Source organism: Triturus cristatus, chromosome 6, assembly GCF_964204655.1.
Source record: "Triturus cristatus chromosome 6, aTriCri1.1, whole genome shotgun sequence".
NCBI lineage: Eukaryota > Metazoa > Chordata > Amphibia > Caudata > Salamandridae > Triturus > Triturus cristatus.
This window is the reverse complement of record NC_140589.1, coordinates 681497496-682074211: the sequence shown is the minus strand read 5'-3', so window position 1 is coordinate 682074211 and position 576716 is coordinate 681497496. Positions and strand designations below refer to the sequence as shown.

The window sequence follows — 576716 nt, the reverse complement described above, 5'->3', positions numbered from 1 at the left end:
TTAATCCATCATTCTTTTGCTCACTACACTACCCCAGCTTGGACCCAGCCATGTGCAAATCAGTCTAGACTCTGTTCCTTGTGGGAACAGTCCAGCCCGCACTGCCAAGCCAGGCCCTCCCTGGAACAGAAACAAGCATCCTGGGACCGGTTTCAGGGCATCACCCTTCATCAGCCAGGCTAGCTTGAATCCAGTGGTGTAGTGAGCACGGGACCCACGTCTGGGCATACCCTTCCCACTTAGGGTGACATATGCAAAAGAAACAATTGATGGATGAAATCTGGACAATGCAAACATTCACCCCCAGTCACAAGGATCTGTGTTTAATCCATCATTCTTTTGCTCACCACACCACCCCAGATATGACCTAGCCATATGCAAATCAGTCTTGACCTTGTTCCTTGTGGGAACAGTCCAGCCCGCACTGCCAAGCCAGGCCCTCCCTGGAACGGAAACAAGCATCCTGGCACCGGTTTCAAGGCATCACCCTTCATTAGTCAGGCTAGCTTGAATCCAGCGGTGTAATGAGCAAGGGACCCTGGCTGATGAGGGGTGAAACCCCGAAACCGGTCCTAGGATGCTTGTTTCCAGTCCAGGGAGGATCTGGCCTGGCAGTTCGGCTGGACTGTTCCCATTGGGCTCAGGGTCAAGACGGATTTGCATATGGCTAAGTTCAACCTGGAATGGCATGGTGAGCAAAAAAATGATGGATTTAGGCACAGATCTCTGCACTGGGGTGAATGTATGACATTGTTCTGCATTCTGTCCATCAATTTTTGTTATTGCATTTGTCACCCAAGTGGGATGGGTATACCCAGACGTGGGTCTCGTGCTCTCCATGCCACTGGGGTCAAGCTATCCTGGCTGCTGAGGGGTGAAACCCTATAAACGGTCATAGGATGCTTGTTTCCAGTCCACGGAGGACCTGGCCTGGCAGTTAGGGCTGGACTGTTCACATTGGGCACAGGGCCAAGACTGATTGGCATATAGCTGGATTCAAACGGGAATGGCATGGTGAGCAAAAAACATAATGGATTTAGGCCCAGATCTCTGTATTGGGGTGAATGTATGACATTGTTCTGCATTCTGTCCATCAATTTTAGTTTTTGCATTTGTCACCCGAGTGGGATGGGTATGCCCAGGCGTGGTTCCTGTGCATTCCATGTCACTGGAGTCAAGCTATCCTAGCTGATGAGGGGTGAAACTGCGAAACCGGTCCTAGGATGCTTGTTTCCAGTCCACGGAGGACCTGGCCTGGCAGTTCAGGCTGGACTGTTCCCATTGGGCACAGGGTCAAGCTGATTTGAATATGGCTAGGTTCATACTGGAATGGCATGGTGAGCAAAAAAACTATGGATGTAGACCCAGATCTCTGTACTGGGGTGAATGTATGACATTGTTCTACATTCTGTCCATCAATTTTTGTTTTTGCATTTTAGAAAGTAAGCATTTCTCTGCACTTACTGCTCCATGTACCTGATAGCCTGTCTCTAATACATATCTGGGGTGGGATACAGCTACAGTTTGTGCATACCCTCTAGAAAGTCACAAACACAAGAAGCTGAGGCTCATCTGCATTCTGAGCACTCATCTGCATTCTGATGAGGCTTCCTTGATCGGGAGGAATGGGAGGGGCTGACACGCTTCCATAGGTAGTGTCCTGTCCACACACAAAGCACTGATGTACCCCCCACAGATAGCCTGACAGACACGACTGGGTTGAAAGGCATCCTTGCGCACTTCAGAGAGCTGCTTTGAAGTCACCCCTACATCAAAGCCCCTTTTGAGTATAAGTACTGGGTCTCTGACCCCCCTCAAATCAAGCACTTCTTGGTCTTGAACTGAACCTCTGCCAAGAAGGGCTGCTGTGCTGCTTAAAGGACTCAACTAGACTCCTTCTCCCAAAGGACTGCTTTTCTGAGTGTTGCCCAGCTGCCTGCTGCTCCCTGGCTCTGCTGAAGGAGTGTTGCATTCTGCCTTCCCTCCAAGTGATCTCCAAGGGCTTGCTGGCTTGCTTCCTGTTTAAGAGGTCTCAGGATCATAAAAGACTTCAATCTTCCCTCTACACCGCTGCTGGACTCTGCAATCCGTGAGTCTCACAGCCCAGTTACACTGAGGATAGCGCGTCAACTCCTGACTGGCAGAAGGGGCTTTACAGAGGTCTAGCCCTCCACAATTCCAAGGATCAGTGCTCCACACCGGTTGGAATTGCTGCCTATGTCTACTGAAAAGTTGCCACAAGTGCCGAGGGAAGCCCTTCCAGTGCAGCTCACTCAGATTTGCCCTGGTAAGCAGAGCTCCCTCAGTGATGACGTGTCAGCTTGACATGAACACATCAGCAGATCCAAAGCTACGTGCCAACATTGACAGCACCATGGTGAGGGACCTCATTGAGGGGGATCTGTGCTTTTCTTTTGCATCAGACTGACAAATCTGTCACAAGGACAGCCCTGCATGGCCCATCGCAGCCTGCCTTCCAGCCTGGGGGCTCCAGTAACGTGGGCCAAGAGCCATGAGGAGGCCACCCCCGCTGCTTCAGAGAAAGGTACTTTGTGTAAGAACGGGACCCATGAGGTTCCGGTAGACGACCTGCAACCTCAGGGGCTGCTGAAATTACCCAATTGCACCGGTCCCGAGGGACCCGTGGAACCCTTTTTTTCTAAGTGCCTCTTTGAGCACTGTTTTTGCCACGATATTGCAAGGAAGTAATACAAACATTCCCTATTTGAATCTGGGTTGTTTTTCCCAAATTAACGTGACCGCCAGTAAGTGGATGATCATGAGTGCTGCTGAAGCACTCTGTTTACCTGTACAACTTTAAAGTGCAGAACGCGAGTATCTATAATTGGATTTTGGTTGTTTTGGTCTAGTTTAAAACAGTAAAGAGTCTACTATTTTTCTATACCAGTGTGGAGTCTTCAGGTGGTGTTTTCACTGGAATACTTACAGTAACTAAGTGTGCACAAATACTTTACACATTGCTTCTCATGTTAAGCCTGACTGCTCTGTGGCAAGCTACCAGAGGGTTAGCATAGGTTAATTTAAGGGTGTGGTTTACTGACCCTGACTAGGATTACGGTTCCTGCTTGGCCAGGGTGAATATCTCTGCCAACCAGAAATCCAATTTCTAACACTGGCTAATAAAACTATCTGCACCTGTGTTGAGTTATCAGGTCAAGATGGCACTCATATTTCCTGTTTCATGTTTTCTTTTCCAATTTGCCACCCCTTTGCTAGATATTTTTGTCTCTATTCAACATGCAGCCTTGAGTCTAGAGCATTGCTTATTTGAGATCGTCAACATCTCTTCTTCTGCTCTGTCATTCTCAGCTCAGTTTTGTGCTGCTTAGGGCCTGGGTTGAAGCTTTAGCTAAGGCTTATGTTTCTTCTATCTTGCCTAGAGCATTTTTACTCCTTATTGCTTTTTACTCCCTTGTGATAATATGAAGGACACACATGTTTCTTCACTGTGGTCTTTTCATTACAAAACAATCTGGCCACAAAAGCACGCCTTCTTTACTCTGGACAGTATGCAAAATCAAGGAACACAGGGGCTTATTTACAAGCCCAGTGCACCGCCGGCGGCACACAGTACAGCCTCATATCGACCAGGCCACTGTGGCTTTTCATGGCCTCTTAGATATGGTGTATGGCAAGGCAGCGCAAGTCACTGCCTTGTCTCACACTGCCTTGGGGAGGCATGCCATGGGTGTTGAAGTGGGTGTTTTCACTCAATGGCCATGGTTTTTGACACAGTTCCAGATTTACAACATAGCGTAAATCTATGAATGCATCAAAACCCTGCATCTCCCCAAGGGTAGCATAACAGTTGTTTTTTGAAGGAAGGTGCCCCTTCCTGCACAAAAACAACCAGATTTCAACACAGGCACCCTTGCGCCATGGTGCAAGGTTGCCTGATTTGGCGCTAGGCAGTCATTTCTGTGCCAGCACAGTGTAAGAGGACAGGAATGTGCCTCATCTCATAGATACAGCGAATTCCTGCCCTTTTCTTTTGATGCAGGGCAGCGCAGCAAAGTGACTTGCAGAGCTGCCCTGCATCAAATTGTTGTAAATGAAGCCCATAGTGTTCAATGCATCAAGATCTTCACGCTGCCAAGGGGCTTGCAACACAAGTTTCATGGGTAAACATACCTGGTCCGTTAGCCATCCTGAAATGTGCAACAAAGAAGCTGGGGTTATCGGAGGGGGTACTTTGATTATGCAGCAGTGCTGTACATAATTATACATTATTACATAAAGTGATTAAAAGTTGCATGGGGAAAAGTATAATTAAGTGGAGCAGAGAAGGTCTAACATTCACATTGCTTAAAAACCAGCAGCACTGCATGAATAATAAGAAATTCACAAAGCTAGATTTATAAAAAGATATGTGCTAATGATGTCAACGCCTGCACGTGTGCTAAAAAAAAGAGATTTCGGTGTGATGCTATATATTGTGCAAAAATGAGAAAGCAGTGCCTTGTGTGAGATTTGTTCTTGAGGTGAACCCTCAAGTACAAATGGAACTGCAAAGACAAGTGCTTAAGGGTATGCTGCATAAGAGGTGTAGTTCAAGCTCAATTACACATTCTTCCATCCACCGCCACGGTATATTACATGATATTCCACTTGACTCTTATTTGCGTCTGGTTTCCTTTGAAGTTTAGATTTCACGCAACCAAGTAACTCTATTTCAGAAGATCTGGCTCTGCAACTAGACCTTTGGTTGTTCGTGTTGTTTCCACCATTTTGCAGCCCTTTTCCATACATATAAGGAGGTTAGTCCACAATACACATAGGGCCTGATTACGAGTTTGGCGTTGCAGGAGTGGACCTCCATGCCAGCGCATGCTCCCACACCTCCAAACCCATGGTCAGGCCGCCCGCCAGATTATGAGTTTCTTCATGTCTGTCGAGCTGTTTTTGGCATTCCCATGGCAGTGACTCTGAAGATGGGCAGTGCAATGGGAACACCAAAAACAATTTCTGCATGGCATGGACTGTAAGGTCCATGCCATGCAGGAACTGGGGTGCATGCACAGAGGGGGGCACGTGTTGTGCCTCCCTGCATGCATCCTTATGCCTTTGTTTCAGGACTGCCAGCCTCTTCATGGAAGAAAGACCTCCATGACACCGCTGGTGGTCCTGAAACTCTTAATATGCTTGGCGGTGCTGCAGCTGCATTACCAGCATATTACTCAGGCCCTGACCACCGCACCACCACCAGGGAATGGCAGTTCTCTGGTGGCTGCGGTTTTGCAATGGCAGTCCAACCGTCAAACTTATAATGGGGTGGTGGGACCACCGTGATTCTAGCAGTTCATGGACTGCCAGACTCCGGCCCAAAGTGATTCTGCAGTGTTTAAGACAACCTTTGCCACAAAGAAAGCCTGGCATGGGCATTTGTACCGCTTTGAGCCATAAAGTGCCACTATGGGCCAGATGTACGACCCGTATTTGCATGCGCAAACGTGTTTGCGACCCGTTGGCGTATACGAAAACCTACAGAGCCATGTACAAACCCTATTGAGCTAGTCGCAATTTATTTGCGACTCTCTAAATTGGATTTGCTACTCGCAATTAGGAAGGGGCATTCCAAGGGCATCCCTTCCTAATTGCGACTAGCTACCCTTTGTAAGAATTTTTTACAACGCAATTGAAAGGAAAACGGGCTGCATTTTTTTTTAAAAACTGCTTTATTTAAAAGCAGTCCCAGACATGGAGGTCTGCTGAGCCCAGCAGACCACCATACCTGGGAGGGCCAGCCATTCTCAATGAGGTCACAAAATGCGAGTGCCTCATGAATATTGATGAGGCACACAATTTGCAACCCCATTGAGAATTATAAACAGTGTCTTAGACACTGTTGTACATGGCAAATTGCGACATGCAAATTGCGACTCGCAATCAAGCGCAAATTGCAAGTCGCAAATTGTCATGGTCGTACATCTGGCCCCATGTGTCTTACAAGTTCCTACAAAAACACATAGTGCATCTTGTTGTGGGTATTGATCATTACGACTTGAAAGTAAAACAAGAGGAAAAACATTTTGTTAAAATTAGACATATTCATGGATGCATCCACTCTTTACATTTATTGTTTTTTGTCTTTTCAGTGAATATTACAACAACAACAACAACAACACAACGTGCAAGATACTCATTATATATAGCTGGACAATGGTGATACACATTATCAATTGTGAATGTGGCAGCAGTCTAGGAGATATTGCGATCCATCCTCAAAAAGGAAATTAACTGTACAGCTAGGTTTATCGCAGATGGCGAGCAATGAAAGATGTCAGGCAAAAGATTATTGGCCGAGAGAGGATACCGGGAAGTAGATAACCTCTAACTTTGATGAGATGAACATGAAAGGTTGGAGAGCAATCTAGCATTAGATAGAGGATGACAAGCAATTGTTTTTCTGGTTTGAAATTGGGATGAGGGAAAGAAAAATAATATTTGTGATTTGTTTACGTGGAGGTGATGTAAAAAGCTGCTGGAGGAGAAGCTGCAGTGCAAGGGTTGTATACCAAAAAAACATTAATAATATCAACCTGCCTCATTATGATGTCGGGCCGAAAGTCATACGACAGCTCGTTGGAAGCTTACCCCGGACATCAGAGGTTCCTGTCCGACTGACGTATTAAGATACTGGCAGTCGGAGGGAAACCCGTGGGGGAATACCGCTCCACTTCCGATGGGGCCCGTCGGGGCTTCGGTCAGAAATGTGATCCACCACGGGAGTGGCCCCAGACGTCTAGAGAATACTACTCCTTTAATGATGTTCCTTCTATATTGGCAAATTAAGTTTTTTCTCATCCTGTCATGTGTCTGCCAAACTCATGTAAGAATTTCTCCAATGTGCATGCTTTGGAAAATGTTATTATGCTGTCTACTGAGCGTGTTCAATAAAAAAAGAGTTTAAAGAAAAAGAAACGTGATCCACAAATGTCAGCGGGATTACAATTTTGACATACACTGAAAGGAACATTACATATGAATTTGAATTGCATTAAAATGAATATTATCTGCATTGCAATGAATATGAGATTCAGAGAAATGAATAGGAGATGATTTAAAATGAATATGGCTTGTGTTGAAATTAATATAATTTAATATAATAATAATACATTTAGGGGAGAGAATGTGGCCTAATGGTTAGGGCGGTCGACCACGCAGCTGGGGAACCGGATACGAGTCTCGACAGAGACGCTCAACATTCTGTGATTCTGGGCAAATCACTTAGGTGCCGATCACGATCCGGTAAAAAATGTCCCCGTACGACTCGTATCGGGTCTTTTTACCGTACGAATCGTACAAGTGCCGTACGAACTGGCAATCACGATTCGCATGGTAAAAAGTCCATACGAACCGCACTGGGAATCATTCCCCACACGTCCTCGGGTCGGAAAATGTGTCCGACACGTCCTCGGACGATTTACCTTACAAACGTAAAAATCCAAGTCCGACCGAGGAATCACGATCCATCCCGTGCGTCCGAGCCTACAACCGTATGGAAAAAACACCGTCCGCACCGAACACCTATAGCAACCATGGAGACATGTGCCCGCATACGCGCCCAACACTCCCCCCAGCCCCCGTACGTCCGACACGTACCCCCTGTATATGTATACCCCCACCCGTCTAGGTACACCCCAGTACGTTCCAGTCGTACCCCCACCCCAGTATGTGTCGTACCACCGTCAATGTACACCCCAGTACGTTCCAGTCGTACCCCCACCCCAGTACGTGTCATACCCCCGTGTACCTACACCCCAGTACGTTCCAGTCGTACCCCCACCCCAGTACGTGTCGTACCACCGTCAATGTACACCCCAGTACGTTCCAGTCGTACCCCCACCCCAGTACGTGTCATACCCCCGTGTACCTACACCCCAGTACGTTCCAGTCGTACCCCCACCCCAGTACATGTCGTACCACCGTCTATGTACACCCCAGTACGTTCCAGTCGTACCCCCACCCCAGTACGTGTCATACCCCCGTGTACCTACACCCCAGTACGTTCCAGTCGTACCCCCACCCCAGTACGTGTCGTACCACCGTCAATGTACACCCCCCCCTGTACGTGTCGTACCACCGTCAATGTACACCCCCCCACCCCTGTACGTGTCGTACCACCGTCAATGTACACCCCCCCACCCCTGTACGTGTCGTACCACCGTCTATGTACACCCCAGTACGTTCGAGCCCCACCCCCACCCCAGTACGTGTCATACCCCCCGTGTACCTACACCCCAGTACGTTCCAGTCATACCCCCACCCCAGTACGTGTCGTACCAACGTCAATGTACACCCCCCCACCCCTGTACGTGTCGTACCACCGTCAATGTACACCCCCCCACCCCTGTACGTGTCGTACCACCGTCTATGTACACCCCAGTACGTTAGAGCCCCACCCCCACCCCAGTACGTGTCATACCCCCCGTGTACCTACACCCCAGTACGTTCCAGTCGTACCCCCACCCCAGTACGTGTCGTACCAACGTCAATGTACACCCCCCCACCCCTGTACGTGTCGTACCACCGTCAATGTACACCCCCCCACCCCTGTACGTGTCGTACCACCGTCTATGTACACCCCAGTACGTTCGAGCCCCACCCCCACCCCAGTACGTGTCATACCCCCGTGTACCTACACCCCAGTACGTTCCAGTCGTACCCCCACCCCAGTACGTGTCGTACCACCGTCAATGTACACCCCCCCCTGTACGTGTCGTACCACCGTCAATGTACACCCCCCCACCCCTGTACGTGTCGTACCACCGTCAATGTACACCCCCCCACCCCTGTACGTGTCGTACCACCGTCAATGTACACCCCCCCACCCATGTACGTGTCGTACCACCGTCTATGTACACCCCAGTACGTTCGAGCCCCACCCCCACCCCAGTACGTGTCATACCCCCCGTGTACCTACACCCCAGTACGTTCCAGTCGTACCCCCACCCCAGTACGTGTCGTACCAACGTCAATGTACACCCCCCACCCCTGTACGTGTCGTACCACCGTCAATGTACACCCCCCCACCCCTGTACGTGTCGTACCACCGTCTATGTACACCCCAGTACGTTCGAGCCCCACCCCCACCCCAGTACGTGTCATACCCCCCGTGTACCTACACCCCAGTACGTTCCAGTCGTACCCCCACCCCAGTACGTGTCGTACCAACGTCAATGTACACCCCCCCACCCCTGTACGTGTCGTACCACCGTCAATGTACACCCCCCCACCCCTGTACGTGTCGTACCACCGTCAATGTACACCCCCCCACCTCTGTACGTGTCGTACCACCGTCTATGTACACCCCAGTACGTTTGAGCCCCACCCCCACCCCAGTACGTGTCATACCCCCCGTGTACCTACACCCCAGTACGTTCCAGTCGTACCCCCACCCCAGTACGTGTCGTACCAACGTCAATGTACACCCCCCCACCCCTGTACGTGTCGTACCACCGTCTATGTACACCCCAGTACGTTCGAGCCCCACCCCAGTACGTGTCATACCCCCCGTGTACCTACACCCCAGTACGTTCCAGTCATACCCCCACCCCAGTACGTGTCGTACCAACGTCAATGTACACCCCCCCACCCCTGTACGTGTCGTACCACCGTCAATGTACACCCCCCCACCCCTGTACGTGTCGTACCACCGTCAATGTACACCCCCCCACCCCTGTACGTGTCGTACCACCGTCTATGTACACCCCAGTACGTTCGAGCCCCACCCCCACCCCAGTACGTGTCATACCCTGTGTACCTACACCCCAGTACGTTCCAGTCGTACCCCCACCCCAGTACGTGTCGTACCACCGTGAACCTACACCCCAGTAGTTCCTGGCGCACCCCCAACACAACCTCCTAAGTACGGAGCGCACCCCATGCCCCAACATCACAACCGCATGTACGAGTCGTACAAAGCCAGACACAAGGACATAATCGTACAACCAAATGGCCCATGTACACACCGTACACACGCTCAAAACGCACGTACACAACCAGGACGAAATAAAACAACACAAGAATACACCATTCGAAAGGCACACAGCCACTAAACATGGCCAACAACCACTAAAATAACACCATCACTGACCTGCAACTGCCAAAAACAAACAGAGGCCCAATACACCACCACTCCTTATAACACACCCACCCAAAATTCAAAAACTGCCACACCCACCCATGGACCAATAAAAAGGGCCCACACACACTAACCATGAGCCTTTGCAACAGACTCACTGCTGCCAGACACCACAGAACCAGACTACAAGCTACACCACACCTTACACTTGCACACCTTCACACGACCACCCTCACAAACACCCTCTCATCACATTCACACACACACACAACCATCCACACCCCCCCCCCCCAACATCCACACACCCCCCACACCCACACCATCCCCACCCACACCCCTCACCATGCCCACTACCAAGAATCCAAAGTTCAGTCACCGAGAGTTGGAGGTCCTTGTTGATCAAATCCTCAGAGTCGAGCCACAGATCTTTGGAACATTGGTCAGAAGCACCAGCCAGGCAGCCAAAACAGCCATGTGGCAGACCATCGTCGATGCTGTGAATGCTGTTGCGGACACCAGGAGGACCAAGCAGGATTGCCAGAACAGGTGGTACGATCTGCGGAGGAGGGTCAGAGCCAAGAGGCAGGAGGAACACGACCAGGCCAACGCCACCGGAGGAGGGCCCTCCCGCAGAGCCGTACAGTACCATCCCTGGGAGGAGAGGGTGATGGCCATACTGCCGGTGGAGGCAGTTGAAGGAGTAGAAGGACTCCGAGACCCGGGTGAGTACACAAACAACGCACCTCACATGGGGGGAACTGCAACCACAACCAAAATTACAAACAGGCACGCAACCACCACAAGCCATCGCATGACTCAACCACACTCCATGAGCAGGCACATGCCACTGCTGCCACCATGCCCCATGCACCCAGCTGGACAATGTCAAGTCACAGGCCACAGAAGACAACAACACATGACACGGTAACCCGGATGGCGGGAGGCTGGGCACCAAAAATCACATAGTGCGACTCCAAAGCAGACAACAATGCCCTCTGCCCATATGGCCTAGGTCACAGCCAGACAAACACTGTGTCCCAACACAGGAATGACTTGCCAGCAAATGGCGGACGCCTTGCATCAACACATGGGGGTGAAGGCACTGTTTTGCACATGACAGCAGCTAATGAACAGCCAACATTGTGAAAGAGTGGCAGCACACACCACCACAGCAGCAGCGCACAGACACACAGCAGACAAAATGGGTGCCTGGAGATCAGAAACAAACTCACATCAACAGGCCAAGGGCCACTCAAAGATCTGCTAACAGTGTGTGCCCAGGAAGCTGGGCCAAGGTGACAGAGGGTGACACACGGAGGGAGGGAGAGGGGGACACAGAGGGAGGGAGAGGGGGACTGAGAGGGAGGGAGACGGACAGAGGGAGGAGGCTGACACACGGAGGGAGGGAGGAGGCTGACACACAGAGGGTGGGAGGAGGCTGACACACAGAGGGAGGGAGAGGGGGACAGAGAGGGAGGGAGAGGGGGACAGAGAGGGAGGGAGACACAGGAAGACGGACAGAGGGAGGAGGCTGACACACAGAGGGAGGGAGAGGGGGACAGAGAGGGAGGGAGAGGGGGACAGAGAGGGAGGGAGAGGGGGACAGAGAGGGAGGGAGAGGGGGACAGAGAAGGAGGGAGACACAGGGATAGCAAATCAGTCCTTTGGTGTGTGGGAATGTCTGCTCGTCAGCAGGTCGACTGCGTGCATGTAGACAAGGGTGGCCAGTGCCAGAACCCCCCCTCTTCATCATGGCAAAACGCAGGGCCATGTCACAACCTGTACACGAGCACAAGGACAGCCACCTGCATCATATAAGGGTGTGGATCCACTCCATGTGCACATGTACAGTGCTACAAGGAAGGCGCAAATGCATGGCTCGCCACACCTGCACACTCCACTGCTGACTGCAGTCACACTTGACACAGCAAGTAAGACTGTGCCACACATAGTTAAAGGGGCCAAATTGGTGCCCAAGGGACACACCCATGCACAAGTGCACTGTGAGTGGAATGCAAGACAGATCCTAATTCCAAGAGGAAATGTGCCAACTTTGAAACGGATGAAACATGGATGTTGCATGGACCAAAATTAACATTTTCTCTCTCACACACAGGTCAACGTCGTGCTGCACCCCCCAACACTGGGGGGGAACACTCACAGGACCCGGATCTGCAGGAGACCGATCCCACCGGCAGCGACCACTCTCACCACTCTGCGGACGACCCCGACCGACCTGGCCCCTCTGGTGTCCAACCACCTGCAGCACCTGCGTCAGGTACAACCGTGCCAACCACCACCCCCACTCCTGCCACATCCCAGGAGACACCCAGGATCCCTGCCCCAACACCACAATGCAGCCAGGCTCGCCAGGAGGGACACGGTGTCCCGGGCACCCAGGAGGAGGCAGGCGACAACGCCAATGCCACCCCTCAGGGGTCCCGGAGACCCGATGTGCCCACAAGTGCAGGCCAGACGCAAGTGGGCAGGGGTGGTGGGAGTGGAGGACGGCGGAGGCGCGAGCCTGACCAGTTGGCTGGGGATCCGGTATTTTCCCATGTCCGTAACATCCTGGACTCATACCGGCAGGACACCTCGGGCATGGCCCAGGTTGTGTCCGTCCTCGAGGGGATCAAGGTCCAGCAGGCCCAGCAACATGCGGAGCTAATAGCCTGTCTACAGGTACACCAACGGAGGATGGAGGACAGACAGGCTGAGCAAGTGACGGCGTTCCAGGGGATTCACGCTACACTCCGTCGGATGGCCGACACCATGGCCGACCCTCCCTGTGCCAGAAGGCGGAGAACATCACCACCCACAGGGAGGGATCAGGAGGAGGAGGAGGAAACATCCGATGGAGCATCCCAGACGTCGTCACGGCCTGCTGCTGAGGTTCCCCGCAGGAAGCCGGGTCACCCACGGAAAGGACCGTGAGGGTGGCTGCTACATCACCATCTCCCAGGACACCTGGCCTGGCACCTGGCCCACTGGAGCAACAGCATCACAGCATCAAGAGACATTCTCTGCCACATGGCCCTGCTGGTAACTGGCTGACCAATGTTGACAAAGACTGTGGCATGGACTCTGAGGATTTCCAATGGCAAGGACACCAACTCCCCTACTGAACTTTGGATTCCCTAATCCCGGAAAGCCCCTCACTTTGTCCCCCCCCCCCCCAATAATAAATCACACTATTAAGAGTAGATGCCTGCTGGTAGCATTATTACCTAACATGTGTCTTGTACAGTCTAAACATGCCTGAGTCATCTGTTCACTTCAACCATCCACACCCTGGGGCCTGAGTCTGGCACAGGACACATGGATCACAGTTTATTAGGCAAGACAGACATGGAGCACCATACACACCCGTGATGGGCACAACCAGCTGAGGGGGTGGCCGAACAACCGTGCTGACAGACACATTGAGTACAGCAACAATCATGCGCAGAGGTCAGGGATCCTGGCCAGTGTCCTGGGGGGCACCCAGGTATGTGTAGACAGGTGGCAGAACCATGTCCTGCAAGCTTGAGTCCGGTGGATGCAGAGAATGGGGTCATGGACAACGTTGGATGCATGGGGATGGCACATGTCACAATACCCACACAGTCATGGACATCATGCCCAATACACAGTCTCAGCACACACACACAGCTTGCATCTTGCCACTCGACACATTGACACATAGCCACAATCAGGGAATACCATGCCAGACATGCAGGATGCACCGTGCCAACACACCAGCATTGACTGAGAAGAGGCACCTTGGAGGCATAGGGACACCTTTATTAGTCATGTTTTTGGGATTGCAGAGGCAACTTGAAGTACACATGAACACATCATGTGGAGTAACATGTGGGTCCAACACTGGCACCCCCCTTCTGCAGCACAAATGCGTGATAGCCATGGAACTGGCACACAAGTGTCGGCTAACAGCTAAAACCCACAGCTGCACACGGAGAGCCTGACATACACCATAGATCCGCTGATGTGGAAGTCCCACGCCATGTCAAGACAATGTCAACCGTATGTGTCCGAGGGCAGTGTCACACACATTGATGCCATCATCACAATCCACTATCCCATCACTGATGACTGACAACCAGGCAGCCCATCTATTCAGGTGTACCCAGCTGCATGTCGTGTCCCATGGGGATGCCACATGACTGCAGAGGAACCAAACCCCGACCGGGGCAATGTGCACACATCGTGAACAACTGCCACACCCAATACACCCCAGATGCATCCCTTACCCCATGGAGACTTCCAAACGTGTCCGTGCCTGTAACGCTGAGTCAGCCCACGATGTCATGTCCATGAGGAATAGCAGTGCCACAACAATGCAACCAGCAAACGGCATGCGCAGGTACCTGGGGAAGAGAGACACACAAGAAGTCAGCCACAAAAAGCACAGCCACTTGCATGTGCATTTACTCGACACATGTATGGATGACAACATGCTAGGTCACAATTATGACTGGGGAAATACTACCATCACTGCCACCATCACTCCAGTGACACACCCACACACACCTCTGACCCACGTGCCATACATGCAGGTGGAGACACACATCACAACGCATGCCACACGGGGACCAATGCGTGCACACTCAGACCCTGGTACTCACCACTAAGCAAAGAAGTCGCGTATGAGCCAAGTCCGGATGTCCTCTTGCGGCTCCACATCCTCCACATCACTAGCCCCATTGCCAAGCCCTTCGTCCTCCATGGGTGGATGGTCCTCGTCATGTTGATTCAGGATGAGTGGCACAGCTCTTTCAACTGCCATGTTGTGCAGCATGCAGCAGACCATGAAGATCTTGCAGACCTTCGCCGGGGCATAAGGGAGTGCACCGCCGGTCTTGTGGAGGCACCGGAATCGGCTCTTCAGCATGCCAAACGTCCTCTCTATCACTCGCCTTGTCCGGCCATGGGCGGTGTTATAGCGGAGCTGGGCCGGCGTGATGGGGTTGCGGAGAGGTGTCAGCAGCCAAGGCATGTTGGGATAGCCAGCGTCCCCTACATGGGAAGCACATGGACATCGTTAGAACTGGTGAAGCGGTCGTGCTGGTCGGCTATACAGAATACAGGACAGACAGACTGTACCCACCAACAACACATGCCCGTTCGTTGCGCAGCTGCATCATCATATCAGGCATCCCGCTACGCCTCATGATGTAGGCATCGTGTGCTGACCCTGGGAAACGAGCACAGACATGTGAAATCACCATATTGGACAGACACACCACAAGGGCATTGATGGAGTGGTAGTGCTTCCGATTGCGGTACGCCACCTCCCGTGCGTGTGGTGGTACCAAACCTACATGTGTCCCATCTATGGACTCAATGACATGGGGCATCCCTCCCAGGGCATAGAATCCACGCTTGACCTCAGTCATCTGTTCAGGGGTTGGGAACTTGATGAAGTCATCCAGGTGAATCAACATGGCCTCCAAGAAATCATGCAGCACACCGCTGAACATGCTCTGGGACATGCCACCAACATGAGCTATGGTATTTTGGAAGGTACCCGTGGCAAGAAAATGTAGGGCAGCCATTACCTTCAGCTGGGGTGTCAGTGCCGTAGGATACCTGTGCTGCGGTTGCAGGTGTGGTGCCAGTCTCGCCGTCAGCTCCAGAATCAACGGTTGGGTGAAGCGGTAGAGCCGGATCCTGTCATTCTCCTGCATGGTAGCCAAGTCTGGAATTCTTCGGGCAAGAGGCGGCGCTCTGCAGTAATTTGGAAGTGACAACGAAGAGTGAGTGCACTACGAGAACAACTCATGTCTACTGAGCACATGTAAATCTGGCAATACACACATGCTACATAGGGAGTCAGGTATGTGCTACATGCCCAGTACACGTATGGATGCAAGGTGACACTCCTTCCAAGACCCAGCTACACACGGTGATTGAGAACCTCCCCATGCCACGCCATGGAAATAGCTGTGTCCCAGTGCAAGTGCACAGCCCGACGCAAGACAGGAGTGACATACACCCACACATCAGCAGAAGTGGGATGCCGATTGCAGAGACTGGTAGCTGAACACTGGAGCCACAGGTCACATGACATTACACTAGTCCAGCCCACACACCTTGCCATGAAGGTGCACATGTCATGACTCACCACACATTCCTTGTGAGGATGCTGACATGGCCTTGTCACGCTACTCCGTGTCCCATGCATACATGTGCACCTCACATCCGATAACACATGTGGCATGGTGTGCGGAACAGTGTGCAATGACAATCTACACACAGCCACATGTTGGTTGCTGCAACGGCTGCAGCTTTTGAGGGTGCTACAACATCAACCTGATGTAAATCCCGGACACATATATGACATAGTCACATTGTGCACTGTGGGTAGTGACAAGTCATGTGTCATGACCCCTGTACCGGGCATCATGGGACACTTCCGTGTGTTGGTGTCCGTGCCATGCCAGTGACGCTCACCCCAAGTGCGCAGTCCCACATGCACACATGTCAAAGGAGTCAAGGGCATGCCTGGCACACATTGCACCCTCACACAGTACACCTGTACACATCTCATCATACATCTGGTGCCTTCTCCACTCAGGAGGCATGTTCCACATCACAGCCTGTGACACCTGTGCCCCACACATGTAGTAATGCACAGACGATGCCTTGATGTCCATTCCTGGACAAGTATGTCCATCCATGGACAAGTATATCCATCCATGGACAAGTATGTCCGCCCTATTCCTACCTGTGTGTCGCCTATCACCACAGTGATGTGTAAAAACCGCCGTACTGCTGCTGAGAGGGCCTGTGCATGTTCCAAAATCACTGTGGGAGTGCTGCCGTATGTGTACCCATCGTGATGGCGAGCGTACAGGCATTTGTACGGTCCGTAGCACTACGAGTACGCATACGCGTGCAGACCCATAGTGATAGGGCCGTACACACGCATGTACGCTCACTATCACTATGGGTCTGCACGCGTATGCGTACCCGTAGTGGTACGGACCGTACACACGCATGTACGCTCACTATCACTATGGGTCTGCACGCGTATGCGTACCCGTAGTGGTACGGACCGTACACACGCATGTACGCTCACTATCACTATGGGTCTGCACGCGTATGCGTACCCGTAGTGGTACGGACCGTACACACGCATCTACGCTCACTATCACTATGGGTCGGCACGCGTATGCGTACTCGTAGTGATAGTGAGCGTAGATGCGAGTGTACGGTACGTACCACTACGGGTACGCATACGCGTGCAGACCCATAGTGATAGTGAGCGTAGATGCGAGTGTACGGTCCGTACCACTACGGGTACGCATACGCATGCAGACCCATAGTGATAGTGAGCGTAGATGCGAGTGTACGGTCCGTACCACTACGGGTACGCATACGCGTGCAGACCCATAGTGATAGTGAGCGTAGATGCGTGTGTACGGTCCGTACCACTACGGGTACGCATACGCGTGCAGACCCATAGTGATAGTGAGCGTACATGCGTGTGTACGGTCCGTACCACTACGGGTACGCATACGCGTGCAGACCCATAGTGATAGTGAGCGTACATGCGTGTGTACGGTCCGTACCACTACGAGTACGCATACGCGTGCAGACCCATAGTGATAGTGAACGTAGGCATGCATGTACGGGCCGTTGCCATGCATTTGGGGTGCCCTAGGGCCCCGAAACGCACCGTACCTGTGTGTGATGCTCCAAATTACATAGGGGACAAGTATTAAGGCCTACATGCATGCTGGTTGTCATGGAGACCAAGTTCAAATTTCGAAATTGTTCTGGAAGGTGCACAGCAGAAGTCAGTTGGAATTCTTCTACTTTGTTGCAATGTGTTTGTGGGGCTGACATCATGCAGGAGAATGAAACCGATAGAGAACCCACAGACTGCTAGGTTTGAAGGGATTGGTGGAAACATAGGATGCAAATGTGAGTGACCAATCACTCTGTACTCCTGTGCATGAGACTGGGCAGAAGGGCACATATAAGGCAGCCAGGTCCCATGAGGGAGCACTTGCCTGCACATCTTTGCATTCGTCGACCCAGCTGCTGCTACTGATTCCCTGGAACCATGTCAAGGGCTGTGGAGAGGACACAGCCATTCACCCTGGAGGAGAACATAGCTCTGCTGGATGTGATCCTCCCACAGTACTCCATGCTGTATGGGCGACCAGGGTATCAGGTGAGTGCATAGGCCACTGCCACAGACTGTCCCTATGTTGTGACTGTGACTTCTGCCATTGCGTCCAGGTGTAACACACATGCCATGTACTGTCGGGGGGTCCCAGGGGGGGGTGCCTGATGTCTCCCAGCAGTGCCCTGAGACAGGAGGGGTGGGGGCCTATCACTCACAGCAGTGCCCTGAGACAGGAGGGGTGGGTGTGATGCACAGTGTGAGCCTTGATCATTGATTGTGACATTGCCATCATTCCACCTGTGTACCCACTGTGGCACGTACTGCTTTTGCCCTCACCAAGGGATGATGTCCCTATGACAAAGGTGCAATGCGTTGGCTGCATGACATGCCTTGTTGTAACCAGCTAATTTGTACCCATATGTCTCTCTGTGACATGTGGCTGGTGTATTGATGTGGTGTCACTTGTTCCTCCTCACAGGTAGGCGCCACTGCCAAGGAGCAGATCTGGCTGACCGCCGTCAGTGCCGTGAGGGGTGTGGATGGTCGGAGGCGGAGCCTGCCCCAGGTGAGGAAACGCTGGCAGGATATCCGGTGCTGGACGCGGAGGATTGCACGGCTCCTGCTGGGGGACTCACCTGAGAGCCACAAGAACCGCGGCCGCCGCCGTCTGAGCCACCTCCACAGGCGTGTGCTGCCGGTGGTCTTTCCAGACCTGGAGAGGCGCTTACAGGCGATGCAGCAGCCGGAAGGGGGTAGGTACATGTGTGTTTGTTGTGTGTCACCGGCATTTGTAAGGGCACAGTAGCATGAATTCACTGGCAGGGTTTAAAGGTGCTGTGCAGATCCTGTTTGCCCCAGTATAGCGCTGTGCCCCTGCCACCCTTCCCCTCCTTGCAATGTGTTCCCTGGTCTGTGTGTAGTCACTCCTTCACAAGGTAATGTAGGCTGGCGCTTTGTCCACGAGAACAATGACTGTAGCATCATGTGTGGGGGTGGTGTGTAACAGGTTGTGGGACCTTGCCTGTGCACTGTCAAGTTCACTGCATGTGGGTTCCATGTCAGTTGCCACTGATGCTGACTCCAGACATGGGAGTTGGTCTCTCATGTGTCATGCCTTACAGCGCGCATGTCCTATGTAGTGGCCTGTGACATGATGTGCATGAGTGTGCGATACACATAGTGCAGGGATGGTGACGTGTGTTGCAGTCATTACCATTCAGTAGCATGTAGTTGCGTGCCCACTACTGTCCCCTGGGGCACCTTTTCCTCAGTGGTGTATGTGTCATCATAAACGTGGCCAATCTCAGTGTCTACAGCGTAGGTTGTGCTCTGTGCCATTGTCCCCTGTCACCATGTATATAGACGTGCTATTTTGTACAGGTGTCCACTGTGCAGCCTGACCTGATTGTCCTTCTTCATACTCACAGTTGCCAGTGCCTGTGTGTCTTTTTATACTCATCTGAGGATGGGCACTGGTACCTCATTATTTGTACAGGCGCACCTTGGCTGTTTGGCGTCCAATCTTGCTTTTTGCCTGCCCCTGTGTGTATCACCCAGACTATGAGATGTTGGTGCCACCTGTGTCTCAACAATTTGCCTCGTGTAGGGTCTTGTTGGGGCGGGCAATGCCTATGTGTTAACTCCTGATTTCCACTTGCTGGGTCTGGGCAGTGTGTGATGTGTCTGGACACACACGCAAGGTGCAGTGACCGAGTCATGTTGTGCATGTTTTCAGCATTACCTATGCAGCATGTGTCTCAAGTTCATGGATATGCTCCCTGGTCATCGGTATTTTCGCCAACGCTGTGTGGTGCAGATGCAGTGCTGGATTGTCCCCAGGGCCTGGGTGCTATGTCAGACTCCGTTTCCTGTGTTTAGCTATTGTCTCATGCTCTCCATGGTATTTCAGTGGCATGGTGGCTCAACCAACTGTGTGTTTCATGCCCTACATCGGTACCCTGTTCAGTAGATGTTAGGGATCTTCCTTTTCAGGCCATGCAATGTTACCTATGTAGATTGGACTCATGTGACAGATGTGTACAGGTGTCTGATTAATTTCTGTCTCTCCACCCTGCCCACAGCATCGTCGGGGGACACAGAGGGAGACATGGACACAGACCAGGCGGAGGGACCGAGCACCAGTGCCAGCCGTGACATCGGGTCTGGCACATCGAGTGGGACAGAGGCGGAGGAGAGTGTGGCCGAGGACCTGTCGACTGGCACATCAGACTACGAAGCTGACAGGTCCGAGGAGGATGTCTCCGAGTGGGCGGAGGCTGCACCAGCAGCTGACAGCGGAACAACACCTCGCACCGCCCCCTCAGTTTCCACCAGCCGCCTCCCACTTGCTCGTGTCCCTTCCCAGCGTGCCCGGTCACAGCATGTCTCCTTCCTGCCAGGCACCGCACCCCCTGCCTCCACTGCTGCCGCCAATGCAGAGTCTGTGGACATCCAGCGGCAACTGCAGGTTAGTCAGGCTGCGATCCTTAATGTCCTCCATGCCCACGGCAAAACCCTCACCAACATCGAGGCTTTCTTGGAGGGCATTCATTCATCGCAGGCTGACCAACGCAACTTGCTGAGGTCCATAGACTCCACACTGACTGCAGCAGTGGGTCTCCTGCAGCGCGACCTCCCCCCACCTACCCCTGCCCCATCCACACTTCCCACTCCCAAGCCTGTCCCACGTACACCCAGACGTCGGCATGCACCCACATCAACGGACACGGGCACCACACCAGCAGGGAAGGTCCACCGCACTCCTCCTGACACGCACACACAGGGTGAGGTAGGCACACCCACTGGGTCGGGGGGCAAACGTGTGACACGCAGCCATAGTGGGAGTCCGCATTCCACCCAGTCCACTCCCTCCAAATCCCCTCCCCTCAGCTCTCCTGGCCACATCTCCCCCAAGGACTCCTTCATGGCCGCTCTGTCCCTGAGCCCCACAGTTACACCACCACGCAAGCGGTCACGGAGGTCCCCGGTCAGGGTGGTTGAGTCTCCCCCCCTGTCTCCACCCTCCCCCGGTGGCGCTGCGACCCATCCCTCTGACCCCCCCCCCCTCCTTGGGGCCTGAGGTCCCTTCGGGTGCAGGGGACTCCCTGGAGGACCTTGCAAAGGTGTGTAGTGCCATCCTGGCCTCCGCCTTTGGCACTGACCCACCCCCTGTGGTGGAGTCCTCCATCCCTGCACCCACAACGCCGCCCTTTTGCCCTGATGTCCCTGCGGTGCCTGTTGCTTCCCCCCCCCGATGCCCTCACCAGTGTGGAAGACGATGCCATTTGACTGTGCAGGCAAGGTAGGGGACACGCATCCCACTGTGTCCCCCATCCAGCTGAGAATCATTGACTGCCCTATGGGCTTTGTGAAGATTGAACTGCCTGCGATCCATGGACATTGTGCTCATGCTGAATAAAGCTTAATTTTGTTTTCATTATCACACTACTGCTATGCTGGTATTGGTGTTGGTGGGGCTGCTACATGGTTTTGGGTGGTGTGTAAGGGTTTGGGTGTGTGGGATATGTAGTAGTGTACTGCTCATTGGTGGGACCCTGTGATCTGTGTGCCATCACAAGGTGTTGGCTAACTTTCTTTGTTCATGTAAGCAGTTACTGCATGGTGCACTTGTCCCAGGGTGTATTCCTTCCTCTGTGTACCCAGCTTTCTTCCCTGCAGGGTGTTCCCAATGTTTAGCGCAGAGCTGTGTCTACATGAGCTGTGTGTGTGACGGAGCCCTTCTACTTTGGCCATGCATGCAGGGCCATGTCTCCACCTGCAACAATCGTGGCATCCTTGGTGATCACTGTACTTGTGTGTGGAGTCTGTTGACATGAGTTCATGGGGACATGTTCCCTTGTAGCCAGTATGCATGTGGATAATTCTGGCCTCACACACATGTGTTACACCCCTCCTGTCTCAGGGCACTGCTGGGAGGACTCCACACCCACCCCTCCTGTCTCAGGGCACTGCTGTGAGTGATAGGCCCCCACCCCTCCTGTCTCAGGGCACTGCTGGGAGGACTCTGCACCCACCCCTCCTGTCTCAGGGCACTGCTGGGAGGACTCTGCACACACCCCTCCTGTCTCAGGGCACTGCTGGGAGTGATAGGCACCCACCCCTCCTGTCTCAGGGCACTGCTGGGAGGACTCCACACCCACCCCTCCTGTCTCAGGGCACTGCTGGGAGGACTCCACACCCACCCCTCCTGTCTCAGGGCACTGCTGTGAGTGATAGGCCCCCACCCCTCCTGTCTCAGGGCACTGCTGGGAGGACTCTGCACCCACCCCTCCTGTCTCAGGGCACTGCTGGGAGGACTCTGCACACACCCCTCCTGTCTCAGGGCACTGCTGGGAGTGATAGGCACCCACCCCTCCTGTCTCAGGGCACTGCTGGGAGGACTCTGCACCCACCCCTCCTATCTCAGGGCATTGCTGGGAGGACTCCACACCCACCCCTCCTGTCTCAGGGCACTGCTGGGAGTGATAGGCACCCACCCCTCCTGTCTCAGGGCACTGCTGGGAGGACTCTGCACCCACCCCTCCTGTCTCAGGGCACTGCTGGGAGGACTCTGCACCCACCCCTCCTGTCTCAGGGCACTGCTGGGAGGACTCTGCACACACCCCTCCTGTCTCAGGGCACTGCTGGGAGTGATAGGCACCCACCCCTCCTGTCTCAGGGCACTGCTGGGAGGACTCCACACCCACCCCTCCTGTCTCAGGGCACTGCTGGGAGGACTCCACACCCACCCCTCCTGTCTCAGGGCACTGCTGTGAGTGATAGGCCCCCACCCCTCCTGTCTCAGGGCACTGCTGGGAGGACTCTGCACCCACCCCTCCTGTCTCAGGGCACTGCTGGGAGGACTCTGCACACACCCCTCCTGTCTCAGGGCAATGCTGGGAGTGATAGGCACCCACCCCTCCTGTCTCAGGGCACTGCTGGGTGGACTCTGCACACACACCTCCGATTTCAGGATATGTACGCTTGGAACATACACGGTGGGGGTACGCTCAATGCATTCGAGGTGAGGGTACGAGTCTACTTACACTGGTGTGGTGGGGGTACGCTCCATGCATACGCGGGTGAGGGTACGGGTCGAACTTACACTGTTGGGCCGGGGGGTACGCTCCTTGCATACGCGGGTGGGGGTACGGGTCGTACTTACACTGTTGGGCTGGGGGGTACGCTCCTTGCATACGCGGGTGGGGGTACGGGTCGTACTTACACTGTTGGGCTGGGGGGTACGCTCCATGCATACGCGGGTGGGGGTACGGGTCGTACTTACACTGTTGGGCTGGGGGGTACGCTCCTTGCATACGCGGGTAGGGGTACGGGTCGTACTTACACTGTTGGGGTGGGGGGTACGCTCCATGCATACGCGGGTGGGGGTACGGGTTGTACTTACACTGTTGGCATGGGGGGTACGCTCCATGCATACGCGGGTGGGGGTACGGGTCGTACTTACACTGTTGGGGTGGGGGGTACGCTCCATGCATACGCGGGTGGGGGTACGGGTCGTACTTACACTGTTGGGCTGGGGGGTACGCTCCTTGCATACGCGGGTGAGGGTTCGAGTCGTACTTACACTGTTGGGGTGGGGGGTACGCTCCATGCATACGCGGGTGGGGGTACGGGTCGTACTTACACTGTTGGCATGGGGGGTGCGCTCCATGCATACGCGGGTGGGGGTACGGGTCGTACTTTCACTGTTGGGGTGGGGGGTACGCTCCTTGCATACGCGGGTGAGGGTTCGAGTCGTACTTACACTGTTGGCATGGGGGGTGCGCTCCATGCATACGCGGGTGGGGGTACGGGTCGTACTTTCACTGTTGGGGTGGGGGGTACGCTCCTTGCATACGGGGTGGGGGTAGGGTCCGTACATATCCGTCCCCACGCTATGTGATGTTTGTGCGGCCCGTACCCAGGCCTTTGCCACGTGGGTGCGATCCGTCCCGCCATTGTTGGGGTGACGTGTGTGGGCGTGGTCCGACTCGTACCCACGCTCTTCAGGCGTGGGTACGGGACGTACCTGTCTGGTTGTGTTGCCGGTTCGCGTGGTGACGGACTTCCGTTGTGGCGGTCGCTGGCTTATCAGGACACGCCCCCACCCCCTCGTGGTGACCAGGGCATGGGAGTCAGGTATGTCCAGGCCATGTGTGGTGTGTGACTTATGTGGTTGTTTTGTGGCCTGCCCTGGTCCTGCCACCCCCACCCCACCCCACTTTCCCCCCTCCCTTAGTTATTCTGACCTTCTGCGGCGTCTGCGTCGTAACCTGTAGAGGAGGTGGACTGCTATGAGGGCAGGGATGACTCGTAGGTTCGGGTCCATGTCTGTCCGTCGCGTACTGGTACTCCTTGCTCGCGTCGTCCTGTCGCGTACGGGTCCTCCTTGATCGCGTCGTCCTGTCGCGTACGGGTCCTCCTTGGTGGCGTCGTCCTGTGTGTCCATCACGTACTGGTCCTCCTTGTTCGCGTCGTCGTCTGTCCGTCGCGTACTGGTGGTCCTTGTTCGCGTCGTCCTGATTTCCCGGCAGTTTTTGGCTGCCGCAAAATATTCACCGTGCGGGGTGACGTCGGTGCGAATCGTGATTCCTGGGTCGTGAATGGCTGGCTGCGAGCGTCCCGACGTCAGGTCGGCGCTTTCCCGGATCGCATTGGTAGGTGTTTTTTTGTTCGGTCGGGCTTTTTTACGATTCGTACGGTAATGGTGTACCCGTGCGAATCGTGATTCCTTGTTTGTAAAAATTGACGACCGGGTACGCGTCGGACGGAGATTATGCTCCGTCCGACGGTTCGTACCCGGTTTTTACCGGATCGTGATCGGCACCTTAATCTCCCCTTGCCTAACAAAAATGAATGTGTCTATCTGTAACGTAACTGGTGATCATCTAAAGTGCTCTGATACCTTGGGATCTAGTTCGCGCTATATAAAACTCCACCAAAAAAATATATAAGCCCCATTGAATTGATTTTGACATGACATAAAATAACGAAGACTATGACGAAAGCTGAAATTTTCATGACATTTGTCAAAATGAATATGGCATGCACTGAGATTAATATGATAAATATTCAAATTAATATGATATATGTTAAAATTGATAAGTTACATCTTAAAATTAATATGACAAGTGTTAATATGAATATGACATGCATTGAAATAAATATAACATTGCTGAAAAGGAATATGACACATAAAAAATGAAAATGGCATGTGTTAAAATGAATATAAGCTTCATTTAAATTTGACATGTTTTAAAATTAATATGAGTAATGTTGAAATTAACGTGGCACTTATCAAAATGAATACTGCTTGCATTGAAAGTCATATGATACACTTGACATGATTATGATATGTGTTGAAATGGATATGATTCATGTTAAAATTAATATAGGATGTGTTAATATGAATGAGGCGTCCATTGAAAGGACTATGACACATGCTAAGATGAATATGAAATGCATTGAAATTAATATGTGCCCTCTTTAAAGTAATTCAACATGCCATAAAATGAATATGACCAAGGCTGAAATTAAAATGAAATGCTTTGAAATTAATGTGATACACATCAAAATGAATAGTGAATGTATTGACATGAATATGACCTATGTTGAAATGGACGCATGTTAACATTATTATGGCAGGTGTTAAGGTGAATATGATATCCATTGAAATGAATATGACACATGTTAAGATGAATATGAACCACTTTGAATCTATGTGAGATAAATATGTCATGATTTGAAATTAATAAAGCACATATCGAAAGGAACACAAGCCACGTTTAAATGAATAGGACCCGTGTTTAAATTAATATGGCTTGCATTGAACATATGTTGATTTGCTTTGAAATGAATATTACATATTCTGAAAGGATATGATATGGACTAAAATGAATAGAACTAGTGTTAATATAACACACATTTAACAGAAAATAAAACAAGGAGCCAGACTTTACCGGTACACATTCATTACAATGTAGGCATTACATCGTAATGCCATTACAATGTATCCTTTACTACGAATTTGCCATTACAACTCATACTATTACAACGCATGCCACAGCAATTTTTAAAGGTGGCACCAAAAAGCACAAAGCACCAACTGCAGTCAACTGGTTGCAGTAAACTAGTGCCTTGGTAGGGTTTGATACTTACCGCGATGGAGCACGGGTAAAATACAGAAACCAGCTCCAATCAGGTCAGAAAGTTTAACTTCAGTCTTAGGAGCCGATTACGATGTTGTCAGGAAAGCATTCCCACTGAATCAGGTTAGTAATGCTTTCCAACGATTCATATTCTGGGAGTCCTACCGACCAATTACGATGTGTCTGGATGGTTACGGACTCGGTTCGGTCGGACTCCTATTGACTTCAATGGGAGCCTGTGTTTCGAACAAGAACACAGGCTCCCTTTGAAAAAAGGGATGGGTGGGGAAAACCTTGCACTGCCACACTGTGCATGGTTAGGAAGGAGGGTCCTTGGGTATCCCCACCGGCCCCATCTGGAGGCCTACAGGTGAAGGGGGCCTGCTACAGGCCCCTAAACTCAGATTCACATAGCTGTTTCAGCCAAACCAATTCGAAATGGCTGTCCGAATTGGTCATCATACTGGCTCGTTTGGAAACCGTCTCCATTGGGCTGTACGATTCAGCTCCGAACCACAGGCTGCCTGACTCCCATTCAGCACCGATTCGGACAGCCTGGATGGCTTCCTTGCATCTTAATCGGTCGTCTGGAAAGGTGACGGATTCGGTCTGGAACATAGGTCCCGAATAGGATTATCAGAATCCGGATTCCGTTCGAAGCCTTTCCTGACGACAACGTAATCGGCTCCAAAGTCTTGAAAATGGAAGTCTAAAATCTAGGGGTGGACAGAATGTTTCATTCACTTGCAGAATTGGTGGAATTTTGGCCCCTTCGTGTTACTCTTGAAAGTGAAGTTCCGGCCAAATTTAACCAATCACCATGTATCGGAATTTTTCATCCATGAGGCTCCAGAAAATGCGAGCAGGTGAGCGAGATTCAGGGGTACTCAGACAATATACCGAAACAAGAATATTGTGCTATCAAAATATCGTGTCCAAAATATCATGATATGGAAATATCGTTTGCAAGAATATCGTTGTCAAGAATATTGATTTAAGGTAAATAATATCGATTTTAAAAATATCAAAGTCATTAGTATCGTTTACAAAAATATAGTTGTTAATAATATTGGTTTTTAGTTATTGTTATGCATATTAGTATATAATTTAATTGTCTATGTTGTACATTTGTTTGTATAATTATTGCTTATGTCTTTAATAAAGTTGCTACATTTTTACCATTATTCTATTAAATGTAATACATTTTTGTGATTTTTATTAAGGTAGTGGGTTGTGGTTTTAAAGGAGTACAGGACGGGTGGCAATTTAATTATAATGAATAATTAGTTCCTAATTAATATAAATTATTTAATTGATAATGCATTATGTTAATTGTGTAATTACCATTTTTAAAGGTAAATTTTAAGTGTGGATTGTGAGTTTATAGAGGTATAGGGTGGGAAGTCATTAAATTATAATTAATTAATGATTAGTTTTTGATTAATAATAATTATGTAATTGATCATTAGTTATGTTAATGGTGCAATCAATTTCTATTAGGTTACATTTTATGTGTGGTTTGTGGAGTTTATACGGTTACAGGGTGGGAAGTAAATTAATTATTATTAACTAAAATGTGTTTTTAATTAATATTAATTCTTAAATTCATAATTATGTTAATTATGCAATTACATTTTTCAAAGTTACATTTTAGGTGTGGGTTGTGTGTTTTGTAAGTGGGAAATAAATTCATTTTAATTAAGTAATAATTAATTTTAAATGCTATTAATTGTTTAATTGACGATTAATTATTACTTGTGTAAATAATGTTTTGTTTTGTTACAATTTAGGAGCAAGTTGTGGGTTTTGTAAGGGTATAGGGTGGGATGTAACTAAATTAGAATCATTTAATAATTCATTTTTTGTTAATAATTATTTTTTAAACAATATTAATTCTTTATATTAAAAATTAATTAATTAATGGGTAAATTGAGTAATATATTAAATGTGTTTTGGGGTGTGTGTTTTTGTTTTTGTAAGTGTAAAGGATGTGTAGGAAATTATTTATATTAAATAATAAATAATGTTTAGTTATAAAAATTATAGAAATGATAAATAATTATGTAAAATTACTATTTTTCATATTATATATTAGGTGTCAGTTACTGAAGTTGTAAATGGACGGGAAGTGAATTAAATATTAATAAATAATTATTACCTAATTATTGATAATACATTTTCTAATTGAGATTAAATTATGGAAATAATATACTTCAAATGTATATATTTGATGTATGTCGATTTATTTGTATAAATAAAGAGCAGGGTGGTAATTTTTCTTTTTTTCCATTTTTTATTGAGATGTACATATCAAATTTACATATTTGCACATATTGTTTCATACAATAATATAATCGTTGAGAGTGATATTACATACACATAAGTAATATGCTTCCATGTCAGCAATATGAACAGGAACTAAGAAAGAAACAACTTCCACCTGACATTGACGTTGATCGTACTTATACATAGTTATTTGCACACTTTAACAGGTTAATATGTCTGTAATGTTACTGGGGCCACATGGATTTCGCCCACAACAACACACACCTCAGCACTGTTTTACAGTTTGACCCCCGTGACCCATGGACAACTCCATACACCCACCCAAATGTGTATCTCTACAGCACTGTAGTCTTGTTGTTCTTTACTTATCCTGTGCTTCACTCCCTCTTGTGCCAAACCAGGCTGTAAATGGTCCCCATATATCCTTTGGGCGGGACCTGCTGGGCATTAGTTTCCAATAATTTGATAATTGGTCTTTGCAGTAGGTAGCCTTTTTCACCCATTCTACAACGGTTGGGGGCGCCTGTTTTTTCCAATGTATCGCCACCTGCCTCTTGGCTAGGAGCAGCAGGGTTGCTATGAGTTTTCTCTTTCCCTTAGGTGTATCGAGAACATAAACCAGCAGTGCAATCAACGGAGAGCACACCATGGGATAGTTCGTCATTTGTCCAATATGATTAAAGACTGCTGACCAAAATTGCGCTATCGGTCTGCACTCCCATGCTAAGTGGATAAAGGTGGCTCTCTGAGAGCCACATCTCCAGCAGCGCGTGTCCTGGTGTAGCCCCATGCGATGTAACTGCATTGGTGTACGATATAAGCGATGTAAATAGGTAAAATGAATCAGCCGAAGTCTGTATTTCGGCGATAAATGTTTTAGTTGGGTACAACAGAAGCCCATTGTTTATCTGTTATGGTAATGTCTGCGTCCTTCTCCCAGTCTGTTTTTGAGTGGGCTGCCGTGATAGGAGATTCTCGTTTTGTAATGCTGTAGAGGCGTGTAATTAGTTTACGGGCTGATGGCACTGAGATAGTATTTTCCAGTGCCGGGAGCGCGGGGGGTATTTGCGGAAAGTCATCATATATTGCCTTGCAAGCTGCTCTGATCTGATAGTATAACAGCATGTCTCGTGCTGTGGGAGGTGTCTCCACGCACATCTGTTGTATTGTAATAAATGTGCCATCTGGAAATAGATCTTTGCCTTTCAAGAGCGCGTGAGATGCCGCCCTCTGCTTGGTAAAGGTAAACAATTGGTTCTGTCGGGTATAGATTATCTCTTTAAACCATCAGGGCAATCATCAGTTTACTTATATGGAAAACAGTTTAATCAAAAACAACACACATGGAGACCATAAAGGGTATTACAGAAGTTTTATAAATTGCGTCATTTATAAATACCCACATTCATTTGTATGGCTGTCAAAGAAATTATAAAAAGGCTCTGTGATTCGTGACAAGGTGAATCTGGTGCTCAGTGCTGTGGTGAAGGTGTGCAATATATACAAAGTGAGATTTCATAAAATAGTCTTTTTACAAGAGGCCAGTAAGGAACAGATGTTTGAATAGCTCTGTAGAATAAATGAATTGGACTTGACACAGAGTCTTTCAACTGGTCCAGCGAATGTGTCGACGTTTCAACCCAGGGAGCATTACTATATTAGTCAATGCGGGTCTTCATCAGGACAGGGGCAATGAGGACAGCCTAAGAAAGCCCATACAACTCAAGGGGGCGTGTGTATCTCTTTAAGGATTCAGACAGTAACCAGAGTGTACTGTGCAGCAAGGATTCTTCCAAACGGGGGGACCCCCGTGAAGGAAATTAATTCTGATCATCCACGGTTTCCTCTGCTTGGTAGCAGTGTCTAATAGAGGTGTAATTAGTGGATTTCCCCCTATCGGCATGGATGGCGCAAATATAACTTTTTGGTGTGCCCTGTTTGCTAACCCTTGCCACGCCCATCTGAGTGTTTCAACGGTGTCTATCTCTAGATGCGGGCGTTTATATTGTTGATAGAGTGCTGTACTCAGTGGGAGGGGGGCTACTTTGTCAGGTTCAATCGCTACATGCGGCTGGTATGGTGTGGGTTGCTGTCAGTAGTGGAGGAACTGCGCTTGTGCGCAGTATGCATACAGTTCGAAGTCTGGGGCTCCTAAGCCTCCTTGTGTAAAAGGCAAAGTTAGGATATTCCAGGATATACGGGGTTGTTTACCGGCCCATATCAATTCCAATATGCTAGATCGTAATCTTTTAAAAAGTGTGTATTTAGAGGCATTGGTATATTTACGATGAGGTACAACAGCTTTGGGAGTATTACCATCTTTGTGATTGCTATTCGGCTCGGTAGGGACAACGGTAAACTCCTCCATCTTTGCACCTTGCCCTCCATCCAGTCAATTGCTCTCCCATAATTGGCTGTCCACAACTCCTGTAGATCTCTACTGCTCCATATCCCCTAATATCTAATCGGGCCATTTGCCCAAGGTATTGGGAATTCTGTATCAAAGGGAGTAGTGCCATCTGTCAGGGGATTTGATCCAGTTTATCTGGATACCTGTTAGGCCTCCATAGCGCACCAGTTCCCTCATCACTGGCGCAAAATGTGTTTCTATGTTTGTTAGATATACCGTCATGTCATTGGCATACATTGATTTAAGCAAGCCCCTAGAGTTGAACCCGATACTACACTGTGTGTGATGCTGCCAAAGGCGGGCTGCCAGCGGCTCCATAGCAACCGCAAAAACAAGCTGCGAGAGCGGGCAGCCTTGTCTCGTTCCTCTCGTTCTGTTAATTGGGTCTGAGATTTGACCGTTCTCCCTAACTCACGCCGTAGGAGTGGTATACAATAATTTGATTTGCTTCAGGAAAATGAGACTTAGTCCCATATGCGCCAGTAGCGTGAAAATGCATTTCCATTCAAGGGAATCGAACGCCTTTGTGGCGTCTAGTAGGGCTGCTATGGCTTGCACATGTGGAGCCAGATACTGCAAAAGAGCAAATATGGTTCGCAGATTTTGCGTCGTCGAGCGGCCTGGTATGAATCCCGACTGGTCAGGGAGTGCTATAATCAGAAGAAGGGGCTGTAGCCTGGTCGCCAATAGTTTTGCATAAATCTTGGCATCCAGGTTTATCAAGGATAATGGGCGGTATAAGTCTGGCTGGATGGGATCTTTATCGGGTTTAAGCAAGGTAATTATTGTGGCCTCTCGCATGGTCTGTGGTAGCAGTCCTGTATCTTTTGCTTCCTGGTAAACCTGCAAAAGTCTTGGGGCAAGAATATCTACATACTCCTTATAAAAGGCTGCAGTCAGGCCGTCTGCACCTGGAGCCTTGTCAGTCGGCATGCTGTTAATTACTTGTCTTATGTCTTCTACTGTAATTGGCAATTCCATATATTCGCGGTGCCAGCGATTGAACCATACTAGTGCTATTGTGTCCAAGTATTCTGTAATGTCGGATTCCGATGGGTCTGTCTGAGGAGTGTATAAAGTCTTGTAAAATTGTGTCATAGTTTGCAGTATTTCTGGTGGCGTACGTGAGGGCGGTGCGTCATGGTTTTGGAGTTCAGTAATATAGGCCGATCCACTTGGCGTACGTAGGAGGCCTGCTAATGTTTTCCCTGGTCGGTCTGCCTCCCCAAATCTACGTGCTTGTGTGTATTTATGCAAATATTTAGTTTCCCTTTCCGCCTCTTCCTGAAACGCTGTTAGTTTGCTTCTGATGTGAGCTAACGTGGTAGGAGAAGGTGAGGTGTAATATTTACTATCTAGTTCTCTGATCTCACCCTCCGATCGTGCAATAGTGTTTCGTATGTCTCGAAGCATTCCTGTTTTCAATGCTATGCATTCACCTCGGGTTACCACCTTAAAGGCCTTCCAAAGGGTCCCTGCAGAATGTACCGTGCCTTTGTTTATTTCAAAATAGTCTGTGATTTTATGTCGGAGTTCTTCTCTAAATACCTGACGGGAATCTTCAACTGAATGGCTGTATATATGATTTAGGCATGTTCAGTGCGAGTTGTACCGGTGCATGATCCGAAAATGTACGTGGATGGTGTACTGCGCTGGCGACCCAAGCATGCAGATCTTTTGTGGTGAGACAATAATCTAGTCTGGACCATGCGTTTCGGTGGTGGGTTATGCATGTCCCCTCCCTGCCATTCGGGTGTAATGCCCTCCAGGAATCTATTAGCTGCAATTCGTCTATGATATCTTTTAGCATTGAGGCTGCCTGCAGATGGTGCGTTCTGGAAGCTCCTATTCTGTCTGCTTCTATGGAGAGGACCACGTTGAAGGCTCCCCCACACAGTATTGCTGCATCCCCCAACGTTTGGATCTCTCTCCATATTTGCTGAAAAAATGCAGGGCAGTCCAGATTGGGACCATATGTATTAACTATTACTATCGGGTTGTTGTATAGTTCTCCCTTTACCAGGATGTATCTCCCTTCCTTATCTGTTATTGTTTGATGTGTCTGCCAATGAAGACCTCTTCGAATCAATACAGCTACCCCACGAGAGTAACTTGAGTATCCGGAGCTGATTATCTCTCCCCACCTATTGTTTTTCAGTGTAGCCGCTGATGTGCATGTCAGGTGCGTTTCTTGTAATAGACAAATATCCACTGCGTGTCTGGTCAGGTAGGAGTGTACTAATCTAGTTTTTCTACGGTCGTTCAACCCCGTATATTCCAGGTAATGCATTTAAGTGTCGTCACAACGTTTCTACACATTGTGGAGGACTTTGGATGATGGCGCCAGCCATGCGCCTGTTCAGTAAGGTGCGTATCTGTGGTGTATCGTATAACCTGTACTTCTGGACGTACATTACTGTCGCTGTTTGTATGCATGTGCGTGAGTGCGATTTCCATCCCCTTGTGCATACATCAAATGCAATTGTTGGCGGTAACAAATAACAGTTAACTCCCTCCCCCCCTCCTCCCACACCAACCCCCCAATCAGGTTGTGTTTTCCCCTTTGACCTCTCAAACAACTTCAATAGTTCTCCTGAACAGTGGGAGAATTTGAGATTCATCCCTCGGGGATGCGTGGGGCAGCCGGCGAACACCCCTGCCAGGTTTTGCAGGGTGGCCGAGCACTCAGTGTATGACTTGGGGTCATTGAGCACAGTGAGCATCATATGTCATTAATAATATAACCTCATAACTGACTTCCCCAGCTTACCGGTCCACAGCCCAATTATAGTCTCTACATTGGCTGATTCAGAAGCAGTTATCTGTTGCAAGATATAAAAGCATGTAACGACGCATTTATCTGCGTGATCATGAGCCCGTGCTGATTGTCCTGAAATCAGTCATTGTCGCTGAGGTTGTTCTCTGTACGACCGCCTGCTTCCGAGGTTCGTTGCTTCTGGTCTTTCGCCATCTGTTTAGCATAGTTCAAAGCTGCTTTTGCGTCCGTAAAGAAGGTGGGTCGTCCATGGCCATGGATTTTGAGCTTAGCGGGGTAGATCAGAGCGTATTTGGTACCAAGCTGTTGGAGTATTTTTTGGGCCGGAAGGAATTCCCAGCGTGCGGCCTGCACTTGTAATGTAAAGTCAGGGTATAGCGACACTCCGTTGCCTTGATATTGAAGGAAGCCTCTTTCTCTGGCTAATCGTAAAACTGTGTCACGATCGCGATAATTTAGTACACGTGCAGAAGATGGGTCGTGCTGGTGTGCCTGGTGGAGGCCTAGGGCCCAGAGTGCGATGTGCTCTTTCGATTAAAAACATTTGGGATAGCTCAGATCCAAACAGCTCTTTCAGCATAGTTTCTATGTATTTCTCCATATTCGGTATATCTGTTGATTCGGGAATTCCTGTAATGCGTACTTTGTTCCTTCGCGATCTGGCTTCCAAATCTTCGTTCTTGTGTTTTATGACGTTTAATACCGCGTCCATTTGCAGCAATTTGTCGCGTGTCTCAGTTTGGCAGTCCTCTGCTTCCGAGATGCTCCTCTCAAGGGTGTCTAGATGGTTTTCATGCTTGTCTACGCGTTGTGTTATTCTGTCCATGCGCTCAGCTAGAGTGTCTATTTTAGATTCAATCTCTTGTATGCTTGTTTTGAGGTCTTTAAACATGGCGCACATGTCTTCATCTGGTTCTGGGCCAGCAGATGCATCTTAAGCATTGTCTGGTGCGATGTTCTCCCCTTCGGTTTGTTTGCTAAGCTTTTTGTCAAAATTAAGCCGAGGTTATCGAGCGTCTGGTTTCCCCATTGTCTCTCTGGTGAGGAGTGGTCTTTCTTGGAGATCTTCCACCAGTCTCCCCACCCGCCATCAGCTCTTTGCGCCGGTGGTATCCACTGTATTTGCTGGTACTGGCCTGGCACATTCACTTCCTGCACTCGTGTCAACCAGTCCAGTGGTCCTTGATCTATCTCCTGCCCTTAATTTGTGATGTGTCCATGACCCCGCCAGATGTATCTTACGTTACCTGTGTCTGTTTGGTGTATTCCTAGCTGTTTGCTCGCTTCTTGCACATTTACACACGCTCCTCACCTCAGCGGCTCTTGCGTTTCCTTTCTTTTGCTGTTCGTACTCGCGACATGGCTCGCCTCAGTGAGCCCTTGGATGTGTTGTGCTCCACTTTGTAGCTTTGGTCTCTTAGCAGCTGCTCCCGTTTATGTCAGCTCCTCAGTGCCAGTTGAGCTGCCCAGCCCGGTGTAGCGTGGCGTTGCTACCTGCGGAGCCCGGTGCACGGTTTCGCAGGTATGCTCTGAGTTATTTGTCCGTTATGCAACCGCCTCCAAGGGCTCCCTTCTGCCCTCTGGCGCTGCTTTCCAGAAAAATGGTGGTGTTTCTGCCACCGAGCTTCTCTCAGCCATTCACCGCTCCCCAGGTTTCGCAGGCGGCCTTGCTGCGATCAGTCCAGGCCCCTTCAGCGCCTTGTAGCCACACCTCTCTACTGAGCTGATTATTCCCGCCAGGGCCGTATGCGGAGGTTCTGTACCCCTCAGCGTCCCACCCCTGCAGCGCAGCCCAGCTCTCTGTTGTGCCTTATAGATACTGCCGCTGTCGGCTGCAGCAGTGCCCTGGATCTGGGGGTCTGATACGTGTTGTAGCCTCCTAACAGTTAGTAGGCTTTTGAGATGCAGGGCAACCCCTTCCTGGATCTCCGCTCTTCCCGCCCTATCAGTCGGTAGATTCATGCGGCCGCCCCCACGTCTTAAGTTAGAGCACTCACCACTGGTGTCCGTGATGATGACTGGCAGTCCGTTGTATATTATGGCAGGTCACAGTGATCGTTTCGTGATGCAGCGCGCCTCTTCTGTGGTCTTTGTTTTTGGCTCCCGGCGCCTCTCGCTGCCTCCACGGGCTAGGCGTCTACGTGAGCCCCCGGCTTATATTTCACAGCCTCGTGGCTAGGCCGCTTCCGGGCCTGGGTTGTGATTCAGCTTGCAGTTCCGCAGTGAAGTCGCACCGGGCCAATTTACCCTTGCGCTCGTATCCCTCTTGGTTCTGCTCCAGTTCGTCAGTGGTTGTGGCCAGTTTCCCCCGTGCTTTGTGCAGAAAAATTACGCATTTTGGACTCGGCCGGCGGAGCCACCTCACAGAGCGGCCATCACGCTGCACAGCGTAGCCACCCCCTCGAGCAGGGTGGTAATTAACTACAATCATTTTAGGAATGAATAATTATTATTAATATTTTAACTAATATTTAATTATTTAACATGTGTACAAAATATTATTTTAATAGACTTTTAGGTATGTGTTGTGCACTTTGTTGAAGTATAGAGTAGAAAATACTTTAGTAATAACTGATTTAAAAATAGGTCATAATCGTTTTTAAATTATGTTATTTATTATTGTATGTGTTAATTGTGTTGTGTTTTTAAATGTATATAATATAGCATTTATTAGTTGTTATTATTTTGATAATATAGTTTTGTATTTTAATTATAATATTTGAAGTAATTTATGATATGTATTTAATGATGTAATACTTAATTAATTTATGTATTTAAAAAAATATTTATTTTTATATTTAATTGCTTACTATGTTTTTGAAAATATTTTATTATGTTGAAGTGATTTAGTTTGCTTCTAATGTTGCACTGACTAGATTGGGAATAGAAAACTTGACCCCTCCACAATCCAGCACTTTCCCTACTGTTGCACTGACCGGAGTGAGAATAAAAACTTTCACCCCCTCGCCACTCAACACTATGCCTACTGTTGCACTGACTGGAATAGTAACTTTTACCCCTCCATAATCCAATACTTTCCTATTATTGCAGTGACTTGAGTAAGAATAGTAAATTATACCCCTCCACAATCCAACACTTCTCTAGTCTTGCATTGGCTGGAGTGGGAACAGTACATTTTAATACCCCGCAACCCAACACTTTCCCTATTGGTGCAGTGACTGGAGTGGGAATAGCATATTTTACTCCTCCACAATCCAACACTTTCCCTACTGTTACACTGACTGCAGTGGTAATAGTTAATTTTATCCCTCCACAATCCAACACTTTCTCTACTGTTGAAGTGACTGGAGTGGGAATAGTAAATGTTACCCCTCTGCTATCCAACACTTTCCCTACTGTTGCACTGACTGAAGTGGGAATAGTATATTTTACCCAGCCACAAGCCAACACTTTCCCTAATGTTACACTAACTGAAGTGGAAATAGTAAAATGTACCCCTCTGCAATTTAAGAATTTCCCTACTGTTACAATGAATGGAGTTGAAATAGTATATTTTACCACTGTGTAATGTAACAGTTTTCCTACAGTTGCATTGTGTGAAGTGGGAGTGGTAAATGTGACCTTGCTCACCTCAACAGAGCCTTCGATTGCTCCCCGGAGCAACGGCTGACCTTCCACTGCTGACCAAGCTCTATGACACTGCTCACCTCATCTGAGCTTCTCCCGATTGTTCTCCGGAATCTCGGCGGGGCGGTGATTGAGCTGCTCGGACTTCACGCTGCTCGCACGGAAGCCTGACAAGCAAGGGGTAGACTGCGCGGTTCTGGAAACCGGAGCAACGACTCCGTGGAGGCTCAAGGGAGGCAACCTGCCCGGGGTTTCAGCTGGTGGCGGGAGCTGGTCCGCCCGACCAGCACGCAGCTTACCGGGGAGCCTGACGAGCTCGGAGCAGAATGCGCAGCCTTGTGGATCGGAGCGGCGGCTCCTAGGAGTCTTGGGTGAGACAATATGGCCGGGGGAGCTCCGGCAGATGGAACGCTCCGCTTGAGTGATTTCCGGTCGGAATCGCTTGGTGTGGCTCTGGACTGGACAGCCTCTGGTGATATTTAGAGACGCCACTCTCATCGATGGCTTCTATGAGAGGGCTGTCCTTGCTAGCCAAGTAGAAAGCTCGGAACCAAGCTGCAGTGGCCTAATCCAACATGTGAAGGCACATAAAAGACACTCCTGCAACCAGGCGATCCAGAGTTGGACCAACCCCCCGCTAGGAGGTCACCGACATCGGCGGCTGCTGAGGCGCTTTGTTCAGCATAACCACAGCAGATCAACGCGTAAGGCCCAGCCCCAGGTTGGTTAAACAGAAGTTGGCAATTCTCTTTCTCAATGTTAGGTGATGACGGACATTTTGACACTGGGGAATAGGTTTTTGGATGTCCACACGAGTTCCTGGCAGATGCCTACTCTTGGTCTGCTGAATAGTCGGGGATGAATGAAGCATGCACGGGATCTCTCTGAATTTGGGAACACCGTTCCTGTCGCTCGATTACAATACTCCTCAACCACCAAAGGCCACCATTTTATCTCTGCCCTCAGCCTCTCTTCCTCCATGCACCATTTTAATCTCGACCTTCACCCCCTCCTTGTATCCAAAACCAACAAAGGACAAAGCAAGCCCTGATAACTCTTCTATCTCTCCTTCCTCTCCTAAAAACTGTTATGAACAAATGACCTCTTTACTACTAGTACTCCTCTAATACAGCAGCCATCTTTGAATGGCACAGCCCTCATACTTACAATGGACCAATGAACCACTGATGCTCATGTACTTTACCCCAATTTACTTAAAAACTATTACCTAACTTCCAAAGTATTTTCCCCTTCCAACCCACTTCTAAGCAACCTAAGCCCCACTGGGCATACTTCTTTTTTGTTTGCGTCTATCCTGGATTAGCTGGTCCCCCAAACACTCATGAGAAGATTGCCACCCCCTGTTGAGGATTCAGGGAACCAAAGTATGTGGTAAACCGCATATCTCCCCTTGGGAACGTTACAGTTATAATTTAACCTCTCATCCAATCGCCAACTATGTTCCCACGCAATCCCTCCATCAATGTGGCGCTTGTGCGCTATGCACCCAACTCGTGGACCATAACTTACCCTGAAAATATGTCCAATAATGCAAAACAAAACTTTAAGGACAGAATTTTGAAACAGCACTCGGAAACAACTACCACAGTGCAACAAACGTCAATAAGAAAACTGACTTTGTCTACTACACTAAATGCCCCACAAAATGGAAAAACATCTGCCTTCTCCATCTCCAGCTCACTGAATCAACCAAAATCCCTTATGGTTAAAAAATATTCACATCTGCCTCCACCACCTTTAGAGGGGAACTCACCATCTCCACCTTTATACAGGCCACCGACCCTCACCTCACTTCTTTTGACCATCACTTCCCTACACTACTAACCACATTAGCTCAACAGAGGCACCTAACCCACTCTCCTATACCCGCTTCCCTCCGGACTTCAAAGCCAGAACCAGCCCTTTCCCCCTCAGCCGACTCACTCGCCAATACAGAAACATCCACCTTCACCCATGACAATCACAATTACCCCATTACCTCAGTCACCGGAAAATCTCCCACCATACTGACTGTAATAAACCCCACCCCAACCAACAAATACTCTGTTAATAAACCCCCCAACGTTATTCCAGTGATAGGCAAATCTGACATCCACCACAGTCGGTCCAATAGTGAACCCCCCTTAGGCACTCCCCTCCAGACCACATCAGACCCGACTGTGTGCTCAAATCATCTCTAGCACCATGACCTTTCCCTTTCCACACGCCCTAACCCTCCCTACTACCAAAGACACTGCTAACTCAAAGGACACTGACCTCCCTCTGAGCACCGCACACGACTCTGACCCAAGATCCCCATCACCCCTCTTAATCCTAAACCTGGAAGCACCAATGACCTGACCTCACCAGGGCACCCAATCCCCATTCTTAGTCCCAATAACACCATCCTCCCACATAACCTAATACCCAAAGTACTCTCTCCTGCCACTGAACCTAGACATACAATACCCCTACCTAAGGATAGTAGCTTAATTTACTCACTTATACAACACCTGATTCGAATGGAGGACAAAATTGACTCTCTAGGTGACATCCTCCTTCTTAGACAAGACCTTCCTTGCCCGATTAAACCACCCAGGTCACACACTCAAGGTAGCTACACACGGCCCCCCTACACTGACTCCCCCGTGGCCCACAAGACTCCACACATCTCCCTCTGTCCTTCGAAGACCAAGTTCAATGTCCCCCCTACGCGCTCCATCCTTTCTCTATGCCGAAAGCCGATGATAGCAACAATTTCTACCTCCCAATGAGCCAGATCACAGCTCCCTCCTCAATCCCGGTAATACTCGGCACAAACAGAACCTCCAGAACTGTCAATTCTCCCAGACCACCGGCTCAATACATTACTATCCTTACTGTAAATTCCAGCAATGAGTCTCCCTGTACTATATCATGCATGCTTTTCAACCACAGATCAGCAGTACTACACACCACAGATATTGCTGAAGTTATACTCAGTGAAAAAATTTATATAGCTTTCCTCATCGAATCCTGGCTCAACGACCACTCTTCCCCCATACTAGATATACTCACCCCGCCAGGCTACAATATCATCAGATAGGACAGACCAATTAGAGCAGGTGGCAGACTAGCTTTCATTCACAAAGAAGGTATACAACTTGCCACATTAAAATATACAGAATACCTGATGCTTGAATACCTTGGTGTTGAACTTACAACCAAAGGCTCTGCGCCCATCAAATTCCACATCATCTTCCACCCTCCAAGTGAGCGTACCCACTTTGCCGAAAAACGAACCAACCTTATAACACATTTCTCACTAACTGATACAAAAGACACATTCCTGGGGGACCTCAATAGTCACTGGAATAACCCAGAAGACACCACAGCCCAGAACCTCTCCAACTTGCTGGAAATCAATGACCTTAAACAACTTTGCAATGAACCAACCCACATCAAAGGAGCCACTATAGATGCGATCAGCACCAAAAATTAGCTGGTATCTCTAAGATCGATTTCTCCCATTGATTGGTCCGGTCACCACCTCATATTATTTAATATCGATTCACACGCTAGAATCAAGACAACACGGTCTGCCAAACCTAAACACTGGACCAGGAACATCAAAAAAGTCTCCACCACGGAACTAGAATCCAAGATTCATGCCCAACTACAACTCCACACCCCCACCCACACAGCCGCGGACCTCACTGCGCATTTTAACACAACAATGGATAAAGTGTTAGATCAAGTTGCTCCACTAAAACTCAAACATCCGAGATCCATCAAATCTATCTCTTGGTTCAATGAGGATCTCAATAATGAAAGACGACAACTCAGGCAGGCAGAAAGGTCTTGGAGACAAAACCCCTCGACTATACACCTCAATCTACTTAGAGCCGCTCAGGTGTCATATAAAAACACATCTTCAAAGAAAAGGCATCCTTTTTTTGCAGCCAGCATGACCAGGCTAAGAATAGACCTAGAGAACTCTTCAACATTGTTAAAAGACAAACTAACAGCGCACCTTTGAAGGACTTAATAGCCACCAATGAACGCTGTGAAGAAATCGCCAGCTTCTTCACAGAGAAGATGACAAAAATTGATCAATCCTTCCTCCAAAGCCCCAACCTACCTCCCCTCGATTCTGCCCCTCCATGCTTGACTCTGATCAAACTGAACCAATTCATGCCAAGGCTAACCCGACCCCAACCATATGAAAAATGGTGCCAACTGGTCGGAATTCAAAACCATGTCCGAAATATAAGTCTTCAACATAATTGCGAGCCTGAAGCCCACTTTCCATACCACTGACCCCCTCCTTTCCACAATAGTACAAAATCTCTACCACATCATTGGCCCCTTCTGGACGAAAATCATCAGCTCCTCTCTCACTTCAGGTAGTGTACCTGACTCACTCCAACTTGGACAAATCACACCTATTCTAAAAAAAAAACGGGCTGACCCTAACGATCTAAACTTTTTATGTTGTTTATTTTTTTATTTGTAATTGAAATGACTTGTTTTTTTATGTTATTGGGTATATGTATATATATTTACCTATATTTATTTGTTATATTATTACAGTATTTAAAAAAGTATTAAATTATAATATAAATTAAAATTATTAGTTTAGTAATACTTTAACTAGATATATGTAAATATAGACATAGATAAATACAGCTGTGTGTTTAATGTTTAATGTTTATTTAATTTATAGATTTTAAATGTCATTATTTAATATATTTACAATTTAAATGTATAAATATTTAAAAAACGATGTTTTATACATCAATATTAGTGACAACTATATTTTTTACTGATGTTTTTGGACTTACCACCATTATAAGTATAGGCGGACGATATTTTTTACTTCGATTTTTATTTCCCAGTTTTTTTGTAGCACGATATTTTAGGAGGTGATATTATTTCAGTAAACCAGATTCTGCATCCCATAGTGTGATTTTCGAATGCCGGTGGTTGCGGGCAATCACTAACGGTTGTGGTCAGAGGGCTGTCGCTTGAGTAGATTTACTGCTGCTCAAGTAGATTTTTTACTCGAGCGGCAGCAAATCAACTTGAAATGCTGCACGCTCTTGTACCACTCATGGGTACTGATTATGACTTTGGCGGGGCGGTGCCGGGTCTGCCCTGCCACCGCACAACCAAAGCCATGGTTGGGCCGCTCGCCGGATTAGGAGTTTCCTCCTGTCCGGCGGGCTTTTTTTTACGTTCCCACGGCGGTCCCCTGAAAATAGGCACCGCAAAGGGAACGTCAAAAACAGTTCCTGCACGGCATGGACTTTAAGTCCATGCAGTGCAGGATCTAGGGTTCATGCATACAGGGGCACATGTTGTGCCCCCCTGCAGGCAACCCCATGCAGAGGAGGCACAGGGGGCCCTGCAGGGCTTCCTTTGTTTCCTCTCTGACATGCTGTTCATGAAGTAGGGACCTCCATGACACCACCGGCAGAGAGGAAACTCGTAATATGCTTGGCGGGACCGCGGTGGTCCCACCAAGCATATTGTGGTCTCCTAACTGCCGCAACACTCCCAGGGAATGGCGGTTGACTGGCAGCTGCGGCGGGGCAATGGCGGTCAGACTGCCCACAATAGGGTGGTCGGGAGACCACCACTTCTGCACTCCATTGAGTCTGGCAGTTCACTGACTGTCAGACTCTTTATCGGCCCCTTGGTGTTGTTTGAGCTAGTGCTGCTAGAGCTACCAGTGCTAAATTGCAGACGGAGCTGCATATTTTCAACCTGTTGGTGGAACTGTGTGGAATTCTGTGGAGTATAACTCCATATGTTCCACCAACCCCTACAAAAATCTTGGGGTGGGCAGTGAATTCTGCTCCACCGACAGAGTTTGCTGAGTTTTGCCAGCTCCACGCTCTGCTTGAAGCGCAGAGCTCGGCAAAAATGACTCCACCAACCACCATGGAGTACCAGAACCCGCCGCCCACCCCTAATTAACAGCCACCATATTGTAGTAGCATGCCATCCCTGCCTGTGGTGGCAGCGTGGCTCACACTACTGTCAGTGTGAGTTTGGTTTAATGCTTTTTTAGTGAAGAACATTTACACAGTTCACCACTATTCAAGAGGCACAGCCTACTATTTCACATCTGATGCCTCTGTAGGCATTCCAGTCAGTAGTCCTGTGACAGTCTTCCACTAGGATTTACATTCTGCCTGCGTAGGTTTTTGGGCATGCAGTGAGTTCTAGCGCGAACATCGTGCTCTGTAAGAGCTACTCCTTTTGGAGTAGCTGATATAAACTCTTTCATTCATTCATTCAGCGAACACCCTCAGGTGCTTTCTATGTTAGTTCAAGACAGGCAGACGTGAAAAGTGCGGATGGGATTTGCAGTCTGAAAAGCTATGTTAGTGCCCCTCACAGTTGCACTGGACGTGTGCGTGGGTAGTTTGGTCCAATGGCACATGCAAGTGCGATCCAAGTGTAATCAATCTAGTCTCCAAAGCAGATCCAGCTTTGCCTCTCTCAGTGCCATTTCTAGCAGCTTAGTACTGTTTGTAATGTTATTGTGCATGTGATGAATGAGTGATGGGGCAGAGGCACATCACCCAAATTGGTATTACCACTAAACGCCACATGTGAGGAGACAGAAAATGTGTACAGTTGTAGGGTCACTGTAGACTTTTCGTCACACCAGTGGAACACCACACTCTAAGCTAACCTGCTTCAAATCACTGCTGCGGAGCCCTGGCCTTAGGGCACATGCCTGGCACCTTCCTGCAGGGCCCAAGTAGCAGCATTTAAAATCCACATGTAACTCTACCCAAATCCTGTATTTCCTGTACACTGCTGCACCCTGAGAGTCCCTACCAGGGTCCAGGCATGAGGCAGTACAGAGCCTCGGTACATCCAACTTTTATTTCACGCCTTAAAACTATTTTCTCATGGAGAAACAATTTCCTCTACACGGGAGAGGGCGAAAACTGAAAACACGCCCTCACTCCTACCTTTGTTGGAGTGCTTTTACATGTGTTTACAGGGCAGGGCAGGGCAGGGCAATAGGAGTGTTTAAAGCACCGGCACTCAGAATACAAGCAGTTAACTGCTGTAAGCTAAGCCTGCTGACTGGCTTCACATAAAGGACCCTATTTTGATGTCAGTCGGAAAGCCTCCGACCTGCGGACGGGGACTTTCTGACTGACATCTTCAGTTTCACTTTTGCCTGCCACATTACAATGCTGGTGGTTGAAAGTAAAACTGGCCGGTCATTCCAGCTGGATTCCAACAGCCAGTGGGAGGCCCCACCGTAATCCCTATGGACGGCGTTTCCACCGTCCGGATTATGATGTCGGTTTCCGACAGACTTTCCATGTCAGATTCTCCGACATGGAAAGCCTGTCAGAAAGCGACTTTGGGAGCCACTTCTCTCTGCGGCCTCTGTTGGGGGCCGAGAGGGCACCTTGTTAAACCCTGCACCGCGTGGCAGGCACCTTGATGTGCCTGCCACGCGATGCATGGATGAACAGATTCTCCCATTTCTCTGTGGGAGCTTGTGCTTCGGTGGTTTACGGCTGCAGCACAAGCTCCCATAGAGAAATGGGAGTATGCAACAGCAACCATATGCGGTTGCATTGTAATACTGTGGTCGGGAGGTAGGTCAGTCCCGAATCTGCAACGGTCACATCCACCCGACATCATAATGAGCCTCTAAGGTCACTGCACTATGGTCTGGTTCAACTTCTCACCATTTTCTTGAACCTGGGAGGAGGGAACGTGTGTTGGTGAGCAGCAATAGCTGGGCAAGCCCTGTATCACTGGAACATGGTGTTCGGCTGAGGGTGGGCTGTGAGCACTTGTGGTTTCTAGCTGCGGTTCAACTGGAGATGGAATAGAGACTGCTGCAGTTGGAGAAGCTGCAGGAATTTATTCAGAGTAGGGAGGCCTCAGGTTTGCGCAGAAGTGGGAACAGGAGGCTGTTCTCAGAGAGCTGCTGGTGGCTCAATATAATTCCATAACTTTAATTTATTTTTCCTGTCGAAAAAATATTTCTTGATATTTCACATCTGGTAAAGAACCATATTGCATTTTATATGCCATCAAACATCCCGCGTTTACTAGTTGTCGAACATAAATAAATCCATCAAACATCCCGCGTTTACTAGTTGTCGAACATAAATAAATGCCTTGAGTTTTCCCATTACGGGGAGCTTTTTTTAATAATAAGTACATTTGAGCAGCACGGGCTACGCTTCATTACTGATGACTCTTGTTACTGTTACCCTTACTTAATTGTACTGATTTATCAGCCAGGGATGGATTAAGGTCTAGGCTGGCCCGTACAGATGGCCGTGACAGCGTAGGGTAACAACCCCTCGCTCCAGATCATTAAAGCTTCAACAGGCCATGTTGATTGCAAAGTTCATTTACATTCATCCCAGCGTTAAAGGGGGCGAAGAACAGTAAATATCTGCAGAAGCACACTCTCTATACATTATACTATTATTGGCAGTCTTAGCTGACGCTTAAGTGTGCAATAAAAAAAAGTAGATAAGGGTGGATTTTACCACTTTCCTGCGAGAGGGAAATAAAAAAATTGCCACCTTGTGGCTTATAATGGATATTTTTACCCATTACTAAGAATACATGAAAGAAAACCATAGCCCGACTTCCATAGCAGATCCGTGTAGCCGCCCTGTGACTGCCCCATGATATTGATATTGCCAGAGGTCGTGCAGGCTGAACCCGATTGGCAGAGCTCCGAGCAGCCATGGGGAAGCGGTGGCAGAGAGGGAGGGAAGAGACTTCAGCAGGGCTGGGCAGACTCCTTTGGGGCGTCCTCCTGCAGCAGCCGGTGGATGGCAGAGGCTGGGAGGGGTTGACCAGCACAGAGCCCCCTCCTCCCGTCCAGCAGCAGGCACAGATTCACAACATGCACAGATAGGGACAGGTAAACTGAATAGCGTCCAGACGGTGCAGGGACTCTAGAAAACCGCAATGTTGGTTGTATTGAAATGAAAACAGGAGAATTAAGTTAGAAAAGCATCTCTAATTCCCTTTTAAACAGCTCACTGTTGCCAAGCTGTGGTTTTAATGGAGGTCTCAAATTACTGCGCATCATCCATCATAGCTCGTGGGCATGAACACTTTTGTATTGTTTCAGGAAGACACGGTTCATCCAAATAGTGTGCCTCAACCCTGCTATCCAGAATATGAAAACACTGTTTGTGCTTTGGTTTGCTCAATATACTATCTCGCATAGTGACCGATGTTACTGCTCTTGGAACTCCGTGGAATCTCGTAGAGTTTTCCGGTATCTTCGCAGAATTCCATGGAATGAAACTCCGCAAGCTACTTCCAGGCCCACTAAAATCCTCTACAGGGCTTGGCAGCAGGCTATGGTTGAGAGGGGCTTCACAACATCAGCTAGCTATCAGACAAGGTCCCCCGTTAATCTGTGACTTTTGGCTGAAAAGGTAAGAGCAGGAAACATTCAAATTTCACACCCCAAGGAAGGTCCTTCACTGGCCAGAAACTTTTTCCACCTTCGTCCAGTGAAGATTTCTATGTTCACATTTTAATCACTTTTTTGGAGCTTGGGTTTCTCCAGCTGGGCAAGACTGCAGGGTTTGGATGAAGAGGGCTCCAGAATGCCATATAACTCGAGGTCCTGTTGCAGCGTGGAACATCAAATTCCCCTTCGTCACTGACCAAATACCTCAGACTCAAATTCACTCATATACTTTCATTGGTGGGGCCCATAACACCAATACTTACACTCCGTTGATCTGCTTTACTAGGTAAAATAAGCTTCCAAACGCTGACATGAAAGGAATACCTTTACCTTACCCTAAATACATTGACTTCTAACCTAAGATATCCCTCTCATAAGGAGATGGATCATTTAGTTGTTATCTATGAATTTAGTGACTGAACTCATTTATCTACACATTACTTCTTTATCTTAATTCTCTTCTTCAAATAATCCACACAACACATTTGTCAATTAATCAAGTATTCTTTATCTAAGAAATATTGCAAGAAGCGTTAGAAAATCATCATCAGCATTTCAGAACATCATATTTACCTATTCTGGCTAAAGTCGTCCTCTAAGTCAGTCAGTCAAGGAAGAATTTTATTCAGCAAAGTTAGGCCGCAATTCAGTCTCTCAAAGATTCAGGATAACAGCTGTCCAGCAGTGTCACCGTCCTCTCCGTCAGCATAACGTCAGGAAATCAAGTTTGTCAAAGAAGAGCGTGTTCGTCAGCATCAGCCTTTGCATTAGCATTTCCCTACCTACTTTTATAATGAAAATAATGTCAAAAAGTAACAAGATCGGGTTTTAGAAAGTCCTGATTGGTCGGCTTGGGGTTAGGAGGTAAAGTTCTCAGGGTGTCCAAACGATGAACTCATCATACTTGCTGGTTCCGGTTTTTAAATCAAGCATTGTCTTTGGTATTGGCCAGGTTCCTGGAGCGTCCTTGAAGAGTACATGTTCTCCTGGGGTTAGGTCCAGGCCACTGCTGCTAGCGGTGACGCATGCGCACTTCACCCAGAACCTCGTGTTGTCAGGGCAGTCACGTTCAACATCTCGTTCAGCCATCTTGTTTAGGCCGAAATGGTCAACTTAAGCAAAAGAAACACAAAATCGTAATTAAAACATAAAAATGCCTAATAAAATGTTATCCCCTTGCTAATACCCATATGTGTGTGTATTTATCTAGCAGAAGCAATCACTCAGAGCGGTTTATACTCACAAAATAAAGCACAAATCACAAATACATCACCAAAGCAACATATAACATGCAATATTCTAATTTTCTACTATTAATATGCGTACTCAAGTTATTTTACAATTAATATAGCCATGCAAAGTGCTATTCCCACGTGTAATTCTTTTGTTAGAGTAAATGGTGAGTTATCACTTCAAACGGATTAATAATAATACAATTAATAGATTATTCGGATTAATATAAGCATGCAGAATGGGGGGGGGGGTGTACAAAATTTTGGACTACCCGCTCCAGCAATCCCCCCTTTGGTGATTATATCACCACACTAATCAAACATTTTGTATCCCTTCTACGGAAATTTAAATTGATTTCTTGTTTCATTCATATTTCAGTTTCCCTTGTTTCTTCTCTTTTTGCTGTTTTATACATGCTATCCTTTAACTCTTCTAGTTCTATTTCTTCAAATTCTCTTTCTTGTTTCTTATCCCTTCTCCTTAAGTTTTCTCTTATTATTCTTTTCTGGTTTTTATTCTTTCTACAACAAATACAACCTAGTCTAATTATTAATACTAAGGTAATCACACATGTTAATGGAAATAATATCTTACCTATGAATGTACTACCTAATTCTACTACAAAGTCTTTAATAGCTGATATTTTCTTACCAATCTTCTCCTAGACACCTTCAACCTCCAGTGGTACAATTTCGTCATGCAATTCTGTAATATTCTTTTTTTTTTTTTAACAAACCTTTATTGACATCATGCAGATCTGACACAGCCAGGTGCCTACATCCCAACGGGCCGGCACAGCAGTGCATGACATTCTGTGCAAAGGACATTGGGGAAGCAAACACAGCAAGCCGCCTACAACCCCTATGGGCCAGCTGCGTCAAGTGGGCAAGCATAACGAGTGACAATCAACACTGGTCCTCAAACAAGTACCCCCCAAACATCAAGTTCAATAAGTCACAGTAGCAACGTCATCCTTCGCCTGTTATGCCAAAGCATTGTCCAATCAGTCTCCAACCATCGTGTATCCCCTAAGTTCCTTTACCCCGCCTTTCCTTCCCTAATCACTACGACCCAAGAACGTGGTCAGCGTATCCCCATTTCCGGGAGATCCTCTGCTTCATCGCGTCTCTCTCCCTCGTGTCCTTCACTCCCCCCTCGGCCAGGGTCAGGGACCCCAGTGTCAGTGTGTGCCAAAAGATATGTTTGAAGGGGGGCCCAAATATCTCTAGGGCGTGAGGAGGATGGCATAAGTTCAGCATATATGTGTAACTGGTCCTGACAATACATAGGATCATTTATCCAGTCCTTGAATTTGGGAGCTCGGCCGCGCCCCCATCGACAGGCTATTCGTCGCTTCGCCAGCAGAAGGGCCAAGGAGACATATCTCCACATCTTGACAGGGACTTGTTCCGTGTACCCCAAAAGAGCAGTGAGGGGATCGTCGGGCACATGTGTCCCAGACATTTTGAGTTTGAGTTTGAGTTTAAAAGCATTTATAAAGCGCACGTATACCGGCGGTTTCTTGGCGCTGTAGCTAGTGGGGACTGAGGGTTAAGAGCAGGGAGAGAGGGATGGGCATTTATTCAAGGGATTTTGTGAATAGGTAGGTTTTAAGACTTTTACGGAATTGGGGATAGAGGGTGATGGCACGGAGATGAAGGGGAAGGGAATTCCAAAGGATTGGTGCTAGAATGGCAAATTTGGAGCCGCCCCACTTCTTTCTCCGGAAGCGAGGGATGGTGAGGAGGAACTGAGAAGAAGAACGTAGGTCCCTAGAGGGGACATAGGGGACAATCTCAGAGGAGATGAAGGCAGGTGCCAGGTCCAATCGGGCCAGGAAAGTGATGGATGCGAGTTTGAATTGAATTCAAGCCCGCACTGGGAGCCAGTGGAGAGATTTCAGGAGTGGGGTGGAGTGGTGGAATTTGGGAAGGTTGAAGGCTAGGCGGGCCGCCTGGTTTTGGATCTGTTGTAGGCGGCGCAAACTGTATGCAGGAATACCGGCATACAGAGCGTTCCCGTAGTCCAGGCGGGACACCACCATGGCCAGAATAATAAGTTTGAGAGCGGAAAAAGTAAAGAAGCGGGACACCTTGCGGATAGTACGCAGTGAAAGGAAAGAGGAAGATACCACAGAGCTAACCTGGGAGTGGAGGGTGAGTTGGGAATTGAGCTTGATGCCTAGTGTTTTAACAGAGGAGGAGGGGACAGGAGGAGAACCAAGAGAGGGAGGCCAGCAAAGGGGGGACCAGGGGCTGGATGAGCCGCCCGTCAAAACCAACTCGGTTTTGTCCGGGTTAAGTTTGAGGTGATTGTGGCCCATCCAGTCCCTGATGTGAAGCATGACAGTTTGAAAGTTGAGGACAGCAGAAGGAGAGGAGAGATCAAAGACCAGCTGGAGGTCATCCGCATAGTTAAATACGGCGACCTCCATCTGTTGGAGAGAGAAGATAAGAGGGGCGATATATAGATTAAACAAAAGAGGGGAGAGAGATGAACCTTGAGGAACCCCGCACTGGACTTTCCGGAAGTCCGCTGTAAAGTCACCCAGGCGAACAGCCTGGGTGCGGTCGCTCAGGAAGGAGGACAACCAGACCAAGGCAGTCCCCTCGATCCCCACCGCCCTGACACGGGAAAGTAGGATGTTGTGGTCCACCGTATCAAAGGCGGCTGAGAGGTCGAGGAGCACAAGGGCCTGGTGATGATTGGTGTCCATACCCTCCCTGAGGGTGTCGAGGACCGACATGACCACGGACTCCGTGGAGTGTGCGGGGCGGAAACCAGCTTGGCGGGGGGCAAGGGCTCCATGTTTCTCCACAAAGGAGCTCAGAGCGTAGGTGACGTGGCGCTCGAGCACCTTAGCTAGAAATGGCAGGAGGGAGATGGGGCGGAAATTGGCAGGGACAGAAGGATCTGCCCCAGGTTTTTTCAAGATGGGCACAATTACCGCAGACTTCAATGGGCTAGGAACTATGCCTTGCGCGAGGGAGCAATTGAGGAGGTGAAGGGGGGGATCTGGACAGGAGACAAAGATGTGGCGGAGGATATGGGCAGGACAGGGATCAAGAGGGGAGCCAGATTTGATCAGAGGCACCAATGTAGTCAGGTTTTCCCGGGTGATAGGGGGAAAGGTGGTTAGTTTGCCTTTGGGAGGGGGACATTGGGGATCCAAAAAAGAAGGGGGAGGTGGGGGGATGTTGGCCTTAATGGTGATAATTTTCTGGATGAAATAATTATTAAGAGAAAGACAGAGATCATTTGACGGGGCAGGTTTAAGCGTAGTTCTGTCCGAGAATGCCAGGTTGTGAACGATGGAGAAGATCTCCTTAGGCTGGTTTTGTCCAGCGCATGCAGTACTTCCCTCCAGTATTCCCAAACCGGCGGACAGTCCCAGGCCAAGTGCCCAAAGTCAGCTCCCCCCGCTCTGCATCTATCACAGTCATCAGTGTCGCGCAAGTGCAAACGGTGTAGCCGAGCCGGCGTGTAGTATAGTCGATGAATATATTTATAATGTATGAGGTGTAATCTACTATTGGCAGATATGGCTCCCGTTTGGTGGCAGCAATAGGACCATTGTTCCGTTGTGATGGAGGTTCCCAATTCCGCCTCCCATTTACCCTTGGCTGCGGCCGGATCCCCCTCCCATTCCCCTTGAGTTGAGCGATATAATCGCGACACCACATGCTCTGGGGGAGTGTGATGTAAGAGAGTGTGTAGAGGAAGCATAATGGGGGGTTCCAACGGAAAGCACTGAGTCAATGAACGCATGTCTTGCCTAAGCCGCACATAATAGAACCTCTCCAAAGGAGTGGGGGTCATGGTACCCAAGAAGTCCTCGCTATTTCTAAACTTTCCATTTGCGTACAATTGGCCCCAAGTAAGGCAGGACAGCTTCCGCAGCATGCGGCGGCATCCACCCTCCGTTGTGACTGGTAGATCATGTCTCCCCTGTAATGGCACCAATGGCGAGTAGAGTATAGGGCTCTTGAGTTTGTGCGCCAGATCGCGCCAAGCGCTGGTAGTGCATTGTACGGTTGTAGATGCTAGGTGTCTAGGGACTGCGGTAGCGCTTAAGTATGCTGTACAAGGTGTAGGGGCCATATATCCATCTTCAATTGCAAGGTGAGGCATGTATGGGGGGGGATGCATCCAGTATGCCGCAAAGTGCGCCTGAGCGCAGATCAAATATAATTCCATATCTGGGACTTCGAATCCTCCAGACTCAAACGGCCGAGTAAGAACATCCCACGCCAGTCTGGGTTGTCTTCCACCCCACACTAATCGGATCAACTGGGCTTTGATGCTTTTAAAGAAATGACGGCTAGGAAAATGAGGAATGTTGGTAAAAAGGTAGAGAAGTTTGGGCAATATTACCATCTTGATCAAAGAGACTCTGGCTGCCATGGAGAGGGGCATCGCGATCCACCTGGAGATCTTATCCGTGATGAGATCAAGTGCGCATCCGTAGTTGGAACGCATCAGTTCTTCCTGGCATCGAGAGATCCGGATGCCAAGATAAGTGATCGTATCTGCACACCAAGTCAACGGAAAGTCAGGAGTAAATTCCAATGTGGCATCTGTTAGTGGGAATATTTGGGATTTCCCCCAGTTCACGTTTATCCCTGATAGTTGACCAAAAAGGATGAGCAATCGGAGAATGGGATTGAGGCCGACCACAGGATCCCTCAGGTATAACGTGAGATCATCGGCATACAGGGAAATTAGAATCTGCCTCTCTGGGTATATCAATGCATATTCCCGAAAATGTTGTCGGATTTTGGCCGCCAGAGGCTCGATGGCTATGGCGAAAAGAAGGGGTGATAGGGGACATCCCTGCCGGGTGCCCCGTGTAATCACGAAGGGGGCTGACTGAACTCCATTAACCATTACTCTAGCTCGTACCCCTGAATATAATAAATTGATCCATTCCAGGAAGGGGGAGGGGTACCCCATACGTTGTAAAACAAAAGCAAGGTAGTCCCACTCCAGGGAATCGAACGCCTTGGTGGCGTCAAGAAAAACAGCCGCCACGTGATGATCAGGGTCTATGTCGCGTAGGAGCGCGAATAGTGTGCGCAAGTTATGGGACGTGCCTCTGGTGGGCACAAAGCCTGACTGAACAGGGAGCACCAATACTGTCATAAGGGGACTAATCCGATTAGCAATCAATTTGGCTAAAATCTTTGCGTCCACAGTTATTAAGGATAGGGGCTTGTACGAATCACAATAGGTCGAGAGTTTCCCCGGTTTAGGTAAGGATATGATACGTGCCTCTCGCATTGAAGGGGGAAGTATACCAGTCTCACGAGCTTCCTCGTAGATGTGTCGCAGTGCCGGGATGAGCAGGTGATGGAAAGTTTTATAAAACTCAGCCGGGAGGCCATCCGGGCCTGGCGCTTTTCCTGATTGCAATTGCATTATAGCCAATATCATTTCCTCATCCTCGTGATGTCTCAAAAGAAATTCCCTCTGCCCATCCCCCAACCAGGCGATCGCCGTACCCTCAAAAAAGGGGGTGAAGTCTATCGGCTGAGCTCTATGGGTCCTGTAAAGACCGCTCTAGAACCTACGAAACGTCTCCACTATCTCAGTCGTGTCGCTATGACATTGGCCGGCCTCGTCTTCCACCTCAAGAACAATGTTTGAAAATTGCGGAGGTCGTATTAAGGACGCCAGCGTTTTTCTAGGTCTGTCCCCCTCTCCATATTGTCGAGCCCTAAAATATTTCCCCTTGTATTTACATTCACTTTCCGCTGTCTCTTGGTATTCGCTAAGCTCGCTGCGCAACTTGGCTTGTAATTCAGGAGTGGGATTAGTTTGCAGTTCCGCCTCAATGTTTTGGAGTTCCGTCTCCAATCTATGCAGGGTAGACCAGATGGCTCTCAAGATCCCCCCGCTTTTTGCAATACACAGGCCATGTATGGTCACTTTGAAAGCTTCCCACACCGTGGAGTATTGTGTCACAGAGTTCTCGTTGCGAGGGAAAAAGTCTGTGATCTCCTGCTTGAGTTCTTGCTTGAATACTGGGTCCAATAAGGAGAGTGGGTTGAAACGCCAAAGTAGAAACAGCGAATCCACGTGCGGGGGGGTTATAGCGACCAGCACTGGAGAGTGGTCCGAATATGTCCGGGGCAGATGGGAGGTATGTGTCACCCAATGGGCTAGGCCCTTGGTAATGAGCCATGCATCAATTCTGGACCAGGAAGACCGGGCCGTGGTGTAACAAGTACCCTCCCGTCCCGATGAATGTTTATGTCGCCATGCATCAATCAGCTCGTAGACAGCCATTATCATTTTTAGGGTGGCTTGTGATTGAGAATAGTGATGTGGTTGCGGGTGTGAACGGTCTTGTGTGGGATTAACTGTGACATTGAAATCTCCCCCCCACAGTAGGAATGTAGAACCAATCTCTAGGATTTTCCCCCAGAGCACGCGGAAGAATTCCGGGTTGTCCGTGTTCAGCCCATAACATGAAACGAAGGTAAAGGAGTGGGTGGCGAGTCTACCCCAGAGAATAGAAAATCGGCCCTGTTTGTCTGTGACGGATCCTATTGGAGTATATGGAAGGGACTTCCTAACTAGGATGCATGTGCCCCGAGCATATGAAGAATAGGAGGAGAAACATGTATATCTGGCCCATCGAGCGGCAAATGTGGATGGGGTGGCGGGATTGAAGTGTGTTTCCTGCAGCATCGCACACTTTACGTCATGGCGGTCTAAGTAAGATAATATGTGTCTACGCTTGCGGGGCTCCCCCAGTCCTCGTACATTCCACGTAAGGAAGCGATATGTGGGGGGTCTAGCATGTTCAGTCATGGCAATGATTGGGGTTACACATGTTTAAGCTGTGGGTTGCATCAAATTGGCATATAGATCCAGGCATTAAGCTAGTAGTCAAGGTTATGGCATGTGGCGTGTCACAAAGTCGTTCACTACTCGTATGTTCAAACAAATCAGTCCATCCCCCCTCCCACATCAGCAGCCCAATCCTGCCGTGGTGCACGTTCCTCCCCCCTCCCACCATTCCCTCAATGCCCCGTTCCCAACAGGGGAGATTGGTTCAGTCTGTAACATAACTGTCAATAAACCAACAACAACTATAATGGCAAGGGTTCACCTGAGAGGTGGAGTCCAGAGGGCGACCAGGGGTCTTCCTCGCCAGAGCGAGGGTGTTCAGGCCGTCATATGTAGGGTCATCTCGCTTCGGTTACTGGTGCATCTTGCAAGTTCAAAGGCGATCGCCAGCAAGGCAGTTCAGGGATAGGGTGCAGTTGTCTTTGACACTTCAGTCAGCCAGGGGGGCGAGGGGCTAGACCACCCACCGTCAAAGCATACCAGGTTCCCCAGGATTGCCGTGGGGGAAGTCATCTTCACGTGTAATGAGGTCGGCGGCAGATTCATCTTCATGTGTACTGAGGTCGGCGGCAGTGGCTCCCGGGGGGATATTGTTGTTTCTCTCTCTGGCCCCCCCCGCCCCGCCGCAGCGTCCAGACGCCCCTAATCGGGCAATCCTCTATTACATGTCCGTGTGGCAGAGTTTCAATGTGGAAAAACTGATTTAGAGAGCATCTGTTCATTCGACATCTTAAGTTTTGCTCCTTCCGCCTTGGCAATGGGGCGGGGAGGCACGTCCCTCCGCCGGCCCAGGCAAGGATTTAAGGAAGTCCTACGCCAGTTGTGGGGTGTTGAAGAAGTGCTGCTTACTTTGATAGGTTACTTTGAGTCGAGCGGGAAAGAGCATCGCATAGGGAATGTTGAGCTGCTGTAGTTTCTTCTTCACCGGGAGAAATTTCCGTCTCTGCTCTTGCACGGTCAATGTGAAGTCGGGGTACAGTGAAATATCCATCCCCTCATGGCGAAGCTGTCCCCACTCCCTAGACAAGCGGAGGGCTGTATCCCGATCTCGGTAATTAAGTAGCCAAGCGATTATCGGGCGAGGCGCGGCCCCGGGCACCGGGCGAGCCGCCAACGAGCGGTGAGCCCGCTCAACCACCAATACCGTCGAAAAGACCTCCCGCCCAAATAGCGCAATGAGGAGGTGCTCTACGTATTCCTCCATCCTGCCAGTAGCTGTTGATTCCAGTACGCCTAAGATGCGGAGGTTGTTTCTTCGAGAGCGGGATTCTAAGTCCTCGTTCTTGGCCGCCACCACTCTCCGAACCCTCTCCATTTCCAGCGTTTGGGACGTTGTCGCAGTGGAGGTGTCCTCTAGATACGATATTCTCCGTTCCGTCTCCATCAGTCTCTCCTCATGTTTGTCTACCCTATGCGTGACACCATCCAGCCGCGCAGACATGGAGTCCATCTTGGATTCAATGGAGGTCAAGCTAGACTGCACCGCTAGGAGCAGATCCTTCAAGTCAGCATTGGAGGGTGCCGGAGCTTCCGCCTGGTCTTCTGCTGGATCCATTTGGGAGCGGGTACCTTTGCGTGCCTCAAAATTAAGTTTAGGCTGGCGCCCGTCCGGTTAACACATCCTGCCTAAAATCACGGTGAGTCCCAGGCAAGGGTCAGCCCTCCGCGGCGTGTCGCGTATGGAGGGGAGTAGGAGGACAAACACTGGCATTACAGACCCCCCTCCGCGCTCCAAATGCCAGAAGCGGGCACCCGATCGCGGCCCCCCCTCCCCGGTGTCACTCCTCCAGGCTCTCTGGACAGGGGGCAGGCCAGTAATCTCAGTGTGTTGTCCTTGTCAGGAGGGGCCCTTCAGGTCGTCCAGGCAAGGGTCAGCCCTCCGCCATGTGGCGCGTTTGGAGGGGAGTAGGAGGTCGAACACCGGTAGCGCAGACCACCGTCTGCGCACCGATTCCAGAAGCGGGCCCCCGATCGCGGCCCCCCTCTCCGGCGCAAATCCTCCAATCTTTCTAGACTAGGGCCGGGCCAATAATCTGTGTGTTGTCCTGGTCAGGAGGGGCACGTCAGGTCTCCCAGGGGCCCCGCAGCGCGGAGATAAGTGCCCACGTCCACAGCTTGGTATCCACTACTGTCATAGACGGGCTGCCCCACAGGCCCGCTCCAGCAGACGCCACGCCACCTAAACCCCCAGGCCGCGCTTCTTCCTAGACCCCTTCCCCATTAAATACTGGCCATCCTGTTCGCAATGCTATTTTCAAATTGGGGGGGGCGGCAGTTGACCGCTCAGTGGCACTACGCAGTCCGTAACAGGATCGGGCCCCCGCTCATGCCCTCTCGCTCCCTATGTCCACCTTGGTGCAATTCAGGGGGGGGAGGGAGGGGAGCTCCTCTTGTTGGGAACGCCTCTACCCACCTGGAGAATAGGCATACCATCACCAAAACATACCTCAACCTGTTACAAGGAGGCATCTCAATGAAATCCACTTGCATTCTAGTAAAAGGTCCTCCCTCTCGACCTATTGTTCCTAGACTCACCACTGTCTTTCTTCCTGGATTGTATTGCTGACAAATTAGACATCTTTGACAAATACTTTCCGCCACAAGCCTGAACTTGGCATTATACCAAGTTTGTTTAAAGGACCTAATCATGGCGTCTCTCCCTATATGTCCCCGTCCATGATACATCCGTGCCATGGCAGACATCATACTATCAGGCATAACTGGTCTTCCATCTCGATAGACCCACACATGATCTTTCTCTCTTGGTGCACATCCTACTTTTACCCACTGTTTTATTTCTTCCTCTCCTGCTTCTTCCTGCAATTGTCTTACCTCTTTCCATGTTCCCACGGTGTTAGTAAACATTGGGAAACAAGAAATCAACTCCTTTTTCTTTGCCCGACTGACTGAATTCTGATTTCGTGCACAATATTGTGCCATATCATTGGCAAATTTGTTTCCAGTGGCAATGTAATCACCACTGCGACTATGAGCAGCACATTTTACCACAGCCAATTGCCTAGGCAGCTATATTGCCTCAAGCAACTTTCCAACCACTTCAGCATTCTTAATGGGAGTTCCACTTGAGGTTAGGAAACCTCTTTGCAGCAAAATTTGGCCAAAATCATGGACCACCCCGTAGCCATACTGGCTATCAGTTATCACAGTCACTCTCACACTTTTTCCAATCTTACATGCTCTGATCAGGGCAACAAGTTCAGCTACTTGGGCCGACCTTACTCCTTTCAAATAGGATGCTTCCATCACTGCTGCAACTGTACATACAGCATATGCTGCACTCAGCACTCCATCATCAGTTCTCAAACAAGATCCATCAACAAACATGACATAATCACTTTCTGGCAAGGGTTCATCTTTTATGTCAGTTCTTGGTTTTGTACAGAAATCAAGTACATCCAAACAATCATGATCTGCTTCATCTCTTACCTCCACATGCTCCACATCAGGCAACAATGTTGAAGGATTCACATTCACACATCTCACAAGACTCACATTTGTTGCACCCAAAATGACCTTTTCATACTTAGTCAGTCGGCTGTGCGTCAGTACAGCCGACTGACGCACAGAGTACGACTCCTTGTTAAAAGAATCGCCACATCATGAGGTACAAACACTTTCACAGGGTATCCCATCACAATTCCTTCACTCTGTTCCAAACTTCGACATGTAGCAGCTACTGTTTTCAGACACCCAGGAAGGGCTACAGCCACTGGGTCCAACATGGATGAAAAATATGCAATTGGTTTCCTCAGTTTTCCATGCTTCTGTACTAGAACAGAAAGTGCACATCCATTTCTCTCAATGCAATACAACTCAAACTCCTTATCATAGTCAGGCATACCTAATGCAGGCGCTTCACACAATCCTTCTCTCAATTTCTTGAATGCTGCCAACTCCTCTTTGTTCAAATCAATTGGATCTCTCACATCACTTCTTGTCAATCGTACAAAAGGTATTGCAATCAATGAAAAATTGCCTATCCACTGACGACAATATCCAACCATTCCCAGAAACATTCTCACTTCTCTTTGGGTCATTGGTGGACTCATTCTTTTTATGATCCTGATTCTGTCTATGGTTATTTTCCTGTGTCCTTTCTCAATGCTGTGTCCCAAATATTGGACTTCTTTCCTACAAAATTGCAATTTCTATGGTGACACTTTTAATCCTCCATCTGCCAAATGATTCAGCAAAGCTACCGTGTCTACCTCACAAGCTTCACGAGTTTTCGATGCCACAAGTAGGTCATCGATATACTGGACTAATACTGAATTTTCAGGCATTTCTAAACTCTCCAAAGACTTTTTCAATAGCTGATTAAATATTGAGGGGCTTTCTGTATACCCCTGTGGAATTCGGCACCACGCCAAAATACGCTCGCTGAAACGAAATGCAAAAATTTGCTGACTGTCATGGTGCAATGGGATGGAAAAGAAATCATGGCACAAATCAATCACTGTGTACCATTCTGCGTCATGAGGGATCTGAAATAAAATCACAGATGGATTCGGTACAATGGGACAACATGATACAACAATTTTGTTTACCTTTCTCAGATCTTGCACTATCCTGAACTTCCCACTAGGCTTTTTCTGTCCCATTATTGGTGAATTACATGGGCTACTCATTATTTCTCTCAAAATTCCTTGTTTTATCATTTTCTCAATCACAGGAGTAACTCCTTCGATTATTTCAAGTGTCAATTTATATTGTGGGGCATTTGGGTAACATACTCCTTCTTTTACAGTTATTTTTACTGGATCTACATTCCTCATCAATCCTACGTCTTCTCCTGTAAAGTCCCAAACCTCTGCTTTTACTGATTGTTTTAATTCTTTTGGTAATTTGTCAGGGTTAAATACAGCATAGGTTCCTGTAACCTCTTTCTCTCTGTTTGCCATTGTCATTTTATACAACACATCATCATCTGGTGTTTCAAAGGCTATTCTATCTGGAGTACAAAATAGAGTGCAATTCATCTTGCACAATAAATCTCTACCTAACAAGTTCACAGGACTGGTGTCACACACTACAAATCTGTGCATTTCAGAAAATTTCCCTATACTAACTTTCACCGGTTCTGTAAGGTAAGTTTTAATCTGTCTGTTGGACACACCAACTACTTGGATCGTTTCATCCGATAGAGGAAGATTCTTGACATCAGCTGATCTAACAGTTGATCGTGTATCACCAGTATCAACTAGGAAAGTAATATTTTCATTATTAACCTTTCCATCTACAAATGGGCCTGTCTGGTCTACTTCTAGAGTTGCGCCAAGTACGCACTCTTCTCCTCCCTTCGGCACCGTCAATAACCCTCTTCTATATCGCTTTCATCGCGTTGCAGCCAATACTGCGAAGCAGCGCTAGCGCGTTGCAGCTTATTTACCTGTTCTTCGTTGTGGAATCTATTCTCCTTACTATACTTCTGGCAATTTTTGTTCTGTGGAAAAGGTGGTTTTGGCACCTGATTCTGTTGTGTTACACCCTGCTGTTGTCTTTGCTGTTGACCACTCACCTCATTCTGCACCTGTGGATTCAAGGATGAATTTTCATCATTAGTACTTGGTGGATTCTTACACTCGGATTTCCAATGCCCTATCCTACCGCAATTATGACACGGAAATTTCTTCTTAGCTTCCTCAATATTCCCTTTATTTTTCCCAGGATTAAATCTTTGTTTTGACCCAGCTTGTTCTACTAATTGTGCTTCCTGTCTCTCTGCTACTTTTACTTGTGCCCACATAGCCTTCTCTTTTAGTTTTCGCTGTTTTGCTTCAATTTCATCACTGAAATATTTAGCATGCCTCAATACTTCGTCTATTTTCTTATTTTGTCAATCTACCGTATGCTGTTTTATCATTTCACTTATTTCTGGACGAAGACCATATACAAATCTGTATATGAAATGACTCAAATCCTTGTCACTCAAATTTTCATCTCCACTGAATTGTTTAAAGGCTAAAATTAACCTCTCATAATAGGCGTGTACTGATTCTTTGCTTTCCTGATGTGTCCTGTCAATTTTCACCCAATCTGTCTCTTTAGGGGGTACCTTGTTCTTCAAAAATGCCATAACCTGTTCATATTTCTTCATTACCTTAGGGTCTGGAGATTCTGTCTTTGGATCCCTTGGGTATTCCTGTGTCGGCCAATCTATTACTATTTTGCATTCTGTCCATAGATTTGCTGGTACTATTATGTCAAACAAGCTATTCAGATCAATCCACAATACTTTGGAGAGTTTCACAAATCTGTCCACCTGTCTATACCACTCGACGGGTTTTTCACGCAGTCGAGGGAAGTCATTCGTAAATGACAAAATATCCTGTCTGGTCCATGGGACATGTACATATCCTCCTCCCGGAATCTCTCTCATAGGGCATTCTGTCACAACCTTCTCTTTCTCTCTCACAGGATAAGCTGAAAATGTTTTGTCTTAAACTTCATCTCGTTTGCGATACCATCTGCTTTTCCATTTGTCCACATCTCCCCATTTGCTCAACAAAATAATTATCTCTTTAATCTGTCCTATTCGTCCTGTGGTATTCATGTTTTCAATGTCTTTTTCGATAGTAGTTCTACTCGATAGGGTTTCTGTAGGGATTTTACCTTTTCAATATCAATACCCATTTCATTTGCCACTTCTTCTAATCTTTCATGAAGACTTTTTGCTCTCCATCTTACGCTTTTGCACAGAAATAACAACTCCTCATCTTGGTACGTTTTTAATTTCTCTGTCGGAATAATTCCTACTATTAATTCTTCCAGTACCATTCGTAATTTATCTACATCTATTGACTGAGATTCCTTGCCTTTCTTTTGCAAGCTTCTCAACCATTCACTCAACTCTTTTGTGGATGGTCCTACTGGCTTTTCTACATTTCCTTGTCCAAAATCTTTTTGAGTTTCTGACATTGTCTCTATCATTGTCATACGTTTTTCTGCACAGTTTTGACCTAAAAATTGGTTATTTGAAAAATTCGGTTCAATCATACTCATAGTCTGTCTCCATGGATTCTCACTCTGACTCATTCTTGGTTGTTCAACCGGTTTATTACTTTTATAAGGGACTGTCAAACAATGTTCGCTGTCTTTCTGCTTGTCAAAAATAGGCATTACTGGACCTATCGTTACTGGAACAGTTACCGCTTCCAAATTCTTAGTCAATTCTCTTATTTTGTCGGTTAATTCTAGGGTCGTTTTTGCTAATTCTGCTGAATTTTCTCCATCCAATTTTCCTCCAGACTTCTTCTCTACCTCTCTAATGGAATTGTTTCTTCCCAAATCTTGGAACTCTGGTTCCGATTTTATGATTCGTACTGTTTCTTTCATGGGGCACTTGGAGTTAATATTTCTGGTTCTGGTCGGTATGGTGGTGGATTCTTATAGAACATACCATCAAGAATATCATCCTCTGACTCAATCATTCCACACCCTCTCGATTCCACATTATGCCTCTTTTCTACACCCTTTCGTCCTTCATTCTCTCCTGCAGTTCTTACGGGAAACAAACCCTCAGTCATACTCGCATTCCGCCACCTTCTCATTCGATCGTCATGCGTCTCATGTCCGTATGATCTGCCAAACAGGTACCTATAACCTCTACCATTTCTCTGTCTTTCTCGGTCATGCATCTCGTCTCCATACTCCGTCAAAGCCTCGAATTGAGTCGGTCTAGGTCTCGGTTCTAAATTCATCATTTTCTCTCTCAAATTTCTCAAAACAGCCAAATTAAATGAACCATGCTCTGGAAAAGCCAACACTCCGTCTTTCTCGGTATATTTTACCCAGTTATCTAACCAAATACAGGTGTGATATCCATATTTCGCAACCATGAAGGATGCAGGGGTTTTTGGTGGAGGAAGTAACTGTCCTTCCCTAGTTATGATCGGTTTGTCCTTCTTAAACCACTTCTTAATTTTACCAAACCAAGACTTTTTCTCCTTTTCTGGTGGATCATAATACATTTTCCCTTCTTTCGTATCTCACTAGTCTCCTTTACAACCTTACCGCTTCTCTGTCCAATCGTAGCGCGACGCTCACCAATGCACCAATCGGGAGCGTTTATGTCACTTTTACAATTCTCCAATCCCAGCACGACTCCCACTAACGCACCAATCGTGAGCGTTTACATCACCCTGTGTTTTCTCCACTCCTAGCGCGGTGCACACTGACGCACAAATCCGGAGCGTTTTACGTTTCTGACCGACTGTCCAATCCCAGCCCGGTCGTTCTGATGTCAGCAGCCGCTGCGGCAACTCCTGCTCCTGTCTACCCCTCCTTTACAAATCTGCTCAGTAAGTTTTTGTTTCAATTTCTACAATTCTGTTAGTAACAACATAAAAACGCCACCATTGTCCGCTTCGCTAACCAAGGAATAGCAATAGACCTTTCTCACGAGAATTCAATCTTTCCCGAGAACAGCGCTTACCTCTGCCCTACTACGGAATCGTTACTTCCGTTGATAAAGTAGCACATCCCTCTACTTCACCCTTCTAACAAGCATTAGTCAACCGTTTCCCCAGAATTAAGACACATAGTTGGAGACCCAATGCTCCTGAGAAATAAAACTAGAGTTTCACAATTAACCCGAATGCCTTTACATTTACTCACGTTCACACAAGAAAATGTAGTACGTTCACACAGAATCCTGTCTTTCCCGAGAACAGCGAACAGTTTGTCCTACTACAGAATTATGACATACGTTAACAAAGCAGCTCTTACCTCTCCTTTGTCCTTCTAACAAGCTCAGAGAGTACCTATTACCTGTCCAGTGATAAGCGTTGTCGGAATGCCAGTTGGATCCCTGGTACCTAAGACCAGAATTTCACAGGTAACCTTCGCTATCATACACACTTCTCTCACACAGAAAATGTCTCTAATGGCAACACACAGTGATGTCACCGAATCGAACCCAGACAATGCGTCGTGCAACTCCAATTGTCACACGTTTCTCCTGTGTACCTACAGGATAACAACAATTCCGTCTTTCCCGAGAACAGCGCTTACCTCTGTTCTACTACGGAACCGGTAAAAACTTCCGACTTCCTACATCCCAGAAGCCGTGCACACAACATAAAACTCAACATAGAGTGTTAGTACATAAACCAATATCAATAACCAATAAGCTATTTACAAGCAATAATCACCAAACCAAAACAATAAAAACCATCATCTTGCTACCATAAAAACTGTTGCAGCGTGGAACATCAAATTCCCCTTCGTCACAGACCAAATACCTCAGACTCAAATTCACTCATATACATTCATTGGTGGGGCCCATAACACCAATACTTACACTCCGTTGATCTGCTTTCCTAGGAAAAATAAGCTTCCAAACGCTGACATGAAAGGAATACCTTTACTTTACCCTAAATACATTGACTTCTAACCTAAGATATCCCTCTCATAAGGAGATGGATCATTTAGTTGTTATCTATGATTTTAGTGACTGAACTCATCTATCTACACATTACTTCTTTATCTTAATTCTCTTCTTAAAATAATCGACAAAACACATTTGTCAATTAATCAAGTATTCTTTATCTAAGAAATATTGCAAGAAGCGTTAGAAAATCATCAGCAGCATTTCAGAACATCATATTTACCTATTCTGGCTAAAGTCGTCCTGTAAGTCAGTCAGTCAAGGAAGAATTTTATTCAGCAAAGTTAGGCCGCAATTCAGTCTCTCAAAGATTCAGGATAACAGCTGTCCAGCAGTGTCACCGTCCTCTCCGTCAGCATAACGTCAGGAAATCAAGTTTGTCAAAGAAGAGCGTGTTCGTCAGCATCAGCCTTTGCATTAGCATTTCCCTACCTACTTTTATAATGAAAATAATGTCAAAAAGTAACAAGATCTGGGTTTATAAAGTCCTGATTGGTCGACTTGGGGTTAGGAGGTAAAGTTCTCAGGTTGTTCCAAACGATGAACTCATCATACTTGCTGGTTCCGGTTTTTAAATCAAGCATTGTCTTTGGTATTGGCCAGGTTCCCGGAGCGTCCTTGAAGGGTACATGTTCTCCTGGGGTTAGGTCCAGGCCACTGCTGCTAGCGGTGACGCATGCGCACTTCACCCAGAACCTCGTGTTGTCAGGGCAGTCACGTTCAACGTCTCGTTCAGCCATCTTGTTTAGGCCGAAATGGTCAACTTAAGCAAAAGAAACACAAAATCGTAATTAAAACATAGAAATGGCTAATAAAATGTCATCCCATTGCTAATACCCATATGTGTGTGTATTTATCTAGCAGAAGCAATCACTCAGAGCGGTTTATACTCATGAAATAAAGCACAAATCACAAATACATCACCAAAGCAACATATAACATGCAATATTCTAATTTTCTACTATTAATATGCGTACTCAAGTTATTTTACAATTAATATAGCCATGCAAAGTGCAATTCCCACGTGTAATTCTTTTGTTAGTATAATTGGTGAGTTATCGCTTCAAACGGATTAATAATATTACAATTAATAGATTATTCAGATTAATATAAACATGCAGAATGGGGGGGGGGTATACAAAATTTTGTACTAACCGCTCCAGCAGCCCCACTTTCTATTGCGAAAAAGCTCAGAGTGGGGGAAACCTGAATGTTCAGCCCATCAACAACACACCGTCATCAGATTGGCTTGGTAGGTTTGTCCTAGTCCTCCAGTGGTCATTGCAGCCATAAAAGGTAAAAGTCCCAGATTTCTCAGGATGTGAGGAGGAGTACACTTTGGCACAGGCAAGGGTTCCAGGACTTCAGGTCAGACACACTCCAGCATAAGCAACTAGATTTTTCCAGGACAGGTCTAGTTGGGACTGGTCAGCTGGGCAGCTGCAGGAAAGGCCTGTTGGTGTTTGTTGTGTCCCTGTAGATTGAAAAGGAGGTCTGCCTGATCACCCTTGGTGTCTACTTCTTTGTCATGGGGCAAGAGGGACAGCAAGTCCTTGAAGGCTCTTCTCAGGTCTCAGACAAGAGGTTCAGTGCTCTTCTGATCTTCCTCAGGTCCAGAAAGTGGCCTGTGAAGGGTACTGAAGATGCCACATATATGCCTGGCACCAGCCTATGGGTGGGATGACTCCTCCCTAACCAATGGGGTAAAAGTCCCCATGACTTATCCTATCCACTTTTGCAGCATTTGCTATGTGCCCTACCTCAACCACTCCCACATTGACCCTCTCTGCCTAAATCCTAGATGGTGAAACCCTTCTCCCAATGTGCAGAGCCAGGGTGCCCACCCCAGAGATGTGCGGGGGAAATGAGCAACCCCTCATCTGTGGCCACTTTAAACTATTTCTGGTAGAAGCTTCATGCCCACTGTGATTAGAGTCTGGCTGACTAGGAGAGGAAAGAAGGGGCCTTTGAGGCTGTCATCTGACATCCGCTTGTAACATGGAGGCCCCTCTGACAATAATCAAGTTTCTGGGCACTGGCAAATGGCCATCCTGCCAGCTGAACAAAAACACCTCCCCACATCCAAACCTTTGCCTCCTGGTTCAATAGCAGTTTTCACACCTCGTTTGGGGTTAAACACTTAAGGGGCTACAGCTGGAGGCTAATGTGAGTTAGCCTACAGAGGCTTTAGGCAGAGAAAAGGTAACTTTCTAAAGTACGTTTTCCTTAATCTTTAATAAAACATCAGACTTCCCCAGTGAATTAGGCTTTTAATAAATATTACAAAGAGACCAATGATGAAAATTTGAGTTGTTTCTTACCCAGAGATAGTATTATTAAGTGTAATATTACACCCCAATCTTTCCTAATGGAAAGGCCAGCTTTGCAACAGTAAAAGTACCTTACAGGGCTTTTTCGCTGTAAGGACATGTGTAGCATAACATTTCTACATCTCCTACCTTTACATACCAGGCACCCAGCCTTATGGGCAGGAAGTCCTACATACTAATATTTAAAAGTAAGGTTTAGATTTGTCAAAATGGTTTATTTTGACAGGTTGAATCTCAGTTTAAAAACTGGTTAAGTCAGGCTACAATGGTAGGCTTGAAGCCATGTTTGCATTGCCATTGTAGTGGATGGCACAATAGGTGCTACAGTCTACTAGTGGCATTTAACGTACAGACCCTGGGTTCACTCTGTACCAAATACTTGGGGCTTGTACCAGCCGGATCTGGTGGCTCAGTGGACTAATGCGTCCACTTCAGGAGCATGTGTTTGACCTCATGGTCACAGGTTCAAATCCCGGCGGGTCAGACTTTTATCCATCTGAGGTCGATAAAATGAGTACCATTGAGTTGGGTAACAATAAACATCTGTTATTCAGCACCAAGATACCTCTGGGTGAACGTGTGCTTTACAAATACACATGTTATGTTATATGTAAGATAAATATGTCAATTAGGGTTATGCCAATTTGACCAGTTGGCACATTATTATTGATCAGCAGTGGTAAAGAACACAGAGTTCTATAGCCAGCAAAAAGAATAGGTCCTAAAATCTGCAAAAGATGGTAATTTCCGACAATGATGAAGAACATAATTGTTCCGAATTAATAGGACTGTGCAAAAAAAAAAAAAACAAGGCCTGACGTACAAGATGTGCCATTGAATTTGGAATATTTGGTCCTTATGTGTAGATGGCTCTTGTTGCAGAGACATTGAAGGAAATTTGCGTGCAGCATATGCCGGTTACACATTAACATACATTTTTGAAACCTCAAATTTGTGCAATGTGTTTTCTGCACAGGTTGCTGAGGCGAGTGATCTTACTGGAACCTGTTTTATTGCCCGCACACAAAATGTTACAATTTACACTGATAGTCAATATTCTTTTGGAGTTATGCATGCTTTTGGTTGGTTTCATGACTTCTGCTGGGTTACCAATTTGAAATTGACCACAAATTCTTCATTTTTTTTATTTTTTAAGATTGCAGTTGTGAAATGTTCAGCACATGGGTGTAGGAGTGATAAGGACACCAAAGGAAATAATTATGCAGATGTAGTTGCATGTTACTACGCAGCACTGGGCACTGTATTGCCAAGGTGGGTTTGTGACCGCCATCAAAGTCCAACAAAGTGAGACCTGCACTTTGCGCTACAGCATCAACAGCTCGCTCAGACTGCCAATGGGAAACTCCACGACGGCCATTCAAGATGCCCAACAGGATCTTTGTGCTAAAGGGATGACCATCCACAATGCCTGGCATGCTTTTCGCCCTACATTGACGACCATCCCCGATTCTCTCCCTGCTCCTTGCTGCCCCTTGAATGGAACTCTTCAAGCTGGAATTCAAGAGTAACTCTTTCAGTGGGGCTCACCTAGTCCCTGTATCTGGCCGTGCTCCATGGCGGTCGGCCTGAACTTGAAACTTTCACCCAGACTCGCACAACCAGATTACTGTGAGTGGCGCTTTGTGCTTTTTGGCGTTATACTTACTAGGAGTGGTCTAAGGATTCTGCTCTGCCGGCAGAGATTGTGGAGTTTTCCCCATTATGTATGGAATACCGAAAAACGTTTTTCTCTCGTGCAGCTCGCCAACATTTAAGTTGACAAACAGGAAGGGGTGGGAGCACACTGCTGACCTCCCAGCACAGTTCAACCCTTAGCATTATGGTAAATGCAGTTTGTAGTGCACGCTTACTTGGTATTTTGCTGGAGTGTTCCACCAAAGTTGGTGCAGGTTAGTGCTGTACATCTCTTGACACATGTGTTTCTGGATTTTATCCGTCATCAGTAGAGATCAAAAAACAATTTTCATCTGGGGTGGCTGAGCAGGCTGCCACAATTCTTACAGGTCTCAGTACCTCTAACAGGCGCACAGGTGCATCTCCACAAGCTCGTCAGCTCAATGGCTCAAGGGAGCCTTTTCAAACAGGAAGGAGTGGGAGCACACTGCTGACCTCCCAGCACAGTTCGCCCCTTAGCATTATGGTAATTGCAGTTTGTAGTGCACAATTACTTGGTATTTTGCTGGAGTGTTCCACCAAAGTTGGTGCAGGTTAGTGCTGTACATCTCTAGACACATGTGTTTCTGGATCAAAAAACGATTTTCATCTGGGGTGGCTGAGCAAGCTGCCACAATTCTTACAGGTCTCAGTACCTCTCACAGGCACACAGGTGCATCTCCACAAGCTCAGCCACCCCAGATGAAAATCGTTTTTTGATCTCTACTGATGACAGATAAAATCCAGAAACACATGTGTCTAGAGATATACAGAACTAACCTGCACCAACTTTGGTGGTGGAAAATACCAAGTAAGCGTGAACTACAAACTGCATTTACCATAATGCTAAGTGGCGAACTGTGCTGGGAGGTCAAGTAGTGTGCTCCCACCCCTTCCTGTTTGAAAAGGCTCCCATGAGCCATTAAACTGAGGAGCTTGTGGAGATGCACCTGTGCGCCTGTGAGAGGTACTGAGACCTGAAAAGATGGCGGCAGCCTGCTCAGCAACCCCAAATAAAATTCGGTTTTATCTGTACTGATGACGGATAATATTCAGAAACACGTGTCTACAGATTTACAGCACTAACCTGCACCAACCTTGGTGGATTACTCCAGTGAAATTTGAAGTAAGCATGTACCATGAACTGCATTGACCAGAATGCTAAGGGGCGAACTGTGCAGAGAGGTGAAGCAGTGTGCTCCCACCCCTTCCTCTTTGAAAAGGCTCCCTTGAGCCATTGAGATGTCAAGCTTGTGGAGATGCACCTGTGAGAGGTACTGAGACCTGAAAAGATGGTGGCCGCCTGCTCAACAATCCCAAATATTTTTTTTTTTTATCTGTACTGATAACTGATGATATCAAGAAACACGTGTCTACAGATGTACAGCACTAACCTGCACCAACTTTGGTGGAATACTCCAGTGAAATTTGAAGTAAGCATGTACCATGAACTGTATTGACCAGAATGCTAAGGGGCGAACTGTTCGCGAACTGTTCTGGGAGATGAAGCAGTGTGGTCCCACCCCTTCCTTTTTGACAAGCCTCTCTTGAGCCATTGAGCTGAAGAGCTTGTAGAGATGCACCTTTGAGAAGCACTGAGACCTGAAAAGATGGTGGCAGCCTGCTCAGCAACCCCAAATAAAATTTGTTTTTATCTGTACTGATGACGGATGATATCCAGAAACAAGTGTCTACAGATTTACAGCACTAACCTGCACCAACTTTGGTGGAATACTCCAGTGAAATTTGAAGTAAGCATGTACCATGAACTGCATTGACCAGAATGCTAAGGGGCGAACTGGGCTGGGAGGTGAAGCAGTGTGCTCCCACCCCTTCCTATTTAAGTTGGCAAGCGCTTGTGATAAAAAAAAAGTGTGCTAAGCCTCCTTGAGGTGAGATTTCTCAACATGGGTGGTCGCGGCAGGTCGCGACTGATCGCGTTGAGAAATCTGCTGCTCGCAGTGAGGAAGCTGGCGCTCGAGTAGAATGTCTACTTGAGCGGCTGAAAGAAGCATCAACGTGAATTGTCATTCCCACTGATTTTACAGCATGGGACAAACTCCCACCACTTGAAATCAGTGCGAGTCCGTTGGCAGAACTCAGTTGAGCACAGCGAAGTTCTTGTGGCACTTTGCGGAGTTAACATGGCAGAACTCTGCGACCTCTGCTCAGGCTTAACACTTACCTGAAATGTTTAAAATTGCAAACCTCCAGTAATACTGATTGCGTTTTTGTGCCAAATAATTTAATACGTTTTATTCTCTTTTTTTTAAATTGGTGTGGGATTTTTCTTGTGCTGTGTTTTCTCTTTATTACCGTTTGTGTGCTGCATAAATACTTTACACATTGCCTCTAAGTTAAACCTGACTGCTTTTTTGCCAAGCTTCTACAGTCTTAAGCACAAGTTAATTTAGTGACTTTTGTGGTTCACCATGACAGGGATTGTGGCTTTTTCTTGAAAAGGTTTCACTCACCCATTAAACCAACAACCCAATTTCTCACAGTAATATTAAAGAACTATAGAGAGATTATGTATGCTGCTGATAGTTATATTTATCCACATCTTCCTACTTCTGTTTCTGATGGAGTGACTTACATACAATTTACTTTGTCATATGGTCTGTTCTCTTCAGTATCTTACTTAATGATAATGAATAAGTATCTTTTAGATGATGCTTAAACAGATCGTTCTGTTCCAATAGATACATTGTTTACTATTACAAATCTTGAAGGAATTAAGTTTAGGTTGGCTCCTAAAAAGCTTCACAGTGGCAATATAGAAAGTAATAACGTGATGAATATTTCTGTTCCATAGATAGGTGTGTTCAAACTAATTAAAGTGGAACAACATTTCATTAGAGAATATAATGATCAAAACAATAAGTGTTAGGATTTCATTCTAAAATAGAAGCTCTGATTAAAAAGTTACAAATACATTAAAATACACTCTATTCTTAGGATATAGAAAGATGATGGATGACATATGTAATGAGTGATGGTAAAGTCAAAGTAGAAAACAGTAAATGTACATATATTAATGATGTAAATAAGCATTATTCTTTAGGTGGTGGTTCTATGTTTAGAGTATACAAGACGGAAGTCCTCATCCTGGGCTCCTCACCCTCCGCCTGGGACGACTCCTGGTGGCCCCCTGCCCTGGGCAACGCACCCAAACCGACAGACCACGCACGCAACCTGGGCTTCATCCTGGACTCCTCCCTCTCCATGACCAGACAAGTCAACGCCGTCTCCTCGTCCTGTTTCAACATCCTGCGCATGCTACGTAAGATCTTCCGGTGGATCCCCACCGAGACCAGGAAAACAGTCACCCAGGCCCTCGTCACCAGTCGACTGGACTACGGCAACGCCCTCTACGCCGGTACCACCGCCAAGCTCCAGAAGAGACTCCAGCGGATCCAGAACGCCTCGGCGAGACTCATCCTCGACGTCCCCAGACGAACTCACATCTCCAGACACCTGAGAGACCTGCACTGGCTCCCGATCAACAAGAGAATCACCTTCCGGCTCCTCACCCACGCACACAAAGCCCTACACAACCAAGGCCCGACCTACCTCAACAGCCGCCTCAACTTCTACGCTCCCAAACGCCACCTCCGCTCGACCAGTCTCGCCCTCGCAGCCGTCCCCCGCATCCACAGAGCGACAACAGGAGGTAGATCCTTCTCCCACCTGGCCGCCAAGACTTGGAACGCCCTCCCCACCGAACTACGCCTGACCCAAGACCACCTCTCCTTCAGGAAGAAGCTCAAGACCTGGTTGTTCGAGCAGTAGCGGACCCCCCCCCCCCCAGCGCCTTGAGACCCTCCGGGTGAGTAGTGCGCTTTATAAATGCCTTTGATTGATTGATTGATTGATTGCTTATTTTACACCTCCTATGGGCTGGACAGGTATTTGTAATTTAGCATTAGTGTTTCCTGAAATGTATCATGTGAATAGTTAAGAAAGATGTGCGATATAGTAGCATTAAGCATGATAGTTTAGAGCAAGAGGTTCTTGATTTGTTTCTCTATCTTGATTCCTCCTACATAGATTGCGTTAAATGATCTTAAGATAAGAAAGCGGTCTAATATTTTAGCGCTTTTAGTGAAAAACACAGCAGGTGCTTTAGCTAGTATTAGTGAAAGATGCTTGCAATACGAAGTATGAAAATTCAAAATGCAATGGCTTTAGGTATGCCTTTGGGAAAACAGTGAGGATTAGTAAGGTAATTAAAACTCAATGCGGAACGTGTGTACCAGATAGTTATCAGATAATTTGTATCTATACTAAGAATTTGACAAATATTTAAATAAGAGTTCATCCATTAGCCAAACCTGGAATCAGACTGCTTCATGGTTTGTGAAGGAAGTGACCAGATTAGGGCCACCCGGGTCACTCGTGACCACCTCTCAGCCTTCCATAGAAATGAAGAGACGGTAAGACAGTAGAGAATACAAACCAAGTATATTTATTCAGGTACACTCGAGCGGAGCCCCGTCTGCCCAGTCTCTAGGATTGCTGCAGAGGGACAGACTTCAGCAAACATGGGGATACATTATGGACAATTCAGAACCAATGAAGGTACGCCCAGACTGGAAATTTCCAGTTGGAGGCAGCTACACAAAAGAAAGTACAGAAGGATGAGTTTAGATCCTGAGACCGGGCACACACTATCTGTACACCTAGGTCGTTCTGCTTGTGCCAGCCACTGGACTGGTGGCAGCAGGCCTCTATCTAGTGGGAAAGGTATGCAACAATAAAAACAATGTATTCATTAGTACAGCAAGGCCGAACATTGGAGAGACGAAAACTATCACAGCTGCTTTCAACGGAGACAGAAGAAATTAGTTTTGATCATAGCTCAAAATTTCGGCCAAACATAAAATGGTGCTGCGAATGCTAACTTAAGACGTACAATACATAAGCAGCAAAGCTAACACATTTTTATTCTAACATTTGGTGGAATGGACAAAACTGGTTTTAGAAGTAGTCACTATATCACTTGGCATAGCATGAATAGGTATGTTAGAGGCTTATATAATCTTTACATTTGGTGGAGTTATGTTTAGCATGTGTTTGAAAGTGAAGTGGAGAAGTAAAAAGAAAAAAAATAGAAAAATAAGCAAAGAGAAAACTTTACTGGAAGGAAGAAAAGCTGAAGAGTGCTATAGAGTTAAAGGTTTAGTGACAAAAGAATCTAAAAAGTCAAATGCGATGAAAATAATATTATACGGTTGTGGTGATGATGTGATGATTTTCAAATAGAGGAAGAAATTGAGATAGCTAATTAACAAATTGAAAATATAGTAGACATCATTTTCGTACTGCTAACTGTGGGCCTCGACAAATAAATGTGCATGTGTTTCATTCCCTATAAAATAGAGAAATATTGTGAAATAGTTTTCATCTGCCTGGTCTTATGGTGTCTCTCTCTTTCCTTAGCTAATAAGATGTAATATTTCAAGGGCGAAGGCTGTTGCCGGTTGAGGGAAGCAAATGTTTTCATTAACTATTTTGTCTAGCATCCTTCAACATGATACGTGCAGGAAGAATGATGTATAAAAAACATGGATTTATGCAATGTATTTTAAAGTTGGTATTTTACTTCTTGTGCAAAGAGTGCATGAATAATGAATGCTTGTAGAATATTATAGTATTTGTATTATTTGTATTTTAATGACACAAGTGTCCGAATGGAAACAAAAACATGCTGACAGAAAATTATGTATTTAAAAATGTCACAATTTGTGTTGTGTAACGTGTATTGTGCAAAACAGTATATATGAACTTAAGGTATTGTCACTCTATCCCTCTTGCATAGGCTCTCTCCTACTCTTACTCTTGCACACTCACTCTGCTCTCTTTACTTTTTTGGAGCCCTTTTCTCTACGCAACAGCATCTGGACTCTTTTCAGATCATTTTGCACATTGGCTTTTTTTTTGCCAAAGCTTATTTAAAATCACACTATTGCTTCAGAACTCTCTAGTTGGCTGGCTTACTTCAACCTATTTAGCACAGTTGCACTGTTTGCTTATTTTTAATTATTATCTGGCTTGCTCGACATATGCACAAAAATAAAAGGCTATATTTTTCTCATGCAGAGCATTTTCTGCCTTATTCTTTAGGACTCCGATTTTCATTATGTATTTCTAATCTGGTTTGTCTATTGTTTCTTTAGACAATTCATGTGTGGCGTGCATACAATTAATTTTCTGCTCTATACTTTTTTTGATTGCTTTATTACTGTTGTAATTGTAATTCTTTTCACTGAATATAATAATAAAAGACAAAGTAAGGGCCTATTGGTAAATTATTTTTGGCACAGTTTGGAATTCATTTGGCTCCCTCTAATCCTGCAGGTCGACCTTTGATAGAAGGAAAGCCTTCTCCCTCATGCTTTCGCAGTTAAAGGAGGACCTAGGCAGCTGATAGGGCCGAGTTTAATATTTATAATTGTGACTTGACACTATGACAGCTGTTATCTGCTCTGTGACTAAAGGATGAATGATTTACTCTTCACACGTGGACAAGACCAGGAGAGGGAGTCAAGGGAAGAACACTTCTTACCCTACTCTTAAGAGGCAGGGAGCGGGTTTGCTAAGGGTTCAGGGCTAAAAAAAAGGCCACCAGACAATTGCGCACGGGAGAAAAGTGAAAAGGACTCAAACAAGCATTGGCATAGCCAATAGGTCTCGCCTTTGGGACCTTATAAGTGTTTAGTTATCCAGCACAATATCCTTGGTGCAACATCAACTGTTGCATGGCTAAACACTTATAAGGTTCCAAAGGCGAGACCTATTGGCTATGCTAATGTTTGTTTTTCTTTAGGCACGGGGAGACTAAGTGATTTGCCCAGAATCACAGGATGTTTGAGTTCCCGTTTGACTCGAACACCTGGGTCCCCAGCTTCCAGGTCGGCCGCTCTCGCGGTTAAGCCACATCCTCTGCCTTCAGCATCGATCAACTAGACGAGCACTTCCTCTCTCTCATGAGGACAGGCTGTGTTGTCATCTTTAGAATGCACGTTGCCAATTACAATACTGGCACAGTTCGCAAATTCAACTGAATAAAGACTTGTAACTTTTTATTATATTTGAATGAGCAATGGGTGCCACGGTATTAGTCAAAAGTTGAGAAAGGAAAACACAATGATGTCGGACTATGCCTACGAGGGAGCACAGACAGATATGGAATACTATTTGCACCGCTCCTGGAAAAGGCCGAGCGCTAATTAGCGTGCGCCGCCATTATGGCGGTCGGACCGGTCCCCGGGGGAAAGGAGGAGGTGGAAGCACTCCCACCTCCCCATTATGCATCCAATAGGGGTGTCTCAGAGGGCCGTGAACCGGAAGCACTTTAGTGCTTCCGGTTCACGCGGGCATCCAGCATGGGGGTCCGGCGGGTTTAGACCGGCCTGGCCCGTGCACCCCCCCTCAAAAGGGGGTGTGGGGAGCAGAACAGTCTCTTGTTCTGCTCTCCCCACGGACTCAGCACCCGGGCCACCAGCGGCCCGTAATGTATTTTCCTCTTTGTTTCCCTACAGGTTTGCGGTATCGTGTGATCAGCGCAGGAGAGGCAAAGGAGCTTTTGGTCCCGGGGAGGAGCAGACAGCGGCACACCGAGGAGGATTCGCGCCGGAGACATCGCGGCATAGCAGGCAGCATAGGGGAGGGGATTGTAGTGTCCACACATGGACACGTTCTAGTGTTTTAATCTGATGTACTACACTGTACACCCACCCACCACCTACGTCACTGGGTCAGGTGACGAGGTCAATAAAAAGGCCGAGCGCACGTGCTCGAGGCCGTTAACCCACTACCCTAACTATGTGTGCTGTGTCCATCATTCTACATAGCATGAGGGCCTAGGGCCCAACATCACACTGGCGACGAGGGGGCTGTGCCCTAGCTTGCAGCAGCCCAGCGATCTGAAAGGGGGAAAGGAGATACCTGCGGAGAGGCCCTCTTAAGAGGCAGGGAGCGGGTTTGCTAAGGGTTCAGGGCTAAAAAAAAGGCCACCAGACAATTGCGCACGGGAGAAAAGTGAAAAGGACTCAAACAAGCATTGGCATAGCCAATAGGTCTCGCCTTTGGGACCTTATAAGTGTTTAGTTATCCAGCACAATATCCTTGGTGCAACATCAACTGTTGCATGGCTAAACACTTATAAGGTTCCAAAGGCGAGACCTATTGGCTATGCCAATGTTTGTTTTTCTTTAGGCACGGGGAGACTAAGTGATTTGCCCAGAATCACAGGATGTTTGAGTTCCCGTTTGACTCGAACACCTGGGTCCCCAGCTTCCAGGTCGGCCGCTCTCGCGGTTAAGCCACATCCTCTGCCTTCAGCATCGATCAACTAGGCGAGCACTTCCTCTCTCTCATGAGGACAGGCTGTGTTGTCATCTTTAGAATGCACGTTGCCAATTACAATACTGGCACAGTTCGCAAATTCAACTGAATAAAGACTTGTAACTTTTTATTATATTTGAATGAGCAATGGGTGCCACGGTATTAGTCAAAAGTTGAGAAAGGAAAACACAATGATGTCGGACTATGCCTACGAGGGAGCACAGACAGATATGGAATACTATTTGCACCGCTCCTGGAAAAGGCCGAGCGCTAATTAGCGTGTGCCGCCATTATGGCGGTCGGACCGGTCCCCGGGGGAAAGGAGGAGGTGGAAGCACTCCCACCTCCCCATTATGCATCCAATAGGGGTGTCTCAGAGGGCCGTGAACCGGAAGCACTTTAGTGCTTCCGGTTCACGCGGGCATCCAGCATGGGGGTCCGGCGGGTTTAGACCGGCCTGGCCCGTGCACCCCCCCTCAAAAGGGGGTGTGGGGAGCAGAACAGTCTCTTGTTCTGCTCTCCCCACGGGCTCAGCACCCGGGCCACCAGCGGCCCGTAATGTATTTTCCTCTTTGTTTCCCTACAGGTTTGCGGTATCAGGTGACGAGGTCAATAAAAAGGCCGAGCGCACGTGCTCGAGGCCGTTAACCCACTACCCTAACTATGTGTGCTGTGTCCATCATTCTACATAGCATGAGGGCCTAGGGCCCAACATCACAGGGATGTTGTCCGTCGGCTGAACTGCCGCCTTCGGTGCTGGAAGACAGGGTTCGAGCCTCGGTGGGACCAGTATGCATCGCTCTGCCCTGCCAATGGGTAGTTGGTAAGTTCCCCGTGCGGGGTGACAGAGTCACTCTGGCATAAGGGTTGAGGTCGGAGACTCTTACTCGCACGGATACGGGTTAAATTCCTATTGATTATTTTCATTAGATCTCTTTGCGCGCTAGTTATGGTAGTTCTCCTCGCAGTCAGTCGCCCGCCTTGATAAAATAACTAAGCGCTAAAGCGTGGTGAGGTGACGGGGCGCGTGCGGCAGCAGCTTGACAGACCTTTTGAGCACACGCGGCTGGCTGAGCCTTCGATAGGTGGTAGAGCGGAGGACTGCGGTGAAGCGACTGATACCCGCTGGTTCTTATCTGGCTCCAGGGGAGTTTTGTAAACTCTTAAAATATGCAATCCAACTCTCTCAAGGCGCGCTCCGGTTCAAAGGCGGCGAGGCCCAGGCGGAAACACGGGCTCGGCCGGCACCGCCCTTTCAGGTCTGGGTTAGCAGAGTGAGGCCTCGGGGGCGGTGGGTCCCGTCTACATAGTTCAATAGTTAATTTTGCTTTAACAGTTCATTTTGAACGATAAAAATAAACAGTTACACATGAGCAAAAGAAGTAAAAACCGCTTCGTTTATGCTTATTTGTTTTCGCCTGAACATACACGTTAAGTTAAATGATGGCGCTGGACAAAGTTCAGACCATAATCAACAGTCGGTCATGTTCAACAGAAATGCGCAGTTGTCCAGGTCTGTCTAACAAGTAATAATGTTTAGTATACTTTTTAGTTTTTAATCTTTCTTCTTGTGATTATGTGCTCTTTTCTTCATTAAACTTCTGCTATGAACTATTTTGCACATAGAGACAAGTCGTGGTGTGTTGCAAGTTATTTGCACATCAATTAGCCCTAAAACTAATTTATTGGAATTTTTTAAGACATAAAGGAGGATATTTAGTAGGGCTTTGGCCAGGCGTTCGTGTGGCACTAAGTGACACAAAGCACTGTGTCGATTTTCTTACTATCATAAAAGCCTGGGGGCGCACTGCAAATTTGTGCAGCATCACACAAGTGCCAGAAGAGCCCTAGGCCTAATTAAACAAAGCATATTGGTTGGAGGGAACTTTATCTAGAAGCCAAGTTTTTTAAAAGGCAAGAATTAGAAGCACCATTTAGTTAGTCTGGCACATTTTTCCACCACAAATTTGGAGACATTTACTTAGAGCTTAATGAAGAAGAAAAGGTGTGTTTGGGTGTTGGAAAACTGCATCATCACGTTAGTTTCCATTTTGACCTCGGAATTGTGCAATGGTTTTACAGCTGAGAGAAGGCGCACTGTGGACTGTCTGATGTCCTCTGATGTTACATTACTACACAGTAATTACTTGCTAGTCTGAAGTAGGCTCTTAAAGACTTTGTTATGTAAAGCTGGAATTGCAATGCATGATGTAGTGAAAACCACCAAAGTGTCTTTAAATGTACACATCAGACCCATGGGAGTGGTTAAATGCCTGTATTTGGAGATGTAGTGAAAACCACCAAAGTGTCTGGAAAAGGCCGGGCGCCGCGTGACTGTTTCCTCTGAGGTGTTAATAAGGGGTTGTTAGTGTGTGAGTTTTACCATGTGTTATCAAAGTGGCTGTTACCACATGGGTGTTACAGCGTGTTACCTCTGAATTGTCAAGCGTCTTTATATCACCCAGTACACCTACGCGTGTCGGCAATGTTGGTCGCTTACAAGGGACCCCACAGATTCAACCGGGTTTGAGAATCCAGGGGTGGAGCCTGTATAATTGTAAACCTTCTCACGTGGGTAGAGTGAGCGCAGCGGGGCGATATGAGCACCTGTTATGTATAGTGCTTTGTAAACTCCAAGAAGGTTTGGCACGCAATGTTGAGAAGTTCTTTATTGTTTATAAGGTTTCACAATAGATTGGAAAGATGTTTTAAATCTGTGAATGGGTGTGAAGTTACTCTTCACATCGGACAGTAAGTGTAGCACGATGTAAGCCTGATGGAACCTTGATGCGCACACCGGTAACACTTGGCATTTGTGGGAGGTGCCATGCACAGTATATCAAGCGGTGTTATAGGGGTGGGATGTTCGAGAAGGGCAGCGCGCTTTCACACACATACAAGTAGGGATGACTGTCGTGGCAGCAGTGTTCTACGCACGCACCTGAGGCTGCCTATTTGTAGCGCATAACATGAGTATGCAACTATTCCCTTTAGGAAGAGCATAGTGGAGTCATCCCATTTACCATCACGTTAGCACGCTACCTTGTGGCGAGGCAGACTATACAGCGGTTTATGAAAACACGCATGGCTGATTGTTTGGACACCCATGTCACGCCCAATGATACAGGCCAGAGTGGGTGGTCAGTGAATTTTTTGTGTAACACTCGGTGGGGGGGGGGGGGGGGGGGGGTTTGAAATGAGAAATTTATCAACAAGCACTAAGGTCAGCCTATTAACAGCCTAACCAGTGGTTGGGCAGGGGACATTCAGTGATATTGTTGGCCACCACATACACCACCTCTTTGTTAGATATTGTTGAATCTAGGCAGAACACATATGAGTCAGACTAATGTTGGGCCTGGGGGCTTAAGGGGCTAATTGTCCATTCTAGGGGCCTGGGTTGGACCTCCTGGTCCCAGTTTCAAATCTCGGGGGGTTCATTTAGCCTTTATCCTTCTGAGTTGATAAACTGAATACCATTGAGTTGGGTAACAATAAACATCTGTGATTCAGCGCCAAGTTGCCCTCTGGTGAACGTGGGCTCTGCAAAAAACTGTACGGGAAGTAACTGAATTTAACAGCTACTACGCTGCGTAGAAGGTACTTCTCTACACCACAGTGCTCAATAACTGTATTTTCAATGTAAAACAACATCATGGGCAGAAGCAAGAGGCCTTTAGATTCAGGGGCACTACTGAGCAGTGCCGGTAGGGCATATGCTCTCTATCTGATGACAGGGATTGGTTTACCATGGGTGGCATATGGGATCTAATAAAAAAAATAAAAAAGCAGAGTGTGTGCCAGACACTCAGGGGAAGTCATGTGCAATGTTCCCTATGTAGGCTATGCTAAGCGGTCATAACTGAAAGTCTGATTTCAAAGGTTCCTCAGGTAAATGCAACTGGGGCTAGACTAGGCACTCTTAATTGGTAATATGTTTTTCAATTTTCCTCATTTTATGCAGTTGGCGGTATGCTAGGCGCTCTCATTGAAAATCACATGCACTGTTCCTTATGTAAGCTATGCTAAGCGGTCAGAATTGAAAGTCCGAGTTCAATATTCCTCAAGTAAAGGCACTGGTGCTATAATAGGCGCGCTTAGTTGTAATATGATTTTCAAAGTGCCTCACGTAATGCAAATGGCACCATGCTAAGCGGTCAGAATTGAAAGTCTGATTGCAATGTTCCTCAAGTACATGCAACTGGTGCCATGCTAGGTGCTCTTGATTGTAATATGAGTGTCAATCTTCATTCCCTCAATGCAAATGGCGCGATGCTAGGCGCTCCCATTGAAAGTCACATGCAATGTTCCTTATGTAATGGAACTGAGGTTATGCAAGGCTGTCAGAATTGAAAGTCCGATGCCAATGTAAAGTGTAAAAGCCCTGCTTCAGGTCAGCCAGCAAGGTGTATATATACGGTATATTATCCGTTATTCTTGTAGTTCCAAGTAAAGCCTTGCGAACATAGCCCTGCGTATTAAAACATGAAGACGGCTTGGTTAGCTCGCCCGGATAGCGAAATGATAGAAGCATGACTGCTTACTATGGGCATTGCATAAAGGCGTTTCAAACCGGGGTGACGTCACGTCAATACTCTACAAGTCTTTTGATGTCAGTCTCGAGAGGCGCCTGCCTCTGTGTGGTCATTTACATGCATTATTAGTACTTAGGATGTCACTACATCCCAGACCTCACGGTTGCACCTTCGAGAGTCTCATAAGCAAGCGGGTGCTGTTAGAAATATGAATATGAATTAGAAGTTGGTTCTCAAATAACATCTATGCACCCATCTCAGGTACACGTATGCTTTGGAAGCTAGTATGTCACCCTATAGCTCTGCACCTGTGTGCTGGTACACGTACGCAAGACAGGCCTGCGATTTGTCACACATTACCTATGCACCCTTTGTACGCATATACTTAGGATGAGTAATGTATGGCATCAAGAAAAATCTCGGCACCCTGGTGCCTGAGCGCGGAGGCATTGGGATGGCTATGTCACACGGTACCTATGCACCCTTTGTGCTGGTGCAATCAAGATTTACATGCCTGGGTTTCGTCACCCCCTTTTTTGGGCTCGTACACTTATACTATTAATGTATTGGGTCACGTCGTAACTCAGCGCCCTAGTGCCCAAACACTTATGCAACGGATGTCCATGCTTGTATCACGGATCCTATGCAAAGGCGAGGAGTACTAAGCATCAGTGTTTTTAGGTATGGTGGATCCATGAGGGTGACATCTGTGAGGTGCCCCACACCACGATAACGGCGAGCTGTCAGGGCCACTTCTGCTACGTGGCGATGGGTCACGCCTCACCATCTTCCAGTTCAAGAGTCATGAGTTTCGCCATCCGCGCCGCCGGGTTGGTTTCGGCTGATTTGCTGTAGCCCATCGGTTCTGTTCATATGATTTGCAATTTTTATCCTGTGACGCAGGGAGAAGTTTGCATCAGTGCATTGGTACGTAGTGTCATGCAAAGTAGTGTAAGTTTTCGCCTGGCAATAGAGCAATACACGGACAGATGTTCTATTTTCATGTTTGCATACAGTTTCACGAGGTCATGTGGCGTAAGTGGGGAACAGGAATAGAGTTAGCCCATTGGTTCTGTCTCACGTGAATGGCAAGCTTCTTTACCCTGTGACTCAGGGAGAAGTTTGCTTCAGTGCATTGGTACATAGTATCAGGCACAGTAGTGTACGATTATAGCCTGTCAGTTCATGTTTGCATACAGTTTTACGAGGTCATGTGGCGTAAGTTGGGAACAGGAATAGAGTTAGCCCATTGGTTCTGTCTCACGTGAATGGCAAGCTTCTTTACCCTATGACTCAGGGAGAAGTTTGCTTCAGTGCATTGGTACATAGTATCATGCACAGTAGTGTACGATTATAGCCTGTCAGTAGGGCAGTACACTGACGGATGCGCTGATTTTATGCTTGCTTGCAGTTTCCCGAGGCCATGGTGCGTAATGTGAGAACGAGAGTATAGTTACATGGGCATGCACCTAGGGGGTAACGACCCGGCTCGCCTGGGGGTGAAGGGTTGTAGTTGAGTCTCGGGGGCAGGCGAGTTACAGGGCATGACCTTCCTAGTGGGCTGAGGAGGAGGACAGATAGTCGGGCAACTATGCTGTCCTGTGGCGGTAAGGTCATGATTGGTAAGCATAGTCTTCAGTCCTTAGCGGTCAGAACCATGTAACTCCAGTGGCAGTGACAGCCGGTAGGTAGGCTGTCGGGGTGCGGGGGAGTCATTCTTTCCAGTGGGCCTGTGGCCATCCCCGCACACGCATGCGCATCAGGGTGCAAGTATGCAGAATTTCTGCAGCCCCCGTTATGGAGTTTATGGCACAGGGCGCAGTGGGGGGCCCGGGGGAAAGTATCCGTCCGATAAGCCATACCCCCTGCGCAAGCCAACTCCGGCGAAGTAATTTCGCGTAGTTTGCTAGTTTGCTGGGATCTGGAGGCTGCCAGTCAGTGACCGTGCCGTAGGCTCTAGAGGGGACACGCAGAAAGTGAATATATGCATTGTTAGATTTACGATAGGAGTGTCGTGTGTATTAGAAGTTAAGGACCCGTGCTCACTACGCCACTGGAGTCAAGCTATCCTGGCTGATGACGGCTGATAGCCAGAAACCGGTCCTAGGATGCTTGATTCCGGTCCAGGGAAGACATGGCTTGGCAGTTCGGGCTGGACTGTTCCCATGAGGCACAGGGTCAAGACTGATTTGCATATGGCCATGTCTAAACTGGGGTGGTGTAGTGGGCAAAAGAACGATGGATTTAACCCAGATCTCTTGACTGGGGGAGAATGTATGCATTGTCAGCATTCCGTCCATCATTTGTTTGTTGTAACGCTTTTCGCCCTAAGTGGGATGGGTATTCCCAGACGTGGGACCTGTGCTCACTACGCCACTGGAGTCAAGCTATCCTGGCTGATGACAGCTGATAGCCAGAAACCGGTCCTAGGATGCTTGATTCCGGTCCAGGGAAGACATGGCTTGGCAGTTCGGGCTGGATTGTTCCCATGAGGCACAGGGTCAAGACTGATTTGCATATGGCCATGTCTAAACTGGGGTGGTGTAGTGGGCAAAAGAACGATGGATTAAACCAAGATCTCTTGACTGGGGGAGAATGTATGCATTGTCAGCATTCCGTCCATCATTTGTTTGTTGTAACGCTTTTCGCCCTAAGTGGGATGGGTATTCCCAGACGTGGGACCCGTGCTCACTACGCCACTGGAGTCAAGCTATCCTGGCTGATGACGGCTGATAGCCAGAAACCGGTCCTAGGATGCTTGATTCCGGTCCAGGGAAGACATGGCTTGGCAGTTCGGGCTGGACTGTTCCCATGAGGCAAAGGGTCAAGACTGATTTGCATATGGCCATGTCTAAACTGGGGTGGTGTAGTGGGCAAAAGAACGATGGATTTAACCCAGATCTCTTGACTGGGGGAGAATGTATGCATTGTCAGCATTCCGTCCATCATTTGTTTGTTGTAACCCTACTCACACAGCAACCACAATTTCTTTCAGGGGGAAACACAAGCACACCCTCAATTAAGCTATGCTCAACCCTCTGGTAGCTTGCTAAAAAAGCAGTCAGGATTAACATAGAGGCAATGTGAAAAGTATTTATGCATCACTTCAATCAGCAATAAAGTGAAAACACAACACAAGTAAAACCTCACACCAACTTCCAAAACTAGAGGGAAATTTAATTAATTATTTGACGATAAAAGGACCAAATCCAAAAGGTAGAAAAGGAGATATGCAATTGTAAAGATTTAAGTAGGAATAGTGCAAATTGTGGTTGTCTGGTCATGCCAGATAGAGACAAAGTCACAAGTTTAGGCCGACCACAATGGAGTGCATGCCGGATACATGGACAAAATTAGGCCCGCTGAACAAAATACCTTACGTACTTGGTGTGGACTGCGTGGTGTTGCAAAGCTTCGTGTCATCCGGCGTTGGTTCCGAGGGGCTGCGAGGGGTGTGATGCCAGGTCCTGCGTTGGGTTGCCTTGTGCTGTTTTGGCTCCAATTTAGCTGTGCAGCGTGGCTTTCCGTCGAGTCGCATTGGTTCCTGTTGGACTTGGCCCTTTTTGCAGGGTCATTCCTGAACTTTTTGCCTTCTTCCTGTATTTTGTCTGACCTGTTTTTGTTGGTTCTATGACTCTGGGCACTTTACCATTGCTGATCAGTGCTAAAGTGCATATGCTCTCCCTATGGTAAATTGATGTATGGATTAGTGATTCCATGATTGGCTGATTTGGTTTACCTGTCAGACCCTAGTACAGTGCACCAGGAGTGCCCAGGGCTGGTAATCCAAATGCTGCTGGTGGGCTTGCAGCACTGGTTGCGCCACCCACAGAAGCAGCCTGTTCGTGTGTGTCTAAGGCTTGCCATTGCAGAGTCTGCGTGCAGTCTGGTACTGTCATGCTGACTGGGCAAGTGCACCCACTTGCCAGTCCCTAAACCTTCCCTTTTCTTCATATCAGACACCCCTATGGTAGGCCCAAGAGCAGGGTGCATTGTAAGTATAAGGTAGGATATGCCTTGATGTGTGTGGCATGTCCTAATAGTGAATTACAGCCATTTTCGTTATTCAGTACCTGTTCCCCATAGGCCAGAATGGGCAGTTTGATTATTACATCTTATAATCCTAACTGACTCAGGGAACATGGTAGAAATTCGAGTTTAGTATGCCTGAACTCAGAATGATAAAATACATCTTTTAGTGAAGTTGGTTTTAACCTTCTGTGTTTGAAAATACCACTTTTAGAAAGTAGGTATTTTCTTGTCTAACCATCCAGACCTGCCTCTGCTAGGCTGTGTATTCCTTGTCTGGAGTTTGAGTGACAGAGGCTGTGGAATTCCAGGGGACTGGGGAATTCCCAGAGACAGGGTGAGTCAGCACAGGGCTGAATAGAGATCTCCATGTAGATGGGCGGGAGGAGTTGCACCTGGGACCTGAATAGGGCTGTGCTTTCCCTCCACAATGCTGGCTCCACCTCCTATGGTGCGTCTGATGTCTCTGCCCTGCACTGTGAAAGGAAAGAAGGAGTCTTGTCAGCAAAGTGCTCCAGGACTGACCAGAACTGGTTTGGACTAGACAAAAGCCTCTCTGCCTTCAGAGAACAAAGAGAAACTGGGTATAAATATTGGGACCCAAACCCAAGAACTTTAGATCACTTTGGGAAACAAGAAGAAACCTTTGCTGAGGAGTGGAACCAGAAGAAACTGAGGAGAGACTATCCCTAAGCTGAAGTGCTGCTTGGGGGATTGGCCTGCAGTGGTTGCCTGACTGCCAAAGAAAGGACTTTGTGTGCATTTTCATTCAACTTGTTTAAGGATCTCCAAGGGCTTGGAAAAGAGCTTGCCTCCTGCTGAAGTCTCAGGGACAACAGACTTCAACCACCAGCTCCCCAGAGTTCTTTCGAAGTGCCTGCTGATGTTTTGGGCCTTCTGAGGGACTGCGTGTCGCAAGGAGCTGGAAGCGCGACTCACGGAGAAGCGTGTCGCCATTGCAGCCGCTGCCGTCGCATCACTGAACAAGGGTGTCGCCGCTGTAGCTGTCACATTGCACCGCATCACGAGAAGCGTCCCACAACCCCGAAGAAGCGTGTTGCTGTCGCAGCCGCATCTCTGAACAAGGGTGTCGCCGCTGGAGCGGTCGCATTGCACCGCATCACAAGAAGAGTCTCGCAACGAAGAAGTGTGTCGCCGTCGCTGCAGTCGCATCTCTGAGCAAGTGTGTCGCCGCTGGAGCGGTCGCATTGCACCACATCACAAGAAGCACCTCGCATCCACGGAGAAGCGTGCTGCCGTCAGAGCTGCTGTCGTCGCATCACTGAAGAAGGGTGTCGCCGCTGCAACTGTCTAATCGAGCGGAAGCGTCTCGCATCGTTGGAGAAGAGTGGCGCCACCAAAGCCGCTGTCGTCGCATCACTGGACAAGGGTGTCGCCGCTGTAGCTGACGCATCAAGCTGAGACATCTCCCAACCTCGGAGAAGCGTGCCCCATCAAGAAGACAACAACGTCTTTATTTCTTTGCACCAGACTTTCATTGCATCACCATCGTTGCAACACTTTCTTTGCCCTGCGTGTCGCATCCTAAGGTACACTGACTCAAAGTGTCGCATTTAAGATGTAAAGAGAACTAAGCCAATTCTACCATTTTTAAGTAACAGTATTGTGGATTTTTGTTGTTTATGGTCTTGTGTTAAATCTATATTAAGAATACTTATTTTTTTATATAAAACCTGTGTGGTGTCCATCTGTAGTGTTGTCACTTGATTACTGTATGTGTTCACAAATGCTTTACACACTGCCTCTGAGATAAGCCGGTCTGCTCGTGCCAAGCTACCAAGGGGGTGAGCAGGGGTTATTTTAGGAGTGTACCCCCTTACCCTGACTAGAGGCAAGGGTCCCTATTTGTCACAAGTACCTACCTGTGCCAACTAGAGACCCCCAAATCTAGCAGTTCCTATAAAGCTGGGTGACGAGTGCAGGAAGGTGGAATCTGCCTACATGGTTGCCCCCACTTTTTTCCTGGTGTTTTGATTGTTTTTGACTTAGTTTTGCTGGGAAACTGATATTCAGGTCCCCAGCCTATCTGCTTTCTCTTATAAAATGATTCCAAGTACTTTAGGTACACTCCAGATTGGATTCTGGGGTACCCTTACAAGTCCCTAGTATATGGTATACTATGTACCCAGGGCATAGGTACCCCAGAGGCCTACCAGGGGCTGCAGCATGTATTATGCCACCCCTGGGAAGCCTTCCAAAATGACACCACAGGACTGCTACTGCAGCCTGAGTGACGTGGTGCATGCACTCCTTACTGAGATATAGGTTCACTATATCTCACCCTATCACTGCACATATAAACCTATCAGTCACCTCTTTGGCAGGCCTTATCAATCCTGAAGGCAGGGTGCCTGGTTTTATGTGAGAGGGTGCCCATGCATGAGCATAGCCCCTCTGCAGCTTTCAGAATCTATTCTCTGGGATGCAGCCTGACCATATACTCTTAAGTGCATTATAACCTCGCGGTAAATGCTAACTTTGGGATGGCTGCACGGAAACATGTCGTTTTTGGTGTCAAACACCTTGGAATCATACCCCCACACAGTATGATCCCACCCTTCTAGAGGGAGAGACATGACAGCACCGGTATACCCGGTACCAGCTAACAGAGCTCTGGCATCACAAAATGGATGCTGCCAGCCAGAGACACAAGTCTGGCCTCCTGCTGCTGACCGAAACTCAGGCAGGGGAGGCCTGGACAATAGGATTTCTGTCACAGGGAGGTGTTATCACCTCCCAGACAGGCTTTAGTGGATTAGAGCTGGGTGGGTGCACTCAAAGAGTGCTTTGAAGTCTGCACTGGGGGCACATTTGGTGTCCCTGTGCATAGTCTAGCTCAAATCGGTTGCAGGGGCTTCCAGACCCTGCTCTGGCGTGAAACTGGACAAAGGAAATGGGTGTAGCCACCCCTCTTTCCTGACCCTCCCATAGGTGGGTCCCCAGAGTATGTCTAACCCCTTCCTTGGGTATAAGAAAGGAACCCCTGGCTACAGGTCTGTAGATTACACCTGGACGAAACTCTGATACAGAAATCCCGGAACTTCGATGATCTACACGACTAGATGACTGAAGAATCTCCCTTGGAGTAAAGGAGTTACTCCCCTGCAAGGCAGGCCCCAAAGACGCATCTGACCGGTTTGCATCTCCAAAGCTCCCGCCGAACTCCGAAGTATTTGCAACACAGGAGGTGGGTTTCAAGACTTCCCAGAGGCTGACCCGAGTCCCCAGCAAAGCTGAGACCCTTAGCCCTCATGGGTACCGTGGTACCGGAACCCCTGGACACCGTGCACATTTGCAAGTGCATTAGCTTCTCGACGTCCCTTGAGGCTGTGCATTGGGTTACTTGTAGCCCAGACCCCGAGCACCTTTTCCACCGAAGATTGCTGGCTTACACTCCACGAGTGTTCCGTGAGCCGGCCCTTTGTGTTTCTGCACGAGGTACCTTCGCGATCCCTGGTTCATCGACTGGTGGGTCCCTGTAAAGGAAACTTTAACTTTAATTGGGCTTCCCTGGTTGCTCCAGTGCCCTGACTCTCCATCACTTGGGGAGTCCCCAGGACCTTGCTGGTCCACACCGAAGCATCTTTCCTCTTCCTGGGTTGCTGTTGCCAAGGCTTGTTGTGTCCAACTGGGGGCATTGACGCTGCAGCATATTCTTCGTGGGACAGCTCGAATCCAGCTCCTGGTCATCGATGACGCCTCCTGGTCCTCGTGGCTGAAGAGTCAGCTTCCCCTCTTCGCAACTGAAGCACCTGACATCGGTGGGCATTCGTCTATCGTGCCCCTGGTCACTGGCTAGTGATCCAGACTCTGTCTCCTCTGCTTTCAGGTTCTTCACATCTTCGATCCAGGCTTGGATCTCTTCGGACACTTCTCCTCTTCCCAGCAGCAACACTTTCCTGCATCTTGCCATTGAAATCGACAAAGACGCCCGACACCATTTGACACCTATGCACCAGCTTCCCTTGGTCAGGTAACACAAGTACTCTGGTGCTCCCGTGGGTGTTGGCCCTAGAACCATCTAAGTCCAAAAGTGTTTGTTCCTAGTCCACCTTTAAGTGTCCTTAACCTTTAAATTCCAACCGCGACTTTCCCCCATAGAAGCGAACGGAGCTCGCAGCTGTGTTCTCACACTGTACACTTCCCTCATGGGTCCCCTGTGTCTCTACCTTGGGTGGTTCCTTGGGGTCCCAGCGATTCTACAGGCTCTAGGCCTTGTGTCTAGTCAAGTCATGGTTCTTATACCACATATGGTTTGGTTCGCCCCTAGGGCCTATCGTATATATTGCCAATTTACTGTGATATATTAATTGACCTCTAGCCTCATAAAGAGACTAGCAGGGTGTGTTTAGTAATAAATACATATATTTTATATATATATATATACATATAACTGGTGTGTTTCTCTTTTCATTTGGTCATTCAAGAGATTATAGACTCGTAAAACAAGCTGCTTTACATTCCTCCAAGACTTAGCCTGAAGGCTGCTCTCAATAGCTACCACTAGGATAGCTTTCAAATGAGGTTGTCTTTAAGCTATCATCTCTAAGGGGTTGTTTGGACTGGTGCAAGGTGCCCACTATAATTAGTGGACAGCATATACCAGGCCAACTTCTCACAAGAGACTTGGTGAAGCTTTGCATTGCGTCTATTCCATTGAGGCGGTCTATGCAGTGATGCTCTGCAGGGTCCGTGTCCCTCAGCATTGGTTCCAATGAAGCCTGTAGCTGTGCAGTGAGGCTTTGTGGGGCTTCACATTACTTTGCCATGGAATTGGTGAAGACCACAGCTGGCCTGGCAAGGCCCCTCTATTACCACTGCCATGGGTTCAGGACTCAACAGGAATTTCTTTCTCCGCAGATTCAGCCAAGCCTTTTTCCTTGGCTGTGGTATCACTAGACAGTAAGTATAGATTATGAGAAAGTTAGTCATCCATTGATGTATGTCACTAATTAGATGAAAAGGCATTTGGCAAACTTAGAGTCGTAGTTACTCATGCTGTTTTCCCCAAATTCACTCAATTTCTTCACTTTGATATGCAAAATGTTAAACCCAAGGGAGAACTCATGGAAAGGTGACCACTACGGCTGCGGTTAACCACAGTAATGCCCAGCTAGAGGTCCAGAGTCGCTGCCACCGAACCAGAGAGTAGTGCCTTATCCAGCCATTATAGACGACCAGTCCAGCTTCACAACCCAGCACAATGGACCCTACCTTTAAAGTCAACCCCTACACCATAGTTACAGTTCTAACTTGCAAACTTTCCTTTCCTACATTGTATCAACAAACCCAAGGATGCTCCTCTTGGAGACCTGTTGCAGGTTATCATTCAATCTCATCCGCTTGCATTTTGGGTATGTATGATCAGTCAGGTATAGTTTATAAATTGGCTTTGAGTTCAAATTTCCCTTTCAGGACGTGTTGTTGTAGAAACATAAGGGTGACTGTATTAAAGAGGAGATTTTTCTCTATCTTTGTAGAACCTCATGCAAATTGAATGAGAGCCACACAACAGTGGATTTATACCAGCTTATGAGCTTTGTCGCAATTTATCTCACATTAGGTAAGATCTAGTGAGATACCTTTTTCATTCTTGGTTATAAGTGTCAGTAGTTTTCTAACTCAGGTGCATTAGATCTCAGAGAAATCAGAATATAGAGTAAAGTTCATTCACAACTATATTTCTTTCACTTTCCTTTCAAGATAATTTTTTTTTTATTATTCGTTGGCCCCATGATCAAGTATTTCCTCGCTACCTGAATGAAAAATTCATCACGTTATAGGTATGAGTTATGTTATATTTTTCTTATATAATCATAGTAATTTGTTTTCGACTTTTCTCAGTAATCTCTTTATTTTACATAATTTTTTTTTCCTTCACAATAGACATAAATGTCAGTTTTATGTATTATCTGTTAAGAGATTCACCCATACTTTTTAGTTTCATGACACCATTGGGGTATAGGGTTAAGGACTTTTCAGTGCTTGTTACTGTTTTTATCATTAACAATCCTCCAGTCAGGATTGAGACAATTGACTCGTTCATTGATTGTTAATAGAGCCCAGTAACTTCAGAGTGAAATTATGTACATCAATTGGTTTTAAATTAAATTGTTTTTCTGTCTTTTTTGTCTCATAAAAAAAATATTGTTATTTACTTTTTATAGTAACCACTGACAAGAACATTCTGAAGAAGGCTTTGTCGAAACGCGTCAAACTTCACATTTTCGTAAACTTGTTCAGTGTCTTATAACTTTACATATTCATGTGTTGGTTTCATGCTTTCATGTAATTGAACAGAACTAAAGTATGTATAATTATGTTTTTCAAAGCAAAATTTACTCTTTGACTGAATATTATTGAATATTATTAATCAGGTCTATAAAAATATTTATCATGCATATGAAGTAAATAACGAATACAAAAAAGAATATTAAATAAAAATAAAAATAGTGATTTGTAATAATTTTAGCTATATTTGTATTGATTTTTGTCTTGTCTCTGAAGTTACCGCGCTCTGTGTTACTTTATCCTTGCACTGAGCCTGGTGCTTTTTCTTTTTCCAATATATTGTATTTCCCTGCCAAGGCTTATCCTTTTTGTAGGGGACCCCTTTGTTTTCCAAATTGAGTATCTCGCAACCTGTTTGCGAGGGGTTTGTTGTTGTTATTGTATACATTGTATGGTATTTATCTGTTCTATCATATAGTACTTGCACTGTTACATGTCCGAGTCTTAACCCTTGGGTCAGTCGTGTTACCTTCACTAATTATTCTATTTATTAGTTTTTCTTTCAACTTTTCTCTCATTATCATATTTCCCTTTTTCATTCTCGCAGGATTTATCATTGATTCAGTTACTGAGGAATTTCTCAACATGTCTAATTTACCTACTTTTGGTTTTTCAGACGAATAATTTGCGAACATGGTAGGTAGTACAGTAAATTTTGGTAATCAACCAGTACACACCTCTGATAAAAACGAAGAGGCTATCATGTTGTTAGCTTTAAAAAAGAAGATGAAGCGTATAGAGTTGCATGGTCATTACATGCTGGAATACCTGAAAGCAAGCGTGATCCCTCAAGGCTTAAGAGTAAGGAATATTCCGGGACTCTTTGTCCAAATCAAAGAGTTCTTAGAGAGATGGGCAATGATACCTAATCGTTGTTCCAGAGATTACATGATGCTAATTGTGGAGACAGCTAAAGAGGTCCTACAACAACTAGCGACTGAAATATTAGATCTAGAAAATAAAATTAAAGCATCGGGTATCTTGGAAGAATCCAAAAAAAAGTTAGAGGAAATAGAAAAAGATCTACACTCCTATACTGAATATCTTAATAAACGTAAACTAGATAAACTAAAGAAAGACATCAGGTTTTTCAGTAAGGAGTCTACCTACCCTTATTTAACAGAAGAATACTACAGACAATCTGAGGGTGGGCAGTATGATCAATTCTCCAACCGACAATATAACAATGGCAAAAAAGTCATCACTTTTTCTGACTCCGACTCTGACAATGAGGGACGACAAGGAGCTCAGGGCTTCCAAAATACAAATTTAACTCAGGTAGACAGCGATTCACTTTTCCTTTTTTAGGGAGACGCTACAACAGACGGGGGAATTGGAGAACACAATATCAACCAAGGTTTCAATCCAACCCACAGATGAACTCCAATCAGTTCCAAGCACATCAACAGATGGATTACGATCAATTCTTGGTGACACGGAACTCAAGATATTGGAGAGAATAGAACAAACTCCTGTCTTTAATCTCAGTAGCTCGTCTTTATCTGTGTCTGCCGTATCTCTATTATCTAAAGGCCTTACTTTTGTACCACACTCTGGTCTAAATAAATTTGAGTTATTTAGAGATCTGCAAGCCTTTCTTAGAAAGATTCGGTTTAAAGTATTCTTTGCGAATCATGATCATCAGGATGATGACACTAACTTATCGGGTCTAAAATTAAAATCTACTTTTACCCCGACTATTGATCAGTTGCCACCACAAGTAGGAGTCTTTGAGAAGGTACTATACAAATAATTTGTCAACATAACCAAACACGTTCCGAGAACCCCCTTTAACCTTGACATAGAAGAATACAAGTCACTACAAAATCTTAAAAATAGCACAGATAAAATCATCACAGCTTGTGATAAAGGGGCTGGCATTGTTGTTTTTGACACTACCACATATGTTGCCAAAATGGAACACATGTTGGGAGACACTCGGTTTTACACCCCAATCACCAGGGAACCAACTAAAAAGGTAGCAGCCAGGATACGTAAAATCACTGATCGAGCTTTGAGAGATGGAGAGATTTGTGAGAAAGAGTGGAATTTTTTTAAATGTTGACAACCCCAGGTTGGCCAGCATTTATGGTATCCCTAAAATTCATAAAAGTGAGAAAGATCCTCCACTCAGACCTATTGTTACAACTATAGGTTCAGTCACAGACCATTGGCTAAATATGTGGACGCGTTGCTTTGCCCACGTTTCCCGGACACCTGCCTTTGTACAGGATACCAGACATATCATCAACTTAGTTGAAGGTACTTCGTTTTGCCCCAGGACTCAATTTCTAGTAACTATGGATATTGAGTCCTTATACAGTAACATCCCCATTGATGGAGCAATTGAAGCTGTGCAGTGGTTTCTCAATACATACAATATCGCAGGCCCAACTATTTTCATTCTGGAATGTCTGAAAATAGTGCTATCTGATAACATCTTTGAGTTCAAGGGTCAACTTTACAAGCAATGTCAAGGTGTAAGTATGGACGCATCTTGCGCCCCTACGGTGGCAAATATCTATATGTCTTTATTTGAAAACAAGTTTATTTTCAATGAGATTGCTCCGTTCTACGAATCTGTGACCAAATGGTCACGGTTCATAGATGACGGTTTTTTTGTTTGGATCGATGTTGAAGAAAATCTCCGACACTTTCTAGAATGGATCAATTTATGGGACTCTAATATTCGTTTCACTCACACCATCAGTACTAAACAGGTGGAATATCTAGATGTTCTCATCAAACATGAATCAGGGACCCTGTCATTGGATTTATTCATCAAACCGACAGCTAGGAACACCCTCTTACATTATGACAGCTTTCACCCTGTGATACAAAAAAATAGTATCCCTTTTGGTGAATTTTTGCGTCTCAGACGCAATTGCACCAGCATAACAGACTTTGACACCAAGGCAGTAGCCATGAAAGACAAATTTCAAAATAGAGGCTACCCTAAAAAAAAAAATCATTAGAGACTCATACAAGCGAGCTCGGCTTTTTGACCGACAGCATTTGTTGACTAAAAGACAGGACACGAAAGATCCCTCTCTAGTGTTTATTGCCCGTCACTCTATGTTGAATGACAGGATTAGACATGCGGTTTATTCCAGCTGGCAAATACTCAATGTGGACACATTGACTAAAGACATCATGCCCAAACCCATGTTTGCCTTTAGGCGTAACAAAAATCTAAAAGACTACATAGTCAACTCTCGCATGAACAATAATGTGCCATCATATCAAACCAGTTTATCAGGGTTGCAACCAGTGGTTGGTACATACAAATGTACCAGTTGTAAATCATGCGCTTCAGCAATAGAGGGTCCCACATTTCAGTTTAACAATCAGATTCTAACTTCTACTAGTTTGAGTAACTGCAAGACATCTAATGTTATTTATCTGATAGTATGTCCATGCAGTCTTGGATATGTGGGCGAAACAAGCAGAACCCTTAATGTGAGATTAACTGAGAATAGGTCTGCTATACGGACAAAAAAGGTCACAGCCCCTATGGTTATACACTATTTGGAGCAGAATCATCAACCTGAAGACATGCAATGGCATGTCATCGAAAGAATTACACATAAAGTAGGATCAAATATGGATGTCACCAGGAAAATCAGGGAAGTGTACTGGATTTTTACCTTAGACACAGCTACTAGGGGACTGAACATGGACATACCATGGGATCAAGCAATCAAGTAAAGTTGTGTGGCATAAATAATCCCGCAGCGCTCATATACCTCGTTTCTCTATCGGATCCTTCACTAGACTGTGATCAATACATGCCTTTTTACTCATTGCTGTATCGCTATTAGTATCGAGATGGGGTTGTTTTATGTCATTATGTGTCCTGTCACTTGGGAAGGATAACGCTGTGAATAGGGCCATTACGTTAGATAACAACCTGTAACTACATGCCATTTCTTTTTTAGCCACTAGATGGTCATATTGTAACCAAGGGAATTCTGGCATTTTCTGCAGATAGATCGTCTCCAGTTAATCACAAACGAATGAGAACCTCTTCTCAGTAAATACAGTCGACACTACCAGGGTTTTGTCAATCTTTCTCCTGGTATTTCAAGTTATTTGAACTCTTGGATTGACACGCAATTATGATAGTCAATTTTTTATTTATTTTACTTAAGGTGATTGAGGGTTTATTATTAGTCACTTATTTTCAAGAAAAAGTTTTCCTTTCACCCATAATTTCTAACAATTTTGTTTACTTCTATGTGGATATCTAACATTCTTCCACATTTCAAGATGGCCGCGTTATTTGCTCTTAAAATCTCTGTTAGACAATACGCGCTCTCTAAACACGTCATTACAAGGATGTTTCAGATTATCTGAAGCGTATATAGGACCGCGCATGGCGTTTGTTCTTTTCGGCACTACGACACTATGGAAGCAGATCTGTGGACTCGTGCTTGCACTTCGGTATGTAACAGCGTAATAGCGGGTGTGTAATACTTTCATTCAGCTAGTCAGTTATCATAGGAGTTTGCATTTCTACCCGAAGCCCAGAATATCGGCGGAGGTCTAAAAAAAGTATATCTACTGATCTCGCCATTGAGACAAGATTCCACAAGCATCATTAACTTTTGGGATGTGAAATTTATTGTTCCAATCTTTCGGGAGACTGTGGGGGATTTCACCACATATAACACAAGATTGATTTGTCATTCAATCTCATCCGCTTGCATTTTGGGTATGTATGATCAGTCAGGTATAGTTTCTAAATTGGCTTTGAGTTCAAATTTCCCTTTCAGGACGTGTTGTTGTAGGAACATAAGGGTGACTGTATTAAAGAGGAGATTTTTCTCTATCTTTGTAGAACCTCATGCAAATTGAATGAGAGCCACACAACAGTGGATTTATACCAGCTTATGAGCTTTGTCGCAATTTATCTCACATTAGGTAAGATCTAGTGAGATACCTTTTTCATTCTTGGTTATAAGTGTCAGTATTTTTCTAACTCAGGTGCATTAGATCTCAGAGAAATCAGAATATAGAGTAAAGTTCATTCACAACTATATTTCTTTCACTTTCCTTTCAAGATAAACATTTTTTTATTATCCGTTGGCCCCATGATCAAGTATTTCCTCGCTACCTGAATGAAAAATTCATCACGTTATAGGTATGAGTTATGTTATATTTTTCTTATATAATCATAGTAATTTGTTTTCGACTTTTCTCAGTAATCTCTTTATTTTACATAAATTCTTTTTCCTTCACAATAGACATAAATGTCAGTTTTATGTATTATCTGTTAAGAGATTCACCCATACTTTTTAGTTTCATGGCACCATTGGGGTATAGGGTTACGGACTTTTCAGTGCTTGTTACTGTTTTTATCATTAACACTCCTCCAGTCAGGATTGAGACAATTGACTCGTTCATTGATTGTTAATAGAGCCGAGTAACTTCAGAGTGAAATTATGTACATCAATTGGTTTTAAATTAAATTGTTTTTCTGTCTTTTTTGTCTCATAAAAAAAATATTGTTATTTACTCCTGGACACCGATCAGCACCAAAGACACCGTCCGCACGATGAACTCCATCCACTCCGGATCTCCAACCGACCCCTGCCCTCACCACGTCTTCAACAAGGCCGACGCTATCATCGCACCCCACCTGCGGGACATCATCAACACCTCCTTCGACACCGCTACCTTCCCGGAGAGCTGGAAACACGCCGAACTCAGCGCTCTACTCAAGAAGCCATCGGCTGACCCCGCCGACCTCAAGAACTACCGCCCCATCTCGCTGCTCCCGTTTCCTGCAAAAGTCATCGAGAAGACCGTCAACAAGCAGCTGGGCGCCTTCCTCGAGACGAACGGCTCCCTCGACCCCTCGCAGTCTGGCTTCCGGGCCAACCACAGCACCGAGACCGCCCTGATCGCAGTCACCGATGACATCCGAGCGCTGCTCGACAACGGAGAAACAGCGGCCCTCATCCTCCTCGACCTCTCCGCGGCCTTCGACACTGTCTGCCACCGCACCCTAGTACAACGCCTCAGCAACGTCGGAGTCCGAGAGAAGGCACTGGAGTGGATCATCTCCTTCCTCGCTGGAAGGACACAGAGAGTCCGCCTCCCCCCGTTCAGATCCGAAACCACCGAAGTCATCTGCGGCGTCCCTCAAGGCTCCTCACTCAGTCCAACCCTCTTCAACATCTACATGAGCCCTCTCGCAGACATCGCACGCCAGCACAACCTCAACATCATCTCCTACGCCGACGACACCCAGCTGATCCTCTCCCTTACCAACGACCCCGCCACCGCCAGAGCCAACCTTCACGAAGGGATGAAAGAGGTAGCCAAATGGATGAAGAACAGCCGCCTGAAACTGAACTCGGACAAGACGGAAGTCCTCATCCTGGGATCCTCACCCTCCGCCTGGGACGACTCCTTGTGGCCCCCCGCCCTAGGCAGCGCACCCAAACCAACAGACCACGCACGCAACCTGGGCTTCATCCTGGACTCCTCCCTCTCCATGACCAGACAAGTCAACGCCGTCTCCTCGTCGTGCTTCAATATCCTGCGCATGCTACGTAAGATCTTCCGGTGGATCCCCACCGAAACCAGGAAGACGGTCACCCAGGCCCTCGTCACCAGCCGTCTGGACTACGGCAACACTCTCTACGCCGGAACCACCGCCAAACTCCAGAAGAGACTCCAGCGGATCCAGAACGCCTCAGCACGACTCATCCTGGACATCCCCCGTCGCAGCCACATCTCCGGACACCTGAGAGATCTGCATTGGCTCCCGGTCAACAAGAGAATCACCTTCCGTCTCCTCACCCACGCACACAAAGCCCTACACAGCCAAGGCCCAGGATACCTCGACGGCCGCCTCAACTTCTACGCTCCCAAACGCCAGCTCCGTTCGACCAGCCACGCCCTCGCCGCCGTCCCTCGCATCCGCAGAGCCACCACAGGGGGGCGGTCCTTCTCCTACCTCGCCGCCAAGACATGGAACTCCCTCCCCACCCACCTCCGCCTGACCCAGGACCACCTCGCCTTCAGGAGGCAACTCAAGACCTGGCTGTTCGAGCAGTAGCGGATCCCCCCCCCCCCCCCCCCCAGCGCCTTGAGACCCTCTGGGTAAGTAGTGCGCTATATAAATACGATGATTGATTGATTTTTATGCGGAGGAGAGAAGGAGACAAACAACTGTTTAGTCTTTCTGAAAGGTTGTGTTCTTTGTATGTAGTAAAGTAAAGCCCTTTTAACATCAAGTGTATGTAGAGCCCTTTCCGCAACAGATTGAGGTGGCGAGAAAAAAAACGGTAATTCCACCGATTGATTGAGATGGAAGGGGGAAATGACTTTAGGCAGAAAGTTTGGATTTGTGCGAAGTATCACCTTGCTGTGATGTATCTGTAGAAAGGGTTCTTGTATAGTGAACGCTTGTATTTCACTAACCCTTCTAAGGGAAGTGACAGCTATGAGGAAAGCTGTTTTCCAAGTAAGGAACTGTAGCTCACATTTATGCATTGGTTCGAAAGGTGGACCGATCAGCCTTGTAAGAACTACGTTTAGATTCCACACAGGTGAGGGTGGTGCCCTGGGCGGAATTACTCTTTTAAGGCCTTCCATGAAGGCTTTAATAGCAGGCACTCTGAAAAGTGATAAATGCTGTCTGTTTTGCAGGTAACCAGCAATTGCTGCTAGGTGTAGACGGATGGATGAGTATGCCAGGTTACACCTTTGAAGATGGAGCAGGTAGCATATGATGTGCTGTATGGATACATCTAAAGGGTTGATTGTATTGTTACGGCAGTAAACAACAAATCTCTTCCAATTTGCGGCATAGCATGCTCGAGTGGTAGGACGTCTGGCTTCCCTGATAATGTTCATGCAATCAGGGGGAAGGTTAAGGTATCCAGATTCTAAGATTTCAGGAGCCAGATCGCAAGGTTGAGCTGAGCTGGTTCCCCGTGCCTGATTTCTCCATGGTTCTGGGTTAGGAGGCATGGGGACAGGTGCAGTTTTTGGTGTGGTACCACTGAGAGCTGTAGTAGTGTGGTGTACCACGGCTGCCTGGCCCATGATGGAGCTACCAGAATGAGTGTGAGGGAGTGCTGTTGTAGCTTCCTTACCACTAATGGAATTAGCGGGAGAGGTGGAAAGGCGTATGCAAATTTGCCTGACCAGTTCATCCATATCGCATTGCCTTTGGACAATGGGTGTGGGTATCTGGCGGCGAAGCTTGGGCATTTTCTGTTTTCGTGGGTGGCGAAGAGGTCTATCTGAGGATGCCCCCACTTGTGAAAGAATGGGTGAAGAACTTGTGGATGCAGTTCCCATTCGTGCATTTGCTGCGTTTGTCTGCTGAGCAGATCTGCCATGGTGTTTTGTATACCTGGGACGTGTTGTGCCAGGAGAAAGATTTTTTGTGGGATTGCCCATCTCCATATGCTCTGTGCTAACCGAGAGAGCTGGGGAGAGTGTGTCCCCCCTGTTTTTGAATATAATACGTTGCAGTCATATTGTCTGTGTGAATGAGGACTGCTTTGGCTGAGATTTGTTTCTGAAACGATTTCAGGGCTAGAAAGATCGCCAATAACTCCAGATGGTTGATGTGGCGTAACCTTTGTTGTGGCATCCATACACCTTGCACTGCGAGGTGTAATAGGAGCGCTCCCCAGCCGGAGAGCGATGCGTCCGTCGTTAGAATCACCTGAGGAACCGGGTCCAGGAACGGTCGCCCTTTGGAAAGGTTTGTGGTGTTCCACCACTGCAGAGAGCGATGGGTGCGACCGTCCACCAACACCAGATCCGTCAGCTGTCCCTGGGCCTGGTTCCACTGGCGTGCTAGGCACTCTTGGAGTGGACGCATGTGGAGTCTTGCAAGAGACACTATGAAGATGCAAGATGCCATCATCCCTATTAGCTTCATAAACACTCTTGCTGGGAGAGAGTGCTGAAGAATGAATCTTTGGCGCAAGGCTTGTATGCTTGCGATTCTGGCTGAATTGGGATAGGCTATAGCTTTTGAGGTATCTATAGTGGCACCTAGGTATTGCTTTGTGTGAGTCGGTATCAGCTGGGACTTTTGGTGGTTCACCGTGAAGCCTAGCTGGTGGAGTAGCTGGATGGTAGTGTTTGTATGTTGCACACACTGGTTGTAGGACGCGGCTTTTATTAGCCAGTCGTCCAAGTAAGGGAAGACGTGAATGTGTTCTCTTCTGAGGTGTGCCGCCACTACTGCTAGGCATTTGGTAAACACTCTTGGTGCAGATGTGACCCCGAAGGGGAGAACCTTGAACTGATAATGTTGGCCGTCCACCACAAATCTGAGGTACTTTCTGTGAGAAGGGTGTATTGGAATATAAAAGTATGCGTCTTTCAAGTCCAGTGTAGTGAGAAAGTCGTCCTGGCAGAGGAGTGGGAGAACTTGTTGGAGAGTTACCATGTGAAAATGGTCTGAATGGATGTATGCATTTAGAGGCCGGAAGTCTAGAATGGGCCGTAGGGTCTCATCTCTCTTTGGTATCAGAAAGTACAGAGTAGACCCCTAAATTTTGCTGATTGATGGGGACCGGCTCTATAGCCTGTTTTTGCAGGAGGGAGATTACCTTTTGTTTCAGCAGTGTGGTATGTTCTTGTGACATTGCACGGTGCCTGGGTGGAATATTTGGGGGGTTAGATGTTAGTCCGAGACAGCACCCTGACCGAATAATTTGGGTCACCCATTTGTCTGATGTTATGGTCTCCCAGGTTTGAAAAAAGTCTTGTAGTCTGCCCCCGACCGGAGTGGAATGGTCTGGGGGGAGCGGGGGAAAGTCATTGTGTGGGCAGTGTGGCAGAACGGGCGGTGTTGGTTTTGCTCCTGCCTTTAATATTGTTCCCTCTATATCCACCTCTTTGATAGCCCTTTGTGAAGGTAGTCTGAGGAGGGGACTTGTAGGACGTGGAGGCGTTATCGGTAGAGTAACCCCTGCCAGTGCCTCGAAAGGAGGAACGGCGAAAGGAGCGTCTAGGAGTGTGGGATTGTAATGCTCCCATAGACTTCCCGTATCCGTATCCTTCTTCGTTTTTTCCAGGGCTTCGTCTACTTTTGGGCCAAATAAGTGTTGTTGGTCAAAAGGGTGGTTCAATATAGATGCTTGGACCTCCGGCTTAAAGCCTGAGATTCTGAGCCAGGCGTGGCGGCGAAGCAGAACACTGGTGTTTATAGCCCTGGAAGCTGTGTCTGCTGCGTCAAGTACACATTTAATAGAGGTGTTGGTAATAATCTTTCCCTCTTGTATCAGTTCATGAGCCTTATTTTTATATTTCTCTGGGAGATGTTGCATGAGAGCCACCAGCTCATCATAGTGCGCTCTGTCGTACCGCGCCAGCAGCGCTTGCGTGCTGGCGATGCGCCACATATTGGCAGCTTGCGAGGCAGTGCGTTTGCCTGACGCATCTAAGAGCTTGGACTCCTTATCGGGTGGTGGAGCCTCACCCGATGACTGAGAATTGGATCGCTTCCTAGCTGTGGATACCACTAATGAGTCTAAGGGCGCAGGTCCTTTAATATAGGCAGGATCTGTGGGGGCTGCCTTATATTTCTTCTCTATTCTGGGGTTTAAGACCCTAGCCCTGACAGGGTCTTTGAAAACCTCTGCCGCATGTTTGGTCACCCCTTTAAGCATGGGTAATATGGCAGTAGATTTATCTGCTATGTCAAAAGTGTCAAGTAGGAAGTCTTCCTCAACTGGATCACTGTGTAACTCCACCCCATGATAATGTGCCGCCCGTTGTAACAAGTGGTGGAACCCCAGGGAGTCCTCTGGTGGAGATGGCCTGGATGGATAAAGATCATCCTGAGGCACATCTGGGACGTCTGGATTATGATAATCCTCCCATGGGTCTGGTGTGCCCGGAGGAGTGGGGTCCTGTGGGGCATCTGTTGGATCATAGTAGGGATCCCCTTGGTCATCAGGGTCTGGAGACGGGGTTGGAGAGCGATGAGGCAAGGGTGGAGAAGGTGGAGGCGGAGATGGGGGAGGTGGAGGAGGTGGAGGCAGTGGGGAGGGTACTCTGAAAGGAGATGTGGCAGAGTCCTTCCGTTTTGGCGGTGGAGGAGGAGCTGGCTTGTCTAAATGTCTTTTCTTTGAAGACAAAGTCAAATGTCCAGTCTTTGGATCCTTTGTTAAAGTCTTTTGTAGAGGATCTGGAGTGAAGAGCTCCTCCGGCACCGATTCATCTGTCGGAGCCGATGTTTTCGGGGCCGACGGCTTCTTCGGTTTATCTGTGCCATGCTTTTTCGGGGCCTCCGATTTTTTGTTCGGTGCCGAGGCAGGCTTCGGCACGGAAGCCTCGGTGCCGAGGGATTTATGTTTGGACGGCACCGAGAGGCCAGGTTTCGACACCGATGGCTTCGGAACGGAGCTTGGTGTGGTTTTCTTCGGTGCCGAAGGGAGTTTTTTGGCGCCGCTAGCAGGCTGGCTCGAGCCCGAGCCGCCGGGAGACTTGTGATGCCTCTTCACTGGGCCCGAAGGTGGGGTGATGGAAGCGGTATGTTTGGTTTTGCCTAGGCCCGGAGGCGAAGGTGTAACCGGAGTCTCTTTCGGTATGGGCGCGGGAGTGGGAGGGGGTAGAGTACTCACGACCCTCTGCACCGGTGTGATGTCCTCCACGTCGGAGTCGTCGGCCTCGGAAGCGCTGACGAGGTCGTCTTCCTGTTCGGTGTGCTGCTGTCCCGAAGCTCCGATGTCTTCTCCGAAGATGTCAGGTGGAGCCGAGGTCGATGAGTGCGCCATGGAGCGTCAAGCTCGTCGATCCCGAATAGTCTTTTTAGATCGAAAAGATTTGCAGGCGGGGCAGTCTCGGGCCTCGTGTTCGGGAGAGAGGCAGAGGTTGCACACCTGATGTAGATCGGTGTGGGGAAATTTAGACCCACATTTTGGGCACTTCTTAAAGGGAGTCCTTTCCATCGGCCGAGACCGGAGTCGAGATAGGCCCGAAGGCCGCTGCCGATGCCTGGAATCGAGGAAGTGCCGAAGAGAGAGATAAGAAGATGATTTTGTCTGAAGAATCTCGATGGACGAGGATTTTTCGTCGAAGGTCGAACTGGAAAGGTTCGAAGCCGGAGCACGAAGTATTACATCCGAGCCCGATGGCGGAAAAAAACAATCTGAGGATGGAGCCGAAGCCCATGCGCAGTACGGACCGAAGGAGGAGTCACCGAACTCGTGACTTCCAAAGATTGTCCAAGAAGAAAAACAAACTGCAAACATCCGGGTCCAACACCAGATGGCGATCTATGCACAGTGTATAATCTGCAGCTCATATGCCTCGAACAGGAGCTTTTTCTAAACCTTATTTCAGGTCAAGGGTTAGAAGATTTTCCAGCAAGATGAGTGGGATCCGGAGAGAAGAACTAGAATTGCCTTTATTCAAGTAGCTCCAGCAAGATTAAAAAAGGGTATGGCATGTATGGGATAGCTAATTAATCCCTCCATCAACTGGTCAACATGTTCCAGCCACCACGAAGATCCATCACTACTATGTGGCCCTCTGTTTTGGCAGTTCTGCTACGAGGTGTCCTTTTCAGGGTGGCCCATAGTCACAGGTTTTATGTAGAGTTAAGGTCCTCACTGCAGTGTTGTCTCCATCTTGGAACAACAACCACTGAAGCACAAAGTGTGTGGTTTCTGAACCTGGCTGCCATCAACCCAACTAAACGAGAATTCAGGGAAAAACAAGAAGGTGGGCTTATCCTAAATGTTTCCTCACCTTTCAGAGTAAAGTCTGCAGCTCCACCCCCTCACCCCTGTTAGACCGGACAATCTTTAGTGTGGTCTTCCCTCAAACGTTTTGCCTCCTCCCCTCCCGTTTGCTGAAATTTGTTTTTGTTGGCTTTAGGACTCTATGCACTTTATAAATGCCAACCAGTGCTAATGTGCTTGTGCTTACTCCTTTAAACTTGGCAAAATTGGCTTACACTTAATTAGCACATTTAATTTACTTTTAAATCCCCAGTAAATTGGTACTGCATGTACACAGGGTCCGTAAATGAAATGTAACTCGTGTGCCTGCAGCACTTATGGTGCCATCCACTTAAGTTGCTTTTTAAAACATGTCTCAGGTCTGCCATTGCAGCCTGTGTGCAGTTTTAAACTGCCAATTTAAATTGGCAAAATAAACCTTTTGCCAGGCCTAAACCTCCTTTTTAATACATATACGCCACACCAATGATACACCATAAACAGGCCACAGGGAAGGGCGATTGTCTTTAAAAGGTAGGACATGTGTTTTTAGGTTTTACATGTCCTGGTAGTGAAACAGTCTAAATTCTGTTTTTCACTACTGCGAGGCCTACCTCTTCCTTAGGAAAACAATGGGTTATCTTATTACATTTTATTGGGAACAGGTACAAATGGCATGTTTGGTCTCAAACGAATTGTAATTTGAAATTCTATTTAATGGTGAATTCTGATTTTAAGTCACAATACTGAAAATGCCACTTTTGAAAAGTTGGCATTTTCTTGTCCTAACCACTTGGCGCCTGCAGCCTGTGTCCTGCGTCACACGGCTGTGAATAGGAGGCAGTTGGCCTTTTTGTATTCCTCTGAGACAGTAAGACAAGGGGGAAGTAAGTTTTGGCTGGATGGGCCATCATGCCAGGGTGGGTGGGGCAGAGCTGTTTCCTGCCCCAGTCACATTTCAAAGGGCTGCCTCCAGCACAGTCAAAAAGGAATTTCACACTAGCCGATTGTCAACCTAGACCACTTGGAGCCTGGACAGGGGAAGGAAGGACATTTCCAGAACCAAATGGGTGGAGAGCTTAAACGCTCCTCCTGCTTCAACGGCCGGCACCAGGTATACATATTGCACCCTCAGACCAACTCTTCATTTCACTCCAGTCCTCTGAAATGCAAGACAGTCCATCTGGGGTGTGGAGGACTGTCTTTCACTTCAGAGGTCGGCCCTGCTGCTTGAAGCCTGGCTTGTACCATCAGAGGACTGCCTCGGTGCTTGAGGCCCTCTTTGCTGCATTAACCCAGGACTACCAGAGAAACTCGAAGGGTTAGTTGGACGGCCTTCTGTGTGAGCTACAGGAACAAAACAAGCTCCAGGGACCTTGAACCCCCTGCTGGCCTCAACCTGGAGTGAGTTGTGACCCCCCAATTGGTGCCCAACCAGTCTTGGACCCTTGGAAGTGGAGCTAAAGGTGCTTCTCCAGCCAAAATCTTAACCTTTGGGCTTAAACATCTTCTACCAAAAAGTGGCCTAAGAACCGACAGGAGACCGAGACTTGCCTGCTTGCCCATCCGCCTGAGGTGCATCGCCGGTCGGTATTACTTAGTAGTAGCTCCTGCTATGTTCTTCTCTGCAGCAGCAAATCCTTTTCAGTGGCTCGTCTCAGAAGGGTTGTCTAGCTTTATGGAGCCCTCATCAACTGCAACCTGCAGATTCGTCTCAATGGAGATTTTCAACTTGCAAAAAACGGACAAAGTCTAAATGTAGAAATCTTCACTGCGACTTCGTCTATCGGCTCCCAAAATAATGACATCTCCTGATAGGACATTTTTGGCTGCCTTGCCCTCTGAACTTTACTTCTGAAGAACTAATTTCTTACAAGTACGAAGGTAAGCCGATACCAAGCTTAATCCACCTTGTGTAGCTGATCTGTGATACATTGCAGTCAACCTTAACTTTTGACTTTGCCCAGGTCTCACGTGCCAGATACCCGCAGTTAGCGCTTTGATCTTTTAGGAGCTATTTTTCACTGAATTATTAAATACTCATAGCTCTGGATCCATTCACTGTAAATAATTTATTTTTGTGTCATTGTATTTATAAAATGTTACTCTATTTTTGTAAATTGGAGTGGGATTTTTCTTTTGTTGTGTTTTCAATTTATTACTGTTTGGATGCTGCATAATAATTAACAGTGACTCTAAGTCAAGCCTGACAGCTTTAGTGCAAAGCTACCAGAGGGATACGCAGATTTATTTAGAAACTTTTGCACTATACCATGACAAGCATTGTGGTTGTTGCTTGAGAAGGGCCCTCACCCCCCTCAATCATAATACAATTTCTTACACCTGCCATCTACCAAATGGCAATGCTCAGGAAGGTTCTTGCTAATCAAAAGGCCTCATTGAATATATATTGAAAAGCTCCACTCCAATCACTTCGGTGTTTAGGTCTCATCCCTCAAACACAAAAAAGTTGATAAGAATGCTTGCAAATAGTCTAAACCATTGGCAATTAGCAGGGGGCTACAGGTGCTCAGAGGCTATTAAATGTGCAACAGGATTTTGTCATGAAAGATGTTTTATAATGAAGTTGCTCTGTTGACTGTTAATGCAGTCTGTTGGTTCGCTTTATTGATCATATTTTTTTCTTTTGGAGAAGGTAATATGAACCATTGGATGAGTTTCTCACATGGATTAACTTACCTAATGAAAGAATTTGTACTCCACAACAAAGAACAAAAAAGATGATGTAGAATTCCCAGAATTCTGGAGTCTTAATAGAGGTGGTCATATTTAAGTTGATTTGTACACTAAATCCACTTTGAGAAACACGCTGTTGCATTTTTCTGGTTTCCATCCAAAGTCAGAGAATCTACCCTTTGGTCAGTTTCTGTGTCTTCGGAGGAGCTGTATCCATGAGAAAGATTTTCTGAAACATGCAAGGGTACTGAAAGAAAAATTGATAGGAATAGAATACCAAAGAGTTCTATGATACTCTATGCTGACAAGAAAGAGAATCTTGAATATAAATCAGGAGGAGGAAGAGCTGGACAAACCTTTTTGTTCTTCCACGGAATTCTAATTTGAGAGAAAACTTAGTACATATCGTCCTTAAAGATAAGCACACTTATGCTTTGAGGGCTCACTTTGCCTTCCCGCCTGCAGTAGAGAACTAGAAATGTGTCCCCTGCAAAGCCTGTGAAGCAACTGTGGTGAGAGATAGATTTTAAATACAGAAGGAGGTATGGCGTCAGACAAAGCTGCACAGTACCACCTATTGGTCACACAGAAGCAAAACTACAAAATATCTCCCAATCCATTAACCTCTTCAGTGCCCATGACGAGATAGTCTCGTCATGGAGCACGGTTGCGCTGTGCCCATGACGAGACTATCTCGTCATGAACCCCACCCACTAGTGCAATGCCCGGCACAGGAGGGGGAAAGGGCGTGGCACTGAAGGGGTTAAGGCACCTGGAGGATAATTTAAGTTGAGGAATCTGCAGTTTGAAGCATCCATCAGAAGCTAGTGCATGACAATGAACTGAACTGGTTTTGAGGCTACCAGATTACTGGGTGCAATGGGAAGGGGTGTGGGGGAAAATACACTGGATTTGGTTCAAAGAGCTTTTTTCTTTGAGTAGTTCTGTTTTATTCTTTGAAATGAATTACTCCTAAATAGCAAAGTCTCATCCACCAAACCCTGTGTGCAACTGTATCTTACTGCATGCTTACATGTGAGTAACTCATGAATTTCCAATGTAAAAACATGCTTACTCAGTGTACCTTTTCCTAGGAAGAACCAAGCACCAGGATAAGAGGTTATGATGTTTATTACTTTATTTCAAGAACAAACAAAGGAAACACACAGACCTACCCTTCCCTTCCTTATGGTCAGGTAATGATCGATGGCTATTATCCTCACAACCAATGACTTTTCGTCAATGTAAAGTTGTTAGAAACAGGGGTCTTCAGTTGCCAACGGTTTTCACCTTTGTCCAAGTAGGGACCCTTCCTTCTAGTCAGGGTGAGGGAGTTACACCCTTAGACAACCCCTGCACACCTCCTTGGTAGCTTGGCACAAGCAGACAGGCTTATCTCAGAGGCAGTGTATTTGTGCACACATACAGTAACACAGTAAAAACACTACTAATAGACACCACACCAGTTTAGCAAAATAGGGAATCTTTATCTACACCAAACAAGACCAAAATGACAAACATCCACCATACATATATCAATATATCACCAAAAATAGGTGATTCACAAAAATAACGTTTGTAGTAACAAATAGCTCCACCTGGGGCTATTACGACATCATGACAGCTAAAATCCCCAAAGTACAGCGCCGACCATGAGGGGCGTGGCATCGGGCCCAGAGTCACACGGACCCCAAAGAACAGTACCTTGGTAAATGATGGAAACAAAGACTGTGCACTGCGTCAGGATAGGTGATGCTTGGTTGGTGCCGGGCATCGTTGATTCCTTATGACCACAAGGGAGGTGAGGAGTTGGTTCCTTACTGTGATGGAGAGGAGGTAAGGCGTTGGTTCCTTACGGTTGCCGAGGTGGGGACGTCGAGGCACCAGTTCCTTATGATGATGCACGGTTTGATGAATTCGGGAGGTCACCCATGTCGGGTACCGGCTTCACGATGATGAAGCATCGATGCCAGTGAGGTCGGGCCATGGTGAGAGTCGGGCGGTGTGTCGTGAGAAGTGCCATGCAGGCAGTGGCCTCGGTAACGGCATCAGAGTCGGTACGGTGCGGTATCGGCAAGCGTCAGGGCTGCGGTGTAAGTTGGGGCGGTGCGTCGTGCACTTCACAAGCCGTGCCCACTGTTTCTTCACAGGTCATGGCGTCGGTGTTGCGATTTTCTTCTGTGGCAGCTGAAACAGCAGTTCCAAGTGCAGGAGGACAGAGGGAACAAAGTCTTTGTGTTCCTATGACTTCAAACTCTACACCAACCCTTGGAGATCTTCTTCAAGCAAGATACACAGCAAAGTCTTGGTCCTCTCCTTGGCAGAAACAGCCACTGCAGGCCAACCCCACACAGCACACAACGGGGCAGTACTTCTACATTTTACCCAGCTCTTCTCCTTGTCAGAGGTTCCTCTTGAGTCCAGACAATCTAAAGTTCTGGGGTCTGGGCCCCAATATTTATACCACATTTTCCTTTGTACTCTTGTGGCAGAGAGACTCTTAGCTCAGTCCAAACCAATTCTGTCCTCTCTGGCCCAGCTTCTTGGCAGGAGGAGGAGACAGCATTGTGTAAGGCAGACCAGGCCCATTCAGGCGCAAGGAAATCTTCTCCTACTACTCTAAATGCAACCCAAGTCTATTCAGCCCAGCCCTGACTCACCCAGAAAAGGCAGAACACACCTCAATCGCCCCCCCCCCCCCCCCCCCCCCCCCAGTGGCTGCCTGAAGAAAATGCTCAACCAAAGCCAGTCAATCCACAAACCAGCAGAGGCACACAGGATGGCTAAGCAAAAAAATACTCACTTTTTAAAAGTAGTATTTTCAAACACACAACATAAAAAACATCTTTACTAAAAGATGCATTTTTATATTCTGAGTTCAGGCATACTAAACTCAATTTCTCTATCTTCACCCAATGGGAAGTTGTACTTGTAAGCTGTTACAAAATATCTCCCATTCTATCCTATTGGACATATAGCCCTTTAATAGTGAAAAACAAGATTAACTGTATTTCACTATCAGGACATGCCACACAGACCACTGCATGTCCTACCTTTCACATACACTGTACCCTGATCATGAGGGTACATTTTGCCCTACCCGAGGGGTGTCTTACATGTAGGAAAAGAGAAGGGTGGGGCCTGTCAAGTGGGTGCAGTTGCAAGGCTGACAGGGTAGTTTAAAACTGCACACAGAAACTGCAGTGGCAGGTCTGAGAACCCTTTGCAAGGCTGCTTGTGTGGGTGGCACACTCCGTGTTGCAGGCCCACTAGCAGCATTTGATTTACAGGCCCTGCGTGCACACACAGTGCACTGTACTAGGGACTAACTAGTAAATCAAATAAGCCAATCATGGAAACACCAATCCATAAACACAATTTACATAGGGAGAACTCGCACTTTGGCACTGATCAACAGTGGCAAAGTGCCAAAAGCACCTAGACCAGCAAAAACTAAATCGAGCACACATCAAAAATACGGGAGGCAGAGGCAAAAAGATAGGGGAAATCACGGCAAGGATACCAGGTCTAACGAAAGTCTTAAAAGGAGACCATTTCCTCTATAGTCAGCCCCCTTCTCTTCTCAGTCACACTATAACCAAGAAAACATGGGCACAATTCCCCTTTGTAGTTTGGAGACTCAGATGAACCTATTTCCCCAGTAATCCAGAGACTGACGAAGGTCAGGAAAGATGCTAGATCCAGGAATGTGAAGAGGGTGATTGGATGAGGTCTGGATAATTGTCCTATCGTCCGGCTTGTGCCACACAATCTTATCAGGAATCCTTTCCCAGCTATGTAGCAACACACTTGCCTGAAAAAGGGGAATGGATGAGGGCAGGATAAAGTCCCCTTTTATAGTTGCAGAAAGACCCACCTTTCCCCCCCATCTCATTGTGTTTTTATTGGCTGTCTAGTTAAACCTGATTTTTCACCTCGATTCTACGATGACTGTTTCAGGGCTGTTCCTGGCCTCTATTAGTTACAAGAGGTCTGACTGAGCCCCTCCCTCTGGACTGTGAGCAGCAGTTAGGATGCCTCCTGTAGTGTTAACATTTCACTATTCTGCTCTTGGTGTGTCAGCCCTGCAGTATCTGCCACCTTTGTACTGGCATTTCACCTAATTATTTTCCTCATTGCTCGAGGCAAGGATCTAGTACCAGGCCACAGCTTCTCTGCACCATAGACCTACCTAGGGCCTGGGGAAAGGTTGGGGCTACTATACGAGCAGGAACTGGAGTTTACCCTGAGCTGTATTGTAGTGCAGTTCTTACCCATATAGTGGTACTAACGGTGAATTCCGGACCACCCTTCGGAAACCAGCCCTACCAACCGTGGACGCCATTGGTAATCACGTTTTGCAGACACAAACACAGAATAGGTGTCTTAGAATCGGATGAGGGAATAGGGTATCGCTCCATAAATTAAAAAAATATTGGTCAACAAAAAACAATTTTCCCATGAGAAAGCATAACAGACAACAGTGTTGCTCCTCATTATGTATAGGCTAAAGGAGAGAGTCAAATAAGTACTAATTATAGGAGTATGTCGACGAATGGCAATAAAGGACACTCCGGTTTATTAGTTTGCAATTAATGACATTTACTACGTTTAGAACTTTATTAAGAGGATTTATGGGGCGGTGGTGGTCTTCCAACTCCCCCATAACAACCAGGACGGTCGGGCCGCCATTGCCATGCCACAGCCGCCAGGGAACTGCTGTTCCCTGGCGGTGTTTCAGCAGTCAGGAGGCATTAATATGCTTGACAGGACCGCTGCGGTCCCACCAACTAGATTACAAGTTTCCTCTCAGCTATGGTTTTCACTGCATTTCCACCACCATGAAAACCGCTGTGGAGAGGAAACAAAGAGGGTCCTACAGGACCCCTTTGTGCCTCTGTGCCATGTGGATGCACACAGGGCGGCACAACATGGGCCCCCTTGTGTGCATGCACATCAGTTCCTGCACTTCATGGACTTTACAGTCCATGCAGTGCGGGAACGGTTTTGGTTTTCTCATTGCGGTGTCCATTTTCAAGGTATTGCTGTGGAAACGTCAAAACAAAAGCCTACCAGACACGAGTTACACTCATAACCTGGTGGGCAGCTTGACCACGACTTTGGCATTGCGAACCCGCCGCTGCACCATCAAAGTCATAATCAGGCCCTTAGTGTTCAATGCTAAATTGTACCACGCATGAAATAGAAGACCACGCAGCCACCCAGTCCATTTTATTTTTAATAAGAGCAATGCTGTGCTGCGGAGGAATGGCCATGGTCCTATGTCATCTGTGACACCTTCAACCAGAAGGAGTTTTTAAACCAGAAATACTCTCCATTCTGGGACTTGACGATTAGATGTACTATTACAAATGTACGAGTTACTTACCTTCGTTAATGATGTATCTGGTAGAGACGTTGTCTAGTCGCAGGATCCTTAATTTAGAATTATCCCCAGGCGTCAGACTGGATCCGGAATTGTTTTTGCAGCAGCACCTCTGTGCCGGGGGTCGGCACCACACGACTCCGCCTTGACGTCGTCCATGACATCAGGAGGTCACATAAGTTCCTCCCGGCGCGCTGATGTCAGTTTTCTTCGGAGAAACTTTTCCACGGCACAACGCGGAACCACCAATAAAACTGTGAAAGTAAGGGAACAGTGTGCGAAGAAGGAACAATCCGTAGAACAAAGAAATCAGATGATGCATAACATCATCATAAAGGACAGTGTCAGACACTGTATACCAATAGACCAAGAAGTAAAGGCAGAGCATCGTTCTGAGAAATAAACCTCACAAAGCAAAGCGGAGACCCTTCCAGAGGCTAAGTAACAAGGGAAAAATATCCCAACAGACAACAGAAAGACTGCCATTACAACGCAGAACTGTGCCGGCCAACAAGGGTGGAGCACAGGAAGAACAACAATCCACTGCGAGATAACATTACAATGAATGGCGCTTTCTCTTGTAGAGATTGAAGGGCCGAGGCACAGCCCAACAGATCCCAAAGAAGGCGACTGCAGAGGAGACAAGAAACCCTAAACCGATGGAGGAGGCGGGAGGGAGGGAAAGAATAGGAGAAGACCCCACACTGGAAGGACCAGAGTGGAGGAATACAGAGAAAAGGAAAAATAAATCCTCTATGAAGGCGAAGCGAAAAGCAATGCTCCACCGGAAGAGAAGCCACCCAGAGGGAGGCAGCTGCAGAAAGCAAAGTCTGAGAGGGTCACACCAACTGGAGCACACTGAAGACCAGTGTCAACTGAAAGGAAGCAAGGTGGAGAACCCACCTTGAAAGATACTCGCAGAACGGGGAGGATGGTTGGGCGTTAAGGAATCTGCGGCTAGACATCTCTACCAGATACATCGTTCCTGAAGGTAACAAACTTGTATATCTGATAGAGACATCTAGCTGTAGATTCCTTAACTTAGAATAGATACCACAGCCATACCCCAGCTACTCAGCAGACCAAGCAGCTCGGAAGAGCAAAAGATAATGGGAGGCAAAGGCACCAAAAGACAACCCGAAGGGCGCGAGACCACACCCGTGTGAATACGGGATGGAATAACGGCACTAAGCCATAGCCCAGAACAGAAGAGAGTTCATAATGAAGGTAGGAAGAAGAACTACTCCCAGAGCCCAATGGTGTGCTAAGCTGGCACCAACCAACATCTAGAGGACAATATGGAGTGACATAATCAGAGCCTACCAGGTGGGCCTACGCAAGGGAGGCCACACAGGCAGCAGCCAGGAGGCGAAGGGCAGGAGGCAGGAACTGAGCAATGTCCCAGAAGCACAGGCGTGAAATATAAGACATGCCAAGTGCAAAACTCAGTCACAAGAAAGTGTAGTTACGACGAGTACGGGACTGCCCAAGGCAACTTGAAGGCCAAGGGGAAGAACGCACACAAAGGGAAACAGATGCAGGGCGCAGTACCCGGGACGACCCTCAGAAGAGGAACTGTCCCACAGGCACACCAAACACTGATAAGGGTGACAACAGAAGGAAAAAAGACACATCTGAAGGGTGTGTCATCCGAGGCACCGAAGGTGCCTATAGGAACTGTGAATAAGTGCACGCAGAGCTGTGGAGAACAACATCAGATCCCCGGAACCACCACCTCCGACCAGTAGGAGAAATGCACCCCCACATGAACAGGACAGACAAGACCCCCAAGAAGAAGAGCATCCAGAAGAGGAGGCTCACCCCAGGGAGCGAAAATATGGGAACCGTTGTCACCGAAGCAGCATGAAAAGGCACCGAAGTGTACTATAAAATGTGCAAAGGAAAAACGCTGCCGTGCAGAAGGACAAGGCACCCAACTGCTCCCCGAAAAATGGGGATACAGGACCAGACCTCGCAGAGCGAAGATAGGCGGAGACGTATAAAAAGGGTACCCAGTGGTCAGGAACATGTGGGTATATATAGAAAGGGCAAGCCACGAGCCCAACGCAGCTGCGAGTACTATAGCAGGAACCCGCCTAATGCACCGGTGGCAGGGTGGCAGCCTCGGAAGAAGCGTGTTGAAACACTGAAAAGAGTTAGTAACAAGGAAAAAAAAACTCTAGAAGGAGGAGCACGAGACACACACCCTAGGCACAAGCAGGGCAAGACCTGTGGCATGTGGGAGGCAGTGCCAGAAGGCACAACACGGAAAACCGCCCAAACAGTAAAATAATGATGCCAAAGGGACCTCCACGACCGCCTGGCGCGGAGCAGAGCTACACAATAGCATACAGGTACCCCACTTGGGGTATATCACGCCCCTAAGAAAAAACAGAGGAACACCTCTTAGGGTAAACCAGTCAGAGGTCAAGACTCGAACAACCGGTGGGACACCGCCACAGTTGGCTTACTGTCAGCCCAAAACGCACAGTCCAACTTGTGGACGTTGAATGAAAGTTGCAAAAAGAAAAGAGAGGGGTAACCACCCCAGGATAGGACGACCTGAGACCTGCCAAGTACAGGCCTATACTGGGGGGCGGAATCCTGCAAGGAGGAGCTGAACCGCTGAGTCGGCGTGGGTATTAAACAAAAGGACCCCATCAAAAGGCAGGTCAACAAGGCGCTTCAGAATATTCTCCGGGAAGAGACCATCGTGCAACCAAGCATGTCGTCGCTGTGCAAATGAACCGGCCATAGCCCGGCCTAAGGAGTCCGAGGTATCCAGGTCTGATCGGATAGTAAATTCTGCCAGGTCACATCCGTCACGGACTTGACGGAGGAGGTCAGCATAAGCGCCCTCAGCGGTTGAAGAGAGAAGAGACTCGGCAGAGTCCCAGAGGGCAGAAGTAGCGGGAGCCAACACACACACTGTATTGAGGGAGCGAAGAGCTGCGCTAGTGGAGGTGAAAATATTACGACCCCATGCCTCCAGCCATCTAGACTCCCGGGAGGGAGGAAGCAACAGCGGAGGTGAAGGAAAGGCAGTCTGCAGAACCAGTGCATGATGGGACGAGCCACCGGATCACCCGACGCCGGCTGAGCCCAGGTCACCAGAAGAGCATCATAAAGGGAGGCTTCGAAAGGCAGAAGCGTCTCTACATCTCCCGAGCCGTGGAGAACCTCCAACAGGGGGTCAACAGGCAGGGGAACCGAAACGGGCTGCATACGCAAAATGCATGCGACCATGGAAACAACCCTTAGAAATGCCACACCAGCCTTGGTAGCCCTCCGAGGAGGGGGACAGTAACTCATCCGTGGGGGAGGGATGTAAGCTGAGCCGTCTACTCCAAGGGGATTGTCCGATGAAAGGAGGACTAGACCAATGTCCAAAGGTAGGAAGCCCCATGGACGAATGAGGGTCCTGAAGGGGCTCTTGAGGAGGCGGAGAATCCGATGGAGCCACAAACTCCAAGGGGGAGAAGAGGCAAGGACGGATCCAACATTGACGGACGTCAGGGCAATGCCAAGCTTCCTCCGGAGGCCTTCAGAGTCGATGATCCGGCATCAAGGCGGCGCGCCAGAGCATCCTCGGCCAGCTCCGACTCGGCCTCAACAGTCTCCGGTTCCGAAATAAGAAACGGAGCCGGAGAGGCAAGTCTACGGCGCCGGACTCTGCCTCAACCACAACAGGATCCGACTCTGAAGTAAGGAACGGAGCCAGGGAGGCAAGTCTACAGCGTCGGACCAGCACCGGTTCAGCCTCCGAAGAGACAGCTGCCTGTCCGGAGGGCAGAGGGGGACTTGAAGACGAGCTGCGAGTACCAGCAACCACCTGTGACGCCACAGGGAGCCCCACAGGACTATGCGGCGCATTAGGGGTGCTATGGGCCGAAGAGGGGGACCCAGCCGCGCCCTGATGGCGCCATACTTCTATCATCCCTAGAGGCACGGGGCCACCAGAGACCCAGCACGCAGCGGGGGATCCGAGGACGCCCGAGGGAGAGGAGGGGACCCAAGGGAGGCCTGCAGGGCTGCGGCATAAGCCGCCATCTGGGTCTGAGTCGCCCCCGTGCCAGGAAATGGCGGATAGGGGAGGGCAGACTCTCGGGGGCGCACGTCCGGAGAAGTCCGGGAACTAGTGCCCCCTACAAAACGAGGTCGAGGTCCTCGGCGACAGGAGCCGGGACTTACCAAGAACGGGCGAGCGATGCACACGGGAACCAGACTGCGACCGATGCCGCAAACAGAACCCACTTGCCACCGGGACCTGCCGCCGAAAAGGAGGCAGAGGTCCGTGACGACTCCGACTGCGACAGGCAAGCCGAAAGTAGCTTCATCCGGCGCTCCCGCCGGGACTTCGGCTTGAGCTGTTGTCAATCGCAATCCGTGGAGTCGTGGTGTTCGCCCAGACACCACATGCAGATAAGGTGTGGGTCCGTTGCGGACATTTTCCGCGAACAGGAGGCACACGTCTTAAAGCCCGAAGGCATCGCACACTGTTCCAGACGCAAAAGCGTCAAAAGGGGCCTGAACACAGGCCAGAGGAACTGCTTACACCGAATCCGCGTTGTACACGGAAAAGAAGGAAAACTGACATCAGCGCACCTGGAGGGACTTATATGACCTCGCTGACGTCACGTCCGTGGACGACGTCAGGGCGGGTGATGCTGCAGAAAAAATTCCGGATCCAGTCAGACGCCTGGGGATAATTCTAAGTTAAGGAATCTGCTGCTAGATGTCTCTATCAGATAAGGATCTACTGTACAAGTCCTTAGAGGCACATTGCTGTTACCTACAAACCGATAGCAAGTCTTGGGCCACAGGGCTTTGGATTAGTTTACTAACCAGGCTTGGGAAGGGGCCAGGCCTTTGTCTCTCTTTCTCTTATTCTTCACTGCTTCTTATTTTCTTCTCTGTCACATCTACCACTTTCTTTTCTCCTATACCCATTAATAATAAAGACCCTAAAAGATGTTCTACAATTCTTAGAGAAACTAATATATCAGAGTCTTTGGGATTACTTAAGTCCACGAGCTGTATGTTCAAGAAGACAAAACGTCAACCAATTTGCTTGCATTTTCCTATGAGCTGGGACAGTACTTCTGACGTACACACAAATTCAATGAATTACCTGTATTTTTTAAAGAGTCTCTTTTGTAACTTAGCCACCATGGTATATACATTTGTACATTGTTCCAGATAATGCCTAAAAACCCATGATGTGACGATTAACTGACGATTAACTGTGTCACTCACACACCTTCAATCGGAGAAGCTGTTTTTATAAGTATGTCTTTTTCTATTATCCCCAAAACCGAGCATGAAGTTTCATTTGTACTGCTAAAGAAATTAATATTCCTTACTTTTGTAGGTTACAAAAATTATATCTTTGATAAATTCACAGCTGTAGTATGCCAATGGATTAAACATTCCAGGTCACACCCTAGAAATACTTGAATGGATCTTAAACTGGGGAGCATGTCTTATATTGCTTCCTTCACAGACTGCGCATATCACTCCTATCCTAAGGAGCTTTTATTGGCTTCTTTACACCAAGAAAACTGTTACATTGTGTGGTCCATTGCAAGCAGATCTTCTTGCCTCTTCCATAGGACGGGGCATCGCCGGATACAAAAGGAGACTTCAGTTATCACGTCTAGGGCCAGAGAGCCATAGTCCACTACTTTACAGGTTCGTCCCGCCACATCTTCTCATCATGGCTGAAGGCAAGTGTCATGTGCAAGGGGAGGAAGAGCTCAAATCAAGCTAGGGAAATGGGAACTCCCGGAAAGCTACCAACTTTGCCGGCAGTCAGGCACGCCCCCTGACTTTCTCAAAGTTTTATTCTGATAAGGTAGCTCTGTGACCTGCAAAGAATTATTGTAAATGTGGAAATTTGATTAATCTATTTCCGTTTAACCTTTGTTTGATCTGTAGAGAGAGGGAAAGGAGGTGCCTCAGAATAAAGACGTGAACCACTGACTTCTCTTTTGGATACAATGTATTTAAGATAACATATAAAATGTTCAACACGTTGTGGCAAGATAAATTGTACAAAAATACATTTGAGACAATCTACACAAGAAATATAGTTATCTACCATAATCTCCCCAAGACGACTAGCACGTAGTATTTAAATTAAATAAATAAGTCAAATATTTCAATGGTAAAATAAAACGATATATCTTTTTCGTGGAACAGAACAACCAGGGCAAAAAGTAGGCTTCAAATAAAAAAAGGATGTACAATTAAAAAAAATATATACAATCTCTTACATACCAAAAAATCTTTTAAAGAAATGTTTAATAATCTGTACAATTTATTGTAAACTTTAAAGCATACATTTGATCTTACATATGGTTATCGCTGTGTGCATTTCTCAACCTTCAATTACTGTACATAAATTCTATATACATTAGGATACTGAAAAGCTAAAAATCAAAACTTTGTATTGGTCAGGAAAATATATCTGATATGCAATTCTGTACATTATTTAAACGGCTCATTTGGATGTGACGATGTACACCAAATGCCACGCTTACATGCACAATTATGACAATATTTTCTTTTCCTTTTAAAACGCTGTTTGGCCACATTCGACTTTACATAAGGTGATAAGCAAAAGTCAAAAATAAAAGCGTTCCAAAAAAAATCAATACTACAACAATTAGACCGCAACAGGGATCACGAAGAAAATACCAAAAGGTTATCAACACAAATTGTGTGGAAAACCAATATACAATAATAAAAAAAGAGAATGAAATACAGCACAATGTATTCTTTGTCGAGCCACAGACGCAGATTAACAATAATGAGAGGGGACTGAGGGGCAGGACACACTTTGTATGAATGCGGGTTAGCCTTGCTTGTGGGCTGCACGTCTGTTGACAGCTCTCTAAATTACTTCTGCCATTCTGAATTGCCCATCAGTAGTCCGATGGCTTTCCCGAACCGCATTATGCCATTGTGTAACCATAGCTGCCACAGTGCAATGCCACCAGAAGCCTGTCCTTTAGGACCTTCTTACTTGGGTATTCAGGCAACTTCAGCATGTTGATACTGCGAAAGAAAGAACACTTCCATTAAATATGAAGTCTATGAGACAGAGTGCCTGATTGTTCTGTGAGCACCGCGCGGGATAATTGACATGCAACTCTCCTCTCAAATCTGCATCGAAATTGGAAAACCTTGAAGATGCTACATTTATGAAAGAGGAAAACAGTGCTGCACTGTGGAATCCTTTTAGCATGTAAATGAGTTGGAGAAAAACTTCCCTTAGCTCAAAAATGCTAGGACTGGCGACAATGTGGCGTTGTTCTGAAAACTGTCTCTAGTAATGATTTTTTTTACTCAAACTGTTTCATTAAATAAGGAAAGCCTTACAACATAACAGAAAGCACAATAACACAATAATGAATTCTTTGATAGCAGTTCACAGTATGAAAAGGACCAAGACATGCAAGTAGAACAAATGAAAATACATTAAACACACTGCCTTTATTAAAGGTTGGGTTCGAGTTTTATAACATATGGATAGAAGAAAAATGAATTCAAAAAGGCCTAGTCACAAATGCAACTTTACATGCGTAGATTTTCTCACCTGTAACTTACTACTGCACCAAGCAATAACTTTACAGGCTGTAGCGAGTGTGGGGGATTTTGGTGATATCGAATATGCTACTTACCAGTATGCATCTGTTCTTGGCATGTAGGGCTGCTGACATTCATATCTGTGCATAGATCACCGCCTAGTGTTGGGTCCGGATGATTGTATATTGTTGTCCTGGAAGAGTCTTCGAAGTATCACGAGATAGGTGGCTCCTCCCCTGGACTACAGTGCGCATGGGCATCCTCTCCATCCTCAGATTGTTTTTCGCCATTGTGGCAGTGATGGAGTAGATACAGTAAGTGATGACCATGCTATACAGTAATTCTGAGTGCTGCAGCCGCTACAGGTGCCGGGGAGGAGGGTGGGCGATATGAATGTCAGCAGCCCTACATGCCAAGAACAGATGCATACTGGTAAGTAGCATATTCGGTTCGAGGCATGTGGGCTGCTGAATTCATATCTGTGCATAGATTACATAGCAGTCCCTCCATTAGCGGCGGCTGCCCGTGTCAGCTGCAGCAGTCTGAAAAAGGGTCTTGAGAACAGCCTGTCCTACAGCTGCCTGCTGTTTAGAATGTACATCTACACAGTAGTGTTTGGTAAATGTATGTATAGTGGACCATGTGGCTGCTCTACATATTTCCTCTAAAGGAATGTTCCCTAGGAAAGCCATGGACGCCCCTAACTTTCGTGTTGAGTGGGCTCTTGGAGGAATCGTTAACGTGCGTTTAGCTTTTTGATAGCAAATTTGAATACATTTAACGATCCATCTGGCTATCCCTGCTTTGGAAATGGCGTTGCCCTTGTGTTGTGGAGAAAAGGCAACAAACAGTTGTTTTGTTTTCCTAAAATCCTTCGTTCTGTCTATAAAGTACATGAGGGCCCTCTTTACATCTAGTGTATGGAGCATTCTCTCTGCGACATTTTCTGGATTTGGAAAGAAAACAGGCAGTTCAATAGTCTGATTCATGTGGAACTGCGATATCACTTTAGGCATGAATGTGGGGTTGGTACGTAGTACAACTCTATTTGCGTGAACCTGTATGAATGGCTCTTGAATGGTTAGGGCCTGGAGTTCACTAACTCTTCTCAACGAAGTGATTGCCACTAAGAAAGCTACTTTCCAGGTGAGGAATTGAATCTCACATGAATGTAGAGGTTCAAAAGGTGGACCCATCAATCTGGTGAGGACCACATTCAGGTTCCACACCGGTGCCGGTGGGTTTGTCGGAGGAATCACTCTTTTGAGTCCCTCTAAGAAGGCTTTGATGGCAGGCACTCTGAATAAAGAGAGGTGCTGCCTGTTCTGAAGATAGGCTGCTATTGCGGTTAGATGTATATGGATGGAGCTGTATGCCAGATTGCATCGGTATAAGTGTAACAGGTAACAGATGATGTTCTGAATGGATGCATCCAGCGGATTAATGTCATTGTTTTTACAGTAAATGACAAATCTTTTCCATTTAGCCGCATAGCAAGCTCTGGTCGTGGGTCTCCTGGCCTTTTTGATGATATCCATACATCCTGGAGGCAGGTTCAGGTAGCCAAACTCTAAGACTTCAGGAGCCAGATCGCCAGGTTCAGCTGTTGCGGATCTGGGTGCTGAATTTCGCCATGGTTCTGTGTTAAAAGTCTGGGTGTTAGCCGCAGTCTTTGATGTGGCACCACGGAAAGTTCTAGCAACGTGGAGTACCATGGCTGGCGTGCCCACATTGGAGCAACCAGGATGAGTGTCAGTGAGTGTTGCCGTAGTTTGCGTGCCACTAGCGGTATTAATGGCGCTGGGGGAAAAGCGTAGGCAAATCTGCCTGACCAGTTCATCCATATCGCATCGCCCTGCGACTGTGGATGCGGGAACCTGGCGGCAAAGCTTTGGCATTTTGCGTTTTCCCTTGTGGCGAATAGGTCTATCTCTGGATGACCCCACTGCTGGAAGTACGGTTGGAGTACTGATGGATGTAGCTCCCACTCATGCATTTGGTGGCTGTGTCTGCTGAGCAGATCCGCCATTTGGTTGTCCTTGCCCGGGAGGTGTTCTGCCATGAGGAACATGTTCCTCTGAATGGCCCACCTCCACATGCTCTGAGCCAGATGAGACAACTGTGGAGAGTGTGTTCCTCCCTGCTTCTGTATGTAGTACATGGCAGTCATGTTGTCCGTCCGGATCAACACGACTTTGTTGCACAAGTGTACTTTGAATGCCTTCATTGCCAGGAAGATTGCCATCAGTTCCAGAAGTTGATGTGCATCTTCGTTTGCTGTGTGGTCCATAGTCCCTGCACTGTGTAATTGAGTACATGAGCTCCCCATCCCTGGAGAGACGCGTCCGCCGTCAGTATTATTTGTGGAACAGGCTCTTGGAACGGTCGGCCCTTGCAAAGGTTTTGTGGATTCCACCAATGCAGAGAGTTGTATGCCCGACCGCTCACCAACACTAGGTCTTTCAACTGTCCTTGAGTCTGATTCCATTGACGTGCCAAGCACTCCTGAAGCGGGCGCATATGTAGTCTCGCGTGCGGGACTATGAAGATGCAAGGAGGCCATCATGCCTATCAACTGAATGAACACTCGCGCTGGAAGGGAGTGTTGAGGTCTGAACTTCTTTATCAGCAGTTGCATGCTGTTGATCCTCACTAAATTTGGCTGAGCTTTGGCTGCCAGAGTGTCTATGGTCGCGCCCAGGTACTGCCGTACGTGGGCGGGTTGAAGATGTGACTTTGGATAATTCAGTGAGAATCCCAGACTGTGAAGAAGGTGAATGGTGTGGGATATGTGGCTGGCACACTGCTGGGCTGACTTTGCCTGAACCAGCCAGTCGTCCAGGTAAGGGAAGACGTGAATGTGCTGTCTCCTTAAGTGTGCAGCCACTGTCGCTAGGCACTTGGTAAAGACTCTGGGCGTCGTTGTGACTCCGAAAGGGAGGACTTTGAACTGATAATGCTGATCCTGAATAGTGAACCTGAGATATTTTCTGTGTGATGGGTGTATGGGTATGTGGAAATACGCATCCTTCAAATCCAGTGTTGCTAGGAAGTCTCCCTGACTGAGTAACGGCAGAACCTGCTGGAGGGTGAGCATATGAAAATGCTCTGACAGAATGTATTGGTTGAGAGGTCTTCGATCCAGTATTGGTCTCAGAGATCCGTCCTTTTTTGGGATCAAGAAGTACAGAGAGTACACCCCTGACCCTCATTGTTCTACAGGCACGAGCTCTATGGCTCCTTTCTGCAGCATACTTAGTACTTCCTGCTGCAATAATGCCAAGTGCTCTGCGGACATAGGACGGTGTCTTGGTGGTATGTTGGGTGGAGTGGATGTTAATTCCAGACAATATCCGTACTGGACAATTTCTCTGACCCACCTGTCTGTGGTGATGGATCTCCAGACTGGCAGGAACTGTTGGAGTCTCCCCCCGACCGGTGTTATGTGGTCGGGGGGCAGTGACAAGACGTCACTGTTTGCTATTGGCGGAGGACCTGGTGTTGTTGTGTCCTCGTCCTCTGCCTTTGGTGCTGGATCCACGATATCCACCCCTATTGCTCTTATTATAGGTACTCTGGGTACCTCCTTTATTGTACTGCTGCTGTGACCCCTGACCTCTAGCTGCTCCTCTATTCCCGGGCCGACGAAAGGAGCCACTCCGAAACTGCTGCGACTGTAGAGCCCCCATAGATTTCGCAGTTTCAGTGTCCTTTTTAATCTTTTCTAGTGTAGTGTCAACCTCGGGGCCAAATAAAAAGTCTGGGTTGACTGGTTGATTCAAGATATTAGTTTGAATTTCAGGTTTGAAACCTGATATTCTCAGCCATGCGTGCCTCCTCAACATCACACTAGTGTTGATTGCCCTTGCTGCAGTGTCAGCTGCATCTAGTGCGCATTTGATGGACGCATTTGTAATGAGTTGTCCCTCTCTGATGAGGAGCTCCGCTCCATCTTTGTAGGCATCTGGTAGGTGTTCTAGCAGTGTTTCTAAGGTATCGTAGTGTGACCTGTCGTATCTGGCCAGGAGTGCCTGAGTGTTGGCAATGCGCCAGATGTTTGCCGCTTGTGCTGCTATCCTTTTTCCCGATGTTTCTAGCACTTTGGACTCCTTGTCCGGAGGAGGAGCATCACCGGTAGTTTGCGAGTTAGCTCTTTTGCGAGCATTAGAAACTACCAGGGAGTCCAACGGCAATTGACCCTTAATGTACATTGGGTCTCCTGGGGCTGGTTTGTATTTTCTTTCTATTCTCGGGTTCAATACCCGTGCTCTGGTTGTCTCCTTAAAGATGTCCTTAGCATGTTTAATAACCCCTTTTAACATTGGTAGAGTCTTGACCATTCTTTCTGATGTGGAGAACGTGTCCACCAAGAAATCCTCCTCCACAGAGGCAGAATGAAGTGCCACTCCGTGATTGGCAGCCGCTCTTTCAATGAGGGCGTTAAAAGCAGCAGTATCTTCAGTGGGAGATGGTTTTATATTATAAAGATGAGTGTCAGGAGCATTTTGTGGGTCTCCTGGGTCATTAGGGTCTCCCCATGCTTGATCCTGGTCTCACTGTTGTTCATCAGGGTTATTATCCACAGGATAAGTGGTATCCTCCGTATAGCCCTCTCCTGCATCCGCCTCAGAGTGTGCGGGAGAAAAGGATTGTGGTTCTTGATCATATGTTTGGTAAGATTCCACAAGCACTGGTGTCGAACCTGACGCCATTTTCCTTTTTAGTGGAATTTTGTATGATTCCAAAGCCTTTTCTGGAACAATTTTCCGCTTGCGGAACAACAGTCTACCAGTGTCTACGTCGATAAACTGGTCCTGTGAGTTTTCGACAGCTTTTCTTTCTGTGGACACTGTTCTTGGTTGTTCGATACTCTTCCTAAGTTCGAACATCTTAGGTGCCCCCGGTGGTGGCAATCCAAACTTGATCGGTGCTGGTGCCGAGTGAGCCTTGGCGACCTTGTTCGGTTCGGGACCCGTTTTCGGTTCGAGAGTGTCCCGTTCCCTGATGCGCTTTAGGGACTCCGATACCTGTTGCAACGTGAATGCCGACGGTGCTTTTGATCCGACATGCTCTTTGGAGACAGGCCTCGACGCGGTCTCCGGTTTCTTTCCTGTCTTCGGGGCTTCGATCCGAAGTTTGGGATCGACGCCTTGTGGATCGGGTATTTTGGCAGTCTCAGCACTCCTCGGTGTTGATGTAGTCGGATCGACCACCTTGACCTTGGTCGTTGGTGCCCCAACCTTCGGCGCTATAGGCCTCTGCGTCTTCTCGGGACCGAGGGCCTTCTTCTGTTTCTCGGTACCGAAGTCCTTCTTTGGGTGTTCGGCTCCGATGTCCTTCTTTTGTGTCGACGGATTGGAAGGTTTCGATGCCTTCGATCCGACCTGAACCAGTTGCACTTTCGGTTTCGATTTGACCGGGGCAGGTTTTGGTTTCGATTTCACGGAATCGACTCCAGTCGTTTTTGATATTTCTGGCTGTTTTGAAATGTTCGAAGCCGGGCCTTCAGGCGGGGCTGTAGAACGATCCGACCGATCTTGGGTAAGGCCCGCAGCCGATCCCTTGACCTGAGACTTATCAAGACTATCTCCCTCGGCCTCCGCATCGACGGATTGGCCTAGCTCCTCGCCTGAGCTATCTTCCTCGGCCCCAAGGGCCACATCGTCGTCTCCTACCTCGTTGACGACGTCTTCGAAGATCTCCTCATCTTCGTCGTCATATTGGGAGTCATGCTCCGAAGCAGGGCCCGATTGTTCATGAACATCCTGCTCTTCAACGTAGTCGCATTGTTCTACCTCGTCGACGCTCTCGACTTCTTCATCCTCGGTGCTGAATATGTTAACCGGGTTAGGCGCCAATTTCTTGGCCTGCAATCTAGCCGCCCGTCTATTCCGAAGGGTCTTTTTCGACCGGAACCGGGCGCAGGCCATACACCTGGTCTCATCATGATCCGGTGATAAACATTTGTTACACACCGGATGGACATCAACGTGTGGATATTTTGCGTGACATAGAGGACATCTCTTGAAGGGAGTCCTCGATTCCATCTTTGAACGTCGATCGATGTTCAGACCGAAACTCGGTCCGAGAAGGGTGAAAAAGTTCGAAAACAAGTATAATAAGTTCTCGATACCGAACGCAAACGATACCGACGATATCTAAAGGCTTTTGGCCTTAAATAAAGTTTTCCTAACTTGAGCTAAGATAAGCACATACGAACCCAATAGCGGGAAAAAACAATCTGAGGATGGAGAGGATGCCCATGCGCACTGTAGTCCAGGGGAGGAGCCACCTATCTCGTGATACTTCGAAGACTCTTCCAGGACAACAATATGCAATCATCCGGACCCAACACTAGGCGGCGATCTATGCACAGATATGAATTCAGCAGCCCACATGCCTCGAACATATATATATATATATATATATATATATATATATATATATATATATATTACCTACTGGCGGTCGCCAGTAGGTAGTTATAGTTAGGACCACGTTTCCATAGGAAATCCGCAACATTCTATTTTGAATAACTTTGGCGCCGGTCGACGAATCCTCGCGAATTGTTCAAAATAGGTGGGGCGCTACGCTCCGCTCCTACCCTGAAAGTCTCGGGGGGATTCGTCAAGCGGGGGCTGAGATAAAAGGGGGGTCCCAAAACGCGTTTTTCCCATGCATTTTTCCATAGGACCTTTAGACAGGGCTACAGCCCGAACGGCTGAACAGAATTACTTGAAATTTGGCAGAGAGGTAGTCCTCAGGTCAAGGAAGTGCCTTTTGTAGGTTTGGTGTAAATTTGTTCAGTAGATTCTGAGAAAATAGCCTTTAAATCAATATATATATCTGAGCCAGCTTACGGTGCGCTTACGGTACGCTTACCGTACGCGTACGGTGGCGTGCGCGAGCGCGATTCTGATTGGCTCTTAGATCTTAGTAAACATTCGAATCGGCCGAAACCAGGAAGCGGCGGCCGCCATTTTCTCTCTCGCACTGAGAGTGATGATGAAAATACAAAGCACAAAAACATGTAAAGGGGCTGTTTAGACAGCTCCCACACACATAGCCAAGGTGGGGGGGTCCCCAAAGATCCCCCAAGGCCAAAAACGGAATTATTTTTTTTTCGCTAATTTCGCCGATTACGCTTACCGTACGCGTACGTTAAAAAACTATGTATAAAAAAAAATTATCCACACTCTCCCCACCCTGTGTGCAATTGGTGGCCGAAGGCTTATAAAAATTACGAAAAATTAAAATATTACCTTTCAAAACGAAGTGCATCATATGTCCTCCATGTGCGCACGGTGCGCGAAGCGCATCGTGCGTACATGGCCCATCTAGCGTAACGTGGGCACGCGGTGCGCATAGCGCACCGCGTGCCCACCGTGCGTGCACGGCACTAACTGCGTAAAGTGGGCGCGCGGTGCGCGAAGCGCACCGCGTGCTTACTGTGCGCGCACGGTGCGCGAAGCGCACCGTGCGCGCACGGAACGAACTGCGTTAAGTGGGCGCGCACGCCACGGATGGCGTAAAGTAACTTAGCATTTAAAAAACCGTACAAATTCACTGAAAAAACCATAGGTTTCACACACGTTATAGTTAGGAATTAGCATTTAAAAAACCTTGCAAATTCACTGAAAAAACCATAGGTTTCACACATGTTATAGTTAGCGGAAATTTTACTGATAAAAAACCAATGAAATTCCCCCGTTATAGTTAGTGCAGGCAACTATAACTCACGCGACCGCAATCTTCTGCTGATGACATATGTGTCTTTATGAAAAAAAAATATTTGTAATATATGTATAGCTAAAAATGTATGGAAGAAGACATGGGCAAATAAGTGTCTAAATATAGTATTAGCATCAGCAGAGGATTGCGGTCGCGTGAGTTATAGTTGCCTGCACTAACTATAACGGGGGAATTTCATTGGTTTTTTATCAGTAAAATTTCCGCTAACTATAACATGTGTGAAACCTATGTTTTTTTCAGTGAATATATATATATATATATATATATATATATATATATATATATATATATATATATTACCTACTGGCGGTCGCCAGTAGGTAGTTATAGTTAGGACCCTGTTTCCATAGGAAATCCGCAACATTCTATTTGGAATAACTTTGGCGCCGGTCGACGAATCCTCGCGAATTTTTCAAAATAGGTGGGGCGCTACGCTCCGCTCCTACCCTGAAAGTCTCGGGGGGATTCGTCAAGCGGGGGCTGAGATAAAAGGGGGGTCCCAAAACGCGTTTTTCCCATGCATTTTTCCATAGGACCTTTAGACACAGCTACAGCCCGAACGGCTGAACAGAATTACTAGAAATTTGGCAGAGAGGTAGTCCTCAGGTCAAGGAAGTGCCTTTTGTAGGTTTGGTGTAAATCTGTTCAGTAGATTCTGAGAAAATAGCCTTTAAATCAATATATATATCTGAGCCAGCTTACGGTGCGCTTACCGTACGCGTACGGTGGCGTGCGCGAGCGCGATTCTTATTGGCTCTTAGATCTTAGTAAACATTCGAATCGGTCGAAACCAGGAAGCGGCGGCCGCCATTTTGTGTGTTTCACTCAGAAAAAAAAGAGTGATATCTTGAAAAGGGGGCAAGGAGGAGAGTTACAGACCCCCTAACATTTGTAAGGGGGTCAAAGAAGGACAGAAAAGTACAAAGAAAACATTTATTGATTTTAAAAAAAATCGCGGGGTACGCGTACGGTAAGCTTACCGTACGCGTACGGTAAAAAAAAAATTACAAATGAAATTAAATGCAGATTTAAGTGTTTAGATATTAGGGGGCTCTAAAAAGAGCCGTTGTGTTTATGAAGTGATTTTTTAGTGGTACCTACAAGTAAGTACCGATGCAGAGTCTAAGGTTCAAGAGGAAGACTCTGTTCCCTTCATCATTGAAGTGCACACCATCTCCTCTATAAATGTCTTGCATGTCGTAACGCAAGTTGTTGTGGTAAATGGAACCCATACCATAGTCACGGAGGAAAGCAGAAACAGATTTGTTGACATGCTTTCTTGCTTTGTCAATCTGCGGACAGAAATGATTGGACCAGTTCCATTTTTGCCTTTGGCATATGTTAGAAAACACAAAGGCAGTTTTTGGGAAAAGTGAAAACAGTTGTGCAAAGGTCTCCTTCATAAGCATTTCCAGACCTACCCCAGTCAAAGTGCCTAGGTCATTGCCACCACAGTGCACTATTAGGAGGTCAGGGTGTTGGATTTGCATGAAGGATTTCACCAATGGCATCAATTGGTGCCACTTTAACCCTCTCTGACCAATCCATTTAATGTCTACATTTGGTAAAGCAAGGTCTCTCACCATACCGGTTTTCTCTGCATACTTTTCACTCCAGAAGACATAGCTGTGCCCTACAATCCACACTGTGAACATCTTCAAAGGAGAACTGGATGCACTCAGGAGGTGTAATTCAGTAGAATGGTAAAAAGAAATGAAAGACAGTTTGGAAATGGAGGCATACGTATTTTTTTCATAAAAAAAAGAACTGATTGGCTGTTTCATACCATTCTAGAATAAAAACTAGGCTGTATGTGTAAATTAATAGAAGTATGTTTTGTATTGGTACAGAAAAATGTGTTACCAAAGAACAGTACTATGGATTTGCTGTTAGGTTTGAAAAGTCAAGCACTCTTGCTCTGTGGAATTGAAACATTGTTTGGTGAACTTCTGACCTAACTCCACACAGCAGTGTTCCATGAGCTGTTGCTATGGTAGCAGGAAGAAGTCAAGTTGGGGGAAGGGTACTTTTGGAAAAGGGTTGGTTTTCAACCAATAGAAATGTGTGATTACATTTGAAAAAAAGGGGGAAGCACTGAGATTTGAAACTTACATGTATATGTGTGGAAAAAGAGAGGGAAACTTTGCCATTATCTGGTTCTGCTGAGAGGAGAGAGGTGTAAAGAACAGAGATCCTGGCTCTGATAATCTGCTGTTTGAGTGCCACATTTCTTTCACAGCTAACTAATTTTAAAGGTGAGTTTAGAGTTTGAGAGGGGATGTATATGGTAAATTAAGAAATGAATAATAGAAATGGAATTCCTTTTGTTGAAGTTGTGTTTATTATTTTCTGTTTTGGGAGAAATTTAAATGTGAGGAACATGTAAAATAATATGGACTATGTTTTCACCATAAAATAAGGTGTATTGTTATAAATGAGGAATACTTTTAGGGTTTGAGGTTGCAGTCAGTAATGCAAATACATACAGCATCAGTAAGGCTGGTTGCCCTTGCTTGAGTGTAGGCAGTTACCCAGGTTACACATGGTGCTGGTCTGAAAAAGCAGTTTGGACATGTGCTTTTTTAAGAATCTGAAAAGTGGATTCATAATGTGTCAGTCTGTAAAAGTGTTTATCACTTGCCAAAAAAAAGAGTAGTAAGTGTGCTTTCAAAATGGCAAAGAAATTTCGTTTTGTGACTAATGTGAAAACATGACTCTGTGTGCATATAGGAATTACAGGCAGAAATTTATTGCGTATTGCTCTGGTGATTTCACAGTTGCATTAGATGGAAAGGGGGAGCCATTTTTTGGTGCAGAAGCAGACTCTTAGCACACACCCAGCTGCTTACCCTGTGGAATCATGCACAGTATTCACAAGCGAGTGGGGTTTGAGGTTTCAGTCAGTAATGCAAATACATTCAGCATCACTAAGGCTGGTTGCCCTTGCTTGAGTGTAGGCAGTTACCCAGGTTACACATGGTGCTGGTCTGAAAAAGCAGTTTGGACATGTGCTTTTTTAAGAATCTGAAAAGTGGATTCAAAATGTGACAGACTGTAAAAGTGTTTATCACTTGCCAAAAAAAAAGAGTAGTAAGTGTGCTTTCAAAATGGCAAAGAAATTTCGTTTTGTGACTAATGTGAAAACATGACTCTGTGTGCATATAGGAATTACAGGCAGAGATTTATTGCGTATTGCTCTGGTGATTTCACAGTTGCATTGGATGGAAAGGGGGAGCCATTTTTTGGTGCAGAAGCAGACTCTTAGCACACACCCAGCTGCTTACCCTGTGGAATCATGCACAGTATTCACAAGCGAGTGGGGTTTGAGGTTTCAGTCAGTAATGCAAATACATTCAGCATCACTAAGGCTGGTTGCCCTTGCTTGAGTGTAGGCAGTTACCCAGGTTACACATGGTGCTGGTCTGAAAAAGCAGTTTGGACATGTGCTTTTTTAAGAATCTGAAAAGTGGATTCAAAATGTGACAGTCTGTAAAAGTGTTTATCACTTGCCAAAAAAAAGAGTAGTAAGTGTGCTTTCAAAATGGCAAAGAAATTTCGTTTTGTGACTAATGTGAAAACATGACTCTGTGTGCATATAGGAATTACAGGCAGAGATTTATTGCGTATTGCTCTGGTGATTTCACAGTTGCATTAGATGGAAAGGGGGAGGCATTTTCTGGTGCAGAAGCAGACTCTTAGCACACACCCAGCTGCTTACCCTGTGGAATCATGCACAGTATTCACAAGCGAGTGGGGTTTGAGGTTTCAGTCAGTAATGCAAATACATTCAGCATCACTAAGGCTGGTTGCCCTTGCTTGAGTGTAGGCAGTTACCCAGGTTACACATGGTGCTGGTCTGAAAAAGCAGTTTGGACATGTGCTTTTTTAAGAATCTGAAAAGTGGATTCATAATGTGTCAGTCTGTAAAAGTGTTTATCACTTGCCAAAAAAAAGAGTAGTAAGTGTGCTTTCAAATTGGCAAAGAAATTTCGTTTTGTGACTAATGTGAAAACATGAATCTGTGTGCAAATAGGAATTACAGGCAGAGATTTATTGCGTATTGCTCTGGTGATTTCACAGTTGCATTAGATGGAAAGGGGGAGCCATTTTTTGGTGCAGAAGCAGACTCTTAGCACACACCCAGCTGCTTACCCTGTGGAATCATGCACAGTATTCACAAGCGAGTGGGGTTTGAGGTTTCAGTCAGTAATGCAAATACATTCAGCATCACTAAGGCTGGTTGCCCTTGCTGGAGTGTAGGCAGTTACCCAGGTTACACATGGTGCTGGTCTGAAAAAGCAGTTTGGACATGTGCTTTTTTAAGAATCTGAAAAGTGGATTCAAAATGTGACAGACTGTAAAAGTGTTTATCACTTGCCAAAAAAAAGAGTAGTAAGAAAACCATCTTTTTCTGCCTAATTTCAAAGCATGACTCTGTGTGCACACAGGAATTATTGTTAGAAATTTAATTTGTGAAGGTGTTATTGTGATTTTCATTTATAGGAAAGGGGTTTATAGTATTTTAAGATTTCTAAAGAACATAAAAAATGTAGTAATATATTTAAATAAAATAAAGGATTTTTTTTTTAGTTTTTTTCAGGTATTGCTGAAGAGCAGTGAACAAAATTTAAGATGCCTACAAAATCCAGAGTAAAGAAAGACCACAAAAAAAACCTATATTTGAAGACAACTGGAGGACCTAAGTTAGTTGGAGATGCTCATGTTGGGAAAAAGAAAAAATCTTCTGGTAAGCAAACAAAAGATTTTTTAAAGAACATATTCAAAAAAAGGAAAAATGTACAAAATGTCTGTACTGGAAAAAATGTTTTCAATAGAAAAGGAGAGGAAAAAATTGAGCATTTAGTTAATGCAAATATACCTTCTGCAACTAAAAAGATAAACTTAAACAGAAAAACAGTGTTTAAAGAGATACGTAGAAAAATGTTTCAGAGAAGAGTTATGTCCAATTTGATAAAGGATGTGAAGAAATATAAGCAAAAGGCTAAGTTTTATAAGAGAAAAAAAGAAATTGAAGCCATTGCAGCAAAGGCATTAGAATTAAAAAGGAAACTATTCATTTTAATTTTGAATAGGATGTGTACATTAGATAAAATGGTTAATGTACTGAAATCACAAAGCAAAAGGAAAAGAGTAGTGAACAGAACAAACTTTTGTAAAGTGTTTTTAGGAAAATGGATGCATAGTTCAAGTAGTGAACCTTTTTTTAATGAAGAGAGCTATTTTCAAAGTAATAGTTTGCTGCATGCAGTTGACACCAGAGGTCGTGCTTACGAAGTGAAAAATGGTTGCATAATGGAGAAGGAGATAATGGTTCCAAGAGATGAGGTACAAGTGATGGCGGATGAGGCTATGGGGAGACGTCCTAAAGCCCCAGTGTACACTTGGAATTGTAGTAGTATTTGCACTGTGCGTCAGGAATCTATTGATAAATTTCGTGAGTTTCTAAGAGAATATAGTAAAAAAAGTGTAAAACAGAAGATTAAGGTGCTTCAAAGTCTGGATCCATGCAGAGTGAGAGAGAATACTGGTTTGCAGGGTCATTCTCTGGCTTGTCTATCTAGAAAAGTGTGTAATAGTGTTTTCCATCATTTTAGGATGCTGGCTGTTCATCATACTGAAATGAGAAAGTTTGTGAGATGGTTGTATTTTGCTAAAAGTCCAGCAATAAAGTTAGATGAATTGAATAGGGATCTGTTCCGTGGATCGGTATCAGATGTAGAGAAGGTTGTTGATGAAATTCAGTTTTGTTACTTTGGTCCTGAACAAAACAGTGCAGAAAAGGACACAGTAAATGAGGAAGAAGTGGAAGAGAATGTAGAACCCTCTGTAAGTAAGACATTTAATGATCACATAACAAAATTTGCAATAATCTCTAATGAAAGACCAAATATTACTTGTATTTGTTGCCGCAGAACTCATTATAGAAAACAAACCAGGTATGTTGATCTCTATAGAAAAAGTGAAAATGAAGATAATTATAAGTGGAAGGATTTTGCCACATATATATTTCTTGAAAATTGTTTTGAATTGGGTGAAGTTCAGCGTATTTGTAAATACTGTTATAATAAGTTAGAAGAAAATAGAATGCCGACCAGAGCTGTACATAATAATTTAGAATTGGATGCAATTCCTGCTGAACTTTCTGAATTAAATACATATGAGTCTATACTCATTCAATGTGTTCATCCGTTCCAGACCATAGTACGTATGGAGCCCAAAACTGGTAAATTACCTCCTTCAGATTTACTGAGAGGTTTAAAAGGTAGAGTGGTGTATTTGCACTTGGATTTGAAAAAAAATATGGAAACTATTGATGCGGATACTTTGGAAACTGAACCATTAATTATTCTGGTTAATGGTGTACCTACAAAGAATAAGAAGATTTGGCAGGAGCTGGTAGATGTACGGAAAGTACAAAGAGCAAATTTGTATTTGAAAAGGAATAACAAATGGCATGAATCAATTTATGTAGAAGAAGAAGAAGATTTACAAGAAGACACAGAAACACCAACTGGACAAATTGAAAAAGTGGACAAGTCAAAGGAAGAAGAAATTTATGAACATTTTAGTATACATCCTCTTCATTCAAAAGAAGTTATGGGAGACAATATTGATCTGTTTCAGATGAAGAAAGCAAAAGGAACTCCTGTGAGTGTATGGGAGGAGAGCTTGGAAGCTCGATGTTTTCCCCAGCTGTTTCCTACAGGAAAAGGAGGACGATACGATGAACGTCCGGAACAGATTCCAGCTTCTGAGTATCGGACTACAAGACTATATGCTGAAGATCCCAGATTTCGACAAAGTATTCCTTATTTGTTCCATCTTTTATTTGAAAGCGACTTGTCTGCACTGTCTTATGCAGTAAATCACATTTTAAAAAGTGGAGTACATTTACAAAATGTGTCTGCTAAGGATTTTATGGAGAAAGTGCAACACCGAGATGATCATTTGGAAACACAACTGATCAATCTGATGGCTTGTCAGCGTGGGACAAATGAATATTGGTACCGACGTCATGGTGAATTAAAATGCATGTTACGGAATTTAGGAACACCAACATGGTTCGTTACCCTAAGCTGTGCTGAGTACCCTTGGGATGATTTACTGGATTTTCTACGAGAGGCAAATTCAAACATTAAAAACATCGAATACAAGACAGCAGGAGAACTGTGCTCATTGGATCCGGTTAATGTTTGCAGATATTTCAATCATAGATTTGAGGCTATGATGTCGTTCATCTGCAATAAAAAAAATCCACCTCTAGGAGAAGTAGTGGATTTCTTTTGGAGAAAAGAGTACCAGGCAAGAGGTGCTCCTCATATTCATATGCTGTTGTGGATCAAGGATGCCCCAAAGTTTGGAACAGATGCTGATGAAGCAGTGTTATCTTACATTGAAGAATATGCAACATGTGCTATACCAAAAAGCACAGAAGATAAAAAGTTAAAGGAGCAAGTTTTACGTTTCCAAAGTCATCGGTGTGGAAAATACTGTCGACGGAAATACAAGAGCAAAGATAAATACTACACTAAATGTCGATTTGGATTTCCTAGACCTGTTCTTTCAAATGGAAGAGTAAACAGTTTTATGTCATCTGTGAGACATACTATCACAAGAAAATCACCTAAGAATACCTACAACCTTAAAAGAAAAGAAGAATCAAAAAATATAAATGACTACAACCCAGTCATTTTATCCATGTGGAATGCTAACATGGATATACAGTATGTAGCTGACAATTCCATTGCTGTTGCTCGATATGTAACGTCTTACATTACGAAATCAGAAAAAACAGAATTGAAGGAAATGTGGGAAGAGATTTCTCACGAGAAGACTGTCAGTAAGAAGCTGTACAGTTTCAGTTTGAAGATGTTATCGCATCGAGAAATTGGATCCTACGAATGTTCAGATAGGTTATCTTCTGCAAGTCTCTACTCGAAATCAAGAAGAATAATTTGGGCAAGTTTAGGCCTTGCAGCAATGAGAAATCGGGTACTGAAATCTGTTGGAGAAATTGAATATTTGGCCGAGAATGACCCAGAAAGTACAGATATTTTGAAATCAAACATGTTGGACACATATTATCCCAAGAGAAGTCATCATCTGGAGAACATGTGTCTCTATGAAGTGCTGCAGAACTACATTTATTCACGGAAAGCCACAGAAGACATCAACAATGGAAAATATAAAGTTATTGGTGAGGAAGGATGTTTGGTGAAGCAAACAAAAGGAAGTTTGATAAATCACAGGAAGCTGAGTAGCGACACTACTGACAAAAAGGAATTTTACTACTTGGCTCTTTTACAGCTGTTTAAACCATGGCGTACAGAGGATGAACTACTGGGAGAATTTCAAAGCTATGAAGATTCTTTTAATGCTTGCAAAGACAGCATACAATGCAGTACATTCTCAACTTATCTGCAAATGTTAAATGAAGAAATTGAACAGGAAACTACAATTGCAGCAGAAATAGCTAGAGACAGTTCTCAGGACAGCCAAAGTTCAGGAACACTCAGTCAAGATCCCCTAGGACAACCAATCGTTGAAAATGAAGCATCAATAGCCATGAATGAAGTGGAAACAGCTATGAATCAAGCTCAAGAATTTATAGACTTACAAAATTTGGAAAGACAACTGAATCAAGAGCAGCAACAAATTTATGAAGAGATCAGAAACAAAATTGATCACGGATTTCTACATGAAAAAAAAGAGTGCTCATGCACATCATTTCATCCAATCAGGATGTATGTAAGCGGACAAGCTGGAACTGGAAAAAGTTTCCTTATAAAAGTCATCAGAAGCTACCTACAGCAAAAAACGGATTCTACTTTGTCTTGTGTGGTTACTGCTCCAACTGGGTTAGCAGCATATAACATAAAAGGAATCACTTTACATCGTTTGCTAATGTTACCAGTGGAGCATGAGAACAAAATACAATACAACAAGCTAACTGGAGAAGCATGCTTGGAAGTTTCAAGAGTATTGAAGAAGATGCAAGTTCTCATTATTGATGAGGTGAGCATGGTATCAAACTTAATGCTTGCCTTTGTGCATTTAAGAATGCAGCAAATTCTGAAGACAGACTATGACGTGTTATTTGGAGGAAAACACGTCATAGTTTTTGGAGATCTTTTGCAACTTACTCCAGTTAAAGGACAACCAGTGTTTAATACTGTGACACATGAAGACACAAAGAAGTCATTGGGAAGCATCGGTAATGCAAATATTTGGTCCTTCTTTGAGTACAAGGAACTTACTACTAATATGAGGCAAGCAAACGATGAAGAATATGGAAGTATTCTGAAAGATATCAGAATTGGACTACTCACTGAAGCTGGCAAAAAAGCATTACAGAGTCGGCTGCTACATAATTTATTTCCAAAGGAAGAAATAGTTGCAGAGAAGATATACAAGAACATTGCAGAAAAGAAAAGTGTCATCTGCTTAATGCCAACTCTACGTGAATGCTCAATATTCAATGAGGAGCTTTTGAAATTGGAAAAGGTAGATATCAGGAAATTGGAAGCAGTGGAAAAAATTGAGGATGGAAGAATTACTGTCACATTAACAGGCACACTGAAAAATAAATTGGATTCACTAGAGAAGAACATTTCCAAAACAGCTGGATTAGAAAAAAATCTATATGTTTGCATGAACTGTAGAGTATTTTTAAGGAGAAATTTGGATGTTGAAAAAGGTTTAGTTAATGGAGCTATGGGAAGAGTTGTGGGTTTTATTAATTATCAGAAAAAAGATGGAATTGAATGTTTAAAAATAAAATGTGATCAGATAGAAGAAGTTAAAGACATTTGTCGTTGTTCAGTTCGTTTCATGCTTGTGAAAGATTTATATGTACGTAGGAAGCAGTTTCCGTTTTCTCTAGCATATGCTGTAACTATTCACAAGTCACAAGGATTGACTGTAGATTGTGCATTTGTGAACATTGGTTCAACTGTGTTCAAAGAAGGTATGGCATATGTTGCTTTGTCACGAGTGAAAACATTATCAGGTTTATTCATGATAGACTTTGATGACTCAAAAGTTAGTGCTGATGCAAATTGTGTAAAGGAGTATAATAGATTAAGAAGAAGCTATGCTCCTCATTTAGGTCAGTATCCTGTGTTGGAGAAACGTGTAGTTTCTCGTAAAAGGAGAAATGAGAATATCTGTAATGAAGATGTAGAGAGGAGGAAAAAAAAGAGGAGTGATGTAATTGCAAGCAAAAAGAAAAAGGAAAATGAAGAACAGGTTGTAGGATGTCATTTTGAAAATAGCTCTGGTGTCAACTGCTACGCTAATGTAGTGCTGAATGTTGCATTTTATCTGGAAAGTGTGCAAGAGCAGATAATAGTAAATCAGGGAAAAAGATTCTGTTCTGAGTTGAGTCTCCTTTTTCAAAAGCTGAGTAATGATAAAACTCAAATAGAAAGTGCTACTGAAATTAGAAAACTTTTAGATGTATGTTCAGGACGAACACAGTTTTCTCAAAATGTACAGCAAGACACACAGGAATTCTTGATGTTTTTTCTTCAGGTACTGGAAGAAGAAGGGGTTCCCATTGAAAATGTATTTGGTCTCTCTTATAAATGGGAACATAGTTGTGAAAACTGTTACAATATATGTGGCTCTAATGTTGATTCTGAAAGGTTTATTTATTTAACATTGCCAGAAAGTAAAACAGTCACTTTTGCTAAATTAGTTAAAGATGCTAATCATAGCATGGAATGCAGTGAGTGTCAATCTGACATGTTTTCAACGTTAATTTTAAAGGAATACGGACAGTATGTAATTTTAATGATGCAACGCTGTAAAGCTGATGGTTCAAAATTAGATACTTTAATAAATAAGTTTACAGGACAGCAATTATCAATTTCAGGAAAAACTTTTGTAACAGTTGCAATAATTTTCCATGATGGACCTACTGTAACTTCTGGACATTACACAATTTATCTTAAATGTGAAAAAGGCTGGACACTGTAATGATTCCCAATTGATTTTTAAGCAACGTTTGCCTTTTGATTTAGCAAATTCCTATCTAATCTTCCTGAAACCTAAATTTTAGAGAGATTTGGCAACATCTGGACAAAACAATTTTACCATTTTATTGGATTACCAGTGGAATTTTCAAAAAAAATGATTTTACAAATTACCATTTGGCCTAATGGAAAGGAAACCAATTGTAATGTGGACTTTTTCAATTTTAAATGAAACTTTGGAAAACCAAAAATTTTGAAAAAATCGGTAACATCTGCACAATTTAAATTTTAGAATGTTATTGGATTGCCATTGGAAATTTATTCAAAAAAGATTTTTAAAATTACTATTTGGCCATGCGGAAAGGTAAACAATTCTATTGTGGACTTATTTAATTATTAATAAATCTTTCGGAAACCAAAATGTTACAGAGAATCGGTGAGATCTGTACAATTTAAACTTTAGATTTTTATTGGATTAACATTGGAAATTTAATCAAAAAAGAATTTTAAAATTACTATTTGGCCTAAAGGAAATGGAACCAGATGTATTGTGGAGTTATGTGAGATATATTTTTGTGATTATACTTCTGAAACAAAAATATCAGACGGTATTTTAAAGAAATAAGTATTGATATTAGATGATATTTTTTAAGAATATTATGCATTTCTATAAAGTTATGTTTATGCAAAAAGAGATTGTGGGCTTTTTTAAAACAATCTTTGAGATTGTTAAATTTTTTTTTGCCCGCTGTTAAATGATGAATGCAATTGCTTTCACAATTTATAGTGAAATGCAATATATTCTGAAAACAGCAAAAAAAAGGCAACATTTTTTTTTGAAAAATATGTAAATATGTGTACTGTATTATAAAATGTTTTATTGAATATTAATACTTTTTTCTTTTTTTTCAGATTGAGATAGAACATTTTCGAAAACTAGAACCATTTTTAAAGCAATTAAAAAAAAATTTAAATGAATAAATATTTTTTTGAGTGGGTATGGTAAGTCAAAAATATCATGGTCCCTTTTTTCCACTTCTCCACAATCACATTTTCAGTTTTTCATTGTAGTCTCTCAAGGACCTTGTAATGTGATAATTGATTTTTAGTGTTTTTAAAAAAAAAACAAAAAAAATTACGCGTACCGTACGCGTACGGTAAAAAAAAAAAAAAAAAAGTTTTAAAAACATATATAAAAAATAGATGAAAGGTAAGGTTGGCTCTTAAAAGAGCCGTTGTGTTCATGCAGGGACAGAGGAAAGAAAGAATGGGAATATTAGACGGTACGACAAGTGTGCTGATCTATTTTATTGTTCACTAGGGAAATACTGGTCTCCCTATAACAAATTAGATCATGACAAGTGGCGCACCGTATTTCAACCCTCAGAAACCGAGGGTTAATTTCCTGAGGAGAAGAAAAAGGAGATGCTCCCCCCACAGATGAAGGGCTCACCTGACCTGCAGAAGAAGAACTCGGCACTGCAGATGATGGTCCAGGCTGAGCTGCTGTGGATGTGCTTGGTTGATTTACTGAAGGGTTACCTTCAGTAAGTCGAGCATGTGTCCTTCTGTGTAAATCCTTAAGGTGTCTCAACATGGTGTGATTCCCAAAGGAATACTTCCTGTCGGGATTCCCTCTTGAAAGTACACGGCCACACAGCTTACAAGTCACTAAGGGTGCATTTACCTTTTGCTGGCCCTCTGGAAAAGAAAAATACTCCCATATGAAAGAGGTCTTTTGTTTCCTCGCTCTCTGCCTCAAGGTAGTGCTGCTAGCCTCACTCTCAGAAGGGCTCTGCTGTTCTGCCATCGTATCACAAAGACAACCCAGCTCCTTCTCCTAAGGGATCACAAGCAGAAATGAGGGGAATGGGTGTGGTGTAGGAGAGTTCTAGAACTGAAAGTAGTTTCAACCAATTAAAAGTTGTGTTTCATGATCACATGACCCACCGTACGCTTACGGTGCGCTTACGGTGCGCTTACGGCAAAAGTACGCATGCGCGTAAAAAAGACACGCGCACGCGCGCATGCGCAAAACAGGCACGCCCCTTCACTTCCGCGTAACGTGCGCGTGCAGCATATGCGTTACGCGCTGTGCGCGCGTGACGTGCGTCTACGCAAATTGCGTAAATGAACGCAAACAGCGTAGAAATCTAACGTAATTACAGCAAGACGTGCGCTTACCGTACGCGCACGGTAAAAAAAAGAAAAATTAAAAAAAAAAAAAAATAGGAAAAAATAAAAAAATATGTAATACTAATAAATTTTACCTGTTTATTTAAAAAAAATGGTAAAATAAAAACATATTGTAGAATTTTTAAAATTTAACCATAGTCTTTAAAAAAGGATAGACAATTAAAATAAAAATATGTAAAAAAAAAAAAGAAAAAAAAAAAATTAGCATTTAAAAAACCTTGCAAATTCACTGAAAAAACCATGGGTTTCACTCACGTTATAGTTAGGAATTAGCATTTAAAAAACCTTGCAAATTCACTGAAAAAACCATGGGTTTCACACACGTTATAGTTAGGAATTAGCATTTAAAAAACCTTAGAAATTCAATGAAAAAACCAAAGGTTTCACACATGTTATAGTTAGCTGGACATTTCACTCGTAAAAAACCATTGAAATTCCCCCGTTATAGTTAGTTCAGCTAACTATAACTCGCGCGCCCGCAATGCACTACTGATGACGTCACATATTACATCACTCATGACATGGTCAGTGACATCACTCATGACATCACTGATGACATCTCAAATGACATCACTGATGACATCATCCTTGTGACAGAGTGGTAGACCTCCTCTCACCCTAATATAACCTTTGATACAAACATTCAAAAAAAGAGACTGAAATTTTCAAAAAAATGGACATACCAATACCAGTTACAACAACCTATTCAGTAATTCTAAGATCCACATACACATCCACTCATCCACCAACAGTCCTATACAGTCACTCATACATGTACTCACACATCATATGTACTCATACACCTAAACATCCTGTAACACAATGCCACTCATCCATAGAGTTACTCACACATAGTCACTCATGCTAATAAAGAATCAAACATCCATTTACTTGCATATACAGTTATACACACACCACCACACTTACTTTTACAGAAACTTACACATACTTAGTCTTTTAAACAATCACTTATAGAAACACATACTTATTCATACAGGAACTCTTCCAATCTCTCACTCTCACATATACTCACTTATAAACACCAATAGTCACATATACTAGTTTAAAACATATGTAGTTACTTATGAAGACACTATTGAGACAGTCATTCACTCACTAACACACCCATGCACACACTCATCTACCCATACAGTCCTGCACACATGCTGTCTTCAACACATACAAACAGTGAGTCACTCATTCATGCATCTATGCACTACGTAATACCCCCCACCGCACCATGAAGACACTCAGACACTCATACTGAGACTCAAAAAACCAAATAATAACCTATATAAACACCCATGTAGCTACTCACCAACCCATGCAGCCACTTATACACAAAGTGAGAGACTGATACAGGTATTTACACATTTAAACATTACTCACTTAGCCATGTATTCAAAAAGATACACTTAATCAGTCAGTAATACAATCAATTTTTCAAAAACAAATCATCCATTTAGACACTTATATACCCATTTATTCTTCCATCGACCTTGAGATATACATATATTAAACATATTTAATTTTCAGAAAAACACACATTCACTGGATGATGTCATCAGTGATGTCATTTGAGATGTCATCAGTGATGTCATGAGTGATGTCACTGACCATGTCATGAGTGATGTAATATGTGACGTCATCAGTAGTGCATTGCGGGCGCGCGAGTTATAGTTAGCTGAACTAACTATAACGGGGGAATTTCAATGGTTTTTTACGAGTGAAATGTCCAGCTAACTATAACATGTGTGAAACCTTTGGTTTTTTCATTGAATATATATATATATATATATATATATATATATATATATATACATATATATATACATACACACACAATTTTTTTAGACAATACTACAGCCCGAACCACTGGATGGAACTACACCAAATTTGGCAGAAAGGTAGCTTTTGGGCTAGAAAGAAACCTTTGTTATTTGGTGTAAATTCTGCTCAGTAGTTGTTGAGAAATTAAAGGAAATTCAAATTTGGATATCTTGGGACTCAGATCCCCGAGCTGAAATTTGATTGGCGGCCAACACTTCAACCAGGAAGTTTTGGCACTGATCTTAGGACTTAGCTTCAGCAGAGTACCACAAAAACCACTTTAAAAAAAAGAAAAGGGGGCAGAGTAGAAATACCCTGACCCCTTAGCTTTAGTCATGCGGGATTTGCACATCCGTGGCAAAAAAAGTGCTGGGTCACATGTTTCTTCGAAGTTGTGCCCATGGGTGGGTCAGGTCCTTGGGGCGGATTTCTTTAAACGTAAGGGGAGTGTAATTTTGCAGGCGAATAGAAATGTGGGTAGTTAATTTATTACAAGGAGTCCACAACCACGACCACTCACCAGGAGGAGAAAGCCACTCTGCACCTGCAGTCTCCTCACTACCGGTGCTGCAAAATCGCCACAGGCGAAAACTCACAGCCACTCTATGCCCACACTCCCCTCAGTGCTCCAGCAGCAAAGTACGCAACAGCAACACACTCCTCTTAACAGGGAAACTCAAAAGCAATAAACTCTTCAATGGTGTAGTTGAGGGCAAAGCGCGAAGGAATCTGCTCAGGGAAGATTGTGCGCAGGACTGCAAGAACTGCACACAGAACTCAACAACCCCAACGCAATGTAAGGTACACTTAAGAAGCAGCTGCTTCATGCTAGCTCAGACAGGAGAACAAAGCAAATGTCACAGAAATGGTCCATGGGCTACTACGAAATATTGTAACCTCTCCTTGTTGCTAATAAGTAATAAGCACGTTTGCAGCAGGTGAGTAGAAAAGTAAGTCGTTTTTTTTTTTTTCAAGGAGACCACATCCAAAATCGCTCACCAGGAGGAGATCTTTAACTGACCACTGCACAGTTCAAAGAGGCTCCTTATAGCGGTGAACTCAAATGTGGAACCATACATAAACAAATACAGAATTGAAGGTATACAAAGTAATTCACACAGATGCAGATACAAGAAATAGCAAAGAGATGCCAAAACTCTCATGCAGAGTATTTCATCGTACTGCACCCTAGTGTACATATATTCCCTCCCAAAATGGTGTCTACCTACGGACATTCGAAACCCTGTAGGTCAATTCTTCCAGCCTCCTTGAAGTAGCCTCACCATTGGACCCTTAAATGCAGTCCAACTACGAGAAAGCAGCATGACCTTACGTGAACCTTTTGAATATTGGACCGCATATGGTATGTGCCATTTACTATTCCTTTGGGCTTTCTTCCCTAAATACAGGACCTGAACTTAATACTGGTCTCTACCACATAGACACTATCGCTTCGAGCCAGCGCACCAATGCAGCACCAGGTGTCCTGTCCACCCCCCTGTAGAGTTAGGAGCCTGGGCTGGAATTGAGGAGCTCTGTGCACTTCAAAGACACTTCTTGAACTGGATTGTTTGAAATTTTGGTTGTATTGTTCTGATATGGCAACATAACAGTTCTTAGTGGCTTTCTTTCCTAACTATGCATGAAACATGGCGTTTTGAAATGAACTTGCTATGTCCCCCTGGCACTATATTTATCACTTGTGGAATTTGTTTATGTTGTGGACATGTTGAAATTTGGACTAATCTTCCAAGAAATGCCTTAACGGTTCTTAATGGCTCTTTCTCCTAACGATGCATGGAACCCTACGTCTTGTAATGAACTTGCTATGCTCACCCAGTTCCATGTGCATCACTTGGGATATTTGTTTTTGTACTTCTGTCATGAAATGCTACAATTTACAGGACAAGTTACTTACCTTCGGTAACTATAAATCTGTAAGAGACAAACATTAGTTATCGATTCCTTACCTAAGAATTACCCCCAGGCGTTAGACTGGAGCCGGAGACATTTTTTCGTAGCAGTACCCCTGTACGTCGCTAGGTGGCGTTGGTCGACTCCGCGTTCGTCAGCGACGTGGTCGCTGGGATTATGTTGTGGTGTCTACTTAGACGCCGCCCCTGCACACTGATGTCAGTTCTGACATGAGTTTCCACGCCAGAAGCGCAAAGCCATGCAGGACACGGACCACTGGTGTACAAAACTAGGGCCCTGGAAGGGAGTCCCTATCCCTAGAAGTAAGTCCGCAGAACAGGGAGGGTGGGTGGGGCGGTAAGGAATCTATAACTAATGTATGTCTCTTACAGATACATCGTTACCGAAGGTAAGTAACTCTTCATCTGAAAGAGTCCATTAGTAATAGATTTCTTACCTTAGAATAGATACCCCGGCAATACCAAACACGGAGGTGGGTCTGCGAACTGAGTTCACATCAGGAAGTCCTGGAGAACAGAACAGCTGAAAAAGCCAATCTCTCTGGACTTGGCTGTCCAGGCAGCAATGCCTAGTAAATGTGTGCAGGGATGCCCACGTGGCTGCCTGGCAGATGTCAATCAACGGAACTCCACGTCCCAAAGCAGTAGTAGCTGCTGTCGCCTTGGTAGAGTGGGTGCGCAGTCCTACTAGAGGTTCCTTTTTAGCCAAAGAATAACAGATCTTAATGCATAGGACAACCCATCGAGAGATGGTATGTTTGTGCTCTACCCGACCTTCCTTGGCGCCAACATAACCCACGAAGAGTTGATAGTCCACCCGGAAGTCTTTAGTGTGGTCAAGATAGAAAGACAGTGCATGTTTTGGAGTCAGATGATGGAGTCTCTCCTCCTCTTTGGGAGGGTGCGAAGGTAGGCAGAAGGAGGGCAATGTGACGGTCTGACCTATGTGGAAAAAGGTAACCACTTTGGGCAGAAAAGAGGGCCTATTATGGAGGACTACTTTGTCCGGATGGACAGCAAGAAAGGAAGGTCTGGAAGATAAGGCCTGATGCTCACTCACCCTGCGAGCAGAGGTGATGACAAGCAAGAAAGCAGTCTTCAAAGTAAGGAGACGAAGAGGACAATAATGTAGTGGCTCGAAGGGAGAACACATAAGATAAGTGAGGACGAGATTCAAGTTCCACTGGGGCATTACGAAAGGAGAAGGAGGAAAGAGATGAGCAATGTCCTTCAGAAATCTGTTAACAATAGGGAACTTGAAAAGAGAAGGCTGATCAGGAAGGCGAAGAAAGGCCGAAATGGCCAAAAGATAGTCTTTAAGAGTGCCCAGAGCAGAGTCCTGCTGGGCCAAAGAAAGAATGAAGAGGAGAACCTCTGAAAGAAGGGAAGAAAGGGGATCCACAGCCTTTGCTATGCACCATGCCACAAATTTGTTCCATCTAGAGGAGTATACCGTTTTAGTGGAGGGACGCCTGGCTGCCAAGATGACATTACAGACTTCAGGAGGAAGGTCGAATGCTGTCAACTGTCACCGCTCAATCTTCACGTAAGGAGGCAGAGACTGGACAGGTTCGGGTGGAGGACCGTCCCAGCTGCTGCGACTCAAGATCCTCCTGAAGAGTCAGTCTGATCGGAGGATCGATGGCCATGCTCAAGAGCTCGGGGTACCAGACTCTTCGTGCCCAGTCTAGAGCCACAAGAATTTCTTGGGGCCGGTCGCGCTTGATCTTCTTCAACACTCTGGGTAGAAGTGGTACAGGCGGAAAGGAGTACAAGAGGCCGCAATTCCACTCGCGATGAAAGGCTTCGCACAGCGAATGCCGCCTTAGAAGCCCCCATTGCGGGTTTTCTTCAGTGGCGAATAGATCTTACCAATCCTCTACCCACTGCTGAAAGAGACCTTGCACCATCTCCGAGTGAAGACGCCATTCGTGATCCATCATGCACCGGAGGCTGAGTTCACCCGCCCTGGCATTCAGGGAACCTGCCAGGTGTTGAACCACCAGGGATATGCCCTCATGATGCAGCCACCTCCAAAGGCGAAGAGCCTCTTGACATAGGGTCCATGACCCCTGCCAGCCCGGTTTGTTGCAGTACCACAGGGCGGTGGGGTTGTCTGTGAACACCTGAACTACTCTTCCTTTGGTAGAGGGAAGTAATGCCTTCTGTGGAAGACGAATCGCAATGGGGCTCTAGGAGGTTGATGTGGAGCCTGAACTCCACCGGAAACCAGAGGCCTCTGATCTCCACCTCCCCCATGTGGCCGCCCCATCCCATATGTGATGCATCAGTCACTACTGTAAACTCTGGTTGGGGAAGGGAGAGGGCTCTGCCGCTGATCACATCCTGGTCTGTGAGCTACCACTGTAATTGACTTGCAGTCCCCTCCGAGATCTGGACGACATCGGAAAGATTCCCCTGATGCTGTGCCCACTGGAACTACAGATCCCACTGCAGAGCCTGCATATGCCATCTGGCATGATCCACCAGCAGGATGCAGGAGACCATGAGGCCCAGCAGCCTCAGGGTCATTCTCACGGAAATCCGAGAAAGGCTGAAACAGAATCATAGCCCGAATGTCCCAGACTCGCTGCTCGGGAGGATAGACCCGAAACTGCGCTGTGACCAGAACCACTCTGATGAAAAGGACCTTCTGAGAGTGAATCAGGAGTGACTTTGGCACGTTGATAGCGAACCCCAGCTAATGCAGGTGGTCTGCCGTATTCTGGTGGTGGGAGACGACAGCCTGGGGCGAGCCTGCCTTCAACAGCCAGTCATCGAGATAGGGGAAAACTGGAACCCCTGATCTGCGCAGATGAGCTGCGACCACCCGAGGGGCACCGATAAAGCCAAAGGGAAGCACAGTAAACTGAAAATGCTCATGGCCAACCGTGAACCGTAGGTACCGCCGGTGGGAAGGCAAGACGTGAAAGTAAGCCTCCTGCAGGTCCAACGCTTCCATACAGTCTCCAGGGTCGAGGGCAGACAAGACCTGAGCCAATGTTAATATCTTGAACTTCTCCTTCCGGAGGAAGCGGTCGACGTCACTGAGGTCTAAGATAGGACGCAGGCCTTTATCCTTCTTGGGTACCAAGAAGTAGTGAGTGTAGCAACCACGACCTACTTCTGGCACAGACGCATTCGATAGCTCCCTTGGCCAAGAGAGCCGAAACTTCCTGGCAGAGGAGGGCCAAATGATCCTCCGACACACGATTGAGTGTTGGTGGCATGGAGGGGTAGTCTCTATGGGGAGGGAGTAGCCCCTTCGGACTATCTGCAAAACAGACCTGTCCGACGTGAATTTGTGCCAGTGGGGGAGATGGAGGATCCTGCCGCCCACCTGGCAGCCGGTGGCCCTGAAAGGTCCGACTAGGAAGGCTTGGAGGCTGCTGCAGAGGGGGAATTGGTGGACTGGACCACCCGCTGGCCTCCAGACCCACAACGCTGGGTCCCACGTCCCCAGCCACACAGAGGGTGGGTAGATTGCACGGCCCTGTGGCTCTGGGAGGAACACAGTGGGGCACCCCTTCCCTAGCCACGAAAGGGAAGAAAAGCAGACTGCATGGGGTGAGAAGTGGCTGCAAGGCCCAAGGATCTGGCTGTAGCCCTAGAATCCTTAAACGCTCAAGTGCATTGTCACCGAACAGGCGACAGTCATCAAAGGGAATGTCCAAAAGGGTAGATTGGACATCCCCAGAGAAGCCAGATGTTCTCAGCCAGGCGTAGCGCCTCTGGGCTACCAACATGAAAACCGTTCTACCCAGCGAGTCGGCAGTATACAGCCCATACCGGATGGTAAACTTTGCCACGTCTCGACCCTCCGTAATAGCTCTGGTGAGCACGGTCCAGGCCTCCTCCAGGCACTGTGGCAGCACTTGCGTGACCTTATCCCACACCCTGTAAGTATAACAGCCCAAGAGACATTCGGTGTTCACCGACCACACTTCTAAGCTGGCAGAAGAAAACATCTTCTTAAGATTGTCCAGCTTCTTGGATTCTCTATCTGGGGGAGCAGTAGGTAATGCGTCTTTTGAGGACAAGGCTTGGACTACCTACCTCTCTGGGGTAGGGTGTAGGAAGAGGAAAAGTGGGTCACCCAGGGCCGGGCGGTGGCGTCAGGCAATCATCCTGTCCATAGGAACCAAAGTGCTGGGCTTGGACCAAGTGCCCAGAAGGATGTCGGTGAGGGCTTCATTAAACGGCAGCAGGAGCTCCGAATACTGCTTTTGGCTGAAGCACCTCAGTCAGGTTAGTCCTGACAGCCACCGTAGGAAGCTTGAGGCCCAAGGCCTCAGTCGCCCAACGCAACACTACAACGTAGGAAGCTCCCTCCTCCATAGCCACAGTAGAGGGGAAGCATACCAAGGTCTGGGGAGGTATCCAGACCACTGGCATCACCCTACTCCTCTCTCCAGCCCTGTTACTGGAGTTGATCTGCTGGAGGGTCAACAGACCCCTCCCAGTCCTCCTCACCCTCCTCGGATGTCACTCAGGGCAGTAGGGAATGCCAGGAATGAACAGTGGGACAAAAGTACACATCCAGGGTGAGGCTGGGGCAGACGCCGGTTGGGGGCACAACCGGCGTCGGGAGCGTCGTCTCCGGGATCGGCGCCATGGAAGGTACCGTGAGGTCGTTGGGCACCGATCCGGATCTAGGCCTGGATCCATGGGGGGCCCTGTGGCGCTGGCATCGAAGTCCCAGGACCCCCAGCCATGCCGGCGGAGTCGGGCTGCCCAAAGATGCTGTGAAGCTCTTTGTAAAAAGCTCAAAGCTGGGCAGGGGATGCTCTGGCTCTGGGAGAGGAAGATAAGTGCGGAACCATCCCAACGGACTCCATGGAAGGAGCCTGAGATTAACGACGCTCAGGGTCCCGCGTTGGCCGATGTACGGGGAGAAGGCGAAGAGTGACTATGCTTCTTTGCCTTCTTCTTGTGCTTCGACTTACCCGAGGAGTGCGAAGAATTCGATGATGAGTGGTGATGGCACTGCAACCGGTCCTCCGACCTTCCCCTTAACGGGACCTCGAGCAGTGCAGAGCAGAGCAGACTGCCGGGTCTCCAAAAGCTTTCAGGACCGCTCCCGCAAAGACTTCGGGTTCAGGGCCTGGCAGTCAGAGCTTCGACTTCGGGTCGTGCTCCAGGCACCGAAGACATACGAGGTGCGGATCGGTGACCGACATCAACTTGTGACAGGAGTCACAAGGCTTGAAACCTGGCCGACGGCTGGACAGCCCTCGTGAACCAGGAGTCGTACTTCTTCGAAAGACGTCGACAAAGTCAAAAAAGGTTAGCCAAAAAGTGACTATAGGGCATGCTCTCTGGATCTGCGCTGGCTAGCTCAGAAAAAGAAAGAACAGACTTCAGTGCGCAGGGGTGGCGTCTAAGTATACACCGCAATGTCATCCCAGCAACCACGACGAAGAATGCGGAGTCGACCGACGCCACCTACCGACGCGCAGGGGTACTGCTACGTAAACATTCCTTCTGATCCAGTCTGACACCTGGGGGTAATTCTAAGGTAAGGAATCTATAACTAATGGTCTCTTTCAGATTAATGGATACACTGCTGTCTTCTCATCCACTGGGGTTTGCTTGTATCATAACACAACTACTTACAGACCCACTCAGACACCCACTCACAGATGCACTCACTCAGCCACTCAAGAAACCACTCAGACTCATTCAGACACTCATGCACAGACGGACTCACACACTCATGGAGGCACTCAGACACTCACATCCACTCACAGACCTACTGAGACACTCACGCGACACTCATGCACCCACACACCAACTCACACACCCAGTGAGACACTTATACAGCCACTCCCCAGACCCACATAGACAGACAGACACACACACACACACACACACATTGAAACACACACTCACACACCGCTAAACACTAATTTTCAAAGGTTACAGTTGGGAAATAAATTTTTAAAAAACCTTAGCAATTCACTTAAAAAAACTAAAGGATACAGGGACGTTCTAGTTAGGAAATAGAATTAAAAAAACCTTAGAAATTCACAGAAAAAAAAAACAAAGGTTACAGGGATGTTAGAATTAGGGTCAAATTTCACTCGTACAAAACGAGTGAAATTCAGCAGTTAGTTACCTTAGCTAAGTATAACCTACGGCCCCGGAATACACTGATTATGACCTCACATATTACATCACTCATGACATAATTTGTTTGTTGTGTTATGGAACACTATGCTCATGTTGATTTGTCTGTACTGTCTGCTGACACCCTTTAGGTCTATTTTGATTTTCTCTTCTCTCTCTAACTATTTGTTTTGTGGCGGGTGCCCCAAAGGCAGTGGATGAGGCATGGAGGGCTCAAGAATACTTGTACAGATTGTAGAAACAACGATTCATTCAGGCATGCATTCAAATGCCCATAAATATTTTAATGATCAAAGCGTGGGTAACACTGTCAAGAACTAATGTTACAAATTCCCAAAACACACGAAATACGCCAGTTATAGCTTAGTGTACTATGACTTAAGACCCACTCACGTACTCCTTAGCTTTAAACAACATCATTGATGATATCACTAATTATATATACATAAATGTGCACAAAAGGTGATGGGAGGATGTTTGGAATAAGTCCAACGGCTGGCAATCACTCGGGGTAGCATTCCAACCGATCTAAGTGGCAAGAGTATGCCCAGGCACAGGGTCTCTTGCTCGATGTGACATTGGAACCAAGCTACAACCAAATGAAGAGCCCCAATAAGGGCAAAACAATAATGTCACTGTATCCTTTGGTTGGTATATATAATATAAATATATATATATATATTTTTTTTGCACTATGTGTGTGTCGCACACACGCACACAACACGTGGTCTTCTGTCTAGCGCTTAGAGACCGGTGGTGATAGGCGCTATATAAGAACCCTATAAAATTAACATTAACCCCTCTCTAACTGCTCTTTCAGGTCAGCAGAGGGTTTCTTCAGCAAGGGGTTGATCTCTGCATGTTTTCAGTCTTCTGGAAAGATGGCAGAGTTGATGGAGCAGTTGATGGTGCTGCAGAGTTTGGGGGCGATGGAGATGCTGGCTCTGTTGAAGATGTGATGCTGAGGTTGCGCTGGAGTGGATGCTCTTCATGCTCTTGAGGATGTCATCGGCGGTGAGGGGGGTCCAGCTGAGCAGGTTCTGCTGGGGTCTGGTGTGGTGGATGCAGGTGGGGTAAGAGGGTCTTTGGGATTGAGGCTGTTGATGCCTTTGTATAGCTCCTTAATCTTGCGGTGGAAGAAGGTGCTGAGGTTGTTGCAGAGGTCTTGGGAGGGTGGGATGTATGCTGTCTCTGTACTGGGCTTGGCAAATTCTTTGACCATGGCGCAAATATCTTTGCTATGGAGTGCGTTGGCATTGATCGTTTCTTGTAGGGCTGCATTCATTGTTGTTTTAATGAGGTGGTGGTTTGCAGTGACAACGGTTTTGAAGGTTAAGTGGTCTTCCGGGGTTTTGCTTCTCCTCCATCTCTTCTTGAGCTGACTAGAGGTTCATCTGGACACATGAAGAGTAGGAGAGAACCAACTGGCTTTCTTCGAGTGTCGCTTGCCTGGGGCTTTCTTTAGGGGACCCAGTGTGTCGGCGAAGTTGGCAATCCATCAGTGGTGGTTGTGTGCTGAAGTATTAGCATCCTTGGATGTCGGTGGTGAGGTTTTGCTCTCAGACTTGCCACTGCGGAGCCTGTATGTGCAGTTTACACTGCCATGTCGACTTGGCATTTAAAATTCCTTGCCAAGCCTTACACCTCCCTTTTATTAGATACCCCCTAAGGTAGACCCTAGATAGCCAAAAAGGCAGGGTGCTATGTAATTAAAAGATAAGACATGTGCTTGTAAGGTTTACATGTCCTGGTAAAGCCAAATCAGGTTGTCACTACTATGGGATCTAACCCTCTCATAAGATAATATAACACTTAATAGGCTGGAATTCCTGATTAAGAGGGAGCAGATCTGTCATGATGTATACCTATGGATTTGTAATGATAAATCCACTTCAATGGTAAAGACGAAAATTCATTACAACTCTGTAAATCCACTTTTAGATGCCTGGCAGTTTGGGCTGGACTGTTCCCATTGCACAGGGCTTAGTCCAAACTGGGGTGGGGTGGTGAGAAAAACCAATAATGGATTAAACCTAGATCTGTGACTCGGGGGTGAATGTTACATTTGTTCAGTATTCTGTCCCAAAGATTTTTTTGGGTCCTAAGTGGGAAGTGTATGCCCAGACCTGTGCCCTGTGCTCACTGTGCCACTGAATTCAAGCTAGCCTGGCTGATGAGGGGTGATACCCCGAAACCGGTCCCAAGATGATGGTTTCTGGTCCAGAGAGGACCTGGCCTGGCAGTTCGGGCTGGATTGTTCCCACAGGGAGCAGGGTCAAGAAGAATTTCAATATGGCTGGGTCCAAACTAGGGTGGCCTGGTGAGAAAAAAAACAATGCATTAAACCCAGAACTGATACTGGGGCTGAATGTTTGATTTGTTCAGCATTCCGTCCATCATTCTTTTTTTTTACATTTAGAAGGCTGGCATCTTACTGCTCTGAGCACATTTGTGTCTGCAGCCAGTCTCTGATCAGTCTGGGGTGGGTGACAGCTGGACTTTGTGAATTCCCACTAGACAGCCACACACATAGGGAACTCAGGTGTGATCTAATTGAACTTCCTGGGTGGATGGGAGGGATGAGATGTGCACAGCCTCACACTTATACCTGAATAGGCTGTGTCCTGTCCACCACCCTGTCCAGTTAGGAGCCTGGGCAGGAATTGAGGAGCTCTGCACACTTCAAAGACCCTTCTTTGAAGTCACGCTCACTTGAAAGGCACAATTGGGTATAATTCCTGGGTCTCACACCCCACCAAGCCAGTACACTACTGGACCTGAAGCCACTCTGCCAAGAAGAGGAACTGCTCTCTGTTAAGGACTGTCACTCTGCTAGACAGCTGCTCTGGAAGACTGCTGCCTTCTGCTCTCTGACTGGGTAAAGACTGGACCTCCATCACTTGAACCCAGAGTAGCTCCAAGGGCTAGCTGACTAGCCTGCTGATATGAAGACTCAGGGATATACCAGTCTTCGACCCTACTCCTGTCCCTGGCCCATTGGAAGTGGACCCAGGTGCTTGCTCCAGCGGAACCAATGCATCCACTGCTGCGAGAGCAGAATCGCCGCATTGCGGGAACAGGAACTGCACATCGCACTCAGAACTACTGCAGAGAAAATCAATGCATCCCCTCAACTGTGTGGAGAAACCCAGTATATCAGCCTTTGGAAGAGGCGCATCTCAGAACCAGCGCATCATCTTCGGAATAGGCGCAGGACCATGGTTGCATGGAGAAAATCGATGCACCAACCTAGACTGTGGGATCGACACTGACGCATTGCTCGGCTTTGCTGTTGCAACAAGGATCTATGTACTTTTGTTCAGTGGGCCTTGCAGGGTCCCTGTATCCGGCCCACGCTCCATCACCCTGAACTTTTGACTTTGTCCCCTTCCTGTGCAACCAGATATCCCAAATAGGCACTTATTGCTTCTAAGCGCTATTTTCTCATTTAATCTTTAAAAATTCATATCTCTATTTCTACTATTTGGATTTTTGTTGTTTAGATCTTGTTTTATTTATAAAATTATTCTTTATTATTTTTTCTAACCTGGTTTGGAGTCTTTTCTGCGATGTTTTCACTGTTTTTAGTCATACTTTACACATTGCCTCTTAAATTAAGCCCGACTGCTCTGTGCCAAGGTGCCAGAGGGTGAGCACAGGTTTATTTACGGTGTGTGGTGACATACCCTGACGAGGATTGTGGTTCCTGCTTGGACAGGGTGCATACCTCTGCCAACCAGAAACCCGATTTCTAACACCTGCATTAACGTCTCAATGTTTATTTATAGACTGTTATTTTTCCACTAAAACTCTGTGGCAAAGCTTCAGTTGATTACTAGGAAGTTAACTGACAGACTGCTGATGGTGTTGGAAGTGCACGTTTCTTTCTGCATTTCAGAACTGTATACTGATATGAATGATGAAGAAATTTGAGAACTTGCAGAAAATGTGTCATTTTAGCATTTTAGAGCACTTATCATAAATTCCACGACAAAAAAGGACCCCCTTATTTTGTTTCTTTACTGCAGTCACCTCTGGAGGAAATAAATTTAACCTTACAGCTTTGTTTCATCAAGTTGCCGGTCAGGTGTGCCACACTTGTCATAAATACAGAATACTAGCACTCTAGTTGTTTGTTAGAACACTGTAGGAAGCTAAAGTAAAACCCTGGGGGAATCAACTGAAGGGTTGCTGCTGCTGTTGGAAGTATGTTTTACTCAGAATATCATACTTTAGTCTCACATGGCGGAAGATAGAGTGAACTTGTAGAAAAGGCGCTCTCATTTTAGCTTCTGGAGCACCTTTCATATTCTCCATGAGAAAATCATGAGAAAGTTTGGTCTGAAACACTATTCATCAAATCTCAGGAGAGAGACAGTATATTTCACACAGTAACATCACTTAAGAACCGATGAGAATTCCTAAAGAGAGTAACACCACCAAAAAATGATTAATATTGTGACAAAAATTTGGTTTTCACCCTATATGTGAAAAAATGTTTACTCTCCAAACCAGGCATTCACTACCGTATATTATAATACCATCCATGTCACGGAGTCCTGTAATGGCTGCCACAACATGTTGGCCATATTGTGGCTAGGAAATCAAAAGGCAACCCCTTGGGACCCTCTCCTGCTCCTCCCCCCATAGGCCTCTAGGGATCAGGGTGTTCACACCCTACATTCCTTACATTTTTTAAATTCATTATCAAGGTGCAGGGACCAAACTCCTGAGTCCTGTAGTGACTGCAAATATAAATTATTCATGTTGACTACTCTCCTTTAAATTAGTCAATCAGAGCATATCGGGACACTACCTACATTTTTTATCCCATTCATGCCTAACCCAAGTTCCTCATTAAACTAGTATTTCTAAAAAAACAAATCTGAACGGATTATACCAAATAACAAAAGCTTACTTTTACAGCAAAGTTCTAACTTTTGGCCAAATTCGGTGCAATGCAATTCTTCTGTATCAGACAACAAAGTTTGTTATCGGAATTAAGATGGGAAATAGCACTTTAGGACTACCCCTTTTCTGGGCCCCTGCATGATAGATCAGTGCGTAACTGTCCATGAAAGAACCAAGATGGATGAACATTTGTCTTGGGGAATGGTTTGTGCAGATTCATCAAACGGCGCTAAAGTTATTACCAAAACAGAAAAACACTCATCCAATAGTAACTCTGACCTAACTATAACTACACGGATGTGACCGTCACTGTCTAACGCATTATATAGAGAGAGAGGCATATACATAAGCAGATGTGTTGAGTGCAATATGGTACTTATGGCTGAGTGTGGGGAGGCGGGCCATGATTCAGACGCTGCAAATCCTCCATTGGGTCACGTTGCCCCTCCTCTCTCTCAACAATGGTAATAGACACCATATTGCACTCAGCGGATCTGCATGTATAGTTTATGCCATGCTGATTTCTCATGTTCAGAAGTTAAACAGCGCTTATTAATTAAATCCAGACCACAGGGGGTCAAACAAATGCAGTAGGATGCAATCGCAATAACTGGACGTTGTAAACAGGGGCCCGGTTATTTTCTTCTTCAAAAGTAATCCAAGATGGAATTTGTCAGGCATAAATGTGTTTTCCTTAAGTGGGTTACATTGTTTATATGTTCTTGAGATGCACAAAAATTATTTGAAAATAACGCAATGCCTTTGATCAATTTCCCGGATAAATTGACACTAGACTATTTCACATACCATGTACTTGATGTGGGGAGAAGGTTCGGGGTGTAGGGTACAGCAGCTATTGTGAAATTCTGCAATCCACTGCCTCCCATGATGAAGGCAAAGCCTCCATGAGGTACTCTAGAACTGGAAAGAAAAAACATTAAATGAGCTTTTCCAAATCTGGCACTCATAAAAAGGAAAAATTGAAATGCTTGCAAGTCACAGGTGAGTGCGCTAAACGATAGGAGGCTTTATAATCTTAGGACCCAGGGTAACTTTGCAGATCCTAATCCTGCAGACTGAATCGAAGGAGGATTAGGAAAACACTTTGGTTATTTACAATGGATTTAGGTGACAAATGAATTACACTCAGATCGGTTATATCAGGATAAACATCATACAATAAAGAACTGTAGGGGTATTTACTACTCAGTCTTTGTAGATTAGTTCTCATGTGAAGAAAAAGCAACTATGTCTTCTGTAACAAAAATGAAAGCAAACGGTATTAAAGCCCACTTGCAAAAGTTGGATGTCCAACATTCAGCCTTTTTTGGTGCAACTGTAGTCTCTTAAGCAAATATTTAGATTATGAATTCTGACAAACTCTACATGCCCTCTGGATACCACCACCCTTAGAAATCCAGACAGAATATTTACAATAGTAATGGCTATAGACGTGTGAGAAAGCAACACCAGTAGCAAAAAAAATAAAATAGTTAATAAAAATACATTTTCTAAATATGCCAATTTAAATAAATCCCCAGTAGTAAATAGAAGAGTTTAGCAGGGACTGGAATGGCAATTTCCTGTTACCACCACTGTCAATCCCAAACTCTAAATGACGCAAAATTATGCACAGTCTTGCAGGTATTTATGATCCAGGTACTCTGGTCTCAGTTCAAAAAACAAATTCTGCTGTTTTGCATCAAGGAGACTTTACTGAGGTGGCTCAACGCAAACATCCATAGGTTATGATGCAAAGTTCGATCTACTAAGAGAGCGAGACAAGGCTTTGCGTCTAAAACTAATGCCTATTGAAAGCAGATGGAAACGAGGGGGAATTTGTTAATTTCTCAAAAAACGGGATGTATTGCATGGGTGCTGTAGGGCACACTACACATCCATGCGAGGGATCCTCCTGAGTTTGCCCATGCATAGGAATGACAGCAGCAAGACCATCTTAGTAAATTAGGCTCTCAGCTGTTTTCCCCCTTGCACAACATGGCAGAGCAAATATAGTTGCAACACTACGTTCAAATAATTGGGTTAAACTGGGCCAAAAAATGTTGTCCTCTCCGTCTGATACCATCCTACCCATCACTTCGAACTAAATCAATTTCTTTGTGCCATTTGCCATCTCTCTGCTTCTCACACCCAACCCTTCCTTCTCTGATTAAAGCAGTACTACTAAACTACTTTACTCCGGATTAAACATTGCAACTTAAATCTTAGTTAAATAATAAGGCAAATGAAAACGTCTATCCCAGTAAAGGGCAACATCACCACCAAGTCTCATCTATCTCCTTTTCTGTGCGAAAAACAATCTGATGTTTTTTAATGCGTAGGTTTACGATAGAACTAATCACATCGTTGGATGCTAGAGCAGAGTACTGCAAATACAAAATTATATTACACAGTGAAGTTGTTGAAAAACGAGGCAGCATCTGTGAGGCCTGCACAAATAACATGACTACATTTGTCCTTCACTGGGAACCAAACACCCAATTGTAGTGCCTGACTCTCAGAGGGTAGCGTTGCAGAGCAGTCTGAGGCTTACTCAAGGGAGGTGGTGTTTGGTTCCCAGTGAAGGACAAATGTAGTCATGTTATTTGTGCAGGCCTCACAGATGCTGCCTCGTTTTCCAACATTGGTGTCTACCGGCGGGAAACATAGTATCCCATTCTGGTGTGCATTTATAGCATTTGATAAGTCCAGTTTTGCCACACATTACCTATGCAGCAATGAGAAAATGGAAGAGCGCAAGGCTCTGAGAAGGGTTCATAGTTTTGGTTATATGAAGTAAAGGTATGGGAAAGGAAAGCCCCGCGCCCATGTGTGTCATGTGAAGTTATTGTGGTTTAAATGTAAGCTGTATTGATATGACCGCGCTATGTTGATTATAATGTGCTAGCGGGATGGTGCTTTCCAGGAAATGATTGCATACAAATGTTCTAAGCCATATTGTACACCTTTGAACCCTAACACTAAATACACTACACCTGCATGAGGAGGGTGTCTCCTCAAGAGATAGGGACAGCAACTGATAACTACATCACAGGTGGGGGTGTAGGGGTGGATTGACCGTCAAGGGGGACAGGAGAAGTAGGGGTCCTGGGAGGTTCCCGCGCTTTTTAAGGGCAGGGAGGGTTTCCACAGGAGGGGCCCCAGATATCCTTCCCCCATTGGAGGTTTCTTGCTAATGGCGCAGGCCAAAACCACTGGAAGGGTGGGGCAGAAGGTTTCTTTACCCCGGGTAGTAGCGCCCCAGGGGTTCCCATGGTGGGGAACCCCAAGAACCTTTTCCCACAGTGGGAGGAGGGTGTGGTAAAGTTGAGTGTCCGGCAGGTCCCCCCAGGTTAACTGGTGGGGAAGGTGAGCAACTGGTGAGGCCCCTGGTAGTGGGTGGCCCCCAAGGAGGGTAGTTCTGGAGTGGTGGTGTGTAGTGGTAGCCCCTAGGTACCCTAGGGGGGCTAGGTAACTGACCCAGTGGAGATCTGAGTGGGGGCGATGTGCTCCCTAGTTCCAGGTGAAGGGTTAGTGGTGGACCCTAAGGTGTCAGGGTCGGGTGGCTGGTGACCAGTCAGGTAGGCCCTGTGGGACTTGAACCCCAGGACCAGAAGTATGGGGGTCGAGGCAGGAGGTGGACTTCTGCCAGGAAGTACCACCCTGAACACAGGTGGGGCCCATCTTAAGTGAAGGGACCCTGTGGTTTGTGAAGGGGTGGTGCAGGCCTAGTCGGGATCTTTAGGGTCCCGGGCTGAGAGTGGTAGTACTACCCTGAAGGCAGGTGGGGCCTATCTTAAGTGAAGGGACCCTGCTCTTCATAAGGGGTGGTGCACGCCATCCAGGGACCATGTAGGTCCCTGGGCGGTCTCCCAAGGCGCTGCAGGGAGACCGGGGAGAGCCATGAGAGGTGGGCCTGGGTCTAGCTAACTCGGGGCCCACAGGCTCTCTAAGGGTACTCCGGGAGGAGAGCACACCTCTTGGAGGGAAGGGTACATAGACCCTGTTCTCGCAGCGGAGAACAAGGAAGGGGTCTAGGTTCCCGGGGTAGTTTCCGTGTGGAGCTACTGACGGGGGGAATGAGCTGTAGGATGTCTGATGAGGCACCCTCAGTGTTCCTCCCTGGCACTGCCAGTGTGGTGGTGAGGCCGGTCTGAGGTCCTATCAGGGAGCCAGGCCAGTGGCCAAAGGGTGCTTTTCTGTGTGGGGAAGCACAAGTGGCTGTGCTTTCTTTAGGGAAGACAGTCATCCCGAAAGGGTGGTGGCAGCAGAATGACCTCAGCAGCAGGCTGAGGGTGAGGGTCCAGAGAGGTTGCATCTTTGGGGTGCAAGGACAAAACGGAGAGAGGGTACTGGTTGGAACAAACTCTGGAAGGGAGACCAGCTAGTGACCCAGGGGATGAGATTTAGACCTATCCCAGAAGACCGCATCAGTGCTGAGGCACTGGACCCTTGTCCAGAGAATTGGTAGGCATAGTGTTGCATGCCCATGGGCAAAGGTGAGACTAGTGAGGCTGAGTTCATGTAGACCCTGAGTGACCTAGAGGTACCTAACCTAGAGCCCGGAGGGTTCTTAGGGTAGTCTGAGATCCCTGTCATGGGTGGAGATTTCATAGATGTGAGGAGTAGGTGGTCTAAGCAGATAACGGGTCAGTAAGGGGGGTCTGATCAGAACCCCTTATAACCAGTTATCGCTGGCTACGGGAAGTGTACCCATGTAGAGTGGCTACTTCTTCCCTGTAGGAATCAGCTGGGCGCGGCGTGTGTTAGAAGGTGGTTCTGACACTATGGGCCGCCCGGATTTTTCGCTTTTTGAGCACCTAATTGTTGAGCTTTTACTGTGGGGGAGCTTCATAAGTTGAGAATCACCCACAGTGAACTCAGGATGTAAGAGACTGCATGTGGATTTTACTGGTGTTCCCCTGGCTTGACCAGGCCACTGTGCAGCAGCTGGAGTAAGGGACACCAGGCTGGTTACATGCAGACACATGGGTACATGCGTGGGCACACGTGTACGGGCTGCGAAGGGAGATTTCTAGCGTGCGCAGCCCAGCAGCAGCTACAAAGTGAATGGTGTGGCAGGACTTATGCAGTATTGGGTGGTGACATGGAATAGGCTTTATACGCTGGAAAGAAACATGCCAGGGAAAGTCAGTGTGTTTTACTGTGTTTTCACTTCATTATTCCCCTAAGGGAATGTGGGGCCCATGGCTAGATTAACTTCCACAAGGCCTACAGTTTCCAGACACGCACTAAAGTCCATTGTATTGGAGGTGAAAAGAAGTATTCTGCAGAGTCCAAAGTCATATTTGTACTGCTTTTGGGTCATCCAGAACGGTCATATTTCTCTGAGCCAGCCAGGACCAGACCCAGGCTGAGGGCTGACCTCAGCTGGATGGATTGATAACCTTTCTACAACAAGCTAGGGCCTCCTCTCCACGAAGAGAAGATGGGAGGGGCTACAGGCTCATTAATTAGCAGCTGTCACTGGGTGCCAGGCACCAGGCTGCACCAAGGAGGGAAGGAGTTGGGTTTCAGAGGCCATGCGGCCAGAGACACTGGACGACGCCATTTTGAACAAACCCAGAGGAGGGAGAAGGGGCAGGAAAGTGATGTGTCGCTGTTTGATAGGACCAACAGGGACTTCCTGCCAGCCCCCTACTCAACTTTTAAAAAGTGCTTGCACAGGAAGAGAAGGTCTCTCTGGGGTGTGGTCTGCGGAGGCTGAAGGTGCTGGGGCCTGGCACAATGGGCAGTTGGAAGGAGAGACCCCCTGACTGCCCCAAGGACCCTAACAGCACCAGAAGAAGATTCCAAGACCGGTGCGCAGGAGCAGTGGCCTCTGCGCAGGGAGAAGAGAGGCCCTGAAGGAGAGCCAGGCGAAAGGCTGACGCAGGGAGCCAGTGAAGACCGTTCCCTTCAGAAGGCACCCTCTTGGAGACCTGGAGGGCGAAGGCGAGTTCTCCCAGTGGCTGGGGGGCACCACCAGGAGCGAGAAGATGCGAAAATGGAGGAGATCGGACCACTGGGGGCTGAGATATGTCCCAAAGAAGGTACACGACCTTTGCTGGGACCAACAACGAAGCATGTGGGGCTCCGCCGCCGGTCTTGAAACTGCCCCCGGGGTGGGTCAGGTCCCGGGCGCTGCCCCCCCCAAGGAAGGAAAGTCGGGGTGCGCCGTCGCGCACCCCGTGAAGGTACCCCCGCGGGGTGCCAGGAGCCCACCCTGGCCCGCCACCGAAAACGGAGGATGAGGAGCGCGTCGCGCTCCCCGTGAAGGTGGCCCTAGGCAGGGAGCCAGGAGCCCACCCTGGCCCCCACCGATGCGGAGTGAGGGGGAGTGCCGTCGCGCCCCCCGAAGATGTTCGGGGGCCCGGGAGCCCATCCCCCGAGTGTGGAGAAGGTGGGGGGGGGGGAAGTGCCGTCGTACTCCCCCCGAAGAACCGCTCCCGGGAGGATGCTGCGTGTCTGCCCGCCGGAGCGGGCAGATGAGAAGAGTTGTGCCGGCTCCCGCGGCAGCACGCGAGGGTGTTGGCCGGGCGGGGAGCCAGCGGGGGCAGCCGGGGGTGGGCTCCCCAGGCTGCCCTCCATCACAGAGGCATGCGGGGGTCCCGGGTGGGACCGGGACCCCGAACACGAAGAGAGGAGGCGCGAGTGGCCCGGGTGGGACCGGGCCCCAGAAACCAGAAGGAGTGGCTGGGGGTGGGCTCCCCGAGCCGCCTAGCAGCACCTGGGGGTCCGGGTGGGACCGGGCCCCCCACTGAGGGAGGAAGATGCGGCGAAGCCGGCGGCACCACCAGCGCAACTCTCCCCGGCACAGCGGGAGAGCCGCTCATCTATTATGCATAGGAAGGCACTCGAAGCTTCCCATAATGCCTTGCAAGGCATGGGGAGAACATCGTTTTTGGCGCCTGTTGGCCCCCAGAGGAGGGGGTCACCCTCATGTGTGAAAGGAAGTGCATGGGGGCTGCAGGAGCACCGGGGCCTCCCCCAGCAGAAAGGAGAACAGTCCCCCCCCCATAAGTTTCACGGGGCATCTGAAATAATAACCCCTCAAGGGCTCAGCCAGCATTTAACACCTTCTAGGCTGGAACGTATATTCTGCAGCTGAGGGTGTACTACGAAGTGCATCATGGAGTGAAGGGCTGAGTTGGGGATGTCTGGAGAAGGGCCTCCCCTGGAGGTGAAGTGGTGTAACTGAACCGAAATGCATTTATTAATGGTTATTTCTTTCAGAGGAACTGAAATTCATTTGTTTAATGTGATGTGCTGGTGTAAGGTGATGTCATAAGCCAAGTGGAGTTATGTTGCCAGACAGTCCTGCTAGGGTGCCTGGCTGTATATGCGTAATCCTGTGATTTCATATGTGAAGCCTTTAGGGGCTGTGGGCCCGATTCACAGAACTAACTTAAGACAAAATCCTAAACTTACTACCATTTTGGTATTCACAGAAGGCACTTACTCATTTTGGTATTCACAGAAGGCACTTACTCATTTCGGTATTCACAGAAGTTAGGAGTCCTAAGTTTAGGACTCCTAAATGCCTTCTGTGAATACCGAAAGTCTTAAAATTAGGATTTTTCGCAGTTTAGTAGTAGTATAGTTAGGACTCCTAACTTTAGGACTCCTAAATGCCTTCTGTGAATACCGAAAGTCTTAAAATTAGGATTTTTCTCAATTTAGTAGTCCTAAGTTTAGGACTCCTAAGTTTAGGACTCCTAAATGCCTTCTGTGAATACCGAAAGCCTTAAAATTAGGATTTGTCGCAGTTTAGTAGTAGTATAGTTAGGACTCCTAACTTTAGGACTCCTAAATGCCTTCTGTGAATACCGAAATTCTTAAAATTAGGATTTTTCTCAATTTAGTAGTCCTAAATCTAAACTTAGGACTACTAAATTGAGAAAAATCCAAATTTTAAGACTTTCGGTATTCACAGAAGGCATTTAGGAGTCCTAAAGTTAGGAGTCCTAACTATACTACTACTAAACTGCGAAAAATCCTAATTTTAAGACTTTCGGTATTCACAGAAGGCATTTAGGAGTCCTAAAGTTAGGACTCCTAACTTCTGTGAATACCGAAATGAGTAAGTGCCTTCTGTGAATACCAAAATGAGTAAGTGCCTTCTGTGAATACCAAAATGGTAGTAAGTTTAGGATTTTGTCTTAAGTTAGTTCTGTGAATCGGGCCCTGTGATTGCAATGCATTCAAATGATCAACTAAGGTCATGAGTACTGTCATTCTAAAGTATGCGTAAACATGGATTCTTGCTGCTGCGCTTAGGTGAAGACCCCAGACTGCTAGCCCTTAAGATATAGAGGTGCATACTTTATGGTCAGTAGGAGATGCTCAGTCAGGGTCATGTGTCACCAAGGCAGGTTTACCCCTTTTTCATGCTTGTTGAGGTAATGGGGTGGGTCGCCACTGGGATGGTGCCAGTGCGCAGGGCCCTCACTCCAGGTTCTGTTCAACTAACTGCATTGGGGGCAAGTTGATGTGCATACATGGGAGTGGTGGTACTAGACCCCCCCCCCCCCGCGGGAGGGGTGGCGATGTTATGCAATGTCACAAAGTAATTCCAACAGCTTATGTATATTTGTAAATTGGTGCATAGTATTGAGTGGTGTGTGTGTTTAATAAATGTACTCTTACTTTTATAAAGCAAAGTACAGACTGGACAATCAATTATTGAGTGTTATATTTGTGCACCTGCAAATGGCGATTACTAGCCCACACCACCTCCCTTGAGTAAGCCTCAGACTACTCTGCAACGCTACCCTCTGAGAGTCAGGCGCTACAATTGGGTGTTTGGTTCCCAGTGAAGGACACATGTAATCATGTTATTTGTGCAGGCCTCACAGATGCTGCCTAGTTTTCCAACAGAAGTAATTTATGATCATTTCTATAGTTGAAATGTATGGATACATCATAACAGTGTGAATAATAGGCTGCAGCTGCTTCATTACTACCAGCAGTGATAAAAGATGTTGCTGTTAATGACGGGACTAGTGGAAAGAAGTATAGGGTACAGTAGCAGGTAGGAGGTGACATTCGTAAAGCTGAGTTCCCTAAGCAAGATGGAAGGTAACGGATTTTGCAGCTATCAGGTGAAAGAAGTTCTGGTTGTTTGGAAAAGTGGTGCAGAACCACTGATTTAATGTTTGCTTTTATGGAAAGACAAGGCCTTTAGCCAAATGACTTAGTGAGGAGCAAAAACCACAAGAGATTGCTCTGCTAACAAAGCCCAGGGCCAGTACTCTGATTAAAAAGTTGTCTGGTAATTATTATAATTACAATGGGCACTGACAACCTACCTCCAAGTCCATAGTCAATGGTAGGGCATTTTATTTTCACCAAGACCACATTCAAACTGCCGAACACTAACGACTAGGGCACGTAGGTTTAGAGGCCCAGCAGCTTAGAGGCACTTAAGTGTGCAAGGCTGTGCTGCCTGCTGTTTTAAAAGTCAGCCCTGCTTTGCAAGCTGCTTTAACCAAAATTACATGCAAATTCAACTTAGGATTTAAAGGTACTTCCAAAGTATTAAACTACATTTTCTTTACATTTAATTCACCCCCAAGGTCTACCCTAGGTGCCCCCAGGGTAGGGTGCCACGTAAAAATAAGCACAGACAAACTATGTTTTTATGTCTGGGATAGGGAACACTACCAATTTGGTTTTCCCCCCATTGTAGGCCTTTAGCTCCATAGACTAACATGGGAATTCTGTAATACAGCGTATCTATTCACAGGAGTGAGCTAAAATAATAATACAAGGACTTAAATGATTGGTAATGATAAATCCAACAACTTGCTATTGTGAAATTTATCATAACCAAGACAGAAAATAAGTTATAGATCTTTGTTTTCTGTTAGCCAAAATCCAGCCTTTAAGCAGCCTTTCCTGATTGGCCAGCCCTTAACAGGCTTAGACAAACTGCTTTTGATGAGGTGATAAGTGGCCTGCACAGACACAGACGTTTTCTGACATGGGACAAAAAAAGTCACGCTGGAGGGATAGGTCATGCATTTGGGTAGCACCCTGTACCCCACTGGTTAGGTGTGCCCACCTACTTCTCGCCCCAGAACATTGGATAAATATGTGAGAGCTACATAGCAACTCAGATCTGCTGACAAACTGCAAGAAGAACCCTGATCTGCAGCAAGATGACTGCACTCTGAGTCACTGCACCTGCTGCACCCTAAAGAACTACAGCCCTAAGGACTTTCCTTTGCTTCCAAGCCAACTATCTCGTACCGCGGCACGTCCTGGATTTCAGGTTTGTGCTGTTGAAAGCTCAAGAGCTCCAGTAGTTGAAAGGGAGCTCACGCTGAACCAAGCTGAAGAAGCCGCTGCAAATCCAGTCTGCTGGAGAGGCCCGCTCGACCTCGAGAGAAAATCCGCCAGAAAAGGTTTGTAAGTGTGAAGGTAAAATTTTGACTAAAGACTCCCGTTTAGTGTATCCGACCAGGGCTCTGTCGTGGTCAGCCTCAAACTTTAACTTTGTCCCAGTGAAGCGCGATCATCTGTCCCAAGTTGACGCTAAATGTTTTTAAGCACTAGAAAGTTTATTCTTTAAAAATTCATATAGTTGGTTCCTTATATTGGTCGTTTGGATGTCATTTTAATCATATGTTATGTTATGTTATAAAGGGTTTTATAGCGCGCTCAAATACTCGAGTTTCCTGGCACGTGATATTTCCTACTCTTATAAATTGATTGTGGATTTTTATTGTGTGCTGTGCCTACTTTATTTAATGTATTGGTGTTTTAAATGCTTCACACACCTGTTTCCTAAATTAAGCCTGCCTCCTTGTTGCCAGCTACCAAAAGCTGAACAAGGGAATAATTTATTGAGACTTTGTCTGGACCTTATATTGCGTTGGTGGCCTAATTGATAGTGGTAGGTGCCTACTTACCCCCACTAATACTTACAACAGTAACCAAAATGGTTTAGGGTTAGAAGGTAACATGTCCAGGCAGCACAGTCTGTTGGAGACCTTGGCACGCTGCATCTGTATGGTGGCATGCCTTTGAATAGCAATCAGGCTGGTCCCTGGAATCTCTGTATAAATATTGCCAGATGCCCAAACATAGCCCAAATGTACTCTTAGAACACAATACAACAAATGCACCCAAGACAACTCACACACACCTTAAATAGGGCAATGTGTCTGGAGGTTTGGGCTGGATTGTTCCTGCTGGAGCAGGACCAGAGCTAATTTGCACATAGTTGGTGTCTTTCTAGCACAGTGCACAAAAAAACGAGGGACTGCAATAAGGGATGAGCAATCGCCTGTGGCTGCGATTAATTCTAGCATTCCTTTGTTGGTTTTTGTAGCAGACACTCTAAACACAGAATGTATGCTCTTTTGTGAGTCCCATGCCAACTATGCCATAGGGCTCAAGCAATACCTCACCAATTAAGTTTAAATAGGTTGAAACTGCTCAGGTTTGCTTCGGTTCCTGTTTGACATGAACTTGGGCTGCAGTCTGGGCTGGGCTGTTACTATTAGAGCAGGACAAAGCCTGGTATGCATACGGCAGGTCTCTGTCTAGTATGCCACATTGGGCAAAACCGACAGACCTAAATGAAGCACTGAGTGATCACGTGTGACTGAGTAATTCAAGAATTTCTTTTGTTACATTTTTGATTGTGGTAGTAGACACCCCAATTGTGACGGGTATACCTATACTTGGTTCTTCGTTGACTGCATATGATTCAAGCTGTACCTCTTTGATGAGACCTAAAGATGCAGAAACTGGTCTGTAGTTGCTGGTCTTCCTGTTTGGAGGATACTCTGCTTGGCCTCCGATCAAACTCTTTGCCCATGTAGGAATATAGTTTTGTAGTATTAGTATAATGTAGTATGGATAAGCCATGTCTTCTAATTACAAGACTACAATGTTCATTAAAGAAGTACTACACAATATTCCTGCAAGTAACACTGACAAAAACAGTGTAGTGACTAAAGAAAGATATGTTATGGAGACAATATGAACAAAAAACTTTCCGCCTTGCAAGCTACATGGAAAAACATAAAAGGGATGAAATACATCATGCAGCACAAACAATTTAAAAAGGCTTTTAATAATGTAGCTCATTTACAAACTGAAGATAAAGGGTAATGGTCAGATGTAAGGAACAGTTGGACACTTCGGTAATGTAGGTGGTGATTGGTATTGTGATCCTTTGAAAGACTTATCTTTAAAACATCCTCAGATACAGGGTAGGACCACAAAAAAAGTATCATGTGCTGTCACAGAGAAGAGTGACGCGACCATGCTTCTGGTCCCAAAATGGTTTTGTATTATGCGGAGTAGATGTGGTGACACCATCACACCAGAACCCCTTCAGCGCCCACATTTTTCTAGTCCACAAGGTGCTAAAATCTAAACTCTGAGCATGGAGGTGAGCGTGATACAAAATCTGCAACGGGAACCCAGTCTCCACCATAGCCCACAGGTACGTATCTTTTTTTTAATGAGTACTATTATACTGAACAATTCTTTATTTTTTTATTTACAGATATGGCAAATGTAGGCTTCTGTGGGGTTGGAAGCATTCCTAAATCGTCGAGTAGTATAAAATAAAATAGGTATTGCAGAATCTCTGTAAGACCTTGAATTCCATCCAAATTCATTTTCCTTCTATGTCCACCTATATTACCAAATACTTTCTCTCCATCCACTGGTATGATTTTAGTTTGTATATCAAGGAAAAACCCTGAACACCAAAGTCAAGAGTAATGCCTTATTCATGAAAAGGGGTCATCTCACCTAGTGTTAGAGTCACCAGAGTCCACACAAGACTGTATGATATGCTATGATGACTCCATACCATTAACGACCACCTAGCCAATGCCTTTGCCTGATCATCGGGAAAATGATCCACCAAATTCTTCACAAGCTACCACAGAACTACAAAAGCTACAATCTCATACACAAAATCTATTGTAGCTCTTTTCTTTAGGTCCCTGTGAGGTGACAATTGTGGGTTTGGAACACCCTCCACCTACAGTTAGCCTCATGATCCATTAGGGAATCAACCAAAGGATGGTTTATTAGGAAGGGGGGCGCTAGAGGGCGCCAGACCGACATGGCCGCACATTCGTGAGGCTCTCGCCGGCCGGGCGCTTCATTGACCGATCAGTCCATCCTACATCATGGAACCGCACATCTAACAGGCTTCGAGTATTGGGCTGGGGCCGGAGAACACTCGTTGTGAGTCTTGAGCCTTTCTGTCCGGCAGTGAGGGAGAAACAGGCTCCGATATCCCCAGCGGACGCGACTGGAGCCCGCCTGGAGCAGGGGAGCTAGCGTGCGAGCACACGCAATACCGAGGCTTGTACGTGCGCAGCGGGCCGCGAGGCGCGGCCGTTGCCGGAGGGGACGTGCGACGCCCAATACACACAGCAGGACTTCCCCAGGCCGCTGCGGAACATCCAGAGGGCCGGTAAGACGGAGGCGTGCTGAGGCGGCACTGGTGGCTTGGGACTGCGGGAATATCGCCCGATGGTTGGCTACGATATCTGAGGCTGAGAAGGAGGGCGCGCTTCCGTAGTTAAGAGGCTTCTGAGCGGGGCGGAGGGTGCGGATTCTGGTGCTGCTTGCGCTCCCCCACCCCTGGTTTTGGCGAGGAGATCCCTGACACGCTTGCTGCGTCGCACCGGCATCGGCGGGGGCCGCCGGGAGAGGCGGTCCCGCGCAGGAGGGTCACCACTGTCATCGGTTGGGCTGCCGGGGACTGCTGTGGGCCGGGAGGGGCGACGCTGCTGGCCCCCATGCTTTGCCATTGTCAGGCTTCTGCACCCGACGGACCGGGATACACTGGGCGGACCATGATGGATCCCACCACTCAGCTGGACTAAACATCGCGGCTGGGCTCCTGCCGGCCACGTGGGTGAGCCTTGGTGGGGCTGCGGCTGCGGGCTGTGATCTACCATTCACAGAGCGACATTGGTTGTGGCGCTGCGCTGGTGTGGCTCCCCTCATCGCTGACTGCGGACACGGAGTGGGGTCCTGGTGGGTGCGACTGCCTCATACTGGTGTCCTTGCGTGGTGGTCCGCGTCTGGAAGACATAATGGGGAAGACAGACACTAAACAATCCCGGCTCCCCTTTGAGACCCAGAGAAAAAAAGCCCGTGCCCCTCCGCCGGGGGATGGCGATTCTGATTGGGGGGGGGGGGGGGACACCGATGAGGTGGACTGGAAGGCGCTCCTCCTTAATATGCAGACTAGCCTCACCTCCATAGACTCGAAGATAGATGGCATGTCGCGACGCCTAGACTCTGTAGCGCATAGACTGGACCAACAGGAAGAGCGAGTCAAGGAAACGGAGCCGCGGATTTCTGGCCTGGAGGACGGGGCGACGGCCACTACATCTAAAGTTTCCCAGATGGAGAGATTGCTGAAGGTGATCGCCGACAAGAACGAAGACTTAGAAGCGCGATCGCGCCGCAACAACGTTAGCCTTATTGGTCTGGCGGAGACTACTTCGGTGGGCAAAATGGAACTCTTCATTGAAAAGCTCCTATCTGACCTTTTTGGCGCGGACGCCTTCTCTCCACAGCTGGTGGTGGAGCGAGCCCATCGTACCCTGGGCCCTCGCCCCGTGCCCGGAGCGCCTCCGAGACCTGTCATCATCCGCTTTCTGAATTATAGAGATCGCGATACCCTCCTCCGCCTCGCCCGGGAGAAACAACCTGTCCAGTTTGAAAACACCACGCTCTCCTTCTTTCCAGATTTCACGCAGTCGGTATAAGATGCGCGGCGTAAATTTAGGCCGGTAAAGAAAAGACTGATCCAAAATGGGATTCAATACTCTATGCTGTATCCGGCTCGCCTGCGGGTGGTCCACCATGGCAAGCCTCACATATTTCAGGACCCATCTCAGGTGGAACTGTTTCTGAGGGATCGTAAGAGTTCTTCCGATGCTGCCAAGCCCCCTTCGGAGAGGGCGGGCTCTTGTTCGCCCACCTCAGCTATTGACTGATTAGAGACCTCATAGTTGCCACTACTGTTCCTTTTGTCTCTTATGGTATGGCCTGCCTTGTTCTTGGCTTATATTGGACTCTGGTGCTCATTTAGTATGCTGTTCTGTGTCTTGGCCCTATCTTGTTGAGCCACCACTAGTTGGGCTCTGCTGCTGTTAAGGTCTCCATGATGTTGCTTTAATCTGACTTCGCCCTGGCGCCTGCCTCCCCCTCCCGCGCCTTCTGCTGGTTGGTTCCGGCGGACAGCGGGTGAAATATCGGGGAGGTTGGGTGGCGGGTCTGGACCCCTTGTGTCCCCGATTGGGTGATCCCCAGCTGGGTAATGTCAGGGTATTGTGGGATTATGTGGGGTGGGGGTGATGCCTGGCAGGTTTGGGCTGTCGGAGTGGGTGAAGGAGATGGTTCTCAAGGGGTTGTTTTGTTTTTGTTTGAATTCAGTATGGATACTGTTAAAATGCATTGTGTGGTTGCACGTTCTGATGCCTTTAATGTACAGTGGTACCGGTGGAATTTTTGCGCAGTGTGCTCCTTGCCCAATGATTTCCTCATCTGCAGACATGAGTCCCGTCGTAACCCCTGATCTTGGTGGGGGGGGGGCTACTCTCTGCTATTACCTGGAATGTTAGGGGACTGGGGGACCCGAGGAAGAGGAGACAAATTTAAGTGCATTGGACAGACTAAATGTCCAAGTGGTATTCTTGCAGGAGACCCACATGGCTCCCCATCGTAGAGGCGTCTTTGCCGCCAGATGGGCTGCGCACTCGATTCTTGCGTCCTACTCGTCCTATGCGAGAGGCACTGCCATTCTGATAAAAAGAAGCGTTACCTATACTCCCCTGGGCGACGCTGCAGACCGTGAAGGCAGATATTGCATAGCTTGGGGTAGGATAGGTGTCGAAACCATTACCCTGGCATGCTCATATGGCCCTAATTGCGATGACCCGAGCAGCTTCATTGCTCTGTGGAACAAGATCAGGGATGTAGGATCGACACATCTTATTTGGGGAGGAGACTTTAACGCTGTGCTTGACCCCGCGCTAGATAGGTCCAACCCCTCGGCACAACATTACACTAACACACAGATATCTGAGGGACATTCGCGACACTCAGGAGGTCGTAGATGCTTGGCGTCACTTGCACCCGACTCGGATGGAGGGCACACACTGGAATACGGCTTACGCCACGTGGGCCCGACTAGACTACATCTTGGTGTCTAAGGGATTGGCTCCCTCTCTGGTTACGGCTCAACATGTGGGCTGCACATTCTCTGACCACTCCCCGGTGCTAGCCAAGTTCCGCTTATCGGACATGATGGGTAGGCCACCGTCATGGAGACTTCAACCCAACATCTTACTCGACGAGCTTTTCCGTGCCGAACTGTGTCAAGAAATTGAAGACTTCATTCTCCGTAACAAGGGATCGGTAGAGCAGGCTGCCACCCTATGGGAGGCACTAAAGGTTACAGTGCGCGGAATTTGTATCTCTAAAAGCTCCGGTGTGCTGAGGGCCTTGCGCACTACACTACATACATTGGAATGCACATTGCACACACTAGAAACTCGACCGGACTACGCCACCAACTCAGAGGCACAGGCGCGGTACCGCGAGGCGCTCTCTGAATATACTTCCACTGCTGAAAGAGAGGTTAACTTCAGGGGTAAATACTTCAGGGCTCGGGCGTACGGGGAGGGAGAGCGGCCCGGCAGGTTTCTGGCGGGAGTGGTTCGTCCCCTGCGAGGCGCAAATTTCGTACTGGAGCTAGAGGGGGACGGAGGGATACCTCTGCGAGACACAAATTCGATCTTAGCTGCCTTCACTACACACTACTCTACACTCTACTCTACTACTAGAGTGGGTGAACTAGACATGGACGAGTACCTGATGGAGCTTACCTTGGGCTGGCTCTCAGACCATCAGAGGGAGTTTCTGGCGGAACCCATAGGCCTGGATGAAATCAGAGACGCGATTGGCCAGATGGCGCCCGGTAAGGCCCCTGGCCTGGACGGTCTGCCCATGAATTTTTACAAGGCGTATGTGGATGTCCTGGCACCAGTGCTTCGTGAGGTTTATATGGAGGCGCATGAATCGGGCAAACTTCCCCCATCCATGCAGGAGGCTTTAATTACCTCCCTGTTAAAGCCCGGGAAACCTCCTCAATATTGCGACTCCTACCGTCCTCTCTCATTAATCAACTGTGATGCTAAAATTCTGACTAAGGTGTTAGCCAATAGATTGCAATTGCTATTAGGGGGTTTGGTGCTGTCGGATCAGGCGGGATTCGTCCCCGGCAGGGCTACCTCCCATAATCTTCGGACTCTCTTCTCCATAATGCACAATGTAGACCCTGATTTGCCGCTGGTGGCGGTCTTTTTGGACGCCACCAAGGCATTTGACTCCCTGGAGTGGGACTATCTCCAATGTATCTTGCGTAACATGGGGATGCCAGTGGGATTTACGCAGTGGATCGCTCTCCTTTATCATCACCCGGTCGCTCGGGTGGGAGTGAACGGCCGGTTATCTGATGCCTTTGCTATATCGAGAGGGACTCGTCAGGGTTGTCCCCTATCTCCATTGCTGTTCGCTGTAGCGATGGAGCCGTTGGCGGCCCGGCTCCGACAGCATCACCGAGACAAGGCTCTGCGCTGTCTTCAGCGGGAAGTGCTCATATCCTTATACGCGGATGACATCATGCTATACATCCGCGACCCTGCTACTAACCTCAACCCGATCCTTCGGGAATTCATTCGCTTTGCGGGCATGTCTGGCATTCATATTAATTGGGGAAAATCCACTGTCTTTCCGCTCACGGCGGCTGCTCAGCCGTTCCACCTAGACTACCCTCTGCGGTGGTGCGAGGATGAGGTCCGATACTTGGGCGTACTCCTCTCTCGGGATAGGGAAGAGTTGATGCGGTTGAACTATGGCCGCACATTTGATCATATTCAAACCTGCGTGACCAGATGGATCACGCTGCCCCTTTCTTTAGCGGGCCGCGCATCTCTCGTTAAGATGGTGGTTCTTCCTAAGCTCCTCTATCTCTTTCTCAATATCCCTTATTTCCCAGGCAAACCCTTTTTTCGATTCTTACGTTCTGAGCTTATTCAACTGGTATGGGGAGGGAAGCGACCACGTTTGAGTTGGGAAATATTGACCCGTCCATTCGCGCAGGGCGGCTTGGACTTACCGGACTTTGAATTGTATTATTACAGCGCTCAGGCCCACTACGTTCAATATTGGTTCCGCCCCACACCCTTTTTATCGCAGATAGCAGTGGAACATTGGTTAGCAGATCCTATCCCATTGGAAGGGGCAATATTTAGCACTCCGGAGCCACGGGCTGCGTACCACACCACGATTTCCAGCTCAGTGCTAGCATGGCGGCATATCGCGAGAAGAACCCACACGGCAATGATATACTCTCCATTGCTCCCCTTGGCATACCACCCCCTACTACCCCTCCTGCAAGAACTATTGTTTAAAAAATTCATGGCCAAATTCGACATCAAGACATGGGGGGATTTATACCAGGACGGACACTTTCGATCGCAGGCACACATGATGGCCGACCATACACCTACTCCCATGGACATATTTCTCTACATTCGACTTCGCAGTGGGGTTCGGGCATTGACGGAGGGGTTTCCTGACGAGCCACCCACTTTAGATTCCTTACATCAGCTGCTCAAGGCTACTACCCCGGCACACGCGGTCTCTCATCTATATCATTCACTACGCACTACACCGGACCCAGTGCCCTGCAGAGCGCGCGCCAAATGGGAAAGTGAATTAGATGCGCCCCTTGACGATGACCTCTGGAGCTATTGCTGTTTACAGACCAAACAGATCTCCTCCAGTAGTAGATTCAGGGTTATTCATTATAAGTTCCTACATAGGCTCTACTGTAATCCAGCTCACATGTGCAGGGTAGGCCTCCGGGAGGATGACCTTTTTGTTGGCGCTGCCGCACACCAGCTGCGGACTTTCTATATATGGCCTGGGGCTGCCGGGAAATAGCCGACTATTGTCGACAAGTGTATTCAGGCATTTCGGAGATGATAGACGTCCCACTGTCACTCTCTCCAACGCAGGCACTTCTGGGCTACACAAAAACCATTAAGAGACCAGTTCGTAAGTTTGCCACGGTTGACTTTCTTATAGCGAAGAGACTAATAGCATGCAGGTGGGGGCGGGGCAGGGCTCCTAAATTTAAAGACTGGATCAGAGACATGGTACAGTGTCAAGACACTTTGCTCAGGTATGCGGAGCTCCTACCCACCGAATCCAGACCAATAGATATCTGGGGTCCTCTCACGACATATCTGATGTCGCACCCACAATCGTAGCAAGCCTTCCCTATTAATGATCATTCAGTTCTATCACACTATCTGTTGGGGCAACCTGATTGGGAGGGCGGACATGGGGATCGGAATGTATACGGGTTGTTCGTGTGTCTCCCTTCCGCCAGTCATGCAGAGGGTTTCGCAGATGCTGGACGGAACCTCCAGGAATTGGCGTGTTTCACTCTGCTGTTATCGCCGGGTGGGAGGATTGGGGTCCTCACTCACTCTTTTCTCCCTACAGCCGTGGGTTTCACAATGTGAATCTGTGATACTATACCACTGGGATATGGGATGGGATGCCACGGCGCGTGGGGGTTTCAATCCATGCAACACCGTAACAAATTGGTACGGAACAATCGTTCAATTCAGGCCACAGACTGTGAACATGCTGCAGTGTCTTGCAATGTCGGAGGGCATACCAATGTTTATTACGCCGCGGCCGGCCCCTGGTGGGTTGTAGGCGGGCAGCTGTGTAAAACACTAACTTCCATCTGTCTACCGCACTGCCGGCCACTCGCTGGATGTAGGCTTGGAGCAATGTATTATATGTCCATACTGAATAAAGATTTTGGAAAACAAAAACAACAAAAAAAGATGGTTTATTAGGAAGAATGGGTCACCCACCATGTCCCTGTGCTTACTTAGCCCTGAGCATCAGATAGCAGCTACAAAAGCTGTATTTTCACATTTGTCAACTGTCAAGCACTTGAAAAACGAACAAAAAAAAGGGTGAACGAGGCCTTATCCGAAGGGAGTGCATGCAACACATGCAAACCCCCGAGTTATGGGTGGTCTGAAACAAAGAGTGGAAGATGACGTTTTCAGGACATCAATATAAGTATTAGCAATCTCAATGCATGGCACTTTGTGAGGGTCACGAGTAGGCACTCAGGCAATCTGTCGTTGGTTTTAAGTGCTTCTAACTGCAAGAGGTCCGCCTGGGTGGAGGGATTTATTGTGGGCTTTGGGAGCTATAGAAATAGTTCATCTTGATTAACTTGGCTTAATCGAGGCTCTTGCACTACTAAATTGGCTTCCTGTAACCCTGCCTATGTGGAAAGCGAGGAGAAATAATGTTCTTCAGATGAATTAAACAAAGGGGGGGGGGATAGGGGGGACTCCAGCATTGAAATAAAGTTGTTCTCTAGCAACATCATTACAGTAGACCAGAGAAGAGATTCCGGGGCCAGGTTTAATGATTCTGGCTGGGTTACTTATCTAATGTGGGCAAAAAGAAGGGCTGCTATTGCAGTAATGTCATTTTAAGATCTTAATGACTTTTTATTGAAAATGCCAACTATACGTTTCGCTTATGGATTGTACCCTGGGCTTGATGCAAGCAAAGAGATGGGCTGTTACTGTTACATCGCGTTTTAAGATTTTATAATAATATCAGACATATAAAATAACTATTTTGATGCAATTGTTTTATTGTATTTTCGGTACAGGATATTTCCTGGTAAATCTCCGGAATAATTGGACTAATTCACATGTTGGCAAATATGATCACTGGAGGTCGCTAAATGTGATCCTTCAATGTTGAACGTATTCTGTTTACATGTGATGTACGTTATTTATTGTTCACTTATGGCTTAGGCCGAAATAAAGTTATTTGTACTGTACTGAAATGAAGCTGTTCTCTATCGACGTCATTACACTAGACCAGAGGAGAGATTTCGGGGTCAGGTTTAATGGTTCTGGCTGGGTTATTTATCCCCGAATATGGGCACTGGAAGTAAAATAGCCCTCGAAATACCTGGGTCCTTTACATGCGGATTCACATTTCCTGTGGAGATTTTCCATTTTCTCCGAGCAGTGGTTTTACTGGAACCGAAAATGCACCCGATAAAATCGGCCAAGGTGTTCCGGAACCTGTTAAATATGGATATGGCGCGACGGGTCACCCCGAATCTGCCACAGCGCCAACAGCGGTGTCCTTCAAGCCACTATAAACAATCACCAATCAACATCTATTCGTCTTCCACACATTCTTTGAAGTTTGAACGATTTTCGACATGCAGGGGGGGGGGGGGGGATGTCTCATAATTTCAAAATCACTTCACGCATCTTGCTAATAAAATACTTTGTTAATATAAATTTGTTTCGTAGTTATAGGCTAGCGTGGCATGTTACAAACATTCAACAGACATACTCCAGAGGGTGGTGGTTCGTTCAATAAGAACAAAACAAAAAAATCAAATAGCTGCATCCTGGGGCCAAAACCCAGGGCTGGCAGACCTCAACAATAATTAAACAGCTAGAGGCCTCAAATAAGACGTTGGTCTCAGAGAAACTATGCGACCTTCTCTTAGGAGATTAATTAAGATTTCTAATCATTTTACATACAGCTCTCCGCAGGCTCAAAAAATGAACGATGCGATCATAACAAATTGTTTCAGTTCAAAAAAAGAAGCGCCTCACCTGCAAGGGGAGGCTTTGGAAACCAAATTACATATTCCGAATGAGTCACTGTCACTGGGGAAATGCACTAACCGTGCATGGTTTTGTAGCAGAGTTTTGTGCAGTATGCGAATAGAAAATGAGGCTACTCCATTAGACACGGACTTCAAAGTACTCACTAAAGAACGCAAAACACATTTTCTGTCGAGCCAGCGAAATTAAATTCTGCAGTCAAGTGCTCAAACAATGGCAGGTAACCAAGCTACACAGAATAAACACCATATAATCGCTTATGTAATTGGCAAGCTTCAATTTCAGTTTTAGGATAGAAACAATTGATCTAACATATCGTACAGACGATTTACAAAAGCGACATCCACTATGTGTTGAACTGGCTATTAAATATAGAAAACTGTTCACAGATGTGACGTACTTTAAAAAGTATACATTACCATGCCATGCGTGTAAATTCACATAAAACTACGAGCAATGTCCCAAATAAAGTTTAATTGTTTTATCAGCGCAGCTCGTTTTATTAGTCTTGAATGACTGAAAAACAGAGGGGCCTGTTTGGATTCAACAGAGTGGATTGCAGGTTCAATAAATAGTTCTGCAGTAAGTGCTTAATTCACTGAGCTATCGTATAGCCATTGTGCGGTGACTTTCATATAATTAAAGATTTGCTACATAATCCATCATCTGCCGCATAATCTACAGATTTTAAGAACAAAAAAATGTGTTTCTAGCTCAAACAATTCAAAAGTTACGAACAATGCAGCGGCACATGTTGCCGTGCAGTGGAAGGCCTTTTGCAAAGGTTGACTGGTAACTTCTCTGTTGCTTATTGCTATATTTGGGTATTAAACTGGTACTAATGAGGTGCACCCCATGCCCAGACAATATTAACAAGTGTAAAAATTACAAAATAATTACGTGATACTGTTAAAAAAAATGTCCTGCATTTCGTTGCATAATTTGTCTTTTCTTGCTGCATAATTTACTCTACCCTCACAATTTGGCCCACTCCTGCCGCATAACTCCCGTGGCCCTACTAATAGGCTTTTTATAGTCGAGCTGACAACGGTTTATCACACAAAGATGGACCCTCATGCAGATCAGAGGGTCCGGCGACTCATGTACAACATAACGTATATATTTGTAAAGCATACGTTCACCCAGAAGTGTATCTTAGAATTAATTAACAGATGTTTATTGTTACCCAACTAAATGGTACTCATTTTATCAACCTCAGCAGGAGGAAAGGCTGAGTGACCTGCCAGGATTTGAACCCGTGACCAGGAGGTCAAACACAGGCCCCTATATTGGATTAATTAGTTCACTAAACCACCAGACCCAGCTCTAAATTACCCCATCAGTATCTCACAGATATTGATAGGCTTTAGGCTGGATGGGACCCCATGTCTGGGACCACCCTGCACCACAGGAGCTGCAGGGACTTCTGTTATGCCCCTGAGGCCGACAGAATGTGATCTTTACCAAGATTCAGGGACGAAGGCTTCCACTCCACCCCCCCACAAACTTACTCAAGAATACATTTTTGCTAACAGTTTGACTCATTACCTAGTTAGAAACCTGTAAGAACATGTACGTTCCTGCAGAGGCTAAAACTACTGCTAGTCGGGTTACTTGACACTCTTGGAAATCACAAATACAATAGTAACAGACGCACTAATTGTACCTGGACAGCGCGCTGTCCTAAAGAGATAATATCAAAGATATTGGACGAAAAGCCTCACACACATCATTGTGGCATATTTCATCATAATCAATTCCACCCTATCTTGGTAGAATATTACCACCAAGGTCGCCTCAACCTCAGCATGAGGAAGATCATAATAAATGGTACTGGATAGGTGGGGGACTCAGAATATTCATGTAAAACTACCCCAGTGTAAACCTAAAGGCGATCACCTTAATTTCAGGGTTACAATGGGCAGGGTTAAAAAAAAATCAATTGGATGTGTTGGGGATATAGTGCCTCAGTCAGGATTATTTTTTACATGATATATCTATACACATCACTCGGACCAAGCAAATCTACTAGTATTCCTGAGAACCAAGCGCAAGTGCAGATGGGTCAGATGCTTCTCTGTAGATCTGGCTCTACTACCAGACACAGTCGGTAAATGTAGAAGGCTATACAGGATCTGTGATCCCCTCAGGCCTGACCCCTCTGTTATCAATACTCTGCTCTCTGGGCCTCAACTTGGTGGACTTCCCAGAGAGCCTAATCTGGTGCTGGCTGACAAGTGGATTTATTATTCAAACCTCAACATTGAAGGACTACCATAGCCTTCTTCAAGTTTGTTTTACTGTGTGGGGGAAGATTAGCTTGGCTGGGTTAAAATTGGAATGCTAGGGTGTAACGGGGGGGAAAATCGGACCCAGCACGGGGCGAACCTACCTAATAGCTGGGGGCAAGGTAATCAACTCAGTCTTCCCTCTTTTCTCTCAGCAACAGGATGAGTGGGCTACCCCGAATTTGCACACCTTTGCCGATGACGAGGAAAAAGGACACTGCCCCTTTAACTGGGAAGAGTTTTCCCTAAGCCACGCCCCCAGCGATGACGAGGAGGAGGTTTGGCCTTCAAAGTCCGGAAGGAGGCGGATGTCGGTGTGTGTAAACGCCGGAGGAATCGAGGAAGCAGAGGGGATCGAGAGCGGACCAAGGCAGACGGTGTCCCGAGGAAAACCGAAGGCGGAGCAGTTGCAAGAGCACCCGGAGCCAGGAGGCCAACGACCCAGTGTGTCGCCCAGCCACGCTCCCGGAGGAGCGTGGCTCTTGCAGGTATGCACGCGTTTCACGGGCTGGGTGGGTAAGAGGGGGAGACCGCCTACCCAGTTTTAAAATCCCCGTTGTCCCGGTATTTCCCGCCCTGAGCACTGACCTCACCTAGTTAGAAATGTGGCGCACCGTGTGACTCACTTCCCCTTCCCTCATCAACATTGTTGGAATGCACTGCACTGATACAGAGTTCCTCTGTTTTCATTCCCTGCTGCACCAACGCGCTTCCCGCTGATCAAACGGTCCCGAGCTGGATTGGGTACAGAGAGGGTGGAGCTCGCTGAAGGACCAGGACGCTCCAGGGATGCCAAAAGAACCGCCATTACCATACTATAGCCTGGTCACGCGGCGCAGGCGTATAGTTAGACCAATAAAAACGTCTTTGACCCCATCTAGTCTCCCGGTTGTTTCTCCTTCCCCACAACATAGGGAATGTTGGGTGATAACGGAGGTCTGCTCTAAATTTTGCACAGCTAGCCTGGGTATGGTTTATATGCTGTCCTATACTTAAAGTGGATATCCAGGAGTGCTGATTAGTTGCAGCAGGTCTGAGTGACACTGGCTCAATCTGGGGCAACAGGAATCAAATGGCCTGTACAGCCAAATCTTCTGCTTTACCATCTGTAGGAGTATGACACACTGGAGGGAATGTGTCCGTAGTTGAGCCACAGCATCACCAAATGAGTCTTTTTAGTAACTATAGAGAACAAAGTAGTCTATGCCAAGGACTCCCCAGCTCTGGAAAGTCTGACCTAAATCTTCTTGAACATCCCCTTTTTGTGATTCATGGAGGACAAATTGATAACAAGATCTCCCATTGTAGCGAGGCAAGATGGCGTCATTGTGATTGTGGAACTCGAGCAGGCATGGCTGACCTGGATACTCTCCTTGTCTCCGGAGTCTCCGGAGTCTAGCAATTGCACTAGCAATGGACTGGTTGTGATTATTTACAAACCTATATGAATCTAGCGAGTCCAAATTCAGAACGCTGGATTTTGGATTGGATTGGATTGGAGTTTGGGATATCGGGCACTAAAAAGAACGGGGGAGCCGCTGTCAGGCATCTGCCTGCATCCGCTGCTTCGAGGAAAGGAGAGAGATCCCCGGAGCCTGACGGAGGCCTTACCTGTCAATCCGCTTGTTGAATCTTAACGCGGCCAAGGCGTCAGATGCAGCGGCGGCAGTGGTGACGGCTCGTGTCCGCGTATGTTTCCGCATCTGCTTCTGTCTCTACAATCAGCGGTCGGCGGTCGGCGATCTACGGTCCGGGAGAGACGGTGTTGACGGTGCACTGACGGTGCTCTGACGCTGACCCAGCAGTGTTCGCTACAGGGATTGGTGCTGGCTGATGCTGCGCCTCAGCCTTCGTTTCTCCCATCTCTCCTGCTTTCTGGGAGATACACTTCTTGTTGGGACAGCCCGATACTGGAAGCGGTGGAGTCAACAATTAAGACCCCTTCTGCACAACTTGCTTGGAGGTGAGTGTTTGACTAGAGGCGCGCAAGCACAGAGGGTAACGCTAAAAAATATAATCACCTGCCTAAATATAAAGCTATTTGCAAGCATGGAACAGGACTTGAGCAAGGAGCCGAGGGGGCAGGGGGAGCAAAAAACCGATTCAGGCTCGGGAGGCGATGCTAACGGCGTTAGCATTGAAGGGGAGTCATCGGTGTGTAAGGATGCCTCCATTTGCCCCGTTCGCACTCAACCCGCCCTGGAGATACAAAGCGGCCCTAGCCGACCAGAAACAAGAGGGCTGAGGTTTAAGATGGGGAGGGAAAAAATGACAGAGAGAGACAAAGATATGGAAACCGAGAAGGATAAGTCCAAAATTAAAGTAAAAATGAGAGGCAAAGAAAAAGACAAAACCAAAGAAAAAAACAAGGATAATGATACGGATATGGGTAAGGAGAAGGACACGGACCTGGACAAGATTGGCGACGAGTATGAAAGTAGAGATCTGCTTGAGAAGAAAGCGAAACGGCTGCAGACAATTAAAAACTTAAAAACTGCCGCAAGAAGCAGTGGACAATTAGATACCACCCAACCCCGGATATCTAATATCTTCAACTCTATGTCTAAAATCCCTTCTGGCCCTGTGCAGGAACATCTCCACTCCAGTCATGACATGAAATTTAACCGCATATGGCCAGGAGGTATGGGCACAGGCACCGGCCCTCTAACTAACGGGTGTGTAGAAAGCCCACCCAGTACGTGCAGAGTGCTGATTACTGCACAAGGAGAATCAAAAGAGATACATAAAGAGTCACACAAACCAGATGGCTTGAACGGACCTGATGAACCTGATGAATTAGATGAACCTGAAGAACAACACAAGATCATATCCGTACAAACAGGGGCACAGGAAACAGAAACTACCCCATCAAAAGCTATTGCAACTCTAAAAGAGCTAAACCCCGGAAATAATCCTCATTCTGACCGCTTTAACTCCAAGGCCAGCCAGGGCCCGGATCAAACCAACTACTTTCAAAACTATGATCGGAATAATGAGCAGAATACACATAATAAACCTTACTCTGTGTCACAGGAGCATGATCTCGACTCCAGCTCTGACTCTGAAGTCTATGAAACTGGCGCCTCAACCTCAAGTGAGCAACGGAAACTGGAACAGACAAGCTCTGATTTTATCATTTCAGATTCAGAAATACCAGAATCCGATTCAAAGAAACCAAACACCCCTCTCAGCGCTAATTTCACGAAAAAAAACCAAAAGGAAATAAAAAAAGAAAGACAAAAAAGACAAAGGAGACAAATTAACCTGATAACGGAAGATACTACAGACCAAGGGAGTAATACTGAACAAACAAATCTTAAAGTAAAGAATATCCTACCACAAGAATACAACATCAATCCAAGTCCCAAGGGGGAGGCTTTGCGAAAACCAATGCGAAAACCTATGATATCTCAAACCGAGATAAACGACGACAACCGAAATCAACCGGAACTTTCTCTGCGCGATGTCCTGAAATCAATCAAGAACTTTCATGAAGAGGTCAAACATGATAACAAGAAAAACCATACAGCCATCCAACAACTACAAGGTGCAATACAAAAAGTTGGAGAAACTTGTCTAGAGATCTCAGACAGAATGGCCTCCGTGGAAACACGTACCGAAAACCTTGAGAAAGATGTCTCTACTCTACAAACGCTTGGGAAAGAACAAGATGGTATAATCAAAGATCTAATGACAAAGGTGGAAGATCAAGAAAACAGAGCCAGACGTAATAACCTACGATTTCTTGGGATTCCTGAGAACTCCGAGGGACATGATCCACGGGGGTTTATAATTACATTACTAAAAGAATCCTTTCCGGAATTACAAATGTGGGACTTTAACAAAGAAATACATCGGGCTCATCGTTTTCCTTTGATACCCCCCCAAACGAATGCAGAACTCAACACAATACCCTCGAGCGTTCCTTGTTAATTTCGGAAATTTTCTGTTACGCGAAGCTGTTTTTGATCTTGCACGCCCAACTAAAAAGAGAGAATTCAAAGACTTTGCGTTCTTCTGCAGACCAGATTTTGCCCACACTACGGTCGAAAGAAGGTGGAGGATGAGACAACTATTCACACCGTTTGAAAAGATTGGGGCTACTGTTTATCTGCAGAATCCTGCACGACTAAAGATTATCTTTAAAGGCAACACAAGAAGCTTTACCAGTGAGATCCAAGCTGAAGCATACTTAAGAGAAATCTCCACTCTAGCAAAAAAACAAACTTAACAAATAACTGCAACCGCTTTGAACTTTCTAACCCAAACTTAGCTAGACATATGGGGAAGGTTAATTAAAAATATGAGATAAACGATTAGTAGGAGGGGTGTACAGAAATCTACATAGCAATGCTATATAAATCAGGTCAGCCGTCGTCTGTTGCACCCTGATTACAATGATGCCCACAACCCGGCTCAGTCTGAACCGGGTAGCCTCACTTAAGGGAACTGGGGGGTGGGAACCGGGGGTGGGGAATGGGACACAGGTTTTTTTTCCTACAAATACACATTCAGTTTTCATTTGTTTTACGGGGTGCGGGGGGGAAGCAAGACAGGGAGGGAATACAGACGTAACGATTTGGACTGTTAAACCAATTCTCTTAAACGCTTCAAAATGAGTAAAATTAAAATCCTAACCATTAATATATGTGGCCTAAATGACCCAAATAAAAGACAGAGAACAGCTGTATGTCTTAGCTCAATCGGGGCAGACATCGTCTGTCTCCAGGAAACCCATATCGAAAGGTCACAAATTCCAGTCTTAAAAACTCTTGGATACAAAGTGATCACGGCGACAACTCAGAGCAACAAAACACGGGGAGTGGCAATTTTAGCCCGTAGTGGGGGTCTCCAATTTGGCAAATCAATAGCAGACAAATTTGGGCGTTGGGCAATCACTGAATGCAAATATGGTATGGGGAAAAAATTAACCATCTGCTCAGTATATGGGTGTGTTGATGATGACCCAGGACCTTTAGAATTCTTATCTAACGAACTGGCCCACTGGCCATTACCTTTGATTATCTGTGGCGATTTTAACTTAAATCTTCCTCAAAACTGGGCATTGGGGTGCAATAAGTTTAAGTATGTAGGTCGAAAACCGAAAGTTTTCAGTGCACTTGATGAACTATGTCATACACATGGTTTATCTGACTGTTGGCAATTGAAGAACCCAAATAATCCAGGCTACACCTTTTTCTCAAACCCACATCTCAAATTTGCAAGATTGGATTACATATTTGCTTCACATGATTTAGCAATACATAGCTCCATTGATCGACTACCCAAAGTGTTGTCCGATCACAACCCTTTAACTATTTGTCTTGACACCTGTAAAATAGAATCTAAACACAATCGGTGGACTTTTGAAAGGGCACTTCTGTTAAATGCAGAATATTGTAAAGTTATAGAGAAATGGATTCCCGAATTTCTAGAAAATAATCTTGGCAGCGCATCACTTGAAATTGTTTGGGACACCCTCAAGGCGGGTATTAGAGGAGAAACTCTGAGATTCTCTATTAAAAATAACCTAGAAGAAAAGCAAAAATTAAAAAATCTACAAAATGAATTAGCCGAAAAAGAAGAAGAACTTATTACGGCTATCCAGGATAATAATAATATTGAAAAGGCAATCAGGGATGTAGCCATTTCCCAAAATTTAATAATAGAAGTGTTCTCTAATTAAGCAGCTAGGAAAGCTACCCATTATAAACAAAAAATCTATGAGATGGGGGAAAATATTGGTCATCATCTTGCAATTCGGGCTAGACAAGAACAAACCGATAGTAACATTAAAGAAATTAACGATCCGATTAAAGGCCTCATTCAAGATCCTAGAGAAATAAGAGACTGCTTTAAAAGATACTATTCGGATCTCTATACAGAAACTTGTAAAAACCAATCCCAAATTGATGATTACCTGGATACGGTTATATGGACTGAGCTTTCCGAATCCGACAGAAATAGTCTAGCTGAGGCTCCGCAATGGATCGAAATATTGCTATCTATTAATAGTCTTCCCCCGGGCAAAGCAAGTGGGTTTGATGGAATCCCCTCTGAATTTTATGCTAGATTTAGCAAACAGTTAAAAGGGATACTTACAATGTTGATGTCCCAGGTCTTTAATGGCGGACGGCCACCAGGATCCTGGGCACTAGCGAAAATAATTGTATTTCCTAAGAAAAATAAAGACCCAACTGAACTAGGGGCTTATCGCCCAATAACCCTAATCAACAACGATTCCAAAATCTACTCTAAATTACTTGCCAGTCGGATTGCCCCACTTATACATAAAATCATTTCGGGTCGGCAACATGGATTTGTTCCTGGCAGATCTACCATCGATCATATACAGAGGGTTATCACACTCTTTGACATTACCGAGGTGACAGGAGACCCTATGGCACTGATATTACTAGACGCTGAAAAAGCGTTCGATAGGGTCTCCTGGCAATATCTATGGACAGCTATGTCAAAGTGTGGAATAGGGGAAAACTTCATCAATGCAATTCGTATGATGTATCTTAATCCAGAAGCAGCTGTGATGATTAATGGTGATACATCAGAAAATTTTAAAATAACAAGAGGAACAAGGCAGGGCTGTCCCTGCTCTCCTTTGCTTTTCGCTATATACATAGACCCTTTTATTCGGAAACTAGAATCAAATGTCGCAATAACACCGGTGAGAACGCCTCATGGGGACACAAAAACATTAGCATATGCTGATGATATTGCCCTAACCACAACCAATCCCACCAATGCAATACATTTAATTGAAACAGAGGCTAAACACTTTGGCGAAATCTCAGGTTATAAATTAAATGAAAATAAAACTCAGATAGTTATTAATAATCAAATTAATTGTGCTGATGAAAGGATTGTTGAAAATGCGATCTATTTGGGGGTAAACATGACAGCTAATCTCAACAATCTAGTTAATTTAAATTTGAAACCACTTTTGAAACAAACAAGCTCATCACTGAGGAGATTACATAATTTACATCTAACAATTATTGGAAGGAGTAATTTAATAAAAATGGTATTTTTTCCTAAACTCTTATATTTTTTTAGAAGCATCTGCTTAATTTTTGACCAACATATTTTTAAAGAACTGGATCATATCTTTTCTAGCTTTATTTGGGGATACAGTAGATCACGAAGAGCAATGAAATTCATTAATTTACCAAAAGATAGAGGTGGTCTCGCCTTGCCTAACTCTAAGGTATATTGGTGGGCTTGTACACTCAATTATTGCAGAAAGCTCCTAATCCCAAATCCATCTCTGAATTTTGCAGGTAGAATTTCCACCCCACAAGAACTTATCTTGGGGACCGCTTCGGGAGACCATCTATGGCGTTTGACCTACGACTGTCACTTTAAAAAGGTTCGGTTCAAAACCCTTAAAGGAATCTACACAGTATGGTGTAACGTACGTAAATTATTGGGGATTGGTAGATTTTCATACTACACTACAATCGATGGTAATCAAAACCTCCCCACAATTTTTACAGATTCATGTATGAAACGCTGGGTTACATTAGGAATTATAAAACTTGGTTTACTCTTTAATACATCTGGGCTTAATACATTCGAAACACTAAAGAACAAATTCCAATTAGACCATCGTGATTTTTATAAATATTTGCAGGTTAGAGATTTTTTGATGAAAAAAGGGGGCGGTAATTCAGCTTTCCAGACAATACCAATTATAGATACCATTATAAAGAATAATATAATTAAAATTGGTGAAATATACAATAACTTAATCACTAATCTGCCTGATGATCTTGACAAACATTTTCAGATTTGGCAGGATAAATTAGATATTTCTAACAACTCAATTCGGATGGCATTCAATCTTTCGCAATCAATTTTAATTTCAACAAAATTACAGGCTCAATATTACAAGACTTTCTTTCAGCTATATTACACCCCTAAAAAAATATCAAAATGGAGTCATGGAAAGGGGACGAAATGTCCAAGATGTGCGTTTCTCGAAGCGGACCTAATACATATGTTTGCTACTTGTAATGAACTCTCTGCTATTAGACAGGATATCTCGATCTTCCTTTCAAAAATTATTAAAAAAGATATTGAAATAACAACTGCAGAAATAGTTTTGGGTGTCGTGGAGGATTCCCGACCGATTAGAACAAGGGGATTTATATTTATTTCAATGTCAATATTGAGAATTTGTCTTGCATCGGCCTGGTTAGATCCACAACCACCCTCATTCCATCAATGGCGGGCTCGTCTACTTGCTACTTATAGCTTTGAAATTGCAATCTATAAATGTAAGGGTTTGAATAAAAAAAAGAAAGGTCTAGCTATTTGGGATCCACTAAGAACCTGGATTCAAGATGCTGTATAACTGAGATCAAATGAAGCTGTATTTATTTCTGTAAAAATGTATGTTTATGCAAACCAACCGTAAAGCCTGTAACCTGTCGGGTGGGGGGTGGGGGTCTAGGGTCATGTCTTAAAAATTCAATAAAGATTGTTAAAAAAAAAAAAAAAGATCTCCCATTGTATTCTCATTCCCATCTTGAGGAACTGCTGAAAAACCAATTCCTTGGTCAATGGACGACTTCCAAAGTTCCATTGAGGCCCTGCAAATGAAACTGGAAGCCACTCCCCTTTGCATGTTCCATAGAACATAGCTCTAGTGTTGTACATCAGAATCTTCATTTGATTTCCCTACATCTCTCGAAAGAATACCTTCAATGCAAGATTGTCTCATCTAAAACTCCAGAAAGTTGATGTGTTAGCTTATCTCTTAGGAGGCTATAGAGCAAAGAATATAAGGTGCCCGACTTCAGCATCAGTGATAAGTCTGTACCACAGTCAGCTGCTGCCACAGATGTCTGAAAGGTTGCCCCATGAGATGATTTTAGATGTTAAAAGCAAGGCATGATATATTCACGATGTCTTGAAACACAAGAAATAAGGTGCGCAGTATTAAACTTTATATGCACAGTTTTAGCAATGAAGAAAATATATGAAATAGTGTCATGATTAATATTTGCAAATTAATTTTATTTATTTGGATATCACTGGAGTGGGCATGTGATATGACCAGATTTTAAATATCTTGTCTGAGCTATTAGTATTTGACGAATTATTTTTGTATGTACAGGCAGATTGTATTCTGATCTGAACTGTTGTGTTTTAATGTTTTTCTTATGGTATTTTTCCGAATAAGGTTGATTGACTGACTGAACGAAAGGGCACTGTACCACGAAGGCTGCAGCAGGCTCTAATCTCTCAGATGACTATGAAAGTAGGTGCACTGATTTTGCTGGGTGTGCTACAGTAGTTTCATCTGCAGCCAGGTGGGGAGGACAAAAATAAAGATACAAGATGCCATGATGTATCAGTGCTAAATAACTGATAGGTCTGCCTGACGAAGCTAGGGTGAGAATTTTTATATTCTCTCTGAAATTCTGCTATTTGTTTCTATTGGGTGAAATTAGTAGCTGCCAAGAGTCGAAAATCACCACTTCAAACTGTACCCTATTAGTTTTGAATAAGGAAGGCTTTTGGTTTGTTTACTGAGAATACTGGATCATGCAAAATGTATATTGTAGTGGGCAAACTGAAGCAAAGTAATTCCTGGCACAGAGCTTTCAGCAGCCAGTCATCCACGTAGGGGTATACATAGATTCTCTATTATTGCAAACAATTCACCATTACACTCATCTCATTAAATCTTTAGCATGGTAAGCCGAAAGAGCCGTTTCACAAATTTAAAAAGCTGAACATTTGGAACAAGAAAGTATCTTTTAGGTCCATGAAGATCATCTCATAAAGTTTGAAGAAACAGACACCGTTTAAATGTGTTCTTTTTCATCAATTATCTTTAAAGATCTCATGTCCAGAATTCAACGCAAACCTTCCCCTTTGGGAATCAGGAATCATCTGGATTTGCTTCCTTTCTCCATTTTGTACAAGGTGCCATACTATTGCTAACCTGGCCAAGAGTTTTGACATCTTATTCATCAAGATTTTTTGTGAAGGAGACATGAGAAGAGTTGTGGAGGAGGGAAAGTTGGGGGTCTTGTCCAGAGTATTAAGGCATAACCCAAGTGTAGAGTCCGTGGGTCTATCTCCTTTCACTTTGGAAGATATTCTGCTGCTCATCCCGTCACTAGGGGTCTGCGAATCAACCTTTCCACGGAATTTGAGGTGGGACTGAAGAAGGGGAAGGTGGACTGCACTTCTATCCACACTTCTTCCTCAGAAGGGGAGAAAATGTTGCTGTGCTATCTCACAGACAGGTGTGCATAGCCATTTCTGTATTGTTGATGGAATTGTTTGAATGAGGAAGCTAAATCCAGAGCTCTATAAGCACGGATGCTCTGTTTGAATTCCTGCAGTGAGCTTCTGCCTTCTCCCAAAACAGGTTTTACCATCAAAACAGCAATAGCTCATCCCCAGAGCATTCAGTTGTACACATCAACGTGTGCCTCCTCTCCACCCGAAACTGGATCAAATCTAAATAATCAGGTTTGCTTGGCCTTCATTCTAGCATATGTGTCGTTTTGCAGTAGGTCTGAGAAGGCTTTTCGAAATATCACAACTAGAGTTGGTGTAACCAGCACAGCTATTTCCCAGAGCACCTGAATGTATCTGGGATGGGAAGAATATTGCATATGATTCACCTAATGCCAACTGCCTGAGGCAAAGTTCTCACAACTTAGAATCCAGCTGTTTTGACTCTTCATACGGACATTGTGCTCTGCTTCATTTAATGCATTGACGTTTGTACAGCAAGTATTACTGTTCTCAGAAGGGCTGATCAACAAGCCAAATAAGACCGTGAAATATTTTTTTTCTCATTGTCGCCCTAGTAACTACAGGAGTGGACTGGGCGTTTTTCCGAGCTTATTGTACTTCGTAAAATCACTTATGGTGGAGAACCAGACAGCTAAAATTTTCAAATTAGGCAGATCCAAATGTAATGTTGCCAATTTGACAGCTTTCATATTTAAACCTCCTGCATACTATGCATGTTCCTCAGTCATACCGGATGACCAGAATGGGGATTTTATAGCTACATCAATGCAGATGGCATTTGGATGTTGGGCAATACATCTAAATAAGTACATTATTTTGCCAAAAAATTGTCCTCGCTGCCTTCATCATCATCATCATCATCCTCTCCCTTTGAGGTGTGCGTCGAAATATCAAGGCTTCCATGTGGGAGCAAAATTGGTGTTGAAACCAACTAAAAAGTCTCTTGCCTCAAAACAGGGATCTTAGTGATTTAATACTCTGTTTAGCTCTTGTAGTCTGTGAAAGTCAATCCTGAAGTCCAGAAGGGCTTAACGGTGGTAATGACACAAACACCAACTTCAGCATTAATGCAGTCACTTTTCGAAGTTTCAAGAGCCAAAGTAGAGACCTGCTTCAGAAGTGACCCTCCTGTAAGCAGCAGTACCACTACAGCCTTTGATGGTGAAGGTGCCTGGGTAGGGAGCGATATGGCCAGCGCCACTGCGCCACCCAGACTGCACCAAAGGGGTCATTCTAATTGTGATGGCGGTAGCAGGTGAGCTACAGAGTTGATTGGCAAAGATAGCCAGGATGGAACTCTTTTAGGGCTTTGATCTGACTAGCAGCTCCCCCAATATGTGCAAAACCCACATAAGAGATCAGTTGAAGAGGAGAATAATTCAGACGACGTGGAAATATTTTTACTTAGACTTTTTGCACATCCTTCCATGGTGTGAAGAGGAACGTAAAGGTCCTCATTGTGCTCTATATGCAGTCTCACAAGAGTGACTGTTTGACATGATCGGAGAAGAGACTATGAAAAGAATTAGGATTATAACCTTCACCCAGGCCCGGGGAAGTTAAGCTTCTCCCTCTTTAAAGTCCTGACAGTGAATCTGGGCACAAAACCATGATGAGGTGTCATGTGACTTACCGAAACATCACAGGAAGTCAGGATGAGGGTCTGTATTACCCAACGTTGTTGGTGTCAAGAAACACAGGGCTTAAAGACCGAAAATGTGGTAGAGGACATCTGATTTTTTACACACAAAGACAGAAATGTTGAAAAAAACAACAGAGAAACTCCAGATTCTTTGCCTATGAAGGAGTGGGGAAAAAAAACTGATATCACAGGAACTTCTTTGAATGCTCCAATGTTGCTTCCCGTAAAGCCACATGAACTTGTCCACTGATGTATAGCAGTGCCACTTGGCGCCTTTGACTATGTATTCTTAGTTAAAAAAAAAACCTGCATCGTCTGTTGGCGGAGAAGGTTCCAGTAAGGAATCTGTGGGGGTGGGCATTCATCAGAAACAATATTTGTGTGGAGCCTAATGTAATAGTATTTGCACTTTCTAAACATTGTAAAGAAAGGCTGTTAGTCATGGGTACTGCTTGTTATAACTTAAAATTGGAGTTGCGAACTCTGCGGTAAAGGTATCTTAAGCAGAGATATATATCCAACCGTAATGGCTTCGCTAATTTCAGAAACCTGGGTAGGAAGGTAAATGAGGAGCTCCCCTGCAATGCCTCCTTCCTACTCCTCCTCGGCTGTTATTCCCACAGGAAATTTTTTATCTCTTAAAGAAGAAGCTTTATGAATGGTCAGATAGCTAATAATGTGGAGAGAGACAGGAGGCAGTATGTTCCTTATCTTGTTCCCTCCTGCTACCAAGAGCCTGTACCCAACAAGAACAAGCATTTGCAATGCAACAGGTATCGCATTTACGTGAGTTTGAGCTGTTGGCATTGTAAATGACAATGCCTTTTATTTATGTTTTGGTTTTGAAACAAATAAAACACATTGTCATTTATAATGCCAATAGCTTAAACTCGAGTAAATGCGAGACCTATTGCATTGCAAATGCTTGTTATTTCATTCTGTGTGCTAGCCTTCCGTCCTCCTAAAAGGCGATTAAATTAGATGCGAACCACTGAGCTCTGTTGCTCTTACAATGACTTGTCTTACTCAAAGAAAGTCGCCGAGTTTGTTTATTTAGAATTGCAAGCAAATGCGACCGCGAGTTTCCAGTTGTAGTAAGTGACTTAAACGTAAGTTCTCTGTCGTAAAGTAATAGCTTCAAATGTATCCCGGACAACAATCAAGGAAAGAAATGCAAGTTTTAGCAACATGTTGAAATTGGCGAGTGTTTTTGTTTATAAGTCGGAAAGCAATCTGGGTTACATTAGAACAAGCGGCCGTGCAGCCGCGAAAGCGAAAGTGATCAAACATCAAAGCGGCCGAGCGGCCGCGAAAGTGAAAGCAAATGGTGTGCAGGCTGCCAAATGGTGCGCGCGCCCGGCGCACATGCACTGTATTTGGAGGCCTGAAAGCACTCGTTTGCACTTCCAGATCCCCCATTTACAAAAGCTCTCGCGAGAGCAGCGCTAAAGCGCTGGCTCAGGCGAGACCTAAAAAACAACACACAAACATCCAAACGACAACATTAGACAGAACTAGTTTCATGCAACCAAAGCAGCACAGATAAGCAATGTAGATGCTCTTCTCGATTCTCTAAGAGTTGGAAAACAGGTGGAATGATCGGAGCCGGACGATCGACATAGTGAGTCTTGAGCGGCGTCGGATGCGACGTCGGTGGGCGCCGCATCGGCGTCGGGTCCGGACAGGGGCTGAACCGGGAACGACGTCGACCGGTGTCGGCGTCGAGGGTGGTATCGGAGTCGGCGCCGGCGGAGGAGGCGTTACGAGGTCGACCGGCGTCGACGGGGGCCCAGGCATGGGCCCCTCGGGGACCTGCGGCGTCGGGGCCGGAGCCTGCAACGGCGCCGGGACCGGAGCCGCCGGCGCGCAAGGTCGCCCAGTCGAGTCCGCGGGGCCCGAAGGCGCGCCGGCGGGCGTCGACGGCGGAGGCAGTTTCCTCATGGCCGAGAGGAAGGCAGCGATCTCCGCTGGCGCTGCGTCAGTCCCAGGGACCGGCGGGTATGGGGACGTGCGCGGCGCCTGCGGCTCCTGCGGAGCCGCGGGGTGGAACCACCCTGACCCTCGGCCGAGTCGCGCGACCGGAGTCCGAAGAGCGGTGTCGCCTCTTGGACTTTTTAGATCGCTTGGACTTACCCGAAGACTTCGAGCCAGACGAGCGATGACGTCTGTCGCGGCTCCGCGACCGATCCTTGGACCTCCTCCTGGACCGGGATCGAGAAGGGCGTGGAGCCGAGTGTCGGAGCTCGAGAAGCTTACGGGACCGCTCCCGCCTAGCTTTCGAGGTCAGGGCCTGACAATCGGAGCACGAGTCCGCGTCGTGGTCGAGGCCCAAACAGTAGAGGCACCGGCGGTGGTGATCGGTCACCGACATCAGTCGGTGGCAATCGTTGCAAGCCTTGAACCCAAGCATCCTACCGGCACCAGATGTCGATTGACAAGGATCAAAATATTTAGTCAAAAAAGACTAAAAGGGGTAGCTCTCCCGGATCGGCGCTTACTGGCGCGGAAAAAAGAAGAACTGACGTCAGCGCGCGAGGGCGGCGTCTAAGTACTCCGACGACGTCATTACGGCGCACGACGCCAACGACGGACGCGGAGCCGCAGACGACGCCTAGCGACGCGCAAGGGGTATTGCTGACGAAAAATCTTCCGGATCCAGTCTGACGCCTGGGGATATTCTAAGGTGAGGAATCTAACTAACGTGTTTCTTTCAGATTATGAAAAACTGAAAAATACCTTGAACATTAACTAACACACCAACAGCTCATTCAATTAGATGTTTCCAACCAGCTTAGAGTTGGAATAGAACACAATATCCGAATAAATCAAAGGATGGCACAAACCCTGATCTGTGATGGAAACCTCAAAATTGCATGGAAGAATCCCAAACAGAGAGCACTACAAAGATATACAAATGCCAAACCTGTCCATCATTTTTCGCATAATACTTATGGAAACTCTCTCAATACCTTAATGTCAATAAGAAATATGGTTATGGTCAACAACTTAAACTCTAGTAATGATACCCTATTGCCAACATTCCGTAGGGTTAACCAGGAATCGACTATTGACTTTATACTGGTTTCTAATCCCTTAAATATTAGATGTAGTAAAGTAACTACTGAATGCAATATTTTTAGTGAACATGCGAGTTTAATGTACGAAATTAAATTTATCCAGAAGTCTGCGACAAACCCTCAGGTAATTGGTCACCCAATATTAGCAATGCGAAATGGATACCAACCGAAGTGGCCACAAATTTTTAAAGAGGTCATACCAAAAATTATCAGGAGTGCCCTTCCCACCATTAGTATTTGCTTAGATCCTGACAACGACCCCCAGTCTGTGCTATCTTCCTTTGTAGACTTTTTAGAATGTATAAGGAAGTCACTTATCAAGAACAGCACTAACAAGCTGAAAGGGGGGGGGGGGGGGGGGAGGGCTATTTTGACTATTTGTTATTAAAGCTTTAGGGGTCAAGCCTAGAAATATTTCAGAAATTTCTATACTTAGAAGGGAATATAAAGCGGTGAGGAAAAACAGGGAAAAGGAACTAAAAATAGAAATCTGGGCAAATTTAGAGCAGGCCTCTACCTCAGGCAACTCAAAGGAGTTCTGGGGAATAAAGGCCCACATTTTAAAACTCCAAATGACCCAGTCCTTGATGTTACTGTGGGGGAGGAGGATTGAGTGGCTCATTACAAAGGCATTTTCTCCCCAACTGATTACGTATCACCATCAGTAACCTTTACCCCAGAGATTTATTTATGCAGCAGTGGGAAAGCCCAGGGGCCCCGATGGTGTCCCAATGAATTTCTTATTTGAGAACATGGATATATGGGTTCCCTTTTTAACTAAAGTTTTTAATAAAAACGCCATAGTGGGCCCCCCTAAGTCCTGGAAAACAAGTATTATCGTCCCCATTTATAAAAAGGGCGACAAAAATAATCAAAAACATTATCGACCGATCTCGCTGATCGATGCGACGGCCAAACTTATGGGCCGCCTACTTTTAACGTGACTAGAGGCATGGGCGAGGATTAAAAACATCTTAATGGAGTCCCAATATGTATTCAAAGAGGGAAAAGGAACAATAGACCAATGCCTGAATCTGTCATTGATCATGGATAGATATGTCAGAGCCAAGGGTGGGAAGATCTATCTTGCCTTCATGGACTTATCCGCAGCTTTCGACTGCGTGTCCCACCCTAGACTCTGGCAGAAAATGGAGGAGATGGGAATAGATCAGGCATTGGTTGAATTCATCAGGCAGCTGTATTCGGACGCCTCCTCCTCAGTCTGCTATGGGAGGAATGGGGAGTGTACCCGCTCATTTAAGATCTTAAAAGGGGTAAGACAAGGCTGCGTCCTGGCACCATTTTTATTTTCCATCTGCACTAATGGTGTGTGAAAACATCTCGAGGGCGCAGCCTTGGACGTCCCTGTGCTTGCTAACCATCAGCGGTTACCAATGCTAGCACATGCGGACGACGCTGTATTGAAGGCGAGAACTGGGAGGGAGCTCCAGTATCTTATATCTACCTATGCAACTTTCATGGAATCATTAGATTTAAAGGTCAACCAGAGCAAGTCTTTTATCATCATTGCGGGGGAGGAAACATGACAGAGCTCCTTTTTTTATGGACTCCGGTAAGATTGAGGTGGTGGACTCGTTCCCCTATTTAGGAGTCCCTTTCAATAGAAAGCAATCATGGTCTAAATTACTAGAGGGAAGAGCATTCAGCATGCAGAGAAACCTTATGGCACTGAAAACATTCTCTAAAAGGCTGGGAGTCAAACCTCTGATTCCAATGAAAAAATGTTACCATGCTAAAAGTAAGGCGGCGGCAGCAGTGTGTGGTGCAGCGATATGGGGGATGGCTCCCTGTGATACTCTGCAGTCCATAGAGAACAATTTTTTTTAAGTCTTACTTCCGTTCCACAGTCCTATTCAAACTATGTTTTACATATGGAATTGTCTTTACCATACATTCTTGACATGATTAAAATGGCACCACTCCTACTGTGGCACTCTATCTGGCGCAGGGTGACCGTTCCCCTCACGCAAAACCTGATAACACTCATTCTAAAGTCAGATAATGACAGTAGGGTCAAGTGGCTACAATATGTGAAGTCCGAACTATCTGCCATTGGTTTAAGCCACCTTTTTAAAGACCTCTACTTGTAAGTCCATGTCGAAGCAAAAACTGGTTGAGATATTCATTTTGAGGGCACAATATCTGAGAAAGGAAAAAAACTCCCACCCCCAAACGGCTTGTCTGTATGAACTAACACCAGTGTTGATGGAGGGAAGTTTTCTGCATTTGGCTGATGTCACAATCTCACACCACAAATACATTTTACAGAGATTTCGCTTAAATATGATCCCGTTTATGATAGGATTTCCAGGGAAGCAATATAAACCCTCCGATCTCTCAGTATGTCGTTGTGACAACAAGTCCCCACAAAATGATCTCCACATTTTGTTTTTTTGTGGTTTTTGTCAAGAACGACAAAAATGTATTGCACCAATTTGCAAGAGTCATAATTTTACATTTTGCCGTGAAGCTCTGTTCTTCCTCAAATCCTTGCAGAACTCTTATGTGTGTCTTTCTCTAGCCTCATTTCTCTGGGCATGTCTGAAAAGGAGAAAGCAGCTGGGCCCTTAAGATATAGCAGGATGACTTATGTTATTGTATTCATATTGATGAATTAGATTTTAGGATATAATGAATGTTTGCATTATTTTTATTCCTGGGTTTATGCTAATTTACTATGTCTTTTATAAACTGTGACTGTAAACACTTTTATGATCTTATGAGTAAGATCGAATAAAGGACTGAGTGAGTGAGAATGCCAATCTAAGCGCTGTACAAATTACATGTATGCTATGCTCTGTTAATGCAATCTGTAAGCCAATTGCTTCTGCTCTCGAGAGAAATCTGCAGTGGGTTAAGATGACTAAAGCAGAGATCTGAATGGAAACTTTAGGATGCAGGTTGTAGTTACAGTGAGAATAATCAAAGGGTTAATGCACCTCCCTCAGAGATCTTCACATAACTTGCAGATCAGAAGTTCTCATTTTAGTTAGAACTACCTGTGGGCTAATGCATCTACAGCAGGGAGGACTGTGCAACCTGTAGTCACTAGCTTTTAATCCTGGTGAAATAGTTGACTCCAAGGATGGCGCTGATCCCACAAGCTCTGTATCAGAAGAGTCGTACATTAGACAAACCGAAAAAACAGCATACACTCACAATATTGTTGCAGCCAAGACTATTCAAACTCTGCTGTTCCTTAGGCCCAGAAAGTTGTCCGCCTTGCACTATTCCCTGCCTACACATTGTGCTCAATTGTATGCTTTCCCAATGGATCCCTTGCCTATAGCCTCTCCTCACTGCCACCAAGTCAGCATCTCTGAATCTGCCTCCTGCTGGACACCTGGCCATCCTCAACGTTTAGCTTTTTAAAGCACAACCAACAACCCACGGATTCTGACTGCCTTCCTATTGATGTGTCCCACGAGAGCCCTGTGAAATGCTATGATGTACCTCACAGTAAAAGATGACCAGGCCTTTGTGTGCTCAGCATGGAAAGATGTGGCCAATGAAAATTATAAAGTATGCCATGATAATGTGAAACTACAAATGATATGGGCCCTCACATGCATGTCTTTTACCTCCCTGAACAGCATCTGGAAGCAATTAAGAAATGCACTGGACAAGAAAGAAAGAAAATGAATGCCCACTGATGTGTTTTCACTAACCCGTGAACCCCCTGTAAAAGATTATGCATATCTTCTTGCAGATATTAGCCCGCAGCCCTACTTGCGAGAGAATTTTCCCATAGAGATGCTTGTACATCCTACTTAGACTCGGAGCCTTGAATTTCCTATTAGGAAGCAGCCCCTGCTATAACTTAGCTACTGAAGCACAGGCCTGGCTTGTCTGTGTGGAAAAAGGAAATCCAATTGTGAAATGTGCTTTGAAATTTCGTTATTTTATGGAGCGTGAGGCAGAGATGGGACTTGTTTTATCTTGTCGAGGTTATATATGTTAGATCTCAACCGCACTTGGGAGGGAATGTTCAAGGTTATCTAAATTGGATAGTCGAGAGGAGTATTTCACAATAACAAAGTACCTAAACTTGGCCATAGATCGATGTATGGGGAACCAATGGCAATGGCGGACAGATAAAAACAGTTTGTGTACTATATACGATGTTTATTGTCCCGTGAACTTCTGACATCAATTTTTGAGGCAGTAGCTTGAGCAAGAGATTAAACGGGTGGCTGGGGGTGATTTTAAAGCACCAGCTAGAAACTTACGGCGATATTATAAAGCTCTGTTTTATATATTCATCTATTCTATTTAGAACTTTATGAATACAAGTAAGGAAGGAACTGGTGCTCAATCGTCATTTTCTTGTAATGTGTATGCATTCACTGAGATCGCATTTAAACGCGTTTTCAGCCATGCTTACGCGCTTTTCATAACTTTCGTATCAATCAAATTTTAAAAAAATTAACCAAAAAGAAAGTACTCGTTGACACTTAGCAAGCAGCTACCGTGCTAACAATGATTATTGCTTGCTCTAGAATTGTGCCTAAGCAGTCTCATGTTAATTACCAGTTTGGGGATCTCTTAAATTGGCTTAGAATAAAGACATACCACATCATTTGGGAAAAGATCCGTGGCCACGGTGAGACACTGATGGGCCGTAGTTTAAAGAAGACAGGTGGAGGAAGAAGAAAGAACGCCAGTGGCGAGACTTAAGAATGGAGAAAAAAAGATGGGATGCAAGGGGGAAAAGAACCAGGGTGAGAAAGGGGAGTAAAACAGTGAGAAACTATGAAAGAAAAGCCAGGGAAGGACATTACGTGGAGACACAGAAAAGGGGAGAGGGGGTTGATGCACAGAATAAGAAAAAATGGACAAAGAAAAAATGATGGAAGAGGGGATAACAGATGCAAACAGGGTACAATGGGAGGAGAGAGACTAGGGAAAAAAGAACAGAAGATTGAAAATAAGGAAAGAGAAAGGGAAAACATGGAGAAATCGAAGATATTAAAAATGACAGATTATTAACACCTCGCTATCGCGAAGCTCATTACCGGACTGCCTAAAAACAGGGCAAGTCACTCCAATCTTTAAAAAAACAACAGAGAACCCCGCAGACCTGAACAACTTGAGACCAGTAACAAACATTCCCATGCTAGCCAAAGTCCTGGAAAAAGGTGAACAACAACAACTGAGCCAACACATCTCTGAATTCAACCTACTGAATGACTTCCAATCAGGTTTCAGACTAAACCACAGTACGGAAACAGCGAGTCTGCACTTTGGACGATGCTCTACTTGCCCTTGACCGCAACAAAACTGGTCTCCTAATCCTGCTTGACCACTCAGCAGCACTTGACACTTTAAACCATCCCAAAATACTGGATCGCTTGAAAAAAAGAATGGGCTTGGAGGGTACAGTCCTAAAGTGGTTTATTTCTTTCTTACAAAATAGATCACAAAAATTCATAGTGAACCTAACTATCTGCCTCTTCCAGAAATTTTATTGGAGTACCACAGGGCTCAGCACTATCCCCTGCTCTATTGTATGTAGAGCCACTCACAGAAATCTTACAGCAAGCAAATATCTCCTTCCACATGTATGCTGACGATACATAACTTTACATCAAGATCACATTAATAGAAGAGATCGGTATCATGAACCAGGCATTAAATAAAAACGTCCATTGGCTAACTAGTAATCACCTCAAACTTAACCCTCAGAAAACTGAATTTCTTTTGTTTTCCCTCCAGAAAAGCGCTATGAATATCGCGGAGTGGACCAAACTAATCACAGCGCTAAACTGTAGTCTGAGGATTGTGGATTCAACCAAATCCCTGGGCATTACGCTAGATATGAACATGCTTGCACATATCAAAACGATGGCAAAAAACGCCCGCTTCCATTTAAGCTACCTCAGATAACTGAAACCTTTCATAAATAACTCAGACCTTAAAACTGCAGTCCAGTCACTAGTCCTATCAAGGATCGTGTATGGCAGCGCTACACTTGCCGGTTTTCCTAAGATTTCAACAGCACCACTAAAAGCTTGTCTTAATGAGGCTACAATACAAGCAAATATGTTAAAATGATTAAAAAAAAAAAAAAAAAAAAAAATAGCCCTGCTGCCTTGTCTGTCGAGAAGCCCAAGCTTTAGCTCTAGAGACGTCTCTTCATAGTTTCTCTGGAGCCGGAGGTTGGGGTTGATCCAGGTCCCTTCCATCAATTCCAGCCAACAGACAGACACATTTAATTTGAGACTGGTCTACCTAAGTTAGGCAGTAAGAGTAGTGTTACTGCTACATTTACCCCATTGGCATAAGTCAGATAATAGATCACTGCCGGCCAGTTCATGGTGCATGTGCTCGGACCACTAAAACATGGAAAAAGGTGCCTAATTCCTAAATTGCAATATTTAACTTTTCAGTGAGTCCACAGTATATGGTGCAAGGAAATACACCAATAGCATAGGAAGTTAAATGTCCCCCGGGGACTACAGCACCTATTGTACCAATCTCTAGACTGATGGGGAAAACATGGCTTCAGACCTACACATGTAGCTTGGCTCTGGCAGCTTTTAAATCTGCGGAAGACCTGTCAGACTAAACCGTTGACAGGAGAGAACCCCTACTATTGAATATAAACTAGGCCACTTGTAAGTAGGCCTTGTAGCACACAAAGTAGGGAGCATGGACGTGAAAAGTGGAACATGTACAAATTTTAGGTTTGCATACTCTTACAGTGACTAGCCTTTAAAAGCTATTTTCACTGACTGTTATAGCTGTGAAGAATAATCCTAAGTACAGTTCATTTTGTAATTCTGTAGACTGGGTTTCAGAGAAGCTACACAGAAAGTACAACCACTGTTTTTAATATTTACTAAAAACCCAATTCAAGACAGCCTCAGAGAAGACTAAAACAATCATTCATAAAAACGATAAAGATCCCCTTGAAATAAAGAATTACAGACCCACAGCTTTGTTGAATGTGGACAGCAAGAAATATGCTAAGCGTCTAGCAATGAGGTTGGAAAAGGTGCTACTGAAGTTGACAGATCAATTTCGGACAGGCTTTGTCAAGGGTAGACATAAGTCAGACAATGTCAGGTTTTTCTGACATGTTATTGAAAGAGCTAAGACCCCGATGGCCCCTGCAATTGTAACGGCTTTAGACGCAGAGAAATACTTTGCCAAAGTCTTGTGGACCTTTCGGAGAGAAGTCTTATGAAAATTCAACCCGAGAGAAAAATTTTAACACTTTTTTTTTCCTCTATCATCAGCCATCCGCCCTTGTAAGAGTCAATGGCAATCTATCAAGCGAAATATTTCTCTCTCAAGGCACAGAAAAGGCTACCCATTACTGCCTCTACATTTTCTATATAGAATTATACATATAACTGCTTTTAGACTCCCTAGGAATAAACAAGGATACAGAAGGTATCCCATTTTCATCCAATAGAAACAAAGAAAAAAACTGATTCAGCAATCCAGCAATGCTAAACACAATCAACCAAAATACGGAAGTCTCAGGATGCTCCCCAAACCTAGATAAGACCAAAGTGTTCACACATAAGAACATATGTATCCCAACAAATGTAAATAACGCCAATCTTCGATGGCAATCCAATCATATTAAATATTTAGGTCTACAAATGAAAAGAAGCATAATAGACACCAAACAACATCTCAACACTACAAATATCAGGAAATTGTATCAATGCATGGTCCTCCAAATTCAGGTCATGGTAGGGAATAGTTGATTCCACTTAAAATGAGGATAGCTACTCAAGTCAATGTCATCACTTTTATGTCCCACTGCAGCTCTCTACTAATTTCTATAGGATTCTAGACACATTAATATATGGATGAATATGAAAAAAATAAAAAATAAAACAAGAATATGCCTTGGTAAATGAAGGATAAAGTACCCCAAGGAAGGATCAACCTCCCAATTTTGTACTACTATCAAATGGTGTTCCTACGTAGACAAGCTCCGTGGCAGGTGCAAACACTGAGAAAGGACACACCAGTATGGGTTCAAATTGAAGAAAATCTTGTCAAACTGTACTCATTAATAACAATAAAAACACTACAAGTACAACACTCATAATATAACTATCGATTCCATTCTAGCTTTGAGAACACTTGAGAAAAAATATAACAAAATTCAAGGCTATACCAATGAATCTCTCTGGGGTACCCCTAAAATCAACATTAATGGAAGACCACCATGGCCCATTTGGGTAGGCAAATGCATATAGCTTATTGAAGTCTTGGGGAGTCCAATATCCTCAAAATCATTGGAGGAACTACAGAATCTACATAACCTCAAAAAAAGAGACTTGTATAAGCACTGAGCAAACTTAAGGAAACACAACTTTGACTTAGCATTGTTGCTATTGACACTTTCCTGGTAACCACATGCCACATTAAACATATAAAAATGTTAAATAATAATAATCACAATAAAAGAATAATCGTGACATCACAAAATAAAGGGAGCAAATCCTGCTCACTGGTCAATATTCAACCATCAACTGAAAAAATGTGGTCAGATGTATGGCGATCTGCGATCAAAATTAAGATATTTTCTGTACTGGCTCAATGCAAAATTTGGACCATATACAGATTGTTCTGGGCACCGGACAAACTCAAAATTGGACCCATCTACTTTGAACAAATGCTGGAACTGAAATAATTCATCTGGTACTATAGATCATATCTTATTCAACTGTATTATGCTAAAACCCTTCTGGGCAGAAATTAACATTGGCTTTCCACTGACAAGATGGCTCCATGGAGAAATTTGACCCAGGTTAAACTAGGCAGGGCAGCTTATGAGTGCCCAGGAACTTAATTAACTTAAAAGGGACCAAGATAAGACCTGTACTTTTATAACTTGGAGATAAGGGAAGTACTCCCCAGAACCTCAAAAATAAAAAAACTAAATTAGTTTGCAAAGTATGGGTTTCTAAATACATGGACTACATAACCCAGGCCACACAGCATCATGGTGTGTTTACCCTGCTGTCAAAGTCCACCTGGAGGAGTGTGCAAAGATAATGGGCATTTGGACCAGGGGTTAACCATATAGTATGTCTGGCGCTGGTCCTGGGATCCGTGGACTGCGAAAAAACTCAACTGGGAGGCAGAATATCTTGCATGGGGTCCACAGACCTCGAGTAACAAGTTAATGGACTTTATATTTATAAAAAAGGGCTTTTAAAATGTGGCGACACATCATACTAGCCATATATAGGAAATTCCTGGCCTCCGCTTTCCATTTTCAGTTTACTTTTATAATGAATTCAGCATAACAAAAATGTACGGGCTCCGCAGACTCTCCCAAATATTTGCTCGGTTAAAATCTGAAGTCTAACCCTCAAAAATCCATCTGCATCATCTCAACATCTCAACATCTGGTTTGGAATCTTCAGACTTTTGGGAAAAGTCTACAGAGTTTACTCTTACAAAAAGTCGTTTTAAATATACATTACCACATTTACTGTATCCTGTAATCATTCAGTAGGTGAAGCCTAGGTAGAGATTGGTGCTTACATAGTTCTCTTATCCTTTTTTTATCCAGAAATGCACTAACAGTTTTAAGGACCCAAAAGCAGGAAGCCTGGAGACCTCTAAGAGGTCCAGTTAGGACGGTCCATAGACTTCCTTTGTCATGGAGACATTTCACAAAGCTAAATGATTACAATTTCATAAAACCTTCCTGTAGACAAAAAAGTCAACAACTCACTAAAAGAAGTTCCTGCCTTCGTGTAGCTTCCTACTGCTGTGACTACTGAAGCTATATCTCAAATACTTCAGCAGGACAACACTATGGCTGACAATGATAATCAGGAGGAACGCATGGATAAATAAATGAGTGGTGGGGCATTAATGGCGACACTTCAAGAAGAGCAGAAACCAGGGGTGGCGGTGGAATGTAAACTATGTTGGGGAGACATCTCATAATATTGAGAAATTACACAAGGATTCTATGGTATGTTATTTTTTACCCATTCAGCAGTGGAGAAAAAAAATTAAGTGCTTTCAGTACCACTTAAAAAATATATATGATCAAGTTTTAAGTTGCGGGTTTAGAGGCTTGTATGCATTTGGTACAACCACTATAATGAGTCATCTAAGGGACAAGCACTACATAAAATACACAGCAGCACCAATAAAAAAAAAAAAAGAGATGGCACCCAAAGGACAGATAAGGAAAAGAACTGGAGGAGCAAAGAACTCTAGAAGCAGCATTGCAGGAAAATCTGCAACATAAAAATTCCCGAATACAACTCTTTGCCATTCATTGCTTGCAAGACAACCATCTGAAGCAGAGAATAAAGCCAAACCAATGTGCCCCACTTGAATGATGCATGCTTTGAAAATTACACCTCTAATTTTCATTCTTGAGCAAAAGGGCGATTAAGTTATTTCTGCATTTTTAAAATAAAAATTAATCATTTGCTGCTTATGTTGGTTACAAAAAAGAAACAAAAAAACAGAACACAAGCAAAAGGCACACAGACAATAGAATACAACAGAAAGGGCTCTGTAAAAAATGTCTATTTAAGCCAAAAATAGAACTTTTTCCTTCCTTACTGCCTTCCTTATTATAAACATCGTAGTGTCCATTTTTCAAGAACCTGCTACATTTTTGTAACGCTGACCTATTAATGAGACTGATGTGTAGTAGATGAAGGAACACTGAAAAGACTGGTAGGCTAAACTATGGTTTCTCTTTCTCCTAAGATATTAGCATTTCCTTTTTTTTTTTTTAAAGGGAAATTGTTTGTAATAAACACAGTTAAAGAGCAGCAATGGTTACGAAACAAACCAAAAAAACCATGTTGAAATTGGCTAGTGATGGTTAGCTATAAAAACCGTACCTCACACCCTCTAAAGTGATGCTCAAAAACTCTGATGACATCTTAAATGGCATTATATGATACACGGTGAGATTAATTATGATGTCATCCAATGGATCAATTCCCTCTATTACCCCCTGGTCTAACAGTTTATGTAATTCATCCCCCAATGCCTCCAACATTACGTTGGGAATCCTGCTGACATTTTAAACACAAGACTTGGTGTTGATCCAGACTATAATCTTCTGTTCACAGTCTTTCAACTACTCAAAGTCTTCCTTGAATACTCCTAAAAATTCCTCCTATATAGGAGCACGTTCTCCAACATTAGTCACCAGCATGACCTTGGGACATTGGGATTAAGCATTATGCCCATATCCCTTTGGTAAAATCAACCTAAAAGATTGTCTACATCTGGCAACATATAGCTTCTCCACGTCTCCCTATTACATAAGTGTATCCCCATCACTGTAATACCTAGGACATCAATTCTGGCACCACCATAGCTCACCAGGCTAGAGTCAGGACGAAATAATTCAATACGGTTACCTTAAAGTGCTCCTCCAATTTCTAATTACCCACCATCGTGTATGGTGACCCAGAGTCTGCCCATACCATTAGTTTGCTATTGCTCTGCACAGTCTCCCATTCCTTGCAATACACCCACTGTCCTCGGATACATCTACCCCTTTAACATTCAGCACCACCATCCTCACCCCTTTGGTCAAACTATCCACACTTGACACTTGATCACTCCTACATAACCAAGCAAAATGGCCTTTCTTGCCACATTTTATACAATTCACGCATTGCAAATAGGGCTATTTTATATGCCCTACACTGCCACATCTGTAGCACTTCCATCTGGAATATTTGCTCACATTGCCAACTCCCTTGTTTTTCCCATCAGATGGACCCCTTTGGATAGTGTTGATTTCCTCATCACAAGTGTCACCACAAGAGGATAACTCATTCACACTGCTCCCATACTCCCACTCCTTCTGTCGGACACCAGTCCTTAACCCAACCATTTAGGTTTTCCATCACTTTCACAATCTCTTCTCTACATCCTATTTCAATGAAAGGTTCTTCATAAAAAGATATTCCTGGATACTCAGCTTTTTAGTACACTTCATTCCCTGGTTTCTAATCAAGAACTTTGTGAGGTCACCAAACATGCACATACATGCCATGGCCTTTAAACAAGCAACATAGTTCTCAGCTTTCTGTGTTTCCTTGTGTCCTTCCAAAGAATTTATGATATTACAACACCACATTGATGAGGCAGCCAAAAGGACCTTCAAGCATTTTCAATGACACCACACATATATCTAATGTACATGTATATCTAATGGTTCCACTTACCCATTGCTAATTGGTAACTCGTCAACGCTCTCATAGATAGTCCTACCCTCATTAACTGGATTACATAAACACACCTTGTTTTCTAACAAAGGGAAACTTCTCTTCTCCATTGGCAATGAGCTATGAATCAAATAATTTCTTTCAATATTTCATTTAATTGGATGAACAGGGAACACTTTTTTCCGAGAGGAATACAAGAGATGGAGACATCCTTGCTGCAGCCAAGCCTACCCACTCATTCCAGACCTACGATTGTCAAAAATTATAGAAGGAAAGTAGCAGTCTATTCCTCTGGACAATTGTCATACAGCAGCAACCTGTCGCTAGATTAGACCCTCCTCCTCTCAAGCATATTAACAGCCTACCAATGTTATAATTTCTTCACAGGCAGTTGAGAGCCAAGACACTAAAACTTCCAAGGAATCAAAGTCCTTGAGTACCAAAACAGGTATACGCTGTTCCTAGAGCAGCTACTCCGAAATGCATAATTGATATAGACTTTAAAGATTTCTCACTACTCAATGGGATTCAAGCCATTGTTATCCTTTGTAGTTATAGCTCTTTCATGTGTTTACTCCCTTCTGTTTTTCTGTGTATAAGTGTCACCTTGCTTTGTCAAGAGGCACAGGAAAACTTTGGTTGGCATCACTTTCAAGCGGCACCCCTCCGCACCGGTCAGCGCCCAGTGCCCAGTGCCTAAAGTGGGGCCAAACCACGTTGTGACTTCAGTGTTATGCATGTGATGTGTTCTGGTTCTTCAGCAGAAAGTAGCAAGTAAGTCTTTCATCGCATTGACATCTTTTTGTCTCTACATGACGCACCAGTGCAGACCCTGATGCAAAAGCAGAGACTGAATGATGCAGCTGCGGGATGTTTGTGCATTAGAATTCATGAATGAATGACTGGACACTTATAAAGCGCTACCAAAGGCCTCCCAGCGCTAAAGACAGAGCCTAAACCGCATGTCGGGAGATTCAAGAAAACAGCAAAGTCTTCAGACGTTTGCTGAATAAGAGTTGGTTGGCCTCGAGCCCAATACAATCTGGTAAATGATTCCAGCATTTTGCAGCAATAACAGAAAATAGACGGCCACCGCTCAGAGTTAGGTTGACTTTGGGAACGGTAGCAAGATGTTTCTTCTCAGAGCGAAGTGGTCTTTTAGGGAGAGATGGGGAAATGATAGATTGGAGAATAGGCGGAGCACTAGCCAACAATGATTTATGGGCAATACACAAGGCCTTAAATTGAATTATTTCGGCCACTGGCAGCCAATGCAAAGAGTTAATATGTTGTTTAGCAGATTCCCTATTGTGAGCCTGCATAAGGAGTCGTGCCGCACAATTTTGTACCGTGCAGTTTTTTTATGGTCGAGCAGGGAGAACCAAGGTAGAGCACATTGGCATAATCAAGCCTCAAAAGAATCAGGGCTTGCACCAGCAGTTTCCTGGCATTAAAAGGCAGAAGGGGGAGAATCCTCCTAATCATTTTAAGGATGCCATAACAGGTGCCTGCTACCCTGGACGCCTGTGTCTTGTAGTTCAGGTTATGGTTCAACCATACTCCGAGACTTTTTATTTGTTCTTTGGGGGATGGCATGGCCCCAAGACATTTAGGCCAAAGAGCGCTGATCTCCAAGTAGGTGGTCTTTCCTAAAAACATCAGTTCTGTTTTAGCAGCATTCAGCTTTAGGAAAGAAGAGTCCATCCACGCTGAGACCTTTTCCAGACAATTGGCCAAATTGGACTTATTGTTGTCTAAAAGATTAAGGGACACAATAAGCTGAGAGTCGTCAGCGTACATAATGATCTTAACCTCAAAAGGCTCGACTATCTCTGCCAGAGGGCGCATGTAAACATTAAAAAGTGTGGGGCTCAGGGAGGAGCCCAGAGGCACCCCACACTGCATCGGCATCCATTTAGAGGCGGCATTGTCCTCAAAAACTAGAAAGGCTCGATCTACAAGGAAGGACTCAAGCCATTTGAGTAGCGTTCCAGTCACCCCACTCTCTCCGAGTCTTGCTATCAATAAACGATGATTGACTGTGTCGAAGGCCGCGCTGAGGTCGAGTAAAATAATGGCAGCGGACCCTCCGACATCCAGAATTTCTCGATTCTTCAATAACCGCTAGCAGGGCTGTCTCAGTACCTTGCTGGGGTCTAAAGCCCGTTTGGGAGGGATGTAGGCATTTATTCTCTTTCAAAAAAGCAGAGGGAACGGAATTAACGCACTTCTCGCTCATTTTGGCAATCCCAGGTAATGGCGAGGTCGGGCGATAATTAGCAAGGACTTTGGGATCCAAGGTAGGCTTCTTCAAGAGGGATCTAACCATGGTCCGTTTCCATAGAGAGGGAACAATCCCAGAGGAGAAAGGTAGAAGAAAGGACAGACCACAAGAATATGACCAGGAGATAGCACCCTCGAGCTGTCAGTCAGCAGTGTGGTAGCACTACACAAGAAACAAATAGATTACTTGCATAGTTTAATACAGTCTAGCATCACATAAGCTTGAATGGGTAGAAATAGGTGATGAAATTCAAAGTTGAACATGAGGGCTCCAATACATGTCTTGCCTGCAACCACAAAAAAAATCCTTATAACCGCACTGGAATGGAAAAATGCCACGCTGCTCCTCCATATGCCAGTTGTTCAACTACATGATTCAATATACTAGAAGCTTAGACACAAAAATAAACAATGAGAACATATATAAAAGTAAGCTTCACAACCGGCCCATTTCATATGCGCCGCGTTTCGCATACGCCGTTTCAACGCAAAGGTAAAATGGTTTGTATTTCAAAACTAACCGCACGTTAGGGACTGGGATCCAAGGCTCTGGGGCCTGCTTGATCACAAAAAGTGTTTCTTGTGGGACAGAGTGATTGCGAGCTAAGCAGAACACCTGTGAATGCAGACATCTGCATGCAAACCCATTATCTGGTTGAAGGTGTTGGTTTATGATTTCTTAAGATACCTGATAGAGGAATTGTGTACTTGACCTTCATCTATGGCATTTGAAGATATGGCCATCTTTGATTTGTGACATATGAACAGTAATTATCTGAGAATTTTTTTCCAGTTAATTTAAAGCTTGTCAGATGTTTATTCCAGCATCACACTGTTGTTAAATCCAACCAATTTTACCGGTTTGCTATTAACTGTATTCAAAGAGAAAATAACGTATGCAGTACTGACACTAAAATATTTTGTGTTATAAAAATAGTAATTTTGACATTCCTCATATCCTACTGTGGAAATCTGAAATAATTTGTTAGCATAAGCTGAAGCCATCTTGGTTGTGGCATCCATTTTGTTGGCATTTTAATTCTCCCATCCTCTGCTGCTCTTCTTTTTCCCTGCCTGTGCTGTCTATTTTAGTTGACTTCCTGAGTCTGCTAAAAGCAATATGCATGCTAAGAGTTTGTAGCTGCCAGAACACCTGGTCTCAGACTCAACTGTCAATCATTTACTGCTGCCATAAGCACTCCTGCTCCCCCTCCCACTTTGCTGACTAAGTGATCTCCCATCTGCCCATGTTTGTCGGTAACTACTCCTGTGTAGGCCTGTACCTTCTATTTGTATCCAAATGCTTACCAGTGCAGAAAAAGCTGTATATAAGGCCTGGGTTCTGCAACTTCAATGTACTACCTCAGGCAGCACTTGATAGTGCTGTGTGGACGTAGTCCCACTCATGAGTGATTAACTTGTTATTTGAATTCCAGCTTCAGTGCCAACCTCTATTTTGTTGGTCTAATGCCCCGTGGACAGAGAAGGGTGACCCCTGCACTGGTGTGCTCATTAAAAAGCACATTTCCACACTACTACAGCAACTTTACATAAGTATACTTAAGAAACAGGTACACAACCATTTAGTCAGGAAGGTGGATTCAATTCATTCCTCACCTTCCAGTAACAAACTGTAGCAGCAAAATTCGCTCTTCTGGAGTAATTTCTTGGACAACTTCCCAGAACCACTAGGGAAAAAAGAGAAAGGTATATCATGTTTTAGACTAAAAACAAATGTGGATTAAAAAATGGTGCATTACAGTTTTTCTTCAATTTTTGCCCACAAAACGTAATTTTCTTCACTACTGTTTCAGCAAGTTACATTTTCCTTTGAGCAGAGCAGCTGAAAAAGACACAACAAAGAAAATTCAGAGAAAGCTGGCATGTGTGAACACAGTTCAACAGTTCTACCACAACCGCCACATTTTTAGCTCCGACGTTAGCCAACACCTTTTGATTTAAAAAAATATAAACGCACAATATACTTATTTAGAGGGGAGTTCAGCCAGCTGTCTTCACCCATTGGTCTGTTTGCGTGTCATTCACATTTTGCTTCCGCCCACTACGGAATGAGGCAGGGGGTCAGCATGGTCCAGCCACTGGATAACTTCACTTTGGGTGACTGCATTTTGCTCTATCAAAAAGAACATATCCGCACACAAAGCTAGCTCCCTTCTGTGCCAATGTTTTTGTTTCTAATTTATTACTTTGATGTTCTCTTTGTGTTTGGAGTCTGATGTGAAAGCAGGACACTTTACACCAGTAAGCCAGGTGATGGCACAGGCCCCATTCCACACTACATAAGCTCCAGTCTCTGGCCAATGCTGTTGTAAATTCCTTTCAAAGTGTCCTTTAACTGACTGCCGGTATTTCACAGCATAACAAATTCGGTCCTTTTGAAACTGTTCTGTATTAAATTGTCGCAAGAAAGTATTATACGTGTGAAATATCAAGCACACAATTCTTCAAAACACGCTTATTGTGTGCTCGATTTTACCAATGGCTCTATAACAAACTTTGCTCAGAAAGAAAACCTGCGTTATCGTGTTTAATTTACAGCACTAGCAACACTTTTTTTCCCCGTTTCCTTTCTTCTTTGTCTTGCCAACTTTCATACTTTCCTTTTTTTGTTAATTCTTTCATTCCTTCTTTTTGGTTTCTTCATTCTTTTTTATACGTTTCTGTCTTTCTTGCTCTTTTTTTAATTCTTCCATTCCTAATTTATTTGATTTTTCTCTTTCTGGACATCCTTTTTCTTTCATTTCTTCTCTTGCTTCCCTTTTTCTTTCATTCTTTCCTGCTTTCATTTTTCTTTACTCCTTCTTTCCTTTCTTGCCCTTTTTCCCTTGCCTTTTTTCCCCCTCTTTCCATTCTTGATTTCATTCAATTTTTCTATTTTCTTGCTTTCAATTCTTCTTTCCTTCCTTCTGCCGTACCTTCCTTCTTTCTTGCATTCTTTCTTTCCCTTCATCTTTCTAGTCTGCCTTCTTTCTTTCCTTTATTGTTGTCTTACTTTTTTATTTCTTGCCATCTTTCTTTCTTGCCTTGTTTTCCATCTTTCTTGTCTTCCATCTTTCTTCCCTTCATTCCTCTTCTTTCTTTCCCTCTATTTCACAAAGACAAGAAGCCGGCAGCCAATGGCACAACAATGTGCTAATCAAGACCCTATGATTTTACTAAAATTATGTGAATGGCTTAGTTACTTATAGTTTTTTTTTGCTACACTTCATCCATTTGTCTGTGGCTGGGGTCATTCACATTTTTCCTCCAACCCACTTGAGCATGCATCAAGGAGATTGGCTGACTTAACTATGAGTTACATTATGCTTCCCTTCACACAGGGAGCACATCCACACACAAAGCAGTTTCCTTCAGTGCCAGGGAGTACCATGGTCAAGTGTGCTTTTTGAGGCCCAAAAAATATGTACGCCTCAAATCAATGTTTTTTTAAGATTTACATATGTCTGGCAGCATTCCAAACAATAAAGTTTTGCAAAAGTCAAGACTAAGCAAGAATTTCTAAAAGGCTGGTGGGCGACGCCAGACCTATTGGCTTTGCCAGTGCTTGTATCTGTTGATGCTGGACATGCTTGGACAACTTCTGAAACACTCACACTAGCAGAAACAGAATTAAACCCTCAAATGCTTAAATAATTTCTCGCCACTGTACTAAAACTGGATGTGCAGTAAGAATGACCTGTAAAATGAAAAGGTGGGCATTCTGTTAGTATGTCCAAAAACGTAAGCATATACACCTTTTATTAACTGAGCTAAGATGACAACGGGGTACAAGGAACCTTAAGAGTCACAGCACTCCGACTTAAGATGATGCTCAAATGTAGTTTTCAAAAACGCAAACAGATGAAGAGGACGTTCTATTTCCCAAAAAAACAGAAAAGGTTGGTATTCGGGCAAATAACACTTGAAATACAAAAAATGAGCGGATCTGTGCCCAGCATACACGTCAGAGTCCCTGCCTAATAAATATAAATCCCCAAGTCTTAGGTTTGACATGCTCATCGCAGCGGGTCACGGTGACACTCGGACACAGAATACAGAGCACCCACGTGGGGACGACCAGTGCCAGTAACATCTTCCGAGTTCAGTCATAAGTACAAGTCTTCGCTTTACAAAACACCGTGATGTCCATGTAGACACAGCCTTGGGTTTCATGCGTCTTTAATGCTGCCTGGATTAGAGATATCATTGACACATTTACACAAATATAAGGCGCCTTTCGCACACTTAGACATATCAGTTGAGAATTTGGGGACTACATCCTCAGAGTGTTTACCTCCTAACTAAGGTGATTATTGAATTAAGCATTTATGCCCTCTGCCGAGGTAATGGTTGCAAAGGGCCCCCAACTCGAGAATACAGTATGGAAAAATGACAGGTTCCATCATCAATATTGCTAGACTCAGCCAACGCGGGTCATCAAGCCTGACACTAGATTCCATTAACCTGCCCGTGATCTACATCAGTTCAGTCTCTAATGAAACTAGGCCTCCATCTTGAGTAACCTCCAATCATCAATAAAAGAAAGGTCTAGTTGGGGCAGGAGATAACAGAAGTTTATTTCCCTACACCACTGACACAAGGTGGCCCGGAACAGCAGCCGCATGAGTGCACAAAACCTGAATACAAAAGCACAGAACGGCCCCCAACCGCCACATGAAACAGAAAAAAATAAAATAGTTTATCAGAAAAACAAAAATGCTTTATGAAAACACACTGAAAGAGAACAATTCTAATGCTTTCCAAATCGGAACAGCAGTACCACCGAAGTTTAGCAGGGTTACATTTAGAAAGTGCCTGCTAATTAGATTTTATTTTCACCTCTCCAGTTCTTACCTGAATTACCGGGTCATCTCTTTCATAACCGCTGGTATATTCTGTATTCCTCATCCAATCACTCACATCAATTTCTGGCATACCAGAAAGCAATAGTTCCTTCAAAGACAAAAAAGAAATCATTTTAGCTTGGGATTCTCCTTTTTAGTTTACTTTTATTCATTTTAATTTTATGGATTTTAAAATAGGATGACATTTGTATTGTTGGACTGTAATTCCCAAAACGAACTTGTATTTATTTGGATAATTTTTCTAATGAATTTGCATGTTTTTATTTTATTTCTTATGAAAACATTTTTACATTGTACCTTTTATGGTTCTGTTGAACCAAAATAAAGGAAATATGATGAATAGCATAATCATTCACTAGCGAAAATCAGACAAAACTAGTACATTTTCTTAAATACACAAGAAAAGAAAAAAAAAACCCAGATAAACCGTTAGTTTGATACTCTGTTATAAAACATGTACATAGCTTGCTAGAAGTCCACCATCAACCTAAAACAGTACAAATGAAGATTCGGGTTTATTGAACTTTTTAGGAAAGATCCGATGAGAAATCCCAACTTTTTGTATCTGTGAGAAGCTGGTTTGGTATATGGTGTACACTTTTGTAAATGGGCACCTTGCACCAATCCAGACAACCCTTATGGTGATTTTAGTGGTCTTAGATAACCTTAGAAAGCTCTCTAAGTGGTAGCTGTCGAGAGCAGCCTTCAGGCTTAGTCCAGAAGGAGTGCAAAGCAGCTTGTTTTAACAGAACATAATCTTATAGGTGTAGATTAAGTGACAAAGAACCATACATTGTATTTATAAAAAATATGTATTTATTATAAGACACTCACTAACACATACAGATATCTCCTAGCTGGAGATTTACACAATGCACACAATACTTTTCAGTAGAAACAGGTAGGTAGCACAAAATACACAGTGGTCACCAGGAGTAGACCAACCCATGTACTAAAATAGTGGTATGCGAACCACGACTCGAATCAAGACTATACCCAAAAGACGTAGAAGTGCCGGGGACCCAAGGAACCACCCAATGTAAGTAACTAGAAGCCCACAGAGGCCGTGTGCAGAGTAGGAACACGACCTTGGGATCAATGCAAGTCAATGGGTAAGTCGCGGTTGCAATTTTAAAGAAGGACCCTTCCCAGTGGACCCTGAGGAAACCCTGTGGAAGACAGAAGGTTGGAGAACCATCCCACCAGTGGATAGCTTAGGAACCAGGATACCTGCATTAGGGATGCCGGGTGCATACATGTGAAGTGGCATCAGAAACCGCAGTCAAACTCAATGGAGGACTTCAGAAAGATGCCACTGCTGGAGAAGGTGAAAGTGTCCGGTGGAACCCAAAGGTGGATTCAAGATGTGAAGAAGCTGCAAGCAGAGGAAACAGAGTCTATGACACTCAGAAGTGACCAGGAGGCACAGAAGACGAATGTCCACCAATGTAGAGTGCTGCAGGTGAGTAGACAGTGACCTTGAAACTGCAGTGGGGACCAGGTGATCCTGTGGAAGACCAAGAGTCGTACACGAGCTGTCCCACGTCAAATGTCGAGAGTTGCGGGGTCAGTGTCTGGCGGGAGCACCAACAAGCCTTGGCAACTGCAACCGACGTGGAAGTTGAAGAAGGTGCAATGTCAGGACCAGCAAGGTCCAGGAGACTCACCACAAGCAAGGGAGTCAGGGCAGGCCCGAGCAATCAGGGGAGCCCAAAGAATATAAAAGAAGACCCTCAAGAGGACCCACAGGCCAGAGGAACTGGAGTCGCAGAGCTAGACCTAGAGCAGCTCACCAAAGATGCAGGCCCATGGTGCAAGTGATTCAGTGAGGACGAAGATCTTGTCACTAGAGATGCACGAGGTTGGGGCTACTTGGAGACCGAAGATCCTGGTGAAAGGAAGCCAACAAGCCTTTGCAACTGAAAGTCGACGTGGTGCACAGAGGTTTGGTTCCTGCAGGTCCGACGAGGGATACTGGCCTCAAACTTGGTGAGAGGACAGGGCAAGCCTCGTGGGATGTGAAGAACCACCACCTGTGTTGCTGAGCCTTTCGGAGTCCGTAGGAGCCCAGGATCAGCATACCGGTCAGCTTAGTTGCGGTGCCTGTAGATGGAGAGAAGGGACTCCTTCACTTCAAGGGAGATTCTTTCAGGTGTCTTGGATGCCCATAGGCCTTGGAAGGTTCCTGTATGGTGCACAGGCACGGACGTTGCAGCAGACTAGCAGGGTGACGAAATCAGGAGCAGCAGGAGTCTTCCCTGTTGCAGCCTTGATGCCCAGGGCGAAGTCCAGAGTGCCCAGACCGTTGAAGAAGTGGTGTCTGAAATGAATCTTGTCCCATGAAGAATCTAGGGACCCACCCACAGGTATGCCCTAAATACCCTAAGGAAAGGTTTGGAAGGATTCAGGGGTCCCTCCCTAAGGGGGGCTGGACAAGGGGGGAGGACACTCCCCTGTCCTTTGTCAGTTTCGTGCCAGAGCAGGAGGCAATGGTTCCCTGAACTGATTTGAACTGCATTATGCATGGAGGGCACCAAGTGTGCCCTGCACGCACACTATGTGGCGGTAGCAAGCACCCCCCACCCTGCCCCAATACACTAAACACTGTCTGGGAGGTGGTGACACCTCCCTGTGACAGGATACCTATTGTTCTGCCTTCCCCTGCTGAGCTTGGCTCAGCAGCAGGAGGACAGAAAAATGTCTCTGGCTGGCAGCAGCCCTAGCTTGCTGTCCAGGTCTGGAAGACTGGTACCGGGAGCACCGAGGGCCTCCCGAAGGAGCTTTACGGTGCATGGAATCATACCTCTCATACCAGTTACGTTGTGGGGTGGGGATACGATTCCAACATGTTTGATACCAAACATGATAGGATTCGTTACAGCCAGTTTTGAGATGGTCATCGCGTAATGACGCAGTGCCCCTCTATATTTTATATGGCTGTCTTACTTACAACCTGGGAGAATTGACGTAGGTTGTAGGGGTGTCCTGCTCATGCAGGGGTACCCACACACTTGGAGCTGAGCACTCTGCCTTTAGGATTGTAAGGCCTGCCTGAGGGGTGACTTATAGGTTTTAAGTGCAATGACCTATATATAGGTAAACCTACATCTTAAGTGGTGTTCGCCCCAACTTACAGAGGCTGCAATGGCAGGCCTGTAGTTACAAATTGAGTGGTCTTCCATGGGTGGCACAATACATGCATCAGCCCATGGGGGACCCTTGGTGTACCTGTGCCCTTAGTACCATATACTAGGGACTGATACGGTTACACCAATATCCAATCTGGGATGTACCCAAGTACTTGCCAAACCAATTTAGGGGAGAAAGCAGATACTGGGGTCCTGATTAGCAGCATCCCAGTCAGACTAGTCAGAAACAGCATTACATCAAGCAAAAATTGGGGGTAACCATAGAAGCAGATCCTACTTTCCTACAGTATCCATAATAAGTTCCCCGCTTTCAGCAATTCAAATTAAAAATATATAAAACTTCAGCATTTGATTTACCCAAAAGTAATCATTATGAACCGATTTAGCGAAATTCTAGCGTTATATTCAGAGGAACAAGCTTTATTGTACAAGTGACTTTACTTCACATAGATCAAAATTAGCCTACGTTTGTGGAGCCCTTTTTCAGGAGCACTATATTTTCAACCTGTACATTAAATACAAATAAAATTGTTCTTAACTGATATTATTTCACGTACTTTTAGCTTGATAACCATCCATTGTAAAATCTCAGCATGCAATATCACATAAAGAACATCTGTTACTTTGATGGATACAAAGTAACAGTGCTCCTGGCACAGATTTAACATTACACCCCAGGCCATGTTGAAACTCTGTGCACAAGTTAAATTATGCATGCTCAGACTTCTGCCTTGGGATCCTTTCAATGTATTATTTTACGAATTGAACAAAAGCAGCTGAAACAACTCAGTACTGAAATGAGGCTTTAGAAAATCATTAACAAAACCAAGTTTAATGGCGTAAGAAAAGGAGGACCCGAGGCATGGAAAGAGTTGTACATTTACTTCTATATAATTATTTTTTGTCTTTAATGCTCAAATAATTCCAGTAATGTGCCTGGAAAGTCTCAGTTTTCCAATAATATTCACAGGCGTAAATGCACATGGTGTACATTTATTCAGAGTGTGGAGTATTTTTCCCCGTGGAGAAACTCATTCATGTACATCCTCACCAATTCTGGAAGTGTCTCCTATCCTTGATGATGGGGGTTATTTAATTTACATCTGCCATGGACAGAAGTTAACCTCTCATCTATCAATGATAGAGGCGGACTGTGAGAGAAAATCTTATGACCAACCACAAATGTGGGACTCTGGGCGTGTTCACCAATTTTGTATGACATTTCTGCCTTGGAAGGCCCACTCCTTACCTCTGTAATATGATGTACACACCATTGATAGAACACCATATGTGTATGCAAGTAAATCAATTTATGTGTGTAAATTCAGTTTTTGCAAAAACAAAACATTAATTTTCACAAGCAAATTATACAGTTACACGCCTTATGCAGCTGCAGCCCGTGCAGGTAAGAGCAGTAGGGCGGGGGGGGGGGGCGATTCCGACAAATGAGAGGAAATTAAATGGATAATTAATTTTCCCTTGTCGTCATCTGTCAAACTGCCCACCCCCACCTGGCCTGGCCCCACCGCTCTTACCTGCACAGGTCGCAGCTAGCCTTATGTTAAGTATGCAAACAGTCTTAAGAATGAATTTTATTTAGTTTTCAAGCCATCTGTGAAGTTTGTGAACTACTTATATGTAGGGCTCAAGTCCTAAAAAAAGAAGTGGGGAACTCACCAAATTAGGCAGAATAGGTGTGACATCACCGCACGTGACATCACGTGGCATCAAAGAACGTGGCATTACAACCCATGACCTCACAGGAAGTGACAACAGATCTAACGACCTCACATATGTTTAGCAGGCTTATGAATACATTTGAGCGCATTATAATATTTAATAAATTAGATTTTGCCTTGGGGTTGTACTAAAATATTGATGCAACCCGGATGCGAAATCTGGACCTCAAATAAAAATAAAAAAAATTCAAACCCTGCCAGAAAGAAATTGGCGATACCAAAGGGGATGATGGACGGAGCGCTTGAGCAAATCAAATACTCACCGCCAGTCAACTGTTCTGGGTTTAATCCATCATCATTCTTTAGCTCACTCCACCACACCAGTTCAGACATGGCCATATGCAAATCAGTCTGGCCCTGGGCCTCATGGGAACAGTCCAGCCCGAACTGCCAAGCCATGTCTTCCCTGAACCGGAAACAAGCATCCTGGGACTGGTTTCAGGTTCATAACCCTCATCGGCCAGGCTATCTTGAATCCAGTGGCAAAGTGAGCAAGGGACCCACGTCTGGACATACCCTGCCAACTTAGGGCAAACAAAGCGATACCAAAAGGGATGATGGACTGAGCGCTTGAGCAAATCAAACACTCACCCCCAGTCAACTGATCTGGGTTTAATCTATCATCATTCTTTAGCTCACTCCACCACCCCAGTTCAGACATGGCCATATTCAAATCAGTCTGACCCTGTGCCTCATCGGAACAGTCCTGCCCGAACTGCCAAGCCATGTCTTCCCTGAACCGGAAACAAGCATCCTGGGACCGGTTTCAGGTTCATAACCCTCATCAGCCAGGCTATCTTGAATCCAGTGGCAAAGTGAGCAAGGGACCCACGTCTGGGCATACCCTGCCAGAAAGAAATTGCAATTGGTTGCAATGTCTGTATTTTAAATTTCTTATGGGGTTAAGGCACCTGCTGCAGACATCTGTGTGCGCCAGTTAAATCTCAGGGAATAATAATAATGGTAAAATAACTCTGGAGGAGAACGTATTTGCTGGCTAGGTCTGTGTTTTGCCTAGTCATAGTTTTGAATTAAAGTAGCATAGAGAAGTAATAGGACTCCAGCAAAGCACAGTAAGTAACACACAGATGACAGAATTTTTATTTTATGTAAATGGGTAAGTGGGTTACTGCTTATAAGACAGACCCTTTTGTTACTTGCAGTTCATAAATTGTAATCCTTCTAATATAGCACAGTGAGGTATGAAGGACATGGGACTCCTACTCCTTGCAACTCACTGTCTTATGTAACACGTCCCTTATATTGATGTACACACATGATTAATTTTCAATGTATAATCAGTACATGTGATGTAAAGCACTGACACCCTTCATTGTGATGAGTAGCGCAAGTCTGGGTGGTGGACTCCGCACAGAGTTTTCCGCACTCCGCGGATTTCGGGGAGTCCCAAAAAATGTGGAGTTTGCATATTCCACATGCACAAAGTAGTAGTATTAGTAGGCCCAGCAGGAATAGTAATAATGATAATAATCATCATCATTAAAAAAGTATACTCTCTGTAACAGCTGTTAATTTGTACGAAAATTAATGATACTCTCATGCTACAGGCCACAGAGTTTACTGTAAAGACAGACATGCATCTTCTACGTGTTGGTCTAATTGCCTCTTTATGGAGAAAACGTCCCCCAGCTATAAGTCAGGAAGATCGAGAAGACTACTAGACTCCCTCGCCAAACAAGAAAAAAGATCAAATTTGCCCAATGACATTGGAAAAAACGGAGGTTATAAGCCGTATCTACAGAGTTGTATTTTAAATGGAGTTTAACAGTGTTCCTGTGACTTTAATGATATTTTTGTGGCTACAGTCAATCCTGCCTCTATGCCAACAGATTGAATTGCCCTCTCATTTATAAACTAGGAAAAGAGGTTCACTCCATTATTGGCCCAGCTCATTAAAAACAAACTGTTAGATTCCTGACATAATTTTCACCATAAAACAACAAAAAACAGTCCCTACGCATTTCGCCAATAACAGATCAGGTTTACGGACGCCGTAGGTTTGGGTGTATATATAAATGGACCTGAATAAAATATTTCTGTGTTCAGCGGGTGGCAGTTTGCCTCAGGCACGAAAATGCATTTTACAAAGTGAAATGGGTGTTCGTACATAAGACTTTAAATTACTTTGGCATTTTAAGTTTTTTATCATGCTCATTCTCTGTGCGCTGAAGTGAGCACGATAATCCCGACAAATGGTCGTGCCCCATCTAGTTTCACTCCTGAGAGAGAGAGAGAGAGAGAGGGGGGGGGGGGGGAAGAGATGGGACAAAAATCTCTTGTTTCTACAATTGTCGTTACCTTTAGGGTGTAAGGTATCAGCATTTGGTTCATGGGCATTTGTTTTTGGCCTCACTAAACTTTACAATACGAGAGAAAAAAGAAAAAAACATAACACATTTTTATCAATTCAGTTGCATACAATATGTTCTGCTTACATAAAACTTCACTTTAATTTATAAAATTCTGGTTAAACCCTTGTGATGAGAAACAAAGGAACCTAACTCCTTTTGGAAGTGTTGAGGATAAAAATGAAGGGAAGTTTTCTGTTCGACGATTTTAGGATGTATAACATTTCCTTATCTTATCACAGTGGCTCTTGGATATGGGACAAGTCCTGTTTTCGATTGGTAATCAAATCTGATTGAGTTAAGACCTGTACTATCTCACTTCTTGGTTATTCTAAGATAAAGATAGTTACGGCTGGCATTACTAGGGCACCTATTTCTGCACTCACAGAAGAAATCCCTAACTTCATTTGAGCAGAAGGAAAATCCGGACACATGACTCGTGCTATGTTGTGGTACACCTTCTGATATTTTGAATTTTTTTTGCACATTGTGGTACAACTCTAACTTTCAAAATGCTCAAAAACATCTCATTTGGAGATACTAGATTAAAGTAGGCCTTAGATTTATAAACCAATGTACAGTAATACATTTTCTGTGTCCGTTTTGAATTTTGAAATGTTAAATGATTCTGAACAAAGATATACCAGTTTGACATGTGCTCTACCAGGAATACCAGACCTGACCTCATAACCTGCTCTCTTGAAGCTTCCCCTGATCCATGTTATTGAACAACATGTCTCAGCTTCATTTGTTGCTAACTCTGTTGCTGCTTTAAGTTTGCCCTCCACATCTCTGACTGCAGACTGGTCCCCTGAGTAATAAGTACCTATGATGGAATCCAGTTTGTCAGTTTTAACAATGAACTTTACCCAAATGGTTGACTACAGCAGACCCAATACAAATTTTCTACAGAGCCTATTCTGAGCAACTGAGCCAAATACTTATTCTGCACTTGACTCTGAGTGATCCACTCGGTCCACGGGGTCGGGTCAGTTGCAGTCCTAATTATTCCTGGTGACCTACGGGTTGCCGCTGCTCACAGTTCACAGGCTCCTGCTCCATCCACATGGCACAATTATTCCCGGCAGTTCCTCCTGGCATACGAGGTTGCAGCTAGGGTGGGCCAAGTTCGCAGAGTTGCACTACGCAGAATTCCAAGGAGTTGCATAAAAACTCCACTCCACTCTAAGTGATTGACAGTGAGGCAGAGATGCCTGTAACAAGAGGCTGTGAGGTAGGAAAGAGTCTGCAAGGGGTAAGTTAAGGTAGTGAGACAGATGAAAGTATGGGTGAGGACAGAGGAGGCGGTCGATGGCAGGAGCTAGACGGGCAGAGGTAAGAGGTAGCCATGGAATCTAACACCAGATCTGTGTGAGAGATGTCCTCCTCTGCCCACCTCATGTCCTGCAGGTCATGATGGTCCTGGCTGTTGAGAGCCAAGCTATCAAAGTTTGGCTTTGGCTCAAGAGACACTTGCGAGCCCAACCTGCCCCGTGCTCCCTCCAGCAGCTCGCACCCACCCAGGTACCCTTGCAGCACCACATTACACCCACGCACACTAGGCGCTGTGCTGCAGTGCATCTGCAAATATTTTTCCGGCTGCGCCTACGCATCTTTTAACAAGGCCTTGTAAAGCTGGAGAAGGTAACTTACTGTAGTCATAAGTCAGCCCGTGGCAGCCAAAGGTGGGCTGGGGGTCCCACTGCACACCTTAATAAAACATTGGGAAACCCATCCACTGTGGGGTGTAGGGAAAGCTCTCCCTGATTATTGTGCCTGCAATATGTCACAAAGTCTTACCTGAATAATGCTCCACCGGTTATCATGGCTGCAGCGAGCATACTGAAGCTCCCGCAGTGGTCCGCAGGGCTACATATCAACAACAAAAAAACTGGTGCTCCGAGACTGTCCTCTAACTCTGGCGACTCCAACCCCATATATAAAGCTCGACGTACCAGGCCTTGGTTAGCAATGCCACCAACTACAGATACACCTGCTTATACATTGCAGGTACTGCAGACTACATTAATTCGCAAGGCCTCTGCTAAATAAAAAGCCTGCTTGACACCAATCTCCATCTGCCTTTCGGCCTGGCGACGTTAATCACCACGCACAGAAATAATTTGCTGCCACCAATACTCTCCTTTTCCTCAGAGGGCACACTGGTCTTGGCAAGCAGACAGGAAGGCAGGCAATGGTTCTCCAGTCTCCAGAGCAAGCGGTCTTGGTTTGCCTGGGTGATGTCCCTTCACCCAGCAGGGAGCGTGGGATCCCCCAGCCCCTGTCACAGGCAGACGTTTTGCAGAGAATCCCCTCCTCACACAGCCTGTGTGGCTGCTTGGCAGATTAAAGTTTTTGGGGTCTCCACCGCCCCTTCTTAAAGTCCATTTCTAGACACCAAAAGTGATTTAGGGCCTGGGTCTCTGAAGTTTTATGTTGAGAATATGCTTCTTTTGAAGTACATACTTCTTTCCCTCTTTCTCTGGACAAGCAGTCTATGAACACAGGAGAGCATATGGTGCCGACTGTCCCACAACACAAGAAATTGGAGTGACTGGAGTTACCACCTGGATGTCAGCCACAGTGATATGCGCATCAAAAGATTATTCTCAGGCTCCCAGCCCCACTCTTTAAGATTCCCTCATCAGCCTAATCCCCTTCCTGAGATGTGTCCAGGCCCCTTCCTTGGGATCTCTCACTGAATTAAAGCGCGCCTTATGAAGAATCCCTTCTCCAGTGTCCCCACCCAGCTCACAGGAAGGCAGCAATACACAAATCTGTCTGGGGGAATATCTCTACCTCCTCATGTCTTCACCAGGCAGGCCTAGGCCTCCTAAAATGTAACCCAGAGTCCTCTATGTAATGTATCACTACATACACACTTGGACTCAGTATGTGTCGTGTACATACACTATCCAGCACTGTTGCATCTATGTATTGTGCCACCACGAGCACACATACACTCAACACATACATTCACACTGGGTGCACTGCTCAGTAGTTTAGCCTTTCTGTTTTGTGCCATTTGCAGGCACACATACAGCAGGCGCACAGTCACCCTGCCCACATTGCACAACACTAGGCCCTTCATGTACTGTTCTCCTCACAATTACAACAACCCAGTAAATGCACTCATCATGAATGCACTGCATGCAGTGCATCTTTCATGTACTGCACTCCTCGCAGTTGCACATAAAAACTGTACATGCACTCACCATGCACACACTGCTCAGTTATGCTCTATCACTGTACTGTACCCTTCCCAGGCACAAATACAACCAGTGCAGAGTCCCCACTTCCGCAAAGTACAGCAATTCACATGTAACTGATGTAGGCCAAGGGGGAGTAAGCCTCACTCCACTGACATGTTAAAAAGGGTCTGTTCACTTCAACTGATCACTACATGGTAAGCAGCCACCGCCACGCTTGTGCTGCTTAACTTCTGGTGAACTACCAAATGAACACTATGGGGCATGCCCAAATGACCCTCCCATACCTGGGCATAGAAACTTCTATAATATATAAACAAATGGTGCAGAGGGATCAATCTCTTGTTTATTTTTGCACAAGAAACTATAAATTATCTTGGCAATACGTTATTTCCTCTATCAAATTTAACAATTATTTATAAGGTGCAGATATCTCTCAGTGAACATCAGAAAGAAGATTACACAAAACTGGACAAAAAGATCACAACAAATTTAATTACAAGACAGCCCATATATACTCACTCATATGTACAACATATACATCCTATACATTCCCCTAACTACTTTATAAATATGTACACTTCTCCATCACAGTGATACATTCAGAGGTAGTCCTCTTGGCGTCAGAGGTATAATTCCTCTATCTTAATTTATTGCGTGCGCCAAATAACTAATATTTAATCAAAAGAATCGGTGGACTCCTCATAAGTCTGTATGTCGACGCGGTCGCGTTTCAGCCTCCAATTTCTTATTGGCTTCCTCAGGACAGGGGTTACATTAGATCTACAATGATTAAAATCATATGAATTATATGTTCTACCATTCTACACTCTATCCCTTATTTGATGCAGTGCTCGGAAGGAAGAAAAAATCTAAAAAAATGTTTTACGTGACTCTAATTAAAGAGTAATTTATAATGTTAAATGTGTCTAAAGAAACATATGTTATGAACCTAAAAATAAAATAAATATAAACAACATCACACCGGTAGAGCACCAGGGGTGTGGAATTCCTCATCTGTGGGTATAAGAAGCTTCAATGTATCACCACCACAAGCACATATACACAAAAAAAATATGTGACTGTGTGCCAAACAATCCGGCTAGACAAACCATATCTCCATTTTATGCCCGAAGAATACCTGTTGGTAGTCCAAACTAATCAATCTTCAGAACAACTTGGAATCAATTATAGCCCCATTCATCTGTATCGTTACTCTACAAAAGTGAGCAATTACTGGTTAGCAACTACTACTCATATCCTTACAGGCATTCCATCACTAATAATACGGTACTTCCCAAATACCTGTATGCACTTAATTCGTCTATGGGGCGCCTGGTGTTCCTCTCGTAACTCGCCAGAACAGCCGGTCACTACAAGGCAAGAAAAAATCTATCTGTAGACAGCCAATCTATATATGTGTGAACACACTGCCTACTCTCCTAGACTCAACAACGGAATTCTCCAGGGATCGAGAGGTCCTAACTTACATAGTTAAATCTCCCAAGTCGCTGTATAATCTTCCGACACTTCTTGCTATCGCTCCAATCTGAAGGTACTGTTTACACTTCCGGTACGGGTACAAACGCTTGTGCACGTGGATGCGTCATACGCTCCCGCGGTATGGCTATAGAGAGAGAACTAATCTCTATATTATGCTCTGGATGCCGAACTTCCAAGTAATTGGGTAGAACTTCCACACGCTGCCAAACACCTTGGTTTAGTGCATCTCCGTTAAAAAAAAAAAAAAAATCTAATAAATAATACTTTCCCAAACCTCAAACTCAAAACCATACACCAACAATAGTTATTTTTTTATATGAACCACTTCTTATATCTCCTGTCTTCTTAGGTGTCATCTAGGATACAGATACCTCGCCCTGCATATTGATCAGCATCTATATCCTTGTATAACAAAAATATCATAATGGAACTCCATAATAGCGTCGGCATTCTGAAGGGTGATATTTTAATTATTGCCTGCAGCAAAATCACTGGGATAAACGCGAGGCTCTCACTGCTATAATAATGCAGTTCCAAATTCTAATATCTACCGCAATTCAATTTTAAAGAGAGATAGAAATCTCAGAGAATATCCAAATAGTTATATCGCAATACTCAAGCAAAACACCCATCTCCTGCGGGCGCTAAGAAATAGTCATCCTGTATCTGAAGTCAACGGCCTAGAGGGTTCCAATGCACTGTATGTTCAAACAGATGGGCTTACAGTCTGACAAAAACTTCTAGCATTAACCGCATTGTTCCTCAGCTCTATTTATTGCACATAAGACAAAGAAAAGAACAAGTTAGTCTACACATTCCTTATTGATACATACACTGGTATCCCAGGGTAGATGATATATCCCTAGTACCTGGAGATTAGAGCTGCCTCTCATGTACATTACATCAGGGCCCATAACTCATCTCTCTTGTTCAGACCCTCTGTTGCTGTATGGTATCTTTCAATGAGTCGCGCTTCTATGCGATTTAGTCTCATTTCCAATTCTCCTTAATTAATTACGGCTAGGACTGTCCACTCCATATCATTCTCACTATGGCCAGCTTCGACATAGTCTTTATAAATGATAAACCATATCTAGTCGATTTCAGTGGAGTGGGGACAAAGTGCTCACGTGATTGGATTGTGTTGTGTATTAACACTGCACTACGAATTAGCAAAGAGGATTTAAAAGAAATAAAAAGGCTAGAGGAAGAAATTGAGAGTGATTCAACAATTACAGATACTAAGGCGCTATTGGAGAGTATTAATAAAACTCTGGTTGAGTTTAAAACACATACGGTGAATTTAAAAACATCTAAACTGAGCAGGGATATTAAAAATTTTAATCAGGAACAAGTATACCCTTACTTGAAAGAAGATTTTTTTTTAAAACAATAACCCTAGCTCATTAAATTTACCACATAAAGGAAGATCACATACAAGGTTTTTGACCTTTTCTGATTCATCTTCAGACTCCGACCAAGGAACAGGGGCATACCATCAGCCATACCATTCCTTTTACCAATATCCAAACGCACCCCCACCTTTTTTAGACAGAGGTACCCGCAGAGGGAGAGGGTTCAGAGGGGGATGGAGGGCACCAATCCACCAACCACCACAAGAACAACATTTCTTTCAAACAGGTCAATGAGTGTACAAGCGGTAGACTTAAATGAAGATATTACCAATCACTCTACCAATCATTCTAATGATACTTTGATCCCTATTTACAATTTATTGAAACATACCCTGACACAGTAGGAAATGAGATTCTTAGAAAAGTGTTCATCCTTTGTGCCTCCAGTCTTAAAAGATCCGGTGGATACTAAGACCGAAGTACTACAATTTTTACGCAAGATCAGAGTGAAAGTGTTTTTTGCAGAGCAAAATGAAACACAGGAGTACAATGTGAGTGGATTGAAGAATAAATCTTCCTTTTGCCCTGAGAGTGAGATGATCCCAGAAGAGATTTTATCTTTTGAAAATCAAATATTAAAGGAAATAGACAGTTTAAATAGTAAACATTTTAGTCTAATTTTACCAAACAAGAACAGATGGCCCTGAGAAGCTTAATGGACAACCCCCTAACGGTAATAAAACCTGCCGACAAGAGAGGGGGAATGGTCGTGTGGGATGCCGAGGATTATGACAGAGATGTGGTTAGACAATTGAATAACCCCATACATTAACATAAGGTTTGTGATAACCCTACATCAATATTGAAAGCAAAAATTCTGTATTTGACAACTAAAGCCTTAAAATGTGGTTATTTATGTAAAAAAGGATATGAATACCTAAATAAATTTTACGAAGCAGAAAGTACCACTGATTTATGTACTCCCGAAAGTACACAAAAACGCTATTAACCCACCGGGGTGCCCTATTATCTCTTCATGTGGATCGATACTTGAACCACTTGCCAAGTATATAGACACATTCCTTAAACCATTTGTGAGCATAACACGGGCATATGTCAGAGACACTATGGATCTCATCTCTAAAATTGAGCATCTGGCTTTCAATGGAGACCAACAAATGTTGGCCTCCTTTGATATTGAGAGCCTCTATACTAACATCCCCTAAGATGAGGTCCTCTTGGTTATGGAACTTATCTTGGATCAAAGAACCAGACCACACCAGGTCCCGACTGATTTTTTACTGGAGTTAGCGAGAATGTTTGAAAAATATTTTTTTCTCGTTTAAAAAGGAGTTGTTTCTACAAATAAAGGGCGTGGCCATGGGTTGTTGCTTCGCCCCGGAAATAGCAAACTTAGTAAGGGACCAATTTGAGAGGCAATATATCTTCAATGAAGCAACACCTTTTTATCATCACACCCACAAGTGGGTGCGCTTAATTGACGACATTTTCCTTATTTGGAATGGAAGTATGGAGAATTAGAGAGATTCCATATCTGGTTAAATGGATGCACACCAGACTTGAAATTTACAAAATGCGTTAGTAATACGCAAATCAATTTCCTCGATGTCTGGATCTTTGATAATAAAGGGAAATTGGAGGTGAACCTCTATACGAAACCCACTGACTGGAATACTCTTAGATTTTTCATCAGGGCACCCAAGAAGTCTAAAAGAAAACTTGCCCTACGGGCAGTTTTTAAGAATACGACACACCTGTTCTAATAAGGACGATTATTTTGAAAATGCCAATAAACTACAAGTTAAATTGTGCGCTAGCGGATACCCAAAAAAACTGGTACGAACAGCACTAAAAAAACCTTGGTACACCCCTAGGGAGAGCTTACTAACACCAAAAGTGAAGGAAAAGACTGAATTTATGACATGCGTATTGACATTTAACCCGAAAGCAAACAAAGTTAAAAAGATTATCTTGAGAAACTGGAGGTTGATTGACCATTTCAATATACCCAAACCTTTGTTCGCTTTCAGAAAAGGCAAAAATGGAAATGGGTGTTTTGCTCGAGTATTGCGATATAACTAATTGGATATTCTCTGAGATATCTATCTCTCTTTAAAATTGAATTGTGGTAGATATTAGAATTTGGAACTGCATTATTATAGCAGTGAGAGCCTCGCGTTTATCCCAGTGATTTTGCTGCAGGCAATAATCAAAATATCACCCTTCAGAATGCCGACGCTATTATGGGGTTCCATTATGATATTTTTGTAATACAAGGATATAGATGCTGATCGATATGCAGGGCGAGGTATCTGTATCCTAGATGACACCTAAGAAGACAGGAGATATAAGAAGTGGTTCATATAAAAAAATAACTATTGTTGGTGTATGGTTTTGAGTTTGAGGTTTGGGAAAGTATTATTTATTAGATTTTTTTTTTTTTAACGGAGGTGCACTAAACCAGGGTGTTTGGCAGTGTTTGGAAGTTCTACCCAATTACTTGGAAGTTCGGCATCCAGAGCGTAATATAGAGATTAGTCCTCTCTATAGCCATAACGCGGGAGCGTATGACGCATCCACGCGCACGAGCGTTTATACCCGTACCGGAAGTGTAAACAGTACCTGCAGATTGGAGCGATAGCAAGAAGTGTCGGAAGATTATACAGCGACTTGGGAGATTTACCAATGTAAGTTAGGACCTCTCGATCCCCGGAGAATTCAGTTGTTGAGTCTGGGAGAGTAGGCAGTGTGTTCACACATATATAGATTGGCTGTCTACAGATAGATTTTTTTCTTGCCTTGTAGAGACCGGCTGTTCTGGCGAGTTACGAGAGGAACACCAGGCACCCCATAGACGAATTAAGTGCATACAGGTATTTGAGAAGTACCGTATTATTAGTGATGGAATGCCTGAAAGGATATGGGTAGTAGTTGCTAACCAGTAATTGCTCACTTTTGTAGAGTAACGATACCGATGAATGGGGCCATAATTGATTCCAAGTTGTTCTGAAGAACAAGTTACTTACCTTCGGTAACGATGTATCTGTAAGAAACATTAGTTAGTTAGATTCCTCACCTTAGATTATCCCCAGGCGTCAGGCTGGATCCGGAAAGATTTTTCGTCAGCAATACCCCTTGCGCGTCGCTAGGCCTCATCTGCGGCTCCGCGTCCGTAGTGTGCCAGAATGATGTCGGAGTACTTAGACGCCGCCCTCGCAGACTGACGTCAGTTCTTGTACATAGCTTTCCGTGCCAGGAAAGCAGAGCCATGCAAGAGAATGACACTGGTGCAAAAAAATCTAGGGCCCTGAAAGGGATAGCCTTAACCCTAGATGTCGGTTCGCAGAACTGGGAGGATGGGTGGGTCGGTGAGGAATCTAACTAACTAATGTTTTACAGATACATCGTTTCCGAAAGTAAGTTAATTGTTCATCTGAAAGAAACACGTTAGTTAGATTCCTCACCTTAGAATAGATACCACAGCAATACCAACCCCAGTGGTGGGTCTGCGAACCAAGATCACACCAGAAAGTCCTGGAGAACAGAACGGCCAAAGAAGCCATCTCTCCGGACTTGGTTGTCCAGGCAATAATGCTTGGCAAACGTGTGCAGCGAGGCCCACGTTGCTGCCTGACAGATGTCCTGCAAGGGGACTCCTCGGCCCACTGCAGTAGTCGCCGCTGTGGCCCGGGTGGAATGGGCTCTCAGTCCTACAGGAGGGTCCTTTTTAGCCAAGGAGTAACAAGCTTTTATACACAAGATGACCCACCGCGAGATGGTTCGCTTGTGTACTGCCCGCCCCTTCTTAGCACCCACGCATCCTACAAAGAGTTGGTCGTCCACCCGGAACTGCTTGGTGCGGTCCAAATAAAAGGACAGCGCCCGTTTTGGGTTCAGACGGTTGAGCCTCTCTTCCTCTTTTGAAGAATGCGGAAAGAAGGTGGGCAACGTGACAGACTGGCCGATGTTAAAGGCAGTTACCACTTTAGGGAGAAAGGAAGAACTCACAACTTTGTCCGGATGGACAGAAAGAAAAGGAGGATGAGAAGAGAGAGCCTGGAGCTCACTCACCCGTCTAGCCGAGGTGATGGCTACCAGGAAAGCAGTCTTAAGAGTCAGAAGACGAAGGGGACAATTATGAAGAGGCTCAAAGGGAGCGCACATCAGAAATGTCAGGACTAGGTTAAAATCCCACTGAGGCATTACGAAGGGGACAGGAGGAAACATATAAGTAATGCCTTTGAAGAAACGAGAAACAGGGGATTTGAAAAGAGACGGCTGATCAGGAAGCCGTAAGAAAGCAGAGATAGCAGAAAAAAAAAACTTTTAGGGTGCCCAGAGCAGAGCCCTGCTGGGCCATGGAAAGAAGAAAGAGGAGAACCTCAGAAAGAGGGGCGGAAAGGGGATCCACGGCCTTTGCTGTGCACCATGCCAGAAATTTGTTCCATCTGCAGGCGTATACTGTTTTAGTGGAGGGACGCCTGGCTGCCAGAATGACATCACAGACTTCAGGAGGCAAGTCAAATGGCATCAACTGTCGCCGCTCAATCTCCACGTATGGAGGTGGAGACTGGACAGGTTCGGGTGGAGGACCGTCCCCTGCTGCTGCAACAGAAGGTCCTCCTGAAGAGGCAGTCGAATCGGGGGATCGATAGACAGACTGAGTAGCTCGGGATACCAGTACCTTTGTGCCCAATCCGGAGCCACCAGGATGAGTTGGGCCCGGTCGTGCCTGATCTTCTTCAGCACTCTGGGCAGAAGTGGTATCGGCGGAAAGGCGGAAAACAGACTGCAACTCCACTCGCGACGAAAGGCGACCCCGAGCAAGTGCCGCCTTGGAAACTCCAACACGCAGAACTGCTGACATTGCGCGTTCTCTTCGGTGGCGAATAGATCTAACCAAGGCTCTCCCCACTGCCGAAAAAGGCCTTGCGCCACGTCCGAGTTAAGATGCCCTGTCCTGAGGAAGCCAATAAGAAATTGGAGGCTGAAACGCGACCGCGTCGACATACAGACTAATGAGGAGTCCACCGATTCTTTTGATTAAATATTAGTTATTTGGCGCACGCAATAAATTAAGATAGAGGAATGATACCTCTGACGCCAAGAGGACTACCTCTGAATGTATCACTGTGATGGAGAAGTGTACATATTTATAAAGTAGTTAGGGGAATGTATAGGATGTATATGTTGTACATATGAGTGTGTATATATGGGTTGTCTTGTAATGAAATTTGTTGTGATCTTTTTGTCCAGTTTTGTGTAATCTTCTTTCTGATGTTCACTGAGAGATATCTGCACCTGATAAATAATTGTTGAATTTGATAGAAGAAATAATGTTTTGCCAAGATAATTTATAGTTTCTTGTGCAAAAATAAACGAGAGATTGAGCCCTCTGCACCATTTGTTTATATATTATAGAAGTAACTTCTGGTGAAGGCAATAGCCTTCCACCACAATGGGGGTAGTGCTTTGGGCGTCCCTGCTGGTCCCATAAGACCACAATCCATGAGACAGGCCTATGTCATTTATTTACAGAGTTTTATATAGCGTTGGCTAGTCCCAGAGGTATCCGAGCGCTTCACATCACATGAAGATAAGCAAGTTACAAAATTACATCAGTTACAGGAGCCTAGTTTCACATAGGAAAAAACAAACAGTGTTACACAATAACAAGAATTACTATAGCATAGAATACCATTTACGCATACTATGGGCAATAGAAGGTAGAGGAGGAAAAGTAAAAAGGGGTGAGAAAAAGATCGGGCCAGGTAGAACCGGTTAAGGGGAAAGTACTTCAGGGAAGCTAAAAAGTAAATGTAAAAATAAAACAAACCGGCTAGGAGATCAGCAATCATAACATCTGGTGTTGCGGGGACTGAGCAAGATGTGAGGGGTGTATGAGACCCAAGGGAGGGGTCAACTCGGGGTAAAGGTCAGTCAGGCAACACGGGACGTAGTACAGCGGCATGTGAATCGGATTGAAACAGCCAAGATGGAGGAACTGGGTCACGGGCACCAACGGCATTAACACAAAATGGTGTGACATGCAAAAAAAAAAAATAATGAAATAAAAAATCAGAGCCACAGGAGAGCTGGATCTCCGGAGCAGAGGTGGGAAAGCAGCCACCTGAGCAAGGAGGGAGGGCGGGAGGTCGCCGATCACACTCAGGTCGATTAAAGTACACACGTTCGGGGCTGCGGGGTCAGCAGACTGGTTGTTCGGTATGCCGCAAAGTAAACTCGGGCGCCCAGGCAGTAGATTCGGGAAAGGGGAGCAGCAGCGGGGACAAAGAGGGCGCGCCTCCCTCGACTCAAAGAAGTGGAAACAAGCTCGGGGGCATTGGATCGCAGTGCCGTGGAACTCCCTCGGCTGCACCCATGCTGGGTGAAACACTCACGCGACCCAGTCACCATTCCAGGAGGCAAAGCAGGAGGTCAGGCAACTGCGGTCAAACCCGGGAAGGCAGGAGACGGCCAGAGGGTTAATCCCTAGCCCATCCCCTCCACCGCCACCCAGGCATCAGCCACTCTGAATTGGCACCTGTGCATGATCCGTGTTTGCCTATGTCAACAAATATCAGCATTAGGGATCTAGAAAACAGTACAGTCGGGCATGAAGGGCAGGGGTACACGTCCATCACCACTCAGAGGAGTTTTTCGTCTCAACAAAGATCTTTTGTATAAAAGGTGAGCACATTTGAAAAAAAAGTTTTCAAAAGCATCAATAACCTTTTCAGAGCAAATTGCATTACTCACATATTTAAAATATATATTTTGTCAGAGCACCATATCCAGTTTTTAAGAGAGTGTTTTCTAGATTTCGAAAAATAAAAAGGGTGGAAGAATGGAAAGATGAATTTTGGTCCAGAGCTTCCAAAGGGTCTCTAAATAAAAAGGGAATGATGGGGAAATTTCATAACACATGGTCACAACCTTCAATTAACTTACCTTGGATTAGCTGATGTATTAGTGGGAGGCACTCTTCCACCCCATCTGCCTGTCTATTTTTTCTTGTGTGTTTTCCTGGACACCTGTAACTTAAAGTCTACAAGAAACTCCAGAGAGCGAGTACTTAACTGGCTTTCACCCTCAGGAGTAATGCAAAGACGTACTGGATGTAGTATTGTACACGGTTCCGACACCAGGCTTTTCATGGACATCTGGGAAGTCCTATCTGATTTGACATGGAATAACCACCAGAGATTTCAAAAAGGGGCAGATCAAATGAACTGGGGTTTGCGGTAGGTGAATACGGTTACTGACAGATGTGAGGAGACCAAAAGGAATGGGTCATCTGGAAACAGAAGGAAAGGGAGAGAAACTTTGATGGGAACGAGTGGAATGCAGATCAGAGACAAACTGACTTCCTTAAAGACATGGGGATAGTGAACTGTGTTAGTTGTAACACCATCATAAATCATATGATTGTCAAGAAATGCACTTTGTAAACCTTAACATCTTCCGAGGACTGGAATACAGAGGATACATGTATTTTAGACCAACTTCATGCATTACTAGGGAAACGGATGTTTTCAATTATTGGCGAGTACTAGTCCAAATGGTCTTATGTGATATATGAAGTATGATCAATTTATAAGTCTTTGGCATCTTATACAGCGTGCTATTCATTTCTATAGATAAGTAGACACCAATGTGGTGGTAATATAAGTGCAATAGGTAGTTACAAGCAAGATACTTTTGTATGCATTCTGAACGATGTCCACCCCTTCCTCTCCATAAGCTGGGTGCCTTTTGAGCTAATGAGATGAAAAGTGGTGGCTCCATGTCAATTGATTGGTGGAGAAAGGGGATGACCAGCGATGTTCGATGACCAGACCTGGAGATGAACTTGAAAGCTAGGTCAGATGTCAATAAAAGATGTTTAACAGCATTATAACAGGAGAGTGGGACAGTAGATGCAGGTTGTTGGGAAGGGTGACAGTGTAAGCATCAAGTAACCAGGATGCCTAAGGAGTGGCAATGCGGGTTCAGAATGGTTTGATATGCATAATTCAATTCAATTGGGTGTAAGGAAGAGGTGGGATCTGAGGACACTGGGGACTGTATAGTCAAACCTTGAACAGTTGTCAGCAACACGAGTTTGAGGCAGTTGAGAGTAAGAGAAACGTGAGTGGCTGGAGGGCATTGGCAAGGTGCAAGGAAGACGTTTAACTCTTCTTTAGATGTTGTCATACTGCATCTGGTTTTATTGGAGCATTATTCTCTTGCAGTTTTGGTAATTCAATGAAATTATATGAAATACACTATTAGCAGTACAACACAATGAAAAAAACTAGATATTTAAAACACTTGACAGCCAGGTGAAAGACATACAGAAGGCAGGAGTAAGATTCAACTACTTCTAGAAAACGCTTCGAGAAGCAGACCTTGATAGCTAGGTGAAAGGCACACATAAGACAGGAATAACATGCAACTACTCACAGAAAACACTTTGTGTATCATACCTTGATAACCCGTTGGAAAGGGATACAGGAGTAAGTTTCAACGAATCACAGAAAACTCTTGGTAAATCAGACCTTAGTAGCCAGGTGAGAGGCATTCCCAAAAACAGGAGTAAGAATCAACTACTCTTTGAAGATGCTTTGTGCATCAGACCTTGATAGCAAATTGTGAGACATACTAAAGACAGGAGTAAGACTCAACTACTCAGAGAAAATGCTTTATGAATCAGACCTTGGTAGCCAGGTGAAAGGCATACCTAGACAGGCCTAACTACTCATAGAAAATTATTTGGGAAACAGACCTTGGTAGCCAGGTGAAAGACATACCGTAGACAGGAGTAAGTCAACGACTCACAGAAAATGCTTCGTGAATTAGGCCCATGCGTGTTCACAGAAGGCCAGCGCGACAGGCTCTGTAATTAATGGCGCGCGCTCGAGGTCAGGCCCAATCTGCAAACCTGCGATTGAGACTTTGATTTGCCCCTCGATCCCTGAGCGGCCGCGTGACCCGGGCCACAGCTCCGTCGGAGAGCAGCCGCCCTCTCAGCCACCCGCGCTCCGTCCAATTAAACCCCAGCACGGTTCAGCGAGCCGCGCGCAGACAAGCGAGCCAAATGAGGATCTACCGCTTCAGCGTGCTCGTGCGTCGGCCATCCGTCCTGTTCTTTGATAATTTGCTGACACGAGCACCGCATTACCGTGAACATGCGTGCTCCCACAGCAACACAGGCTCAGAATGAGAGGCATGTTTATACATTAATACTGTCGCGCATGCAGAAACGGATTCTTACCAATTCATATTCATCAAAGAGCTGTATCAGGGAGGGTGGGATGAACAAATGGAAGCCCTGGAGGAAGCCGTCGATCTGCGGGTGAATGGCTCGCGTCATGCGAAGTTCGGTGACGAGTTGAACATACTCGGCCTGCAATGGCACAAAAACACACACTTTTTACAACTTCTTTTCATCCTTGTGCGACAAACACAGAGGGCAGTTACAGCCTGACTATAGCAGATTTCATTTACAAACTAAACACTTTAACAGTCTGCATCAAGTAATGTATTTTGATGAAAACACTTCTCTGTATGCTCCTAGAGAGGATGGATTGTTAAAGGCGAGGCTTCGCTAGCTCTCTCCGTTCCCACCACTCCTCCTCCCGCTAAAGCTTTACAGCGATTTTTCTCCAGAGTAACAAGTCAGCATTTAATGTCCGTTTTCATAATGTAAGCAACTGAGGACTCATTCTTTACTTGTGAATACAACGTACTACAGAAAATGCGACACTACCACTGGGCGGGAGGAGGGGTTTCACCAGGGACGTAGCCGGCTGCCGACCTGTTCATATTTCTTGCCAACTGAGCAAATGCCAGAGACCTAACTCTTGTATGCATGCAATGTAAATAATCACACAAAACATGTTTTTCAAACTTTACTTGAGAAAGCCTGCCATCAACCCTAAACTCTACATATCACAGTTTTTAATACCAAAACCCCGGAATATAAAACATTGCAGGGAAAAAACGTACCTCAAATTACCTCTGTTCCACGTTTGATCGGCAGCGAACCAGAAACAACCTACGTCTACACACCAATAATCTAGAACAAACTATGATAATGTTTCGGATTCTCCACCTCACAAGAGCTCGGGAAGAATTCAAGAACCCCTTGTTCACCCTATGTCAGGTGCCACCAAACAGCAGCCAATGGTTGAGCCCCAGGTCCTGCTGCTATCTAGGGGGAAGCTTGATTGTGAAGGGGACCAGCAAGGACGTACCAGTCCTCCAGAAGCAGGGCCCCATTCCGCCCCAAGGCGAATGACTATTTGTGAAAACGAGAGAACCAGGGTCCCCGCTTCACATTCTGCAGAGGGTCTTCGTCATTTGACGTCACGCCACAGCCGTTCACCACGTTTTTCAGTGAGTAACGTTGAAGCCACCGAGCCATCTATCTATCCCTCGGGCATAATAACAGTTCCACGTCTGGGAGAAGCATGCAACATTACAGATGTATAGAAATACTACTTCCTTAAGTATGAATGTTCACGTGGAGCAATATTAATAAAGTGTGCTTTATACACGGGTGTTCAAATGCACGGCTGAAAGGTGAACTAGAAGCAGAAGTGCAATAAAGCGAGTCTTCGGCCGAAATTGAGAGCCTTACCCGCCAAACTGCAGCAAACGCTCGAGTGGTTTGATGAAGACACTGCCCGAGACTTCAACATGATTCATCCCAGGCACTGACTCGATGCAACGCAGGATGTGAGAAGTTCTATATGTAAGTTTGGGGCTAGTTAATAATGCAACTCAAAATGAGGTATTCCTTTGTCTCAGTGCCATGCTCTTTGAAGTCTCGGGTTACTTTGGCAGGTAAAGGACGTCACGTTAATTTCAGTTTAAAGATATTAAACTGCTTTGGTGATGACACTACGCGTTTTCCAGATCCCGATTATAACCATACAGCAAAAAAAATAATAATAATACGTTTATTACTATTAAAACTGTCTATTTCGCTATAAAAAAAAAGAAAAAGACCTGAAATAAATTATCATGGGAGTACAACACAGTGGATCAAAAACGGAACATCAGCCTATTGGGCAATATGAACTATACATTTCCAAGATAACCTCTCCAACAAGATCGGGGTGTGCGAGGCTGCTTTGCTAGCGCGTTAAATTTCAAAAAATCAAACACATCGTGTTTGCAGAGACATAATCTAAAGACAAGCATACACATATTAAAATAACCTTGCACGTTCAGAAAAGCTAGTGAAAAGTTGATGGTCCATAACATGTACAAACCCACACTGCCACCCAGTGGCGAATAACCTCCAAACACAATAGCAGTACTAGCATGCAAAATAAATAGCAGGGAACAAGAAGCCTTCCTAGATGTATGCTGTTAGCGGCAGATGACATCCACCAATTCATGACATGTCCAAATATATCCTCCTATTGGAGTTCAGTTTGTGACTTTATTAGGGAAACAACTGGGATGCAGATTACAGTCTGTACTCGGTTAATCTTCTTTGGCTTAAGTTTGGAGGAAAATGTGCAGCCTTCATTCAGCGTGCGTAAAATTTTTGTTTTATGTGATTCTCTTGGCCAGATGGGAGATATGCAGGTTATGGAAATCAGGAAGTCCACCATTGTTTATTGAATGTCTTAGAAATATAATATACACCAGTGAGTCTGATATGGCATGAGACCCTAAGAGTGAGAGGAGAATTTAGGCTTCGTTGGTGAGATGGAGAGAAAAGGAAATGCGAGTCCTATGATTAAGCCAATTTTGCTGTCGGCTACTATTCTCTCCTATTGGCGGTATCACTGGGTGTAGGAGATGGCAGTGGATACAGCAGTACGCTTGTGGGTCAGTACTCATGATTGTCTCATGGTCCACCGGTCAAGTTTCCCTTTGTAAGACCTAGAGGGATCAGAGCATACACTAACAAGAATGCTGGCAGAATAAGGACACCAAAAAACAAAAAAACAAACAAACAAACCCCATGGTGATTCGCATGTGAATTTATTTTGTTTGAAGTTTAATTTATTACAACTGCATCTTGGTCTCTGACATGTGCTGTATGTTACAACCTGGCAACCGAAAAACAAAAATAGATTAGTTGGAGCCAAATAAATAATGGAACCGACTCATTCCTAGCAGAAATAAAAGCTAGATGAATTAATGCACTGAGCAATGGTAGACTGGAGAAGCAAAGTAGTAGAAGTGTGAAAGTTATAGTGTAGCCTCGGGTTCTTCATCTTTGAAACAAGACGAATTGCAGGTTGGGACGCCAGACACTGTTTACACCCCATCAATGCACTGTGCGCCACTGAGGTAGCTGGTGTTGCTTAGGCGCAGCCCGACTACGTACACATAATGAAAGGCGCAGCTCCGCCAAAGCGTATTCATTTTCAGTTCCAGAATGTTCCAGCCCGGTAGGTGTCACGCGATCCAATGACCAAGCCGGAGATGGGCAGGCAGAGTCGGCCCTAAATCGGATCGACAAGGGCACCGCTATGGCCAAAAATAAAATGTAGTGTTTGTTGTGGGAGCGGGGGTCGTTGTGATGTGACGTCAGGAGTGTGAGGAAGATGGCAAGGGGGTTTGGGGTGGGGGTTGTCGGGGTGCTAACTATTACGCTGAGGTACATTAAGCGCCGATTACAAAGTCTTTTTAACAGGGCCCAATTGGGACCAAGCGGGATGGACGAGCTGCTGTTAGAGTGATATTCAGTCAGGCAGATTTGTGCCCCTCGTAATATTGGCGCCCCAGGCCTGGGCCCAGTTCGCCCATGCCCGGTCCTGTGAGCAGGCATTAGCAAATCCAAATAGGGAACCTAGATAAAACAAAGTTATGATTTTCATGCAGTATATAATACTCCTTTTGCAGATTGCCACTTTGAAAATGTACCCACCGACGCCTAACAATTTAGGTTTTAAAGGACCACAAATAGGCAGGTACAAGTAAAGCTATCCGAAAATGTGTTAAATTATTTTTCCTAGCAAGGCTTCAATGCTGGATTAGGAGTTAAGGCAATAATAGGCATTAAGAGAATACCAAGTGATCGCCTTGTAGAAATCTCTCAAAGGCACGGTTTTCAAAGTGCATTAGTGGCCACTCTGCCCTTTGTATATTTTCTGGAATTATTCCACATGCAGAGCCCTAGTCCCAGCCTCACAGCACTCAGTGATGCATTTCACTTTTTCATCGGTACAATGTGAAAAAGTGTGCTGTACATCAGCCTCGCCCCTGGCAGCCCTCCACAGGCAGCTGAAAGCCATTTGACCACTGTATGCTAATCCAATTTGGGAATATAATGACTAGGTACACATTCCCAATCAAACCTTGCAGGCGCCCCACTGCCTACGATGGATGCAAAAGCAGTAAGAAAGCTACCAATTGGCAATACTAATAAGATGGCAACCAATCAGCACCTTGTTAGATACATTTAAACTGAAGGTCACCGACATTGGCAAAGACGGATTAGGGAAAATCCACCCCTAACACCTGCAACTCGTTCATCTTCCTGGAAAACAGTTTGAAGGTTAAACCACTTGGTATCATTACTATGCAATGCACCAAAATAAGGAACCACTAACTGGGCCAAGGCCAGGATGAGTTATCAATGAGCAGTAATGTAGGGTGCACCAAGCCCTTCATAAACCGAGACCCCACCTGGCACTCAAAAAGAGAGGGCTCAGATGCATGGAAAACATCATCAAATACCTTGTAACAGCTCACTACCATATTTGAGGGACAAAAAGTCAAAATCGCTAGCCACTCCAGAGTAGTATAGTACATAAGTGTAGTTTACTGCAGGATTGGATGCTGCTCCGTGCATGCAGTCTAACGGGGGGGGGGGGGGGAGGCGGTGTCCTACAGCGAGAGGACATTTAAAGAGCCAGTTCTGCTGCTTTTCACGCGGTTTCATATAACACAATGCATCCTGGTGTCCATTTTGGATACAAGGGGCATTTCACTCTAAGAAAACATCACTAAATTACGGTAGTAAATTGGGAAAAAATCCTGCCCCTAGAGTACATTTAGTGCTATTCGTGTTCTGTTACATTTGCACTATTTAGAAGTGCAAAATGTATCATTTTGCGATCAGAAATTGCGTTAAGTGCAGAATTACTCTTTTGCTCAACTGAAGCTTAATCTTGCAGAATTATTAGGTAATTCTGTGTGATTATGCTTCAAGGAATTACGCAAGTAACACCCACCCCTACTAAAGAGAGTGAGAAGTGGAGAATTGGAAGGCAATACTCCCTCTGGGAGAACAGAAATGGTGGAAAATGGGTCAAAGACCTCTGTGAAAAAGACACCGACACCAATAAGTATCTAAACACAGGTTTATTCACTTCCAAAGCACACGAAGCGTTATCACCACGAGCGTGATCACCACTTCGCCAGCCACAGAGCAACTGCCGTTAGTGGAATCCTGCAACCACGGCACAAAGGGATGAACACTGGATAGGTCACTGCAAGGAAGTACAATAAGCACTGCAAAAAGCAAGCACCACATTAGAACACCCCCCCTTCTACCCACAATGAACAACTCAAAGCAGAAGGAAAAACAATGAGGAAAGTACAAGTAAAAGGCAAGTAAAGCACCAGTAATGAAAAAAAAGAAATCCCCCTTCATGTTTTAACGTAAGCCCCTGAGTACCAAGGAGGATTGCGGAACATGAGAGAACGGGCAACTCTGGCACCCACATGAGAAGGAAGATCAAGGGGAAGGAAACTGGAGGCATCCCCAGAGCCAGTCTCTCTTCTGACCGGAGACCCATTGGAGGACAGCTCCGCATCACTCATCAACATGAAACCATTCAAACCGTCACCACACTGGACAGACCTAGGCTCGTTCACCATAGAGCCCACTCCCTCACCTCTGCGATACAACACAACCTTGCGTTTGTTCCATTTGTTTCCATTCTCGAGAAGCACTTAACCCCTTCGCTGCTGCGGACATTCCGCTGCAGCGCTGGGGGGGGCAGGGGGGCAGCGCGGCGGGCCTGTGCTCATGACGGAGCCGCTCCGTCATGAGCCACAGTTGAGCTATGCTCATGACGGAACGGTTCCGTCATGACTCCGCCCATTTGCGTTGTCGCCCCGCACAGGCGGGGAAACAGCGCCGCGCAGGCGGAGCGGCCGCCGACAGGATTGTCATGACGGAACCGTTCCGTCATGAGCACACGGCAACCGTGGCTCATGACGGAACGGTTCCGTCATGAGCAGGGAAGGGGTTAATTGTCAAAAACTCGCCTAACCCTGAAGGGAGGCCATAACTTAGACAAGCCTTTGCAAGGTCTGCCAAGTTTGATCTTGACCCAGTGACCAGCACACACACCTCCGTCGTCCAACTTGACCCCCATCCATCTGGTTGGATGCTAGTTTGCTAGAGGAAAGCCAAGCTGGCAGAAGTTTGGTGCCAGGCTTTCTTCCGCGTATGTTTCCAAACGGGGTGAACCCAGTCGCATTGTTGACGGCTGTGCGATGGGCCCAAACCATCTCGCTCACCATCACCCTGACATCCTTTCCACTCTGTAAGGCGAGGGAAATGGTACCCTTCACCTGGCGATTAGCCCGCAACACCATGCCATTGGCTTGGGGGTTGTAAAGAGCCTTGCGGTGGTGAATAATACCACATTTACTTAAAAAATCCCTCATCTCACGTGAAACAAGTTTAGTGCCATTGTCCATGACAAGAATGAGGGGTAGACCCTCTTCAGGAAAAATCTCCTTCAACTGCTCAATGGTCCTCTTAGTTGTAACATCGGACATGAATCTGACAACAAGCCACTTAGAATGAACATCAATCAACACCAAGGCATTCGTCAACCTCTCCTCCACACCCTGCATAGAACCAATTAAGTCTAAACAAACAGTACTCAGGGTACACCAGGATCTTCGATCTGACCCAGACTAGCAGGACTACCAGTCTTAAGTCTCTCTTCACTCCCCCTGCACATGTCACACCCAACAACCCAGGACGTAATCTGTTCATCCATGCTGGGCCACCAGAAATTCCCATGCACTCTTTTTTTTAGTTATGGTTTGACCAAGATGCCCTTCATGCGCAAGCCTGATAATCCTGGATCTCAAGCCCTTGGGCGGCACAGACATAATTTCTCCTGAGGACATTAGAGTCACTCATGCTCAATTCGTCCAAGACCTTGACAAATGGTCTGACAGAGGAAGCAACAGCACTTTCCCTCCACTCTCCCAGAACTAGCATACGTTCGACAAACTTGAGAGCAGTATTCGGATCCATACAAAGGCTCCAATCAGACAAGAAGGCACAAACGCATTCCTCAACATTCCCCCAATGAAGATGCCACACCATCTTGCTCCCAAGATGAACCAGGACAATCCTCACCCCTGCCCATCAAGGATAAACGAGAAACAATCAGCTTGTGCATTTTTCCACCCAGGAATGTGCGTCACATGTTACCGGTACTCCTGGAGCCTAGAAGCAAGTTTGGCCAGTCTCGCAGAGCCTTTACCCGCACCGTCAGGGCTCAACACCTTGACTAAGGGCTTGTGGTCAGTGCGAATACAAAAATCAACACCCCACAAAAAAAGTCCTGAAATGCTCGAGTGACCAGGCTGCTGCTAGAGCTTCGCGCTCGATAACCAAATAATTGCTCTTGCATTCGGAGAAAGAGCGTGAGGCAAAAGCCCCAGTTCTTTCAACACCCACATGCACTTGAGACAGCACAGCTCCCAAACCACAAGCACCCGCACCAACAATAAGAAAGGTTTTGAGATGAGTAATGAAGGGCGCTAGAATATCAGCCTCACAAATGTCCTTCCCAATCAAATCAAAAGCAGGTTGTTGGACATCGCCCCAAACAAATGAATATACTCACCAAAACAATATCCAGAGTGCTTCAGTCTTGCCAGCAAAGCACTTAACGAATTTGGCATAATTCTCGATTAGGCCCATGAAGGACCGCAACTGATCCTAGTCACTGGGAATGGGTGCACCTCTGATTGCTTCTAAGAGATCGACCTTAGGTTGGACACCCAGCCCGGAGATGCCCTCTTATGCCCTAGATATTCAATTTCCTCTATGAGAAACTTGCACCTATCCTTCCTGAGGTAGGCCAGCCTCCCTCAGTCTGCCAAGAATCTCCCTCAACCTCTTGTTGTGCTCATGAACAGACACACCGGATACAAGGATATCGCCTTGGAAAAACGTAACGTCGTCCAAACCCCTGAAGACCTCTGACATGGGTAGCTGAAAAACTCTGGAAGCGGAGGACAACCCAAATAGCAACCTTGTGAAAGAAAACGTGTCTTCCATGGTAATGAAGGCCGTGAGATTGTTCGAGTCCTCGTGTAGCTTGATCTTGTGGTAGGCACTTTTCAGATCAAGTTTAGAAAGGTACTTACCACCATTAAGCAACAGTTCATTGATTTTGGGGCAGGGGAAAAGTGTTGGCAACCACATGTTAGTTTAAACTATGAAGGTCCACACAGAACCTGAGCGTTCCATCACTCTTCTTTGTGATAACTACCGGAGAGACCCATTCAGAGGTGTCAACCGATTCGATAACGCCTTCCTTAAGCAGGTCTTCCAATATTTCTTTGACCTCATCCCTCACAATAACAGGAACCCTTCGCAACTTGTGTTTGACAGGGATGGGGCCCTCCTCCAATACAATCCTATGCGTGTACCCCTTCATTACACCAAGATTCTCCCGAAAGACATCATCCATTTCGGCTAAAACTTGTTCAGTGGTTACGTCAGGCACACACACAAGACATGACCCGGGGATCGATGACAACATGAAGGTCAAACTGGTGACTGAAACCCAGGATCGGAGGACCATCCTCTGCTACGTAGATCTTCTCCACAACCGGTCTTGACTTAAAAATGATAGGAGAAGAAAAGTAACCTAGAAAAACAATTCTCTCCCCTTGATAACCTTTAGGGTAAATGGCCTTAAGAGTGGAACTAGAGGCCACTCTTTCTCCCACATCCACTTCAGCACAATGGTATACAAGGAACCACAGTCTACCATCAGTTCCACTTGTTTGCCCAGGATCCCAAAGGATGCCTTAGGACGGCACTTCCTCTTGACTTCACTATTGCTTGGAAGGACCATTAACACGGTCTTCACCATCTGCATCCAAGCTGAAATCATGTGTAACGGAAACCCTGGATTTGTTGAAGTGACGGCACATATGGGCGTAATCGCCTCTCTGCCCACACTTCCTGCAGTCTTGCTTTGAAGCAAAACACCATTTAGAGTCACTCGAATGGTAAGCGCTACCACACCTAGAACAACCCTTAGACTTGGGAGATCTTTGTGCCTTGGGATTGGACTTGCTGACAGACTTTGGTGGTTTCCTCCTTTCCCCCAATAGCTGCTACATCCCCTTTGATGCCCTCCTTCTTGCTCATTTCCTTCATGCATCGTTCGGACTTTTCAACAACCTTGGCAATGGAAATAGCATCCTTCAGGGAGGAATTCTTTGCAGCCCAAAGATGTTCTTGGATTTTCTTAATGTGACAATGGATAATCAGTTGGTCCCTGATAAGTTCATCGGTCATCTGTCCAAACTTGCATTTTATTGACAGCTCCCGTAGCGCAGAAACCTATTTATCAAGAGTTTTGCTAGAATTCAGAGACCTTGTGAATCACTTTTAGTGAGACATGACTAGGTTTTCTTCCTTGGCAAACCTCTTCTCTAGTCACAGCTTGGCCTCTGTTAACACATCCTCCACAGGCTGATTGCCACTGCCTAACATTTGAGGCGAGTATTTGAAAATGTGATGTGCCTCTATACCAATAGCACCTAACAACAAAGCTTTCTTTCTTTCAGGAGAAAATGAGGCTATCCAGAGCTATAATGTAGTTGTTGAACAAGTCAATCCATTCCTCCCATTGCATGGACGGTTGGCCTGGTTGAGCAAGAAATTGAGGTGGAATTACTATGGCGGACACAGCCATATTTAAAAGACAAATAGGGGAGAGGATGTAGCCTTACGGCTAGAGCGGTCGACCTCAAAGCTGGGAAGCCAGGCTTGGGAACCAGGTTTGAGTCTCGGTAACAACGCTCAACATCTTGTGATTCTTGGAAAATCCCTTAATCTCCCTGTGCCTAAAATGAACGTGTCTTTCTGGTGCAACTGGTGGTGCTCATGTACAGCGCTCTGATACCCGATGTCTCTGGTCTAGTTTGAGCTTTTTTTTTTTTTTTTTTAAACTGTTCAAAGAGGCGCAAGCTTATTACTAAAAACAAAAGCAATAATGGAAACCAAGACCAGAGGAAGCTGATATAAAAAAAAATAATGGAGCAAAATAGAGTGCATGGCAACAATAAAGGTGACCAACAGAGGGCGAGCAAAGATTTTCCTTTATTAGAATGAATACTGCACTCTACAAACAGCAGGTTCCTCTTCTCTAATGGATCACATGACCAAGCACTTGTGGAGCTTGAGTTGTCACAAGCGTGAGGAGAGTGCACCGGAGACTAAAGCCAAAATGAGTAGATGAGGTCAGTTGGAACCAAAACTCTAAACACGCGGCGTATGTCACCGGGGGTCTCCTGGAGGCGGGATAGCACGTAGGCACACAGCGGCCTCTAATGACAAAGCAGATCTTGGCAGTAGATGCTTGACACTTAACAGGCCTCAGGGTGGTGACTGGCAGGTCGGTGACAGCGCGTGTGGAGACAGCGGCCCTCTCTTCATTCACATAGCGGGCCAAGCAAACACATCACAGCACTGTCGAATACAGCTGGTAGGCTCTTCACACACCTCAGGGTGGCCAATGGTAGCAGGAAACGGAGGAAGCGCACGAACACACAGCACAACTTTGCCTCTTCTAAACTCATAAGCTGAAAAAGGCACCACCCATCGAGCGAGTCGGTATCTTCAAGGCCCTCTTGCTGGTACAAATCACGCTCCTGTGCGTGAATGATGCCACCCCATGTGGCTGGTGATCGTCGGCAAAAATGTGGTAATGACACCGACACCAATAAGTATCAAAACACAGGTTTATTCACTTCAAAAGCACATGGAGCGTTATCACCACTTCGCCAGCCACGGCGCAACTGCCGTTATTGGAATCCTGCAACCCTGGCACAACAAAGGGACACAGGATAGGTCACTGTAAGGAAGAACAAGCACTGCAAGATGCAAGCGTCACATTACAACAAACTCCTTCATTGATATTACACTTTTGTTAATTGGAACTATGACTTACTTGCCACTGCAAGTGTGGTGACCTCAACATAAATTTTGCCATTCTGCGAAAATGAGCAAAAGTACTGAGTAGATTTCTAGCTTCTAAGTGTAATTTCTTTATTTTTTTATTTTTAAAACACTCGAAAATTAGTTGGCAGACTTCCTCAGTCTGCTTCACGCCAGAAACCAAAAGAACTATTGACCAATCTTGCAGATAATTGGAAAAAACTCCACATTCATTCACAAGGACCATCACCTTCCCAATGTACTTTGCTCCACCTCTAAAGAGGAAGGGCAATTTGATTGGCTGGGCCCAAGAGAGCCTTAAAAATTTTACATTGTCCATCCGACAGTCCTTGGTATGCTCAATCTACATTTTGAGAGGTTCTCTCGGGCAAAGAAAGGTAATGTTGTACAGAAATGGACTTTGTGAAGGTGGATACTCCTCTTCATTAAGACCTGCCACACACGGACCAAGAAGCAACCTTCAGACGGTCCCAGGGCTCAGAAGGTGATGAGCTGCCCAACATGAGAAGGAGTCACGACTCTTGGCAAAAAGGCCGTGCTCGTCCTTAACACCAGTCTATCTGGGGAAAAAGGTGGTTGGTGTAAGGCGCTACACCGAGAGTGCTTGGAGCCGAATCATACACCATCTTGAAGTAATCATGACAAGAAAGACAATCGTTTTAATCCGAGAACATTGCAAGCAGCTGCACATTGGCTCTAATGGACTACACAGGAAGAAAGACAGAAACAAATTGTGATCCCATTGTGGCATCACAAACTATTGGAGGAAACATAGGTTAAATCTTTTATAAACCTCATCACAATAGGTGACGGCTCGAAACAGCACCATGTTCAGGATGGCTCCAATGAAAAGGAGCTTCTGTGAAGGAGTCAGGTGTGACTAAAGCACGTTGATGGTAAATCCCAGAGATGTCAATAGGTAAACCATCATCTGGAGGGGGATCACGACTGGCTGTGGCGAGCCCGCCTTTAGCAACCAGTCATTGACGTATGGGAAGACTGGTATTCCAGCCTCTATAGGAGCGCAGCAGCCACCACCATCACTTTCGTGAACCCACAAGTAGAGTCTGTGTAACTGCAAGACGGGTATTTGAAAATACGCTTCCTGCAAATCCACTACCACCATTGAGTTGCCTCGATCCACAGCAGACAGAACTTAAGTCAAAGTGAGGATCTTGAATGTGTCCTTTATGATGAACAAGTTCAAAGAGTGCAGGTTTAGAATAGGACAAAGTCCAATGTCCTACTTTAGCACCAGAAAGTAACAGCAGTAGCAGCCAGTCCTGATCTCTAATCTAGGTGCCCTCTCTATGGCTCTCTTCTCCAAAAGAGTCTGAATCTCCTTCTGTAAAAGAGAAAGGCAGTCCTATGGAACCTGATGTGGTGTAGGAGGCATGTCCGGAGGGGTGAATGGGAAGGGTAGGGCGTAACCATGCTGGAAGATTTGCAGTACCCATTTCTCTGATGGGATGCTTTTCCACCTGTGGAGGAAATAACTTATCCGACCTCTAAACAGGGGGACAGTATGCCACTAAGGGCAAACTACAGTTGTTTTTCCAGTGGCAGGATGGAGGGGTACTGGGTAGTACATTGCCCCTGAGGGCCTGTACACCGTCAGTTGGACTACCGTCCTGTACCCCAAAAGGCTTGGGAGACCTGTAGCTGAGGAGGCAGATGTTGGTGTTGCCTCTGCTGAATTCCTCTGCTGAATCTTTGAACGAGGTGATATTGTGCTGCATTGGCACTAGAAGACCCAGAGAGTGTGCTCCTGCCTGGCTTTCTTCAAAGCGCCCGAGTCCACCTTGTCTCCAAAGATACAGGTTCCTTTTAGTGTCAGGTCCATTAGTGCTGTTTGGGCATCACTTGAGCAGCCTGTAGATCTAATCCATGCAGGATGTAGAAGCACCATGCTGGTACTGGCTGGTCTTCCCAAACGGTAGGTAGTGTACGGTATTGATCAAATTACACATTTTGCAGTGGTTTGGGTATCCACAATTATTTGGGCTATATTGGCCCGGAGGTCCTTGGGGATAGTGCCAAGATCTGGGCAACGCATGTGAGTAACAACCCAAGAGACAACACAAATTGACTATTCTAAAAGCAAGGCAGCATATGAGAAAGCATTTTCCGAAGGATTCTCTATCTGGAGGCGCCGTAGGAAAATAATTTGGGTTCAGCTGACTGGTAGAGCGGTCTGACCCACAAGACTCTCAGGTGTGGGGTGTTGGTGGACAGGTGGATCCCCCCGAAGCTGGTCTACACCATCTTGCTATATTTCGATTGACTGGTGGACATGATCCTGGTTTCACCCAGGTACCCATGAGGGTATCCTTTAAGGCCTCCTTGGAGGGAAACAGCGGTTCTGATGAAATCTGACCAGGCTCCAGGAGTTCAGAGAGGACAATAGTTTTCACTTCCATGGAGGGTAACTGCAAGTCAAGGATTTCAGCAGCTCTCCTAACGACCATGGCAAAGGATATGGATTCCGCCAAATAGGGGCCAGGTGGAGCATGGAGAACAGTGTCGGGGGATGTGTCCATCCACTGGTCTCCTGAAGATGAAAAACAAATTCTCCTTATCAGATTTTTGACTCATCATCCCCATTGTCATCTCCATGGAGTTCGGGGTCTGAAAACCTCAGAGGTGGTGGAAGCGTATCAAAGTCAGAAAAAGGCTGTAGTCGAGGTCAAGGTGGCTGCGACTTCAAGCAAGGTTGCAGTCGTTTCACTTCAGAGTCCGAAGGGACAATGCGTTCTACCTCCTTCGGGTGCATCATCACTGTCGGTATCAACGTGTGGGGTCCAGTACAGATCTAAGTCCGTAGATAGAGTCACAGCCGGTACGGGGTCTAGAGGGGCACTGAGCATCAGGAATAGATTGGTTTCAGGAACCAAACTAGGGGCCTCCTCATGGGGTCGGAAAGGTGCAGCATAGCACTCCAGAGTGTACTGAAGATGCTTGGCCTTCCTTACTGCCACTATGTAGTGATATGGCAGCAGCAATCGGTTGTGAAGTTACTGCATGAGCTAGAATTCAGCAGATTTTACGTTACAACTAATCCGTAAATCCTAGGACCTTACTGTTATAGACAGGTCAGTCCACTTCATCTTAAGGCAACCAATTATAAAAGGCAAAGAAAACCATTGGCAACGCTATCAGGTCTGGCTTTAATGTGCCAACGCACGTAAACAAACACATTCACAAATAATTCACAAAAGCTGCTTATCACATTAAAGCCTGCACTACTACTTTGGAAATGCCAGGGCAAAGGAGCAAAAAAGAACAATTCTCTGCATATAAAGATGTAGAAGAAAAAGAATCGAACTGAATGTGAAAAGCAGCATGATAAGTGTACTTTTTAGATGTAAATCAGTCGCTTGTGGATGTCAATGCAAGCACTTCTTAGGCAGGGGAAAGGATAAAATGAATGGCCAATGGCATGAGGTGCGAGAATGATGCTCCTCTGGGTATCTGTTTATGTAAAAAAAAAATAGTAACAATACGTCAGCAAAAAGCTGCGCTGTTACACAGACCGAAAAATAGACATTTTCAAATAAACATGTACATTATTATCGCAGAATGAAACGCCACATTAAAACGATAGTCAGCTGACAGACAAACCACCTGAATTCCTATAAATATGTCATGATACAATGCTGCACCCTCCACGAAATGCACACTGAGGGGCACCTCGCACTGAGGATGTACTTTTGAATGGACTGCGATAATTGAAACACATCAGTGCCGGGTCACCCCTTCAGGGCCAATAATTCGTGAAAAGTGGTACAGCAAGCCTAGTCTTGATTGGGCAAGAAAATAAATGACATCACAGTGGCAATGTTGGCCATGTTGTGGTGATTAAAAATAATGCATGTTTGTTTATTAACAAAGATAATCAAAAAGTCACTATGGATCAGCCACACACGTGTTAAGTCCTTTACCCTTTAAACAATCATTTGTAAAATAGCGGCCCCTCGTCCATTTGAATTTGATAGTTTTAGGAAAAGATAAATAAAATAATAAACATGTGCATATGGCAGACTACCAACATAATTATGTCTAGCAGCTGACAACAGAAGTTATAGGTACACCACTATCCTTTGAGGTTTGGTTGAGGCAATATGTGGGCATCTAAAAATTCACCTCAGATTCCACACAACCCTCACAAACACGTGCACTAACCGCTTGAACAACTATCTGTGGTTGAAAACATTACAAGAACCCACAGTACACTTGACATATTAAATTCATGTCAACTTGGTAAGTGGTATGCCATTTTTTGTGTGCGATACCAACATAAATTGGAACACTGACCTTGTTCTCCTGTGTCACAAGAATGCTCGTTCCTCCGGGCTTCAAAGGGACCTCTTCCATTGCACCAAACACGTCTGTCTCTACCGAGAAGGTCAGCTCCAGACCCAAGTCGCTGATGTCATTATCTAAAATCCACTGTAAGTTTTTGGCATACTCTGGGTCTATTGAGGCGACATCCTGGTAATTCACTGGAATGCCTACAGAAACAAGACAACACATTTGTTTCTCGAGTTCCTGAATCTCATTCTATTCTCTTGTGAACGGCTGCCCTCTGCTGCTCCGATAAAATACTGCAGAGCGCAAATAAAATAAGAACAGCGTATTATCTATCTATGAATGCATGTTTATTTTTGTATGTAGTGCGCACCGTGCAGCCTTTTAGGTCCCGCCTACAGACCAGCATCGGATTGGTATCACAATTGGGCCCGGGCACTTCCCCAAAAAGTGGCCCACATGCCTTGGTCACGTCTATATGAAACCGCATTTGGCTGGTCTCTTTGGGTTCATTTTTAGCTACATCTTTAATACTTTATGTATTTTAAAGGCCAAAGAGACAGAAAAATTGTTGAAAACTAGAAAGCACTACATTTTGGTTGGGCAGGCTTGGTGAAATAAAGTGAACCAAAGGCCACAAACTCCTGATTTGACAATTTTTGCCACCTGGCCGTTGATTTAACTGCAATTACTGGTATTTTATTGAACTGTCCGGAACGGAAATGAAGAGTCACCTAAAGCGGGTATTTTCTCCTCTGATCAATATCTACTTTAAACTGTAAACATATGATGAAAGCAGTTTAAAATGTGGTCTAAAACTGCTTTAATGATCCATGACGGATTGTTAACTAAACAAAGGCAGAAAAGCCAGGCTCAGAAGGAATACGGACGTTTATTATTGTATGAAGAGCCCTCTTTCATTATTATGTTCTAGCCTTTGCAGACTCTTAAAAGATGAGGAAACAGAAGGTTATTTCTTTTTTATTGTAGTTTTATGTAGCGTGAACTCGGCCACAGGGCATCGATTATATGAGTGCCAGTCACATTACAGAAGATCAAATTTATTTTTAATTAAAGACGTGGGCAATTAAGTCATTTGCCCAGAATCACAGGATGTGGAGTTGAGGCTGGGACTCAAACCTATTTCTATAGTTCCAAATTTGGCAGCTCTGACCCTAACAGTACATCCTCTCAATTTTCCTCGCTGGGAAAGGTGCCTCACAGGGAAGCCTATGCAAACATACAACCCCTCTCCACCAAGGCCTGAAAGCAGGGCCGGACTGGCCGTAGCGGGCACCGGGCAATCCCCCGGCGCGCCACATGGGTGGGGGCCTTGTTTTGGGCCCCTTTGGGCCGTTTTTGTTACAGGGACGTTTTTGCAGCAAAGCTACGAAATCGGCCCTGTAACAAAATCGGCCGAAAACCGGCACTGGCAAAGAGCTCGGCGGCACCCCGAGCACTTTGCCAGGGCCGGTTTTGCTTCCCAGTCCGGCCCTGCCTGAAAGACACTGGAGCCGAGGTGCAAACAATGAGCCCTCAGCTTAGCAGCTTCACTTACTCTTCCCCGCCCCAACCAACTATAGCCTCAGGGGGGTGGCCTGGCAGGGGAGGGGTGAAGAAAAGCACAGAACAGCTGTTGCTGATTCAGGGGAATGGAGATGACGGCCCAATGACCGCATCGCCAGGCGGCTGCATGCTCAACACCCTGCCTCAGTTTAACAGCACGGCAGGGGAGTGGGACACTGCTTCTGGGCATCTGCACAGGCCCCATGGGGGCGAAGCTAAAGTCTGCAGTGGCCAGAACAATACTAGTCTAGGGACGCTGCTGCAAACTACCCCTCAGAGCCTGTATGCCCATGATGCTGGCCCCACATTATAGTGGCCCTGCAGGGAAGACAGTAAGGACTCTGTTGGCCGGTTGACAGAGCTCCTAACAAACAAGCATTGGTAATGCAGCAGTTTCACCTATGTAGTTACTAAAGAGCTGTTTTCATCAATCATCGGCGCGGAGAAGGAAAGAGCTCCCTGACAGATAACACAGTAGTGGAGAGGATGTAGTGCAGCGGGCAGAGCTGCTGACTCTAGAGCTTGGGATCCCGGTTGGGTCTCGACGGCGCCGGGTAACATCCTGTGATTCTATGCAAATCATTTAACCTCTCCAGGTGATAAATTATGTAAATATGCTGCAAGAGTCAAAGGCAAAACTTTATGGAACTATAGTTTCACCAAAGCGGATGTTAACAGTATTTTGGCGGTGGGAAACTGATAAGAGAAGCAGACGAGGAACAAGACCTGGTAAATGCAGGAAAATATGCTATAACCAATAGAAATGGAGGAAACTTAAGTGGCACGCTTAGGAACCAATGAGAGGCGGGATGCAAGCCCCTTTTAAGTTTATATTGAAAACAATACATTTCTCAAGCACAGCCCAAGCGCTGTTCAGGCGAAATCCCAAAACAGCCAGGTTGACAAAGCTCCTAACAAAAAGCAACCTACAGTTGACGCTTCGTCACTGGCCCATCATCCGATACCAGACTGCCTGCCTTCCCAATCCGATGCTGCTACATACAGCTTTAGCAGTGTAGCAAGAGCTCACAAGAGAAAGAGCGACTCCACTGGCAAGACACAAGAGAGCATTGACATTTTACAATGAGCGCACCAAGGACTGTTGGGTGGACAATCCATTTTTTGACAGGTTCTCTCGGGCAAAGAAAGGTAAGGTGGTGCAGAAATGGACTTTGTGAAGGTCGATAGCCTTCTGCATTAAGTCCTGCTACGCACTGACCAACGAGCGAGAGCTCATTTCACCACACTTTGCTCCACCTCAGTCCTCTAAAGTGAAAGCCCCCAGAACATACAACATACGAATCATCACCGATAATGGACCAGAAGCACGGGAGTAAAACACTGTGAAAGCTCAGAGTACAAATCTATAATTTGCTGACACTTTGAGAGAAATCTGGCAATGTAGATAATTGATAAAACTGCTAAGTAAATGCACTCCTCATCATCGGCCTTAGCAACCTTGACACGGAACGAAAGTGTCAATCTACATGTTTGGGTTCACCTTATTGCCAGTGTAATTAAACGTTGAATCAAAAAATTGCACCGTATGGGTTCTTTCTATGGGCCCAAGATATGTTTTTTGGGGCAGGAGTGACACTGGCCTCTGCTTGGAGTTCTCCGTCGCATTCCAATACAGGTTTTAATTTACATAGAATGACACGTAATAGTGCACAGTTGTAAGGGGGGCACTTAAGCATTTTGGAGGTAAGAGGGGAGTGACCTAAAGTGACCCTTTTATTACAAAACTGCTGGAAACATAAGACCCCAGGTGAATAACAGAACTAGATGGCTCATTGAATTAACAGCTCACTGCTGACACCTGAGGTTCCCGAAAGTTCCGTGTTAAATTTCAGTAATGCAAGTTCAGCCTTCCATACGTTCAATGTCGAAAAAAGTTACATTAAAGTGGTTAATACTTATACTGGTTTACATTGCTAATTAACACAAACATTGAAACATAGCTCTTAGAAACCATGAACTCTGCATAGTGCTAAAGACAATATTGGTTCGCCCAAGTCCCACCCACGTTCTTCATGCTTTGAATGTGCAGCTCCGTAAAAATACAGGAAAATGACAGATGTAAAGTATAAACACCGTTTGTTAAATTGTCAAGAAATAATGTTGGATGATCTGGGGCCAGAAATGATTACATGTTATAGACAGCACATAATGAAGCGCTCCTTTCTGGCAGAATTGTTGATGGTAAACAGATTGAAAGAGGTGATTCAACTATTTGAATTCACCAGATACATGCAGTGTATTTACACAGGCACCATTTAAAGCAAAGGACGTTATTAACTTGTGCCCAAGGCTGATTTCGCCACATGTGTACGTTTGCATGTTGTATGCCTAGTTGGAGCACTGCATAGTATCCTGCCATAGGGGCAAGGAAAAGATCATATCCTAGGATGGACTAAATGAACTTCTTTGACCTTTGCCGTAGCTTGCGGAGTCATTTTGACATTTCGGAGAAAAACACTTTTATTCAAAAGATTATTTTCATTATGTATGAAATTAGAATTGTGCCTCAAGACTTTGTGCTTCAGTGTTCCCGGTTCCCGCAACAAAAATAAATTGCACACAATGTGCATTGTCAGGTGTAAGTTAAACAGTAGGGACTCTTCTCTAGACATTGTTCAGATCTGTGCTTTTAGGTATGATCAATAGAAAGCTTTAGCTGTATGTTGTTTAATAACTATTGTCACTTATACATTAACATTTATACTTCTAGTGATCTTCGGGTGAGCCCGTGCTGGATTGGATTAGATAGCTTTCTTGCCGAACTGATAGCCCTGCTTTTTTATTTCATAGCTTTCTTCTCTATTTGTCCTGCCTCTGGAGCATCATTTCTTTCCTGTGTTCTGATTGGATGACATTTGTGTCCGTCCACTGCCTGCATTCTGGGAACTTCTTTTCTTTTTCATGGGTGTGCATGTGTTTACTTTACCCACCTTGCGTTTTCCTTCCTCTCCAGCCAAGCTTTTCATGCTTTTTTTATTTTTCTCCTCCCTCCCTGCCTCATACTATTCCAGCATACCAGCTGCTTCATGTGGATGGATTCCCTCTGGCCCCGCCCCCACTCCCCTCTCTGTTACTACCCGCCACCTTGGAACTATACATTTAACAAGCATTGGCATAGCCAATAGGTCTCGCCTTTGGGACCTTATAAGTGTTTAGCCATGCAACAGTTGCATAACTAAATACTTATAAGGTCCCAAAAGCGAGACCTATTGGCTATGCCAAGCGGCCGTGGGTTCGCGAAAGTGATCGCGATCAAACATCAAAGTGGCCGCGAAAGTGAAAGTAATCACGGTAAAAGTGGCGCGCGCGCCCGTGCACATGCACTGTAGCTCTAGGCTGGCCTGGTAGCACTTTTTGGAGCCCTCTCAATAAGTCTCGCCAGACCAGCGCATGCGCTGGGTCAGGCGAGACCTAAAAAATGGCCACCTCTTTATGCTATCTCGCCATATGACCTTAAATGCGTGATAACATGCATGAAAGTCATCACTCTTTTTCTTTAGTGCCGATGCCGCACACCATTAGCTGAAAGTATTGGCAAACCAGTAAATCTGCATTAGCAGACAAAAGACAAGACCTGTTGGCTTTGCAATGCTTATTTTGATTGCTTCTGCAAAGAAGCCATACCTAGAATGTGCTTGTAGAACGATCTTGTGAAGTAAATGTTGACCAGCTGTCGGTGGTAGAGGGCCAAGCCCAAGATCTCGCCTGCAAACCGGAAGTAGTTCAAGTGGTCCGGATTCACAGAAGAGTTGCTGTTAGGTTGAAAAGTTGTCCCTAAAATACATACAGATGCAAATATTAAATTAGATTCTGATCAGCAAGTCCAGTTCTTCAGTGTGTATAAACTCCTCTCAGCAAAATGAGTCAAATTAGTTCTGTAGTTCTGAGGATCCTAACCTTTCGGAACCTGCGGACCCCTACGAAATCACTACTGTGTGCGGGGGACCACAGCTTATGCCATTTCTATGATTTAAACCAGAAAAAAAAAATACACAAACAAGTACAAAACAAACAAATAACCAGATCATGAAACATTTAATTCAGAAACAAAAACATATACAGAAATTGGATATTAATTTAAATGGGAAGGTTGGTGCTGCATGTCAGCGACTAGCTTTCTAATATTTGGTTATATTTTTGAAAGATGAATTCTGAGGCCAGATACTATGCTTATAAGCAATCTCTGTATTTATTTGTAGGTACCCAAAAGGCTAGGAAAACCTTTTGCATCAATAGGTGCTGGAGCAGGTAATTAAAATCTCCAGTACTTTGTATCATATCGGGATGATACATTCATACATGCATCCAAAAACAAGCTAGAGAAATTTGCTTGAATTCAAGTTTTAGTGCCTTTTTAGATTTCAATAAAGCAATTTATTCGGCTGCTATGTGTCCTCTTTGTAAACATCTATATTAAAACGATCATTAATACAGGTTTTTCTTTCATCTGGAGGTGTAGGACACTTATAAAACATACATAGCATATTTTGCAGATAATAAAACAAAAAAAAAAGTTCCAAAATGTTATATAGTAATTCTTCAGCCGTAGATTTGAAGAAGGTCTTCAGGTTTAGAAAAACATTTACATTTGTTTTGGTAAGTGACAAGCCCGCTATTGCTGGGACTGCTGCTGCCTGCCTGGGGAGACTACCGCTCCCATACCGCCTTGCCCCTGCTGCACCTGCCGCCACTTGAAACGCGCCCGGAGGCGCTTAGATACAAACGCGTGTCCCGCTTCGCGGGAACCGCGCGCGGGCGCGCGCCGTGCAAAGTCTGGGCAAAGGGCGGGCCATCTGAGGCCGTACGAGGCTGGGCTGGGCGACCTTATTAACGTTGTCAAATCTGTGTTCCAGTGGCACCTGAGGTAGGAGTGTTCAAGTTTGGCATCGTTTGTACCCTCTCTCTTGCTGCTGCAGGTGCGTTTGTGGGCTGTTAAGTACCCCTACAATGAACAAATGCAAAACTGGCGATCGGGTGGTTGGCACCATGGACACATTCCTAAAAAGAGCGGAATCCGTCCTAATCCACGAAATTGAGGCTACTGAAAGAAGACTTTCCTTAGATCCCAGGTGTTTAGAGGGGGGATCCACGTTATGTACGCTCTCACATACTACTCGTTCTTCACCAGAAGCAGTTGCTCCGTCCACTGGTATTCTGTCAAGACCGCCTAGTCCAGACTTTACTAATTCTGTGCATCATTTGCCGCCTCCACCAAGCCCCCCCGCGTCCCCCTGCTGGAGTAACAACTAGAGGGATGAAAGTGGTGGGGAGTTCTAACAAAGCGGCACAGAAAAAAGTAAGGAAGGGGCGTAGCATCATAAAACATAAGCCTCTCTTTCCACCCACTGCCACGAATGGGGTCTTTGTTTTTGGTGACTCAAGTTCTGTATCCTTCGACAACCCTCCTAAAGCTTCTACTGATTCTAATCATCTTGTGAGTGGGAATGACCCTTTTCTTGCTCTTAAGGAGCAATTAGCTGCTTTACTTGAACCATTTACCAAAAGACTGAATTCTGTTGACCATAGGCTAGCTAGGATTGAGGACGCCCTGGCACGCTTTTCACACGAGGACCAGGCCCTGCACTATAGGGCAGCTACTACTGGTAACATCTTGGCCTCGGTGGGGGACTCTCACAAGGACCAGAATGGTGCAAAGGTACAAGTCGAACCACATGTGGCTGGGGTAGACACAACTGGCAATGTAAGATCTATTTACCCAACCAAGTCGAGGAATGTTGAGATAACCCCTAACCAGGTTCCATCTCTGCCAAGGAGCCCTGGGAGGTCGGATATCAACAGTGTTGTAGGGCATAATTCGAGGCACTCCCATCTCCATCTGCCCCCCGAAGCGATTCCCTACACGATCATCCTGGTGAATGTTCCTCCCCTTCCCCCGGGCACACAAGAACACTGGTCTTCTCTCAAAAACAAGGCCCTACACCACCTGAACAAAGTGACAGACATTGGGGTCGGTTTATTCGAGAATTTTAAAATGGCTAGGCGGATTGAATAGGTTGGGCACTCTGCCAAAACTTTAAAAGGGGATTGTGTAGTTCTGAGCTTTAGGTCTCCGGGTCTGATCCGTTATATCTTGGAGATGGTCGGTCACGCGCCAGCTGAGGGGGTATCTATTGGCATACTTCCCCTTGGCTTCTTCTATCAACAGAGACATAGGGATGGCCGACTAGCCCAAGGTAATTATCCTAGGCCAGACTTTCCTATTCAGCTTAATAACCGTTTTGTTGCCCTCCCTTCTCTTGAAGACATAGATTGACAATGGGTGGGTGTCCCTGGGGGAGTAGTGATAGGAGGTCTCGGGACAGTAGGAGCGACATCTAACACCAGTTCTTTTAATTCAGTTGACCTTTTGGTCCAAACCCTGGTTCCCTCTCCTGCTGTACCAACCCCGGTTAGTTGCTCTTTGTCCCCAGATGCTGCTACTGGGGGTTCTGCTTTCTATTCCTCAGAAAGAACACATGATTATTTCCTCGTGGAATATAGCGGGGTTGGAATCAAAAATTGGGTCATTAGATTAGTCAGCCTTTATCAACAGAGTGGACATTTGGGCGTTTCAGGAAACCTGGTCAGTGGATAACGTGTTCCATGTCGGTTATCTAAACTTTTCGAAACCGGCTATAAAGGGTTTAAGGGGGAGACCGGTAGGTGGCCTAACATGTTGGGTTAGGCAAACCGAGGGGTTATCTGTGGTCGAGATTCCCTTTGACAATCCCAACCTTCTTGCTATAAGAGTAAGATCTTCAGGCGGCCTCGATTTATCCTTGTTTAACATTTATGTTAGAGGTCAAGCGGGGGGCAGGAGTTCATGTAATTGTAGCCCTTGAGTCCCTTTTAGCGGTGGGTGCTTTGAACACCAATTTGATCATCACCGGGGATCTTAATACATGCTTTGAGCCGCTGGACGGTGATGATGGAAGGCTTAGCGAGGAGGTGGACTCTCTCTGGGGTGTGCCTCAGCTGGACCTTCCACTTATTAAAAAATGGACCGAGGCCGCACTCCAGGTTAAAGGGTTGTGCCTGGAATGGGGTCTTAGGGCAGTCAACGGCAGGACCAAGTCTGATGCACTGGGGGTGGCGACCTTTGACAACGGCCGCCACAAAAGCAGGATTGACTACATCCTTGTAAAAGTCGAATTCTGGCACCACGTCGTAGATATGGAAGTACATTCTCGCCCCGAAAGTGATCATAACCCCTTGGTACTAACACTAAAAGGTCTGAGCTTCGGCCCCACTACCACCCTGGAGCCCGATAGCAGTTCAAACCATGTAATACTGGGAAACGATCTGAGAAGGGTTCGTTGGGAGAAGGTGGCCCTTGACGAAAAAAGTGTGCCAGAAATCAGGGGATTAGTTATAGGATCTTTGAGGAAAATCAATGATTGTGGCCCGCAGGAGACTCTCAAAGATTCACTCCCAACAATTCACACTGAGCTCTTTAGCAAGCTGAAAATGTATTTTATTAACACCAAGCCGATTAGAGCGAATCGCAAGCGAGATTCCATCTCTTGGTATAATGACCTATGTAGGTCCACCCACAAGGCACTCGTAAAAGCTATTAAAACTAGGAATCGCACTTCAATCAAACAGTCCAGGATACTTTATAAATCTACCTTAAGATCTGCAAAAAGAGATTGGGGCGAGGAGCGTTGGAAGGACCTGTTATTGGCTTGCAATGGGAGGAACAGGACACAGTTTTGGGACCTAATAAAATGGGGGAATGGGCAAAGGTTGATCACCCCTAATAATAACGTGGATCCACACCTTTGGGTTTCTTTCTTTGAAGCTCAATACCGCCAGGGTATGGAGAGGGAAACTAGAACACCAATTATATGCATAGATACTCCCCTGACGTTTAGCACCAAGGAGGTTGAGGTGGTAATAAGGAATATCCCAAGCGGTAAGGCACCTGGGCCCGATTGCATTCCCCCAGATTTATTTCAACAGCATGGTGACCTCTGGGTACCCTATATTACGACCTTGATTAATTCTCTGGCGGAGGGGGGGGATCTCCTTTCCCACCTTCCTGGTCTGGGGCGGAAATCATCCCGATCTACAAGAAGGGGGATCGTTCCGCCCCGGGCAACTATAGGCCCATCAGCCTCATCGACGCTCTACAAAAAGTTATAGCCCGGGTCCTCCTGGGCAGGATCCAGAATTGGATGTCTAATGAAAATATTCTATCTCCCTTACAAGTAGGATTCCGGGCTCACATGGGGACTTTAGATCAGGCTTTCAGATTGGTCATGCTCTATTGGAGGGAGGTTATTCTAGGTAAGGGCTTGATTTTTGCAGCCTTCGTAGATCTAAAATCTGCGTTTGACCTCGTTCCCAGATCCAAACTGTGGGATGTTTTGTTGGGATTGGGGATGCCCAAGGAATTGGTGGACTTTGTGATTAAACTCCACAACTCTAACTATGCACAGGTTAGGTGGGGGAAACCAGGCGAGGTTACTGAAAAATTTAGTGTGGGGAAGGGTGTTCGCCAGGGGTGTGTCCTGGCCCCAACACTTTTTTCACTGTTTATCAATGGGGTGGTACAGTATTTTGACAACTTCCCCACAGACGCGCCTATGCTGGACGGCCAAAGGGTATCTCTGCTCATGTTCGCTGACGATACTCTGATTTTATCCAAGACGAGGCAGGGCCTTCAGTTGGCACGGTCTCGCTTTGAGGAGTTCTGCAGCGACCATGAGCTAGCGATCAACGTGGGTAAGACCAAATTTATGGTACTCCACGGGTCGAGGCCTGTAACCGCAAGAGTTTACATGAGCGGGAAGCTCCTGGAACAGGCCAATGTCTTTACCTATTTGGGAATCACCATAGGTGAAAAATTGAGCTGGTCCCCCCAGGTGAAGCTACTTGTATTGAAACACTCTCAGCTAGCGGGGGCACTGACAAAAGAACACAGGCTTTCCCAGACCAAGCCTATAGCTCCAGTTGTTAACATTTACACCCTGAAAATTTTACCAGCTATTCTCTATGGTGCTGAGATCTGGGGGTATAGTAACCTAACCGATTTAACATTGGCCCAAAACAAGTTTTTAAGATCTATTGTGGGCCTCCCTCGATCATCCCCGTGTATTCCCCTTCTCCTTGACCTGGGTTGCAATGCTATTGAGGACATTGTTCATTTTATAATGTTGGCTTTTTGGAGAAGGCTCTGGACGGTCCCAGAATTACTCCCTTTTGCCAACGCCCTACTTGAAATAAGGGGTATGGATCGTTCTAATAAGATCCCTTGGCTCTCCAAAATTAAATCACTTCTTACTGAGATGGGGAGGAGGGACTTATGGGTGTCTCCCGAGTCGGCTGTATTCCCAATGAAAGTACTGTATAAAGCAGCCTTCTGGAATTTGATCAAAAACCGGAGGCACTCCATCACGGGTGGTTCCCCACTGACAAGAGTTTTTCTGGATTTTAAAGACGACCCCCGGATGGAAGGCTACTGGGATTTGATCACGAAACCTAGAGACCGCAGGTTGTTTCATCAATTTCGTGTAGAAATACTCCCGCTCAGGCAATTTACCTGCAATTGGTCAACTGGTAAGGGAGACAAGTGTCCATTTTGCGTAGACCTTGTTGAAAATATTGACCATCTTTTATATGTTTGCCCTGCCTACCGTTTACCCAGAAGTGTGTGGCTTAAACCCTTGTGTAGAAACTTGGGTACAAATTCAGCATTGATTGCTAAAAGGTTACTGAAAAATGGCGGCGACTCCACCATTATAATTGGGGTGGCAAAGTTCCTGAGCTGGTCCCGGGCAATTCGCGAAAGAGAAGGAGGGTGATGCTTCTTAGCCAAGGTCTTATCCAGGATTGTATTTTTTACTTGCCTAAAAATTGATGTACGTTTATATGCATAGCACTTGGAATCACGAGTTCATTCCCTAGTACCTTGCACTTTATTGCTATGCACTTTAGTTCGCGATCTCCTGGCCCGTCATCGGGAATGCTTTAAGTGTCTTTTATTTTATAATACTATATAATGTTTGTATTTTATAATATACCAGGTTTTAGCTTATTGGTATGAGTCCAGTAACTCTTATACAGGGACTCTGCTTTTTTGCACATTGTATTTTACAAAGCTCTTATATTGTTGCTTTTTTAGATTGGTCATAGGGACTGATACCAGGAATACTTTAGCCCTTTCTTTTTTTTAAACTGTATTGTTGGTTAATGTGATCACTTTTAAGGCATTAAGTTGTCGAATAAAGTATTCTTGACTGACTGACAAGCCCACAATTCAAGCATTTTTTCTTCTACCTTAAAAATGTTGAAGCTTCCACCATACATGATCAATTTGAGTGCATTTAAATGAGGGAAAATGTCTCTTTACTTGTCAGCAGTGCTAAGTACAAATCAAGAATCCAGATCAATTGAAAATACTCTGATTTAATCTAATTCATAAATCAGAGATGGCACTTTGCCATCAGGCAGCCATCAAACGTCTGCATGCAGCAAAAGTTGGTACTGTTCACTGTCCACAGACTGACAAAGCTGCTCAAAAACACTGAATTTAGCGACCTAGCTATTGTAAAATGTAAATGTTGTACAAATGAATTCAATACATGTTCAGCTCTTCAGGAATCCCCTTATCATCTAAAGATTATTGATGAATGAAACAACAAAGCTATGTAGCTAAAGTATCATTTTTGCTTATCTGTGCAGTGGCTCAAGTAAGTCTCTCTTGAGGCCCACTGATGCCAATTCCTTGGTAGACGACTGAATTCCACTTGATGTCAGAACTTAATTCAAACTGTTGTATGCCTCTTAGGCAATTGCGTGAATAAAGTATTGGCAAAAGAATAAATCTTCAGTAACTTTAACCTCAAGCGTGAATCTAACTCAACACAGAAAATTAGATTTGTTTGCAAAGTCTGTACTTTAGCCTCTCGCAAGCACTAATTATGCCTTTTACAAATTATTTTAATCAACTTTATATAAAAGTGCCTGCAATTTTCTCAATTCGCTTTTTTATTGTTTCATTCGACAATGCCACAATCTTGGGCCGCTTTTTCTCCAACCACTGTACTAACCTTGGCTTTAGCAGAACAGAAGGTTATATCATTATCAGCTCTTCAATTAAGGATCTGGCTGTTTAAAACACGTCTTAATTTCTAGACCCATCATAATGTAAGATTATCTCATACCGTATAGGTGTGAGATGCCACAAACGTCAGCATGCACATTGACCTCCTTTCACCATGCAGAGAACAGATTGGGTACTACTGTAATATGACTCAGACACACAGCCACACAGACACGCACACCCCCCCCCCCCCTCCAAAGCGAACGGAGTCCCAATCGCGCTCAGAGCGAATCAAACACCAATTCCAGGTTTCGTCAAAAAGGGGGTTTATTAAGTCATAAACCCACCGTGAGGCGTTTCACCCTCAAGGTGCTTGTTCACACAACAGTTACACAGTGAGTAAACGCTTTACATACATTTACACATGTATCATGTACATTGAAAGCGGACTGTGGTTCTCCACACAATGATAATACACAACAGTGTTTAAATGCCATTTTGGAGGTTGCAAACATGACTATCTATATGCTCACGCAACCCAGCTTGATGTGTTATGTGGTGAAATGTAAGGACGCCGCATATTTTCACAATGTCTTAACTCGCGTTATTGTTGTAAAACCCCATGTTGCTAAGTTGCTCCCTCACAGTTGAACTTGCATTTGTGGTGCCATATGTGATGCATTCTGGTCTATGTAGTTGGCAAAGTCATGCTTGACTTGTTCAGTGTATCTCTCACCCCCTTAGTGGGTTCTATGTACCTATGCCTAGTGCATGACGATCCCATTGCAGATCTGGGGGCAAGTGTCCGCTTATGTGCACCAATGATGGTATCTGAGGCGAATCGCGGGTGCCAGACATGTTCTGTCGTGCATTGCGTGGTGAATGTCATGCTGCCTGGTTAGAGTTATGCCTGAACGGTGTAATAAAGACAGGTAGTCAATGTCCTTTGTGCCGCCTATGGTGCATTATGGTCTGTATAGTACAGAATGTCTCGCTTGTTATATTCAGTGCCTCCATGCCATCCATAGCGGATGTGTCTGTGCCTGCAAACCTATGTTTGGTGCTTGGTGGTCCCAAAGTGAATCTGGTTTCCTGATTCAGTGGTGCCTGCATGGTATATTGAGGTGAGTGGTCAGTGTTTGATATGACCTGTCGTATACTGTACGGCGACTGTGCCAGGTTTCATGTTGCTATGATCTGTCTACCCTCAACTTGTATATGGGTTCCCACACGTGGCACAAAGGACACCGACTACCTGTCTTTATTACTCCGTTCAGGCAGAACTCTAACCAGTTTCATAATGAACTGTCCAGGTGGCGTGGAATGGGTTTACTCACCAACGAGGAGTACAAATTCTTGAAGGTTGATCCTCCGGTCATTCCTGTGCTGTATCTGATCCCAAAGATACACAAACATGCGACTAACCCCCCAGGGAGACCCATCATATCAGTGATAGGAGGGTTATTTGGAACCACCTCAAAATACATAGACCACTACCTCCAGGAACATGTTAGAAACTTACCTTCATTCATACTAGATACAGGGGATTCTCAAGAAAATCTATGACATCACATGGGATGAGAATTATGTTTTTATGACTTAAGACGTATCATCCTTGTACACAAGCATCCGACACATACAAGGATTGAGGGCTACCAAACACTTTAGGTGCCAGACCCATTAGTGCATACCAACACACTATGATGATACTCCAGATGAAGGAGTGCTGCTTGGACAACAACTTTTTTTGTTTGACAAGCATTTGTTCAAACAAATCCAGGGGACTGCGATTGGCACCTGCTTCGCCCCCAGCTATGCGAATTTGAGTATGAGCTGGTAGGAGGAGCAGGTGCTCACCACAGAGTTTGCTATACAATTGACTGAAAATATTGTTCTTTGGTGACGATATATGGATGATCTCTTTGTACTGGAGAGGTTTCCTCGAATCAGCCAGAGACTTCGCCGATCATTTAAACTCCAATGATGTGAACCTGTCATTTACTAGCAAGATTAGCAAGAGTGAGGTCAAATTTTAAGACTTGAAGGTCTATGTACACAACAGCAGGATTTACACCACGACTTTCAGAAAGGAAACTGCATGAATCTCAATTCTTCATGCGCAGAGTTTTCATCCACTTAAATTGAGGCAATGTATTTCCCATGTCGAAAACCTACGCATGAAACGTAACTGCAGTGACAACCACTCCTTAGAACAGGTTCAGGCTGAGTTGGACCTTAGATTTCAAGCAAGAGGCTATACCTCAGCATTGTTGAAAGTTACAAGGACTAAAGTAGAGTCCACACCCAGGGAGGTGTTATTGTTTAAAGAGAAAAGAATAAAAGCCGACACTCAGGGCACAGTGAGAATGATCACAGGTTACAATACGTACCACCAGAGAGTGAGGAGTATCCTCAAATCCCATTGGAACCTGATACGCAGTGACCCGATAGAACTATCTATGACCAAGCATCCACTCCTCTCTTTAAGGCGGGCTAAATCTATGAGGGGAGAACTGTGCACAAGTAGTCCTGAAGTAGTCAAGTCGGAATCATGGCTCACCTCCTCACCTGGTTTCCACAAATGCAAGGCCTGCACCATTGGTCAAAACAAGAGTGAGTTTCTTAGCTCACTACACAATACCTCCCTTAAGATCCGTCACTCCTACAATTGCAGAAGTGACTGTGGTATATGTGCTACAATGTTCATGTCCCATGGTGTATGCAGGTAGTACCAAACACATGGTACACATCAGGATTTTGCAACACCTACCTGCCATTGCCAAGGATGACAAAACATACCCCGTAGCTCGAAACATCGAGATCCATGGGGGCAACAGCAGTGACTTGGTGTACTATATCATCGACTCGGTCCCTAGTCATGTTAGGGGTGGTGACAGGGAGCAAAAGCTGGGCAGACTAGAGTTCCATTACAAAATAATGTTAAATAGCAGGATCCCCAACGGTCTGAATTCGGATGAAGAAATGTACATACATTTGTAATTTCAATATCCCAGGACTTCTTGGGATTTCTTCCCGCTTCCTCTCAGCCAAGTTCTAGTGTTTTAACCACACACAATTTTCCTCTGCAGGTCAATTTTAGTCATTTACATACGCATGGGTTTGCTTTGAGGACATTATTTCACTCATTATCCCCGTTTTAGTTGTAACTTTGATTCAAGAGAACAATTAGAGGACAAGTAGGCATGTCTTTTTGTCAAATATAGTTGCCACGCCTGAGGTTGTAGGATTCGGACACTTGTCCCAAACACAGCTCCCAATAGCTTTTTTGTCGCGCTAATGAACAGTAATGCATGCTCAATTGCGATTTATTTTGGGGAATCAGTCTTTTTTTAAACTACATTTTTGCAACTTTGCTAGCTTTTACACATCAAGATGCGCAACTCGGTCCGCATAGGCGATGGTAATGTTCTAATATCATGAACAATTTAAGTTATTAACGTATATGATATGTTGCATGCTTTGTTCTCTTAAGACATTTTTAAAGGCAGAGTGTGTTTAAGATTGCATCTGCATGGTCTGCCAAGAGATCAATTGTAACACTCTGCGCTGCACGTTACTTTGTCACATATCTTTTTCCGAGTGTTTGTTTATTTTATGTCACACAATGAGCTGCTTAATCAATTGTATATTGTGTTCCCATATCATGAAATTATTATTTTTCGCTGCATACAGCTGATCAAGCACAGTACGTCTTCTGTGTTCACTCTCAGCTTAGTAGTATCAAGTAGTATTTAAGGACCAGAAAATGGCGGCCGCTCTATGTGATCAAGGTGGCTGTTTCCACCGAAACGCGCCGTCCAGCGTCTTACTCTGCCTAATAAAAAATACCTTTCTGGATTCCTTGTTCCTTGTTGCTGGTGCCTGCTTGAAAGGGCAGGATAGCTATTGATGGATTTACGAGCGTGCTGGCTGGATTCACAGACACCTCCTCGATCAGGCGCACCGCGCTTACCAGCAGTCCAGTGGAGTTTGTAGGAAAACTACAAACGCGGAGCCCCCCCCCGTCAAGCGGTATTGAAGCACATCAGCGGCTGCCGTTCACGGAACCGGTAACCGGAGAGCCAAAGGCTGCACGGATTGCAGGTAAGCACGATTGGCAGTCTGTGTGCACCAAGTGGCAGTGTAGAGGGAGAGGCAGCTGTGTAAGCATCACTTACTTCCATCATGAAGGACTATCGTTGAAAAGACTAAAATATTTACGTACTTCTATGCATATTTAGCGTATCATGCACAGAAATATTAAATGAATTCTTAGTTATATAGACACAATGTCTTCAATGTGTGTGCACCTGAAAATCACTTCTCTAGCCAATCTAGCATTGCTAATCTGTGACCTTAAATGAAGGACTAGTATGTTTGGACAAAAAAACAGCATGCATTAGGAGCAAAAACGACAAACAGATATGCTAGTCTAAAATTACGCTTTGTTTTTTATTCCCTAATGCTTATTCTTTTTTGTCTGCTCATAACACTGCAAAGGACATCACCTTCAATTTTAATCTCCAATTTCAAATGCCTTCACCTTTACAGATGGTTTTGAAATTTTCTATTTCACTTTTTACTTACACAAACATTTCATTTTGTGTTAAACCTCTGTTAAACTGTTTTTTTTTTTAAAATTTTATTTTGACATTTTAAGACAAAGGAAACATACAGCTGTATTACAAGGAGCGCCATTGCGCACACAGATCAACATGGGCGATACATAGAAGGCCGGAAGGATGCAACGATACCACACTCCATGCAGGGGTGGCGTGGACAGCAATACAAACCCAGTGTAAAACATTATCTATAATACGGAATCAAAGAGGCCATTGCAAGGGGTACCGACCTTTTTTTGGGGGGGAGGGAGGGGGGAGGGAAGCTCCCACACCGTACTTCTCACATCAACACACCCTCTCGCCAGCCCGAAAGGAGACCCACAACCTAAGCGCAAACAGTAACAGCCCACCCCGGAAGCATTCTCGGGCAGCTACCCTCCAGGCGCCACAATTCCCAGTACGAGCTCACTCAGCAGCCTGACTGCCATCCGGGGCAGTCGTCCCAGCAAGGAGATAACATTGTAGCGGGGCCCATATATCAGCGGGCCGCGACGTGGGCGGCATAAGCTCAGAGTACGTACGGATCTGATCTTGACAGTAAACAAGATCTCGCACCCAGTCCTTGAATTTTGGGGCCCTGCCCCAGCGACACGCCACTCTCCTTTTCGCAAGCAGAAAGGCAAGCGCGATGAATTTGCGGTGCGCCGCCTGTATAGGCTCTACATAGCCCAACAGGGCCAGGAGAGGGGAGGGCAACAATACTGTATTGATCATCTTTGAGAGCGCCTCAAACACCTGGCACCAATAGCGGTGAACTGCATCACACGTCCACGCCAGGTGAAGGAAGTCCGCACCTGGAACCCGGCATCTGTCGCAACTATCATCTTCACGAAGCCGATATCTGTGAAGTCTGGCAGGCGTGAAGTAGAGCCTATGAAGGTATTTGTAATGGATAATCCTGAGGCGGCTACTGGAGGAGACGCGGTCCGTCTGCATCAGGCAGAATTGCCACTGTTTATCCGTCAACGGGGCCTGCAGCTCTCGGTCCCACTTCTCCCTGGCTGCCAACTGCGGCGCCTGTGTGGAGGAGTGGACCGATCGGTATATTTTGGAGACGAGCTTAGCTGGAGTGTCATCGCTCAGTATACGATGCAGCGGAGCCAAATGCGGGGGTTCCTGGGGGAAGCAGGGCATAAGGGCTCTCAGCCCCTGCCGGAGGCGGAGGTATAGAAAAACATCAAGGGAAGTAGGCTGGATGCTGGCGTACATGTGTTCCATGGACCGGAACGTGCCGTTGTGGTACAGGTCGCCCCATGTCTTCACGTCAATAGCATGAAGCAATTTTCGGAAACCCGCCTCCTGCAGCAGGGGCATGCTTGGGTGGTAAACAAGAGGCAGGAGTGGCGCGTACACCATATCCAGCTCTAGAGTGGCAGCCAACCTAGTCCACGCAGTCACCGTACTGATCAATGTCGTGGGCGTCTTATCTCTGCCTGTCACCTGTATGTACAACGCGCCGTCTATGGGAATGGGGTGTGCCAACCAGTGTTCAGCCGCTAGTTGCGGCATATAGCGAGGCTGCGCATCCAAAAGTAAGCATAGTGCGCCTGGGCTGCCTGATAGTAGAGCTCAAAGTTGGGAATGCCAAAGCCACCCTGCTCAAAGGGCCTAATCAGAATTTCCCACTGGAGCCGGGGTGACTTACCGCCCCAGACTAATCTAATAAGTTCCGAGCGGAGTTGTCGAAAAAAAAGGCACCAGGATGAAAGGGAATATTCAAAAAGAGGTACAGCAGCTGCGGCAAGATTACCATCTTAATCAATGAGGACCTGCCAGCCATTGAAAGGGGTAAAGTGATCCATCGAGTGATGGAATCCGTAATGCGGGACAGTGCCGTCCCATAGTTAGCCCTCATGAGTTCATCTCTGTTTTTTTCAATGCGGATGCCCAGGTATTTAAAGTCCCCTTCACACCAGGCAAGGGGGAAGTCAGGCACAAATCGCCCAGTGGAGGCCGTCAGGGGAAACAAACAAGACTTGCTCCAGTTGATCTGGATACCGGAAATCATGCCAAATCGAATGAATTCACGGAGGATCGGATTAAGATTTTCCTTCGGCTCCCGCACATAGAGGGTGATATCGTCGGCATACATGGATATTAGTATCTGCCTCTGGAAGCACCGCAATGCCTTGTCACGATGGTGTTGCCGCAGTTTGGCCGCCAGAGGCTCCATGGCCAGAGCAAATAGTAGGGGCGAAAGGGGGCAGCCCTGTCTGGTGCCCCTGGTAATAGGGAAGGCAGAGGACAACCGACCATTCACTAATACTTTGGCCATAGGGGCAGTATATAATAACTTAATCCACGAGATGAATATGGCCGGGAATCCCATGCGCCCCAAAACTTGGAACAGATAGTCCCATTCAAGGGAGTCGAAGGCTTTCGTGGCATCCAGGAACACGGCGGCCATGGGCAGATCTTCATGCACAGAGTTAAGGATCGAGAAGAAAGTGCGCAGATTATGAGTCGTAGCCCTACCTGGCACAAAACCGGCCTGGTCGGGCAATATCAGGTTGGGGAGTAACAGATTGATGCGATTGGCGATGAGCTTGGCTAAAATTTTTACATCACAATTAAGGAGGGAGAGAGGTCTGTAGGAGTCGCAGTCACTGGCCTCCTTCCCCGGTTTCAGGAGCGACGTGATGAGGGCCATGCGCATCGATGGGGGAGATGACCCACCTCCAATGCATCCTCGTAGACTTCTCTCAACACTGGGGCCATAAAGTCAATATAAGTTTTGTAAAATTCAATGGGTATCCCGTCGAGTCCGGCGGTTTTGCCCGACCTCATCTGCATAATGGCCTCCCTCACCTAGTCTAGCTCAAAGGGGAGCTCAGAAATTCCCTTTGCGATTTACCAAGCCACCCCAGGGACACATCGTCAAGGTAATCATGTAGTTGGAGCTCCCCAACCCTAGTTGACGCATACAGCACACTATAGTGGGCCACAAATGCGTTGAGGATATGCGCGGTATCACTGTACCGTGTGCCGTCCGCCCCGACAATCTCCATGATCGTATTAGGCGGTCGTGCTAGCCTCATTGTCGCAGCCAGGGCTTTCCCCGGCCTCTCACCCTCACCGTAACTCCGGGCAACCCAGTACTTGCCTCTAAAGTTTGCCTCCCGGGCGGCCGCCGCAGTATACTCAGAGATTTTGTCCCGAATACTCGCCAACTTGGCATCATCAGGGGTGGCCGACAGCGACGTCTCCAGCGTCCGAAGGTCAGCCTCCAAGGTGCGCAGGCGCGCCATAATGCTCTTCAGGACACCTGACCCCTTGGCAATGCACATACCCCGCAGGGTCACTTTGAAAGCGTCCCAGATAGTCTCAACTTCCTGCACAGAGTCCTTGTTGCGCTCAAAGAAAGCCAGGCATTCCTCCCGTAGCTCCTCTTGAAAAAGGGTATCGAGGAGCATCATGGGCTGCAGACGCCAGGCCGCCAGAGGGGGGCCTAGTTCCGCCGCCCTCAGTGTGACCCGCACCGGCGCGTGGTCCGAGAAGGTTCGCGGAAGGTGTCGCGCTCCAACCAGCGCTACATGAAACTGTGGGGTCAGGAGGACGTAATCGAGCCTGGCCCAGGAGCGCGCCTGCGCCGTGAAGTGAGTACCCTCGTGGCCATCCGCATGGAGGTGTCTCCATGCGTCAATCAGCCTGTGCTCCGCAATGATGTCCAGAAGTGCCTCCCGGGATCGCGTATAATGATGCGAGGCAGGGTGGGACCTGTCAAGCGCCGGGGCAAGCGTGACGTTGAAATCTCCCCCCCATATGAGGTGCTGCGTACCCACACCCAGTATATCCGCACCGAGGTCAACGAAGGAGGCAGGGTCGTCCACGTTGGGACCATAGCAGCAGGCCAGAGTAACCATTCTATGTCCCAGCCTCCCCCACATCAGGCAGTATCGGCCCTGGGCATCGCTTTTCGTACCCGCCAGAACGAAGGGGGTGTTCCGTTTAACTAATATAGCTACACCTCGAGAGTATGAGGAGTAAGAAGAAAAGGTAGAGTACTTCGCCCATCTATTAGCAAAGGTAGGGGCAGCCCGCGCCCGGAAGTGGGTCTCCTGAAGAAACGCAATATGTATGGCGTGGCGATCTAAGTAGGAGAGGATGTGTCTCCGTTTTCTAGGGTCCCCCAGGCCTCTGACATTCCACGTGAGTATGTTCAAATCAGTGTCCCCCATAGCCAGGTCGACCCAAAACAGGCAGGAAGTGCATCGGCAAAGGGGCCTCTCTCAGTCATCCCCCATCTGTCGCGCGCGCAGTCTGCTCTACACACCCTGCGCCAAACCACCAGCGCTCCACAGTCTACAACACCGGCCAAGCCAAGGCAACATCCACCCTCAACAAATGTGTACACTCCACGTCCCTCCAGGGGACCATGCCGCAAACAAACAGCAAAAGCGTGAGATAATTCCATGGACGGCAGCGTCCTGAACACAGCTGTATCAAACATAGCAACAACATTAAGAAACATCCCCGGTCTCCCACCCAACCCGGCTGCCTGCACCAGTAGATACCCAGCACCAGGCTCAAATGCCGAGCAACGGGGAGAAGCGAGGCACCCAGTCCCACAGAGCCTTGACCTCAGATCCCACCCTACTGCCCCGAAATCAGACCCACAACGCCACAAAACTAAGGAGTTCCACAGAGCCCCGAGTACTACCACCCCACCCCACACCCACTGAAGCAACCCCAACTCGCCAGAAATGTCTACCCACCCCCCACCCGTCAGAACCATCAGAAAGCTCAACAGGAGCAACTCAGTCAATAGAGTCAATGGGGTACACCCTACGGGGGTCATCCAGAGGGCACACCGATCCACCCATGCCTGCCCATATCCCACCATAGTCAGAGGGAGGGAGAAGGGTGGTGCCTGGCATACATTACCGATCCCCGTCCAGCACGCGACCAGGTCAGGCTCGCTCAGTCCAGACGCAGCCCATCAAGAGGCCCGCAGGGGCGGGCAATCAGGAGAAGCACAGAGAAGCCGCACAGTAATGTAGGGGAGTGATCCCGGTGACCCACAGGCTAGCAGTCAATGTTCGTTCTCTGGGGCCGCATCCTCCTCATCAGGCCGGTCGCGTTTTCCGCAGGGATTTCAAAAAGTCCTCCACCTGCTGCGGGTTCGTGAAGAAATGTTGCTTCGCTTGATGGGTGACACGCAGCTTCGCCGGATAAAGCAACGCATAGTCGATTTGGAGAGCTCGCAGCTTTTTCTTAACATCAACGAATTTACGACGCTGTTCCTGCACAACAGGCGTGAAGTCTGGGAAGACGGTGAAGCTGACACCTTCGCATGACAGATTCTGGTTCACACGCGCAGCCCACAGCGCAGCATCTCGGTCGCGGTAGTTTAGAAGTCGCGCGATGATGGGCCGAGGTGGGGCACCTGGACGCGGTCGCGGTCCGAGTGATCGGTGCGCCCTCTCCACGATGAACTGTTTAGAGAAGGCGTCCGCGCCAATAGAGGCAATGAGAATCCTCTCCACATAATCCTCCATGCGCCCTGTATTGGTGGACTCTGGCACACCCACCACGCGAATATTATTACGGCGGCTGCGGGCTTCTAACTCCTCATTCTTAGCAGCTATAATCCGCAGGACATTGTCCATTTTTGTGAGCTGTGTAGAGTGGGAAGCAGTCGTATCTTCGTTTTCCGAGATCCGCCGTTCGGTCTCATTGAGGCGCTCCTCATGGGCATCGATTTTCTGTGCGTACGCATCCATACGGGAAGTAAGACGGTCCACCTTATCCACCACGGTGGCAAAGCCCTGCCTCATCTCCCGCATCATCTGTTGCAGATCCAGTGGCGGTGAGGCCACGTCCATGTCGGGCACCGGGGGGGCCCGTGCGCCTCCGTCATCTGGCGCACTCCGCAGCCCGGTTTTCGCAGCTGGGGCAGCAAACGACAGCTTCGCCTGTTTAGTGTCATGCTTGCCCATCTTGGTCGCGTGGTAGGGGGCCGCCCCACACCCCAGAGTAGCCAAGGTCGCCCCCACCGCAGGCAGGTCAGAAACAGGGGCTTGCAAAGGGCAATTCAGCCCCGGTCGGCGCCGGGGCAGACGACGGACCCACTCGGCAACGCAGGAGCAGCCCAGGAAGGGAGCCTCACGACAGCCCGGACCCTCACAAGGGCGGAATCAGGCAGCGCTCCGTTGCGGGCCTCGGCCGCCCATTCACATGAAGGAGGCAGACCCACGAAGAGTAACCCCCACGTCAGGGACACCAGCAGAGCATCAGCAGGGGGGCCCCCAGGCCAGAGCGAGGGGAGGCGCGGGGGGTCGTTCAGGAGCAAGCCCCAGGGGCCTCCAGCAGCGGTGAAGTCTCGGTCCGTGCAGCACTAGGCCTTCGCGGCGTATCCCTCCACCGCCACCAGCCCCGCCAAAGTCACGGCACAGCGCCACCTCCGTCAGGCCTCAGAGTCTTGTCGCAGCGAGTTCAGCAGGAGGGATGCGGGGAGTCCGGAGCACCTTCGGCGGGTCAGCAGGGCCCAGGTAAAGCGCCGGGGGGGAGTGGGCAACCATCCGACACAGCCCCAAACAGCGCAGTCCGCCCAGGATGGGGGGGGGGGCTCACCTCCGGGGCCACGCAGAGAGACCCCTCCGGCCACCAGCACAGCCCGTCCCCAAAGCACAGGATCACGTCGCTCCGCAGCCGGACACAGGCAAGTCATACGGCAGCGGGGGGGGGGGGGGGGGGGGGCAAGCCAGGTACAAGAAGAGTCCGGAGCCCCTCCGCTTATCGCCGCCTCTGTCTCCCGTGCAGCCTCCTCGATCCCCTCCCCAATGGTCGCCGCATCAGCAAGGGACAGGCCGGGGCCTACCCGCCTCGTGGTCAGCACCGGGAGCGCGTACTTCCAGGTCCCGGCCGCCGCCACCACCACCACGCCGCAGCCACTGGCCCGGCGGAACTTGCAGCGCCTCGCACTCAGTCCTCGAGAATCTCTCGGCTCCCAAACTTCCGTCGGGGCCGCCGGGGAACAGCAGCCACAGGTATACCCGGTCGCGGTCCGGCAGGCGATCAGTTAATTAGGATAATTGCAGGATAGTGAGTCCAGGCAGCAGGAGCCTCACCGAAATGCGGCCATACTGCGTGCGCGTCCTCTAGCGCCCCCCTCACAACCCAACCTCTGTTAAACTGTGCATGATAAGATCCACTGGGGTTTTATAAGACAAAACCGAACAAGGGCATGTTTCGATTTTCATTAATTAGAAACATTAACAAAAACAAGTTTGTTTTCGAAAAGCAAATGCATGGAAACTCAGACATGCACAAATGGGAATAGATTATTTATGCGTGTCCCTGCAAAACCTATCTATTTCTGTGCCTCCTGTGTCTGTGTGCTAGTTTTCATTCCTGAAGGTTGCCCCTCACAAGTACACCATTTACTTTGCAGAAAAAACAAGCTTAAATTCTTCTCAAAGATCCCAACTGTAAATAATGAGAACAATTTACAACAAAGATGCCTTGCACAAGTGCAGAATGTTTGTCCAGTGAGTTGCCACTTGCAGCAAAGCCAGTGGCTGAAGGAAGCAGATACACTACCTTATTCCATGTATGCTATTCGATGGACTGATCCATCGTGTGCCTGACACCTCAAATGAGCAATGGTTAGAAAGGGCCTAGGCGTACCCCTAGATGTTTTATTGTATAATAATTTCAACCGATGAGGCAAGACAGTGAAAGCTGCTTTCATGCACTCTCGAAAAAATGACACTAGATGGTCAGGCTCTAAGCTCTAGTAACTATAATTCATGCCCTAAGATAAGCAAACGTGTTGTCCTTGCCATGCACAGCTAACTATCCCACATATTACATCACTCAAGAAATAGTATAGGAGATCATTGAGAACATGAGTGCACATTTGAAAGAACATCATTAATGACAAAACTGTGCATGATGGGGCGTGAGTTCTAGTTACCTTGAGGCACGAGTAATGGCCCCTTAGCTAAACACCCAGGCACCCACATCCAGAAGGGAAACAAGGCACAAAGGCACTGGTTCCAAGTGGGGTGGATGTAGATTAGGTATCTAGTACACTCTGTTTTTTTAGTTTACAATGTTACGCTGTCACTTTTTTCGAAACTATAAAGTCACTTTAACTTTTGTTTTTTTCCAGTGGGGGGGAAAAAATAAAATTATATATATGTATGAGAAACTGAAAAAGGCAACATGCCATCTATAAATGTATTTACATGTGCCTGCACGCCCCGTAAAATTGTCTAACTTGCTGGGCAGTGTTTGTTATTTTAGGAGAATTGAGACAAAATAGGTTTACCATATTGAGGGGACCCGATAAATTATTGTAAAAGAGGAGGGATGGAAGTGCAGCACTGAAAAGCTTGAAGGCCACTGCGGTAAAACAATATCATGTATTTTATCACAAGCAATACTGCTCATTTTCACAATTTGTCTGCTAAAAGATGTTGGACCTATGTATAAGTGAGCTATTAAAAAAATGTACAAGGCAGTGACATACCCAAACAGAATGACATCCTTTATGCCATAAAAGATTCGATTGTATCTTCCTTCAAACAGTCCATTAAGATTAAAAATTAGGTATACAGTACCACGTGGAAGGAGAAACTGTTGGAAAAGACACCCACCAAATGATTGTTGCTTACAGAAATATTAAAACGCTATTTTTAAAAAAATAGGCTGTGGGTGAAACCTGACCCTGAGCAAGGAGAATTTGTCCATACAGAACTGTAATTGTACCACCTACTATCCCATGCAAATTGCCAAAAAACGTAAAACAAAACAGAAACCTGACCAAAGCTAAAATACAACTTTGCCTGTTGCCCCTCGTTGTTGATAAAGAACTATCAACCAGGCAAGGGGCAGCTCAAGAACTGCACAGTTATTTGTGTTTGTGGAATGACTGGATTTTGTAACAATAGTCTGCAACATCTTGTGGTGTGGCAGAGAGGAAAGTCGTGAGCCAGTACCAAATTGCAAACACTTCAATGTTTACAATGTTCGACTTTCTTACACTGCACACTACTTTACTTTGTAATGTAATAAAATATATTATATATATATACACACACACATTATATATATATATATTCACTTAAAAAACATAGGTTTCACACGTTATAGTTATGAATTAGCATTTAAAAAACCTTGCAAATTCACTTAAAAAACCATAGGTTTCACACGTTATAGTTAGCTGGACATTTCACTAGTAAAAAACCATTGAAATTCCCCCGTTATAGTTAGTTCAGATAACTATAACTCGCGCGCCCGCAATCCACTGCTCCTGACGTCACATATTACATCACTCATGACATGGCCAGTGGCATCACTCATGACATCACTGATGACATCATACTTGTGATAGAGTGGCAGTCGCGCGAGTTATAGTTATCTGAACTAACTATAACGGGGGAATTTCAATGGTTTTTTACGAGTGAAATGTCCAGCTAACTATAACATGTTTGAAACCTATGTTTTTTTCAGTGAATTTGTAAGGTTTTTTAAATGCTAAGTTATGTATGTTTTATTTTATTTTTTATATATATATAATTTTTTTTTTTAAGGTTTTTCACGGTGCGCGCACCCCGCGATTTTTTGAAAAAAAAAAACAAATGTTTTTTTCACCCTTCGGGATCCTTCAGGGACCCCCCGACAAAGACTAGGGGGTCAGGAACTCTCTACCATGCCCCCTTTTCACATTCTCCACCTTTCTTTTTCACTGTCACACACAAAACACACAAAATGGCGGCCGACATTTCCTGATCGACCGATTCGAACGTTGACTGACATGTAACCACCAATCAGAATTACGCTCGCACACGTTAAGGTGCGCGCACCGTGCGCGCACGGTGCGCGCCTATAGATATTTATGTACTTTTAACTGCAATTTTCTCAGGAACTACTGAACAGATTGACTCCATATATGCAAAAGGCACATCCCTGACCTGAGGACTACCTCTTTGCCAAATTTCAAGTAATTCTGTTCAGCCGTTCGGGCTGTACCTTCGACTAAAGGTCCTATGGGGAAATGCATGGGGAAAACGCGTTTTGGGAACCCCCTTTTTTCTCAGCCCCCGCTTGACGAATCACCCCGAGACTTTCAGGGTAGGAGCTGAGCGGAGCGCCCCATTAGTTTTGAAAATTTCGCGAGGATTCGTCAACCGGCGCCAAAGTTATTCAAAATAGAATTTTCAGATTTCCTATGGAAACTCGGTCCTAACTATAGCTATCTACTGGCGACCGCCAGTAGATAATATATATACACACACACAGACACAGACACACACACACACACACACATACATCTGCTGTGTATGTGCAATCTTCTGTGGAAGATCAAAGACATTTTGCATCCCTACGGAACTACACTCACATCCTCTTGATAATCAACATATAATTGTGTAATTAACAAGCAAATTACGTACCATCAGCGGACTGAGTGAACAGTGCATAATCTGGGTTAATGATTTCATTAGACAAAATATCAAACCACTCCCGCACTACACCCTGGCCCTAAAGGGAGAAAAAAATACAGAAAAAAGAGTTTTATAATAAGCAAATATCCATTTTATTACAACTTTTACAAGAATGTGTATGATTCTAGAAATCAACAAGACAACTAAATAATAAAAAGCACACCTTCAGAATAATTAAAACATGTTCATTAATAGTGATTTGTCTAGGATTTATTAGCTTTGTACTAGAGGTGGCAACAAAGGACAAGTTACTTACATTCCGTAATGCCTTATCTGGTAGAGACATGATCTAACCGCAGATTCCATACCTTTGTACCTCCAGGCGTCAGGATGGATCTGGAAGATTTGATAGCACGAACCCTGCACGCCGATATGTGGCGTTGATCAACTCTGCGTGACGTCATAGGTGGCAGGTTCATGGTAATCGTGACATCTGCGTCGTCTATATAGGCACCACCCATGCACACCGACATTAGTACTTTCCACGACTTTCCACACCAGACGCGCTGAGCCATGAAGTGACTGACTGTGGGGTGTCAAAAAAAAAAACTAAGGCCCTGAAGGGGAAACAGCCTTAGCACTAACCCAATCTGCAGTGCAGGGAGAATGGGTGGGTCGGAAAGGAATCTGTGGCTAGATCATGTCTCCACAAGATAAGGCATTACCGAAGGTAAGTAACTTGTCCATCTGACAGAGACATGTAGCCGCAGATTCCTCATCTTTGAACAGATACCCAAGCAATACCATCCCCGGAGGAGGGACTGCGCAGAGGTTTCAGACTAAGAAATCTTGCAAGACAGAGTGGCCACAGAGGCCCTCCCTGCAGACCTGAGAATAAAGGCTGTAGTATCTGGTGAATGTGTGCCACGTGGCTGCTTGTCAGATGTCACTAACCCGGACACCACACTGAAGAGCAGAGGTGGTTGCCTTCAACCTGGTAGAAAAAGCTCTAAGGACTTCAGGAGGTTGTTTCATCGCCAAGGCATAACATTTTTATGCAGAGCATGACCCAGCGTGAAATGGTCCTCTTCGGAATAGCTTGCCCCTTCTTTGCTCCAACGTACCCAACGAACAGTTGGTCGTCCACCCAGAACTCTTAAAAAGAGCGTTATCATTCTACCTTGATCGCACTTAATTCCAGATAGTGGAGACGCTCCTCTTCCTTGGAAGGATGGGGAGGTGCATAGATGGGGGGCAGAGTAACAGATTCAGCCATGGAAATGTGATACCACCATAGGCAGAAAGATGCCCTAGTGCAGAGCACTACTTTGCCCGGAAAGACAGTCAGGTAAGGAGGCTGAGATGACAGTGCCTGCAGTTCGATCACCCTCCTGGAAGTTATTGCCACTTAACAGGCTGTTTTGATAGTGAGCAGCCAGAGAGGTCAATTGTGCAGAGGTTCAAACTGTGCACACATCAAAAAGGTAAGGACCAAATTTAGCTCCCACTGGGGAATAACAAAAGGAGAATGGGGGAACAGATGGGTAAACCCCTTCAAATATCTCTGTACAAGAGGCGATTTAAAAAGTGATGGCTGATCTGGCAGCCTAAGAAAAGCAGACAGGGCTGAAAGGTAGCCCTTCATAGTGCCCCTAGATGGAGTTGTGCTGTGCCAAGGAAAGAATGCAAAGAAGGCTTTTTGATAGAGGGGGCAGACAAGTGGACAACAGAACTTTCTGTACAGTATTTACAAACTTTTTGCCATCGGGTGGCGTATACAGACTTCGTGGGGGAAAGTCCGGCTGCCAGAATAACCTCAAAGACTTCAGCAGGAAGGTCAAAAGCGGTCACCACCAAATCTTCACAAAAGAGGGCGGAGAGTGGACAGGTTCGGGTGTAGGACCCTCCCCTGCTGCAGTGACTGATTAGAGGATCGATGCTCATTTGCAAAAGCTCGGGATACCAGACTCTCCATGCACAGTTCCGAGCCACAAGGATGACTGGGCTCAGTCACTCCTGATCTTCTTGATCACTATGGGCAGGAGTGGTATGGGCGGAAAACCCTACAGGAGGCTTGTGCTCCACTCACGAAAAGTGTCGCCGTATGAGAGCCGCCTTGGAAACTCCAATACGCAAAACTGCTGAGATGGAGTGTTCTCTTCGGAGGCGAACAGATATAACCAAGGCTCTCCCCACTGTTGAAAAAGACCTTGCACCACCTAAGGATGGAGACGCCATTCGTTATCCGCAAGGCACAGGCAGCTATGTTAGTCTGTTCTAGCGTTCAGAGAACTGGCCAGATGTAGAACCACCATGGAACTGTCCTGTTCCAGCCAAGTCCAGAGATGCAAGGTCTCTTGACTATGGGCCCGATTCACAGAACTAACTTAAGACAAAATCCTAAACTTACTACCATTTTGGTATTCACAGAAGGCACTTACTCATTTTGGTATTCACAGAAGGCACTTACTCATTTCGGTATTCACAGAAGTTAGGAGTCCTAACTTTAGGACTCCTAAATGCCTTCTGTGAATACCGAAAGTCTTAAAATTAGGATTTTTCTCAGTTTAGTAGTAGTATAGTTAGGACTCCTAACTTTAGGACTCCTAAATGCCTTCTGTGAATACCGAAAGTCTTAAAATTTGGATTTTTCTCAATTTAGTAGTCCTAGGAATACTAAATTGAGAAAAATCCAAATTTTAAGACTTTCGGTATTCACAGAAGGCATTTAGGAGTCCTAAAGTTAGGAGTCCTAACTATACTACTACTAAACTGAGAAAAATCCTAATTTTAAGACTTTCGGTATTCACAGAAGGCATTTAGGAGTCCTAAAGTTAGGACTCCTAACTTCTGTGAATACCGAAATGAGTAAGTGCCTTCTGTGAATACCAAAATGGTAGTAAGTTTAGGATTTTGTCTTAAGTTAGTTCTGTGAATCGGGCCCAAAGGGTCTAACAACCCCCTCCGCCCTGCTTGTTGCAGTACCACATGGCGGTAGTTTGTCTGTGAACACCTGAACTAACCTTCCCTTGAGGGATGGTAAAAAAGCTTTCAGTACCAATCGGATCGCACAAAGTTCCAACAGGTTGATATGGAGCTTGCCTTTCCCCGGAGACCAGAGTCTTCTGATCTCCACCTTTTCCAGATGGCCGCCACATCCCAGAAGGGATGCATCAGTTTCTTCTGTGAGATCTTGGTGGGGATAGGAGATGGGGTCTGCCTCTGACCCAATCGCAGTTTGCCAGACACCACTGCAGGTCGTTCGCAGTGCCCTCTGATATCTGAACTAGGTCGGTGAGATTTCCCGATGCTGTGCCCCATTGGAACTTCAGGTCCCAATGCAGAGCCCGCATGTGCCATCGTCTGCTAGCAGGATGAAGGAGGCTATGAGGCCCAACAGCCTCAGAATCATTCTCACCGACATCTACAATAGAGGCTGAAACATCGGTATCATTGCCTGAATATCCTAGACTCGTCATTTGGAAGGATAAGTCAGAAATTGCACAGTGTCCAGAACAATTACAATGAAAGGGAGTCAGGTGTGACTTCAGCACATTGATAGTGAACCCCAGTGAATGCAGTTGGTTCGCCTCAGTCTGGAGGTGGGAGGCAACTGCTTGGGATGAGCCCACCTTCAACAACCAGCCATCGAGATAAGAGAAATCTGGAAACCCTGATCTGCTGAGATGGACGTCGACCACCGCCATCACCTTGGTGAGGCACACTGGTGAGGTCAAAGGGGAGCAGGGTAAACAAAGTGCTTGTGGCCCCCCGTAAACCACAGATAGCGACGATGGGCTGGCAGGACAGGGGTATGGCAATAGGCGTCCTGCAACTCCAACACTACCATCCAGTCTGAGAGCAGACAGGACCTGAGCAAGGGTGAGCATCTTGAACTTCTCCTTTTTGAGAAAGTAGTTGAGGGCCCTAAGTTCCAGAAAAGGATGAAGGCCTCCATCCTTCTTTGGAACCAGAAAATAGAGTAATATCAACCACAGCCTATTTCTGGCCCGGAAACTCTGTCTATAGCTCCTTTGGCCAAGAGAGTCTTGACTTGCTCGCAGAGTAAGGCAATGTGATCCTCCATCAGCCGATCGTAAGTTGGATGCATGGAGGGAGGGGTAGTCCAGAAGGGGAGAGAGTAGCCTCTATGGACTATTTGCAGCACCCACCTGTCTGAGGTGATATCTCACCAGTGGTGGTGATGGGATATCCGGCCACCAACTGGATATCCATGATCCGTTGGGATTGGACTAGGAAGGTATTGCATTGGAGGAGGAAGTTTGTGGCTTGAATCGGCACCTGTCCACCTGACCCACAGGGTCGTGGTTACTGCATCCGTGGCCCCGCAGAGGTTGCTGTACTTGCGGGGACCTCTGGTTGGAATAGGGTTGACACGGTTGGAAGAACTTTCGTAGTATGAAGGGGGCGAAAAGCAGACACAGGCCGGGATTATGTGGTGAGGCCTAGGGACTTGGCCATAGCCCGCAAGTCCTTAAAGCTCTCAAGCTCTGCATCTGCCTTGTCGCCGAAGGGACGGGAGCCATCAAATGGCATGTCCATAAGATTAGCTTGTACATACCCTGAAAAACCTGACGTCCTCAGCCAGGTGTGGCGCCTTAAAGCCACCGTCAAGGAAATCGCTCTGCCTAGTGAGTCTGTGGTGTCTAAGCCATAGTGTATGGCAAACATTGCTGCATCTCTCCCTTCTGAAATAGCGTGGGAGAGGAGAGCTCGGTCCTCCTCAGAGACTCTTGGCAGCCCCTGGGCAACTGTATCCCATCTCGAATGGGAATAACAGCCCAAGAGGCATGCAGTGTTTACCCATCGCAATACTAGACTGGCGGAAGAAAAGATCTTACCAAAGCTGTCCAGCCTTCTGGATTCCATATCTGAGGGAGCAGAAGGGAACACCTCCCGGGAAGTGGATGCTTGAACCATCAAGCTTAATGGAGTGGGATGGGTGGGGAGGAAAGTTGGGTCATCCAGTGCAGGGTGGTGGAAGCGGGCAAGGCTCTATTCACAGGAGCTGGTGTGCTGGGCTTGGACCAAGTGCCCAGTAGTGTCAAGGCCTCGCTAAAAGGCAGCAAGGGTTCCGAGGAGGAGACACCAGGCTGCAGGACCTCAGTCAAGACGTTAGTCTTGACTGCCACAGTAGAAAGCTACAAGTCCAAGACCTCCATAACCCTATGCAGCACCATTGCAAATGAGGCTCACTCCTCCGCAGCCAGGTTAGGGGGAGACAGCATGCCAGAATCTGGAGCAGTGTCCGGGCCACTGGCATCACCCAGGTCGTCATACTAGTCCAGGTCTTGATTAGGTTGCGGGATTTCAAACGGATCCTGCTGCCTCTCCCAATCATCATCATCCATTCCTAACCCCTCAGAATAGGTTGAACAGCATGGAGCCGTACGGCTCCATCGGTGCAAGTGGATGACCAACTGGCTTTGTGTCGTCTGGAATGACGATGGGGGAGGCATCGACGATGGGTGCTGGTGACAGAGGGCCTCACGTTGGATGGGGCACTGGGGAAGGTCGCAGAGGTACAACGGGCGTTGGTCCAGATCAAAGAGGAGGCCATGGCTGGAGCCTCGGGACCAACAGGATCTCCTTCTGAGCCTGCGGGGCCCAAAGGCATGCCGGCAGGGTCAGGCTGCTCAAATATGGCTCACATGGGAAAATAACATTATTTTAATTGGGCAGGGGTGGTTCTCGGCCCCGGAAAGGGAGGGAAACGCAGAGCCAACCCAGGCAACCGCTCCGCGGAGCGGGGCCTCGAAAGCTGAGGTTCCTCAGTCTTGTTGCGCAACGGAAAGGGTGAATTTCGAAGCGTGCTGCAACTTCATGTGCTTTTCATGGTCCTTCTAACTGACCGCAATCACTTCACGGATGAAGTCTTCGACCTCCCCAGCATGGTGCCCGGACCTTTCTCTCGACTGAGTCCGGGAGCGAGATAGCCGAGGCGACCTCTGAGGTACCATACACCGTGCCGCGATTCGATATAGGGACAGCTCCCTCAAAGCCTTCGACGCCACGGCCCGGCAATCGGAGCACAACTTGATGTCGTGGTCGAGCTCCAGGCACCAGAGACACACTAAAGGGGGGTTCGTGACCGACATGGCACAGTAACAGGTGCCGCACGGCTTGAACCCAGAGGTCTTTTAGACATACCTACACACCAAAAGGATTCGACAAAAGATTGCTCTCTTCAACGGATCTGCACTGGCTGGCGCAGAAAGAAAACAACTGACGTCAGAGCGCCAGGGTGGCGCCTATATTGACGACGCGGACTCACGACGTTGATGAACGAGATGCCGACAACGTCATGCGCAGTTGACAGACATCACCTATCGACGTGTAGGGGTACTGCTATAAAAAATCTTTTGGATCCAGCCTGACGTCTGGAAGTTTACAGGTAAAGAATCAGAGGCTAGATGTCTATCAGATTAAGATCTGCTAAGGTTTCTCATCTGGCTGAAACATCATGAGCGGTTTAAGTCTTATACTTTACTCAAACAGCAGTCACGAAGTACTTCGCTACACCTTAGGGTTGGGACGGAATCTCACTGAGGGGTGAAATGGGCCTGCCAGAGACCAATTTGTCTCCAAGCTTTAAGCGACCAACCTACAATATACTGATTAAATGCAAGAGCAAAACTAACTCCGCCCATTTAATGCCCCAGGATTTTTTTTGCTTTTGATTACCCATTATTTGGACCTTTATTGTGGGCAAGTCTCGCTATCTGAACCTCACCCACTGTAATTTCACAGCAATTGGACTGAGCGTGTGTTCCACCAGTGTCCGTCTTTTAAGAGAAGGCCACTGCGGTACAGATAAGGAACGTGGCACTGAGCTGGTGACATGTGAAGATACTAGAGTGCCCATGGTAGCAAGCTATCGGGTAACAACTAAAGCTTGCATAGAAAAGTTGTGTAAAGGACACATGGATTTTTTTTATTTTAATTATATCTAGTTTACTCCTTAATTACTCAATAACCCTTTCCAACAAAAGGATTACACCAAAAACATGAATGACAAGCATGAGGAGACGGTCAAAAAAATTATGATAAAAATCAAGTTACATGACAAGCATGTAGTTCCCATCAGCAACATACCATGCCTTCTTCTCCATGGAAACGAACAGCAATCCCTTGCTTCAGCTTCTCACAATTCGACTTAAACACAACTTCACAGCTACTCCTAAAAATAGAATCTAGATATGTAATAATAATGAATGCTTCTCTTCTTCAAATGAGCACTTTGTCAATTAAAACAATCATATTAGTTTACTATGTGGTACCTCTGTGCACTAGCAGGATGTCGTTTTCGCTCACTGGCCTGTGCACCATATCCGAATCGGGCTGCCCTGAGAGCAGGTGTTCATAGAACCACTCACAACGCTCCTTAAATGGCTGCAAAAAGAGAACAATTTTCCAAAGGTTACACAGAAACACAAATGCGCTCATCCATCCAGAAATAGCCACTAAAATGATGGGCCTAGTCCAAATACCCACAGTCCATTCTTGTGCTGACCTACACTCGTGTTCGGATAGGATCCTTGACCTCATGAGTAAAGGGCAGTCTCACAAGAACCTGGGGAACTGCCATATAGTCCAGTGTCTGTTATGGGCCCTTAGCAGAACACCCCTGCACCCAAATCCAGAGGAAACAAGGCACTAAGGCCATGGTTCCAAGTGGGGTGGATGTAGATTAGGTATAGCACACTCGCTGCATGAGGTGTGTACCACATGCAGCGAGTACATCTTATTCGAATTTTCTCACAAACAATGGTGGATTTACATGCTGAATTCAGTGCTTACTGCACCGAATTCTGCTTGGATTGGTATTTACCACTTATTTTCACAAGATACAAATTGGTGGTTATACCTGCTGAAAAGTTAGCACGGAAGATTTGCAGATGGTGTGGCAATTACTCCTGCACTTGGAGAATGCAATGCATGATATATGCGAGAGAATCGTAAGTGAACACCCTACGCGGAACGGAGGGTTCAACATCTCCACTACTTCTGACACACAACCCTTTTCAAATAGGACCATTGTGCAATGGATGCTATCATGAAAAAAAAGATAGCCCAGTCGTTTCGTGTTTTTTACCAGACATCGGTTGTTGTAACGTTTTAATGTTTTTTCTAAATAAAAGTTACTTGTATTTTTTTAAATGGACTCACTATTTAACGTAATCATCTACCGATGTTTCACGTACATTCAAAAGACTAAAGGAAGCATTAAAAATGTAAACACAAATATAGTATGAATTGGGAAAAGGACTGATATTGGCATAAATTGATTGCGTACCTAGTAGGCACTACTGTTTTGAAAATAAATTCTTGATATAATTAAGCAAAATATGTTCACTATTTCAGAATTTGAATGCAGAAAATACATTTAAACTAGCCATTTTGCATTACGTCAATTTGCAATTTACAGCCGAAACATTTCATGAAACATTTTATCTTTGGGACTGTGTGTTTTTAATCAATACTAATAAACCCCTATTCCAGTAAAGAATTGCATACCTGGGCTTTTATTATGTGCATGAATCTGGACATTAATTCAGGGCACTCCAGTAGAAAGTGAAAATGGTCAAAGATAATTTTCGGGTTTCTGCAAAGACAAAAACAAAATACTAGTTATAATATGGGTGGCCCCAGCTATAGCATATGTCTTTACTTTTGAGAAAGTCAGTCAATGGTTTGAATGCTTTTCGGCTATGGAAGGCAGCAACAGACTGGTCTTGGTATAAGTACATCATTATATGAGATATTTTCACCTCCCATGACGTTCGACATTAGAGTTCATTGTCCGCAAATAAGCGAAACTTCATCAGTTTGGACCTATTGCTTGTGGCTGCTCTATGAACTCTTACTAGACTGAATGGGGTATTGCTTTGTTTTTAGGTCTCGCTGGCGTTGCAGCGCGAAGCGCTGCCGTCAACGAGAACTATTGTTGCCGTGATGCCTCTCAAGGGAGACAGACCGGGGCACGCGCAGCGATCGGGGTAGAGGTCTGTGGACGGCTTGTTTTACTTTGTCACTTGTTATTATTCCTTTATTTGTTATATTTGTTGGGCAAGTGAATTTATTTATGATTGATGGGTTCACGATGAGTCAGTAAGAAGGTTAACAGTGAGTTGAATTGCACCGAATTAGTCTTTTTTTCGCAATTTCAGTCTTTTTTCGAGCTTTAGGTTGACCATGTGACAAACCACCGGGTCATTTAAACAGAAGTACGGGTACTGGATAGGAAGTTTGACCACGTTGCAAAGACCATTTTTTTCTTAGAAGTAAGCACAGTTATGTGATAGGAGTGTGTCTTTAGCCTTATATACAACAGAAGGGACATAATTCTTATTATGTCCTTCACAAGAATGATTGCTTCAGGGTAGCGACGAAGGGAGACGTGCAGTAAAGGCGAGTTCACGTCCCTGGATTCAATAACAATCGTGAGTATGAGCATGCTCAACTGGCCTGTAACAGATGCAGTTCAGGGGCTATTATACAACTATTACTTATCTTTAATATTCTCATTGCTTTTGTTGTTGGCGAGTCTTTGTTGGTGGCAAGCACGATGTTAGGGTTTAAATACAGAAGTAAGAGGAACAATGCAAGTCGGTCTATATGGTTGTTGTAGTACAACATGCACAATAAGGAGGGCTCTTCTTTGGACATATCATATCAAGTAGTGCGCCTCATTTCTAGAGCACCGAACGGTGCACTAGGGTAGAAGTCAGTCTGCCTTTATTCTGCTAAAACATGTGCAATTAATTTCACAAACTCTGCCTCAACCAAACTGGGAGGGGACCCGTCTTAGTAAAGTTGTTTTATCTTACTTTATTGGGCCGAAACACAAGGCAGTGCATGACAGCTTAGGTAGTTAAGGCAGCTAAAGAAAAAGTTATTTTTGTATCAAATCCTTCGGCATGTTATTAGTAAAAGAACTCAGCGGGCTAATGCACTTGCTCTGACAATTCGTGCATAACCTGTACTTAAAGACTGGAAATCGTTTAGACTATTAATGTGTTTGCTGCAGAGCCTTGGGTGAAATCTATAGGCTGCGGGTTTGGTTTCTAGCAGGGAAGCACGGTCAAATACTTTTATTATTGCTGACCTCTTTGCTTATGCTGCAGGTCACAAGTTCCAGTCCCCGTAAAACTACTCAGTGGGTGACACATCGGATACACACATCTACACATAAGCTACAAAACGTGAGCTTGACTCCTTGCAGCGTTAAACTAAATGTATTCTTCTTATAAATTCAATTAAATGAGTTCTGCTAAACGTATTTACTTCTCATTCTGTCATTTTTGGTTTTACATGCATGGTGCAAATCTACCTACCCACAGGGTCAGCTGGGAGCTTTAGAGAAGGCACCTAAATAAAAGATCTGTTTGTATCCATTAAATCCTTGGGCATGTTATTAGTAATTTGCAATGCAATCGGTCTCGTATTTGTGAGAGTTTGAGCTATTGGCATTGTAAATGAAAATGCCTTTTATTTATATGTTGTTTTTCAAAACCGATAAATAAAAGGCATTGCCATTTACAATGCCAATAGCTTAAACTCTAGCAAATGCGAGACCAATTGCATTGTAAATGCTTGTTCTATATAAGCTGCAAAATGATTCTGTAAATGTTTTGACATTCTTGCCCTCAACTCCTTCTCTAATCCTCATGTTTCTTCGCAATTACTTTGAGATCTTACATTTCCTGAAGAATGACATTCTGTTTTCCCAAAGCAGGAATCCATATCCATAATGCTTCATGTCAAGAACGTATTTATCCACCCTCACCTTTGCCCAAGTCCATCACATCTTCCCGGGTTACTTTGATTCCCTTTTGCAAGTCAGTTTTGACGGACAATACTTCTTCCCTGAGGATCACAAGACGTACCATAAAGGTGCGTGTGACGTCTCCATCCTCTGTGTTCACGCCCAGTTCTCCTTTGGCACTGGGTCTTGTCATATGGTCCCTCAGCTTCTTGTCATTCTTGCTTTTTAGTTGCATTGTGCAGCAGCATGGCCTTTATAGTTTGTATCTTCTTGGTTTTGTTTGCTGCCATCGCCTAGGCAGTGTCTGTATACCGCTGCTTAAACCTAGTCTTTCCTCTATGGCATTTCAACGTCACGTGTACTGCTCATGCTAATGAATTTGCATGACATGTTCACTTCAGGGGAATACACTCTTACTAGTACTTTGCTGGTTTAGCTTCTTCTGTAGAACTCACTTCTGGGTATGGTGCATTAAAGCATTCTTGAGTTCAGTGCCTTTACCTTTCCTTGTTTAAAATTAAAACGTGCTTCTCCAATGTGACAATGTCTCCGTCAACAGGGCCTTGCCCTTTATCGTGCTTGTGTAGGGTTAAGATCTCTGATTTAGGGCTCCACTGTCTGGTCTGAGCCATCATTTGTGTATGTATATTCCTTCAGGTGTCTGCTCTATGCACTTGTCCTGTTGGAGGGTCTCTAGAGGCAGCTGACCAGTTTTTGAATTTTAAACCAGTTTGTGTCTCAGGGGATCTCCCTTGCCCAAGCTATTTCTAAAGTCTTTTCATTCACCCAGTGCCTGGTGCTTCTCTTTCCCCTGTGGGTCCGATTATACACCCTGCACTCTGCTTTTGTTTTTGTGCTCCAGGAGCATACCCTACCCAGGGACGCTCTGTTTATACTTTGGCAGTTCTGGCAGCACCGGCTTTCTGCATTAGTGGGTCATTACTATCTTATTCGTAGCTTTCCCTCTCGTCTTTGTGGTCACAACCACATTGGCAGCACTAGTCTGAGGTTAACTTCCCGCAACAGATAGGTAATATCTTGCCTTGCAAGTTCCATCCCGTTCCTGAATGTTGCAGCCAATCAGAGTCCCTGCTTCCACCCCTGGTGACCAAACCACTACTTCTGACCCCCTACCTCCATAAAAGGCGCACTACGACCCCCGAGGCAGGAACTACTGTACGGTGAAGCCAAGTAGACAGCCAGAGTTGAGTTCCACTTCTACACCTTTACTGCCATTGCCAGTCAGGCCACACCCCTCATCGCTGGAAGTTTTTAAAGGGATAGAGTCCGTTTGTGGTATAGTTGTAACATGTACAGGGAGCCATGTTTTTCTACTCTCATTGTTGCAATGTTTTTTAAAAACTGATCTGCATAGATGTGCACATGTCTATTAGTTTGAAAGCACCCCAAAATGGAGAACTATGCTCTCATAAAATAAGAATACTGGACACTATTTGGTCTAGAAGGGTATTTGTTTCTAGTAAACTACCGGTTTGTTAGCCATCAGTGAAAATGTATATCCAGTAAATTCATTCAGGAAATCTGAGGATAGATCTGTAATATCCTTATGTCACCTGCTCCCAAAAAATAGCGTTCTTTCACATCTCCATGATGACGGCTTTAAACAAGTGTTGTTCAAAAAGCTGAAAAACTATTCATATCACAATACAGAGGCAGATGTTTAGAGTTTAATCAACCTATAAGGCTACTTTGTTCTCAGTACCTGTGCCAGGTAGGCTTCTAGATTATAGACCACTTCCTTCATAACCAGTCATTTGCAGAAATTTAAATAAAAAGGAAAACGACATTTTTTGAAAAGCATCAGGTTAAACCATGAGAAACAAACAAACCACAAATTAGATTTTTTGACGCAAGCAGGGAATATAAAACTACATTTCTGTATTGTTCATAATAACATCCGAAAATACAGAAAAGGAGTTAAATGAATAAACACAATTCCGAGAAATGGAGGAAAAAGTTTTAAGAACTTTCATATGCAACAAAATCTGTGATATTAACTGGATATTTTCTTATAACATCAGTAGGATGCTTTCTCATAATCTGCTATTTGAGAATTGCATTTAGCGATAAAAACATTGCTTATCGAAATGAACAAATCTTAACTGAGAAAAATAGAGATGTCACTTAACCCACCTTGTAACAAAGCATTTAAGAACTTCATCGTGCTTGCACACAAATTCGATGAAACGAGGCGAAGTCATTCTGAAAAAAGCACGAAAACATTACGTGAACAGAAAAGAGAAACATGAAGATTTTCTTAATGTTTGACGGTTATGTGTACTTTTCTCATTTGCCTGAGAATATGTATAATCACAGATCCCTACTCTGTTGTGAATGGCAAGTTATGAACGTACAGAAGCAAGGTTGCAGGTACCAGGGATTATCCACCAGTGCTTGGGCGCACAAAGGGACTGTCTTCTGTTCTGTTGCCCTGGAACTTGTTGATGTCAACGTAGCATGTTCAAATCAACTTCACCTTAGACAGCCCCCCCCCTCCCCCCCTTAACACAGGGGACTGGAAGTGTCGAACAGCATTAACCAACGCAAACCATGCCCTCTGGGCCTATATCCACTGTACAACCTATCCTTTTCAAAGCTGGACTATTTTGACACATATTGATATTTCTGGATAGACACAGAACTGGAAACAATCTTTATTGAAAGGCAGATTGATCTTCATGCAAAAGAAAAAGTACCATGCCTGAAGATATAGGTCTTCATTTTTTTGTGTTGGAAATTACCACTAATGTGGATAACTTAAAAGAATGAGTCAATTTCATTATTAAGCACACATGTTTTATTTTCACGACTGTTGATCTCCAGTAGGTGAAAGCATACCAGATACTGGATTATAAAGCAAAATGGGTTTAACTAGTGATGGCAACCACCAAGGCTACGTACAATAACACATGTACACTTTCTCCCAAAGGGAGAGATGGCGGGAAACTCCCAGGAGATGTCTGGGTTGTTTTGTACCCTTGTCCCAGATAAGGGATGGTAGGGCTGATAAAGGTTAGCCAAGGACACTCTTCAATCCTTTCGGTTCCCCAGCTCCCTACTTCCTCCCCTCAGATGGGAAGAGCAGTTAGCTAGGAAGAGGTGAGGGATATCAATGAGAAGGAAGCAGGTGGCAACAATATCTAAGAGGACTGCCCATTGCACACATTTTATTCTCTGCAGTGTTAAACCACTTCTCATGGGCTGAGTGTTAGGAGAGATAGAAAGTGCTAGGTAAAGTGGAAAGAAAAACCAAAGAGGAGGGCAGGAAGATGCCAAACTATCTAGTCTGCCTAGTTCTCTGGAGGGTGAAGCTCTGCAGAACCCCTTCTAGTACAAGTCTTGAAACACTTCCTGGGGGAAGAAGATAGAAAGTAGCAGGAAAGGTAAATAGAGTTGTAGTAGTTTATGGTTTCAGTGAATAAAATGATAATCTAAATTTATCCATGCAATAAAATCAAGATAAAACAATCATAGTAGCATAGGAGTTAAAAAGGATGCGTGAAATAAAAATATATAGCCTATAGGAATTAATTAGCCAGGAGGAATTCATTTCTTATGATCTTACATATATCGCAATCTAAAATTTGCGCATAAATGTATGTTTGATCAGGTGCCTGCCACTCTACTGCCTGCCTCTCCACGTGCCCTGCACAAAGCCTTCACTCCTGGGGGTGCCAGAGAGCGTTCTCCCATGTTTCTGCAAACAGCTTCGCAATTTAAAAGGTAAGGGTGACAGAAAGTATAATTTAAGGCGCTTTATGCAAAATAAGGAAGTCTAGCGTAATACGTTGTTGAGTAAAGTGCTTTATGCCAATATCTTTAAAATAAATCTTGCCCTACCATCTCAGATACTTTAGGTAGGTTTAGAAAAAGACATTGTAACAAACATATAGAAGTTACATGTAGTATGACTGTAGGGGGCCGCTGACAGCAATACTGACAGTGGGATAGCGGAGCTGATGATCTTACTTGTGTCCCCACTAGCAGCCACAGCGGTAGATAATTGTAATCATAATTAACCATAGTCCTTTAACTGGGCCCGCACTACTAGGCAACACCCCCCCCTTGACAGTCCTAGTGGGACAGTTCAGACCTGATAGATATAATAATTGGTGATCAGGTTTTTGACCATCTTGGGATACTGTGTATTGGTGCCTTGCGGGAGCAACAAGGCTCTAAGTTCGTCAACAAACTTCCCACACCTGGATAGAACATATGCACTAGCTTGAGATAAGGAGAGCGCAGATGCTTCTTGACAGGTGCGACTGGCTTGAGCTGAAAAGATCGACTTCAGCAGTCTCCTCCTAGATAAGTCTAGCTTGGGACAGTAGCACAGGTGCTGCAGCAAAGATTCAGGTTTGTAGTCACAGATTATGCAAGCTCCATTCCCGCCATGGAAGGCCCATGCTGAATTACATTTTGGTACTGGTAAGCCCAATAGTCTCATGTACAGAATTGCTCTGAGAGTCATTTTGTTTAGTGTTTCTAGTAGATATGGTTAAGGTTTCCCCTCCAGGTAGGAGTTGTTCAGGGGGAGTAAGGTAACCAAGTTCTTTAGTAAGGTTAAATCCTGAGTTCGACGTTGTCTTCATGTGCCTGTTTGTAGTCTTTTCTTCACGCTCTGTAAGGGATATCTCAGTTCTTGAACGCAGATTGATCTATGTTGAAAGACATGATGGCATCATGCAGGTACTGATACCAGGGGTTGTCCTGGATCTCGAAAATGACTTTTAAGTGGGCTATTAGCAAGTTGGCAAGCACCCTCAAGACCCTGATGGACTATTCCAATAAAAACAACAGTTAGACGGACAGAATGCAGAACAATGTCATACATTCACCCCAGTACAGAGATCTGGGCCTAAATCCATCGTTTTTCTGCTCACCATGCCATTACAGTTTGATCCCAGCCATATGCAAATCAGTCTTGACCCTGTGCCTCATGGGAACAGTCCAGCCGAACTGCCAAGCCAGGTTCTCCCTGGAATGGAAACAAGCATCCTAGGACCGGTTTCAGGGTTTCACCCCTCTTCATCCAGGATAGCTTGATTCCAGTGGCATGGAGAGCACGGGACCCACGTCTGGGCATACCCGTCCCACTCTGGGTGACAAATGCAAAAACTATAGTTTATGGACAGAATGCAGAACAATGTCATACATTCACCCCAGTACATAGATCAGGGCCTAAATCCATCGTTTTTTTGCTCTGCTCAACATGCCATGCCAACTGGGGTGGCATGGTGAGCAAAAGAATGATGGATTTAACCTAGATCTCTTGACTGGGGGTGAATGTTTTGATTTGTTCTGCATTCCGTCCATCAATTGTGTCTCTTTTGCTTTCTCGCCCTAAGTGTGCCAGGTATGCCCAGACATGGGTCCTGGGCTCACTGCCACTGGAGTCAAGCTATCCTGGCTGAAGAGGGGTGAAACCCCCGAAGCCGGTCCTAGGATGCTAGATTCTGGTCCAGGGAGGACAAGGCTTGGCAGTTCGGGCTGGACTGTTCCCATGAGGCACAGGGTCAAGACTGATTTGCATATGGCCAGGTCTAAACTGGGGTGGCATGGTGAGCAAAAGAATGATGGATTTAACCCAGATCTCTTGAATGGAGGGTGAATGTTTTGATTTGTTCTGCATTCAGTCCATCAATTGTGTGTCTTTTGGACTATTCCAGTATGGCGAATTTGCAAGCTTATTCTTGATTTGCCACGCCAAATTCCAGTCTGAGTTTTGACCGACCGAGTGTAGCGTGGTTGCAGGAATATTTTCCTCATACCTGTGCAATAATGTGCTCCAAGGCTGGTGTAAAGGTACCAGGGAAGGCCTGCTGACCATACTGCAGGGCAGGAAAAAGGGTTGCATTCATGGCCCTGAGTTTGGGCATGGCTGAAGTGCTTCTTAATATCCTGTTCAGTTGGCTGATGCCATATATAGGACTGCAGCACCTTACCTCTTCAGGGAGTTTAGGAGGTTGTTGCGTTTTCAGTTTTCTTAGAACCAGACAAAGATAATTCCCTTTCTAGGCTTTGTCGATGATCTTACTCCCTAGATGCCAGGTAAGATGTTTCTTGTTCTTATATCTCCCAAAGAAGACAACCATAGTCTTGGTTTGATTTACCCTAAGATGGTTTCTCTTGTTATAAATATTTAGATTATTCAGGGACCTCTGGATCCCAGCTTTAGTGTGATCCATTATTACGATGTTATCAGCATATTAGATGGTGTAGAGTTTGGTTAGGCTCAACTTAGGAAGAATGAGACTTCTGCCCTCCACAGCTATTCCCAGGTCGGCTGTCGGCTGTATATTGATTGAACAAGATGGGGAGGGCGGGGGGGATGAAGAGAACACATCCTTGTTTTAGGCCCTGGTAAATCTGAAATTTGGAGGCAACAGTGTTAGGGCAGGTTTTTACTCTGACCCAAGTCTGTGTATAGTGAGACTACTGCTCCTAATAACTTTGAGGGCACGCCCCACACTACCAGTTTTCCCCACAATGTAGGCCTGTCAACTCTGTCAAAAGCTGCACTGTGATCTATGGAGCAGAAGAAGAGTGGCAGCTGCTTTTTCTGTGCTGTTCGGTGGCTCACATACGCAAGTGCTGGAATGTTATTGACTGTAGACGTACCAGCCTGGAAAAAAGTCTGGAAAAAAGTCTGGAAAAAAGGAAGGGCTTCATGTTCACTTGCCCACGACTCCAGATGTTTCAACAGAACTAGAGTAAAGGCGTTTGATTCTAAGTCCAGGAGTGCTAGAAGGCAGTAATTTGATAGATTTGACCGTTCCCATTTTTTTAAAATATGGGGCACAGAGTACACCCCCCTCCATGCATCTGGGACCTGGCCTACTAGGGATGTATGGTTGAAAAGAGGGGTTAATAGCCTTGGCTAGGCATCTAGGTTGCATTTAAATATGCTGGCTGGAAGGCTGTTTGGGCCTGGCGCACCATCTTTGTTCATTAGCTGTATTAATCTACTAACGGAGGCGGTGGAAAATACTTTGGGGGTGGAGCTCTAGTTTGAGTCTTCAGCACCCCTTAAGACTGCTTGGCCGGAGGATGAGGGCTGATCTATGTATGGTTTCTCCACGTGGCTTTTCCAGGCTCCTTCCGAGACCCCATTGCCTCTTGAGCATTTGATGTTTTTTAATTTGTTGATGTAATCACAGAAGCAGTCCTGTTTTTTTTCCCCTTTAACAGTTGGAATATTGTTGACCACTCATTTTGGTCTGAGGCATTTGTGTAATTTAGAATGGTCGTTTAGGCCAGGATCGTGCTGATACCTTTCTTATGTTACTATACGCTTTTAAGCATGTTGCTGGAGGCACATGCTTGATTGAGAGCCCACATTTTGTGAACAGACCACCAGTACAAAAAAAACATGGTTAATCAATCCCTTTCTCAGCCCTCTGTGGTTCCCTTTGGGGTTCCACAGGGATCAGCCCTGCAGGAACACATCAATATTGTCACCAAATGAGTCAACTTTCACATGAGATTGTTAAGGAAACTAAAACCCTTCTTTACACAGGATGACCTTAAACTTGTTGTCCAAGCTCTTATGTTGCCCAGGCTGGATTACACAAGTGCCACACTACCCGGCCTGCCTGAATAGAATCTGGCCCCGCTAAGGCTCTCTTTTAAGTCTGCTGCCAGACTGGTCACTGGATCTAAAAGAAAGAAGCACATTTCCCTGGATCCAAAATCCCTGAACTGGCTCCCTTCTGAGGCAGTTGCGATAGAGCCTTCTCGGGTATCACCCCGAAGATTTTGAACTCTCTTCCTCCGGACGTCCATTTGATTTCGTCGACCACTTCCTTAAAAAACAGAAGTGAAATAATTTCTGATGAACAAGTTTTTGCACTAGGAGTGCATCTCTCGTATAGTGATCTTATACCAGCCGGTGCTTCATCTGCTGATGCAGATTGCTACTTTTCTGTCTCTCTGTGGTGGTAAAGCTTATTCATTTGATAATCCTCAATGTCTGCTCCTCGCTCATATGTATGTTTGGTTCTGGATCCCACATTTATATCCTACCTACCCCTTCTTGTAAAGCACTCTGATACCACGTACGGTCTTGTTCATGCTATATAAAACTTTATAAATAAACAATTTTTTTTAAATGTAAAACATCCATATAATAAGAATTCAGACATGCTAAATTCAACTCTTGAGAAAAATAGCCGATGGCGGTGAGCAGTGTGCACCCGTTATTTTAGAAAAATTGACAAAGCTAGGCAGTTTTACATGCTGTATACTTCTGTCATGACTTTCCGGCCACTTTTGAAACCATAAACAGATGCTAAACCCATATAACACAAAAAAGTAGAACAATAAAGTAAGAAACTGCAACCATCTTACCCTGGAGGCATCTGACAGGAACAGCAGAGGTAGAAGGCCTGAATGACAGCACTAAGCCGATTTGCGGTCATAGAGATTACATCCTCGCCATCAGCGCCTGCTTCTGCTTTCCCCATGAGATCAGTGGCATTACCCTCCTGAATGTCCACAGGTATTCTCACTTTGTTCTCAGATAGCACTGAGTCCGACTGTGGAGAACTACTGAAAGTAGTCGGCTGATCTGCCCCTCTTTGCTTGAGGAAGATGGAAGCAATATTGGTGGAGTCTTGCTGGTTTCTCGTTAGCTCAGCAGCTATTAGTACAAGCCATTCATCTAGTGAGTGCCAAAGCAGTTCTAAAGGCTGCAAGAAACAAGAGTTCCAAAAACATCAATAAAGCACCTCATGGAAAATAACTATTAAACTATCCAGCAACATGTATATAGCTGTTGTGAACTAGTTGTCAACCAGTCGACTGAAATGATAAAAGTATTTCAATGAAAGGAATTTTATAAAGGACAGAGAAATGATTATTCTTACAAAAATTTGGTACACTTAGATACATATAATTCACAAAACAAAAAATAACGTAACATTAACATGCAGATTACAGTTCCGTAATAAACATACAGCAGGATTGAGTAACTGAAGAGGCGAGAGAGCAGAATAGTGAATTAACAGATTAAAAAAATTATTGTAGCCTATGACTGAGACTTGATAGCACTATAAATAGAAGTAAGTAATTTACCTGTAACGATAGTTCTCCGAATGCAGTTTTTAATTCTGCACTCTAAAATAGTCCCTTCTTACGGTAGACACCTTGGATCAATACTTTGAACTAGGTTTAGGCTGCGCTCTTCATTAATTGGCACGAAAGCAACACTCGGTGCCTAGAGTCAGCTACTGGCCACCATAGATTTAAATTGTCAATGGGGACCATCCAGCTGACCCCATGTTCCTGATACACAAATGGAACCGCTTTAGGTCGCGCCTGTTGACAGCACAAGCGCTGTCCCTATGAGGAGTATTGTTTATAATAAAGGGCTTGGAGCACGCCCACTGCTTACCACTCTTTGGCTTCATTGACACTCTTTTTTGTTACTCCTAACTGGCCATCGCATGCCAGGTATCATTTTCTTTTCTTTCTCTGGAGCATGGACCAAGCACAGATTGATTCCTGTTGATTAGTGTTTCCCTATGTTGTTTCTTCCCTCTCCCACCTACCACTGCTCCTTGTTGCTGCCCCCCAGGCCTCTACCCATCCCGGTCTCTGCTTACTAATAATCCATTGTTTTCCCCCCCGTCCTTGCTTGCTCGTCCCGCATGAAAAAAAAGAGCTATGATACGGCGCTAGCACTTGCCTCGTCATAGCACTTTTTTTCCAAAATCTACTTTTAGCGAAACTACACAGCCCCGCTGCTGTACAACGTGGTTAAAAGACAAGGGCAAAGTCAACAGCTCTCACATAGTCGAGACTATTTGCTTTACCAATTCTTCTGCTACTTTAGTAAGGCATTCTTATAACTGGTTATCAAGGAGCATGTATTTCACTAGCCAGTATGGCATCAAAGGATAATAAATCCATTAATAAAATAAAGTCCATAAGAGGCAATGAGAAAGACTGGTGGCAAAGTGTGGAAGAGAAAGGATTTGGCATTATTAGTGTACAAATTGTATTCTTTGAGCACGCCAACATTTACCTGAAGTAGGAGAAAAAAGGTTAAAAAGAAAAGTGAAAGGGCAGGAAAACATTTGCCTTTCACCGATTTGTTTTTACTACAGAGCAGCGGTATGTACTAGCATTAGCATGCAGAAGATAGTGTGAATATTTCAAAGATAATGACGGGCAGTCAGAACTGTAGTTTGTCACAAACATTTTATTGCTTGAGAAAAGAAGTCTGTGCACTGCAATGACCAACACCGAGTATGTGCCATATGGTTAACTGGAGATTGCAGTTCCATGGTTATAAAGGTGTCTATACTAGTGTACAAGTTTAATATACACCAACAGTCCAGTGATGAAAGGTGACCGCATGTTTTCTTTCCCAAAAGGTAGCAAGGGGAGACATCAGAACCTTGCACATGGCAAAACCCCATGATAAAAAGTTGTGTGTCTATTCACTTTTACCAGGCTGAAAGAGTTGAATTTTTGAAGTCCAATAGACAGAAAAGCTTACAAAAACGTTAACTTTTAAAAGAATAACCAAGAAGGCCAAGGTTGTGAAGTTCCTAAAAATATTTATTGCCTATTCAACAACCTATTCTGACAGGCTCGTATCAGAGAGAGGATCTGTTGAATGCTGAAAATAAATTTGCTTTAGTGGAACAGTTAAGGGGGAATACGTCAGAGAGTATATAACTGGGCAACATGTGTAGGAGAGGGGGAGACTGCGTGCCTGGTTGATGCGCACAGAGGTGGATAAAAAGCCCATATGCTCTATCCGATCACCACAGAGCGACATTTGCTGCAATCAAAATGATATAGATAAGCTATTTGCTAATTACCAGAGTACTTTATATGCATTGGGTTGAAGAATGCCCCTGCCACCTTTCAGAGGTTGGTCAACCAGGTGTTGGCTGGGCTGGAGGATTTCAGTGCTGCCTGGAGGACAATGCAGTGTTCAGTTCCAGCTGGGAAGAACACTTGCAGCACCTCGCTGAAGTGTTGAAGGTGCTGCAGAGGGCAGGTCTCCTGATCAAGACCAGTAAGTGCCAGATCGGGCAGGGTTCTGTGGTGTACTTGGGACACCAGGTAGGAAGCGGCCAGGAGGCGCCCCTACAACCCAAGATTGACACCCTTCTGGCTTGGGAGCACCCCCAAGACCCAGACAGAGGTGAGGGCCTTTTTAGGACTCACCAGGTACTACCGGAGATTCATTAAGGGTTATGGCACCATGGTTGCTCCCTTAACAGAGAGGACTTCCAGGAAGTAGCCCAAGAAGGTGATCTGGAGTGAGTCGTGCCAGAAGGCTTTTGATGCCCTGAAGGCCGCCATGTGCACAAAACCCATGCTCAAGGCACCCGACTTCTCCAAGGAATTTGTTGCGCAGACTGACGCTTCGGATCATGGTGGGGGAGCGGTGCTCACAACTGAACTTAGAGGACCTAAACCAGCCTGTAGTCTTCCTTAGCAGAAGACTACTACACAGGGAACAGAGGTGGAGTGCCATAGAAAGGGAAGCTTTCGCTGTGGTCTGGGCACTGAAGAAGCTGAGGCCCTGCCTGTTTGGGCCCCTCAGGTGGTTAATTCAAATGAGGGGTGAGAATCCAAAACTGCTGAGGTGGTCCATCTCCCTACAGGGAATGGACTTTACGGTGGAACACCGTCCTGGCACAGAACACGCCAATGCAGATGGTCTGTCCAGGTTCTTCCGCCTTAGTGAAGAGAACTCCCAGGAGGTTGGGTAGTTCTCCCTACTTCCAGCTGGAGGGGACATGTGTTAGACTTGGCATCTTTTGGCATGTTTCCCCTCAGTTTTTGCTTTCTGCCCTCCCGGTTTTGACTCTGTTTTTGCAGGCGTAGTGTTTCTGCGCACTTTTCTCACTGCTGATCAGTGGTAAAGTGCAAGTGCTCCGTGGTAAAATTGTTTTATGGATTGGTGTTTCCATGATTGGATATTTGATTTATTTGTTAGTCCCTAGTAAAGTGCACTGCGTGTGCCACGGCCTGTAAATCAAATGCTACTAGTGGGCCTTCAGCACTGATTGTGCCACCCACGCGAGTAGCCCTAAAAGAGTAACTCAGACCTGCCATTGCAGAGTCTGCGCGCAGTTTGTAACTGCCATGTTGACTTGGCAAGTGCCCCCACTTGCCAGGCCCTAAACATTCCCTTTTCTACATGTTAGTCACCCCTAAGGTAGGCCTGAGGTACCCCTGTTGGCAGGGTGCGGTGTATGTGAAAGGTAGGACATGCCCTGGTGTGTGTGGCATGTCCTGATTGTGAATTACAGTCCATTTCGTTTTTCACTATTGCAAGGCTACCTGTTCCCCATAGGACAGAACGGGAAGTTTGTTTATAACATCTTATAAACATAGCTGGCCCTGGGAACTATGTAGGAAAATTAAATTTAGTATGCCTGAACTCAGAATCTAAAGATGCATCTTTTAGCGAAGGTGATATTTACATTCTGTGTTTGAAAATACCACTTTTAGAAAGTAGGTATTTTCTTGCTCAGTCATCCCGTGTGCCTCTGCTGGAATGTGGATTGCCTGTCAGGGTTTTGGATGACAGAATGCTGGGGAGCAGGAGTGGCTCCAGATAGTCTAAGTAGGTCAGGAAAGGGCTGAATAGACCCGGGCTGCGATGGGGGGGAAGAGGGAGGACATTTCCTTGCACCTCTGCCTCTGACAATGCAGTCTCCACCTCCTGCCAGGCAGTCACACCAGAGAAGGCAGAACTGGTTCTGGCTGGGCACAGACACTCTCTGCCTAAGACATCAAAGGATTTTGGGATATAAATATTGGGGCCAAGACCCCTGAATTTTAGAACTCTTTTGGATCAAGAAGACTGCCAAGAAGAGGAGATGGAGAAGCTGTGAGGAGGACCTACCACTTCGCTGTGTGCTTTGCTGTGTTTGCCTGCAGTGGCTGCTTCCGTCTTGGGCAGTGAAAGGACTGGACTAAACTTTCTGCAATCTACTTTATGAGTTACTCCAAGGGCTTGAGGTAGAGCTTTCCCCCTGTTCAAGAAGTCTCAGGAACAAAGACTTCAAGCTCTTCTGCCCGTCGCACTGGGGACTGTGTGTTTTGTGCTGTAACAGAGGAAAAGCAAATTGACGGCGTCAACGACGACGCTGCCGACTCGGTGTCCTGATGGGCCGCAGATTGGCACCGCCGCAACACGACCTTGGTCTCACCAACGATGCCTGCTGACGCCGCCACTGAGCCGCTGCTCGCACCGTGACCTGTGGGCACCGTACTGGGCACCGCCTCGCTTCAGGACGACACCTTGGCAACGCAGAGGGCACCGCCGCAACGCTACCCTGGCCTCACCGACGCCTGCTGATGCCGCCACCAAGCCACTGCTCGCACCGCGACCTGTGGACTTCGCACTCGCAGCGCTTCACGATGACGCCTTGGTATCCCCGACAACGCCACTCCAAGGCCGAAAGCGACACCGCTGCTTGCACCGTGGTTAGAGGGCACTGCTCGTAAAGTTACACGACGCACCGCCCTCATCCCGCACCGCAGCCTTGGCCTACCGACGCCGTCGCCATCGACTCCAGTTAGTCAACCAACGACAGTGCTTCAGCAACAACGATGACGCGGCTTGCACCGTGATCTGCTAGCACCATGACAAGCACCGCCTTCATCTCACACCGAGACCCTGGTCTCACCGATGACGCAATCTGATGCCGCCGGTGAGCCGCTGCTCGCACCCCGACCTGAGGGCACTGCATGCCGCACCGCTGCACTTTGCACCACAGCACCCGAAGCCAGCGCTCCTGACTGCAACAGAGGAGATCGACCTGCAACGCGTGTAACTTCGAGGGCCCCGACTTCTCCTACACCAACCTCCGGAACCGACACCTGCGGACGCCGTGTTTTCGGAAACTCAACGAGAGGTTGCCGGTGCCCTACATTTCTAAAAGGTACTATTTGCGGGTCTTCCCGACACCGTAGCTGGCCTGCGAGGCCGTGGCCAGCCAGAACGGTTTGGATTTGTTTACCCACGATGCCGTGATAACCCCGGACAGAGCTATCGACATCAAAGAACTGTTTTAAAGCTTACTTTGAAAACTGTAGATTTGTAGGTACTGTATTGTGTTTATATATCGTTTTCTGGTCTGGTCTTAAAGTATATAACAATATTGGCTATTTTTCTAAACTGGTGTGGTGTCCTTTTATAGTGCTTACACTGTATTACTGTGGGTTATGTGCAAATGCTTTACACACTGCCTCTAAGATGAGCCTGACTGCTCGTGCCAAGCTACCAAGGGGGTAAGCAGGGGTTAGTTTAGGAGTGTAACTCCCTTGTCCTGACTAGGAAAAAGGGTCCCTATTTGGACAAAGGTGCAAGTCCTTGCCTACTAGAGACCCCCATTTCTAACACCTACATATTAATTGGAATAAGCCAGGTCTCTTCCCAATTCATTTGCACACAGAGCATGTCAAATTGGAGCTACATAGATCCTTACTACGGTAGGGACGGGTGGTGTTTAAGTATATGGGTGTTCATATGCATCATTCAGAAGCCCAACTGTTGTCTGGCAACATCGATAGAGTGACATAGATAGTAGGGTACTCCATCCAATTCTGGTGTAGCCTCCCCATTTCCCAACTGGGTTGGGTTGCAATACTGAAAATGTTGATCCTGCCTCAGTTACTTTACCTTTTCACAGCAATACCTATGACCTTAAGGAAGGAAGAACTGCAGACCATACGGTCCAGGTTGTTCGGTCAGGCGGCACCTATCACATAGTGTGGTAATGTCGAGTGATTCAGCAACTGTGTCCTGAGATAATAGGCTTGACACCGAAGTGTCCAGTGAGCACACAGAACTCAGCCCTTTTGCTACTGGGCAGTATTCCTAGGTTAAAAAACACTACAAAGTTATGTAAGTTTATGGACTTAAGACCTGGTGTTCGCTAAAAGAATGAAAAGAGAATGGTGCACTGTCCACCAGACAATGGTTGTATGATGTGTAAAAATGATCTGGAGCTGAATTAATGTCACTTCAGAGGCAGCCTGTCAGAGTTCTAGCAGTGTGGCCATAGACGTCTGGGATTTTGCATCGTTAGCACTGTTGGCTAAAGTAGATGAACGTCCACCATGAAGTGCGCCAAATATGTCACTGTATGTTGTCAACAGATGGTGCGCAAGTTAGAAGCATAGATGTAATCATATCTGCCTGTAGATACCGAATGTACAGATGACAGATATAGAAATATTTGGGGTATATGGTTTGAAAATGGGAAGTGTTTCGTTTATTCGTTTACTTATTCTTTATGTAAGCACTCATGTATTATGAAAGTGAGGCAATGTTTATGATACTACAGTAAACACAGACTAAACAATTCCAGGGAATTTATTAGGTTGCTGGTATGATGTATAACAATATAAATATCTATTATATTAACTGACAGCACTGCCATAACACAAAATGCTAATACAGCGTTATATGGAAAAAACACACAACCTACTCTGGAGGAAGATCCTGAAGCAATCAACATTTTTTTTTAATTATCCTCCTACCCATTAGTAGGATTAGCAGAGGCTGAAGGCATACACTCAGGAAGTGTGTTGGCTGTGGTGCAAGAGTGCCATACCACATACAACAACTTCTTTCAGTCCAAACTAACATTCTTGCTTCTCTATTGCCTAAATGTTGAAAATTGCACTAGAATATCTGAAGAATCTTTTCAGAGGCAGAGCCACCACATCCAGATCGCACCACAAAGAATAGTACCAACGCTCTGAGCTAATGGTTGGTGAGTTTTGTGAAGTGGGTGCACAAGTGCACCTTACTTTCACACCCGCCGCTGTGACAACTCCAGATGTGGGAGTGGTGCTTAAACAACCAGGAGGTACTAATTATTTTAGCTGGAAGAATACCCAAACAAGAGGAAGCTGTACAGTCTAGATATTTCTCCATTCCAGCAGAAGATTTATATTGGAAACAAGAAAAATCCAAGGAGGTATTTAAATTGTAATCTTTATGGTTGATTTTGATTTACCAATATCATCAGGATATAGTAATACAGATCTTGACACACCATAAAGCATTAGGATGCCTCGGAGCATCTAAGATAATACAGACACCAGGTAATTTCTAAAGACATTTACAGGCACTCTTATCGATGCCTAGGCAAGGTGTACATTAACCTAAAGTGCCACACTTTATACATGTGGAGTTGTGAGTACAATGAGACATCACACTGATAATGTCAGGCAGCACATTCTGTTCAAACACGGCTTCTCCTAAAAGTGAGTGATCAACGCCAAATATAGGAAACCTTTTTAAATGAGCATAGTTTTGGTTATGAGCATTAATCGAAGATCCTGAATAGGCGCTAATGTCTACGGTAGTATACACAAAACCTCCCTATTTTATTAAGCAATTCTTAGTGTTCATTACACTGCACCTTGCCATTTCATCTGCCAATTCCAGACGGAGGTAATTCAGTAGCTTTCTGGTAACATCTTGTTGCCTTTTTCAAATATTGGTATAATTACACCCTGGAGCCAAGACTGTAGACAAGACCAGGCATAGAGACAGGATTAAACACGTAGGCCAATCAAACCATCCAAGTAAAATTGTGTCATACCAAAAGAAAGTGAGTTGAACAAAGTCCTGCCTGGGAATCTTGTTTGTTTTGAGCATTCATAGGAGCAAACTGGACTTTACTGGTTGAAATCATGCTGCATGTACTATAATACTGAGCTGAGCTTAAATGCACCCATAGAGTCTGTACATTTCTCCTTAAAATAAAGTTTGGAGAAATAGTTGGGAATCCATCTTTATGAATATTGCTCCTGGTGACCTTTTTGGCCAACAGAAATAAGGTGACAACATTCTGTAAGGTCTTTCCTTTCTGTGGCTTCTCTTAGGGAGACCAACCAGTAATATTTCATATAGTAAATTATCATAAATAGTTACAACCTTAAATTGTAATTAAAAAATACATTAATAAAAAAATGGTAATGTAGGTCAGAAAAAAGAATTCCTCATTTAGATGCACAGACCCATAGGAACCGTCCACTACATCATCTTTAACAGAGGAGAGGTAGACACACTGGGGGGGGGACGGTGCCTGAGGGTAAGCACTAGACAGTACGCAGTTTAAGCAAAGTCTTTGTGAAGCACAATCAACCTTTTCCCAACGGAGCCTGGGGTTTAAAAGATAACCTTTTGAACTTTATCCTAGCCCTGACCAGAAACCATTAAAGACACCTTCTCCAGAGTGAATGGGCTTTCAGCCTAATGTGTCAACTGCCCACTCACTGCAGTTATGTACCCACCGAAAATAAGTCCTGGTGTTATATGAATATCTTAAGTGTTGAACATTTGCCCTTTTGGAAGGGTCACCCTGAACCCTATTTTTGTTGGCCATAGAGCTCAGCACACTTAACTCTTGCTAACCCCTTGGTGTATGCTTCAAATTGGTATACACGTGAATGGCATATTTAACTTGCATACAAGTCCCTATTATGTGGTATAGAATATACCTAGAGCCTTTAAGGTAAAAGCCACTAGTGGGCTGCAGCACCCATTGTGCAAACCATTGCAGTTACCCAGAAAACCTGTCCCCAGGCGTAATAATGTAGCCTGCCTGTTCGGTTTAAAACTGCCAATTCGAATGGTCAAAATAAACCCTTTTTGACAGGTCAGCATCTTCTTTTTCATATATTATGAAGTAACCCCCAAGTAGGTCTTATTGCCAATAAGCAGGGAGCATGGTATTTAAAAGAACATGTAAAAGGCTTACTGTCCCATATGTCTGTACAGTGCAAAAGGCCCAAAACAACAACTTACCTTCAGTAATGCGCTTTCTTATAGAGACTAACAGCAGGTTGCTCACCTTTTGAATAATACCCAGATGTCAAGACAGGATCCTGAAACATTTTTCAGTGGTACCTCTGCGCACCAGTTGGAGGGGCCCTGCGGCTCCACACAAATGCTGTTCTGCTCTGGAAATGCACACAATCCATGCAGGCAAAGGGCGACTTAAGTACACAGCCACCGAAATTTAAATGAATGTAGACATGCAGTGACGCTGGTAAAAAGGCCTGTTCACACTACTGAACAGAAAATGGTTATTCTGCAGCTACTGTGCTTGTGTCACTTATCTCCTGGTAAAGGTGGCAGCCCTCTAACATTATGAGGGTAGCGCTTGGTGCAATCCTCCTGGTCCAATTACACTGCATTACCATTAGACAGGAGTAGGTCATGATGCACACACATGATACGTGTTCGCCCCTGACCACAAATCACTAAGAGGGGTCGAGATATCCATGCAGCTGGGGTATTCAGGGCAGGACAGCACATCCACGACCATACAGAGGACTCTTCCAACCCAACAGTGGTGTAGTACAAGTAGAATGCAGTGCACAGCGATGAATAAGTCTCCCAATGAAGTGATACTATCTCGGTTTTTCTTAGTTAAGATTTGTTCAGGAAGTACCAGATAGAGAGTGGTGGGTTATTGTCATTTGGTTGTAGTCTGGCGCTTTAGGCTTCTGCATTGTTTTGCAGTGGTGTGAGTTAGTGCCTCTGGGAAGCAGGACAAAGATGCATTTGTTACAATAGAAGGCAATCCAGTGTTATAATTAGTGTCTCTAAAAAAGAGAGCAGTGTTGTAGATTATTTCCATTTGATTTATTGCGGAGGTTTAATGTGCACTAACATGCATTACTCTGGGTAAGCATCACTGGCAAGTAGTGCACGATGGTGTGTTGGGTTAGGGTCACTAGGATGCTGTTTCATGTAATGGGTTAGTCTCTTTAATGCTGTTCAATGGGATAACCTTGTGCTGCTAGGACGCAGTACAATGTGGTGGGTTAATGTCACTTTTGACCCTGCAATGCAGTGTGATGTGGGTTAGTGTTACTATGATGCAGAACTGCAGACTAAGCAACCCATTTGAACCAATACATTACAGCGGTTTACTGTCCTCAGTAAGGAACGTGATTTGCTAGTGTCATTAAAATGCAGTGTGATGCCCCTGCTAGGCCTGTGAAGCTGCACCGTCCTGTCCTTATATCTATTGAGAATAGCCGTATCTGTTTTTCAAAAATGTTTTATGATAAAAAGTTGCTAAGTAAAAAGAACAAATGATGGACAGAATGCAGAACGATGTCATACATTCACCCCAATACAGAGATGAGGGCCTAAATCCATCCTTTTTCTTTTGCTCCCCATGCAATTCCAGTTTGCAACCTGCCACATGCAAATCAATCCTGACCCTGCCCTCAATGCGAACAGTCCAGCCCGATCTGCCAATCCAGGTCCTCCCTGGACTGGAAACAAGCATCCTAGGCCAGGTTACGGGGGTTTCACCCCTCATCAGCCAGAATAGATTGACTCCAGTGGTATGGAGAGCACGGGACCCACGCCTGTGCATTCCCGTCCCAATTGGGGTGACAAATGCCAAAAGAACAATTGATGGACAGAATGCAGAACAATGTCATACATTCACCCCAGGACAGAGATCTGGGACTAAATCCATAGTTTTGTTTGCTCCCCAAACCATTCCAGTTAACACCCAGCCATATGCAAATCAGTCTTGACCCTGTCCTCAATGGGAACAGTCCATCCTGAACTGCCAGGCCAGGTCTTCCCTGGACTGGAAACAAGGATCCTAGGACCAGCTAAGTAAGCACAAAGCGTTAACTGAAAATGACAGTTTACGTTTATTTGGAAACTAGGTGCCATTTCAGGCTGACACCAGTCAAAGTTTTACTTTATTTTTTGGAGTTCCAAGTCAAAAACAAGGCAGGTGCCGTCATCAAACTCCTGCGGAGGCAGGGGTGTGGAAATTTCAAAAAAATCTACTTGGCCAGGGGACAAAATGTTACACAAATCTACTTGTCCTGGGAAGGTAACTGCTTGCCCCACCTACTCCATAAATCACTATGGTAGGTCTGCACGGAGAGACCCTGCACTGCAATCAGTGCAACATACTGTGCAATATATATTTCAAGTGCAAGTCCAATTATGCAGTGCATGGTCATGCACTCTTAAATGCAACTCTTCTGGCTGGCTGTACAGCATGTGTGCAGATGTCAGTGTGCACTGCACTCAATTATCAACTATTTTGCATGTAACACATCTTCATATGTAGAGAAATAGTACCTAGAGGCAGAGGGCAGACTGCATTTCTTGAAGTGTTTTTGGCACAGTCCAGACTGTCGAAATATGAACCTCTAGGACAGAAGGGTGTTCTCCATCATAGGACCAACTCATAGCTGTCCAGCTTCAAAAATCCTCAGATGTGATGCGCTGATAAACGTGTGGATGGGAATAACTGCACTTCTTGGAAGAGCTTATGAAGGTTCATGGGGCAGCAAAATCATGTAGCAGATACACAAGAGGCAGGTGTGATGTTATTATATTATGGTGCACTCACTGCTACATCTCCACATTCTTCTCCCACACAAAGAGCATATGCAGCACTGACAGTAGCTGTACAGGGTTCTCTCTTGCAGTTAGTAATGGCTGCAGCAGAGTAAGCTTCCCTAACATGAAGAGGTGCTGCGCAGATCAGCAATGGGTGTTCAAGTTTGTCTCCTTCAGGTATGTAGGACATGTAGCAGTCACGCAGCTGAAAAGCAAGTGTTAGTCTCACAGCGAAGGTAAGGAGTGTTAAGTTGAAAAGACAAATCTAGAAGTGGAAAGCTGAGCATCATTGAGACGGGGACTAGTGAGTAACTGCAACCACTCAACATTTCATGTCACACCCATGGCAGCAAGTCCCGAATACTGTATTCAAAGAGCAGTGGGAGTGCAGCGGTGGTAGCAGGCCCAGTGTACAAGGCTGGAGAAGGTGCTGTCTGCTCAGTGGTTAAAGTGCATTAAAAAAAAAATATGGGAAGTGTGATGCTGAACGAAATGGGGGAGGCAAGGGGAGTGAATCTGGGGGCAGGGTAAAACAAAATACTTTCTAACTTTTTGTGGTCTTTCACCTTCAGGTAACTACATGTATAATAATGGACAGCTTTCATTGAAATTAAAGTTATGTTGATCAGTGGGAAATGCGGTATCAGACATTATGAAACCTCTATTAGTTCATGCACTGACCAAACCATGAACATTTAGCACAGCAGGCAGGAATCTCTGACAGACCATCCTAAACACAGGCACCCTCATGTGCAGACTGCATATGCATCCCTATGCACGGGTGGCTGTGCAAGTTTTGCTGCAGATTTCTCAAGCTAGCCACAGGCAGCCGTCTTGCAGGTCACTGAACTCCACCAGAGACAACATCAAACTGTCAAAGAGCTGGGTCAACCCGTGACTACCTGGGGTAGAGGTGGAGGCTGTGAGGTGCCTCGCCACCGGGTCTCTGCTGAAAAAGGTTGTGGTCACCGGAGGTGGAAGGGGTGGGTTCTGCTCACATGCAATGAAACAGCTCTGTATCCGCGGGCCTGTCTTGGAGGCTTTGATGCACCTAGTAGTGACACAGTGAACCAGTGACAATGTGGGGTTATGACCCTGAAAACCCCCAAAAATCATTTCTGTAGTCAGAATAAAAAATAATGTGGAGGGGCAAGTGCAGGCATCGAGAGGGATTTTGGGCTGGGCATGAGGTTCTGGGGCGACAATAGGGGGTAGAACAGGCTAAACATTCTTCATGTACCTCTAATGTAACCAAGCATTGAGGGCTCTTTGCCTAAATAGAGCTTGAGAAAATCTGATCACAGGCAAACTGTGCCACTTTCTGATTACAGCCTCCATGACTGATAGAAGGACAGTTAAGGATGTCGAAAGTCTGCTGCAGTGATATGTTTGTAACCTACGTGCCATAGATAGATATGAGTATGGTAGTTTGGTGGGCTTTTGAACCTGCTACCACATACAAGGTAAAAAGAGACCAGCAGCACCCCTGCTCCGATTCCACTGGGTTAGATCAGCAGGCTGAGTTTTTCTTCAGTGATCTGTTTGCAATGTGCCCGTCTCAGGCTCCAAAGCCAGTATGCTAGTTTGAAGGTTTGATGTGAGAGAGAGAGAGAGACAGAGAGAGAGAGAGACAGAGTGAGAGAGAGTCTCGACAGAGTGAGAGAGAGAGACAGAGTGACACTAGTGAGCATGTATTAGTGCAAGGAGGTGTGGAGTTGTTGGCATCTTTATTGCATGTTTAGTAGTTGATATATAACTTAACTCCCTGGAGCAACAGGAAGGATTAAAGAGAACATTTTTATAACCGCAGGAACACTCTAACTTGAGGTACTTTAGCAAAAAACAAATTGTGTGCGTGGAGTCTGTGAAGAGGTTGCGAGGACTAGTGGTTAGTCGGGCATTACTGGGTTTTGCACTCATGTGCAGTTCGTGTTGATATTTTTCAGATAGTTTATGACACACACATTCTGAGCAGCAGGGAGCAAGAGAGGGTCGTTTGAGAGCTGAATATAACTAAGGTGTGCAGATTACAAGACTGAAAGGAGTAAATTTCACTATGACAAAGTACTGGAATTCGGCTGCTGCAAGGCGATTAGTGACTCAGAGCTCATGGACACGCTACTACAGAGTGCTGGGGTGTCTCTTGCAAATGCTGCATGGCTCCTGTGCAAGCCAACATGCAGGACATTCTGTCCCAGGGGAGTGTTCGGGGTAATTGGCCAATTTTCTATTCTATAAATTCCACCAGTTCCGTTGTAGCTTGTAAATACACAATAGTTACAACTGACGTTAGAGCACTAGTGGGAAATGCTTTTCTTTGTTGTCTCCTGGAAGAAAGCAGACAATGTGTGCCCCTGAACGCGCAACATGTAATGTGCCAGGCGTCCTCTGATTGAACTGATGTGGTTTGACCCCTACAGTTAAACTGCAAGTAATGAGCTGCGAGAAACATCTTAGGAGGGGGTTTGGGGAGAAAGAGACAGGGCCGAGAGGCGCTTGCAGCACATGGCTGCACGAAGCAGTCACGATCCAAGCAGTTATTTAATAATGTTGTTACACAGGCACATGTTCTGAAAAATAGCAGAAAAACAAGGCGAAGGAGAGAGAACGAGACTAATACTATTAACTCGTGTCACATTGTGTGCAATGTGAGGCGCATATTATATTAGCCCACCAATGAATGAGTGTCCGATTCGGGACACTGGAATTTCTCTTTGTCTTTACATATATTATGTAACAGCACACAGCAGCTCACTGTTCACCACCTCGATTCTCATCCGGGCAAAAAGTAGCCGACTTCGATCAGGCACTTTGCAGGTAACGGATAGCAGTTTCTGTTGCACTCTTATAAAGGAAATTAATACAATTCACATTTCCGCCCACCACTTTTAATATTCACCAGCTTTCACAGGCAATATGCGGTAAAACAAACAGATTGCTCGTTTGCTCTAATGCAACCGATTGCAGGAATTTTAAACGTTTACGCCCCAGTACAATTCTTTAACACCACATTTAGTATAATATGAGTCGCTGCATAGTTGAGCTCCACTTAAAAAGCAGTCCGCTCCAAACCCCAAGTTAGCGCGCTCTGTTTTCTCTTGTGGAATCTGAACAGGGCACTCTGTAATGCCGTTATTTTTACTTCAATCCGCTGAGCTCTCAGCAGGATGTGTGCATTGCCTCTTCCCTTCGCGATCAGCAAGATAAAGTTAACTGTATTTCTACCCCCCGTATGCCGCTAGCTCACTTGGCTTTAGCCTGTAAACATTAATGCCCCCCTGCCTCCTCACCCCAGTTTCAGGTCGCGCCACCATCAGCGAGATATTTGTGCTATCCTCCTGTGTTAAAACGTCCACCCCATTGATCGGCAAGACACCCGATTGCTGAGATTGCCGCTTGTTGAGACTGAAGTTTCAGTCTCGCAGCCAATCACAGGCTAGAGCCCAGCCATGGGCTGCTAGCCAATCAGAGGCCTCAAAATCGTTTGCAGCTCCCTGCCAGCCTTTCTGATTGGCTGTGAGACCCAGAGTGTCCACAGCCTGTATCATGTACGCGATTTAATTTCTAGTTGTCCGTAGGACAAAATAGACATTACATCTTCTTGCCCGAGGTAAAAATCAACATGGTTCGGGCGTCGGGCGATATGATTTCCCCACCCCTGGGAGGCCATTGGATTTTGAGGCCAAAAGCTCAGAGCACAGAAAAAGAGGATTCCATAGCCACCAGGTCACTCCGATACCCGCCCTGGATCAAGGTTTTACCTTCAGACATCACCTTTTTGGTTCTCGAAATCCACCAGTGGGGCAAAGCTGGAAGCTATAACTATGATAAGTACCTTGATCACAAGGCCCTACGAAGACTTTTTTAGTCTGCCAAAATGCACTGAGAAGGAAAAACCTGGATACCTTGCAAACAAAAGGTGTGTCCTCCCCAGGGAAGTCTCAGCACCTTGTTCCAATTATTTGGAGATGGAAAAATGACAAAGGCCCAAATTCTTGAACTCCTAGGAAAGTTCTTTCTGCTCACTCCTGCGGCCTACAGGTTATCGGGAAGGCTTCCAGGCACCAGATCTCTCTCCAGTCAGGGCTCCTGTAGGGACCAGTCTACATAGTTAAGAATTATTTTGCCAGTTGTGTCTAGCAGCTGTAACAGTTGGCCTAACACTGGCATTTGGAGAGAAGCTCCAGTCCCTCAATGCCAGAAAGCATCAGGACTCCGTGGGTCTTGTTTTTCATGTGTTGTCTTCTGAGGTCTACGAATATTCTGAGGAGGAAGCAGTGAGGTGACAGCCTGATCGTGTGCACTAGCCAATAACTGGAGAATTCACTATGCCCAACTCTGGCTACCTTCCCATACAACCCCAATTGTAGCAATTACTTTGCTGCAAACCCTTCCAGATACTCTCATAAAAAATGGCTCTAGCCTTCTTCCAGCTACAAGTCTTGCCCTTCAATTTAGCCACTTCCCCCACAGAGATGTGCTTCCCTCCTCTTTGCCATTGCTGGAACTACTTTTAATCCTGCTCAGACCTCAGACATAAAGTTGAAAGAGGCACTAGCCATGAGTAGTTTCAGTTCCTGACCGTTCCATTTGGGATCTCCACTTTTAAAAGAGGAACTGTGAAAGGTGCCCTATGTGTTGCTAATTGTTCCTGTCCCCTCCCAGATGACTAAGCCTTGCTATGGGGTCATTGTTTTTTTTTTTTAACTTCATTGATTTTCAAAGAGAACAATAACACAGGAATTGATATCATGTCAGGGTTAGAACAACATGTAGATAAACAAACAATTCTCATATAAAATGCATAAAATGAAGTATTTAACCCCATGGTAGTACAGAGAAACTAACCCTCATAATCGATAATGAAGAAAAGAGAGAAGCATAGAAAAAGTAAAAAGGGAAAAAAGGGAAGGAAAAATAAAAAAGGAGAAGGAGCAAGAGTCGGATACTGCAAAAGGTCCATGTAATTGTAGGCACAAGAGTAACCCAATAACGACATATGCAACATATAGAAAACCTATAGTACAGAGATTGTCCCTATAAATATAGAAATACAAACATAAAATATTGCCAAAACATAAGAAATAAACAAAGTAATACAGTGGCGTTACTTGAAAACACGGAGGTTTATGAGAGTCGAAATAGAAGTCCAAAGTGTTCCACATCGATCTGGATGGAGGTTTCCAAGGATAGTTTGGTAAGGCAATGTTATCTGCACATTGTTAACCCCACTTCAACCTTCTGACTGACAGAGGGCAAACCTTATTTTTCCAGGAGAAGAGTTGTTAATAGCCCGGAAGGGATGTGTATTCAGTCTCTGGAGCTGGGCAGTGCGGCAAGTCAATGCTAAAACTGTAAACTCAGACGTATAAAGTCCACTTTTATAAAGTTACTCTCCACTAAGTTATCAAAATCATCTTTCACAACTGGATTAGGCTTTTAATACTAAATAGAAAGTTACTCTGATTGATTGTTCTATCAATTTCCTAGGCCAATGTACAATTAAGTGTATTTTATTCATAACTAGGAGTGTTCTTGTAAAATGTAGCTTTACGTACCCTGTGATAAACAGTTTTCTGTAACTGTTCACTGCAAGGGTTACACTTAATATCTAGTATGCCCCACTTTTATAACTCAAGCACCCAGCCATGTGGGCTTACAAGGCACATTTTAGGGTGGACTTAGCTAATATATAAAAGTAAGTTGTTCTACATGGAAAAGGCATTTTTAATGACATGTGACACTGCAGTGCTTTTAAGCAGAGCAAATCATGCTCTCTGGAGCCATTCAATTTTGTGATGTATATAGATGATGTAAAGTCACACAGCAGCCTGAACGACATTATACTTCCACACCACTGGTGTAATTTCTGCCAACTCACAATAACATTCCCGGAAAGTTAGGTAATGAAAGAATGTTACAGTATAGATTTAGGGACACAACACTATGGCTCTGCACCGTAATCTCACAGCGCACAGAATTAAAATACTAGCACAAATATTGTTCATGGAAAGGTGAAAATCATGGATGACCAAGCTGAAAAAGTTAATTCCTTATACCAAATATGCAGCCATTATTGAACAGAAATATACAGACCAGCCAGCTCACCAAAAAGAGCAATTTTCAGCAAATGTTTAAGGAGAAGGTGATATAAGGGATTGGGACCCTGTATTGCAATTGTTCTCTCCATTTTATAGTTAAATCAAGGTACCATACAAAAGGACACATTTTTAGAAAACGGCGAGAGACCAGGTTGATGCTAGGTGATATTTTTTTGTTCACAATAGTTGGTTGTATTTCAATAGAAACACTTGCATACCAAAGTGAGTATTTTAAACTATATCCCCACTTTGACAGGTGGCCACTACATATTACTAAAATATGAGACACCTTGTGTTTTTCTATACACCAATAAAGAGATGGATAATTATTATTACCACCATTTTTGAATTTTAGCCCATTTCAACAACCATTCTTTTTATATGGTCCCACATCCAATACAACCGATGATGTAAAGAAAATAAACACAAAATGGAAGTTTCATATTATTAGAAACATAATCTTAAACTTTAGAAATTAAATAAAAAGAAGGCAAAACATGTTTACAATAATCAGTTATTTGATAGTGAGAGTAAACTTTTGATTGGTGAGCAGAGAAATATGGAAAGAGAGACTGGCCAAACTTAAAAAAATGGATGTGTGGTATCAACCAAACTTACGTCCTGTTCGGGAGGAGTCTGATTAATGAATGCATGCTTTGTCAAATTCATCTCTTTACCGTCTATCTTCCTAAACACGTCATATATTTTTCTGACCTTGAACGCCTGACTTCTTGGGGTTTTATTTCCATTGTAGCCCATGCCATTTCCATTATTGGGAGAGGACGGGCCAATGCGAAACACGTGGCAAAATATTCTTACAATCCGTAAAAGACTCTTCATTTGAGCTTCATAACTGCTTGACAAGCTGGAAAAGAAACATTACGATGAAACTGTTTATATGACAAAATAGAGTCAGCACTTCTGCTTATGAATTTTGTCTTCCCAAACAACCTTAAAAATAGGAAGGATATCGGAGATCTGCAGACTTCTACGTCTCCCATGTTCAGATTACATTTTAATATATTCTAGTGTTGTTAACAGGAAGGGGTGCATAACTTGAAGAATGTCCACGTATCCTTAACATTTATCGCCTGTATTTCAAGGACTTAGAAAAAAGTAGGTCATAATCAAAAGGTCCCTTCAAGTGCTTTCATGGAACACAACCAGCTCGCACACCTATGAAACATGATACTACAGGAAGTCATTTCAACAATGACAGTGTAGCTTGTGTGACTAGTTTCCAAATACTTAATATAAAACTGAATCGCAGTGGAGAAGCAGTAAAATTATACATTTTGTGAGGCTGGGCAAGTCTTTATAGTCAATACTTACACAGCTAGAAAAGGGACTAAATGCCTTATCAGTTTACATGACAATGCTAATAGTAGCATACATTCCTTGAAAGACAATTCATCATAGCTGTAGAACATTGTGCAGTACACTCTGGGTCAAGGATCTGAAGCAGTGAGTGAACAAGTTAAAACATAGTCATACTTGGAAAATGCATAGTGGCAGTGGAAGGCACAAGCTAGTATTCTCCGCTAGTAAGTATCAAGCATCATGTTTCATTCAATCTTCTAAAACTGCTCTAAGTCATGATAAGGGACAAAATAAACATAAGGGAAGCCACACACACACAGAAGATTGAGACAGGATGTGGTTAGAAGAAACATATACAAGATGCAAAAGAGAGTTGGGTAACAACATATGACTCAAGGAAGTGATGGATTATGTGAACCGTGGAATGTGAACAAAGGAGACTGATAAAGAAATCATAGCTCAATTGATAGTAGATTTATGGGCAGTATTATGTAAAACAATAGGAGGTGGAGTTATAGGGATCTGTTAGCAATACATTACACAGTGGATGATGTTTGCATCATACTGCACCATATAATATGGTTTTTATGGTCATCAGTATTGTTTCAATATATAACATTTTGCACAACAAATTAAATATCACTGTAAACTTTGATAGGCAACACATTTTAATAAAGGTGAGACAAGCTGTAAAATCTGAATAAGGTTGAGACAATCTGTCAACGTTTAATGGCCAATGCTGCCAACAAATTCAATTTACACTGACATGAAACCCTTTACATAATGCAATCTTGCTACTTCAATGAGAGAAGCCCGATAAGAGGAGAATATTCCTCATCATTGTCAACTGATTGTGTAAGTTTTTTTCCAGCTATGCCGATTTGTGCTGCATAGGAAACTTCACTTTCAAACGGGATTCACCGATTTCTTCTCTACAGGGTTGGTAGGCTCACCAGGTCACTCAGAATGCTGATGTTTTTACCTCAGCGCTCTCAGAAGCAGAGTGTGACCAACTGATAGGTAAAGGTCCTAGGCAGACTTGTTTTTAATAGACTTGAGAGTTGGGCAGAGGAAAAAGGGATTTTGTTCAGATGTACAGTACGGCTTTCGCCCAGGATTGGGAACAATTGAGTACGGTCTCAATCTCCTCTTTATTATGAACAAATATACTAAGGCAAAGAATAGCTCCATCCATATACTTTTTATGGATTGAACGGCGGCATTTGATTCTGTGAATCGATCAAAACTATTGCTGCTGATGGAGGCTGCTGAGGTGGAAAAGCCACTGATCACTATTTTAAAGAGGTTTCATCAAGACAGAAGTTAGGTGTCCTTACGCTCCCACTGCTGTATGTACAGAGGAACCAGCTTCAGCGAAAGGGGTTGTGTATTGGCTCAGTTTTAATTTTAAATTAACCGTTTGTAACAATGGATGAAGGGGGAAAGATTTACCACAGGCGAGGAGACGTCCAGTCTCGGTTTTATTATCAAGAACGGCAAATGGCCTTCAACTTTTGACTGATATGTTTAAATATTTCATGAGAAATTTAGAATTAAATATAAGTCGAGCCAAATCTTATATTAGGACTAGTGGACCTAGGCATTCTAAAGTCAAAACTCATTGAATAGATGGTTTAAAAGTCGATAGAGTACCCCAGTTTACCTACTTAGCAATTTGCGGTCTCATTAGATTGGAAAAACCTCCTTACTATTGGACCTCAACAAATTCTGAGATATGTGGAAGCGGTTAAGAGATTTCCAGAAAGCCTTATATTTCTGATTTTATTGGAAATCGCCCCATCATGTTAAGGCTTTCAATTTGGGTCAAAAGAGAAAATGCATTCTCAAGAGCTGTGCTAATGGACTGTTTAAGGTTGGATTACGTTTTACATATTCCCTGGCTTAAATACATGAAAAAGAGACGTTTGTGGATTTGGGTGTTTCTGAACATTTTGAAAATCCAGACAGCATTGATGGGGAGGTGAAATGTAAGATACTGGACAAGCTTTATAAGACCTATGAGAGAGAGCAGATGGTTAAGTTGATGGGATTCCCAATTGAGAGGGATTATCTACCCATGGTTTTACTAAAGGCCACAGAACCTTACTTATGGTCAGAACTCCTCAGTTTATATTTTACTTAACCTGGCTTAGGTTGAATACTTTGCATTTCTTTCTATGGAATTCTGCAAGCCCGATTATTTTTTTCCCTATGTTCTCACATTAATCTAAAAATGGATGGGATTCAACTTTCCAAAACTACATCCCAATAAACAGTTTTTATAAACTAAACACCATAGACACTTGTACTCCAACCCAATGGCCAGTCTCCTGGGTTATCCACCTACCCCAGCAGCAATGTAGTTAAGCTAGGTATCTATATAGACCCTCAGCTATCAGTACAGACTCGAGTCTCCAAAGTATCCACATCCTCCTTCCAGCAGATGAAACATCGCAGGAAAATCTTTCCCGAAATTAACGTAGAGCAGCATACAGACACTGCTTTAGCTACCATTCAAGCCAGTCTAGATTTCAAAAATGAACTTTATCTGAACTTGCCCAACAAGTTAATTCAGGCATTTTCATTATGTTCAGAATATGGTAGCCTCACTCATTACTGACTGAAGCGACACAGATATTACTAGAATACTTAGACCCCTTCATGGGCTTTCTATCATGAATAGAATAGTTTTCGAAGCCATCATAATTATACATCCTATTACTTAATTCCAAAGTCCAGCTATTTCAGAAAGTTACATTTCAATTGAATCATTCATCCTGCACCCTTGGGTCAACTGATCAATTCCTGATGTATACTCTTAAACTAGACAAGTTAATTTCGGTGATAGGCCTTTCTTAGTGGCCGTTAAAAAGCTAGGGAATTTTTCTTTGTCTCGTTAGGTCTCTTCATCCTTTATTGTGAAAGAAACTGAAGACTTGTTTAAACTTCTGATACTCCTGTGACATTTTTTAATACCTGATGTGTTCGCTAACAGCCAAAACGTTTTGATGTACTAATAAAATATAACATAACATTGTGCTGTATCAACTTGCCAAAACAATATCTGATGATTTCTGGATCACCACCTTGTCAATGCAGGCAATAAACTTGCCATTCTTATGAACTGGTGCAGAAGCTAGGAAGTGGGGCACTTACTGCACCTATATCGTTCAGCAACTGCAAATGACTGAACTAGTGGATGCAAAATCACATAACCTGTGGTAGTATGTGCTTGCAAACAATTTTCCTGATGAGAACATAAATGGAGTGAGTATTCTGCCATATTTCTATGGCTACCTTCATCATAGCAGAAGAAGGGTACCCAGAGACCTCGCCAAAGACCTGATGGAAAGCACCAGGTCTCACCGGGGGGGGGGGGGTTGGACCGCTTGTTTAGACCTCTAGAACATCCTTGCAAAATGTCACCTCGTATACTTATACTCTACTTTAGAACCCTTCTCAGCAGGGCCAATTTCTGGATTCCTCGGAGGTAATGTAAAAGCAAGAACAAGCAAAGGCCCTGAGCTCTCGGTCTCTGGAACCGAGGAGGGATAAGATGCAGCACTGGGGCAGGATGAACAGTCAAAATAGAACTGCCATTGAAAAAAGCAGTAACTTCTTTTAGCTCATGGTCTTTAAGGTTCATTTGTGTTTTCCAAAGCCATGAACATTGGAATGCCGCCAAATATATACCCCTCAGCAAACATCAAAATCAAAGGATAAGTGATAAGTAGAGAACAGATAGGGAACCAGTGAGCCGTAATTTTGTAAGTTGTTTCAAACACCACCCTTTGGTACACCAAAAGTGGACAGTATTATCAGATGAGAGCTTCATTTCAGACTTAGAAGCATCATAGTCTAGGTTTGACTCATCCAGGTCAAGGCAAGTCCATCATTATGAAAAATCTTGAGTTTACTCATCCTCTTCCTGGCACTGAGACCAGCATGTTGAAAGGTCACAGGCTCAACTAGGATAATTTCAACCAAAGAATGAGTGGGCCAAGCGACAACCATCAAAGGTGCTTGTTTTGTGTTGGTATTTCAACTTGGGTTTATGGCTGCGTTGATGTTTGTAATTATGTTGAGAGAGTGGAGGTCTGGTCATCTAACACCAGCATGAAAAGGAATGTAATTAGTCTCAGATAGGCACAAATATGAGCCAACACAAAAGGGTACCCCTGTATTAGACATGTTATGTGGGGAACTGACATGCCTAGCTGGTATAAGTCCAATTGGTCGCACACTGCTCGTCCTACCAGCGTGTTACCCCAAAGCATTGTGGTCCATGAAGTCAGCATCAGCGGTTGCGCCTCTGCCAGGGTATTGAGCAAGATTCAAGTCGCGTTGGCCATCCCTGGACACGTGTTTCGAGGTCATTACCTCTCGTCAGCAGGGAATAGGCATGTATGTCGGGTTGCTGCGTACACACACACCTACTCCCTGCTGACGAGAGGCAACTACCTCGAAACACGTGTCCAGGGATGGCTAACGTGACACTCATTTTCATTTTAAACTTTTGGCATAGGCGTACCCGCCGATGCTACTTCATGGACCACAATTCTTTGGGGTAACACGCTGGTAGGACTAGCAGAGTGCGGCCAATCGGATTTTTGTTTATATTTCGGCTCCCTTGAGCCGGTGGGGCTGACGAGCCCATGGCTACGCACCTGCGCGCCTTGAGTGGTACTATACCTGAGAATATTTTTGGCAGCCTACGCAGCAACCCTACACACACACCTACTCCCTGCTGACGAGAGGCAACTACCTCGAAACACGTGTCCAGGGATGGCTAACGCGACACTCATTTTCATTTTAAACTTTTGGCATAGGCGTACCCGCCGACGCTACTTCATGGACCACAATTCTTTGGGGTAACACTATGGTAGGACTAGCAGAGTGCGGTCAATCGGATTTTTGTTTATATTCAGGCTCCCTTGAGCCGGTGGGGCTGACGAGCCCATGGCTACGCACCTGCGCGCCTTGAGTGGTACTATACCTGAGAATATTTTTGGCAGCCTACGCAGCAACCCTACACACACACCTACTCCCTGCTGACGAGAGGCAACTAACTCGAAACACGTGTCCAGGGATGGCTAACGCGACACTCATTTTCATTTTAAACTTTTGGCATAGGCGTACCCGCCGACGCTACTTCATGGACCACAATTCTTTGGGGTAACACGCTGGTAGGACTAGCAGAGTACGGCCAATCGGATTTTTGTTTATATTCAGGCTCCCTTGAGCCGGTGGGGCTGACGAGCCCATGGCTACGCACCTGCGCGCCTTGAGTGGTACTATACCTGAGAATATTTTTGGCAGCCTACGCAGCAACCCTACACACACACCTACTCCCTGCTGACGAGAGGCAACTAACTCGAAACACGTGTCCAGGGATGGCTAACGCGCCACTCATTTTCATTTTAAACTTTTGGCATAGGCGTACCCGCCGACGCTACTTCATGGACCACAATTCTTTGGGGTAACACGCTGGTAGGACTAGCAGAGTACGGCCAATCGGATTTTTGTTTATATTCAGGCTCCCTTGAGCCGGTGGGGCTGACGAGCCCATGGCTACGCACCTGCGCGCCTTGAGTGGTACTATACCTGAGAATATTTTTGGCAGCCTACGCAGCAACCCTACACACACACCTACTCCCTGCTGACGAGAGGCAACTACCTCGAAACACGTGCCCAGGGATGGCTAACGCGACACTCATTTTCATTTTAAACTTTTGGCATAGGCGTACCGGCCGACGCTACTTCATGGACCACAATTCTTTGGGGTAACACGCTGGTAGGACTAGCAGAGTGCGGCCAATCGGATTTTTGTTTATATTCAGGCTCCCTTGAGCCGGTGGGGCTGACGAGCCCATGGCTACGCACCTGCGCGCCTTGAGTGGTACTATACCTGAGAATATTTTTGGCAGCCTACGCAGCAACCCTACACACACACCTACTCCCTGCTGACGTGAGGCAACTACCTCGAAACACGTGTCGAGGGATGGCTAACGCGACACTCATTTTCATTTTAAACTTTTGGCATAGGCGTACCCGCCGACGCTACTTCATGGACCACAATTCTTTGGGGTAACACGCTGGTAGGACTAGCAGAGTGCGGCCAATCGGATTTTTGTTTATATTCAGGCTCCCTTGAGCCGGTGGGGCTGACGAGCCCATGGCTACGCACCTGCGCGCCTTGAGTGGTACTATACCTGAGAATATTTTGGCAGCCTACGCAGCAACCCTACACACACACACCTACTCCCTGCTGACGAGAGGCAACTACCTCGAAACACGTGTCCAGGGATGGCTAACGCTACACTCATTTTCATTTTAAACTTTTGGCATAGGCGTACCCGCCGACGCTACTTCATGGACCACAATTCTTTGGGGTAACACGCTGGTAGGACTAGCAGAGTGCGGCCAATCGGATTTTTGTTTATATTCAGGCTCCCTTGAGCCGGTGGGGCTGATGAGCCCATGGCTACGCACCTGCGCGCCTTGAGTGGTACTATACCTGAGAATATTTTTGGCAGCCTACGCAGCAACCCTACACACACACCTACTCCCTGCTGACGAGAGGCAACTACCTCGAAACACGTGTCCAGGGATGGCTAACGCGACACTCATTTTCATTTTAAACTTTTGGTAAGGCGTACCCGCCAACGCTACTTCATGGACCACAATTCTTTGGGGTAACACGCTGGTAGGACTAGCAGAGTGCGGCCAATCGGATTTTTGTTTATATTCAGGCTCCCTTGAGCCGGTGGGGCTGACAAGCCCATGGCTACGCACCTGCGCGCCTTGAGTGGTACTATACCGGAGAATATTTTTGGCAGCCTACGCAGCAAACCTACACACACCTACTCCCTGCTGACGAGAGGCAACAACCTCGAAACACGTGTCCAGGGATGGCTAACGCGACACTCATTTTCATTTTAAACTTTTGGCATAGGCATACCCGCCGACGCTACTTCATGGACCATAATTCTTTGGGGGTAACACGCTGGTAGGACTAGCAGAGTGCGGCCAATCGGATTTTTATGCCTTGCTGGTATGTACACCTTTGGAAAGCAGTGAAGAATACTGGTAAATTTAATTTGCAAGAGATCCTTATATGAACATAGATTAGTAGGATTAGATCGAGAAGGTTCAGCCACTTATCCCAAACAGGACATGAAAAAGAGGGGAGAAATGCAAGGTGCGAAGGCATGACCAATTGTCTCAAGCAGAATAAATGGAATTAAATGAGGCAGTCAGTGGACCTGTAAGGAACAGAGCCTTTGGTGCAACTGGGCAAGGCTCCAAATTCATTATTGCTTACTGTACAAGATACACGCCACGATGATCAAGCAAGTGTCAAAGAGGCTTGATGAGAAAGTAGATCCCGGAGGGTCTCCAAATGGGATAGCAGGAACTGACACGACTGAGCCCAGTTTGACCCGATTGGTGAGGTGGATTAGTAAGGAAATTAACTAGGTGAGAACAAAGTCCCATACGCCAGGACTTTACCAGGCTGTCGAGCAGTATTGTATGTTTCATAGCACAAAATGCCACATACATTAGGATCAAGGTGCACAATTGCTATATGTCTTGAGCAGTGTGCAGTGCTTCCATGATGTTCAACATCATGCTTTCCTTCCACAAAATTGGTGGAAACCTCACGGAAAGTCACTTAGATTACTAATCTCAAGGTTGGAAGCTTATTGTGCAGGTCCTACCATTTGCAGTATCTATACAATGCAAGAAAAGTTGTGAGATGGGTCTCTAATTGAGGTCAGTGTTTGTTGATGTGGGGAGCGGGAGCATGATAGTGTGTTTCAGTGTCTTAATGGCAATGATTTCACGTCTTTTGAAGGATACTTGGAGTTTTATGATTCCATATGCAGGAGTAAACTTGCAGAAGAGTAAAGTAGATGGGGGTTTGATTGCAGTGTAGGTGAGGGGTGAAGTAGCTATAACAATGTTGGTGTGGAGAGATTCTTCTTTGTTTATGAAGAGTGACCTAAGAATGTGGTAAGCAATCCTTGGCAGAGGACCGAGTATGCAGGATTTTGGGATACCAGACTACCCTTTGACAGCACTTACCTCAGCAGTTTGTGACCATTCGTTGTAGCCACTTCAGCAAGGCTTGTGAGGATCTTCAGATACTGGCTTTCAGTTTGCTGTGATAAATGCTCCAATACCTGGCGCAACTACAGAAAATGAAACATTTGAAATATCACAGTAAACTTTAACATAATTAAATGCATTTCTATGGTAGCGATAGGTTATTTAATGCATCAATTAAACTTTTACATAAGCCTGGAAAATAGGTGAAAATACAATGTTTTCATTCTTTTAATGAAATGCTAAGCAATGCAGAGAGATAACGTAACAATGGTCATACAGGATAAAAGGGTGCTGAAAATGATTTTATCAAGCTGAAACAAGTTCATGAACAAACTTTACTTCTCTCAAACTAAGGAACATCTGTATACTAGTTTTCATCTGACATAACATAACAAGGCGTTGCATTTGAGAAAGAGTATTAATAATTTACATCCCTGCTCCACCGGCAGAGTTTGTGGTGTTTTGCCCACTCCAGCCAAACTCCACCAACCACCACGTTGTGGAGCATTTTCAAACACGCGGCTCGCCAACGTTAAGTTGGCGAGCAAGAATTTGCATTCCCTAGCGTGAGTTTCAGGTGCTAGAACGCCTCATGGCGAGATTTCTTTACACTGATGTATGTAAGTTAGCGCACACCAACTGTTATGATAACAATTAACAATGAATACATTGAAAACATGAAGCGTGCAACTCAGAAGCGAGGAAGCCCACCTCGCAAAAATACATGAGGAACTGCTGGTGAACTGACACCAGTATACTGAGTGCACAGCTAGGACACTGTAGAAAACAAATATGTCACATTCACAATCGCAAGATGAATAAAATTAACGTGAGCTTTGAACTTTCTGAAGCAACAGTTTCCTGGACAAATAAACCTAAGAGTTTAAGAGGAAGCTCTTTAATAAGTCAATCAAAAAGCAACAAAAGAATTGCACGTGGCATCAATGTAAGAAATAGCAAAGAAACCAAGAATACAATCAATATGAAAACTACACAATGGCAGTAAAGTTGAACGTCAATTCAAAGGGAGGTGCCCAATGCATTTCGGGATGAAAAGCATCCCTTCTTCAGGGGCAGCTGTGGAAACAAGAAATTTCATTGAAAGCACATGAAAAACTGTAGACAATCTTTATCAAAATCAATGAAGAAAATACAACATGCATCGTTGGTGAAACCATGAAAATGAGCAGCTAGTCTGAGTCAAGCCAAGACAATTCAACATACACACGGAATAGCAATGGAAGAGAATGGGGCACACGTTAAGCGTGTATGTGAAACACAAATGAATCCATAATATTAAGGAGAGCATGGACACTGGAAAACGTGCGCAAAGTGACAGAAATAACTTAAAAGAGTGTTCAAATAAACATGAAAAATGGCTACTGTGCACTAAGAGTGGACCATCATGCATCCATGCTGTGGAACACAAAACAAACACAATAAACTCTTACTGGATATGAAGAGACGAAAAAATTAAGCCTTTGAACAAAGAAATTCACAATGTCAATCTCATGGATCGGAAGCTTCAAAGATAGTATGCTAAAATGCAGAGAATACACAATTTGAGCTCAAACACAGGAAAGACAGGAGGATTGCAAAAAGAACGGAGTGAGAGGGAAAAAGAAACTTACTGAAACCAAATCGGCTGGTCAACATAATGATAGAACACTGGAAAACAGCGTCGCAGAAATATCAATGCTCTGAAATCAAAGTGAAATGAATGTGTGGAAATACAGGAAAAGTTAAGAATGAAAAACGTGTTTGCCAAAGAATGCGTGCAGGTAAAGAAACGACTAAAGTACCTGGACAAGAGTCAACCGCGTACTTTGTTTATTGGGGAAGCTAAAACAGGGGAAAAAAGAAGACAAATAAAGACTGTTGACGACGATTCCAAGGTGAGGCATGGACGAGAATGTCTGAGAAAACTGATAGAGACTTACCACCAAGGCGTGAGAAGAAACAGGATGAATCGGACTACTGTGAACCAACCGAGGAAGAAAGTGACACTGGCGTGTGTAGCCAATGAATAAAAATGGCGCACACGTAATCACGTGATGTCAGAAGAAAAATTATGAAGATCGAAAGAGGACTGCGTAACAAGGAAATATGGTAAAGGCCCGAAGAAGTACTCACCGCGATGTAAAAAACAATGTGCGGCAAATAACAACAGTGGAAATAATGTAAACTAGTTGCACAATTAAACCCGAAAAGTGAAAATCCCAATGTTAGCCCATATAATGGAGGGCGTAACGTCATGCATGAAAGATGCCATGGAAATGAAAAAAAGACTGGGTAACCACGTGATGTAAACAAGCAAAAAGACCCAAAGTAGTGATCGAGACACTCTGCTTGTTTACATCACGTGGTTACCCAGTCTTTTTTTCATTTCAATGGCATCTTTCATGCATGACGTTACGCCCTCCATTATATGGGCGAACATTGTGATTTTCACTTTTCGGGTTTAATTGTGCAACTAGTTTACATTATTTCCACTGTTGTTATTTGCCGCACATTGTTTTTACATCACGGTGAGTACTTCTTCGGGCCTTTACCATATTTCCTTGCAACGCAGTCCTCTTTCGATCTTCATAATTTTTCTTCTGACATCACGTGATTACGTGTGCGCCATTTTTATTCATTGGCTACACACACCAGTGTCACTTTCTTCCTCGGTTGGTTCACAGTAGTCCGATTCATCCTGTTTCTTCTCACGCCTTGGTGGTAAGTCTCTATCAGTTTTCTCAGACATTCTCGTCCATGCCTCACCTTGGGGTCGTCGTCAACAGTCTTTGTCTTCTTTTTTTCCCCCGTTTTAGCTTCCCCAATAAACAAAGTACGCGGTTGACTCTTGTCCAGGTACTTTAGTCGTTTGTTTCCCTGCACGCATTCTTTGGTAAACACGTTTTTCATTCTTAACTTTTCCTGTATTTCCACACATTCATTTCACTTTGATTTCAGAGCATTGATATTTCTGCGACGCTGTTTTCCAGTGTTCTATCATTATGTTGACCAGTCGATTTGGTTTCAGTAAGTTTCTTTTTCCCTCTCACTCCGTTCTTTTTGAAATCCTCTTGTCTTTCCTGTGTTTGAGCTCCAATTGTGTATTCTCTGCATTTTAGCGTACTATCTTTGAAGCTTCCGATCCACGAGATTGACATTGTGAATTTCTTTGTTCAAAGGATTAATTTTTTCGTCTCTTCATATCCAGTAAGAGTTTATTGTGTTTGTTTTGTGTTCCACAGTATGGATGCATGATGGTCCACTCTTAGTGCACAGTAGCCATTTTTCATGTTTATTTGAACACTCTTTTAAGTTATTTCTGTCACTTTGCGCACGTTTTCCAGTGTCCATGCTCTCCTTAATATTATGGGTTCATTTGTGTTTCACATACACGCTTAACGTGTGCCCCCATTCTCTTCCATTGCTATTCCGTGTGTATGTTGAATTGTCTTGGCTTGACTCAGACTAGCTGCTCATTTTCATGGTTTCACCAACGATGCATGTTGTATTTTCTTCATTGATTTTGATAAAGATTGTCTACAGTTTTTCATGTGTTTTCAATGAAATTTCTTGTTTCCACAGCTTCCCCTGAAGAAGGGATGCTTTTCATCCCGAAATGCATTGGGCACCTCCCTTTGAATTGACGTTCAACTTTACTGCCATTGTGTAGTTTTCATATTGATTGTATTCTTTGTTTCTTTGTTATTTCTTACATTGATGCCACGTGCAATTCTTTTGTTGCTTTTTGATTGACTTATTAAAGAGCTTGCTCTTAAACTCTTAGGTTTATTTGTCCAGGAAACTGTTGCTTCAGAGAGTTCAAAGCTCACGTTAATTTTATTCATCTTGCGATTGTGAATGTGACATATTTGTTTTCTACAGTGTCCTAGCTGTGCACTCAGTATACTGGTGTCAGTTCACCAGCAGTTCCTCATGAGATTTGTTAACACAAAATGGTTGCAGCAGGTTGTGATTGTTCGCGTTGAGAAATCTGCCTTGAGCAAATCGACAAGTCTACTTGAGCAGCAGAAAGAAGCAGCACGCTCTGGCATGCCGTGTGATCCCATTTGCGCTGATTTTACAGCACAGACTAAGCTTCTGGCGCTAAAAATCAGTGCGAGCAGTGCAACCTGTTGAATTCCACCCACTCAGGGAACTCATCAGAATCTAACAGAGCTTTTATGTTACTCTCGGAATTCCACTGAGTGAAACTCAACGAGTTCCGCCCACCCCTAGAAATATTAAGCTAGGAGCTCTTCTGTAAAATGTTTATCTCCGTATTGTTCGCTTGGTACTGATCAGAAGTTAGACTCACTTATCTTCTCATTTCAAGGATTTCGGCCACTGTGATATCAGGCTGGGCAAAGATGAAATGTGGAGGTTAAATCCCAGGACAGAAGGTCTAACAGACAGTGTTATTTTTTCACTTTCAGAAAAGATGCTTTGGGATTGTAGTGAATCAGTGCCAGGCCATGGCCTCAGTTTGAGACTGTCTAGTGACGTGAATTCACTAAATGTAAGGTGGTAGTACATGTGACATCACACAACACAGCCTTTGACAGTCCAAAGGAGGTAACAGAGTGATCTTACAAGCTTTTTGACTTGGATAAATTGATGAAAATTTTAAAAAAACTTAATGAGATGTAAAATTAATTTAAAAAAGGTAAATGTGTGTCCAAGTACAGTTAACAGTTGCCAGAAACAGTCCTTATGTAATCGGATACACTAACAATATGTTCAGCTGCAGCCATCATAACCGGCACTGCCATCTCTTGGCGTGCGATATCATCAAACCATACACAGACGTGGACACTCTGCTCCTGTTACTGTGCAATCCAGTTCCACGAGGGACCTGCTGGAGGCCACTGGAATACTTGCTATAAGCAGACTTTTTTCACAGCTTTAATTAAGAAGACTGAGCAAATGCTTCTAACCTTCACAAACCCCATGTTTAGCAAACTTGGAATCAATGTAACAAAGATAACAGGGTAAATACTCTAAACAGTGACACTAACCAGAGTTCTTCTCCTGCTGTAGCTCTTATTTGTTTGCGTATCATTAACTTTAACTAATGGTACAGTACTGGAATACTTTTCTGATCTTTATATATACGCCACAGAATTAGCAAGATTGAGAAGGACTGCTCTTCAACCGACTCCTATATCACATGTTCAGACTAAGAAAGAACTGAAGAGACAGACTCAGATTGTTGAGTGAATAAGCATCTGAAAGGCTGGCAACCAACAATGGATTCTGCAACACTGTACATATCAGGATATGTTGTGGTACAAATGTTCAAGCACTACACAAGACCTAAGCGAGGGGTTGGAATGGCACCAACTGTCAATGACTCGAGAGAAAATGTGGCTCTAGCTCTGTGCACTAGTAGAGGAAAAGATCAGAGACAGACAATATGGTGGAGAATGAAAAGTTTGCAACCTAGGGGAATGGAAGAAGACTGCATAGTTAACTGAGGATGTGCTGTAACTCAGTCCAGAGATGCTAGGATATGAGCTCTGCCATGAGGAGCCTGCTGCCCGATGACTAGAAGCTCTCGCAGATCAAAGTGCTAATGCAGCTGCTCAGCCCAACCCACGAAACACTATCAACACAGACAATGTTTCTAAATTTCTTTCAAACAATCACGCTATCTACATGTGGAAGCATCCCATTTGTGCACTGCCAGGTTCCAAATGGAAATCAAAATTCAATCATTTAATCAAAGAATCAAAATTTTGATTCTTTGATTAAATGATTGAATTTTGATTTCCATTTGGAACCTGGCAGTGCACAAAAGGGACGCTTCCACATGTGGATAGCGTGATTGTTTGTAATAATTAATACACATCTAGGATCGAAAGAGGATGCCTTGCTGCACGCCAACAAACCCACTTTAATTTTACAGTACCTGAGTGAAGGAGGAGTGAGTCCACGGAGTGCATGATCCAAACATAACAATAGTATACTTTCCAGTCTAAATCTTTCAGCATCTCACCTGTGAGAGCATCCCTAAATTCCATGTACAAGACAATGAGGAGCGACCAAAGAGCTTAAGAAGACTCTGGGGTGAATCATTCCAGTTTGTTGTTTATCAGAGGCATTCGTCCAGCCTTGAAGTGGATTTATCCTTAGCAAATGGGTCATTTTGCTTGTAGGAGGTCCAGTACCTTTCAACCCTGTTGGTCTACTATCAGCGGTACAATTGCTTAGAAGGTCGTGGCAATTCTGAATTGATGGGCGAAGCCAGACAAACACTGCCTAAACTGCATTCAGGGAAATGCATTTGTTGTCCTTGCCCCTCTCTAACACATCCACTAGAATTGTGCTGCTACTACATAAGAAAAGTCAGACTGTCCCCACACTGATTTGAAGTACTTTACTGTTAAGCTTATATTTTAGTAAACCATTACACCGTCTAGCACAGAAAGTTCCTAGTTCATTTGATAAGAATTGCACAGAAGGGCAATCTGCATATTCTTTATGAACTAAATCTGAGTTACCAGACCGTCAGCAAACTTCGAAAGTACGCCGGGACTGTTCACGTTACTACAGCTTGAAAGCCAAACTCTAAAGACGTTACTGGGCATCTGAGCCCACAAAAGCACCTAGTACCTGGAGTTGCATAGGCAATACTTGTTACAATGGATGCTCCAATTGCCACCAATTGTTTTGGCCTTTGGAAACTGAGCTGGCAAATGTGGTAATAGGTGTCTGGCCTGGATGATTTGTTAAAAATAATGTTAGAATTATGTACCTTCTAAACAGTGATAGTGTTCAATCACGTTGCACAGAAGAATAGGTATCATGCAGGCAGTATGCAAGCCAGAAAAGAAAGAAACTAAAAATATATTTAGGCTAGTAGTTGGATACCTCTAGAGAAAGACTATGACAAAGTCATTGCTGATCCCTACATTGAGGACGTAAGATAAAGAAGCATTTGAAAGAAGACTCTACATTGAAGGTGACTAGATGGGTCTGGAAATGCCCGCAGCCCAGTCAAATGTGAAGAAAAGATTACACTGATGTTTACACCACCATTTAACAGGAACAATATTAATACATTTTGATCTGTGAAGAAGAAAGAAAATACACCCCCACTAATTGTGCCACGTATGAAATCAAAGGAGCAAATAACCAAACTTTTTTTCCCCATCAAAGTTATCGATGGCAACAACTGCCCCAAGAGATTAATACAGAGAGCTCATAAAGAAGAAAAAAAAAAAAAGAAAAATTGCACAAATGATCCTTTCTTCACAATCATGTCAGGAGTACAAAAATGTTCTTTGTATAAACTTGTAATAAACAGAAGCATTACCATATTTTCACGAAGATCTTCATTCTGAGTCATTTGAACAATTGTCTGAAATAGTCTTGGATGATGCTGAATTAAAACTTCACACGTTTCTCCATATCCACCCTAGAGAGGAGGAAGTAAAATATACATTTTCAAGCTTTACAGAACATATGCATAAAATATAAATGCAACCTGTGTATAAAAACTCCTCACAAGCCATTCCTTTTTTATGATACTTGAATGCACAAAATTGTTATTTCCCATTTTCCAGTTTATCTCCTCTTTCCATTTGGACCACTTTATATGATCAATTTTAATTACTGGGGAAAAGGATTGTGGATAAGGGAGAGGTGTAGAGTGATTCCTTTTCAATAGCATTCAGTCAATCTTTAATGATACTGCCCTGAAAAACACAATTTTTCTATGTTTTTACGTTTTTTTTTTATTATTAGGAGAAGACAGTTAATAGTTACACATAAACAACCGATTTACACACCGATAACACATATGGTCACAAAGGTACATTCACAGTCTTATTAAACATATTGCATTACTTCAGTTTCCATCATTCTAAATGCCGCAATATTTTGTGAACTTTGTACTGTGCATGCTTACCTTTTTGCTCAATTACTGCTTCCAACTGATAACACTCATACAAATTATCCCACCTTTCTGCAATATTAGGTGGATTTTTCTCTCATCAATATTGAGCAATACATAGTCTGGAGATATTACTCAACATATACAAATTCCCAGTATTTTCTGGCATCCAAGCATAACTCATTGATTTGTCACAGTTCTATCAACATTTGAACAATCCAGATAATACAAGTATAATTTGTGACCAGTACTTCTACAAGTGTGAGTATTCCATGAAAATGTGTATATCAGCACACTCCATGGAACACTGACATCTGGAATGTCCCAGCATTTTACATTGATATAGCTTGCAGGATGTGGAATATAATTGATTGATTACCTTATTATTTTGAACACATCTAAATTAGCACATCTAAATATAGATTAACCCATTTTTATTGGTGTTTGATTGTCCTGTAGATTTATAGATTGTCCCACTGTATTTGACATTTGTATGAATTTTTCCCTATTTCATCTTCAACTGATACAGAAAAAAAAATAAGTGTCAAACAGTTAACTTCCTAACTTGTAGTAACTCTAATACGTGTATTGAAACAGTAATACAGATCCTAACTTTATAAAGGTTATCCCTAACTTGTATATATGGTCAAAGAAATGTGTTAGGCTTAAAAACGCGTTCTGCAATTCTGAAAAAGACTAATGTATCAGGATGAACCATATGACCCGCCTAGTTATCCCAAGATGAGCCCAAGTCTGAAACTGTGTATCCCTGAAAATATCTGGGAATGAGGAGAAAGAGAGAAAGAGAGAGAAAGAGAGAGAAAGAGAGAGAAAGAGAGAGAAAGAGAGAGAAAGAGAGAGAAAGAGAGAGAAAGAGAGAGAAAGAGAGAGAAAGAGAGAGAAAGAGAGAGAAAGAGAGAGAAAGAGAAAGAAATACATGTTTTCATACCCTGCTTGCTCCTTTAAGGGCCAAGATAAAACTGGGGGAGATGTTGGTGAGGGAATATCGCTTATATGGAATTTGGTTGGCATAGCAACATTTCTAAAGAGAAATAAGCCAGCAAAGTAATATGGGACATATAGGCCAATATCTTTTCTAAATGCGGATCTTAAAATATACTTCAAACTGCTAAGGACACACGCTTACTGAAAATAATCACTAATTTGGTTAGAACACTATGGTTTTAATCCCAGCCGAGCTATGTTGGAATATATATGAAATAGCCATGTTTGATGCAGCCAATATTCTCCATAAACCTGCAAGTATGACTTTATTGGATATGTCATGAAGATTTTTATAGGCTGATCTAGAACACGTGCATTCCTAAAAACATAATTGAGTGCCAACAGATATTGTACACCACACCTAGGGCTAGAATAGTAACCAAGGTTTTGGCCTCACAATACATTAAATTAATGCACGGTATGCATTTGGATGTCCCATTTTATTACTTCTTTTCGCTATACATTTAGAGTCCGTTATAAGGCGGATAATGGACAATTCGACACTGGAGCCGGTGGAGTAGAATAGAGTACTGAACAAGGTTTCTGCATGTGCAAACAATGTGCCATTGGATTCCACATATGACTTACAAGCCATTGAAGATATGGCAGACCAATTTGGGACTATTTTGGTTTGCATTGTTAATGAAACAACTTATTTAGGTATGAGAATAAGCAGTCAGCTAGATAAAGTAGTAGATCCCAATTATAAACATTTAATGAACAAATGAGTAAAGACATTTCACAAGAACAATGCAGTGTCTCAAAGATCAGAAAAAAGGGCTGGGTAGGGAGGAATTCCGCACACTGTATCCACTCTAGTAAGGAAGGTCTGCCTGGGTGAGGAAGGACACGCTTGCTGTGTATTTCCAAACACCAGGTGCCTCGGGAGGGAGGACTGGGAGGATTCACAGGTAAGAGTCACGGTGACAATGGGGTCAAATCGATTATAATGAGGGTAACCGGGTGGCTGGGGGATCAGGGAAGTGAGAGGGCAGTTGAGTTATCCTCCAGCATCAATCCTCATGTAGGATGAGTGACCACACTTGAAGGAAGACCTCAGCCTTGCCTTGTAAACTGTAGATGAGTTTCTCATGGGTAGCCATCTTAAACATTTCAGTGAGCCACTGCTCATGTGTGGGTGAGGGCGGGGATCACCAATAGTGCAAGATGCAGAGCTTGGCAGTCGTTGACGACATGTGAAGCAGGTGGACAATGAGAGCAACTCCACAGTGTCATGCAGCATTACCAGGTGGCACGATACTGGAATTTAACATCAGTCTCAGTGTCCCAGAATGTGGGTACAGTCAAAGAGTACATGGACAATGTTGCATTGTATGTGATCGCAAGAGCTTCATGGTTTTGAGTTTCGTCAGAGTCCAGCGTCAGGCTTGAAGTTATCTGAAGAGGCAAAGTTTCATTCTGGCCTCCCTAACTCCATGGTCCGGATTGTCCAGTATCTCACCCAGTCCTCACTCTGGTATTACAACCATAGGCGGTCCTGGCAGATGGTGCGTAGTGGCTCTACTTATAGATGGAAATATAGGTGCCACACAAGAAGACAAAACCACTCCTATGAATCGCCCCAACATAGCAAGATAAGTTACCATCTGGGATTTTGGGGGTGACCAGGGCATTGCCCCCCCCCCCCCCAGTCTACTATGCTGGCAATGTTGCAATTGTATACATCTCCCACGCTGAGTCTGGGATAGAGGATATTTCTTTCAAAATATCTCAAAGGTTTTGAGGGACCCCTTGAATATAATTTGGTGCAAGGGCAAAACTTACGCTGAGCACCACTGTTTCCAGCAGAGTGCTTCACTTTAAATGTCTATTTTACCGTTATGCCAAAGCTGCGCTCTCTCATGTAGATGTGTGTCTACCAAAAGGAGTGTGTGAGACAGCGCCCAAATGTCAAGATTGGCCCAAGCAACAGTGTGCGTGTACCATAAGGGTTATGTCATACTGGTAGAGCATCTGGTGCCCTAAATGGGCAGTCAGTCAATGAGAGCACTCTTGATGCCAACCCACTGCAGGGGATCCCAGTTGAAGGGCTGCATGTAGATCACCTGCGCCAGATGAAGGGATAGGCAGTAATGTTCCACAGAGAAGCTCAAGGTCTCCATGTGGCCTGTGGGAAATAAGTTTAGTTATAGCCAATCTGGGGTGTGCATCCCCCAGAAGTCCTTGATCCTCTCATTCATCGTCCACAGTAGCTTTAGGGGCACCAGCAGAGGTAACATGCCCAGCACATAGGTAAATCTCAGGAGCACCACCATTTTTACTGCCTGCATCAGTCCTCAGAGCGATAGGCTCAACTGAGCCCATTTGGCATAATCTTGTGCTATTCATTCCATAAGCGGCTAAAGTTTGTCGAGTATCTTGTGTTACTGGCCTTTATTAACATAGATACCTACATATTTGAAGTGTGATGGTTTTCACTGGAAGTCGTACGGGAGATAGGGAGGGCATTGTCGCCAGCTATTGCAGCAAACTCGGAAATTATCCAAAAGAGCGCAGGAGGGAAGTAGAAAGGAATGCAAGTATGAGAAGGATATCATCCAAGTATAGAGAGATAGGCGATGGGCTTCCTGGCGTGGGCATGCCAACAATATAAGTCAACTGGTGCAGGGCTGCCACCAGGGCCAGGAGGAAGGGGGGGGGGGGAGGGAGCGAGGGGGCGGGGGGGCGGGGGGGGCTCAGTGGACTGCCCCGTCACATCCCCCTTTGGATGGGAAAGCACACAATTGACCTGTGCTGAGGGGGAAATCGCACAGCTAGAGAACCTTGGCAATGGAGTCACAGCCAAGGCCCAATTTTTACAGCGTTGCTAAAAGATATCCCCCATTCCAAGCGGTCAAATGCCCTCTGTGTCCAGTGAGAGGGCCAGAGCCGCCTCCAGTAGGCCTTTGGCTAACCATAGATAGTAGGTCAGAGTGCAAAGGTGACTTCAGGACAACAGCCCTATGAAGAACCCCCACTAGTGTGCTGTGTGTAAGCATTGGCAAGCCTTTTTTTAGATAAGCTGCTAGAATCCCATCCAGAATTTCTATGACCCCATTGAGGAGGGAAATAGGCCGGTAGCTACCACTGAGGTGGGGGTGGGGGGAAGGGGGGGGGGGTGCTTTCTCCAGTTTACAGAAGACCAGGACAATGGCTTTGATGGAAAGAGCTCCCAGAGTCCCCATGAGTTTGGCCTCTTTGAACGAGACATACAGGGAAGTCCACACTGCCAGTTTTGGTCCATTAATAAAATTCCGTGGGTAAGCCGTCTTCCCAAGGGCCCCTATGATTTGAGAGGGTGGAAATGGCTTGTAGTATCACCTGTTTGTTCATTTCCCTGGTTGGAGCTTCCGGTCTACCTCAGTCTATGGAGGTGGATTTTGCCAAAGACATCTCCTATTTGAGTCAGATCAGTTATCACCTCAGGGGTGTATAGCATCCAGTAATAACTCCCAAACCAGAAGGCCATCTCCTGCAGGCATCTAACGAGTAGACCCAAGTTTGTTTTGATGGCTAGGATAGCCATCCCCACCCCTCTTTGCCTCAGGTGCACTGTGGCAGCTGCCCCGTCATCTTAACCAGCTCGTAGTGACAGGCCTTTGATTTTTGCAGGTGTATTCAGCCTTTGAGGTGAAAAGCACATTTAGAGCCACTTTCGCTTTTGAGGCGCCGTCAAATGGATACAGAGGGGGCCAATGTATATTGGTACAGCAAATTTGCCATTTCTGTTTCCAGAGAGCCTGTACACCCTCCTTCGGTTGTTTAGAGCGGTGCCTCTCATGAGATGTCCCTGGATAGTCGTTTTGGTTGCTTCTCAAAGCATTTGCACTGATGGGACCGATTCTTTGTTTTGCTCAAGGTAGGTGGTGATGTGGTAAGCAGGGCTTTGACTTCAGGAAACTTATGTTGTGAGAAGTGAAGATGCCAGGGTTTTCAGATCAATGTTACCAGTACCAAGTCTACCAGGAGGTGGATCGGAGAGTGGTCTGAGATATTCACGGGTAGGTAGTGCGCTCTACAAATGCAATGATTGACTGAAAGCGCCCCCCTCCAGAAACCAAGAATCTTGAATCTGCCTAGTCATACAGCGGGAGATGAGAAAGTAGTCCAGCCTTGATTGGGTAATATGAGCAGGGGAGATGCATGTATATTCCCTATCATCAGGATGAATTAGACGCTCGAGGAGGCCATGGTCTGTGACAATGTCCCCCAAAATGGCTCTGTCAGAGTTGTCGGCAAAGTTTATGGAGCCAGTGCGATCTAAAAATCATGTGGGTGCCAGATTCCAGTCTCCTCCTACAAACACGGGTGCGGTGCCCATTTCTGTAAGCACATGGGTAATGTGGAATAACCGTTTTGGGCCTGTCAGCGCGTAGACAGTCTGTGCATATAACCTGGTTGCCCATGCGCAGCTTGACAAATGGATACCACCCCTCTGTGTCAGTCCACATCTTGAGTGCCATGCAGGAGTAATCTACACAAAAGGATGGCTACTCCGCATTTTGAGGGGGTCATATGCTCCGTCTTAAAAAATGGAGGGCAAGTTCTGAGAATGAATCTGCCCACACAGTGCCTTTAGAGCTTCTCTGCCTCAAGGCTAGTGAGATGTGTTTCCTGGAGTAGAGCTCCATCTGCATGTTTAGGGTTAAGATAAGTAAGTACTTTTTTACGTTTGATGTAGAGCTTAAGGACGTTCACATTCCAAGATATCACAGTCAACGTTCACGGCGATGCAATCATGGCCGGCGGTGGCTACTGCTAGCTAGGATGGTTGTGTCGTGTCCTATGAGGGATGGTGCAAACCTGTTTGCAAAGCAGGCAATGACCGGCCTCGACCATCGGTGGCGGTCAGCCTAGAGGAGGAAATCCTATGGGCTTTCCGGGTCTCCAAGGATAGAGTGAAGGTTATCTTCAGCAGGCGAGGAAGCAGGCAGCAGTAGAAGCCACGCATGCCTGCCCCCATCCGCAGGTTATCCGTGAGCTTTTGTCTTCGAGGTCGATAACTTTGGAGCGCAGGCACCAGAACTTGGCATCTCGGTGGGAGCATGAGCCATTCGAGCCTCCAGTAATGTCATACGATGGTCCAGGTCAGTCACCTTATCATGGAAGCCATGCTCGCAGTGAAAATTATGTAACAGTAGATAAGGACATGAGCGAGCTGTAGTCCGTTCTAACCTATGGTCGGTTAGGAATAATGGAAATAGGCAGTGCGGAGTAGAGAAAGATGGAGCAATTTCTTTTCCACAGCATTGATTTGTGGGATAACAACAGTTGTGAGTCAAACACTATGCACAGATTCCTAGCTTGAGGGACGGTGGAATGGGGCTATCTCAGAATCTGGAGCCATTTGAAAGGGAGTGAGAGGTGATCTGTCTCTCATTATAATGATCTCCGTTTTGGTTTTGTTCAGGCAAAGAAAGTTTAACTTTATCCAAGAGAGGGGAAGTTACAAATATGAAGTGATGTTAGTGGTATTGATTTAGTTGCTATCTAGCTGCATAAGGTGGTTTGGAGATTTGTCTGTGTACGTTTTAAAGTTTACTTGACACTGCTCTAGAATCTGTGTGTGGGGGCATAAAGAGTAGAACAACAAGCAGGAAATGGATGAACTGTAGATGCCACACAGTACTTACATGTGGAATATTCAACTGTTCCAATCCGGTTTGTTTTGACTGAGGTTGTTGAGAAAAGATTGGGCCTAGAATAAGGCAGTGCTTATTATACCTATTCATTTTTGCAGCCTGTCCAACTAGCTGCAGACAGGTCAATGAGTAGGAGGTTTGTTTTTGAGGCTTCATCCGTTGTGTGGATGAGCTCCTAAATTATTCTGTTTTCATTGTTGGTCTTATGCCAGGCTGATGTTCACACTGTTCCTGTAGATGCATAGTCAGCTACTTTATGAGGGTCTTGCTGAGGAAAGGGAGGTTAGACATGGGGCTGCAGTATCCCAGGATCTTGGAATCTGTGTTAGGTTTTTCAGAAGTGGAGTGATTACAGCATACTTTAAAAGGCATGTAAATGATTCAGGTTTGGAAGAAGAATTTATCATATTTACAGTGTCAGTGTAAGAGAGGGGTTAACAGTTTAAACCATGTAATTGAGAAGAGACACATATGCATTAGATGCTTTTATGGTGGATGCCAGAGTGAGCATCAGCCTCAAGGGGTGTGATAGAAATTAATGTGGGCAGCGATGGAGGTAGCAAGGTGAAAGGATATGCTGAATGGGTTTCGTGTGTTGGCGATAGATTTGTGTATTTTGGATTTGAACAATTCTAATAGGTCATAGTAGTATTGAAGGTAAAGCACTGTTGTAATGAATATCTATTGATCCCTCAGAACTAGGGGCCTCATTATGATGTCAGTGAAACCACCACTGACAGGCCATCAGTGGCGGTCCGACCGACAGATAGCCCTTACGTCTGACCGCCGCATTACAATGCTGGCGGTCGGACCCTTGTCTGTCGGGGGATGGACCTCGGCATCAGCCAGGATCAGAGATCCTGATGGAGCGGCGGTCAGAATCGTGATCCAGAATGGAGGTAGGCCGGGGCAGGCACCATTGTGGGGATTATGATGTCCCTTTATGACAGCCTATAGCTGGTGGTTCGAACACCATGAAAAGGCTGTCGGAAATGGACTTTGGGGGCCCCAAATAAGGCACCCGTCCCTCAGGTGTCACTGCCAAGTGGCCCTGGGGGCACATGTAGTGCCCCCACTCACATTCATGCATGGCACACGGTGCATGGATGTGCACAGAGTGCACTTTTACACTGCAGCATGTGCTCCGGCCCTCTTCCTGGGCCACAGCACAAGCCGCCGGGTTAAAGAGCACTTTCTCATCGCCAGCACGGCGGTAGCATCCTAATTCAGTGGTCAGACTGCTGACTGCTTGTCGGGCGGTCTCCTGACAGCTGCGATAGCGGTTGGCGGTCCAGCAGCTGCCATCATAATGAAGCTCTAGGTTAGGAGTTACAAGGGGCAGAAGCTGTTCTTAATGCAGACATATCTTGCAAGCAGAGTAATCACTTAAAACAGGCTAAGCTGTATCCGATAGAGATACTGACTTTCAAAAGGACATCAATGGAAACCTGTGAGAAATTGGGTTGTTGGTTGAGGGGGGTGAAACATATTCAATCAACATCCACAATCCTTTTCAGGCTGAACCGCAAAAAGTCACTAAATTAACATGTACCTACCCCTCTAGTAGCTTGGCAGAAAAGCAGTCAGGCTTACCTACGAGACAATATGTAAACTATTTATGCAGCACACCAACAGTAATGAAGTGAAAACACAACACAAGAAAATCCCACACCAATTTAGGAAAAATAGAGTCGATTTTAATAAATTATTTGGCACCAAAACGGCAAAATCCAATTAGTAGAACCAGAGATATGTAATTTTAAAAGTTTAAGTAAAAAAATAGTGTTCAAAAGCACAAAGCCCCACCTGTGGTTATCTAGTCATGCCGAACGCAATTTCAGGCCGACCATGAAGCAGCACAGTCTGTATACAGGGACCAAGTTAGGCCCACTGCAAATTGTACCTTATATCCTTGATGTGGGGCATTGTACCGTGCAGTGGCGGTTCGAAGGAGCGATGTGGGGTCCTGCATCAAGATGCATCGCGCAGCATTAATTCCGATTAGTAATGCAAAGACCTGCGGCGAGTTACATCGTACTTGCGTCAGCTCAGAGGAGGAGCTGCAAGCCCTGCGATGCGAGGTCTGCATCACTCTGCGTCAGTTCAATTGAGAAGCTGCGAGGGCTGCAATGCAAGGTCCGTTTTGAAATGAGTCATGCTGGGTTGGTGCTAATGAGAAGCTGCGAGGGTTGCGTCGGTTCTGATGGTAACCAGAGCTGGGCTAGCACAGCACCTTTATCCCCACTTCCTAGGGTCCTGGACTGGGGAGGCACCACTTGAGGGGTGTGGAGGTAGGTCTCACAGCAGGTAGAGTAGATGTGCAGGGATCAAGATGATTGGAGACTTTTCTGTCCTTGAGGCTCTGATCAGGAGGCCAACCAAATAGCCTGTGGAGTCACTCTGGTGGTTGTGGGTTGCAGGACTAGTCCTTACTTGGGCAGCAGATCAGCCATTCTGGCAGCAGAGGAGTCTACAACGTCAAAGAGTAATCTGAAACATTAGTATGAGGATCCTATTTTTATACCTGGTGCCTCCTTTGAAGGAGACATTTCTAGAGGTTCTCCTTCCAAAAGTGCTTGGAATTTCCTGCCCCCCCCCCCCCCCCGCCCTGGGTCTAGTCTATTTGGGGGCACAATAGGCTAGTATTAAGTCAGCTTTATGTGAGTTGGTCATGTGCTTTTGAAGTGCAAGTGTGGTGGGTGACAGCTCCGCCCCCTCCATCTTGCCAGAGATGGCTCTTTCTGCCAATAACCAGGCTCTCTATTGTGATTCTTTCTGGGAGAAATACACAAAGGCCAACTACACCTAGTCAAGTGACCCAGGAACAGGCTGCAAACTCCAAATGGTCAGGACAGGACAATGCCAATTTTCTAAAAGTGGCATTTTCAGAATTAAAATCTGACTTTACCAATAAAAAGGATTTTAAATTACAATTTCTCAGACACGAAACATGACTTTCCTGCCAGCTAACTAATCAAAAGGTAGCACTCATTAAATGTAATAAGGTAACCTGAAATTATCCTAGGGGAGAGTTAGGCCTCACAGCAGTGAAAAACAAATTTGTTTTTCACTACCACAACATGTAAAACTAAGAAGTACATGTCAAACTTTTTAATTGCAATACACCCTGCCCTATGGGCTGTTTAGGGCCTACCTTACGGGCGACCTGTATGTATTAAAGAGTGTCAGGCTTGACGAGGGAGTTATTTTGCCAAGTCAAAATGGCAGTTTAAATCTGAACACATAGGCTGTAATGACAGGCCTGAGACATGTTTCAAAAGGCTACCTAAGTGGGTTGAACAATAATTGCTGTAGGCCAACTGTAGCATTTAATATATAGCATGTAATATCACTTTCCTGGGGACTTACAAGAACATTTAATGTGCCAACTCGGCGTGAGCCAGTTTTCCCATGTTTAAAGGAGAACGCACAGGCACTTTAGCACTGTTTAGCAGTAGTAAAGTGTACAGACTCCTAAGGCCAACTAAAACAAATTCAGAAAAAATAGGAGTAGTGAATGCAAAAAGACCACCCCAAGACTGACAGGTTTATAAAAAAAAAAAAAAACTATTTGCAAACTGGTCCAAATGTGTCAGGGAAGAACAGGGCCCATTCTTGGTAATATCCTTGATGGAGAATTTCTACAAGGTCTTACCCAGCCTTGGAAGAATACAGCTGTGGTTTTAGAACAATGGCTCCACTGAGTGCGGAAGAGCTACAATTGACATTCATATATGGTCTTGGGCAGGGGCGCCGTGAGTACCCCACTTTAGCAACTACAGGGGGCGTGGGGTTCTTAATGGGACTCTTCTGTCTTTAACTCGCCAGACAAAAGCTCATAATTATTGTTAAAGGAAGAAGGGATGATAGAAAAGGGAAAGAAGGATGTAAGGTTAAAAGTTAGAATGGGTGGATGGGTGAAAGTATTCATGAGCGGGTAAAAGGATGGATGCAAGGGTAAAGAGATGCGTGGGTGGTTAATAGGATGGGTGCAAGGATACATGGATGAAAAGATGCATGGATGGGTGAAAGGATAGGTGAAAGGGTGGATGGCCGAAATTATGCCTGGGTGGATGGGTGAAATGGTGGGTGAGTGTAAAAATGTGTGGATGGTTGAAGGGATGCGTAAAAGGTGATTTGGTGATAGGATGCCTGGCAGGGTGAAAGGGTGGATGGGAGAAAGGATAGGAGAAAGGGCAAAAGAATGGGTAAGAGAGTGGATGGGTGAAGAATAAACAGGTGACAGAATGTAATGCAGGAGATCAGTGGGTGGGTGGAAGGATGAAGAGATAGATGGTTGGATGGAAGAGAAAAGGGAGATCTTCTGGGGAAGGGTGTGCTCAGCTTCTTCACTTGCTTGGTGCAATCAGAGCATTGGTTCAAAGTGAGGGGAGTATTTTAATTTACTGACTACTCCCTCTGGTCTTGGGCTTAAGTGAAAAGTACTGCCTTCATGCATGCAGAAGTGATGGCTATGTCACCCCTTCCATACATTCTTTGAACTATCTTACTTTGAAGAGCATAATTAAGTCAAATGTTAAGTAAAATGTTCATGAGGCAAATGACAGGATTGGCTGGTCTTTATTTGTTCAAATGTCATCCCCACATGTCTTATAAGAGCGTTGAGTAATCTGAAGTTCAGGCTTTCACCATTTGACAGTCTTTACCGTATGCAATAAACTGTGTAGAGGATAATCTGAAAATTCCTAAGGGCTTGAAGACCAGTGTGAAGGTGAGAATGCTCTATATAAACCAACTTAAAAACACATCAAGGTCATAAGGAAAACACTATGATGAGAGAACCTACTCTTGCCCAACATCTTACCACTGCACTGCCCATAAAACTTCAGAGAGGCCATTGCTTCAAACCTACAAGTAAATATTAGCCACTTGAAAGTAAAATAAAAGGAAAATGGTACATATTCTCACATAATTGAGAGCAGAGTCAATATCTAAAAAATGTCCAGAAGACTAAAGAAAAAAATCACGCGAACAGACAAACTAATGCTGAAAGACACTGCTCTGAAAGGGCATGAACAAGTTTAACTGATTTCCTTCGTGCCAAGGAGTCTGGGAATCTAAACAGCCTATATATCATGGAAATATACAAAGAAGCAATCACTTTTCATTCACAGGTTAAAAATAAAATAAGAAGAAACAGGTGTGACTAAGGCTCAGCTTGAAATGGGCAACACTACTCCAAGGTTATGAATCTGGGATGCATTGCTTGGTAGAGAGATGGACAATGTTCTAGTAGGAGCAACAAGTAGCAGAGCTAGAATGTATTACAACAAAGTCTGAAAACTTTCAAACGCTAAACGTTACCTGTACACAGAGGTCCATTGGTGTGACTCCATTTTTATCTGGCAAGTATTTTGCACCTCTTGATAAGAGGATTTGTGCTGTATCCCTTTGGCCATGGCTAATTAAAACAGAAATAATATTAGTTATTGAGTGTTTTTTGTTTATTTAGCCATTCATTCAATATTAGTTGTTGATTGCATCACATCTGCAACTAGCACTACACCTAGAATGACACACTTAGCAAGAGACACTAACTGTGATATACCCACTATTGCTTGAAAAATAGACATTGTGAGGTAGACTCCCTTGCTGTTGGAAAGAGGGCCAGTAATTGATTTGCAATTGATGCAGTCATGGTTTCTTAGTTCACATTTGTCTTATGCTAGCTTTTCCCAGGTGGGAAGACAGACAAACAGCATCTGTTCTCCACAGGTGCTCTGAGTGGGAATTAGAGAAATGCAGTAAAACAAATTTACGTATTTATCAGCTTCATGTCAACAGGGTGTTCCCACATTCTCTATGATTCTAAGAAAAGAATTAATCTTGTACGAATATATATTTTCAAATATTTACATTTTCTCAAAACTATCCTTTGCACATTTTCAGGAGAGCTGGAGGAAAGTGTGGAGAACAAGCTATCAAAGTGAGTCTACTGCACAAGTGAAAGTAAGTTAGGCCTGTGGAATATTAGCACACATTAAGGATTGCATTAGGCTAGGGTGAAAACTTCCTACATTGAGGCTCCTTCCTCATTGCATCAATGGCCACTTTGAAGAGACAATCAACAGTAGTGCCCATTAGTGACTGTTTTACTTGATAGAAGAGAGTGTTCAAATGACAATAGAGAAATACAGTGCACATTAATTGTGATGGAAAAAAAGAGAATAGAGGTAAGAGGCTATTACCATTAGAAGCTCAGGGCACAAAAGATAAACATGCTGGTGAGTGGACACATATAAAGTAACCTACAAGTATACACAGATTCTACATTTCAAATCATCTTGAAGGACATTTTCAAGCATACTAAAGCTGAAGGAAACTGCTCTGAAAATTGTCATGCGTCTTTAGGGAAGGAAAGTAACAAACATGTGTGGGCTGGGCCACCTCAGGACAGTGCAACATTGAACAATGCTTAAACCGAGAACAAAGACAAAGTAATTCCTCTCACTTGCCACCGGAGTGCCACTATTTCTATACATATATTTACCAAACTGACCCTTTCTTGCATGATATACGCTACTTCCACAACCTCCTTTGCCACGTGGCACCTTAACTGGTATCTAAAATCATCTCCAAATCCTAGTATTCTTATAATCAACGTCTTTAGGCCATGGTGTTTTGAGTACATTGCTTCATCATTTCACGAACATCTCCCCAAGCATAATAGCCAATCCAACATTCACTAGAAACAAGTTTCCAGAAAAAAATATTCAGCGAATGTTGAGCAGCGAGATTACTTTCCAGAGGTTTCCAATGTAACCACACTAGAGACTGGTACTTTGTGACAGCAAGCAGAGAGGCTTGGGTAGTTATTTCTCTATAAGAAGTATACGATTATGTAACACAACAATGACTTTAAAAAATAAAAAAAACCATTTGCCATCACATTCTGGAGCTACTGCTTGCGGCATTCTGCATGTGCACGTTGCTTAGCAAAAGAGGTGGACTGCTGTAGAGGTCACAAGGACAATTTGATGAAAGTGAAAGTTAAGATCCTAGGACCCTTCCAGAATATTTCTACTTAAAGGAACACTGCTAGTAACTGTTGCAGTGTGCTTCAACATGCAAAACCTAAATAGTGATTACCAATGTGGAGCATGGAAAAATAACACAAACATCATTACACTGAAATAGGTGTATAACAACTGGCCTCACCTGCACGCAAAATAGAGAGGTGTTGCTCCAGACACATTTGGTCTGTTGATATCTGCACCGCTGTCTAAAAGACAGAGCACCGTCTAATAAAAACAAGGAGAAGCACATTTAAATGGCATTGCAGAAAAGCAAATACCAACACTTGGCTTTTGTCAGTCACCATCCACTTACACTATGCATACAAGGGATCAAAACAAGGTTTCAATGTTGCTTGATTCTGTCCATAACAAAGAAATAAACACCAGTCAAATGTCAATGTGCTTTTTCATTTTTATATTTTTACAACATTCAACTATAGAGAAGGCTAGGGAGTGCATTGAAACCAAGGAGAGGCTACTACTATGGCGATGTTGGGTACCCCTAGTTCAAGATTTCTACTTCCTTCACATCTACATATATTTACAGTATGTACCAAAAACTTGAGATATAAAAGAAAGGGCTACAACGCTGGCTGAAGTATTACAATGACAATAATGACAGGTGGCAAAGATGTTCAAAAGAGGAAGAAGGAAAGCTATGAGGAAGCAGGAGGCAAGTGAAAGACTAAACTCACGTAATGGCACAATGATAACCGTCAAATACTGAACCATCAGCAACAAAATTGTTCAAACCAACATGAGGTTAGAGTGGTAAAGTGGAATCCACAAGTTCATTGTGTATTACACTAATGAGTGGGAGTTGATCGGGGCAACTGCACACATTCCACTCAGTAGCCAAAGAACAAGAGTTCAGAAGGTAATCTTAAGGCTATCTAGAATAAATTAACCAGCTAAAGTAAATCCCTACAATTACAAAAGTATTCCTATATTTAAAAACGTTTTCATCAATGTATTTAATCTTTGCATTGATAAGCTCACCGTTTTGTGACCATTTTGGCACGCCACATGCAGTGCAGTTTGCCCCATTGAATCTTCCACATCCACGTTGGTCACATGTTGCACAAGATCATGAAGCAGTTCTGTTCGCCCATTAACAGAGAGCCAGTGAATCTAAGGAAGAAAGAGAAATATGAAATAAGATCTTGGCAGAAAAGAGGTTCCCATAAATGTAAATAAAATATAACCTATTTTCTAAATTAAGCCTCTTTGTTAATACCATATCTCAAACCTGAAGACGCTGGAGCAATCTGGAGTAATCCAGTAGTCCAAGGTGGTGTTACTTGGAAGGTGTACAGAAGAGCCTACAAATGGAGTGGTATTGAAGGAGCCTCAAATTGGATGGCATTAGCGTTTTCTACTTTAAGATTAAAGACTGGGATAAAAAGTTAATGTCAATATCTTGGACCAGACCATTTTTCATCAGCATAACTAAATAAATCAGATTTAGCATGATCCTGTAACCAAGCATAACAGAGTTTGATCTGGATCTAAGAAAGATAATAGCTTGCATGGCACAAAAATACTCTGAGGATCGTAGAGTCTGTAATGAAGCTAGATCTAATAGGTATATTCTTTGAAAAAAAAATGTCTTTGGTATTGAAAATTCATCGGAAGTGGAATACATACGACTGAAAAGACACAAACTCAAGTAAATATCATGAGACTTCAACATTATATCTTTGCATAAGTCCAAGATCAATGATTGAGTGCCAGAAGAAAAAAAGTTACTTACCTTCAGCAACGACTTTTCTGGTGGCTACCCAGTCTATGTCCAGATTACTCACCTTTTCAATTGGCTCAAGGTATAAGACCGGATAAGGAAACTTTTGAACATAACGATCATGCATGCAGATAGGTGGCAGTAGTAGCACAGGTGTAAGATCAAGGGAGACAAATAGCACCACCATGGCGTCCTGACATCAGTTCCTGGTCCATTTTTTTTCCAATATCTTTGAGGCAGGTGAAGACAGCATTAAATCCAACATGGATATGAAGTGCAACAGAACTAAGATGGAACCTTATTAAAAATAGGGAGGTGAGTAGTATCTGTGATGAATCTCCAGGTAGAAAGAGTATACACCAGAAAGATAGTTGACGAAGGGAAGTAACTTTTCTGCCGATTGGAACTTTTACCGAACATCTTATCACATTTTAAAGAGATCCTAAAGCAGTAGTCTTTTTTCAAGTGATGGGTCTGAGAGAGTGGTCACACCAGAAATCCTAGAGCACAGAACAAGTGAAATTGATATACCATCTCACTTCTGAGTCCAAGCAGAAGAGAGCAGCGAAGTCCATATCATCACATATCAAATGTCTGCCGCAGAAACTCTCCTAGCTAGTGCCAATGTTGAGCCTTCGCTCTGGTTGAAAGAGTACATATTCCACCTGGTGCTTCTTTATTAGCAGGGTCATAACAAAAATTGACGTTGAGGATGATGCAACATGGCAAAGTCCTCTTTTAGATTGCCTTGCCCATTTTTCTATCTACATATCGTTCAAATGCTGCCCACCAAACCTAATCTCTTTTTGTTGATATAATAACTACCCACCTGAGTGTCAAGACAATGAAACCTCTCCTCCTCTTTGGAGGGATGGGGAAAGTGTAGAATGTTGGTACTGTAATGGACTGCCCCATATGGAATGGGGTAACCACCTTGGCCAGGCAATTGTTTCTGTCCTCAGAATCAGCTTGTCAGCATAAAAACAGGGCAGAGTGGACAGAAAACACAGAGCTTACAGCTTGCCGACAGGTTGTGCTGAAGTGATGCCCACCAAAACCCACTTTTGAAGATCATGAGATGCAACTGTGTAGGGATTCAAATGAGACCCCATCAAGAACGTCAAAAACAAATTTAGGGGCCATTGGGAATGACAAAGGTTGAGTGAAGAGGGACACCTGAGCTCTTGGGCATTAACTTTGGCATCTAAATATGGTTTGACTGACCCAAATATGTCATGCCAGTGTTGCTGATGTGGTCTAGGCTCAAGCTGTAATTCAGCTCTGTTCCCGGCTTCTACAGCAAAATATGTGTGCCTTCCTCTTGGCTCTAATCAGAATGGTCTTGGTTTTTGGGGACTGTTCCTGGGGAGGAGAGCTGGCAGTACTGGTGCTGGAATCGGCGCCTGTAGAAGAGCCTCCAGCCAGCATCTGCAGTATGCCCGGAAGATGGCCCATGGTGGTTGAATGGAGCGAAGGATAAAAAGAAAACACCAGCAGTATCGCAAACTGAGCACAGTATCGCAAACGGAGCACTGAAAAGTATCATGGAGCCCAAACGTGCACCAGAGGGGATCGCGGTGTTCCTGTAAAATTGCTGTCACGATGTGCAGGAACTGAACGGGGTTGGCGCCCTTTGCCCAAAAACATTTCTGGGTATGTAGTAATAAGTCCTTGGGCCGACATCGGCAGTGGAACCAGTGGAGGGTTTGACAAGGAAGCTGGGACAGGCACTGGAGTGGATGCCAGAGGAGCTGTAAGTGGAGGTTCCTCGGTGTAGTGATGTCCATCATCTTTAGCTCGGAAGAGGCCTGGAGGTGGATAACATAGAGGTGTAATACCTTGCCTTCGACATCGAGATGAGGCATTGTTTCTACTCCTCTTTTCTGCTTCCTCCTATTCTCTTGAGAAAGTCTGGGAGGGTGGAGAAGAGCTCAACTTCGAGCCAACATCGACCAGCATTGAGCCCAATGCTGGTCACGTGTGCAATCCATAATGAGTTTGGCCTTCTGCTCCTGGATTGCTTTATTATGCATGGGGTTGCAGTCATCATATTACTTGGAGTCATACTTCGGCCCTAGGCACCACAGGTAAAATTCAGTTGTCAGGAATGGACATTCATCCATGGCAGGAGATGCAAGGCTCACCCCTAACTTCGTCAAGGGAGCCATCCCTAAAGAACTGCACAGTTTATAGAAATTAGGAGAAAAATTGTTTTGAAAAATGTGAAACAAATTATGTTGCGTCAAAAGGTACAGAAATAAAGGAATATCAGGACTTTGGAAGGGCACTATATGGCTCCAGTTAAGTCACACCTATGCTACATCTGGTGCCGAGATGAAGCAGGGTAGAAATATTACAACATTTCCAGATCCAGTATGGCACCTGTGGATATTCAAAAGCTGAAGAATTTACAAGTGGAGTTATCTGTATATGTCACCCAAGATCCTCCCATAGGATTGCTGATCATTCAAAAAAAAAAAAGATACATGACTGATTACATTTAAATAGAAAACTATCCATATTGTATTATTTTTCAGGATGATGGTAAATTGTGCTGATAGTGTACATTTCATTGCCCTTGATGTCCCACACCGTCCTCCATTTAGTGAGGCTTTACTCTACCCAAGTTTCAGTTGTATGTTCTTCTTGCCCATATCTTTCTACAAATAAATAATACAATAGATCAAATAAATGATCTTAAATAGACGTTAAAATTAGTATCTTCTATCATTTCTATAAGGTTTACACAGCCAATGACAGGCAATGTTAAATGTTGGACTTGACCCTTTTTGGCTAAAGTTCCCTAAACTTTTTGCCTTCCCCCGAAGACCTTTTTTCTGACATGGTGTTGGCAACTTAGATGCTTTGGGCCCTTTAGTGCAAGTGCTACCTGTATAAAGTGTTATGGTAATTGGTTGTCCATAATTGTGCCACCCACACACGTAGCCCTAAGGAGAGAGATCAGGCCTGCCACTGCAGTGCCTGCGCACAGTTTGCGAACTGCCATGTTGTCCTGACAAGTTGCCAGGCCTTACACTTCCCTTTCCATGCACATCAGACACCCATATAGTAAGCCCAAGGTACCCTCTCTGGCCAGGGTGCAGTGTCGGTGAAAGGTAGGACATGTACTGAGGTGTGTACCATGTTCTAACAGTGAAATATTCTCCATTTCGTTTTTCACTGTTGCAAGGCCATCTTGCCCATAGGACAGAATGAGGAAGGTTGTGAAATATGTTTCCAGCCTATCTTCCCGTAGGCTTAAGATGTAGAGGTGAAATTTAGTGTGCCCGAACTCACAATTTAATAACAAATCTTTGTGAAGTTAGTTTTTGAATTGTGTGTTTAGAAACCACGCTTTTAGAAGTGTTTGTTTTTTTGGTTCTAACAATTCTGTGTGTCTCTGCCTGGTTGTGGATTGACTGTCTGGATTTGAATGTGATAGGATCTGGGGAAATGTGTTGACCCAGGGGAGGAGTAGCGGAGGCTGCAACAGGCTGACCTGCATCTGGAGTGTAGGGGGTGTGGGGGGAGAAGGAACCCCCTGGATGTGAAGAGGCCTGGGCTGCTGCCATAAAAGAATGGCTCCACCTCCTGCTGAGTGATTGAGGAACCAGACCCACACTATCAAAGGAAGAAGGTGCCACTGGCAGGCAGACAACCAGAACTGGTTTGGACTGAGGTCAGTGACCCCTGAACACAAAGACTTCAAACACATTTAGGGGTATAACTATGAGAGCGGAAACCCCTGAACGTTGGACTGATCAAGACTGAAAAGGATTGAAACTACTTCGTGGAGAAGAGGAACCTCTGCCAAGGAAGAACAGCTGAAGAGAAGGACTGACCCTTCCTGTGTGTTCTGGGGCGGCTGGCCTGCAGTTTGCAGATTTAACTAAGGAGAGGTTAAGGGACATTGCTGTGTGCTGTGTCCCCCTTCTTGAAAGGACTTTGCTGTGTCCCAAAGGAACTGGTCTCCAAGGGCCAGAGGAGAGCTGGCTCCCTGTTGTGGAAACTCAGGAACATCAAAGTTTCCAAATGTGTCTCAGCGACGCTGTGTGCGTGTGCTTTTTGCAGCCTGAGACCTTCGTAACTATTGCCCCAGAACTGTGCGGCCCGAAGCTCAACCGAGTCTCAGCGAAGCTTTGCGCATGTGCAGCCTGAGACTGCCGTGGTGCTGGTTGGATAGTGCCCAGTGACTGCAGTGCCCCCGCAGACTGAATCATAGTCCACGCTACTGTGTAGCTGTTTGTGGCCCGATCTGTCAATGTAACTGAGGCTGCGGATCAAGATCGCCGCCGCCGTCCCAAGCCGTAACGTGCTGAAGGATTTCGTAAAGCTAAGGAAGTTGTGAGGTAATCGTGCCCGCTGTTCGCAAGAGGAATCTGCCCAAGATCATCAGCACCGGAGAAGGCAGCGCAGTAACCTGTACGGCTACAGCGTCGCCTTGCATCAGAGCTGCATTGTCATCGGGAGTGCCCAGAAGGACACCCGACGAGGGGGCGGGGGGGGGGGGGATGAGTGAGAGAAAGAATGAATATCCCCCAGGTAAGGCTTGGACTCCGGTCAGGAGCCGCAAGCGTGTATGGCCTGGGGAGGCATGAAGGAGAGCTCCAGCTCTCTCCCGCTGCATCACATTAGACGCGCTGAGCCTTCGAGCGACCCGGACCGGCCCGGCAGGACCGGGGCCACCCTCGGAAGTTCAGGACTGTTGTCTGTGGTTGGGGCCTAGTGGTGCCCGCGCTAATCGCGTCGATTAGCCTCGTATAAGTCTTGCATTATGAACTGCCTTATTACTTGCATTGAGGATCGCATTATTCTTGCATTACGAACTGCATTAGTCTGACAATACGAACTGCATAGTATTGCATTAGGACTGCATTTGAACATCGTGAACTGCTCATTAATACCGCAAGAACCTACAAGTGTTTGTTGGCCTAATAACCGGCAAAGTGAAATATTACGAATATGCATATGTTGGATTTTTATCATTTGGTCTTACCTTGTTTTTCATATTGATAAAGATACCGCTATCTTCATACATCAGTGTGGTGCCCATTTGTGGTGTTATAACCTTGTCACTGGGAGCGTAGTTGCAAATACTTACACATTGCCTTGAAGATAAGCCTGGCTGCTCGTGCCAAGCTACCAGGGGGTGCCCCTCCTTTACCTGACTAGAAGCAAGGGTCCCTATTTGGACTAAGATAACTGCCTCAGCCAACTAGAGACGCCCAGGTCTAACAGTAAATGATGTCACTTTTGTAGTTTGTGTTTAAACATGGTTTAAACACACAATTATAAATTCATTAATTAATTAAAAATAATTTGTCATCACAACAGTGAACATGTTTGGGGATCAAAATAAAGAATGCTCAATCACAAAGTCTGGGGTTTGGCAATATTCAGAGTGAGGATTTGGTGTCACAATAGCAATGTCATCTACAAACTCCATGATACCAAATAGGTGCTGGATGCTTGTAATGGGGTCATGCCTGGATTAGACCATATTGCACATTTTCAATAAAGTGCAAATAAAGTCAGAGGCAATGAACAACACTGTCTTGGTTTATCCAAAACCTGCCAGCAAGGACGTTATATATGGCCTTTATTGGATTATATCAGACAGAAATCCAAATTTGCACAAAGCAGCCCAGCGAAAATTCCAATTCACTTTGCCAAATGCATTTTCCCCATCTAGTAGCACAGTGGGCAAAGTTCATCCCTTACGGAATTCCACATCAAGAAGCAAACATGTCAAGTTAGCATGCTCTAAAATGCTCCTGGCAGACAATTCCAGGTTGTACAACTGACAAGAGAAGTTACCAACCTGTATCTATTTTAGCAAAACTGCAGCTATCTACATTTAAAACTAAGACAGGGAAGGATATCACACCTTGGAAACCTTCCACTTTTTACAAAATTCAACAAAAGCATCTTGATTCCATGAATGGTGATAACTGCAGTAGTGATGCCATTTCTACAAAATTGTCAACAAAATGGGGCGGATCTCAGAGATAAAAAGGAGTTAGTGGAACTAGATGGGAAAACGGTCTTCTGCTGCAGTTTTTTTGCTTGGACTCACAAATAGAAATTTGGGTATTGTTATAGGTTGAACTAAAGGGATTTTTTCATATTTTAACTCAGTTGTCCGGATTTAAGATTATTAAGGAACCACAAGAAATGTTGAAAATGTCCCGGTTAAACCATGGTGTATCCTTCAAAACTTTATGGAACTATCAAGAATCCAATGAAAAATTAATCAGTCTAGTTAGGATGCAACCACAGGTAAAAATCCATGATCTGCAATATAGAAACACCATGTGCAGTAACCTAGTGTACAGAGAAGCAAATGTCCATCAGGAAATACCGACACCACGAGGCGCAGTACTACCTGACGACTGCGAGTTCCGCAGGCCGCAACATGCGATCAAATTGTTATGCATCACATTTTCCCGAATTCACAGCAGCAAGACTCTGAATCCTGAGTTTTTGGACCCACAAACAAATTCTGCCCAATATTATTCTGTAAATGTGCCCTCATATTAGCTGGTAACATGTGTAGTGAAAAGAAAGCTGAGTGAGAAAATTATGCACATCGTGTAAGCCTGAATTGAAGTGCAAATTCCCATTTGTGTCCAAATTGAGATTGCTGGGCAGTCATAATGAATGGGGGCTAAAGTCAAGAGAAATAGTTATTGATTCTGATGTAAGACGAAAAAGAATGAGAAAAAAAGTGCAGCCAGTTGGCAAGCCGTTTCTGCCGTTAAATATTACATAAATCATTTGTCTTATCAATTCTGGTTATTTGCATCCAATGCTTGCCCGAGCCTCGATTCGATGAGCAGCGATAGCACAGGGACATTTAAATTCACCATGTTGCTCATCTAAGGCAATATTGAAATCCCCTCTCCCCCAAAACAAATAAAGGGTTCGATCAAGGGAGGCAGTTTGACTGCCAACATCGACTGGATAGCTAGTTCTTCAATGTCAGAGCTGTTAAAGTACAAGGAGTGAAACAGTTGCTTTTCACTGAGCACTGCACTGCAGAATGACACAACCACTAGTGAACTTGATATTAGGTTTTTACGTGAATTCCTGTATTAAAATGAATGCAATTGTTTGAATACTCCAAGTTCACTATATGTTAAAAGGGTCTCTGTGTTGTACACATGGATACAGAACTGTAGCCTCTAAGCACTGTTTTTAATTTAGGTCTCGGCTAGACAGCACATGTATTTTCTCAAAGAGACTTGTGTTTAAACTGTGGGCTTCAGCCTGCCCACAGGCTTCCCAGTTGGTAGCTCCATCACCTGTCTCATATTCTTTGTCACCATTAGTCCCTGGCATGCACGATCGTGCCTCTTCCTGTGTTTAGACCTCCCCCAAAGCACGGACCAAGTACTTGTAAACATCCACTACACCAGTTTTTACGACCATTTTAGGACCTACTTTTTTCTTTTTCAGCACTCTACACAGGGCTTGTGCTTTTACCAGGTCCATCTCCTTCCACCCGCCCTCATTCCCCATCCACAGTATCACCCCCCCTCCCCATCACTGCTTTTTCCAACGTTGCTGCTTTTAGTTCCCACCACATCCTCCCTTCCATCACTGCATGCTCTATTGCACCTCCTGGTGCTTGCCCAGTCACTGCTTTTCCTGTGGTTGCTGCTTTCCATTTCTCCCACATCCTCCCTCCCTCATCCGCTTGGTACAGTGCACCTCTGGGTGCTTACCCAGTCCTCAAATCACCTCAGACCCAGTCAATGCTTTAAACTCCTATTGCAGTCTGTTTCGTTCGACTGAGTGGTGGTGTTCTGCCTTTTAATGTCCTGTTAGTGTATAGCTGACGTATGGATTTAAGCATGTGCGCACAGTTGTTACAACTTGGCCCATGTGTAGTCTGTTTATTTTCCACGCATCTGGGTACTAGGTGTGTGCGCATGTTTACACCATATGTGGTTGTTCAGCAATGGTATTTATAGCTTGACAATCAGAACTCAAGTGAATCAGGTATGAGTTATCACAGGGCATCTCAGAGCTTCTATAGTTCCTGTGTCTTCTGCTGTAAACTGCATAGCCACGTTTCTCCTGTGCAAAATGATTGAACTGTCCGTGTCTCACCTTGTTGCGTCTCATTTCATAGAGTGGGACTCTATTTCTTCAAATTTCTCCTGTCTGAACACTTTCTTACGGATCCAGGCTGAGTCTTGATGTCATCAAGATCTGCCTGCCCCTCAGAGTCCTTAGCAAATGTAGTCCTTTTCATGTGATTGCCAATACGATATATTTTCTCATGTTCACTACTTTAAACCAGCCCAACACTGATTCTTTCAGTTTTTTTGTGCAGTTTTATATAGCACCAACACCATCTAAAGGAAGTGGAGTGCTTTATTTTACCAACAGTTACTTATTTTCAGTTTTATATAGCGCCAAAACCATTAGAAGGTAATGGAGCGCTTTACATTAGCACCAGTTCCTTTACACAAGGACACATTCATTTTTGTAGGCACTGGGAGTTTAAGTGATTTGCCCAGAATCAAGGATGTTAAGCCAACACTGAAACCTGAACCTGGTCAAAAACAGTTGTTACTTTAAACTGCTACTGTTTTGATTACTCAAGATACAAGTAAACAATTTACTCGTCAGGATAACCTTTTTCCATTTGATACTAAACGGACACATTTGCTGATGGCCCACAACAAACAAGCACATTCTTCAACAATCAAGATTCCCCACCTACCTCACTCACTCACTGATCATACAGCAGCCATTATTCCACTACAGATGCCTGCCCTCAATTCTCAGATATTCACATTTGTGGTTCGAGAAGAAAATTAGAGGATGAATTACATAAAAAAATGAAAAAAAACAGAAGGATAGGAGGATATCACTAAGAGACACTGCAGCTTTATCAGTAGTTTACATAGTATTTGAGACGGCCTGTATGGCCACATGCATGTCCTTGAGAAGGATACTCTTTTAAGCAGAGGGTATAGCTGAGGAGACTGGCACTACAGGGCACTAAACAGAGTCCGGTGTTGAAGAGTTATCCACAATGCCAGATAACTTGTTTAATATGTTGTTGGCCTCTGTTGGTGTAAAACAGAAATACGTATAACTACAAGGTAATGCAGATAAAGTGCTAGCCCTACTTCCTGAAACAAATCAAAACGCTTATTTACAAGCCATAGACTTTGTCAATCCCCAGTTCCAGTCCAAAGAAAATGATAGTTCCATCTACTTCCCAAAGATGTTTTGTTAAGCATACAGCCAATGACTGTTCTCTTAAGAGAGCATTCTGTGATAAACAAGCATTGGTAAAAACCAATAGGCTTTGCATATGCTAATTCTATTGACTGTGTCCCTTTTTTTTTTTTTTTACATATCCTAGAACAGTTGAGCTTCTGTGCAGTATAACTTAAAGTCAAAAAGAAAAAGCGCTATGACACGGACAAAAACAATAGATTTTGCATATACAAAACCTATTGGCTTTACCAACGCTTTTTGGGTTTAGACTGCCTGAGACCTTTCTTCAGTTTACTGACGCCTCAGTACACGTTATTAATGCAGTTTAATGTTCATATTTCCGTGGACGGTTGTGAACAGTGTGAACTATTTGGCAAAAGGTGAACCTTGGTTATTGCTGCCACGAAATCGCACTGGTCGCTGCAAAAATAAATGGAGAAAAATGAACACAGCCATACAACGCTGTACTATGGCACCAAAGAGTAGTTTGATGCAAAGTAGCCTCACCCATAAAAATTATGTAACCTCTACCCTGTACATAGTTTAAGAAGAAATTACAGAAGATGGAACAAAAATAGCACCTGTATAATAGTATCCTAAGTAGTACTTTGATGCAAATTAGCATTATGCATGCATTTTAAATACCACTGTCCCAACGCACAATGTGCGCTGAAGCGTCACATTGGACACTGGACAAAATTTCCCGTATGTAATAAGTTGCTAAATAAATTGCTTATCTGTGCAGGTTAGCAGAATTTGTATCTAGCAAAATTAATCTAAGATGCAATAAAAATAAAATAGAGCAAAATAGCAGGCCTTAAATATGTGATAGAGTCTTCTTGTGGAGGTAACCAACACTGTAGTTGCCTCTCCCACACCACCGGTGCCCGCTCCCCCCCCACACTCCCTCCAAGTTGCACTGAAATAAAATCACAAAAGGTAGTGTCACTTTGAGGAGGTGACAAATGACAGAGGTTTGTGTACTGAAAACACCCACATTTGAAGTATATGCCATGTGGTGGCCCTGAAATGCCGTAAATCATAGCAACTTTTCTTGGAGTTGTGCAGCTGGGCCCACATGCAGTAATAGTGGGGTATTGGGCAGGCACCTATAGAACCGCGGTTGTCATCAGGTGATGTGACACCCATCTTATTAAGGTTGTAGGTCACTGGTGGACACTCAGCATGCAGCCGGTAGTGACACCCGGGAGTAAGCGAGGGCACTGAGCAGAGGTGCACTTTCCGAGGGACTTCCGTCCGTTTATTTTTCTCTGAAAGTTTCATTTGTGACCATAGTCCTATAATAAAAACACACACACACACACACACAAAGCACGGAAAGAATAGCATTTTGTAAACCAACAAATTTCACCCACATCTGTCTCTGAATATTTATGGCGAGCGGGGAAGGGCCGTGACCTGGCAGTGCTCGCAAATGTGCATTTCAATTCATTATTTTTAGGTCAAGCCTAGAGTCAATACGCATGCGCTGCTCTGCAAGGCATGCAGTATTAGAGTATGGACTTGAAGCTCCGCCATCTCTCAGCCCATATTTTTTTTATTTGCTTGTGTCTGTCCTTCGTAAATGCTGGCTTCTGATGCAGTAAGTGGCTTGTTAGCTTCTCCTTAGTGCAGCCTTGTCTTCATTTGTAACCTCCCATGGCTACTGGCCCTTTAACTTCTGTTACAAAGTACATGTTATTTAGTCAGTAAGCACTACTTTCTTTAATTATTTTCTCCTACTGCAGACACAACATGCTTTTTTGCAACATTGAGCATGCCATGCGAGCTTTCACTTTCCAAGCAGCCGGTCACTTGAAGGCTCCTCTTGTGTTACTATCTTTTGATCTCTGACGATAGAGTCTGCAACCCGATTCTTTCTGGCCCTTCCTCGTTTTCTCCAGCTGTCATTCCTTTAATGTGGCTAAACACACATTTATCACTAATGCGAACGGGGCTACATGCATTTTTTGGGGGGGTTGTTTCATTTAATTTAGTGAAGCGGGGGCAGGAGATTAATTCGCATGTGTCAAAAGTTTTTTTTTTTTAGATTTCAATGTAAAATATGCTTCACACTTAACTTCCAACCCCCTCACTCCTCCCGTAACACTTCCGCCAAGCCAGCCCCTAATCCCCAGTTAAACAGTCTAGCAGCTTTATGCCACCACCTTGTGTAAACCACAGTTCGTGGCTAATACACCTGACCAAAACAAATATTGGTTTTCGAATCCTAGAGTGGTCCACTGCCTTTCATCCTTAAGCGGTCGGTGATATATGATGTTGTGAGGTGGGCAGACCAGACTATGCTGTGGGCACCAAGAAACTATTTACTGTGTGGCATGTGTGTTTATACAAAGACACAAACGTATTTAGGTGTTTGAAACAGTACACAGTGCTGGAGGGCTCAACCTGCCCAGGCACTTAACAGACTGGTTATATCACGACAGGAGCACTGTGAACATATGATGCTCTACACAGATTGGCATGGGTGGGTGGAGTGGGTGCTGTACAGGCTGGATTATTGTGACCACAGGGTGATGGGATTGGGTCGAACTAAACAGAATGCTGTAATGACGGTTTTAACATTTCATATATTTACACTTCAATACACTGGATAAAGTGCTACGCCCAGAATCAAGTATTTATGATGAAATTACCCTAGGTATGCAATCCCAAAGAAGTCAGCAATTGAGCCACTCCACACTTCACTTGAGCACATATATCAATATATCTTAATGAACGGCCTCTGCTTTACCCCCGCCCCTCCAACCTCGGCCAACAACCCCTCCTTCATTTAATTTAAGGAATGCATATTGTAAACGTGATTGCTTTTAAAGGCCAAGTTACGAGTAATTGATAGATGCTGCTTAATTCGATAAAAAGGTGAATAATAAATATACCTTGGAGTAAAATTATTTGCCGGGTTACAATTAACGGCCAAAAAAGTAAGTTACAAAAGTTATCGGGCTCAGGAAGCGTGTGTGGGGTGGGGGTGGAGGGGGAGTGACACTTCACAATCGGTTTTAGCAAAGCTAAAGTACAAACACTATTTCTGTACATCTTAGGGACGGATCAAATCTAAACACAGGTTGCCCTCCCTTTCCTCTCAGATGTGCGGCGAGTGCATTAGAGCAGAGGCCCGTCAAGTGTTGGGGAGTGGCATGGGACACCACACTGATGGTAAGGCGGTGGCTCAGCCAGCTTGGCTCTCTGCAGCAACTGGGCTACTGATTGGCAACATCAGAGGACGAGAATTGTCAGTGTCAGGACTTTGTTAATGGTTTGAACGGTGGTAGGGCTGACTCGGCGCGACATCCATTTGAGGACAATAAAGTATCAATGAGGTGGTTGCGAACATTAAATAGTAAAAGTGTGGTAGCAAGTACTATATGAAACATGCTGACAACAAAAACAGAATGGAAGGACGTGAAAAGCTAAGAAACAGACATTTGTGTTCCAGTTTTTACTTGTAAATGTGATCCGTCAATTCATGGTTTCTACGAGCATACGGAACGTTAGTGTTGAAGACTTCTCTAAACGTCTCTTACTGCCTACAGCCAATCTATAGGTCGTAGGCTTGGCCACAGACTTTTCTCCACTCACTACAACAGTCCACCAGGACTATAGACAACTGTGTGTTCTTTGCCAGAATGTGGCGCGGGCAACTGCGATGTGCCAGCCTTTTTACATTTACGATTTTCTGTGCAGATGATCGTTAACATTTCAAATGAAATGCGTGTCTGTCATCTTCAGACAGCATCCATGTAACAAACAAGGCCTGCCAATTACAGCACAGAGGGGGGTGTTACTACGTGTGCTCGGCTGTGTGCAGTTACCCTCCTGACCTTGAAGGAGTTTGGGGTGAGTCCTGTATTTCACTAGACACACGCAAGTTTCTGTACTTTTCAGGGTGCTTCTACAAGCTTCAAATGTCCATAATTAATGACATATCAAACAAGCATTTGCAATGCAATAGGTCTCGCATTACTAAAATGTTTGCGCTATTGGCATTGCATTATTATTAGCAACGTCAATAGCTCAAACCTTAAATAATGCAAGACATGTTGCATTGCAAATGCTTGTTAAACAGAGCAACTGGAATCTAAAATAATTACGATTTTTTTACTACTGTTGTCCCTCCAATAATAATTTAGGTTTGGCTTCTTAATTCTGTGCTAGACTCCTGTTCACTGCACGTCTTACCTGGCCAAGAGGTGTGATTTCTCGGTCAGTGTTTTCCAAGCAGATCATTAATAGCAAGGTCTCTGAAACTCGAGTTCTGGCTGGAAATGAAGGGTGGATAGAGGCGATCATTTTCATGACGTACAGGGGAAGTGCAGGGGGCATGGCATGCAGAGCTTGCAAATTAATAGCAAGGTCTGCACTCTGAAGCTCGGGTCCTGGCAGGGAAAAGGGTGGATCCAGTCGAGAATATTCATGATGTGTGGGGGCGTGGTATGCCAGTGCTCGCAAATGTGCATTTTAATTCACTATTTTGAAACTGAATAAGCCAGTGGTGGCTCCTTCGCTAAGGCAGAGGAGTCTTGCCCCACTGCCTTTAGGCACGGCAAAAAAGAAACAATAAAATGATAATAATGAGATGTTATCATTTTATTCTTTTGTACTGGGCCAGTTTTGTGGGGTGGGGGTAGGCTGGGCAGATGGAAGGGAGTGGTGGCACCCTCCTAAGTGCGCATGAATGTTTAGCCGGCCCAAACATTCATGTGCACTTTGCATGTTCTCCACCAAGGCTGGGTGGAGAACATGCCCAGGCTTCTAATCCTCATCTGAGCGCTGAACCACCGCGCTCAGACCAATCACGACGCTGCATTGCAGCGTTGTGATTGGCTTAGGAGAGACTATCCTGCTTCCTGCTCTAAAAGAAGTCAGGAAGAGGACGGAAGAGAGGCGGCGGCCAGACAGCCAGCAGGTAAGTGTTTTGTTTGTGTTTTTTTTTGGTATTTTCTCCCCCCTTCCCCCTCCCCCTACCGATTTGCGGGAGCAGCCGTCACTGTGCATAACTAACAAATGGCATCTAAAACAATTACGTTAGAAGAAGCAATGGGAGAAATTAGTGGGGAGACCGGGTGAAGCAGCAAGAAGAAAGGTGCTATGAACCATATGGGCTGATGGCGTGCTCGATTGTAAATAGAAACGCAACCTCAAGTGGATTGCCTGCTTGTGCCCCGGGGTAGTGTATGCTTCGTCGGAGGTCAGAGGCAGAGAAGGAATAAAAGGAACTTTCGAAGGATCTCCACAGAGATAATTGCACTGGTGGACGATCTCCACGGAGATAATAACAGCATGCTGAACTCACAGCCCTCTGGCAGCGATGTAACATTAAAGCAAGGGTGTAGCTCTGGTTTATTTTGTTTTCCAGATCCTTGCTTGAGAACTTAAAAGAAGTTCCACCAAAGGGGATGAACCCAATGCTGATGGGAAACGGATAAGAGAAGCACACACAGAGGAATAGGAACTAGAATGCCTACAACCAATAGAAACGAGGAAAAGTAAAGTGACAAGCACAAGGGCCAATAAGAAGTGAAGGCGGGGTGTAAGGCCCGTTTAAAGATATATTACGACAGATTTCACAATCACAGCGCAAGTGCTGCAGGCGAAACCTAAAAAAAAGGATAGAGTAAAGTTGTTTATTCCTAGCTAAGGGCAGCAAGAAATTCTGCGAGTTTGTTGGATCGTTTGGGAAAAACAAGTTTTCTTGTTCTTGAAATATCTTCTCCAGGAGCTGCACCATAAACTCAATGCATTCTTTTCCTTCGACCCCTCTACAATCCTGAATCACTTTAATTTAGGCTGCAGTCTTCCATATTTTAAGTTGTGTGTTGTTCAGAGGAGATATCATAGTTTCTGTTAAAACTTGGCAAAGTTTTTGTTCAATGTTGATGAATCCTTAAGAAGTAGCGGTCTCTCCTCTAACATATCCTTTATTGAAACAAGATATGAAATTTGTTGGCCCAAGACTGTCAACTATTTGTTAAGAGGACTATCATGTTCTTGTAGTTCAATCTGTGAAAAGCTCTTGGTGTTCTACTTTGTTGCCTACCTCAATCTCATTCAAACGTTTGAAGGAAATTGAAGCAGGTATATCGGCCTGCTGTTCTAGACCAAAGACAAAGGGAGAAAGAGGGAGTAAGATAGTTGTGCAACTATGGCGTACTGCTGTCCAGGAAATGCTCATAAAATACCACAGACAGCCAACCATCCTTATTTATTTATAAGTTTTTATATAGCGCAGACTTCACCAAAAGGTGTCAGAGCGTTTTACAATAGAACCAGCTACATTACACAAGGACTTCAGAGTACTTGACTTACATAAAAGATACAAAAACAGATAATCTCTAAACTCACATAAGAATGGTAGTAAGTACATATGTTTACTACAGATACTGGTTGTTAGAGTTACTTATATACAAGTTGCAAATTCACTCAAGATTACATTTTAGGGAAAGTTGACATCATGTCTGATTATAAAGTTGTAAAAGGTAAATATTTGATTTCATACCTATTGCCCTTCTTTGCTACTTAGCAGAAGGGCTGGCCACCGTTCCTCAGAACTGTGAGACCTTAAGATTAGAGGATATTTCATTCTGAGATCAGAGTGCCTTACTATTGAAGAAGACATGTAGAATAAGTTCAGTGGTCAAACCCTGGAAGAACGTTACATGCTGAGAGTCATTGGTGTTTCTACTCAGTTCCCATGTATTATCCATAAGGTATTTATCAGCTTTTGGTAGAAAGTTTGAACGTGGACCTACCTAATCAAATGAGTTAAAAGGAAGGCCGATCTGAGGGTGCAAAGTAAGATTAGAGGTGGTCAAATAAACTGGTGTCATAACATAATGTGTATTTGTAAAGAACAAGTTCACCCAAGGGTATCTTGGTGCTGAATAACAGATGTTGATTATTAGCCAACTCAATGGTACTCATCGACCTCGGAAGGATGAAAGGCGGAGTAGACCCCCCAGGATTTGAACCTGTGACCATGAGGTCAAACAAAAGTCCCTAAAGTGGACGCATCAGTCCACTAAGTCACCAGACCAAGCATAGCACACGGCTGTCCCCAACACTAAGGGCTTTTTCTGGAATTGCTGGATCAGGCGTTTAGTTCTATTATAGCCTTTTAGTTAGGTCAGGAGAGCACACAGAAGCGGAAAATTAAAACAAACAAGGAGCTATGGATATGTTATGTTATGTTATGTTAAGGGAGATTTATTAAGCGCACTGTCACCATAAGTTTCCTGGCGCTGATAGACCATCGAGATTGTGCAAGAGGGACTTAGCGGGGGTGTGAATAGAGCAGAGTTTTCAAGGATTTCCTAAAGGACAGAAGAGAGGGCTCAGTCTTGAGGGAGAGTGGAAGAGAATTCCACAGCTTGGGAGCCAGGTGGATGAAGCTGCGGCCGCCTAGTCTGGAGAGTTTGAAACGAGGGATGACCAGAAGCAGGAGGTTAGTGGACCTCAAAGTACGGGAGGGACAGTAGGGGGTGACCAGGGACTTCACGAAAGCCGGGGAGGGGCCAGTCCGGGTTTTAAAGACCAGGCAGCAGACTTTGAAGGCTATTCTTTCACTGATGGGCAGCCAGTGTAATTGTTGGAGTAGGGGTCTGGCCGACTGCCATCTTGGAATTTTAAAGGCAAGTCTTGCGGCCTGGTTTTGAATGATCTGTAGCCTGGATAGCAGGGATTTTGGGAGGCCATAGTACAGGGAATTACATTGTGTCTGTTAACACTCCATTTATATCATCATATTCAGGCACCATGTTATGACTGTAACTGGGCAGTGTAGCAATGACTTATCCCATCACCCCCACGTCACTGAAGTACTGCAGTCACTGACCCACCCCCTTTAGAGCCACTCACATGCACAAATAGGCTCACCGGGCCCTAGATTGCTGTAGCACCAAGGGTCAGTACTGGTGTCAATCAACATCTGTCACCTAACTACCAGCCAATAGTAGAGAAAGTATTAAGCAGAAAGGTTCTGCTGGCTGCCACCTGTGTGTGGTAGTACTGCCCCGGATGACTCAAAACAGGAAGTTGCCTCAGAAACAGAGGCCCTGCTGATTGGTGGGCTGTTACTACTTTAGGCTGGTTCCTCTACAATTACCTATTTGATTAACAATAAAAGACTTCAGAGGCCTGATGAAATTAGTCTACTGTACGGAGCACTGCACGAGCAGAAACAGGTAGGTCAGTTAAAATGTAAAGTGTGGAATAGCACGATTCTTCCTCCGCTCAAGGCTCTACACCACCAAGGATGCTTTCTTTTGTGTGTGCTTGCTACAACTTAAATTAGCAGCAGGGCCGGTTTGAGAGTCCTTGTCTGGTAAAAGCACAATGACTCTTCTCTGCCCATATCTGTGACACTCTTTACTTTCTATACATTGAGATTTCAAGCTCTGTCAACAGGTGTGCTTCTGTATGGATATTGTCCAATGTGACTGTACTCTGGCTTTCTATCATCGAAATCCCAAAACAGCCAGTCCCTTTGGAGGGTGAGTCTTGTGATACTGCCCAAAATGTTCATTATGACTCCAGTGTAGTGATTTCAGTGAGTTGGAGAAATAAATAAAGAGTAAAGCGAAATCGGAGCACCTTATTCAGCAACCAGCATAATCAAATGCATCATTTCAGGACTACAAGTAACATTTCTACCACTTAAACTCCTCCATTTACTTCATGCTCTGTTGTATTCTAGGGGGTGATGGAGCAAGGACTCGTAGAAAAGAGACTTGCTCGGAAGCAATACTCTCATACAACTCCTTAACACGTTATTAATTACGTATTGTATAAAACTAATGCGCAACACATAACAATGAGGGTTAGAGAAGCTTGCATAGGTGTTTACTAACGATAACTATTCAGATAAACTAATAAAACTGCTTCAACAGGGAAATCTTTACTGCGCATGCGTCAACTGCATCTACGCAATGTGACGTAGTAACACATGGAGGGAAATCTTGTGCATGAGCAGAAGGCACTAAAATGTAGTCTTAAAGACTTGCGTGCATAGCACCTGCTTAGCTAAAACAAAGACAAGCTATTATGCTAATGCATGGAAAGTATTAATAATCAAAGGAGAATAGAGACGGATGGGTGGTATAAAGTGAAACCATTTTTTCTGAAAATAACATTTGTCTTTTTGACTTTATTAGTGCGTATTTGGGCCGATCGTGTGTGTCCAGAGTTTGCTAAAGCACGCGATTCCTGCGCATGCCTGTTGAAAGTGAGCCGGAAGAATGACGATGCATTTGAATACGGTCCAAGGACACAAAAGTTACATACGCTGTGAACAAGCACTGAAGACCTCTGAATGAATGAACTCACATGTCAAATAAAACAATTGTTTCAATTGAAGTGTGAATACGGGTGGGAATAAAGTTTATGAATAAAAATTAAGGGGTTGGATTTATGAACAATGGGTTGATAGACTAAGATGACACATAAGAATGGTGTGAAAATCATTCCCCCTTGCCTGTCCAATTAGATTTCGTATTTTTACGATATTGCAACTTTAGAGCAAAAAGGTATACCGGAGGTAGTTTTAGTTAGAGAGACGTCGATGCTGAGATGCTGTGAGCCGTGGGTGCCGTCAGATTAGCGAGAGATGCTGATGAAGAATCGAATGCAAACCCATCTATCCTAATTTAAGTGTGTTAGAAAGAAGATCACAGAAGAATCTCGAGGAGGAATAGTGTGTCAGAGAGGGATGCGACGCAATCGTCGGTGCTCGAGAGGTCATTTTTCCTGTCCTGAAGTCTGTCTCCTGAACTATCCCGGGGGACCCTTACCACCCTTTGGCCAGGGGGTTGGTCTTCACATCATCCTTCGTAACTATAACTTCATGCAATTGTAGGTGTTCTTTTCTCTGTCCTCTCCTTTCTGAGAATAAGTCATTGCAAGTTTGAAGTATGTGTTGATGATTTGATTAATTGAATCTTCCTTCCTATGAGTGACAGGGATTGCACTGTATTTTCGAAATGGTTCACATGCAAGTAATTTAGATAAAGACTTACAACGTATCCGAGTTTGTGGTTATTTACTTTAAGTTAGAGAAGTTTCATAATCACCATCAATTAGTTCAACTAATGGTCCATCGACCAGAGGAAATAACTTTTTGATCAGTGAAAGGTTAGTTAGGAATGGTGAATAACTAATCTTGATTTGTGATCACCCCCACAAACTTTGACTCTAGCGGTTTAGTCAATTATGTGGGTTTAAGGGCCCAGGTGAATATATGGTAGTAGAATATCTGTTGGTATGCCGCTGGATCAGTTTTCTGGTAGCAGAGCTATGGTTATTATTGACTAGTCGGTGACGAGTATTGATTATTAATTACTGATTTATGTTTAACAAAAAGAGTTAGTGTCTTGTTTTATGTTGTCTGGAAATTTCCTGGGGAATGATTATCGGGTCGTGACAGAAGCCACACTGCAGTGAGGTTACTCGTCTGTTGGAATAGCACTAAGAAGCTATGCAGGGCTAGCAGTGTTAAATTAGGGACTATTTTGTATAAAAGTCGTGTGAATGGTAGCAAAAAGGTTCGCTGGTGAAACTTTGGTCTTAGATCACCTAGTAAGGGTAACACTGAAGGAGTAACAGGTTCTCTTGAATGAAGGGTAAACAGAGGTTTTACTCGCAAAGAAAGAGGGGCAATTCTGAGACTCCAGAACAAGTCGGATATCGATCCATTGTTTAGTGGAACAGGCAGAGTAGCGAATGTTTTTATGTTGCTATTAACAAAGAATTTAATGAAAAGTATTAAGTAGTAAGTTTTTGTATTACCTTGTGGAGGGTGGGTCAGTTGCCGGCGTCGCACTGACAGGGAGAGCCGCGCTGGGATTTGTTCAAACAGCGGGCGTGAGACAGAAGCAGATTGTAAAGGAGGGGTTAGTAGTAAGGAGCAGACCATGAGCGTGAGCTGGAGTCAGATTGGGTGATTGAATAAAAGCTGCTTTAGGATTGGTCGACGGAAATTTGTATGTTTGATTCTGATTTGCCAGTTGGTGCGAGTTGCCCGGACAGAAAAGCGAGGGTTTGCGGATTATTGTTTTACATTGAGTATCTAGAATGTATGGAGAAAGGAGAAAAATGTCATTTATAAAGAAAATTACGAATTTCTTAAAGAAAGATAAGCCTGTGTTGACTAAAGAGGGAATTCCTATTTTGCCACCAAAAACACCTGCTTCATTTATGATGATGGAAAGAGGATATCATACTTGTGTATGGATGTATAATTGGATAGAATATACGAAAGGTGATGGTGTTCTAGCTTTCCCTGAAAATGGTACATTTAATGGGAGAATTCTTCAGAATTTGAGGATGCGGATGAATGATTTGGATCCAAGACCTAGGTTAACGCAGTATGAGGCTTTAGAAGAATGGGAGACTGAGTCATTAGAACGCGAGAGAAACAGGAGTGGGAGATATATGGGACCTTTTCCTCGATATTTACGTGAGTCACGTGACGGTCAGATGAAGCAATGGAGAAGAGCAATGGTATCAGAAGGTTTATACCCAGTGTTGATGGCTGAGGAACAGTCAGGGAATAAGTGTACAGAAAAAACTAAACCTATGAATGTGACAGGATATGGTGAGTCAGATGATGAATTATTGGGAGGACATTTTAACTAAACCCTCCACCGTACCAATTAGGACCCAGTGCACCAATGATGGGAACGCCCTTAAATCCACAAATTTTACATGATACATCAGTCAATAGGGTGCTTCAAGACAAAGAAAAGGAAGCATTAAGTAGGAACAGAGAAGAATTAATACAGAAAAAAGGCCAATTGAATTTAAAACCTGAAGCATTGACAGTACCAGTGACTATAGGTCCTTTTATTCCGTTATGTGTGGAGATAAAGTACGTTGTCCAAGACCCCAAGCTGTAACAACTCCTTTGTGTAATCTTAGAAAGGAGGTAGTAATATCCGATGACCAAGCCAATGAGTGTGACTCAGACATTTCATTAATGGATCTACCGATAAGAGAATCGGTAAGTTAAACCCCAAAAAGAGTTACACACAGTAGTTCAAAAGAGAAAAGGTCTGTAGTACCCTCAGGAACCAGAAGTTCAACAACGGTAACTACAGAAGATTTGGAAAGATGGGCACAGGGAATAGAAAAACAAAGCTCACCCCCAAAGATTTTAGATGTTTACAAACTGAAAGTAGAATTGGAAGAGATGATAGCTGGAAATGTGGGAATAGAAAGATTAAACCATTACAATGAGGAAGAGTTGTTGTTTGTATGTAGAGTATAACTAGAAATGTGAAATTGTTTAATGAGAAATTGACAGAACTTGCTTCAGAAATGGGAATAGATATAGGGAGATCGAAAGTGTTACAGAAACCATAGCGAGTGGAGTTTACGGATAAAGATTTAGAAAATATGAATGTGTCCGGTAAGAAACTACAGGTAAAGGAATTGATGAATATTTTACAAAAATGGGGAGACAGTGACAAGTGGAAGACGAGGTGGACAAGAAAGGAGGAAGCACAGGCAAAGGAAGCATCCTCTGCATACTTGTTGAAAGAATCAGAAAGGGTAGAAAGATTGTGTGCCGTGAGAGAGGTACCCGGTGGTGGATATGTTCATGTTCCATGAAGCGAACAGGATATTTTGTCATTTACGAACGATTTCCCCAGATTAAGCGAGAAAGCAGTTGCAGTACAAACAAGTTGAAAGATTTGTGAAAGTTGAGAAGGTTTTGCTACAGGATCTGGATGGTTTGTTTGACATAGAGGATCCTACTGATTTATGGACGGAGTATAAAATTACAGTGGATTGGCGAAGCGAGGAATATCCGAGGTACTCAATAACAGGGGCACCCTCAGATGAAGTGATGAAGAAATATCATCAAGTGATTACTTTCCGAAAGGGAAAATTCCAACAAAAGAAACGGATTGGGTAAAGATAGATAGAACTCAAGAACCAAATGAGTCTGTATTGCTGCAGGTGTTTAAGCAGTATAGTGGTTTTGAGAACATTGGTGATAAAGATATGGGGTATTTTGTGTATTGGTTTGTGTATGGTCTGAAACCAGATATTAGTCAGATGATTCAGCAGCACATGTTGTGCTGGCAGGGAAAACCGATAGATTACATTTTGAAATACGCAAAATATTGTGGGGACGATATTGAGGAGAGGCATAGAAAGCTAAAAGAGAGGAAAAAAAACTGCTTCATTGGAGAACATGGTGGCCACGAGTTGAGCGGCCGCGGCACCTTTCCCGTATGTGGAACCCTGCGTTTGAGCTTTTCTTTTGACGATATGGTAACCTAATGCCGGCTTACTTGCGGAAAGCCTAGTGAAACCTTAGTGATCCCGGGGGCGTCTTCAAGATGGAAAACTTGTTCGGTCTGTAAAGTTTTTTTCCCTGCCCTGCTTTGTTCAAACTCGGAGCTGAGTTTCTTTTGGATTGCAAACTGCTTCCTTACCGATGTGTGGGCTTGGATCCGGGTTTTACATTCAGCCCGCTGTTCTCGGACTTGTCTAGAACAACTCTCGAAAGGCAGTGGGAGCTGGGTAGAAGACTAGACTATTTTAGGAAATTGGGCGCAGTGGCTCAACTGAAATTTCCCGCAGCTTTAAAGATAATGTTTAACAACAAGATGCACAATGTGAGGACAGTTGTGGCAGCGGACGAACTCTTGAAAGATTTAAGCAAGAGCTGATGCTTTAGACACTTTAATTACTTCAGATATCTTAATGACAATTAATATAGGTATTGCACGCATAATTATGTAGTTTAGGGTCACATACGGCCAGGTGCCGAATACTGGACAAGGTCCAGATTCTTGGGGCTGGGGTTTTCAGGGAGGGTGTGGGGGGTTGCTGGGTCACAGGTGATAAGGGTAGAGATAGGGGCACTTGGGAGAAACAGGGTGGGGTGTTGCAAGTGGAAAAGACCAAAACAAAAAACGTTCTCCTTCTCTTTGTTAAAGCCTTTTTCTTCGTAGTTTTATAAAAAAAAAAAAAAAAAAAAAAAGGGTGCGTGTTTGTATCATTGTTTCTTTTTTCGTTTTGAGGCTGACTGGGTTGGACGACTTCTTCTTTAAATACGGCGACCCTAAGTTCTTTAAAAAATATTTAGGTTGAAGGTACTACAGGGGCTGTTAAGAATGTGGGTCAAGCTGAGGGTTTCGCTGAAGTTGGGATATTTCTCTAGTCTTGCTCCAATCTGTGACTCTCCAGGGACTCCAGAATGTCTGTTAGACAGTCCATCTCTGGCCCTGAGGACGGCTGGAATTGAGAGGTGGGGAGATCTTTGTGGACTGTACATTAGTCTCCTGGGAGGTCCTCAGGGAGAAAGTAGGTACATCTCTTTCCAGATTTAAATATCTGCACCTAACTAGTTGGGCTACCTCAGTTGAAGCTTCCCGAAATAAACATCTAACGGGTAGTGGCAATCAATTTGAGCATTTGATTATACAGAAATCTCCAGTAAAGAAAGAAGTTGCTTTTTGGTATTGGTGTATTATGGAAGAGGTGGACGGTGTATTTCAATTGCCAACTTCACTCTGGGAGAGCTGCATCCCACAGCAAGATCTCCAGTCAATATGGTTAAATTCTTGCAAAATGCTGTGGGACATCGTAAAACCAGCTTTGCTCCGCAGGAACCACCTCTTCACAATTCATAGAGCCTACTTTTCACCTCAGAGGCTAACAAAATTCTCAAATGGTCCACCAGTTTGCTGTGCGAGATGTGGGGAAGTCGCAGCATCGGATACTCATATGTTCTTGAACTGCCCTGTCCTTGCAGATTTTTGGGAAGGAGTGGGCAAAATGCTTTCAAGGTCATTAGGGACACTCATTGTTATTAATTTACCAATGCTTATTTTTGGCCTAGCAACAAATCTGGAAGGCCCATCTAAGAAACTCCTATTCTACGCCATTCTACTCGCTAGGAGAGAGATCTGCATGAAATGAAAAGACCCTTTACCACCTACATATCAAGACTGGCAGTCATCTCTATTGAGGGTTTCCAGGTTGGATCTCTCAAGGGCAGGAAACAAAAGCGAGACTTCTGGAAGCTTTTGAAATGGTACTAGGGTTTTATTTTCTCCCCGCCCCCCAGTCCAAGGTTTACACAGCCCTCTTTCTCTGGTATACCCTTACCTTGCTTAAGGGTATCATTGAGATGTTCCGGCATTTTAAGCTGAGTTAAGGGCCTCCCGAGTGGGTATTGTTTCCAGATTTGTTTGATTGAGAAAACACCGGCAGGCTGTGCCTTTTCTAGGTACAAGCCCGCAGATCCAGTGTACTGAGACGGTGGAATTCTCTCTTCTTCATCAGTTTGGGCATACCTAAATGGGTTGAGAATGAGGACAAAAAAATAAAAAAAATACAAATAAAAAAAAAGCTAAAAGAGAAAATGTGGGCGCAAGTGAAATTGGCAGAAGAAGAGGAAATTAAGTTGAAGGGTCAAACTGATAGTCAGATGAAACAGAATCAGAGTGATCATGCGGCGAATGGTGGTAAATTAAGAGGACGAATGAATAGAGAGGATGAAGACGACGTTTACTTGTCATGCGTGCGGAAAGCTTGGACATTGGAAGAACGAGTGTAAGAGTGTTCAGAATAATAACGGGCCAAACCAAAATTTAAATCCACAGACGCAGAATGAAGTACTTCTAAATCAGCCGCAGCAGGTAGTTAATCCATAGTGTCAGGTGCCACAAGCTCCCATGCCAAAGTTTGTGAACCAGCCAAAGTACAGTGCGGATGCCGGAGGAAGTGGTAAGAAAAATTCTGTGGTTTCACAATATCTCTTACAGAATAATGAGGATTAATTTATTGGTTTGCAATGACGGTGCCTGAGGGGGGCGGGGAGGGGGGGGGAGGAAGAAGAGTGCGTACTTGGCGCATCCTTGTCCATAGATCAGTCAGGTCCATTTGTTGGTGGGAAAGTGGAAGGTAATGATATCACTTTTCAATTGGATACTGGTGCTACCTGTTCTACTGTGAGAGCAGCAGACATCCCAAACCTACGCCTCTCGGGAGATTCAATCCAAGTTGTCGGAGTTTCTAATCAACAAATTAGAACCCCAATTACAGAACAAATGGAAGTGCACATTGAAAATTTTAAAGACATGCACAGATTCGTAGTTTGTGATTTTAGTCCAGTAATTCTATTAGGAAGGGATCTGTTGTGCAAAAGGAATTGCACAATCTACTGCACATGGAATAGTGTTGCTTTTCAAACCCTTAATGAAGATATTGTATATAAAATCATGCTAGCTAAACAAGGCACTGAAGTAGATTCAATGTATTCTTTGATGACAGTAAATGATTTACCAGAAGAACTAAGAACAGTGAACTCAGAAGTATGGGATTTTACAGGAAAAGAAATTTGGTTAATGTCAAATGTAGATCCAGTGAAGGCGACAGTGAAAGAGGGTGCAGTTTATCCCAACACCCGACAATACAAAACGATGCAAGAGGTGAAAGCAGGAGTTGCTTCAGAAATTGACCAAATGATTAGACAAGGCATTTTAAAAGAAATAATGAGTAGTCCTTGTAATTCGCCTATAACGGGACTTAAAAAACCTAGCGGAAAATACAAGATAGCGCAGGATTTAAGAAAGATCAATAAAATTGTAGTGCCTTGGTGTCCCATAGTGCCAAATCCAGCAGTGATTCTTTATCAGATACCCTGGAATGCAGGCTGGTTTACAGTAATTGATTTATGCCAAGCCTTTTTCTCTATTCCTTTGCACCCATACAGCCAGTATCTTTTTGCCTTTAAATTCGAAGGCCGTATCTTGGGATGGTGCAGAGTTCCTCAAGGGTATACAGAAAGTCTCTCAATTTTTAATCAAACTTTGAAAAAGTGTCTGGAGAAATTAGTTCTGCCAAGAAATTCAGTCCTGGTACAATACATCGATGATTTACTAGTGGCATCAAAATCAAGAGAAGATTGTGTTACTGATTCAATTGCATCACTAAATCATTTGGCTGACGGAGGACACAAGATGTCTCTAGAAAAATTGCAATTTTGTCGAACAGAAGTTAGATATTTAGGCCAAAAAATATAAAGAGGAGTGAGAAAGGTGAAACCTTAAAGAATGAAGATATTCAAGCAAATGCAGTTACCACAGACGCAAAGGAAAATAAGAATGTTTCTCGGAGTGGTTGGGTACTGTCAGCAGTGGACTGTTGGGTTTTCCCTGCTGGCAAAGCCATTGATGACACGAAAAAGAGCGAAGGATCCAATTGTCTGGAACGATGACTATGTGGAAGCATTTGTGAAATTGCGAAATTGTTGGTGTGAGGCCCCTGCTTTAGGTATGCCGGATTATATGAAAGAATTTGTGCTGTTCTGTTGCGAGTGAGAGATTTGTGCGCTTTCAGTCTTGACCCAGAGGCATCGATTAAGCCGACATACAGTAGCATATTTTTCTGCTACTTTGCATCCTGTAGCTTCAGCTTTACCTGGCTGCCTAAAAGCAGTAGCTTTTAGGCAGTAAAGGCAGTACTTTAGTAGTAGGAGTCTGGAGCAAAGTGAGTCAATTGCGATGGGACATCCAGTTAAAGTTTATGTCCCACATTCAGTCGAAATTCTTTTAACAAGAACTCGAGCACAGCATCTTACCCCTAGTCGGATGACGAAGTATGAAAGAGTGATTCTTGGAGCAGAAAATGTGACATTAATTAGATGTACAATGGTGAATCCTGACACATTATTGCCAGACTCACGTTGTGAAGAAGTGAAAGATGAAGTGGATCAGGATTGCTTGGATGTGACTGAAATGTGTACCAAGCACCGTCCTGACATAAAGGAAGAACCTCTGAAAAAGCCAGATCATGAACTATATGTAGATGGCTCTTGCATGAGAACAGAGGAAGGAGGACTTGATGCAGCATATGCAGTATGCAAAATATCTGGAGTTGTTGAAGCATCCTGTTTACCGGGAGTCAAGTCTGCACAAGTAGCCAAATTGGTGGCCTTAACAAAGGCATGCAAAATTGGGAAAAAATTGGAGAATAACCATATTTACGGACAGTCAATATGGTTTCGGGGTTGTGCATGACTTTGGCTGGCTGTGGCTGTGGATGCATCAGAAATGGTAAAAAATGTGAAAGAATTGTTGGAAGCAATACAATCACCGAAAGAAATAGCAGTGGTCAAGCATGCTGCTCACCAGTCAGGAAATGACTATGTGGCGGCAGGTAACCGATATGCTGACCAGATTGCTCAATATTGTGCGAGAAATAATATGGCTTTGAACAGAAAAATTGAAACAAATGAAATCAGCTGCCAACTTATGTTATTCTCAGTTTTAGAAACTTGGGATGAGGTGAGACAATTGCAGGATGAAGTTGAGGTAAGTGAAAAGGAAAACTGGATAAGATCAGGTTGTGAAAGAAGGACAGCAGATGATGTTGGGTATACACTGATGGCAGGCCAGTCATGCCAGACTGCCTACTTTCTCAAATGGCAAGAATGTATCATAGAGACACACATGTAGGTAGGAATGCATTGTTCAGGCTATTTAGACAAAATTGGTACAATCCAAGGTTTAGGCTAGTCGCAGAGAGTCTTTGCCAGAGATGCTTAATTTGTCAACAGCAGAACCCAGGCAGGAAGACAGGGGTTAGTTCGGGAAAAATTGGAAAAGCAGAAGTACCATTCACAAGACTACAGCTTGATTTCATAGAGTTACCACCAAGCAACGGAATCAAGTACATCCTTGTCATAGTGTGTTTGTTTTCACGATGGGTGGGGGCATAACCCACTAAAAGAAACGACAGTCTCACAGTTGCTAAGTTACTGTTGAGGGAATGGATTCCTTGTTTTGGTTTCCCAGTCACCTTGGAATCAGATAGAGAACCTCATTTTAATAATGAAATAATTCTATTAATCTGTGAAGCATTCAAAATTGAACAAAAACTGCACAGTGCATACCGTCCCGAGGCTTCTGGCGTGGTTGAGCAATTAAATGGCACAATCAAATCGAGGCTAAGTAAAGTGTGTGCATCCACATCGTTCAGTTGGCCAGACGCATTGCCTCTTGTGTTTAATGGGGCTCCGAAATATTCCTGACAGGAAAACAGGATTGAGTCCCCATGAGATACTCATGGGAAGGGCAGTGAGACCAGCATTTATTCCTGGACATAAATTGCTAAATAGAACTGATGATCTGGTATTGGACTATTGTAAAGGGTTGGCTGACCTAGTGCGTTCTGTCTCATCAGGTTGGAGAAGACGCAGTTGCCATGCAGCCAGCACAGGCGCATGATTTGAATCCTGGAGATTGGGTGGTAGTGAAGAAACATGCCAGAAAGTCGTGCCTAGCAACCAGGTGGGATGAACCACATCAAGTCATACTGGTTACTATAACAGCAGTGAAGTGTGCAGGTTTACCCAATTGGATTCATGCCAGTCTTACCAAAATGGTACCAGATCCTAGTGAAGAAGGACTGAGTGAATCAGTTGAAACAGCTTAAGGTTGTGAAGTCGAAGAATCTAGAGTGATAGATCCTGAATTGATAGACGAGGAACAACCGAGTACAAGTCAGGAGGGTTGGATACCAGTGGTGACATACCTGAGGTTGTTATTCAAACAAGAAGCAGAACAAGATTAGAAAGAAAGGAAAGTAGCAAGGATCAGATAGGTGTAGAAGAACATGCACAGGAAGCGAAGAGAGTTACTCGAGACCCTGAGCAGGACCAGACAGGTAAAGAAGAACATACTCAGGTAATCAGATCCACCAAAAGACCTGAGCAGGGTGAGACAGAAATAGAAGAACACGATCAGGCAGCAAAAGAACAAATTGTAGTACGACCTGAACAGGACCAGTTAGGAGAAAAAAAACATGTTTGGGCAGAAGTTCAATGTGAAATAAGACCAAAACAGGAACAGAAAGATAAAGTACAAGTTCAGGCAGATGAAGCTACAATAAGAAGACCTGAACAGGAAGAGAGTGACTCAGAAGAAGAAGAAGAATGGATAATGCCTAGACACCCTGAAAATAAAAGGACTTTAGAAAAAGACAGTGAAGGTGAAAGTGCAGTACAAGTCAAAAGGGTGAGAAAAGGTGATAACTGGCCAGGTGGAGTGAATAGACGGAGATACTATCGGAGGAAAACAAATGAAAGACCAGAACAAGTAAATGAAGTTACTAGTCAAACTCAGTCTAAACAATCAATTGTGAAAAACACTCAAAGAAGTCCATGACTGAGAATTCTAAATAATAAGTTTAAGGGTCCTGAGTGGACCTATGTGATCTTAGAAGAATTTGAAAATTTGGATTTGAATGAAGAGACAGAAGAAGCAAATACTGCACAGATTGATGAAGGGAAAGTGAGGCCTCCTTGAAAAACGAGTTTGAATATATAAGCGAAGAAAAGAAAAGAGGAATCTTCTTAGACTAAAATGGCTAAAAACAAGGTTACTGAGCGACCAAACACAAAGCTTTAAACGAAGATGTTGTAGAGCTTGCATATGTAGCATTTGATTAGTGGTTACAGTATGGCTATTTCTAAAAGTAGCAGTTCCTTATCTTATGATAACAGACAAAGAGAATGATACAGATACTAATGCGAGAACAGCCAACATGAAAGGAGATAGAGTGGAATTAGAAGCAGCAGATGAAATAGATTTACATCACACAGTATCAGATAATGACACATCTTTAAATGTCTTCAAAGTTATTTTAGTATGTTGATACGATGGAGATTAGTGATCGTTACGTTTGTATGAAATTACCAGCTTCAGTGTCAGAGGGAGTTACATACCATCATTTACCTTTAACATATGGTATTTCATGTAGTGTACTAACAAGTCTATTTTATAGAACAGGAAAACTTCAATATTATTACTCAAATTTAGATGTAGTATTCTCAGAAATTCCTATTCGAAAGAATATGAATCCAGTGCTTAGTAGTCCAGACGCATAGTTTATGGGTGAATTTTTCTTAACAATTATGTCAATAGATATCGTAAAGGCCACAAAAAAAAAACTTAACATGCACATTACGTGAAGAAGAGAAAGTGAATTTAGTTGAAGAAAGGAGACAGGATTTCCAAAGAAAAGCTGCTGGACAGAAAACCCACATACCTCCATGGGCTGAGAAAGAGGGAATTTATACAGCTGGCAAAGCTCATGCTGCGATGTCCCTAGACTTTGTGAAGAAAGGGAAAACCTGCCTCCATAGATTAAAGACAGATTATAATAACGTATTTATTTGTTCCAGTGAATGTGAACATGACTACCTGATTTTGGGAGGTTGGGGACTAAAATGGGGAACTGATCCAGTATTTCCTGGGGGTTTTACGTGTGTGGGAAAATGCTTACTATAAATTGCCTGCACGGTGGTACGGAAGTTGCTACTTTGGAATAGCATTTCCGAAAATGTCATGTAAAAAGAATTAATGGAAGCAAAGAAAACACTAATGAACTAACACAAAGAAAGAGCTAGTTTTTCAGAAATAATAGGGTACATATTTGGTGCATGGATACCCAAAGTGGGAGTCATTCTAAATTCACATAGAATCTGTCAATTGTCAACAGTAGTTGATTGTCTCTCGACTGATACTGCTGGGGGTTTGATGATTTATACAGAGATGGTTGCGATTAGGTTTATGATTTTACAAAACCGACTTGCGCTTGATATCTTATTGACAAAGAGGGTAGAGTCTGTAAAATGCTGAAAGTTCAACATTGTTGCAGTTACATTCCTGACAAGAGTAAGGAAATTAAGGGATATATACAGAACATGACAAAACTTCATGAAAAATTTAAACCACTGGAGGTTGACAGTATATGGGAAAGACTAACAAAAAGTATTTCATCAATAGAAACGTGGTTTACTGATTTAGGAAAAGGTAAAATAGTTTTCCCGTTAGTTGGTATAACAATGATAGTTTTAGCAATAATGATATGGTGTCAATGTTGCAGAAATAAAGGGAAAGGAAGTAAATATGAAGTGAATGGAAAGGGAAAGAAAAATATGAAGAAATAAAAGGAAAATTGTAAAAAAGAATGAAAGATTTGAAAAACAAAGATGAAATTAAGAACGATAAGGGAGGAAAAGAAACTGAGATATGCTAAATTGGCATCTGATTGGGATGGGTCATTTTGATGGCTCAAAAGGCCATCAGAGAGGGGATTGATGGAGCAAGGACTCATAGAAAAGAGACTTGCTCGGAAGCAATCCTCTCATTTAACTCCCTAACATGTTATTAATTACATATTGTGTAAAACTAATGCGCAACACATAAAAATTAAGGTTAGAGAAGCTTGCATATGTGTTTACTAACGATAAATATTCGGAAATCTGTACTGAGCAGGAGTCAAATGCATTTACGCAATGTGACGTAGTAACGCTTGGATGTAAATTCTTGCGCATGAGCAGAAGGCACTAAAATGGAGTCTTAAAGACTTGCGTGCATGGCACCTGCTTAGCTAAAAGAAAGACAAGCTATTTTATTAATGCTAATACAGGGAAAGTATTAATGATTAAAGGGGAATAGAGTAGAGATGGGTGGTATACAGTGAAACCATTTATTTCTGAAAACAACATTTGTCTTTTTGACTATTAGTGCACATTTGGGCCTCTCGAGTGTGTCTAGAGTTTGCTAAAGCACGTGATTCCTGCGCATGCCTGTTGAAAGTGAGCCGGAAGAATGAGGATGCATTTGAATAAGGTCAAAGGACACAAAAGTTACATACCCTGGGAACAAGCACTGAAGACCTCTGGATGAATGAACTCACATGTCAAACAAAACAATTGTTTCAATTGAAGTGTGAATACGGGTGAGAATAAAGTTTATGAATAAAAATTATGGGGTTGGATTTATGAACAATGGGTTGATAGACTAAGATGACACATAAGCATGGCGTGATGATCATTCCCCCCTTGCCTGTCCAATTAGATTTTGTATTTTTATGATATTGCAACTTTAGTGGGTGGAACATTGAACAGCAAAAGGTATAACTGAGGTAGTGTTAGTTAGAGAGACGTCGATGCTGAGATGCTGTGAGCCGTGGGTGCTGTCGGAGTAGCGAGAGATGCTGATGAAGAGTCGAATGCAAACCCATCTATCCTAATTTAAGTGGGTTAGAAAGAAGATCGCGGAAGAATCGAGGAGGAAGAGAGTGTCAGAGAGGGGTGCGACACAATCGTCGGTGTTTGAGAGGCCATCTATCCTGTCCTGAAGTCTTTGTCTCCCGAATTATCCCGGGGGACCGTTATCAGCCCTTTGGCCAGGGGGTTGGTCTTCACATCATCCTTGGTAACTATAACTTCATGCAATTGTAGGTGTTTTTTTCTCTCTGTGCTCTCCTTTCTGAGCATAAGTCACTGCAAGTTTGAAGTATGTATTGATGATTTGAATCTTTCTTCCTATGAGTGACTGTGATTGCACTGTATTTTCGAAATGGTTCACATGCAAGTAGTTTAGATAAAGACTTACAACTTATCTGAGTCTGTGGTTATTTACTTTAAGTTATATTATAGAGAAGTTTTAGAGTTAAGTTTCATTATAACCATCAATTACTTCAACTAATGGTCCATCGACCAGAGGAAAGAACTTTTTGATCAGTGAAAGGTTAGTTAGGAATGGTGAACAACTAATCTTGATTTGTGATCACCCCCACAAACTTGGACTACAGCGGTTTACTCAATTGTGTGCGTTTATGGGCCCAGGTGAGTATATGGTAGTAGAGTATCTGTTGTTGGTACGCCGCTGGATCAAGGGGACACAGAGTATCCGAAAAGTGACAGCAGTTATACTGGTATTTGACTGCAAGTCCAGCAGGAGAGCTATCCGAGACTCATATCTTAGCATACCAAGCAAAGAGGTTAGATAAGGAATGTCCTTACTTTGCCTTTTCTCCTTGCAATCTCATTTTTAAACAATCAATGTCTAAACAATACCCCAGTCTAACAGTTGACAGGTATTGGAAAACATGATTAGTAACTGGTTTGCAGTGATTTCAATATCAAATAGTATGAAGTCAGATTCACCTACTCAAAGTCTTAAAAATGTATTACATTCTATGAACTCTGTCTTCCTTTTACCTCTACCATGGACCCGGATTGTTGCTTCATTTCCTCTGCCCCTCTGTATATGGCCACAGACATTTCCCTTGTGAACACTTGTAGAAGTCTTGAGAAAACAGCCTATATGCACCCCCCCACCCCATTGTGGATCCTTGCTAGAGTGAAGATTGGAGAGCCTGAGCAACCATCCAACTGATTGATTCACAGTCAAAGCGGAGTCCTTAATCTGTTGAACCTGCTCACTTGCTCCCAGAGCGTGAGTGGCATATCTATTGTGTGCATATCAGCCATGTGTGTGATCCTGAAGGCACAGGATCCTTTGAAAGCAAGAGCTATATCCCCTTGACATGACCCAGTAGCTGGATTAGGAGGTCTGACATGTAGATTGAGCATGTAGTCAATGCGAAGACTCTGTAGCATAGAGGTCTAAATTCACTGAAACAAGTTCTGAAGATGTTCTCATCAGGCCTCTGTCCACTACAAGGACTGATGGGACAAGAATATCTTCGTGTCCTGTGCTAACAATAGTGGCGTTCAGAGGAGCTCTGAAGGATTTTCACCTCTGTTCCATTTTTAAATGACTCCGTAAATAGTTAGGACATTTTTTTTATCCAACATTTTTCTTTCTAACGGTTGCTTTTAGACAAAGTATGTATGCCTTTTGTATAATACAGGATAAAGTACTTTCAAAACCACATAACGTTTTATACTCATAATAAAATATGCCTCTTTTTCCCCGCTTTCCCTCACCCTGCATGTTGTTACAACGCAGTCGTTACAACGACCGCGTTGTAACAACGCATACCATTACCCTGCATGTCGTAACAATGACTTGCGGAGGGGGTCACTGGATGTTGGAATAGTATAATTTACTATTCCAACTCCAGTCTGTGCGGACAGAAGGAAAGGTGTTGGATTTTAAATCCAACACCTTCTCCCCCTCCGCAAGTCGTTGAACAATTTGCGGGGTAATAGTATGCGTTGTTACATTGCAGTTGTTTTAACGACCACGTTGTAACATACGGGGTGACGGATGTTTACCCCCCATAAAACCTTGGTTTGAAAATTTTAATTTTTATCTTTTCATTTTGATACTATTTGGATTGTAATCTCAAACCCTCACCTCTTAAAATAATAAATGTATGACCCTGAAGTGCGCTACTTAATGAAGAGTCAGAGGATTCCCTTTTGGGAATTGTGTTTTTCTTCTCTGGAGATCACCTGAGAAGGTTGGAATAAAAGCACTACCAAAGCACAAAGCAATGTCTGTGAACATGTTTTGTCTGTCTAACAATTGGTTTATTTACACAGATACTCAGCATAAATTCACTCAGACATCCATACAAGACATTGAATACTGGTATTTTCAGTGAATTAGTGTGAGGGAAGGAGAGCTAAGGAAAGAAATGAGTGTTCATAATGAAACCTAAATCTTGTGTACATTTCAATTTTTAGGTTATGCGCTTTATTGATACAACAGTGCCTCCCTGAGTTATGAGAGAAGAGAACACATTCAACAATATTCATTAAGATCATCTTGACTTTTCACTCCTCATGCAGGAGGAGCACTAATATTTTACTACTCCTGTCTTATCCAAGAAAACAGTATTGCTTAGCCAGATTTTCATTTCTGAATGCGTTTTGCTCCAGAGCATTTTCTGAGTCACTGATATAAGGTGGAATTTGAAAATTACAATTTAACCAAGAGGTTAATTGGGGAACAAATACGCAGTTTATCAAATCCAGGCAATATGAGCTATAGACCACAGGTATGAAGAAACAACTGAGCTGTTTAAACAAGACAAAAACAATTATTAGAGCATGAAAAAAGAAACCATGTTTAATAATGGTGACCAGACTTGTGCTAGCTGTACTTTATGTCCTGAAGAAAGTGTCAAAAACAGAAATGAAAAAAATAGGAAATAGAACATTGTTTAAACAAACAGAATAAGTTGTTTGTGTATATGATCTTACCTTAAAATTTGGATTTACACTACAATTGTAACAAAAAAGGGAATCTTTTGGAAATACTTACAGCTGTGAGCCCCTCATTATTGCAAATGTTTACATCTGCGTTGTACTCCAGCAATTTGCTCATGCATTTTTTCTGCCTATAAGAGGGATTAACATATAGATCAAAGGCATGTTAGTATTGTGCAAATAATCTGTTGAACAGAAAGATTTGGCTCAATGAAAAATGCCTTAACTTGCAAGATTGCTCTTATACAACGGTTTAACATCAAATATAAGATATTGTTATGCAACAAAGATTAATAGTACATGCTTACACTAGTTTCTTCATACATGTAGCACACCACAGCAGAACTTACCTTGTTTAAAAATTGTAGTTAGTGGAATATTTAAGAGCTTGTATCAGGACATATTTTAAAAGGTGTAAGGCCTCATTATGAGTCACATTTGAATTCAACCAATATCTCAATTCCCTCCCCCGACCCGGGATTACCACCAATGGAAAGGGGGGGGGGGTGGATGGGAATATAGCAGGATTCACTCAGAAATAAGGAATTGCCAGGGGATTTTGTGGAATAACATGCCAGATTTGCATCAACAGACATCGGATCCACCAATCGCATAGTTCACTTGAACTTATAATGAGGCCCTAAGGATTGACAAGAGTTACAATTGCAAAACCCAGCACTATGTGAAAGAATAGTTCAGTCATAGTACTGTATTAGCAAAAGTACTATCTTATGAAAAATGTAAAATACAAAACTCAATAAAGATCTACCTCTCGTCTAATCTCTTCTCTTGCTGTGGGAGTAACGGAAAAAGCTCAAATAGAAAGAGCTCAATAAAAACCAGTATCTGAGACCAAGGCATGCATTAGTAGCGGTTTTAGATTATAACATGGAGATGCAACGGATAATCCTTCCAATGGACAGAGGAAAAGTCTTTCTCCAACTAGGTAAATCATGAAATTAGCAACAATGACAATTGAACTTCGCACTGGTTGAATGAAAAAATCATATTTCTTACCCATTTCTAGCTGCCAGGTGAAGAGGTGTGCATCCAGAGATATCTTGATAATTTGGATTTGCCCCCCTCTTTAACAGTAAAATCAAACATTCTACAGACCCACAGCTGAAAACACAAAAGAGAATATTAGCATCACAGCTTGCAAAAAAAAGCAGAAAAGCAGGTCTGTTTTAAAAAGACCATTGGAATCAAAATGTCAGAATAATGTGAACATAAAGATGAACTTGAAACAATTACTCTGATAGGGAAAGATAACAGTACCTTAACAATTATGAAAAACCAAAAATAATTTTTAAGGAGTATCTATGGGATATGGTTGAATCTTTGAAGAAGAGAATGCTTGATGTAAAATATCAATGCTTTGACAAATATAACTATGTGGAACAAACATCATCTGTAGAAAAAGATTATTCAGAATCATCATTTAGGATGCTCTGTTAACCTTTAGTCAAGTATGGGCTATATGCTGAATCATTCAAGTCACAATAAGACTGTCTCTCAGTAAAAAAATGTACACCTCCACCTCAAATCTGAGATACTGTTTCAGGAGCCACGTTTGCCAACATCCACTAATCCTACACTAGGATTCTGGCTCATAATCATGTACTCTTAGCACTAGGCCATGGTTCAGGTGCAGTACAGACAGGCGAGAGACGCACACTGGGCGCGAGGCACAGGGGGCAACTGTCAATGGAAGAATACTGTCAATGTTGGGGCCAGCACGGACTTCCAGGCACAAGAAACCCAAAACAAGCCCTGCCTACATTGCGGGCACAAGTACAACAGGTTACGCCGTCTCAAGCCACTTTTGGAAGAGAACTATACCATAAAACCCTAATAATGTCTTTCGTGAAATTAGGTCACATGAATTAGAATGCTGGGTAAATGTATCCAGAGTGAGCGCAATGAGTGTAGCTGAGCCAGCTCCCAAGCTGTGAGCAGCATGGACTGGCCTGCCAGCTTTGCTTGGTCTGACCGTGCTAATTACTATACTGCAGCGCTCCAGCCTGACAGCTAAGGAGGCGCTATAATGCGTGATAATGATTTTTATTGTGAGAACTTGCCTTCAAATGCATTAGGCTAAAGCGTGATGGGTGGCACTTGACAGGGCTGGTTCTGTGTTCAGTGCACAGCCAAACCTCCTGCAGAACTGGTCGGCCTACACCATTGCAAGCCAAGCTTGCAACAGGCTAGCTGCACTCACATCATGATCGGATGTCATATCAATACACAGCAATCTTTGGAGGCAGACTAAGAACAGGCCACTGGCCAACTGTGACCAGTGCCAAGAAATGACACTCAATCCACATCCAATGTTATGTTTCATACAGGTGCCGGATATAGGCTCAGGTAGCAACCAGACCTTTCACCTATAGTCCCCTGACATTACACTACATAACGGTTCTTAGTACCGACCTTTTACCTAGTTACGGTAATGCCTAAAGGACATGGAGTTTTCTCTTATAACTAGCTTCATTCATTATTCATGAGGATTCTTGGAATCACAGGACTACAATCTCCTGCATTACAACTATGTATAAGGGTCATTCCTTCCATCATCCTAGTCCGACATGACACAGCAAGGTATATCTCCTGGGAGCATCGCTTTGGGTATATAAACACCATATCTTCGCTAAGGCAGGAGAGGAGAAAAGGACTTCCATGCTGACACACTGACGCAAGACGCTGAGGTTCCTGCACGCAGATACTCCAGCTCGCAGTGGTCTGACATCCCTTGCAGGGTGTCCATTTCGAGACCAAGACGGGGTACCACAGTCTCTTACTTCAGGTAATGGGGTTGACTTTATCCTAGAAGGATTCTTGGCTATACACCTACATACATGCTAGGTACATCTAGTTAGGGTAGTTTCGTAAAAGTACCCATTATTACTGTCATATACGTTTATACTTGCTTGCCTGTATTAATTGTTTTAGCACTATGATAGGAGTCTACCATCCTTGTACTCTATTGGTGCTTACCACTATTTATATCGGTTTCTGTCTTTTGGTTGTTTCAGCACACCTATTTTACATTAGAATGAAGCTGGTTTAATAAATGCTTATTGGAAAACATCCCCACAGTATATTCTGTGTATTTCCCTGAGAAAAAGTGAGCATGAGTGACTGAGCGAAAAGTACTATACTGTTTCCACTATCCCGGACGGGGCAGAGTTGTCATGTTCGATAGTTGCCAAGAACTAATCTCTCCTTGGTAAGAGGGGTTTATAGTGGCACTGTGAGCTAGCTGGTATAGAAGGCTAAAATACCCGGGGACGTCTGGAATCAGTCTGTACACCAATCTCGCAGTGTATATGGTTTAAACGCGCAGATCCTATATAGGTTTATAGGACCTACATGACACCAACAGGCTGCCAATTGAAGTGGGTGAGTGGAATACTCTTCCATAGTTAAAATTAAGCATATATTAGGAATATACATAATAGGTAGTGGTATTGATAATCTATGACAAGTTGCTGCAGCTATGTTCAATATTGTAAAGCTCTGCGAAGCTATAAGTCAACAAATACAGTGAAAGTATGCTAAAACACTGGCTATTATATATACTAGATACTTGCAAGGGTCAAAGAGGAACTAAACCATAACACAATTTTATTGTGATCTTCAAATGACAATCAATATTTATCGAAGTAGTGTAGAGAATGTCTTCAGTTTTGAGTCAGGTTTCTTTCTATGGAATAGGATTCTCAGAGTTGGATCAACAGTGCTTATTATCTCTTGAGGGGACAATTAATTTTCTTGGGCTTTTCATTTCATTTCATTAGTCTTTATTGTCGATGCATTTCATCATAAAAGACATTTACAAAACATTAAAAATGTAAGTACATGTTTTAAAAAACACGATTTTAAAAAGAAACTTGATCAAAGTGGTTAAAAATGGGCCAATGTCTTAATGCCTCTTGTTTCTGATAAACCAAACCCAGGCCAGGAACTTAGCAACAGCAATAGCAACATATTCACTGGGCTCAAATCTCAACATTTCAAGGGCTTCTGACCCTTGCCTAGTGCCTAATGTTTGACATAAAGGCTTGAGCCATTTAGCTCGAGGTGCGGCATAGGCAGGACATACAAAGAAAATATGACCAACAGAATCAATACAGTCAGGGCAACTTTTACATGAGTCACTAGACATACCCTTCCACTTTTTGGTGAAAGAGTTAGTCTGGAGTGTGCCTACCCTAAATTGGTGATAAAGTTTCCTATCACAAGGTCTGGTGATGGTATCCCAGTATGCCTCGAGGAATGGGGTTCTTTTTTGGGCCAGGAACCTTCCCGTCAAGGACTCTGCAGTAACTGTATTAATATGTTTCTGCTGCACCATAGACCAGTAGAGACTCTTGAAGTCTTTCTTGGAAGGAAAGGGATTGTTAACCGGGTCAATCCATAAGTTAGCCAATCCCATAGATTCCAAGAGCAGCCTGGTCTGTTTGAACCAAGGAATGTTGCCAGCCCCTAGGATAGAGCGCACATCAAGGAAGGCCTTTGCATATAGGTCCAGCTCAGGGACTGTCCATAAGCGCCTCCAGAAGGCCAGTGGCTTAAACCTCGCAATGTCTTCAAACGAATGACAGCCAAGGTCCAGCAGGAGGGGTTTAACTGGAGTGGAGCAAGGAAGGCCCGTAAGTAATCTAAAAAATTTGTATTGTGCCTTAACTAAATGAGTAAGATCTGCAAAACCCCAGAGCTCAGCACCATAGAGGATCGCAGAGTTTATCCTCGCATTAAAAATTTTAATGGGGGGGCCCATCATTCTCGACTTTGATTGCTTATGTTCTTTAACTAGGCAACCAGAAAGCTGGGCAAATTTTAAAGATAGAACATCAATTTGCGGCCTCCAGTCCAGCTTATTTTCAAAAACTACACCTAGATAAGTCATAACGTGTGTACGCTCAAGCAGAGTTTTGTCCATAAAAACATGTCCCTTTATACATCTCCCTTTATTAAAAACCATATATTTGGTTTTGGACACGTTGACCGCCAGGTCAAAATCGGAACAGAAATGCGTAAAGACATTAAGTGCCGCCTGTAGTCCTGATAGGGTCTGAGAGAGAAGTAGGGTGTCATCGGCGAACATAAGGAGTGGGATTTTGATACCTCCAAGCGTGGGAGCGTCCGTCGATTTGTTGGAGTAGTACTTAACAACACTGTTGATAAACAGTAAAAACAAAGTGGGAGCAAGTACACACCCCTGCCTGACACCCCGATTGACCCTGAACCGTCCAGTAACCTGGCCCTGTTTTCCCCAGCGGACTTGAGCGTAGTTGTTATCATGGAGCCTAATGATAATATTCAAAAGGGCTGGGGGAAGCCCAAGCTCCGCCAGTACGCTCCAAAGTTTAGTTCTATTGACTAGGTCAAATGCTGACCGGAGGTCTACAAAGGCAGCATATAAAGTACCGCCACACAAATTGACCGTTTTCCAGACAATCAGTTGGAATTTGAAAGCCTGGTCGATGGTACTGGTACACGGTCTGAAACCGGCTTGGAGAGGAGAGATGATGTCCTCCTGCTCAATCCAAGCCTGGATTCGTGCCAAGATCATTCTAGCGATAATTTTCTGGACCGAGTCAATAAGACTAATTGGGCGGTAGTTCCCCGGGCATGAACGATCACCTTTTTTGAAGATGGGGAGAATCTCAGCCCCCCCCCAGGAATCTGGGATATCTGCCCCTCTGGCTACGGCATTGGCAAAGTGTGCGATGTAGGGCACCCAGTTCACTGAATCAGATTTAAAGAGATCTGCAGGAACACAGTCCATGCCCGGCGCCTTGCCACTTGAAACCTTACTTAGAGCCTGTTCGACCTCTGCGCAGTCAAAAGTTAAAGTTATAGGGAGGGAAGGATCCCCTGTAATAACTGGGGCAGGCCCCTCGACAACTGTGGGGTCTGAGAATTGGGATTCGAAGTGGGTCACCCAGGCTTCCGGGGGGACATGATTGGAGGGGACCTGGCTATTCTGGCTGTTACCCCACTTAACAGTATGCCAGAAGAGGGTTAAGTTCCGGTGCTTGCTGGCAGCCAAGAGGTTGTTCCAGTGATCATTATCCCACTCCTGTTTTGCCTTGGCCTTCACCTTTTTATAGTGTATCCTGGCCAATCTGACCTTATCTAGTTCTTTATTAGCAATGGCAGATTTTAATTTGCAATAAGATTCTCGGCAGGTTTTATTATACCAGGACGATGGTTTTGGAGTTATGGATTTCTTGGCCTTACAAGGTTTTAAAAACAGGGATTTAAGGCCAGTGAAAAGATGATCATGTATGCATGATGCTTTACTAGTCACATCCTCGGTGTTCTGAAGAGACTGAATGTCCACCAGGGCACCGGATACCAAGGAGCTAATCCTGTGCATTAATTCAGCATCCATTGCAACTTTGTCCCAACGTACCCGCCGTTGGTCATTAGTTAAAACGGCTTCCGCAGTGACTAATTCTGTGGGTTTGGCTCTCTGGGCTGGGCAGAGTAAAAGACTTAAAACCAACGGATTGTGATCACTCTCCGGGCGGTCTAATATCGCCATATCACTTAAAGTGTACCAGAACTCGATTTTAACTAAGGCATAATCAATTCTGCTGCTACAACGACGGCCGTCTGAGAAAGTCATCTTTCCCCCCCTGTCAGAGGCAGTCCTCCCATTGGCGGCCCTAAATCCCCGCTCCATACATAGTCCCATCCACTGTGTGGCTGACTCTGTCCACCTCTTAATAGGTGGGAGATCGAGGGAGGGAATATTTAAAATTACGTCTACTTCCCAGGTTAATGAGTCTAGAGTAGACAGCAGAGGTTCAAAACAGCAGTTTAGATCACCCACAATCAAAACATTAGTATGCATGTCAATAGTGTCAAGAAACCCATCTAATAATAAAAAGGTTTTTGTGCCCCGTCCCCCGGGGAGGCCTCTGTTATAAATATTTACAATTAGGACTACAGGATCATTTTCATGTTGCAAGGAAATAATTAGTAGGTCAGGGCTATCAATAACTATTTCCTTGATTGAATACCCAAGGGATTGCTTAACCCAAATACAAAGCCCACCAGACGGTCGGCCCCTAGTGCCACGAGTTGCCCCCTTAGAAAAATTCACATACCCTGAGAGATAGATCGGGTCCACAGCCCATGTCTCCTGGAAAACCAGGATGTCGTGGGTGTCTACCCAGCCTACCCATTCTTCAGAGGATACCCTGGTACCAAGGCCCGCAACATTCCACGAAACCAGGGTCAGGGGCATAGAACTAGGTGACATTGTACATGGTACTACAGATGTTGGGGTAGTATCGATATTAATATTAATATTAATGGGGCCCCTAGTCTCGCTTATAGTTGGGGAAGGATCAATGGGGGGGAGAGGCGGACTAGTTGGGTGGGGAGACAGAGTACTGAAAGTCATATTTGCCAAACCAACTTGGGCCCCCCGAAAACACCCACTCCCTGCTTGCACTGGGTTAACTGAACTAGAGCAAACTTCCCACAAGTTATTCGATTCTACCAGGTGGGGTAACTGTCAGTCAACCCCATCTAATGAGCTCAAGGGTGTGTAGAAGTTTGACAAGGGGAGATGGAAATCCGGCCTTAGCTGATGGTAAGAAGGCCTGTTTACCCTTTCCCAAGCATAGGACATATCACGTGTAGTGACAGTTGATTTGTGTGGGAAAAAATATGACAAATCCACTGTGGAAATGCCAGTCCCTCTCAGGGTGTTAGAAAAGGAACAGATATGCCTGACAACCCTCGGGTCGCGAAAATTTATGATCACACAGTCACCCTGCACCTGTTTAACTCTGTTGCCCAACCAACATACCCTGCGGACGGTCATTATTTCGGTCCGTAGACCAATAGGTAATGGCCTGTTGGTATTTAGCCAGTGTGAGACTTTATTCTTTAAGTCGTTATGACACTCAGACTTTGACTGGGGAAGCCGGGGTACATCCAACAATATAATGGTATATGGCTGCGACTCAGGTGGGAGATTGATAGTCGGAAAGTTTTGATATAAAACAGCTGCCTCAGGGATGGTATTACAATCCGTTTCTCTCGGGACCTCAATGTTAACCTGAGGACATGGAACGTCCACCTCCTGGACATTGTGTGTCGGGATGCTAGGTAGTACTCCATCCAAAGGTGAATGGGCAGTGGAGGCAGGCCTAGATTTATCCACAATGTCATTGTTAGAGGAGGTTGCATGGTCAACAGAAGACACTGCAATCTTCTCCAGCAGGGACGTGTTGACAGATACCATACCCTCTAGCTTCTCAAGTGAGGAGGCTAAACGCGTAACTCGCTCCAATAATGGGAGGAGTAATGATTTAAATAACTTCTCTATAGACTTGAGAAGATCACAGGTAAGAGAGTCTGCGTTTGGTAGAACAGGGGAAGGGAACAGGGACTTCGATCCACCAGATGCCAAATGTAAGCTAGCAGACGTTGCAGGAATTTGAACTTCGCTTGTAGGTGCAGATTTGCGTGGGTTGGACGCTTTGGGGATTTTAGCTCTTTTCCCCTTAAGTGGTGCTCCCATACGTTTCCTTTTACTTGGAATGTGCCTGGGCTTTGAAACCTGGATCATTTGCTGGTCAGTGGTAGGTTGCGGGATATCAGTACTGTCAGTGGTTTGATCACCACTGGTGTCAGGGATACTAGTTATCTCCTGAATATCCACCAACGGGCAATGATCGAGGGTGTCCGGCAGTACATTTAAAGTATCACCAGTAGAAGGAATTTGAGGTTGACTGTTTTCAGGCGAGACAGCCAACATGATATTGCCAAGGGATGATCTTTTGGCAGCAAGTTCTAGGGACACTCTTTTTTCCGTTAACAATATTTCGTGTTCAAGAACACGAGCAGCTCTAGTAATAAAATTGTCAAGGGTCCCTGTAACCTGACCCCCTACGCTGTTTCTTGCCACCTTCCTGCCAGACCTTAAGGAGGCCATACTTTGGGGAATGAACAAACAGGCGTTCAAACTCACACAATAGGAAACAGATAAACCTCCGAATATAACAGGAGGATATAAGTCACCAAAAATGTCCAGCACACACTACAATGTTTATACTCAAGATATGGGCGGCCAATATTAAGTAAGCAGGACACCGGTTGACAAAGGTGCATGTACTCACAATACCGGCTGGGTGAGTGGCCTGGTCAGATCAGCTCGAGTTAGGGAGGGGGCCCGCCCCGACCACAGCCGCCCACGAACGGCCACAAACGGCCCGCTCTTTGTCCGGTCTTCGTCCAGGCTGCGTCCCGCGCTGCGGGAGTGGGATGGTGTTTTGAAGCCTCAGGAGTGCGGGGGGCGGGCCAGCAGGGAGAGCGGACCGGAAGCTCTCCGTCGGTCTTGCAGGGACTTCTGGGAATTGAAGTCCCCGCACGCTCGCAGCCCTGCAGCAACAACACGCCAGATGCCGCTTTTCGTCCACAATGTTCCTCACAGGTGTCGGGTGAAGTCTCCTCCACGAGACGGGCGAAGGGGCGCCCGCGAAGCGGGTGCGCCGAGGAGTAAGCAGGGTCCAGATAAGTAACAGGTAAGCCGGTGTTTCGCAAATAGACCAGGGTGACCCACTCGGCTATCTACAACTGATGTTTTGAAGCCTCAGGAGTGCGGGGGGCGGGCCAGCAGGGAGAGCGGACCGGAAGCTCTCCGTCGGTCTTGCAGGGACTTCTGGGAATTGAAGTCCCCGCACGCTCGCAGCCCTGCAGCAACAACACGCCAGATGCCGCTTTTCGTCCACAATGTTCCTCACAGGTGTCGGGTGAAGTCTCCTCCACGAGACGGGCGAAGGGGCGCCCGCGAAGCGGGTGCGCCGAGGAGTAAGCAGGGTCCAGATAAGTAACAGGTAAGCCGGTGTTTCGCAAATAGACCAGGGTGACCCACTCGGCTATCTACAACTGATGTTTTGAAGCCTCAGGAGTGCGGGGGGCGGGCCAGCAGGGAGAGCGGACCGGAAGCTCTCCGTCGGTCTTGCAGGGACTTCTGGGAATTGAAGTCCCCGCACGCTCGCAGCCCTGCAGCAACAACACGCCAGATGCCGCTTTTCGTCCACAATGTTCCTCACAGGTGTCGGGTGAAGTCTCCTCCACGAGACGGGCGAAGGGGCGCCCGCGAAGCGGGTGCGCCGAGGAGTAAGCAGGGTCCAGATAAGTAACAGGTAAGCCGGTGTTTCGCAAATAGACCAGGGTGACCCACTCGGCTATCTACAACTGATGTTTTGAAGCCTCAGGAGTGCGGGGGGCGGGCCAGCAGGGAGAGCGGACCGGAAGCTCTCCGTCGGTCTTGCAGGGACTTCTGGGAATTGAAGTCCCCGCACGCTCGCAGCCCTGCAGCAACAACACGCCAGATGCCGCTTTTCGTCCACAATGTTCCTCACAGGTGTCGGGTGAAGTCTCCTCCACGAGACGGGCGAAGGGGCGCCCGCGAAGCGGGTGCGCCGAGGAGTAAGCAGGGTCCAGATAAGTAACAGGTAAGCCGGTGTTTCGCAAATAGACCAGGGTGACCCACTCGGCTATCTACAACTGATGTTTTGAAGCCTCAGGAGTGCGGGGGGCGGGCCAGCAGGGAGAGCGGACCGGAAGCTCTCCGTCGGTCTTGCAGGGACTTCTGGGAATTGAAGTCCCCGCACGCTCGCAGCCCTGCAGCAACAACACGCCAGATGCCGCTTTTCGTCCACAATGTTCCTCACAGGTGTCGGGTGAAGTCTCCTCCACGAGACGGGCGAAGGGGCGCCCGCGAAGCGGGTGCGCCGAGGAGTAAGCAGGGTCCAGATAAGTAACAGGTAAGCCGGTGTTTCGCAAATAGACCAGGGTGACCCACTCGGCTATCTACAACTGATGTTTTGAAGCCTCAGGAGTGCGGGGGGCGGGCCAGCAGGGAGAGCGGACCGGAAGCTCTCCGTCGGTCTTGCAGGGACTTCTGGGAATTGAAGTCCCCGCACGCTCGCAGCCCTGCAGCAACAACACGCCAGATGCCGCTTTTCGTCCACAATGTTCCTCACAGGTGTCGGGTGAAGTCTCCTCCACGAGACGGGCGAAGGGGCGCCCGCGAAGCGGGTGCGCCGAGGAGTAAGCAGGGTCCAGATAAGTAACAGGTAAGCCGGTGTTTCGCAAATAGACCAGGGTGACCCACTCGGCTATCTACAACTGATGTTTTGAAGCCTCAGGAGTGCGGGGGGCGGGCCAGCAGGGAGAGCGGACCGGAAGCTCTCCGTCGGTCTTGCAGGAACTTCTGGGAATTGAAGTCCCCGCACGCTCGCAGCCCTGCAGCAACAACACGCCAGATGCCGCTTTTCGTCCACAATGTTCCTCACAGGTGTCGGGTGAAGTCTCCTCCACGAGACGGGCGAAGGGGCGCCCGCGAAGCGGGTGCGCCGAGGAGTAAGCAGGGTCCAGATAAGTAACAGGTAAGCCGGTGTTTCGCAAATAGACCAGGGTGACCCACTCGGCTATCTACAACTGATGTTTTGAAGCCTCAGGAGTGCGGGGGGCGGGCCAGCAGGGAGAGCGGACCGGAAGCTCTCCGTCGGTCTTGCAGGGACTTCTGGGAATTGAAGTCCCCGCACGCTCGCAGCCCTGCAGCAACAACACGCCAGATGCCGCTTTTCGTCCACAATGTTCCTCACAGGTGTCGGGTGAAGTCTCCTCCACGAGACGGGCGAAGGGGCGCCCGCGAAGCGGGTGCGCCGAGGAGTAAGCAGGGTCCAGATAAGTAACAGGTAAGCCGGTGTTTCGCAAATAGACCAGGGTGATTCATTCTCGGGAAGATCTAGAAGCTGCCAATACATCCCAATCATTCGGTCAAACAGTGAGGTCTGCAAAGAACAGATGGGGGGTCATTTTGCTCCCTGTGGATAAATGTCTGAAAAAGACACTTTAAAAATATAAAACCTCAGTGCCAGGTAAGAAAGACAAAAATTGTAACTTACTTGGCTGCAATATGCAGCAAGCTCCTCTTCACACGACCAAAGGCGTAATTCACGTCAAATTTTGAATTTGAAAGTAGTTCTGACACAGACCTGAATGGGAAAAAGCAATGTATTGAACATTTTACAAGTTAGTGCTAAAGAATATGAATCATTTAAATACCGGGACTAAGATAGTATTCTGTACACCACCCTGCCTAATCTTCGTGTTAAAGCTCTTTGAAAGCCCCAGCATTTGGTGTTGTGCTGTCCTGTAATATTTAGTGGTAGTGTGAACAGAACTACCATTAGTTACACGCAATCAGCAGGAAACATGACGGTGGAAACAGTCACTAAATTGTTGGTAAGACTTTTATCCGTGTCCCAAAGGGCCATATTGGAGACACAGGAAGATGGCAAACATGTGAATGGTAAGCATGAAGGAAATTACACATCATTGAAAATATCAATGAATCTGAATGTTGGGGTGGAAAAAATTGTAAACGTAAAAGAGGTTATGAAGTCTTCTGATGAACTAATACTAAAGACATATGTTAACACTTACAACGGCCCCACAATAACTTGGTTGACTTAAGTCAGGAAATAAAACTTTGTTTACATTTCAAACTAAAACAACGGTGCACTATTGTAAGCAAAATTGATACATCTCCCTCCGCCTCCCTCCCTCCTCTGTGCAGCACCCAATAAATAAATAAAATAACTTTAATCACTGCACAATCATCCATCCTTCTGTACATAAAATACATTTCTAGCTTACCTAGACTCCAGAAAAAGAAAGAGCAATAGAGCACTCCCCATTCCAAGGTGCTCAAACAATGCTATATGCTGCTGCGACATGTGGCAGGTTTTACCCACCACAAACTGCGTGATTAACCACCATGTGTGTCCACACTGTAATCAATTCTTGTGCATATATGGGAGATTGTGCTGAAAATGGGATTATGGGTCACATTGCGATTGGTCATTTAAGTGTGATCACGCTGTACACCGAGGTAAAGTAGCAGAATGTGGATTTGTGAGGTAGTATCTTCGGAAGCAGGAACAACTTCAATAGAGGGGTGAAACTTAGAACAGGGGATCGTTGATGCTAAAAGACCCACCAACACAGATGGTGCACCATGTGTCACATGATATCTGCTCTACTCACATGGTTTTCCAGCGTTTGGAGGCTAGGCATACTTGATGTCCATGGAGGTTCTGCAAACACCCCAGGACATAGCAGCAACATTGGGAGCTTTTTTTAGGAGGCTGACGGGGGGCCCGTCATCACTAGACACAAAGCTCCACCTTCTCTGACCCTGCCCCCCCCCCATGATTTGTAAAAGTAATGGGCTCAAGCTCCCCCTTCTCACACCCTGACCGTTTAAGAATCTGTCTATTCTCACACAGTATTATTTATCTCAAAGTTGCCTGGTCTAGGCTAAATAACATGATCAGACAGTTAAAATGAGTAGGAAAGCCATGTCATTCACCTCTCGTGACTCCAAAGAACATCGGAGTACTAGATCCCAAGTGTGATAACCAACACCTAAGCTTTTCAAGCAAACAAAAGATAAAGAAGTGTCCATGAATGCCCAACTGGAAAAACTTTTTGGACCAGCCACTAGTTACCAGTTGACAGAACGTCCACTTTCCGGCTGCTTTGCATTACCTACAATGCACTAAATGGTAATGGCCCGGTATTCATCAGGAAGAATATGAATAAATACAGCCAACCCAGGAACCTTTGCTTTAGACTGGCACTTCTTCTCACAATACAAGCATACAAGGGAAAAAAAACATTGGCAGCACACCTTTCTCTGTACAAGCAGCCCAACTGCGGAACTCGTTAACAGAAAAGATATGGTCTACTGAGAACCATATGCCCTTCAGAGACTGGTTAGAAGCTGGCTCTTTCCTACATGATCACAAGGCTCACCAACAACTTACAGCAGTAGCAAGAACAAGATACAGAAAACATGTCCGTGCAGGTTAGTTTCCAGACCACTATCTGACCACGTAGCCCAGAAGAGGGAACTCTAGCCATAGAAGATCCGGTCAATCTCAGAGGAACACACCAATCAGAACACCCGGAGACTTACTTATGTTCAGGTTCATGGGAAGAACACAATAGTCCCTCTATGGAAACATGATCTGCTTCTCTGGTTTATTTCAGGAGTTGAGATGAGTTCGCATCACTCTTTCCACTGCTCTGTGTGCATTAGAGAATTACCATTTCTCTTGCTTTATTTGCTTAACAAATATGTGGGTACGGTAGATAAACGATAATGTATTGAAAATTACAGGGCCTTTTGATGGTGGTGCTGACCACAAAGTTATGCCATTGGGCCAAGCTGGAACATTTAGAGTGGATAAAAAAAATATATATATACATTGAATTATAAATATAGCCTTAAGGCAAACTCTTGACACACAGAACATCTAGGGCAAAGTTACATATTGTATAGTGTGTAATGTGTCATGCATTTACATGACGTACCACAAAACTTGTTTCACAATAAGAAGAAAAACCGGAACGCCTAGATATAAAATCTTTTATTGATACGCATCAAGGAGGAAGTGAGGGTATAAACAAAAAAACTCAAAATATAGCATGCTGAGTAAAACCAGCCACTTACAGAAAAAAATAACCAATTGTGGCTCGCGATTACAGCCAATGGTCTCCGCAGGACAAATCCCAAACTATAATTTTATTTGTGCTTCTGTAACGTGTACGTTTCTTTTTGCAGTGGTAACCAAGTATGCATTATCTTATACACAATAAACAAAGGGCTATTAATTAAGATTGAGAAATTCTCCAGAATATGGTTTCCTTTCACTGATAAGTTTGTTGCAAAGTTGAAAATGATACAAAGAATATAAATTGATGAAAATCACATCTATATTTCAATCTTCGACGTATGCTTGGCAATAGCAACATGCCAATAAGGACTCGTCAGATAAATATAACAAGCATTGGCATAGCCAATAGTTCTCGCCTTTGGGACCTTATAAGTGCTTAGCCATGCAACAGTTGACGTTGTTGCACCAAGGATATTGTGCTGCATAACTAAATACTTAGAAGGTCCCAAAAGCGAGACCTATTAGCTATGCCAATGCTTGATTTTCTTCTAGGCCGCCAAGCTTAGTTGCATGGTCCGTCAGTGATTGGCCATAACCTCCTTGTTCAAGGGGGTATGCCAGACTTAGCGGGACCAATCAGATTCTCATGCTAGATTTCCACCTCTGCACGGACAATATTCAACTAGACATTCAGTTCGAGGTGGGAAACAAGTCTAGGGCAGCTCTCAGCGCCTGTTTAAACAAAATGTATCACTGGAAGCAAGAAGGCATGCTTGCTGTCAGTGAAGGCACAATAGAGATATTGCATCTAATGGTGTCCAACACTTCTCCATTGATGTTTTCCTGACCGGAGGCCCCACGATAAACAGCTCTTACATACAAGTATGTGCATCAAGAATCTATTTCCCCAAAAGCAACTATGGTTGGAGTGTAAGACTATCCGCACCGCCACACGGAAGCCCTCAGCAGCATAGAACGATTTCCAGCAGTCACCAATGCATACGAATCCACCTCAGGTCAGTCTAATTCACTTAAATTCCCTTAAGTCTACTCATAAGCACTTCTCTGGCTTTCCAGGGTGTTCTGCTGTTGAATTCTCTGCTTCTTCCATCCAGGTTATTGATAATCAACTTAGTTTTAGAAGACAGTGAATACTTGGCTATTCGAGACTGATCAAGGCTAGATACTCTGTTGTTGGAGGATCTTTGCCGCCATACCCCATGTGGTAAAGTGCTCTTTCCACTGCATGCTTTGCAGCTTGTAGGTGAGTAATTACATAACAGGGTGCACCTGTGGGCGTATTAGAGCAGATCCTTGTCAAAGGGGTCTCCACCTCCTAGTCGAAGGCCTGAGAATGAGAGCTGCAAAGCGCTCTGAGTGTTTACATGATGGAGCTTAGGTGTTCCAAGGTAAGGCCTTTGTGAATTCTTCACTTAGTTCCACTGTGTGCTTGGAGGATTGATCCTCTAGAAAGGGGTCAGAATATGTGGAGTTCCTCATTCTAGGGTAGTTGGGGGCACAACACACTGCTTGGAAGAGGTGAAGCTAATCTGAAGATTGTGTGGTGCAAGATTATTATAGTAATCTAGGTATCCATTGTGGCGTGTGTGTGTTTTGGATGCGAAGGGCATCGGCAGAAAGTCAGACTATGGCGGAGTGGATGGTGCTCCTGAAAAGCACTTGCACAGGTAAGGGACCCAGATAGCCTCTTGTGTATGAACTATCACAATGACAACACGGTTTCCTTTTGTCCATCAGAGGTAACCGCAGAAGTGGCAGTACCACTGGTCGCACATGGTCTGTACGCACATTTTTCAGAGAGGTGACGTAGGGTGCTGGTAACCAGGACATGCCTTCCAGAGCAGTGTCTTACACATGTACCACCAGTTTAGTGACCAGTCTATGCTGCACGTTAAAAGAGTCAATATTTGGTGGAACCACTGAACCAGGCCACTCTAGAATGTATTCGATTTTTCAGACAAAGCGGAAGTGGTCAAAGTGTCTGATGCTGGCATGGCAGTCATACAAGGCTATCATTTCGTTCAAAAAGTGAACACTTCAACATCAGTGGAATTCTGTGAGCTGATGTATCTTGTCAGAGCTTATATAGAGGCTGAATTATCGGTTGTCCAACTAGAATTCAAGTATGATATATTCTGGACCTTGTTTCGGATATTGCCACTCCCTTACTCAAATGCATTTGTACCACCCAATTATTTTCACACATAGATGAGCAGGTTCCAATATGCTTCGTCCCTACCGTGCCCTGTTGTACGTTTGGCTATGTTTGTACTTTATACATGCCAGTTCACAATCCACACACTTGCCAGCAAGCTCAAATAACTGGTGTATCACAGAGGGGAACAAACAGTCCAACACTGTAACAACCACATTTTAGATTTGCCCACACCATGCAGTCTCAAAACCATCACAGTGCAAGGTACCCTAAAGATATCCAAGTTAGGCTTACCATTAAGCCTTGGACATAGTAGGCAAGTCCTCCAGCGTGACATATTTCACACAACCATACACCATTAATCCGGTTTTGGTCTACCATCCACGATCAAACCACCCAGAGTACTGCAAGGCCATAACCAAGCACTAAGACACACAGCCAATTGACATATTATTGGCTGTATGTTCCCATGAGGAATCCAGACTCCTGAAACTTCAACGAAGATGGCGGGTTTTGGGGGATAGGTCTTCATAAAAGTGGAGGATTTGTGCCAGCATCACAGATTTTAATGTTGAGATTTCCTGTTTAGCTAACAGTTAGCTTTAGGCAGGGCAAGGAAAAAGATGCAAAAGGATGCACCTTATAAATTTTGTTTAAATTCACGGTGTTACAAATTTAAAATAAAGTGACAAAAAATTGGGAGATTGAAGGATACAATGCAGTGACAAAAAGAGGAACCATATAAAGAAAGAACTGTAGAGAAGTGTGCCTGATCAACGAAGAAAATGAAAACACGATTAAAAGAAACCGATATTGGTAAAAGGAAAGACACCTAGCGAAAGTAGAAAGATGGAGAGTGAGGAAAGGAAGAGTAAGAAGGGAAAGAGATGAGGAACGAGAGAAAGGAAATAGAGAAGAAAAAGAGAAACATGAAAGACAGATAAAGCAACGAGACAGCAGTGAGACAGAGGAAAGAGAAAGATGTGGATGGACGAGAAAGGATAGTAGGAAAAACACAGAGTCTGAAAACAGTCAAGAGAACTGAGAGGCAGATGAAGGAAGAGAAAAAAAAAAGAGCTAGGAGAAATGAAGGAAAAAGAAAGGCAGGAGAAAAAGGGGAGAAGGAGGAGAGAAGACGAAAGAAAGAGGGAAATAAATACATGAAAGGGAGACAAGTAAAAGACAGGAAATTAAAAAAAAGGAAAGGGAAACGGAGAATGCAGTTGCAATGCAGCAATGCAGCTTGTAATGATACACTCTCACAATTCACTAATTGTGAGAAACATTGGGTCACATGAATTCACTTGGCACACTGCAGGCACATGGAAAGCTGTGCTTGTGTCTGGGCGGAGCCAGCACACCCAGTCATGATATGATCCCATATTAACGCACTAACTGGAGAAAAATGGGGTCACATGAATTCACTTGCCACACTGCAGGTGCATTGAAAGCTGTGCTTGCATCTGGGTGCAGCCTGCGCAGCCCGTCATGTTACAAACCCCCACAATGCACTAACTCGGAGAAACCTTTGGTTACATCAATTCACTTGGCCACTGCAGGGGCATGGAAAGCTGTGCTTGCATCTGGGCGGAGCCAGCGCAGCCCTTCATGATACAATGCCATAATCACTAACTCTGAGACACATTGGGTCACATGAATTCCCTTGCCACACTGCAGGTGCATGGAAAGCTATGCTTTCATCTGGGCGGAGCCAGCGCAGCCCATCATGATACACCCCCACAATGCACTAACCCGGAGAAACATTGGCTTCCATAGAAAGCTGTGCTTGCACCTGGGCAGAGCCAGCGCAGCCCATCATAAAACACCCCCACAATGCACTAACTCGGAGAAACATTGCGTCACATGAATTCACTGGCCACACTGTAGGCGCATAGAATGCTGTGCTTGCACCTGGGGGGAGCCCGTCATGATAGGATGCCATAATGTACTAACTCATGGAAACATTAGGTCATATGAATTTACTTGGCACATTGCAGGTCCATGGAAAGTTGCGATTCATCTGGGCAGAGCCAGCGCAGCCCCTCATGATAGGCCCCCACCCTGCAGCATGAGAGCTTTCCCTTAGAGTGAAGGAAACATTAGCAGATGGAAGGATTTGATATTTTACCAATGCTGGCTCCTGTATTCACCGTTTAAAAACTAACGCGCCGCCAGTTACTGTTCCGTCGATATGACGGGAATTATCGGATTTATAGTTATCAGAAGGGATCAGCGCGCCGGCGGACGGAAGTGTTTCTTTATGGGATATAATTAATGACTTTCTTGAAAATATTACAAACCGCTTTCAAAAATGGGACACGCTTGAAAGCGCCTGATTGGAAATAGATTTTTACCGAATGGATTTCAAACAGACCTTTAAAACAGAACAACGTGTGCGGTAACACACTCCTGCACAAAACCACTGTAGCACTTTACAAATAAAATACCCTTCAAAGTTATTAAAGGAAAAAGCAGCGCGTTCATAAAATAAAATGCGAGGGCAGCGCCCAGGTCAGTGTGAAAGGATTCTTTGAGAAGAAGGTGCTGATTAATATTAAATATTATTACAACAACAATCTTAATAACAATATTACTACTAATAGGTATCTTCCAAAACACCATTATGATTATTTTATTTTTAATATTACTCTTCTTGCACTTTTTTTGTTTAGATGTGCGCATTTACCTCTCCATGACGTCTGTTGATGCACAACTGTTGTGAAAGATCACGGTAAGTAATTTCCCATATGCACATTTGCCTGAGCCGTTGGCTCCTGAACTGCGTGGGCTCCACCTCATCAGGAGACGAGCATTGGCCGCGCAGCTCACTCAGAACATCAAAGCGGTCGAAAGCGGCCGAAAGGAGGGGTGAGTGCAAGCCGAGGTGACAAGAAGGGCTGGGCAAAAAGGGAGGCGGGAATGCCAGCAGCAGAGGAGCCTGATCAAAGCTGACGGAAAGGGAGGGGGAGAAGGGAGGAGGGAGTGCGAGCAGCAGCTGTGCACGTGCACGCCATCGTGCACCCAAGCTTCAGGCCTGCAAAATCATGTGGGTAGCACTTTGAAAACCCGTATACTAAATGCTCTCCGAGCAGCGCATGCGCACTGGCTCAGCAAGACCTAAAAAACAACTTGTCCTTTGCTATATTTTACAAAAAGTTGAAGATCGTGTCTCACAAAAAACGAGACAAGATGCATCAAAGAGCATCAACTCAACACAAACCGCGTAAGAATGTCAAGGAAGGTCCGATGAAAAAAAGGGATAAGTGGTACAAAACGATACAAGAATATACAAGGAACCAAGCAAACGACCTTTGAATGTAAAGAATAACCACTGCACTGCAGCCGATGGCAATGACCTACATACCCTACCGTTCAAAAAAGCACAGATACTGAAAATCGTAATGAGGAGACTTCTGTTTTGCAGCTCTCCAGACAATTTAAGATCGAGCCTCTGGAAAGATACAGCAAAGCTACACTCAACGCTAAGTAAAGATTGAACACTCCAGTATGGCACGTTGTGAAATTGTGAAAACTATACTGGCCCAGCAGGCAAGGTAGAATTATAGGTAGTCAACAGTGAATACAGGAGATATTTTTACAGAGGGGTTCTGAGTGACAGATGGATGAGAGCAAATCTCGAGTTGCCTAGGACGTGACTCCCAACCCAAGGTGAACAAAATTCCTATGATGTATTGCCACCGAGCAATAATTTTCTGATTTTCTGTTGCAGCAGGTCCCCCAAGTCATCTCACCAACTTGTAACTGCTAAATTGGAGAGAGGAGTCATAGGGAAGCCAAACACAATACAGCCACTCCTGCCTCAGCCTCCTGCCCTGTGTGTCACCTGGTGTCCTGCCACCTAACCCAACCACTCTGGCCAAATACTTAAAACAAAGCGTATCTGGAGTCATTCTACCCACCCTCAACACCCACTGCATTTACCCTCACCTCTCTGTCCCAATGTTTTTTTACAAAACAGGTGTCCTCCCGCTCACCTAAACATAAAACAAGGATTGGCAAAGCCAATATGTTTCGCCTGTGCCACTGGGGAGCAGTCCGATTGGCTCAGCCAAGGTTTTTTTTCCCCCAGTATGCCGCGGTGTGTACAAGCTTAGGCAAACGAAAAAGCATTCCAAAATGACCACTGCACATGTGACGTGTCCCGGAGAACTAAGGGATTTCATACCACTGCATTTAGTGCAATAAAAGTACCCAAACATGTAAACATCTACATATATAAACAATTGCTTGTTTACTGGTCCCTATTCATGTTCTCAAAAAAAAAATAAGAACCCCAAGACAAGATGAAGCAACAAGTAGTAATAGTTAGTGCTCCTTGTTGATAGTTACATGCTAGCAGTAGTGCTAAATGTAGCAGTAATTCCAGTACTAGTGGTATTGGTAGTTGTAGTAGCAGTAGAAATAGCATTCGAAGACTAAAGAAGGAGAACGTGAGGTTAGGTTTGGCAGGATAGTAATGTGTTAATGTCAAGTCATAGAAAATATACAGAACACCCATAAAAATAGGATATTAGCAGGTATTCGCCAATATGTGCCAGCAGTTTTAGCACCAAGTATTGGCATGGAAGTGTATTCCTAGAAACTATAGGTGTGTGTGTGGTACCAGAACTAATTTGTCACCCAACACCACCAGATTTCATTGGGGTATGCTGTGACCCTACATCCAAGCAGGTGCATTTTGTCTGACAACAAGCAACCTGCTTGTCGTAGATAGATGGATACTTGGCTAACTCTTTGAAATTTATGAATGTCAGTGATTTCAAGGACTTGCATTTGTCCCCTAAGAGTGGAAAGCAGAACAGCAAGCAGGGGGAAATCCGAGCACAAGTAGGAGCCAACCTTCCCCATATGAGATTTCTGGATATTTACTGAATCACACCCAGCAAAATCCTCCTACCTTCCTCCGTGTAGAAGGGTCGGCAACTTCAAAAATCTGAAACATGTTCCGATTCTAAAGAGGCTTTTGTAGTTATACTCCGGGGTCAAAATCAGTACTTAGAGAACCATCTCATGGGTCATTTTCACATTACATATTGTGCATATTTGTAGATGTATGTCTGAGTGAAGACTGCTCATTGTTCTTCCATTCCACTTTCCAGATAATTTCAGTTTTTTGGGTGGAGATCCACACTTGGCAGGTGATGCCTGAACAGAGATAGGAGCCTCATGTCTTCTGTGAAGCCGGAGAATAAACTTGGGTGAACGCTACACTGGTGTGGAGAGGAGGGTTTACTTCCTTTTGGCCATAAGCACCATGCATATGCATGGCTACACTTCTGGTGGGTCTAAATAAACCACAGGGACACATCTGAGGATCACAAAATGTCCCTTTCATTAACTACAGACCTATTAATGATCACTTTGATGCCTTCTTTACAGATCAGTTTGTTGGCATATTGGAGGTGTAAGTATGTGGTAACATGAGCTGCATTTCTATAAAGATCCAGAATGTCTTGAGATGGCAAGCTCATGCTTGATCTCCTTGTTATCACCACAAAGGTCTCAAAGTTTGGTTCAAGAGTGTCACTTGTCCTAAGAATCACTAAGTTGTTACACAATGCTAGGAAACCCAGCTTGAACGTGCTGCAACCACTCAGCTTCAACTCACACGCTAGACATATCAGATCCCTGTTATTGTCTAGATTAAGAAGGTTTCAAAGTACACTTTTTATTATACTCACCTGTGCTGATCAGCCATAACCATCGGCATTAACGTGTAGACAGCAGTTTCATTATCTAAAAGGAAATCATAGACACAATTAAACATTCATCATGATTCATTTTAACTCCCACCCTATATACTTGCACACAAAAGTAAACCGGTCGATTAAGGTCTGTGGATTCTGTATAAAGAGCAAAACTTGTGGAGCAGGTCTCCTAAAAGGGATTAACATCAGTATACACTGGCAGCTGCAGCATTTTGTGTGACTCACACAAGCATTATATTTCAAAAACACATCACAAAAGACGTTACTCACATTGTCCCACCCCGAGTTAACCCACCTTCTTTTCTCGCTTACTCACCTTTTCCGAGGCCACCATCACTGGGTGACACCATAGTCACTCGCTGCTCTGAGCCCTCCTTCCTTAAAGATTAAATCACTACGCTGAACACACCTAATGTCTTTCATTCGTTAAAGTCTGACCTCATTCTGAACAGTGTGCCCACAACTTCGCCCTTAAGTCCACAGAAAATGACAGTTACCTAGCAATTTCTTCCTGGATAAGGACACTCTACGGAGTAAGTGTGAAGAGTATTTACCTCGATCTTCTGACATCTGTTTATATTGACCCAAAGGCACCTTACACTGATCCTGAATCACTACAATTGAGGCATGTTATTCTCATTCATCTTCTACAATTATGTCTGGCAATCAGGTATGTTGCCATGGCCCAGAACCCCAGGTCGAAGCTGTGCCATCCTAGCAATCTTTTGTTTTTGTCTCACAATTCACTTTTTTTTAAATGTTCTTTTGGGCAGCCGCACCTCACACAATGCACAAATGATGCACCTCAGGGGCACGCTTTGGTGTGCCTTCAATTGGGAGGCACTTCATTGGTCTTACTTCCCCATAGGCTCAAGGATAAAAGCCCCTTTACCCTCTGCACCGACTGTAGTGGCACAACGTTTGTATTTGTGTGCATAGCTGCACCCATGGGCGTGGCTTATTGGCCTCTCTGTAAAATAAGTCCAGTGACTTGCGGAAGAGGAGGATCCCTTCGTTTTCATTAATTTTTGAAATGATGCAATAATGATTAAGATTAGTATGTGCACAGTAAATCCTTTTTTAACATTACACATTACTTTGGGGGCACCAGCAGCTGTTTTCTCAAACATTTCCCTTTTTTTTTGTTTTTTTTGTTTTTTAACTCTAGCTGTAAACTAGAGGGTGGTTGCTGCCCAACAAACTCAACCCATCTCCCACTTGCTATTCCTCTGCTGCACTTTATTTTCAAGGCTATTATAGGAGGGAATACACTAATTTCCCCACCACCCAGATGTACCTGGGCTCCTTCATGGTGTCAGATGCCCTATCTTAGGAGAAAACTTGGCCCAAGCCGGACTGACTGGAATTTTAACACCATGAACCTGGACATATAAGCTGGTGTTTACATCCAGCTTTATGTACAACTTGTGGACCTGCACCAGAGTGTAAGTGAGCGTTGCCCACATTCTCTTTGCAGGAGTCTTAATTGATACTCTGTTGTCCTGCCTGCTGCTATTACTACCAACGGTGCATGCACCGAAGGCGCTAGCACAACCAAACAGTCTAGAGGCTTGGCCACATCAACTAGAAGCACCATCTGCCAACCCTCAGAGGACAGATGAAGTCTCCCCAAGAAGTATACTCCTACAAATTACAGGTAAAGTAAGTTGAAGGCCTCCCTGGAGAGCCAAACCTCCTAATTACTCTGACAATGCGGTTATGCAGCACCAGGGTGATTAGCTGTCTAACTGAATCGAGAGGCTGGACAGTAGACTTATGTTCTTGTGGCCTCCCCTTCCATTTCTGTGGTCATACAGTAATTTGCTCCTCCCCTGATCATCACTGAGGTTCCACTCCTGCAAGTGGAATAACTGCAGTGGAGACCGAAGATCCTTAGCAAGATATATTAATTTTTGATGACCAGTATCATCTTTCTGGGGGCAGTAAACACATTCTCGGATCTACCCATCACAGTCCCCTTCTTTTGGAGTTTACCACATTATCTATTAATCGTCTGCCATTTGGTTGTTGAACCCTACTTGTTACCAACTCATAACAAAATATCCAGTACCGCTGGAGGATTAAGAATCCTCCATTATTAAGTCCATTGATTATGGTCAGATATTGATTCTGATCATATACAGTCTTTAAACATTATTTAACCCTGGGAGGAGTTCCATTTCTTCATTGTTGTGTTACTGTGTTGTGCTACTGTGTTGTGCGGTGGAGAGGTTCATCTTGTGATCATGAATAATACGTAGTATACATTGCCAAAAATCCAGTTTGATTAGGAGGAATAACTTCCTTAAGAGCAATTCAATAGTTTACCTCGTTATGATTAATATTAGTGAACATCTTTAGCCAAAGCGGGCAGAGCAAGAACTCACCCTCTTTTATTTTTATTTTTTAAATAATCATAATTATCCCATCAACACCGAGAACAATCATATGCTAGAGAAATACATACTAACGCTCGATGGCCACTTAGACAAACAAGGAATTTGAAATATAGAGCACCATGTCACTATTCAAGGTTTTATGATACTCATGAAATAAAGTGACACAGTGCAAACTACCAAAAAGCAGATAAACAGCATACAGGAAACAGCATACAAACTACCCATATTAAAACGCAATCATATAAACACAGGTAAAATGAGAGTGTGCTTATCCAGTACTGAGCAAATGGCCTCCAAACATCTTGAATAGGTGTCTCTTAATGAAATACCATTAAACCAATAATCTTGTCTCATAATCATGAAATGCACAAAATATAAACATTGATTCAAGAAGATTTAAGATACAAAATATCATGTCACAAATCAAAGTTGTACAGTACTTATGAAATAAATAGTGACATTGAGCATATTGCCGAAAAGGAGATGAGCAGCATACGTGGGCAAATACACAAACTACCCATGATAAAGTGCAATCATAAGAACAAAAGTAAAGTGGCATAGTGCACTTTCACAGTACCAAGCTGGTGGCACAAGAACATGTCCATGGCATCCAAACATCTCAAATATGTATCTATTAATGCAATACCATTAACCCACTAATCTTGTCTCATGAAGTACACAAATTTAAACATTCATATAAGAAGATTTAAGGTACAAAATATCCTGTCGCAAATATAGGTTGTACAGAAATTATAAAATAGATAAAGTGACACAGTGCATATTGCCGAATTGGAGATGAGCAGCATACATGGGCAAATATACAAACTACCCATAATAAAGTGCAATCATAATGAGACAAGTAAAGTGGCAGAGTGCACTTTCACAGTACAGAGCAGGTGGCATAAGAACGACTCGAATTGAATAGCTGCCACTTAATATAATGGCATTAAACCTGTAATTGCATCTCGATCATAACCTCCACAATATATCAAAATTTAACCCAAACTAAAATTCAGAATGTATGGGCATACTGGGAAGGCTCAAAAAAGGATATACAGCAATACAAATATTGCAAATTACATTCAGAGCGAGCCAGGAACCACCTTTTGGATTAGCTCTAAATACTGCCAAATAGCAGTAACACTCTTTACGCCCCGACCCCTTTTGCATATGCTTCTTCAAACTTCTTCATCTTAAAAAAAAATTCCACCTGCCCTGCAGTGTTGGGACTAGTCGTCTTCTCCAATTTAGAAGAATCGAAGAGCGAGCTATCGAAAACGCAATAGAAATAAACATCAGACCCCATTTGCCAATACTGGTGCTCTGACTGTTTGGAGGCCCAAAAAGTATTACACATGCTTCCCGAGTGATCTTAGACTGGAGACCAGTATAATAGCGGCAAATAATCTTTCCCAAAAAAGCCTCAGCTTCTGGCAGGTATGAAAACATGTGAAGCCAGTCCCCGTGCCTGCCTAGTGGCAGCAAAAACAGTGATCTAAAATGGTCAGTTACATTCTGTGAAGGGCATAATAGGCCATCAATCTAGACATCAAAGAGATTGTCTTAAAATGTGCTTCTCTTAAAGACTTGTACTCAATCTTGGAAATAATCTGCCAATCGCTTTTAGAAACATGACATTGGGATTTCAACCAGATCTTCGCTAAGAAACTAGTCACATGCTCCTGGGTCCCATCACCATGTAGCAACCTGTACCAGCCCCAAACTCCCAGAAGCCTGGATCTTATGAGTGCACGCAAAGCTGGGTGAGCGTCTAGACTTGCTTCCTGACAATTATTGATTATAAAATTAATAATATGCTGAAAATTCCACAAAAAACGAATGCACTGATCGCCACACCGTAAGAGAAGTTATAATCAACCTAAAATGGTAGCACTCCTGAAACTTAAGATACATATAACCTGCTGAGATGCGATTCGATATGAACAGATCTTTCATCCAGCTACCCAGCTCCTAAACCGACTCATACCTGCCTTAATAAAAGCTGCTAAACTAATTTCTGATTTTTGGACCATTCTTTCCAGAGGAGAAAAAAAAAAGAAATCTAATAGCCCACTGCCTTCCAACGTATATCAAAAAGTAAAGCCTCATAGTATGTCTTAACATGAGGTAGTCCCAAACCTCCCTGCGCAATATCGAATTGTAAAACAGAATATTTCACCCTGGGGGCTTTCCCGTTTCAAATAAAGCTTCTTAAGGAGGGGGGGGGCGCTAGGTGGCGCACGACCGAGATGGCTGCACGCCTGTGAGGCTCCAGCCTTGCCGAGCAGGAAAATATACTTTAACCACATCCTGCAACGTTGAAGTGAATGTTAGAAGTCACCGTAAGCTGCCTGAAGTCCGGAGATACCGAACTTGCGTGCTTAGCCTGGAGGGGTGCCTGGGGCGCTGCTGGCGTTCCTTCAAGCGGAATACCGCATCCGATCTGGAGCCTGAGGGCGGACGCTGGTGCTGGGAAAGCCTGAGGCCGCGGAGGCGGGAGAGACATCTTCGTGGGATGCGCGTTGGGATCTGGCATCCGCCGTCTTGTTTATCGGACTACTGGCGCCTGGAGGTGGGTGCATGTACGGAGGCGCGTGTGAACACTGGTGCTGCCTTTTATTATCGAGAGATACGGACGGAGCTGCTGGATCGGGCGCTGAGGCTATGAGCGCAATTTCATTGAAGGCGGAGGGCTGATACTCGTGGGGACCCAGGCGGAGCTTCCAGAATACAGTCACTGGCTCCCTGCATCTCCCAGCCCTTAATGGATTGAGGTCAGTGCTGACATTGATGTGCTCTCCTGCGCGCTGAAAGGGGTAGCCACCATTTTGTCTGACAGATATCTCGCAGGCTGAAGCAGGAACACAGACCCCTGGGGCCCGACTGACTGGATTGCTGGGTGGGACCCCCATTCAATTGCCTGCGGTGCGCTGGATCTGTGGCCCCTATTCCGTTCATGAATATTCTTCGTTGCTAACTTTGGGGCACAGATTGAGCCCGGCAGCCATTTTGTGACGGTTGAGCCTCAGTGAATTCGACCTGGCTGGAGGCGGGAGGTTAATCCCCATTGGCAGTGACGGAGAGTCTAGACGTTTCTCACCTCTCTGGGATCCCTGTGGTACACTGAGCTTCCCCGGAGAGTCTTTTGACAATTGGAGCCTCTGATTTGCCATTGTACTGCAGCCGCACTGGTGGGACCCCTTGTCTGCATCCTTGGTGGGTGCTACGCTACCGCTGGGGGAGCTGCCTGCGAAGCAGATTGGCCAGGTCTTGCTTAATTTGTCAGCGTGAGTCCTGAGTTTGGGCACGCACTTGCTGGAGCGGTCAGCCTTACTCTGCGGGTGGCAGGCGCCATCCCTGATTTGCTGTGATAACTGATGCTGACGGCACCCCTGGAGTTCCTGGTTTGAACCACTGCTTTGATTTCAACGCTGCAAGATGGGACGCACGGACACCAAGCAAACTAAACCCCCAGATCGACCTCGCAGGAGCATGTTGACTCGGATGCCACGGAAGCGCCTGAAGACGACTGGAAGGCCCTTCTGTTGGGTATGAAGCAAAGCCTCACGTCTATAGGCACTAAGATTGACACAATGAACATGCGCATGGAAGCGGTGGTCAAACTGGATCAGCATGAGCAGCGACTAAAAGAAGCCGAGATTAGGGTTTCGGATCTCGAAGATGGCGCTGCCTCAAGCAGGGGGCAACTATCGCAGATAGACAAGCTGCTCAAGATTATAGCCGATAAAAACGAAGATTTGGAGGCTCACTCCCGAAGAAATAATGTCCGCATCCTTGGCCTGGCGGAATCCACCAATGTGGGCCGCATGGAGGACTTCATTGAAAAGTTGGTTGTGAATCTATTTGGCAGGGAATCCTTTTCAGCGCATCTCACGGTGGAAAGAGCGCACAGATCTCTAGGGGCTCGCCCGCCTCTGGGAGCGCCGCCAAGACCGGTAATAGCCCGCTTTTTGAACTATCGTGATAGGTATGCGGTCCTGCGTCTGGCTCGCGAAAAGAAACAGGTTCAATATGAGAACTATACATTGGTGTTCTATCCGGACTTCACGCAATCAGTTCAAGATGCCTGGCGCAAATTTTCTGCTGTCAAGAAAAAGCTTCAGTCGCAGGACATCCCCTATGCAATTTTATACCCGGCGAGGTTGAAGATCACACATCAGGGTAAGCAGCACTACTTCCAGAACCCGCATCAGACTGAAGACTACCTTAAACAGCATCGACGGGCGGCGTCCAAGGAGCTGGGGGCACGGGAGCGCTCCGGGTCTCACTCTCCGCTGTCAGACCCCGGCTAGGACCTGTGATTGACAATGGTTCTCCTGTGACTCTTCTTGATCCTATGCTCTTGCTAAATGGTTCGCAGCTGGTGATGTATTATTATTTCTTATGTTATTGGTAGACTGTCCTGCTCGGCATCTCCCCTCTGTCCCGCGGTAACTGCACGCTTTCAAGCGGAGCGGTGGGTGGGTGAGAGTAAGGAGGGAGAGGGCGGGTCATGGGCCCCTGGCCTTTCCACACAAGGGCATACCCCCAGTTCTATGGTAAAGAGGGGCAGTAAGTGTGGGATACTGATGGTTTCTTGGGCGGGGAGGGTTAATGTGCCCGGCATGATGGGGAAGCCGGTGTGGGTGGTGGGAGGGAGGAGCACGGTTGCAGTTTTCCGGTTTGTACAACCTATAGTAGTTCGATACAGGATTGAGTACAGCTTCTTCTAGTTGTCACACTGGCAGACACCACACATGATTTCAGTGGGCTCAAGATTGCCTCATAGAATGTGCGAGGCCTGAATAACCCCAGGAAGAAAAGGCAGATACTTGGGTATTCAGCCCTGGCGCTACGCCTTTGTTCGCTTCGAGATGGGCCTCGCACCGCTGCTTTGCACGCTACTCCAGTTATTCTCGTGGAGTTGCTATCTTATTCAAAAGGGGGGACCCTTTGTGCCTAGTGGGACAGACACTCTTCTTCGGTTATGGCATAGAATTCAAGAGATAGGCACTACCTATGTTATATGGGGGGGTGACACTTTAATACGACACTACAACCACGACTGGATAGATCCCGGGCCACCTCTGCACACTCCACACTCCCTCATAGCACATTGAGAGATATAGTAGCCTATAAACATTTACTTGACTCTTGGAGGCATATGCATCCTACGCTGCAGGAAGGTACGCACTACTCAGCGGTCCATTCATACTGGGCTAGATTAGATTACATGTTTATATCGGTTGGAATAGCGCACTGGCTGCGTGGTGCGACTCATCTGGTCCGAACGTATTCGGACCACTCCCCAGTTGTGGCAGAACTTCATACCCCTTTGCAGTACTCCCCGTATAATAGTTGGCGCCTCAACCCCTCACACTTGCATGACACAGTGTTTAAAGCGGAGCTGGAACAAGATATCCGAGATTTTTTTGAGCGCAATGTCGAATCGGTTCCCAGCATAACTACAGTCTGGGAGGCGTTCAAGGTTACGGTTCGTGGATGGTATATATCAAAAGGGGGAGGCATCCTGAAAACGTTGCGCAGGGATCTCTCCAAATTGGAGGAGGAGCTTAAAACATTAGAGCAGGACGTTAGTACCAGCACAGATGGGCACGCTCTTAGAGCTACTATACGTTGCAAGCTGACTGAATATGGTGAGCTAGAGGACAGGGAATGTAAATTTCGGGGGAAACCTCACGTGGCAAGGAAATACAGGGAGGGTGATCGGCCGGGGAAGGCACTGGCAGCAGCGATCAGGCCCCCTAGGTTCTCCAGCTACAAAACAGATTCAAGATGCGCAGGTTAATACACACACGAATCTCCCTGATCAATTGTCCACTTTCAGTGATTTTTATTGAACGTTGTACTCTTCCCAGAGAGGCACCCCCCTTAATCTGCCTCAATATTTTGAGGATACCGCTCTGGCCTGGTTGGGGAAGAATCAGCAAAAATGCTAAACCTAGAATTGGAGTTAGATGAAATCACAGATGCTATTATGCAGATGAAGTCTGGTCGGGCTCCAGGGTCAGATGGGTTGCCCATAGAATTTTACAAAAACCTATTTTTAGAAATGGTGGTCTGTAGTTGGCAATGGCTGGCCACTGTCCAAGTAGGGACCCATCTTCCTAAGTCAGAGTAAGCAGACTACACCCTTTGACAACCCCTGCTCAACCCTGTGGTAACGTAGCACGAGCAGCTAGGCTTATCTCAGAGGCAGTGTGTGAAGCATTTATGACCATACACAGTAACACAGTGAGGAACACTACAAAGGGACACCACACAAGTAGTTATAAAAATATAAGTATCTTTATATATAGACTTAACACAAGACCAATAACAGTAAAAATCTACAATACTAGAAAATAGGGTTACTCTTGAAAGGCTGCAAAAATAGTTCAAAATGTGCAAAGAGGAGTTCAGTTCAAGGCAGTGGTCTCTGCGACCCTTTTACTCACAAGATACCTGGATTCTGTAGCAAAGCAACCAAAATGTCGCTAAGGAGTTGTAGCAATGATTTTCCTCACGCTAACCATCGATGCGTTGAATCCTTACCGCAAGGGAGGATGATGCGCTGATTTGTGTGCAGGACAAAGCGACAAACTTCTGCACGCTAAGCCGGCGATGCGATAAAATCCTTGCCGCGAAGGGAGGATGATGCGCCGAGCCTGTTGCGTGTGCGATCTTGTTGCGATGAAAGAAAATGGCGCTCCGCGAGGGAGCGACGATCCTGATGTGATGCGATGAAAATGACGAACGCTCTGCGTCCGCGCTGCGATGTCATGAGGCGATGAACTCGATGCGATGATCTTTGGTTAGCGAGCGCTTTGAGGCCCGCAAACATGCAATGCGATAATCTTCGAGTTAGTGAGCATTTGGCAGCCCGCAGACAGGTGATGCGATGATCTCCGGTAGCGAGCACTTGGCGGCAGCAGCGCAACGATTTTCCTTACGCTCTTCAACAGCAGCGGCTCGCTAACGGGAGTTAGCGACGATTTTCAGCACTCTCTTCTCCACAATAGAACTAGAGGCCCTGGAATTCACAGGAGCCTCACCTGCAGATAGAAATCCTCGCTGGGAGGAAACAGGAGGCTGGTGGTGGAGTCTGATGTGCCTGAGACTCCTGTAGGAGGCTAGCTCTCTTCTAGCCCTTGGGTGATTGCTGTAGCAAAAATAAAAGTTCCTTCAAAGTCCTTTTCCTCTTCGTCCAAGTCCAGTAGTAACCACTGCAGGCCAGTCCAAGAAACAGCACACAAGCACAAGGACAGTCCTCTCCTGCAGATTCCTTCAGTTACACGGGCAGAGGTTCTTCTTGTTGTCAAGGAGCAATACAAATTGTAGGGGTTTGGGCAGAGATATTTATACCCCAAAAGTCTTTGTTCTCAGAAGCTACAAGTCACTGAACACAGCCAGAACCAGTTCTGCCCAGCCCTGGAGCACTCTGTTTACCAGGCTGCATCCTTCCTTTCAGAAAGAGGGGGTCTGCCATCAGACGCACAGTGGGAGGTGGAGCCAGCATTCACCTTGCCAGGCACAGCCCTATTCAGGTCCAGGAGCTACCCCTCCCCATACTCCAATGCAGATCTCTCTATTCAACCCAGGTCTGACTCAGCCTGCTCTGTCCCTCCAAAACCAGACAGCCAATACACATAACAGAAGAGCACACTGGAAGACTTAGGCAAGAAAATACCTACTTTCTAAAAGTGGTATTTTCAAACACAGAATATAAAAATAAACTTCGCTAAAAGATGTATTTTAATAATCTGAGCTCAGGCATACTAAATTTGTTTTTCTACCATGTTCTTTGGGTCAGTTAGGACTATAGAATGTAGTAGCCAAACCTCCCATTCTGGCCTATGGAGAGCAGGTAGCCTTACAGCAGTGAAAAACTAAATTGGGTGTAAGTCACTACCAGGACATGCTACACATACATATACAATGCACCCTACCATAGGGGTGTCTTACATGATGCCAAGGGAAGGTTCAGGGGCTGGGTAGTGGGTGCACTTCACACTCAAGATGGCAGTTCTAGACTGCACACAGACACTGCAGTGGCAGGTCTGAGACACACTTTACAAGCTGCTTCTGTGGGTGGCGCAAACCAGCGCTGCAGGCCCACCAACAGTATTTGGTTTACCAGCCCTGGGCACACACAGGACACGCTACTAGGGACTAACAGGCAAACTAAATAAGCCAATCAGGGATATACCAATTCACAGGTCATCTTTACACAGGGAGCATTCGTGCTGTGGCACTGAATGGCAGTGGCACAGCGCCCAGAGCATCTATCACCAGCAAAAAACAGAGGAGACAACAGCGAATAATGGAAGGGAGACCCACGCCAATGGTGCCAGGTCTAACACCTATGCTTCGATTCTTGCTCCCATTTTGAAAGAGGTATTCTATGTGGCATTAGAGGCGGGTAGCTTACCTGGTACTATGTGCGAGGCATTAATATCCTAGTTATTGAAGCCCGGGAAGTCCCCTCTATATCGCGACTCGTATCGACCCCTATCTCTATTAAACTGTGACACTAAAATACTTGCTAAAGTGTTGGCGACCAGGCTTGGTTTGCTGATGCAACGTTTGGTACTTCCTGACCAGGCGGGGTTCATCCGCAATCGGGCCACGTTGCTGGACTACCCCCTAATATGGGAATCTGACGAATTGAAATACCTGGGCATCCGTATTACTAGAGATAAGGAAGCGTTAATGAGAACCAATTATGGTACGGCCATAGATAAGATAGCTGATAATGTCACCAAGTGGTTGCACCTTCCCCTCTCCATGGCGGGAAGGATATCATTAATTAAGATGGTGTTGCTGCCGAAGCTTTTATACCTATTTGTCAATATACCATATCACCCAGGGAGTTTTTTTCTTTAGTACACTCAGATCTGAACTTACGAGGCTTGTATGGGGCGGGAAGCAAGCACGCCTTAGCCTAACCACGCTTATGCTGCCATATCACCAGGGGGGGTTTGAGGTCCCAGATTTTGAAGTTAATTATTATTGTGCACAGGCCCATTTTGCAATCTATTGGTTCCCTCCGCCGCCTTTTATGCCTCATCTGGCGGTCGAAGATGGTTATATGGCCCGACCCCTCCGTCAGGTTACCTTTTTACTGCAGTGAGGGAACGAGCTCGTGATCCATGCACTGTGGACTGCACTATACTGGCCTGGCATTGGATAGCCCGCAAGTTGGGGAACCCTGTGTTATACTCTCCCAAAATGTCCCTGTCGCGAAATCCCTTGTTACGAACAAGCTGCTTGAAGGCCTCAAGTACTCCACCTGGGGGAACCTTTATATAGCGGGGAAGTTCCGCTCAAAGGAGCAGTTCTTTGGCACATGCACACCAATGGTTATGGACACATTTCTGTATACCAGACTCCGACAAAGTATTAATGCGGTGACCCCTGATTTTCCTGCAGAGCCCATTACATTAGCTCCTTTACATGCCTTCTTACAGGCAGACCCCCCCCCCACCAGCACGCTATATCTCGCTTATATAAACACACACAGAAAGCAATGCCAACCCACCCTATTCGGGCCAGAAGTGAGTGGGATAGGGATTTGGATACCCCATTGACAGATGACCAGTGGGAACTTAGCTGCACAGAGACAGAGGCCATTACTAGCAACAGTAGGCTATGACTTATTCATTTTAAGTTTTTGCACCGGTTATATCATTCTCCGGCTAAACTTTACAGGTTCCGACTTAGGGAGAATGATTTATGTGCTTGCTGTGGGCGGGAGGGGGCGGACTTTTTTCACCTGGCGTGGAGCTGCCCTCCGGTGGCAGAATTCTGGGCGCAGACGTTCGATGGAGTCTCGGACATGATAGGGGTTCGGGTGCAGCCATGCCACTACTAGCCCTCCTGGTACTGATTTAAACGGTTAGCACAAGATATAAAACATTTCTAGCAAAGGGACTGTTGTTAGCAAAACAGCAGGTGGCATGTCGATGGGGGAGAGGTCGTGCTCCAAAGTTTAAAGATTGGATTGACTCGATGACCACTTGGCAAGAAAATATGCACGGCTATGCAGTACTCTTACCCACTAAGTCCCATCCGAAAGACATTTGGGGCCCATTAACCTCATATCTGATTGAGCAGGCGGCAAGGAGCAAAGAAGTAGAATGTGAGGTTGCTTTGAAGACAGGCTGCGAGGCGGAGTCTGAATATCGCTCCCCGGCCTCGCAGGAGAGGCGCCCGAGTGAGAGTTCTTTTCAGCATCAGGGTGGAGGCACTGGAAATGTGGCTTGAACGCATCACAACCTTTCTGTTATGTACAATGGGGGTGGATTTGAGGTGCCAGGACTGGGGCTTTACTATGCCTGGGATAACTATATTTAGTATTGCCTTGCCCTCGTATATTCTGTGGTAAACGGTGGACTGCATCATATGCTGATATACTGAACTGACAAATATCGGACTGTATAAGGAGATTCCTAACCTGCATTGAAATTATTGGGTGCGTGTGGGGGGGAAAGAGTTAAAATCATGTTTATTCTGGTACGGGAAGGTGTTCTATACATGTGTACTGATGTATAATATGATATGGTGTTTCTTATCACACTGACGTACCGTACAACTCTTCAATAAAGGTTTTTCAAACAAAAAAACAAAAACAAAAAAAAGCTTAAGAGTGAATCTAGAGCCTTAAAAAAAGCTATTACTCCTTTTTATAGGAACATTTAAAAATAAAAATAAAAGTAGAGGTAAAATAGACATTTAATAAGTGCAACACTACCAACCACTGTCAGTGGGAGAAGTGATCCTCTTTCCAGTAGCCCCTGAATCCTCTTTAGGGTTGCCATATAATTTAACTGGAAAAGCTGTAAATAGTTATTTGACACATATATACTTCAATAACGTACTGGTCTATGAGAACTAGCTTGCTGCTACAGAGAGTTGGGCAGAAAGCCTACACATGCATTAAAAAGCAGCAGCTCTGTTTTGTTGTGATTGATTTTATATCCGCCAATCCCTGTGAATTCCTGATAGTCATCAAGCTCCCTCTGTATATTCGCATTATCAGGTTTCAAATAAAATATTATGTCATCCGCAAATAACTTAAGCTTAGACATCCCTTACACCAGTGTACAGATCCCATCGTTGCTCTGAATTTAAAAAAAATGTAAACAAAAATTGTGGTTAGGGGGAACACCCCTGAAGGGTGCCTCTATTAATTGCCACTGTTCCCGCCAAAGTGGAATTAATAAATATCTCTGCCTCTGTACGTTGATAAAAATTCTCAAGCATAGAAATAAATTGTACAGGGAAGCCAAACTTCCTTAAACTGTAAAATATGGCCTCACAATTACCAGATCGAATGCCTTTGCCGCATTGTTCATTATTATTGCTGCACTAATCCGACTGCATGAGAAATAATCCAGTGCCTGTATTAAAAAGGTTGGTGTTTGGCGGCCATCAAATGATTAGAAACAATGGCACTCCGTTACGTATGAATTACAGTTTGACCAGCAGGAATAATCCAGGTAGCCCATATCTTTATCAGCAGATTATAATCAGTTGTCAATGGGCTAATTGGACGATAGGAATGCACACTACTGGGGGGGGGGGGGGTTCTTATTTTTTTAAGAAACTCACTATAGTACATTCTTTGAAGATAGAAGGAACTTCCCCTCCCTCCTTAATACAATTAAATAAAATCAGTTAGGAATCCCGTCATTGCCACACGCATTAGAGTTAGATGTTTTTTAAAGGGCTTCATGAACCTCAGCCTCTGTTATGAAAAAATGCAATTTTATCGGCCAGAGAATTTGGCAACTGAGCCAGCGTTATAGCCCTATAATACCTATAATACCGATTTATACGAGATTGCGAGACCGGATACTTAGTTTCATAGAAAGTTTTATAACGCCGTACAAAAACCCAAGACATCTCATGCATCTCCGTAACTATCCTATGGGTGGCTGGATTCTCTAGCTTCCTGACTAACAAAGCGCCCTGCTTAATCCATTTCAAACAGGCCAAAAACTTGCCAATCAGCTGGTTCTCCTCATAGATACTTTGCTGGTATGCCTTCGAGCTATTTATTTCCTCCAATATGAAAAACCTTCTTAAAAATTATGCTTTGTCTTCTCTAAATGTTTCTCAAACGCAGACGGTGAACCTATAGTGCTGCTCTTGGCCTGCAGGGCGTTATCTACTGCTGATTGCAAATCTGTTCTTTGACGGGCCCGCTCTTTATCTGTGCTAGCTTTGTATGCAATAATCAGCCCCTGTACTGTGGTTTTAAAAGCCTTCCAAAGTAGAAAATGCTAGGCCATCCCTCTATTAACAAGGAACATTTTTACAATAAGTTTCCTCATGTCTTCCAGTCATTCTTGATTAGAGAGAAGAGGCTGATCCAACTGCACCTGGGCCTTTCCCTCCTTACCATTTCCAACTACAACAGAACAGAAACCAATGAATGATCAGAGAATGCATTTGAACTAGTGCCTGAGCCTGCCCTTTTAATCGACTGGGAAATTATAAAAGAAATTCAGAAGTGAAGCAGTTTTAAAACGGTGTGAAAACACATACTGTAGGGAACTCGGGTGATCCTGACGCCATGGATCTATTAAATGAAAATCCACCTTTAGAATGTCGAAACACTCCATTAGTGTGGGGCTTTTAACTCCTTTTTGGCTTTATTTGATGTATTCAATCCTAAATCCTGTACGTAGTTAAATGCCACAACCAGAATTGTTAGTCCCTCTGCCCCCATTGCAATGTTGTGAATCTGCAATAACGCCTCCACCTCATCAGCAACTGGGCCATAGTAATTAACCAGGGTTCGAAAAATCATAAAATGTCACTAGACCTGCAGGTCAAGTAATCTGAATAATCTACTCGACCTAACTAATGTACTTGACCGGTAAACTGGTCTTAAATTCTGTGATCCTAGGCAAATATTTTGTCTTATGGAGCCGCCTTTCTTCATTATCACGTAAGAGAGCACCTTCAAATATGCAAGTTCACTATTTCTGCTCTGGAAAAAAAACCATGTTTTATTTACTAGACTAAATGTTTGCTCCATGTAGAATAAGAATTGGGCCCACATATAGGGTACACATGATCCCTGCTTGCCTCTTAGTTCACTAATAGCTTTGTCATCTGGGTATCAGCTGTAATATTTCCCAGTTCACGTTTAAAAACTCACTTTTAATAAATATATAACTAAAGCATGATGTGGTAGTGCACGGTCATTTACAGATATCACATTTTGCATTGAAATGGGCACAACACGTTTCAACTGACTTAGTTTTACTGATAAAACTATATAGCGCATAAATAATGTTTTGGATTTCAGAAAAAATATTTAAAATTTGCACATTTTCAAGTAAAGTGTTCTGAATTGTTTTGATCTTATAAAAATCATTTTTTTCACCACAGAATTAATATATTTGAAATGTTTGAACAGTTCACTTATTAGCTATTTCAGTGTTGTCTTAGCAAAAGATCCTGAAATCTTTCAGCCTTTCATTTCCCATGCTTTTCACAGCACGACTATCACACAGCTCACTTTACAAAATCCTCTAACTTTAGTCACAGAAAGAAAAGTAAATCTAGGAATACAAACTGACTTTTGACCTCGGTCTCTGAAAGCGGAGCAAAAGTGACAACATACCAAGATTTAAAGGCATCTTTATTGTGAGCAAGCAGAACACATGTTGTCAGCTCACCAGAACAGGCGAGTAGGCCCTAAAAATAGCTCATCCTGATTAAATTTGGCTCGCCATAGCAAGTGGGCGAATCTATTTTTTGAACCCTGAATTAACCAAATTCAGAAGGCTTCTTCCGATGGCGACAACTTTAAACCATAACCACCTTCCTAGCGGGTCCCTAATTACTTCCCTTATCACCCCATCAACACCCCTCCCCCCAAAAAAAAAAAGAATCGAGACACCGCTTACCGCCAATCCTGGCGAAGCAAAGTACGCATGGGGATAGTGTTTAGGAATAAAAATGTTGGGGGGGGGGGAATTATTCTTGAGGTGGGTCTCCTGCAAAAATATTACGTTGGGAAAAAGCAAAGACAACCATCATATCAGCCCCCCGTATTTACGCCTATTTGCAATGCCATTAACGTTGCAAGAGTTAAGCCTTAAACATCATTGTAAAGATGTACTCCACTGCCTACCACAGAATTCATGTACCTGGTCACCAATATATCAAAACCAGCTTCAATTCTGTTTATTTTTACTATAAGTGCTCTCCCAACCCCGACACCCACCCAAAGAGGCCCCAGTGGTCTATCCCACAGAGGGAAAGAGGGGGGGGTAGACGGGGGGGGGTGGGAATTGCCCAAATTACCCCCTTCCTACATTCCCTGTCAAACAAGGGTGCCATCGTATTGCACCCAGCTACAAACGTAACCCTGGAAAAACACACCCGCTGCCCCCAATATTAATTCTCAACTGTGTAATTCAATCCAGTTTGGAGGACCAGACATAGTTCATTATTAGTTTGAAATTTTCTGAAGGAACTCCTGAGCCTCTCCAAGGCTAGTAAACAAATAAAATTGCCCTTTCACTAGCACCTTTAGTTGGTACTGTTGCACTATGGATGCAGGAGCACCACGAGCTCTTAATAAAGTTTCGTTTTGATTGCCTTGGCCAAGAATCGCTCCTTGATTCGGTATTCAGAGAAATGAATCAAAATGGTGCAATGATATTTTGCGCTTGGAGAGCATTGAGCCTGAATACAGTTGGCCCTGGTAAAGGTGAGATCCCTGAAAAAACAGGCAGTATATAAGACTTGATAAGAGTCAACCCATGGGGGTACCTACGGACCCTCATTCCACTCCAGTACACCCACAATGCGTAGATTGGTACATTGTGAGTGGTTTTCAAGCTCCTCTATCTTATATTCCAAAAGACCCTTTTGTTTTTCAAATTGAGGGACTTCTTTCTGCATAGCGACATCTTTACCTTCAAACTAGGAAATTCTGGACTCAGTCTCCTTCAGTCTTTTGGGAAACTGTACCATACTCTACTCTATCTTAGACAACCTCTTGTGCAACCCAACAATTTACAGTGCCTGCGAGATCTTGAGCTCCCTCATCTTAGTCAAGATAGCATTGAACATACATTTAAGATAATGGCCCTCACTACTTCAATTTCCCCTATGCTCCTGCTGCTGTTGCTACTGTTCCTTCTGCTGATCCTGCTGCACCTGGCCATGCAATCCCACAGATGCCGTGGGTAATGGCTGGTCCTGAATAACACTAATAGGCTATGTACACGAGGGCAGAGACATGTGGCGCAGAAAATTCACCAGGGGTAGATCCCAAACTAACTGTCGATAGGGATTCCGGTGCCTCTAATGGAACACTCGTTGTGGGAGTTAAGATGAGTCTACGGAGACGGATGTCTCTTTCCCCATCGCAAACAAGGGGTATTCTTTGACTTTACCCTGCTTTAAGCCCCCCCACTCTGAAAACAAGTACTAAAAGTGATCCTAGGTATTCATCTGGGAAGGAATACGTAGAAATATGTACATGAAATCATTTTAAATAGGTTGAAATAACTCACTGGTTGTTTGAAATTAGCCAGTCTGAACTTAGAGTGGTTTAATTAGTTATATTTTAAGAAGGCTGACAGAATCTAAAGGCATGTTTTTAGAGGACTTAAATAAATGTGCAACATATAATCTCCAAGTGGCCACATAAATCATATATTCTATTGGATTAATAGCTGGCTCAACACTAGTGCCCAAACAAGTTAGCATCACCGTTTTCAACAATCTGTATCATGATTTTCTAGCAACTGACATTTAGGTTTCCCATTTTTTTTTTTTTGAAAAACCTTTATTTTAGATCAGTGACACAGCTATTCAGCCGACATCCCGGAGGTACGGCAGCTTTAGAGATTCAACACATGCTTGCGTCCACATATCACTGACAGGAGAGCCAAAGGTTCTATTTTGCATAAACATAAATACAACCCTAAACACAAGCAAGGCGAAAGGTACTGTAAACACCAAGAGAGGTTCCCATCAGGGGGGACGAGCCCCATCACGTCCAACAGGCACAGATCTATAGTAAGGGAAACGAGGGAAAGGCAGAGACTCTAGAAACAATCACATATCAGCGGGAAAGTCAAAGCCGGAAAAGGACTAAGGGGAAAGTTGCTCCTCAGGCGGATCCGGGTCGGGGGCAGGCATATGCCCCCTCTGTACTGGTTCCATGGCCCCCACACAGCATGCCATTTCCGAGGGCGCCCCCGAGCACAATACACTGTCTTCTCCCTAAACATGCTCCAGTCCATGTTTTCCATCTACGCTGTCAATGTGGGCGGCCTATTGGAGCCCCACAGCCGAGCGATATCGCGCTTGGCTACCATGTTCCCCAGGGTCACCCACTGAGTCTGTGCCGCGTTGTGGTCAGTAGGGCTCCAGACATTCAGGAGACAATATCGCGCCTCAGGCTGCATAGCAATTCCTGTCACCTCCCCCATCACCTCGTGGACTTGCCTCCAGAACTCCATAATCGCACCGCATTCCCAAATAATATGGAGGAAGGTACCCACCATACCACAGCCTCTCTTACATAGGCCCTCCTCAGAGAAACCCATGTGGACCAACCTGGGCCCCGTCACATAGACCCTATGGAGTATTTTAAGCTGCACCAGCCGCAGGCGCGCGGGGATAGCGACCTCTTTGGGAGAAGAAACTGCGTACTGCCAATCCTCATCATCTAGTTCAAGGCCGTCCCTTATCCATTGAGCGCGCAACCCTAGGAGAAGATCCGCCCGAACATTGATAAGCTTCTTATAAATGAGCGAAATCGTGCTCTCTGGCATGTGACCATCCAGGATCCGATCCTCCAACGGAGAGGACTCTGGCACCTTCTCCCCCTCCACAAGGACTGACCGCAAGGCGTGGCGCACTTGTGCATATCGGAAGAACTCCGTGCTCCCCAGCTCGTATTCCTTCTGCAGCTCCTCGAACGACTTTATCTTACCCTTAACCAAAAGGTCTCCAACCCTGGATATGCCGATCAAATCCCATTTCTCGAACCCTTTTGTGCGCCAAAGCTTCCCCAGAATCTCGGAGTCAAACAGAGGGGTGGCAAGGGTAAGCTTACCCCTCCAGCCCAGCGAGTCCGTCGCCACCTTCCACACATGGACGGCCACTCTGGTGGGCCCCGTGAGGGTGAGGTCCGACGATTTCGAATACAACGCTCTGTGGTAATTACCCCCACGGAGCAACCAGCGGTCCATGGCGAAGCCAGGGCTAAGCGCCGGACCATAGACACCATGGTTAATCGCGCTCAACTGGGTGGCCCAGTAATAACGTCGAATGTCTGGAAGCGCGATACCACCGTCGTACCACGGAAGCGTCAACTTAGCGACTGCGATACGCGGACGCCCGTCCCATAAGAGCGTGCGCTGGTGGCTTTCGATCTCACGGAAATAGCTGGCCGGGACCAGGTCAAGAGTATTCTGCAGGGCATAGAGGAAACGGGGAAGGGACATCATTTTAAACAGTGCAGCGCGGCCAAGGAGGGAGAGCGGCAATCGCCGCCAGCCCGCCACATCCCGCCGCAGGCGCGCCAAGGGAGGGAGCAAGTTCTTCTCGTAGCGCAAGATGGGGTCGGTGGAAATATAGATCCCCAAATACAAAAAGCCCTGCTGGGCTATCTGGATCGAACAGTTACGCGGAACAGGCGGGACATCCCCACACAGGACATACAAGTGTGACTTCCCCCAATTAATGACTAGGCCCGAGTTTCTACCGAAAGATGTCAAGACGTCACAAACCACTATCAGAGATTTCTTAGGCGAGGCAAGATATAACAGAATGTCGTCAGCGTAGAGCGAAATACAGTCTTCGTGGTCAGGCGACCAGCGAAGCCCACGTATATCCGGGTGCCACCGTATCCACGCCGCCAACGGCTCAGGAGCAAGGGCAAACAGCAACGGCGACAGGGGGCAACCCTGCCGGGTGCCTCTCCCGAGCTCGAAAGGTGCTGACGCCCGCCCGTTCACCACGACGCTTGCAAGAGGCCCCTCATAGAGCAGCCTCACCCACCCCATGAATCCAGGCCCGAAGCCGAATTTGGCCAGCACCGCCCACAAGTATGCCCACTCTACCGTGTCAAAGGCCATCGTGGCATCGAGGGACGCCACAATAGCCGGCTCTCGTATCGTACCCGCCCTGGCAATCACTCCGTGGAGGCGTCTAAGGTTTAGTGCAGTGTTACGGTGCGGGATAAAGCCCGACTGATCCGGGTGGATCAAGTCGCCAAGTACCCGGACCAGGCGGTGCGCGAGAATCTTGGCAAGGATTTTCGGCTCGGCGTTGAGGAGCGAGATCGGCCGATAGGAACCACACCTATCCCGGGGCTTTCCGTCTTTATGTATTACCACGATCGTCGCCAGCCGTTGATCGAGCGGAATAAACCCGTTCCTCCGCGCCTCCACGAACATGGCGGTCAAGTGAGGAGCAAACTTATCCGGACAAAGCTTGTACAGCTCTATCGGCAGACCATTTGGGCCCGAAGCCTTGCCGGAGCGCAACGCACGGATAGCACCTGCCACTTCGTCTACAGTGATATCACCATCGAGGTCCTCCCTATCAATGGCGGAAAGGCAGGGCAGAGCGATGTCACGCAGAAGATCACACGAGTCCTCAGTCGGTCTATCCGAGACCGAGGCGTATACCGTACGAAAATAGTCTGAGAAACACCGGACTATACCGTCGGGATCAGTGACAACCTCTCCCCCATCCGTCAACAACTCCGGCACCACACGATTAACACGCTCCTTTTTGTCCAGCCATGCCAGCAATTTCCCGGCCTTATCATCAACATCATACAACCGCCCCTGCTGCTCCCTGTGAAGGGTCTTGGCGGCACTTGTCACCAGGTCCCTATACTCCAATTGCTTCAGGCTCAAATTGTGCAGCGTGGACGTCTCAACATCCCCCTCCAAGGCCAACTCTAAAGCCGCTATCTCGTCCTCCACTTGTATCACCTCGGCGTCTCTCCGCCGCTTAGCGGCCACTACCAGGGACAAGGCTTCTCCTCTCAGTACAGCCTTAGAAGCTTCCCACAAGGACACCGCGGAGTCAACTGAGTCCTGGTTTTCTCGAAAATAGTGGTCAACTGTCTTCAGCAACGCGCTGCGCAGCTTGGGGTCCCGAAAGTACCAGGGGTTAACGGGAGCCACCCTGCCCCCCGCCACCCGGCCTATGTCCAGACGTGCCCACACCGGTGAATGATCTGATATGCCCCGTGCCATGTGCCTAACCTCAGTTACCAAAGAGGCGTGTGCCGCCAGAGTGAGCAGATAATCAATCCGGGAGAGACTCCCGTGGGCCCCGGAGTGGAAGGTGTATTGTCGCCGAGTGGGGTGCCGCAGCCTCCAACAATCTACCAGGCCAAAAGTATCAATAAAGTCGGGAAGCCACTTCTGAGCCCCCCCGGTGTCTCTGGGCGGGTACCTATCTAGCATTCGAGAACCAACCGCATTGAAGTCCCCTCCCACCACTAGCATCCCTTCGGGGAGTTCCAACAAGGCCTTGCCCAGATCAGCAAACGTGGAGGCCTGCAAGGCAGGAGGGACATAAACAGAAACCAAAACCAACGTTCTGCCCTCCCACCTCCCCGACACGGCCACAAAGCGCCCCCTATCATCAGCAATGGTGGAGTCAACCTCAAATGGTAGGGAAGCTCTGACAAGTATGCCCGCACCCCTGGATCCCGAGGAAAACCCCGAGTGAGCAATGAATTTGTAGCCCTTTCTGTTGAGTGCATAACACATATTCCCTATAAGGTGGGTCTCCTGCAGGAGGACCACATCTGGCAAGGTCCGTTTCAGAAATTGCAGGACTATCCCCCGTTTTATACGGTCCCCTAAGCCATTAACATTCCAGCTGAGTACGTTTAAGCCCCTATCCCCCATCCCTGAACACAAAGAGACCTCCCCCCCCCCCCAGAGAACCACAATCGGACAATTCTGACAGTCATTGCTACGCCTTGCAAGAAAAAACAACAACCCCAAACAACAACCCCAACATCCTGAACCCACCCCCCCACCCTGCACCCCTGCGTCAGCTTACAAAGCCCCCCCAACTTGCAGTGTGCCTGTCGCCCTACCAAAAACAAATCTACAAAAAGCACCCCAAGGGAGGAAAGAGCCCCTATCTTCCCCCCGCCGCCCTCCCATTACTGCAATAAGGTGCGAGTCACTGTCCAGGGCTGAATCGAAGCAGGCCAGCACCGAAGGTATCACTTCTGTCCATCCCGGTCGCCTTCCACGCTGTCCCGGCCGGGCTGTCGCCGAGGGAGTGCATCCAGCCAGTCCCCTGCCATGTTCGGCGATTCGAAGAAGAAAGTCCGATCCTCATATACCACACGCAGCTTAGCGGGGAAAAGCATGGCATACTTCAGGTCCATATCCCTAAGCCGCCGCTTCACCCCCAGGAAACTTTGCCTCTGTTTCTGCACCATCTGGGTGAAATCAGGGTAAAAGCTCACAGAGGCATTTTGAAAAGGCACCGGGCCTGTCACCCTCGATGCTTGCAGGATAGTGTCCCGATCTCGAAAGTGGAAGATCCGGGCGACAATCGGCCGCGGGGGGGCTCCCACCTTAGGCCGTCCGCCAGGCACTCGGTGCGCCCGCTCCACCGCGAAAAACTTGCCGAGGCCCTTTGGCGCAAGATGATTCACCACCAGGTCCTCGACGAGGAGGTCCACGGAGAGCTCCTCCAAAGTTTCTGGGACCCCAATAATGCGCACATTATTGCGCCGGGCCCGACCTTCAAAGTCCTCGAGCCGGCGAGCGGAGAGGTCATTCGCGGTTCGTAGCTTGCGGACCTCAGCCTGGAGTTCCGAGACATCGTCCGCGAGGCCAGTAGTCTTGAGGTCCAGGGACTTGACCCGCTCGTTGGTTTTTCCCAGGTCCGCGCGAATCAAGTTGACATCGACCAAAATCATGTCCACCTTGTGCGCCAGGGTCTCGAACTGTCGCCCAATCGAAGATTGCATCCCATCTATCGCCCCCTTGATATCCTGCAATGATAACTCCGAGGCTGGGGATGAATCGGCCTTCTGTGCTTCCAGCGACTGTCCCGATCCACTAGGCGAATCCTTCTGCTGGGCATAGCGATCCATATTGTTGGATTGGATATAGCCTCCCCGCCTGGTAGTCTTAGACTTCGACCTGTCTGCCTCCGATTTGGTCGACATCTCGGACAGCAGGACGGTCAGTCGCAAGAGGACGTCCCTCACTCAGGTAGAGGAGACAGGTACGACTAGGTCTTCAACAGCCAGTCAGGACCGGGTGGAGGTCTTCCAGACAACAGAGGATCTGTATGACGCACTCCCAACCCGGAGCAAACAAAGGGCGAGAAAGCGAAAGTGAAAGTGCCACGGCATCCGTCCGTCAGTTCACACCTCCCAAGGCCGCTGTTGTTCAATTAGTGGCCGGGCATCCTGCCAACGCAAGCCCCTGGCATCCTTCGGAGGTAGGCCGCAATCTTCCGCCGTGCACAACTTCGGTCCCCGGTGGGCGATCTTGGCCCGGACAACGTCAATCGCCCCAGCTGTGACTCATCTGCAGGATTCCGTGCATGAAAACCAGGATTTAGGACAGGATGATTGCCGGAGGGCGCGAGGGTAGCGGGAGCTCAAGGCTCACGCGGCCATCTTGGTCAAGCGCTAAGCTCCTCCCCAGGTTTCCCATTTTTAATGTATTAAGGAGCTTCACTGTCTGCATAACTTTTCAGGATTCAGAAAACCATAGCACTGAACAGCACTCACCAACGACATCCAGACTAACCTGGACAGAGGAGAAACAGCGGCCCCTCATCCTGCTTAACATCACTGCATCATTCAACACAGTCTCACACAATACACTGATGAGAAAACTCCATGAGCTCAGCATGTCAGTACTTGCACTCAAACTGGATCTGCTCCTTCCTCACAGGAAGAACCTGAAAAAGACAGACTGACACCCTTCACATCAGAGACCAAGAGAATGAATCTGTGGAGTCCCCCAGAGATCGTTTTCAGGGAACAGATCTGCAAAAGTGTGGAGATGCATAGTTTGTATTAGTGCCCTGCTAATTCCGTCTTCCACACAGGGCAGCATTGGATTACGAGCTAACGGGATCGAGGGAGCATACAGCACCGGGATTCCAGCCCGCTTATGCAGCTCCTCCCATGCCCAACACAGCGTTCCGGCGGAGTCTATATCTCCACGTGGGTGCTTCGATGCTTTATAAAGGGCTACTTTGAGCGGGACTGGTGCTACCGCGTCTAGCTCCACAGCCACGTGAGGCTGAAAGGGCGTTGGGTGCACCCAGAACTGTAAAAATTGAGCCTGAGCGCAAAGTGCATAGAGATGCATGTCCGGCGCTCCCAATCCCCCCTGTCTTAGCGGGAGTGTCACCATATCCCAGGACACTCTGGCCTGTCCGCCCGCCAATGCCAGGGAAAGGAGCTGTGACTTAAGGGTTTTGAAAAAATGCTGCGTGAGCGGAATCGGAATATTGGCGAATAGATACAAAAACTTGGGCAGGATGACCATTTTTGGTAGCGCTACCCTGCCAGTCAGGGACAGCGGCAATTGCGACCACAACTGTACTTTTTTTTCCAACCTTGTCACAGCCCGCCTGTAGTTCAGATTCCATACCTCCTGCGTGTCCCGACTGATCCAAATGCCCAAATACTTGACCTCCTCCGCTTCCCATTTTAAAGGATATTCGGAGCGTACCTGGGGCGTTCCATCTGTTAGGGGACATATCACTGATTTTGGCCAATTTACAACAATGCCAGTCAAGCCACCAAAGCGAATGAATTCCGGTAAAAACGGGTCTAGATTCTCCTCTGAGTTGACGAGATAAAGAGTTACATCATCCGCGTATAAGGAAATGAGCAGGCTTCTGGTGCTAAAACCTATACCTCGCGCCGTATGGTGCTGCCGAATACGAGCAGCAAGTGACTCCATTGCGATCGCGAACAGGAGTGGAGATAAAGGGCAACCCTGCCTTGTGCCACGGGAGATGGGGAAAGGATCAGACAGCAACCCGTTCACCTTGATTCGGGCTCTGGGCAAAGTATATAGTAGGCGTATACTTCTAATAAAAAGCGGGCTAAATCCCATCCGACCCAGTATCGCAAAGAGATATGGCCATTCCAGTGTATCAAACGCCTTGGTGGCATCCAAGAACACCACCGCGGCACGAACCTCTGGGTGCAGGTAGTGTAAGACGGAGAAAATTGTTAGGAAATTATGGGATGTAGATCTTCCCGAGATGAACCCTGACTGATCTGGGAGCGCAATCATCGGGAGAAGCGGCTGCAACCGGTTCGCAAGCAACTTTGCTAGAATTTTAACATCCACATTTATCATAGATAGTGGTCTATACGAATCAACCTCAAATTCTGGCTTACCGGGCTTTAACAAAGTAATAATCACAGCTTCCCTCATGGAATCAGGCAATATCCCCACCCCCTCCAAAGCTTCCTCATACACCGCCGGCAATCTAGGCACCAGCTCCTCAGCGTATACTTTCTAGAAAGCTGTAGTCAGACCATCGGGACCATGGGCCTTATCAAGCGGCAGACTTTTAATAACCTGGGCAACATCTTCAACAGTGAAGGGAAGATCCATATATTCTCTGTGGGTGTTATTGAACCAGACCAACGCAATCGAGTTCAAGAACGACTGCAGCCCCTCGGGGCACGTATCTTGGGTAGCAGTATAGAGTTGAGAGTAAAAGGTAGAAAAAGCATTTAGGATTTCTGCCTGGCCACTGTCTGGTGCAGTATACATTTCATGTATGAATGTCGTGGGTCTTGGTGGTCTGATCATACCCGCTAATGTGCGTCCTGGCCTGTCCCCCTCTCCATATCGTCTCGCCTCTGCATATTTCCCAAGGAACTTAAGCTCTCTCAGAGAAACCCAATAGCTTGGTCTTCAAAAGGCCAAGTACGGTGGGATCGTTGGTGGAATAAAATCTTCCCCCAAGTTCCTTAATTTGAGCCTCCAGCGAAGTAATCGTGCCTCTGATTGCCTTCAACACTCCTGCCTGTCTGGCAATACACGGACCCCTTATCACAACTTTGAAAGCCTCCCATAGGGAGGTCTCAGTGGCCACCGACCCAGAGTTCAAAGTGAAATACTCAGTGATATCCTTCCGTATCTCTTCTTTGAACGCCTCATCAAGTAAAGCATATGGCGGAAGACGCCAAGTGAAGGCTCGTTGCGGGGAATTCGGAACGGTTAGCTTCAGCAAGCAGGGACTATGATCCGATTGCGAACGTGGCAAGTGCGCTATATCAACAGTCCAGGTGGCTATGTCTCTCGAGACCAGCCAGAAGTCCAAGCGGGACCCTGCGCTGTGGTGATCGGAAATACATGTACCCTCCCTGGTCCATGGGTGCCTGGCGCGCCATATATCCACCAGGTCACCGTCAGCGAATATAGCACACAATGCGGCACTAGCTGTCGGATGTAATGAGCGGGAGGTGCCTCGTCTGTCTAAGTCATCATCAAGGATAGCGTTAAAGTCGCCCCCCCCCACAACACTGTGCTACAGCTCATCGCCCTGATCTTCATCTAAACATTATTGAAAAACTCTGGGGAGTCCACATTGGGCCCATAAACGGTCCCAATGACCAAGGAAACACCACACAATACCCCCGTATGAGGACATACCGACCTTCGGGATCAGCCTGCACCAGACCCTCCCTCCAGTCCAATCCCCGCTTAATCAGGACAGCCACCCTGCGCGCATAGTTGGAATACACAGATGTATAAACCCTACCCCACCGACTATGACGAAGCCTCTGTGAAGGTGTAACATTGAGATGCGTTTTCTGCAATACACAAATATCTACATTGTGTCTGGACAAATAAGCATGAACCAGCCTGGCCTTCCTGCCGTCATTAAGCCCACGGATTTTCCAAGTAACACAATTTAACACATTAGTGGCGCTGTGTGCAAGGTGCATGGACTTATCCTATACATGTAGTGGTCCCACCATGACCTCCAACCATGGACTGCACATGTTAGCCAACGATTCAGATACATACTGGCATAAAGCGATAAACCCCACTCAACCCCCCCTCCCACCACCCACTCCAACCCCCCAATTAGGTTGCAGAGTAACCCCCAGGACTAAAAACACAAAAGACATCAAACCATTCATTCCAAACAAAAACGGGACTCTTCCCACGGGGCGCAGTAGTGCCGGCAAACTACCTCGTTCACACAAGGTGGCCGGGAGTACTGTGGATGGCTCCAGATGCCCACGAGCTTAACCATGCTATCAATGCAAAATCCGCTGGACGGAAAAATAAAAAGCAGATTAAGGAGCTAAATAGGAGGCTAGCAGGTCACATACTGGATACAGCAGTGAGTATGGAATCTGTGCCTGCAACAGGAAACGCTTGGATAGGAGGAATTCCCGTCTCGCCGCCTGCACCGCCGGGGTGAAGTCAGGGTAGAAGGAGATGGTATCGCCTTTGTGCTTAATCTGTCCTTTCTCTCTAGCCAGCCGAAGGATACAATCCCTGTCCTGATAATTCAATAATTTGGCTATGATAGGCCTGGGTGGCGTGCCAACAGGGGGTTTCGGCCCCAGCGAACGATGAGCTCTCTCCACCACGAAAACAGATGACAGGCCGGGGTCGAATAGCTCATGAAGTAGATCTGTGATGTAGGACTCCATTTTAGAAATCGCCGTTGTCTCGGGAATGCCCGTAATTCGGAGATTATTACGTCTCGATCTGGCTTCTAAATCCTCATTCTTAGCTCTGATGACCCCCAAAAGCTTGTCCATGTGTAGTAACTGTTCTTTAGTTTCCACCTGAAACTCGTGAAATTAATTGTAGCGTTTCTCAAGCGTATCCAGGCGCGTTTCGTGACCTGGGATTTGACTGAGTCCAGCTGCGATGTCAATGTGTCCAGTTTTGTATCAATATTTCGAAGGCTGGAACGCATTTCCAACATAAGTGTTCGCAAGTCTTCGCCCTGGTCCTCCGTCTGCGAGTCAAGTTGACTGCTAGACCGTGCCTCATCCTCCGCTTCCGTATGCTGTGTAGAACGTTGGTGCTCAAACGTCAACTTTGGTTGCTTCGCATCTTTTTTGCCCATGTCGATGGTGGCGTGGAGCACCCTGCAGCGGGGGAGCCGACCAGAGACACACTAACTTGATCCACTCTCGAGTCGCCCCCGCCACCTGCGCACAGCTGTTTTAGTTCGGTTTGGCTCCCTCTTTCTACACCACGGCGGCCCCAAGCAGCCCGCGCAGCACTTCCGAGGGGCAGTTCAATGGCGCTACGTCAAAATGTCTTTCCAGTTTGCAAACACTGCGTGAGGCCCAGAATGTACCGGATCTAGTGATATACGGCCACGTTGCATCCTCTGCAGATGGCCACCTATCCCACAGTCACTGACCTGCAAGATCCACCGCAAGGCAAAGCCCCCGGGAGTTCCACTATATCGATGGCACTGTCCATGGATTAGTGTTCTAGACCATCCAGCAGCCGCAGACACAAAGACACGCTCCAAGGCGCTAGAATAGCAGACCGGGCATGACTCCTCGCTTCCACCAATGATCTTTCCAGGGCTCTAGGGTTCCAGCTAGGGCAGGCCGCGTTACTCCCACGGCGCTACATCAGGCCATCCAAACGTAGCGCCCACATCAGCAAAATCAGGCTACTTGATTCAAGGGAATGTACTCACTGCCACTCCGATGATCAAACACCACAGGATTCAAGCGCGCACTGCAGCGGGTGGAGCTCGCATGGCGGCCGTCCAATATCTTGTGGCTCTCATGTCCCACATCAACATATGCAGAACGCGGTCCCCATTGCCTCTATCTAATCTGTAGGTCCTCCAGCAAGGCTGTGATTATGCCGCCAAAAGTGGTTACGGGCCGATAGTGCCCCAGGACAGTGATCGCCAGTCACCGCTGCGTCACGCTCCTCACCGTGTACCATGAGGGGGCTCACAGGCTCAAGGCAGAAACATCCAAAGCCCGCCCGCCGAGGGACAGCTGCGGGTCTGGGCACAGGCACCACAGGGCGTCGCGGGTCCAGGTTCAGGCACCGCAAGGCGCCCAGCCGCCCTCCGTATCGCCTCCGGAAACCACGGGCTCGATTTTGCTGTCTCCGCCCGCTGTCCGGCCCCGATCTCCACTGCCTCCGGCGTCCGACCAACGACATCCGCAACTCGGCCCCAGATCGGAGCGGAGACGTCGGAGTTCCCTCAGCAGGGTCCGCCAGCACTCCCCAGCAGGACGGTGAGCTCAGGGCAGAAGAGCACACATCCAGAGTGCAGGATTATTTCAGGATTCGGTCCCGGCCGGCGGAGCACACTTAGGAAGCGGCCATTCCGCTGCGCAGCAGACCACGCCCCCCCCAACCACGACATCCTTAACTACGACTATCACGAACAACGACTTTACTAAACCACGGAAAAAACGACCTTGTGACTGGCCAATAGTTGGCACTGTTGTAATAACAATGACGAGCCTTTCCAGACTGTGTTCCGCTCCTACTTCTGCCTGGCGGGAGCATACAGAAACAGCTGAATGCAGGAGCTGGCTGGAGCCGATGGGCCCCGAATGCTTTCTCCATCAAAGACAGCATGCTTTGTTTCCTCCTCTACAGAATCTCTGTAAAAACATAGCTCAAACTGTTGAACCTTCATCCTGTCCTCTGCTGCACCTCCTTGACAATTTAACTTTTTTATTTTGCCTTCCTGCTTTTTTTGCCATTTGTTTTCATTCGAAGTTGGTGCTACATTTCTTTGCCTGCATTTCAAGGGGTTGCTTCTGGGAGAATTGGAGGAACTTCAAAACGTTGTACAGTTTTAAACAGATTTTTTTGTTTTTTAAGTCCTCATTTTACAAAATATGCTCTTAATTCAAGAATATAAAGCTGGTCAAACCGAAAAATATAGCCCAGTATGAAAGAAAAGAAGATCCGTCTCTTCTCATTGAAGGGTAGGTGGATCAAACCTCCAAGCATTGCTTTCAATCGGGCTTATCGGAATTAACCAAAGCTCATTCTCTTCTATGGATCGTTCACAACTAACCATAGCTGCTTTCTCATCACTTCGACCGGGTGAGCATATTTATAATCCTTGGACCGCTGAGAAAAAGAAAAAGAAAAAAAATAAAAAAAGCACCAATCTAGACTAATTAGGCACGGAGAAGCTTAAACCAAAAGCTGTAAACCAGCTATCCCATGGGTCCCAGAATTTTGTTTTTCTACCCCTTTTGCTTACTAGGTCAAGGGTTGAAATACGTTGAACTGAGTTTATCCATTCTGATTTAGTAGGTAGGACGGGTGTAATTCATTTAATGCAAATCTCTCTTCGTGCCAAAAGAATCAAAACAAAATTAAGTGCTTTTTGATTTCTTGTAAAAACTGAATTAACTGTTTCACTTTCAGGAGTCCCGAAGAGGACTATAGATGCTGTAGGCTCAACCCTACTACCCAGAATTTCAGAAATAATATCAGTCACATGATCCCAGAAGAGCTTAATTGAAGGATATAGCCAGAACATGTGCAGCTCATTTACGTTGATACCGTTACATTTCGGGCACTTCTTTGTCACTCCATTCCCCAATTTGGAGAGTTTCAATGGTGTCCAATAAGCCAGTAAAGAGATGGTTTCTTTTTAGGGGGGCCGCTTTCACTTACGACCAAAGAGTAGACATTGATGCTCGCCCGAGGATTTAGAGATCAACTCCCGGCATGTCCTTCTTCCAGCTCTCTGCAAATTGGTACGATTTTTTGTCTCCAGCCTCGATCATTTGCCAATACCATGCTGCTACTTCCTTTTGCGATGATCTTATACAAATTGCTTTTACCACATCCCTATTCTCAACTGTTTCATGATTAATTGAGTTGGTCCAACCGAGGATTTGCAAATATTTAAATTTAGATATCAAATTGTTGGCTAGAGCAGAAAAGCATTGCTAGGGAATTAACTCATTTTTTACTATTAGCTCTCCCCATCTTACTATCCCAGCTCTACGTAGAGGTAGAGACAGGGCATCTTGTAGACATGCTGGAGTACCCGGGGAGTCCCAAATCGGCGTTTCTTCATTGTAAAAGGATATGCCCAATAGTGACCTCACTTGAACCCAAACTCTGGTGGCCGCTTTGAGGATCTTCAGCCTTATCTTTTTAAAGAATTTGGGGTGGCCAAATTTGAGAAGAAAGAAGTCAGCTTGTGTTTTATATATCTGAGTTAGGGCATTAAAAAGAGGTGAGTCTATCTGCCTATTGTTTCAAAGTTGACAACAAAATTTAAGATGAAAAGGACAATAGTATAGATAAAGATCTGGGGTAGCTATACCACCATTAGGTTTTCTCCTCCTGACTTTTCTGAGAAATTCTGGGATTTTTTCTACCCCAAATAAATGAAGAGAATAGCCCTTGGGCTTTCTTAAACAGAATTTTGGAAAATTCCAGAGGAATGGTATCAAATAGGAAAGTGAACTTGGGTAAAATACACATTTACAACAGGTTAAATCTGCCTATAATCGATAAAGGGATAGACTCCCAAGCTTGTAGTTGCTGACGAACACTGACCAGAGTCTAATCAAAATTTAGTTTGGTTATCATATCTATATTTTTAGTAATTTGAACCACAAGATATCTTATTTGCTGTTTTTCAAGATCACTTTTATATGGGGAGTTCCATAGCATCAGCTCAGTTTTCTGCTGGTTTATAGAGTAACCTGATATTTTCCCAAAGTTCTCCAACTGTGACCAGATCAGAATCATGAGGTCTTCAGCATATAGACCATTTTTTTTTCCCCAGCCCAAACATTTAAAAGGGGAAATAATCTGGCACGATCTTAACTTACATGCCAGAGGCTCAACATATAAATTAAAAAGAAGAGGCGAGAGGGGGCAGCCCTGCCGGGTCCCTCGGAAAGTTTTAAGTTGTCTTGTTAAGTTCCCGTTAACAAGGACCCTAGCAAAGGGGTTTTTATATAAAGCCTTTACTGCCTCCATAAATGTTTCTCCCAAGTTGAAGCATTGAATTACTTCTATTAGGAAAACCCAGTTGACCCTATCAAAACCTTTGGCAGCGTCAAATGTTAAAACTGCCAGTGGAACTTGATAATAATTTGCGAAATCCATTGCTCCAATAAGATCAATGGTTAATTCTTTCAGTTGCCTCCCTTTCATAAATCCCCTTTGATCAGGGTGTATTATAGTGCCTACCACTTTGTCTAATCTTTTAGTAAGAATTTGGGCATAGTTTTTATGGTCGCTATTTAAAAGCGAAATAGGTCTATATGATTCACAGTTATAGGGGTTTTTATTTGGCTTCAAAATTATAGTAATTGTGGCCTCATTCCAGGATACTGGTAGTTTCTGAGCAGAAATATAGACAGTTAAAAAGTTGGAGTAAGAATGGAGCTAGTTCATCCTTCAAGATAGTATAGATTTCGTTTGGAATGGCATCCGGGTCTGCGGCTTTCCCTTTTTTCAGTGTTGTAATGGCTTGCAATATCTCCTCTATTTTGATGTGATCGCTCAGGTTATCCCTGTCAACTACTGATATCGTGGAAAGTTGGAGATCTCGGAAGAAAACCTCTGTATTTTCCTTAGATGGAATTAAATCTTCAGAGTATAAGTCTGAAAAAAAAAAAAGAGCATAGGCTTCTTCAATCTCTGAATCTTCCTCAATAGTCTTTCCTGTGTTTGGACATTTAAGGCTCTTCACAGTATTTCTAACGTGATCGGATTTAGTTTTCCATGCCAAGAATTTTCCACAACCCTCTCCACAGTCATGATGGGCAAGTCTACTTGCTTCCCATTGCTTTTGGTTTATAGCCTCTAGATGATCAGTAAAATTATTTTTAGCTAAGGAACGTTGTTGTAAATTAATAGGATCCGTTGGTGACTGTTCTAGTGCTATAGATTTTTGAGCAATTATTGCTTCCAGTGCTATAATATCTTCCTTTGCTTTATTATTTTGTGCTATGGAGAGGGAGGTTAATAGGCCTCATAGAAAGGCCTTATTCAATATGGTGGGCTGCTGAGTTTAAATTAAACAGGAAAAACTCTTTTGTGGCTTTTTTTTAATTTATCAATATTTGCGCACGCGAGAAGTATTACACAACTCACAGTCCATCTTCGTGGGGTGGGACACTGAGGACGATTTATTTCTAAGAGGACAACAGAATGATCAGAGAGATGTTCTGGTAAATGGGTAATTTTGAGCATGTTTTTGCTGGTCCTGCGGTCCACCAGGAAGAAATCGATCCTTGAACGATGATTATATTTCTTATTATGGTAGGTAAAATTTACCCCTGCTGACCCCAAAACATGCTTTTGTTCTGCCCATATATCCAGAAGACCATTGTTTGTCATAAGCTGTTTCAGAATTTTGAGATTTTTGAGTGGCTCCCATGACTTTTTTAGATGTAGAGTCATGATTGGGATTTAGGAGTATATTAAAATCTCCTCCTATTATTATTTGATCATTTACATCTCCCATCTGCAGGAAGAGAGACTGGAGATGGGACAGGTCATCAATGTTCGGGCCATAGTAGCTGACAAAGGTGACCCGGGTTAGGTTAATTTTTGTCCTGACCATTACCCATCTACCATGAGTGTCTGCCAGTACATTCCCGATAACTACTCGATTATTCCTCCTAAAAATAATGGCTACACCTTTTGTTGAGGCCGTCTGTGTTGAACAAAAACAGTGTTCTATCCACTTATAGTTTTTTAGTATTTCTTCCCACTCTTCTTTTGTAAGATGCGACTCTTGAATAAGTATAGTATCATAACTTGTGAGGTGCAGGTATTCGAAGATCTTCTTCCTTCTGGCAGGAAACCTAAGTCCATTCACGTTCCAGGATAGAAGTTTTAAAACCAATGGACTAGCCATAATTATTAGCCGAGCCACATCTATTTCGAGTGCTTTTATACCACCGTAGCTTCATTTCTAAAGCTATATTTTGTGAGTGAGGACATTTTTTTCCCCCAATGCTCCCCCACCTTGTGATTAAAAATGTTTCCTTTTACATTTTTGATTGACTTAGTCCCTCTCCCTCCCTCCCCCTCCCCCTTCCTCGCTGGGGAACCCTCCCTCATCTCTAGAGGCAAGCTGGAGTGCCTCTATTCTTTGGGCTCTCACCCACTCTAGGCGGATAGGAATAATGGTTGTGATTTTTGGCGCTAATTAGATGTACCTTTAATCTGTTGAATCCAAAGGCTAAGCTCTTCCGGGTCTCTGAAATTAAGCATTTCTTTCTTCCACATGACCTTCAGGGAAGCAGGGAATTGGAGTTTTGCAGTGGCCCCTAAGCTTTTCAGCTCCTGTATCTGTTTTCCCAATTCCCACTGCCTGTCCTGTGTGGTACGTGAAATGTCAGACCTAATACGAAAAGACCAGTTCCCCTTATTGTATACACCTCTTTTTAAACATTGTGCTAAAACAGCCTCTTTTATGGAATATGTTTTAAAATATACTAAGATTTTCCTGGGGGTTTTCTTTCCTGGTCGTCTATTGAAAGGGTCTCGGTGAACTCTTTGAATATCATTTTCAAGGGTCGATTTCTCAATCTCGGGATGGAGATCATTTAAGAGGTCTATTACAAAGGATTTAACATCCCCTCCCTCAAGATCTTCTGGGATGTTCAAGATTCGAATATTGTTTCTTCTGGCGCCGTTTTCCAAACTCTCCAGTTTGTCCGCCACTATTCTATCCTTCATTTTCAGTCTCTTGATTTCTGCATAACTGACTTGCCTTGAAAGATCTTCAACTGAAGCTTCTACTGCCTCCACTCGACCCATTATATCATTTAATTTTACCTCCAGTGACTCACAAGTCCCTTGTATCCTTTGCTGGTTATTTTCTGAAGTTGTAAATTTTTCTCTCATCTCTGTAATCAGATTTAGGAGTAGATTCTCTGTGGTGGAGCTGGCCATCGCCTGCTCCCCTAGACCCCCCTCCCCGATTGACAGGCTGTGTCAGAGGGTTAACTGGAGTAAAATCGATACCAGGAGTAAAGTTAGAATGCGAGGTGGTAGCTACAAGATTTTGCTGCCCTAAATCCTGTTGAGTGGGGTTGTCTGGTAGTGCAGTTACAACATCTTCCGTCATTCCTGCTAAGCAAGAAAAACTATTCTCCGAGGTCATGTCGTTTCTTTTCTCTGGATCTCCTAACTCTCCTCCTAGATCCTGGGGCCCCAGTGTGGAGTCCCTCCAATATCTCAGGATTTTGCTTATTCTGCGTGGTGAACGCTCGAGTTTGGGCTTGTATTTTAAAATAAGTACGTAGGGAAGGGGTGACGCGGGAGCTTACTGAGTTGGTGGAGTTGACTTTTTTACTTTTATAGCTTTTTTCCACCCTCTAAATGGGGTCGAACGGACACTTTCTCCACTTGTGTTATTTTAGATGAAATATGGTCTAAAAGACTTCCTGTGGGTACTGGCTCCTCCCCCCAGATAATTTTGCTGCGAAGAGTGTATCTATTGATACAGTTATTTGATTGGGGGTTGCTGTCCCCCCCCCCCCCTTTCCAGCTACAGGCACAAGCTCAGGCCCCCTCAATGGCTGTGGTAACTGAAATGGTCTGTCGACTCTAAACTTGCTCCCACAGGGCTCAGACTTGATATTACTGCCCTCTAGTGAGAACCCCCGCACCCCCTTCTTCCTCCTTACCGGAGACATCCGCGGAAGACTGGCATTTCCTACCGTGCTGGGCTCCTGCCGACCCGCTGCTGCTGTTGAAACTGTGAGAGACCGCGACCGCTCAGCGCACACTGCCAGCCGCCATGTTCCCCTCAACCAAAAAAACCCCACTTTTAACAGATTGTTACAGGTTGGTTGCTATTGACTTTCGTCCTCGAATAGCTGTCACTTTCTGTTCCCTGTGTACTAATGTCAGCTGGTTTGGGGTTTGAAGTTGTTCCTGAGGTTGTCGTAGAATTCAACCTTGTCCTCGAAAGAGAGTGCTTTGTTACACTTTGTAATTAAACAAATACTTGTGATTGTGGGCCAAAGTAGAGTGCTGGTTCCCAGTATCTCAATCATTTTCTCTTCCGGCCCAACCTGTGTTTTATTTCAGTTTTTGAAAACCGTTTTTCCTAAACTGCATATAAAATCAGGGTCACAAAAAAGGTACCAAAGCTGTTCCTAAAAGCTAATGAGACGGACCAAAAAGTGTACAGGTGACCGATGTGAGTAGCACTAAGTCGGATATAGGAGCCCTCATACAACCGTCTTGGTGTCGTGAATCACGCACCCATTGGGATGTGAAGCGTCATCATCGGGCTGCTCCTACGTTGAGCCGGCTGGTGCAATGCTCAACGGGCTCTTTTAAGGAGCGCTCTTATGGAGATCTTTTTATCCGGACAGCCGTTAGGTGATTGAGGGTAGAGGGCTCTATTGTGATGTAGATGAAAAAAAGTTTTGTAGTATGAAAATGTTAAAATAGGTAGGGGAGTGCCATCTCAATCAGTTTATTTTGAGGCCTCCTTACCTCATTAAAATTGTGTGAGGTGGAGTGTGGATGCCTAGAATTATGTGCTAGGGTGTCAACACTGCCTCATCTAGGGTCAACATGTTTCTCGCCCTGTCTGAGAATTACTCTGGCGATTCATCAGGACCTATTGTATTCTATCTACATATGAGCTGTACAACAAGTTTATAAACAGCATTCTTATGGAGATTACCTGCAACTCGGTCTACCTGTGGGAAAGAAGACCAAGGTGATTAAAGAATGCTAAACACAGAATATTGCGGTTATAAGGTGCGTCTCGTAAGCCAAGAATGTGCAACTATAGTGACGGTGCACGCTAAGCGTGGTGATAAAAACACACTAAAGCCATGTGATGTGAACACTCCACAATGTGTCATTGGGTTCCAAATAATCTTATAAAGCATAACAAGAACGTGCTGTGTGCACTTACCCTATCGGATTCATAGGTTAGCGCGCTGCAGTTCCTGGTAGGAGACGCAAGGAGTTCCTTGCGTTCTGTAATTGTATATATGACAGGGTTGCTAGCAGAATGGCATAGTGAAAGGTAAAACTCCAGGGTAATATAGACCCCTTCTCTTAATTTAACACATGTAATAACAACATATCTCTAACTCCCCACATCTGGCTGTTGTGAGTAGGGCACAAAAGCAAAGATTAGATAAAGTGTGTGACCTAATCTTGGCGGAATAGAGAGCTCTCTATCTGGTAGTGAATCTAGTCAGAGAAACTTTATACTCAAAGCTATTCCCCTGCAAAGTCATTTCACCTAAGTCTATCCATGTAGTACAAGGCAAAGTGAAAGCCCGCTAAAAAATAATGACTAGATAACTAGCATGAGAATACTTACTGACGCGCCGAGTCCGCGTCTCCAGACGACCTACCCCGCTCTACCAGGACTGGGAGGTGGAGTGTCGCGTATCGCGGGGATTCAAATAGGAAGTGCTCCCATGTCGGGCGGAGGGGATGGACGTGACCGTTTGGCGTTGTCTGAGTGAGCGCTACGGTACATCATGGGCGCCATCTTGGATGAGTATTTTATTAGTGTCGGCGCAGTAAAACAAAACAAAGACAAAAAAACGATGTTAGACCGATATTAGTGATACGGTCGCTGTTGTGTGTGTTACTTGTGGCAATTATTGCGTAAGTGGGGTTGACATTGCAATTAAATAACCCGTTTGTAATGAATTCTAATATTGAGGAAATATAATTGTTATTAAAATTGTGATTCGGGGGAGAAGAGTACGTAGACCCTTAATCCTAGTTAGTACTTCTCGAAGAGAGGGTGAGACATGTACATGAGAAGGGCACCTCAGATTGGTATATGAGATGTAGATCTAACGCGGTAGTGTGGAGGGGTCATCAGGCGCTAGTGACCAATGTAGCAGTATGGGTGTCAATCAAGGTGGTTTGAGGGATGACCATGGGATTGCTTCGTTGAGGCCTGTGGTGTGGGACCCCAATCTGTACACCCACCTTTGTTCTTTCACAAATAGCGCATCTTTGGTAATGTTGGGGAAAGATTCAAAAATAAGCCATGTGAATGAGTCTGGTGTATGTCCTATTTCTTGGAAATGCATACACATTCTCGTGTTGGTTCTTTTGCAGCGAAAGTTGCTGCGATGTTCTGTAATGCGTGTTTTTATTGGACGAGATGTCATGCCAATATATTGTAGTCTGCAGGGGCATGTAATAAGATACACGCAGTTCGCTGTATTACAATTGGTATGGCGACGTAGTTCCCACTTGAAGCCATTGCTGAATTGTACAGACTTGTGTGTCGTAGTAAGGGGGCACACGGAACACGAGCCACATGGGTAATGTCCACTGACAGGTGGTAGGTTCCATAGTGATCTTTGGTTGGAGTTCCCCTGTGTGCGTGGGCGGGTGTGAATCAGTGTGTCCCTCAAGTTTTTCGTGCGTTTAAACGAGAACCTGGGGGTTTCAATGTTCATTGTGCCGGTGTTAAGGATATTCCAGTGTTTTTTGATGCATTTAGTGATCTCATTAGAAGCAGGAGTAAATGAGATGACACAGGTAAGGACATCGGTAGAGTTTTGTGTCCTAGGTGATAGCAACGCTTCCCGATGGTTATTGCGTGCTCTCTTGTTAGCTAAGGCAATATGTTTTTCTGGATATTCCCGTGCTCTCAAGTTGTTAGCCAATCTTTTTGCCTCCAACTTGTAGTCAGACAGGTCACTGCAATTACGTCTCACCCTCAAAAATTGTCCGACAGGTAAGTTTTCCTTCAAACTCCGTGGATGGTGGCTGGAGTAGAGTAACAAACTATTCCGGTCTGTCGGTTGTTTGTATAGAGATGTGGTGAGAGTACCCCTGTTTAGAACAATATTCAGATCTAAGAAAGGGATGTTTTTTTCGGAGATCGTGTGTGTGAACTTAAGGTGTGGATCAAGAGTGTTGATCCAACCGCAGAAGTCAATACAGGTTGACATCTCTCCTTTCCATAGTATCAGGATGTCGTCAATGAACCTCTTCCAAAGGTATATATCAGCAGAGAATGGATTTGAGTTATGGGAAATGTTGCGTGTCTCAAAGTCAGACATGTAAAGACATGCTAAGCTCGGCGCAAATGTACTGCCCATACAAGTGCCTTGTGTCTGTTTGTAAATTTGGCCTTTGAATTCAAAAAAATTTTCAGTTAGGGCTAATGTTGCGCAATCCATAATGAAGCTGATAGGAGTGTTATGGTCCCAGGGGTCATGATTGAGTACGCTTTCCACCACATCAAGTGTAGCCCTCTGAGGTATGTTAGTATATAACGCCTGTACGTCTAGGGTTACCAGTAGTTTGATCTCATCCGTGGAGGGTAGTCCTGTTAGCAGGCGAAGTAGGTCTGAGGTGTCTTGTATGTAGGATTGCGTTTTTTTGACAAATGGTTGAAAAAAATAATCGCAGAATTGCGAAAGGGGTTCAAGGACTGAGTCAATTCCTGACACTATAGGCCTGCCGGGTACCGGGGAAATCCCTTTATGGATTTTTGGCAGAGTGTAGAAATATGGGGTCCTAGGGTTCTTTTTTATCAGGAAAGCAGCTTCTTTCTTGCTTATCCAACCCTGGCTCTCTGCTGAGAAAACCAAAGCTGTGATAATTGTCAATAGTCGCTGCGTGGGGTTGTGTGTGACTGGAGTGTAGTAGTCCCGGTCACTTAGTTGTCGTCTACATTCCAGTTCGTAGTCAGTAGTGGCCATAATGACTGTCGCCCCTCCTTTATCTGCCTGTTTTATAGTGATAGATGTGTCACTGGATATGTTCTTGATGGCCTCTGTTTCTGCCTTGGACATGTTGTTATAATGCCTTGACATAGGTATGTGAGACAGGTCTTTAAGTACTGCCTGTTCAAAAGTAATGACCTCAGGTGGCACCATATTAGTGTTGGGGGTGAAAGTAGATTTGTTGTGTAATCCACTGTCTGTCCGTTGCGTCATTGCCGTGTCTTGGAAAAACGACTTTAGCCTAACCTTACGAAAGAACTGTTGAATTTCACATTGTTGTTTAAACAGGTCTATCTTTGGAGTTGGTACAAAGCCTAGGCCTCTCTGTAATACCTTATGTTCAATCTCGGTAAGGTGTCTTTGGGAAAGGTTGACTACTAAGTCTTCTTTTTGTTGTTGGTGTAGCTCCGGGTCTCCATGGTTCTCGGAGTGTCCTCCCACTGAATTCTCGTCCCTTGTGGGGTTGACTGATTGTTTTTTCTTCTTTGCCCTCGCCCTCTGCCCCAACCTCTGCCTAAAAAAGGCTGGTTGTACACCGGGGGGTAGAACTGGGGTGGGCCTTGTGGTGGTATAGGATATGGTGGGGGACCATGGGGGTGTATGGGGTATTGCCAGAATGCAGGATTCTGAAAAGGGCCCATCTGGAAGTTTTAGTAGGTTTGGCGATTGCCTTTGCGGAATGTGTTATAGTTCACTGATTCGGAACTAGAGTTGCTGTTACTTGAAGACCCTCTCCTTGAGGAGTTGGAGCCTGAATCTCCTGAATTGTTAGAGCTAGGTGGTATAAAGTCTTCTTTCAGGTAAGGATAGACTTTTTCTTTCTCGAAATTGCTCACATCTTTCTGTAGTTTCTTAACTTTCTGTTTCATCAAGTACTCACGATGTTCGGCCATTTCGTTATTGATTTCTGAAAGTTTCGTCTTATACAGAGTGGAAGCAGTGGCGCTTTTCAATGCGCTTTCTGCCAATTGGATTCTCGCCAAAAGTGCCTCTGCTAGTCTTTTGGCAGTACTGATAATCAAGATGAGGAGGTCTCTGGTACATTTCCAGGAGACCTGGGACCAGTCGATTTTAAAAGGGCCATCCTCTAAAAAGATACGGGGGAAGATTTTGACTATTAGTCCATTTGGAGCAATATTAGCCCTCAGGTATTCGGTCATGAGAGCTCCATGGAGGGTGATCTTAACCCATTCTCTTTTCATTGAGGAAAGGGATTGCCAGTCTTCCGATTGGCTCCCTGTGGCTGAACCTCCATCTGCTCCCAGAATAGAGGGGGCACTCAGGATCTCGTCAGCAAAGGCTTCACCAAAACTTAGTCCTTGGCCCTCCATTATTGTAAATTATAATGGTAGGTATATGTCCTTAATTGAATGTAGTAGTAGTGATGTGGAGTGTTCTAAAAACGATGGCTCATGTGTAACAACAACCAGTCGTTGTGGTTTAAATATAGAGAACGCGAAAGAACATTAAAAAGGGGGGATATACACAGGTTAACCCACCAGAAAAAAGCCCCGATGTCCTTACCTGTGTCATCTCATTTACTCCTGCTTCTAATGAGATCACTAAATGCATCAAAAAACACTGGAATATCCTTAACACCGGCACAATGAACATTGAAACCCCCAGGTTCTCGTTTAAACGCACTAAAAACTTGAGGAACACACTGATTCACACCCGCCCACGCACACAGGGGAACTCCAACCAAAGATCACTATGGAACCTACCACCTGTCAGTGGACATTACCCATGTGGCTTGTGTTCTGTGTGCCCCCTTACTACGACACACAAGTCTGTACAATTCAGCAATGGCTTCAAGTGGGAACTACGTCGCCATACCAATTGTAATACAGCGAACTGCTTGTATCTTATTACATGCCCCTGCAGACTACAATATATTGGCATGACATCTTGTCCAATAAAAACACGCATTACAGAACATCGCAGCAACTTTCGCTGCAAAAGAACCAACACGAGAATGTGTATGCATTTCCAAGAAATAGGACATACACCAGACTCATTCACATGGCTTATTTTGGAATCTTTCCCCAACATTACCAAAGATGCGCTATTTGTGAAAGAACAAAGGTGGGTGTACAGATTGGGGTCCCACACCACAGGCCTCAACGAAGCAATCCCATGGTCATCCCTCAAACCACCTTGATTGACACCCATACTGCTACATTGGTCACTAGCGCCTGATGACCCCTCCACACTACCGCGTTAGATCTACATCTCATATACCGATCTGAGGTGCCCTTCTCATGTACATGTCTCACCCTCTCTTCGAGAAGTACTAACTAGGATTAAGGGTCTACGTACTCTTCTCCCCCGAATCACAATTTTAATAACAATTATATTTCCTCAATATTAGAATTCATTACAAACGGGTTATTTAATTGCAATGTCAACCCCACTTACGCAATAATTGCCACAAGTAACACACACAACAGCGACCGTATCACTAATATCGGTCTAACATCGTTTTTTTGTCTTTGTTTTGTTTTACTGCGCCGACACTAATAAAATACTCATCCAAGATGGCGCCCATGATGTACCGTAGCGCTCACTCAGACAACGCCAAACGGTCACGTCCATCCCCTCCGCCCGACATGGGAGCACTTCCTATTTGAATCCCCGCGATACGCGACACTCCACCTCCCAGTCCTGGTAGAGCGGGGTAGGTCGTCTGGAGACGCGGACTCGGCGCGTCAGTAAGTATTCTCATGCTAGTTATCTAGTCATTATTTTTTAGCGGGCTTTCACTTTGCCTTGTACTACATGGATAGACTTAGGTGAAATGACTTTGCAGGGGAATAGCTTTGAGTATAAAGTTTCTCTGACTAGATTCACTACCAGATAGAGAGCTCTCTATTCCGCCAAGATTAGGTCACACACTTTATCTAATCTTTGCTTTTGTGCCCTACTCACAACAGCCAGATGTGGGGAGTTAGAGATATGTTGTTATTACATGTGTTAAATTAAGAGAAGGGGTCTATATTACCCTGGAGTTTTACCTTTCACTATGCCATTCTGCTAGCAACCCTGTCATATATACAATTACAGAACGCAAGGAACTCCTTGCGTCTCCTACCAGGAACTGCAGCGCGCTAACCTATGAATCCGATAGGGTAAGTGCACACAGCACGTTCTTGTTATGCTTTATAAGATTATTTGGAACCCAATGACACATTGTGGAGTGTTCACATCACATGGCTTTAGTGTGTTTTTATCACCACGCTTAGCGTGCACCGTCACTATAGTTGCACATTCTTGGCTTACGAGACGCACCTTATAACCGCAATATTCTGTGTTTAGCATTCTTTAATCACCTTGGTCTTCTTTCCCACAGGTAGACCGAGTTGCAGGTAATCTCCATAAGAATGCTGTTTATAAACTTGTTGTACAGCTCATATGTAGATAGAATACAATAGGTCCTGATGAATCGCCAGAGTAATTCTCAGACAGGGCGAGAAACATGTTGACCCTAGATGAGGCAGTGTTGACACCCTAGCACATAATTCTAGGCATCCACACTCCACCTCACACAATTTTAATTAGGTAAGGAGGCCTCAAAATAAACTGATTGAGATGGCACTCCCCTACCTATTTTAACATTTTCAAACTACAAAAAAAATTTTCATCTACATCACAATAGAGCCCTCTACCCTCAATCACCTAACGGCTGTCCGGATAAAAAGATCTCCATAAGAGCGCTCCTTAAAAGAGCCCGTTGAGCATTGCACCAGCCGGCTCAACGTAGGAGCAGCCCGATGATGACGCTTCACATCCCAATGGGTGCGTGATTCACGACACCAAGACGGTTGTATGAGGGCTCCTATATCCGACTTAGTGCTACTCACATCGGTCACCTGTACACTTTTTGGTCCGTCTCATTAGCTTTTAGGAACAGCTTTGGTACCTTTTTTGTTTGTAATTACAGGGCACACCTAGCTGGACCTTCTTTCCAAAAGCCCTTTTCGCCCCCCTCTTTTCTCGTATAAAATCAGGGTGTCAGACAAAATTCTACAACGCAGCACAACAGAGACCAGCATGTGACCCACTGATTAATCAAAAATGGAATGATACAAATGAAATTAACACCCAGCATTCACTGCATTACTGCTCTAAGAGCTCCTTAGGCATCTTAGCAATCTGTGTTTGTTTGTGTCTTGAGAACAGAGTGTAGGGACTCTAGTAACTTTAGGTACATGTATGTGTTGGACTTGGCCCTTTTTGGCAGGTTCACCCTTAAACTTTTTGCCTTTTCTCTGACATGGTATTGGTGGTTTTAGGCCTCTGGGCACTTTAGCACTGTGGTTCAGTGTAAAGTGCGTGCGCTCTCTGTTACATTTGTAAGGCTGGCCTGCACTCCCATAGGAATGCATTGGGGATTCCCTGATCAGTGTGTGTCAGTGGTAATTCCTGTTATGAGAGGAGCAAGTGGTCAAGTCTGGTATGTATGAAATTGTGTGAATAAATGCTGCGCAATGGTGTGCGCAGATTTATTGTGGTTATTTTAGAAATGCCACTTTTAGAAGTTGGCATTTCTGTGTGCTATGTGTCTGCCTGCTTGATGTGAATTGCATGTCTGGCTTGGGAGTGACAGGAGCTGAGAGGTGTGAGTGGCTCCAGGAGGGGCAGGGTGAGTCGGTGCTGGGCTGAGTGGGACACCTGGGCTAGGAGTAGTGGGAGGGGTAATCCCCCGACTCTGAATAGGCTAGTGTCTTCCCTAGTGAATGCTGGCTCCGCCCCCCCTGTGGTGTGTCTGATGACCAGCCCCCACCTGACAAAGGGGAAGAGGAGCTTCCAAAATCAAGTGCTCCAAATCCCCCTGAACCAGTTGCATCTGGCTCCCCCATGCCCTGCACTAAAAGACAAAGAGAATCTTGGTACAAGTAAAGGGGCTGTGACCCCATAAATTGGTTCGATTTCCCGATGCTGTGCTGTTCCTAATTTGGGGGCTGGCTGCTGCCCGGGCCCAGAAGGAACCACCATGGGGGCTTGCCTCCCTGCTGGAGGGCCCTGTGTGCTGGCCTCCCTGGGCCCCGCCATGCCCCTGACACCTTAAGGACCTTGGAGGAGCTCATGCTGCATTCTGCGCCCTGGGAGCGCTTTATTTTAATTTCCCCAGAAGAGCGTGTGGGCTGCGCAGTGCTTTTGCTGCAGCCCCCTTTGAGAGGGATCCCATTATAGGGATTCCCTTTGTGATGCTGTGGGCGGGTGCCCACCCCACTTGTGCTTTTATACACTTACGGAAGCCTACCCAGTCTTACGATTGTCCTGAATGCAGGTGCCCACCCCGCAATTTTGAGTTTCTGAGCCGGAGCCCACCCCGCTTTATTATTGCCTAAAGTAGCGGGTGCCCACCCCACTTGCGCTTGATGCTATTTGCGGGTGCCCACCCCGCGTCCAGTTGCTGGAAGTCAGGCGCCCACGCCTGACTGTGGGCGGGCCTTGGAGCCAGCAACAGGAAGTGCCAGCCGGATGAAGGCAGAAGGAAGTCCAGGTAGTCGGCATGCCTGCGCGGGGCTCCGGTGTGCAAGGGAGAGCCCCGCAGTGCCAGCAGCAGGAAGCGAGGAGAAAGCCCCGTATGTTGAGGAGCAGAGGCGGCCGAATGGAAGCCTGCGGCCAGGCCGGGCTCCCGTGAGCTGAGAGAGCCCCGCGCCTCTGATGGTAGAAGTCCCGGTCCCAGAAGGGGGGCCGGGGGCGAAAAGGAACACAAGTGAGGAGAGCCTCCCCTAACAAGAGCCGGTGAGTGTGGGCTCGAGGGGGGGAGGCAAGATCAAGGCACAGTGACACTGCCAATGTGCTGAGCGGACCCGCCGTTGCGGGCCGCTCCAACAAGGGGGGAAATTCCTTCCAGAGCCCCAGAGTGGGGCTCATGAGGCTATTATTGGGCCCGTGCCTCTTCCCATTTTATGGCCATTCTTACAGTTGCCCCACCTACTAGAGGGCAGCTGTACCAAGGGGCATGTGTTGTTAGAGAGTCCCAGAGAGGGGCTCAGACGGTGCGTATAGTGCCAGTGCCAGGCCTGCACCGATGGGGGCAATTTTATGTAAAGAAGCCCAGCGGGGCTGACGAGGCACAGATGTGCCAGGGCCCCTTTATATTGTTCTCAGCTGCACTGCAACAGCTGCAACGTAGGCACATTGATTCGTAGGGCCCCCGTGAGGGGTCCAGAGGCACAGTGATGTTCCCAGCTGCCCAGCAAGTAGTGGGCAGCTGCTACGTTTAGGCCAAAATTCTTTGGGGGGCATGTCTTGAGAGAAAGGAGTGAGATGCACTCCTGCCCCAGCGCAATGACGTGCTTTTGAATATTGCTGCATTGGCAGCAGCCCTGACATTCTGGACGCAGGGCATTTGAGTCCCTTTTGAGAAGGCCAGTTGGCCAGGGGAACCGTTAGGTTTATAGATTTATGTAGGTGCGTAGGAAATGTAATTCATGTACTGTTTTAAGCACCGTGATTTATGCCTCCAAGTGTGGTTTTATGGTTATGAGGTTTTGCATACTGTGTTATGTTAGAGTTATACTCTACTATGGTTTAGGTATTAGGTTATTTGCCTACTGTGGTTTATGCTAGTGAGATTATTTCCTATTGTGAGTTATGCTTAGGAGGTTATTGTCTAATATGTTTAGGCTTATGAGGTTGGTGCAGAACATATTTCATGCCTAATGTGATACTGTGCATAATATGGTTTACGTTACAGGATGATGCTGAGTACAGTGTTTGCCAGTAATTACTGGTTGGGTTATAAGTTTATATGTTCTACATTTGCTATTTTTTGCTAAGTGATGGTTCTGACCAAGTGGCCATGTCATGTGTATATAATCCCCTGTAAATATTGCCCAGTGCCAGCTGACAGTGTATATTGTGTGATTACTATTCTAATGTGTTTTATGATAATACAAAGGCTATTTTTGAAATAACCTTGTGTGGAGTTCCTTTTGTGGTGTGCCTGGTATGTTGCTGCCGTGTGTGTTGCGCAAATGCTTTACACATTGCCTCCGGGATAAGCCCGATTGCTCGTGCCAAGCTACCAAGGGGGTGAGCAGGGGTTATCTTTGGCGTGCAACTCCCTTGCCCCGTCTAGAGTGGTGGTCTCTGCCTGGTTTTGGCGCAAGCCTTAGCCAACCAGAGATCCCATTTTTAGGTCTCGTCTGAGCCAGCGCTTTAGTGCTGCTCTGGCGAGAGCTTTAGTAAACGGGGGATTTGGAAGTGCAAACTAGTGCTTTTCAGGCCTCCAAATACAGTGCATGTGCGCCGGGTGCGCGCACCATTTGTCAGCCTGCTGATCACTTTCGCTGCCGCTTTGATGTTCTCAGTGAGCCGCGCGGCCACTGAGAACATCAAAGCGGCCGCGAAAGTGATCACCATATGCCAGCCTTCCCTGTGTTGCTTTAGCACTCACCGCCCCCCCCCCCCTTCCATGTTACCCGCGTGGCTCACTTTCTCCGTTATGGCCGCGCGGCCAATGCGTGTTTAACATTATTAACGTGAGCTTGAACATCCCAGCTCACACATTGTGACGAACGAGCCGGGCTGGATGTAGATGTCACGCAGCGTACAGGGCAACAACACGTGTTTTGCATTCCCTGGTTAGTGTGGCAGCGATGGACGGTGCAGATAGGTGTGCCAATGCCACAGTTAGATGAGGCGGCGCGTGTTGTCAGTCTGTAGAGCCTCGTGCGCACACTACGTTGTCATGGATCACTACCTTTGTGTTCTGAGGCGCGGCCGGCCGTGGCATTCAACCTACACTGGGCCAGCTGAGCCTGCACGGAGAGAAGGAAATAATGTGCCCTCAAGGCGACCAAAACACCCCTGTGCATCGCTCGACCAGAGGAGGTGACATTGTTTTAGTTGTGTATAATAACATTCCGTTACTTTTTGTGTGTGGAAATATTTATTTACCCGTTCTCTCCTTTGTTCTTCCCGAGTTGTGATGGAGTCGCCTCTAGGGGGCAGTGTGCTACGCGGCTACAGTTCCTTGTCCTGCCACTAGCAGCCTTGTCATTGCAGGAAGTGAAAGCCACATCGCAGTCTGACTAAAATCAGGCTCCATCACGGACTAAACTATGGCCAAGATCCCAATTTGGCTGAAGAGAAAATTGCCTATTGTGGACGAGAACCAGTATTGTGGTAAATTGAGCAGAACATTACCTTGGACAAGGGAGTATTAAATAGGCAGGTCTAGGTTTGAATCAGCAGCACATGTAGGGGCGCCCCCCCCCCGTCCCGTCCCCGTGACCCGAGTGGTCTGGCTTGGCAGATTAGAGCATGAAACTGAGAGCAAGTCACTTTCATTTAATAAATCTGCCTTTTACAGTGTAAACTGCTTCACAGCCCGTGTAGCTGACGTCGGCATTGGTTTAGTGTTTTTGAACTTCTTAAATTATACATTCAAATTAAATCCGCCTGGCTGTGTATGGGTCAGGTGGACGCTCCCCTCAGTGTATTGATTTTAGTGCTTGGCTGTGTGAATCTCCGTTGCCAGTTCTTACATGAAGATGTACGGAGCGTTCAATCAAAACAGTCTACACAGATTCAAATGTGCTTTGTTAACCCATGTACTGTTTAACAGCGTATTCCAGAGCATAAAACTGTAGGCACACGTTGTGATGACTACAGATATTTCCATGCCCAAGAAGCTCTCTGTCGTTCATGTTCTGTCTACGAAGTTGATCAGTTTCCTTTATAACACACAATTGTGTGTTTAGGACCTAAGTAAATCATTCACAAGGACAGTAAAACGGTCCAAATCTAGATTTCTAGTCTAACCTCTTCGCAACCAAGAACATGATTCACCTTGGCAATGTTTAAAGCATTACATGCTCTAGAAAAAGTACATACACATTTAAGTGCCATTTGTAACAAAAAAGGTGACCTTGAAAAATTGTGTCTGTGTGAAATTAAAAGCTTTAAAAAGGTTCCAGAAAAAGTAACAAGCACCTCAAGACAGCTGGGCCTGTGCTTGATAGAGGCTCTCCAGAAACTCTTCTCATCTTACCTAGGTGACATCTATGGCCTATGTCCTTTTTAGGTCTCGCCTGACCCAGCGCATGCGCTGGTCTGGCGAGATTTATTGAGAGGGCTCCAAAAAGTGCTACCAGGCCAGCCTAGAGCTACAGTGCATGTGCGCGGGCATTCACTTTTGCGGCCGCTTGGCATAGCCAATAGGTCTCGCTTTTGGGACCTTATAAGTATTTAGTTATGCTACTGTTGCATGGCTAAACACTTATAAGGTCTCAAAGGCGAGACCTATTGGCTATGCCAATGCTTGTTTTATTATTGCCTATTGTGAGCTTGTTCACTGGTAGCAACCCTGATTTTTTTTTTTTTTAGATCTATCTAACTTTAGCTCATCCTGGGTTCCGTGCTGCTGCAAGTTGTACAGACATAATGAAAGAGAGCCCCCGTAGGCAATGAGGGAAAGGAATACTAAGCATTTAAAGCTCTTGAGCCTGCCAGTTAATGAGATGGTGATAAATCATAGAACCATGTGAAAAGGGCCCCTAGATGGCACAAGTGTTCGGTGCCCATACAAATGTGCCATATATTAAACTGATGTATATAAATTGATTACATTCTTTGGGTTCTCAGTGGTGTCCTACACCACTGACACCCAAATTGTGATATCTGGGGCGAGTAATCCCACTGATGCTGCCACACGTTTCCACAACTGCCTGCTTCAGGCCAGGCATTGGATGGCCACAAATTGTGTAAAGCTTAATTCTAACAAAATGGAGGTCCTACTTTTCAGAATTAAGAGTTTCCTCTGGTCGCCAAAATGGTGGCCGCATGAACTCTGCTGTCTCCCTACACCCGTAAGTAAGGTGAAGAATTTGGTAGTAACCTTTGATAGCCAACTTTACTTTGAGGACCACATTAATACCATCACCTCCGCATCATTCTTCATTCTGAAACTCCTTAGAAAGATTTTCCCCTTTATTCCTCAGCTTCTATAGAAAATGGTGACTTTGGCCCTCGTGCTCTCAAAGGTTGACTACTGCAATGCCTTGCTCGTAAACATGAGGAACAAGCATTGGCATAGCCAATAGGTCTCGCCTTTGGGACCTTATAAGTGTTTAGTTATCCAGCATTAAGTGTTGCATGGCTAAACACTTATAAGGTCCCAAAGGAGAGACCTATTGGCTATGCCAATGCTTGTTAACAGTATGTGTTCTGTCCTTTCCAGTTCTTGCCTGGACCTTTAAAACTATAGCTCCTTTGGCAGTCTTATGCTGCAAGCTGGCCCTAGGTTTCTGCAAAAAGAGGGCTTAAGGCCGGGATATGAGTGGACACAATACATTCTAACCCTTGGTCAACAAAGATTCAGCCCCCCGGTCATCTATAATTTAATTTCTTTCAGTGTGCTATACTGTATCGTTTTTTTTATTGCAGCATTTGAATAGCTTCATGACACGTCGTGGGAAGCATAAGTGCATTTTTGAAACAATTGCATGCTACACCGTGGGGTTGTGTGATTAGCAGTGTTGTATTTGTCATAATCCTCTATGGAAAGAATTTTAGTGTTATGTTTGAGTGAGTGGTTGAGGCAAAGAGCCCAGCAATATAATGGAGAAGGGAATGTGACTTAGGAGCACAACAAAAGTCATAGTTTTAAGCGTGTTATAGACAGGGGAAAGACGTAAGGGTCTAGCTGGTTGGCCTGTGTTGTGGGGTGCTGTATGTGAGGTGCTGGGTACTTTGTTGAGAGCTGCCCTGGGTGCGATCGAGTCAGATAGGGATTTATGCTTTACTTAAGAGCTGTGTGCTATTTGCGAATAGGGAGCTAATGATTACGATCCGAGTTAGCCTGCTGCGTCCTGATCTGTTAACTCTGCTCGGGTGGTCTATGTCCTACTTTACTCTGCCCTCTGCAGTTACCCCCATGATCTGCACTGTACCTTCCGGCAGCTCCACTGTGCGGGCTCGGCGCAGAGAGCGCGTCAGACGGTTCAGCTGCTCCATGGCTCTCTCCATTAGCTTCCCCCTCAGGGGCCGCACACTGCCCTAGCCCCGTAGCTCCATTGTCCAAACAGCCGATTATACTAGGGGCTGACCGGCGACATCAATATCTGTAGTCCTGCTGTCATGGGCGCAGACGGCTCTGCCTACTTCCGTACACCTAAATACGTCATACACCAAGCATGCTGGGGACTGTAGTACACAGAGTTCAGTATGTACATGGAAAGAAAAAAAGGACAAGGTGTTTCAATAAAGAGCTAGAAAGCCAACTGAAAAGGCAGGCGTCCGATGTCGGCGCTGTGCCACAGGTCGTGAATTCAGCTTAAGGTTTTGAAGCTCCCTGGTTTCCTTATGTAAGTTAGTATTACAAGTTTATATGTTTTATCAGTATTTACCAGACACCAGTCTACTTTATATTAGCGTACTTATTTCTTTTCAGATTTTCAGAGGCATAATTAAGGTTAGAGGTGAGCGAGCCGAGAGGCCGTGCAAAGAGCGTATTCACGCAACAAATCTAATGTGAAATATGATCAAGTCTCTTCAAATTTCTAAAACTTGTAATTCGTTTACACATATACGATTTGACAATAAAACGTTACATTATATCACAGCAGTAAGTAGTACTTATTAAAAGTGATAGTTTCTAAACATTAATTTTGAATCGTTCTTGGCCCTCCCCCTCTAGCAAAAATGTCTGTTATAATCTGTCATTTGGTACATTCCGTTCCCCCCTCTTCCCACCGTACCCTAGGTTCATCTTACCTGTTTCTGAAGATTCCACAGCTGACTCCAGCTGACTGGACTGTAGTGGTGAATGGTAATAAAGCCTTTCTCAACACTTACCTTAATGTTGTCTTCAAATATAATATTGGCGACGATTTACCGTGTGGAGACGGTTCACCACCACCCCAAACTTCTTCTCCAGTGCTGCTTGAACCACCTACTCATGCTGTCATCCTGCTGTCAGTCTCCACGTTATCAGCTGCTGTCCCCTGCATCCACCGTTAGATCCTTAGCATGTAATCCTCTTCCTTATAAGGATTTAAGGTACTGTGTTTGTGCTTGCTCCCCGAGAGTTCACAGCTACGCCAAGCAATCAGCAAGCGTCAAATTATTGGGAATTATCTACGGAGCTGTGCTTCTCCATGGGATAGTGCATCCTTTTCTAAGCACTTCCCCGTCCTGGTATTGGACCCCTATACCTGGAAAATAAATTTATTCCTTGTACCCTACCAGGACCCTTAGATCCAGCAATGGTCATTTGTTGGTAGTGCCTCGTGCCAAGAAGGCTAGACATGGTGGCAAAGCATTATCAGTGGTGGGACCTACATTGTGGAACAGTCTCCCGCTAACTCTAAGACTATGTCCCGAACATTTGAAATTTAGGAAACAACTTAAAACTCTTTTGTTTAAAAATGACATTTAGGCCAGCCCTCCCTTGTTCGCTACTGATCAGCTGAAAACCCGACCCAAAGCGCAGAGATACTCCATTGGAGTCGATTCTAGCGCTATATAAACCCGCAAATAAACAAATAAATAAAATAAATTCATGCTTTCCTTTTTGTGAAGACGTTCGCCCTTCTCTTCACCGCACTGCCACCGTTCCTCAACTGCGACGGTTGGCGCTGCGCTCGACGGAGGCTGAGTTATTCGGCATTCCCTGGGGGCTCTCTTGCCTGTGGAAGCTACCGGCGCCTTTCTCCTTCGGGCGCAGCCCTCTGTGCGCTTAAATTGCTGCTCTTCAAGTCTTCCACAACACGGGGGTTCCCATCGATCTTCACCCACATCGGTGTTGCTGGCAGTCCCTCCTCGACTTCCTGGGACTGGCCTCTTGCGTATGCTGGTTACCGCCCTCCGCTCCATTCCTCAAGCGGGGGTCTGTTTGGTTGCCGCCCCCTCCTGGAGAGTTCTGCTCGTCAGACTTTGTGCCGGCTGTCACAGTAATACATTGCATGTCTTCATTTTCCCACGCTGATGGGCACAGCGTGTTCAACGTTAATTGGACATATTTTGTTGTTTCACTGACGGGCGCAGCTTTATTTTGACTTTCAAGGCCTGTCACTCTCGCTGCAAGTGTTTATTTTTCTCTTTTCAACACTAACAGGCACAGCTTGCTCCTCACTTTATACCTCAGCCTGTCAGTTCTTTCACTCGCTGATGGGCACAGCCTGTCTACTGTATTAATTACATCTTTTACCCATTTCGCTGACAGGCACAGCTTTGCCTCATAATTTACCTCAGCCTGTCACTTCTTTCACCTGCTGATGGGCACAGCTTGTTCCATTTGAAGTGTGCAAATGATTACTCTTTTCGCTGATAGGCATAGCTTGTGAACAATTTCCATTCAGTACTTGGTATTCAATTCATTCATAAGCACAACCTTTTCAATTTTCTGCCTGTCAAATCTTTGTCTCTGATAGGCACAGCTTGTGTTTTGAATTCACATCCGTGTGCATGTTTTACATTTTTCTGATGTGCACACACTGTAGTCCAGTGTGTTGTCAACACCCTACTCTCTGACAAGCGCAGATTCTTGGCTGTATACCTCAGCATAATCCATTTATATGTTTAATCTTTTTTCTTTTTCTTTATTCCTTCCTCTTTGCCATGGCTTCTGCAAATATGTCCAACCACCTCCTTTTCTAAATGAGGTTGGTGACCCCCTCTTACCTTGGAAACAGTGGTTTGGCTTGTTGGAATCATATCTTATTGCCATAGGTGGAGAAAAGTTTTCCCCGTTAAGGAAATTACATACTCTACTTAACAACTTGGGGATTGAAGGTTGCAAAACGTACAATAATATCCAGGTCTGGATGTTGAGGACAGCGATGAAGATGATAACGTTTACCGAGCTGTGGTGAACAGACTAGAGAAGCACTTTGGGAAGAAAATTAACGTGGTGCTTGAAAGGCGCAAATTCTTCTCAAGAGTACAAGGAAAAAATGAAAAAGTAAAACCATTCATAGCTGCTCTAAAAGGGTTACCAAATACGTGTGAGTTTGAGTCACCACAAGAGTCACTTGTCTGAGATCAATTGGTCAGATGTACCAATAATCCTAGGATCCAAGAAAGACTATTGGTTGCAAATCCTGACCTAAGAGAGGCAATTGACATTGCAATAGGAATTGAACACACAGCTGACTGCATCGTGGCAATGAAAGAGGGTGGAGACAAGCTATCTTTGATGTAAATTTCATCAACAAACAAGAGATGGGGAAGGACCACAAAATCAAAACCAGCAACACTTTCTCTTCAACAGTCAAACCCAAGTGCTACAGGTGTGGCAGCCCAGCCCTTTTGGCAAACAATGTAACGTGCCCAGCGAGAGCAGTTGTGTGCCACAAGTGTGGAAAAAGAGGACACTTGGAAAGAGTCTGCAGAGAACAGCGCAACAAATCTGTCCTTGCAATTGAACATGAATGTCCTGCTGAGACCAAATTTGTGTTCCAACTTCTAGATAGCACTGAAACCACACGTTTTCCTTCTTGCGACATCACACTTGACAAGAAACATGTGTCTGTATTTGCTGACTCTTGCTCCCCATACACATTCGTAGATGCCAAATGCTTTTCTGAACTCTTTCCTGCATGTCATTCAACCTGGGGGCTACAATGGAGATCCAATACCTTTATTGGGGATGACTACATTGGAAATTGGATTCAAAGGCAGGAGAACTGTTGGAAAAATTTATATTACAGAAAAAGGTTCCAGCTTACTTGGGTGGAGGCACCAAAAAGAATTGGGTATCAAATTGGACCCAAACACCCCCGACCAAGTCCTTCTGGTGGACCCATCGGTGGGGGGGATATAGGTCTGTAACAAATTCCCCAAGGTGTTTAGCGAGGAATTGGGCCTGTTGAAAAACTATCAACATCCCATTAAACTCAAATCTAACGCCAAGCCGGTTGCACATAAAGTCAGGCCCATCCCCCACTTGATGTAAAACCCCTTAAGACTTGACCTGGACCCCATACAAGCTTTAGGTGTGATTGAACCAATCGAAAATTCCCAATGGTTGGCTCCCAATAGTTCTTGCCACCAAAACCTCGGGGAAAGCCATTCGACTTTGTGTGGACCTCAGAGATTTGAATGAAAACATCTGGGTAGACAGACATCTCTACCTCGTATTCACGAGGTCCTCACACTGTTTAAAGGAGCAAGTTGATTCAGTGTCCTGGACCTTTCTGCAGCCTATCACCAGGTAGAGCTCCATCCGGATTCACACCACCTTACTTCTGTTATTACCCCGTTGGGCGCGTTCCAGTTCCTATGTATGCCATTTGGACTAGCTTCGGCTGCGGCTGCTTTCCAACACATTATGCAACATGTGCTAAGGGATCTGCCTGGTACATTATGCTTCCAAGGCGATATCCTCATCTATGGAAAAGATGTAGGGGAGCATATTATCAGGCTGAGAAGTGTGTTGTCCATTCTGGAAAAGGCTGGGTTCACCTTAAAAAAGATAAGTGTTGTATAGAAGTGGCATTGTTGTAGTACTTGGACCACACTATCTCACACGATGGCATCAGACCCAAGTTAGACCTAGTGAAAGCTTTTCAGAACACAGAAGCGCCGTCATGTGTTGAGGACCTCAAGTCCTTTCTGGGCCTATCGACTTATTACTTCAAATTTGTTCGCAACTTTGCCGGTATTGTAGAACCATTACAAAGCCTGCTCAAGTCTAAGATCCCCAATGTTTGGAGCAGTGAGTGTAATGACGCTTTCAGGGTAGTGAAAGAAGGTATTTTGGCTGCACCATCTCTTGGCAGATTTGACCCCACCAAGCCCACGACTCTATGTACTGACACCAGCAACAAAGGTTTGGGAGCTAGCCACACTCAATGTGTGGAGGGCAAATAACAAGTGGTGGTATTTGCCACCCGTGCACTCAAAGGGGCAGAGAAAAATTACTCGGTGGTAGAAAAGGAGGCGCTTGCCTGCTTTTGGGCCATCAGACATTTTAAGTTCTTTCTATGGGGAATACCATTTACAGTTAATACAGACCACAAACCCCTTATGTTTGTTTTCACCACGAAAGGGTCAGATAGGACTACACCCAGGATTGCTAGGTGGGTTTTGGGTCTGGAAGGTTTTAACTTCAAGATCGTATATGTGCCTGTTATGCAAAATATAGTGACAGATTACTTATCCCGTGCACTAATTGAAGTAGAGGAGGATTTAGACAATAGGGAGTGTGAGGAAATTGTCCTAAAATTAACGTGCCTTAACAGAGGAATGGGAAGCCAGTGTAGGAGCTGACGAGGAAATTAAATACCTTAAAGAGTACATAAGGGAGGGCTGGCCATCAACCAAAAATGAGGTCCATGCTTCTCTTTGCAAATATTGGAAAGTGAGACTAGAGCTCAAAATACAAGAAGGGATGGTCTGTAGAGGTGAGAACATAATCCCTCCCGAGAAGTTAAGGGCAAAAATTGTAGAATTAGCACACGTAGGCCACTTAGGATGCAGTCTCACAAAAAGCAAGGTACGCTTGGATTATTGGTGGCCACGCATGGACTCCATGACTGAGAGCATTGTAAAGGATTGTTTTGAGTGTGGGAAGAGTGACAAAATTCACCAGACATGTAAACCCCCACTTTCCCCCATAGTGGTCCCCAGTAGACTATGGTCCAAATTGGCAATGGACATCATCGGTCCACTCAACCTCAAAATGCTCAGAGAACGTTTCATCATAGTGTTAGTGGATCACCACACACGATGGGCAGTGTTCAAGTGCGTGCATCAAATAGACACTGAAACAGTCATTTCATTTTTGAAAGGGGCATTTTTTGATGAAGGTATCCTTGATGTGTTGGTCATGGACAATGGGGTGCAGTTCACGTCTGACAACATGAAGGGATTTTTGAGTGACCTAGGTATTGTTCACCTTAAAACGGCTTTGTATTGTCCCCACGCTAATGGACTAGTAGAGCGGATGAGCCGATGTTTAAAGAGTGCTTACAAAGAGCGGAGTTCCTAGGCACATCTGCTTTAGCCGCCTTACATGACACCATTTGGGCGTATCACTCTACTCCCAATACCATCACAGGGATATCTCCATTTATGTCTTTAAAGGGCAGATCACCGAGAATGAGGTTATCCCCTCCAAACTCGAAGAAGGAAAGGAAGTGTGTGGTGGACCGTGATAACATTTCCAAAAAAGTAAGTGAACACCAGGTCAAATATAAGGGCAGATGTGACCATACTAAACATGTCAAACATAGGTTGTTTCAAGAAGGTGACTTGGTTCGAGTAGACCTCCCTAAACCTTGAAGAAGGGGGGCCTCCAGATTTTCCGAACCTATCAAAATTGCCAAGGTGGGCAAGAATGTGGTGCAACTTGAGAATGGCCAAACCTGGAGTATGGATAGAATTGTTCCCCTCAAAGGGGGGAGGAGACCCGGTGCCAACCCGGATCATATGGGAGCTATGAACAGTGACAGTTCCGCTCCAGGCGAGACTGATGGGACTATGGCACATCAAGTTCCCAGAATTTCTCCGAGAAATAAGACTACTCCGGTGTGGGCCAAAGACTATAGCCTATCCTAAGTTCATGATAATTCTCTTGCTATCCTTGCTCGTTTTTAAACATTGTTATTGGTATCCATGCTATGTCTTTCTATTCAACTCTGATTCCCTTTCTTGTCTTTCCTTTTTTTTCTCTCTCTCTCTCTCTGTCTCTCACACTCTCACCTTCTCACTTTTCCTTTTCTTCTTTTGCCTTGCATAAGAGATGTGTTATAATCCGTCACTTGGTACATTCCATTCCCCCCTCTTCCCTCCGTACCCTTGGTTCATCTTACCTGTTTCTGAAGATTCCACAGCTGACTCCAGCTGACTGGACTGTGGTGGTGAATGGTAATAAAGCCTTTCTCTACACTTACCTTAGTGTTGTCTTCAATTATAATAATGTCATTAGTGAATTAAAGAAGCTAGTCAGTAGTTATGCACACCCTGTATGTCTCCCTTGTTCTTATGGATAGAGCAACACTATAGCAGTGGTGTTGGAACAACTTTTACAGTGGGGGCTGCTATCATTAAGGTTGTATCACTGAGGTCATAGGGATTTGCGATAATCCTACAAAGCATACAAAAAAAAACAGTGTAACAAATGTGACATGCACCTGTAGCAGGAGAGCAGTAAGGGTGTGGTATGTGGCTGTGTGGTGCATTTTGAAGCACTAGTGTAGTAGCGCACTGTTGTTTTCAGACAGCACTTTTTCAGTTGAAATGGCTACTAAATTTGCATAGACATGGAGTTTGGTAAAACTATATAGCACAAAAATGTTAATGTGTGGAAATCGGATTTCAGTGAATATTTATCATTTGTGCTTCAACAAGTAAAGTGACTTGATTTATTTTGATCCTAATAAAATCTTTGTTTCCAGTGCGCTTCAAAATTTCAAATAAGTGCTTAATTTGTGCTAACCTAATTGCTGATATAATTAGAAATGTGTATAGTTAATTTCCCAATATGTAAATGTGTGTTAGAAAAAAACTGGCATACACCTGTTCCTTTCGTTTCCTGTACACCTGCAGGAATGTCACCAGGATCACTTTTACAAAATCCTCTCACTCTGCATCAAAAAAATAAAAATGCACTCTAGTTTCGAATAAGCAGCAATTTGTCAGATGACATAGCCTGATATTTGACCTCTGTCTTTAAAGTGCAGCAAATTTGACAAGATGAACACAAAATGTAAAGCATCTTTATTGCTAATTCACCTTCTGACCTCTGCATGCTTATTTCTAGGGGTGCTGCAGCATCCCTATTTCCAGCGCCTATGCATTATAGTCTGTTAAACTAAAGTTAATGCATGTAATGCATATGAAGAAGGGTCGGGTAAATAAAATATTTGCCTAAAATCACACTGTGGTTAAGTGGGTAAACCAGGATTAATCCCATGTTTTATGGTTTCATTTTGTGCAAATCGTAGTCGTACAAATCAGCCACTAAATGGGTATTTATTTATCTCTCCTTTTTACTGCAAATGTTAAAACTTTTCTTTTAACTCTTTGTGCATAAGTGCGCTTTCCATTCTGTCTTTAGGACTAACAGTCACAAGCGCCTTGACGCCTTTGGGCATTTGTTTGAGCTCTATAAATCTTTTTCCTTTAATGAGAGTAGAATGGGGAAGGAAGGAATAAGCCACATGAAAGCTCGGCTCGTTTTGGACAGGAGGTTCCAAGAGGACCTTGATCTGAGCCAGAGCCAGGCATCTGGCTTGAGACTGGCTTGAGCTTCCTATGGCTTTCTCACCTCTAATAGGGTGCCATAAGCTTGTGTAGATGAGAACGGGAGGAGTGCGGGACCTTCCTTTTAAGACAACTAATTCATTCTGGTCATTCAGTAAAGATTATACCTTCAGTGTTTCAATGCATAACATTCTCAGAGACTACTATCATTTTTTTATGTTGGCTTCCCAGAAGAAAATTTTGTGTTTCTGAAAGTGATAGTGATTGAACCAACTGTAATTGAGAGTCTTAAAATTCATCATCAGCAAATCTGAAACTGTCTTTGCCTGATATTGAGATTGTGAGATGAAAATGGCAATCTCAAATGTGGCTTGTATCAAGACTAAGAACAATTGAATAACAAGATCGTAGTCTGTGTTATGTTGAACTATTTTCTCACTTCATTCCACAGCTGCAAGAAATCCATTGGCATGACAAGCAATAGGTCTGGCTTTTTTGTATGTCAAACGTAGGATTACCACTTTTCTAAAACATGCATTTATAAAGCCAATGGGTCTGGCTTGTATTTTTAGTTACAAGCAAAACCTATAAGCTTTGTAATTTTTAGGTCTTGCCTAGGCAGTGCTTGGGCTGTCTTGAAGAGACATGTTGTGTTTAATCTGTGCGCTTCAGCACACCCACAGGCTTCTCATTTGCTCTCTCCATCATCTGTCTCTTATTCTTTGTCACCATTTGTCCCTGGCATGCCACGTCATGCCTCTTCTTGTGTTTAGCCCTCCCTCCAGAGCATGGACCAAGTACTTGTAAATATCCACTGCTCCCATTTGTGCGACCATTTTGGGACTTACTTTTTTCTTCCTTTTTCAGCACGGGCGCCGGGAAACCCTTGTTGGGTAGCTGTTGCGCCATATAAATTAAATAAATACATATACACAGTGCTGGTACTTTTACCAAATCCATCTCCTCCCACCCGTCCTAATGCCCCGTCCACAGATCAGCCCCCTCCCCTTTCTTATTGTTGCTGGGTTTTTTTCTCACCTCCTCCCTCCCGTCTTTGCTCGCTCCCTAGCACCTCCTAGCATTTGCCACATCTACAAATGACCCCCTCTGCCCCGTCACTGCTTTTCCATTTGTTGCTGCTTCTTGTTTTCACCACCTCCTCCCTCCCATATCTGCCTCCTCCCTTGCACCTCCCGGAGCTTGCCCTGTCCACAAATCACCCCCGAACCAGTCACTGCTTAAAACGCCCATTGTAGGCTGTTTCGTTCTAGTGAGTGGTGATGTTCTGCCTTTTAATGTCTTGTTTGAGAATAGCGGACGTGCTGATTTGAGCATGTTTGCACTCCTGCTTTACTTGGAACAGTGTAGTCTCTGTTTATTTTCCACACGTGTGGGTTCTAGTTGTGTGCATGTTTACACCATGTGTGTTTGCTCGGCAATGGTGTTTATTGCTGGAAAATCAGTCCTCGGGTATGAATTGTCAGAGGGTATGTCAGAACTTCTAAAGTACCAATGTCTTCTGTAATTGCAAAGCCACGTTTGTGTCTCACCTTGTTGCTTCTCATTTCAAAGGGTGGAACTCTATTTCATCAACTTTTGCACCATTGTTGCTTAGTTTGAATTCTCTTCAATGGAGCCAGGCTGAGTCTTGATGTCATCAAGGTCTCCCTTACCCTCAGTGTCCTTGGAAAAAGTAGTCCTTTTAATGTGGTTTACAATGCAATGTATTTCCTTATGTTCACTACTGTTTACCAGCCTAACACTGTGATTTTTACTTCTTTTTTTGTGTAGTTTTATATAGCGCCAACACCACCTGAAAGAAGTGGAGCACTTTACATTGGCCCCAGTTAATTTTTTGTGTGCAGTTTTATATAGAGCCAACACCACCCATTGGTATTGGAGTGTTTTACCTTAGCACCAGTTCCTTCACACAAGGACATATTCATTTTTGTAGGCACAGAGAGATTAAGGGCCATATGTAGGTAAAAACAAAATTGCGAGTTCTTAATAGCGATTTTTACCGAATCGCTATTAAGAACTCGCAAAATCCGATGTAGATAAAAATCGCTAAAAGTTAGCGATTCGGTAATAATCGCAAAAAATATACCGAATCCGCATTACTGAATCGGTATTTCGAAATCGCAATTTCAAAAAATCGCACATTAGCGAATCGGCAAATTGGGAGCAGCCGGATGACCTCACTACCAGGAAGTGGCCTGACACATGCTGTTTCACTGTGCCTGAAGCTGTGGGAGAGGCAGGGAGCAGGACCACAATTTAATTAACACATAGTATACCAGTTAGTCCACTGTACCCTGGTGGAGAAGTGTGGCTCAATGATTAGAGCGGCAGACCCTGATGCAGAGGTCTAGCCCGGGACCAGGGTTCAATTCCCCGCCTCGGCGGGTCTTGGGCTCAAAAATTCCACGGACCTGATAATTCTCGCCTCGGTGCCTCTTCCAATCATGGAGTCCCACTCTGCAACTCTGGGCAATAGCTTGCTTAATCTCCACAACGGCCCCCACAACGCTAAAGGATGCCTGGCCTCCACCTTGGGGGTGCCCAGGAGTGGACGCCTCACAGGGAAAGCCAGGATGGGTTCCACAGCGGTATTCGTACAAGCGCCTTGAGACCCTTGCGGGTGAGTAGTGCGCTATACAAGTATCAAATTTACAAATTTACATTTACCCAAGTGCATGTGACCCACATAAGTAAATAAGCAAGCTGGGGACTGTCATTTTGAATGGCAAACATGTAATTTAATGAAACACAAATGCTGCAAGACAAGTCAGTAAATGGACATTCTGTATCCACAGGCGAACCTGCGCCACAAACTGCTGAGAGGGAGACAGAAGAGGCACCTAGGGAACACAACATTCAAGATGAGGAGGCCCTGTCACCTGCAGATGTCACGCCACCACCACAACCACCACCACCAGCGAGAGGCAGGAGGTTTACAGTGGGTAGCCTTCAGGAGATGGAGGGGTCAGAGGAGGAGAGCACGGGAGCCCCACAGCCCATGCAGGAAGAGGCAGAACAGACCCCAGAGACACAGTCACCCATGGAGCGTTGTCACACAAGTGCCCGACGATGCAGACCAAGGGCACACAGTCCAGATGCACAGGGTGTAGAATCCAGTGTATTTGCAGGTCTGGAGGGAAACATGTTGAAGGTGCAGCGGCTGCAAGGAAAGACAATGCGGTCAATGCAATGCCAGATGGTGGCCATGAACAAACACATGGGGGACATGAAGAAGGGCATATATGGTCAGAACAACCCCGTTGCTGAGGGCATGCGGGACATGGCTGAGGCTGTAAGGCTGTTGTGCAGCAAAATGGACATTGAACGTGGGGCAAGGTGCAGGGAGAAACAGCGCATGGAAGGGTACGAAAAGGCAGTGAACCGGCTATGGAATGCCACCTCAGTCCTTAGCAGACGCTCAGTGGCCATGCAGTTGGAGATGGCCCACTGCAGCCGTGATGTCGCTTGGGGGTTGGTTACTGTCACCACTGCGTTGGAAGAGCTCCAGACAACACACATCTCTGCCACAGGGTCTGGGTATGGTGGTGAAAGTGAGGAGGTAACAAGTCACAGCAGCATCACTCCACCAATAGCAAAGTCCAGGAGGCACAGTGCAAGGCACGGTCCAGCTGCAGGATAGTCCTCTAGGGAGGGCAGTGTACTGGGTGAGCGGAGCAGTGCTGTGCGTGGCCGCTGGAAATGAAACCATGCTTCAACTGACATTGGGAGATGGGTGAAGTAATCCATGTAACCAAATGATAAGGAATGACAATGAGCATGCAATGTATCAATGCCATGCTGGGATTCTTGAGGCACTGAGGCCAATATGGTGCGGCGGTGTGTCTGACGTAAGGTCAATAGAACACAGTTACACAATTGCAATTACTCGCTTTGTCTCATTACTTACTCAGAAATAGTTATGTGTGATCTCAGCCCGTCTGTGTCTCCCATCTGGTGCTGCTGCGACACCTGCTGCGCAGTGCAGTGGCTGTGGACATTCCTCATTATCATTCTCTCATTCAGTGAGTTCCACGGGTGTTCCCTTCTTTGTGGCCAGGTTATGTAGCATGGCACATGTTGCTATTATCCTGCAACAGATCAGAGGGCGGTACTGCCGTGCACCTCCACTTTTGTGGAATCAGCGGAACCTGCTTTTCAGGAGTCCAAATGTATGCTCCACCACATTCTGCATTGATTTGTGCGCCACATTAAATCTCCTCTCACTTGGGGTAGATGGGTTGAGGTATGGAGTCAGGATAAATGACCGCACCGCATATGCGCTATCACCTAAGTGGTAAAAGAAAACACATCATTCACAGTCAGCAACAGATACATTTAATGTATACATCAGGGTGTGTCACATTGATTTACCTAGCAGGTATCCTTCTCCAAATTCACCCCCAGCAAGACGTGTATAGATCCCACTGTTCCTGAAGATGTAGGAGTCATGCGTGCTCCCTGGAAATTTTGCAACAATATCGGTGATGATGTGAGACGCATCACAAATGACCTGTACGTTGATTGAATGTGTTGATTTGCGGGTCCGATAAATGTACCCAATAGCAGAGGGGGGGGGCAGATTGGAATATGTGTCCCATCGATGCACCCTATAACATGTGGGAACTGAGCCTTCTGATAAAAATCCGTCTTTGTCTTATGCAGTTCCGTCTGTGTGCTAGGGAACCAGATATAGTGGTGCATTCTTTGCATCATGGCATCAAGGAATGTGTTGAAGAAGCGTGACAGACAACTCTGTGAGACACCACCAGCCACAGCTATGACCCCCTGGTAACTACCTGATGCAAGTAGGTGCAGGCAACAAAGGACCTGTACATGGGGTGGTATTGCGTGCACCCTTGGTGTCTGGTGCTCCAGGATTGGGTGCAGGTCACGTATCAGGTCTAGGATGGTGGTGGGGTGAAGCCTGTACCTCTCATGAATTTCTGCCTCTGTGAGTTGGAATAGTGTAATGCACACTCTGTATACGCATTCCTGACGTCTCCAGATCCTCAGTGCTGCTGCTTGCATCCTTATCTGCCTTGCATTGACATAAAGGGTCGCCATTGTGTTCACGCAGATGCATTCTGGGGCTGTGTATATGCAGTGCACCTGGTTACCACCTGCTTTGAGTCAGTGTTAATTTGCGACTCCATAATTGCGATTCTTCAAATAATCGCTATTTGCGATTTTATGTACATTGGTTTGCGACTTTATTTTGCGATTCCTTGTTTAGCGACTCGCAAAATAGTGAATCGGTGTGGCATATTCGCTAAATAAAGAATCGCTAACTGTTTTCCTTCATTTTTAGCGATTCTTTATTTTGCAAAACTGTTTTTCTGTCTCTACATTTCACAAGAGTTATTTGCGCTCACAGACGTGGAAATTCTGAGAATTTCTAAGTTTCCGATCGCTATTTGTCTACCTACATCTGGTCCTAAGTGATTTGTCCAGTATCAAAGATGTTAAGCCAACGCCGAAACTCGAACCCGGTTTCCCAGCTCCATAGACTGCAGCTGCGCTCTTTAAACCACATCCTCTCCCAAGAGGATGCCACATGGTCTCCCTAGCCTCGGCCTCAGTTCCACATTTTGTGATTACAGGCAAATCACTTAATCTCTCTGTGTCAGCCTACATTTGCTGTTGGTTGCCTGTCTGCCTCCTGCCCATCGCTGCTTGCCCAGCTGAACTCCATTGCACAGATCCCCTCCTCTCCCAACTCTTCTTTTCACATCGTTTTTATGTGCTGTTTTATATAGCACCAACACTACCTGAAAGTATTGGAGTGCTTTAGATTAGCACCAGTTACTTTTTTGTGCAGTTTTATATAGCGCGACCCCCACCCGAAGATATTGGAGCGCTGTTAGACCTGGCACAATTGGCGTGGGTCTTCCTTCCATTTAATGCTGTTGCCTCCTGTATTTTTGCTATGTGCTTTGGACACTGTGCCACTGCTATTCAGTGCCACAGAGCAAGTGCTCCCTATTGTAAAGTGTTGTATTGGATTAGTGACTCCATGATTGGTTCATTTGATTTACTTGTCAGACCCTAGTACAGTGCACAATGTGTGCCCAGGACCTATAAATCAAATGCTGTGCCGCCTACAGAAGCAGCTTGTAAAATGTAACTCAGGCCTGCCATTGCATAGCCTGTGTGCAGCCTGGGGCTGCCATGTCGACTTGGCAAGTGCAGACACTTGCCAGTCCCTAAACCTTTCCTGTTCTACATGTTAGTCACCCCTAAGGTAGGCCCAAGGGCAGGGTGCATTGTATGTAAAAGGTAGGACATACCCTGATGTGTGTTACAGCAAACAAATGATGGACGGAATGCTGACAATGCAAACATTCTCCCCCAGTCAAAAGATCTGGGTTAAATCCTGGGACCGGTTTCAGGGTATATCACCCTTCTTCAGCCAGGCTAGCTGGAATCCAGTGGAACAGTGAGCAAGGGACCCACGTCTGGGCATACCCATCCCACTTAGGGCGAAAAGTGTTACAGCAAATAAATGATGGACGGAATGCTGACAATGCAAACATTCTCCCCCAGTCAAAAGATCTGGGTTAAATCCATCGTTCTTTTGCCCACTACGCCACCCCAGTTTGGACCCAGCCATATGCATAACACTCTTGACCCTGTGCCTCATGGGAACAGTCCAGACCGAACTGCCAGGCCAGGTCCTCCCTGGACCGGAACAAGCATCCTGGGACCGGTTTCAGGGTATGTCACCCTTCTTCAGTCAATTTCGTTTTTCACTATTGCAAGGCTACCTGTTCCCATAGGCCAGAATGGGCAGTTTGATTATAACATCTTATAATCCTAACTGACTCAGGGAACTAGGTAGAAATTTGAGTTTAGTGTGCCTCAACTCAGAATGATAAAATACATCTTTAAGTGAAGTTGATTTTAACATTCTGTGTTTGAAAATATCAATTTTAGAAAGTAGGTATTTTCTTGCCTAACTATCCAAGCCTGCCTCTGCTAGGTTGTGTATATAATGTCTGATTTCTGAGTGAGCTCTAGGCTGAATAGACCTATCTGCATGAGGAGTGGTGGGAGGAGTAGCACCTGGGCCTGAATAGGGCTGTGCCTTGCTCACACAATGCTGGCTCCACCTCCAGTGGTGTATCTGATGACCCTGACCCACCCTGACAAAGGAAGAAGCTGGGCACTGGCAGAATGCACCCATAACTGGTTTGGACTAGGTACAGACACTCTCTGCCTTCAGAGACAAAGGATTTTGGTGTATAAAAGGGGGGACCCAGACCCCAGAACTTTAGATCACTTCTGGGAATCAAGACGACCCTTTGCCAAGGAGAAGAACCAATGAAGCTGAAGGAGGAGACTGCCCCTGTGCTGTGCTGTTGGGGTTGGCCTGCAGTGGTTACTTTATTGCCAAGGAAAGGAAAAAAGGAACTTTGATTTTTGATTACAGTATTTAATTCCCAGAAGAATTGGGTGATGGTGGTGTCGTCACGTCAGGTAACAGAGTTGGGTAGTGCAGAGAGCCGTTAACTGTCACGCTCGCACTCACATTTCAATGTTCTATAGCACATACTATTGCTTATGCAAACAGGATTGGGTACGGAACAAATCAACAAGTGAATACAGAGGGGACGCTTCAATCTCGCTTTCTGCACCTGGGCTGCTTTGCTGAGCATTTCTGCAGGCTTCCTGGTGAGACCGAAGTCCCAGGTTGCCTGGACTGCCATCGCCATCACCATCTGCATTGTTCAATCTGCGCACCTCACCCTAGTGGGACCACGAGTCCCAGGGAGCACCGGGCACTTTCTCCCGCTGCCGCTCACGAAGGGGAGGCACCACCACCGCGCTTAAAGCGCTGCCTCGCTCCCCGCGGCGCGGGACGAGCGCGGGCCGAGCCTGGGCAAAGCCCGGTCCAAAGGCAGGCCCATCACAGACCGGAAGAGACTGGACTGGGCAACGGCCCTAACATTTGTCCCCTGTAAGGTACTGTGTTTCTGATCTCAGTGTGTACATTAGGAATGAAGTAGGAAACTGGGTAATTGGATGTGAATGTATAATCAATTCATATATTAGCACGTATTTTCATTAAGTCACCATATTTAACGATACAACGTTTTAGGCAAATCAAAAAGTGTATTTCATCAAAGCCATAATTATTGGGAAGAGAAAAACGTTGAGCGCTTCAAACAAAAGGCACCCCAAGAAGGGACTCAGCCACGCCAGACTTTGCTCAGCTACCTGACAGGAGCAGTAGGTGCATTAGAGCGCCAGATAACCTCGGTGGAAGAAGCAATGAAACCAGGATATAATGAATCAGGAGGTGAAATACCTATACTACAAGCTTTAACTGAGGGCGTCGCTTCATCCACCGCCGCTCCAAGGCGCACCCAAGTGGAAAACGGGTGCATTGTAAATACATCAGTTAATATTTCCGGTAGCGACCTAGAGACTGATACTCAACCGCTAAATAAGAGGCCTAGGAACCCTAATACTACAACATCAGTCATAGGAGAGGTGGATTTAACTGAAAGGGAGCCCCTGCCGAAAACCCATAAAAATGTAAATAATAAGGATAAAAAATCAACAAAACAGCACCTAGTGAAAGGAGGTAAACCAACAGAGAGTGCTAATGCCCGTACACATAATGAACTGTTAAAGCTAAAAACTAAAGTTGAGGCCTTAGACTATTTCCTTAAGGAAAGTTTAAACAATCTGACACATAGATTCGATTCAATAGAGGAGCTGCTGTTGAAGTGTCTAGACAACTTACAGACTTCATGTAATGGGGCAAGCATAGTGCAAACTGACAATCCTGGTGTACTTTCAAATAATCAATGGTGCCCAAATACCCAGCCTGTTATTGTCAATTGTGGCCAAGTACCGTCCAAATCTGTGAACCCTGCCCGACATACTATTAACACTAAACTCATCCCACCTCTATCTAAAAACCTCACGGTCCCAACCATCCCTAACACCACTAATGTTATAAATCATGGGAAAGAAAACGGGGTGGAGAGTAATTTGATATGCTTGGATCTACCACCGGCGGCGACTCCATGTGTGGTGGTTCTAACCAATGTCCCAACCTTACAACAAGAGGCAAACGAATCATGGGAGACACTTAGGAACAAGTTGTTGCACTGGCTTGGGGAAAGGACGGGCCTCACTGAGAGGTTATTCTTCGAATTTAAGATGGCTAGGAGAGTAAGTTGGTTGGGTAGGGAACAGAAAAGCTGCCTGAGAGATTGTGTGGTGCTGACATTTAAAACCCCCTCCTTGGTGGAAAAGATTCTGAGTAGAGTGGGAAACCAACCTAATTTAGGAAACGGTATTCATATAGTTCCACTAGGTTATTTTTATAGGCCAACATTTGATACTAGACCCATAAATGTAGTACCATCAGGTATGCAGCATAGGCATTGGTGGAATATCTCTACCTACAATTGTTTTGACACCCTAGCTAATCTCAAGTCAGTAGATTGACAGCAAACGATAACCTTAAGGCAGCTCGACAGGCTAGCTACGGAGTAATCAACTCCTAGCGTGGGGCATGGGCGGCCTCTGCCCACAATTGTCAATGTTAATCTTCATAATGAAGTTGGGTTAAGGGATATGGAGGCTGCCATAGATATACCACTGAACATGGCGGCCTTGTCTATCGCACCCCCCCACAGCACAAATCGCTCAAATACCATCTATAGGGGCTGAAGGACTGGGGTTAAAATCAGACCTAGGTAAGGCGTACACCAGCCAGTTCCTGTTTTGGAATGTGGCAGGGTTAACTTCAAAAGTTACAAATATCTTGTGGACTGACTTCCTTAGGAATTTTGATGTTTTTAGCCTTCAGGAGACCTGGGCGACACATCAAGGGCTACAAAACCTTTCACACTGCAGCTGTCCAATCTTCATCTGGTAGGGCTAAGGGTGGCCTATGTACATATGTTTCCAACCTCTTGGACATAGGAAAGATAGGTCTAAATGTGTCAGATAAGCACTACCAGGTTATCAGCATGCATATTGATAGAGATTTTTGTATTGTGTTATTGAATTTTTATAATAATGTGGTACCTGAATTGTTCGAGGGGACCATGAGACGTGCGGGGATTAGCATAACCTACAAGCTGGTACGCCAAAAGATGCGTGTGTTATCTGGGGGGGGGGATTTCAACTCGTAGTTATGCCCTTTGTTCGATAATGGGGTTTGTGGCATGAGTTATGAAAAGGGTGCGGGCTTCCCCCATTTCTCTCATACTAGGCAAGGAGAACTTTTAAACGATATTATGTTTGAACTTGATTTGGGTTTTGCAAATACCTTATGTTCTCTTATGGCCCCTTTTTGTCCGACTTTTAACGGGCGAGGTACCTTTACAATAATAGATTTCGTTCTAATTTCATGCAAGTATTCTACTTACATTAAGGATTTTAGAACACGAGATTGCTTTAAGCGATCATTTTCCTATTAGTATGGAAATGGTGGTGTATAAAAACTCTAAAAAGACCGGCGGCAACCCAATTTATTCAGTGGAAAATATTATCCTGTCCAGACAAAATGGCTATGCCCTTAAATGGGCAAAAGTGGATCCAGGGCTTTTCATGGAGAAGGTGGTGAAAGGCTGCTTCAACTAGGTTTCAATTTGCCTAGATGAGTATTCTTCGCATCAAGAAATTGTAAATAATTTTCTAATTACTTCTAACTTTGCTAAAGAAACCCTATATGTAAAAGGGAGAAATAATAGTAACATTAAACAAGGGTGGTTTGATAACAAGTGTACGAAGGCCCATATTGACCTCAAAAATGCCTTGCACGCTAAAGTGAAAGATTTAGACCAGATTAGAAAGGCAAGACATGATTATAAGAGGGAACTAAAGGCAAGAATGTCTGCCCTAAAAGAGGTTGCCTGGCAGACCTTACATGAGGCTTCGATCAACCGTGACCCATCAGCCTTCTGGTAGGCTGTAAATGCCCCTTTCCTGGCTGGTACTGACAATGCCATAATAGAAATAGCAATAACTGAGCACGATTGGATCACTCATTACTCAAGCCTATATGTAAATGTGATCCAAACAGACCAGGACACTTCAGCAATTGAGGTTGAAATTGATCACCCCCCTATTTCCAACGACATACCCATATATTTCACTCTTAGCGAGGTAACTTCCGCTATTAACTCAAGTCAAGGGGGGAAGGCCGCGGGGCCTGATGGGATCCGAGTAGATCTTTTTAAATTTAATGTAGTTTTCTGGGGCCCACTACTAACGCAGGTCTTTAACGCTTACTGCTCAAGAGGCTTCCTACCTACCTGGTATGAATCCATAATAGTGCCCATATTTAAAAAAGACGATAGGGAAAACCCAGCCTGTTACCGGCCAATTTCTCTGCTGGACTCCATAGTTAAGATAGTGGGGCGAGTCCTGCTAGATAGGTTACAGATGTGGGCGGAAGAGAAGTCAATTTTAAGCAATCTCCAATATGGCTTCCGAAAAGGCTTCAGTACAATCGAACAGGGCCTAAATCTACACATTTTTATAGATAAGTATATCAAGGCCAAAAGGGAAAATGTATACTTAACCTTTGTGGACTTAACAGCGGCATTTGACTGCGTTAATCATGAGAAGCTTTGGTTGGTTTTAGAGGAAATGGGAGTAGAAGCCCCAATAGTCATTTTTTTAAGGCAGTTATATTCAGGGGCAAGGGTTAGGGTTCGGTATGGGGGGGGAGTGCTCTAAGCACTTTAAAGTGATGAGGGGAGTAAGACAAGAGTGCATTTTAGCCCCGTTCCTCTTCTCACTTTATATAAACAACCTAGAAACTGTCTTGGTCAAGGAGTGTCAGGATCTACCAGCCGCTTCGTCCCGGCCTATACCAGCATTCATGTATGCGGATGATGTGGTCCTTATGGCCCGTGAGGAAATTCAAATACGGCCTCATCTTTCCTAGTAACACCATTACATTGTTGCCCTCACTCAGGCACGTTCAACCTTCGTAGCGTTTCTTTCACATTCTACACTGTTGCGCATATTACACGACCTTTCCTATTTCCCTGAGCTAAGTCCATTCTGAGACCCGGCTCGAAGCAACTAATCCCCGAGATAACCATCTATTGACCCTTGGTGACCGTTATCGGCCTCTCCAGTTGTTTTACGAATCACCATCTTCAACACGCAAACACGTCCTGTCGTAAATTAATTTAACCAAGGAATGGCTATGCCGCCTGACCTATAGGGTCGGGTAGAGAACACGACCTTAGGGAAGGAATTTCTATTACCCATTATCCTGTATCTTGTACAAAGAATGTTTTCTTGTGGATGATTTGTATTTTTATTGCACATTGAGGGGGTTGTTGCTTTAGGGGATTCAAGCGCTACAAAAGACTGTGAGTCACGGATTGAAGTGGCAGTCTCCTGAGAACCTACCACTGCTGTACTTCTAGGACAACTGTACCTAGCTGCAACTAATAAATTGAAGTTCCTATGCCAGACAGAGTGTTCCGTGTCTCTGTAAGTTGGAAGGCGAACTCAGAAGATTTCAGGCGTACCCTGCGCCGCCAGGCTTAATGAGCCCGGTTCTTCATTTGGTGCCCTCTGTGAGGCCGCTTCAGAGGTCGTGGGTCCAGCCCGAGGATCGTGAGGAGCCCCGCAAGGAAATTCCGGAGGACGCGCACCACGTGATCGACCCCTGCATGTCGTAAGTGGACCGAAGGTTTTTTACCGTGTGGCTTCTCCCTTCCAACGGCTGCAAAGACCTGCTGCCCTGACTGCGGCCACGCTTTGGCTCCCTTGGTAATTGGTATCGCGAGACATCAGACGGACCTCTGTTGGCGTACGGAAACATCTGGTTAAGTTAAGTATAGGGGCCATTCCTTTGTCTTTGTTTTGTCTTTGTTCGACTTTTGCAAAAGCCGAAACCGAGGGGTGAGTGCAGTTTTTGTACTATAAAGTGACTAATTAACCCCTTGAAGTTTGTAAAGAAACTATTGTGGTAGCGATGCCTGGTTTCAGTTAGTTTGGAAGATGGTTTTGTTGTAATCGCGATAGGGCTTCCCGACTGGAGGACTCTTGTCCAATTCCTCCGGCCGGAACTCCCACTTATGAAGTATATTCTAAACATGGTATTGGCCCCATAGCTTTTAATGAGGCATGGGTTCGCTATACTAGGAAAGATGGTGTTTTACGATGGCCACAGAACGGCAGTTTTGAGCTCAATATTTTAGATAATTTGGAGAACACTTTGTTTAAGCGGAAAGCCCGGACGGCTATGTTTGACTCTTTTCGCCTATGGTGTAAGGAGGCCAAACAGAAAGAAATAAAACAAGCTAAAAGAGATAGGAGGGATATGTCTATTTTACAAGCTGCGCAACAGTTTAAAAATAATGAAACCGATCATGCGATTGAGGTCTCAGATAGGCAACATCGTATGGCGGTAGATAAATGTTATCCAGTGTTGCCAACTTCCCCTACGGAGAAAAATGTGGACCCTGAGAAGGATCCTTTAATGTCCCATCTGTTGAGATTACCCCCGCCCTATGCGCAGGGAGCTAATGTACCTTTTGGATTACCGCCTGCCCCCGGAGCGAATGCACCTTTATTATTAGCACCTGCCCCGCCTGTTCCGCCTGTTGTTCCACCTGTCGCTCCTGAATCGGTTCCTGCACCCCCACCACAGCTTTCTCCGGTATTACCGAGCTCTCCCTTACCTTCGGCTCCCTTCGTAAATGTTACTCCCTCTTCTGCCCCGCCTAATATTCTGTCTCCTGTCCTAATGACGAATTCTCCCTCCGCTCGGAGGCGAATGATCGATACTGTTTCTGGCCTTTTGTCCCCTCTCTTTGGGACATTTCAAATGACCTCTGTTCCTCCTCGTAGACAAACTCGTAGTCAGCTCCCAGGTCCGGAGGAACGGGAAGTGCTAGGTCTTCAAGCCCGAAGGTGGATCACGAATGGCCCCCAGTATAGTGTGCAAGATATTATGGTCACCTTTCAGCAGTGGGAGGCGCCAACGCAGAGATATGTTTTCGATACTATGTGTAACATTTTAAGTCAAGAGTGGGAGGATATGGGTTTGTGACGAGCCCCTCAGGGCCTGCTCGATGTACAGGCCGAGTTTGATAAAGGGCTGATTGTGGGCGCAGAGGTTGAGGACGCGGTAGGAACGCTTGTCACTTTTAGAATGATGCTTGCCTGCCGGTCCTTGCCAAAACGCGATTCGTCCGTCAGGTGAAAATTAAAACACTATTCCATGAGAGAGGTTCCCCCAGTGTGGAGAGAGGAGGTTGCAGCTCAGGGTGGTAATCCTCTTATACCTGCTCACTTTCAACGTGTGTGGGTACACGTTCCGTGGAAACGATCTGAGGTATTGGGCCTTAAGCAGTCGTTACCGGACCCCCGTAAAAATCCTGCTGGGTACTACAAAGAGTTGTCCCAAACTGTCGATGCATGTATTATGAATTTGGCCGATATAGACATGCTAATGGGTAATGTGGTCCCACAACCGTTATGGGCTAGGATTCGGAAGGAGGACCATGTGAGGGAACTGGGGGGTGATTGGGCTGCCATACTCGCCGCGGACAGACTCCCAAGTGGGTGGTGCCAAACCTGAGGCTCTAATTACAGAACTCCCAGCTAGGATCATTACCTTACTGAAAACTATGATGCCACCTCTGCGAGTTAATTGGGATAAGTTAGCAGCTTGTAAGCAGAAAGCGGATGAAAACGTCTCTGATTTCTTCACTCGTTTCGAGGAGACGTTCATCGATCATAGTGGTCAGGATATGAGCACGGAAGGTGGCCAACGGTTGTTTGTAGACAAATTTGTGTCAAATTTGGTTCCGGAAATATCTAATAAATTGAAGAATTCTGAAAGTGCGTGGGCAGTCTCCTCTTCGGCCCAGATATTGGCTACTGCCCAGTACTATGAAAATAGGGATAAAGAGGAAAGAGAAACTTGATAAAAAGACCAAAGAGTTGAAAACAAAAGTTCTTTTGCAACAAGCTTATCCTCCTCGCTCTGCCTAACGTGAATATCAGCCGTCTCCACAATTCCAGAGACAGTTGCAGAGGTCTGGGCCTTTCATTCCCCGACCCCCACTGGGCCAAAATCAATGCGCTTACTGTAAAGAAGAAAACATTTAAAGTATAATTGCCCGTTTTTGTTACAGCGCACGAGCGGTATTCCTGCGTCACGAGGCCAGGGTGGTTATCAGTCAGCACCAAGAGGTAGAGGACGAGGTACGCCGCGTAACAACCAACGTTCCAACCCCCCTGGAAACTCCACGAATTATTTTGATCAGCAAAATGTTCAGTCTACCAACTACTACAACTGTGATTACTATACTGAGGATGAGAGTCAGAATTCCCAACTTAGCTAGGACAGACATGGACAAAGTAAGGGAGTAGTATCAGTTCCAGTGGACCAAAGCGGGCCTTATGTTGATGTGGAAGCACTAGGTGTTACAGAGCCATTCCTATTAGACACTGGTGCAACAAAGAGCTCTATGATTCACTCTAAACTCCCTGGGGCACCTTTGTCTGGCTGTACAAATGTTTCTGTAGGGTTTTCTGGCGCCCCAGTTCAAAGCCCAGTTTCATGCCCTTTGCCCATTTCAATAGGTCCTTACAAATTGGAGGCCCCGCTCCTTTTAACAACTGGTTGTGGTGAAAAAATGTTGTGCTTGGATTTATTGAAGAGATTGTATGCGACATTACACTGTTCCTCTTCTGGTGTACGTCTTACCTTAGGTAAGAAATTGACCTCACTGATGTACTTGTCTAAAGATCAGCTTCCCCTTGAATTACAATCTCTTCCAGCCACCCTCTGGGCCACCGGCCCCAATGATGTGGGCCTCCTGCGGATTCCTCCCTACATTGTAACACTCAAGCCTAATACTAAATTTCCTCGCATTACACAATATAAAATTTCCAGTGACGGCGAAAAAGCTCTTTTGACTATAGTTCATGATTTGGTACAGAACGATGTAGTCGAAGAGACTTGGGGAAATGTATGCAATAGCCCTGTTCTGCCTGTTTTTAAACGAACCAACCCTTCCCAGCCACCTGTCTATCGTTTTGTGATTGATCTCAGAGAGGTCAACAAGATTGTGGTACCTCAATTCCCTGTTGTCCCGGATATTAATGCCCTGCTGACAATGATACCAGCCTCAGCTTCCTGGTTTTCCGTCATTGACCTAAAAAATGCTTTCTTCAGCATTCCCATTGCTGAGGAAAGTAGGGATATTTTTGGCTTCTCCTTAGCAGGCCGAAGCTTCTGGTTCAAGCGAGCTCCTCAAGGCTATTGCGAGAGCCCCTCCATTTATAGTCAAGCATTGAAATCACAGCTCGATACTTTGTGTTTACCACCAGGGGCCACCCTCATTCAATATGTGGATGAACTGTTGGTTGCAGCAGATTCTGAAGACACTTGAAAAGGCTACCATTTCACTGTTACGCCACTTATCTGACCACAACCACAAGGTTTCACCATCAAAATTGCAATATTGCTGCCAAGAGGTTACCTACCTAGGTCATCTCTTGTCAAAGGAGGGACGGCGATTGACCCCAGAACGTATCCAAGCAATTGCCCAAATGCCTATTCCATGTACGCAAAAAGAGGTGCATGCCTTTTTAGGTATTACCTCTTATTGTAGACAATGGATCCCCAATTTTTCCCTTCTGGCAAAACCTTTGTTGGCACTCACTCTTAAAGATACACCACACCCGCTTCCATGGACTGCGGAAAGTCAGAAAAGTTTCACTGATGTACGCACTGTCTTGTGCTCTGCCCCTGTGTTAGGTACTCCTGATTACAGTAAGCATTTCACACTCTATGTTCAGTAAGCCTTTCACACTCTATGTTCATGAGAAAGAAGGTTGCGCGTTATCCGTTTTAACGCAACGATTTGGGGACAAGCAACGCCCCTGTGCCTATTTTTCGGCATTACCTACCTGTTTGAGGGCTACAGCAGCAGCGGCAGTTTCCATTCGCCAGTCCACTGGATTGGTATTAGATAATACCCTTATTGTCATGGTCCCGCATGCAGTAGACACCCTCCTCAATAGAACAAAGACCCAACACCTCACGAGTGCCCGCCTTTCGGGGTACGAATTGACGCTCTTGCCTACCCACATACACATTAAGCGATGTAATACCTTGAACCCGGCAACATTGCTGCCAATTCCAGTAGAAATTACACTCAGGAGCAACACGACTGCTTCCTCCGCACGGAGGAAGAGACAAAAGGCAGAGTTGATTTAAAGGATACTCCACTCCCGGCCCTGGATGGGACCTTATGGGTGGACGGTTCTTGTTTTAAGCTTCCCAATGGTGAAACGACCTCAGCCAATGCAGTCACTACCTCATACACTGTTGTAGAAACAGCGCGTATTATACATAACTCAGCCCAGGCAGCTGAATTGATAGCACTGACTAGAGCTTGTGTGTTGGCTGAAGGAAAAAGGGTGAATGTGTATACTGATAGTCAGTATGCGTTTGGAGTGGCCCATAGTTTTGGCCGCCTGTGGAAGGAAAGAGGGTTTCTCACATCCCACGGCACTAAGATACAGCATGGCCAATTGGTAAATGACCTCCTTGAATCACTCCCCTTGGCCACTCAGATAGCGATTGTGAAGTGTAGTGCACATAAGAAGATCACTGATGATGTAGGTCAAGGAAATGCTTTCGCAGACCACATAGCGAAAGAGACAGCTAGAGACACTACAAGCCGCATGTATGTTGCGGGCTCTGCTAGATGGGTTGCACAAGGAGGGATGTGTGAGAATACTGTGGACAGTGTGAAAATGATCCAGGCAGAGGCCACAGAGAAAGAATTGAGTACGTGGAAAGAAAGTATAGGAAGATTGGATGTGACAGGGTGCTGGACAGACTTGTCAGAACACCAACGCTGGTTGTTACCAGATGCTTATGTACTCCCAGTAGTTACCATGGCACATGGTCCAGCCCATATTAGCGCTAAAGGTATATGCAAGCTTCTGGCTCCGGTACAGAAGAATGTGGGGATCCCTAAATGTGCAGGCAATCTGGTTAAGCATTGTATTGTATGCTTGATGCATAACCCAGGGAAGGGAACACCAACACCAGCAGGACACTTTGCTTCCCCAACTAACCCTATTGAGGTTTTACAAATAGATTACATCCACATGGAACGATGTAACAATCTGAAGTACGTTTTTGTTGTGGTATGTGCCTTCTCCCGATGGGTAGAGGCGTATCCCCTGAAAGATAATACTGCTCTATCCACGGCAAAAGTCCTTTTGAAGGAGTTTCTGCCAAGATTTGGGTCACCGAGAATTATTTGGAGTGACAACGAAGTGAATTTGTGGGTCAGATCATGCAGAAAGTATGTACAGGCCTTGGCATTCAGCAAAAGTTCCACGCAGCAAACCATCCTCAGTCAGCAGGTTTGGTGGAATGCTATAATGGCACCCTTAAGCTTAAACTGGCGAAAATACAAGCCAGCACGGGTCGTGCCTGGCCTGATGCCCTGCCCTTGGCTCTCTTATCCACCAGAACAACCACCCATTTCCGTATGGGGCTTAGTCCTGTTGAGGTTGTCTTTGGACGCCCTGCAAATGTTTGGGGAGTCCCAAGGCCAAAGAAATACTCAGAGATAGAGCATCCATTGTTGATTGACTATTTACATGATCTAACCACTAAGTTACGTGTCCTTCGCCAACAGGTACAAGATACTTTGCCCCAGGCTTCAACGGATCCTGGTCACACCATACGGCTGGGAGACTGGGTCTGCGTCAAAAACTTCCAGAGGTCAAAGAACTTGGAACCTCGCTGGAGAGAACCTCGTCAGGTACTACTGACGACGCGTACTGCAGTAAAGGTGGTCGGCAAAAAGAACTGGGTACATGGGGTACATTGCAAGAAAGTGCCCCTACCATTGCCTTATGATCAATGGGTTCATAAACGAATTAGTGACTCTGAAACCGGAAGAGTACCAAGATTTGGACTATTCAGCGATGCACGCCTAGACTTTGCCGGAGCAGGACAAGACGACGACGAGGTCCTCCAGACAGCTATACCACCGGCAGTGAAATTGGACACTACTAAACCACATCTCTTTTTCCAAGAGCAAACTGTACCTGGTTGCCGGAGGTACGATTTGAGGCCCAGACTGAACAAAAATACCTCAATAGTGCGTCATTGATTTTTGTCTTTATCCCGATTTCCACATGATTGCAGGGCCGTGATCGTAAGTCTCAGAATTGTGACCCAAGATGTGGCTCTAGGCCTGTGGGACTTGTAGGAAAGTATAAAGATCTACAGACAATCACAGCTGAGTGAAGCAACCTCTCGTCACGGGCAATATTTAGAGCTGGAAATGACTGTTAACAAGAGAATGGACAAAATACAAACAATGAGCATAAAGCATTGTAAATTATTGCATAAACGTTTTATAGTGGTTTTAATAATATTGATTTTGATATGTATTACATTGTCTTGTATAGGATGGGGACTACACGTAATTTTTACACAGCCTACTCCCAAAGTTACGGTTGAGATGCATACACATGTCACTCTACCACCTCATGTTGAGTCAAGAAGGAGTGAATTCCGCAACAACACATTTGTTTCCATGCTACACCAACATCAATTGGCCACTAATGCGACGAACTGTTGGGTTTGTGGTCTTCTGCCAAGTTCGGTGAATACTGGAATGCCATACATTACCCTTCCTTTTTCATTTAATGGCTCTTGTAGTGCATGGTGGGAATTGAGCGCCAGTTGGGTATTTTCTGGAGATGGGGATACTCGAGAAGTAAGGAGCTTGGGAGTACATCTATACCATTTATGTTGGCGGGACAGAAAAAGGATATATGGGACGGATAGTGAGAAGTCAGAATATGCTGATCGCCAAACCAAATACACGGATTTGTATTTTCTGCCCTCTAAAAGAATCTCTCGAAAAGGACAAACTTTTCTAGTGGTTCCTGGACAAGCACCATTCTGTATTAGGAAAGGAGGGTTAGAATATAAAGGCACAAGCAATTGCCAACATATTGTGACATTGAATGGGACAGATTGGCCTCACATGGTTCCATCACGTAATACATATTTTGTGTGTGGAAATAAGGCTTACAGTTCTCTACCTGGTAATTGGAGAGGCACTTGTTATATCGCTTGGTTGTTGCCCCCTACATATATAGCAGATGCCAAGCATCATTTACAGAAAAGAGGGGTGGCGTCTGACCAGGATACGTCAGGACAAGAAGTCGGGGATGTCTTGAAAGGACTCCTTCCATTCTGGGGCTCAATAGCCAACAGTAGAGACATAAAACAACTAATTCGAGTTGTAGAAGCCACTGTCAATGAAACAGCTGGAGCTTTGAGTAACATCACTGCAGAACTCGCTGCTGACCGCCTTGTCACGCTTCAGAACAGGATGGTATTAGATATCATTCTTGCTGACCGTGGGGGCGTATGCAGATTGATCGGATCTAGCTGTTGCATTTTTATTTCAGACAGTGCCCCTACAGTATACCAAGCCATCTCTAAGCTACATAAGATCGCTGAGTCCGTTCACCAGGATGAAGGGAATTGGTCTCTGATGGGATGGTTTGGGGGACTACTGTCTACATGGGGATGGAAGATTCTTACCTTTGTCGGAGCGACTTTGGCTATTCTCTTCTCATGTTGCCTTTGCCTACAATGTGGTCCAGCTATATGCGGGCTCTGCGCCACCCTGTGTGTTCCAAATCCGGTATCACAGAAAGCAGCGAACACAAAGATAATGCTGCAACAACAGCTTGTAGATTTCATGGCTATTGAAGTCGATTCAGATTAACAACAGCCTCTGGTTTCTTTGCCTGAGTAATGGCAAAAGGAGGGTCTGAGGAAATTCAAATACGGCCCCATCTTTCCTAGTAACACCATTATGCTGTTGCCCTCACTCAGGCACCTTCAACCTTCGTAGCGTTTCTTTCACATTCTACACTGTTGCGCATATTACACGACCTTTCCTATTTCCCTGAGCTAAGTCCATTCTGAGACCCGGCTCGAAGCAACTAATCCCCGAGATAACCATCTATTGACCCTTGGTGACCGTTCTCGGCCTCTCCAGTTGTTTTACGAATCACCATCTTCAACACGCAAACACGTCCTGTCATAAATGAATTTAACCAAGGAATGGCTATGCCGCCTGACCTATAGGGTCGGGTAGAGAACACGACCTTAGGGAAGGAATTTCTATTACCCATTATCCTGTATCTTGTACAAAGAATGTTTTCTTGTGGATGATTTGTATTTTTATTGCACATTGAAGGGGTTGTTTCTTTAGGGGATTCAAGCGCTACAAAAGACTGTGAGCCACGGATTGAAGTTGCAGCCTCCTGAGAACCTACCACTGATGTACTTCTAGGACAACTGTACCTAGCTGCAGCTAATAAATTGAAGTTCCTATGCCAGACAGAGTGTTCCGTGTCTCTGTAATTTGGAAGGCGAACTCAGAAGATTTCAGGCGTACCCTGCGCCGCCAGGCTTAATGAGCCCGGTTCTTCACCCGCACTCCAAATGCATTGCAGAACGTTGTTAACACGTTTGTTAATTACATGTCAGGTTTGGGACTTACCATCCACTGTTCCAAAACTTACTCTATGAACTGCGGGACCGATTTAAAAAGGAAGATAAAAACCCTCTTTATACAATCCAAGCCAATAGATAGCGTTACAACCTTTTCCTACCTTGGAATTTTATTTGACAGCTCAGGTCTTTGGTCCCAGGAGATCAAGGCCAGAAGACTTTTATTTATTAAATCCTTGATGGCTCTGCAAAATTGTAGCAGGAAACTAGGTAGACGATGCCCCTATGAAATGTTACAAATTTATAGAGCTAAATGTGTGGCTATTGCCAGTTATGGAGCTGGAATAGGGGGCTACGTAAATGTAAACATTTTGCAATCTGCCGAAAACAAGTTGCTCAGGACACTTTTGGGCGTCCCAGATAGTACATCAAATTATATATGCCATCAAGAACTGGGTACGCCCTATTTGGAGGACTGAATAAAGATTCAAACTATCCTCCTATGGCACAAAGTGTGGACTTCAGTGGGGACGGCTTTTAACCGCCTCATATTAACAGATGTTAGGGGGTTGGAAGGAGTTAGGCGGATAAGATGGCTAGAATATGTGAGAATTGTCTTGACTAAATTAGGCCGTCCTGAATATTATAGAGAACCGCACACTTTGTGTACTGTTTCTAGGAAAGATTTCAAAGCAATTTGTATACGAAACTTGGGCGAGACTAGAAACATCAAAGAAACAAAGAAGTCCACGGTCCAAACTTACTCCATGATTTATACAACTACAGGTATACAAACGTATATACCCTTGATAACAAATGACTATGACAGATTTTTGCTGACTCGGTTCAGATTGAATATTTTACACAGAAGCTTGAGTGTTCCTGCGCCAAATGATTAGTCAAGAATTTTATGTAAATGTCCCTGTGACGATGTCTCGACCCAATCGACATTACATATAATGTTTTTTTTGTAAATTTTATTCCAACCCTAGAAAAATGTGGATTATTCCAGTTTTAAAAAGTTCAGGTCTGAGACAGTCAATCAGCGTTTCGTTTTCTGCAGTCGCTAGACAATGAATTAATTATCGCTTCAGTAATTGCATTTTTAAAACATGTTTTTAAATACCGTAAATCTATTTTGTAACGTTTTTGATATGGTTTTTAATGATTGCTGGAACTGATATTTTAAACTGTAATGATTTAGGAATATGAACTTTTATGGTCAACTTTTTCAGTTACCGAATAAAGTAATTTTGAATTTGAATTTGATGACAGTATTGTGGAATTTTGTCATTTGGTCTTGTGTTAAGTCTAGTAAAGATTACTTATTTGTCCGGTACCCGGAAGCCATCCCTCTCAGGAAAGTGACGGCCCCCGTGGTGGGACGCGCACTGATGGGGATTTTCTCCCATGTGGGGTTCCCCAGAGAGGTGGTGTCAGACCTTGATACAAACTTCATTTCTAAGTATATGAAGTCCCTGTGGCAGGAGTGTGGGGTAACTTATAAGTTCATCTCTCCATACCACCCCCAAGGTAATGGGCTGGTTGAGAAATTCAACCGGACCCTCATAGGCATGATTATGGGTCTTGAGGAACCAATGAGGCATAAGTGGGACGTCCTCTTTCCATGCCTTCTCTTTGCTTACTGAGAGGTGCCACAGAAGTCCTTAGGGATTAGCCCCTTTGTACTGCTCTATGGTCACCCTGTAAGAGGACCTCTGAGTTTGGTAAAGGAAGGCTGGGAGAAAGCTCCCAGGAAACCGCCCCAGGATGTATATAGTTACATGCCGGCCTTCAGAAACCAAACCCGGCATTTTAGGCAACTCGCCCAGGCGAATCTGGAATCCAGCCAGGAAGAGATGAAGCGGTGGTACGATCAGAATGCCACTCTGATTGAGCTTCAGCCTGGTCAGAAAGTTTGGGTCATGGCCCCCGTGGAGCCCTGTGCGCTCCAGGCTAAGTGGACAGGACCATTTGTGGTGGTGGAGCGCAAGAGTGATGTCACCTATTTGGTGGACTTGCGGTCTCCAAGGAACCCTTTGCGAGTCCTGCATGTCAACCGCTTGATGCCCCACTTAGAAAGGTCCGAAGTGGGCATGCTCCTAGCGATAGATGCTGAAATAGAGGAGGAGTCTGGGCCTCTTCCTGACCTGTCTACAACAGAGCAAGATGGGTCAGTGGATGGTGTTAACCTCTCTTCCACCATGACCCCTGAGCAGCAGAATGACTGTCGCCAGTTGTTGGGATGTTTTTCTGATTTGTTCTCCCTGATTCTCACTGTCACTGATTGGTGTGTCCATGATTTAGACACTGGAGACAGTCCTCCTGTTAAGCACAAAATTTACAGAGTGACTGACAGGGTGAGAGCTTGCATCAAGGAGGAGGTCTCCAAGATGTTTGCATTGGGGGTGATTGAGTCCTCTAATAGTCCTTGAGCCAGCCGAGTGGTCTTGGTCCCAAAGGCTGACGCACCGGGTGCCACGCCAGAACTCCGGTTCTGTGTGGACTACCGAGGGCTCAATTCAGTCACCAGGACTGACGCGCACCCCATCCCCAGAGCTGATGAGCTCATTTATCGGTTAGGGGCTGCCCGGTACCTCATAGTGCAAACTGACAATCCTGGTGTACTTTCAAATAATCAATGGTGCCCATATACCCAGCCTGTTATTGTCAATTGTGACCAAGTACCGTCCAAATCTGTGAACCCTGCCCGACATACTATTAACACTAAACTCATTCCACCTCTATCTAAAAACCTCACGGTCCCAACCATCCCTAACACCACTAATGTTATAAGGCATGGGAAAGAAAACGGGGTGGTGAGTAATTTGATATGCTTGGATCTACCACCGGCGGCGACTCCATATGTGGTGGTTCTAACCAATGTCCCAACCTTACAACAAGAGGCAAAGAAATCATGGGAGACACTTAGGAACAAGTTGTTGCACTGGCTTGGGGAAAGGACGGGCCTCACTGAGAGGTTATTCGTCGAATTTAAGATGGCTAGGAGAGTAAGTTGGTTGGGTAGGGAACAGAAAAGCTGCCTGGGAGATTGTGTGGTGCTGACATTTAACACCCCCTCCTTGGTGGAACAGATTCTGAGTAGAGTGGGAAACCAACCTAATTTAGGAAACAGTATTCATATTGTTCCACTAGGTTATTTTTATAGGCCAACATTTGATACTAGACCCATAAATATAGTACCATCAGGTATGCAGCATAGGCATTGGTGGAATATCTCTACCTACAATCGTTTTAACACCCTAGCTAATCTTGAGTCAGTAGATTGACAGCAAATGATAACCTTAAGGCAGCTCGACAGGCTAGCTACGGAGGAATCAACTCCTAGCGTGGGGCATGGGCGGCCTTTGCCCACAATTGTCAATGTTAATCTTCATAATGAAGTTGGGTTAAGGGATATGGAGGCTGCCATAGATATACCACTGAACATGGCGGCCTTGTCTATCGCACCCCCCACAGCACAAATCGCTCAAATACCTGAAGACTGAAGGACTGGGGTTAAAATCAGACCTAGTTAAGGCGTACACCAGCCAGTTCCTGTTTTGGAACGTGGCAGGGTTAACTTCAAAAGTTACAAATATCTTGTGGACTGACTTCCTTAGGAAGTTTGATGTTTTTAGCCTTCAGGAGACCTGGGCGACACAGCCGATTCATATCATGGGCTACAAAACCTTTCACACTGCAGCCGTCCAATCTTCATCTGGTAGGGCTAAGGGTGGCCTATGTACTTATGTTTCCATCCTCTTGGACATAGGAAAGATAGGTCTAAACGTGTCAGATAAGCACAACCAGGTTATCAGCATGCAATTGTGTTATTGAATTTTTATAATAATGTGGTACCTGAATTGTTCGAGGGGACCATGAGATGTATGTGCGGGGATTAGCATAACCTACAAGCTGGTACGCCAAAAGATGTGTGTGTTATCTGGGGGGGGATTTCAACTCGTACTTATGCCCTTTGTTCGATAAAGGGGTTTGTGGCATGAGTTATGAAAAGGGTACGGGCTTCCCCCATTTCTCTCATACTAGGCAAGGAGAACTTTTAAACGATATTATGTTTGAACTTGATATGGGTTTTGCAAATAACTTATGTTCTCTTATGGCCCCTTTTTGTCCGACTTTTAACGGGCGAGATACCTTTACAATAATAGATTTTGTTCTAATTTCATGCAAGTATTCTACTTACATTAAGGATTTTAGAACACATGAGATTGCTTTAAGCAATCATTTTCCTATTAGTATGGAAATGGTGGTGTATAAAAACTCTAAAAAGACCGGCGGCAACCCAATTTATTCAGTGGAAAATATTATCCTGTCCAGACAAAATGGCTATGCCCTTAAATGGGCAAAAGTGGATCCAGGGCTTTTCATGGAGAAAGTGGTGAAAGGCTGCTTCAACTAGGTTTCAATTTGCCTAGATGAGTATTCTTCACATCAAGAAATTGTAAATAATTTTCAATTATTTCTAACTTTGCTAAAGAAACCCTATATGTAAAAGGGAGAAATAATAGTAACATTAAACAAGGGTGGTTTGATAACAAGTGTACGAAGGCCCATATTAACCTAAAAAATGCCTTGCACACTAAAGTGAAAGATTTAGACCAGATTAGAAAGGCAAGACATGATTATAAGAGAGAACTAAAGGTAAGAAAGTCTGCCCTAAAAGAGGTTGCCTGGCAGGCCTTACATGAGGCTTCGATCAACCGTGACCCATCAGCCTTCTGGAAGGCTGAAAATGCCCCTTTCCTGGCTGGTATTGACAATGCCATAATAGAAATAGCAATAACTGAGCACGATTGGATCACCCATTACTCAAGCCTATATGTAAATGTGATCCAAACAGACCACGACACTTCGGCAATTGAGGTTGAAATTGATCACCCCCCTATTTCCAGCGACATACCCATATATTTCACTCTTAGCGAGGTAACTTCCGCTATTAACTCAAGTCAAGGGGGGAAGGCCGCTAGATATGTTACAGATGTGGGCGGAAGAGAAGTCAATTTTAAGCAATCTCCAATATGGCTTCCGAAAAGGCTTCAGTACAATCGAACAGGGCCTAAATCTACACATTTTTATAGATAAGAATATCAAGGCCAAAAGGGAAAATGTATACTTAACCTTTGTGGACTTAACAGCGGCATTTGACTGCATTAATCATGAGAAGCTTTGGTTGGTTTTAGAGGAAATGGGAGTAGAAGCCCCAATAGTCATTTTTTTAAGGCAGTTATATTCAGGGGCAAGGGTTAGGGTTCGGTATGGGGGGGAGTGCTCTAAGCACTTTAAAGTGATGAGGGGAGTAAGACAAGGGTGCATTTTAGCCCCGTTCCTCTTCTCACTTTATATAAACAACCTACAAACTGTCTTAATCAAAGAGTGTCAGGACCTACCAGCCGCTTCGTCCCGGCCTATACCAGAATTCATGTATGCGGATGACGCGGTCCTTATGGCCCGCACTCCAAATGCATTGCAGAACGTTGTTAACACGTTTGTTAATTACATGTCAGGTTTGGGACTTACCCTCCACTGCTCGAAAGCTTACTCTATGAACTGCGGGACCGATTTAAAAAGGAAGATAAAAACTCTCTTTATACAATCCAAGCCAATAGATAGCGTTACAACCTTTTCCTATCTTGGAATTTTATTTGACAGCTCAGGTCTTTGGTCCCAGGCGATCAAGGCCAGAAGACTTTTATTTATTAAATCCTTGATGGCTCTGCAAAATTGTAGCAGGAAACTAGGTAGACGATGCCCCTATGAAATGTTACAAATTTATAGAGCTAAATGTGTGGCTATTGCCACTTATGGAGCTGGAATATAGGGATACGTAAATGTGAACATTTTGCAATCTGCCGAAAACAAGTTCCTCAGGACACTTTTGGGCATCCCAGATAGTACATGAAATTATATATGCCATCAAGAACTAGGTATGCCCTATTTGGAGGACTTAATAAAAATTCAAACTATCCTCCTATGGCACAAAGTGTGGACTTCAGTGGAGACGGCTCTTAACCGCCTCATATTAACAGATGTTAGGGGGTTGGAAGGAGTTAAGCGGATAAGATGGCTAGAATGTGTGAGAATTGTCTTGACTAAATTAGGCCGTCCTGAATATTATAGAAAACCGCAAACTTTGTGTACTGTTTCTAGGAAAGATTTCAAAGCAATTTGTATGCGAAACTTGGGCGAGACCAGAAACATCATAGAAACAAAGAAGTCCACGGTCCAAACTTACTCCATGATTTATACAACTACAGGTATACAAACTTATATCACCTTGATAACAAATGACTATGACAGATTTTTGCTGACTCGGTTCAGATTGAATATTTTACACAGAAGCTTGAGTGTTCTTGCGCCAAATGATTAGTCAAGAATTTTATGTAAATGTCCCTGTGACGATGTCTCGGCCCAATCGACATTACATATAATGTTTTTTTGTAAATTTTATTCCAACCCTAGAAAAATGTGGATTATTCCAGTTTTAAAAAGTTCAGGTCTGAGACAGTCAATCATCGTTTCGTTTTCTGCAGTCGCTAGACAATTAATTAATTATCGCTTCAGTAACTGCATTTTTAAAACATGTTTTTAAATACCGTAAATCTATTTTGTAACGTTTTTGATATGGTTTTTAATGATTGCTGGAACTGATATTTTAAACTGTAATGATTTAGGAATATGAACTTTTATGGTCAACTCTTTCAGTTACCGAATAAAGTAATTTTGAATTTGAATTTGATGACAGTATTGTGGAATTTTGTCATTTGGTCTTGTGTTAAGTCTAGTAAAGATTACTTATTTGTCCGGTACCCGGAAGCCATCCCTCTCAGGACAGTGACGGCCCCCCGTGGTGGGACGCGCACTGATGGGGATTTTCTCCCATGTGGGGTTCCCCAGAGAGGTGGTGTCAGACCGTGATACAAACTTCATTTCTAAGTGTATGAAATCCCTGTGGCAGGAGTGTGGGGTAACTTATAAGTTCCCCACTCCATACCACCCCCAAGGTAATGGGCTGGTTGAGAGATTCAACCGGACCCTCATAGGCATGATTATGGGTCTTGAGGTACCAATGAGACATAAGTGGAACGTCCTCTTTCCATGCCTTCTCTTTGCTTACTGAGAGGTGCCACAGAAGTCCTTAGGGATCAGCCCCTTTGTACTGCTCTATGGTCACCCTGTAAGAGGACCTCTGAGTTTGGTAAAGGAAGGCTGGGAGAAAGCTCCCAGGAAACCGCCCCAGGATGTATATAGTTACATGCCGGCCTTCAGAAACCAAACCCGGTGTTTCAGGCAACTCACCCAGGTGAATCTGGAATCCAGCCAGGAAGAGATGAAGCGGTGGTACGATCAGAATGCCACTCTGATTGAGCTTCAGCCTGGTCAGAAAGTTTGGGTCATGGCCCCCGTGGAGCCCTGTGCGCTCCAGGCTGAGGGGACAGGACCATTTGTGGTGGTGGAGCGCAAGAGTGATGTCACCTACTTGGTGGACTTGCGGTCTCCAAGGAACCCTTTGCGAGTCCTGCATGTCAACCGCTTGAAGCCCCACTTAGAAAGGTCCGAAGTGGGCATGCTCCTAGCGATAGATGCTGAAATGGAGGAGGAGTCTGGGCCTCTTCCTGACCTTCTGTCTGCAACAGAGCAAGATGGGTCAGTGGATGGTGTTGGCCTCTCTTCCACCATGACCCCTGAGCAGCAGAATGACTGTCGCCAGTTGTTGGGATGGTTTTCTGATTTGTTCTCCCTGATTCTCACTGTCACTGATTGGTGTGTCCATGATGTAGACACTGGAGACAGTCCTCCTGTTAGGCACAAAATTTACAGAGTGACTGACAGGGTGAGAGCTTGAATCAAGGAGGAGGTCTTCAAGATGTTGGCATTGGGGGTGATTGAGTCCTCTAACAGTCCTTGGGTCAGCCGAGTGGTCTTGGTCCCAAAGGCTGACGCACCGGGTGCCACGCCAAAACTCCGGTTCTGTGTGGACTACCGAGGGCTCAATTCAGTCACCAGGACTGACGCGCACCTCATCCCCAGAGCTGAAGAGCTCATTTATCGGTTAGGGGCTGCCCGGTACCTCAGCACGTTTGATCTAACGTCTGGCTACTGGCAGATCGTCTTGACTGATGGGGCAAGTGTGAGATCAGCATTCTCCACACCAGATGGGCACTACCAATTCCGAGTTATGCCCTTTGGGATGAAGAATGCCCCTGCCACCTTTCAGAGGTTGGTCTACAAAGTGTTGGCTGGATTGGAAGATTTCAGTGCCGCCTACCTGGATGACATTGCGGGGTTCAGGGCCAGTTGGGAAGAACATCTGCGCCACCTCTGGGAAGTGTTGATGGCACTGCGGAGAGCTGGCCGCACAATCAAGGCGAGTTAAGTGCTGGATCGGCAGTGTTCTGTGGATTACTTGGGACACCAGGTTGGGAACAGCCAGGTGGCGCCCCTACAGCCCAAGATTGAGAGAATTCTGGCTTGGGAACCCCCCAAGACCCAGACAGACATGAGAGCCTTTTTGGGACTCAGTGGGTACTACAGGAGGTTTGTCAAGGAGTATGGCAGCATTGTTACACCCTTGACAGAGCTGACTTCCAGGAAGCAGCCCAAGACAGAGAACTGGACTGACACCTGAAGACTACCATGTGCAAGGCGCCCATGCTCCTGGCACCCAACTTCTCAAAAGAGTTCATTGTGCAGACAGACGCTTCAGTGCATGGTGTGGGGGCTGTTCTTTTACATATAGATGAGGAGGGCCTAGACCAACTTGTAGCCTTCATCAGTAGGAGGTTACTTCCACGGGAACAGAGTTGGAGTGCAATTGAGCATGAGGCATTTGCTGTGGTCTGGGCACTGAAATAGTTAAGACCATACTTGTTTGGGACTCACTTCCGGGTTCAGACAGACCACAGGCCCCTCAGATGGTTGATGCAGATGACGGGTGAGAATCCAAAGCTGTTGAGGTGGTCCATTTCCCTACAGGGGATGGACTTCACGGTGGAACACTGCCCTGGTACAGAGCACACCAATGCTAATGGTCTGTCCAGATTTTCCCGCCTTAGTGAAGAGAACTCCCAAGGGGTGGGTAGTTCTCCCCTCATTTCAGCCGGAGGAAAAACATGTTAGACCTGGCACCATTGGCGTGGGTCTCCCTTCCATTTTTTGCTGTTGCCTCCTGTATTTTTGCTCCGGCTTTGGGCACTGTGCCACTGCTATTCAGTGCCACAGTGCAAGTGCTCCGTATTGTAAAGTATTGTATGGGATTAGTGACTCCATGATTGGTTCATTTTAATTACTTGTCAGACCCTAGTACACTGTACCATATGTGCCCAGGGCCTATAAATCAAGTGCTGCTTGTGGGCTTGCAGCACTGGTTGTGCCACCCACAGAAGCAGCTTGTAAAATGTAACTCAGGCCTGCCATTGCAGAGCCTGTGTGCAGCCTGGGGCTGCCATGTCGACTTGGCAAGTGCACAAACTTGCCAGTCCCTAAAACTCCCCTTTTCTACATGTTAGTCACCCCAATCAATCAATCAATCAATCAATCATTTGTAGAGCACACTACTCACCCTTAAGGGTCTCAAGGCGCTGAGGGGGGGAGCTACTCCTGCTCGAACAACCAGGTTTTGAGAAGTCTCCTGAAGGTCAGCAGGTCCTGGGTCTGTTGCAGGTGGATGGGAAGGGTGTTCCATGTCTTGGCGGCGAGGTGGGAGAAGGATCTGCCACCGGTGGTCATCCGGTGGATGCGTGGAATGGTGGCGAGGGCGAGGTCGGTGGAGCGAAGCTGGCGGTTCGGAGTGTAGAAGGTGAGTCGTTTGTTGAGGTATGCTGGTCCGGCGTCATGGAGTGCTTTGTGAGCATGGGTGAGGAGCTTGAAGGTGATCCTCTTGTCGACTGGGAGCCAGTGCACGTCCCTCAGGTGGGCAGTAATGTGGCTGTGGCGGGGGATGTCGAGGATGAGGCATGTGGAGGCGTTCTGTATGCATTGGAGTCTCTTCTGAAGTTTGGCCGTGGTTCCAGCGTAGAGGGCGTTGCCGTAGTCCAGCCTTCTGGTGACAAGTGCCTGGGTGACCGTCCTTCTGTTTCCAGTGGGGATCCATCCTAAGGTAGGCCCAAGGGCAGGGTGCATTGTATGTAAAAGGTAGGACATGCCCTGATGTGTGTGGTATGTCCTGATAGTGAATTACAGCCAATTTTGTTTTTCACTATTGCAAGGCTACCTGTTCCCATAGGCCAGAATGGGCAGTTTGATTATAACATCTTATAATCCTAACTGACTCAGGGAACTAGGTAGAAATTCAAGTTTAGTATGCCTGAACTCAGAACGATAAAATACATCTTATAGTTAAGTTGGTTTTAACATTCTGTGTTTGAAAATGCCACTTTTAGAAAGTAGGTATTTTCTTGCCTAACTATCCAAACCTGCCTCTGCTAGGTTGAGTATTCCATGTCTGGTTTCTGAGTGACAGGGGCTGGGGGGCTCCAGGAGACAGGGTGAGTCAGCACAAGGCTGAATAGACCTATCTGCATGAGGGGTGGTGGGAGGAGTAGCACCTGGGCCTGAATAGGGCTGTGCCTGCCTTCTACAATGCTGGCTCCACCTCCTGTGGTGTGTCTGATGACCCTGGCCCACCCTGACAAAGGAAGAAGTTGTGCACTACAGAATGCGCCCAGAACTGGTTTGGACTAGGTACTGGCACTCTCTGCCTTCAGAGACAAAGGACTTTGGTGTATAAAAGGAGGGATCCAGACCCCAGAACTTTAGATCACTTCTAGGAATCAAGACATCCCTTTGCCAAGGAGAAGAACCAATGAAGCTGAAGGAGGAGACTGCCCCTGTGCTGTGCTGTTGGGGTTGGCCTGCAGTGGTTACTTTATTGCCAAGGAAAGGAGAAAAGGAACTGTGTGTGTACTTTTCCAATTTTGAAGAAGAATCTCCAAGGGCTTGAACTGTGCTTGCCTCCTGCCTGAAGTCTCAGGGATACAAGACTTCACCACCAGCTTCCCTGAATTCCCTTGCTGCGTAATTCTGCCTGGAGGGAGGTGCCTACTGTTGTTTGGGCCCTCTGAGAAGACTGCGAGTCGCTGGGAGCTGCCAACTAGAGACCCCCAGTTCTAACAAGTGCTGTACATTAACACTAGTTACTTTTAACAGGGACACCGTAAATTTAGGCAAAGCACCTAATCTTCCTGTGGCAACCCGCATTTACTGTTGGTTGCCCGTTAACGTCCGGCCCATCGCTGCTTGCCCACACTGAACTCCTGTTGCACAGATCTCCTCTTCCCCCAAATTCCCTGCTCCCCCAACTCTGGTTTTCACTTATGATTTCTTTTGTGTGCATGTTTATGTAGCGCCAATAGCACCTGAAGGTACTGGAGCGCTTTACATTAGCACCAGTTACTTTACACAAGGACTGCATTAATTTTTGTTGGCACAGTGAGCATAAATTAATTGCCCAGAGTCATGGATGTTAAGCCAACACCAAAACTCAAACCCGGTTTCCCAACTCCATAGACTGCAGCTCTGGCCCTTATGCCACATCGTCTCCCAAGAGGACACAACATCATCTCTGTTGCCTCTGCCTAAGTTCTGCATGTTGTGATTACAGGCAAATCACTTTGTCTCCCCATGGCTTTCCACTTTTGCTTTTGGTTGCCCGTCCACCTCCCACCCATCGCTGCTTGCCCCCCCTGAACTCCTTTGCACAGATCCCTTACTCCTCCGACTCTGTTTGTCACTTTTTTTTGTGCAGCTTTATGTAGCACCAACACCACCCAAAGGTATTGGAGCTCTTTACATAAGCACCTGTTACTTTATTTTGTGTGCAGTTTTATATAGTCCAACACCACTCGAAGGTATCGGTTTACAATAGCACCACTAGGACTCATTCATTTTTGTAGGCACGGCTAGATTAAGTGATTTACCCTAAATTAAGAATGCTGAGCTGATGCTGAACCTCGAACCCCGTTTACCAGCTCCATAGTCAGCACCTCTTGCCCTTAGACTATATCCTCTCCAGAAAGGACGCCATATCATATTCCTAGCCTCTGCCGCAGTTCCACATTTTGTGATTACAGATAAATCACTTACTCTCCCCGTTTCTAATCACAACAAGCATTGGCAAAGCCAGTAGGTTTCGCCTGTGCAAAATTGTTATACCTTGCCTTTTTTGCAGGTTTAACTCCAAACGTTTTGCCTTTTTACTGATTTTTCTGACCCTGTTTTTGTTGGCTATAGGACTCTGGGCACTTTACCACTGCTGATCAGTGCTAAAGTGCAAATGCTCTCTGTTTAAATTGTGATTACGATTGGTTATCCATGACTGGCATATTTGATTTACTGATAAGTCCCTAGTAAAGTGTACTGAGTGTGCCAGGGCCTGTAAATCAAGTACTGCTAGTGGGCTAGCGACCCTGGTTGTGCCACCCACATGAGTAGCCTGTAAATGTGTCTCAGACCTGCCACAGCAGTGTCTGCGTGCACAATTGTAAACTGCCATGTCGACCTGGCAAGTGCACCCATGTGCCAGGCCCTAACCTTCCTTTTTAGGTCTCGCCTGGCGTAGGCTGCGCACATGCGCCGTCTTGCTGGCGAGATTTAACGATTTGGGGTATTTTGTGTAAAGGGCATTAAGCCTGCCCCTCTTTTCCATTGGCTGGCGTCACCGTTTATGCTAACCAGTGGCCAGCCATTGGAAAAGAGTTGGTAGTGACGTGTTCGTTCGGCTTTTTCTGCCGTCCCACTTGGACGGCCTTGCCTGCTTTCCTTCTGAAGTAAAAAGTTTCTTTTCTTTATGGGGCCAAACACATAGCCCCATAAAGATGAGAAACCTTTTAGCAGGCGAGGCCGTCCAAGTGGGACGGCAGAAAAAGAGAAAAATATACGCCATGGCGAGCGCTTGTTAAACCAGCATTCTTTGTAAATCTATTTGCCTGAAAATCAGATCAATCTGTTGTCGTTTAGAGGGGAGGAATTCTGAAAAGCAACCCAAAAAATCAATTAACGAAATTGTTAACATGTTTGTGAAAAGTCAATATTCATTAGCCCGTTTCTTAAACAGTAAAACATTAATTAGCCTGATCAGCAACACGGGAAGGGGACTCTGGGAAGTTGCCGCCCCTTCGTTTCCTCATCAGTGGGCATCGCCCGAGCCCAGTTCCCAGCCCATGCGTTCGTTTCCTTACGCTGGAAGAGCCCATGACCCCCTGCACAACTCCTCCCCCTGGACTCGACCGAGGCCTCCGGTCCCTTGGCCTTCCCATATTTCCCTGAGCCGAAAAAGCCTGGGACACGGCAGCCCTGCGCATACCCACCAGTAAATCGAGGACCCCTGCCCCATACAATCTCACCATCATGACGTGGAGCCTCTCCTTACTCACATAGACGGATTGGGACTACGTGACCCCTGCACATTCTTGCCCGGGAACCCCCAGCCCTGCACATTCCAAAGAGACAAGTCAACTTGCGACAGGATCCCCACCCCCTATGACATATTCCCTGCATACCAGCGCATGCACGGGATCCCCAGCACTACAGTCCCATCCCTTCTTCATGAAGAGTGGAGGGACAGACATAGGGGCGGTAGAGAGAGCCATAGAACAAGTAAGCAATGTCAATATCCTCGCGTGCACCTGAGCCCCCTCCCGCACCCGCCTCGCGCCTGGTGTTTTCAAGACAATGGTGGCAGCCAGTCACCATCCGGACACGTCACTGGCGACAGAACGTGGTAGTTTCATGAACAAGTTAATTATTAAATGAGTCACTAGCCTCTGCGGGGGGTGGCCACCCCCTGCGGCCCCCACCTCACCACCCTGCCTCCTGGCATAGTGCAGGGCATTGTAAATGAAAGGCTGTTTGCACTCCACTTACAAGGGTCCCCCAGATTCACCCAACCAGCCTCCACCACTGTCTCCTGCCCCACCCCATGCCAAAAGGAACAATGAGGCCCTTTTTTCCTGGAGGTAAGAAACAAGGCCCTTCAGACATGAAAAAACAGAAATACAAGGAAATATGTCTCACGCACACACAAACTCACAACCCGCTGCTCCTCCACCCCCCCATCCGACTTCCAGTTCCGAGAGGTTGAGAGAAGTGTTGTCCCCTTCACTGTCTATACCAAGGACCCCCTTCAGGGTCTCTCTGGTTATTTTGGTTGGGGGGGGACTAGATATGGAATGGAATGTTTTTTTTTGGTTTCTTCTAGGCCTCATTTACATATGTCATCAGAGCCCATTTAGCAATGCAGGCATAAACGAGTTAATGAAATGCATTACTTACCACTGGCTTATAGGCGCTGACTGATATCTCGGGTGGCAGCGTCAATGCTATGTAGGGTTTCGCTACATCGGGGCCCGGTTGTATGCGCGCACGTGTGCTAACTAGTTTATGTTTCCTGTGGGGGAAGTCGCGGGTGAGATTACTTAGTAATTGATACCAGAAACACACACACCTCTTTCCCAGCCATGGTACTTTAGCTAACAAATCACTGTTTTTGGGGTGTTTTACTCGGGTACAGTTTCAGGGGCGTCATGACCCCTCTATACAGCAGCTTGAGCACTGGCGAGTGCCACTGGGGAGCGCTGTGTACCATAAAGCATTTACATTGTTTACAGTTTCTTTAGTCAGAAATACTTGTCTCCAAACAGAAGCTCATGAATAAGTCTCCAAGAAGTGCTGGAATAGGAAAATATTTACTATGGGAGCCTCTAATGCGAGGCTAAGGTGTGGCAGATGAAAGGGGTAGAGTCAAGAGGGGTGGAGATTGAGCAACATAGTCTGACATTCAAATTATACATTTAGTTTAAATAATCTGTTGCTAAGAAATTGGCAACAAGGGCACGTGGCATTACATATGTTCTAGGTCACTTAGTTGGTCACAAAGAGGCGTCATTTTCAAACATCTTACAAGGGTAAGACACCTGCTGCAGAGATCGTTGTGTGCCCTGCATTTTGAGTAGATTATGATAGTGGTAAAATAACTCTAGTGGTTAACATAGTTCTGGGAGAGAGCTTTGTTTTGTCCCATCACAGTTTGACTCATGAAGTAGCATAGAGGGTTATTGCACACGCTGCAAAGCATATTGTGTAACATGCAGATCACAGATGTGTATGTTATTTAGATAGGTAAGTGGGCTACTGCCTCTGACACGTAGATACTTTTGTTACTTCTAGTTCATAAATTGCAAGCCTTGTAATATAGGCAGGGCCACTGGAATTATGATATTCTGCAGTGTTTTTCACATAATTATGGATTTGCCACATGTGCAACATAATCATTCATCTGCAGCATTATTTGCAGATTTTAACAAAAAAAGAATTTTGTTTGTTGCTGAAATGGATCAAAAGTTACAAAAAATATAGCACAGCATGTTGCTGTGCAGCGGGAGGCACTTTCAGTGGTTGTCTGTTCACCTTTCAGTTGCATATTGCTATATTTTGTGCATTAAACTAGTACTGATCCATTGAAACCTTTGTCCAGACAGTGTTAAAATGTGTAAAAATAATTAACCGATACTATCAGAAAATTTGCCGCATTATGCCGTATAATTTGCATTTTCTTGCTGCATAATTTGGTCCTCCCATGCCACATAATTCCAGTGGTCCTGAATATAGCACAGTGATCTATTTGCTGGCATCAAGGAGCTGCACGACAACACTAAGTCGTGGGTTTAGATCCTTATTGTTTTTTCCAGAAACTCTTGTTATGCTAAAATTACAAAGAATGTCTACTTTAGGAAGTATGAAAGTCTTGTTAGCAGGAGCGATCGGTGCAGGTAAGTGGGGTGGGGCGGAGTCGACAGGCGATGACGAGGGAAAATAGAAAGTCGGCCTATGTGGCGATGCGGCAAATGTTTTTTTTACATTTTTAAATGCTATTTTCCCTTGTCCTTGTTTATTGACTGCTCCCACCCTGCCCCCCCCAACCCCACGCTTACCTGCACCAGCCATTCCTGCTTGGTAGCACAGACAACCACAATCACTGTGTTGCGTATTATACTCTGAGTTTGTTTTTCTTCCAGCTATTCACTCTTAATATATAGGGGTCGATTCCGATCCTAGAGAAACCGGGTACGAACCGTCGGTCGGAGCGTTTTCTCCGTCCGACTCGTACCCGGTAAAAACACCATACAAACATGCAAGTACGATTTGTACGGAAACACCATTTCTGTACGATTCGTACAAAACACCGACCGACACAAAAACACATACAAATGTGATCCGGGACGGCGCGTACGCGACATGCGGACGGAGTTAGGCAGCTTTTTACGTACCAGCAAGTACGATACATACCGACAGCACGCCGCGAAGCGTGAGGAAAAGGGGGCCCGGTACGCGCCGGACACCCTCCCAGCCCCCCCGTATGTCCGCGACGTCCCCCCAGCCCCCCGTATGTCCGCGACATCCCCCCAGCCCCCCGTATGTCCGCGACGTCCCCCCAACCCCTCCGTTTGTACGGTGCGGACCCCCACCCCACCCCCTCATGTACGGTGCGGACCCCCACCCCACCCCTGTATGTACGGTGCAGACCCCCACCCCCGTATGTACGGTGTGGACGCGCTGGGGGTCCGCACCGTACATACAGGGGTGGGGGTCCGCACCGTACATACGGGGGGTGGGGTGGGGGTCCACACCGTACATACGGGGGGCTGGAGGGACGTCGTGGACATACGGGGGGGCTGGGGGGATGTCGCGGACATACGGGGGGGCTGGGGGGACGGCGCGGACATGGGGGGGTGTTCGGCACGTATGAGGGCACATGTTTGGACGTCTCCATGGTTGCTGTGGAGGTCCACTCCGTACGGTGTTTTTACCATACGGTTGTGGATTCGGACGGACGGGACGGATCGTACTTGCGCGTTCGGACGTCGGTTTACCGAGTCGTACGTAAAAACGTCCGGGGATGTGTCGGACACTTTTTCCGACCCGAGGACGTGTCGGGGTATATTCCCAATGCGATTCGTATGGTGTTTTTTACATACGAATCGTACTTGCCAGTTTGTACGGGACTTGTACGATTCATACAGGGAATATTTCTCCAGGATCGGAATCGACCCCATAATGTCTACAACAATGGACAATATGCGACTCCTACACCTTATAATCCTCATTGCCTTATGTAGCATGTTCTGTACATTGATTTACACACTTGTATGATTTGATGTGTCTCTATGTGTGATGTAAAGTGCTCTGACACCTTACACTGGGACGAGCGCTATAAAATAATTAAATGAAAAAAGAATTAGTGGGTGAAAATTAAATCAATATTTGTGTAACTACTCATATAGACAGATACATTTTGCATTCTTACAGTGCAAGCACATATTTTACACAGGGAGTTGATCAAAGTTAAAAACTTGCCTCCAAATTAGAGTTTCTCTTAAGTACTTGCGAAGAGTAGCAAGCTTTTTAGGTCGAGCCTAGAGCAGCGCATGCTCTGCTGCTCGACTTTTAGTAAGGGGCTTTTCAAAGTGCTACCCAAGAGCTGTTCCTGGCCTAAAGCTTGCATGCATGTGCGCGTGAACGCGCGCAGCCGCCATCTGCCTTTCTTATCTCATTAAGCCTTGTTCTGATGGCTCCTCTGCTCGCACTCCCCCCTCCCTTCTCGTCAGCTTTATTCAGGATCCTCTGCTTGCACTCCCTTCTCCCCCGCCCTTCTCGTCACCTCTGCTTGCACTACCCCCTCGCCCCCTCTCCCTTCCGTCATTGGCATCTTCCATTTTCTTTTTCCTTACAGGGTTTTAGCGCCGAGGATTTACACCATGGCTCGGGGGCAGAGCAACACCGGGAACGCCAGGGCTTCAGCCCAAGTCCAAGTGTGCTGTCTATTGGGAGAGTGCGGGCCGCCCCCTGGGATCCAGACATTTGCTAAGTGCAACATAATCACGGCTACAGTGCGGCGTTAAGGCTCAGTCCTGGCACAGTTCTGGATGAGGGAGTTCAGTCCGTGACTCAGAAATACAATGTGTCATATTCCGCACAGCACGGTCCGTGCGTGATTCACGCCTGCGACGCACAACCGATGTAATTGAGGGATACTTTGTTTTTAAATGTTACAAAAATGCCTACACTACAAGTAGGTGTCTAAGTAATCAAGCAGATTTGGCTATCTTTAAAATTCACTCACAGCGGGTGACCCCGTGGAGCCAGAAACTGCTACAAGTAGGGCGGCTGCTTGTCTACATTACGGTGATCACCAGTCCGCAATTTACATGGACCGTCAGTGAAATCAGCCTCATGTCCGTCTTCCGTTGCTGATCTTTTAACCGGGTGGAATAACAATCAAACCAACGGCCAAATATATTTTAGGAGCCCTCAGAGTGCGGGCGGTACTACTAATGTATAAGGTGACCTAGGATTGGAGTATTGGAGCACCTTAGCCAATCCTTGTGCACAATGCAGAATTACGAAGTGCTGATTGGCTGTGTAGTCCGCACAAGGCTTTTGTACGATCCACCTTCGTATACGCTGCTTAATTTAACTTTTGAGTGAGTGGCGCTTAACTTGAAATGAGTTAGTCACTCACAGGGTGGTGACAGCCTGCCTCGAGTCGGGCAGGCAACGGTTAGCTGCTGCTGCCTACTGTTCTGAATAGGAGAGACTGGGTGATTTTTTAAAATTTATTTATTTAATGCATTTTTATAAAGCACGGACTTTACCCGAAGGTGTCAGAGCGATGTACAATAGAACCAGAACCAATGAGCGTGAGCGACGGATGGACTCAGTGTATGGGCTGTTCATCAGTGTTCGGCTGAAAGGGCGCTTCCGGGACCCGACATGATGCTGAGTGGTTGTTGTTTATGGCAAACGTGGTGTCATGATTCGGGGGCCGACGGCGCTGCTTCGAGGATAAGGACTCCAAATCCCAGCAGCCCCCGCGGCCACCCGCCGGAAGAAACGTCATCGCACCCCGGTCAAGTATAAGAGGCGCGGCAACCTGGTAGGCGGGGCCAATGATTCTCGTTCGAACTAGCGAATCCTAACGGCTACGACCAAATCCCCCGCATTGTCCCGCAAATCCCTGTCTTCCATCCAGCCGGTGACCCGACGTGGATATCTCGACAATTGATCTCTCGACGACCCTGAGGAGGTAAGCAGGCTGCGGTTTTCCCGGCGCGCCTCTGCAGATCCTGAGGCACTATCTGCTCCTCCAGACTTCCCGGCGCTCCTCCGCCCCTGGATTTCCCGGGCGTGAGTGGCAGCGCCACCTACTTCTGTGGACCTCCCGGCGCTCCTCCGCCCCAGGACCTCGGGCGTGAGTGGCAGCGCCACCCGCTCCCACTGACCTCCAGGCGCTCCTCCGCCTCCCGGATTCCCAGGCGTGAGTGGCAGCGCCCCCGACACTTTCGACGCTAACCTAACAGCAGCGGCTCCTGCGCTCCTCCGCCCCCGGAGTTCCTGGGCGTGAGTGGCAGCGCCTGAGTCCGCTGGTTGTCCTTCCTTGCGCCTCCCCGTGAAGGAACGAGGAGCGCGAGCGAGACCTTTACTCTCCCTTAGTCCCATCCGTGAAGTAACGGAGAGGGACTCACAGAGAGCTGCCAAAGGGAAGGCAGAAACCCCAGGTCTCTCCCCTGCTGTCCCTTCCCGACCTTCCCTCGCCCACCTGTCTCCTCGTCCGAGGGTATTTTCACGTGCACCGGACAGGGGTCGGATGGGCGGGGGGCCCACACATAGCATCAACGTGATCCTGAGGAGAAGAAGCACTGGGACCACGACAGAATCATTGGCCCACGAATATTTCTCCTCCTGATCTCGTTGACGCAAAAACATGGCATCACTTGACAATGTAATGGCCTTGTTGACCCAGATCCAGCTAGAACTAACGGCATCCAGAGCGGACTCAGTCGCCTTGCACGGCCGTTTGGATCGCCTGCAACGCAATCCCTTCGACGCAGGGATGCCCTCTCCGGTGACCACTCCGCAGGTAGTAGTGGAGATGCCCGCTCACGTCCCCTTGGCCCCTCCGGAGAGGTTCCACGGGGATATCCAGAAGGTACAGGTTTTCCTCACCCAAATACAACTCCATTTTCACTGCAAACCTAAACTGTTTGCCACGAACCAGGCCCGAGCAGCATTTCTAATCTCTTACTTAACCGGGGAAGCAGCACAATGGGCGGTCCCCTTAGTAAGGCGAGACGATGCCCTTCTCTACGATTGGGACTCCTTTCGGCAGGAATTTGAGCGAACTTTCGACCGTAGAGCGGACACCTTTTCAGCCGACCATGATCTTCTCGACCTACGGCAGATCCCCTCCGATTTCCTAGGGTACATCAACAGCTTTCGCCGTTTGGTGGCAGAAACCGATTGGCCAGAGACGAAGCAGACAGCGATCTTTTATAGAGGGCTCACGGAGGAGCTGAAGGACGTGATCGCCCAGATCGACCCCCAGCCACTCACCTGCTCGGCCATGATAGAATTGGCGTCCAGGCTCGAATATCGCCTCCGGGTACGAAAAGGCGATCATAAACGAAAGGACAAGCCATCCTCACCATACGAGCCGCCCCGCTTGTCGGACGCTACAGCATCCGGGCCCGTCCCCATGGAGGTAGGGACGGTGAGAGCTTCTCTGACCCTTTCGGAGCGGGACCACCGACGAAAGCAGGGCCTCTGCCTATACTGCGGGAAGAAGGGCCATTTCCTGCGCGAATGCCCGGTGCGCCCGAAGACCGGTATGCCCCGAACGGGTCAAACAACGGCCAGTCTCGTTGAGGGACCGGCGGAAAACCCCCGTGCTTGAAGGAAAGAGGAGGGACGCCTTCAAGCTGTCAGTTCATCCCTTCGCTGGAAGCCGACGTCACCCAGGAACCCGACCATGTGTTTATCGCCGCTCAAGTGACGGTTGACAACTGCTCGCTGGAGGTTAGAGCCATGATCGACTCCGGGGCCACAGGATGTTTCATGGATATCGAGGAAGCAGAGAGGCTGCGAATCCCCCTCCGTTCCAAAGACGTCCCCGAAACGGTGTATGCTGTCGACGGCAAGGAGTTGGAATCCGGTCCCATTCGACAGGTCACTCCGCCCCTGTGGGTTACAATAGGGAAAGAACACGGAGAGTGGCTCACCCTGAATATAATACAAGCCCCTCGATGCAGGATCATCCTAGGGTTGCCTTGGTTACGGCTGCATGAACCGCATATACATTGGGCGACGAACACGGTTACGTTCGTTTCTCCGTTCTGTCAAACCCGTTGCCGTCTCATGAAGGAACCTCTGGGGAAGGGCGACGGAACCACGCACCATGTGGCCACGGCAGCGGAGAAGGAGGTGGTCCTCCCCGACTGCTATGCACCCTTTATCGGGGTCTTCGATAAGCAGCAAGCCGAAGAACTACCACCCCATCGGGATTTCGATTGCCGCATTGACCTGGTCCCAGGAGTAGGGGTGGGCGGAATTTGCGGAATTAACCTCCGCAAATTATCGCGAGAATGCAGAAAATCTCCGCAAACACGCCGGAAATATCGCGAAGATGCGGAAGTTTTTTGCCGCCTGTTCGCGGTATTTTTTGCGTGTTCGCGGGTCGCCAACTTACCCATGCGGTCGCTCACGGGCGCGGCCATCTTGTTTTCACTTGTCCCGCCCTCTGGCGTTGTTTACTTCCTGTTCCGGGTCGCGCAATGCATGTTCGCGGTCGATATTTCCTGTTCGCGATCGCTTTTACTTGATCGCGTTGCTTTTTGCTTGCTCAGGGAGAAAATATCGCGCGAACTTGCGCACGTGGTCGCAACGGGCGCGGCCATCTTGTTTTCCACTCTATTGCATGGTTCTGGGGCCTGATTTTCAATCCTCCCTAAATCTTTTCAATCCTTTGTTTATAGCCACTTTTTTCGGATCTTTATTACTTATTATTTCTCTAACTATTTTCCTGCCTCTATATTTTTGGTTTTTGTGTACCTTTTTTTTTGTTTTTTAGCTACTTTTTCTCTTTGTATTGCCTGCTATTTATTTCCTTTACTCCTTTATTTATTTTACCTTTTCTTTCCCGCCCCGTCCCCAGAACCATGTCCAAGGGCAGGGCTGTTCGCCGGCGCAGCCAGAGCCGCGACCGCCTTCCTTGCGGAAGGCGGCGCCCACAAGGGGTGCATGCACGGGCCTTATTTGGGGAGGCGGAGTTGGCTGCACTAATTTTCTTTGTGCAGCGCCACCTCCCCTCAACCCTGGCAGCAGGTGGCAGGCCTGGGTCCGGGTACGGCCTCCGGGAGCGTCGGCAGCGGTGGGGGAAGGTGCGCCGGGCAGTGTCTCGCATCTCTGGGGTCCGGCGCACCCAGGCACAGCTGACGCACCGGTGGTCCGACATCCTGGACCGTGAGCAGGACCTGCTGGACCTGCTAGGAGTGGAGGTCCCGGGGCTTGGTGAGTACCTATTTAATTATTACAACTTTGTGTCTGTTCTTCTGCTCTATGTTATATATTGCGAATATCTTTTTTTCCTTTCAACCAGATAGAATGTTGCTGCTTGCAATACATTCCAGGTTAATAATGTTTAAAAGTCTTCTGTGATTATGACACAGGTGCTCTTCTGCGCTACTACTAATCTTACTTGTTTGCAGCTTTGCGTTTGCGCTTGCTTAGCGTGATTCTTTACGAGTTTATTTTAGAGAAATTAAGTTACGTAATGCTACAGTGACTCATGTCCACTCCTTACTTTGTCCTGTCACTAATAGATAGGGGCGGATTGATACATAGGTTTAGGTACTTTGTATGAGCTTCTAATTGGTTAGTGGTATGCGTGATGCCCCCTCACTCAGTTACGTGACGTGCTGCTAGTACGCCAGTCTTTAGAACCTTTCTAGTTTGTTCAATGAGTGGAGGTAGGCTTTGCAGTTACTTAGCAGTAGCAGATGAGCATCAATCAAACCACAATTGTGTATATACAAAAAATGTAGTCATGTTAATGTGTCCTCCATGATTGGATCATACACATTGTTGAGGAATACAGTCGAAATGCATACTTAATGTACAATTGGCATGCCTGGAATAGGTGGGCTAGGTTGGGTGGTAGGTTGTACTAATACTTAGGCTTACTTGTAACTTAGTTTTCTGGAATCAGAATGGAAGAATGGATTACTGTTGATAAATAGTAACTTAAGTAGTCGAACTGCGAATCCCCCGATATTACATGTTGACCAGATGAGATCGGTCAATGTAGTTATTGCAATTGTTTAGATAAGTGTTTTTTGACCGTTGTTGAAAAAAATTGTATTTGCTTAAGTTGACACCATCCATCAATGTTTGTCTTTCTTATATCTTTCCTGTTCATCAGCACCCAGGGGCAGACGGGCAGGGACTGGGCAGTCGGCGGGACAGGAACACCACGAGGAGGACACCGCTGAGGGCTCCTCTGCTGGCCCCAGTAAGTCTTCTTGTTTTTAATAATATTTCTTATTCCATAACTTTTACTGCCCCATTTCTCCCGAACTATAGTGTGTTTCCAAATGCAATTTTTTGACCACCAATTATCCTTCGATCTGTACGGTTTCAAAAAGCTTATCCCTGCCTCCGCTACGATGACTGAGTACTACTACATACTATCAGTCTGTCTGTCTGTACTGTAGTAGCTAGTCTTGCCCAGTGCCACTCTTTGTGAAAGGTTGTAATATAAAACTCATATTCACCAGTAGCTCGTACAATCCGTTGGGTCGTTGTCTTGTACTACTTTTTACTCTTGTTGATGTTTAGGCTTTGAAAATTCACAGCAACAGCCCTACCAGATTTCTTAATATTTTGATATGATACCCTATAGGACATACAACTGTTGTAGGGATCTTGCACATACATTTGCACCAGAAAATAGGATGTTGGTGATGGTAGGTTGGACCTTCCTTGCACACCTCAATCAGAAATTCCGCACCCACCACAATTCCACTGCTTGACTATAGTACTGTCTTGTCATACCTATTAGGTCTCGGAACCCTCCCCCCAAGACAACCAACAAGTAGACAACCCAGAACATTAACACACCCAACCTCTGTCGTGGAAGCAATTCACATGCACACCCTTACTTTAATTTGCTCAATCGTGTAACTTAGTCCACTCCACACCAAATACCACGAAGTCTATGTAAGTTTAAAATTTTTATTTCAATTTGAGAAGGTCTGTACACTGTTATCTTAGCAGCACCAACCGGCAAATCAATAACATTAAAACAAAATACATTGTTACACTAATACAGTTGGGAATTAAATCATGATAACTGAAGTGGTGGAAGGCAGCACCACCATCCCATAGCAATTTAGTTTATATACATTTATAAATGAAGATGTGAGTGAAGGGACCCCTCACCTCAGAAGAACCTAGTACTGGTAGTTGGTGCATCGTTCAGAAGCTCTGGTTCGTAGAAGCGAATCTTGCGTCTGTAATGCGAAAAAAGAAATGGTGTGCGTTAGTATATTGCAACTTGCAAGCATTTCTCAGCCGTGCTAAAAAGTGTAGCATCTATGGATAAGCAATATGGACAGTAACAGTAGTACACCAGTTCTTCCTAAAAAAGTGGCTGGTTAATGTTTGTTGACCGCCTGTACGCAGCGCGTAGACTAGACAGTAGCAGTGTGAGGCAGGTCATGTGGGCTCAAAGGTGTCTTAAGAAGCTGCAAGGTAAAGGTAACGTCACATGTGCATGGCTAGGGCTAATCAAGCAAATGCTACAATGATCATATAACTTAGTGTCTACTCTACTACTACCTGATTTGTACTAGTGATTTATGTTAGTATTAACTCATTTTTCAACCTTGCTACTGATCAATAGGGGGGAGGTGTATATGTTGCCTAATAAATGTGTAATGTTTTCTAGGCGCACTACCGACCACCATTGCTGGGGCCAGCGAAGGCGACGCCGAGGGCGAGGATGCGGCAGTTGCAGATAGCAACGGAGGGGGAGTGGCAGCACCAGTGGCAGGCGGTGGTAAGTTAGATTCATAATCTTTAACTATTGTTGAACTTGACAGCACACTCACTGCAAAGGTGTACTGTATGTATATGTATACTGTAAAGTTGTGAATTAGGGCCCCATTAGGATGGTGGGCGTATTGCCCCCGCCGGGCTGGCTGGAATTCACTGCCGTCACAGCAGGGGCAAACCTCCCGCCATCCCTGAAGAAAATATTCAGACATGTCTAGGCGGAAAAGGGTTCAATATGGCGGTGGTGTCTCTCTCACCACACCGGCAGCCATATAATCTGCATTTTGGAATGCCTTTGCGTGGCGGCATTACCGTCCGCCACGGAAAGGCATGCACACATTGCAGAGTATGCTTGGGGGCCCCCATGGAGGGTACCTACCGATGCTATGGTACCCCCCGACTTTCAAAGCAAAACGTGACAGGCTCCGTGCGAGGCCCGTCATGTTGTGCTTGGAAAAGCAGCACAACATTTTAGCATTGCTTTCAGCAAAGCCAACCAGAATTTAAAATTAAAATAACAGGGTGCGCCCGCCACTGTGCCGGGCGCATCATCCTAATTAATTGTCCCCACGGGACCCCCACCCTTTTTAGCAGTCGGATGGCGGGCGGACAAAGTCCGCTCGCTATCCGATGTCGTAAGTAAGTATGAGTTCTTGGGGACGTTTGAAGAGTGAACTAGAAGACTAGAATTCCCTTTAATTGGTATAGGACTAGGAGCCAGAGTATTGAGTAACCAATGGCCTCATCTATCTGATTTCAACTCCGCTTTGAAAGTTTTATGGAGAAGAGCACCTGGTGCACTGTTCAACTAAAAAGTGTAAGACAGGTGGAAGGAAGAAGGACGGGCGACATTTAAAATGTTATGTACTACTGTGCTTTATTTTATAGTGCTACTCTACCATGCCACTATGTGTATAAATAATTACCTTGTCCTACTGTTTTATTAAGACTATATTTTACAATTGTCGTGTTTTTTTCTTTTTGATACACAGCTACTCCGAAAATCAACCGCAAGGAGTTGGCCGCCAAGGCACGGCGCCGGAAGCTGGAGGCAATCCAGCAGGAATACCGGCGGCTGGTGGTCCTAGCCGAGGAGGAGGAGGAGAGTGCAGCAGCAATTGAAGCCTCCTCCAGTGCCCCGGGCCCCAGCCACCGCCCTCCAGCGGTACGGCGCCACCGTCTGGCGGCTGCCCGCCGCCACCGTGCCATCTCCGGTGCCCCCCCCCACTGTGGTTGCAACTGCCGCGGCCTTAGACGCCGCGTCGCCCATTTAGAGGACCAGATTCGTGTCCTCCTCCAGTCCCGCCCCACCAGTTAGTCCCTGTCACTGCCCCTTTTTTAATTCCTGTTTGTTTCCTCACTCGTTTGGGCGTTCTCTATTTCTATGGACAGTCGTTGGGGTTAGGGAGGGGGGTGGGTCAGCTTTTGTGGGTTTAGTTTATTTGTTAGGGTCAATTAAATATATTTTTCTATGTTACATGCAATGTTGTTAATGTTTTGTAGGTGGGGTAACTGTTTTACATCACACTGTTTCTTTGCTGGTGCATGGCCGCCCATAGCGTGTGTTTGATTTCAATAATTTGCTGACTGTATAAGACACAAACAGATAGATGCGACACACCTCACTCATTCACTGGTCCTACTATGCATTCTTTGGAGTGGTGTCTGAAACTGACATCATTGACAACATGTCCATTATTGATTCTGCCTCCCCCAAACTTCTCTCTTACCGGTGCTTGATGTTTATGTCCAACTGTGGCACAGCACTGGCTGCATGGTGAAGATGGTTTCCTTTTTCATACATGCCATGATTGGGGTGGTGGTGGTAGTATAGTAGTAGTATACACTGGCAGGGTAGCAGCATTTCCAAAAAAAGAAAAGGAGATAGTCAATCGCCTTTGAGAGACTGTTAGAGGAGTAGTTGAATGAAGTACATCACAGAATTTACCGAGCAACAATTATATGTTCAAATATTTGACAAAAAAAATGAATGCTGGATATTATGAGGATAGCCTACTAGACAGAGTTACAAACTATAGTTTTGTCGACTTGGCTATGCCTACAGTCTAACAGTTAGTGCTGTATATGAGGAATGACAACAAACAAATCAAATCAATGCCGGCAATTCATGCTGAGGTATATGTTCCTTTGTTAAATAAAATAACCTGTGAAATATCCTACTCATGGGTGGGCAAGCAGAAGAAGATCATCGCTCTGCATTGAAATTGAAGTAGTGTTGCTTTCACCACATCCGCCCCAGCAAGTGTGTGATTAAGTATTGGTGTACTTTTAATTTAGTTACACCTCGACAATAAGTCACACAGCCCGGGGGAAGAGGGTTAGGGTCCGTTGATTGGATGGGAAGGGGGATTTTGGGAAAGGTTTGACATAGAAAAACAGTATGCATACATAGACAAACAAACGACAATCATTGAAGACTACCATACCATATCCATTCCATATGTTAAGGTATAAAAAAGGAAATGCATGCATGATGAGACCCGGATTACATACACTTCTATTTCTTGTTCTGTTCCGGCCTTAAAACTTTAACAGATAGCAAATAGAAATTTTAAATATTGGTAGTGAGGAATCGTAAACACAGAGAAAACGTAATGATGATTGATAATAACAACTCCAAGAACACACTGTTGTAAAGAATGTATACAAGATATTAATCAAATTTTTTAAAAGAAGTGAAAAGTGGATACTGTTACTGTCTTATCCTGGTCAAAAATGTGGACTGGTTTTTTGCATCTCGGCATTCCTCTTGCTCCTCTCGTCCATCAATCTTGGGTGTGTCGCCTCACCACTCGCCACTGCCCGGCTGGAATAAAAAGGTGATTGATTGGTAAGGTAATTAATATGCATTGTAATGTTTTACAAAGTTTTGGACAAGGCCCGGCCTGTAATTTTAGATTGAAAACCAAAGGGGATATTCAGAAAGAAAGTGAAAACAAATGCACAAGTGATGGTGTAGTGCAACAAGAACACTTTCCGAGGTGGCATGTATGCATATGCATCATCTCTACTGTAGTCTGTTTCCAGCATAGACCTTCAACAGTAACAGGAGAGATCAGGCCCACAGTGCTTACCATTAGCACAGCCTACGTTACCACTTTAGAGTCCTTTTTTTTTTTTCTCTCAAAGAGTTGGACAAACGCAAAGCACATTATCCATTCCAGACATAGCATTTTACAGTTAAAGTTAGTAAAATCAATGCACTGCAGTCATCCCACCGCTACACTCTATTCAACTTCTACACAGACATTTGGGTGTGCTGTGGTTGTGGTTCACGTGTTTACCTTTAGGCTTTTCCGTTTTATGCCACTCATGAAACATCCTCCTGACTTCATCATCAGCTCTGATACTTCTACTGACTGAAGATCGGCCTGCAGTACAAGTGTAATTTTTAGAACACAACAAGAGTAGAAATATAAATATTACTGACTTGAGTCATTCTTTATTGTGTACAGAAAGATAGATTAACACTAGTACACTTTGACATCATTCACTTTGTGCACAACAAACAACGCCAACACAAAGATCAATAGCTCAGAGTCAGGTGTCCAATGCATGCCATTAATTATCATCATTTATTACCTGTTACTTCTCATCTTAAGTTAACGGGCCGTCTCTTTCGCCATCATCATGATGGACGGTGCTGTTAAGTCACAGTCATTTGCATTGCGCAGCAGATTGAGTGAGTGCCCTTCCTGTATTGAATTAAAAGCAATGTATCACCAAGATGCAGGAGAGAAGTACACATTTCTTGTTTGCCAGAAGAGGAAAATTAGTAATTACTAGTGTGTTCTGTAGAAAGTTGATTAGTGGCAGTGCACAATTACATCAATTCATTCATGCGCAACACACACAACAAAATCTACATCACTCAGTCTGCTTTTCTGCGGACAATGCATGGCATCAATCATTACCTGTTGCATCTTATTTTCAGTTAATGGCCAGTCTCTCTCGGCTCTGAAGGAGGATAGCTATAGAAGTCATCAGATTCATGGTCCACTTGTTTTGGAAGGACGAGGAAAGTTTGAATTTGTTGTTACCATCATCCAATCATCATTCATGAGGGAAATGGAATTGACCAGGAGATGCAGTATGATCGAGCGGAGGAGCTGGATTCTGAGGACTGTAGTGTCAAATGGCAGACACCTGAAACTTGTATCTTAAATTAGAAGATTAGAAGACGGTGATAATGCATTGGTTGCGATTCACAAGTTTATAACCGGAACAACAGACACAAACAAAGGGGGAAAAAAGGGAGGAAGACAGTAAGTGCGAGCCTAATTGTCAGGGAAGTATAGCTCGTCCTCAAACTCTGGGGGATCTTCCAGTAGTAGGTAATCATCTGACACAATACTTCCGTCACCTGAGCCGCTGTCCTCATCTTCCTCTGTTGATTCATGCATTGTGTAATTCGGTGGTATGAAGTGCTGATTCATTTTGATCATTGTTAACCTCTCCACGTTTTTGGGAGATACAATGGAACCAGCAGCACTGAAAACACGTTCGGAAGAGACACTTGCGACAGGGCAAGCCAGATAGCTTATCGCCAGCCTGCTGAGCTGTGGCCATTCAGACCTTTTCCTATACCAATACTGCACTGGGTTTTGATCAACGTACACCTCTGTTGGATCGTCCAGATAGGCCTGGACCATCCGCTCAATGTTCAGGGTTGCTGCTGGTAAGCTTTTGTGCTGTTTTTTCTGTGCATCAGCACTGTGCTTACGGCCCATCTTTACATACCAATCTGATAATGATTGTACTCGGCCGAATGATCCAGTTATTGCTTTTGTAGTCGATGGTGATGGTGAGTGTTGCGATTGTGAGCCAACCGCACTGCCCTCAGCCGACGAAGTTGCACTTGATTCTGCATGGCCTGCTTCAGTATCAGTACTTGTTGTGGGTTGATGTGGCGGGCTTTTAATTAGCAGCCCTTCGTTTTCAAACTTGATGGCTGCTTCAGCTATACAACTTTTGTAGCGGGCAACATCAGTGTCGGAAAAAGAACGGAATAGTCCTAATTTTGCACGTGGATCCAGAATTGTGGCACAAATGTAATGGTCTTGTGACAAAATTTTATTTTGTATCCTTACATTTTCTGATAAGCGCCTGGATAAGCTCTCCACCAAGTCATGGGCTTGCCTTCTGTCCTCTACACCTTTGTAGGATTCAGACACATTATTCAGCTCATGCTCTAGCATTTGCAACAATGGGATCGCTTGGCCCATTGTACAGTCCTCCTTGCTGACTTCACGTGTGAAGACCTCAAAAGGAGACAGCATCTCAGTCAGGCATTGAATTAGGGTCCATTGCTCCCTCTGAAGGGTCATGCCTTTAACACTAGCATCACTGCCTTTGTACCAGACATAATCATTGAGTGACCTGTGCTGTTCGTACAGACGATCAAGCATGTAATACGTTGAGTTCCAACGTGTTGCCACCTCCTGGATGAGTGCCTTGACTGGCACCCTACGCTCACGTTGGAAGATCCTCAGCTGCTTCCGAGCTTTAAAAGAATGGCTGAAATGAGTGCATATTCTTCGGCAGATGGACAGTAAATTGCTTACTATGGGTTCTTTTTTCAGAAAGTCTTGCACTATAATGTTTATGCAGTGTGCCAAACACGGAACCCTGAAATAGGAACCAAGTTCCATGGCCTTAAGTACATTACTGCCATTGTCTGTGGCAACAAAACCAATACCAAGCCCTCTGGGCTGCAGCCATTCCAAAACCTTGGTGCGAAACTCTTCTAAAATGTTTTCAGCCGTATGAGATTTCTCCATGGCGAACATGGCTACAGTTGCATGTTTCCGAGTACCTTCAAAAATCGCAGCTGTGTCAACAACACCTCGTGCAGATAGTTGATCTTTAACCCCCACAAAAGAGATCCAGTGTGCAGTGATACACATGTAATCTGTGGCTTGGCAACTGGTCCACATGTCTGTTGTCAGGTGGATATTGTGCACAGCACTCTTCTGCAAAGCTTGTCCAACCAATTCCAGCACATCATGATGTAGTGCCGGAACAGCAATTCTTGCGAAATAGGACCGGCTTGGAACTTTCCATTTCGGGCAGATGGCAGACACAAATTCAAGGAAACCCACCCCTTCCACAAATGAAAAAGGAAGAAGGTCCAGCGCTAACATTTTAGCCAGCTTCGCATTGTACAATCGTGCCGTTGGGTGGTTGCGTTGGAACTGCCCCTCCAACCTAAACATGCTGTCAATGGTAGGCTGGCTTACTTTCCTTAGTGGTGCCATTAACCCACTAAGGCTCAACGACACAGATTGTCTCATTGAGGTACTCGCCGCCGGTCGCCTTGGTGTCTCACCCACACTCTGAGTATGGCTCTTACTGCGGTGCCACTCTGATGTTACTGAGGAGGATGTGGGCGTTACCACTGCAGTGACTGCACTACTGGAGACAGGGCTAGAAATGCCTCCCTGTTCTTCACCTGCCACCACAATAATATCGCTCCCTGATTCCTGACCAACTTCAAAGGGTTTAGTTTTCCTACTTTCTTTTAACTTAAGTAGGTGATCCTCCCACACAATAGTGTGGTGTATTCTGAGATGACTTGCTTGTCCTCCGGTACCATAGTTTGTACCAAGCTTACCACGCCGAACACCTTGCCGACAAATTGCGCATATAGCAATGTTATCCTCCTTGGCGCTAACAGAAAAGAAGTCCCAAACTGGGGAGGAGAACTTTCTGGCACTGCTGGATGTGCCACTTTCAACACCAGATGAACTTGAGGGGGTCCTTGAAAATATGTGACCCTGTCCACCTACACTGTGACTTTTACTACCACTTCCTACTGAGGTGGTTGAGCTGGATGTAGGTCCCTGCCGGGCCTTGGAAAATATGGCAGCTGGAGGTAGTGGTGGTGTAACCTGTGTTGGTGAGATCCGTGCTGCATCCCGCTCAGTAGCAGCCTTTCTGGATAGGGTTAGAATGTCGGTCTCCAATCCCTTTGGGGCGGGAGTAATGTGCGTGATGACTGGCTCGTCTTCATCAACATCATCACCCCCCTCTTCTACATCTACCTCCATAACTCTAAGTTTTTCTGGGACCTTCCTTTTCAGAAGCAATGTCTTGTGGCGTACTTCACTCTCAGACCGAGCTGGTGGGACCCAAGTGTCATCACGATCATCAGAAGCGGGGCTTGAAGAAGAAGATGATGGACTAAGCCTCCTTTTCCTTGCTGGTGGTCTGGAAGACAATAGATGTTCTGGAACAGTGGTTTGACTTCGCTCCGCTTTGTCTGCAGGAAGCTCGATTTCCTGAAATGCCCCTACGTCAGGAGCAACAACTACTATGGTGGGCTGTTGTGGCGGCTGCTGCTGGTCTGGTTGCAGCGGCTGCTGCTGCTGGTCTGGTTGCGGCGGCTGCTGCTGCTGGTCTGGTTGCGGCGGCTGCTGCTGCTGGTCTGGTTGCGGCGGCTGCTGCTGCTGGTCTGGTTGCGCCGGCTGCTGCTGCTGTTCTGGTTGCGCCGGCTGCTGCTGCTGTTCTGGTTGCGCCGGCTGCTGCTGCTGTTCTGGTTGCGCCGGCTGCTGCTGCTGTTCTGGTTGCGCCGGCTGCTGCTGCTGTTCTGGTTGCGCCGGCTGCACACTGATCTGCTGAGTTTGCGCCTGCGTTGAACTTGATTGTGTACTACTTTGCGGTAATGACATTTCTTCAACACCGCTGCCCGTTAGTAGACTGGCTACCTCTGCGACAGTAAAGCCCTTGGGCCTAGGTTGGTGGGGTTGCTGGACCGCTGTGCTGCTCCCAGCTTGGTTCCCGGACAACGCTTTGGTGCCAAAAAAAACCTTGGCCGGCACACCACCAGTCGTGGTTAATGGCACTTCCCTTTTCTGTTCCTTCTTCTCACCAGCAACTTTCGTGGTACTGGACCTGGTACCTTTCTTTGGGGCCATCTTATTCCGACGTCAGGCAGGAGGCAGATGCACAACAAGTTCTGGTCACACATGGGCGTGATGCGCACCAGGACTTCTGTCTGGCTGGCAGTACAACGGGTAGCCAGGTGATGCCGATGACACCTCCTACTCTGTCTTTTGTGCACCTAAAAGCAAAGAAGACAGGAGAAGAACATCAGTGAAATGTTGCATTTGTTTTTGTGGTTCAGTTACTTAGTACTGTACTAGTGCAAACAAAAGATAGTCTAGCCATTTATGAATTTTTTTTAACTAGAGCTATGTTATACTACTAGTACTGTGTACAGCCACACTACACTCTCAGGAAGGTGATGTCTAAAAATTCAACAGATCACATAGAAAACACTTGATCAATAAAGCTGTGGCTACCTGCTCTGGTAGCAGTGGATGAAAGCAGGCCTGCTGGCAGACAAGGCCAGGCAAGCTTGCAGGCCTAGGCCTCAAAATGGCCACCAGCCACATGGCGAGCCCCAACAGCATCAGCAAGGCCACCCCAAAAAACACACTTCCCCAACTCAATCCAATGCCATCCATGCCCAAAATGATGTCTAAAATCAACAGAACACACAGAAAACAGTAGATTACTAAAGCTGTGGCTACCTGCTCTGGTAGTAGTGGATGAAAGCAGGCCTGCTGGCAGACAAGGCCAGGCAAGCTTGCAGGCCTAGGCCTCAAAATGGCCACCAGCCACATGGCGAGCCCCAACAGCATCAGCAAGGCCACCCCAAAAAACACACTTCCCCAACTCAATCCAATGCCATCCATGCCCAAAATGATGTCTAAAATCAACAGAACACACAGAAAACAGTAGATTACTAAAGCTGTGGCTACCTGCTCTGGTAGCAGTGGATGAAAGCAGGCCTGCTGGCAGACAAGGCCAGGCAAGCTTGCAGGCCTAGGCCTCAAAATGGCCACCAGCCACATGGCGAGCCCCAACAGCATCAGCAAGGCCACCCCAAAAAACACACTTCCCCAACTCAATCCAATGCCATCCATGCCCAAAATGATGTCTAAAATCAACAGAACACACAGAAAACAGTAGATTACTAAAGCTGTGGCTACCTGCTCTGGTAGCAGTGGATGAAAGCAGGCCTGCTGGCAGACAAGGCCAGGCAAGCTTGCAGGCCTAGGCCTCAAAATGGCCACCAGCCACATGGCGAGCCCCAACAGCATCAGCAAGGCCACCCCAAAATACACACTTCCCCAACTCAATCCAATGCCATCCATGCCCAAAATGATGTCTAAAATCAACAGAACACACAGAAAACAGTAGATTACTAAAGCTGTGGCTACCTGCTCTGGTAGTAGTGGATGAAAGCAGGCCTGCTGGCAGACAAGGCCAGGCAAGCTTGCAGGCCTAGGCCTCAAAATGGCCACCAGCCACATGGCGAGCCCCAACAGCATCAGCAAGGCCACCCCAAAAAACACACTTCCCCAACTCAATCCAATGCCATCCATGCCCAAAATGATGTCTAAAATCAACAGAACACACAGAAAACAGTAGATTACTAAAGCTGTGGCTACCTGCTCTGGTAGCAGTGGATGAAAGCAGGCCTGCTGGCAGACAAGGCCAGGCAAGCTTGCAGGCCTAGGCCTCAAAATGGCCACCAGCCACATGGCGAGCCCCAACAGCATCAGCAAGGCCACCCCAAAATACACACTTCCCCAACTCAATCCAATGCCATCCATGCCCAAAATGATGTCTAAAATCAACAGAACACACAGAAAACAGTAGATTACTAAAGCTGTGGCTACCTGCTCTGGTAGCAGTGGATGAAAAGCAGGCCTGTTGGCAGACAAGGCCAGGCAAGCTTGCAGGCCTAGGCCTCAAAATGGCCACCAGCCACATGGCGAGCCCCAACAGCATCAGCAAGGCCACCCCAAAAAACACACTTCCCCAACTCAATCCAATGCCATCCATGCCCAAAATGATGTCTAAAATCAACAGAACACACAGAAAACAGTAGATTACTAAAGCTGTGGCTACCTGCTCTGGTAGTAGTGGATGAAAGCAGGCCTGCTGGCAGACAAGGCCAGGCAAGCTTGCAGGCCTAGGCCTCAAAATGGCCACCAGCCACATGGCGAGCCCCAACAGCATCAGCAAGGCCACCCCAAAAAACACACTTCCCCAACTCAATCCAATGCCATCCATGCCCAAAATGATGTCTAAAATCAACAGAACACACAGAAAACAGTAGATTACTAAAGCTGTGGCTACCTGCTCTGGTAGTAGTGGATGAAAGCAGGCCTGCTGGCAGACAAGGCCAGGCAAGCTTGCAGGCCTAGGCCTCAAAATGGCCACCAGCCACATGGCGAGCCCCAACAGCATCAGCAAGGCCACCCCAAAAAACACACTTCCCCAACTCAATCCAATGCCATCCATGCCCAAAATGATGTCTAAAATCAACAGAACACACAGAAAACAGTAGATTACTAAAGCTGTGGCTACCTGCTCTGGTAGCAGTGGATGAAAGCAGGCCTGCTGGCAGACAAGGCCAGGCAAGCTTGCAGGCCTAGGCCTCAAAATGGCCACCAGCCACATGGCGAGCCCCAACAGCATCAGCAAGGCCACCCCAAAATACACACTTCCCCAACTCAATCCAATGCCATCCATGCCCAAAATGATGTCTAAAATCAACAGAACACACAGAAAACAGTAGATTACTAAAGCTGTGGCTACCTGCTCTGGTAGCAGTGGATGAAAGCAGGCCTGTTGGCAGACAAGGCCAGGCAAGCTTGCAGGCCTAGGCCTCAAAATGGCCACCAGCCACATGGCGAGCCCCAACAGCATCAGCAAGGCCACCCCAAAAAACACACTTCCCCAACTCAATCCAATGCCATCCATGCCCAAAATGATGTCTAAAATCAACAGAACACACAGAAAACAGTAGATTACTAAAGCTGTGGCTACCTGCTCTGGTAGCAGTGGATGAAAGCAGGCCTGCTGGCAGACAAGGCCAGGCAAGCTTGCAGGCCTAGGCCTCAAAATGGCCACCAGCCACATGTCCAGGCCCAACAACATCAGCAAGGCCACCCCAGAAAAACACACTTCCCCAACTCAATCCAATGCCATCCATGCCCTAAATGTGATTGAAAATGAAATATATTCAAAAAACAAAAGGAACAGTTGCTTCATCATGCACACACACACCCATGAGGCCATGCCCATGGCTAGCTCGGGCCTACTACTACAACCCACAAAATTAAAATAAATTAAAAAAAAAAAAAGGAATGATGATAATTAATTATCAAAAATAAATTGTAGTTACACAACAACTGCAATGCCCACAATCAAACACAACAACCACTTACTTGTAAAATATCCTATTCCAAAAATCCTGAAATCCAATTGCAATGATGCAGCAGACAAAAAGAGAGATCTTTCCAGCTCCAAATCCAAAGGCAGAATGAGCGGGAGATGGACAAAGCACTGGGAGGAGCCTGCTGGACAGGAACAGGAAGTTGGAGAATCTGTGTCACTTCCTCCCTCTCTCCACTTTGTAAAAAAAAAATGACTCCTGGAATCCTTGCACAAAAAAGGAAAGCCAAATGTGAATGTAAGGAGTTCTTTTCATACAAAATCAGTATTTGCAGATGGTTTCATGCTGCTAGAGCCGATATTCCTCTCCAAATTGTAAATTTTACGTTGTTGAGTTCTCCAGCTTCACATTACTTCCGCCGGCGTGTCGAAAACGATATGATCGCGTTCTCTTCTTTGTCCCTGTCGCGTTGGATATGACGTGTTCGCGGTCTCTTTCTCCTGTTCGCGTTCGATTTCATGTGCCCGCGTCCTCATTCTCTGGCTCGCGATGTAGAATGACAAGTTCGAGATCTCAATCTTCTCATACTCGCGCGGTGCATGATCGCGAGAAGAAAGACCTGATCGCGCGACAAATGACGTGATCGCGTGAAAAATGACTTGAATGCGGCCGCGAACTCTTGCGAGACAGCGCAAAATGGCTACCAAAATCCAACATCTCGTGGAGAACGCGACCGGGTCAAGAAAACTTGTCGGAGAACGCAGGGATTCAGGTAAGGCGATCGCGCGCGCGCGAGAATGTATTGTTTTACAGCGCGAGCAAGAAAAAAATTATCGCTAAGCTGCGGAATGCGGAAATTTTGACATTTTCGCGCTTTCCGCGGAACGCGAGAATGCCAAAATATCGCAACTTCCGCGAACGGAACGGATTTTTGGCCCAGGCCTACCCAGGAGCCAGCGTTCCGTGCAGCCGGGTGTATGCTCTTACCGGTCCAGAAACCTGTCATCTCAAAGAGTACATAGACAAGTACTTGAGGCTGGGATTTATACGCCCCTCCAGCTCCCCGGCGGCGTCCCCCCTGTTTTTTATTCCGAAGGCCAACGGGGAGTTACGTTGCTGCATCGACTACCGTTCCCTCAATGCCATAACCATCAGGAATCAGTATCCCCTACCACTCATTCCCGTCCTCTTGGAACAAGTCAGGGGAGCACGGATTTACACAAAGCTGGACCTTCGAGGGGCGTACCATCTGGTTCGGGTACGCGCGGGGGATGAGTGGAAAACAGCGTTCAAGACCCGATTCGGCCTATTCGAGTACTTAGTGATGCCGTTCGGCCTCTGCAACGCCCCGGCCGCTTTCCAATACTTCCTCAACGAAGTATTGAGGGACTATCTGGACAAATACGTCGTGGTCTATATCGACGATATTTTGATCTTTTCGTCGGATCCCAAGGACCACGAAGAGCATGTACGATCCGTGCTAGGAGCCCTGGAACGACACCAACTATTCTGCAAACTCACAAAATGTGAGTTCCACGTAACCACCGTGGAGTTCCTTGGCGTCCTGCTCACCCCCGAAGGGCAGATCATGACCGACCAGAAGGTCAAAGCCATGGCCGAGTGGCCGCAACCGACCTCAGTGAAAGACGTGCAGAGCTTCCTCGGCTTCGCGAACTTTTACCGGAGGTTTATCCAACATTTTTCCCAAACGGTAACCCCGTTAACCAAGCTGACCCGTAAGGGAACGCCCTTCCTGTGGTCACCAGAAGCCCAGACGGCATTCGAGCAGCTCAAGACAGCGTTTACCTCCGCGCCCGTCCTTCGCCATGCCCAACCGGAGCTACCGTTCCTGGTGGAAGCCGACGCGTCAGACAAAGCAGTGGGAGCTGTTCTTTCCCAGCGCCAGCAGGATACAGGGCTGCTCCATTCAGTGGCCTTCATGTCCCGGAAACTGAGCCCGGCCGAGCTCAACTACACCATCGCGGAGAAAGAACTGCTCGCCATACGCGAAGCCTTCTTGGAGTGGCGGCATTGGTTGATGGGGGCTCGTCATCAGGTGACCGTCTACACGGACCATCGCAATCTGCAATTCTTACGGTCAGCCCGCCACCTGTCGCCAAGGCAAAAGAGATGGACGCTCTTTTTTGCTGAGTACCATTTCGTGGTGACTTATCGTCCCGGGGCATTGAACAGAAAAGCCGACGCTCTCTCACGCCAAAATCCTCCATGTCTCCCTACGGTGTCTCCCGAGCAATCCATTCTCGCTCCGGATCAGGTCATAGGTAGTCTGAAGACCGAATCCTTTCTGCAGGGGGTAAAGAAAGGTATCCAAACCTTCACCTGGTCATCGTGGTTACGAAGCCACAAGGAATGGCGTCTTTTCCAGGGTATCCCCTTGTGGGGGTCCCGGGTATTAGTCCCCACATTACGACTCCGAAAGCTCGTCTTCTCATGGTGCCATGAAGTACCCAGCGCGGGGCACATGGGAGGGACAAAAACCCTGGAGAGGGTGTTGAGACAGTTTTGGTGGCCTACTGTCCGACCTGATGTGTTGCTATGGGTGAAGAGATGTGCGGTTTGTGCCCAGATGAAACCCGACCATCAGCGACAACAAGGACTGCTGATGCCACTTCCTACCCCGATGAATCCCTGGGAACGGATTTCCATAGACTTCGTGGTGGGGCTGCCGAAGGACCAGGGATGTACCGCCATTATTGTTGTCATTGACTATCTCACAAAGATGGGCCACTTCATCGCCTGTAAACAAGTCCCCTCGGCAGGGGTATTGGCGTCCCTCCTGTTGAGACACGTGGTGCGACTTCATGGACTCCCGGTGGGGATCGTCTCGGATAGGGGATCGCAGTTTACTGCCCGGTTCTGGAGGGTGTGGTGTGAGCAGCTCGGCATCCATTCCTCCCTGTCCACGAGCTTCCACCCCCAGACGGATGGGCAGACAGAGCGACTCAACCAAACCCTGAAACAATACCTGCGTTGCTACGCCGCTAAAGCGGCGGACTCTTGGGTTGATTTGCTCTGGGTGGCCGAGGTGGCGTATAATAATGCACAACATTCCTCAACACACCACACTCCCTTCTTTCTTGCTTCCGGGTTCCACCCCCGATTTGTTCCCTTCATTCTCCCCAGGGAGGCGGTGTCCCTTCCTGATTTGCAGGCAAGACTCAGCACCATACACACTGCTCTCAAACAGGCCAGGGCCAGCTTGAGGATAGCGAAGACTCGCTATAAAGCCCAAGCCGACAAACGGCGGAGACCCGCAGCGGTGTATCGCAAGGGAGAGAAGGTATGGTTGTCCACAAAAAACATTCGCTTCCGCTATCCCAGTGTTTTTCACCCAAAGTACATTGGACCATACCCGGTGGTGCGACATGTGAACCCGGTGGCGGTGCTACTGCGGTTGCCCCCGCATCTGCGCATCCATCCTGTGTTCCACGTGTCGTTGCTGAAACCCTCTCTGTGCCCGGTGAAGAAGCCCCCTGCGCCTGTCTGGGTACACCACGAGCAGGAGTACGTCGTTCGCCGTGTTCTGGATTCCAAACTGGTGAGGGGCAAGCTCTGGTATCTTCTGGCCTGGAAGGGATACGGCCCCGAGGAGAACTCATGGGAACCGGCGACGGCGGTACACGCGGCCCGACTGGTGGCGGCCTTCCACCGCCGTTCGCCCTCCAAGCCCGGAGGCTCCGGCGGTCCGGTGGCCGGGGTGAAGAGGGGTGTGCTGTCATGATTCGGGGGCCGACGGCGCTGCTTCGAGGATAAGGACTCCAAATCCCAGCAGCCCCCGCGGCCACCCGCCGGAAGAAACGTCATCGCACCCCGGTCAAGTATAAGAGGCGCGGCAACCTGGTAGGCGGGGCCAATGATTCTCGTTCGAACTAGCGAATCCTAACGGCTACGACCAAATCCCCCGCATTGTCCCGCAAATCCCTGTCTTCCATCCAGCCGGTGACCCGACGTGGATATCTCGACAATTGATCTCTCGACGACCCTGAGGAGGTAAGCAGGCTGCGGTTTTCCCGGCGCGCCTCTGCAGATCCTGAGGCACTATCTGCTCCTCCAGACTTCCCGGCGCTCCTCCGCCCCTGGATTTCCCGGGCGTGAGTGGCAGCGCCACCTACTTCTGTGGACCTCCCGGCGATCCTCCGCCCCAGGACCTCGGGCGTGAGTGGCAGCGCCACCCGCTCCCACTGACCTCCAGGCGCTCCTCCGCCTCCCGGATTCCCAGGCGTGAGTGGCAGCGCCCCCGACACTTTCGACGCTAACCTAACAGCAGCGGCTCCTGCGCTCCTCCGCCCCCGGAGTTCCTGGGCGTGAGTGGCAGCGCCTGAGTCCGCTGGTTGTCCTTCCTTGCGCCTCCCCGTGAAGGAACGAGGAGCGCGAGCGAGACCTTTACTCTCCCTTAGTCCCATCCGTGAAGTAACGGAGAGGGACTCACAGAGAGCTGCCAAAGGGAAGGCAGAAACCCCAGGTCTCTCCCCTGCTGTCCCTTCCCGACCTTCCCTCGCCCACCTGTCTCCTCGTCCGAGGGTATTTTCACGTGCACCGGACAGGGGTCGGATGGGCGGGGGGCCCACACATAGCATCAACGTGATCCTGAGGAGAAGAAGCACTGGGACCACGACACGTGGCAAGGTCACCACCATTTAATGATACTGAATAGTCTAATATGTGACACTGGTTCGATTCGCACCCTGCTGTAACTTGTCTGCTACCTTGCTTGTCTGACTCCATATGAAACTTTTGTCCTTTGTCCATGTCCGTATGTTTACCCTTTTCCTTGTGCAGCCCTCCTTCCCTCGTTCAATGTAAGACAATGTGAATCATTTCTGAAATATCAATGCCAAACAGCTGCTGACGCCAGCTAACATTTCATTTTACAGCAATAGTGCTGCTTCCGGGGGAGGGGTGGGCTCCATATCTGTCAACGTCAGAAAGTTAATGCCAGTCGTCAAGGCCTCAGCCTGCCAAGTACAAATGAGGGGGCTGATTGGCTGGCAGGCTTGTGTATCTTTGAATGGACAGCCTGGTTGGGTGGCAATACCCAGGGAAAGAAACCTCTGCGGTAAGAGGTCATCGCAATTGATGTGCTCTCCTGGCTGAGATGATGACCTGAGGACTGATATTAAATGTTTACATTTGACATAATGCAATGTATGTGTAGACAAGGGTGCGTGCATACTGGTCATCTCACTGTGTTTGAATGTGCCAGTATGTGTAATATAAATGTCTTTAATAAACCTCTGTTCAGTGCTGTTTCTTGACAACAAGCTCCACCCACTTCCCTTTTTTTGTCGTTCAGTCTCAAACAGGCTACACAGACACAGCACTCCATGGTCAGCTCTCATGTTGGGTATTCATTCTCAATGCGGACTGTCTCAAATCCAAGGTTTAAACAAGCATTGGCATAGCCAAAAGGTCTCGCCTTTGGGACCTTAGAAGTGTTTAGTTATCCAGCACAATATCCTTGGTGCAACCACATTAACTGTTGCATGGCTAAACACTTATAAGGTCCCAAAGGCGAGACCTATTGGCTATGCCAATGCTTGTTCTTACCTGTAAGGCGTCCCTCAGTTAGGCCAAAGGTAGCCCCATGGGCAGGGTGCAGTGTATGTGAAGGGCAGGACATGTGCTGGTGTGTTTTACATGTCCTGATAGTGAAATACTGTGTATTTAGTTTTTCACTATTGAAAGGCTGTCAGTCATGTAGGTTAAATTAGGATATTCCCGACGGTCCCGCGGTACGTACCGCTGTCTCCGACCGCCGCGGTCGCACAATGGGAGGAATGGGAGAGCCAGCGGAAGAGCTGCAGAATAGCCACCGCTGCGGACGATCCGTTAAAAATATGGCGGACGAAGCAAAAAATCCGTAATACGGCCAAAAAGTGCACACAGAAAACTATCCATGGCCCCCAAATACACAAAACGCACCCCACTGACACAACCACATAGCAAAAAGAAAAATACAAATCCCAGTACAACACACCTGACAGCAATACCCCAATTGGACACAGCCACATAGCTGAGTATAAAACCAGCCCCTTCCCTGACCACAATCCTTTGCAATACTCCATGAGAGAAGGGATACACACCCCAGTTGAAAGGAGAAGCAAAGAACACAATATCACCAGCCACACCACACACAGCACCACCACCACTTCCACTCCTGAACAACTAACCCCCTGCACATCACACACCATACACATCACAACCACACCCACCACACACACTCCTGCACCCACAACCACTTTGCACACCACACACCATGGCCACACAGAAAATGCCCAAATTCACAGAGAGTGAGTTGACAGTCATGGTAGATGAGATAGTCAGAGTGGAACCACACCTTTTTGGTAGCCTGGTCCAACACACACCATTAGCCACAAGGACACAAATGTGGGCAAGGATAGTCCAAAGGGTAAATGCAGTAGGGACCACCCCAAGATCAAAAAAGGAGATCATGAAGCGGTGGCATGATCTGAAGAGGGTTGTCAAGGAGAGGAGGAGCAAGAACCGTGAGCTGGCTTAGAGGACTGGCGGTGGCCCTCCCATTCCACAAAAAACATTCACACCATGGGAGGAGAAGGTGCTTGCCATACTGCATCCAGAGAGTCTCATAGGAGTAGCCGGGGGAGTGGAGGCTGGTAAGTACAAACAAATGACTACCACCATACTGCCATGTACTGTCTTGCACAACTACAAAGCTACACCACCTAGGACAAATTCAATCCATCTGCACCACACACTCACAAAAACATGTCTCACAGATTCACCCACTCCCATTCACCCCAAACGTAGCTACCAACATTACCATGGGGGCATGTGTACAGGCAGACAGCACTACAACTCCCACCAGGCCACCTTGTCCCACAGCATCTGCAAGATGGACCCCTCCCCCCATCCCAGCCAGAAGCAGTTGGATGCCATTGCAGTACACCAAACAAACTTACAGGTAGGTAGCCATCTTCCCTGGGAGGGTGTGTATGGGTGGGAGGCCTGGACCACTACTCCCACCATGCCCCTGTCCCACACCTATGCAGGATGGAGCCCTCCCCCTCCCAGAAGCAGTTGGAAGCCATTGCAGTACACCAAACAAACTTACAGGTAGGTAGCCATCTTCACAATGAGGGTGTGTGTGGGTGGGAGGCTTGTACCACTACTCCCACCATGCCCCTTGTCCCCCACCTCAGCAGGATTGAGCCCTCCCCCCACCCCACCCAGAAGCAGTTGGAAGCCATTGCAGTACACAAAACAAACTTACAGGTAGGTAGACATATTATTCTGTCCTGTGACCCCACTGAGCAGGATGTAAGCCACCACTACACACACACACGTGTGACAGAAACCCAAATGTGGGCACATTACAGGTAAGTAGCCAGTACGTGCACCCATCCATTCATCACAAATTAAATGGTGCCATATGACAACACCAGCCCTCTCATTGCACAAAGAGACACACCTACCCCATTGCCAAGCACAGTGTGCACACAGGTAAGCTAAGGAAACTGTCACAGCTACCAAAGTGTGACACACCAATGCACATGTAAAAGAAAGTTAGGGCACAATCATGCACAGCACCTATTTACATGTGCATCACCATGGGGCAAGTGCAACAAGGACCATCAGAAAAATACGAAAGCGTGTGTGGTGGTACAAATCAAGATATGCACATGACAGGACAAAGGTGTGCAGGAGATGGCAATGGCCAGTCCATGGCCAGATGTGACGCCTGCCAGGTCAGACAAATCAACAATGAGTCCGCAATTAAACACATGTTGTGCCAGGCCCTAGATGGCAACGAGTCCCTGTAATCATTAATTGTGCACGGGTTGCATGGTATGCCTTGACAACTCACACCATGGACAAGTAATTTATGTACCACTGCATCATGTCAGGAAGCACAGTAGTGCACCTAGTAAACAATGTGATGATCTGTCAATTGTGCAGTGTACAAAAAGGGAATGACACACAGCTAACACAAAGCTTGCCGGGTGCACCACAATGACCATTTCCCATCTGACCCACAGGTGACCAAGAACTCACTGCAGAGGACAACACCAGCAACGCATGGTACATGGACTCTCGGATGTTGACTCCCAGGATTCCATGGACGATAAGCTCGAAGTCGGCCCATCTGGTGTGCCAGGGAGCAACAGGTCCCAGGACCCCATCATCCCCCCACCACATCTGCGGCAATAACAACTTCACAGTAGACCCCTGCTGTCATGGCCTGTGTGACCACCGCCACCACCACCACCAGTGCTGCCTTCAACACCCTCCCTGTCCCAGATGATGACCAGCACACACCACCGACGGAGGAGGGCAGGGAGAGGATGCGGGTGCCCACAGTGGTGAGACAACAGGTCCGTGGCAGCAGGGTAGGTGGGAGGGGTAGGGTCACCCACGGACACCAAGAGGCTGGGACCCAATCCCTGGAACACATCACCAGAGTCCTTGGCGCATACGAACAGTCCCAGGGACGAATGGGCCAGTCAGACGAACTGTTGCACGAGCTCATCCTGCTGATGAGGTGCATCGACACCCGCATATGACAATTCGTGGACCTCTTGGGCCAGCAAGTGGCGGTACTGAGGGACAGGCCTGCGCCACAAACAACACCTCCACCTCTCTCTGGTGGGCCGCAGGATGACAGTTCACCATCCTCCCCTGCGCCCACAGAGAGGGGTCAGTCCTCAGACCCCACTACCAAACGACGAAGGGGCCGTCCTAAGAAGACCCTGGGAGTATCTGGAGGCAAAGCATCTGCCAGACACCAGTCACGGAGCCAGCCATGATGGCAACCCTCTCCACCAGTGCATTGACTTTTTGGACTGTCCTTCCCCACACTGCCTTGTGAATGGCATCTGTCTGTTGGATTGGGTCACCACATCAATGTGGTGACTACTCGATTATCTCATTTATCACAACTGTCAACTCACTACTTCACCCCCCCAATGGAAATGTACACCCCCCTTGCATCTCACCATTGCAAATAAAATATCCTTACACACATGTTGTCGTTTCTGCTCCGTCTTTATTGCAGGATGTACAGTCTTCAACATGATCACAATGTACCAGGAGCATGGGCTGTATGTAGGCAAGGAGAAGTTGCGGGCACCTAGGAAAACACAAAATAACTACTTTCACTGGTCTGGGTGTGGCATCACAGACATCACACAACACCTACCATCAGGATAACCCAACATGCACATGTCACAATGGGCAACAAGTTTCAACATACACGTCCTGTAGATGTTCCCAAATGACCTGTCCCAGACACATTGCCAACCACCGCTGAGTCTACAACTGGCTGCTGTTAAAATTCTCACATGCCCCTTCACGACAACAGCAATATCAGCAGACAATAGGTATGTTGCACATTGTAACCCAACTTCAAGTGAAGTAGCGTGTGATGAGCTGTTCACGCAGGTCAACACCTTCCTCCTCTCCACTGTCCTCATCACTGGACACGGGTAGGTTTGCAGGCTGGGGCCTTGGGTCCTCATCATCATCCAGGAGCAGGAGAATCTCCTTGCGAATGTCTAGGTTGTGGAGCATGCTGCATGCCACTACAATCTGACACACCTTCCCGGGTGAGTATGCCAGTGCACCTCCGGTCTTGTCCTGGCAGCGGAAACGTGACTTGAGCAGACCAAAAGTATGCTCCACCACACAGCGTGTCCTCCCATGTGCCTCATTGTAGCGGATGTCAGCTAGGGTCCTGGGATTCCTCAGTGGGCTCAGCAACCAGGGACGGTTGGGATATGCAGTCACCTAGGTATGACAAACACAAATAGACATTGCAATGTCACTGAGGCTGAGGGCAGCAGGTCACACACCCAGCATGCCATACAACTAGGCATAATCACCCACAATCCATGCACGCTCGGGAAGCAGATTAGCCATCAGCTGGGGCACAATGCTGTTCCGCAGGCTGTAGGAGTCATGGGCCGAGCCTGGGAATTTGGCACACACGTGGGAGATGATCATATCTGCCAGGCACACCACCTGCACATTTATGGAGTGGTAATGCTTGCGATTCCTGTAAATGTGCTCAATTGCCTGTGGTGGCACAAGCCCGACATGGGTGCAATCAATGGCACCAACAACATTGGGGATGTTTCCAAGGGGATAGAAGTCTCCCTTCACAGCTGGCAATTCAGCACCCCTGGGGAAATGGATGTATCTGTCCTTGTATATCATCATGGCAGAAAGTACATCACACAGCACCATTCTGAACATCGTTTGTGACATCCCACCAGCACTGGCCACTATCTCTTGGAACGATCCAGTGGCAAAAAAATGCAGGGCCGCCACCAGCTTATAAGTAGGGGTGAAAGCTGTTGGATATGTCTGGCGAGGCTGCAGGTGGGGCTCCAACAAATCACAAAGGGTTTTCAGGGTGGCTCTATCCAGACGGCATTTCCGTATGATCGCAAAATCCTCCATGTCCTCCAACACCGTCAAGTGACGAATCAAATTTGGCCTCCTCCTATTTGAGATGATAGTGGACACATGTCAATGCAATACATCATGAGATTGGCACAGCATATCACTTTCTGGATGACACAACGACAACAATGACTGACATCAATATTGACTAACAGACCAGCTTACATGTAGGAACACCTTCAGCTACACAAAGGGCACACCTGTCAACTTACACAAGACAAGTCACTCTAACACCACCTTGGTCAATGTGAATGCACATAGGGAGATGCCCACATTTCACATGGGCACGCCTGGGAGTATAGCATCCAGCATATGTGTAATAAATCAAACCCACTGTCTCATACCTAGCTGCTGTACCTGTCATACCTTAATGTGTCATTACAACCTGGCACACATCCAACACACAATGACCACAGTCGGCGCAGGAATGACGAATGTGTGCATGAGCAGACATGAGAGGCAATGCAAAATAGATCATCATTCATTGAGACGAGTATTGCTGTGATTGTCACTGCACCTCAACACATTGACATGTGTCCACATTGTTGAGTCCAGAACAACACTGTCCTGCCTACACGACCATCAAATCCATAAGTGACATGTGAGTGAGTACAGACCAATATACGAAATCACACACTCAAACATGGCATGTGTAGCCATCAGTGGAGTAAATGGATCATTGGCATTGTGTGCACAATGATGTGCCATTGACCATGTGGGCACTGTGCACTGTTGATGTTTGCCAGATGGCCATTGCGATTGTATGGCACCCAAATCACAGTAGCTACCGCCTGGCCCCAGCGGTGTGTCACCAGCACCCCCCCTTTACACAAGTGCGGTAGTGATAGGCATGGAGACATGCCCAAATGGCGGTTGGCATGCTTTGCCGCCCAAATCGCGGTGCCTCATGTGAATGTATGGCACCCATATCGCGGTAGCTACCGCCTGGCCCCGGCGGTGTGTCACCAGCACCCCCACTCACACATGTGCGGTAGTGATAGGCATGAAGACATGGGGAGATGGCGATTGGCTTGCACCGCAGCAAAAATCGCGGTAGTGCATACCGGGCCCCTGCGGTGTGTCACTGCCATGGAGCTTGCCATAGAGCCAATGGGAAGCTCGATAGTGGTGGCATGATGCAATGTTGAAGATTGCGGTCGGCGTGCTCCGCCACCGCGGAGGCGGTCATTGGATGCATTTGAAAGATGCACCATCGCGGTAGCGCACACCGGGCCCCTGCGGTGTGTCACCGCCATGGAGCTTGCCCTAGAGCCAATGGGAAGCTCGATAGTGGTGGCATGATGCAATCTTGAAAATCGTGGTAGGCGTGCTCCGCCACCGCGGAGGCAGCCATTGGATGCATTTGAAAGAGGCAGACCTGGACCACCAATTGCTGCAACTTGGCACCTTTGAAACGACCCCAGGGGGCTATATATGTGTGGAAGTGAGCCTCACATTTTCACTGCTCCCAGAGCCTGCTGCCAGAGACCCCTCACCTGCTGCTGCCTCCAGGGACTGTTGCCAGAGACTCCTCACCTGCTGCTGCCTCCAGGGACTGCTGCCTGAGACCCCTCACCTGCTGCTGCCTCCAGGGACTGCTGCCTGAGACCCCTCACCTGCTGCTGCCTCCAGGGACTGCTGTCAGAGACCCCTCACCTGCTACTGCCTCCAGGGACTGCTGCTTGAGACCCCTTACCTGCTGCTGCCTGAGACCTCTCACCACCCAATTCCGCCGCTGTTGTCTCATGTCCACAGTGGTGGCAAGGACAGAGAAGATCCGTGCCAGTCCCTTCACGAGCGAGGAGCTGGAGGTCCTGGTGGACGAGGTGCTCACACAGTACCCAAGGCTATATGGTGCCCCAAATGTCGTGGTAAGTCTTCAGCAGTGGTGGGGTAGGGCAGGGGGGGCACACATGTATTTGGACTGATGCAGTATGTGCCTGGGAGTGTGGGGTAGTGTCATGCACTGCCTGACATGCTGTCTCCAGGGGGAGGGTGTTTGTACCCAATGCCGCTGATTTGCCTCCCTGTACATTGTAATGTATTGTATTGTATACGGTTTTTATAAAGCGCAGCTATCACCCAACGGGTACCTTGGCGCTGTGCTACATGACTGGTCATCAGACGGTTGGGGGAAAAACAAGAAAAGCAAGCAAGACAGTTCCAGGGCCATCATGTTCTAGGGAAAAGCCAAGTTTTAATATTCTTTCTGAATTGCATGAGATCATGAGATTGTCTGAGTTCCAAAGGGAGGCTGTTCCAAAGCTTAGCTGCAGCATAGCTGAAGGCCCTACCGCCTGACCTAACTCTCCGAATCTTCGGAACTTTCACCAGACATGCAGTGGCAGAACGAAGACACCTTGTTGGAATATACCATGTAAAGGTCTCTTGAAGGGGCATAGGCCCAAGGCCATGTAAGGCCTTAAAGACCAGGCATAGGGACTTAAACTGGACCCTCTGCAAAAGAGGCAGTCAATGGAGCTCTGTGAGGGCCAGCGAGCCCGATGAACGACGTGGTTACATCAGAGCTAGTTTAGCCGCCACAATTTGAACTCTTTGAAGGCGTTCAATCAAATATTTAGGGGCCTCCAACAATCGGGCGTTACAATAATCTAATTTGCTGAGTATGATACTGCCAACGACCAGCACTCTGGCCGTCACTGGTAGTACCGGGAGAATCTTCCTCAGAGCTCTAATTAGAGAAAAACAGTTCCCCACCACCTTGTTAACATGCGTTTCCAAAGTCAAGGCAGCGTCGAGCATAACTCCCAAATTGCGTGCAACTTTGACCGGGTTCACACTAGACGTGGATGGAGAAGGCCAAAAAGTTCCAGGAAATGGAGAGTGGACCGTGTAAAAGTGTAAAACTTCAGTCTTATCTGAGGTAAACTGAAGTGAGTTAGCTCTTAGCCAACATGCAGTATCTTTCATGCAGTCATGGAAAACTGTCAAAGGAATCGACTGGTTTCCCTCTAGGGAGAAAAAAAGTTGGGTGTCATCGGCATAGTTCACCAATTTCACACCATGCACCTTTATAATATCAATCAGGGGTTGCTTGTAGATATTAAAAATAATAGGGCTTATTGTCGATCCCTGTGGGATGCCATGGTGAACATTGGAGAACTTAGACCGATATGGCGGGAGAGAGACCGCCTGACACCTATCAGAAAGATAGGAACGGAACCATTCTAGAGCCATCCCTGACACCCCAACTTCTTCCAGCCTGGTCAGCAGGATATCATGGTTAACCGTATCGAAAGCGGCGGACAGGTCAAGCAAAACGAGAATACCCGATTGCCCCCTGTCCGCCCGCAATCGAAGATCGTTTAATACGGTCACCAGAGCAGTCTCAGTTCCATGGCCAGGTCGAAAACCATACTGAGCATTATCCAGCCTGCGGTTGAGTTCCAGGACCTGAGACAGACTTCCGCTGACCAGTCGTTCAATGAATTTAATCGGGTAAGGAAGAAGAGAAATTGGTCTGTAGTTGGCGGAGCAAGTCGGGTTCAGAGTCATTTTTTCCAGAAGTGGAGTAACCACTGCCCGTTTCCACTGTACTGGAACTAATCCAGAGGCTAAGGAACTATTACAAATCTGACGTAAAATGGGGAAATGTTCAGAACCTAGCTCCTTCCAGATTTATGTGGGAGAGGATCCAAAGGGGATGCTGAAGACACACTTGCAGCAGTATTATTATAAGTCTCCTCCGAGAATGCCTCGAAGTGGTTCAGGACAGATGTTAGACCTATGTCTGTTCTTTTTCCCTTTCCCAGTTCTCTTAATTCATTGCTTTCCACAATAGATCCATCTTTCAAAGGAGGATCATTCGTCTTTAGGCCATCAATGATGTTACTTATTTTATCCATGAAAAAAGTTGCTAGGGTATCACACAGGGCCTGGGTTTGGGCTTAATCTTGGACTGTGTGCACTCAGGGGCGGTCATGTCTTTTAATATTTAAAAAATTGTTTGAGAGTTATTTTTAAAATTTAGAATGGTGTTAGCAAAATATTCAGATTTGGCCAGGGCGATTTCCTTCTTATATTCCATAAGTACCGATAAATAAATAAGACTTAGCCCCATCCAAATAAGTCTTCCTCCATCCTCTCTCTGCCTGCCGGCAGATCAGTTTCAGAGATTTAAGATGATCATTATACCAGCAGGCAGACGGCCTACTTATCTTTTTACCGTTTTTTATGGGGGCAATTTGAGCAAGTTGGCTCTCATTCTGATCGCAAAAATTCATATAGGTATCTTCTACTGTTCTTTCGTTATTAAAAATAGTCCCAAAAGAAAATACCGGGGAGGAGTTGATCTTTTTTTTTAGGAGTCCCTTCCAATCTCTGCTCCTAAACGACCTAGCCTCTCTAATGGCGGGCCGTACTCCTCTCTGGTCAAGTAACTGAAACTTGACCAAATGATGATCGGACCAGCCAACTGGGAGGATCTCTACTACTCCCAAGGCCTGTTCCTTAGAGAAGATTAAATCTAACATATTTCCTCCCTTATGGGTAGCCTCACTAGTCCACTGGCGCAATTGCAGACTCTCACAGGCCTGGATAAGATTATTATATACAGAATCCAGAGTTCCATTGCACCATAAATTAAAATCGCCCATTAAAAACAGATTAGAATGGGTAAGGGCCATATTGCAGATGACATCTATCAGTCTCTGCAGCTGAGATAGACTCACCGTTCCTGGCGGTCTATGACAAACAATACCTGCCAATACGCAGCCTTTGAGATCTTTAAGTGAAAAGCCAAAAAGTTCAAAGTCCTCTACTTCATCAATCTCTAGTTGGATGAAGTCCAGGGCTTCCCTAAAAATAATCCCCACACCACCTCCCCGTCCTCCACTTCGAGGTTTATTTAAAATGTTATAGCCCGGAGGACAGGCCAGACCTAATTCCGCCTCCAGACCCAGACATATCCAGGTCTCTGTCATAAAAAGGGTGTCTAAACAGTGAAAATCAAGCAACAGTTGGATCTCCACATGGTGCTTTGGTAGAGATCTAACCTTAAGCAGCCCTCCCATTAAGACGTCGTTCCAAGCAAAATCGGCCTTAATGCCAGCTGTATCCTCCAAATGGGGTGTACCAGTTTTAACACTCACCAGCTTACCGATCTGTTTTAGCACCTCACTGGAGTAGCTAATGACCTTACGGAAAACACCCTCTTCAATAGTTTTAGCAGCATGGCTGGCGCTGTGCGAGGCCGGTGCGCGGACGGGCGCAGATGGGCTTGCTATAGGCACAGCCTCGGCGCGCCAGTGGCGCTCCAGCGGTGCGCCCGCTGGGCAGCCACGCCAGCGTACTGCTTAAGTAGGGCAGGTCGGGAGGAAAACTAGACTGCTAACCTCGGGAAAAACACCGCGAGGGCAGTCCAAAAAAGACGCCGACCTGAAAAGTAATGGCGTGGTCTTTGCTTCCAGTGATAGTGCGAAATTTCAAAGTTAGAAACACAATCACCAATTAAAACAATGCAAAGTGTGCAAATCCGCAAGTTATGTTCCCCCCACCACAAAAACAATCATATAGCTTTGGCGCGCGGCCACGCCAGCGTACTGCTTAAGTAGGGCAGGTCGGGAGGAAAACTAGACTGCTAACCTCGGGAAAAACACCGCGAGGGCAGTCCAAAAATGAAAAGTAATGGCGTGGTCTTTGCTTCCAATGATAGTGCGAAATATCAAAGTTAGAAACACAATCGCCAATTAAAACAATGCAAAGTGTACAAATCCGCAAGTTATGTTCCCCCACCACAAAAACAATCATATAGCTTTGGCGCGCAGCCACGCCAGCGTACTGCTTAAGTAGGGCAGGTCAGGAGGAAAACTAGACTGCTAACCTCGGGAAAAACACCGCGATGGCAGTCCAAAAATGAAAAGTAATGGCGTGGTCTTTGCTTCCAATGATAGTGCGAAATATCAAAGATAAAAACACAATCACCAATTAAAACAATGCAAGGTGTGCAAATCCGCAAGTTATGTTCCCCCCACCACAAAAACAATCATATAGCTCATGTATGTATGAGTGACCTGTGTTGTGTTGTCAGCCATACAGTGACACAGAAGGTTGTTCATGCTGTAGTCAGGACAGTGATTGCTTGGCTGGATGGCTGTGTGTGCCCCTGTAGTCCATCTCAGTGTGAGCCCAGCTGGGCAGCACAGTCCCCACCTACAGAGACAAGGACACATCACTTCACTTACAGAGTATGACATCAGTCTTTTCACATTGTACTCCAGCTATGGGCCATCTCAGCACTGTAGATTGCACACAACCGCCCTTGTGAAGGGGATTTTGTATTTGTGAGATCATGTCCCTCAATGTGACATCCATGAAACAGTTATCTATTCACAGGGCAGGGACATTTAGGGCTGCGCAGTCTTGGACACCGTGGGTCACCCCCCCAAACACAGGTTGATATGTGATGTATGTGTTGCTCAACCCAACAATGGACTGGAGATGTGGGCAGGCTACATAGGGGTTCCAGTGCTGGCATCCTGCATGTGTGTGGGATGTGCAGGGACTGTGTTCCCCCTCACACCTGCATGCATTCACATCTGCTTTTCCCATGTAGATGTACCATATGAGATGTATTATAGTCTCTGATCAACATTTTGTTGAATTTGTGAGGAGTCTGTATCTTGCTGCTATACTGATAGATGTCGGTACATAACACTGTGTCACTGATCATTTCCCCCTCTTGTCTCCCATGCCTGCAGCTCAAGGTACACCAGCGTAAGGCCGTGTGGAGGGCCATTGCAGCGAAGGTTCGAGCTCTGGGGGTATCAAACCGACTGTGCACCCACTGCCACAAGAGGTGGGACAACATCAGCCGGCTGGCAAAGAACGTGGCGGACATGACACCACTAATGGGGCGCATCTTGGCGGTGACACAGCCTGAGCTAGATTCCCGTTTGAAGGAGCATCAGCAGCAAGCCAGGGGTGAGTATTTTGGGTCGGGTGACTTTGGCTGGGAGTGGTTGCATGTGTACAGAGCCTGTGCCAGCGCTGGCCTATGTGATGTTGGTAGTGTGATGCATTGGCATGTAAGTGGCTGCTGGGCTGAGTGCCGGTGTCATGCATTCGCCATACCTGTACTGACAAAGGTGATTTTTAATGCTGTGCATTCCCATTGCATTCTGAGTTGTGCTCTTCAGGTTTCTTCTGCATTGGGGTAGTCTGGGGAATCCCATGGGAGGGAACAGCAGTGTGCCTGATCTGACTGTGCCCTCATCAATGCGTCCATTGCTTGCACCCAGATTGGGGAGGCCTAGACATTTAACAACAATGTGCACCAGTCTTTGGGCCCCGGAGTGCGACATGGTGGGTGTCATGGGCTAATGGCCATTGTGGACTGTCATGTTGTGGTCTGTGTCTGTGTCTGTGTTGTCCCTCCTGTACCATCCCGATCTGTCAGTGGCAACAAGTAGTGTGCCCCCATCATGTCCCTAGTTGTGCTCAGAGCTGCTTGTGTGTCTGGTTGAACAGAGCCACAAGCAGGGTGTTGTGCTGTGTGGTCATCACATGGCTCACTCATGCCTCAATTTCCAGTTTCCACGCACTGTTTGAGTCTATATAGTGAGATGGAACGATGTGATTGCACAGGGTGATGTGCAACATGTAGATTTGGTCATCTTTTGTTATGCATTGCTTGCATATGTTTGTTTTGTTGCTGCCACTGACCTGACCCTACATCTCTCTCTCTCATGCAGCACCTCCTGTGGTCACGGATGGACAGGAGACGGACACCAGTGGGGGTGAAACTAGCACAACAGCTGCACAGGAGCCCAGTGACACAGACGTCACCAGCGCCTCAGAGGAGTCTGCTGGAGGAATCCCAGCCTGAGACGCAAAGCACCACATCATCTGATGACAGCGGTGATGCATCCATGTTGGCGGGCACAGGGAACGGGGACTCTGCATCGTCTTCCACCACACAGCAGCCAGTGCCCACCCTCCCAGCCACTTCCTCAGGCGCTGCCCGTGTCCACCTCAGTAAGAGGGGAAGAGTGTCCTTCACCCCTGGCACCGCTGCCCCAGCCTCCCCGCTGCCATCAGTGCTGAGTCTGTTGACCTTTTGCGCCAGCTGTGTGTAGGCCAGAGAACTCTCCTCAATGCCTTCATTGCCCACGACAAAAAATTGGCACAGGTGGCTCCTTTTATGGAGGGCATACATTCAGACATGGGTGGGCTGCACCGGACTGTCCAGGCTTTGTCCTCCACAGTGACGTCTGCCCTTCAACAAGCACATACTCACAGTCCAGCTCTGGTCACTTTGTCCACCCCCTGGCAGTGGCCACGTCTGACGATAGTGACCACGGCCCACATACATCAAAGTCATGATACGGCACACAAAGCACACAGCAGCAGCAAACCAAGCGGTCCCGGGCGCAGACACCATCCCCCCAGAAGACCAAAGCCACCCCACAGCACAGAGAGAAAAGCCCGTCAGGCGACACCAGGGGCCAAAAAGCAAAGCAGCAGACCTCAGGCACACATGCGTCAGAGACATCCCCATCCAAGGACTCTCCTGTCCCTAAAGCATCTCGCAAAGAGAAGAATACAGTTGTTGTGCCCACAAAGGAGGTGATGCATGCCAAGGGTACACCTAGGAAGGGCTCCAAAGCAGATTCACCCACTACCTCGACTCCCCTTCCAAGCCCAGTGAAGCAGGGGAAGGAGGGCACTGTAGGGGTGACACCAGGTAAAAACGGGAAGGGGGGGCAGAGGCGAAGCCAGGCAAATCGTACTGCAGGATCCAGCACATCACCAGAGGGGGTGCCAGCGTCTGCACCTGATGCAGCTTTGGTGGTGAGGGTTCCTGTTGTGCCCACACCACTTCCCATTGATCCAAAGTCAGGCAGACCATTTAGGATCCACAAGAAGTGGAAGGGCCCCCCTCCACAATCTCCCAGCCACACCGTGTCTCCCGTCTGCATGACTCCACCTCCATCTGCCACTACACCACCTGGTCCAAGGAGCCCTCCGGCTTGCCAAACCACTGATAGCTCTACCTCAGCTGTTCCGCTCTCTCCCCGTTCAAGTGCCCTGGCAGTCCCCGAGACACAGCCAGCTCCCAGTCTGCCTGACAGCCAAGTCTAAGTGTTGGTCACCCTCACATACCTGTCTCTCACACAGGTGGGCCTGCACTGCACATTGTTACCCCCTGACTGTGTTGCTGACCATGGAAAGGTACAGTCGCACACATTCCCTGTGCAGCTTCTCATGGACCTACACTGCACTCTGCCATGGCCACTGGACTTGCTGTTCACTGCTGTTTTGCCTTTACCTGTGCAGCTTCTTATGGACCTACTCTGCACTTTGCCCTGGCCACTGGACTTGCTGTTTTACCCTTGCTTGTGCAGCTTCTCAGCAGCTTCTCATGGACCTACTCTGCACTCTGCCCTGGCCACTGGACTTGTCGTTCACTGCAGTTTTGACCTTGCATGTGCAGCTTCTCATGGACCTCCTCTGCACTTTGCCCTGGCCACTGGACTTGCTGATTTGCCCTTGCCTGTGCAGCTTCTCATGGACCTATTCTGCACTCTGCCCTGGCCACTGGCCTTGTCGTTCACTGCAGTTTTGCCCTTGCCTGTGCAGCTTCTCATGGACCCTCTCTGCACTCTGCCCTGGCCACTGGCCTTGTGTGCAATGCTGTTTTGGCCTTGCCTGTGCATCTTCTCATGGACCTACTCTTCACTCTGCCCTGGCCACTGGCCTTGTTGTTCACTGCTGTTTTGGCATTTGTGATGACCAGTCATTCTAGTCCCATGGCCTACTTTCCATGTGTGCTCTTGGATGGTCAGGTAGTGTGCAATGTGAAGGGGGTGAGTGCGTGGGAAGTGTTGATGTGTGCATGCCCCTGCATTGTCAACTACACACATGTGTCGCCCAGGAGTTGTATGCCTGTTGTTTTGATTGTTCAGCCCTGTGAATGTGGTTGTATGCACATGTGTGAGTTGTATGTAGTGCACTGTGCAGTGTGTTGGTGTGTCCTTGCAGTTCTGTCTGACTCCTACTTGTTGTTTTTGTCACCTGTGAGTATGCAGAGTGTGTGACTGGCGAGTCAGTGTTGTGTTTTGTTGCACATCCATGTGTCTTGTGGCTGTTTGTGGGGGCTGTGCAGACCTGCTGTACCACACTGCCATTGTTGTTGTGTTTTCTCATGCATTGCTGTCACATGGTGCCTTCTTGCCTCCAGTGTGGCATGTTGTGTGTGTTGTCATACCATCCCCTATCTGTGCTTCAGATGCCTACCCAGTGTGAGTCTGTACTCCCTCTCTTTGTGTATGGTACACTCCTGCCATGTCCCCTACTGACATGCTGAACGCTTCACTTTGGTGTCAGCTGTCCCCTTGGTTTCCATGTGTGTGTGCCTCCCCATCACTTCATTTGTGACACTGTGCTTTGTGGTGCAGTTCTTTGTCCAGGGTCAATGTGTCACTCAGGGCATTTCCCCAATGGGTTGTATGTGATGTGCTGGTGCTGTTTGGCAGTCATGGTTGCTCCTATGCAGTCCAACTGTGTGTGCTGCCCAGTCCTCTGGTCAAGTTGTTTCCACCTTTGTGTCCCGGACTTGTGCATCTGTTGGTGTTGTGTTGGATGTATGTGTGTTGTCTGTGTTATTGCAGCACTTCCTGGGTGTGCTGTTGTCTTTGTGCTGTGCTGTATGGTGTTGTGTGGGTTGCTGTTCTGTCACTGATGTCTGTGTGTGGCTGGTATGCTTGGTGTGCACACTGCTTGTTGGGCATGCAGTGCTGTGTGTGTATGTTGCCTTGTCATTGCCTGGTGTGCATCCCCTGATGTCCTGCTGTGTTTGCTATGTTATTTCTTCGCCTGTGCATCTGTTGTTTGTTTGATGTGGCTGTGTTATTCTGTGTTGGTGCACTTCTTGTGTGTGTTGTGGTATGTTGTCTGTGCATTGTTCCTGAGTGATGATGTTGTGCCCTCCTGTTGTGTCTGTGCTCCCATTGCCTTTCCACAGTTTAGCTGCACAGGGCATGTCTGTTCTTGCTGTGGCTGTGTGTGTGTTTCTGTTAGGGTGTGTGTTTGTGTGGTTTTTTTGTGCAGACATTTGTTGTGGCATCCCTGTGTGTGTGTGTGATGTCTGTGGCTACCCCCAGAGTGTGTGATTGTTTGTGTGTGTGTTGCCTGGTACGTATTGCCAGCCTTCAGTGAGTTTGACACTGGTGTTGTGTGCTGCTGGTGTGAGGGGGGTATGTGTGTAGATTCCTACTGGTGTTTGCCAGTCATGGGGTGTGCCAGTGGGCCCTGTGTGTAGTGCTGCTGGCATACTCCTGTGAAGTAGTTGTAGACATATGTGTGGCTGTTCACAGTTTGACTTCATGGCCTTCCTTTCATCCTTGTGCCTCTACATGGTTTGCCTTGCTGTCTCCCTGTGTTGTTGCACTGTGATGTCGGTGGTTTGTCCTCACTGACTATACCAGCCATGTGTGCTTTGATGGTCTGAGGGTGTTGTTCTCCGTTCCTTGTCTTGCATGTGATGTACACATGCTTGTTGTGTGTCTCCATGGCCTTCTATTTGTGTGCAGCCCACTTTGGTGTTCCTATTTGTTGTGCTCCATTGTTGTTGGCATGTGGGGTGTGTATGTGTCTGTGTGTCAGTCTGTGGTATGTATGTGTGACTATGCAGGCTGTGTGTCCATTTGGATGTTAGTTCCTTGTATGTGTTCTTTTGGTGCTTGTCCTCATTTTAGTTTCTCTGAGTGTGGTGTTGTGGTGGTGTGTGTTTCCTTGGCCCTGTGCTACTGTGCTGTGTGTTCCTGTGTAGCCACTCCTGCAGTGTCTGTTTCCCTGGTTGTTGTGTGGTGCAGGGTGTGTATTGACCTGGCTTGTTGTTGTGCATGGGGTGCACAGGAGGGGCACATGGCATGTGCCTTCATGGGGTGTGCTGGTGTGTGGTGGGAGGGGGTGTGGCCCTGTGGTCTTTGTGCCCTGCCCATGCCTGGCACTGGCCCTGCCTTCTGCATTGTGCGCATGTATTCCCTTGTGTTCACCGCTGCGGTGACGTGAAAGGGACATTGCTGCATGGTCGCGGAAGATGTGTGTCCAGGATGCAGAGGGGTGACTTGGTAGCAGGTGGGTGATGTGTGGGTGCCCTTGTGGATGTGTCCCTGTACCCTCCAGGGTGTCTGATGTGGATTTGGACCCTGTGTCAACCCATGTGTTGTGTTTGTGTTATTGCGTACCGGCGACGGCGTCCGCGGCGGTCCATGAGTTCCTGGTGATGTAGCAGGTACAGCACCAGAAAGACGTGTAGAGCTGGGTCCATGGCGGTCGTGACCGGGTGGTGTGGACCGGGACTCTGGTTTCACGCTCCGCTGTCGTGCTTCCGCCGTCTCTGGTTGGGCGGTATCTCCGCTGCAGTGCGTATGCTTGTTTGGGGCATCCTAATTTGTGGAGCGGGGCGGACGTCATTCCGCACGGCAGAGAGTCTCCATTGGCTCCCACCACTGCGGTGGCAGGCGCACTTTGATGGCGGTGCGCGTCCCACCACGGTGGTCGGGAAATGGGCTATGTTTGGCCATACTAATATGGCGGACATGAGGACCGCTGCTCGCGGGCGGAAAAAAGCATTTTTCCTCACCGCCAGCACCGCGGTGGTGCCACTGCCCGACATCCTAATGGACCCCATAGTATCTAGTTGTCAACTTGCACGCTGTTTTTTATTTAAACAGACTAAGACCAAACATTGAATATATTTGTCTACGATATTTTATTTTATAATAATTTATATTTTTTATCGTTCATTTAACAATATTATTTTGATGTCAAAAAGAAGGGAAAAACACTTTTTGAAGCGTAAACAAACATTAAAATTTGAAATAATAATACAAATGTGAAAAACATACAAAAACAGTGCAAACACATGAAACATAATAATTTTTTTTATTTGAAATAAGTCATCGATTTCAAACGAAAGCAGCAGCAATACAAACAACACGTTTTGCAATTAGTGAATTTTTTGATCAACGCTGCTGCCCACTGGGAACCCAAGTTATAACTCCAGAGGTTAGAAATTGTCTACCCATTCTCCTAGATTGGAATTTAATCAAATAATATGTTCCCACATGGAGGTAGTGCCAATGCATTTCGATCCCCAATATTCTTGGGGTTCTCTTCAAGGCATTGACTGGGTGTGATCTGAAATTTAAAAATTAAAAAGTTTTTAATTCCTACCCTTATATTTCAATCCTACTTAAGCATTATCGTGTTCTTGACTAAGTTCTTGATACATGCCAGGTCTTCTAACTGGACGTCTTCGTTTTTACTCGAGGGACGTCTAGAATTCTGCACTAAATTCATTTGAATTCTCTAGCCAAGGCGCTTGTGAGTCGACTTACTTAGCTATGCTTGAACAATAGTTTTAATGGTGGTGCCTCATCATCATTTACCGCAAACGCGATGTTAAATCTCACTTCTTGGTTAATTCTGAAAATAAACAACACAATGGAAATTGTTGCCGTGATATGCTATCCTTCAGTTTCGAGAACAGTGTCTTATTTATCTTGGAAAGATGGACATTCCACCTACTCACTTCATTGTTTCAGTCTTCAGCGTTTTCAGCGCAAATCCACAAATTGGTTGGATCAGGGACTTCCAGTTTCCCGCTGACTTATGGTCTAAGATCTTAATGTTACTGGCAGTACATTGTGTGTATTGTAGTTCATCATACCTGATGCATGTTTTTAACGATCAGCCATTGGGCATTATGATGTCTAGCAGCACATCTGCTGTTAAGCTGAAAGTCACTGAAAAAAGTGCTATGATGCGGCCAGCGCAGGCCACGTCATATCGCTTTTTTGTGTTACGAGGGGCAGGACAATAAAATCAACATGGGTGGCAAAGACACTCAGCGGTGGCTCAACTTGCTGTGATCCTGGGTCTTCAGTGACTTTTAGCCATGATGAAAAGCAGATGTGCTGCTAGACAACATGGCTAAAACACATTCACATTGACAAGGCAGTAGCTCGGGCATTGCCAGACCTATTGGCTTTGCCAATGCTTGTTTTATTTTACTGTAAACTCTGTATTTTTCATGAGTCAACATAAGGAATTAAAATATAAATTTGAACTCCGAACTCTCCTATCTAACAAACTCTTCAGGATCTCAGATAAACCTGAGAAGAAATAAGCTTTCTCTTCTCAAACAATCTTTGTTATAAATACCCCAAGTAGTACGCTTTTCATTACACAGCTTTGCTGTTAAGCTGTCTAGCAATTTGATGTTCATAAAGTTAATTTCTGAAACGCGGTCCTATTGAAACCAATACAGGCCTGTTCATTTCTCTGGAGTTCTATCCTTTGTAGATCCAGATCAATATAAACAGTAAAACACAAAATGCAAATTACAATTTTAAATGGAATATTATTTTTTTCAGTGCGCATCTTTGCACATGACACTGTGCTGTTTCTATATGTGTCAGTTTTTGCATGGTTTGCTCAGGTATGTGTAGGAGTATTTTGATGTGTTGCTGTGTTTGTGTACCTTGTGCATGTGTCTGAACTTTTAAATTCTCTCTGAGTTTCGTTATGGGGATGTGTGCATTTATGCACCTCTTCTGTGTGTGCATGTATGTAAGTTGATACTGAAATGTCCCCTGCATGGTAAACTGGCATGTACCCCTGCCCCGAGTGCCTAAAAGAATTTAAAACTGGTGTACTAACTTTTTGGGCTAATCTAGCATGGGCATGGTAGATTAGGCCTGTCTCTGACATTGTAGTGTTGAAGATCATGAGTGTTCACGTATTAGGCAGTGGCCTCTGACTTTGCCCTAGATACATCATATAAAGCGATTGTGGCAGTATACCATGTTTTGTGAATTTATAATGTGAGCATGCAGAGACTATGGTCTATTGATCAGTCATATAAAAATCCTCTGTTGTGTGAAACCCAGAACCTTGCACTGACAATCCATGTGTATGTTTAGTGCTTGTGTGAGTGTAGTGTGTGTGTACCACATGTATGGTGGTAGGACTCTGTTTTGTGAGTCTGAGTTCTGGGGTCAGTGGGTTCCATTTTGAATGCCCCTGGTTTAGCATGATGGAGAATAAGGATAGCTTGCTCAGAAAGTGGAAGCATATTGCTTATATTTCTGTGTCAAAAGGGTGGAGACCCAGAAACAGAAGTGAGGAGGGTGCAGACAGGACTACTTTTAGAAATTCACTGAGGAGGTGAGGAGGTATCCAGTCAGGGTCTGTCCTTTTGTTTGTCTCTGATTACTGCTCCAGGAAGATAAAGGCAGCCTGTCTAACCGCGGTCCATCCAAATGAGCTGAGGGGCCATTCCCCCTCACCTTTTGGCCACCATAAAGAATGTCTGTGAGGCTGAGCAGAGGTCAGCCTGACAGACATTAATTTTTTTTACAGAGTTTTATATAGCGCAAACTTGACCCGAATCGGGTATCAGAGCGCTTTACATAGCACCAGTTGCATTATATGTGGACACATTCATTTTTGTTAGGCACAGGGAGATTAACTGATTTGCCCAGAATCACAGGATGTTCAGCATCATTGTTGAGACTCGAACTCAGTTCCCCAGATTCGAGGTCGAACGCCCTAGCCGTTAGGCCAACTTCTCTCCCCATTCATTATTTTTAGGTCAGGCAGTCAGGAGCTAGACATGCGCTAAATGCATAGACTCCTGGCTGCCCGAGCTAAGCTTTGCTGGGCTGAAGAAGTCACAGCTTCTGTGGGCGTGACATCTTCAGCCTGGCAAAGAACCTCAAGGCCTTCCCCCTTGTGATGAGGGGGAGTGTCACTGATTGCCTCGGACCTGGGTGCTTCAGTTCTAAGCCCTGAAGTGCCCAAGGCCGAGTGCCAATCACTGACACCTCAACACAGAATAGGGTGGAGTCATCAGTCTCACTGACACCTTCCCACTCTGTTATGTGTTAGGACTGCTGCCTTACCTCATTGGCTGACCTTAGATACCACCATGGGCAGGATGCAGTGTACGTTAAAGGTAGGACATGTACTGGTGTGTTTTATATGTCCTGATAGTGAAATACTGTGTATTTCGTTTTTTTCACTATTGACTGGCTGGCTGCCCCATAGGACATCATTGGAGATGCACTGTAACATCTTACAATTGTAACTTTCTATTGGGACAAGATGGATGAATGCAGTTTAGGCTCTCTGAAATTAGAATTTAATAACATATTTTAGTAAAGGTGGTTTTTAAATGTTGTGTTTGAAAATGCCACTTTTAGAAAGTAGCAATTTTCTTGTTCATCCATTCTGTGTGTCTCTGCCTGTTTATTCACTGCCTGGTTTTGGAGTGACAGGAGCTGGGGATGTGCATTCCCTCTAGACAGTCCCAAAGAGAAGGGGGGGTTGAAGTGTGTCCTGCCTTTCCTGGGTGACTCATGGCTGGCCTGAAAAGACCTGGTCTGCATTTAGAGTAGTGGGAGGAGTTACACTAGCACCTGAATAGGCTGGGTCTCCTCTGCACAATGCTGTCCCCACCTCCTGTAGGGAAGCTGGGCTAGTGAGGACAGAACTGGTTTGGACTGAGCTTAGAGACCCTTGCCACAAAGAGAACAGAGAGAAAATGGGGTATAAGTATTGGACCTTAAACCCCAGAGAATTAGATCACTTCCGGACTCAAGAGGAACCTCTACCAAAGAGAAGAGCTGGACAACTTTAAGGAGGAGTACTACCACTTTGTTGTGTTTCTTCGCTTGGTTGGCCTACAGTTGCTGCTTCTGCCAAAGAATGTACAAAGACAGTAACTTTGCTGTGAACCTGCTTGAAGAAGAATCTCCAAGGGATTGTGTGTGCTTGCCTCCTGTTCTGAAGTCTCAGTACCACAAAGACTTAACCTGCAACCCAGTGACCAGCACTTGGACTCCTCTGTGGGCTCCTGTATTAGAAAGAGCACCAATTCCAGTGCCTGGGCCCTGAGAATTGTGTGGTTGGTGCTGCAAAGCACAAAGAACAACTCAGATGCCGTCAGCAGCGCCTCCACTGATGCCGCAACTTGCACCGAGGCCGGGGGCACTGCTCGTAAAGTGTACGATGCACTGCCCCGCCTGCACCGCAGCTCTGACGCCTGCAGTTGTTGGCCTTCCTGATGCCAGCACTCTCACCAACGCCGTCACCGCCAGTGCCAACAAACGATATTGCGGAGCCGTTAACCAATGAGGGTGACTTCACAAACTTTTTGACGTTGAATCACCTCACTGGAACCGACACCTCATCACCAATGCTGCCTAACCTCCCCTGTCCTGGACTTAATGCCACAGCTCCTCACAGACTCTATGCCTTGCATCCCACATTGCCGAAAGGAGCCGGATTCACCTCGGCCTTCAAGGCCTCACCTCCAACATGCCCTGCATCACCTTTTGACTTTGTTTCCAAGGTACTGTTGTTTTGGGGGTCGGTGTGAATCCGTGCTCCAACCCACGCACCTCTTGGTTGGCCCCGTACTGTGTATTTGTGCCTGTCACGACCTTGTAATAGCCCCAGGTGGAGCTATTTGTTTGTACAGCTCTATTTTTTAAGAAACCATTTTAAAAGTGATATCTTGATACATGTATGTTGGATTTTTGTCGTTTTTGTCTTGTTTGGTCTAGATAAAGATACTTTATTTTTCTAAACTGGTGTGTTGTCCATTTGTGGTGGTTTCTCTGATTTACTGTGTGTTTGGGTACAAATACTTTACACATTGCATTAGGGATAAACCTGTCTGCTCATGCCAAGCTACCAAGGGTGTGAGCAGGGGTTATCGAAAGTGTGTGATCCCCTTACCCTGACTAGAAGGAAGAGTCCCTACTTGGACAAGGGTGCATACCTCTGCCAACTAGAGACCCCCATTTCAAACAGTGTTCCCTACTATTTGTTAAATTAAAGGTTTTTTAGTGTTCCCTTCTGTTGTCATGTTTCCTTTTCCATTTGTGGAGGACTTCCTGCAGCAGGTGTGAGAAGTATGCTTGGATTGATGTTCTGGTCACACTGAGTGTTGGGGGGGGGGGTTTGATGTTTATTCTGTCTGTACGGATTCATTCGAGGTAGCCCTGATAACAGTTTATTACGTTTGTGATATCCTTTTTGGGGACAATGGGCGACCTTGTACTTTCTACAGACACGGTAATGGCACTCTGATAGTTTGAGGCCACTGTCCTTTTGGCTCTCAGGTGCGAGCACATTGTTGGATTCTCATGAGGACCTGCGGCTGAGTTCTTTCCCAATCAGGCACCACCTGTATCTTCATGGTTGCCATGACCCTTTTATGGGTGCTCTCATCAGTTTCTTGGTTGCTCCAGTGGAACCACAGATTTGTGGATGTAAGAGGTGGCCTGTCCACTCTTGGCCCAGGGATTTCTCCCATGTGTCCAGCAAGGACTATTCCCTGAGCCAGTATCTTGATGGTTCGGGCATGTCGCCCTGCCTGCCGCAGTCCTTGGTCTTGGCCATGTATCGGGTTAAAAGGAGGGGGCTCCCAGTTTGAGAAACACACTCCTAGCCCAGTACTGCTTTGCCTGGGCCACCTCTTCCTTTAAAGAGGTGCCAGGCTGGTGGCAGAGGATAAACCGGATAGCCCTGAGCCAGCCTCCCTCCTAGCCTTGGGGGGTGTGATCGTCCTGTGTGTCGTTATCCGGGGTCCCCTGTTCCCTGCGTTCCCTACATGCTACTGCTTTGGCTGTTTCTACCAAGCACTGGTGTGTGCAGCCGGACCACTCTCGTGTTAGTTTGTACAAGTTTAGGAGGTCTCCCATATAACCCCAGATTGCTCTCGGGAGGAGGACTCGCCGGTCTGGGATTGTCCTGACTAATATTCCTGAGGTGTGAATTTGTCTGTGCTCAAGCGGGGAAACTTCAGGGAAGGAGCTGGTTATATTCACATTCTCAGTGAACTGGATGGAGATCCTCAGTTTGGAAAATAGGTTCCAATCTAGTATATTGATTGTGGAGGATGGATAGTAGAACTGTTCCCTGATCTTACTCCCTCCTATTTCCACCTTAAGGGGTTCACTGAGAGGGACTTTGGCCATGGATCCCGAGATCCCCTGTACCGTGGCGGTGGTCTTTGATATAGGGGCTGCTCCTTCCCTTATCCACCAGGATGTGGTACGGTGTTTTGCTTATGAGCATTGTGACCAAGGGGCCCTCCGCAAGGCTATGTGGACTGCCAAGGGGTTGAGAATGTTCTTACGCGCCTGGGTGGTTTTTGGTGACAACTTCCTATCTGTCCCCTGGGTTGGCAGGCCCCGTTCTAGACTTTTGCCTTTACTGTTGAACTCAGAGGAGCTGGAGCCTCCTCTTCATTGCTGCTAGTTTTGTGGTCGTGTATGGTGCGTGTTGGGGCCACCCCCTGGTCGGCTCACATTCTTAATAGCGTAATTTTCATGTTTCTCTCTTGGCCCTTATGTCTGGTTTGAATTAAAGTTTTGGTGAATTCTGTTAAGTTGGTATTAAATGTTCCCCCCTCAGGCCAGGTGAATGTGTGTGTCCTGGTATGGGCATGCCACTTGTGGCAGTGTCTCCCCAGTCTCCAAGCCTGGTTGGGAAAATTTGCTTTCATGTGGTCTAATGGAGTCTCCATGACGGCGTGGGAAGCTTGTTTGTTTTAAGGGTGTTCTAAATTTTGGCTATTCGAGATTTGCTTAAAATGTGTCACCAATTCTACTCTTATTTGGGGGAACTGTGTACACGGGGGTAGTACCAAAACTGAATTTACTAGTTAGAAGCTCATAAACAACCTGATGCTTCAACAAAAAATTGGTTGACATTAAAATAGAGACAATAATGCAATGAAGCAATAACAACCCATAACAAAAGTGGAATTGTTAGTTCAGGGCAGTGCAGATTGTTTCCCAACAGAAAACTAGCAATCATGAACGTCTAATGTGGAAAAAATAGTTATTATCACCTAAAAGCATAGACTTATTAACGAGGCATAACATTTAAACATGCGGCATGATTTTGCAAAATTTAACAGCACCACAATATTAATAAATGTAAAAGATCTAAAAGATACTAAATAGATTGACATAAAAAATTATGTTGTCTAAAAAAACTGAGCCCTCTTCTAGTGCCTATAGCCCGTGGAGAGGGGATTCTCTGCATAGTATGTGAAGCCAGGTGAGCATGATAGTCTGTCATTATCGGGAAACAGCCATCACATTGCATACATTACAACGCATGCGATTACAACGCGGTCGTTACAACAACCGCGTTGTTACATCGCAGTACCATTACAACGCATGTTGTTGCAACAACTTGCTCTAGGGGGTGCTCTAAACTAGGGAATAGTATAATTTACTATTCCAGCCCCTTCCCTACTGTTGCACACACTGGAGTTGGATTAGTAAATTATACTATTCCTAATTCCAGCGCGCCCCCTAGAACAAGTCGTTGTAACGACTTGCGTTGTAATGGTACTGCGATGTAACAACGCGGTAGGTGTAATGACCGCGTTGTAATCGCATGCGTTGTAAACGCATGCGATGTAACCAGCTATATTCTCATTATCGGCTCGGCGGACTAAAAAAGCAACAATTTGATCGGAGAAAAAAGAATAACCTGAAAGTAACGGCGCTCTGCTGCTAGAAACAAGCTACACCTGATTCACCCAGGTCTGACTGTTTTTTCCCTAACTTCAGAATTACACCCTATATTAAACCCAGGGATTGGGAGTATCACTGCCTGACGCCCAGTGATCCAAGCGGATAGAAAAAAGGGAAGACCTCTCACTTCTAACACGTGTTATCAGTGTTGGAATCGACAGACTAAGAACTTTTGTAACAGAAAAATCAAGTTTGAGATGTTCGCTCTATATTTATTTTTTTGTTTTATTTATTATTTCAAGAGTTTTCTATAGCGCTAGCCCGACCCGAAGGTATCAGAGCGCTTCACAACATTGTCACTTGAAAGGTATAATATCACATAGGTACATACATTGACTCATGCTACTTCCATTACTGTCTTTGTAGAGAGCTCAGTGACTCATGACGGGATGAGACCAGGGAGGGGGGGAAGAGGAGGTGGTCATGAGGTGAGTGAGGTAGATGTCCTGGTATCAAGGATGTCCATGTGCTCCTGTGGTCATGATTCGGTTTTTTGGTTAAGGCTATCCATTTGTGAGGGTCTGTTGATGAGGCGGTCTTTGAGCTGTCTGTTGAATTCTAGGTAGGAGGGGTTGGTTCTGATATGGACTGGTATGGAGTTCCATATTTTGGGTACATTTCCTGTGAAGGATTGAGATGCAGTTTTTTGTTTGCGGGTTTTCGGAGGGATGAGGAGTAGAGTGTTGTTACTCCTTAGGCTTCTTGTCTGTCCGGCTTTCTGGAGTTTGGAAGCCAAGTAAGCGGGTTTCTCTGTGTGCAGTGCTTTGTGGGTGAGGCAGGCAGTTCTGAAATTGGCACGCATTTCGATTGGGAGCCATTTTAGTTCTCTGAATGCAGGCAAAATGTGTTTGTATTTCTTTATTCCGCTGACCATTCTGGCTGCTGCATTAAGAGTTGCTCTGAGGGGAGCTAGGTGCGACTTTGCTGCTCCCGTGAGGGTTGCATTACCGTAGTCTCGACAACAACAGTGCTTGAGTGGCTTGTTTAAGGTTGTTCCGAGGGATGAGGGGTTTTATCTTGTTAAGTAGCTCCAGGTTGATGAAGGCGCTCTTTGCAGTGTTCTTGATGTGTTTGCTCATGTCTAGTTTAGGGTCCAGGGTGATTCCAAGTGATTTCACAGAGTCGGCTGGTGTGGGGTAGTAGTTGAGAGCATCAATAGCTTTTGGCCATTCTGTGATTTGGGGGTTCTTTTCCTTGTTGGGGATGAGGAGGATTTCCGTTTTGTCTTATCTTGCCCAGAGCATTTATGAACCAACATGCCACCACACCCAGCAGTCAAAGCTATCCCTTGCTGACACCCGGGGACTAGGCAAACCCTGTTTGAAGCCCAAAGCAAGGCTCACCCGTGCTGACACCTGGGTATGAGGCAGACCCTGTTCCAAGTCCAAAACCAGGCTATCCCTTGCTAACACCCATGGACCACGCCCAAGGTCAGGTTGCTACCCTTCCCTTCTAGTGTGCTGACTAGAAGAACAAACAAAACTGATCTACATACTTGTCCTAGTTTGCAATACGCCAGAAGATGGGATTGTGAGACTAAGGATAAGCTGTAGTCTCTTACCCTATGACGGCTGTCTCCAGCTGGACCTCCGTTCTGTGGATTTAGCAGAACTTGTAATCAATTATGGCATCTGCTCACCGATCTTTTTTGCCCAGATGAATCCTTTTGGGCCGAGCTCCTTCCTTAGACAGCATTCGGGCTTGATGAACCAATCTCTCCTGTCTAACTCGCTAAAACTTTGCTCAGATACGAATTTACCTTAAATAAATAAAAAGACAAGAGGCATTTGTCAAAACAGGAACAATTTGATTTAATTAGATGCTGCAGCCGGGAGATACTGGACAGAATGCGTCTGCTCAAAATCTCTTGATGTACAAAGTTTTGGTTGTCAATTTATACAGTTCATGAGGTGCAATAAAATGTTCTCTACATTCCAAAAGAGCATCTCAGTCATAAATGTCTGCATCTGTGACCTGTTACTCGCTAAGCTTGGGCATTGGTTGCTGGAACTGCCTGACCACGCATCTCTGACTCGGGTTGATGGAGAGGTCACCTTGGGTGAATCCAACAGCAAAGATGTGAGTTTCTAAAAAAAAGATGTCAGCATTGGTATCTTTTCTTTTTCTTTTTAACATTACCAACATTACGTTTACAGTGGTCATCTTGGACATTGATATACTTCATACTGGTTTTAACGAGGTTATGTTTTCTCTGGTCTGAACGTACATTACCTTTGGTCTTATTCACAGCAACAATATTATCGTATGATCATGGATTATTACAAACATTGGTATCAGTGTTGCTGATGTTGGTGCTGCTGTGCGGACACAAGTTACGGTAGAAATTGAAATTGCCCTGACGGCATTGTGGCTGCACAAGCTTTGGCTTATGTTCCCATTGCATTTACTGATGTTGTCATTGTCGGGCCTGCACATATCATGACATTCATTGACGTATTCACACATCCCAACACCTCATTCCAGTGACAGATTAAAAAGGACCTGTTCACTCCAACTGATCACTACACAGTAAGCTAAAACCAAAGCGCTCATGCTGCTTAACTCCTAGTGAGGCAGTAGCCTTCCACCACTATAAGCGTAGTGTTTTGGATGCCCCTCCCGGTCTAAAAAGACTGCAATCCATGAGACAAGCCTATATCACAGGGCACATGCATGATCCATGTTTGTCTATGACAACATAAATCAGCATTAGGGATCCAGAAATCAGTACAACTGAGCACTCAGGGCAGGAGTGCACATCCATTACCATGCAGAGGACTTCCCCACTCAACCAATAACTCCATTTCTCAAACCTATCATTCACCTCTCTGACTGCTCTGTGACCTTAGCACTGGAATTGGTATCCATAGGACTAGGGCTGCATAACACCCATAGCAGTTCTTGCATTTCCTTCCTAAAGTACTGTGTGTCGATTCTAAATGTGAGTTCCCTTACAGGATGCCCGAAAAGCTTGCACGTCTTTCGTTCTCTGTGTTCTCTGTGTTCCTTACCCTTATCTGCTGTTGGGGTTTTCATTACTGCTCCAGTCCTGATCTTAGTTAAATCAGCAGTCTGTAAGAACTCTCTTCCGGTTGAGACCCAGCACCTCGGAGGTGATGTGTTGGGCCTTTGTGTTTTTTTTACCTGTCGCTGTCAGGGTCTGCTTTCCAGAGGGCATCCTCTCTATAATCTGTACCACACCCAGGACAGACTGCGTATGACCCTTTCCTGACAGCCTCTTAGAAAGAGATGAAGTGCAGGCTTCTCTTGATATTTGTAACCTGCAAGCCTTTTATCTGCCTGATATCATGGTACTGTTTCTATCTGCCGCCACACTCAGATGGTGGATTCCAGTTGTGATTTATTTTCCATTTCCAGCACCGATCCTCTACATAAAAATCACAGAACAACGAAAATGAATATTCTGATAAAGTAATACAGGAACATATACAGACTAAATATGAAGTGTTAGCAAACAAAATAGGGTGGGTGCAAGCAATGAAGGCAAGACAATGCCTAGTCATCCCAATTACCAGCATTGTTAGAAAAGATGTAGAAAATACTTTCTACCCCCTCCACCCCCCTCCATGCCTAAACACCGGCACAGCAATTCAGCCACCGCGTGAAGCCCGTTTTACTCATGGTATAATGTGTAATTTACTAGTCCTCATTGAAAAATCCACTGGAGGGAGCCATCCACCAAGCATTGAAAAAGTATTGCTTGCGATTTTCCGAATGATTCCACATCACACCTCCTAGACAGTTAAAACAATAGGTACTATTTTTGTTAAAAAATGTTTGCCTGAAAATGACAAGGATACATTTTTATTTTACCTATATGCAGAGTTGGTAGACCTGGTGTCTTTGAATGCACTTAAAAAACATATCTCCGCATTGCCTCGCTAAAAATATTCCAAGGGAGATGAATAAAAGGGTAACTGGTGAAGAGAGTACAGATTTGCCCCAGGCTGTTCACTAAATGGCACGCAGACCTTTATTGATGGGTTGGCTGGCTGACGTTAAAGTTTCTTTTCCTCCTCATGAAGAAAAAACAGTAAAGAAGACAATCATCTCTGTTAAATTCATGAAAATGAAACATGCGTTGAGACTAATCCTCCGGAGTCACAGGTGCTAACGAAGGGGAATATTGAATGTTCACATCAGGCCGGCTTTAGCGTTTGTGAGGCCCAGTGTAAACATCTTAGTTGGCTCCCCCATTCTCCAGTAACATCCTACTCCGCAGGTTCCCTCACTACCACCCTCTAACAGTGCCATCCTCTCTCCTTATCCCCTCGCTTTCATTTATGTAATATATTTTATAGCGCCTCTCATACCAAGGCAGGGTGTCAAAGCGCTTACACATACACGCACACACCCACACTCTCTCTCCCTCTCTCTCTGATTGTATGTATAAATCTATGTGTAGGAAATGTTACATAAGACAATGAGGTCTCCAAGGTCTGGGAGGCACAGTCATCCATGCAGGTAGGCAAAATATGTTAAGAACATTTAATCCTAAGAAACGAAGAGGCAGATTTGCAAATTGTTTATGCAGCACAGCGCAGCAACCAAACTTGCTGCACTGTATTGTGTGATAAGGTGAGAGCAACGTTTTTACTCATATGTGGCGCTGCTGATCTTTCCCCTAGCACTGGCTTACCTTAGTCTGAATTGCTTCAACACACACACCCTTGCACCAAAGTGCAAGTGTGGGTATGTGATATCAAACATAGGTTTTGTACTGCAAGGACAACCTGTAGTTTCGTACTGGAATTGTGCCCTTCCATAACAAAATTATGTGCCTTTAAAAGGTCTAACAATTTACCACATTGTATGCGACTATGCGTGCTGAACAGTTACGCCTTCTTTGAAACGTGTAATTTTTAAAACCAATCTCTTGCTACCACTGATAGTAAATAAAGATTAACATTCAAATCCATGGGTGGGTGCATGTGAATGTCCATGTACCACCTATTCTATGTCCTATTGACACAAAGTAGCACAATGTATAGCATAGTGCCACTTCATGTTACTTTAGGGCTACTTCCCAACACATTTCAGGATTTGCACTGAAAGTATAGCCCAAAAGGACGCTCTGCCCTGTGAGATGGATTAAGCCACGCCCTATTTACAACACTAAGTTAGCATAATCGAGATCATGGTTAACCAGCAAGCTTGTCGTTTCTGCTGCGCTGCAGACGACACCGTTGTTATGTGTTATTGATTTTAGAAATGCTGACTTGACTTTGCCTTACAGGATAACACGTTGTTGTTTCACATTCTTAACCGTGAAATGTGCCCTTGGTCTGTACATCATGCAAAGAACGCGTCTGGGTCACTAGAAGGTACAGAGTGTTGTGTTTAGATTGATCGTACCACTTGTTAGACATATCATGCATACAGCTGCCAATATCTGAAGGACAAGCGTCTTTAATATTGCAGAACAGTTTGGTTTTACATTCATTCGAACAGAAGAGCTGATGCATGCTGTGAGAGCTGATCCTTTGATGTGATTCTACTAAGCTGATCTATACGGTATGGGGTCCCCCCTATTAGCCTAAGAGACCTTCTAATAGTCTAATAATAATAAAGTATTAGATTATAGTGAAAGGAGTGTGGCCGTATACCACTGTCATTAATAGTATGATTGCTCCTTTCATTCTATATGGTATTGTAATAATGCTTATGGTTCTGATCTGTACTGTTAGTCTGCTAGTGTTAGCCAAAGTACTGCATCTTAGGACGCGAGGTTTATAAAATAAACTCTTTAAACTTTACCGTGTCTGTATTATTATGTTGTGGACTAACAAATAAGTACGAACAGGTATTTCGGATTCCCACCACTCCTGAGAAATATCTAAGTCGCTTGTTCTGGTTTGTCTATACATTGGGACCGCCTAGCTAGATCTAGGCTAACGAATGGGATACTAAGCTAGTCGGATAAGGGGTTCTGGGTTCTGAGGGGAGTTTTCTGGTACACCACAATTCTCTGAGGTCCTGGTCTGCTGCGCATAGTTCTGTGCATAAGCAGAATCCCTGCAACATGGCGCACCTAACGTTTGGTCTTAACGTCTGAGACGCTTTAGTAGTACTGGTTTTAGTCCACAACGACCCTCACTCTCGTTTCCGGAAAACTTGAGTGACGGTTTAACCTACCTAGGTTTAGACTAAAGGTTCTATCAATCTTGAAAATTAAAAAGGTTATAATTTTTGAGCCCATGTGCTACTGTGAATATCGTTGTTACTCTTTAAGGTGTCCTTTTGACGGTTAATATTCCCGCTCATAGTAGGGTTCCTCTGCGCGCTCATTTGAGGACGTATGGGGTACCTGATGATGGGATGTCCGTAGTCTTTGTGGTCAGTGCTGATACCACCTACCCGTATGAGTTGTTTTACTCATGGGTGACCTTTGCGGAGGTGGATACAGACGATAATTTGTTCCACGAATATACAGCCTCGGCTGTACCTGCGGCTTATGCCCCATATCGGACTATTCCTATTTCTGCCTGGCAGCATACAATTTGGTTTAATGGCGCCCTCCCCCATGAGGTCGTATCAGCAAGAATGGGCCCGTTGTCAATTGCAGGGGCTACATGGCCGGTACTGGCCGGATATACTCCACACCCACGCTACATGACGGTGGCAGTGGGTGATTTACGAACGCTACACACAGCCCTGATTACGGTCCATAGGGCTTCAGTGCAGTATGTGTCATGCACAGTTCAGGTGGGAGCACCTGCGGTTGCTGGACACGGAGCGGATCACCATCACGCGGTGGTGATAAGCTCTGTTATGGTTAATGCGGTTGTCGGCAAGCGCCCCCTCAGTAAGGATGACTTTCCTTACTGGCTTGCAGAAAAATTTGATCAATTGGAAGCCGTGTTTCCAAACACTACACCTGTGGATAAACACAGGATTCTCACCATTACTTTGCCGAAGGACCTGGTCCCTGAACTTGTTGATTGTGACAATTGGGGCAAGGTCTTTGCTGCGACATATTCGAAGTGCTACGGCACTCCGTCTATGTCTGTACTACCCTCCGTCATCAAGAAAGTCCAAGATAGTCATGGTGCGGAGGCAGCTATTGAGTTGGGATTACGGCTTGTGGACAGTTTCAATGTGGTTTGTTCCATGGTAATGGGCAACCTCAAAGGAGATGCCATGCAGTTCCAAGTTGGTAATATGCTGGAGCTTGTGGCTGATGCCGATAAGCCAAGGGAGTTCGCCAAAATTATTGCGAAAGCCTATAGGATGGTTGGACGTAGTGCCTTAGGCGTGAAACCCACCATCAAAATTCCCGATGTAGTGCAACAAACTAAGGTGAGTTCGTCTACAAAAGACAAAAAGCCCAACTTTCCTAAACAAAGTTGGCGAGCTAAAAAACAAGAGAAGCAGCAACAGAAACAGGTTTCTCGTCCTGCCTCACCAGTTCAGTCGTATGGTGAACGCACTTATGATTTGCGCGATCGTACTCGTATTAAGTCACCTTATAGATTTCAGGTTTCTGAACAACGCTCTCCTCGTTCTTCACAGGAAACATCGACTTCGCACTCTGGTGGTGGAGAGCGTGGAAGAGGACGGGGCACTCAAGGTCGAGACCAGCCCCGCCAGACTGACGGTAAAGGCAAGCAGGAAGACGCTGCCAGACCACGTCCACCGTTTCAGAAAAAGAAAGTTGCTGCTATCTCAGCGAGATATGCCTCAGATGGTCAGGACTCAGCTTCGGAACCTGACATGGGCACTAACGCTGCTAGACAGCGCGGCGGAAGTTACAGTAGTGCGGGAAGCATTGCGTCCATTTCTGGAGGCGACAGCAACTGACATTTATGTGACAGTTAAAACTGCTGATACTCGCGTAGCCCCCCCCGGAAAGATTATTTGAGATAGTCCTTAATATTGAGGGTGACATACAACGCAAAATTAAAGTGGTTTTTTGGGATAATCTTACCACCACATATGATATTCTTTTGGCGGAGAAAGATTGGCCTCTGGCTTTCATTTTGAATGCCCCTAGGGGAGAGGAAGTTATACTTCCTTCCTTTGGGCACGCAGTGCCCACGGCGGAGTCTACTAGGTTGGCCGGGGAGTGGGCGCAGGTGCTTGCACCTGCGTTATATCGTAATCAGGTTGGCTGGGATAAATCTCCCAATCACGAGATTCCATTGCGATCCGATCCCCAGCCTCAACCCCAATATCCCATGCGTCGCGAGGCTAGACCTCACGTCGCGTCCATCCTTGAACAATTGGAATATCAAGGAGTGATTGAGACATGTGTGTCACCCATGAATAATCCTTTATTCACTGTAACGAAGCCTGACGGGTCGTACCGCCTAGTTTTGGATTACCGGCATTTAAACTCACATTGCCGGACGTGTGCGGTACAAATTACTCATAGTTCGGCTCTCGTAGATAGTCTTGTGAGAAAACGTTTCAAAACTACGCTCGACTTATCCAATGGCTTTTACTGCCATAATCTGGCCCCTCTTAGTTATGAGTGGACAGCATTCACCTCGGGTGGCAAACAAAAATTGTTCAAGACGCTCCCAATGGTCTATAAAAACAGCCCTGGAGTTTTTGCTGCTCGCGTGGTCTCTCTCTTGGAGATGGTAGACCCGGAAGCATACTCGTATGTCGATGACATCTATCTGACAGACGACGAGTTGCTTCCACACCTTGCTCGTGTGGATAACATAGTGACTATGTTTGCAGACTTCGGTTACAAGTTTAACTTTAAGAAGTCGCACATTGCTGAATTTACAGTGTTGTTCTTGGGGTACGAACTCAATAATGAAGGTCGAGGCTTGGCACCGCAGTTCCTTGAGAAATGCGCAAACCTTCGTATCCCTACGACACTGAAAAAACGACAATCCTTGCTGGGTTTTCTGAATTTCGGTCGATCCTACATTCCTGATTATGCCCAGCGTATCAAAACACTTTATGCCTTGATACAACCAACTTATACCAGATCTTGCTGGCTGCCAGAGCACTCGTTGGCATTATATACTTTGCAAACTGATCTTCTTACAGCTAAATATCTAAAAACTCGTGACAACCACACCAACCTGGTCATTAGAATTGTTCCAGGCGCGGAAGGTTTCACGTACTTAACGTTCAATGAGGGTGACACAGTCCCCATTGCTTACAAATCTCATCTGTATACTTCGGCTGAGCTGCGATTTTCCACTGTTGAAAAAGTCTTGACAGCAGTTCAGATGCCGATCCTAAAAGAACGAGCGCTATCACAAGGGAAACGCATGCTGGTGGTAACACCGTTTCCTACTCATGAAGCAGTCACTAAAGCTAGTGTCCCAAATTCAAAGGCTTTGCATCCAAGGTGGATACAATGGGCGACCTCCTTAGCTTCGCCTGACGTCGAATACATCTTTGACGCGGCGTTGCAGACTCAGGAGAGTTTAGAGTATGAATTCGTTCATCCTGCTCCACAGTCATTGCGCCCCATCGAGGAATACCATTGTGTCATATACACTGACGGGTCGGCGCAACCCGCAACTGGATCAAGGCACGCTTATTCAGCGGCTTGCGCAATTGTAGTCGGTACTTTCGTGAATGGAGAGTTCAAATCTGATGCAGTGCATACGCAGTCATTGGGTGATTGTACCGCGCAACTGGCGGAGCTTCGTGCTCTGGTGCTTGCACTTGAGTTTGCTGATCACAGAGTCACTACTCTTATAGTGAGTGACTCTTACTATTGTGTTCAATCTTACAACGACAATTTACTTTTTTGGATTATGAATGGTTTTCGTGATTCCAAAGGTGGCACAGTGAAGCATAAAATGCTTTGGGCTCGAGTGTCAGAACTCAAAGGGAGTCTGCCACTTGTGGATGTAATTCACACTCTTGGTCACCAACGAGTTGGTGTCCATGCTGTCGGTAACAGTTTGGCTGACGAGGCAGCTAAAACAGCGGCGGCGACATATTTAGTAGCAGCAGTTCCAAGATCAAAATCTAAGATAGATGCAGACATCTTAGCAGCTATTGCTGCATCAGAGACAGGGATGAACTTCCCTAGAGGTTTCCCTTCTCGATACCATTATCGCTTAAGTCCTGATAACGTCCCATTAGTAAGGATTAACGACGTTGGTGATAGATTGATTCCCAACGCGGACTGCAGGCCAAATTTGATAACAGCGGCACACGAAGGTGTTGCGTCTGCGCGTGCTGGAGTGTCAGCAACTGTGTCTCTTTTGCAGCAACGTTACTGGTGGTACGGTTTGTATAAACAAGCGTGGGCTTATGTACTTAATTGTGACATTTGCCAGCAGATCAAACCTTCTTCTGTTGCGCGTCCACCTCCAACGCAGCTGCATATATCTAATCAACCACTAGCGTGTATTTATTTAGATCACTGCGGTCCTTTTACCTCTGATACTGCGTACAAGTACATCTTGGTTGCAGTGGATTCGTGCACACGTTTTCTGTGGGTGTGGCCACAAAGGAGTGCTGATGCCAGGACTGTCATCAAAGCATTGCGTGTCTTTATAGGGAGTTTTGAGTGTGGTACCCTTCACTCTGAGCAGGGCCCGGCCTTCGCCTCTAAGGCTTACAAAGAGGCAATGAGAAGTTTGGGGGTCCAAGTCAAATTTTCGTCTCCATACCGGCCTGAGGGCAATAGTGTTGTGGAACGGATGAACCGTGACCTAAAGCAATCGTTGACAGCCAAGGTGTTAGGTGCAGGCCGGAACTGGCTGGCCCACTTGTATGACGTCCAACGTGCACTTAATAATCTCCCTAGAAGGTCTCTGGGTGGGCGGACCCCGTACATGATGCTCTTTGGAGTGAGAATGTTTGTTCCGGACCTTGATGGTCTAGACATGGCGGCAGCTGCCGCGCCTTTTGACCTCGATGACCACTGTGCTGTATTACAGAATCTACAAGAAGCAAGAGACACTCTAGCAAAGACACATGTGCCCTCTACATCTGAAGAAGCGCTCCTGATTTCGGTGGTCGGATGGCTGCCTCGAGTTGGTGATCTGGTCCGTGAGAAGGTGGAGAACAAGAAGGAGTTTGGCCCCTCTTATCGTGCACCAGTCCCGGTGCTTGGAGTATTGGGTACACGTACAGTTGTTTTACCTCCACTTCCTGGTCGAAAGGAAAACAGGTACATTTCAATTGAAAATGTCAAGCTACACAGGGTGGCCGATTCTCCATAGTATGACACCTTCGGTTTCCTGCCCTTCAATGCTGAGAAACTCTGTTGTGTTGCCACCCTCTATCATCGTGCCTGAAGTTTCCATTGAGATGATTACGGTTACTGATCCGCCATCTACTGCTGGCGGTTTGCCCGCTGATGCTGAGTATGCTTATCCTACAGAAGTCGCTTTGCCCCTATTAAATACAACAACAATTACCCAGTCAAATTCTTCCTTTGAAACTGAATCATTGACTTCCACTGTCCCTTCCAAAATCTCTATATTTTTTGCCTGGTTCAAGAGACATTTTTTGGTTGAGCCTTGGACTTACATCTGGTTGGTGCTGATTTGTATTTTTTTATTCATGACAATTGGCTTTGTGGTAGTGTTTTTTAGACTTATCAACGGACACTACCTGAATGAGCGTTCTACAATTCAATTAATTGATGGAACTTTGGCCCCCCATTCCTCATCACACATCATGAAAAGAGACCAGACGTTTGTGAACATCACCGCCTGGCCTGTACGTGATGGGATTGCTTGGGATGCGGTGAACTTTCAAATTCATGGTCCCACCGAAGTTATTAATGTGCCAACTGTTTTTCGTGTTTCTATGGGTGATTTAGTTAAACAAAACATCCGCTCAGATGATTGGGATGTACAAGCAATAGAAGCACTGTTTTCTGATTTGAAATATTATGCTGCATTTGATGCTGAAGATCTGTATTTAAATACTGCTAACTATGATGAGCAGTTTTGTTTTCAACATTATGGCACACATGTCCTACACAGAGCAAATACTTTTAGGAATTTTGTTAATTTCACTCAATGGGAACATTGTCCTGTCCCTATGCCCGGCAGCTCTGCCACTTTACTAAAGAAATTCACATACTTTTCGGATTTTAGTGTGTCAAACCCTGAGTCTTTTTATTTTAAGGTGGCGGTAGAGCCCACTTCTAAGGTCAGACTGACACACACAAAATTATTATATTCCAAATCCTTTATGGATGAATTGGCTATTGGAGGTTATGACGTATAGAAAGCTACTGTCGATCTTAAATCGGTTTGGGGAACTAAACCGTGGCAGGTACAAGGAACAGAAGCTTTGCATCGTGCCTGTCTTATCCCAAACCATATCTTATTTTTGAATTCATCTATTTTTCAGACCACCTGTTTTGGATTGGCTATATCTAAAAAATTAAATTCCCCCTCGATCCCTGATCTGGGTGCTTATCCCGGTTGGGAAAATCACTCAGATCTGTCTCTTACTATGTTGCAGTCGCTTGTTTCCAATGGCACCTTCAATATTTCAACATTGAATCCTGAGGGTTGGTTGGTATGGCAAACAAGCTCAGACTCCTGTCAACGTCGGTTTCTGGATTTGGCTCCAGGATATACACACCTTAGGGTTGACCCTCGTTTTACATCTTCACACACAGTAACCACCTACTCTGTGGGTAAATTATGTCAGTCATGGCTGCAACATTCCACGTTAACTTCAGTTAAGCTTCATTTATCACGCTTAAAAGACAAAATAGATTTAAATGATTTTATTAAGGGTCCTGCAAATGGCAGATCTAAACGATGGGCTTATGCTATTTACAATGAAATCTGGAAATTGTCGCAAATTGAAGCTGCTTCTAGATTACGTGCTATTGACCAGGCCAATATGGAAAAAGTATTGGCTGTGATAGATAATAGTATTAATACGTTGTCTTCTAGAATTTATACATTAGATAATATTGTTTCTTCTGTCGTAGACATTGTGCAGGATGATGTATCTGTGTTGTATCATGGTCAAAATCAGTTGCGTTCAATTATGCAGTTTGCATGGACATTGCAAACGTTAAAGGCAGGGAAAGTCCCTTGGGATTACATGAATATTTCATCATTGTTCCTTCCCTTCCGTTTAATTTGACTGAAAAACAGCAGTTCATGTCCATGAAAGATGCTACTTATGCATTGCTGCACATTGAAAAACTAGAACCTTTACCTTTTTCTGTAGCTGAGTTAAATTCAGCCGTGTGGTTAATTCACGGATTAGTAACTTTACCGTTCAGTTTGTTCAGATTTAGTTCATGCATGAAACACTATGCTATCGGCAGATATGAACAACTTGGTGATGCGTTTCTGCATGAAGTTTGGTCACTTCCGTTCACTTATAGATGCGTGAGGGATGGCAAGGAAGTTTACTTAAAAGGTGAAGAATGCAATTCCGCTCCTGATCACTCTGTGGTGTGTAGACATATACAATTACATGGCGCTTGCAATGTACACGCTCCTAATTTAGCTTGTGTCCTAAAGGGGTTTCCAATGCCAGTTATAACGTCTTCTTTTAAGCTGCTTGCCAACGGTAGTTATTTGCTTTTAAATAGTGAAGCTTGCTGTGGGATGCTAGTGGGTATTCCTTACATAGTGACTGTTTCACAAAAAGTAGTTTGCTGTAATAACGTCCTTTTCCCGACCCCGCAAGGCCGACTCGACATATCCATCTGGCCAGAGATTCCAACCTTGAACGCTGAGTTCAATAAGATGAGCAGAATAAGGGCTCTTTTGTCTAAAAAAGAGGTTGCGTTGACTTCGTCCCGTGAAACATTTCTTCTTAATGTTGCGAACGCACGCACTGAGGTACAAGCTCTTTTAAATACCGACCTCCCCCTCCATTTTGGAACCTTGATTCAAACTATCTTTAATGCTTCGTCTACGACTGGCCTTGTTCATTTTTTTAAAATTGTGGGCTCGGGCCTCGTGACATCTTTCCAGACTGTTTTTGGTGTGATCCCCGCATTTTTACATTCTATTTTTTCAAGTGTCTTCGGAGGGTTCCCCTTGCTCCTCGCTTTGGTGGCTGGGATCCTCTTGTTAATTTGCACACTTCGATATGGCTGCACACCGGGAGTTGCAAGACAGAGTACTGCGCATGCTCCATCTTTGTAGCCGGATGCTTGATTTCTACGGCACCTTACCACTGGCGGTATTAAGTGTCAAGTATGGATTGTCTTTCCGGTTTCACTTTTTTACGTGTGTGCAACCTGTTTTTCATTGCCTAGATTGTCCCTTCCAATGGGCTCTGGACTTGTGCCTGTCAAACTTGGCGTCACCTGACCCAGATTTTGATGAATTAATGTGTCCCTTAGTGGCTCACGAATTCGACTGTTCTGGTGTCGGGTTTATGGCTTTGGGTGCTGCACACGGAGTTCTTGGAAACTGGGATATCGGAGAGGCAGCTATTGATTTCCTTGAGAGGAGTTATATTGAGGAGACTGACAGTTGTCCTATCATGGTGCTGGATGCTCCGATATTTGATGAACATGTATGTTCTTTTCCCTTGCTTAACTGGATGGCGGATACTTTTGCGGAACTCTCCAATGATTTCCTCTTGGAAGCAGTCGCAACTTACGGTGCATATACCTTCATGGATTGACTGATTGACATTGTCAATGCAGCTGGCATCCAGAATTGTTAAGTTTCTACGGAAGTTTTGCTTATTTTTTGCCACATCATTTTTCATTTTCTAAACGAACATTTTTTTATTCTCGGACTTTACACTTACCTTATATGCCCTTGGGTCTGTTCTAAATCACTTGAACTCTGCGTTCTTGATAAGTGTATCCCTATTGGTTAGTGCTCCGATCATGGGGGGGTGTGAGATGGATTAAGCCACGCCCTATTTACAACACTAAGTTAGCATAACCGAGATCATGGTTAACCAGCAAGCTTGTCGTTTCTGCTGTGCTGCACACGACACCGTTGTTATGTGTTATTGATTTTAGAAATGCTGACTCGACTTTGCCTTACAGGATAACACGTTGTTGTTTCACATTCTTAACCGTGAAATGTGCCCTTGGTCTGTACATCATGCAAAGAACGCGTCTGGGTCACTAGAAGGTACAGAGTGTTGTGTTTAGATTGATCGTACCACTTGTTAGACATATCATGCATACAGCTGCCAATATCTGAAGGACAAGCGTCTTTAATATTGCAGAACAGTTTGGTTTTACATTCATTCGAACAGAAGAGCTGATGCATGCTGTGAGAGCTGATCCTTTGATGTGATTCTACTCAGCTGATCTATACGGTATGGGGTCCCCCCTATTAGCCTAAGAGACCTTCTAATAGTCTAATAATAATAATGTATTAGATTATAGTGAAAGGAGTGTGGCCGTATACCACTGTCATTAATAGTATGATTGCTCCTTTCATTCTATATGGTATTGTAATAATGCTTATGGTTCTGATCTGTACTGTTAGTCTGCTAGTGTTAGCCAAAGTACTGCATCTTAGGACGCGAGGTTTATAAAATAAACTCTTTAAACTTTACTGTGTCTGTATTATTATGTTGTGGACTAACAAATAAGTACGAACAGGTATTTCGGATTCCCACCACTCCTGAGAAATATCTAAGTCGCTTGTTCTGGTTTGTCTATACATTGGGACCGCCTAGCTAGATCTAGGCTAACGAATGGGATACTAAGCTAGTCGGATAAGGGGTTCTGGGTTCTGAGGGGAGTTTTCTGGTACACCACAATTCTCTGAGGTCCTGGTCTCCTGCGCATAGTTCTGTGCAAAAGCAGAATCCCCGCAACAGCCCCAGGTCTCTGTGATGTAAATCTAGTGCAAAGTGTTATTAAAACTGTCCCACACATTTAGGATATAAAACGTAACACAGTGGTTGGGGTCGTCTATAATAAAAAATGTATTACTACGGAATGGATTTATTTTTTAGCAACCTTACAATGATGAAAGATTGGGAAAAAAACAAAGGGGTTCTAAACCAAGCCTTGCCGTTTTCCTGCAGCATGTTGATTGTAGTTCATAGCTCATTGTGCTATATTAGAAGAATAGTAACTTATGAAGTGCAAGTAACAGAATGATCTATTACAAACGCAGTAACCCACTGAGCTATCTACAAAAATAGAAATCTATGACATGCATGCTGCACATTGTGCTTTGCAGGAGGAATATTAACTCTCTATGCTCCTTTAGTATGAGTTACAACTATCATTAAACAAATCACAGATCTCTTCATCAAGTGCATTAATCACCAAAGTTAGCATGCTGTTATTACTATATCCTAAAAGCTGCAGTGTACACAAACATCTCTGCAGGCTACTCTTATGTCTCCTCAGCCTGTCATTCAAAAGGCGCCGCATCGACCTTGGCCCCCAACGCAATGTTGCCCAATCCCAGTCTTCCCACCTCTGCAATAATACAGAGCACTGTGTTTTTCCTTCTTTAGATTTCACCAGGTAATGACTAAAACAATAACAGTTTCCCTCCTGAATAATCAGAATTACAATGGCCAAATACTAAACCAAGCTCCTGAATATTGAAATATTGATATGCAATGTGTCCCAGTTTTCGAGCTGTATGAATTTTAAGAATTTCGGGCCAGATGTACAAAGCCCTTTTGCAATCGCAAAACCTTTAATTTTCAAAATCACAGGGTTTGCAACGGCATAGTGACTTTTTGTTAAGTATTAAACCCATTTTGTGGGACTGAAAAGCAGAATGGTTTTACCGTCTGTTAGACTTGGCATCTTTGGTGTGGATTCCTCTGACTTTTTGCCTCTACCGCCTGTATTTCTGATGCTGTGCTGGATTTCGTTTTTGGTGGCTTAGATGCTCTGATGCCTGCAGTTATCGGCCCTGCTCCACGCCAGTGCTCGCACCGACTCTGTCATCACCAGCGCCTGCATCCTGTTATCGCGTCGACGATAACCGCGAGAGTGACTCCACAAACTTGCCGACTTCGCATCTTTACCGGAACTAATGCCTCACCACCAACGAAACCGTCTTCCCCTGTCCTGGACTCAACATATCGCCTCCTCGCGGCCACAACACCTCACCTCTCCCGTGGCAGCTAGGAAGCCAGCCTCGACCTTGGCACCGACGCCTCACCTCCACGATGCCGTGCATCGTCATAGACTTAGTTTCAAAGGTACTGTTTGTTTGGGGGTGCGTGTGACTCCATGCCTGATGCCGCGCTCCTTGCGGTCGGCACCATACTTTAGATTTATTGCTGTCATAACATCGCAATATCCCCAGGTGGAGCTATTTGTTTTCTACAAGTCTTATTTTTGCAACAACTATCTTAAAGTCGTATTTCATTACCTGTATGTCGGATGTTTGTCGTTTTGTTCTTGTTGAGTTTAGATAAAGATACCTTATTTTTCTAAACCAGTGTAGTATCCATTTGTGGTGTTATCACTGTATTACTGTGTGTTTTGAGTACAAATACTTTACACATTGCCTTTGGGATAAGTCTGTCTGCTCGTGCCAAGCTACACAGTGGGTGAGCAGGGGTTATCTAAAGTGTGTATCCCCCTTACCCTGACTAGAGGCAAGGGTCCCTATTTGGCAAAGGTACAGACCCCCATTTCTAACACCGACCCCTACAGATTCACACTTAGGAATGCGTGAAAGGGGCTTTCTTTCCTAATTGCGATTTGGTATGATATGTATCAATGGTTTACAGCCACTGCCTGCTCCGATCGATAGTTTTGCAAACTGGAAACATTTGTTTCTAAAAACAGTCCCAACTCTTTCAAAGAGCTTGTGCTACTTTAAATATAGTTTCCTGTTTGGGAATGCAAACACAGGGATGGTGGTCTGCAGCTCCTCGCAGGCCACTATCTTGGTATTTCTAGCCAAGTACAAGGAGTCACAAATAGTGACTTAGTTTATTAATATTCATTGGGTAGGCTGGTCTGTGGGGCCTAGTAACTGGAGATGTTTCGATGCCAGCCATTAGTACAAATGTTATATCATAAAATAAAAGTCTGGTTGCAAAACTTTGGTGCCCAATTTGCAACTATTCTTTCAGACCAGTCTTTCAGTACACCTAGTCCCAGAAAAGGTGTGTGTCCTGGCACACACCTTTTCATCCTACTATTCAGTGCTGGATTTCCAACATTTCAAACAAATGTTTTTTTTACTGAATCAGGTAAATGTTTTCGAAATGGAGTTGTCATATTCTACAGTGTTGTTTATTCCTTACATGGAGCCTCTGTGGAAGATAATGCAGAGGCTGCACAGTTAACATTCCTCCTAGTTTCTACAGTTCTCCTAGAAGAAATGTAACCTCATTCTATACCCATGGCTCTTGCATCTACCCATAAATGCATAATTGTCAACTCAACCCACACTACAAAGATCTTTGACTTCACACTCAGCTGAATATAAGTTTCACCAAACATATTCTAAAACTTACCAAAGTGTTGCAGCTCGCAAACCACTGATGTACCAGTTTAAACATTTTGGGAGAGATTTACTAAGATTTTACGCCGTTTTTGTGTCACAAAAGTGAAGCAAATCGGTGCAAAATCTTTTTCTCCCTATTTACTTTCCAGTGCTAAACATTTTTAGCGCTGGAAATAGTGGGTAAGTAATGCAAAGAAGCTTTGCATTACTTAGCGCCAAAGGGCGTACCATGGGTGGAGCATGGACGTTCCCATGCAGCCATCCTAGGTTTCTCACGCTAAACCCAATTTACTAAACAAAGTAAACAGTGTTTAGCATGAGAAAACTGCACCTTTTCAAAGTAGGCGCGAGGAATGAGAGATGGTTTCATTTCTCCTTCCTTTTTAGGTCTCGCTGAGACAGCGAAAGCTGTCTCTTTGAGACATTTTGTAAGTGGGTTTTCAAAAGTGCTACCCTCATGGTTTTGCTGGCCTAGAGCTTGAGTGCACAATGGCGTGCACGTGCACAGCGGCTCCTCTGCTCCTTGCATTCCCCCCTCCCTTCTAACCCAGCCCTTTGATGCTCTGCTTGCATCTCCCTTCTCCTCCTCTTTTTTTTCTCACTTGTATTCAGGCTCCTCGCATTCCCCCCTCCCTTCTCGCCCAGCCCTTCTTGTTTCAAACTAGACAGTGAGACGCAGCATGCCGCTCAATCGCCAGAATGGTGATTGTATACACAAGAGAAAGAGGATTTGTGGCCTATAAACAAACTGACAGTTTCCAAAAATAATTTTAGGTTCAAAGGTCACAAATGTGTTTCTTCGGCCTGTGCTTAGTTTGAAATCTTAATGCATCCTCACAGGCCCCATGTTTATCTGCTGAGATATGACCCAGCTGGCCTGTGGACCCTCCGCAATGATTAACTTGCAGATAGCCGCCCCAGACATTAAGCTTTATGGCTCCTTAACGTGCGCGAGCATCTTTGCAGCGCTGTGGGGGGACGTTTTGTACAGGCTTCGTGACTCATCAGTCACGCCTCAGTCTGATTTAGCCTCAGCCTCATTTAGCATACGTCATTTTCCTGCTGTCTGTGTTTTTGGGCATGTCCGGGATTGGTTTTTTTACTGGATGTTCCGTTTTCTTAAATGTAATTTGGGATTGTGGGCCACAGTTCCTGTTCTCAAAGCAATCCTCTGCAGTGTCTGTTGTCATGGGAAGTGATGTTGTTGCCAAAACAACAAGTCACTAAAACCATGCGCCCTTTCGGTTGGAAATCTTACTGCACGTACTTCACAAATGTGTGAACTAGCGCAAATCCTATTTATCGACGTGTTTCTGCCGTTTTCACTGCCAAAACAAGTCACTAAAAACATTTTTTTAAGTTACAGCGTCGGGTCACCACCCTTTAATTCATGGCAAATTAGCTCAACTCCCCATGCTTGCGCAAATCTTATTTTTCGCCCTGTTTCTGCTTATTCACTGGTACGAACATCCCAGATTGCTCTTCAAACTTCACCCATACGTGCAACTGTATTAAAGCCACATTTGCATTTCCTACTGTTGATACTGATCTTTACAAGGAACCAACAATTCTCTTTATTCTGCCAGGGAAGACTCCCATTTAACCACAGGTAGTAACTGTTGGGACATTTCACACCATTCCAGACTGGATGGCGGCTACACTTGGTAGTCTTTTTGAAGCAAGGTGTCAATGCATTTCTAAAACATTCAACTTGAAAGGTTGCCTAAATGCTACATTCTCCTTAACTTCTCTGCTTGCCGTGTTTTTTAATAAGGTTTCAGTTGTGCTTTGGTAATACTATGGAGTTAGAGGCCAGAAATGTAGAAGTGTGTATAATAACAGGGTGTTGAGGACCCAGAGGCTTTGTAAGTTTATCAGCACAGTTCTATTTGCACGGTGTGAGTTTGTTACCACGCAGTAAAATTCAGTCGCCTTTTTTGCTACTTTTACAGTGGTGTTTCTGGGGCCAACTGTTTATAATTAGCGTTTCCGCTGATGCTTTCCTATATTTCCTAAGCTTTCATGCACTGTATTTTTGTCTTTTATTAACATGTATTTGCCTTTCGGTGTGTCTATATTTTAATTGAGGACTGTTTGATAAGGAATGTGAGGTGCTTAAATAAGCTATTTTACCCTGTAAACCACTACCCTACATTAAACACCAACTAATGGGGTAAAAGGGGTTGACCAATAATACATTACTGCCACTGTTATTGCATCCTTATTTCAACTGACGTTCTGCACAAACCAGTTAAACCACGGTCCTCCTTGCTGTGGTACCCAAACACTGGAGTTTGGCTAAAAGAATAGCTTCACTTATTGTCTACAGTTACAATGTTAAAAAATATTCCCATGATGAGTTTTAGGCTTATGTTAGTTCAGAGATCGAGCTCCTGGCACAACATAAGCACAAGGAAAAACACAGCTCACACTGGCATTCTGCTAGTGGTGTTTGGTGCACCTCAAATCGGTCCCTCACGGTTGCATACAGCTCTCCCACTGCACCTTACATCTATCCCTCACGCTGCACACACCACTCCCAGTGCACCTCACATCTGTCCCTCATGCTGCACACACCTCGCCCAGTGCACCTTACATCTGTCCCTCATGCTGCACACAGCTCTCCCAGTGTACCTCAGGTCTGTCCCTCACACTTCACACAGCTCTCCCAATACACTTCAAATCTGTCCCTCACACTTCACACAGCTGTCCCAGTACACCTCAAATCTGTGCCTCATGCTTCACACAGCTCCCAGTGCATCTCATATCTGTCCCTCATGCTGCACACAGCTCTCTAATGCACCTCAAATCTGTCCCTCACGGTTGCATACAACTCTCCCACTGTGTATTAGACACCCTTGGTCTACTAGTTCACAAATAATAAACAGAAGTGTCCACGTCAGGGTTTTATCTCTGGCACTACAGTTGGAGTTT

General features: G+C 45.6%; 1 protein-coding gene and 1 long non-coding RNA gene across 3 annotated transcripts; one reads left to right on the top strand and one right to left on the bottom strand.

Annotated features, from left to right (window-relative positions):
- Window positions 1–118729: 118729 nt before the first annotated feature.
- HACE1 (HECT domain and ankyrin repeat containing E3 ubiquitin protein ligase 1) lies at window positions 118730–458694 on the bottom strand. 2 transcript variants are annotated; one of them, XM_085611183.1, is made up of 24 exons: window positions 458456–458694; window positions 407394–407448; window positions 396957–397046; window positions 386026–386130; window positions 385064–385139; window positions 349013–349144; window positions 348156–348238; window positions 346302–346398; window positions 333751–333852; window positions 326412–326518; window positions 317622–317868; window positions 298866–299206; window positions 292650–292718; window positions 288245–288332; window positions 287008–287119; window positions 286823–286920; window positions 279716–279803; window positions 257271–257420; window positions 252066–252262; window positions 236817–236948; window positions 214205–214303; window positions 210968–211038; window positions 156590–156703; window positions 118730–119502 (listed from the first exon to the last, which is right to left on the bottom strand). In XM_085611183.1, the coding sequence occupies exons 1-24, from the start codon at window positions 458529–458531 to the stop codon at window positions 119400–119402; spliced, it is 2832 nt and encodes a 943-aa protein (XP_085467309.1). In that variant the 5' UTR covers window positions 458532–458694; the 3' UTR covers window positions 118730–119399. The 2 variants fall into 2 exon arrangements, with proteins under 2 accessions (XP_085467309.1, XP_085467310.1); XM_085611184.1 differs by having other exon boundaries at window positions 317718–317868; window positions 458456–458689.
- A 52835-nt stretch (window positions 458695–511529) lies between these two features.
- Window positions 511530–514458, top strand: LOC146817729 (uncharacterized). The gene is made up of 3 exons (XR_014962574.1): window positions 511530–511615; window positions 513053–513163; window positions 514152–514458. It is a non-coding gene; the product is annotated as an uncharacterized LOC146817729 (long non-coding RNA).
- The last annotated feature ends 62258 nt before the right edge of the window (window positions 514459–576716 follow it).

Coding starts and splice junctions, on each gene's coding strand:
- HACE1 (XM_085611183.1), bottom strand. CDS start 458,531: ATGGAGAGAGCCATGGAGCAGCTGAACCGTCTGACGCGCTCTCTGCGC. Junction 299,207..317,621: donor AGACTCCTCCCGAACAGGAC/GTAAGTTTGGTT, acceptor TGTTTCTTGCAG/CCTTTAGAACTGCTTTGGCA. Junction 279,804..286,822: donor TCCATGGAGAAGAAGGCATG/GTATGTTGCTGA, acceptor TTCTCCCTTTAG/GGCCAGGGTGTAGTGCGGGA.